The sequence below is a fragment of the Lissotriton vulgaris genome, chromosome 11 (assembly GCF_964263255.1).
Source record: "Lissotriton vulgaris chromosome 11, aLisVul1.2, whole genome shotgun sequence".
Classification (NCBI taxonomy): domain Eukaryota; kingdom Metazoa; phylum Chordata; class Amphibia; order Caudata; family Salamandridae; genus Lissotriton; species Lissotriton vulgaris.
The window spans coordinates 44,714,613-45,291,328 of record NC_141699.1 but is presented as its reverse complement, the minus strand read 5'-3'; the positions used below and the strand labels follow the sequence as shown (position 1 = coordinate 45,291,328).

Below are 576,716 nucleotides of genomic sequence, written 5' to 3'. Positions count from 1 at the left end.
CTTGAACCCCTCAGACAGCAGGCTGCTGCTGAGGCTGCTGGGAATGCTCAAGGTGCCCATAAAGTATATTGGGATGATGGACTCCTTTATTCAGAGGCTAGAGACCCCAAGCCTGGTGCTACCAGGAGGTTGGTTATACCTCTGCAATTTAGGGGCTTCCTACTCACCTTGGCCCATGATATTCCTTTAGCAGGACACCTAGGCCAGAACAAGACCTGGGACAGGCTTGTCCCTCACTTTCACTGGCCTCACATGTCTGAAGACACCAAGGAGTTTTGTCGCTCCTGTGAAACCTGCCAAGCCAGTGGTAAAGCAGGTGGAACAACAAAGGCCCCCCTAATACCACTACCTGTGGTGGGGGTTCCCTTTGAAAGAGTGGGGATTGATATTGTTGGTCCAATGGATCCCCCTACAGCATCTGGGCACAGATTCATACTGGTGGTAGTGGATCATGCCACCAGGTACCCAGAGGCAATTCCCCTTAGGACCACAACAGCTCCTGTTGTGGCCAGGGCCTTACTTGGAGTTTTCTCCAGAGTGGGGTTTCCTAAGGAGGTAATATCAGATAGAGGTGCCAACTTCATGTCTGGATATTTGACAGCTATGTGGAAGGAATGTGGTGTCAACTACAAGTTCACCACTCCTTATCACCCACAATGCAATGGGCTTGTTGAGAGATTTAACAAGACCCTAAAGGGCATGATTAAAGGATTACCTGAAAAGCTCAGGCGAAGATGGGACATCCTTCTGCCCTGCCTTTTGTTCGCTTACAGAGAGGTCCCACAAAAGGGGGTTGGCTTCAGCCCCTTTGAATTGTTGTTTGGGCACCCTGTAAGAGGACCCCTGTGTCTAGTGAAGGAAGGATGGGAGTTACCTCTCAAAAAGCCTAAGCAAGACATAGTGGACTATGTACTTGGTCTCCGCTCCAGGATGGCAGAGTACATGGAAAAGGCATCAAAAAACCTTGAGGCTAGCCAAGAATTACAAAAAGTTTGGCATTGTGAAACATGAGCCCATAATTCTATCGGTGCCCAGGCCGCTGGCGCAAACCGCCTCTCAGTTCCCATGTTGAATAGTTACCAAAATAAAGAGACGGGCGCTGGAAGCAGGAATCAAGAACAGAGTTTAATTCTCATGAGGAGAGCCAGTCATTTCGGACACGAAACACGGTGTCTTTCAGGAGGTGCTCTAACAAGTGAGCTGAGACTCTTGCTTTTATACCTTACCAAACACTTGATAGTACAATCAGAACAGTATGACGCAAAAGAAAGACATCCCTATAATCCTCGTGTCAATCCTACCCCACATATGTTCACAATGGGGACCCTTGACCTGCTGATAAGAGGGGAGGGCAATCACGCAGCTGAGTGTTCCGTAGGATGTGTACGCCTGATCATAGCCCCGGGGGTGGGGTGGCTAGGATCAATAGTGGATCCTTTGAAGAGGAGTGACTTCATACAATAAGGGCAGTAAATGGTATCTCCTGGCTTAGGCGATGGCCTCGGACATGTGTGGTCAGCCGGACTCGGGGGAAGGGGTCATCAAAGGAGTGGTATTCGTGCCGCGTGGACAATCGGGCGCGGAGGGAAGGCTCGTCAACAGAGGGGTATTCATGGAAGGAAAGGGGGTGTTGGTCAGGCGCGGCCGTGACTCTCAAGGACAGGGCCTTGCAGAAGAAGAAGAAGGTTTATGACTTGCCCATGTGAGGAGAAGGGAGGGGTAGCCAGGGTGGACACAGGGACGGAGTCACACAGAGAGAGAGAGAGAGAGAGAGAGAGATCTGATGACCCGTACATGAGAGAGCGGGGGCAGTCGGGTGCAGTTGGGGAGGGCTACGTCAGCCAGGGCGAAGGATGCCTCTTCAAGAGGGAATGGGGGGGGGTGAGGGGGGGGGGTTTGTGCGGGTCAAGCAGGAGAGTTGCCTTTCACAGCAGGGTCGTGCAGAGGGAGAGGGTTTCATGGTCTATGCATGAGAGAGGGGGTTTTAAGATACGCGCAGGAGGGAAGCCGGGGATTCCAATGGGTAAAAGGCCATGGTGCCTAGAATGGCTGTACATATGCATAGGGGTATGGGCTCTTACTAGCAGGGTGATACGGTCAATAGTCTACGGTATTCATGGTGCTCACAGGGAGAGGAGTGGGAGAAGAAGGGGAATGAATGCTGTCTATGTACATCAATTTCTTCAACTTTCACAGTCGCCCCTTTTTACATAACAGCAGTCATTTTTGCAATTGATGGGGTTACAGGTAGACAGGCATCGTTGATGAATTAGCATTTTGTCGATACTAACATTTGGCGTACAATCATAGACAGTTGAGGTGATGGGCAGAATGCAGCACATAGGAAATTGCATCTCGTTGTGTTCCTGACAATTAAACGCACTACATAGCATAAATCTTTCTAACTAAAAAAAAATGTGACCAATGAACAGTTTTGACCAGGTAGTTGGGAGCGGAATTCAGTTCAATACACAAGATTTCTTCGTCACAGTGTCTTTTTATCATTGAGCCATCACTGGTAGGCTCTAGTCCGTGTACTCTCGTTGGCGCTGTTGAGCACCGGCGGTGGAGCTATAGGTCCAGCTCAGTTCTATCCTTTCGCGTTGCAGGGTGCGGTCAGTCCTCTGCTGTTAGACCACAGTCCTGTTCCCTAAACAATCCGTTTGGCGGCGCCTTATGCTCGGCACCTATATTTCCGTGGCAGCACCCTATTCCCATATGCAGGCAGTTCTTCCTTTTGGCAAAAAGTCACGTGGAAAAGAGGGTGAGCATGGTTCAAATAGTCGATAGGAGAGAGAGCGGAGTTGGGTCAGAGTTCCTGGGACGCACAAAAGGGACCAAGGGAGCAAAGGATAACAAGCAGGCAGGCCCATCAATCGGGCCCAAAGAAGGGGGACGGAGACTCCAGGCACACGTGGGTTAACAGACGGAGGGCTTCAAGGCGGTCCGTCATTTTTCATTTTCCACGTTGAAATTGCGGTCTCGTCCCGTATCTTGTTGCTCTGCAGCTCCACCTTTGGTCGAGGTCACACGTGTCCCAAGATCTGCAGTCAGGCTGTACGTCACGTCTGACCCATCTCCTTCGGTGATCGTGAATCTTTGAATAGGTACAAAACAAGGTTTTAGAGAAATGGCAGAAGAAGATATCTACGCATGTGAATTCCTCCCTCAATTCTATGCATTTGGGGGATACGCTCATTGGTCACAATCAGAGGTCCATTACCAAGCAGTGCATGTGTCAGCATTCCTACTGAGTTCATGGCAGGTTTATTCATCGTCCTATTTATAACTCAAGTGAGGATAAATAAGATTCCCATCAACTGTTCATTACATCATATTCAACATTACAGAGCATTTCCCTTCAGGGCTGGCTAACCTTTTCAACCAGGGCGGGGGTGCCATCATCGAGAGTCAGGCAAAACAAGTTTTTCTCGAGGGACGACAGTTACTCATGGTCATCATGTTTATATTCAGGACAGCAACTGGGGTCTATCAAAATGGGGCGGGGATGCTCCGGGCGCTCGCGCTTAGGTGCAAAAAGGGGGGTGGGGCAATCTGGGCATTGGGGGTCAATCTAGACGTTGGCGTTCGTCTCTGAAGAACAGACATAAGGTGCCATTGACATACAGTTCCCCTATAAATGGCCAGATTTGGGGGACTTTAGTCGTCTTGCCTGTCCTTTCCTTTTCAGCCAATTCAAGTTCATTCATTTTGCAGAAAGGAGAGGCAGTAACATGGCGAGATACAATCATTTTAGTTTCGTTCAATTTCGCTGAACACCTTCGCGTTCAATATGTATCAAATCAGACAGGTGCCGGTGGGGCACAATTTTACCAAAAAGAGGGAGAGAAAATAGGGAGACTCTCATAGAGAGCGAGAGTCGTCCGCAATCTAAACAAGCCATTCGGTACACGTATGACATGTAGAGAGAGGGAGAGAGAGAGAGAGAGAGAGAGAGAGAGGGATAAGAGGGTGGTGAGAGAGAGAGAGAGAGAGAGACGTGTACGAAAATAGGTCATTTAGTGCGCTCACAACACAGAACAGTAAAGGTCAGGTAACACGCAGATACAGACAGAGGGAAGACATAAATCCATACATTACACACACACACAAACTCAGACAAGGAAGACAGCACCTGCATTACACATGTATAAGACATTCACGACAAGACAGGAAACAATTGTTAGCCAACAAGATTTGTTTTGTATCCTACGTATCTTTACTATCCTATTTATCTACGTGCTTAGCTCTTTTTACCCTTCCCTCCTTTTTCTTCTTGCTTGCCACGTCTGCGAGCGTTCCCAATTGCCAATACTCACACCTCAGTTGGTCGATCAGAAATTAACCTGGTCGTGGTAGTTACCCATGGTTGGATCTTAAACCATTTTCAGTTCCTTCCTTTGGTGGGAAGTTCTCCAGGCTGAGGCAACGGCAAGTATTGATCGGGAGAACAGTCGGACAGCTTGGCTATATCTATAAGAGTGTGAGAAAGGGGGGCAGTGCATTTTGAACATCAGCAACATTTCTAACTTCCCAGACGGGCGGTGCCGTGATAACCCTTACCCGTATATTTTTCTTTGTCCTTTCCCTACCTAGTCAAACGTCCAGTTACATTGTTTAACACGTCATTTCTTAGTCAATTTTTTCATCATTCAGTACCTGTCCAGTTTCTATGTCAGTCCATCCTCCCAGTCGCTATGTTCTAAGGAGGGACAGTCATGTTTGAGTCTACGTCTTTTAAAAACTTATCGTTATAACGACTACACACATATTCCCTCTTTCCCTTTTCGTCGGTGGTTCGACCATCGCTCTCCCACACTTCAGTCGACGTCCTGACGTGACCTGCAGAAGGGAGGAGAAAGAAGGGGTAGGGGGGCAGCATTCAAAACACATCAGCATGCAGTAGTCCGAAAACGTTTTTACCTACCACTTACTCGACCTATCTCCATGTACTGCATTTCGTTACCATCTCGGCGTTTAAGCCCAGAGGGACCAGTGGTCAGATAGATAATCATCGACGATCTGCGAATCTACATGAGTTACTTGGTCGCAACCCTCTTTGTTGGGTGCAAGGGTGACGGTCAGGTGGCATTTCTATGGTGTCGTTTTAAGGGCGTCTAAAACACTTTTCTGGCTGTCTGTGACACATAATGTAGCTGCTAAATATCTGATCCCTTTTGATCTACATCTTTCATCATACTTATTTTTCGCTCACAGTAGTAAGACATCCAAAACTCATTAATGCAACTGCTACAACCATGCTTTCTTTTTCAAAATACTTTTAATAAAAAGCGTTGAGGTACAAATACAGGCCCACAACTCAGTGGGCCGGCTACGAAGCAGATTGAAACTGTACATAAGAAGAACGAAGTTGGTGGCAGTTCATTGCGTAAAGTGCAGCAGTGCAATAAAATAGTATTAAACTTCCCTACAGAGCAAGCATGATGCATGTCAGTAATTCATCTTTAATAAATTCATTATCCAATGTTCATTCATTACCTAAATTACACCAATTAATTTTCCAAATCATAATCAGTACCCACCCTAAGTCAGTTCATTGTCCAAGCACGTACTCAGTATCCTTCATATCTACTTTCATTATCCAAAAACTGCATATATATCTCGGGACAAAAAGCTGCGCAATCAGGGTGCAACAAAGTTTATTCAAAACGTCTCATTTTGTGTCGGCGCCATTTTGGGTGGGGTCAGGCGAGTTCCAGCACAGTCAGAATGTCTCCAGTCTCGTATGGTTGGACCGGAGCCTTCCGTTGGAAGTTCAAAAAGTTCTGAATCATGTGGTTAACAGTTCTGACAATATGGACCATTAGTCAAAGAGTGGGGAGGGCGGCAACAATTTTCCTACCGGGTCATTCCGGTGTTCCTCCGGAACTGAACAAGTCTGTGCCGTGGCTGCACTTTAGCCATTTCCAATCCGAGGCTGGCGCCGGCAGGAGTTGCACCGACGTCGTGGTTCCCAGGGAAGGGGGCGGGGGCGCCCATGCGGAGGGATCGGGGTGCCCCCCGGCTCTTATAGAATCTTCAAGGTTGAGGAGAGAAGGCATGGGACGTGTGCCCGTCCTGGGCAGAAGACCGCTTTTTGATGTTGACCCTCTTTAAGTAAGAGCATTGGGGTGTCGCTGGAAGCCTCCACCTGGAGGGAGGTGGGGGAGGCTCGTTCGCGCCGCCTCTCCCTTCCAGCGACCCCGCGCCGTTCCTCGGCTCCGCCGCTTCGATATTGGCCGTGCCAGCCATTGAAGATGGGGGGGGGGGGGTCGGTGGCTGAGGCAAGACATCCCCCCCTTTTCTCTTGACATGTGGCGGGACTACCTGGAACTGTCCAGGCGTCGACATGTGGCTGGACTACCTGTAACTATCCAGGCGTTGGGTGCAGTTGCCGCCATTATAGCGCAAAGAAATGCCGCCATCCTTGCTTTGGCTTCGCCCATCAACGAAAGCAGGATCGGGTGAGAGAGAGGGGTGGTCGGTGGCTGAGGCAAGACAGCCTCCTCTCTCCTCGCGGCCTGCAGGGCGGCAGAAGAGAAGAGATGGAGAGGTCCTTGCCATTCTTTGGACCGCCTGCCCAACATCATCTCCTCCTGACCGTGGCCAGGCGAGCCCCTCGTGTCTTGAGGCCTCGCCTTCCGGATGGGCGTCACCGGGGACCTGTTGCATTTCGGGAGCCTCCGGAATGGGGGTAGGTACCTATTGAATTGTTTCTATTTCATGTGACCGTTATTTGGGCGTGGCGGGAAGTGGGGCAGACATGTTGGGAGCAGGAATAGGCAGTGAAGCCTAGCTACCTCGTGGCTATTTTTGCTGCCAAACTTTTCGCCATTTTATATTTCTTGTTACGAACTATTTCTAATGTTTCTTATTTTTAGTGAAGTCAAAAGCTCATCAGGGGGTTACTGACTTAGCCTGATTTCTTTTTATTTTTCTTTCTCTTCCTTAGCGTGTTTCGAGCTAAAGCTTTCTGTTAGTAGGGAACGGTGATCACTTCATATTTTTATGTGTCCTTTTCACTAGGGGGGTACTTCTGGACGGACCAGACGAGTTCCCTCCAATAAATGGTCCGGGGTGGAACGAGATTATCGATCAAAAGGGGGACATATATTCCTTCATTAGGGTATCATCCTGGACAGACCGAGCGATGTACTTCCACTTACTAGGGTAGCCTCCTGGACGGACCAGATGGTCTACTTCCATTAAATGGCCCATGAGCGGGGAGCATATGTCCTCCATAAGGGTAGTCTCCTGGGCGGACCATGCGAGCTACCCCCCAAACAGTGGGGAGTGGGTAGGACTGACGAATTCACAAAGGGGCATAACCTACCCTTTACTACTTGCAAAGACTAGACAGAATATTTCTATTCCACGTTGTTTGCAGGCAGAAAATACCTCAAACGAAACAATTCCTGGAACAACAATGTCCAGGCAACCAACCAATCAGTGGGGAGAAAAACAGGCATGACGGATTACAACGGGGACAAACGTCTGCATTACCTGCCCTTCGCTATCCAGAAAGGAAGACAGAATATTTCTACTCGTCTCAGTTTGTAGACAGGGAAGATCTCAAAGAGCAACAATCGATTATTAATCGATTTCAAACAATCAGTGGGGAGAAAGGTAGGCATGACGGATTACAACGGGGACAAAAGTCTGCATTACCTACCCTTCTCTATCTGCAAAGAGGGACGACGTTCCTATTCGCCGCTGTTTGCAAACAGAGAATGTCTCGTTCTCAAAAGAGAACCAATATGTCAAGTAGCATTCAAAGCTAAATGAACCAATACCAACAATATCAGTATACAAATACCGATTTCAATACAAACAATCAATCAATCAGGTGGATAGAACCACCCTACCAATCAGGCGTAAAAACACCCTACTTAATCTTACCCGGACCGGACCATACGGACAGTTCTTCGACTTCCTCCTCCAGCGCCCGATCGTTCTCTTACTCCATGTAGCATTCCTGTGGGATTCCAGTCAGGACAATAGGTCACTCAAGAGAGGTCCATTCAGAATTGGTGAAGTTCTTTTGATCGGCAGCCGGGCGAGGGCCCTCTCAAGGCAGGCATACCCCGATCATTTTAGATGTTCACTTCTTCGTCTGGATCTCTCTTACCGAACCTTATGTCACTGATGGACCCCGCGTTGGGACGCCAATTGTGAAACATGAGCCCATAATTCTATCAGTGCCTAGGCCGCTGGCGCAAACCGCCTCTCAGTTCCCATGTTGAATAGTTACCAAAATAAAGAGACGGGCGCTGGAAGCAGGAATCAAGAACAGAGTTTAATTCTCATGAGGAGAGCCAGTCATTTCGGACACGAAACACGGTGTCTTTCAGGAGGTGCTCTAACAAGTGAGCTGAGACTCTTGCTTTTATACCTTACCAAACACTTGATAGTACAATCAGAACAGTATGACGCAAAAGAAAGACATCCCTATAATCCTCGTGTCAATCCTACCCCACATATGTTCACAATGGGGACCCTTGACCTGCTGATAAGAGGGGAGGGCAATCACGCAGCTGAGTGTTCCGTAGGATGTGTACGCCTGATCATAGCCCCGGGGGTGGGGTGGCTAGGATCAATAGTGGATCCTTTGAAGAGGAGTGACTTCATACAATAAGGGCAGTAAATGGTATCTCCTGGCTTAGGCGATGGCCTCGGACATGTGTGGTCAGCCGGACTCGGGGGAAGGGGTCATCAAAGGAGTGGTATTCGTGCCGCGTGGACAATCGGGCACGGAGGGAAGGCTCGTCAACAGAGGGGTATTCATGGAAGGAAAGGGGGTGTTGGTCAGGCGCGGCCGTGACTCTCAAGGACAGGGCCTTGCAGAAGAAGAAGAAGGTTTATGACTTGCCCATGTGAGGAGAAGGGAGGGGTAGCCAGGGTGGACACAGGGACGGAGTCACACAGAGAGAGAGAGAGATCTGATGACCCGTACATGAGAGAGCGGGGGCAGTCGGGTGCAGTTGGGGAGGGCTACGTCAGCCAGGGCGAAGGATGCCTCTTCAAGAGGGAATGGGGGGGGGGGGTTTGTGCGGGTCAAGCAGGAGAGTTGCCTTTCACAGCAGGGTCGTGCAGAGGGAGAGGGTTTCATGGTCTATGCATGAGAGAGGGGGTTTTAAGATACGCGCAGGAGGGAAGCCGGGGATTCCAATGGGTAAAAGGCCATGGTGCCTAGAATGGCTGTACATATGCATAGGGGTATGGGCTCTTACTAGCAGGGTGATACGGTCAATAGTCTACGGTATTCATGGTGCTCACAGGGAGAGGAGTGGGAGAAGAAGGGGAATGAATGCTGTCTATGTACATCAATTTCTTCAACTTTCACAGCATGACCAAAAGGCTGTCCTTGTTGAATTTCAGCCTGGACAGAAGGTATGGGTGTTGGAGCCAGTGGCCCCAGCAGCACTCCAAGACAAATGGTCTGGACCCCATACAATTCTGGAGAAGAAGGGTGAGGTTACCTACTTGGTGGACCTAGGAACTCCCAGGAGCCCCCACAGGGTGCTCCATGTAAACAGATTGAAGGCATATGTCAGCAGGGCAGACATGGGCTTGCTCATGGCTACAGATGAGGGACAGGAGGAAGAGAGTGACCCTCTCCCAGACCTGCTCACTCAGAACCCTGAGGATGGCTTAGTTGATGGTGTGGCCTTAGGTGGCAGCCTCACTGAACATCAGCAACATGACTGCAGACAAGTTCTACAGGCATACAGGCATATGTTCTCATTGACACCCAGTCAGACTAACTGGTGTACACATGTGGTGGACACTGGTGACAGTCTTCCTGTAAAGAGCAAAATTTACAGGCAACCTGACCACGTCAGGGACTGTATAAAGACTGAGGTGCAAAAGATGCTGGAATTAGGTGTCATTGAGCCTTCAGAGAGCCCCTGGGCTAGCCCAGTGGTTCTGGTCCCCAAACCTCACACCAAAGATGGCAAGAGAGAGATGAGGTTCTGTGTGGATTACAGAGGACTCAATGCTGTCACCAGGACAGATGCACACCCTATTCCAAGGGCAGATGAGCTCATTGACAAGTTGGCTTCTGCCAAATATTTGAGCACAGTTGACTTGACAGCTGGCTACTGGCAAATCAGGTTAGCTGAGGAGTCTAAAGCCAAGACAGCATTTTCTACCCCTAGTGGGCATTATCAGTTTGTGGTGATGCCCTTTGGTTTGAAAAATGCACCTGCCACCTTCCAAAGGTTGGTGAATCAAGTCCTCACTGGGTTGGATGACTTTTGTGCAGCTTATCTGGACGATATTGCTGTCTTTAGCTCCACCTGGGAGGATCACCTGGTCCACCTGAAGGAAGTACTTGAGGCTCTGCAGAAGGAAGGCCTCACTAGCAAGGCAACAAAGTGCCAGATAGGGCAGAGCAAGGTTGTATACCTGGGCCACCTTGTAGGTGGAGGCCAAGTTCAACCACTGGAGAGTAAGATCCAGACCATCAAGGACTGGTCCCCTCCAACTACCCAGACTCAGGTCAGAGCTTTCTTGGGCCTGACTGGGTACTACAGGAAGTTTGTTAAGAACTATGGGTCCATTGTGACTCCTCTTAATGATCTGACATCCAAGAAGATGCCCAAAAAGGTTCAGTGGACAGAAATCTGTCAAAAGGCATTTGATGACCTGAAGAAGACCATGTGCTCTGCACCTATCCTGAAGAGTCCTGACTACTCAAGAGAGTTCATTGTCCAAACAGATGCTTCTGAGTTGGGAGTGGGAGCAGTGCTTTCACAGCTTAATGTAGATGGCCAGGACCAGCCCATTGCTTTCATTAGCAGAAGGTTGACCCCCAGAGAGAAACGTTGGTCAGCTATAGAGAGGGAGGCCTTTGCTGTGGTGTGGGCCCTGAAGAAGTTGAGACCATACTTATTTGGCACTCACTTCAAGATTCAGACCGACCATAAGCCCCTCCTATGGCTTAATCAGATGAAGGGTGAAAACCCCAAACTACTCAGGTGGTCCATTTCCCTACAGGGGATGGACTTTACAGTGGAGCACCGCCCAGGGACTGACCATGGCAACGCAGATGGTCTCTCCAGGTACTTCCACTTAGAACATGAAGACACAACTGGTCAAGGTTAGTCTAATGTCCCTGCGTTTGGGGGGGGGGTTATGTAGGAGAGTAGGGTCTGCTATCCTATGGTCACCCCAAATTTTTGCTTTTTGCTTCACTGGTTTCTGACTTAATGTGGCTGTGGGCCTGCTAATCAGACCCACAGCCTGCTGTTCTCTCTCTAAATTACTGCCAATGCACTTTAGGTGCATTACGAATTGGAACTGGTTCACCTTATGAGCCCCTGTATTAGTGCACCCTAGGTGCCCAGGGCATAGGTGTATCCAAGGCCTACCAGGGGCTGTAGCATGTATTGTGCCACCCCTGGCCTGGCCTCCATATTTGACACAACTGGCTGATCACTCAGCTGGGGTAAGTCGGTGTAACCACCTCTTACTTAGGTACAGTATGTCTGTGCCTAACCCTAAACTGGACACATATGTTCCTATCAGCCACTCCTATGGAAGGCCTCATCAATCCTGGAGGCAGAGTGCTTGGAAATATGTGAGATGGTGCTCTAGCATGAGCTGAGCCTGTCTGCAGCTGTCGGGAACCACTCCCTAAGCTGTTCCGGGATATTGCCATACCATATACTCTTAAGTGCATTATAATCCTCGCGGTTATTTGCTATCTTTGGTTTGGCTTTATCAAAACATGTTGAGTAAGGTGTCATACGAATTGGAATACTATCCCCTCGCCAATTCTGGCGACGGGGATAGCATTCCACCGTTTAGAGGGACACGACATGTGTGTAGCCTTAACCCCGGTTAAAGTTAAACAGAGCCTCAGCATCACAAAATGGATGCTGCCACCACAGACACGAGTCTGGCCTCCTGCTGCTGACCGAAACTCGGCAGATGGTGGCCTGGACAAAGGGTTTCCTGCCTTGGGAGGTGCGAGCACCACCCCAGACAGGATTTTGTGTATTGGGTAGGACAGGGTTGAATAGAATCAGACATGCCCGGGGCACACAAGGTGTCCCCGTGCATAGGCCAGTCCAAACCGGTTCTGGGGCCTTCCAGCCCCAGTCCTGGCGAGGAGCTGGACAAAGGAAAGGGGGTGTAGCCGCCCCCCTTCCTGGTTCCTCCCAGAGGAGGGACCTAGTAGGTGATCCACCCCTCAGATTGGGAATAAGAGCGGGAGCAGTGCCATTGCACAGCAGATCATCCTGAAATCAACTTTAAACAAGAAGAAGACTGGACTTCGACATTCTGCTGCACAGAAGACTGAAGAGAATCTCCCTTGTGGCCTAGGAGTGGCCACCCTGTGAACACAGGTACCAACCAGCAACTCGACGTCTGCTTTGCCGCCGCCTCCCGCTGGAGACCGAGCCCAGAGCCCGACAAGAACCAGACTCCCAGACCTCTCGGAGCCCGATCCACAGTCCCTGCAAAGAAGGGACCCGTGGAGGCACCGAGTGACGTGGGACCGGACCTCTTGGAAGACACTCGAAAAGCTGACTGCGCAGCTTCTGAGGCATCCTCGACGTTGTGCTTTGGGGACTGAGAACCCCCACCACCGAGCAGCCCTTGCATCGAAGATCAGCCCTTCAGCATCTCCACGATCTGCGTGGGGCCCTTTTGCATTGTGCCACTCAACGCGCCATCCCGGCCACTAGCCACGTGGTCAGCGGCCATCTTGGTGACGAAACCGAAGATTTACACAGCAGGTCTGGTTGCTCCAGACCTACCCAAGCTCCTGTGAAAAGGAGCACCCGCTCTGACCTTGCTGGTCTGAGTGTTAAGCATCTTTCAACTTCTGCCTGGCTTGCCTTTGCCAAGGCCTGTTTGCTCCGATCGAGGTGCCGACACCGCCAACAGCGAGAAGCCTGCGTGGGACAGCTCGTGACCGACTCCTGGACGTCCTCGACCCCGGGTATCCACGTGGCTGCAGAAAGAAGCTACCCGACAACGCCTGTTTGCACCCGACATCGCCTGGTTCCAATCTGGTTCCACGGTAGTCACTGGCTAGTGACTTTGAACATTGTCCCCTCTGCTTTCAGGTCTTCACATCTTCAGATCCACCCTTGGATCCACCGGAACTCTTCTCATCGAGCCGCCTGCAGCATCTTCAGCTCCAAGCACCATCGACCAGCGTGACGAAACCCGACACGACTTCGACCCTGTGCACCCGCTTCCTGTGGGTGAGGTAACTCAGCTCCGCCGGTGCTCCTGCACTGGTACACATCCCAAGGGCCTGTGTTTTAAGTTTCAGCTCCGTAGGTCACTCGGAAGGTTCCTAACTTTCTAACTTTGTACTTTTTACGCACCATAGACTTTGTATTGGAAAGTGCGTGCACTTTGAACACTGCACCCGAGTCCCGTGGGCCTCTCCCGACTTAGTCACAGCTAGTCTCAAATAGCTCCAGTGATTCCCAAGGCCCTAGGCCTCTTTACTTTCCTCCTGGTATCTCTTATACCACTTTCTTAGTATATGGTTTAGGTGGCCCCTAGGGCTCATCCATATTGTGCAACTTTTGTGTATTTTAAACTGTCTTGTGATTTAACGCTTGTGCTTCTGTGCTCATAAAGAGTCCAGGGGATTTTATAGTTAATAAATCAATATATATTTTCAATATATATCTGTGTGGTGTCCCTTTCATTTGGTATTCAAGGGGGTTGTGTATGGTATAACAGCTGGCTTCACATGCCTTTCAGAGTTTAGCCTAAGACTGCTTTGTCCACGTTACCACTAGGATAACTGGTCTACAAGGTTGAATTACAACCATCATCATAAGGGTTGCTTGGCATGGTACAAAGTGATCACTAAGAGTTAGTGAGCATTATATACCAGGCCAACTTCTCACAGCGAACATGCGCAAGATCGGATTCGGAAGCAGCGAATTCGTGCGAATATGCGATTTCCTTTTTTGCGGCGTGTTAGTTCTCAAGGTTTTGTGCGTTTTTGCCTGCCGCTTGTAGCGCAAGGCGCGAAGTTAACCTCGCGGTCGTTCAAGGGCGCGGCCATCTTGTTTGCATGACGTATTTCCGTTTCAGGGCGCGAAGTGTAATCTCGCAAAGTGTGCGGCTCGCAAGTACAATTTCGCGAGTGTTCGCGAGGAACATCTCGCTCGAACTTACCCGCGCGGTCGTGACCGGGCGCGGCCATCTTGTTTCTCATTCATTGCTATGGTTCTGGGCATGCTTCTTGTATCCTCTCTAAATCTGTGCCATCCTTTGCTTGTTTGAAGTTTTTTTTGATCTATTTTACTTATTATCTATCCCTCTATTTTTCTAGCCCTATATTTTTGTGTTTACTGCTACTTTTTGTTAATTTTAAACTACTTTTTTAAACTCTTTTCTTTTCTTCTGTTCCCTATTCTATTTTCTTTATTCCTTTCCGCCCAGACCATGGTGAAGGGAGCCGGGAAGCATCCCGAGAAGGGGAAGGGTCCCGCACCCCGTGCCCGGCTCCCGTGCGGGCGTTTGAGGGGGGAGACAGTCGCACCCCGGGAGATTTTCAGCCGGGAGGAGGTGGGCGCACTAGTGTTCTATGTACAGAGCCACCTCCCCAGGACCATAATGGCAGGCGGCAAGATCGGAGGCGGGTACGGGATGCGGGATCGCCGGAAGCGGTGGGATAAGGTGTGCCGGGCCATGTACCACCACTCTCGGGTCCGGCGCACCTACAACCAGGCCACCCACCGCTGGACGGATGTCCTGACCCGTGAACGAGATCTGCTCGACCCGCTTGGCCTCGAGATCCCCGGGCTTGGTGAGTAGTAGTAGTAGCTATTTCTTTACTACTAAGTTTTCTCCTGCTGTGTTATTATATTGCAATTTTTTTTTTTTACCAAGAGCAATAATGCTGCTCATTACATTGTAGGTATATTATATTTCAAAATCTTCTGTGCATTTCAGGTGCACTGCTCTCCTTCTCAGTAGTGCTGCTACTATGCTTATTTGTTTCCGATTTTGTGTTCATTTCATTGGCCTGTGAAATTATGTATGAGTGTAGTTTAAAGAACTGCGTAATGCTACACACTAAGGTTCAGATGTTTAATTACTGGCGCATCCCTGCAAAGTAGCAGGGATGCGCCAGTAATTGTGCGCCACGCCACTATCACCCATGGTGCCCCGTATTTACAATGCATTTAACAACAAGGGGTGGTGATGGACAGAGTTTCTGAATTAAGCAGAATACTCTCACCCAGTCAAGAGATCAGGGCTAGATCCAACACAGTTTTTTAGCTCACTGCACCATCCCAGCTCAGAACCTGGCTATATGCAAATTAGTCTGTTCCTGTCCCAGTGCATGATGGGAACAGGGCAAACCAAACTACCAAGCCAATTCTTACACTGGGAAGGAAACAAGCTTCCGGGGACCGGTTTCTGGCATATCAGCCGTCGTTGGCCCGGATTGCTTGAATCCTGATGGTGCAATGAGCAAGGGACTCACATCTGAGTATACCCTTCCACGCTTAGGGTGGACAAAATATTTAACAACAAGGGGTGGTGATGGATTCAAGCAAGCCGGGCTGACGACGGCTGAAATGCCAGAAACCGGTCCCCGGTAGCTTGTCTCCTTTCTGGTGAAGAATTGGCTTGGTAGTTTAGTCTGCCCTGTTCCCATGATGCACTGGGCCAGGGACAGACTGATTTGCATATAGCCAGGTTCTGAACTGGGATGGTGCAGTGAGATAAATAACGGTGATGGATCAAGCCCTGATCTTTTGACTGGGTAAGAGTGGTCTGCTTAATTCAGACACTCTGTTCATCACCACCCCCTTTTCTGAATCGTATTTACAATGCGGCGCACCATGGGCCCAAAACGTCACCAAAGCGTTACGCATCTGTGCCGTAAGGGCGGTGCATTGCTGGAGTTGCGTCGCAACGATGGCGCAGCTCCATCAATGCTCTGGGGTTCCCTATCTCCCCAAAACTGTGTCAAGCCGTACGTCTGCTTCAAGCAGGCGCAGGGTTTGAGTCACGCATCATTGTCGTTAAAGTGAGTGATTGAAATCTTGTAGATTTCCCTCAGCCACTTTTAGGATGAGTTTCTGCGCAGGAACGCCCTCCCTTGCGCCGGAACGCCCCCTAATGGCGCAGGGCTTTACAACGTGATGCATCTCCCTTATGCTTCACGTTGTTATTATACGCCGCACCATTGCGCCTCTTTTGTGCTGCCGCTGCATCACAAAAGTCACGCAACAATGGAGCAAAAGAGCCGCATGGGGCTTCTAAATCAGCCCCTACAGACTCAAGTCCAGTCCTTCCTTTGTACAAATGGCGATAAGAAGAAATAGTGGTGGTGGATTGATAGTTTGAGTATTTTAATGACTGGTTAATGTAGTAGGAAACTTTAGTGTTGTCGCTGATCTGCAATCACGGTGGACTTTGGCTGTCAATTCGCCTGCTGCGGACTGCTGCCTGCCAATCCTAGGCAAACCTTTTTAGTACTTTGTGTAGTGAGTTACATAAGAAGTTTACAATTCGACGGTCCGCAAATCAAGCAATACTAATAACGTAGTAGACCACATGAGATTGGTCAATAATATATCCCGTTGAATAGTTGTCTATTTGCTATTTCGCCAAAATATTTTGTTAGTTCTTTTGAAATGTTTGATTTGGTTGACAAATTTCATCCATGTTTTCTGTTTTTCTTTCTTTCATGTTGTACATCAGCTTCCCCCAGGGGCAAGAGGAGGACACAGGAGGAGGAGGAGGAGGGTGCTGTTGAGGATGCAGGCCAGGAACAGGCAGGCGAGGGCTCCTTTGCTGGCCCCAGTAAGTTTTAATTTTAATTATTTTTTCCCAGCGTTTCTCATTCGATTTTTTCTAAATCGTCTTTGATATTCTTGTAGACTGGATCTAAATTCTTATCCTGCCTCGACTATGACTCCGTGTGGTATTACTAGATTATTCTTATTAGTCTGTCTGTGTAGCTAACTAAGATTGCACATTTGGCAATTCCATTGGACTCCCATTCTAGTCAGCAATAGCTCTATGCACAGAGTGCAGTCCTCTGGGATTGTCCATAATGTCTTTTCAAGTCTTCTAAATGTTTATGCTTTGACAATTGCCAACAATAAAAAGGTGAATGACCACCAAGAAAGAATAAGATACTACTTTACTTTTGGTTTGGATAGGAGGACAATCCATTCTACTACTGTTGCAGGGACAAATCTGCACAAACAGAACTATGGACACTAAATAATGCATTGCTTAGCTTATCAATTATAATAGGTGCTGTTAGACTTTCCACATACCTCAGTGATAACAGACTTTGTAGTTGAACCCCCAATCTCCTTACTGACTAGATAGTGTGGCAGAGTCATTTAGCTCCCAAAGTCACCGATGATTATGATTATTCCCCAATGATGTCAGAGGCACAGACTCATGCTTGCAAAAATGGTAAAACCTTTAGCTCATCCACTCTAGTCTGGAGGACCAAAAACCACAGAGTCTATTTAAGTTTAAAAGCTTTATTAAAAGTAAACACATTTATTAAAATCAAGTTTGTCATAAAAGTAAACGTTTAACTGAAAATGGAAAAGTGCTTAGTGCTGACGATTGATTGGACACATTTCTTGTGGTCGAGCCGAGCTCTCACCTGGTTTGAACTTGATCCTGCTCGTGTTCTTAGAAGTCAAGCTTCTGTCTGTTAGGAGAAAAAGTGGTGCGTGTTAAAAATAAAAAGCAAGCATTCATCAGTTGTGCCAAAAAGTGCAGCAAGACAACAGCCTTCCCTGGAAAAAGGGACATTTTTACTTTAGAGTAGACAGTCACAAATTATTACATTGTATACTGTTTTTTTCACATTTCTTTCTTCCTCCTAGACCAAATATTATATATTAGTGAGTGGTGTATTCTAGCATTATTAAATGTACTTTGTAGGTGGAACATCTGGAGGCGGGGCCAGCGCGGAGGTGACGGTGGCATTGGACGAGGACAACTCTGGGGAGGAGGCGGTGGAAGTGCCGGACAATTCTGTGGGGGGTGACACGGTGGTGGCGGGCAGAGGTAAGCTATATATTCCTTACTTATTGAGATTGAAGACTGCAGAGTGTGCTTTCTGCACGGGTGTATTATAAATAAACCAGGTAGTAGCCTCCTCTAAATGTACTTCGACTTAGCTGTGAAGTTTTTGGCGAGAAGAATCCCAATCAGATCTGAGATGAACTTGATGGATGGGATGAACGAAAAGCGAAAGAAGGGTGTAAGTAAGTGTGGAAGGACGAGAAATGTAATGATGACTGGCAAAGAAGAATGATATGTGTTTGCTTGGTCCCCGAGGTGGCTGGGAAGGAAAGAATATGGTATGGTGCATGGCTGGGTGAATGATGAAGCAAGGATGGGTGGAAGGAGAACAGCCTGGGTGGGTGAAACAGAAACTGTATGTGTGCATATACTTTGAATGGATGGATGCCTTGATCATTCATGGTACTATCTGACTCTTAGATAGCATATGTGTATCTAGAGAGAGTAGACGGTCACTGGATGAACTAAGTGTTACTTTGAAGAGCATGTAACACCGCACCCGCTCGTCCGTTCCAGTGTAGGAAAGGCAAGGAAAAGAAGTTGTAATTTTGTCCAAATACTACCATGAATAGTAGCAGTAGTTTGTATTGCAACTGCAAGCACAGCATATATCCGGTTATTACGGTGGACACTACCTACTTCTCTTAATAACTTTAGTTTAGTAGTAGTACGTCATTCATGTGTGGGTGTATCACTGTTCACTCAATAATAAGCAAAGCACCTAAAGTCATCCCATATGTCATCAAATACATCCCATGTGAAGTGATAGATAATCAGATTATTTAGCTTCTTCATTTTCCTTTTCTAATACTCATTTGCACTGTAGGGTGAAAGCTAAATTAATTAAGCAGTAGCCTTTTTAACAGAGTATTCTCAGTGCCACCCGTAATAGAAAAGTAAGAGCTTCACCACATGCATGTACTGGACCGGTACAGTAACGCAAGTCTGTCTCACTCACCATGGTGTGCGTCTGTTTTTCTCGGGTGCAAGTTCACTGCGCTGGCATTATGCCGGCTTGCATAAGATAACGTACCAATTTTCCTAAACAAGAGAGAAGATAAAGAATAAGACTGGTGTACTGTCATAGTCGACTGTAATGGAAGTCCATAGTGCTCGTAGAATTTGCTCCTTAAACTCCCACTAATGTTAGAGCAAGGATGAAGAAGTCAGAGGTTACATAGATACTGTCCTCAATAGTTATGTACTGTGCTTTCAATTTGCTACTTGTACTGTGACAACTTTCTGCTCAATCATTTTGTGTTAATCTTAAGGAGCATTGGTTACAGACTATGTCTTTCTTTCTTCATGTAGTTGCTCCTTCCAAATCCAAGAGACCATCAAGGAGGAAGGAGCTGGCTCGAATGGCCCAGCAACAGAGGCTGGATGCCACTGTCGCTGAATATCGGTGGCTGGTGGCCCTGGAGGAGGAGGAGACGTAGTCTGGTAATACAACAACGTCCACTGGGACAGCTGCATCCTCCTCCGTGCGGGCTGCCAGCCAGCCCAGTGTTCCAGCGGTACGGTGCCGGGCTACCAAAGCCAAATGCCACCGCCGAGCAGCAAAGACAGCAGCTGCCCCCCACAGGATTTGCAAGGCACGCCGGCGCCGCTTATCCCTCAGACTGTCCTACCTGGAGCAGGAGGTCCTGAACTATAAGAACTTGGTGGAGGGCCTCCGCTTCGAACATGCCACCCTCCGCAAGGAGCATGATGCCCTGGCTGCTAAAGTCAACAGCACCCTGCCATAGTGTCCCTTGCCCCTTTTTTAGAGACTTTTGGGGGGTGGGAATTGGGAGTTGGGTTTTTGGGGACTTTTGAAGGACAATCGTCGGGGTTAAGGAGGGTATTGCGGGAGATTATTTTGTTAGGGCTATAAAAATATACTTTTTGAAACTTTATCTGACCATACCTGTTTGTTACTGCTTTTGAGTCTAGTGGGTGGGGGTTTAACAGTAAGTTTGTTTTCCTGAATAGTCCTAGGACTTTAGTAGTACTACTACTACCGTCAATCTCTCGTCTCTCCTAATACTCCATTATACTACCTCCAACCAAACGCTTATCTTACCTGTAATTTGTGTTTGAAAGTAGGGCTAGGCCCAGGGCTGGCTCCACAGGAAATGGCGATTAAGGTTGCAATCCAGGGCGGCTGAAATTTCCTCCTCCTTGTGGTGGTACTAGTGGTGTGACACAGTGGCAGTTGCATGGCTATGGAAAAAAAGAAAATGAAACCTGGTTTGTCCTTACTGTAGCATTACAACGGTACGATAGAGAATATAGCAGGTGACAGTATACTACACTACAACAGTGCCACAATGTAGCCTAACAAATGGTAAAGTATTTATAGTATAACTTGTACTTGCGTAGGATTTCTTTGACATTGGCTAACACTACAAGAAATAGTACTGAAGCGGAGTAAGTCTAGAATATATCCTCGGATTCCTTCACCAGCCTGTTGCTATGACCTTATCCTCCCCAGCAATTGTGTGGAATTATTGATGTCAGTTAGTCACACATCAAGCAAAACCACACACCCGGGGGAAGAGGGTTAGGGTTTGTAAAATGGATAGGAATGGGGGTTTCTTTTTGGGTAGTGTTGGACTTGGCCTTTCTGGCAGGTTCACCCCTGAACTTTTTGCCTAGTGATTTCTGGTCTTTGCGCACTTTGACACTGTGGCGCAGTGTAAAGTGCGTGCTCTCCCTGAGTGCGTGTGTGAGATTGGCCTGCTCTCCCATAGGAATGCATGGGGAATATCTGTGTCCCGGGTAGTTCCTGATGCGTGAAGCGTGCATGGTCAAGTTTGGTATGTGCGAACTCGTGTGATTGAATGCTTCGCAACGATGTATGTGACATGGTTGTGTCTTGTGCGGAAGTGCTACTTCTAGAAATGGCTGTGTATGTGCTGTGAAGGTGCTGCTGGCGTGTGATTGGCTGGAGCTGGCTGGGATGCCAGGCTCCAGGAGTCTGTGTGGGTCTGCCCCGGTGGTGAATGGAGAGATTAGCATGCTGATGTGAGGGAGGGGCTGCGCCTGTGTCCTGAATGAGGCTGAGTTTCCCCCACACATTGCTGGCTCCGCCCCCTGTGGTGCGACTGATGACCCTAGCCTGCCTGGTGAATGAAAGGGGTGGTTGAGCCATTAAGGGTACTCCAAAACCAGCTGCAACTGGTTCTGCCCCCACCCTGCACCTACAGACAAAAGAAAAAGGTGTATAAAAGAGGGGCTGTGACCCCATGAAGATGTTCTTGTTCCCACCTTGAATCTTGCCAGGGGCGTGCTGCTGCTGGGGCTCAGGGGAAGGCTTGCCTCCCTGAGCCCTGCCCAGCCCCTGGACTGCTGAGATGCTGGAATACTGAAGGACTTGTTGCTTTTTGTGCCTTCATAGCGCTGGGAGCGCTGTATTTCTTTCCTAGCGCTTGGGAGCGCTTTATCCTGCATATAGCACTGGAAGCGCTGTATTTCTGCCCACAGCGCTTGGGAGCGCTGTTCATTCGAGCCGGTGCCCACCCGGCATTTTCCCGTTCTGTGAGGGGTCCCTGACCCCCAGCGAGTGCCTACCTCGCTTGATTCCGTATTATTTCATCTCTAGGGTGCCACCCCTCTGAAATGTCCCTGAGATTCACCGCCGCGGCCCGAGCGCCGCAAAACAGGAAGTCAGGCGCTACGGCGCCTGACGCGGGGCGGGACTTCCGGTTTGCCGGAGGAAGTCCCGCCCGCCGCCGCGCTGGGATTGGCCAGCGCCGTCAGAAAGACTGAGCCTGGAGCTGAGTACCGGTCCCGAGATGGGGGACCGGGTGAAGACGAACGAGAGAGCAGGCGGGGCTCCCATGAGGTGAGGGAGAGTCCCGGCAGACTGCTGAAAGGAGACGGTGTCCCCCGCCGCCTCCGCCGGTGAGTAGAGCTGCCCGGGGGGGGCGGGAGACCTGGTCGGTGCTTCCTTTCCAGGGCAGCCCGGGTCGATAGAGGGCTGCCCCGACGGTTGTCCCCTGCAGAGCCCCAGTGAAGCGGGCCCTATGTTGTTGGTGCCTTCAAGGCACAGTGCCCCCCTCCTCATGCACTGAGCGGCCCCCGATGGCAGCGGGCCGCTCCCACGTTTTGGGGCATCAGTATTTAGGAGCCAGTTGATTCTAGAGCCAGAGGGCTCCCACGATGGGCAAGTGGTTGTGCCTAGTAGGCTCCCAGCTTGCGCAGCATTTGTGGTAGAGGAGCCAGAGTGCTCCAAGGGGCCCAGTTCTTCAAGAGCCTAGAGGGCTCCCACGTCTTGGCGCATCTTTGTCCCAGAGGGCTAGTAAGAGCCCTGTCGCAGTTCTGTCTTCAGCTGCCCAGCAATTAGTGGGCAGCTGCACCGTTTAGGTATTTTTGCTTCCTAGGGACATGTACTCTGGACTTTAGGAGTGAGGCGCACTCCTTCATCCCTGGCCTTTCCCCAGCTGCGCAGCACTTAGTGCCAGCTGCAGCGTTTAGGCCCCCTGTTCTGTCCCTCAGCTGCCCAGCACTTTGTGGGCGGCTGCTACGTTTAGGTTCTGGCGCAAGTGGCGCAACCTGGACTTTGTGAGTTCTGCGCTAAAGGTGATTTCTGCGCTAACTGAGGTTTAGATGCTGTTATGATCTATGTCCTATTGCTTTTGGGTGCTAGGAAATGTACAATGTGTAGTATGTTTTGCGCACCCTGTGTTCTGCACCTCTGAATGTGTTGTTGATGCATCATGTGCCTTGTTCCTTACACCGCTGAACGTATGTTGATGCGTCATGTGTTCCTTACACCGCTGAATGTGTTTTCCTTCCCTGCACCGCTGAATGTATGTTTATGCATCATGTGTTTTGTCCCCAGGTCTATACCCCTAAATGTATGGTGATATTTAGTTGGTTGTTCTTGCTAGTACAGGTGGTGCTAGTGAGGTCCTGGTTCCCTGCGTGACCTGTTCCTAGGGTGGTTAGGATTGCGTAGGTGGTACTTACCTGATTACCAGTAGTTACTTGTATTGAGCTACAGTGATTTTCTGTTATATTCTAAGTGCTATTCCAAGGGCATGGTACTGAGCTCGCCCCCTGACCAGAGTCCCAGGACCAGTGGACTCTATTGTGCCTGCCCTGACAAATTGCTGGGACTTGTCTGATCTCTCTTGGGCCCCTGGGGCCTCGCTGAAATGTGCCTCGCTCATTCCCCTCGGCAGCTCGTGCACGGCAGCCCGTCCAAGCCTCGAGCAGCGCCGCTCTACCCTAAGCCGCGCCGCTTCGCTGGGCCGCCCGCATCCTGCCTTCCCCTCCTCTTCTGAGCCGCACACATTGGTCGCCCCAGTGAAACGCTTGTACCTTGCCAGTGGCCCGCTCAAGCCTCGAGCCGCACCACTCTCCCCTGAGTCGTGCCGCTTCGCTGGGCCGCCCGCTCAAGTTTACTAAGGAGGTCACTCGCATTATCCCTGCAACCAGGTCGGGAGGTACTATCCGTTAGGCTCTATGTTTAAGTTCTAGGCCTACAAGTATTGAGTTCTAAAAGTGCTGATTCCTGACAGTGGTCCAGGTGGCCCTGTCTTGTAAATATCCCCTGTAAATTCTGCCCGTGCCCCTGGCACAATGTAAAGTGTGTGTTTTATCTAATGTGTTTTGGTGTAATACAAAGGCTATTTTTATATATAACCTTGTGTGGAGTTTCCTTTGTGGTGGGCCTTGGGTGTTGTTGCTGGGGTGCGGGCGCAAATACTTAACTCATATCGCCTCCAAGATTAGCCTTGCTGCTCGCGCCACGTTACCTAGAGGGCGAGTAGGGGTTATCTTGGCGTGTAACTCCCTTGCCCTGACTTAGGAGTGGTGGTCTCTGACTGACTTTGGCACAAGCCCTGGCCAGCCAGGGATCCCATTTCTAACATAGGACGCAGCGGTGAGGATAAGGATTTGTGTTTGCGCTGTACCACAGTGGCGACAGGCCACACTACAAAACTCTGCATTTTAGATAAATCACATTTTGGGGATTATTGTATGGAGTTTGCTAAAAATGTAATTTCTGTGGAAATGTGTTTCTTGTGCACTTTGAGTTAGGTGTCCCTAGCTCGGGAGGGTAGATCATCCCCCTAAGTGCAGTGTGTTTCTGGATTCACCATGAGGGTGGGATCCAGTGGTGGCAGCATAAATGTGTTCAGTGCATGTGTCCCCCGTTCCTGCCCTGGAGTAATGGTACCTGTGTCACGTGTGGTCAGGTTGAGAAATCAGGGGTGGTAGAAACTGCCTTACCAGTCTGGGGAGGGGTGTGTGTGGATGAAAAGTGTGTGGCACTGGACGTGTGTGTGAGTTCTCTGGATGGGGAGCTTGCTGAATGCTTGTGTACTCTTGTTTTGCTCAGATACCTAAGTTCCGTGTGTTAAACTTTTCCCAAGAACGTCTGCAGACAGTGGAGCCTGCTTTTGATTTCTGTGGTCTATTTAGAGACAGATGTTTGGAGTTGGTAATGTTCTGGGAGGAGAGAGGCATAGGGGATGGAGTGATTCCAAAAGGAGTGGCTGAGGTGTCTTCCAGCCCAGTGTGGTGGAAGAGGTTGTGTGGCCCAGCTAGGTCTCGGTGTAGGGGCTCACGTCCTGTCTCAGAGGAGAAGGAGTGGGTGGGACTGCATGTCTCCAGGTGCCCGAAACCCAGTGTCAGGGCCTAGAATGTTTCTGAAGGGAACATCAGGTCAGGGGCCTAGGCTGTACCAATAGGTCATTTGAGGAAGATCTCCCAGAGTTTTTGAAGAATGTAGAACATCAGTGAACATGATTTCATGGGTGGGCCTGAAGCTCATGGGAGTTTCCCCTGCCCCTGTGCTATTGTGTTAATTGTTGGGGAGTGACCCTAAGGAAAGGTTCTGGTCTTCCAGCCCAGTGTGGTGGAAGTGGCTCAGAGGAGCACAAGCCTGGTCTTCGTAGTCTGGGTGTTTTTTTTTCTTAGGAACACCAGGTGAGGGAGCCTAGCATGTCCGTATGGAGCGTCCTTGTAGGGAGATCTCCCAGTGTGAAGAGAACGTGGAGCGCCTGTAAGCAGGGCTCTAGTAGTTCTGTTATCTGGCAGTACCGCTCCAGTTGGGAGGGTGCAGAAGTCCAGATGGAGGGGTGCGAGGGGGATAGGTTCCCCAGTGGAGTAACCAGGGAGTGACCATGGTGCTGCCACTTCTGTCCTGAGTGTCAGGCAGACTTGTACACGACACATTAGTTGTGTCACCCTCAAGGAAGTCCTGGTGCGCCAGGCGTCTGACCAAAGGGGTATGTCCCTCGGTTGGGGAGCCAGTAGCCGGTGTGTCCGGATCTGGACGTAAGGGCAACTGTATGTAGTGTCCTAAAGGAACTCCTGCCTGAAGAGAAGGAACCGGGTAAGCTGTATGGGGGATTGACCTGCAGTGGTTGCCTTGCTGCTGAAGGAGGAGTGAATTCGAATCCCAGGTGGTAGACCAGTTAAGGGAGCTGTGACTCTGTCATGACCAGCCTGGTGTCCTGTAGGCACCGCACTGAGCAACGTCCCCCTCGAGCAACGCCGCCTCTGCGCTCACCGACGCCGTCTCAACGCCGTCAACGAGCCATAGGCTGCACCGCAACTGGGGGGCACCGCAACGTGCGACGCCTCACTACACCGATGTTGTGCTGGTCTGACCGTGGTCACTGCTGCTGAGGGAGTAAAGGTCCCGAACTGGTGGGAGAGTTGTGTTCTGGAGGGTGCTTCAGAAGTAGAGGTAGGGTGGGGCATTCTTGCCCGTGACCTCTGGCCAGCCTGAGGGTGCTGACCCTAGGTTGAAGGATCAGTGGTAGTTTGGAACTACACTGAGAAAGGGAGTGGAGAATGGCTATGTAGGCCAGGGGTTACCACCCCCCACTCTGTGGATTGGTAGGGACCAGTGGTATCTGGGTGGCCTAGGGCCTGGTCCTAGCCGTGGACAACTAAGGAGTACCAGTGGGGTAGCCTAGTTGGGCCTGTTTTTTTTTTTTAAGTATGTGCTTGTCTTATGGATAAACATGGCGTAGAACCGGAGGGTGTCCCTGCAGTGCGGGCCCGCGTCCGTGTTCTATCGCCCCAAGCAGGGAAGTCCATCACGGTGGTGATTGTTCTCCCCTGCGTTTTGGCTGGAAGGGGGTTGTGTTGGACTTGGCCTTTCTGGCAGGTTCACCCCTGAACTTTTTGCCTAGTGATTTCTGGTCTTTGCGCACTTTGACACTGTGGCGCAGTGTAAAGTGCGTGCTCTCCCTGAGTGCGTGTGTGAGATTGGCCTGCTCTCCCATAGGAATGCATGGGGAATATCTGTGTCCCTGGTAGTTCCTGATGCGTGAGGCGTGCATGGTCAAGTTTGGTATGTGCGAACTCGTGTGATTGAATGCTTCGCAACGATGTATGTGACATGGTTGTGTCTTGTGCGGAAGTGCTACTTCTAGACATGGCTGTGTATGTGCTGTGAAGGTGCTGCTGGCGTGTGATTGGCTGGAGCTGGCTGGGATGCCAGGCTCCAGGAGTCTGTGTGGGTCTGCCCCGGTGGTGAATGGAGAGATTAGCATGCTGATGTGAGGGAGGGGCTGCGCCTGTGTCCTGAATGAGGCTGGGTTTCCCCCACACATTGCTTACTCCGCCCCCTGTGGTGCGACTGATGACCCTAGCCTGCCTGGTGAATGAAAGGGGTGGTTGAGCCATCAAGGGTACTCCAAAACCAGCTGCAACTGGTTCTGCCCCCACCCTGCACCTACAGACAAAAGAAAAAGGTGTATAAAAGAGGGGCTGTGACCCCATGAAGATGTTCTTGTTCCCACCTTGAATCTTGCCAGGGGCGTGCTGCTGCTGGGGCTCAGGGAAAGGCTTGCCTCCCTGAGCCCTGCCCAGCCCCTGGACTGCTGAGATGCTGGAATACTGAAGGACTTGTTGCTTTTTGTGCCTTCATAGCGCTGGGAGCGCTGTATTTCTTTCCTAGCGCTTGGGAGCGCTTTATCCTGCATATAGCGCTGGAAGCGCTGTATTTCTGCCCACAGCGCTTGGGAGCGCTGTTCATTCGAGCCGGTGCCCACCCGGCATTTTCCCGTTCTGTGAGGGGTCCCTGACCCCCAGCGAGTGCCTACCTCGCTTGATTCCGTATTATTTCATCTCGAGGGTGCCACCCCTCTGAAATGTCCCTGAGATTCACCGCCGCGGCCCGAGCGCCGCAAAACAGGAAGTCAGGCGCTACGGCGCCTGACGCGGGGCGGGACTTCCGGTTTGCCGGAGGAAGTCCCGCCCGCCGCCGCGCTGGGATTGGCCAGCGCCGTCAGAAAGACTGAGCCTGGAGCTGAGTACCGGTCCCGAGATGGGGGACCGGGTGAAGACGAACGAGAGAGCAGGCGGGGCTCCCATGAGGTGAGGGAGAGTCCCGGCAGACTGCTGAAAGGAGACGGTGTCCCCCGCCGCCTCCGCCGGTGAGTAGAGCTGCCCGGGGGGGGGCGGGAGACCTGGTCGGTGCTTCCTTTCCAGGGCAGCCCGGGTCGATAGAGGGCTGCCCCGACGGTTGTCCCCTGCAGAGCCCCAGTGAAGCGGGCCCTATGTTGTTGGTGCCTTCAAGGCACAGTGCCCCCCTCTTCATGCACTGAGCGGCCCCCGATGGCAGCGGGCCGCTCCCACGTTTTGGGGCATCAGTATTTAGGAGCCAGTTGATTCTAGAGCCAGAGGGCTCCCACGATGGGCAAGTGGTTGTGCCTAGTAGGCTCCCAGCTTGCGCAGCATTTGTGGTAGAGGAACCAGAGTGCTCCAAGGGGCCCAGTTCTTCAAGAGCCTAGAGGGCTCCCACGTCTTGGCGCATCTTTGTCCCAGAGGGCTAGTAAGAGCCCTGTCGCAGTTCTGTCTTCAGCTGCCCAGCAATTAGTGGGCAGCTGCACCGTTTAGGTATTTTTGCTTCCTAGGGACATGTACTCTGGACTTTAGGAGTGAGGCGCACTCCTTCATCCCTGGCCTTTCCCCAGCTGCGCAGCACTTAGTGCCAGCTGCAGCGTTTAGGCCCCCTGTTCTGTCCCTCAACTGCCCAGCACTTTGTGGGCAGCTGCTACGTTTAGGTTCTGGCGCAAGTGGCGCAACCTGGACTTTGTGAGTTCTGCGCTAAAGGTGATTTATGCGCTAACTGAGGTTTAGATGCTGTTATGATCTATGTCCTATTGCTTTTGGGTGCTAGGAAATGTACAATGTGTAGTATGTTTTGCGCACCCTGTGTTCTGCACCTCTGAATGTGTTGTTGATGCATCATGTGCCTTGTTCCTTACACCGCTGAACGTATGTTGATGCGTCATGTGTTCCTTACACCGCTGAATGTGTTGTTGATACATCATGTGTTTTCCTTCCCTGCACCGCTGAATGTATGTTTATGCATCATGTGTTTTGTCCCCAGGTCTATACCCCTAAATGTATGGTGATATTTAGTTGGTTGTTCTTGCTAGTACAGGTGGTGCTAGTGAGGTCCTGGTTCCCTGCGTGACCTGTTCCTAGGGTGGTTAGGATTGCGTAGGTGGTACTTACCTGATTACCAGTAGTTACTTGTATTGAGCTACAGTGATTTTCTGTTATATTCTAAGTGCTATTCCAAGGGCGTGGTACTGAGCTCGCCCCCTGACCAGAGTCCCAGGACCAGTGGACTCTATTGTGCCTGCCCTGACAAATTGCTGGGACTTGTCTGATCTCTCTTGGGCCCCTGGGGCCTCGCTGAAATGTGCCTCGCTCATTCCCCTCGGCAGCTCGTGCACGGCAGCCCGTCCAAGCCTCGAGCAGCGCCGCTCTACCCTAAGCCGCGCCGCTTCGCTGGGCCGCCCGCATCCTGCCTTCCCCTCCTCTTCTGAGCCGCACACATTGGTCGCCCCAGAGAAACGCTTGTACCTTGCCGGTGGCCCGCTCAAGCCTCGAGCCGCACCACTCTCCCCTGAGTCGTGCCGCTTCGCTGGGCCGCCCGCTCAAGTTTACTAAGGAGGTCACTCGCATTATCCCTGCAACCAGGTCGGGAGGTACTATCCGTTAAGCTCTATGTTTAAGTTCTAGGCCTACAAGTATTGTGTTCTAAAAGTGCTGATTCCTGACAGTGGTCCAGGTGGCCCTGTCTTGTAAATATCCCCTGTAAATTCTGCCCGTGCCCCTGGCACAATGTAAAGTGTGTGTTTTATCTAATGTGTTTTGGTGTAATACAAAGGCTATTTTTATATATAACCTTGTGTGGAGTTTCCTTTGAGGTGGGCCTTGGGTGTTGTTGCTGGGGTGCGGGCGCAAATACTTAACTCATATCGCCTCCAAGATTAGCCTTGCTGCTCGCGCCACGTTACCTAGAGGGCGAGTAGGGGTTATCTTGGCGTGTAACTCCCTTGCCCTGACTTAGGAGTGGTGGTCTCTGACTGACTTTGGCGCAAGCCCTGGCCAGCCAGGGATCCCATTTCTAACAGGTAGGTTTTGTTGAGAGAAAAAAAAAAAAGCACAGCATGGACAAACAATAATTGAACATAAAGAAATTTTTGGGTACAAAGCTAACCATAAATCTTTTACGTGACATAAAGGAAGTGCATGCACTACTGAATACATTGTTACAGAAAAGTAAGTAGTACTTTCGACAACCGTGATTGCCAGAATGCGACAGTACAGGGCTACATTAAATTAGGTTAAAAAAATAGCCAAAGTAAAACCTATAGAATGGCTGTAGGGATCAATTTAGAAGCAGAGAGAGATCCAAGAAATGCAGTCACACACACTCATTGAATAAAAGAATGGATACTGTATCTGTATTGTTGTAGTTGTCCTGTTGAATTTGGTAAGTAAGTTGCATGCAGCAAACAATTCCTCTTATTAGCGGCACTCCTCCATTCCAGCTGACGCTTCGTCCATCAATGTTGGTGACCAGAAGACACCCTGTACACTGCCTGCCTGGAGGCTGGCGGATGCTGAATTGCGGCTCGCTAATGTGAAGCCTGACTCCATCCTTTTTTTCCCATTGCAGACTGAAACCCGGCCTGTAATTATTGAACGAAAAACAGCACTGATAAATAAATATAAGGTATGTACGCTGTGTAGTGCAAAAAGTCACACTTTGATTTTCCTAATAGACAGTACAACATTTTTGAAAGTGCGTACTCTGTGTGAGTCACCTTTTCAAGGATAAATAAGTATGGGCAAATTATTTAGCGGATCTTTCCCCTCAAGCTAGGTGTACTGTAAACTGTGTTTTAGAACAAAATTAGACCTTCCCAGCAGTGCTTCTACCAAGACCCTTACTAAAGTCAGTTGCAAAAATGTAAAAGACCCCCAATCAGATCTCAAAAAACGAGGCCTAGCAGAAAACTGGTGACAAAACGTACTTTGAAAGTAAAAGTAGGCCCAAATACCCCCTTACCCACCGTGGATTGTATTCAAACCACTTGCAAGCAAGCAAAAGTATCCATAGCCAGCATCGCTCCAAGACTCGAAAACCCCCCACCCAAACACATGCAATAGAAATACTGCTAACGCTAACGAGCCATAAGTTAAGAATAGTGGCAGAGGCTTTCTTTAACTATGCCAAATCCCCCCCTTTCCCACCATGGATTTTCTTCAAATGACTTGCAACCAAAATTACACATTCTCGCGAGTGCTCTAAGACCCCAGAACTCAGTTGCAAAAATTTAGAACACCCCAAAACACATGCAATCCTGCTGCTAGGGCTAACCTTAACGAACCCTAAGTTACAAAAAGTGCCAAAAGGCTTTTCCTTATGGATTTTGTCCCAACCACTTCTATCCGGTATTAGACCTTCCCAGGAATGCCCCAAGACCCGCCAACCCACCCGCCAAAAAGCACAACACCCCCAAACAGCCCAAAAGCAAAATCTCATACTTACAATATTTCTCGGCCTTCGGTCCAAACGCGCTGTGTAGCTAGGCCATAACTCCGGTTTACCACAACGGATTTCCTGAAAAGCAAATGCAATCAAGATTAGTCTGTCCCAGCAGAGCTCCCAGACCCCGAAACTCACCCACAAACAGCCGGAACCCCCCCAAAGAGCTCCTCAAAGGCAAGCAAGTCATCAAAAGCACAAAATATTTTCAGCCTCCGATTTGGTCCTAACCACTTTTATCCGGTATTAGAGCTTCCCAGCAATGGCCCCAGAGCCGTCAACCCAGGAGAAAACGAGTAGAAGACCCCCAAACAGCCAAAGAGCAAAAGTACAAAAATGTGGACTTAGTCATTTTTTTGCCAATTTCCCAAATCACTCCGCGCGCGCTCTGCAGCTAGGCCCTAACTCCCCTCTGCCACCATGGATTTGTTTCAAACCTCTTGCAAACTAAAGTATCCGTAGCCAGCATTGCTCCCAGACCCCGAAACCCACCCACAAACACCAGGAAGCCCCCCAAATAGGCCCCCGAAAACGCTACATTGAGCAAAATGTCAGAAATAGCAACAACAAAAAAAACGCGTGGATTTTGTCCCAACCACTTCTATCCGGTTTTAGACCTTCCCAGGAATGCCCCAAGACCCGCCAACCCACCCGCCAAAAAGCACAACACCCCCAAACAGCCCAAGAGCAAAATCTCATACTTACAATATTTCTCGGCCTTCGGTTCAAACGCGCTGTGTAGCTAGGCCATAACTCCGGTTTACCACCACGGATTTCCTGAAAAGCAAATGCAATCAAGATTAGACTGTCCCAGCAGTGCTCCCAGACCCCGAAACTCACCCACAAACAGCCGGAACCCCCGCAAAGAGCTCCTCAAAGGCAAGCAAGTCATCAAAAACACAAAAAAAATTCTGCCCCTGATTTGGTCCAAACCACTTTTATCAGGTATTAGAGCTTCCCAGCAATGGCCCCAGAGCCGTCAACCCAGGAGAAAACGAGTAGAAGACCCCCAAACAGCCAAAGAGCAAAAGTACAAAAATGTGGACTTAGTCATTTTTTTGCCAATTTCCCAAATCACTCCGCGCGCGCTCTGCAGCTAGGCCCTAACTCCCCTTTGCCACCATGGATTTGCTTCAAACCTCTTGCAAACTAAAGTATCTGTAGCCAGCAATGCTCCCAGACCCCGAAACCCACCCACAAACACCAGGAAGCCCCCCAAACAGGCTCCCAAAAATGCTACATTGAGCAAAATGTCAGAAATAGCAACAACAAAAAAACGCGTGGATTTTGTCCCAACCACTTCTATCCGGTATTAGACCTTCCCAGGAATGCCCCAAGACCCGCCAACCCATCCACCAAAAAGCAAAACACCCCCAAACAGCCCAAAAGCAAAATCTCATACTTACAATATTTCTCGGCCTTCGGTCCAAACGTGCTGTGTAGCTAGGCCATAACTCCGGTTTACCAACACGGATTTCCTGAAAAGCAAATGCAATCAAGATTAGACTGTCCCAGCAGTGCTCCCAGACCCCGAAACTCACCCACAAACAGCCGGAACCCCCCCAAAGAGCACCTCAAAGGCAAGCAAGTCATCAAAAACACACAAAAGAATTCCGCCTCCGATTTGGTCTAAACCACTTTTATCCGGTATTGGAGCTTCCCAGCAATGACCCCAGAGCCGTCAACTCACCCGCAAAGAAATAGAACACCCCCACAAGTGCTGAGTCTTTCTTCATTGGGCGTAATCCAGCCCTCTGCTTTGATGAAAATAGGAGTCTGGAGGAGGAGGATAGAGGAGCATGTTCTTCTGAACTTGTGAACCTGAGGAATGCAGACTGCGGCACCTTCAAATCAATAAGCAAACAAATGAAGACAGTTCTGCTGATGGGCTTGTTTTTGTGATTAGGTGATTAAAGTTTGAATTATATTAACTGCGCACAACAAAGAAAGACAGACACATAGGAATGAAAGTGAATGAGGACGAAAAAGAAAGTTATTGATTCATTGTCTCATTTTCAGGCCTCGGTTTTAAGGTCCAGGAATAAGAATAAGGCTTCGTCATCATACTCTGCGAATTCAGGCAGGGTGAGCTCAGTGTCACCTGACATAGTAGAAATTCCCTCATCTACGTTGCTGTCTACCTCGTCTTCATCCGGCGCGCTTTCACATACTCTGTAATCTGGTGGTTTGAGGTGCTGATTCATCTTGATAATTGTTAACCTCTCCACATTTTTGGGCGAGAGGCGGCTCCGTTTGGGAGTTACAATGGCACCAGCAGCACTGAAAACACGTTCAGAAGACGCACTTGCGAGTGGGCAAGACAAGTAGTTTAAAGCCAGGTTGGAGAGCTGTGGCCACAATTCTTTTTTCCCATGCCAATACGCCAATGGGTCAGCATTAACATAGACCTCTGTTGAGTCATTCAGATAGTCCTTCACCATCGACTCAAGGTCCTCCTCCAAGGTTCCTCCACTTTGCTTAGCTGTTGCTGTGACCTTTTGAGAACCAAACCCAAGCCGAGCTAGCCAATCCTCTTCAGCCTCCAATGTTTCTGTTGTGCCTGGTGCAGATGATCCGGTTTCCAGTGTCTTTAACGGCTGAGAGGTCACTTGTGCCACAGCCACAGGTGCAGAAGTGGATTGTTTTGACTGGGAATGGCCTGCTGATGCTGATGTACTGCCTTTTCCTTCAATTTTCTGCCGTTCTCTTTCAAACCTCTTGGCTGACAAGGCTAGCCAACGTTTGTACTTTGGAACATGTTCATCATCAAAAGGAAAGAATGCTCGGCCTGCCAGCGCCTTTTTGTAGCGTGGATCCAGAATAGTAGCACAAATGTAATGCTGGTTTGAGTGGATCATTTTAAGACGTTCATCACCTTGTAGGCGCTCTAATAATTTCTCCGCCGAAACAAAAGGGTCTTTGTTTTTTTCATCTTTTTGAAACACAGAACACACCTTCTTCAGTGGTGCTCCAGCATGTACAACAATGGGATAGCTTTTCCCAAATGACAGTCCTCCTTGCTGACTGCACGCGTGAAGACCTCAAAAGGACGAAGCATGCGTGTCAGGCTTTTAACTATGTCCCATAGCGCCGCACCCATCCTCAAGTCCTTCTGAGCTGTACCCTGTGTTAAGAAATAGTGATCGAGTACTGTATACTGCTCATACAGACGCTCAAGCATGTAGAAGGTTGAGTTCCAACGTATTGCCACCTCCTGGATGAGTGCTTTTACTGGCATTCGACGTTGATGTAGCAGGCTCCTCAGATGCCTCCGGGCCTTAAAAGAATGGCTGAAATGGTTGCACATTTTTCGGCAGGTCTCCACTACCTAGTACGCTGGACTTTCTTTATCACTCAAGAATTTTTTGACAACCAGGTTTATACAGTGCGTCAAACACGGCACTTTGAAATACTGACCCAGCTCCATGGCCTTAACTACATTGGCGCCATTATCTGTGGAAACATAACCAATCTGGCGTTTTTTTGGGGACAGCCAGTCAAGGACCTTTGTGTTAAACTCATCCAAAATGTTTTGTGCTGTGTGACGTTTCTCCAAACCAAACATGGCTAGTGTTGCATGTTTCCGAGAAGCTTTAAAAACTTGGTCCGGGTCAACACCTGCGTTTAGCTTTGCTTTAACCCCTGAAAAAGAGACCCAGTGTGCAGTGATGCACATGTAATCAGTGCCTGCGCCACTGGTCCACATGTCTGTTGTCAGATGTATAGTGTGAACAGCACTCTTCTGCAAAGCTGCCCCAATCACCTCCAGAACATTTTCATGTAGTGCTGGAACCGCAACTCGGGCAAAATAGAACCGGCTAGGAACCTTCCATTTAGGGCAGAGCGCTGCCACTAATTCTAGGAATCCAACCCCTTCTACAAATGAAAAAGGGAGAAGGTCCAGAGCTAGCATTTTAGCCAGCTTAGTGTTATACAGACGCGTCAGTGGGTGGTTGCGTTCATATTGCGCTTCTGTAAACAACATCTTTTTAATGTTGCCCTGGACCAAGCATTTACGGGATGATGATGATATCTTTGACCCAGTTACGCTCACTGATTAACTTTTTCGCATTGGTGTTTCACTCTCTCCCACACTCTTAGTGTGGCTCACATGGGGTGTGCTGCTGACAGGGGTACTGGCCGGTGTAAGTGAAGTGTTTGACACGTCTTCTTCCTCCTCGTCATCATCAGATGAAACAGATTTGCGTGCAATTCGGGCTTCCTTGATCGCCTGTAGGTGCGCAAACCATTTGACAGCGTGCTTTCTTTCAAGATGACCTCTCTGGCCTCCGGTACCATAGTTGGAACCAAACTTACCACGACTAACTGCCAACTTACAAATGCTACAAATGGCAAAGTTTTCCTTTTTTGGGCAAACACTAAAGAAGTCCCAAACTGCGGACTTGAAATGTCTTTGGGGGCCGGAGGAGGCGGCGATACTGGTGGTGGTGGTCCTGCTGCTAATGCCAGATGAAGTGGAGGATGTGGATTGCCGAACTTCAGTATGTTTTGCACTTTCACCACCACTAATTGAGGTCGAGGTGGATGGAGGTCCCTTCTGGCGACTAAGAAATATGGAAGCGGTAGGTGTTGGTGTACTAGTTAACTCCAATGATTGTGGTGTTTCTTCCATTGCCTCCTCGTCGACAACATCATCACGCTCAGCAGCTTCTTGGGCTAGGGTCAAAATGTCTTTTTGCTGCATGCCCGCTGGGGCTGCAGTGACCTTTATGATGACTGCGTCATTGTCGTGAGAGTCTTCATCAGCAGGAGTATCCACCACTTCTTGTTGAGCCTCATCACACTGCATAACTATGAGTTTTTCGACGACCTTCCTTTTACGCTTAAGTACCTTTGTCAGATCATGGTGTGCCTCACTCTCAGACGGCCGTGATGGTTGCCAATCTTCATCCAGATCATCAGAAGGAGGTGGGCTTGAAGAAGATGTAGACACCAACCTTGATCTTTTCCTTGCTAGGGATGTGGAAGACAATGAATGATCATCAGGAGGAGTGGCTTCCAATGATACATCGGCTTGATTGTCGATTTCCTGATTTGCCCCTACTTCGGGAGGAACAACTATTGCGGGAACTTGTTGTGACCCTCCATGCACCTCTGCTTGTGCATCTCCTTGCGCTGTCTCTCCTTCCACATGTACTTGGGCTTGTACTTGCACATGTGGTTGTTGTTGCGGCTGTGGTTGTTCAACACTTGTCAGATGCGTTACAACAACCTGTGTTGATTCAGGGACATTGCTGCTACTTTCTTGCGATGAGCCAACATCACTGGTCGATGGTGATTGAAGAAGTACACTGACTGCCTCTGCAGCACTCAAGGGCTTGGACTTAAGTTGGCGTGGTGGTGGTGGTGGAGGCACTTAGCCCAATGGAGCGGGGGTGCTGCTCCCAGCTTGGTCTCCAGCAGATCCCGCTGCTGCTGCAGGCGTACTTTTTTTTTTACTCCCAAAAAACGCGTCGGCCGGCACACCAGCCTCCTTGGTAACTTGCTTCTTCTGCTCCTTACTGGCAACTTTCTTGCTAGAGGAGCTACGGAGAACTTTTTTTGGGGCCATCTTCTTCAGAGCAGGTCAGAACAGCAGGCTGCAGTTGCACGAGTTGCAGAGTTGTCTGTGGCCAGACGTGACGTCGCGTGACGTCATGCTGCACACACACACCGCTGCAGGACTTCTTCCTTGCACTGGTGGTTCTCTTGAGTCTTGTGCACCTAAAAGCAATGGAAGACAGAGGAACATCAGTTCAGTTATACACCCCAAAAAAATTAAAAAAAAACAGAAAAATCAGCACAATCCCATGCCCTCCATGATGTTTAAATTCAAGAAGCCCCACAGAAATACTAGGCCCATGCAACACTCACTAGTCACTACCCCTGGTGAAAAGGCCACAACAACAGGCCAAAAAAACGAAAATCACAGAAAAATCAGCACAATCCCAAGCCATCCAGCCCCTCCATGATGTTTAAATTCAAGACAACCCACAGAAAGACTAGGCCCATGCAACACTCACTACCCCTGGTGAAAAGGCCACAACAGGCCAAAAAAACGAAAATCACAGAAAAATCGGCATAATCCCAAGCCATCCAGCCCCTCCATGATGTTTAAATTCAAGACAACCCACAGAAAGACTAGGCCCATGCACCACTCACTCCCCCTGGGCATAATGGATGAAAGCTAGGCAAAATGGGTGCAGGCCTGAGAACACTGCCTGCATTCAAAATGGCCCCCTCCCTCCCAGCACATGGCCAGGGCCTGTAGCAGCACTCAAAATGGCCCCCAACCACATGGCCTGTCCCCATGAACACCCCAAAAAATCAAAAAACACAGAAAAATCAGCACAATCTCAAGCCATCCAGCCCTTCCATGATGTTTAAATTCAAGACAACCCACAGAAAGACTAGGCCCATGCACCACTCACTACCCCTGGTGAAAAGGCCACAACAGGCCAAAAAAACGAAAATCACAGAAAAATCAGCACAATCCCAAGCCATCCAGCCCCTCCATGATGTTTAAATTCAAGACAACCCACAGAAAGACTAGGCCCATGCACCACTCACTTCCCCTGGTGAAAAGGCTACAACAGGCCAAAAAAACGAAAATCACAGAAAAATCAGCACAATCCCAAGCCATCCAGCCCCTCCATGATGTTTAAATTCAAGACAACCCACAGAAAGACTAGGCCCATGCACCACTCACTACCCCTGGGCATAATGGATGAAAGCTAGGCAAAATGGGTGCAGGCCTGAGAACACTGCCTGCTTTCAAAATGGCCCTCTCCCTCCCAGCACATGGTAAGGGCCTGTAGCAGCACTCAAAATGGCCCCCAACCACATGGCCTGTCCCCATGAACACCCCAAAAAATCGAAAAACACAGAAAAATCAGCACAATCCCAAGCCATTTAGCCCCTCCATGATGTTTAAATTCAAGACAACCCACAGAAAGACTAGGCACATGCACCACTCACTACCCCTGGGCATAATGGATGAAAGCTAGGCAAAATGGGTGCAGGCCTGAGAACACTGCCTGCATTCAAAATAGCCCCCTCCCTCCCAGCACATGGCCAGGGCCTGTAGCAGCACTCAAAATGGCCCCCAACCACATGGCCTGTCCCCATGAACACCCCAAAAAATCGAAAAACACAGAAAAATCAGCACAATCCCGAGCCATCCAGCCCCTCCATGATGTTTAAATTCAAGAAAACCCACAGAAAGACTAGGCCCATGCAACACTCACTACCCCTGGTGAAAAGGCCACAACAGGCCAAAAAAACGAAAATCACAAAAAAATCAGCACAATCCCAAGCCATTCAGCCCCTCCGTGATGTTTAAATTCAAGAAAACCACACAGAAAGACTAGGCCCATGCAACACTCACTATCCCTGGTGAAAAGGCCACAACAGGCCAAAAAAACAAAAATCACAGAAAAATCAGCACAATCCCAAGCCATCCAGCCCCTCCATGATGTTTAAGTTCAAAACACCCCACAGAAAGACTCAGTGCACCCACCACTGAGTACCCCTGCGCAAAAGACCCCAAAACAGCCCAAAAATCGAAAATTCCAAAATTGTAGTTGCAGCAACTGTAATGCCCCAAACAAACTTACTTGCGAAATTTCTAATCCAAAAGTGATCCAAAGAAAGTCAAAAAGGCCTCAAATCCAAATATCAAGCAGCATCCACAAAAAGTAATCCTTCCAGCTCCAGATCCAAATGAAAAGTGACCAGGAGATGGACAAAGCACTGGGAGGAGCCTGCTAGACAGGAACAGGAAGTTGAAGACTGTGGGGCACTTCCTTCCTCCCACCACCCCCTCCCCAAAAAGGACTCCTCGCAAAAAAAGTGCAGGCAAATGTCAACCTGAGGAGTTATTCAGATAAAAATCATCATTTCCAGAAGGTTTATGCTGCTTGCTGGTGGATTTCTTGTGCAGAATTGCAAATTTTGTATTTTCGCGAGTGCGACATTGTTGCTGCTCGCCGCATCTACAAGCTCGCAATTGCGAAGTACCGCGATACGTGATCACGGCATACTCGCGTTGACAAACTCTCGCTGTGCAAGTTGGCAAGCCGCGATTACGTAATCGCGCTCGCCAAATTCCCGCGGGATCCCGCAGCAAGATCCAAAATGGCGCAGCACTCGCAAAATATCAAGAAAAACAACTCGGCAAATGCTGAATGACAGTAAGTAAACGCCGCGCGCCGCAAAATTGTATCACCAAGAAAAAAAATCTGCTCATGCGAATTTGCGGATTTTCAGTAAATTCGCGAGCGTTCGCGGATTGCGAATTTACCGAAAATCCGCAAAATCCGCGAGTGTAACGGATTTTCCGCCCATGCTTATCACGGCAACAAGTGGTTAGCCAACACACCTAGCTCCGCTACACCCGCCGAATGAGTACTCATTAACGGTAGCGAGTGGCATGAACTCACTGCGCTCCGCTTTAGGAAATAAGGAACTGTGGAAACACGGTAACATGTGGCAGCACCACAATGTTCCGCGATCGGGATAATATCACTGGAAACACTCTGCAGGAACACGTTGCCAGCCGACACACGGCGTTGTGCAGTAACGAAAGCGCAGCCGCGCTGAACAAATAGACCTCGGAGCTCGAGGCCAGAAGCAAGGGAAACACGGTAACGTGTGGCCGGGATGACACACTACGTTCCGTTGACGACAAGGAGGCGATACAAGTCCCCCTCTTACACTACCAAGAAGCGAGGGCAAAGGGAAGCCTCTGAACCACAGAGGCAGGAAACAGCCACGAAGAGTAGAAAGACCCGTTCCTCCAGACCTCCAGCGATGAACTGGAACCAAACTGAATTACGCGCATCTGCCCATGCGCGTGGAGTCGCTTAGTACCTTCCTGGTTGCGAAGGATCATGGGAACTGTAGTTTGTAGGTCGGGTAGGCGCAAGGGGAGCCCGAATCCTGACAGTAGGTCCTCCTCCTCAGCGCCTCCTAGGGCCAGTCTTGGCCGGGAACCGAGAATGGAACCGATGTACCGCCGCCGGAGCATGCACGTTATGATGTGGCTCCCACGTATCGTCCTCAGCCGAATACCCTTTCCAGGCAACCAAGTACCACAGGACGCCACGTCTCCATTTAGAGTCTCAAATGCACCTCACTTCGTATTCATCCCCACCATCAACTGCTACTGGGGGTGCCGCTCTCCTGCCACAAGCCAGAGCAGTCTTTAAAAGACTGCAGTGGAATACCGGGTGGATTTGCATGCTCGCTGGTAGTTTCAACTTGAAAGCCACAGGATTCACTTTCTTGATGATGACGTATGGACCGATGTAACGAGGATGGAACACACTTCGCAGTTTGAATCTTATGTTCCTGGTAGAGAGCCAGACCCGATCTCCCACCTGATAGTCAGGAGTATCCCTACGATGAACATCGGCCCACTCCTTAGCCTTGTTCGGGTGTGTGATGAGCTGCTTCTGTACCGCGTGTAGCTTCCTCACCCTGCTGTACACGGAGGGCTGAGCTGATACGCTCTCCGTTATCTTGACTGGAAGGATGTTGGCATCTACTCCATACGTGGCATAAAAAGGGGAAATGCCTGCAGAGCAATGCCAAGCGTTGTTGTATGCCAGTTCTGCCATCCACAACAGGGACACCCTTGAGTCCTGTGCCACATTGGCATAACAACGGAGATATTCCTTTAGTGTCTGCTTTAGCCTCTCCTTTTGGCCATCCGTCTGAGGTTGTGAGCTTGTGGACAGCGAAGACCTGATCTGTAATGCAGTGCACCAGTGTTTCCAGAATCTGGCTATGAATTGTGGGCCCCTGTCTGAGACGATGACCTCAGGCACTCCATATAAACGGATCACCTCCGTAAGAAGCAGTTGTGCCGTTTGACCAGCCGTGGGTAAATTGATGCAGGGTATAAAGTGTCCCAGTTTGGTCAGACTGTCCACTACCACCAGAATTGCAGACTTGCCCTCATCCGATGGCAACCCAGTAACAAAATCCAAACTTATCGTTTGCCAGGGTCTTCTGGGTGTAGGCATGGGCATCAGCTTTCCAGTCTTCATTCTACTGTCGGTCTTTGACTGTGCACAAACCTCACAACGGGCTACCCAAGAGGTGACATCTTTCCTCAAGGTTAACCACCAGAAATGTCTCTGGACCAAGTGCATAGTTTTGAGCACTCCTTGATGGCCTGCGAGAGGAGCCACATGACACCACCGAAAGGCTTCTTGTTGTAAGGCAATCAATGGCAAGAACAGCTGGGAGTTAACAAAAGGCAAACCTTCTTTCATAGATCTATGACTGTCCTGGGCAGCCCAGGAATCCCAAAGAGAAAGAGTTTTTGCATTTCTTACTTTATTCAAAAAAGTCTCTGCGCTGAGTACGCAAACCACCTTTGCAGGTTCTATAATGGATTCCAATGCCGGAACGATTGCGGTTTCGCCTTCGTCCTGTCTGGATAGAGCATCTGCCTTTCTGTTCTCACTACCTGGTCTGTACGTGATAACAAAGTTGAATTCAGCAAAGAATAACATCCATCTCATCTGGCATTGAGACAAATGCCTGACCGTTTGCATGAATTGAAGATTCCTGTGATCTGAATACACCGTCACTGGGTTTTCAGCACCCCAAAGATATTGTCTCCATTCCTGGAAGGCTCTCTTCACTGCCAAGAGTTTTTTTTCTGAGATTGTATAGTTCTTTTCGGTCGGATTCAATTTCCTGGAAAGGTATGCCACCGGATGCAGCTGTCCTGTCTCAGAATCTCTTTGTGAAAGGATCGCCCCGAGAGCTTCATCGGAGGTATCCGCTTCTACGATGAAAGGCAAATCGGTGTTAGGATGGGCTAACACAGGGGCTGAAGTGTAAGCATGGGCGGAAAATCCGTTCCGCTCGCGGATTTTGCGGATTTTCTGTAAATTCGCAATCCGCAAACTCTCGCGAATTTACCGAAAATCCGCAAATTTGCACGCAGCGGATTTTTTTTCTTGGTGATTCAATTTTGCGCCTTGTGGCGTTCACTTACCGTCATTCAGCGTTTGCCGAGCTGTTTTTCTCTATATTTTGCGAGTGCTGCGCCATTTTGGATCTTGCTGCGGGATGCCGAGGGAGTTTGGCGACCGCGATTACGCAGCACGCATCGCGAGAGTTCGCAATTGCGAACATGTAGATGCGGCGGGCAGCAACAATCTCGCACTCGCGAAATGCAGAATTTGAAATTCTGCACAAGAAATCCACCAGCAAGCAGCATAAACATTCTGAAAATGATGATTTTTAGCAGAATAAATCCTCAGGTTGACATTTGCCTGCACTTTTTTTTGCAAGGAGTCCATTTTAGGGGGGGGGGGGTGGGAGGAAGGAAGTGCCCCACAGTCTCCAACTTCCTGTTCCTGTCCAGCAGGTTCCTCCAAGTTAAGCATGGGCGGAAAATCCGTTACGCTCGCGGATTTTGCGGATTTTCGGTAAATTCGCAATCCGCGAACGCTCGCAAATTTACCGAAAATTCGCAAGCAGCAGATTTTTTTTTCTTGGTGATACAATTTTGCGGCGTGCGGTGTAAGTTCGCAATTGCGAACATGTAGGTGCGGCGGGCAGCAACAATCTCGCACTCGAGAAATTACAAAAAATTGCAATTCTGCACAAGAAATCTACTAGCAAGCAGCATAGACCTTCTGAAAATGATGATTTTTATCAGAATAACTCCTCAGGTTGACATTTGACTGCACTTTTTTGGATTTGAGGCCTTTTGATTTTCTTTGGATAACTTTTGGATTAGAAATCAACTTTCTCATATAAGCTTGGTGGGGCATTACAGTTGCTGTAATGCTGTTCTGCAGAAAAACAAGTTTTGCAAAAGTGAAAGCAGGTTCAAAAGTTCAAATTCATCATTAGTAACCGTTCCCTGTAGTGCTTCCTGACAAGGGCCCCTCCAGAGTTCAGTTGCTAGTTGCAACAATTGTATGACCATGCTCTGACCCTCACAGCAGGCTCATAGAATAGCTACAAGTAGGCCACAAAGGTCCTGGAAAAAAAAATTGCACTGCAACAGAAAGCAAATTACAGATAAGGAAGCAGGTGCCAGACTGGAATTTTAAAACAGTGACACATCAATAAATCAACCCCAAATTAATTCATGTCAGTTGAAGCAGGCAGGTGTGCTTGCTTTTTCCCCCCATAATCTACAGTGATGATGAACCAGAGGGTGGCATTGATGTACCAGAGGGTGGCATGGGTGAAACAGAGGGTGGCAGGGGTGAAACAGAGGGTGCTGGGAACCTGTGATGATGAACCAGACGTAGAAACAACATAATCGTGACCGTTGCGAGCCGACATGTAAGTTCGCAATTGCGAACTGGTACAAAACCCTCGCGAACTGTCAGAAATCCTTGTGAACTGGCAGAAATCCTTGCGAACACAAAAAAAAAATCCACAAATTTGCGAGAATTCGCGGATTTTGCGGATTGCGAGTTCGCAAATTCGCAAAATTCGCGAACGCCAGATTCGCAAAATTCACCCATGCTTACTCCCGGTGCTTTCTTCATGTGCTGGTCACTTTTATTCGGATTCTTGACCTGGAAGGATTACTTTTTGTGGATGCTGCTGGATATTTGGATTTGAGGCCTTTTTGACTTTCTTTGGATCACTTTTGGATTAGAAATTTCACAAGTAAGTTTGTTTGGGGCATTACAGTTGCTGCAACTACAATTTTGGAATTTTCGATTTTTGGGCTGTTGTTGGGGCCTTTTGACCAAGGGTAGTGAGTGGTGCATGGGCCTAGTCTTTCTGTGGGGTGTCTTGAATTTAAACATTATGGAGGGCATGGATGGCATGGGATTGTGCTGAATTTTCTGTGTTTTTCGATTTTTGGGCTGTTGTTAGGGCTTTTTGACCAGGGGTATTGAGTGGTGCATGCGCCCAGTCTTTCTGTGGGGTATCTTGAATTTAAACATCATGGAGGGCATGGATGGCATGGGATTGTGCTGATTTTTCTGTTTTTCGATTTTTTGGGGTGTTCATGGGGACAGGCCATGTGGGTGGAGGCCATTTTGAGTGCTGGTACAGGCAGGCCCTGGCCATGTGCTGGGAGGCAAGGGGCCATTTTGAATGCAGGCAGTGTTCTTAGGCCTGCAACCATTTTGCCTAGCTTTCAACCATTGTGCCCAGGGGTAGTGAGTGGTGCATGGGCCTAGTCTTTCTGTGGGGTGTCTTGAATTTAAACATCATGGAGGGCATGGATGGCATGGGATTGTGCTGATTTTTCTGTGTTTTTCAATTTTTGGGCTGTTGTTGTGGCCTTTTGACCAGGGGTAGTGAGTGGTGCATGGGCCTAGTCTTTCTGTGGGGTGTCTTGAATTTAAACATCATGGAGGGCATGGATGGCATGGGATTGTGCTGATTTTTCTGTGTTTTTCGATTTTTGGGCTGTTGTTGGGGCCTTTTGACCAGGGGTACTGAGTGGTGCAGGGGGCTTGTCTTTCTGTGGGGTGTCTTGAATTTAAACATTATGAAGGGCGTGGATGGCATGGGATTGTGCTGATTGTTCTGTGTTTTTCGATTTCTGGGCTGTTGTTGGGGCCTTTTGACCAGGGGTACTGAGTGGTGCATGGGCCTAGTCTTTCTGTGGGGTGTCTTGAATTTAAGCATCATGGAGGGCATGGATGGCATGGGATTGTGCTGATTTTTCTGTTTTTTTCGATTTTATGGGGTGTTCATGGGGACAGGCCATGTGGGTGGGGGCCATTTTGAGTGCTGGTACAGGCAGGCCCTGGCCATGTGCTGGGAGGCAAGGGGCCATTTTGAATGCAGGCAGTGTTCTAAGGCCTGCACCCATTTTGCCTAGCTTTCAACCATTATGCCCAGGGGTAGTGAGTGGTGCATGGGCCTAGTCTTTCTGTGGGGTGTCTTGAATTTAAACATCATGGAGGGCATGGATGGCATGGGATTGTGCTGATTTTTCTGTGTTTTTCGATATTTGGGCTGTTGTTGGGGCCTTTTGACCAGGGGTACTGAGTGGTGCATGGGCCTAGCCTTTCTGTGGGGTGTCTTGAATTTAAACATCATGGAGGGCTTGGATGGCATGGGATTGTGCTGATTTTATGTGGTTTCCGAGTTTTTGGGGTGTATAACTGAACTGATGTTTCTCTGTCTTCCATTGCTTTTAGGTGCACAAGACTCAAGAGAACCACCAGTGCCAGGAAGAAGTCCTGCAGCGGTGTGTGTGTGTGCAGCATAACGTCACACGACGTCACGTCTGGCCACAGACAACTCTGCAACTCGTGCAACTGCGGCCTGCTGTTCTGACCTCTGAAGAAGATGGCCCTAAAAAAGTTCCCTGTAGCTCCTCTAGCAAGAAAGTTGCCAGTAAGGAGCAGAAAAAGCAAGTTACCAAGGAGACTGGTGTTCCGCCCGCCACATTTTTTGGGAGTAAAAAAAAAAGTACGCCTGCAGCAGCAGCGGGATCTGCTGGGGACCAAGCAGGGAGCAGCACCCCCGCACCATTGGGCTCAGTGCCACCACCACCACGCCAACTTAAGTCCAAGCCCTTGAGTGCTGCAGAGACACTTAGTCTAGTTGTTCAATCACCATCGACCAGTGATGTTGGCTCATCTCAAGAAAGTAGCAGCAATGTCCCTCAATAAACACAGGTTGTTGTAACTCATCTGACGAGTGTTGAACAACCACAGCCGCAACAACAACCACATGCGCAAATACAAGCCCAAGTACATGTGGAAGGAGAGGCAGCGCAAGGAGATGCGCAAGCAGAGGTGCATGGAGGGTCACAAGTGCCCACAATAGTTGTTCCTCCCGAAGTAGGGGCACATCAGGAAATCGACAATCAAGCCGAGGTATCAATTGAGGAAGCCACTCCTCCTGGTGATCATTCATTGTCTTCCACATCCCTAGCAAGGAAAAGATCAAGGGTGGTGTCTACATCTTCTTCAAGTCCACCTCCTTCTGATGATACGGATCTAAATTGGGAACAAGCACCACTATTGTCTGAGAGTGAGGCACACCATGATCTGACAAAGGTAGTTAAGCGTAAAAGGAAGGTCGTCGAAAGTCTCATAGTTATGGAGTGTGATGAGGCTCAACAAGAAGTGGCGGATACTCCTGCTGATGAAGACTCTCACGACGACGACGCAGTCATCATAGGCTTCACTCCAGCCTCAGCGGGCATGCAGCAAACAGACATTTTGACCCTAGCCCGAGAAGCTGCTGAGCGTGATGATGATTTTGTCGACGAGGAGGCAATGGAAACACCACAATCATTGGAGTTAACTAGTACACCAACACCTACCGCTTCCATATTTCTTCATCGCCAGAAGGGACCTCCATCCACCTCGACCTCAATTAGTGGTGGTGAAAGTGCACAACGTAGTAAAGTTCGGCAATCCACATCCTCCACTTCATCTGGCATTAGCAGCATGACCACCACCAGTATCGCCGCCTCCTCCGGCCCCCACAGACATTTCAAGTCCGCAGTTTGGGACTTCTTTAGTGTTTGCCCAAAAAAGGAAAACTTCGCCATTTGTAGCATTTGTAAGCATGCAGTTAGTCGTGGTAAGTTTGGTACCAACTATGGTACCGGAGGCCAGAGAGGTCATCTTAAGAGACAGCACGCTGTCCAATGGTTTGCGCACCTAAAGGAGATCAAGGAAGCCCGAATTGAAAGTCAAGAAAACGTTAATGTTTCATCTGATGATGACGAGGAGGAAGAAGTGTCAAACACTTCACTTACACCCAGTACCCTTGTCAGCAGCACACCCCCTGTGAGCCACACTAAGAGTGTGGGAGAGAGTGAGACACCAATGAGAAAAAGTTCATCAGCGAGCGTAACTTGGTCGAAGAAGTCATCATCATCATCATCATCCCGTAAAAGCATGGTCCAGGCCAACATTAGAACCATGTTGTTTTCAGCAGCGCCATATGAACACAACCACCCACTGACGCTTCTGTATAACTCTAAGCTAGCTAAAATGCTAACTCTGGACTTTCTCCATTTTTCTTTTGTTGAAGGGGTTGGTTTTCTAGAATTAGTGGCAGCGCTCTGCCCTAAATGGAAGGTTCCTAGCCGGTTCTATTTTGCCAGAGTCGCGGTTCCAGCACTACATGAAGATGTGCTGGAGGTGATTGGGGCAGCTTTGCAGAAGAGTGCTGTTCACACTATACATCTGACAACAGACATGTGGACCAGTGGCGCAGGCGCTGATTACATGTGCATCACTGCACACTGGGTCTCTTTTTCAGGGGTTAAAGTAAAGCTAAACGCAGGTGTTGACCCCGACCAAGTTTTTAAAGCTGCTCGGAAACATGCAACACTAGCCATGTTTGGCTTGGAGAAACGTCATACAGCAGAAAACATTTTGAATGAGTTTAACACAAAGGTCTTTCACTGGCTGTCCCCAAAAAACACCAGATTGGTTATGTTTCCACGGATAATGGCGCCAATGTAGTTAAGGCCATGGATCTGGGTCACTATTTCAGAGTGCCGTGTTTGGCGCACTGTATAAACCTGGTTGTTAAAAAATTCTTGAGTGATGAAGACAGTCCAGCGTGCGAGTTAGTGGCCACCTGCCGAAGAATGTGCAACCATTTCAGCCATTCTTTTAAGGCCCGGAAGCATATGAGGGGCCTGCTACATGAACGTCGAATGCCAGTGAAAGCACTCATCGAGGAGGTGCCAACACGTTGGAACTCAACCTTCTACATGTTTGAGCGTCTGTATGAGCAGTATACGGTACTCGATCACTATTTCTTAACACTGGGTACAGCTCAGAAGGACCTGAGGCTAGATGCGGGGCAATGGAACCTTGTTAAAAGCCTGACAGACATGCTTCGTCCTTTTTAGGTCTGCACGCGTGCAGTCAGCAAGGAGGACTGTAATTTGGGAAAAGCTATCCCATTGTTGCGCATGCTGGAGCACCAACTGAAGGCGGTGTCTTCTATGTTTCAAAAAGATTGAAAAAAGCAAGACGCTTTTGTTTTGGCGGAGAAATTATTAGAGCACTTACTTGGCGATGAACGTCTTAAAATGATCCACTCAGAACAGCATTACATTTGTGCCACGCTACAAAAAGGCACTGGCAGGCCGAGCATTCTTTCCTTTTGATGATGAAGATGTTACAAAGTACAAACATTGGCTAGCCTTGTCAGCCATGAGGTTTGAAAGAGAACGGCAGCAAATTGAAGGAAAAGGCAGTACATCAGCATCAGCAGGCCATCCCCAGTCAAAAGAATCCAATTCTGCACCTGTGGCTGTGACACAAGTGACCTCTCAGCCGTTAAAGACACAACCGGATCATCTGCACCAGACACAACAGTAACATTGGGTGAAGAAGAGGATTGGCTAACTTGGCTTGGGTTTGGTTCTCAAAAGGTCCCAGCAAAAAGTAAGCAAAGTGGAGGAACCTTGGAGAACCTTGAGTCGATGGTGCAGGACTATCTGAATGACTCAACAGAGGTCTATGTTAATGCTGACCCATTGGCGAATTGGCATGGGAAAAAAGAATTGTGGGCACATCTCTCCAACCTGGCTTAAACTACTTGTCTTGCCCACTAGCAAGAGTGTCTTCTGAACGTGTTTTCAGTGCTGCTGGTGGCATTGTAACTTCCAAACGGACCCGCCTCTCGCCCAAAAATGTCGAGAAGTTAACAATGATCAAGATGAATCAGCACCTCATACCACCAGATTACAAAGTATGAGAACACACGCCGGATGAAGACGAGGAGCACAGCAACTTAGATGAGGATATTTCTTCTCTGTTAGGTGACACTGACCTACTCCTGCCTGAATTCGCAGAGTATGAGGACGAACTCTTATTCTTATTCCCTGACACCGAGCCCTGAAAATGAGCCAATGAATCAATAACTTTCTTTTTCGTCCTTATTCACTTTTATTCTTGTGTGTCTGTCTTTCTTTGTTTTGCACAGTTAATATAATTAAAACTTGAATCACCTAATCACAAAAACAAGCCCATCAGCAGAACTGTCTTCACTTGTTTGCTTATTGATTTGAAGGTTAATCATTCTGCATTCCTGAGGTTCACAAGTTCACAAGAACATGCTCCTCTATCCTCCTCCTCCAGACTCCTATTTCCCTCAAAGCAGAGGGCTGGATTACGCCCAATGAAGAAAGACTCTGCACTTGTGGGGGTGTTCCACTTCTTTGCGGGTGAGTTGGCGGGTCTGGGGCCATTGCTGGGAAGCTCTAATACCGGATAAAAGTGGTTTGGACCAAATCGGAGGCAAATTTTTTTTTGCGTTTTTGCTGAGTTGCTTGCCTTTGAGGTGCTCTTTGGGGGGGTACCGGGTGTTTGTGGGTGAGTTTTGGGGTCTGGGAGCACTGCTGGGACAGTCTAATTTTGATTGCATTTGCTTTTCAGGAAGTCTGTGGTGGAAAACGGGAGTTATGACCTAGCTGCACAGCGCGTTTGGACCGAAGGCCAATAAATATTGTAAGTATGAGATTTTCCTTTTTGGCTGTTTGGGGGTGTTGTGCTTTTTTGCGGGTGGGTTGGCGGGTCTTGGGGCATTGCTGGGAAGGTCTAATACCGGATAGAAGTGGTTTGGACAAAATCCATGAGGAAAAAGTTTTTGCTATTTCTGACATTTTGCTCAATGTAGCGTTTTCGGGGGCCTGTTTGGGGGGCTTCCTGGTGTTTGTGGGTGGGTTTCGGGCTCTGGGAGCACTGCTGGCTATTGATACTTTTGATTGCAAGAGATTTGAAGCAAATCCATGGTGGCAGAGGGGAGTTAGGGCCTTGCTGCAGAGCGCGCGCGGAGTGATTTTGGAAATTGCCATGAAAATGACTAAGTCCCCATTTTTGTACTTTTGCTTTTTGGCTGTTTGGGGGTCTTCTACTAGTTTTTGCCTGTGTTGACGGCTCTGGGGCCATTGCTGGGAAGCTCTAATACCGGATAAAAGTGGTTTGGACCAAATCGGAGGCAATTTTTTTTTTGCATTTTTGCTGACTTGCTTGCCTTTGAGGTGCTATTTGGGGGGTTCCGGGTGTTTGTGGGTGGGTTTTGGGGTCTGGGAGCACTGCTGGGACAGTCTAATTTTGATTGCATTTGATTTTCAGGAAATCCATGGTGGAAAACGTGAGTTATGACCTAGCTGCACAGCGCGTTTGGACCGAAGGCTGATAAATATTGTAAGTATGAGATTTTCCTCTTTGGCCTTTTTGGGGGTGTTGTGCTTTTTTGCGGGTGGGTTGGCGGGTCTTGGGGCATTGCTGGGAAGGTCTAATACCGGATAGAAATGGTTGGGACAAAATCCATGAGGAAAAGCCTTTGGCACTTTTTGTAACTTAGGGTTCGTTAGGGTTAGCCCTAGCAGCAGGATTGCATGTGTTTCGGGGTGTCCTAGATTTTTGCAACTGAGTTCTGGGGTCTTAGAGCACTCGTGGGAATGTGTAATTTTGGTTGCAAGTGATTTGAAGAAAATCTATGGTGGGAAAGGGGGGATTTGGCATAGTTAAAGAAAGCGTTTGCCACTATTCTTAACTAAGGGCTCGTTAGGGTTAGCAGTAATTGTATTGCATGTGTTTGGGTGGGGGGCTGTTTGTGGGGGGGTTTGCGAGTCTTGGAGCGATGCTGGGTATGGATACTTTTGCTTGCTTGCAAGTGGTTTGAATACAATCCATGGTGGGTAAGGGGGTATTTGGGCCTACTTTTACTTTCAAAGTACATTTTGTCACCAGTTTTCTACTAGGCCTCGTTTTTTGAGATCTGATTGGGGGTCTTCTACATTTTTGCGACTGGCTTTAGTATGGGTCTGGGTGGGAGCACTGCTGGGAAGGTCTAATTTTGTTCTAAAACACAGTTTACAGTACACCTAGCTTGAGGGGAAAGATCCGCTAAATTAATTTGCCCATACTTATTTATCCTTCAAAAGGAGACTCAGACAGAGTACGCACTTTCAAAAATATTGTACTGTCTATTGGGAAACTCAAAGTGTGACTTTTTGCACTACACAGCGTACATACCTTATATTTATTTATCAGTGGTGTTCTAATATCACTTCCTGTTTTTCCATCAATAAATTACAGGCCGGGTTTCAGTCTGTGCAATGGGAAAAAAAGGATGAAGTCAGGCTTCACATTAGCGAGCCGTAATTCAGCACCCTCCAGGCAGGCAGTGGACCGGGTGTCTTCTGGTCACCAACATTGATGGACAAAGCGTCAGCTGGAATGGAGGAGTGCCGCTAATAAGAGGAATGGTTTGATGCGTGCAACTTACTTACCAAATTCAACAGGACAACTACAACAACATACAGGTACAGTATCCATTGTTTTCAAATTATTTTTTAAGTAATGTTATTGCTGTGAACTTCTATGATTGTGACTCTGCATTTCTTGGATCTCTCTCTGCTTCTAAATTGATCCCTACAGCCATTCATTAGGTTTTACTTCGGCTATTTTTTAAACCTAATTTAGAGTGCAGAGATAGGCAAGTGAAAACGCTGCAGCCCTGTACTGTCGCATTCTGACATTCACGGTTGTCGAAAGTACTACTTACTTTTCAGTAAAAACTTACCCAAAAAGAAACCCCCATTCCCATCCATTTTCCAAACCCTAACCCTCTTTCCCCGGGCTGTGTGGTTTTGATTGATGTGTGACTAAATGACAGCAATAATTCCACACACTTGCTGGGGAGGATATGGTCATAGCAACAGGCTGGTGAAGGAATCCGAGGATATATTCTAGACTTACTCAGCTTCAGTACTATTTCTTTTGGTAGTAGCCAATGTCAAAGAAATTCAACGCAAGTACTAGTTATACTTTCTATACTTTACCATTTGTTAGGCTACATTGTGGCACTGTTCTAGTGTACTGTCACCTACTATATTCTCTATCGTACCGTTCTAATGCTACGGTAAGGACAAACAAGGTTTCATTTTCTTTTTTTTTCAGATGCTGCAACTGCCACTGTGTAACACCACTAGTACCAACGCAATGATGACATTTCATCCGCCCAGGATTGCCATATCGCCCTTTGGCGTGCAGCCAGCCCTGTGCCTAGCCCTATTTCCAAACACAAATTACAGGTAAGATAAGCGTTTGGGGGGAGGAAGTATAATGGAGTATTACGAGAGACGAGAGACTGACACTAGTACTAGTAAAGTCCTAGGACTATTGAATTCACTTACTCTGTGAGAGGCACTTAGTTTTGAAAACATTTGGGCAATTAATTACACAACTCGAATCAAGATGCTACTTAAGTGTCACCAAAACAAAGTTACTGTTAAACCCCCACCCACCAGCCTCAAAAGCAGTAAAAAAAACACGTATGCTAAGATAAAGTTTACAGTATATTTACATCCCTGACAAAAATAATCTCCCACAAGACCCAACCCACCCCCACTCCCTAACCCCAACGAATGTCCATGAAAAGTCCAAAAAAGTGAAAAAACCCAACTCCCAATTCCCACCCCCCGGAAGTCTTTAAAAAAGGGGCAAGGGACAGTCTCCTCCTACTGCTGGATGCTGCTGTTGAATTTCCAGGCCAGGTCGGAATGCTCCTTGCGGAGGGTCTCAAGCAGGGTTTTGGTGTTGAGCAGCTCCTGCTCGAGGTAGGAAACCCTCAGGGAAAGGCGGTGCATACGTTTCTTGCAACTGCTGTGGGGGGCAGCTGATTTCTTAGCTTGGCGGTGGCGGGTGGCTGCGGTACCCCGGCTCCGTACCGCTGGAGACCTGCGCCGTCTGGGTGACCCAGGGAGTGCGGAGGAGGATGCAGCAGTCCCTGTAGATGTAGTGGTAGACTGCGTGTCCCCCTCCTCCTGGGCCACCAGCCGCCGATATTCAGCGACAGTGGCCTCCAGCCTCCGTTGCCGGGCCCGTGTAGCCAGCTCCTTCCGGGTTGGTTTGGAAGGAGCATCTATATGAAGAAAGAAAGACATAGTCTGTAACCAATGCTCTTTAAGATTAACAAAAAATGATTCAGCTGAAAGTTGTGTCACAGTAGAACTAGCAACTTGCAAGTGCAGTACACAACTATTGTGGCCAGTATCTATCTAACCTCCCACTTCTTCACCCTTGCTCTAACATTAGTGGGAGTTTAAGGAATCAATTCTACGAGCACTATGGACTCACTCCATTAGAGTCGACTATGACAGTACACCAGTCTTATTCTTCTTCTTCTCTCTTGTTTAGCAAAATTGGTACGTTAACTTCTGCAAGCCGGCATAATGCCAGTGCAGTCAACTTGCACCCGAGGAAAACAGACGCCCGCCATGATGAGTGAGACAGACTTGCGTTACTGTACCAGTCCAGTACATACAGGTGGTGATGCTCTTACTTTTCTATTGCGGGTGGCACTGAGAATAAACTGTTACAAGGGCTACTGATTAATTAATTTAAGTTTCACCCTACAGTGCTAATGAATACTAGATAAGGAAAATTAAGAAGATAAATAATCTGATTATCTATCACTGCACATGGTATGTATTTACTTACATATGGGATGACTTTAGGTGCTTTGCTTTTTATTGAGTGAACAGTGATACATCCACACATGAATGACCGAGTTCTACTAAACTTATTAACAGAGGTAGTGAGTGGCCATCGTAATAGCCGGATATATGCTGTGCTTGCAATACAAACTACTGCTACTATACATGGTAGTATTCGGACAAAATTACAACTTCTTTTCCTTGCCTTTCCTACACTGGGACGGACGTGCGGGTGCGGTGTTACATGCTCTTCAAAGTAACACTTAGTTCATCCAGTGACCGTCTACTCTCTCTCGATACACATATGCTATCTAAGAGTCAGATAGTACCGTGATCCAGGCATCCATCCATTCAAACTATGGGGCAGATTAGGATTGCAGATTTCCTGCATCCTCCGGGCCAGCGGAATCCACCGCCGGCCCGGAGGATGCAGGAAATCCGCAGCGGACTGAAAAAGACCCTCCGCCAGATTATGATGGCTGGGGGATCGTTTTTCAGTCCGCAGCTTTTCCGCCGTGGTCGCCTCCTGTCCGCGGCGGAAAAGCACTAACATGGCAGGCGGTGTTTATCAGACACCGCCAGCCATATTAGGATGTCTGGAGGAACACATGCCTTTACATGGCGGCATTTCCGACGTGCAAGGGAATACGCATTTTTGTTTGGGGGCCCGTTGCGGGCCCCTAGAGGTGAAGGGAGGGTGGGGGGTGCACATGGGGGGTACCTATGGTTCCCCCCTGCATTTGCCTGCACAAAGCGGCAGGCACCTCGCGGTGCCTGCCGCTTTGTGCATGCAAATACACAACTTACATTTTTATCATTGCGGCGGGTGCTACTTCAAGCAGCACCCGCCACAATGATAAAAATACAGGATGTGACCACCAGGGCGGCGGTCACATCCTAATTACCACGGAGGGACCACCACTGCACCTGCGGAAGGTTCCTCCTACTCTATGGTGGCGGACGGACTCAGGTCCGTCCGCCATCATAATAGGCCCCTAAATGTCAATCATTCTTCTTCATGTCTCTCATCTGGACAAACCTTACGTTTTCTCACGGGGAGCAGCACACTATGCAGTCTGCAATCTCAATCACTAAGGAATATAAGAGCTTACCACTGCCCGCCACTACCGTGGCAACCTGCACAGCAGTTCGGTCCGGCTCTGGCACTTGCACCGCCTCCTCCCCAGAGCTTTCCTCCTCCACCTCCGCGCTGGGCCCAGCACCATATGTTCCACCTACAAAGTACATTTAAGAATGTTAGATGTCATAGACATACACCACTCACTAGAATTTTGTCTAGGAATGAAGAAATGTGAATACAGAAACCAATCTAATAATTTGTGACTGTCTATTCTAAAGTAAAATTTTCCAGGGAAGGGTCTTGTCTTGCTGCACTTTTTGGCACAACTGATGAATGCTTGCTTTTTAACACGCACCATTTTTCTCAGAACAGACAGAAGCTTCACTTCTTAGAAAAAATCATCATCATCACCACTAGGACAGAGGGACCAACGATTCATCACCAAAAAGAAAAATTTAAGTTCAAACCAGGTGAGGGCTCGGCTCGCCCACAATAAATGTGTGAAATAAATCACTATTAGCACTTTTCCATTTTTAATCAACCGTTTCTGTTTTATGACAAGCTTGATTTTAATAAATATTTTTACTTTTAATAAAGCTTTAAAACTTAAATAGACTCTGTGGTTTTTGGTCATGAGTGAATGAGCAAAAGGTTTTGCAATTTGCAAGCATGAGCCCGTGCCTCTGACACTTCTGGACTCTGACTCCTTACTCTTGTCCTGCGTTGGATAATCATCATTGGGGATCAATCATCGATGAATTCTGGAGCTAAATGACTCTGCCACACTATCTAGTCAGTAAGGAGATTGGGGGTTCTTCAAAGTCTGATATCACTGAGGTATGTGGAAAGTCTACCTGCGCCTATTATAATTGATAAACAATGCACTATTTAGAGTCCATAGTTCAGTTTGTGCAGATTTGTCACTGCAACAGTAGTAGAATTGATTGTCCTACTATCCAAACCAAAAGTAAAGTAGTATCTTATTCTTTCTTGGTGGTTATTCACCTTTTTATTATTGGCAATTGTCAAAGCATAAACATTTAGAAGACTTGAAAAGACAATATGGACAATCCCAGAGGACTGCACTCAGTGCATAGAGCTATTGCTGACTAGAATGGGAGACCAATGGAATTGCCAAATGTGCAATCTTACTTAGCTACACGGACAGACTAATAAGAATAATCTAGTAATACCACAGGGAGTCATAGTCGAGGTAGGATAAGAATTTAGATACAGTCTACAAGAAGATCAAAGACGATTTAGAAAAAATCGAATGAGGAACGCTAGGAAAAAATAGGTACTCTATATTCAAATTAAAACTTACCGGGCCAGCAAAGGAGCCCTCGCCTAACCCATCCTGTTCAGCAGCAGCAGCAGCCTCCTCCAATGCCCTCTTGCCCCTGGGGGGAGCTGATGTACAACATGAAAGAAAGAAAGACCAGAAAACATGGATGATATTTGTCAACCAAATCAAACATTTCAAAAGAACAATAACAAAATATGTTGGCGAAATAGCAAATAGGCAACTATTCCACTGGATATATTGACCGATCTCATGTGGTCTACTATGTTATTAGTATTGCTTGATTTGCGGACCGTCGACTTGGAAAGTTCTTATGTAACTCACTAAACAAAATACTAAAAAGGTTCGCCTAGGACTGGCAGGCAGCAGTCCGCAGCACGTGAAGTGACAGACAAAGTCCATCGTGATTGCAGATCAGCGACAACACAAAAAAGTTTCCTACTACATTAACCAGTCATTAAAATACTCAAACTATTAATCCACTACCACTATTTCTTCTTATCGCCATGTGTACAAAGGAAGGACTGGACTTGAGTCTATAGGGCTGATTTAGAAGCTCCTTGCGGCTCTTTTGCTCCATTGTTGCGTGACTTTTGTGACGCAGCGGCAGAACAAAAGAGGCGCCATGGTGCGGCGTATATTAACAACGTGACGCATATGGGAGATGCATCTCATTGTAAAGCCCTGCGCCATCAGGGGGCGTTCTGGCGCAAGGGAGGGCGTTCCTGCGCAGGAACGCATCCTAAAAGTTGCTGAGGGAAATCTACAAGATTTCAATCAGTCACTTTGAGGACAATGATGCGTGACTCAAACCCTGCGCCTGCTTGAAGCAGACGTACGGCTTGACGCAGCATTGGGGAGATAGGGCACCCCAGAGCAGTGCTGGAGCTGCGCCATCGTTGCGACGCAACTCCAGCAATGCGCCGCCTTTACGGCACAGATGCGTAACGCTTTGGTGACGTTTTGGGCCCATGGTGCGCCGCATTGTAATTACGGCGCACCTTGGGTGGTGGTGGCGTGGCGCACAATTACTGGCGCATCCCTGCTACTTTGCAGGGATGTGCCGGTAATTAAAAATCTGACGCTTAGTGTCTAGCAAGTATCAATTTTTAGCATTACGCAGTTCTTTACACTACACTCATACATAATTTCACAGGCCAATGAAATGAACACAAAATCGAAAGCAAATAAGCATAGTAGCAGCGCTACTGAGAAGGAGAGCAGTGCACCTGAAATGCACAGAAGATTTTGAAATATCATTTACCTACAATGTCAAAAACAAAAATTTGCAATATAATAACACACAGAGCAGAAGAAAACAGAGTAGTAAAGAAATAGCTACTACTACTCACCAAGCCCGGGGATCTCAAGGCCGAGCAGGTCGAGCAGATCGCGTTCCCGGTCCAGGACATCCGTCCAACGGTGGGTGGCCTGGTTGTAGGTGCGCAGGACCCGAGAGTGTTGGTACATGGCCCGGCACACCTTCTCCCACCGCTTCCGGTGCTCCTGGATCCCGTACCCGCTAGCGATCTTGCCGCCTGCCATGATGGTCCTGGGGAGGCGGTGCTGAGCATAAAAAATTAGTGCGGCCACCTCCTCTGCCCTGAAGATCTTCTGGGGTGCGACCTGCTCCCCCCTCAAACACCCGCACGGGAGTCGGGCACGGGGTGCGGGACCATTCCCCTTCTCGGGATGCTTCCCGGCTCCCTTTACCATGGTCTGGGCAGAAAGCAAGCTAAATAATAAAGAAGAAATAGAATAGGGAAGAAGAAAAGAAAAGAGTTTATAAAAGTAGTTTAAAATTAACCAAAAGTAGCAGAAAACACAAAAATATAGAGCTAGAAAAATAGAGAGATAGATAATAAGTAAAATAGATCAAAAAAAACTTCAAACAAGCAAAGGATGGCAGAGATTCAGAGAGGATACAAAAAGCATGCCCAGAACCGTGGCAATGAATGAGAAACAAGATGGCCACGCCCGTTCTCGACCGCGTGGGTAAGTTCGCGCGAGATTTTCCTCGAGATCACACGCAAAATTGTATTAGCGAGCCGCACACTTTGCGAGATTACACATCGCGCCCGGAAACGGAAATACGTCATGCAAACAAGATGGCCGCACCCGTGAATGAACATGAGGGTAACCTCGCGCCGTTGCGTTACAAGCGGCTCGCTAAAACGCACAAAACCTTGCAAACTAACACGCCGCAAAAAAACAAATCGCATATTTGCACGAATTTGCAGCTTCCGAATTCAATCTCGTGCAAGTTTGCGCCCCACGAATCCCGCGAAATTGCAGAAAAACGAGTTTTTGCAAAACTGAAAGCACTCAGTATGTGCAAAAGTTCAAACTCATCATTAGTTACCATTCCCTGTAGTGCTTCCTGACTGGGGCCCCTCCAGAGTACAGTTGCTAGTTGCAACTATTCTATGACCCTGCTCTGACCCTCACAGCAGGCTCATAGAATAGCTACGAGTAGGCCACAAAGGTCCTGGAGAAAAAAAATTGCACTGCAACAGAAAGCAAATTACAGATAAGGAAGCAGGTGCTTTTTAAAAGAGTGACACATTAATAAATGAACCCCAAATTAATTCATGTCAGTTGAAGCAGGGCAGGTGTGCTTGCTTTTCCCCCCCATAATCTACAGTGATGAACCAGAGGGTGGCATTGATGTACCAGAGGGTGGCATGGGTAAAACAGAGGGTGGCAGTGGTGAAACAGAGGGTGCTGTGAACCTGTGATGAATGAACCAGACGTAGAAACAACAAAGGCGCGACCGTTGCGAGCCGACAAGTAAGTTCGCAATTGCGAACTGGTACAAAACCCTCGCGAACTGGCAGAAACACTTGCGAACGCAAAAAAAAAGAAAATCCGCAAATTTGCGAGAATTCGCGGATTTTGCAGATTGCGAGTTCGCAAATACGCAAATTCGCGAACGCCAGATTCGCAAAATTCGCCCATGCTTACTGAAGTGAATGCCTGGTTCAAGCACCCAAAAGCCTGTTCAGCCTCCAACGAGCAACAGAAACTCGCTCCCTTCCTGAGCAGGCGAGTCAATGGAACTGCCAACTGCGAGAACCCCACAATAAACCGCCGATAGTAGTTAGCAAAGCCCAAGAAGCTCTGCACCTCCTTTACTGACTTAGGAGTAGGCCATTCTTGAACTCCTAAGACTTTACAGTCATGATTCAGAAAAGGGGGTGGTGATGAACAGAGTGTCTGAATTAAGCAGACCACTCTTACCCGGTCCAAAGATCAGGGCTTGATCCATCACCGTTTTTTAGCTCACTGCACCATCCCAGCTCAGAACCTGGCTACATGCAAATTAGTCTGTTCCTGTCCCAGTGCATGATGGGAACAGGGCAAACCAAACTACCAAGCCAATTCTTATACTGGGAAGGAAACAAGCTTCCGGGGACCGGTTTCTGGCATTACAGCCGTCGTCGGCCCGGCTTGCTTGAATCCTGATGGTGCAATGAGCAAGGGACTCACATCTGAGTATACCCTTCCACGCTTATGGTGGACAAAATGATTCAGAAAAGTGGGTGGTGATGAACAGAGCGTCTGAATTAAGCAGACCACTCTTACCCGGTCCAAAGATCAGGGCTTGATCCATCACCGTTTTTTAGCTCACTGCACCATCCCAGCTCAGAACCTGGCTACATGCAAATTAGTCTGTTCCTGTCCCAGTGCATGATGGGAACAGGGCAAACCAAACTACCAAGCCAATTCTTATACTGGGAAGGAAACAAGCTTCCTGGGACCGGTTTCTGGCATTTCAGCCGTCGCCGGCCCGGCTTGCTTGAATCCTGATGGTGCAATGAGCAAGGGACTCACATCTGAGTATACCCTTCCACGCTTATGGTGGACAAAATGATTCAGAAAAGGGGGTGGTGATGAACAGAGTGTCTGAATTAAGCAGACCACTCTTACCCGGTCCAAAGATCAGGGCTTGATCCATCACCGTTTTTTAGCTCACTGCACCATCCCAGCTCAGAACCTGGCTACATGCAAATTAGTCTGTTCCTGTCTGTTAGACCTGGCACCTTGGCGTGAGTCTCCCTTCCACTTTTTGCTGATGTGCCTCCGATGTTTTGCTGGTTTTCCGATACTCAGGGCACTGCGCCACGGCTGATCCGTGCCGCAGTGCAAGTGCTCCCTACTGTAACCTGTACATACGATTGGTATCCATGATTGGTGCATTGGATTTACTGTTAGTCCCTAGTAAAGCGCACGAGAGAGTGCCGGGGCTTGTAGATGCCAATACTGCTGGTGGGCCTGCAGCGCTGGTTGCGCCACCCACCAAGGCAGCCATAAAAGATGTGTCTGGGAACTGCGACCGCAGAACCCGCGTGCGGTCTCGTACTGCCACGCTAGCTGGGCAAGTGTCCCCACTTGCCCGCACCGACCCTTCCCTTGACTGCATATTAGACACCCCTATGGTAGGCCTGCGGGCAGGGTGCATTGTAGGTGTAAGGTAGGACAAGCCCTGATGTGCGTGGCATGTCCTGGTAGTGACTTACAACGAAGACCGTATTTCACTACTGAAGGCTACCTGCTCCATTAGGCCAGACTGAGCTGCGAGGATTATTACGACCTATAATCCCCGCAGGCTCAAGGAGCATGGTAGTGAGTCATGTTTAGTATGCCTGAACTCAGGATGATGAGATATTTCTTGTAGACAAGTTTATTTCAATATCCTGGGTTTGCAAATGCTACTTTTAGAAAGTTAGCATTTGCTTGCCTAACCATTTCAGTTGCCTCTGCCAGTATGTGTATCCGACTGTCTGGGATGTGTGAGTGACAGGGCTGGAGGGATGACAGGTGGTGAATGCGCAGATTACACCTTAGTGGGAGGTAGGAGTGCCTCTTGACTCGAACTGTCACTGTGCTCGGCCACCACAATGCTGGCTCCACCCTCCTGGGGAGCGGCGGATGACTCTGCCGGCACCTGGCCCAGGAAGGGCGAAGCCCCCATCAACAAGGTACTCTGGCCACCCCTGTCAGGACAATGCTGGCTCCACCTCCTGTGGGGCGTCTGATGCGCCTGCCCCTCACACTGAAAGCAGGAGCCGGAGCACACCCGCCGGGGTACTCCAGAACTGAGAGTGGCTATGCAAAGGCCCCCCTGGCCTGCGAGAACAAAGGAATTGGCCTATAAAAGACGGAGCCCTGCTCCTTGAAAATTAGATCCAGTTTGGGCCACAGAACGACTCTGCCCTACGAGAAGGACCGCGAGAAGACAAGGAAGGGTGCTGACTCTTGCCTGTGTCTGGTGCCTTGCTGCTGAAGGAGAGGAAGACAAAAAGACTACGAAAAGACTTTTGTGCTACTTGTGCCAAACTCTGCGAAGAGATCTCCAAGGGCTTGGAATTGAACTTGCCCCCTGACCAGCGTCCCAGGACCAGTGGACGCTAACCCCCTTGGAAGAAAGCGACTGCGGGTGCTGACCATCGCCGCAGCACCGACAAAGAGGAAGCTCCTCTAAGGCATCCACACCCTCCCGACCACCGTGACCGGGGCCCAAAGCAACAGCGGAAGCACAGTGAGGACCAGCCGCCGCTGGCCCGAACATCGTGACCACAACTGCGCTGGGAGCCCGAGAGCAAAGCAAAGGAGGGCCCGTCCGGTCCGAGCTATCGAGGCGACCGCATAGCGAGCCGTCCCTCACCTGCAAGGACAGACCATTGCCCTACGAGAATCCACAAGGTCGGTAGCCTGCCCGACAGCCCAGCTGTGAGCCCACAGCTGCATCGACATTTGGCTGGGTACGTCCTGCACTTGGGGACCGTACTGCCACTTGTCACCGCCGCACAGCCGCCGTCTCCAAGGTCGGAGCAGACGACGAAGAGAGGACCGTGCCGCCACAGAGCACCGCTGCCCCGGACGACCAGTGACCTGCTCGGCCGAAGAGCCGCAACGATCAGCGACACCGGGAAGGCAACGCGACGTGGGACAGATCCCCTGGAAGCCGCTGGCTCCACAAAGAACTTTGTTTAACGCCGGCCTACGGGCCTCACAAGAACTACGATAAGAACTGTGGTAACCTAAAGCTAATATCCTGCAACCGTATCCATAAAGTTATTGACTGTATTCACAAGCCTGCGTAAAGTCTATATAAAGAGATATATTTTTACAAGAATACAGTCTGGTCTCGTTGTGTGGTGGGTTGGTTGTGAAGGTGTACTGTTGCAAGTGTTTAACCCTATGTGCCCCAACGATTAGCCTACGACTGCTTAAGCCACACTACCTAGAGGGTAAGCAGAGGTTGTCTGGAAGGTAACCCTCAGCCCTGACGAGGAAGAGAGAGTCCCTGCTTGTCGCTAGTGTTGCACTGCGCCAACTAGAGCCTCCCCCTTCCTACATTGGACGCAGCGGTGAGGATTTTCGAATTTACACTTGCGATAGTTATACCTGAGCTTCTGACCGCTACACAAGGATTACGGTACAGTTACTAAACCACAGACTTTGCCTTTTGAAAGAAGATTCCGAGTGCCGAAACCATGCCGGGCACAAAGAGCCTGGATGGAGCGGAGTCCACGACCTCCGAGGTCTTGGAGATAGAATGGGACGCCGCGAAGCTGGACAAATACTCAAAGATGGAGCTGAAGATTTTTTGTAGGAAACTAAAGGTTCCGCACGCTGGTTGCAAAAACAAGCCGGAGCTCTACAAGGCCCTGAAAGCCTGGGTGGAGTCCAGAAAGACCCCGGAAGAGCAAGACGTCCTCGCCGAGCAGAATGCAACAGAGGAGCAGAATGCAACGGAGGAGCAGAATGCACTTGGGGATCTGATCGATCTCGAGCGACAAGACAGCGAGCACAGCTTGGGTAAAGGCCTGTCGCCAGAGGAGCTGGCGGACAGGAAGGAAACCCGGAATCACGAAAGGAAATTGGCAGAATTGAAAATCCAGCTGGAGCTGGAAACAAAAAGAATGGCGCTGGAAGAACGAAAGCACCAAATGAATTACGAAATCAAGATGAGGGAGATGAGTCTCAAAGAGAGAGACTTGGATCGGCCTCCCTCTGGTGGCAGCACATCGCCAGTGCAGGTAGAGTCAAGAGTGCATATCCCGAAGGACGTAGTCAAGGAGTTCTTTAAGGGGGATGACATAGGACAATGGTTTAGGGCATATGAGGTAGCCATGTCCTCCCACCGGGTCCCTGAAAAGGATTGGGGAGCGGGGTTGTGGGGAAGGTTCCTTAGCGAAGGGAGAGATACCTTGCTAGATTTGCCCGTTGAGAGTCAGAGGTCCTATACCCACATGAAAGAAGCTTTGTTGAACAGGTACGGGCTTACCCCTGAGATGTATAGACAGAAGTTTAGGGGATGTACTAAGCGGCCTGGGAATACGTATGTGGAATATGTGACTTACTTTTGCAGAGCACTGGATGGTTGGGTGAAAGGTAACAAAGTGAATGATTTTCAAGGTCTCTTTGATTTAATTGCATGGGAGCACTTGTCTGATCACTGTTTTCCTGAGTTACGCCAACATCTGATCGATAGCAAGCTGTCCAACCCGAGGAAGCTTGCTGAGGAGGCGGACCGCTGGCTCAGCACCAGGGTCCACAAGGGTCCCGTGGGAGATTCCGCCAAGAGTGGGCAGGGTCCCCAGCAGAAGAGTGGGGGGGACAAAGGGGGAAAACAGAAAGGGTTCCAAAAAGGCCCCCAAAGTAGTTCCCAAGGGAATCCGCAGCAGGGTTCTCAGCCTCCCCCACCCCCGAAGCAGAATGGGGCCCCGACAGGTAAACCTGTTCCAAAGGGGCCCTTCAATTGTTTCAAATGTGGCGAGCCTGGGCACATATCCAGTGACCCCAAGTGTCGCCTATTTGGAAAACCCGCACCCACTGGTGCTCCGCCCCGACAGGTGACTAGCGTTCACCTGGGAGAAGAAATGATGGTCCCGGGGGGTGGAGATCCCGTTCACATGACCCTGGTCTCGTTAGGAGACAGCGAGATGATCCCTACGAACTACCTGCCCTCTAACACTAAAAAATATGGGCAGGTGGTGATCATCAATGGTAAGGAAGCCGAGGCTCTTAGAGACACAGGAGCCAGTGTGACTGCAGTGAGGCAGCACCTGGTGTCTCAAGAGCAGGTTGTACCCCATGCCTACTGTAGGGTTATCAATGCTGATAATTCCGAGAGCCAGTGTCCGATGGCTCAAGTTCCCTTCGAGTGGGGGGGGGTCTCTGGTACTCTGCAGGTCTGTGTGAGAAAAACCATGCCTGTTGACTGTTTGCTAGGGAACGACTTGGAGCACTCCCCTTGGGAAAAGGTGGAGAAAACGACTCACCTGCGGATGGTGGGTCTGCCTGACTGGGCGTGCGTGACCACACGGTCGATGGCAGCCAGTAAGGGTGATCGAGAGGTCCTGGGGCCTGATGGAGAGGCCCAGGAACCGGCCTTAGGGAGAAGGCGCAGGGGGCGCGGGAAACCGGCCCCGGAAGTTCCTACGGTCCAGGAGGAGGCAGACCTTGAGGGGGATGCCCTGGAGCCTACAGGGGAACAGATCGCTGAACTGGGGGACCTGCCTGAGCTGACCCATTGGCAGCAAGAAGGAGGACCCTCCAGGGAGGAATTCTGCAGGGAGCAGAAAGAATGCCCTTCTCTCGTAGGTATGCGGCAGCAGGCTGCAGACCAGGCCAATGGTGTTCAGGCCAAAACACATTACGTGTACTGGGAGAACGACCTCCTGTATTCGGAGCCTAAGGCTGCTGAACCTGGGTCAGCCCGTGTGCTGGTGGTACCCCAGAAGTTCAGAGCCTTCCTACTGGGTCTGGCTCATGATGTGCCTTTAGCAGGACATTTGGGGATGGACAAGACCTATGACAGGCTTGTCACCCACTTTTACTGGCCCCAGATGCACAAGAGTTCCGATACGTATTGCAGAACCTGTCCAACTTGCCAGGCAAGTGGGAAGACGGGAGGGAAGAACAAGGCTCCCCTCCAACCCTTCCCTGTGGTCGGTACGCCATTCCAGCGAGTGGGTATTGACATCGTTGGGCCTCTGGACCCCAAGACAGCCATGGGCAACAGGTTCATCCTGGTCTTGGTGGACCATGCCACCCGGTACCCTGAAGCCATACCTCTGAGGACAGTGACGGCTCCCGTGGTGGAGCGTGCACTGATGGGAATTTTCTCACGAGTAGGATTCCCTCTAGAGGTAGTGAGCGACAGGGGGACCAATTTCATATCGAAGTATATGAAGTCCCTTTGGCAAGAGTGTGGCGTAACGTACAAGTTCACCACACCCTACCATCCCCAAGGTAACGGGTTGGTTGAAAGATTCAACCGAACCCTCAAAGGCATGATCATGGGCCTGGAAGGTCCGATGAGGCGTAAGTGGGACGTCCTCTTACCATGCCTGCTGTTTGCATATCGCGAGGTACCACAGAAGTCCCTAGGGTTCAGCCCCTTTGAACTGCTGTACGGTCACCCCGTAAGAGGACCACTGAGTTTGGTAAAGGAAGGCTGGGAGCAATCTCCCAGGAAACCTCCCCAGAATGTATATAGCTACATGCTGGCCTTCAGAAACCAGACCAGGCGCTTCAGACAACTTGCCGAGGCAAATCTGGAAGCGAGCCAGGAAGAAATGAAGCGGTGGTACGATCAGAATGCCACTCTGGTCGAGCTTCAGCCTGGACAAGAGGTGTATGTCTTAGCCCCAGTGGAGCCCTGTGCCCTTCAAGATAAGTGGACAGGTCCATTTGAGGTTGTGGAGCGGAAGAGCCCCGTGACATACTTGGTGGACATGAAGACGCCCAGGAACCCTTTGCGGGTCCTACATGTCAACCGCCTCAAGCCCCACTTGCGAAGGTCCGAAGTGGGCATGTTGTTGGCAACCGATGACGGAATGGAGGAGGAGTCAGAGCCTCTACCGGACCTCTTGGTGGCCTGTGAGAAGGATGGGTCAGTGGATGGAGTTAACCTCTCACCCTCCCTGACCGCCGAACAACAGGAGGATTGCCGCCAGTTGCTGGGGCAGTTTCCAGACCTGTTTTCCCTGGTTCCGAGTGTCACAGATTGGTGCGTCCATGATGTGGACACTGGAGACAGCTTACCGGTGAAGCATAAGGCTTACCGAGTGACTGACAGGGTACGGGCCTGCATCAAGGAGGAGGTCTCCAAGATGCTTGCCCTCGGGGTGGTTGAGTCTTCCAGCAGTCCTTGGTCCAGCCCCGTGGTCTTGGTTCCGAAGGCTGCTGCGCTGGGAGCCACACCCGAACTCCGGTTCTGTGTGGACTACAGAGGACTCAATTCAGTCACGAAGACTGACGCGCACCCCATCCCCCGAGCTGACGAGCTCATTGATCGGCTAGGGGCTGCCCAGTTTCTCAGCACGTTTGATTTGACGTCTGGGTACTGGCAGATCGCCTTGACCGATGGGGCAAAGGAGAGGTCGGCATTCTCTACACCAGATGGGCATTTCCAGTTCCGGGTTATGCCATTTGGAATGAAGAATGCCCCTGCCACCTTTCAGAGATTGGTCAACCAGGTGTTGGCTGGACTGGACGAGTTCAGTGCCGCCTACCTGGATGACATCGCGGTGTTCAGCGGCACCTGGCCCGAACACCTGCGACACCTTTGGGAAGTGTTGATGGCCCTGCGCAGAGCAGGCCTCACAATCAAGGCAAGCAAGTGCCAGATTGGGCAGGGTTCAGTGGTGTACTTGGGACACCAAGTTGGGAGTGGCAAGGTAGCCCCCTTGCAGCCCAAAATCGAAACCATCCTGGCTTGGGAACCCCCCAAGACCCAGACTGCAGTGAGAGCCTTCCTGGGGCTCACTGGGTATTACAGGAGGTTTGTCAAGGGCTATGGCACGATCGTGACCCCCTTGACAGAGCTGACTTCGAAGAAGCAGCCCAGGAATGTGATTTGGACTGACACCTGTCAGAAAGCTTTCGACACCCTGAAGACTGCCATGTGCACGGCGCCCGTGCTCCTGGCCCCTGATTTCTCCAAAGAGTTCATTGTGCAAACAGACGCTTCAGAGCATGGTGTAGGGGCTGTTCTTTCACAGATGACTGAGGAGGGCTTTGACCAACCCGTAGCCTTCATAAGTCGGAGGTTACTTCCACGGGAAAGTAGGTGGAGTGCAATAGAGCGTGAAGCATTTGCTGTGGTCTGGGCGCTGAAGAAGCTAAGACCCTACTTGTTTGGGTCTCACTTCCGAGTTCAGACGGACCACAGGCCCCTCAGATGGTTGATGCAAATGAGGGGTGAGAACCCGAAACTGTTGAGGTGGTCCATTTCTCTACAGAGTATGGACTTTACGGTGGAACACCGCCCTGGCACCGATCACGCCAACGCTGACGGTCTGTCCAGATTTTTCCGCCTTAGTGATGTGGAACTCCCTGGGGAAGGGTAGTTCCCCCCACATTTCAGCTGGAGGGGACACATGTTAGACCTGGCACCTTGGCGTGAGTCTCCCTTCCACTTTTTGCTGATGTGCCTCCGATGTTTTGCTGGTTTTCCGATACTCAGGGCACTGCGCCACGGCTGATCCGTGCCGCAGTGCAAGTGCTCCCTACTGTAACCTGTACATACGATTGGTATCCATGATTGGTGCATTGGATTTACTGTTAGTCCCTAGTAAAGCGCACGAGAGAGTGCCGGGGCTTGTAGATGCCAATACTGCTGGTGGGCCTGCAGCGCTGGTTGCGCCACCCACCAAGGCAGCCGTAAAAGATGTGTCTGGGAACTGCGACCGCAGAACCCGCGTGCGGTCTCGTACTGCCACGCTAGCTGGGCAAGTGTCCCCACTTGCCCGCACCGACCCTTCCCTTGACTGCATATTAGACACCCCTATGGTAGGCCTGCGGGCAGGGTGCATTGTAGGTGTAAGGTAGGACAAGCCCTGATGTGCGTGGCATGTCCTGGTAGTGACTTACAACGAAGACCGTATTTCACTACTGAAGGCTACCTGCTCCATTAGGCCAGACTGAGCTGCGAGGATTATTACGACCTATAATCCCCGCAGGCTCAAGGAGCATGGTAGTGAGTCATGTTTAGTATGCCTGAACTCAGGATGATGAGATATTTCTTGTAGACAAGTTTATTTCAATATCCTGGGTTTGCAAATGCTACTTTTAGAAAGTTAGCATTTGCTTGCCTAACCATTTCAGTTGCCTCTGCCAGTATGTGTATCCGACTGTCTGGGATGTGTGAGTGACAGGGCTGGAGGGATGACAGGTGGTGAATGCGCAGATTACACCTTAGTGGGAGGTAGGAGTGCCTCTTGACTCGAACTGTCACTGTGCTCGGCCACCACAATGCTGGCTCCACCCTCCTGGGGAGCGGCGGATGACTCTGCCGGCACCTGGCCCAGGAAGGGCGAAGCCCCCATCAACAAGGTACTCTGGCCACCCCTGTCAGGACAATGCTGGCTCCACCTCCTGTGGGGCGTCTGATGCGCCTGCCCCTCACACTGAAAGCAGGAGCCGGAGCACACCCGCCGGGGTACTCCAGAACTGAGAGTGGCTATGCAAAGGCCCCCCTGGCCTGCGAGAACAAAGGAATTGGCCTATAAAAGACGGAGCCCTGCTCCTTGAAAATTAGATCCAGTTTGGGCCACAGAACGACTCTGCCCTACGAGAAGGACCGCGAGAAGACAAGGAAGGGTGCTGACTCTTGCCTGTGTCTGGTGCCTTGCTGCTGAAGGAGAGGAAGACAAAAAGACTACGAAAAGACTTTTGTGCTACTTGTGCCAAACTCTGCGAAGAGATCTCCAAGGGCTTGGAATTGAACTTGCCCCCTGACCAGCGTCCCAGGACCAGTGGACGCTAACCCCCTTGGAAGAAAGCGACTGCGGGTGCTGACCATCGCCGCAGCACCGACAAAGAGGAAGCTCCTCTAAGGCATCCACACCCTCCCGACCACCGTGACCGGGGCCCAAAGCAACAGCGGAAGCACAGTGAGGACCAGCCGCCGCTGGCCCGAACATCGTGACCACAACTGCGCTGGGAGCCCAAGAGCAAAGCAAAGGAGGGCCCGTCCGGTCCGAGCTATCGAGGCGACCGCATAGCGAGCCGTCCCTCACCTGCAAGGACAGACCATTGCCCTACGAGAATCCACAAGGTCGGTAGCCTGCCCGACAGCCCAGCTGTGAGCCCACAGCTGCATCGACATTTGGCTGGGTACGTCCTGCACTTGGGGACCGTACTGCCACTTGTCACCGCCGCACAGCCGCCGTCTCCAAGGTCGGAGCAGACGACGAAGAGAGGACCGTGCCGCCACAGAGCACCGCTGCCCCGGACGACCAGTGACCTGCTCGGCCGAAGAGCCGCAACGATCAGCGACACCGGGAAGGCAACGCGACGTGGGACAGATCCCCTGGAAGCCGCTGGCTCCACAAAGAACTTTGTTTAACGCCGGCCTACGGGCCTCACAAGAACTACGATAAGAACTGTGGTAACCTAAAGCTAATATCCTGCAACCGTATCCATAAAGTTATTGACTGTATTCACAAGCCTGCGTAAAGTCTATATAAAGAGATATATTTTTACAAGAATACAGTCTGGTCTCGTTGTGTGGTGGGTTGGTTGTGAAGGTGTACTGTTGCAAGTGTTTAACCCTATGTGCCCCAACGATTAGCCTACGACTGCTTAAGCCACACTACCTAGAGGGTAAGCAGAGGTTGTCTGGAAGGTAACCCTCAGCCCTGACGAGGAAGAGAGAGTCCCTGCTTGTCGCTAGTGTTGCACTGCGCCAACTAGAGCCTCCCCCTTCCTACACTGTCCCAGTGCATGATGGGAACAGGGCAAACCAAACTACCAAGCCAATTCTTATACTGGGAAGGAAACAAGCTTCCGGGGACCGGTTTCCGGCATTTCAGCCGTCGTCGGCCCGGTTTGCTTGAATCCTGATGGTGCAATGAGCAAGGGACTCACATCTGAGTATACCCTTCCAGGCTTATGGTGGACAAAATGATTCAGAAAAGGGGGTGGTGATGAACAGAGTGTCTCCTTTCTGGTGAAGAATTGGCTTGGTAGTTTAGTCTGCCCTGTTCCCATGATGCACTGGGCCAGGGACAGACTGATTTGCATATAGCCAGGTTCTGAGCTGGGATGGGGCAGTGAGATAAATAACGGTGATGGATCAAGCCCTGATCTTTGGACTGGGTAAGAGTGGTCTGCTTAATTCAGACACTCTGTTCATCACCACCCCCTTTTCTGAATCGTTTTTGGCCACTATAGGTGTGGCAGGGTATACTCAGACATGAGTCCCTTTCTCACTGCTCCATCAGGATTCAAGCAAGCCGGGCCGAAGACGGCTGAAATGCCAGAAACCGGTCCCCGGTAGCTTGTCTCCTTTCTGGTGAAGAATTGGCTTGGTAGTTTAGTCTGCCCTGTTCCCATGATGCACTGGGCCAGGGACAGACTGATTTGCATATTGCCAGGTTCTGAGCTGGGATGGGGCAGTGAGATAAATAACGGTGATGGATCAAGCCCTGATCTTTGGACTGGGTAAGAGTGGTCTGCTTAATTCAGACACTCTGTTCATCACCACCCCCTTTTCTGAATCGTTTTTGGCCACTATAGGGGTGGCAGGGTATACTCAGACATGAGTCCCTTTCTCACTGCTCCATCAGGATTCAAGCAAGCCGGGCCGAAGACGGCTGAAATGCCAGAAACCGGTCCCCGGTAGCTTGTCTCCTTTCTGGTGAAGAATTGGCTTGGTAGTTTAGTCTGCCCTGTTCCCATGATGCACTGGGCCAGGGACAGACTGATTTGCATATAGCCAGGTTCTGAGCTGGGATGGGGCAGTGAGATAAATAACGGTGATGGATCAAGCCCTGATCTTTGGACTGGGTAAGAGTGGTCTGCTTAATTCAGACACTCTGTTCATCACCACCCCCTTTTCTGAAGACTTTACAGTCAGACATGCGCAACCCTTTGGGGTGAAACATCACCCCCAGGAACTCCACAGAGTCCACCCCGAACTCGCACTTGCTTAACTTGCAATACAGTTTATGTTCTCTCAATTTCTGGAGAACCATGATGACCTGATCTGTATGTGTATCCACCTCCTCAGAGTAGATCAAAATGTCGTCTATATATACAACAACACAGATGTCCATATACTCCCTCAACACGTCATTCAGAAAAAACTGAAAAGCGGCAGGGGCATTGCAAAGCCCAAATGGCATGACCAGATATTCATACAGGCCATAATGGGTCTTAAATGCGGTCTTCCACTCATCCCCTGCTCTGACGCGGACTAGATGGTAAGCACCTCGGAGGTCAAGCCTGGGGTATATCTTGGCATTCCGAACCTGATCCAACAATACTGTAATGAGGGGTAATGGGTATCTATCTCGCACAGTCACCTTATTGAGCTTGAGATAATCCACGCAAGCGCGTAGATCGCCATTCTCCTTCGATATGAAAAACAAAGGAGATGCAGAAGGAGAGCGAGAAGGCCTGATAAAACCAATTTTCGTATAATGCTCTAGATAACCCTTCAAATGTTTTGTTTCGGGGTCTGATAGTGCATATACCCCACACGTGGGTACCACTGCCCCGTCTACCAAGTCTATACGGCAGTCGTATTCCCTGTGTGGGGGTAACTGTTCGGCCATGACTTCACTAAACACATCCTGAAACTCATGATAACAGGGAGGCAGGACCACCACCTTTTCTGCCGCAGTAGCTAGACAATGGGAGTAAGTTAACGCTACGACATGGGGGGCTTGTTCCGACACAATATGGGCCCTACAACTAGGATCTACAAACCTTAGTGTCTTTTCTCTCCAATTAACCAAAGGGTTGTGATAACTCAGCCAAGGCATACCCAAGATTAGAAACTGAATAGATGATGGACCCTTCCTAGAGTAAGCACCTGACTAACTTTCCCCCGTGCGGTATCTTAACCCTTAAGTTTAAACAAGGGGGCTGTGTGCACACTGAATGGCACCCATCATCACTGTGCCTTTTCCCTAGGGAATTTTGAATCAGTTCAAACAACCGCAAAGGTGCACCACAAAACATAAAACAGTAGTAATATTAATGATATCTCTCAGAGATGTTGGAGTTCTTCTTCAAATCTTTTATTTTCAAACAGTAGTCAAACACATACAGCCGACGCGTTTCGTCCCAAACTGGGACTTCTTCAGGGCTGTCGGTAAAAAACATATATACATATAATCAGTATTGTATGTACATGAATAAATTTACAATTTAAAAACATTTAGAAAACCAAAACCTATTAAAAACACTTTACTACCATAGACGTGGAGCCTATGCATTTGTTTGATGTTAAAGCATTAGCTCACTGCCAATCTGACAGCAGGGTAGTATGAGATGGCCTAATGCTATGTACACGTGTATAAACAATGTTTATTTGTGAAATCTACAACACTACAATTCAAATATACAAAATTGGAAAGTACACATATATCTTACAATTTCAAGAGATGGGAAACAGAATTGTGCACATGGCATGAGGCCCATGTGTCTGACCATGACACAACGAGGTGCACTGGGAAAAAGCACCCTGTATATAAATAGAGGAGAGCATAGTAAGAGTTTAAGTAATTGGCCCAAAGGGGATTGAGGATCCTATTATGCCTGGCCCTACTACTAGTACATGGGGTCCACAAACTCATTTACCTTTAAATTGGTTGGACGTCGCGTGCGGGGAAGAAAATGGAAGCGGGATCCAGGGGTCACCTTCCCAGCTACAATTATCCTATTATTTAGGTTCTTTCCGACGCTGTTTTTATATCTGGGACATGAAAAGAAAGAGATATCTATGTGAACATACCAGAATATGTTCTTGTGTTTATACACAGCAGAGTTTAGCAGAGTTTGGTGAGCCTTGTTGCCTCGTGAAGGGGGCGCGTCAGGCTCCCTAAGTCAAAGTTTAGTTCTTCTTAAAACAAAACTACTTACTAAATGTATGCTAGCAGGAGACAGCAATAAAAATTTCCTTAAAATTCTTCGGTGGTATAACGGGTTGTGCCACCTTACTGTAAAGACTGTCTCAGTCCGTATGCTGAAAGATATGAAAAAGCAAGAAAAAAGCTTGTACCCTGTGCAATGGCTCATTCTATTGATGTATATAGACATTAAATCGTTGATGGCCAAGGGTCAATTGCAAAGGGAAGATAACTCTCAAATATCGGTTACCTGAGTCAGATATGGAAATGGTGTTGGACTGAAGGTCCTGTGAGTCCAATGGAGGAGGGTGTGGGCACTGTATCCCAGCAGGCCTGTTAATGAAAAGTAAGTAAGATTCTGTTTGTAAAATGCATCTAGCTCCAAGAACATGAAAGACCACCATTCTGCATGTATTTATGTAGTTAGGTGTGACCTATGGACATACGGTCCCAGATTATACCGCCCCAGGTTTAGAATCAGAAATGCAAATAGCATGTGCCAAATTATGCCGCCCTGAGTTTAGGATCAAAAGATGCAAATGTCATGTGCCAAACCCTTAGTAATTAGCTGGTAAGTATTTATTATCCATTAAAGGGTTGTTTGCAAGGGGGAGAAGAACCCAGAATTTCCTAACCAAAGGTGCTGTTGTGGAATATTGTCCCCAAAGTCTAAAAAACGCACTGTCCCCATTTGTGGAAGAAAAGCCCAAAGCCTAACCTAAACTAAGGACCAATGGTAAGTCTGCAAAGATCAGCAAGGCTCTGCCGGGTACAAGTAAACTCACCGTTAAAGTAGAAGCGGCCGGCGCCCAACCACAGCCCTCGTCCTGACCAACACCCGCAGCGACGTCGTGTGCTAATGTTGTGGGCCCATGCTGCTCCCTTTATAGCAGGAGAGATTGAACTAATGGCTTGCACCTGGCCATAACCCCATTGAAGCCCTCACATCCTTTATAAACATGAAACTTACAGAATGGCGTGAGATAGGCTTACAAAGTGTCGAGGAGTGCCAATATCTGACAGTAATAACCCCCTCTTATCCCTGCATATACATACTCCCCAAGATTCATAAAGGAGGCCCCTTTCCACCTGGCCGCCCCATTATTTCCGGAGTTAACTCACCGACAGAAAGGCTCTCCGAGTATTAGTGAGCCAAGCACTGGGAGTGGTGTTCATACCGTATACCCATATCCAATCGGGCTCTAATCTTAACCCGTTTTAGAGATATGTACCCACCCCAGACACTCCAAGATGGCCGCCATCGTTACGTTTATACAGATCGCGGTCTGCAAGAGAGGTTTTCCTCACTTGCATAGCCCTTTCCCTCCGCGTATCAATAAGCAGTGTCCGTTCCTTTGCAGCATCATAAAAAGGACCTATTTATTAGCGCGATCTTAATTACTGTTTTTCTCGTGCGGATTTCATTTATGGAGCCGCCACACCGAATGCGGTCACATTTCGTAGGAAACATTGACTCCCATGATTAGATATACCGGCTAACTCAGTGGATGGAATCCAGAAAGCACATTGGGCTTTGGGCGTTCTGGACCATTGAAACTAACGCTCCCCTTAGACACTCCAATATGGCCGCCGTCTTCATTATAGTCGGCAATATGTTTTGTCCACCGCCTTTCCGCACATCGCGTTCGCGCAATGGCGGGAATTTTTGGACAGGTGCAAGCCATTAGTTCAATCTCTCCTGCTATAAAGGGAGCAGCATGGGCCCACAACATTAGCACATGACGTCGCTGCGGGTGTTGGTCAGGACGAGGGCTGTGGTTGGGCGCCGGCCGCTTCTACTTTAACGGTGAGTTTACTTGTACCCGGCAGAGCCTTGCTGATCTTTGCAGACTTACCATTGGTCCTTAGTTTAGGTTAGGCTTTGGGCTTTTCTTCCACAAATGGGGACAGTGCGTTTTTTAGACTTTGGGGACAATATTCCACAACAGCACCTTTGGTTAGGAAATTCTGGGTTCTTCTCCCCCTTGCAAACAACCCTTTAATGGATAATAAATACTTACCAGCTAATTACTAAGGGTTTGGCACATGACATTTGCATCTTTTGATCCTAAACTCAGGGCGGCATAATTTGGCACATGCTATTTGCATTTCTGATTCTAAACCTGGGGCGGTATAATCTGGGACCGTATGTCCATAGGTCACACCTAACTACATAAATACATGCAGAATGGTGGTCTTTCATGTTCTTGGAGCTAGATGCATTTTACAAACAGAATCTTACTTACTTTTCATTAACAGGCCTGCTGGGATACAGTGCCCACACCCTCCTCCATTGGACTCACAGGACCTTCAGTCCAACACCATTTCCATATCTGACTCAGGTAACCGATATTTGAGAGTTATCTTCCCTTTGCAATTGACCCTTGGCCATCAACGATTTAATGTCTATATACATCAATAGAATGAGCCATTGCACAGGGTACAAGCTTTTTTCTTGCTTTTTCATATCTTTCAGCATACGGACTGAGACAGTCTTTACAGTAAGGTGGCACAACCCGTTATACCACCGAAGAATTTTAAGGAAATTTTTATTGCTGTCTCCCGCTAGCATACATTTAGTAAGTAGTTTTGTTTTAAGAAGAACTAAACTTTGACTTAGGGAGCCTGACGCGCCCCTTCACGAGGCAACAAGGCTCACCAAACTCTGCTAAACTCTGCTGTGTATAAACACAAGAACATATTCTGGTATGTTCACATAGATATCTCTTTCTTTTCATGTCCCAGATATAAAAACAGCGTCGGAAAGAACCTAAATAATAGGATAATTGTAGCTGGGAAGGGGACCCCTGGATCCCGCTTCCATTTTCTTCCCCGCACGCGACGTCCAACCAATTTAAAGGTAAATGAGTTTGTGGACCCCATGTACTAGTAGTAGGGCCAGGCATAATAGGATCCTCAATCCCCTTTGGGCCAATTACTTAAACTCTTACTATGCTCTCCTCTATTTATATACAGGGTGCTTTTTCCCAGTGCACCTCGTTGTGTCATGGTCAGACACATGGGCCTCATGCCATGTGCACAATTCTGTTTCCCATCTCTTGAAATTGTAAGATATATGTGTACTTTCCAATTTTGTATATTTGAATTGTAGTGTTGTAGATTTCACAAATAAACATTGTTTATACACGTGTACATAGCATTAGGCCATCTCATACTACCCTGCTGTCAGATTGGCAGTGAGCTAATGCTTTAACATCAAACAAATGCATAGGCTCCACGTCTATGGTAGTAAAGTGTTTTTAATAGGTTTTTGTTTTCTAAATGTTTTTAAATTGTAAATTTATTCATGTACATACAATACTGATTATAAGTATATATGTTTTTTACTGACAGCCCTGAAGAAGTCCCAGTTTGGGACGAAACGCGTCGGCTGTATGTGTTTGACTACTGTTTGAAAATAAAAGATTTGAAAAAGAACTCCAACATCTCTGAGAGATATCATTAATATTACTACTGTTTTATGTTTTGTGGTGCACCTTTGCGGTTGTTTGAACGCATACCCAAGATTACTTCATATTGAGGTGCCTCTATGATGTTTAGATGTATCGCCTCGCTATGAACCCCTCCTGGGACAGGCAAAGATAACACCAGGTCTTCTGTTCTTTCAGTGATAAGGCCTGATTTCAACGGTTTTCCGTTGACTGCCCAGACTTCCTCTGGACTGTTTCTCCGAATTCTGCTTAAGGCCAGAGATGTCACTAATCCGCTATCCACAAAATTCCCCGTAGCCCCTGAGTCCACCATTACCATAACTTGGTGAATCTGAGCCTGGTTTTTCAGGGACATAGGGAGCACTATGTGCGATTCATGTTCTTGTATCTTGGGGGCAGTGAGAGAAGGGAGTTTCCAGTTCTTAACCTCCCTTTCCTCTGGGATTACTTCCTCTGTAGATATTGAGGATACTGCCACTTTCTTGCTCTTGACCAAGTCCCCGTAGCCTTGGGTTTCGTGGGACATTCTTTGACGTAATGGCCCTTCATCTCACAATACATACTGTTGAACTTGGCCCTTTTCACTGACATTTTTTTGCTTTTTGCTTCCCCTAATTCAGGATGTCCCCCATTTATAATGTGATTGTATAGGCCCTGCGAGGTTAAAATGCCCTGAGTAATGTTAAAACCCATGCTAGGTGCAGGTGCCCTCTACCTTCAACATGGCTGCCATAGGCCCCTGTTACTGCAGTGTGGTCTTGTTAAGGCGCATTCTAGTTGCCAGAAGCTGGCAGAGACCCCAAACATTGTTGCCATTCCAGCCTGCCTTGCCTGCTCACAGTTAGAGTAGGGAAGCTCCTGGCACCTTCTAGAATAAGGGATCTTAATTATTGTTTTTCTCGTGCGGATTTCATTTATGGAGCCGCCACACCGAATGCGGTCACATTTCGTAGGAAACATTGACTCCCATGATTAGATATACCGGCTAACTCAGTGGATGGAATCCAGAAAGCACATTGGGCTTTGGGCGTTCTGGACCATTGAAACTAACGCTCCCCTTAGACACTCCAATATGGCCGCCGTCTTCATTATAGTCGGCTATATGTTTTGTCCACCGCCTTTCCGCACATCGCGTTCGCGCGATGGCGGGAATTTTTGGACAGGTGCAAGCCATTAGTTCAATCTCTCCTGCTATAAAGGGAGCAGCATGGGCCCACAACATTAGCACACGACGTCGCTGCGGGTGTTGGTCAGGACGAGGGCTGTGGTTGGGCGCCGGCCGCTTCTACTTTAACGGTGAGTTTACTTGTACCCGGCAGAGCCTTGCTGATCTTTGCAGACTTACCATTGGTCCTTAGTTTAGGTTAGGCTTTGGGCTTTTCTTCCACAAATGGGGACAGTGCGTTTTTTAGACTTTGGGGACAATATTCCACAACAGCACCTTTGGTTAGGAAATTCTGGGTTCTTCTCCCCCTTGCAAACAACCCTTTAATGGATAATAAATACTTACCAGCTAATTACTAAGGGTTTGGCACATGACATTTGCATCTTTTGATCCTAAACTCAGGGCGGCATAATTTGGCACATGCTATTTGCATTTCTGATTCTAAACCTGGGGCGGTATAATCTGGGACCGTATGTCCATAGGTCACACCTAACTACATAAATACGTGCAGAATGGTGGTCTTTCATGTTCTTGGAGCTAGATGCATTTTACAAACAGAATCTTACTTACTTTTCATTAACAGGCCTGCTGGGATACAGTGCCCACACCCTCCTCCATTGGACTCACAGGACCTTCAGTCCAACACCATTTCCATATCTGACTCAGGTAACCGATATTTGAGAGTTATCTTCCCTTTGCAATTGACCCTTGGCCATCAACGATTTAATGTCTATATACATCAATAGAATGAGCCATTGCACAGGGTACAAGCTTTTTTCTTGCTTTTTCATATCTTTCAGCATACGGACTGAGACAGTCTTTACAGTAAGGTGGCACAACCCGTTATACCACCGAAGAATTTTAAGGAAATTTTATTGCTGTCTCCCGCTAGCATACATTTAGTAAGTAGTTTTGTTTTAAGAAGAACTAAACTTTGACTTAGGGAGCCTGACGCGCCCCTTCACGAGGCAACAAGGCTCACCAAACTCTGCTAAACTCTGCTGTGTATAAACACAAGAACATATTCTGGTATGTTCACATAGATATCTCTTTCTTTTCATGTCCCAGATATAAAAACAGCGTCGGAAAGAACCTAAATAATAGGATAATTGTAGCTGGGAAGGTGACCCCTGGATCCCGCTTCCATTTTCTTCCCCGCACGCGACGTCCAACCAATTTAAAGGTAAATGAGTTTGTGGACCCCATGTACTAGTAGTAGGGCCAGGCATAATAGGATCCTCAATCCCCTTTGGGCCAATTACTTAAACTCTTACTATGCTCTCCTCTATTTATATACAGGGTGCTTTTTCCCAGTGCACCTCGTTGTGTCATGGTCAGACACATGGGCCTCATGCCATGTGCACAATTCTGTTTCCCATCTCTTGAAATTGTAAGATATATGTGCACTTTCCAATTTTGTATATTTGAATTGTAGTGTTGTAGATTTCACAAATAAACATTGTTTATACACGTGTACATAGCATTAGGCCATCTCATACTACCCTGCTGTCAGATTGGCAGTGAGCTAATGCTTTAACATCAAACAAATGCATAGGCTCCACGTCTATGGTAGTAAAGTGTTTTTAATAGGTTTTTGTTTTCTAAATGTTTTTAAATTGTAAATTTATTCATGTACATACAATACTGATTATATGTATATATGTTTTTTACCGACAGCCCTGAAGAAGTCCCAGTTTGGGACGAAACGCGTCGGCTGTATGTGTTTGACTACTGTTTGAAAATAAAAGATTTGAAAAAGAACTCCAACATCTCTGAGAGATATCATTAATATTACTACTGTTTTATGTTTTGTGGTGCACCTTTGCGGTTGTTTGAACGCATACCCAAGATTACTTCATATTGAGGTGCCTCTATGATGTTTAGATGTATCGCCTCGCTATGAACCCCTCCTGGGACAGGCAAAGATAACACCAGGTCTTCTGTTCTTTCAGTGATAAGGCCTGATTTCAACGGTTTTCCATTGACTGCCCAGACTTCCTCTGGACTGTTTCTCCGAATTCTGCTTAAGGCCAGAGATGTCACTAATCCGCTATCCACAAAATTCCCCGTAGCCCCTGAGTCCACCATTACCATAACTTGGTGAATCTGAGCCTGGTTTTTCAGGGACATAGGGAGCACTATGTGCGATTCATGTTCTTGTATCTTGGGGGCAGTGAGAGAAGGGAGTTTCCAGTTCTTAACCTCCCTTTCCTCTGGGATTACTTCCTCTGTAGATATTGAGGATACTGCCACTTTCTTGCTCTTGACCAAGTCCCCGTAGCCTTGGGTTTCGTGGGACATTCTTTGACGTAATGGCCCTTCATCTCACAATACATACTGTTGAACTTGGCCCTTTTCACTGACATTTTTTTGCTTTTTGCTTCCCCTAATTCAGGATGTCCCCCATTTATAATGTGATTGTATAGGCCCTGCGAGGTTAAAATGCCCTGAGTAATGTTAAAACCCATGCTAGGTGCAGGTGCCCTCTACCTTCAACATGGCTGCCATAGGCCCCTGTTACTGCAGTGTGGTCTTGTTAAGGCGCATTCTAGTTGCCAGAAGCTGGCAGAGACCCCAAACATTGTTGCCATTCCAGCCTGCCTTGCCTGCTCACAGTTAGAGTAGGGAAGCTCCTGGCACCTTCTAGAATAAGGGCGGAGCTTAGTTTTGCCGCCTTAGCGGGTGGTCACCTGACCTGGGCCTATATAAGGAAAGGGAGGGAAACTTTCCAGTCAGTTGGGGCATCACTGACCTGGGGAACCCACGCAGGAGTTTTAGGCAGGAGGGCCTAGTTAGGAACCTATGCTACTGGGAGTGACAGGATTTAGGTGCTGCCTCTTAAGCTGGGTGAGGTGTCCTAGGCTAGCCCCCTGAGCTGGCCCAGCAGTAGGGAACCCCAGGGACCATCTACAGTGACCTGCAGAGGAAGCCTGCCTGCAGCCCCCCAACTCAACCCCCCTTCAAGTAACAAGGAACTGATAATTACAAGGGCGCAAAAACTATCAAGCGACAAGAAAAAGAAGACCTTCAAATTACCACAGGACTGCTGGGGAGTCAACCAGGTATTGGCCTGCGCTGTCCTGCCTAGCTCCCCTTGACTAAACTACCTGTCCTGCCTAAACTGTTTGAACTGTCTGTTGGCAAAGCACTCATCTGCTGTACCATAGAAGCTCTATCGCTGTGGTAATCACCCCCAGAGAAGCGCTGGGGACTGCTGTCCTGCATCGTGTTTCACCCAAGCGCTGTGGTGTTCCTGAAGCGCTGTACTCCTGAGACGCTATTGCTGTGATTGCCCCCGCAGCGCTGAGGAGACTGAGCGCGCTGCGGTACTCACCGCTATCGCGGGGCTGGTGTCCTCTGTGTTTTGCCCCGGGTGGCCCCCGGTGCCAGGAGGGGGCTGCCGCCACATTGCTGAGGGCTGACATCACCGCCGCAGCCCCAGTGGTCCGCGCAGCCGAGGCTGCCCTGCGGAGAGCTGTGATTTGACCCCCGGCGGCCCTCGGTGCCAGGAGAGGGCCGCCACCGTATTGGAGAGAGCCGCGCCAGCCCGGTTGTGAGCAGTCTTCGCGGTGGTCCCTGGAGCCTTGAGGAGGCCGCGGCGATCAGCAAGAAGGCCACGCTAGGCCTTGGAAGCCAGGCCAACCGCCTCACGTGACGGGGGCGCCCGGCACATCATCGGCCGCGCCCCTGCCCCTTTGCCGCGCAGCCATTGGTTGCCGCTGACACACCCCCGGGTCCCGCCTCCTGATTGGTACCCGGGCCGGGGAACCCACGGCAGGCCCGGGAACAGCAAGCAGACTCCGACGGGCCCCCCCACCAACCGGCGCAAGCTCTGGAAGTGCACCAGAGCCCCCGCCCACCACTGACATCGCCAGAGGGCTCCAAGAGAGTCCGAGCCCCCCCCCCACCTGCCAGTGCAGGCCAGGAACCTCCGCAAGGGGCTAAGGAAGCCTGAAGAGTGAAGGTAACTCCCAGAGGGAGGAGGGCGGCTCGCTGGAGTGTCCACGAGGCCTCTGAGAAGCCGGAGTGAGGCCCCAAAACTGCCCCTCCCCTGGGGAACACTGTTGTTGGGCCCCACTGGCCCTAATTGGCCTAAGAGAAACTGAACAGGGCCAGGACCAGCCTGCCAGGCCCCTGAGCCGGGCCAGTACCATTATAGGATCCTGTGCTTCCAGGCCAGGACCTGCACTGGGTTGGAAACGGGATGTTCATTCCTGCACAATGAGTTGGGTGTTCCCATTTAATGAAATGTGTGGTCCTGATCCATGAAATGCCTATTCCTACTGGAAGTGATTACTCAAATGTTTATTCTGGCCTAAGGGAATGTTGGGTTACCCGAAAAAGGTGGTACTTCTTGCTAAATGAATTGTTTACCCTTGAGTAATGAAATGCTCCTTCATTCCAATCTAATGATAGGTTTATTCTCACCTGAGGATACGTTTATTCCTGGTAAATGAAATGTTTGTGCCTGCTGTTCCCTGACATACTGAAATGTTCACTGCAGGCGTTGTTGATTTAATTAAATATTCCACCTCTGCTGGAGGCCTCATTTATTAGTACCCAACGTGCCTTGCGTAGCTGGGAGGCTTAGGAACACATACTTTCCCCATTGAACTGCCTTATTGCCAGTTTTAGGCTTGGAGCCTGGTAATTGAACTGCAAGTTAATGTTTGGTGAACAAATAATCCACGTCATTGACTTTTGGTGCATGGTGGCAGTCTTATGCTGCCTTTACTGTTCATACTGGCTTAAATGTCTTCATGCCTGCTATAAGATGATGACCTTTTCCCTGTACTGAATTTCTTGCAGGGGTGGGCTTCTACAGTTCCTGAGGGGATCGAACTGTGATACTTCTTGGTTCATTCTAATGGTATTCTGATGATCTGATTCTGGGTCGCAAGACTATCAGTATTCAGAAGAAGAAATGCTTGTGGTTGTTCCCTACAGGTTAATCTAGGATCTATGAAATTACCTTTTTGCCTGCTGAGTAACATACTGTGACAGGCTGTGTTCTTTGAAGTTATCTGTTGTACTGAAAGTACTTGATGAAATGTTTAATGGGTCATTACTATTAAATGAGATGTGGATGCTGCATATCCCTTATGCCCTCAGTACGCCATAAAGTGTTTATCCCTGGCACCTGGCTTATTCTAGGATATCGAGATGCTGATTCTACCCTGATTAGGGGCTGTTAGGAGATGCCTGGCTAATATAGCCCAGTTAATTAAGTATTTTTCCCATGCTTATGGGATGGTTTGCTGTTGCTGAACTGACGGTTCTTCCTGCCCCTGTGTTCTAACTACTACCTACCAGCAGGGTTACTCTTGGGCGCAGAAATATTTATGCCTGCTTAGTGTAGGTACCGTAATGCTGATTCTGTCCTACTTACAAGTTTATTGTTGTGTCAATAAATATATTTTCTTTCCTGACAGGGTTATGGCGATATGCTGTGGTGATTACAGAATCACACCCTTACTCCTGCAGGGAAATGATTATTAAGAGGTGCTGCATTGATGATGCAATGGTCATGTTTACCTTATGGGGTGTTCCCTCTGATTGAGGACATGTTTATTCTGCATGAAATGTTCTATATTTAATTAAATGTTCTATCCGCATTTACTGCCCTGCTTATTCCTGCTGAAGGATATGTTCTAATCCTGCCAAGGAGTTTAAGTACAGTTCACCCGGGTTGGGTGAGAGGTTAACTGCGTCACCTGCGGACCAGGTTCCTTACTGGATGACATGGTGATTTCTCCATACCTAATGAGATGTTTTACACCTGTTTAATAGGATGCTGAATCCTTTCATGAAAGGTTCATTGTTAACCAAGGAAATGCTAATCCTTCTAAGAAATGTTTACTGCGACATGCTATATTGATTGTTGAACTGCTCCCTTTTCTCCCCTCCTATGAAATGCTTTAATGACTAAATGATACTGTGATTTTCCACTCCTGAACCTTAATCGTATCTAAAAGTTATTTGATTTTTAATCAAACACACTGGAGTGGCGTCAGTCATTGCGTGCATTTTATTGTCTCTGGATGTGTGTGCTGTATGGTCACTTTACACCTAAGCTTTCGGGTACCTATCTGCTTGTGCCAGGCTACCCCCGGGAAACTGGCGACCCCAGTTCCTACACATACACAGACAAAGGACTCTACGACTTTCCCGCTCTGCTCTAGACCAAGGTGCCCTTACAGCTCCTATTTCCATGGGTTCACTGCCTGTGTCAGGGGGTTGGTTTACCTTGCGAGGGGAGTACTCAGAACGGTAGTACCCTCTCTCAGCCTTGCGTCTCTCTCCCCCCCTTTCTGTAAGCCTCCCATCCAGAAATAGAGAAAAGTTAATCATGTCAGAGCATGTGAGGGGCTGAGGATCTATCTGTGCTATGACATCCTTTAAACCCTTGCGTAACCCATGATAATATATGGACATTCTCTTCTCTTCAGGCCACGCTGTTTCTGCTACTAACTGTTAAAAGTAGTAAGGTAGGTTACCAGATCTTGTCTCCCATGCTTTAACTCTAGCAGCTCTCTGTCAACGCAAAAGGTGGTGGACCTCCTATCAAACACCTTCTCAAACTCAGCACGGAAACCCATCCAATTAGAGAAGATGGCATCGTCATTCCGCACCAGAGGTACTGCCCAATCCGCTGCATCCCCACTTAAATATGAAACCGCAAACGCCACACGTGAATGATTGGAAGGGAATGAAGAAGGCTTGCAAGAAAAATGCATTAATACTTGAGTCAGAAAAACCTGAGTTTTGGTTGGGTCGCCGGAATACCTTTCGGGATTCGCCAAAGGAATGGGGGGGGCACCGTAACCTGAATAGGAAGAGCAGCAGTAGTGGCGTCAAAAGGATTCCTAGCTAACTTGTCTACCTTGTCGCGCAAAGCAGCTGCTTCAGACTTAGAGGCGATTAATTCCTGCTGCACTAAAACCAGAGCTTGGAGCACATCGTTCATGGTGGGCATGATTCCCAAAACCACCGGATCGGGTGGAACACAATTCGTGGGCGCGTAATTCTGTCAAGATTACGTTCCACAGGATCCGGTCTTTGCTAAAGGGGGTCCACCTCCTAACGTTACCATCTCCCTGATTGTATAACACAGGGAATTGGAACCATTAGGCGAGGGAAATCAGGAATGGGGAAGGGACTGCTGGGACAAAGGCTCTGAAATGATATAAACACAGGATACACGGATAAACACAACATAACCATAATATGTCTACTCTCATCAATTCTCGCTAAGAGTGAAGCGCCTGCTTGCGCAAATAACACACCTGATACACAGAGTCCAAATACACCCAGCAGGAAAACAAGGAAGGTGTCTCAGCGCTTTCCTCTTGAAAGAGCCTCTGATTCACAGTACATACTGAGACACTTAATAGTAAAGTAACTAGTTCCATAAGAAACAATAAGCTCCTTGAGCAACTGGATATTATAATGCCATATCCAGTTAGTGATTAATACGAAGATAAGGATGAGGTTGCTTCCAGCAGTAACCAAGGACAATCTGAATGAAATGGGGCAACTGCCTCTACAAAATCACTTCAGAAGAAGAGTAATTCCACCCCAGGGTTCACGGCAACAAGTGGTTAGCCAACACACCTTGCTCCGCTACACACGCCGAATGAGTACTCATTAACGGTAGCGCGTGGCATGAACTCACTGCGCTCCGCTTTAGGAAATAAGGAACTGTGGAAACACGGTAACATGTGGCAGCACCACAATGTTCCGTGATCAGGATAATATCACTGGAAACACTCTGCAGGAATGCATGGCCAGCCGACACATGGCGTTCTGCAGTAACGAAAGCGCAGCCGCGCTGAACAAATAGACCTCGGTGCCCCGAGGCCAGAAGCAAGGGAAACACGGTAACGTGTGGCCGGGATGACACACTACGTTCCGTTGACGACAAGGAGGAGCTACAAGTCCGCCACTCACCCTACCAAGGAGCTAGGGCAAAGGGAAGCCTCTGAACCACAGAGGCAGGAAACAGCCACCATGAGTAGAGAGACCCGTTCCTCCGGACCTCCAGCGATGAACTGGAACCAAACAGAATTACGCGCATCTGCCCATGCGCGTGGAGTCGCTTAGTACCTTCCTGGTTGGGAAGGATCATGGGAACTGTAGTTTGTAGGTCGGGTAGGCGACACACACACTTTACAATGTGCCATAGGCAGAATTTACAGGGGATATATGTACAGGACAGGGCCACATGGACCACTGTCAGGAACAAGCACTTGGTAGAACTAGCACTTTGTAGAAATAACTATCAGCACATAGAACATATGATAACTGTAGCACCAACTAGCCAATGTAGCACACAACCAGTAATCACTGGTAACAGGTGAGTACCACCTATGCAATCCTAAACACCTTAGGCAAATATCATGCAGGGAATCATAAACTCACTAGCATAACCTATACTAGGAAAAACAACGTCCTAAGCATGAAAACACGTTCAGAGGTATAGGCAGGAAGCTTTTCACATGATGCATAAAAACACATTCAGAGAAATGGGCAAGACGTTTTACACATGCTGCATAAATCACATTAGACAGGTAATCACAAATGCGCCAAAAAGTAGTCGGAACTGACCCCAGGCCAACCTGGCCTCTCACGGGCTGAAACGTCCTATGTCGGGAAAAGTCAGGGCAGGCTGCGCAGGCAGCCAAAGAGAAGGGTGTGCAAAGGTTCAGGCCTAAACTAAGCAGCTGCCCACTAAGTGCTGGGCAGCTGTAGCAGGGAGCCAGGGGTACTGGCGCTGGGCGCGGTCCAGGCACGGACGGGCGCAGACGGGCTTGCCTTTGGCGCGCCTTCGGCGCACAATCGGCGCGCCCGCTGCGCGTGAACACTGCGCGGGCGTGGGGGTGACATAAGAGGGCAGCCAGGAGGTGGGTTGGCGGCGGGTCGGCGAATGGGCTGTCGGGGGGGCGGGGCCGCAGGGAGGCAGCTGCGGGAAACTCTGGTGCTCTGGTGCAGGCGGGCAGCTCAGCGCAGGCTGGGTCGCCCGGGCAGGAGGCAGGCAAAGGAGATGGCTGCAGGAGGAGCGTGGGGGCGACCAGGCCACAGGAGCAGGCCCCCCTTCCTGGCCCCACCCAGAGGAGGGACCTAGCAGGTGATCCACCCCTCAGATTTGGAATAAGAGGAGGAGCTGTGTCCCAAGACTTCAGATCATCCTGAAATCAACTTGAATCAAAGAAGAAAACTGGACTTCGAAATTCTGCTGCACAGAAGACTGAAGAGCATCTCCCTTGTGGCCAAGGAGTGACCACCCTGGGAATACAGGCACCATCCAGCAACTTCCACGTCTGCTTTGCCCGAGCCCAGAGCCCGACGAGACCCAGACTCCCAGACATCTCAGAGCCCGATCCATAGTCCCTGCAAAGAAGAGACCCGTGGAGGCACCGAGACACGTGGGACCGGACATCTCAAAAACCCCTGAGAAGCTGAATGCGCAGCACCCGAGGCACCCTCGATGCTGTGCTTTGGGGTTTGAGAAGCCCCACCACCGAGCAGCATTTGCACTGAAGATCAGCATCTCCACGATCTGCGTGGGACCCTTTTGCACTTTGCCACTCGACGCGTCATCCCAGCCACTTGCCACGTGGCTAGCGGCCATCTTGGTGACAAAACCTACAAACAATACTGCTGGTCTGGTTGCTCCAGACTAGCCCTCGCTCTCCTGAAAAGGAGCACCCGATCTGACCTTGCTGGTCCGAGTGAGAAGCTTGCATCGTTGCCTGCGTGGCTTGCATTAGCCAAGGCCTGTTTGCTCAGATCAAGAAGCCGACGCCGCCAACCGCTAGAGCCTTTGTGGGAAAGCTCGTGACCAACGCCTGGATGTCCTTGACCTCTTCGTGTCCATGTGGCTGCAGAGACAATCTTCACCTCTTCGCCTGTTTGCACCCAACATCGCCTGGTTCCATCCTGGTTCCACAGTAGTCACTGGCTAGTGACTTTGAACATTGTCCCCTCTGCTTTCAGGTCTTCACCTCTTCAGATTCACCCTTGGATCCACCGGAACCCTCCTCGACGACCCACCTGCAGCATCTTCATCTTCAGGCACCATCGACCTGCGTGACGAAACCCGATACTACTTTTCACCTGTGCACCCGCTTCCTGTGGGTGAGCTAACTCAGCAACGCCGGTGTTCCTACACTGGTATACACCTCTAGTGTCTAGGTCTTAAGTTTTGTCCTTCTAGGTCACTCGGAAGGTTCCTTAAACAGTAACTTTATAACTTTTACGCACCATTGACATTGCATTGGTGCATGCGTGTGCTTTAAGCGCTGCACCCGAGTCCCGCTGGCCTTTCCCGACTTCTTCACTGTTAGTCCCGAACAGCTCCAGCGATTCCCAAGGCCCTAGGCCTACTTCCTTTCAGCTAGGTAGTTCTTATACCACTATTTTAGCATATGGTTTAGGTGGCCCCTAGGGCTCATCCATATTGTGCAACTTTTGTGTATTTAAACTGTGTTTTGTTTTAACGCATTTGCTTCTGTGCTCATAAAGAGTATAGGGGATATTTGTAGTTAATAAATATATATATATATTTTCAATATATATCTGTGTGGTGTCCTTTCATTTGGTATTCAAGGGGATTGTGTATGGTAAAGCAGCTGGCTTCACATGCCTTTACAGAGTTTAGCCTAAGACTGCTTTGTCCACGCTACTAGGATAGCTGGTCTATAAGGTTGACTTACAACCAATCATCATAAGGGTTGCTTGGCATGGTACAAGGTGATCACTAGAACTAGTGAGCATCATATACCAGGCCAACTTACCACATATGCTATCTACTTTACTCATGTAAGCCGGGTAAATGTTAGCTGTGCACGCCTCCTTGTACTTGCATGTCCCAAGTCTCTCCGGTAAATCCTGATAAAAACCACCCAAAGTGAGAGGGTTATCATTGGAGTCATCTTCTTTTTTGGCCTGCGGTGGCGTATCTGGTCGCTGTAAGGAACCATGAAGAGCTGTGCTGTGCTTATGGTTTTCGGAAGCTTCCGCCTCTCCTCCCAAATGCTGTGGTAACATTTTATCCAAGGATCCATCCTTGACGTCCTTGACGTACTTATAGGGGATGCTGTTGTAGGTGCTTTCCCCCTTTTTTCCTTCATACCTTCAGTTCCTCCCTCTGCAGTTGTTGCTCTGCGGCTCGACGCCTGTCCGGGCATGTTGTGCCTGTGCTCATTGCCTATTGCTATGTTTATAGGCAGGAAAATCTGCAATTGACTCAGGACGTGGAATCCCAGGTGATTGTTTTCCTTGTTTCCCTGGGTCTTTGTCTCCTTGATTATTGCTGGTGTGTTTAGGGCTTGCATACCCACTACCAAAGCTTTTGCCGGCGACTGATAAGCTTCTGCCATTGCTGCTGCTGTTGTGCCATCTGGTGTTCTGTTTGGTGTGCATTGAGAGGTTGGAGTGGATTGGGTAGGTTAGTTACTTTACTGCTATTTAAACACAGTACCGGCCCAACATCCTTTAGGAACAAAATTTGTTTGTAAATTTTTGGTTAAATGTAAAACTGTAAATGTAAATGTCAAGGTATTTGTAGTGCGCACTGCGACCAAGCGGTTTCCTGGCGCTATTACTCATACCGCTGTGGAACCTGTCCTGGCGTTCCCTGTGAAGTGTCCACTCCTGGGCCCCCCGAAGGTGCAGCCAGGCACCCTCGCGCTGTTGGGGCCAGTGTAGAGGTTAAGCAAGCTATTGCCCAGAGGTGAAGCGTGGGGCCCATAATTGGAATAGGCACCGAGGTGAAAATTATCAGGTCCGCGGACATTGAGCCCGACACCCGCCGAGGCGGGAATCGAACCCTGGTCCCTAGCCAGAACTCTGCATCAGGGTTTGCCGCTCCAACCATTGAGCCACACTCCTCCTGGTCAGTTGACTTGAAGTAAGAGTCACTGGTTGAACTATTTGCCATCCCGCTTGTCGGCCGTTCAGGGCTGGTAAGAAGCGGAGGGATTAGATTGTAGGCTCCGTCTTTTGACCTCCCGCGTGCTTCGGCGCTTCCCTTTTTTAGTGCCTTCTTGGTTGCTCGCCTCGTTCTTTTGGCAGGGTTTACTGGTGCCTGCTGCCTTGGCTTTCCGGACGGCATTATTGCGTGCGGGATGCTATGGGCTGATTAGGTTGAAGTAGTTGTCTTGACTATCTATTGTGACCGCGATTTTTCCTGGTGTCGCGTTTTTCCGAAGGTTGATATCTACCTCTCCTGCTCTCTGTGAGCTCTCTGGGCGCTCCTTGTGGCAGGGCGGAGGGAGGGGAGCCGTATCCGAAAGTATTTGAAGTGTGGTGGCTGATTAGATACCGGCGACAGAAGATGGCAGCAGTGCTCGAGAACCAGAGGATTGTAGGCTTGTAGACTTGCTTGCTGGCCGAGTGCAGAAAAACACCGGCGGCAGCACCCTAGCAAGCAGCAACGCTTGAGTCCTGGGAGCAGCTTGGTGGCCGAGCACGAAACTCCCCTCGCGCAATAACTACACTCCACGCTGTTATTTGAAGCGTAAAAGGCCATTTATTAGGACAAGGTTGCAATCATTTAGACTTATTAACAGTACATCAATGCATTAAATATACATTTCCATAATCATTTAGACTTATTAACAGTACATCAATGCAGGACAAATACATTTCCATCCCATACCCACGCATTCTCCATTTTGCCTTTCCAAAACCATCTCACCTGTTTGACTCTTCACCCATTCACTCGATAACCTCCTTCCTTTCCCCATTTTCACCTACACTTGCCCTCCAAGCATCCTCTGTTGACTTTGCCTTTATTGCTCATTTCCTCCCATGCCCCACTATCAGTCACCTGTGTACCGTTTTTCCCCCACCCGAGGGGTGGATCTGCCCGTATGTGACTCCCCACCCCTCCAAAGTACCGTACCGCCTCTGCTCTGCAACGTGCCCTAAACTGGCACCCCAACCCTTGAAACACCCCCGGTCCTTCCCTAAAACCTGCAGGATGGGCGGGTGGACAAAATTAAGAACACCCTCCCGGTGGTGCTCAGGTGTCAGGAAGAGGCCGGATCTTCCTCTCCTGACACCTTATATGCCCTCCCCCATCCCACCCCTTCCTTTAACCCCTGTAGTCCCGCCCTCCATCTTGTCCTTCTGCATTGCGCGAAAACCCCGGGGAAAGACTGGTCTGCGACCTTCGCTTCCCCCGGGGGCCGCATCGCTCAATAACTACACTCCACGCTGTTATTTGAAGCGTAAAAGGCCATTTATTAGGACAAGGTTGCAATCATTTAGACTTATTAACAGTACATCAATGCATGAAATATACATTTCCATAATGATTTAGACTTATTAACAGTACATCAATGCATGACAAATACATTTCCATCCCATACCCTCGCATTCTCCATTCTGCCTTTCCAAAACCATCTCACCTGTTTGACTCTTCACCCATTCACTCGATAACCTCCTTCCTTTCCCCATTCTCACCCACACTTGCCCTCCAAGCATCCTCTGTTGACTTTGCCTTTATTGCTCATTTCCTCCCATGCCCCACTATCAGTCACCTGTGTACCGTTTTCCCCCCACCCGAGGGGTGGATCTGCCCGTATGTGACTCCCCACCCCTCCAAAGTACCGTACCGCCTCTGCTCTGCAACCTGCCCTAAACTGGCACCCCAACCCTTGAAACACCCCCGGTCCTTCCCTAAAACCTGCAGGGTGGACGGGTGGACAAAATTAAGAACACCCTCCCGGTGGTGCTCAGGTGTCAGGAAGAGGCTGGATCTTCCTCTCCTGACACCTTATATGCCCTCCCCCATCCCACCCCTTCCTTTAACCCCTGTAGTCCCGTCCTCCACCTTGTCCTTCCGCATTGCGCAAAAACCCCGGGGGAAGACTGGTCTGCGACCTTCGCTTCCCACGGGGGCCGCATCGCGCAATAACTACACTCCACGCTGTTATTTGAAGCGTAAAAGGCCATTTATTAGGACAAGGTTGCAATCATTTAGACTTATTAACAGTACATCAATGCATGAAATATACATTTCCATAATCATTTAGACTTATTAACAGTACATCAATGCATTACAAATACATTTCCATCCCATACCCACGCATTCTCCATTCTGCCTTTCCAAAACCATCTCACCTGTTTGACTCTTCACCCATTCACTCGATAACCTCCTTCCTTTCCCCATTCTCACCTACACTTGCCCTCCAAGCATCCTCTGTTGACTTTGCCTTTATTGCTCATTTCCTCCCATGCCCCACTATCAGTCACCTGTGTACCGTTTTTCCCCCACCCGAGGGGTGGATCTGCCCGTATGTGACTCCCCACCCCTCCAAAGTACCGCCACCCAGGGAACCCCCGGAGGGTGGTTACCTGCCCCACCCCCCCCTGCCCTGCGCACCTTTCGCCACCTGCCAGCGACCCTACAGCCACCCAGTGGACGACAATCCACCACCTCCCCCTGCGTCCTGCAGCAAAGCACCACTCTCGTTGCCAACATGAATCGCGAAAGGTGCCCTTTTACAGAAGGGGCCCACGCGCCCGTCCTTCCTGTGCCGAAAGGCAGCCCCCCTCAGCAGCACCTGGTGGTCGACCGTCCACCCAACATGCGTCCCCTGCCAGGCAGGAACGTCCCCGGGACAAACCCCACCATGAAAGTTGGTCGCAATGCAGTGATATTCCATCACTCCCACCTGTGCCTGTGTGTCGGGCAAGCCTCCCCCAGCTGGAAAAACAGCACCCCCCACAATGCAGTGAACAGCCATCCACCACCTGGACCAACGCCCAAATAGACCAGCCACATGTCCGGTCCCAATCCTGTGAACCGAAAAATGGTCCTCCCCCCCCCCGTGGCGAACGGCCATCCACCACCAGGCCTGCCTCCACCACCCGTACTCATGTCCAGCAAGACAAGCGACCGCTCCGGACCCCTCATTGTCCATCCAATGTGCCCCCCCTTTCTGAGGTGAACGATCATCCACCCCTTGCGCCACCATCCATTTCCCCTCCGGCAGCCAACAAACTATTCTGACCGCCCCTGGCCCATAAAGGAGCCCCCCCCCAAAAGCTGAGTAACCTGCAAGCATATTTTACCCCATATGTAAGTGCATCCCTCCTGTAAAGAATGAGTAACCCTAGACGCTCATGAAGACAAAGAAGCATTCAAGAGTGTGACGCGAACATCAGATGCTTGAGTGATGCCAACGAAAAAATTTTGTACTTAGGTAAGCATGAAAAAAACCCCGCCTCGTTCCCTCACGTCATCCAGTATATCTACGCGTATCGTACATTCCCCCCCCCCCTCGCGGTGAACGACCGTCCACCATGTGTCCTTGGCTCACCAAACCACCACCTGCCCGGGCCATACATTAGGCACCCAAGGTGTCCCACCACCATTTTCGAGGTGAACGACCATCCACCCCATGCACCCCCATCCTTTGCCTCCCTTGGCAAACAATAGCATCCGTAGACCGCTCGCGGTCCATAAAAGGAATCCCCAAGCAAACCCAAATTGATCATTGTTAAGAACCGAAAACCTGCACGGTCATCCACATCTCTTATCTCCCCCATGTGTCGGATAATGTACTGTGGCTCCCACCACACTTAGTGAACGACCATTCACCAATCCGTGCCTGCATTCCGTACCCAAAATGGTCCTCGTCCAATCCGGACCATGCTAGGCGCCCCCCCGTGGACGACCATCCACTGCCTGTACCGTCACACCCATGTACCTGAGCAACAATCCCCCACCATTCGTGGACCAAGACAGGCGGCTCCCTTTGACCAAGGGCCCCCTCCATTAAGTCACACCGGACCGTCCCCATCACCCAAAGCGTCATGTCTTAGACCTCCAAGCACAACCCTGCGCCGACCAGGACGCCCCATGGTCCGTTCCTTGGAAACACCTCCCCTTCCAGGCCTCAGGATATCGCCAGCCTGCCACATCCCAGCAACCTCTCCCCTGCATGAGTCCCCAAATCAAGGCAACCGTACCTCCCCAGCGCCGTACGGCAAACGTAATGGCGCCAACACCTTCCAATGTCCTTCGCCCAGTCCCCTACCGTCCACCACTCAATCATCGGGGAACCTGCCCCAAAAACGTCCCCACCCCCGCAGCGCACCTCTTGTGTTGATCACCTGCTGGGAGAAACCCCCCCCTCCAGGCGACAACCCTGGCTCCTGTTATGCCTCCCAACCCCCTGGTAGAAAAGAAGAATTAGTCCCGCAAGAAATACATGGTGTTCCCCCAGCCTCCTTATGGCTTAGTCAAGGAAAGTAAAGAACAGGCATGAAAATCGCTGCCAGCGTCATGTAGAGAGCAGACCCGGCAAGACTCCCAGAATCGTGTATAAGACACTCCTACAGTTCTTACAGACTAACTTCTATATTCCAGAGATATGCAACCCTACAGCCGCCAGCTGAAAACACCACTGCAAAGCAAAAGCCCACACCACCAGTACCCATGTCGCCACAGACATCTCACTGTACACCCGCCACCCCGTCAGCGCCACCCCCAGGACCCACCCAGTGACCACAGCTGTCGCGGCCCACCCGCGCAACCAAGAAACCACACACCTCCGCCAGGCAGTCCCGCCAAAGCACAGCCTGAGCACGCCCCAGGCCCACGACCAGGAGAAATGACTCCCCCTTGCTGGAAAAAACTTCTACTGCACTCCAAACCTCCTCCATTCACGGTCCCCTGCGACCTCACCACACGCCCTTGCCCCAAACAGATCGACACCAATACGCCGCTACACCCGGCCCGCAGTTTCCTCCTATCCAGGCCTACTGCCTTCACAACTATCGCCCCCCGCTCCAAAAAGTCCGAGCCCCAATTTGGCACTACCAACTGCCCTGTCGCAATCCCCACCTAATCTCCCAACAGCACCTTCCAACCCGCACCACCTACGAACCACACGCTCCACCTCCCCGGCGAGCAGTACCAAACCCCAGGTCAAAATGAGAACAAACTCACATATACTTCAGCACACAGCGGCCCGATACCTCTCCACCGTGTTACAGCACCCCGCCCCCACCTCCAGGAAACTCCACACTACCGCCAAACTCACCTCCCCCCAAACCTTCCTGCAAAACAGCACCCCCGCCGTATCACACGCTCGTCACCCAACAACGCGCACCCCCACAAGAACCCCCGCGCAGCCCCCTTACAACCTGTACAGGCTGACATAGGCTGTGCAGTCCCTCCTGCACTCCGTTCATGAGACACCCCCAAGCCCCATAAATGCCATACCACCAAACCCTGAAAACTAAAAACCTCTGAAATCCCGGCACAGCCCTTCACAACCATCCCCCTGCCCGTGCTTGAGCAGCCCCCCCCTCGACCAGCCCCCCCTTTGTGCATCCGCTAAGTCAAGATGTGCAGCAGTCCTCCACCTACATGGTACACCCAACCTGGCCACCATCCCAGGAGCATCTAGCCCCGCCTCTACCTTCTCCACTCCAATCTTGCGCCCACGTGATGCCACCACGCCGGCCCGCCTGTCATGGGGAGGGCAGCGTTGTATCTTGCGGAGCACTCCCCCCGGTACAAACATCCAACCCCGGAGCCCCACCAACCCGAGAACCAAATGTCACGCCACCAAATGATGAAATGGGAGCCGACCGGCCATCCCTGTCAACCCCGTTGCTGTCATATCCACTGTGAAGGTCGCCACCCACACCGGGTCCCATCATCACTCCATCCAGCAGCAGTACTGGTATCCCCCAGGACACCCCCACACCTGCAGCGCCCCTCATCAGAAGCGCCATGCTCCCCGCATTTCTTACCCCTCCCACAGGCCCCAGCCACAACGTGTACCTAAGAGTTGCTCCAGCACAACGCCTCCTGCTCCTGGGCGCCATGCCCATCCCAGCTGTGCCCGCATACCCCACCAGCCGCCCTAGACCCCCGCAACCATAGAAAACCGCTCAGCCACCATTTACCTCCCCGAAACCACCAAACGGCCCACTTAGCCCTGCTCGCACCAACTTCCAATCGACCCAACATCCCCACCACACCACACCCACAGAGCCCACAACACCCACAGAGCCCCACAACTCCTATCACACCCACTGACCCCCAGCACTTCTATCGCGACAAACATATCCCCTCTCGCACCGCACAAACTAAACAGGTCACACCGTACATATTAAAACATTGTCTGGATAAAAACATTGCATTGGATGCTGTGCGAATCCCCCGACGGAGGGCAGGCCGCCGCGGACCCCCTTACTGCTTCGGACCGGCGTTAGGAGGCTGTAGTGCGCCCCGCTGGTGTCACACCTGCTGCCGAGTTGGACCGCCATCCTCAGTTCACCTCCCCCACCGGGTCACCAGAACTAGGTGGGCCCAAACACCACCGGGCCTCATGCCGTCATGGCCGTCCCTCACACATGTCCCTGATACCCTACGCAGTGCCGCCAATCAATTCCCCAGGGGCCCAGTCCCGCCCCCCTCCCAGCTGTCAGCACTGCCCAGTGATCAACCCGAACAGCGCAGGCTCCCCATAGGGACGGGCCCACACCCCCATCACGCTGCAGCCAAAAAGAGGGGGGAGGGATAGTGGGTCAGCGAGACCACAGCCAGCCCTGGGCGACGTCGTCAACATGCGAAGCCCCGCCCCACTGCCCGACCCCTGTTGCTAAATGCCCGCCAAAACTGAGGCCCGCCCGTCTGCAATGAGGAAGGGGAGCCACTGGAATGCCAGAAGCAGCCAAGTCCAAAACCCACCCCGAGAACAAACTGGGGCCGGGTCCCGCCCACCCTCCCCCCCCAGGCACCCCACAGCAAGCCCCCCCCTCGGGACCGCAGGCAAAGCCAGGACACCCGCCCTCCCCCCCCCGCTGCGGGGCCGTCATCAGCCTCGCACCGGCCACCTCCCCCCCCCCCCACACCCCTCGCGGATACCGGCAGCGCACCCAGATACCCCGGGAAAGCCTATGGGGAGGAGAACCAGACGCACGCGGCGCAGGGCCCCGCCCGCTCCCGACAGGGTGTCCCCCCTCTAGCAGCCAGCACCAACGTGCACAGCAGTAGCCGCGTCGCAGGCCAGACCCCCCTGACCGCGCCTGGCCGATCCCAACACGCACTCCCCTTACTACTTGAGGAAACTCCCCTCCAGGCCAGGGGCCGCGCATGCTGGACACGCCCGCCGCGGCCTCTCCACCCAGCCAGTCCGAGCTCCGCCGTCTCCTCGGGGCGAAACCCCAGCCATGCTGAAAGACTCCCCAGGGCATCTCCAAGTAGCTACACAATGGGATGGTAACACTATCAGGGCAGCCGATCGACAAATCGGCCCCCCTTCAAAACCCCTACAGCGCAACCACAAAATTAAGAACACCGTCCCGGTGGTGCTCAGGTGTCAAGAAGAGGCCGGATCTTCCTCTCCTGACACCTTATATGCCCTCCCCCATCCCACCCCTTCCTTTAACCCCTGTAGTCCCGCCCTCCACCTTGTCCTTCCCCATTGCGCGAAAACCCTGGGGGAAGATGATCTGCGACCTTCGCTTCCCCCGGGGGCCGCATGCTCCTGCTCCTGCTCCGGCTCCGGCTTCAGCTTTTGAAAGCTTTCAAAAGTGGCTGCTGCTAGCCGGTGAGAGCGGCTGGTGAGAGTGGCGACAGTGAAAGCAGAGGCGGAACACAGCAAGCCTCTGTCACCCTTTTTGCAGTGACTAAAGAAACTGCAATAGAAAATCTACAATCAATAGAGCATCATTTTTTTAAAAGATATTTAGGCCACTAAATTAATATCTGAGAATATTTTAGAAATTATTATTCGGACATGCAACTGCAGTGCAGACATGCCAACCCTCCCGATTCAGGCGTGAGACTACCGATTTGAAGGTCTAGTCTCCCGCCTCCCGATTCGTACAAGCAAAAACCCGATTCCCCGGGGGTTCCAGCTGACAGGGCTTGGTCTTGTGTAAAGTGCCAATTCTTCCAACAAAGAGTGGCGATGCAGGGACTCTCGAAGGGGTGAAAAACAAACAGAGCGTCATTAACTTGGGAATCGTCTTTCAAAAACCTGCGAAGTACTTGGGGGGGGGCTGTTTCAGCCCGGGCTGCAACAGGGGGGTGAGGGGGTGCATGCACCACCAACAATCTGCCAGGCCAGTGCCCAACACTTACATCGCCCTCTCTCTGCCTGTCATTATGCTCCATGGTTCCGAAAGGTATGAAAAAAACGTGCATTTACGTTTCAACTGTCCGATCCTGCAGCAGCCACTCCCAAAGCCCATACATGCCAGTAACCCGATTCAAGGCCCCATTCTCCCGATTAATTTTTTTAAATCTCCCACTTTGCTCTCCTGAAATGTTGGCATGTATGCTGCAGTGAGATCTATCCTCTTACAATGTTTTAACACATTTCCGCAATATAAGTGAGAGATTCCAGCACTCGTTTTTTTCTTTGCCTTGATTTTTTTGTTTGAATCATTTTATTGCATTTTCTGTTAGTAATATAGTACATTAACTGCTTGCAGGACAATACAGCAAGAGACATATCTCCCGCTTCCGGTTACAACAAGCACATAACTGATGTGTCCAGATCAGCAAATGACAGTTTCAACATGGAGTCAGGTTTATCTAAGACAATTGCCCCCATCCTGCCTCTGTAAGGATGTCAGAGTACATATATTGTGCAATCATCTAAACAACGTTCTGAAATAGCATATATTGCAAGATTCTGATTCATGCTAAGAAGAAAACTCAATGAAGTGACCATCTAGAGTCTGAAAGTAGAGTAATACGCAACTGTGTCATTTACCATCCCAAAACCAGCAGCGTTGGTGCGCGTCTGTGATCATGGATGTTGGAGCAGGACCACCCTCCTGCATGTCTGACACCAACGAAGAGGTAAGTCAGTCCACTAATATCTCATGGGGAGTTCATTCCATCCAGTCAACTCCAACCCCCCCATCAATCGCGTGTGCCCTCTTCCGGGACCTGTATCGATGATCTGAATTCCACCAGTATTGCATCCCAGTTTTGAGCTACCAGGTATTTGCGCAGCCCTCTGGCGTCCTCGCTGTGGAGCGCCCACACAAGGATTGATTGTATCCAGGCCTTGACTGAGGGAAGGTCTGGGGACTTCCACTGGTGAGTTATGAGTCGCTTGACAGTTAAAAAGGAATCAGTAAGTAATCTTGTGTTTTATGGTCCTAGGTAGTTGACCCAGCACACACGCCTCCCAAGTGTGTAATGCTGGACGCTCCGTACAGCAGGATAGTCGGGTCGTGATATCTTGCCAATAGGTGTGTAAGGATGACAGTCTCATAACATGTGGAGCAGATCAGCCTCAACTATAGCTCATCAGGGGAAGGCAGCGTTCGTCTGATACAAATATAGATGTGTTTTGACTATGGTAAGGTGTGCTCCATGCATGAGGTAAAATTGCATTAGCCAGAATTTCACATTCTGTGAGATGTGGGTAGGCCCTCCGGTTCTTCTCTGTATAGGGTCGAGCAAGATCCACCTTCCAGGGAGTTCCCAGGTGTGCCAGTTGGGGCGTCATGTGAGTCAGCAACAAGCAGTTAAGCAGGTAACTACTGTATTTCCTCTCGAGTGAGCGCTCACCCAGGTCCGCCCATTGTTATGGGGTAAAGTGCGGTAGTTCTAGCGTAGAAAGAAACTCGGCCTGGGGAGTCGCGGTGGATGACTGATGCTGACCGCCAGGCTTCCTGTACCTTGTCTCTGCTTGATAATGGCCCAAGACTACCATTCCCATGATGCACTGCGGCGGGTGCTACACTGTATGCTTTCCCATGCTGCACTAGTTTAGGTCAGGTGACCTCTACGTCACATAGGCCGTCAACCCCCATTCTCCGGTGCTTGGCTTTCTTCCCGTCTAGGACCACACCCTTCCTGCCTCTTTGAAATCGTTTGGGAACCTTCCAGCCCCAAGGCTGCTGTACCTTAGAGGATTCTTCTTGCGAAAGCCTTTTTGTGTAAACTTAGTCCCTGATCAGTTCTTTATTCACCCTGGGCCTGCTGAAGTCCGCTGCTTTCCTGCCTCCCCAGAGGCGAGGACGCCCCAGAGCCTGTTCTCCTGGTTGTTTACTTTACGCGCAAGGTCGCGCTGACATTTGCTGCATTTCCGAATACCGTGAGTGCCAGGACGTGCTGAAGCCTGTGTACCTTTTTGTTTATTTGCAGCGCGATATTGCGCTGGGGAATCCTTTTTGAATTGCCTCATTTTAATGACCTTTGCAATTCGAGCGCGGGGAGCGCCGCGGGCAGAGAACAGATGACACATTGTGTCTCTCGCAGCCCGCTGGCGCCTCCAGGCCAATTGAGTGCTGGTCTTTAGTTAAGCAGTCTAGTGGGATACAGGGACTGCTGGGGAACTTCTGCAGGAATTGCTTGTGGTTGGAGTGAGTCCGTATCACTGATGAAGCAAAGGTAGAGGTACACACAGTTTTGTCCAGTCAAACATGTAGCTGATGAGAGCCCAAAAAGCACGAGTAGACTTTGCCTGTGAACTTGCTGTGTTGCCAGACATCCACCAACCGCCAATGCTTCAGCCAATTCCACAGTGCCCGTGGAGCAAGAACCTGGGAGCAGGGCAATGATCAATCTAGGGCCACTAGCCACGGTAATCCACTGCAGAGGCCTGAACCACACCAATGCTCCCTGTTGCAAAGAGCTTCCCCGCTAGAGCCTCTGAAGTCCAGTGATCTCAGGTAGCATCAAGTGTGATTCCTGCAAGAGGACAATATGAGCCTGAGATAGGAAGAGAGTGTCTGGCGCAGGTATGTGAATGCCCCTAACTTTTAAAGTAATTGTGTTATTGGGATCCATTTGCGTAGTTGGGGTGGTTCTGGAGTGTGTGGCACCTGCAGATAAACACCTGGTGTGAGTGGAGGAATCGCTGCAACAGTTGACTCGTGTGCACAACAAAACATGAAATCATAATATAGCCTTATAGCCTGCCGTAGCGGGCTATACCGGCTATTAAAGGCCCGCTGAATCATTAATGGCCCGAGCTGAAGGCGAGGGACTTTAACGAGACAGCGGGACTTTAATTGCCAATATATCCCTGCTACGAAGGGCTATAAGGCTATTAGAACATTTTGCCACTAGAGGGCAAAATGTTCTAACAAATTAAACAAAGGGTTCTCAAAGCTGATGAGTTTAAGGAAAACCTTTTCAACCGTCTTTGCTAATGATAATATGTATAAAGGTAGGCCTTTTCATCACTTTTCAAGAGCCTTTTTGAAAAAAACTTTTTGGCAGTTCTGGACAGCTAAAAAAAAGATATATATCATTCTTGCTCCCTATTAATTTTTCTTTTTGGTATGGTATCTTGAGCTGTATTCACCAAATATCTACTGCAACTTCTTTTGTTTTTCAGCTATCTCTACATCTGCTGTTAGTATTTCTTTTTTTGTTCTCATGCTTGGCATATGGGAAGAGTGAAGGGATTTGATTCCTTTGTCCTATCTTTAAAGAATAGATTTGTTAAAAATTCTACGGTATTTACGATGTTTGCATCCATGGAAGCTTCTTTAGGTATTCTTTCAAAGAATGGTGCATCTACAAATACGGCTCCTGTGCCAACGACTTCTGGGAAAGTGTTGGGTTCTATGTAAGTAATATGTGTATCTTTAAATGTGGATCTTAAATGGGTATTTATAGTTGAATGATTGTGCATGCCACTTTACCTGTGCTCTTTTAGAATGGTGGGTGGTAGAATGGACATAACATCAGTTGTAATGTGCTGATGCTCAGGCCGGTCGCTTTACTATATTTCTCTTCACAAATAAAAGAGATTGAACTTTACCTTCTTGGATTCTTCATCTTTTTATTGGCGGCAATGTGGACCGGTGGAGAGCATCTGGTCTTCCTGGTGGCTCGGATTTCATCGTTTTTTGGGATTTTCCTGTCTTTCCTGGATTCATCTTGTTTGCTGTCTTCCTGTGAAGCGGAAATTGTTTGGAGCGGATATTGTTTGAGCTTTCCGACAATTGTGAGTTGTCAGCCCCTTCATCTCTTTTTCAGATTTCGAGCACCTCTGACCCTCATCTGGAGTGCCTGTTAATTAAACGCGTGCGTGTCTTTGTGTGCATTTCAATCTTAATTGGCTTCACTGTTTCATCCGTACGTGCTGACGCGCGTAGTTATGCGCTAGCTATGCAGTTTCCTGGAGCGGTGCCTTTTGTGAGGTACTTCGTCAGGCAAGTGATCGTCACGTCACTGTTGTTGCTATTATCGTTTCCATGGTAATCTTTAACCGGAACACCATTTAACAAAATCGCGGCTGAATTTGGTCTTCGCTTGGTAAAGAACACCTCGTGGAACTGTCTTTCATGCCTGATTCTCTGGTCTTCCGTGAATCTGCAAGTTCACGCTGATACACACAGCTAAATCAGCTGACTTTGAAAGTCTTCAAATCATTAGTGCATCATCGCGTATTCACGCTGATGCACACAGCTGCAACTTACAACTCTTACATATTTAAGTCACAACGTGCATATTAACCGCTGATATGCACAGCTTTTAACCAGTTTATTTTTACAATTCTTATCAACCTTGTATGTGTCACACTGCACAACTTACTAATATTGTGAATTTGCATTGGATTATTTACCATAATTGTTTTTCCTTTACAGAGTAATAGATATTTTTGTCTGCAATATTTTAACATTTAACTGCTTCTGCCCACATATTACATACCTTCATGCAACAGTCGGTACGTCCACCTCCTCCTTTTCTGTCCACTCCTGGAAATCCTTATTTAGAATGGGAATTGTGGTTAGAGGGTTTCGAGGCTTATTTAGAAGCCATTGAAGCCAAAGTATTTACTAAAAAAAAAAAGTTTGCGCTACTGCAACATACTTTAGGTACTGAAGGTATAAACGTGTTAAAACACTTACCTCCTGTGGAAATTATGAGTGAAGGTGATGCCAGTGATTCAGTGGATCAATATGCATCTGCCATAAAAGTGTTAGAAACCAGGTTTAAAGAGAAAGGCAATGTTATTATGAAATGACATGAATTTTATATGAGGAAACAATTACCTAATGAGACAGTATAGGTTTGTGTAAGTGATTTAGGGCTTTAGCTTCTACTTGTGACTATAAAACCTTTCATGATGAAATGTTAGAAGATCAGTTGATATAAAAAGCTAATAGTAAAAAGATTCAAGAAAAAATACTAACCACCCCTGATTTAACATTAGATAAGGCCTTAGAAATAGCTAAGACTATTGAAGCAACTGCATTATACATGGATCAAATGACTTTGGACAGCAAAGTACATGCATTAGCTGTTGATAAAGTTGTTTCTAAAAAAGAAACAAAATATGATAAACGGAAACCACTGGAATGTTATAAGTGTGGTAGTAGAAACCTTTTAGGAAATGCTCCTTCTTACCCTGCTATTGACAAAGTGTGTACCTAGTGCAAAAAGAAAGGTCATTTTTCATAAGTGTGTAAGTCCAGACCTTATGTTTCCAATTTTAAACCTAGTACGAAAAAGTTTGTTTCCATTGAAACCAAGTCTGAAGTAGATCCTGATGCAGATAGCGCTGAAGGAAATTAAATCATGATGTTATCTTGTGATGATGAGTTAGTAACCATTGATTCCCAAAATAACATGACACTTTCTAATTTGTCAAAAAACATGGTTCAAGTTGTGGAACTCCATTCTTCCAATATAAAACGTCCATATTGTCAAGTAGAGATTAATGATATACACATTCCTATGATGGCTGATTCAGGTTCCTTTTTCACATTAATTAGACCTGAAGATTGGAACAAACTAAAACAGGTTCCTTTAAGAAAGTCCTTGATTAAACCGGTCGCCTATGGTGGCAAACCTATTCAAGTTTTAGGTGAATTTGATTGTATCTTATCATTTAAATGGCGTTCTACTCCAGCTATTGTTTATGTGGCTGAGGATAAATCTTCTCTGTTGGGTTGGCTAGAGCAAAAGAATTTGGGAATCATTTCAGACCCTAAAAATACAGACCAAGTCTTACTCAAAGATCATTTTACAATCTCTACTGATGGTGTTCATGCCAAGGATTGGAAAACGTCTTTTCCTACAGTCTTTAGTGAAACTCTTGGTTGCATTAAAGGTTTTCCTCATCAGATTGTTCTAAAGCATGATGCACAGCCTGTAGTGCGCAAATCTAGATGAGTTCCATTGGCCATGAGGAAGGAACTATCCCAAGAACTGGACTTGCTTTCTCAGCATTTCTAAGGTAGATCTAGATAAGGTAAAGGCTGAACGTCTTAAGGCACAAAATAAGTATATCACGAACATACCAAATAAAGGGAGAAAACAGTTTGCTTTTAAAGTAGGTGATTGGGTTAAAGTGAGATTGCCTGGACATACAGCTAAGGGATATTCCAAGTTTTCAAATTCTTTACAAATGACATTCATTAAAAACAGATCTGTTAGACTGAGTAATGGCAAATGGTGGAATATGGAGAGATTATCCAAACAAACTGTACCTGGTAATCTCAATGCCAATGAGTGTCCCAAAAGTAGTTCTGAGGATATGCATGGTGGGGACACTTACTTTCTTTCATTCTTGAACGGAGGACCCAGACCCAGAGAAACGAGGCTTTCAAGTGCACCAGGGCACTTGGTCCATCGGCGCACGAGGCTTCCTGCCCATTCCTCGCCGCACCCGCTTCGCGGGTGCCGCATCGCTGCTGGGTCACAGCGCCAGCAGCCTTTCTGGAGGACACGCAAGGACTATCAGCGTCAAGGCGGTAAGGGGCTCGAGGCACCAGCAGGGCTGCGAGCGTGCGGGGACTTCATTTCCCAGAAGTCCCTGCGAGACCAAGGAAGAGCTTCCGGTCCGCTCTCCCTGCTGGCCCGCCCCCTGCCCTTTTGGCGCCTCTTACAAAAAGCCAACTCACTCCCGCAGCGCGGGACGCAGCCCGGGCTAAGACTGGGCAAAGACAGGGCCGTTTGAGGCCGTTCGAGGACGGGAGAGTCCGGTCCGGCCCACCCCTCTAACAACCATACCCCGGCCACCCCACTACAGGCATTCATAAACATCTTGACTCCCCCTACAATTCATCAACCCAGTACCCTTTCCAGGTGAACACTCATTGCAAAATGAACACGCGATCCACCAGGCAGAAAAAAACAAAAAAGAATGGTATAGGTGATCAACTACTAGGTCCAATGGACGACTTTCTGGCCAAAGCAAATACCTTCATCGACCAGAGTATAAGCCTAATCGAGGGTAGAGTTTCTACTGAACTGGCAATTGCACGTCGTTCATCAATGGGATTACTTGCAACAGCAAAAACTCAAGAAATACAGCCAGCCTCAACGCAAATGGCGGTGACCACAAACAGACTTAGCCTACCCAATAATGTCGATTTGTCAGCATCCCAAATATCTGTAACCCTCTCAGAATCCGATCTTGAGAATACCCCCGATATTTTTCCCCACCCCACACCCGAAGAAACCAGACAAATGAGAGGCAAGCGGGAGGGGGCTGTAAAAAAAAGGAACGCAAAGAGTAAATCAGATCATGCTACAAATTCCATAACATCCAAACATCCGATATCGGTCACCGACACAAACGTTTCAGTGATTTCTAATCACCCTGCTCCCCCAACTAATAACGTGGTAACAATTCACCATGTACCGCGTTATCTCTGTGATGCCTTAATGCCAGATTCGTTAAGCTCACAAAACACAGGAAGACAAAGAGAATCAGCAAGACTAATCACAGAGATAGCCTTTCTTTTAAATTCTCATAGAAACAAGACTCAGTAATATAGAGAGGCAGCTAACAAAAATTATTGGCTCTTTACAATCCATATCCCCTCAACCTCATACCAAGCCTCCTTCAAATCCAGAGCCCACACATCCTGTTTCCAAGAAAACTGTAACTGTACCTCCGCCAAAGTCCAAAAAGCAAACCACACTAATCCTTCCAGCAAACACCGCCATTTCACAAAAGTCAGCTCCCACGCCCCTGGTTATCCCCCCACAAGTTAGTTCCCAATCAATACCAACTGCAAACTCTACTTCCACAAAAATTCCTGTTCCTAAAACACCGGCACCTAAAACACCCGTAACAACAAACACTAAACCACCCCAAACAAAAAATGCCCCGAGGGGGACAACCGAACAAGCACCCACCCTAAATTTACCACCCGAGGCCACTCCATATGTGGTAGTTATGACGGGGGTCCCCGAACTTACAGGTGAGGGAACCGAACCCAACTGGTCGTTAAAGAACAAGGTCCAGTACTGGTTGAATACAAACCGTCCCGTCCCGCCACCTTGGAAAAGTAAAATAGCTTCAGTATCCCGGACCTCGTGGGTAGGTTACAGAAAAAAAACAATTCGAGGAGACTGCATAGTCATTACGTTTGAGGATCCCAGCATAGCCGATTATATATGCTCCTGGGAACGCAACAACTCCCCTGGGGGGATTGTAACAAGACCCTTGTCTTACTTTTACCCGAAAAGGTTCAATAATAACAACTACCAACGTAACTCTGACAACATGTGGAGGAAGCCAATTCCGCAACCATGGGAGCTAGAAACTGCTGCCACCAATCCTGTAATGCGACCTACTGAACCCATTAACTCTCGGTATCCACTTAATCGGAGCTATCACCAGAGAGAAGTCCCATGGCAGATCGTGGGCCCCCAAAACAGGTTTGGAAACTGGGAGCATTGGGAGAGACCACCTTACCAACCTTTTGGTTCTAACTATGAAGACACTAGTAATGGGCAACACTGGTTAGGCTTCCCGACCACGAACAGGTTCAGCGGCCTGGAAATGGTCGATTGACAAACAACTAAACCACCAGAGCCCCCATCAACTACAGTAGTATCTTCACACCCAATTTCAGCGCCTACCCTATCTATACCACACAAGTACAATGTTGCACAAAAATGTGAATCCACCCAGTTTTCTATGGTCTTCTGGAACGTGGCCGGCCTCCGAAATAAGATTGAGGATGGATCGGCAGCGGTTTTCTTGAAGGACTATCAAATCATTTCTATTCAAGAAACATGGGCAATGGCTGCCCTCCATCTAGTGGGATACAGAACATTTACCTCTCCCGCCCTTCCCAGCACCTCAGGCAGACCTAAGGGGGGTCTGGTAATCTACATGGCTAACACAATTGTAGACATAAAGATCATCAAGACAGACCTCCTTTCGAACTTCCAGATTCTCACATTTTCTGTAGGGAAAAAAACCCGTATCTCAATAGTAAATACATACAACAACTTGGATCCTGACAATTTTGTGAATGTTCTTGATCAAATTCAAAGCAAAATAACTGAACATACTCACTTCAAACAGAAAGGGGACACTGCTCACGTAATTTGGGGTGGCGACTTTAATTTGCACCCTTGCCCCATTATTGACACCTGTGGAATAGTAGACGAGTCTGACAGTCCTTTAACTCACTTCATCCACTCAGGAGTGGGGTCCGCTATGAACAAAATACTCTCAGACTTGGACTTGCAAATTTTGAATCCCACACAACAAACAACCAATAAACTAGAGCCTACATATAGAGGAAGGGGCCACGAGACCACAGTGGATTATATACTAGTTACAGAAGCCCTAAAACCGCAAATCGGAACATTTAAAATCCTGGAAAACTGCCTTAGTGACCACTCCGCTCTAAGTCTAAGTCTCCAATTACATCACTCGAACTCTCTGATGGTAACCATAGCCAACACTTTATCACAGAACAGGCTCGAGTTGAATAAGACCAATGGCTTCACAATCAAATGGGAAAAAGTGGACCCCAATATCCTTACGAAGAGACTAGTTACTCTTGCTTATAAAAATATCTCGATTTGTCTTGATCCCCAAGCGGAGGCGAATCAAATACTGGAAAATTTCAATACCATCATAGAACATGTCAAAAGCCTGTTAACCAGAACTTTCAACCAAAATAAGAAAAAGACCACAGGTTGGTTTAATCGAGATTGCACGAAAGCACAGACTAACCTGAGGAAAGCTCTTGGAGAACCTAACAGAGACGTAATAAAGATCCAAGGTCTCAGAAGAGAATATACTATTGCCAGAAAGACGAGGAAAAAAGAACTAAAAACATCCCTGTGGAAGGCCTTGCACGAGAGCGCACTCTCGAAGGACTCTCAGGCTTTCTGGAAAATAGTCAAATCTCCCTCTTTAACTGACTCCACCGGACCAAAAATAGATGTGGCCATAGACGAGGCTACATGGATGAGTCATTTCTCGAAAATCTTTCAATCCACACCTAATAGCGGTCCGTATCAGTCTACAAGCAACCCAGTCACCTTCCCAATCTCTCTGGAAGTTGACCTACAAGATGTTGAAAAAGCGTTATCCTTAAGTAGGCCCGGAAAAGCCCCCGGTCCTGACAGGGTCCCTGTCGATTTATTTAAATTCCTCCCCGACCTGTGGACCCCAATAATCACGCGAGTTTGTATCGCAACTATGGAACTTGGACTGCTAGACTCATGGTCATCATCAATAATGGTCCCCATTTTCAAGAAGGGGGACAGGCAAGATGTCAAGTGCTACCGCCCAATCTCCCTTCTTGATTCTCTGGGCAAAGTCGTTGGCAGAGTCCTCCTTGGCAAGTTGCAACAGTGGGTGGCTGACGAAAACATCCTTTCAGACCTACAGTTCGGCTTCAGGGAGGGCTTTGGAACTACTGAGCAAGCATTAAATCTTTCTTTGCTTATATCCAAGTATACCCTTGCAAAAACAGGTACTATTTTTATGACATATGTGGATTTGTCCTCCGCATTCGACTGTGTCTCACATACTAAGCTCTGGTCGCTGCTAAGCAAGATGGGAGTAGACCCTCCTCTCTTGGACTTTCTAAGGGAACTCTACAGCGGGGCCACAGCGAGAGTGAGGTTCGGGACAAGAGGAGAACTGACGGCACCATTTGGGGTAGAGCGGGGAGTGAGGCAAGGCTGTGTCCTCGCCCCCTTTCTTTTTTCATTATACACCAACGGTCTCGAAGAGTGTATGCTGAAGGGGGGAAGAGACCTTCCAAAAGTAAAAGATCGCCTGATCCCCGCCCTGCTCTATGTGGACGACGCTGTCATTTTAGCCCAAACCCCAAATGAACTACAGAAATCACTAACCAAATATGCAGATTTTATGGCTGCCTTGGACCTGCATATAAACATTAAGAAAACCTTTGTTATGGTGGTCGGTGGTACAAAAAAACCCGTAAAGACCATCTTTCTGAAAGAAAAAAAAATTGAAAGAACCTCGCAATACCCCTATTTGGGCATCATGATAGATGATGCCCAACATTGGAAAGCGGCGGTAGAAGCTAGGAGACATCTTTTTAAAAGAGCAATTATGGCACTAATGAAATTTTTAAATAGACTAGGGAAAAAACCGCAAATGGAACTGCTGCAAATATATGCTGCGAAGTGCCAATCCACAGCATTATACGGTGCTGGGATTTGGGGACATATAAACACTGGCCCAATTCAAAAAGAGGAAAACATCTTCACGAGATTCCTTCTATCAATACCACGCGGCACTTCCATTTATGCCTCGCATATAGAACTGGGAATCCCGTTTATTGAAGATTTGATCAAAATCCAACCTCTAATGCTTTGGAGAAGAGTTTGGTTATCCGAGGAAAACAACCTGACCAAAAACATTCTACGAGATATTATGGAGTTGGACCATGCTAAAAAAATACCTTGGATCTCCTACATTAGAAATTTCTTCCACGATCTGGGGATCGAGAAATACTATTACAATCCAGAACTAATGAAGGAAATCTCTAAAAAAGAATTAAAACAAATAGCATTGAGCCACTTGGACTCCCTGAGACTATCAACGCTGGCCACAAAAAAATCTGTTACGCATGCAATCAGTATTCAGCAGACTCTGAAAATTCAGCCATATCTTACATTAGGGATTTCTACCTACGAAAAGATGCTCCTAACAAGGTTCAGGTTGAACTTATTTTTCAGACTGGTGACCTTCCCTGAAAAGAATACTTGGAGTACCGAAATGGTCTTGTGCCCCTGTGACGAACATTCCCAACAGTCCACCATCCATACAGTACTTTTTTGTAAGTTCTATCACCCACACCGAAAGACATGGCTTATTCCCTTATTAAAAAAATGGGGTCACAGACAATGCCGCCCAGCGATGTTATCACTCCAATTTTTGGACTCAGAAGGCACGGTATATCATGTATTAAATTTTTTAAAATGCATTATGAGACACAGAAATAACCTGTAATTGAAATTTACCATCTTTTCGCTTTTCGTATCAAACTGGCAAAAATAACTTTTCCGAGTTTAAAAATCAATTGTAAAATCTCCTTTTAAATTAACTGAATGTTTTTTAAAACTATGTTATCTTTTATGGCTTTTTCAAACTGTAAAAACCGAATAAAGATTATTATTATTATTATATGCATGGTGATCTGGGTTTCAGAAGTTGTACAAGGGAACGTAAACCTCCCATTTGGTTTACGGATTACGTCAACTCGTGATTTGTAACTGTTATTCTTTTACATTCATTTTGCTTTAATTAGATTCATTTGTTTTGTTTAAGGGGAAACATGTTTTGGTTCTATCTAATTAATGTGTGTATCTTTAAATGTGCATCTTTAATAGGTGTTTATATTTGAATGATTGCGCATTCTACTTTACCTGTGTTCTTTTAGAATGGTGGGTGGTAGAATGGACAGAACAGCAGTTGTAGTGCACTGATGCTCTGGCCGGTCGCTTTACTATATCTCTCTTCGCAAATAAAGAGATTGAACTTTACTTTCTTGGATTCTTCATCTTTTCAGAAAGCTTTTATGAAGTGATTGAAACTAAGACCTGCCATCTCCCACAAAGTCATCTCCCTGCCTCTCTGGACCTGCTGCCTAAAGAAATCCATGGTTAACGCCCTTTCATGGAGGAAACCAATGTCAAACTACAACACCGCACTGAAGGATGGTCTCAAATGGATGAATGGCCACTCGCTGTGGAGCAAAACATCTCTTCTTATGGTATTACCAAAAGAAAAGTAAACTCTCTTTAATCTCAAGTCTCCTGTAAGCAGAAACAAGGGGTACATTTGGAAAACAGAAGAAATACCTTGCGCATGTATGGTTTACCAGAGAACGCAGTAGGGTCGGATCCTCCAACCTTCTTCACAAATGTCCTTCCTGAGATGCTACATTTGCCTGAAGGTACCTCTTTAAACATTCAGGGCCTCATTTATGAGGCCCCTTGCGCCATCGGAACTTCACTTATTGTGAAGTTCCTTGGCGCAGAAGCTTGCATGATATTTATCAGGCAGCACTCAGCCACTTTTTATGGCGTACTGCTGCCTGATAGATATCAGTCCCTTTAACACTGTTATTTGCATTAAAAGGGCGTGCAATGGGTGTTGCTGGGGGCGTTCCCAGTAACATCCATGGCCTTTTGACACTGCCCCAGATTTACGAGAAATCGTGAATCTGAGGCAGCGCCAAAAGCTTATGCCTCCCAGGGGAGCCGGAGGGGAGGCTCAACGGGGAGAAATATCTATATTTCTCCTCGTTTTTCCTTTTTCCATGTGTGCTGCATTCTGCAGCACTCATGGTAAGAGGAAAAGCCTCTTGTGATTATTTTTCAACAGAAAGGTTTCCTTTCCTGTACAAAAATAATCATCCCTGCACGGCCGGCACCCTTGCACCATTGCCCAAGGGTGCCTGCGCTGGTGCACAGCAGCCCATTGTGCGCCGGCGCAGGGGAAAAGGACAGGAATGCGCCGTATCTTATAGATATGGCGCATTCCTGCCCTTTTCTTTTGCCGTAGGGAAGCGCAGCAGGAAGCCCTGCTGCGCTTCCCTACGGCAAAACCTCATAAATGAGGCCCTCATTGTGCACACAGACTCGGGCGTCAACCAGTTACCACCTCTTCTTCAAGAGCCCAAAAGGTGTAACCCCGATTTCTTGGAATATACAATTCTCCTTAAAGTTCTTGCGGTGTCTAAATCAATAAATCATATTACTTGGTCAGGACCCACTCAGCAAGAAACTGCAAAAAATATCTCAGAGCGCGCACAGCGCAAACATTTTCATCACCAGCTATCGCTGGAATATATCACCACGCTTAAGCTGTATTAGCAACAATTAGCGCTATGGTGATATGTATTCCAGCATAGCGGGAGAGAAGGGCCAACATCGTGACAAAACTAGCGATGTTGCAAGGTGAAGGGGAAAAACCTAGCTGATACGACCCTGTGGTCGTATCAGCATAATCCACCACCCCCCCATGTTAGCTATGGTGAAGTCAGGAAAATAACAGGTGTAAAAAAAATTACAACGACTCCGGTTAGGGCGACTTTTCACGTCGCTAACCAGGGCCTCCTTGCTAATAGGTTATAGGCCTGTTGGCGGCTGTTTACTAGGTCTGTTGATCGGGAATGCCTACTTTGCATGACATTAGCAATGAACATCGCTGACATGCAAAGCGGCACCCAAACCGGCCGCTATCGCCGGAAAGCTGTCGCTAATGACTGTTAGCGACAGCTTGTTGATAGGGCGATAAAAAAATCGCTGCTTTAGTGCTAAAAAGTGGTGCTAAAGCGGCGATAAGGCCCTTGGTAATATGCCCCTCAGTTTTTTTCTCAAGGTTATCCCAAGAGTACATCCGACAGATGCAGAGATTTTTTAGATATGAGGCCAAATCTTCGCTCTCTGTGGGCTCATTATGGTCTTTTCCACCCCTGCCGTATCATAGTTACTTACAGGAATAATAACGACCACCTATGAAGATCCTGTTAAATTGAACAGCTTTATTAACTCTTGCAAGATAGAAACTATGGACACCTCTGGAACTTTAGCATATCATTCTAGTTTAAAGTTCAGGATTCCGTTGATATCCAGAAGTGGTTTTCTTTTTGAACTTTATAGATTTTTATGTATTGCTCATTTGCAGCCAGATCTTGAGACTCTTCCTGGATGCTTGCAGTGTGATCCTTCATTCTCTAAATCATTGGTATTTTTTTATAACTGATATTTTTTCTTCTGTTTGTGCTTGTTGATGTCTCATATCTCGATTGCAGCCATCCGTGTGCTCCTTCCACAGAATATAGTTGTGCCATTTGTCCATGTGGTCTCATCCCCCTGTCTTTTTTGGGACGTTTTAGGTATGTGTTTTCCCTTTTATGTTTATACCCTACTTCTTTCCCAATTCTTTCCTTTTCAATTTACCCCTTCTTCTTGTCCCTGTTACACTTTCCTTATCAGTATTTTTTCCTGTTTTCTTATCTCTATTTTGCTTTTCTTCTATTCCTTCTGTTCTCTGTTATATTCAGGTTCATAATTGTGTTTACATGGTTCGCCTTGTACTATTCTTATAACATGGTTTGGCTCAGTTTATCTCCTCTACATAATACATTTTTTATGTCATTGAAAATTATTTTATTGAAAGTACAAGGTTTGAATTCTATTATTAAAAGACAGTGTGGTGACATAGCCCTAAAACAAGAGACGCATCTTATGGAAAACCAATCTTTAAAATTAAAAAGGGACTGGGTGGGTGGTGTTGCTACCATATGTCATAAATCTTTTTGTGTTAGGCTAGTTTCTTAGGAATATGACAATGTGAGTCGCTGGCTGATTACTGAACTGTTGATTGGAAAGGTTAAACTCTCTTTATTCAACATTTATGCCCCAATTACTGGTGACTATATTTTTTTGTCTAACCTTACAAAAAACTTCTACAGTGTTCTCATGACAATCGCATTTTAGCTGGTGATTGTAACTAGATTATAGATCCCTTTATCGATCACAACTCCTTGACTTCCTTCACACTAAATAAAGCTCATAAGTTGTTTGTACAACCCATCAAGCAGCAAAATCTATTGAATGTCTGGAGACTCTGTAACCCCACCCTAATGGAATTTACATATTTTTACCCAGTACCCCATACGGAATCACGTATTGAGTATTGTTTTGTATCTCATAATGTTTCTCAATCTGTACAATCTGCTGATATTGGGTCTAATATCTGCTCATGCCCCTATTTCTATTTTGTTAGATAAATTTGGTTTATATAGGATGTCTAAGTGTTGGCATTTGAATAATTCCCTGCTCCTGGGCCCTACATTTACTTCTTCCTTTGCGTCTTTTTTAATGAAAATTTTCATTTTAATGAATCAGAGAATTTATGTTTTCATTCTGTTTGGTACGCTTTTAAAGCAACTGCCTGCAACTTTATTATTAACTATGTTTAAAAAAAGACATAGGGCTCGATTCCGATTCGGGAAAAAACGCTCCGAATAGCCGTTCGGAGCGTTTTTCCCAAATGAATCGTACCCTGCAACGGCCCCCATGCGTACAACGAAGTACGATTTGTACCAGGAGCTGGACTCCGTACGAATCGTACAGAGACTGTACGAATCAAATCCCCATACGATTCTCCCTCGGAACCCGCTGTACGCGACACCCGTATGGTTCGCGGCTGGTTTTTCAAAATCAGCAAGTACGATTCATGTCGGGTACACACCGTACGACCCTTTTACTACGGGAGCTGAAAACAGCCGTGAAAGCAGAGTTCACCTCAAAACAGGTACGGAAAGGCCCACCCGTGTACGGAGCGTACCCCCCATGATCGCAGCTGTACAGTGCGTACCCCTGCAATCATGGGGTGTATGCACCCTACCCCTCGATTATGGTATGTACAGACCGTACCCCATGTTCGCAGGGTGTCCAGTGCATAAACCCTGCGATCGCAGGGGTACAGTGCGTACCCCCCATGATCGCAGGGGTACGCACCGTACCCCGCGATCATGGGGTTTTACGGACCGTACAGTGTGTATCTGATTGTGTGCTTTTCCACACGAATCACCCTTACATGACGTGGACCGTACAAATCGCGTCCTCATACCCCGTTCTGGATCATCCTCGTCGGGTCGAACAGCATGTTTACGATTCGTACGGAGAGGGCTTCAAATACGAATCATACCGACGTTTTTTTGCCGAATCGGAAACAACCCCATAATGTCTGCAAACTTGCCACTGAATTTTGTAAAATTAAAGAGACCGGAACATTAATACTACAAAACTAAATCAATAGAATGCTTCACTGATTCATAGCAACTAAGTTTAAATGTAATGAAGAATCCAAAGACAATGCTTCATTATATGTATTAAAGTCGCACACAAGAGTATATGGGGATCAGGATAAATCAGGCAAATTGCTGACAAATTATCTTAAGGTCAAATACAATAAGCTGAACATAGAATCAGTTGTATATGCTAAACAGAATTCCAAATATAAGATTCATAAATCATAGAGGAATATCATCTATTTTACAAATCTTTATATACACCAGAAACTTCACCTTCAGATACTCATATCACAGACTGACTTTCTGCTATCAAAAAATCCTTTGATGCACAACTAAACCTTGACCCATTAGAGTCTGATGTTCCACATTATGAATTACAGACTGCACTACATGCACTCAAAAAAGATAAAGCTCCGGATCCAGGTGAGTTTACTGTAGAATTTTCTGTACACTTATCTCTGTTCCTTTTCACATACCGGTGAATCTTACGGATCCTTTTTGGATGCTTTATTATGCGTTATTCAAAAAGAAGGTAAGGATCTCTCTATTGCAGAAACTGAAGACCCATTTCTTTAGGTCATACAGTCTATTAAAATGTTTCCAAAGCTTTGGCCTAGAGGTTGGAATTGTATCTTCCTGGCCTTGTTGTCAGGGAACAATCTGGTTTTGTTAGAGAACGTTTCATCACAGGTAACAATTGTTTATTTCTTTAAATATTATCCAAAACCGCCCATACATCGGACTCCATTGCTGCAATTGCACTGGAAGCAGAGAAAGCATTTTATAGGGTCTATTAACCTTTTCTCTTTTAAACCCTTAAATGGTTTGGTTTTGGTCCAAAAATTACAACCTTGATCTCTCTTCTTTACTCGAACCCTAAAGCGGCATCTCTAGGTAATGGCCTCACCTACTCATATTTTACTTTAACAGAGGTGTCAGACAAGGATTCACCTAACCCCTTTTCTTTTTAACCTAGCATTGGAACCTTTTCTTCCTAAAATAAGTAAATATCTGGAAATTCATGGATTTAAATCTAATAACTTACAAATTAAATTAGCAGCATAATCAGATGGTATTTTAATATTTATTTCGCAATCCCAATCCTCCCTCCCTGCTTTTCCACAAGAAGTGACTTCATATTCATCTGTTTCTGGTTATAGACTAAATAATGATAAAGGTGAGATATTAACCTTAACCAAAATTATGTTTAATGATGATTTTAATGTGTCCAATTTTGTATGGAGTCCTCAACATATAAAATCTTTGGGACTATATTTTGCGCCCTCAATCAAGACATCAATTTCCATAAACATAGAAAAATGCTTACTTAAGTTGTTTGCTTTAACTGATAAATGGCATCCTCTCTATCTCTCCTGGTGTGCCCATTTGGATACTATTAAGATGATGTTATCCCAATCATACTTTATATTATCTCTAATACCAATTGCTATACCTTTTAAGTCCTTTACGAAAATCTATTCTATACTATCCACTTTTCTCTGGAACAATAAACCAAAACCTTTGCACCCGAAAATAGGAGAATATATGCATTTCGGTTACGCCAATCCTGGATTTCAGATTCGTTATTTGATTCTCCACTATGAGTCTCACTTGAACAATCTTACTTTCTTCCTTTCTCTTTTCAAGAATATTTGTCATTCACTTGTAAGCCTCAACATTTATCCACTCCTATTTGTAAGTGTTCGAGTAAGCTATTTCAATCGGTTGTAGCTCGCCTGCCTATGGATTCTGAAATGCTTCTCAAATCCACTATATAGCTCAACAAATTCATTCTCATTAAAATAAATCTTTTTATTTGAAAGCATGGAGACAGAAAGATCTAATTTGGGTGAATCAGTTACTCGATAATAAAACTGTCATGTAATTTTCTCATGCCCGCCTTTTATTTGGCCTCTTTTATTTGGCCTCTCTTCCTCTTCTCTGAACAAATATCAACGATTACAAAATGGTTTATGTTTTGCTTTTGCCCAATTCAATTAATCTCCTATCCCTACTATTACAACCATCAGTCAAACATGTAATCCTAAGGCTTCCACCATATACTCTCATTTGCGCACGTCTAGTATCCCTAGAGACAAAACCATAGTTGAGTTAATATAGGAACAAGATTTGATGCAATGCATGCAATAAAATCTGGACTAACATTAGGAAAACCTCTAGAGCAGCAAACTTAACACAGACTTTAAAAAATATATAATATATAGAATAAGCTTATTTTCCCTCCCACAACTTTACATAGGATGAACACTGATGTATCAGATGCATGCTGGTCTTGCTCTTTAAAACACGCTGACCTAAAACATGTCCTTTTGTTCATGACTTTCGGAAATGTGTTTGGGATCAGATCAACTTAATAATTACAACAATAATTGCTGACATCTGCACATGACCCGATGCATGGCCAATCTTTTGACTCGTCAACAGCTGTGGTTTACATACATTTAGTTTAGTGTGGCTTGCAAAGTAGTCTCAGGATGGAGTTCTTGGACTGAGTTGTAATTATCCAACTTTCATCATTGACAACAGACTGCAATCCACATTTTGTCCATAACACAACAGGTTGCTCATTTGAAAAAAGTATCAACCAGCTGATCACAGACTTGCATACCCTGACCTCTGTTATGTGTAAATGTAAATGTAATGGACACTTTTATAGCGCTCCTATTACTCCAAGGAGTATCTTGGCGCTTAACCAACCCAGATGAAATAGATTGGAGGGAAGAAAGCAGCTCGGTGGAATAAACTTTACACTAGTGCTCTGCAGGCGGCATCTGTGAGGGAAAATACCCAGGTTTTTAGGGCTTTCCTAAACTGATTTTCATGGGACAATGACCAAAGGTAGGGCAGAAGCTTGTTTTAGGCCTTAGCGCCCAGAACGGAAAGGGATTTCCCTCCTTTAGTTGCCAGACTAAATCTGGGGATTATTAGTAGGTCTGACTAGCAGACCTCAAACAACGGGTGGGATGGTACAGTTTAAAGCCATTGGACAGATATTTGGGCCCTTGCTGTTGAAAGACTCTAAAGGTAATCAAAAGAATCTTAAATAGGATCCTTTTGCCAATTGGTAACCAATGAAGCGCATTCAGTGCGGCCAAAGCAGATGACTTGCGGGGCCAACGTAGCACCAGCCGGGCAGTTGCATGCTGAACCATCTGTAGCCTGTGGAGTACGGACTTATTAGCTCCAGCATATAGGCCATTACAGTAGTCCAGCCTCGAGGTTATTAAAGCGACTTCAACCGTTTTCTTTGCTGACAGAGGAAGAAGATCAAAAAACTTCCTCAAAGATTTGATTAAGTGAAAACACATACCGGCTAGGGCCACCGCTTGCTGTTTAAAAGACAGTTGGTCGTCAAATTAGATGCCCAGATTTGGGGCAGACGAGATGGTATTGGGGGGTCTTCAGCATCATCAGGCCACCAGTGTTTTGGGGAAAACAGATTTTGATTGCCGAATGGCAGGATTTCCGTCTTGCGGGAGTTACATTTGAGATGATTACTGGTCATCCATTCAAACGTGGCCATCAAGCAATTTTTCAAGTTTTCCTCGGCACCAGGCAATTCTCTATCCAGCACCAGAATGAGCTGTGTGTTGTCAGCATATGATATTGTGATAATCTGAAATGACGCAATTAGCTCAATAAGGGGTACCATATATAGGTTAAAGAGTAATGGGCTTAACCTAGAGCCCTGAGGGACCCCAGAGCTGATGACTTTAGCTTTAGACTGGAATGGGCCCAACACTGTGACTTGGCGTCTGTTGTTAAGAAAATTTCTGAGCCAAGCCAGAACCACCCCTCCTATTCCTGCCGTAGCCAGCCGGTTCACTAAGATGGTGTGTGAGACCGTGTCGAAGGCTGCCGACAGGTCAAGTAATACCAGGACAGCCTTCTTTCCTTGGTCCATGGCCATTCGCAGGGTCTCTGCTGTAAAAAGCAGGGCAGACTCGGTAGAATGATTTGACCGAAACCCTGACTGGTTTGGGTGTAGGATATTGTTCTCCTCCAGAAAGTTCGTAAGTTGGCTATTGACAAACTGTTCCGCCAGTTTGAACACCAATGGGAGCAGGGAGATAGGACGCAGGTTGGAGAGGGTGGTCGGGTCAGATAGGGCTTTTTTCTGGGGAGGCTTGACAGCTGCAAGCTTCCATTCATTGGGGATTTCTGCCGTGGCCAACGATGAATTTATGATGCTGTTGATGGTGGGGTTAACCACCTCCACTAACGTCTGCAAGGCTGATGGTGGGCAAGAATCAAACGGTGATCCAGATTTACTGACCAAGATGGCTTTAAAGGTATCCTCAAGGGAAACAGGGGTGAATGAATCAAAACGAGGAAACCTAGTTATTGTCTTCTCCCCCTCTATCCGTTCTGAATTCCCTGAAATAGAAGATATCGGAGGAAAGATCTTCACAATATCGAGAATCTTATGTTCAAAATAATGAGCAATCATATTGCAAAGATTTTGAGACGAAGGGATCTGTGAAAGGGCAGAAGGATTGGTATACTCATTTACTATTTTGAAAATTTCTTTCTGTCCGTTACCCGCAGTAGATATAGCTTGCAGATAGTGGTCTTTCTTAGCTAACTTAATCCCTGCATGGTATTTCTTTCTGGACGATTTGTAAACATTGCGGGCGGCTACTTCATAGTTCCTGCGCCACCTCCGCTCCAATGTTCTCACTTCCCCTAGTTCTAATTTCAGGGCTGGCGAGAACCATGGCGCACTTCTTTTGCTTTTGGTGAGACCAGAATTTTTCATCTTGCCAACTGGACCTAATGAGACGCCAGCAGTTGCTATCCAATCACAAAATTTCTGATTGTCAGTGGAAGTATCACCCATAAGAACGGGTGTACTTTCTTTCAGCATTCCTATGAGATCAGGTCTACTGGATAATTTCTTCCAATTAGGTTTATAACTGTCATCGGGTCTCCTATTTTTTGTAGTAATTGCCAAGACATTATGTTTCAACGCAATGTCAAACGGAATGAAATAATGATCGGACCAGGTTTGAGGACAGGGGGGTTTAACTATTAGCCTAGTTGAGTTGGAGCAGATACAATCCAATAAATGACCTGCTATATGTGTGGGTTCTCGATTGAGTAGAGTGAGGCCAAGAATATTAATGATGTCTGTAAAACAACCTACTCCTGGCTCTTTAGGAGAGTCTAGGTGCAGATTCAGGTCCCCTAACACCGTAAAATGGGAGAATCTAAGCGCCAAATCACTCAGTGTATCCCATACACTTTCTAGGAACTCGGTGGGAGACCCAGGGGGGCAATAAATAAGGGCACCAGAAAAGGTGAAGGAGTCATGGATACCCAAACAAAAGGCCAAGGCCTCAGCCCCTTTAATGTCGACCAACTCATAGGTGGAACATTTAAGTGAGTTGCGGTAAATAATGGCCAGGCCCCCCCCCACCGTTGTTCCCTCCTATCCAAACGCTGTATCAGAAAATTCTGAGGAAGAGCGACAGCTAAATCAGGGTTACACCAAGGTTTCAGCCATGATTCTGTAACCAGGAGCCAATCTAAATTAGTCTCCACAATCAGATCATTAATACTTTGGGCATTTCTACAGAGTGATCGGGCATTAATAAGTCCTCCTCGCAGCACAGGAGCTTGTGAGAGCACATCCAGGGCAGACTCTGGAGTCAGCATAGACTTACACTGGCCACAACAAACGGGTCCATACCAACCAACAGGGTTTAGGACCTCATGACAGTGCATATGAGGCATGTTATGGGAATATAGTATCTTCCTAGACATTCCTGAAGTGACAATACCGTTACGCGGGGCATTGAACAGCGCAGAGTCCCCCGCCTCTGCTGCCTCCGTGGTGCTGACGGGTGCAGACGGGCAGGACTCTGGCTCGACTCCGGCGCGAGTCAGGCGAGCCCGCTGCGCGTCACCGCTGCACGTCTGCATGGGAGGTTTAAGTAGGGAGCTCACCTCACCTGGACGCCTGAGAACTAGAGCGCTCAACAGAATGGCGCCACCAGACCTCCCCAGCTACCCCCAAGATGGCGAAAAACGCCAGGAGCCACAGGTCAGCCCGCTAAGGCAGTGGTGAGGGGCACAATTACAGTGCAAGTGTGTTGCAAGTGGTCCTAGTAAAATCAGGGGTTAAGAAACAATTTTTAAATAAAATAAGCAAATCGGGAATAATATTTTAAAAAACGCGCTCTGCCTTACAGATAAGCTTGCACCAGTGCACAAATAGTATAGAGCGCAGCGTTCCACTGATAAGCCTTTCCCAAGACCGACTGACCGAAGAAGTCATGTTAAATAGGGAGCTCACCTCACCTGGACGCCTGAACACTAGAGCGCTCAGCAGAATGGCGCCACCAGACCTCCCCAGCTACCCCCAAGATGGCGGAAAACGCGAGGAGCCACAGGTCAGCCCGCTAAGGCAGCGATGAGGGGCACAATTACAGTGCAAGTGTGTGGAAAGTGGTCCTAGTAAAATCAGGGGTTAAGAAACAATTTTTAAATAAAATAAGCAAATCGGGAATAATATTTTAAAAAACGCGCTCTGCCTTACAGATAAGCGTGCACCAGCGCACAAAGAGTATAGAGCGCAGCGTTCCACTGATAAGCCTTTCCCAAGGTAGTGGCCCTGTTGCCCAGAATACAATAGGCTGATATGATCTTGCACACTACCTCAGGAGAGTACATCAGCATACCCCCTGTACCGTCAAGACATTTGAATCACTACTTCAAAAGACCAAAAGTACGCTGTATGATGGCTCGAGTATGCACGTTTCCCTATTGTACCTATGCTGAGGTATAGTAGTTGCACGCCTGTATTGTGTGAGGATGTGATAGGAGAGTGCATACCCAGCATCACCTGAAGAGGGAAAATAGGGCAATAGGTTACATTTCCATCCTAAATTTGTACAGAATATGATCTATACTTTAATACATGCAGTTTTTGTTGAGGCCACGTATGTGGCATGATGATTCTTAATAAATAATGGCTGTTAATGTGAGATGGCATTCAGACATTTCATTCATACATATCCCACATGTTTTGTGCTTGGTAATCACCCATTAGCCACCTATTGCCAAATTGTCCTGCAGCCATCCGCCGGGCAAGAGGTGACACACAGAAAACAAAGCTGTCATTGGTACTGCCTGGAAACACTGCATGCACATAAATGAATCTACCACTGGCAACACAAACAGCCAGCACATTGATGGATTGCCGTTGTCTGCAAATGTGTGTATGTCAGCTCTTAATTTATATGTGCTGCATGGCTGGGATTGTCTGTTGAGCTTCTGTGTTTTATCTGGAGCATGCTGGGGAATGGTAAGTACTTGCACAGGTGTTTAGCATTGGAGACAATGATCATCCAGCCCTAACCTGAAGATTTCGCCCCAGATACAGAGATTCAAGCCCGGATGCTTAGATTCCAGCTCAGAGGCGGAGATTCCGACTCAGAGGCGGAATTTATGGCCCCGGTGTGGGAATTCAGCCCGAGTGCGGATATTCCGGCCTGAGTGTGTGAGTAAAGATAGGAGTCGGAAATTACTTTTGTGAATACCAAAAGTCGTAAGTGACTACTGTGAATACCAAAAGTCGTAAAGTTAGACTTTTCGCTCAGGTTTCCTTTGTCCATTGGCCCCACTGTTTTTACCACTTCCCCCGCCTTGATCCTATTTAAACTCGGTAAAATACTAATTCCAGCTATTCACAAGTATCTTAACAAGCCACAACCCCACCAATTCATGGAAAGAAGTACAACTTTTTACACAAATACCCCCACCTTCTCCTAGGAGAACACACCCAAAAATCAACCAAACTGCCCAATTTCCAACCTATCCTCTGAAAACCTTGCCAATACCACCACAGTAGCTGTGAGGAATAAAAGTGCATAATTTATAAAATGACGGCATAATCCTTTTGTATTTAGTGGGTTTTTTTGCAATTCACTTGTGTTTTCCTAGGAAGCTTAAACTGTTGTTCGAATTTATTTTACCCACAGCCAGTTAAGAAACAAACATTAATATATTCATTGACCAACTATACATCAGCACAATTACAACATTATTTTTACGGTTATAATGCTGTATTCCTGTTAGCAACATAACAAATATAGAGTGTTAATGCCTCAAGTCAACCAACACGTCATCTGTGCCACAAAGCAGAAAACTGTTTAAAGTGTGAGCTCAGTGTACACCTAATCCAACGGAGATGGCTGCAGAAATAAAGAGTGTGAAGTGAAAGGAAACAGAAAATGACAGAAAGAACAGACACAGTTACTATCCAGATTGTATCCAAATGTGTATATAATTCACATGGATACAGTAACTAACAAGCCATAAAACATACCAGAGAAAGCTTTGAAGAGACTGCAGACTATTCACAAAGCAAGTATATCGTAAGTGCAAAGCAACATCTGTTGTTTTTGTTTTTTTACTTTAAAGAAAAAATAGGGCTTGCTTTTGCAACATGTAACAGATTTTTTATATGGCTTTGAATTGTTTTTACTAGAGCAACTAATTGATAGTTTTAACCCCCCCCCCCTTTTCCCCTCCCCCCTGTGCCATGCCTTTTTTGGCAATTTGGGGTAGTTCGTACTTAGGCCCCCATAACCTATTGTCCACATAAGGTATCCATGCCAAATTTGTGTCCTTTTTCTCCAACATCTTGAGAATTGCAAACAGACCAAGGATTTGTGGATTCGAATGGAAGACACCAAGAAATTAGGCAAAATACAGATAAAAAAAAATAATTTGGGGCCATAAACTCGAAAAATGTGCTGCAGATAAAAGCGTCCATTTTTTAGCCTGCAAATGGTATCAACAAAAGCTATGTGGTGCTAAAATCCCCATCCTCATAGCTTTCATGGACTGCAAAACTACTGGAAGGAAAACAAAGTTTTCTAAACAGTTTTGTCATTTTGCTGCGACTTAGCATATTTTTCCTATTTTTTGTACTTCCAACTTCCAGTTAGTTGTAGAAATGTGTGTGAAACAAATAATGGATTCTGGAAAGCTATACATTTCTGAAAAGGAGACAAAAGTCTGAATTCAGCAAGGTGTAATGTATGTTGATCCTTCAAGGATTTATTTAAAAGAAAATAACAGTTGTAAATAAAAAAATATTTAATTTTGTAATTGCAAACGTTTTCACCTAAAACTGATTGTTGAAAGCAGTATACAGTTCAGTCTCAGTTTCATCAACTTTTATTCGATTATCAATTGAATAATCATGAAAAGTACATGTTAAAAAAGTTTTAAGAACATAAATGAAAAAACGATAAAGTCGCAGAGAATTTAAGTCGCAGGAAAAAAGCATTTTAAAACAGTGAAATAGTTTTTGCAATTTTTAGCAGTTCTAGTTTAGCTAGAGATATTACGACGTATTGTTATGACTGCTTTAAGAAAAGTCACTGTAAGTTTGGCTTCATGTGGCGATTTTAAAGATTGCAAATAAAAGAATGCTGGGTAGGATTGTCTGAGTCCACTGGTTCGAAGAATAGGGATAATCCATGTTTTCCTTGGTAGTTTATAATATTTACAAAAAAGGACTACATGGATCGTGGATTGTAGAGAGATTCCATCACAGGGACACCTCGTCAAGTTACGGGACCAGTTTTGCATTTCCGGAAATGAAACCAAACGGAAAAAAATGTTAAAGCGTAGTCTTGTAATTAAAAACTTTTCATGGTTGGATAAAAAGTATGTCAGGTAGGGGTGGATGCATTTTCCAGGCTGTAGTGCACAGATTATTTCGTTTTGTGGTTTAACAATCTCTGCCTGGTTTCGAAGGTCCCTCAGATGGCCCAAACACATTAGTTTTAGTTGTTTCCTGGAAATATCTTCCACTGAGGGAGGTTCATTGAAGTATTGTTCACGGTCCAGGTCCTTAAAGAAATTATATATGTAGTTTAGTCATGGGATTTTTCGCCAGTTTGTCAGGCCCAAACAGTCAGTGATGAGGGAGCGAGTAAGATAGCTTTCGGGATTGCACCATATTCGATGCCACAGTAAGATGGGCTGGCATCGAATGGTGTCAATGATGTACTCCATACCAAGCTCCCGGTGTGAGGCTAATACCGGGGAACTTTGAGGGAGGGCTAGAATGTACTTTATAAAAGCGTTTTCGGTGACCTGAAGCTGGTCAATACGTCCATAGCCCCAAATTACAGCTCCGTAGGTGGCCACACTATGGCATTTTGCGTAGTATATGGTCAGGAGTTCAGGTGGAGCTGGTTTTCCCAATTTCCTCGAGAAGGAGGTTAGTGCTGAGGTTGCACGGCGAAAATGATGACTTCTGGCTTCGATTGCCTTTTTCCAGTTCATTGCATCATCCACTAAGATGCCCAGGTATGGATAGACCGGGGTTTTCTCCAGTTTGATGTTATTGACCGTTATGGGTTTGGAGTTTTTAATCCTAGGGCCGATGTTCATTGTGAAGGTTTTCTTGATATTGTTTTTGAGACCGAGTGAATCCATAAATGCTGTGTATTTGTTAAGTTGTAGCTGGAGTTGATTTAAGGTCCGTGCTAAGATTACTGAATCGTCAGCATACAGAAGGGTGGGTATCGGGCGATGGTTTATCTGGGGCAGATCCTGACTCCCTTCCAGCATAGCCTGTTCAAGCCCATTTGTGTAAAGGTTGAACAGGAAGGGAGCCAGTACACATCCCTGCCTTACTCCCTTCGTTATTTGAAAGGGTCGTGACAGTTCGCCGCTGGTACCAAATCTTACTCGGCCTTCAGCATTTGAGTAGAGTTCTCTCAGGAATGTTAATATCGGGGGGTCCACACCAAGGTCAGTTAATATTTGCCAAAGCTTCGCATGCTGGACGCAGTCAAATGCCGCACTTAGGTCGACATAGAAGAGGAAGATGTTACCTCCTTTAGCGTGAGCATATTTGCCAGCAAGAAGAACAAGGTTGAGGGCCTGCTCCACGGTCCCGAGTCCCTTCTGGAAACCGTATTGCAGGTCGGTTATGATGTTATCCTCCCGGGCCCAAGATTGTAGTCGGCCCAGGAGTAATCGACCTGCGATCTTACCCATGGAGTCCAGAAGGGAGATTGGTCTGTAGCAGACGAGATCATTGCGGTCACCTTTTTTAAAGATGGGTAGTAAAATTGAGGTTGACCATGAGTGAAAAAGGCCGGTTGAAACTACTGCTGACATGACCCTTGTGATGATTTTTGACCAAAAGTCTACGTCGTGGAGGAACAGGTCCATTGGAACCCCATCGGGGCCGGGGGCCTTGCCCGTTTTTGAGGCCCTGATTGCTTTTGTGATTTCGTTTAGGGAAAAATGTATCTTAATCGGATAGATGTTGTTTTCCGCCAGCCGGGCTTCTCGCGTTGGATTGTTTACTGCGGGGTCTGATGGTGTTCCAAAGATTTTTGTGAAGTGGGAGACCCAATCGCCCTCAGTTATTGCCACGTCAAGATGTTCAGGGTCTGTGCTATTGGCCAAAAAAGGAGATCTAATGGTTTGCCAGAATGCAGTGCTGTCTTTCTTTCGGGCACTATCGTGTAAGCGTAACCAGAGATCTTGTTTGATTTGTTTTTTGCGGTCTTGCCGAGCAGAGTTATAGTTTTTCTTCAGGTGAGAGATTTCCTGGGGGTCTCTCGAAGGCTTACGCAGATCTTCTTTGAGGGATGTGAGTGCCTTCCGACAAGCGGTGTCGAACCATCTCGTGGTGGGGGACTTGGTCTTGTTTTTTAAGTTGACGAATAACTCATCCCTTATTGTTTCCTGGATGCTTTGGAAACAACTGACAATTATTTGCGGTGGTGTATCCAGAGACATACATTTGGATAGCCATTGGTCTGTTTTTTCGAGGACCCTCTGAGTCATCTCTTCTGGGTCGATCTTTGCCCATTTAATTATATACCCGTTCAGTTTGTTCATGGACAATAGATGCTGATTTAGCGAACTGGGCTTTGCAGGGTGTGCTCCTGACCATTTGATGTTGATTTCCATGCTGAGAGGATAATGGTCGCTTATTGGGTTTGATCCAATTTCAAAGTTCGTTAATTGCCCTTTGAGTGAGTTTGAGGCTATTATATAGTCTATGGTTGTGGAATAGCCTCGCCCATGGAAGGTGGGTAAGTAATCCTGCTGCGGGTCAACCAGTTCATTGACATAGTCCATATCTAGGGAGAATAGGATTTCATTAAGTTTGTTACCACATGTCGAGTGGGCAAAGTGAGGAGTAGGATTCCCAAGTTCATTCTGGAGACCACAGTTTCCATTTTTGTGGTTTGGGCATAGAGGGAAGTTGAAGTCGCCGCCCCAAATGAGTTGAATTGAAGATATGCGGTTTTCAATTTGAGGTGAGGTTAGGAAAGTAGCTATCTCTTCTAAGTTTGACCAGCATTCAGAGGTACCAGAGTTATTGTAATAGTTGATGAGTATATAGTTATTGTCTTTGGGTGCTGTTAACTGCATGATTTGGATGATTTGAAAAGTAGATGATTCCTTTAGTAGTTTCACACTGAGAGGAAGGGTATTAGCAACGTAGGTCGTGAGCCCCCCTTTGGTCTACTCATGTTTCCAGGTACTGCAGGGGTGAATTAAGTTTTATAACCCGCAAGATGTAATGGGATTGTGCACCAGGTTTCTTGCAGACACAGTATCTGATGTTGCTTAGCTGTGTCAAGCCATAAGGCCAGTGTTATTTTTGAAGTCAAGCCTGCAATGTTCCAATATGCGATGGAGAAGCTCAGGTTTGTGGTGTCTGCCGAGACATGTGATGGAGTTGACGGGATATTTACGATCTGGGTTTCTGGCAGTTGTTGTGGTTGGGCCTGTAGAGGTTTGATGGGAACATTAGAAGCTTCAATTGGCCGGTGGAGCAAACCGGAGGTGATTCCGTCTTCAACTGGGAGGGTTGTGTGGGTAGGTTTATTAGGAGTACTTGGGGAAATAGTTAGCAGTTCCTGGAATGGGTTTTTATGGTTGTCAGGAGAGGGCTCTAGTGGTGCTAGGTGCTGTGTTAAATTAGTTGGTTGTTGTGTGGTGGTGATGTTTGTATGTCTAGGTTCGGCCCTGGATGGTCAATCGACCATCTCTAGACAATCAAAATGGTTTTGTGTTGGAAAGCCCTGCCAGCCTTCATAAGATTGAAAGGGTCTGTCTTGCCTATATTGCCTCGACCGTTCTCTCGGGCCATATCTGCCACCTAGGTCGAATGCATTTCTGCCTCCGTGGTCGTATGTATACTCCGTCTGGTTCCATGGCTCTTGGTTCCAAGGTTCTTTAGGGATCTGGTGCCAGGACCAGGGTGGGGTGTTACGATGTTGTCTCGCTGGAGGGTAGAAGAAAGAGAGATGTCGGGCATCGATCCCCCCTTTTTTTCCAGCGAGGGCCAGGCGCAAATGTAGTCCACTGCGGAGGGGTCTCTACAGGTTACTATGATACAATCTCCGCGGGTCGTTTTTGTTGTTTTGCCTACCCAGACTACCCTGCGGACTGTGGAGATCCCTCCATAAAGATGGGGTTCTAGGGGTCTGTTAATGCTTAACCATTGCATGACCTTGTTTTTGAGTGACCATGCAGTTTCGGGTGTATCATCGGTTAGCTCTGGTACGCCTGTGAGTACTATTGTGTAGGGAGTGGCTTCCGGAGGCATGTGGGCTGGACGTCTGGTTACTGATGTTTTGTTGGTTGTGTTTTTAGGAGACGGCTGGGGGGCCCCTGGTTTCGGTGGGAGAGGTATTGGCTTTTTTGCAGGATGAACTTTGCTAAGATTGTTTGGGGCTGGTCCTGGAGTATCTACGGTGGCCGAATCTATGCTTTGAGTTTGTTGGTTTGATACAGCAGTGGTTTTGCTCCGCTGTAGTTGAGGCGTTGTAATTGGCAGATTTTGATTCGTAGTGTTTTGTTTGTGGCTTTTTGTGGGTAAGGTAGTTTGATTTGAACGTTTTGGTGCCTTGGGTGCTTGCGCTTGAAAGTGTGTTTTAGGGGGCTGCGGAGGATTTCGCTTGCCCTGTGTTTCTATGCGCGTGTTGGTGTCGAGGAGTGTTGCAGAGATTATAGTCAACTGGGCTTCTAAGTTTCTAATGCTGAGTTGAATGGGTTTCAGGTATTGGAACAAAAGGTCTTTTGTTGTGGTCAGAACTTGTGAGGTGACTTTGCATGTTTTACAGAGGTTATCGGTAACCTCGTTTGGAATTGTCAAGTGAATGGGGTTGGGTACGGAAGGGAGTAGTATGTTTTGTTGCTTTGTGAGGTTTGGGTGGATTGTAGCATGCTCTGTACAAGAAGCTATGGTTGCTGGATTGGCTGCGGTTTCCGTGATATATTGTTTTGGGATAGCTCCTTCCCTTTCTCCTTGAAGGTGCAGATTAGTGTTTGTCTGGGCTTCCTCCTGAGTTTGACAGGCCGCCAGATCAGGGGTTACCTCCAAGTTATCCGAAGTTAGTGAGAGGTCAGACTCGGACTGAGAGATCTACTATAGATGGAACTGTGTTTATGTCGGGAGCTGACACGGTCACGGGAAGGGAACAGTTTTGGGAGTTGAGGTGAATAGGAGAGGTGGCATTTGCTATGGCGCCTAGGGAAGATCGTTTCGCATTCGCGTTCATTAGGTCTAGTGACACTCTCTTTTCCAGGAGGGTGATACTCTGATTGATTACCTCATGGGTTCGTGAGATGAATAAGTCAATGGGTCCCGTTATTTGAGCTACCTCCTGAGCGTGTTTGGTTTGGTCCTTGAGGTGCTTCTGGTTTTCGGCGGCATGATGGGTTCTGCTGGGTAGAGTTCCAGTGATGAAAGGGAGGTGGCCCGGTCCGGTCGCTACCGGGCACTAACGGGCAACAACGGGCCCGCCCTTGGCCCTAACTTCGCCCGGGCTGCGACCCGCGCGCGTCCCGCGTTGCGTGAGGTAGTCTTTCTTAAGTAGCTCTGGGGTCAAAAGGGGGCGTGGCACTGGGAGGGGGCGCGGCTCCCTCGGGAAGAGGACCAGCTGTTGGTGTTGGTTGCTGGTCCTCGCAGTCCCGGGGCCGCACCTCTCGCCTCCTCTGCGGCCTCGCTCCCGCGCTGCTCCTGCCGGCGGTGGTTTGGATCTTGAAGAGTTGCAGGTGAGCAAGTAAGCTGCTCCTGCAGCGTGTGGCAAAGATTGGTGGGACAAGCAAGCAACCTCTGACACGAGCGGCTCCCGCGAAGCGGGGGCCGCGAGAAGTTATTGGCGCTGGCTGGGGGTGTGGCACTGGGAGGGGGCGCGGCTCCCTCGGGAAGAGGACCAGCTGTTGGTGTTGGTTGCTGGTCCTCGCAGTCCCGGGCCGCACCTCTCGCCTCCTCTGCGGCCTCGCTCCCGCGCTGCTCCTCCCGGCAGTGGTTTGGATCTTGAAGAGTTGCAGGTGAGCAAGTAAGCTGCTCCTGCAGCGTGTGGCAAGGATTTGGTGAGACAAGCAAGCAACCTGTGACATGAGCGGCACTAACAGTAGCCAGTTAGATTTCCAGGACCCTTCTGGCTGTGGGGATATATAGGACTTTTAGGTTCACCAGGAACCTGAGGAACCCATAGCCCATAACTGAGCTCTGTCTTGAAATATGTTTTCCTTGTGTAACACTGTATAGCAATTAATTTAGTAAAATATAAACAGTGAAAAATAAGTACAAAGGAAATCTATATAGTTCTGAAATGGGAGCAAAATACAGAGTTTAGAATCATTGGTTATTTGCACATCCCCAAAATTGTGGGTCCCATACAAGTATTTGAAATTGACAGCATTTTACAAAATGGCTTATTGTTTTATAAATGTTCTTACATTTGAAAGGCAGAAATATGAAGAAAGTGAATTGGTAATAACTAGGCCTGGGCGGAAAATTACGTTCTGCTTGCAGAATTTGGTTACTTTCGCATTCCGCAGAGAACACAGAATTGCCCAAAATTCCGCAATCCGCGGCTTCGTGGAATTTTTTTTGTGTTCGCGCTTTCAAAATGCGTGTTCGCGCAATATTTCTCCACGAGCACACAAACAGCATTTGCGAACAGGTAAAAAGCATTGCGATCGAGCGGAACAAGCAATTCCACATGTTTATGGAACTTTTTTGTGCTCGCAGAGATTTTTTACCATTTGGCAGAGCTTTGCGTAGCGTGACTACGCAAATTCCGCCCACCCCTACTATTAAAACATGCTCTACTATTCTATGTCTCCCAGTCAAAATGGTACCTCACTTGTGTGGGTAGGACTTTTGCATGTGACAGACAACATTCCAACACACAACTTGGACACATCAACTTTTTCCAGGGGAATCCAGGATGGGGTAACTTGTGTGGCTCTCAATAGGTCCTGGTACCCAGAATCCTTTGAAACCTCAAACTTTGTAAACAAAGATGACATTTTCCTCACATTTCTATGATGGAAAGTTCTAGAATCTGGGGGAGCCACTAACTTCCCCCACACTGCACTCTCCAAAGTATTGTGATAAAAATGTTAGCTCACTTGTGTGGGTAGGTGTTAAGAAGGCACGTGAAATAAATCTTCAGAAAGCAGGTACGTTTGAAGTGAAGATTTATTAGGAACACAACCTGGCATCCGACCACCTCGACGATCCAGCATCAATATTCGTGAACGCATCTTGCTGTTCCTTTTTCCACACATATTTGGTTCCTTTTCGCAACAGACATCTCAGAGGTTCAGAAATGTCAACAAAAGCTCCCAAGAGTTTGGAATAGTATTCCACTAACCCTAGAAAAGATCCGAGTTGATCTTTGTCCTTCGGACAAGGTACATTTTTTATAGCTTCCAACAAATTTCGTTTGGGAGCTATTCCTCCACTGGAAATGGTGTACCCAAGGAATTCCACTTGTTCAGTTAAAAATGTACATTTCTCCTTATTAACTGTTAAACCAGCCTGTTCAAGTTTCCAAAGAGCTTGTCTAAGAAGAGCGTTATGCTCTTCTACAGTTTGTCCAGAAATAAGAATGTCATCTTGGAAGTAAACCACCCCAACAGCCCTTTAAACATGTTGGACATCATTCTCTGGAAAACACTCGCAGCCGATGCAAACCTGAACGGCATGCGAGTGAATTGGAAAGTGCCCTCGGTGGTAATGAAAGCAGTACATGACTTGAAATCAGGGTGTAATTGCAATTCTCATATTAGCAGGACTAGAGAATCTGGATTTCATTAAGGACTCGGAGGCTGACATTATACATTATGCATTAACCTTTAATGCAGACCCAAGCAGCCGCATACATCACAATATAGACATTCCAAACAGAACAAAGGCAACAGGTAAAGTCCAAGAGGCAACAACAGACAGCCTCTTTTAAATGAGCAGTAGATAAGTTCTAGATAAAATCAGACGTAAAACTTGAGATATCCTTTATAACTTGAAAAACATTCTTCAAAACTTGAATGGAAAGAGGAAGGTAGAAGTGAAGCAATCCATGGAGTAAAATCCAACGTTGATGTGGAGATAAGGTCCGTAATCAAGGATTATCTGAAAAGATAAGGAAATTAGTCCAAGTATAAAGAGAGTAAAAATTCAAGTATTCATAAACATAGGAATTGTAAAACACATCGAAAGACAAAATGCATTACAATAAATGTATAAGATAACATTGTGAATTGAAATTTCACAAGAGGTGGGAGGGTGGGATAATGTCAGCCTCCGAGTCTTTAATGAAATCCAGATTCTCTAGTCATGTTAAAATGAAAATCGCAATTTCATTACAAGACCGGAGGCTACATTATGCATGTTGGTAGCTCTCTAAAACAACATCAGACATGTGTTGAATAGGTTTACAATAGTGACGTGCAAACGTACTGACATTAGACCAGTCTGCGGCCTTCAGGATGTCATCCAACTTACCTCCAGACCAAAGGGATTTACTGGCCATAGCACCTCTAAGGGAATGAGCTTGAAATGTATTTAAATCTATACCCGCCAAACTCATAGTGGTCTTGATCCATCTAGGGATAGAGAAGGAGCTAATTCCCTTATGAGGTTTAATGAAAGAAATAAGCAATTGATATACACCTGCAGGGTGGCGATCAGACATTCTAAGATCGTATTCTCTCATGCATTGGACAACGCAGAGATTTGGGCAAAGATGAAAACGAGGCTAACATATTGAATCAGACATTGTCTTCGTTCTCTTATGCTCTTACACCTTGTAAGAGCAATTAGTTACATCTAGAGCCCTAACATCGGAACTTCTTCCACAAGAAACTAGACATAGGAGTGTAGCTAGTTTAATAGAGAGATTCTTCCTACTAAGGTGAGAATTAGAAGGCCAATTGTTGAAGAGATTGAGAATCAAATTAATATCCCAAAGCGTTTCATATCTGAGTTTACGAGGTTTCCTCAGATGTATACTTTTCATAATTCTACAAATTATGACATTTTTATCAACAGTCTTCCCGTTAACGGGAGAGTGACCAGCAGAAATATCAGATCTAAAACAGTTGATAGATCTGTGGCTAAGTCCCCTTTCAAATTGTTCAAGAAGGAAGTTGCTTATGTCAACAATAGGGGCCTCCAAAGGATCCAGGTCCCTTTCCAAGCGCCAACGCACCGAAAATTTCCAGATTCTATTATATCTGTAGTGTGTGCCTGGTGCCCAAGATTCTCTGAGGAGAGTTGAAGCCGTTTTCGAAACGCCAGAGATTTTGTTAGATCTCCTGACACTCTCCAGGCAAGAAGGGATAAACTCCCGTTCTGAATTAGAAGATGAAATTGACAGTCTATGTCTGTAAGTAGATTCCTTATGGAAGGAATCAAGAAAGGAATACTGCAAGTCACTTCCAGAGCGGTCGGAAACCATGCCTCGGAAGGCCAGAAGGGAGTTATCAGAACGAGAGAACACTGTTCCAGTCTCACCTTCTGAAGGACCCAATGAACCATTGCGAAAGGGGGAAAAGTATAACCTTGTATTTCCTTCCATGATTGAAGGAAGGCATTGACTGCCAGAGCACCCTGATCGGGCATCCAGCTGAAATAATTCTGGTTTTGAAAGGTCAGTCTGCTTGCAAAAAGGTCTACCTCTAGTGGGCCCCAAAGTTTGATTCAAAGTGTTGAAAACCGAAACGTTCAGTTTCCAATCGCTGAAGTCTATGAGGAATCTCGAGTTCCAATCTGCAGAAGTGTTTACTGACCCAGGGAGGTACTCCGCTCTGAGCGCAATTTTGTGTTCTAGACAAAAACTTTCAGAGCTTCTTGGCTAGGTCTGAGAGGTCTGCAGATTTTGTCCCTCCTAAGCAGTTAATATAGGTCACAGCTGATACATTGTTCATTTTTAGAAGGACAGACCTCCCTTGGAGGGAATGTCTGAAGCTCAGAAGAGCGTAAAGACCGGCAGTCAATTCCAGGTAATTTATATGCCAAAGAGATTCTTCCTGAGACCAGAGGCCTCCAGAGTTCTGATCTAGAAGGCAAGTACCCCAGCCATGAAGGCTGGCATCTGATTCCAAGACAAATTCTGGGTAGAGCCAAAGATAGATTTCCTGTTCCAAGCCTCTAGGTTGTCCAACCACCAATTCAGCTCCAAACGGGAATCTTGTTCCAGGGAGATACGATCCCCATACCAAAGTCCAGATCTCAGAGCCCTCGCTTTGTTTCCCTGAAGAGCTCGATAATTGAGGGGACCCAGAAAAATTGCTTGTATAAAGGAAGAAAGAAGGACTAGGAGTCTCGCCAAGTCCCTGAGGGATAGGTCCTTGTGTTTTAGGACATATTTAATTGCTTTTTTATCTTTGATATTTTCTTTCAGGGAAGAAGCAGAAGGCAATTAATTGTATCGACCGTGAAGCCCAGAAATTCTGGAGATCTTGACAGAATCAGGCATGATTTTTCCTTGTTTATGATGAAACCCAGATTCTCTAAGAGATTCGCAGCAAATTTTAGATCTTTGCTGAGTTGTGAGCGATCCTGGGCCATAATGAGAATATCATCCAGGTACATGATCAGACGAATGCCCCTTGACCTCAAATAAGAGACCACGGCTCTCATCACCTTGGTGAAACACCAAGGGGCTGAAGAAAGGCCAAAAGGAAGAGCTTGAAACTGGTATAGATGACCCTTCCAAAAACTCTGAAGGAAGTGTTGATGAATTTTTGCCATAGGAATGGTAAAATAGGCGTCCTTCAGGTAGAGTTTGACCAGCCAATCCCCTTCTAGGAGTAAGTACCTGTGAAAATGGATGCCTTCCATCTTGAATTGTGAATAGGAAAGGAACTTGTTGAGTTCTCTCAGGTTTATGACCGGTCTCCAACCTTTGTCCTTCTTTTCGACCAGGAAAGGTTGCTTATAAAGCCTAGTTCTTTGATAGGGACTTCCAAAATTGCACCTTTCTGAATCATTGATGTTTCTTCCTCTATGATTTTTTTGCTGATCTGATGACAGGGGAATTTCCTTTGGGAAAGAAACCTGTGTGGGTGTATGTTCGAAGTCTATCTTGAAACCTCTTACTGTGTTTAGAATCCAACGGTCCTGAGTAATCAATTTCCAAATTTTTTAGAAAATATTTTAGCCTGCCGCCTACCTTTAAGGAAAAAAATGGGGAAGTGGAGGGGGAACACTCACCTGAGGGATTGTTTTGTTGGTTTGATCCGCGTGATCTGAATCCCCTGCTTCGTTGTCCTCTACCTCTTTGGGGGTAGAACTGTGGGTTATGGTATTGTTGGTATTGCTGGTAGCCTCAACCAAACCAAGGACCTCTGAAGTTGGCCCTTTGGTTATACCGGCCGGAAGGTAGGCCCAGTCTTCCGGCCCTTCAAAAAGGTTATTACCACTGTTGAACACTTTGCGCATGTTCTGTTGTGCCTAGTCAAGTGCAGTGAATGTAGAAACATACTTCCCTATAGATTTTATCAGTTCTTCACCAAAAAGTAAACCTTTATGGTTTTTAGAGGGTTCCTTATCTGCAAGATCACCAAGTTTTGGGTTGATCCTAGTAAGGACAACTCTACGCCTCTCGGCGTGGATGCTTTCATTTGTGTTTCCTAAAAGTATAATGGCACTTTGGCTTCATCCCCTTATCATATCTGAATCGAGACTGGTGGCCGGAGCATAGCTCTCTTCAGCCGAGTCGAGGATCCTTGTCAGAGGACCAAAGAAATCAAGGAGACGATCCCGACAGGTCTTACAGGATTTTTCCATACCCTTTCTAGGGTCACGCCCCAGTTTAAAAAGGAACTTAATCATATCAGGGTCTAGGTTGGGGGTATAACACGTCTTGTCCCCTACAGAGGGCCTTGAACATTCTGCCCTCAGAATGTTGTGTGTTTCCCTTTCTAAGGGATTTCTATTCTAACCCATTTTCTCAAAAAATTTGCAGCATGTTCCTTGGGGCACCATTCAGAGCTCCGTGGATGTCCCAAATTCTGAGGTTAGAGCATTTCTTCACCCAAGGGATTATGGATAACGTCTTTTGAGGTGGATGGAGCATCCTCAATTGCGTCACCAAAATCCTGGTCCTCCTTGTTGAGGCTGAGGACATATTCATCTATGAATTCAGAGTTGTCTGAATCACCATCGTAATTGCCAAAATGAGCATTTCTTGCATGTGTGTCGCCTTGGACACCTGTATCTTTTGTGCCGCCAAGGACACCCATAGGGTTCGAGGTGCGAAGACCTCCATCACTCCAAAGGCGCTATGACCTCCTTTATTCATTTGAGGTGCTAAGACCTCCCATGCTCATGTTGTCATGATTGCTCTTTCCCAACCTTTTACCTCCAGGGCCAGATTGTAAAAGACGTGTTACTTCCTTGTCTGGGGACGGACGCTTAGAAGATATAAGATGGGAGAGGCATTCCATCATACATGATTTTACCTCTGAATGGAGCATTTTCTTGAAGGAATCCTTATCTAGATTCGCAGTAGGGGCAGAAACCTCATCCAAATCCGTGGTAGACATTAGGAAGTAATAAGGAAGGATTGAAAAGGGGAGCCAGTAATAAACAAATATTTTGAATGAGGTGTGTTTTCCACTTTCTCCTAGATATAATTTAGAGGGTAATATTAAGGGAGATATGAATAATATCCGTAGTAAAAACGGAGCCAAAAGATTGCTATCCGTAGTAAGAACGGAGCCAAAAGATTGCCAACTGCCACCTATACAGAGGATCAGTGTGCTCGAGAGAAAAGCTTGAGTGGTTGCTATGGTAACCCTCCCCCGGCCTCAGGTCGAGTTAGCGAGGGCCAGTGGAGAAGAGAGGAATGTGCTTAGCAACAGGACGATGGGACATCGACCTTGCTACCAGCCATTCCTCTAAGCGTCCAAGTCGAGAGGAGCAGGGATGCTGGCAACACGGAGATAAATAAGTTTTCTAAGAAGGTAAATAAAATGATGTTTATCGCCAGATAACTCATCTGATGGTAGATGTGTGACAAACGAGCATTGTAGAATTTGTTAAATAACGCGCGGCGCTAAGCGGGAAGCAAGGCAAAGAAGGCCAATTGGTTATACCTATCAATGTGCCCAGCGGGATAAGGATCTGTAAAGGCAGGCAATCAAGAGTACGTAGTGCCTCAAACAACATGCGGTACTAGACGAGCTGTGGTAAAATATTGGCCATAGACGGTATTTAACGGTTTACGTAAAACAATGACACTAGTGAGACGGCAATAGTTGGCAATATCTGAACAATTAACCAAGTGACTAGGGTAAATAGACTTGTGTACAATCGCACGCAGACAGGGTAAATTGGAGATTAGTAGAGGGAAGGTGTGCAAAAGTTGGGGGGGATCAAAACCACATCATGAACACACCTATAAACCACATCATTACCTATAAACAATCAATAAAGCACAAAAAATATATTATAAAATACATTATAAGGAACAGAGATAAAGTTCAACTTATCTTCTTGGGAGCCGCATTTAAAAGAGGCTGTTTGTAGTTGACTCTTGGACTTTACCTGTTGCCTTTGTTCTATTTAGAATGTTTATATTGTGATGTATGCCGCTGCTTGGGTCTGCATTAAAGGTAAATGCATAATGTATAATGTAGCCTCCGGTTTTTTAATGAAATTTTATCTGGTGATACGCACTTCTAAAATCGATTTTAGAGAAGTACTTGCCACTACCTACAGATTGTAGTAACTCATTAATATTGGGCAAGGGAAACGTATCCATAATAATGTCTCAATTGAGCGCTCTTAAATCAATACAAAACCTCAAACGGCCATCAGATTTAAGTGTCCAAACCACTGGAGAGATCCAAGAAGATGCCTCTACAGGTTCCATAACACCATAATTTAATAAATCTTCTGGAAAATCTTTAAGACCCTGCTTTACCAATAATGGTACTTTCCTCTGTTTGTGCTGTGCTAGACAAGCAGAAGGTTTAAGGATTATTTTGTGAAGATAACCCTGTACACAGCCAAGTCTGTCCTCAAATACTCTATGAGCATCTTGTAAAATGTGGTCAATCTGTATGTCATCTTCAACAACGATAATTTGGTTAGGGGACCTTGGATCAATGATTATGTGTAAATCACATTGGTGCATCCAACCAATAATTGGTGGGCCATCCTTTGCAATGTAAATCTTGCCTTGAGTGCACCTAGAACCAAATTTAATGGGATCATACATGTAACCTAAAATGTCAGTTGACTCTCCTTGATAACTAACAGGATTGATGTCCTTATTTGATAGAGCAACACCCTTCCAATATGTGAGAAATAGAGACTCAGGAATAATGGTTAACAGAGAGCCTGAGTCAACCATGAAAGTAAAATATTGTCCACGCACACAAAATTCAGCAGAAGGTCCAGTTAATTCCGCCAAACCAGCTCTACGGGCCCTCCATTGGCTCCCCATTGAGAGGAGAGTGGAGTTTAAGGCCCTTGCCACATGTCACCGTATCCTGAGCGTCAAAGCACCTCTTCCGCTCCGGAGCCTAGTATCCCATTATGAGCCCGCACGCAGTCTTCGGTCTTCTCAGACTGGGCTGTTAAAAGTCCCAAGAGTATTCAAAGCGCGTATGGGAGGTAGATCCTTTAGATACCTTGCTCCCAAGCGCTGGAATAATCTTCCGCTGGAACTTCGACTCGAACCTTCCGAAGTCCTGTTCAGAAAAAAACTTAAAACGCATCTTTTCAGCAGATAGCTTTTGTGGGAGGAGGGGGGACAGCCACTTCACTTGTCATAGCGCGGGGACACGCCAGTGGCGTAACCAGGCGCTTAATAAATGTCCAATAATAATAATAATAATAATAGATCCTGGTTAATTTCATAGCGAAAACAACCAGAACCTTCTTCCAAAACCAACACCTGGTTGGTTGCCTGTACAAAATCATGAGAATGTTGGACAACATTAACTTTAGATTTAAATTTATCAAAAGTATCAGACGATTTGCACATGTGTGCATAGTGCCCTTTATGATCACACTTTCTACAAACTTGGTTTAATGCGAAACATTTTTTTTAATCCGCCGAATGATATTGACTACCACATCCTAAACATTCTCCATTCTTGGATTTAAATACAGGCCTAAAAGCATTCACATTTTTCACAACTTTTTAGAAACTACGTTGACATCAATCTCTTCATCCTTACAAAATTCAACATTAGCAATTTCATTTACAGCTTTATCTCTCTTGCTTAACTCTTTAATACTTTTCTGGGATTCCTTGATTACTTTAGCTGAATCAATAGCTTCTATGAGTGAAGCATCTTTAGCGGCCCAAAGTCTATCTTGGATCTTTCTATCTCGACTTTGAACGATAAATTGGTCACAAATTAATTCTTCAGACATTGTCCCAAAACAACATTTTACTGACAGTTCTCATAATCTGGCTACAAAGTCATCAATAGTTTCACCCTCCGATTGAGGTTGGGTGAAAAATGTATATCTTGCCATTACTAAATTTACCTCTTTAGCAAACCTGGTTTCTAGAAGTTAATGGCTTGTTTGTAAACTTCAACCATGGGTTGACCATTTGCACCCATGGCAACAGGAAGATATTTAAACACACGCTGACCTTCACTTCCTAAGGCACCAAGTAATAAAGCATTCTTCCTTGCAGGTGAAAAATTAATACCATCAAGTGCTATGATATAGTTTTCTCAAACCAGTCTTCCCATATAATCATGGGCGTTCCAGGCAAAGGTAAAAACAAAGGTAGCATAATAACATGAGGATGTGACTCACACATGACTCAATACAGAAAAAGAAAATCTAAGAAAATCAGGTACAAATGTCAAAATGTAATAAAGGAAAAAATATATATATAGTTAAAAAAAAAGAATGATGCTTGTAAATAGTTCCAAGGTGTGCAGATCACTGAAGAATGACAGCACAGCACAGCAGTGAGGAGCAGAGAAACTGAGGCGCTGGAGATATAAGCAAAATAAACACACAAGCAATCAACTTGAAATGATGACAATAACTCTAGAAGGGTGTGCAGATCACTGCAGCAAGGTAGAAACTGCATGTGAGGAAAATAAATTGGCGGTGGCGATATGAAGTAAACTTGCACTCATGCAGAACTGCTTTCACAAATGCTGACCGGCTGAAATTAGGAAATTGAATTAATGATCAACAAAATAGCAGCACGTAAATCAAGTGACAGACGTTGTGCTCGACGTACGTGAAACATGCACTGAAGAGTGAACGTAAGTTACGCCATGCGTTCCAGCAGGATAGTGATGTAACCAGATGATGGTTGTGCTCGAGACTAGGCACGCAATTAAACAGCAGTGCATGGCTCAACCGCAGCACGATACCAATATTTAAGGGAGGCAAAACTGTACCTTAAAAGGTTGAGAAATAGTTAGCAGATCCATCAAAGACTTTCCCAAAGCAACAAAGAAGTAGCACGCAGAGCCAGCAAGAAGAAAAAACAGCAAAACGTGGATCACCAGGTTGTGGTCATCTGGACAGTCGAGGAAGACACAAAATCATCACTAAAATTGTTAAAAAGGCATGTAGAATAAATCTTCAGAAAGCAGGTAAGGTTGAAGAGAAGAATTATTAGGAACACAACCTGGCATCTGACCACCTCTACGATCCAGCATCAACTGGCAAACTTCGAGTGCCGTCAGCTTAACAATCTAAAGAACACAGAACGCAGAGACAAGAGGGCTCCATCATAAGGTAAGGTAAACACTATGTAAGGACAACTGCAGGTAAGTTACTTCACAACAGTAGGCACTGTGCGCACAACGGAAAACTGACCAAACCGCAACCTTAATACATCACAGTTTTTCCAGTGAAAACAAACCCTTTTTATGCAATGTGTCTTGGTGTGGATTTTGGACCCTAGCTCAGGCGGCACTTAGGAAAACCTATAGATTTGAGAAAAGTAGACATCCAGAGGAATCCAGGATGGGGTGACTTGTGTGGCTCTCACAGGGTCCTGGTACCCAGAATCCTTTATAAATGTCAAACTTTGTCAAAGAAACACATTATTTCTCACATTTCCCTGATGGAAAGTTCCTGAATCTGTGCTGAGCAATAAACTTCCACCCACCCAGCACTCTCTAAAGTCTCCCAATAAAAATGATACCTCACTTGTGTGGAAAGGCACTGTGCCTGACACAGGAAACAGACCAAAGCAATATGCACACCACATTTTTCCAGTCAAAACTGAACTGTAGATTTTCAACCCTAGCTCAGCCGGCAGTTATGAAAACCTAGCAAACCCATACATTTGTAAAAAAACACTGAGGGGAATCCAGGATGGGTTGACCTTTGTAGCTCTCACCAGATTCTGTTACCCAGAATCCCTTGCAAACCTCAAACTTTGTAAATAAAAACATATTTTCCTCACTTTTCTGTGATGGAAAATTTCTGGAATCTGCAGGGAACCAAAAAAAATTCTACCCACCTGGCCTTTCCCAAAGTCTCCCGATAAAAATGGTTCTCACTTGTGTGGGTAGGCCTAGTGCAATGTGGCCACATCACATTTTGCCAGTGAAAACGGACCCTTTTTTGCACTGTGCCTAGAAGTGGATTTTAAACCCTGGCTGGGATGGCATCTGAGGAAACCTTGCAAACCATTACATTTTTAAAAAACTAGAAACCCAAGGGAATCCAGGATGTGGTACTTCTGTGGCTCTCATCAGGTTCTGTTCCCGAGAATCCCTTGCAAACCTTAAACTCTGTAAAAAAATTACATTTTCCTCACATTTCTGTGATGAAAAGTTCTGGAATCCATTGGGAGCCTCAAACTTCCACCCACCTGGTATTTCCTAAAGTCTCCCAATAAAAATGGTTCCTCACTTGTGTGGGTAGGCCTAGTGCTTACAATAGAAAACAGCCCAAAACACAACGTGGACACATCCCATTTTTCCAGTGGAACTCACCCTTTTTTTGCAATGTGCCTAGTTGTGGATTTTAAACCGAGGAAAACCTTGCAAACCTATACATTTCTGAAAATTAGACACCCAGAGGACCTACTTTTGTAAGGTGGTAGCCTTCGTTTTTGGCCCCGGGCTTGGCGGCCATGTAGAAAAACCTACCAAACCCAGAAATTTCTGAAAACTAGACACCCGGGGAAGGCCAAGAATGGCGGCCTGCATGAATCCCCCAATGTTTTCTTGCCCAGGATCCCCTGTGAACCTCAAAATGTGCTAAACAAAATCACCCAGCGTTCCCCTTGTTCTTTCGAGTAAAATGATACCTCACTTATGTGGGTGGGACAAGGGCCTGTGACTGGGAAGGCCCAAAAGCATTGGGATTAAGGGTATAGCACAGCAAATTTTAAGCGCTACACTTTAAAAAAAGCTGATTCTGCATTAGACAGCCACACAAGTGAGGTATCATTTTACTTGGGAGATCAAGGGGAATGCTGGGTGATAGGAAATTTGTGCCAGCACAGCATTTCCCCCTGAGAAATATGAGAAAAATGTGATGTTCTAGTAAAATTTGAGGTTTACAAGGGATTCTGAGTAAGAAAATGTTGGGGATCCAAGCAAGCTACACATCCTTGGGTTTGCCTGGGTGTCTAATTTTCAGAAATGCCTGCTCATTCACAGGTATTTCTTCCCCGACAGCAAAGTGAACAATCAAAGGCCGAACCTCAAAAAGACGGTCTCAATCAGGGTGATCTCGGGGGAAAACACAAAAGTATTATCAACAAAATGCAACATCCAAAGAAGATACAAATACCAATTACAACTCATGGTTGCCAAAAATGTAGCTGTTGCCATCAAGAGATTAGTAGATCAATATAAAGACAGCAATAGCTTTGTAATCAGACCCATCAAAAAGTTAAACCCAAGAACCTCTTCAGCTCATGCAAATTTGTGAGACTCCACCACGTAGCACTAGAGTCTGGCACTGTTATCCCTCAAATACTGTTCAGCATACAAAATGGTCTGTTCAACAATCTCAGCCAAAAAAACATCATCTATAAACCACTGAAACTAATTTATCGGCAAAAGGTTTTCACAATTCACTCTACACCGTCCAACACCACTAAAGACAGAAACCACCAGCTGCATCATGTTTAGGTCAACCCAGAGTCTAGCTCTTCCAATGGGAAGCCTTGCAGCCCCAGGCTGCAATCCAGATGTCTCTTGCTGCAGTATCGGCACCTCCTCTAAAACAAGCACTTCATCAGCACTGAGAGTAGCTTTATCATCAGAGTATTTCTCTCTAACAGAAAATTCGGAGCTAGAATCGTGTTCTACCTCCTCTGCCTCAGAAGCAGAGTCAGTCTCATAATCATGGTCAGAAGAAGACTAGAAGAGCATCGCTACAACCTACTGAGCGGGCATCCTGCAGCTAGCCATAATCCCTAGTTATACAAGTAACTTGACAAATAAGTCAACATTATTTCAAGCTGTGTAAAAAAGAAATAAACAAAGTGTGGATTTATAAAACAAAAAGAAAAATTCCAGGCATGTAGCCCTTGTGTTGGAATATAAAATTATATAAACGTGATTGTCCCACTATGCACCATATAACCGCATACACGTATTCATGATTCACAATAAAACATTATTGTATGATGACCTAATGATAGGTTATAGAATGTTGTTCTGTCCTATTAATGTAGTTAGGACTACTTGGTATTATCTCCCTTCGTCTATCCTTAAGAGTTTCGATACTTCATTGTATAACACAGAATACGAAAACAGGTTAAACCGTTTAAGTATGCCTCTCTTTCTCTTAGAACATGGCTCAGGGAAACCCAAGGTCATACTTGCTCTTCTCGTAGGACGCATACATTATAGCGAGGTCAGTTTCTGTACTCCACGGGTCCAAGATAGACTAGAAGGGCACCTCACTTACCTACCCTTGGAATAGCTTTTAGCTTAGCTATTGCCAAATGTGTCAGAACCTTAAATGGGTGTTCCGGTAGACTAACTGACAACTTGTGTATTTCCTTTCTTGGTGTTAACCAGAATATGTAAAACGTATATATACCTTGTGTTATGTGTATTTCGTTAGTCTCCTCTGCGCACCTCCATGGGTCGTGTAGACAGAGGCTCCCCTGTCAGGGCTTGTATTTTGATTCAATAAACGATTCGACCTTCTCCATTGCCGACTGCTTGGTTATTCCTTGATTGTATATATATTGATATATATATCCTTGGACTATTAGTAAGTATAGTCCGACTTTAAGAAATTAGAATCCTTCACTTGCACAGTATAGTCAATCAATGCAAAGCACCCAAAGACCATTATACTGTTAAACAATACCACTCACTTGCCAGAGGGAGCTAGAGTCACCAGCACCTACTCTGCACAGACACAGCAAGCACATATATCTCATTAAATACGAAAACAAGAGAAAATTACACAAAAAGCAACACAATACACATTATGCCCAAATACAAGGGGAATATCACACACAGTCAAACAGAAGCTAAATAGGCTGCTATTATTCCAACATTTCCAAAGCACATTAATGCAGGTCATTGATAGACATCTGTAGTAAACAATATTAAAAATTTTTCCTTACCAAACACTGGCAAATAAACTAGCTGCAGCTCTGCCAGTGGCAAAATCACACTCACAAGTTACACCAAAGTAAAACAAAGACTTTGCACTAAAATGAAACAGCGAAAAAAAAAGTTCTGATCACAAATAATGGCAAAACATGCAGTTCATCGGTTGAACTACATTTAACACAAACATTTTCTGGGGGCACATTGTTTATTTATGTTATTTATTTACGGGTTTATACCACGCTTGAATCGACTCCCTAAGGAATATCTCTGCGCACAAACACCTGGAGCGATCAGTCCATGAAAAATAGTAGAGTGCTAATTCTGGAACAGAAAGGTTTTCAACTTTTTTCTAAAAGTGAGATGGTCCGAACACTGCCTAAGCTGGAGAGGAAGTTTATTCCATAGTACCGGACAAACCACTGACAGGGCTTTGCCGCCCAGTCTAGTCTTCTTTACAGTGGGCACTCGGAAGAGGAGTTGGTTGCTGGACCTGAGGGTACAGACGGGATTATATGGCATACATTTTTCTGCCAAATATGAGGGTCCTAGTCCGTGTAAGACCTTATAGATTACACAACTGGTCTTGAATTTGACCCTTTGGCGAACTGACAGCCAGTGCAGTTTGTCTAGGAGGGGTTTAGAGGGAGATCTAGAAGGGGCATACTTTCAAGGCCAATCTCTGCAAGACGTCCGAGCAAGATGTTGTGAGATATGGTATCGAATGCTGCCGACACATCCAGCAGCAAAAGGACCACTGAATAACCCTTGTCCTGGTACATGTGGAGATTGTCCGTTACCGACAGCAGGGGCGACTCTGTGCTGTAATTCGGCCTGAAACCGGACTGCGAATAGTCCAGACTGCCTGATTGTTTGATAAAATTTGAAAGGTGTTTATTTACATGCTTCTCTGTGAGTTTGCTCAGGTACGGGTGCAGAGATATCGGCCTGAGGTTAGACAAATCTGTCCATGCAATGGAGGTGTTTTTTTCCGAATAGGCCTCATCAGTGCCTTCTTCCACTCCAGTGGGACATGGCCTTCGGCAAGCAGGAGGTTGACCAAGCGCTGGATCCCAGGACCGAGCACCTTGCCAACCACTGGCATAATTCTGGCCGGAATGCGGTCAGATGGAGAGCCACTCTTAATTTAGCTCACCAAATCTTCCACCTCCTTCAAAGCGATGGCGGGAAACATAGTAAGCCCTCCAGAGTTTGCTCCCCTCATGACCTGAGGTGAAGCTATAGGTTCTGTCTATTTTACTTGAAAAATAGAGGGAGATATTGTCACATAATTTCTGTGACGATATGGCCAGACTCTCACAGGCTACTGGTTTTGTAAATGTCTGCAAGATCTGATACAGAACCTTAGGAGCATTGCCTGCTGCCATAAGTTGGGAGGCAATGTGATTATTGCGGACTTATCCAATAACTTTGTGATAAGATGTCAAGGCCTCACAGTAGCAGCTCCTATCAGCCTCTACATGAGATGATCTCCAAGCCTTTTCAAGCTTCCTGCAAGCTCGCTTAAGGGACCGTAGATGCTCGGAGATCCATACTTCCTGCTTAATCGCAGGTCGAGGCTTAAAAAGTTTCAGAGGGGCAATAGTTTCTACTGCTGTGTGGATAGCCAGCTTAAATTTGGATAGAGCCACCTCGATCATGTCTGTGGGAGCGACTTAAAACTACAAAGCCTATGGGGGCATAAAGAGCCAGAATATTTACCATTAAAAGGGGAGTAACCCTTGCCCAAGGGGCCACTCCCCAAAACATTTCTATGTGTATACATAAAATATCCCTGGTGGTCTAGAGGTTTCTGCCCCTCTTGGGGGCAGATGAACCGAAAATATAAAGCTAATCTGCCCCAAAGGCGGCAGAAATGGCTAAACCATTCATCCCCAAAAGGGGAGCAATCCTTGCCCAAGGGATTGCTCCCAGTAATTATTAAAAAATGACTCCCTGGCATCTAGTGGGTTTCGACCCCACTGGAGGCTAGATCAGCAAGCAAAATGGCTAATCTAGCCCCAGGGGGGCTGAAACATGGAGGAAATAATAATCATCCCCATGGAGTGCTTCCCATGTGGGCCAGTGCCAGGACATAATGGTTACATCCTCGGCACAGCTCTACCGTTGCCGAGGACATAACGTTACGTCCTTAACACAGAAGGGGTTAATAAATATAGCAACATAACATAAGAAAAAATACAGAGGTTAGGCACATTGCGTTTTTTCACATGGTGGCACTTTTGCAAAAATGAATCTTTTAAAAAATGTATGACAGCAGTTTGTTATTAGTGCATTTATCCGTAAAACGACATACATTGCATTTAACGCTCCGAGTAGTAGAGGCCACTTTTGCAACATGTGACAAATTCTGTTAAAGGCTAAAAATTACTTTTACTGGATTGTTAGTTTTAAAATCAACATAATTTTTCCAAAATTGAAGCAACATACATAAAGTGCAAATAAGCACATCATGTTATTTTCACATGGTGGCACTTTGGAAATATTAATCTTTTTCTAAATCAATTAAAGTGCATTTATTATAATACAAATACTTGTTTCGTAAAATTATACACATTGTATTTAACGCTACGATCGTAGAGGCCACTTTACAAACTTTGACAAATTCTGTTATATGCTAAGAATCACTTTTACTGGAAGGATTGCTATTTTCAAACTCAATATTCTTCAGAAAAACAAACGCAAAACATAGCAACATACAAAAAGGGTAAATATCCTAAGGTTAAGCACTTCGAAATTATCGTGCACAATAATTCTCAAACACCTCATACAAAACTACAAATATTACAATCCATAAAACAACATACAAAACCAGACAAATACAAAACATTTGTTAACCCCTTTGCTGCGGCTGCTATTCCGCCGCAGGGCTACGGGGGAGGCGGGGCCGCGCAGTGGTCCTGTGCTCGTGACCGAACCGCTCCGTCACAGCCTGCAGGTGAGCTGTGCTTGTGATGGAACGGTTCTGTCACGCCCCGCCCACTATTCAGAACGTCAGCGCAGGCGCGTAATTCATGCCGCGCAGGCGCGGCGAGCGTGCCGTGACGGAACCGTTCCGTCACCAGCACAGCCCACCCGAGGCTCGTGACGGAACGGTTCCGTCACGAGCATGGGAAGGGTTAAAATAAAAATTCTGTGTTCTGTAACTTTAAAAACATTACATTCAGTGCGTGCATTACTTCTAAAACACCTCACACAAAAAACAAAGCAACGCAAATTAAAAAAGTACACATTCCTTAACATTCCGCGCATTAGTTATGAACAATAGATTCTGCGCAATCATTACTTCTAAAACACCTCACACAGAAAACAAAGCAAACCAAATTAAATAAAAACGTCAGAGGAAGCCAGCATAATTCAACAACATCGAACAAATACAAGTGAAGGGGCCAGTAGCCATTGGCATGCCCATCACTCTAAAATGTGGATCATTTTTGTAGATTTTATACCCAATATAGGAAACGGTATGTCTTTCCGATGATTATACAATTATGTTTCCCATAATGCTTTCCTGTATACTTGTTTTTGCAATCATTACCAACATTAGAGATTTGTTGTGGAATGTCATAATTTTTATGGGATGATTTGTATGCTAGGAAGAATGTGTCATTAGTTATTACTTAAAACGTGGCATGAAGAGTATACACTTGAGGGCAACAGGTAGTACGAGCCACGGCAGTAAGGGAAGTTGGGAACGAATATGAAAAACATCGTACTACTGTATTTTAATAACTGTAGGAATATATTGAAACAAGCATTTACAATGCAACGGTTTCACCTTTATAAAAGTTAGAGCTATTGGCATTGTAAATGACACATTTTTTATTTATGTGTTGGTTTTGAAGACAGATAAATAAATGGCATTACCATTTACAATGCCAATAGCTTAATCTCTTGCAAACAGTAAAAATGATTAATAATAACTAACCTCCTTCTTATCAAAGGACCAAAAACCCTGCCTTAAGTTGCAGTCATTAAAGAGCTTGCTGACAATTAGGAGCTCCCTGAGTGATGGTGTGTGTTTTGTAGGTGTGTGTGTGTGTGTGCGCACGTGTGTATTGCTGACATGCAATGCTCACATTCAATTAGGAGCTCCCTGAGTGATGATGTGTGTGTTTGTAGGTGTGTGTGCGCGTGTGCACGTGAGTATGCACATGTGCACGGGTGTGTGTGCATGATTATTGTGTGAATGAACTTTCCCGAGCGTGTATGAATGTGCGCATGTGAGTGAGTGCGCATATGCATGGATCCACAAGGCATGAAAATGTATGTGGCACTCTAGTTCGTTGGTCTGCAAGGATTTTTTCATCATGCCCTCTGAGGCAATCATGGACCAGAAACAATGTTTACTGCATGTGTGAGTGAAAGCAAGTGAATGTCAGAATGCATATGTTTGTATCTGTGGCAATGTGTTGAAAGTGGTGCGTGCATGTGTGAGGGTAAGTGTGTGAAAGTGAGAGATGGTGTGCAAAAGGACTTGAAGGGCTGGTGTCAATATGCAACAAATGTCAGCAACTCAGTCTCCTGCTCATCTATGCAATCATAAACCAAAATGTACGTGTGTGTTCGTGCATGTGCACTGGTTTAAGTGTGTGTCTGTGAGCATTTGTGGAAGAATGCACAAGTGTATTAGAGATTGAATGTGTGAATAATTCGTACACCACTCTAGCTAGGTGGTCTGGCATATTCGGCCTCCCATTAACATACTCATTGAAGCAAACATAAACTAAACCAAATCTTGTGTGTTAGCTGTAGGGTCTGTTTCCCTTGCGAAAATAAGGTGTGAAGCGAATTACCACATGGGAGTCAACCCCGAGCTCCCAAAGTGTCATTGCCTGCAGGGGAATGAAATCAAATTGTGATGCCTATTACCCCTGTCCCTAATCTTAAAGTTCCCAGGTCCACTCCATAAGCAATCCATTGTATCCTTGGTATTGCGTTTCCTTAAACCCATTAAGATGGACCGAGCAAACCCAATTACACAGATAATGCCTGCGGTAATGTCAGCTCTGGGGTGGTGTCGAGGGGACTGCAGGGCCAGAAACAAGGCCAGCTCTGCTGCCCCTGGGCCGAGGCACACCTCATCCCTGCTCCCGCGTCCCTTTCTCTGCCACATATACACACACGCACACACAAACAGGGCCACAGAAGCAAGGCGCTCAAACAACACAACACCAGCATGAACACCCAACATTCACGCAAACACGTACACTCAAAGTACACACAATCAAAAGAATGTGTGAGCCCAAAACACAATTACAGGAATACTTCACCGAAGCACACACATACAGCAATCAAACCATGCACGCCTATAACAATACAAACTACTGTGCATTCGGGGTAGGCACACAACCACAAAACACAAACAAAAACTTACAAACATATGTAACACAAATCACAGCGATAGAAGCACAACCAATCACTCATACATAATGCATACATTCGACACACACGGAACACTCTTATGTCACATAGACATGTACATATCAAAACGACATGCGCACATACCCAAAACATACATTGAACACAATTATAAACTTTCAAAGGCGCACCAATGCAGTTTAGCATACAAGACACGTATGGCAAAACACCAAATACAAACTAAACACACGCACCAAACACACACACGTATCTACCAAAAGTATCGAAAACAGGTAACACAAAACCACTGGCCCAGAGCACACTGCACCCCTCCAGCTAAAAGATGGCTTATGGCTTTGCAACAGACAGGAACGACTTCCGCAGGTACTAGGGGAGGGGCAGCAGGGTCGGAGATCCGAAAGGACCAGCGCAGCAGTATTTATTTATTTTTATTTAGGGCATTTTTATATAGCGCTGACATTACCCAAAGGAACATTAAAAAAGCAATGGAGGGGGGGTGTGAACGGGGACACGGACAGCGGGAGGGGGGGGGAAGGCAGGACAGCAAGCACGAACACGGGGGCAGGACAGCAGCAAGCACAAACTTTCAAAGGCGCACCAATGCAGTTTAGCATACAAGACATGTATGGCAAAACACCAAATACAAACTAAACACACGCACCAAATACACACACATATCTACCAAAAGTAATGAAAACAGGTAACACAAAACCACTGTCCCAGAGCACTCTGCGCCCTTCCAGCTCAAAGACAGCTTATGGCTTTGCAATGGACAGGAACGACTTCCGCCGGTACTAAGGGAGGGGCAGCAGGGTCGGAGTTCCGAAAGGACCAGCGCAGCAGTATTTATTTATTTTTATTTAGGGCATTTTTATATAGCGTGGACATTAACCAAAGGAGGATTAAACAAGGTGATCTGTTCAACACGAGCAGGAGCAGGGCTATGATGGACTTGAACCTGTGCAACGTGAGGTATAGCTCTGCTGTTTGTGATTCTCCGGATAGGACGAGAGCAGGCAACACCAACATGAACCAGCATGGACAAGCGAGTGAGCACTAAAGACAGTCCAAGAGTGGAGAAGCCACTGCCCTGCCTTGTCCACACTTAGCTTTCACTCCGCATTTGACACTTAACTTCCAGGACCTCCCGCTGTGCTTGAGTGGGGGCCTCTCCAAATGGGAGCCCCCACACCGGCGCTGGCACACGCCTCCCAACCGTGTCCTCTGCACTTTAAACAAGTCCCCTGGCAGGCAAAGTGGGCTTCTACAAGGAGCTGGATTGTCGGAGGAGGGCTTGCCTCACCCCTGGGAAAGGAAATACACACAAGAGATCTTGAGGAGAGTCCCAGGCAGGAAACACAGACCAAGGGTCTTAAAACTACACACTATCTGTGAGCACCAGAGGAAGATTAGGTCTGTGGAGTACAGTATACTTATGATGTGGGCTAATAGCCAGAGCTGACGACTTTGAAACTAGGGAACCGGGTTCAAGTCTTTCGTCGGGTCAACTCTGTGATTCTGGGCAAATCATTTAATATCCCTGTGCCTGCAAAAAATGACTGTGTATTTGTGTAATGTAACTGGTGTTCATGTAAAGCGCATCAATGCCTTCGGGTCGAATTTACGCTATTAAAAACAGAAAAACAGCAAAAATATGGTGTAATTCATGTCAGCCATGAATACAAGAGGGTCCCAGGCACACCGCGTGTCCCTCAATCTACAATAAGGCAACCTCTCCTGTTTCTTATTTAAGTGCTGTCGACGCACCATGCACACTTTCACACCACCCCTTGCTGAAGCCCTCCTCGTCGCCCCATCCCTTTGTCTTTCACACCCACACCACTCCAGCCACAAGCAGCCTGGTCACACCCAAGGGCCCTCTCACCTTTGCCCTTTTCCACACCCAGGCCCGCAGAACACCCACCTTTACCCCCATCTGCTTCCTCCAGGCCTAGCACCAACCACACCACACAACCATCCACACACTGAGTTCACATCCTGCTGGCACACTCAAATATGCTTCCGGGCACTGCTGAACTAGCCACTGTGTGTTCCCTCTACCCCACACCTGCCTTGCACCCCACCCCACCTCATACCAAACACTCCACGACTCGCTCATACGCATCTCCACCCCTTCCTTCCAGTCACCCACCCGGCCCTGCACCCCTCGTGTCAGAAGGCGAGGGGGCTGTGGGGTGAACACAAGGTGTGCTGCGGGAGGCAGGGCTTTGTTCCAGCTGACCAGAGCCCACAGCACAGCGGGGCCCGGCCTGAAACCCCCTGGGCGCCGACTCACCGGCCCTTAGCTGCCTGGCAGTCCTCCTAATCTGGGAACAATGCATGCAGCGCCGCGGAAAGCTGCCCCCGGAGCGGGGGGCGGCTCCATGCCAATCCCAGGCCTCCCGCGGGCACCACCAGGCCCGGCACGCTGCCAGGCGTGGAGCGGCACACACAGACGTGGAAGGCGGCGCAGTCGTGAGCCCGAAGAAAGGAAAAAACGCAAACTACGAGACAAGCCCCGCAGCAGGAGCGGGTGGGGCTCTCCCGCTCACAGTCTTGGTGGAGGCGCCACCCCTGCTCTGTCGCCACATGGTGATGAGTACAGGCCTCAGCAAGGCCCGTGAGTGCGAAAGGGTTCGCCCTTCTGTACGCAAAGTCCTCAGACTACATGAGAAATTGGCACAGAAACTGGAAATACAAAAACATAGTTTAATAAACCTTTAAAGGTGGTACTACAGCCCACACAACACTCTACAGTATTGTACTAGGTAGCACACAGAACTCGGACATGCGGTCCCCTTTTATACACAAAGAAGGGGCTCATAAGTGGGCGGTTACAACTCAAAAGCATGATTTACAGCCATATATGGACATTCCTTAAACATGATTGATACATGGGTGGAGTTAACAGTTCATGGAACCCCTCGAATGCACATTCGAATCCCCTCTAAGCAGAAACAGATGTTACACATACTGGGCATGCGTTAGGCAAGCTGGAACTATTTATAGCCTGTTGCTGGGCAAACTCCAGGGGTGACGGTCAGTGAAGTAGGACTTGCCTCGTGGCGAGCACATGGCGAAGTATAGCATACAAGATGGACACCAGAAAACAAAATGGAATCCGGTCGTATTTCTGAGTATGAGCGGGAAAACTAGAATGAAGACAGAATAGCATGTCTTCAGCGAATGCTTAACATTATCGCTGTTTTATTTACAACAGACAACCCTTTCAGCATTTGCTGAAGACATTCGGTTTTCTTGGATAATCTAAATACTCATCGTTTATATCGATGCTCATCATATCCGCTATCTCTCTTGTTATAGTTTTCTTATGGGCAGCATCTGCAACAGCTTGTTTATTAGGTACACAAAGTAAGACACACAACGAGCATATCATAGGGCTACATTGAATGCATGAACAGCAGGTGAATAATATGGCAACAATTATACATATTCCAGTGAGGACCTTCCAACCCTGTGTAGAAATCAAGGTCCAGAACCACCCAGAGAAAGTCCAAGATCCATTTTCTAGATGTATATCAGCTGCATTCTTCTGTAATTTGTTAATGGCTTTATACACAGAAGAAGTGTGATCAGGTATAAACACGCAGAAGCTGCTTCCAATAATTCTACAAGCTCCACCTCTATCTGCTAGCATAACGTCGAGAACCATCCGGTTCTGCAACGCAACAAACCTAGTAATTTATAGCTCTTCAGTAAGGTTCCCAAGAGCCGCAGCAGTTTGATTAGTAACAGCTTCCACTACTCTTGTTAATCGCCGTATCTTCCTGCTATTCAGAGCAGCTCCCACAAAGAAAAACAATCCTAAGTTGAAATCTATATATTGTTGCAGACTAGTGTCCGTCTGATCAACATCATCTACAGATAAAGTTTGCTTGAATCTGTTCACAGTTACATTATTCAACAGCTTCAAGTCTTTATGATATGATGCAGGTGCCAAGAATACAGGTGGCAATAGAATCGATACATAACATACTCCAGACCATCTGGCTGGTAATCGATAATAACCCTTATTCCCACATACAAAATAGGTGTTATGTGAAGCAAGGAAAATACTGTTATTCAGGCCATCAATTTTCAATACAACAATACAATCACTAACACCCACAGGAATGTGGCCTACTCTCTGAACACATAAATCAGCTTGCGCTTGGGCCACCGAAATCACAAACTTCTCTTGCCCAACAGTGTATCTAGTGTTCGTGAAGACATAAGGGGTCGATTTATTGTCCGGTCGATATTCTTTTCACTCCCATATAGTTCCGTTGGCTTGTGGATAGCCGTCTTTATATTGATGGCATTCCTTGTTCAGTTTGAAAATCAATCGTCCTACTGTAGGCTTCCTTGTAGCAAAAAGCAAAGTGTACCACGCACAACAAGAGCCATTGTGTGAAAAGGGAAGTGGTATGAACGGTGTCCCCCCTTTCTTTTGATGCGCTGGCATCATCCCACATATCCAGCAGTCTGTGGGATTTGTAGCAACATGGATATGATGCAACATCTGAATAAAGGTGTTATTCAAATATGACTGTCGATGTTTCAACTCTTGATATGGGAGTGTATAAAAAAAGTGCTCATCAGGGACTGGAGTAGAAGCAACATACAGTTCACGGGCAGGAGCTTTCTCCTCAACAAACCACATGACTGTAGCAATGACTGCTATAAGAAAAATGAACCCTACAGAACCAAACATCTTTCTTTTATCCATCTCGAGCAAATGTACACATATCTTCCTGAAACTAAAGTGTTGTCAGAACTCTTACCCCATAGGTAGCCATTGTTTTCTTCACCATCGGGCCAATACGGGTGTCACTACTCTAATGCATGGCTGATCCCCCCCCCCTTGCTTCATTGGCTCTCCGTTTCACAAACCTAGGGACCGTTCTGACAACTTCTCATACAATTGCAGATTCTTTCCTTGGTCGTAGATTGTATCTTCTCGATGCAGGCGTTGTCTGGTCCGGGAAGAACTCCTCAGCATCGTCAGGTACCACAGCACGGCCTCTCTCCATAGTCAGGATATCTCGATGGTCAGTCAGTACAGCAGGTTCCACCAGATCAGATTGCACTTTCCGGCAGTGAATAGAATGGATCCAGGTCCTGCGATTCGTCACTCGTACTGCTGTTATCGTGGCTAGGAGGACTTGTTCAGGGCCACACCATCTTGGCTCCAGACTGAACTTGGTTTGGGCATCCCCCATATATTCATGGGGCGCCCGAAAAATATTTGATAGGGCGTAAAGCACGTCTGAGAATGTGGTACTGATCTGATAGACAACAATGCCAAAGGCAGAGCATCTGACCAAGTCAGAGAAGTAGAAGCCTGTATTTTCGCAATCTTTAATTTAAGTGTGCCGTTGTACTTTTCCACCAACCCTGCTGATTGAGGGTGGAATACTGCGTGGAACTTCTGCACGATGCCTAATCCCTTCAGGACAAACTTAATAACGTCCGCCACAAAATGGGGCCCGTTATAACTCCACAACAATGTGCAAACACCGAAACGCGGAAAGAATTCCTTCAGAAGCACCTTAGCAGTAGTAATGGCAGTATTGTCCTTAGTAGGGTATGCTTCAATCCATTTACTGAATACACAAACCACAACCAGGACATACTTCAGATTATTACAGCGTTCCAGCTGAATATAATCCATTTGTAGTACTTCAAAAGGTGCAGTGGGTGCTGCAAATCCTCCTGCCGAGTTCGTGTCCCTTTTCCTGGATTATATTTAGGGCAAATCATGCAGGTCTGTACCACTCTCTTAGCCGTGCTAGCAATTTCTGGATGCTCCCAAACTTGCGTAAGCAATTTCACAATTGCCGAAGCTCCAACATGTGCTAGCCCATGTGCCATCTGAACCATGGGTTGTACGAAAGCTGTAGGTAACTTCCACCTATCCATCTGTTTATTTCTCCAACAACCCTCATCGTCCAACTCTCCATCTTTGGACCATTGGTCTCATTCTTTCTCAGTAGCAGTCTTTTGCATTTCTAATACCTTTCCCTTGCATCATTCCACCGTTCAGGTTGTGACTTCACAACATACATCGAAGTGGAGCCGGGCTGCATCGCAGTTTCACGCGCCACTCGATCTATGCAAGCGTTTCCTTGTCCCACTTTATCTGTCACTCTTGTGTGCACTACATTTCACTCTAGCTGTCCTTTTAGAGAGCGTCAGTGCAGTCAAGAGATTTTGTACTAATTCTCCATACATTATCTGGGTTCCATGTGATGTCAAAAAACCCCTTTCCTTCCAGAGCAGGCCAAAATCGTGCGCTGCTGTCTGTGTAAACATTCACACATAATCCTGCACTAAGCTCACAAGCTCGTATCAACGCTATCAGTTCTGCTGCCTGAGCTGATTTCTATGGTATGCGTGCTGTCTCCACTATCGTGTGTAATGTAGTAATTGCATATGCTGCAGAAGTGGTTCCGTCTGGTAACTTTACACAGGACCCATCCACCCACAGCTCTCCATCCACATCTGTAAAGGGCGTATTTTGTAAATCAATACGACCATTTGTCTGTTCCTCGGTCACAAAGACACAGTCATGTGTCTCTTGCGCTTCAGGCTGAGTCGCTGGAAATGTGGTTCTGAGAATTTTGGACCCTGCTATTATATGGTACCGAAGCCCAACATTCATGTCAGAAAATATCATCATACCATGACGAATTTGGTATTGGCAGACCGATATGATTAGGACATTATAACTGTGCATTTGCGTCACGATTGAATGACGAGAACACCCCTAAATCATACTTCCTGTGTTGAACCCTCAGATCCATTTTGTGAGTGGCATCCATCTTGTGGGTGCCCTTACATAGTCAATTGACCAAGGCCGAATTTGAGCTGAAAGGACACGTCCACCTTTCCTGACTCCTCTGTGACCTGGGCGAGCTGCCTCCACTGCCTCCAGCCAAACCTGTTCGGGCAGTCCCCAACCCAGTGGCCGAGCAAGATTAGCATCAAGGCACAGCATGTCATAAACCATTTACCGCATACAAACCACTCTTTATCATACACACACCTGTCCCTGTTTCTTCTTTATGGCTAGTTTTACAAGGAGGAGGTGCCCGATTTTATTGGGGTTTCATCGATATCTGATGGAAGTTCTGGGCCTGGCCAGGTAATCTATCACGAACTGGACAAACGAAAATATGGGCTTGCCATCATGACTTTGCTTTTTCTTTATTGTGAAAATATGTTTATGGTCGAATTGTAAAACCAAGAATTTTTGCCTGAAGTGTAATATCATGTATAAAAAGAGAAGGCCGGCTCTGTAAAAACGAGGAGTCTCCTGAGAATATACACACCGTGTTCCAGCAAAGACATCGCCTTCAGCCACGCCACCGGACTCCACTGGACGGACCACAGCTGCGTCCACTTCAGCTTCGCAAGGACCACGTTCCACCACCACCAGCAACAGGCTGCACGCAGGAACTGGAACAAGATCACAGCCGACCAGCTCCCATCCTCCCTGAGCACGAACCCTCCCACCAGCACAACGAACCCTAGCCATGCGGCCACCAACCTCACGAAGTGGATCAACAACTGCGCAGATGAGCTCGCCCCCCTAAGGACCCCCCCCAGCAGACCCGGCAGCAAGAAAGCCCCATGGTTCACCAACGAACTCAAGAGCTCCAAGAAGAACTGCCGAGCCCTCCAGAGAACCTGGCGCAGAGACCCAACACCGGACAACATGACTGCCCTCAAGCTCGCCACCCGGAAACACCACCAACTCATCCGCGCCACCAAGAAAACTGCATTCAAGGAACGACTGGACAACAACGCACACAACAGCAAAGAACTCTTCAACATCGTCAAAGAGCTCTCCAACCCCAATGCCAGAAACAACAACATCACCCCTTCGCAAGACCTCTGCAACTCCCTCGCCTCCTACTTCCACAACAAAATCGCAGACATACACAACAGCTTCGGCACTCTGCCGACGAGCACCACGACCAAACCACCGGCCCCCACCACCACCCTCCGCGCCTGGACTCCGATCAGCACCGAAGACACCGTCCACACGATGAACACCATCCACTCCGGATATCCAACCGACCCCTGCCCTCACCACGTCTTCAACAAGGCCGACGCTATCATCGCACCCCACCTGCGGGACATCATCAACACCTCCTTCGACACTGCTACCTTCCCGGAGAGCTGGAAGCACGCCGAACTCAGCGCTCTACTCAAGAAGCCATCGGCTGACCCACCGACCTCAAGAACTACCGCCCCATCTCACTGCTCCCGTTTCCTGCAAAAGTCATCGAAAAGACCGCCAACAAGCAGCTGGCCGCCTTCCTCGAGACAAACGCTCCCTCGACCCCTCGCAGTCTGGCTTCCGGGCCAACCACAGCACCGAGACCGCCCTGATCGCAGTCACTGATGACATCCGAGCGCTGCTCGACAACGGAGAAACAGCGGCCCTCATCCTCCTCGACCTCTCCGCAGCCTTCGACACTGTCTGCCATCGTACCCTAGTACAACGCCTCAGCAACTTCGGAGTCCAGGAGAAGGCACTGGAGTGGATCATCTCCTTCCTCGCCAGTAGGACACAGAGAGTCCGCTTTCCCCCGTTCAGATCTGAAGCCACCGAAGTCATCTGCGGCGTCCCTCAAGGCTCCTCGCTCAGTCCAACCCTCTTCAACATCTACATGAGCCCCCTCGCAGACATCGCACGCCAGCACAACCTCAAAATCATCTCCTACGCCGATGACACCGAGCTGATCCTCTCCCTTACCAACGACCCCACCACCGCCAGAGCCAACCTTCACAAAGGGATGAAAGAGGTAGCCGAATGGATGAAGAACAGCCGCCTGAAACTGAACTCGGACAAGACGGAAGTCCTCATCCTGGGATCCTCACCCTCCGCCTGGGACGACTCCTGGTGGCCCCCCGCCCTAGGCAGCGCACCCAAACCAACAGACCACGCACGCAACCTGGGCTTCATCCTGGACTCCTCCCTCTCCATGACCAGACAAGTCAACGCCGTCTCCTCGTCGTGCTTCAATATCCTGTGCATGCTACGTAAGATCTTCCGGTGGATCCCCACCAAAGACCAGGAAGATGTTCACCCAGGCCATCGTCACCAGCCGTCTGGACTGCGGCAACACCCTCTACGCCGGAACCACCGCCAAACTCCAGAAGAGACTCCAGTGGATCCAGAACCCCTCAGCACGACTCATCCTGGACACCCCCCGTCGCAGCCACATCTCCGGACACCTGAGAAATCTGCATTGGCTCCTGGTCAACAAGAGAATCACCTTCTGTCTCCTCACCCACGCACACAAAGCCCTACACAGCCAAGGCCCAGGATACCTCAACAGCCGCCTCAACTTCTACGCGCCCAAACGCCAGCTTCGCTCGACCAGCCACGCCCTCGACGCCGTCCCCCGCATCCGCAGAGCCACCACAGGGGGACGGTCCTTCTCCTACTTCGCCTCCAAGACATGGAACTCCCTCCCCACCCACCTCCGCCTGACCCAGGACCACCTCGCCTTCAGGATGCAACTCAAGATCTGGCTGTTCGAGCAGTAGCGGATCCCCCCCAGCGCCTTGAGACCCTCTGGGTAAGTAGTGCGCTATATAAATACGATGATTGATTGATTGATTGATTGATTGATTGATTGATTGTGTTGTTGTACTTCTAGGACGCCTGTTACTTGGTTGCAGCCAATAAATTCGATCTTTGACTTCACCGAGAAGACTCGTGTTTCTGTGGTCTGAATCAGGAAAGTACTCGAGGTCTTTGGGTATTGCCCCTGACACCGCTGGGTTACCGGATCAGTACCGGTTCTGAAAAACCCAGTACCTCATTTGGCGCCCAACGTGGGCGGTATCAGCGGTACCGGTCCAAGCCAGAGGTTCGTGAGGAGCTTTGTGTGAAAATTTCAGAGGACGGCCAGCCACTTCAGCGACCCCTGTATGTCGACATGGTTCCGAAGGTCTTTGCTGTGAGGTTCCCCGCGTCCCGACGGCTACAAAGGACTGCTGCCCTGACTATCGCCCTGATTTGGACCCTTGATGTTTGGTAGAGCGAACCGATAGACGAGTCTTCTGGTGACGTCATCGATACCTCAGTTAAGTATAAGTGGAGCGTCTCCCAGTCCTTAGTTTGTTTGGTGTTCCCTTTGTGGGACCGCTTTGATTTGGAACTTGCAAGCGCCAAAGCCGAAGGACTCGTGTATTCACGAGAAATATCATAATCGATAACCCTTTAAAGTTTGAAGCTAGACTAGAGAGCGAAGATGCATGGTCTTAGCAGACTTGGAAATTTGTTTTGTCTTGGTTGTAATAATAGGGACTCCCGACTGGAGGACTCGTGTTCGGTTCCTCCGATTGGAACTCCAACCTATGAATTATATGTGAAACATGGAGTAGGCCCCTCAACATACAATGAAGTGTGGATAAAATACACCAGAAAAGATGGTGTTTTAAAATGGCCCCAATATGGTAGCTTTGAGACTGAAATCCTAGATAATCTCGAAGTTAAACTTTTTAAGAAGAAAGCCCGGCCGGCAATGTTTGACTCTTTCTGCCTATGGCGTAAGGAGGCCAAACAAAAGGGAATTAAATTAGCAAAGAAAAATAAGAGAGAAAGGGGTATCTCTATAATGCAAGCTGCTATGCAGCATAAAGACAATGAAGAAGAACAGATGAGTGAGCAGTTGCACAGGCAACGTAAAATGGTAATAGATAAATGCTACCCAGTTTTGCCGCATCTTCAGCAAGAAGCAGCAAAAGAGCTAGAAAAAGATCCCCTAATGTCGCATTTGTTAAGTTCACCACCCCCTATGCGCAAAATGCTACAGCACCTCCACAAACTTTAGTTGTGCAACCCATGGTTGCTATACCTCCTGTTCCTCCACAGCACCCACCAGCTACTCTTCAGCTGGCTCCTATTCCTCCGGTGCAGCCTTCCCAAGGGTCACCGGCCTTTACACCTGCTCTTCCTATACATCCTGCAACTTTAACTACTGTATCGACTACCACTCCTGGTACTCCTCCTGACACTGCCTCTGCATCTGCCTCATCTCACCCTGCCTTCCCACTTGTCTTTTCATCAACTTCTCCTTCTGTCCGCCAAAGAGTGGCAAGCACTGTTTCTAGTCTTCTATATCCTTTGTTTGGAGCGGCAGGCCCGACTAATACCCCTGAACACAAAAAGTTGCGTAGCCTCCTGCCTGATTCTAGGGAGAAAGAAGTATTGGATCGTTTGGCACATAGATGGGTGACTAACCCGACAAAATATGATCTAGAATCTGTTATGGATGTTTTCCATCAGTGGGAATCATCAAAGCAGAGGTACGTTTTCGATAAAATGTGTGTTTTTCTATGCAAAGATTTAGAAGAGAATGATTTACAGCCTGATTCATCATACTCCCGTTTTGCGAGCCCCTAATAGCGATTCATAGCGAATCGCTATAAGGACTCGCAAAACGGGATTCATTTAGGAATATGCAAAAAAAATGCGATTCCTACTAATTCCTTATTTGCGATTAGCAAATTGCTAATCGCAAATAAGGAATAACTCCCCATTCATTCCTAAGGGCCAAAAGGCCCATAGGAATGAATGGGGAGTATTCCTTATTTGCGATTAGCAATTAGCTAATCGCAAATAAGATAGCGATTGAAAGGGTGCCAGGGGTGTCCAAAGGACACCCTGTAGCACCCCTTAAATGCTAATATGAACAGGGGTTGTGCACACACATGTCCAATGGGCATGTGTGTGTGCAGCATGCAACTCAGAAAAATGCTTTTAAACGCATTTTTCTGAGTTATCGCTATTTACCACGAAGTTTGACCTCGCGGTAAATAGTGGCCCGAAAATGCGATTTCGCAATTTTTAAATGGATGATGAATTGCATTTAAGGAATCTCAAATAGAGATTCCTTAAATGTAATCCATCGCAAATTTGCGAAAACTCAATTACCGATTTTTGCATTTGGGATGATGAATCCCAAATGCAAAAATCTCACTCGCAAAGGGCCAGATTCTCAGAATCTGGCCCTTTGCGAGCCGAATTCAGCTTCATGAATTATACTGTTAGACTCTAATCCGCCTGAGTTAAGCCATGTACGGTTCAAATTTTCAAAAGTTACAATTGTGGGTTCATATGTTGGGAAGCTGTTGCGACGTTGTTATCACTTGGAACTGAAGGAGTTTCCAGGTCGTTGTTTGATTATGATTCTTCTACCAAGAAGAAAGGAAGACAATATCCCCTGAGAGAAGTTCCCCCACAATGGAGGGAGGGGGACCTAGCAGCTAACCCACCTATTCAGCCTCATTTTCAGCGTGTGTGGGTACATGTCCCATGGAAAAGAGCTCAAGTATTAGCCCTTAAGCAGACATTGCCTGATCCCTGTAAAAATCCTGCAGGATATTACAAAGAATTATCACAGACTGCAGGCTCCTGTATCATGAATTTAGCTGATATCGATATGTTATTTGGGAATGATGTTCCACAGCCTTTATGGGGAAAGATTTGTCACACGGATCTTGATCAAGAGCTAGGCGGCACATGGGCAAATATTACTGCTGCTGATACTAGACAAGTTGGTGGTGCTAAACCTGAGCCTTTAGTAGCAGAACTCCCTGGTAGAATTATTACATATATGAAGACTTTGATGCCAGAATTATGTGTACATTGGGATAAGTTGTCTGCGTGTAAGCAGAAGAAAGATGAAACGGTGTCTGATTTCTTCACCAGGTTTGAAGAAACGTTTGTCGACCACAGAGGTCAAGACAGGAGTACAGAAGGTGGTCAGCGACTGTTCGTTGATAAATTTGTACACAACCTACTTCCAGAGTTGTGTAAAAAGTTGAAGGATTCAGAGAGTTCGTGGGCAGTTTCCTCTTCAGCACAGATATTGGCTACTGCACAATATTATGAAAATAGAGACAAAGATGAGAAAGAAAGAGCAGAAAAGAAAACTAAAGAGTTAAAATCGAAGGTCCTGTTACAGCAAGCATACCCCCCACGTGGTGGTAGTGGTCAGAATATTGGTGGGCAGAATAACTATCAGAATAATTATCAGCAACCTCCACAGTTCTAAAAACCAAGAATAGAGTACAATCAGCCACACATTCCTGTAGGTCCCAATCAGTGTTTGTACTGCAAGGAGGAAGGTCATTTTAAATATAGTTGCCCTATCTTGTTACAGCGCGCAAATGGTGTGTCAAACACAAGCGGTAGAGGTGTTCAGCAAACACCTAGAGGTAGAGGACATGGAAATATCCCTCAGAATACACGCTCCTTTACACCTCAAAATTCTATAAATAAGTTTGATCAGCAGAATAATGCATCTGGTAGAACAGCTCAGTACTACGCTGATGATTACTATGCAGAAGACGAGTATATGGAAGGTAATGATTGCTAGGATAGCCATAGACAAAGAGAGGGAGTTGTTTCAGTTCCAGTAGATCAGAGTGGACCATACGTTGAGGTGATTACATCAGGTGTGTCAGAACCTTTTCTGTTGGATACTGGTGCTACAAAGAGTTCTATGATGCACTCAAAACTTTCTGGCGCACCTTTGTCTGGCGAAATGAATGTTTCTGTAGGTTTTTCTGGTGCCCCGATTTCATGTCCTATGTCCTTGTCTGTTGGACCTTGTGAATTCGAAGCACCCCTCATTCTGGCAACAGGTTGTGGTCAGAACTTGTTGGGATTGGACCTGATAAAAACATTGTATGCGATTTTGTACTGTTCTCCTTCGGGAGTACAACTTACACTAGGTAAGAAAGTGGTTTCTCCAATGTATTTGACGAGGGATAAAATTCCGACAGAATTGCTCTCTCTCCCTGATATACTTTGGGCTACTGGTCCTAACGATGTGGGTCTCTTAGAAATACTACCATATGTTGTGACATTAAAAGCTAATGTTAGGATGCCAAGAATTCCCCAATACAAAATTTCTAGTGAAGGAGAAAAAACGTTGTTAGCGATCATTTATGATTTGATTGAAAAAGATGTGATTGAAGAGACAAGAGGCAACGTTTGCAATAGTCCTGTTCTGCCTGTTTTGAAAAGAACCGACCCCTCTCAGCCACCTGTGTACAGATTTGTGATTGACCTTAGAGAGGTGAATAAATTAGTAGTGCCACAATTTCCAGTTGTTCCTGACATTACTGCTCTGTTGACTATGATCCCAGCCTCTGCAACCTGGTTTTCGGTAATTGACTTGAAGAATGCTTTCTTCAGCATCCCAATTGCTGAAGAAAGTAGGGATATTTTTGGCTTAAGTTTAGGAGGACGAAGCTTCCGCTTTAAACAGGCTCCCCAGGGCTACTGTGAAAGTCCATCAATATATAGTCAAGCTCTAAAAACACAGCTTGATACGATTGTTTTACCTGAAGGTGCTACACTCATTCAGTATGTTGATGACTTGCTTATTGCTGCAGATTCTGAGGAAATATGTAAAGAAGCCACGTTGTCATTGTTGCGTCATTAGTGTGATCTGCATCACAAAGTGTTCCTGTCTAAACTACTTAGGGCATCTCTTATCAAAGGAGGGAAGGAAACTGACCCCAGAAAGAATCCAGGCAATAGCAAAATTAAGTGTGCAAAAAAAACAGAGAAAAGTGCGTGCTTTCATGGGTATTACATCGTACTGTAGACAGTGGATTCCAAATTTTCTTTACTGGCCAAACCATTGGTGGCATTAACATGTAAAGGTACACCCAATCCTGTGCCTTGGTCTGAAGAGTGTCAGAAACGTTTTTCTGAATTGCGCACAGCATTATGTTCGGCTCCTGTGTTGGGTACCCCCAACTACAGTAAGCCCTTTACATTGTATGTCCATGAGCGAGAAGGTTGTGCATTATCAGTGTTGACACAGTTGTTTGGAGACAAGCAGCGTCCATGTGCATATTTTTCGTCGACTTTGGATCCGGTAGCTAGGGCGTTGCCGAGTTGTCTAAAAGCCACGCCCGCAGCAGCTGTTTCTATCCGACAGTCTCCTGGGTTAGTGATGAATAACACGTTAGTGGTAATGGTTCCACATGCAGTGGACACGTTGTTAAACAGAACTAAGACACAGCACTTAACTAGTGCTCGATTGTCAGGTTACAAACTAACTTTGTTAGCGAGTCATGTGCACATCAAAAGATGCAGCACACTAAACCCAGCCACATTGTTACCAATTCCAGTTGAGACAGGGAATGCTGAAGAGCAGCATGATTGGTTTCTTAGAACAGAAGAAGAAACAAAAGGGAGAATAGACCTCCAAGATATTCCTCTTGTTGAATGCGATGGTATCTTATGGGTGGATGGTCCATGCTTCAAGCTCCCGAATGGTGACACGACTGCAGCATATGCTGTCACCACTTTGCATACAGTTGTTGAAACTGCACGTATTCCACATAACTCAGCTCTGGCGACAGAATTGATTGCACTTACAAGGGCGTGTGTGTTGTCAAGTGGAATGAAAGTGAATGTGTACACTGACAGTCAGTATGCATTTGGTGTGGCTCACAGTTTTTGATGATTGTGGCATGAACGTGGGTTCCTGATGTCGCATGGTGCCAAGATCCAGCATGTTCAGTTGGTGAATGAGCTTCTTGAATCACTGACCTTGCCTTTACAAGTTGCGATTGTAAAATTTAGTGTTCACAAGAAAGTGACTGATGATGTTGGTCGTGGAAATGCATTTGCTGATGAAGTTGCAAAAGAAACTGCAAGGAATGTGATGAACAGAATGTATGTTGCAGACCCTGCGAAATGGATTGGTGATGTTGGTATGTGTGCAGACACGATTGAGAGTGTGAAGTCTATACAATCCGAGGCCACTGAGAAAGAGGTGAATGAATGGAGAGAAAGCAAGGGTAGATTGGATGCGAATGGCTGTTGGGTGGAATTGTCAGAGCATCAGAGATGGCTGCTACCCGATGCGTATGTGCTTGCAGTGGTGACAATGGCTCATGGAATGGCCCACATCAGTGTGAAAGGGATTTGTAAGTTGTTGGCTCCAGTATGGCAGAACAATGGAATCCCTAAATGTGCAGAGAATGTGGTCAAGAACTGCATGGTGTGTTTGAAACACAACCCTGGTAGGGGAACCCCAAATCCAGCTGGTCATTTTGCACCTCCTACGTATCCGTTTGAGGTTTTGCAGCTAGATTTCATACACATGGAGAGGTGCAACAATTTAAAATACGTACTCGTTGTTGTCTGTGCCTTCTCAAGATGGGTAGAAGCATATCCCCTCAAGGAAAATACTGCCTTGTCCACAGCAAAAGCCCTTGTGAAAGAATTCTTCCCCAGATTTGGAATGCCTAGAATGGTTTAGAGTGATGATGGGAGTGAATTCGTGGGACGAGTGATGAAGAGAGTGTGTGAGAGTCTAGGCATACAACAGAAGTTCCACGCTGCAAATCACTCCCAATCAGCTGGATTAGTAGAATGTTACAACGGCACCCTAAAACTAAAGTTAGCCAAGATTCAAGCAAGCACGGGTCTTAAATGGCCTGACGCCCTGCCTTCAGCACTCCTGTCGACAAGAATGACTGTTCACTCCAGGGTGGGACTTAGTCCCCATGAAATAGTGTTCGGCCGCCCAGCGGACATATGGGGAGTGCCAAGGCCCAAAAAGCTCAGTGAGATAGAGCATCCTGTACTGCTTGACTATTTGTACAAATTGACGGCTAAATTGTGTGTTTTACACCAACAGGTCCATGACTCTCTGCCACCGGTCTCTGAAGCTCCAGGACATCAAATCGATCCTGGATCATGGGTATTGGTGAAAAACTTCCAGCGAACAAAGAACGAACAGCCCCGGTGGACCGGCCCATACCTCGTCCTTCTTTCCACAAGATCAGCCGTTCGTGTGGAAGGAAAGAAGAACTGGATCCACGGGATCCACTGCAAGCGGATCCCTCTGCCTCTGCCCTATGACCGGTGGGTCCAGGAGGGTATCGCCGACTCAGAGACCGAATCTCTGCCACGATTTGTACCTTTCAGTGATGCTCGTGTGAAAGGGACAATTACAGAACAAGAGAGTGACAATATTTTGCAATCAGCCGTACCATCATCGGCCCGATTGGACACTACAGAATCTGAAGCCTTGTTTCAAGACCATACAATACCGGGAAGACAACGGTTCAATCTGAGGCCGAGAAATACGAACTAATAAAAATGAACTAATAACATTTTTCCCTAAGTACTATTTTTGAGAACGCAGCTCTCCCGTCTGAGAAACTTGCTTATTTTTGATTTTTGAACCGCCATCCGGTTCTGCTGATAGGGTTGCGGTTGCCACAGTCTTTGGAGTGCAGCTGGAGACGATTAGGTCGACAGTTCTGGTTGGTCTAAGGGAGTTACCCTGGACTGAACAGAAGCACTCCTTAGCAGAATCAATCTCCCACTGCGGGCAGCAACTTAGAGGATGGAGTTTCCAAAGATGGAGAGACCTGCTAGACCAGCGAACTTTGAAAAGACAATATGCACTGTGATGGCAAGAAAACAATTTTTGAAAATATGCATTTTAATGTTCTGTAGCATAAAGATGTTTTTGGTGGGCTATACTTTGTTCACCTTTCTAGTTACACTTGTACACGATACTCAGCCCACACCTCCTCCTACTGTTTCCCCGCATTCCTTTCACCCTCTACCTGAACACGAGTCTGCCAGAAGATTAGAATTTGTAAACAACTCATTCGTTCAGCTCTTACACCAGCACCAGTCTGTAATGAACACAACAAATTGTTGGGTATGTGGACTTATGCCACACACGACAGACAAGGGTATCCCGTATTTTGTCCTGCCATTTAGTTACTATGGTTCTCTGTGGGCTTTCCAGACAATGTTCCTGTTTGCCATAGAACCGTATCCCCCGCGCCCAGCAGGAAGCAATTCAAGCAACAAGGCACTAGTAGCAGGAATCAGAAATATGAGCAGGGATATTGACACATATAGGACGATTCCCAGAGAGGAATTGGAGCCTTACAGTCGATGGAACATAACTAAGTATGGGATTTCCTTGAGTGAGAGCCAGAAAGCGAGAGATCCTCCCCAATCTGGATAGTACCCCATCAAGGTCACCTATGTCTGCAGGGAAATGGCAAAAACCCCAGAGCTCAGTTAGGGAAGAGTGTCTGTACTGAGGCTTATGTTTTCTCGTCTCAGACATCCCCTTCACTCATACCAGCTAAGGGTACCTACTTTGTCTGCCACGACAGAGCATATACATGGTTGCCCCCTGACTTTTCGGGCACATGTTTTATCTCGTTCCTGTTGCCACCCACCTACACGGCAGAGGCAGATTACCACAGGACAAGGACAGTTAGGGGTGTCGTGAGTAAAGACGACACTCCGGAACAAGAGTTTGGGGATTTTGCAAAAGGTTTTCTGCCTATGGTGAACAGCAGGAACATTCGCCAACTGACGAGGGTAGTTGAATCCGCCGTGATTGAAACAGCTGGTGCACTTAATAACTTGACTGCGGAGCTCCAGTCTGACCGCCTTATGACTCTTCTGAATAGGGTTGCCCTAGATGTCATACTTGCAGACCGTGGTGGGGTATGTAAAGTGATCCAATCCAGTTGCTGCTTTTTCATCCCTGGCAATGCTCCGACAGTATACCAGGCCATCTCCAAACTGCACAAGATCTCTGAGTCCATTCATGTGGACAAAAGAGACTGGTCCTTGCTGGGGTGGTTCTGGGAACTGATATCTGCCTGGGGATGGAAAATTCTGATATTCATTGGAATGATCTTAGCCATCCTGTTTCTGTTCTGCCTGTGTGTGCAGTGCGCTCCTGCAATATGTGGCCTCTGTGCTACATAATGTGTAAGGAAGCCTGTGCCAAGGGACGAACTAAGCAACAGGATGATGCTACAGCAGCAACTCCATGACTTCATGAATACAGATTTAGACTCAGATTAGCATGAGTTATTGCCTATATAAGGGCAAAAGGAGGGTCTGTGGTTCTGAGAATTTTGGACCCTGCTAATATATGGTATCGAAGCCCAACATTCGTGTCAGAAAATATCATCATACCATGACGAATTTGGTATTGGCAGACCGATAATGATTAGGACATTATAACTGTGCATTTGCGTCACGATTGAGTGACAAGAACACCCCTAAATCATACTTCCTGTGTTGAACCCTCGGATCCATTTTGTGAGCAGCATCCATCCTGTGGTTGCCCTTACATAGTCAATTGACCAAGGCCAAATTCGAGCTGAAAGGACACGTCCACCTTTCCTGACTCCTCTGTGACCTGGACGAGCTGCCTCCACTGCCTCCAGCCAAACCTGTTTGGGCAGTCCCCAACCCAGTGGCCGAGCAAGATTAGCATCAAGGCACAACATGTCATAAACCATTTACCGCATACAAACCACTCTTTATCATACACACACCTGTCCCTGTTTCTTCTTTATGGCTAGTTTTACAAGGAGGAGGTGCCCGATTTTATTGGGGTTTCATCGATATCTGATTGAAGTTCTGGGCCTGGCCAGGTAATCTATCACGAACTGGACAAACAAAAATATGGGCTTGCCTTCATGACTTTGTTTTTTCTTTATTGTGAAAATATGTTTATGGTCGAATTGTAAAACCAATAATTTTTGCCTGAAGTGTAATATCGTGTACAAAAAGAGAAGGCCGGCTCTGTAAAAACGAGCAGTCTCCTGAGAATATACACACCGTGTTGTTGTACTTCTGGGACGCCTGTTACTTGGTTGCAGCCAATAAATTCGATCTTTGACTTCACCTAGAAGACTCGTGTTTCTGTGGTCTGAATCAGGAAAGTACTCGAGGTCTTTGGGTGTTGCCCCTGACACCGCTGGGTTACCGGATCAGTACCGGTTCTGAAAAACCCAAAACCCAGTACCTCAGAAAGTGCAACAATGTAGCTGGATTCAACGTTGCACATCTCTTCAAAGTTATATGAGGAGCCAACAACGTCAGCTAGTATCCGGTCAGACGAGCACTGGTTAAATGCTGCGTCTTTGTCTGATTCAAAAGGGCAGCAACAGCATGGGGGACCAACACCAACAGCTTATGAGATAAAACTATCCCTTCACTCTGGCAAATTGACACAGCTGTCGCCGCAACTGAGCGAAAACACCCAGGAAACGCTCGAGCAACAGGATCAAGTACTGCCGAGAAATATGCACAAGGGCGCTGCTTATCGCCGTGCATCTGCACTAACACTTATAACGCGCATCCATCTCTCTCATGCACATACAATGTAAAGGGCTTTGTGTAATCAGGGGTACCTAACACTGGTGCTGAACAAAGGGCCTGGCGTAATTGGCGAAAAGCATTCTCACATTCATCTGTCCATGGAAGAGGAACTGGGGTATCCTTTGTCAGAAGGGCTAACAGTGGTTTAACTATATATGAAAACCCTAATATCCACTGTCTACAAAAGGAGGTAAGACCCAAAAAGGCTCAAACTTCTTTCTGCGTGGATGGTACTGGTGTATGTAAAATGGCTTGAATACGATCTGGTGTAAGAGCACGCCCCTCCTTAGACAAAAGGTGACCTAAATAGGTCACCTTTGGTCTACAATATTGCAGTTTCTTCTTCGATACTTTGTGATTGTGAGATGCCAAAAAGGTGAGCAAGGACAAAGTGCACTCTTCACATTGCTCAGGGGTGTCGGCGGCCAACAAGATGCCATTGACATATTGTATAAGCGCCACACCGTCAGGTAAAACAAAAGAATCTAATTGTCATTTCAGTGCCTGACTGTAAATACTTGGGCTCTCAGTATAGCCTTGAGGAACCCTACAGAATCTGTACGATCTATTATTCAACATGAAACCGAAAAGATATCGGCTGTCAGGGTGAATAGGGATCGAAAAGGAGGCATTTTTCAAGTCTATAACAGAGAACGTTGTTGCAGTTGGCGGGACCAGAGTGAGGAGTGTCGTAATATCAGAAATCACTGGGTATTGAGGTATCAATATCTTGTTAACCTCCCTCAAATCGATAATGAATCGATAAATCCTGGTGTCAGTGTCTTTCTTCAAAATCGGTAGGATAGGACTGTTGCACACGTTATATGGAACTTCTTCAACCACCCCTACTTTAATCAAGTCCTGCACTATCTGTATGAGCGCCTCCTCCCCCTCCTGTGATATCCGATACTGAGGCAGGCGTGGCAGCACAGCTCCCTCCTTAACACTGATGTTTACTGGAGGGATAATCATCTGTCCCACATCAGTATCGGACGTGGCCCACAAAGATTCAGGCAAAGAGGCCAGTGCAGCCTCTACGGTAATCATGTACACCCTCTCCATGGGTGGATAATTATCATTCAGAATAACACGTACTCCCTCAGGGGAGCACCGTATCGTGGCCCGAAAATATTTGAGCATGTCTAGGCCCATGATATTATCAGGATGTTTTTGGGGAGAGTAGGAATGGACATGGTGCAGCAAACTGATCTACATAAAGTGCACTCTTCACATTGCTCAGGGGTGTCGGCGGCCAACAAGATGCCATTGACATATTGTATAAGCGCCACACCGTCAGGTAAAACAAAAGAATCTAATTGTCATTTCAGTGCCTGACTGTAAATACTTGGGCTCTCAGTATAGCCTTGAGGAACCCTACAGAATCTGTACGATCTATTATTCAACATGAAACCGAAAAGATATCGGCTGTCAGGGTGAATAGGGATCGAAAAGGAGGCATTTTTCAAGTCTATAACAGAGAACGTTGTTGCAGTTGGCGGGACCAGAGTGAGGAGTGTCGTAATATCAGAAATCACTGGGTATTGAGGTATCAATATCTTGTTAACCTCCCTCAAATCGATAATGAATCGATAAATCCTGGTGTCAGTGTCTTTCTTCAAAATCGGTAGGATAGGACTGTTGCACACGTTATATGGAACTTCTTCAACCACCCCTACTTTAATCAAGTCCTGCACTATCTGTATGAGCGCCTCCTCCCCCTCCTGTGATATCCGATACTGAGGCAGGCGTGGCAGCACAGCTCCCTCCTTAACACTGATGTTTACTGGAGGGATAATCATCTGTCCCACATCAGTATCGGACGTGGCCCACAAAGATTCAGGCAAAGAGGCCAGTGCAGCCTCTACGGTAATCATGTACACCCTCTCCATGGGTGGATAATTATCATTCAGAATAACACGTACTCCCTCAGGGGAGCACCGTATCGTGGCCCGAAAATATTTGAGCATGTCTAGGCCCATGATATTATCAGGATGTTTTTGGGGAGAGTAGGAATGGACATGGTGCAGCAAACTGATCTACATAAAGTACAAGAGGTTGTGATAGTGGGTAACAGAAGGTGTTCCATCGAACCCTATTGACGTAATTGTTGAGCCAGACAGGGGAGCCCTCGAAAACAATTTTTTTGACAAAGCGCTACGAGTAGCTCCTGTATCAACCAGGAACCGATCAGTAGAGCCCAAAACATGTGCTGTACCATAAGGACCCCTCTGATCTACTGGCACTTCAACTGGTTCCTTACCCCTTCCTACGCAATCCTATGCATACTGTGAATCATGCTGCTCAGGAGGTGCATAATCAGACATTTGATACTGGTTTCGTCGATCAAAAACATTGGACTCATCTCAGGGTTGTACATTAGAGTCAAACCTAGCTCGATCATTCGTGTTGCCCCTAGGGCCTCAAAAATTTCCTCTACCCCTCATAGATCCCTGCCCACGCTCCTGGCGCTGTGCACGCAACAACGGACACTTCTTCGCCCAATGGCCTTTCTGCCTACAATACGCACATTGATCCCGGGCCAAATCAGTACGGCCTGAAGGAGAGCTAAAAAAAATCCTGCCCCCCCGATCATTACCTCTTGAAGGCGGCCCATATACCTGCGCTAACATAACCTTCATTTTCAGATCTTTGGATTTCTTTTCCTCACTACCCTTCGCTTCTAGTTCCTGACGCTCATAATACTGAGCCATCGTCAGGAGGGATGCTGGTGTCGAAGTCATTCAAGAACTTTCACTCGCTTTTAATCGAGCTGCTATACTTGGTAATAAATTTGAAACATATTTATCAACAAAAAGGTGCCGGCCCGTGTCGTCCGTGAGCGACTGACCGCTAAAATCATGAAAAGTTTCCTCAAATCATGTAAAGAAATCTGAAACCGATTAATTTACCTTCTACTTACATGACACTAGCATAGTCCAATGAATTTCTTAGGGGGGATAAGCGTTTTCAATTTAGCTACAATAGCAGCAGGAAGGTTTAAAATCGACTGGGGCGGCTTCTGTGCGGGTTTTCTCTCCCTGTCCTCATCCTCAAGATCCCCCCATCGAGCTTTAAATGCCTGAAGATCATCAACCTTATGTATTGATCTCCACATATCTGGGGGTAATATAAGCCCGAAGAATAAGTCAATATCGGCCAGAGTCATGGTACAAGAATTCAAAGCCCCCTCAACTTCCTAATAAAAGGCTGCGGGATTCTTTCGAGGGTCAGGTAATGCTGCCTTCAATGCCATAACGTCTGCCCTATTGCAAGGAGTATAAACCCAACTGTAGATAAAATACCCTTGAGCCTCCGCTGACCCTCTATCTGAACTAGTACCCGCTCCTTTAGGAGGAGCATTCAAAGGCGCCGCATCCCGCATTGGTTTAGCATGCACTGCATTGATCTTATCTGAGTAAAAGATGGATGACTGCTTCCCGCCACCAGTCAGATTCAATTGCTCCTCGCCAGCTTTCCGTTTCTGTCCCTCGTCCCGTAGCCGAATCACTTCATCCCGTAACGCAAATAGCCGTCGGATTGCATCGGGTACCTGGGAAGAAAGAAAAAGACCTTTACGCAGTTCCTTTGCATCAGCTATCACATCCGCTGGTTCAAGAACCTCAGAATATTTCCGAAAGGCTGACACTATTTCATTAGAGAGAAAATCAACAAAATATAGTTTCTCCCTATCTTCCCATGCCTCAAGCTCTTACAATAGATCGGTAAGGGGCATAGTATCTTTGTTGACCCGATACGGTCGGCCGATAACATAGACCGCGTATCCACCTTCTGTCCGGGCGGCCTAGAATCTTGATCTCCTCCTCTCGGGGCAGACGGACCAAAGTACGGGGGTGGTGAGCGATCTAATAACGAAAAATCATCATTCGATTTATTAAGGACAGGATAAAGAGGCTGTCGAACAGGGTACTGGCCAGATCATTGCAACCGGCGTTCTTTCTCCTGCTTCTCTTCTAATTCTTTTGCTTCACGTTTTTTCGCCTCATGCGCCTTCTCACGCTCACTCTTTCGCTGCTCTTTCTCAATCAGTGCTTGCTCACGCTTCTCACGCTCTCGCACCTCTTTCACCCACATTATTATACATTCAAACATATCTTGCCTCACTCGCCGCTTACACATACACTGCTCCACATACTCAATTTTCTTCAAATCAAACGATCCATACATAGGCCATCGCAACTCAGGATCCTTCTATGTGTATTTCCTCCACAACTTGCTGTACATTATGGGGGAAAGACCAAAATTCACATACATATCTCTATTCGGCGTCCCCTCTGGGGGAGCCGGCTGTGATTCTTCAAGTACAAACCGGTCATTACCAAAACAGCAGCACCACTTACGGAGTGCGCTAAAAACAGGCATGTCTAAAAATAATGCAGAATATGCAATGTTATAATTAAATGGCACTTAAGCGTTGTGCCGCTCAAATTCACAGATCAGGAGAAATATCTCCACTTTGCCAGCCTATATGGGTTGCAACTCATATATGAATTCACTGAGCAATAATATGACTAGTCATTCCAATCAAACAAACAAATTAGTCGGGGCAAGCGTATAAAACTGCCTTGCCAAACAAGACTATCAAAGGTTCGGAGCAAGCATCGTACAACGATTCTTACCAATCAAGAGTCAGATTCCAACTGGCAAGTTCCGAATTCGCCGACACGGCCACTATGCGGCAAACCAACAGAAAAGGTCTCAGTCAATGACCAGCGCCACCCAGATGGTCAAATCGGAAGGGAAGGAAGAATACCTCGGGATGCCATGACTAAAGGTGCCACTGGCAGTCATCACGTCCCCGGCAAGGTTCCAATCCTTCGTCACGACCAGTCCTTCGAGCATCCGAGTCGTCGATGAGCCCCACGTGACGGGCGCCAATTGATAAGTACAGGCCTCAGCAAGGCCCGTGAGTGCGAAAGGGTTGGCCCTTCTGTACGCAAAGTCCTCAGACTACATGAGAAATTTGCACGGAAACTGGAAATACAAAAACATAGTTTAATAAACCTTTAAAGGTGGTACTACAGCCCACACAACACTCTACAGTATTGTACAAGGTAGCACACAGAACTTGGACATGGGGTCCCCTTTTATACACAAAGAAGTGGCTCATAAGTGGGCGGTTACAACTCAAAAGCATGATTTACAGCCATATATGGACATTTCTTAAACATGATTGATACATGGGTGGAGTTAATGATTCATGGAACCCCTCGAATGCACATTCCAATCCCCTATAAGCAGAAACAGATGTTACACATACTGGGCATGCGCTAGGCAAGCTGGAACTATTTATAGCCTGTTGCTGGGCAAACTCCAGGGGTGACGGTCAGTGAAGTAGGACTTGCCTCGTGGCGAGCACATGGCGAAGTGTAGCATACAAGATGGACACCAGAAAGCAAAATGGAGTCCGGCCGTATTTCCGAGTTTGAGAGGGAAAACTAGAATGAAGACAGAATAGCATGTCTTCAGCGAATGCTTAACATTATCGCTGTTTTATTTACAACAATGGGGGCCCCTTTAGATAAGACCATTTAACTAACCCACCTGAAGATGATTTGTTTAAGAAAAGTCCACGAGTTGAGCACAATGTCATCAGTGATAAGGAACCTCCTGCAACTTACAGAATAGGGCAACATGTAAATGTTAGGCTGGGCAAACACTAGGTTGAGGGACAGAATCGGGGTTAGAGATATGGTTGGGGCAAAGATTACGATTTATGTCTGGGTTAAGGGCAAAGGTAGACAGGTTATCACTCACACCAGCATCTGGTCAAACCTTTAAACAAATGCCTCAAGTCCTCCAGTGTAAATGTTCACAGCACACGCGGAAGAAAGCGCTCGTCAAACATCTGAACCCAACCTGCTGCTCTTCAGAAAGCAACTTGAGGCTCGTCTTGCCCTCACTGCCATCCCCAGCCCCCCAAAACCAATATTACACCAGCCTAGGTCTTGCTCTGTATGGGGACTCCCAAACTCAGATATTATTAGTGATATACTGCTTTATTTAAGACACGTCTGGAACAGAGCAACAGGTCCTTTCGGGATTCGGGGGCGTGTTTGCCTGCTCTCCCCTTCCCATTGGCTGGAAGGTAAAATTCCAGCCAATGGGAAGAGGAGAGGGCGGGACTTAAAAAAAGACCCAGAAACGCCCCAAATCGCGTCCTGATGGGGAAAGAGTAATTGACAACGATGTCTTCCAATGGCTATCCTCCATTTATGGAGCTAGCCAATGGAAGAAGGGGCCGGTTCAAGTCCCCAATACTGAGATAACATTAAATTTCGCTTGCTACGGCCAGGCGAAACCTAAAAATGTTTCATGAACAATCAGGCAGCTATATGTTATAATAAATTGGAGCTACTCTTCCCATTGTGCCCAGAACAAAGAAGTAAACTCCAATGGTCATAAGGCTGATCTCTTGTTAAAGCTACACGGATAAAAGAATCTTTAGGAGGACTTTTCCCGCATCTGCCCCGTTGACCGGTGATAACTAGACCTGTACTGGGCCCTGCTGTTTAGACTGTGCCTGACACATTGCTGCTTTCTCTGTGCCTCCCTTTTGGTCTTTGGGGGCTTTAGTAGTGTACTCCTGTGGTAAATTGGGACTTCAATGACTAAAGATAAGACTGTAAAATCTTTGACCAGTATAAACCTTGTTCGTGTATCTGACCCGTGCACTTTTCACAATCTTCAAATGGAACATAGGTCCCGTTTTAACACGGCCGTTGACTATCATTAGCACCTTGTGCTTCATGGTTCCATTTTTGCTTCAAACCTTCCCTTATTAGATTTTTTGTCATTTTCTTGCCATTTTGTTTATTAATCTTTACTTTATATTTTTGAATTCCATTTTGGATTTTTATTACTTTGCTCTTTGACTTCATTATTGTTTTAATAAATACATACTTCACACATTACCTCTAAGTTGAGCTTGTATGCTCTGTGACAAAGGTATAAGGGGGTTAAGTTCAGGTTTAGTTAGTGAATGTTACAACTCCTAACAGTGAGAAATAAATAAGTTGTTCTAAATTGAAGAAAAAAAGATAGGTGAGAAATTCTAGTTCTGCTGGTTTGTTCTTCCCCTTAAAGTTGTATAGTGGCCACTGCTTGCTACTGCGTCAAACAGAAGGTGGTGTAAAGACTGTTGGAGACTTTCTGTCCCTGCCGGTGGCACTGCGGATGACATGTCCCTGCCAGCGGCACTGAGGGCACTTCTAGCCATTTAGCAATGACGTCTAGGAAATTAATGCCTGATTGGCACCTAGTAATGACAGATGAAAGCAAACAAAGCAGAGTGGGCTTGCATGGTCGGCGTGTACTGTGCATAAGTGACATTGTGACCAGGACACTACTAGCACAATGCAGTCAGACTACTAGAATATTTCTGCCCTGAGGGGCATAGTTTGTTTCCCTGAGATCAGCTCCGTGCAGCTGGTGAACCGTCTTGGATTGGCTCTGGGCTCACAAACCACCTGTATTGATGGAGCTGAGTGTTTAGACTTGAATAAAGCATCTGAGCATGTTAATATTACACTTGGAATTAATCAGAGTAATTTCAGTACTCGCGCTTTACTCTTGTGATACAGAAATTAAGAAATTATGTAATGAAACAAACAAGAGGAATCAATTGTAATTTGGGGCCAACATCCTACTGCATGAGCACAGGGACAATAATCTAAGAGTGAGCAGCAGCTGGGGACAGCTGTTCATGTCCTGTAGCATCTAGTGTTATTGTCTCAGGGAAAAATGCATCCTCTGACCCATTTTGGAAGCGAGGGTGCATTTTCTACCAAGAAAACGATGCTAATTGCTGGAATATGCTTCTCATGTAATTGCTCATAATGACATGTATTTTGCTGTATTTGTGAGAAATTAAACTCGAGAGAATGACACCACTTATGCTCACCGCTACTTATTATATGATCTCCTGTGCCCGTACCTGACATTAACTCTATAATTAAATATTTTACCAAGGAGTGGCTTCAGGTGGAAGCAGAATTGTTGGTATTAAACTTTACATTTAACACCCATCTTTAAATCTGTTATGTTTATCTAAAGTGGGATTTTCCAAAGAAAACACCCACGCCCAGATGTACATAAAATGTACACAACTCAGCAGAGCAAGTGAAGTTGCAGCGCTGCACAGTGCTGCGTTGCATGAATGGGAGAGAGATCAGTACAGCACCAGATCTACTAACATGAGGCTCTGTTATCTCTCCCTTCGCAGGCACCCTTCTGACAGCCGGGTACCTGCACAGGCACCCGCGCGTCACAGTGTCTGCTTTGCGTTCAGTGTAGCGTTTTCTACTGAATGGACTTCCTTCCAGTCCAAAGACTATGCTTGAGGGTGTTTCCCACTTTTTCTGTAGACTCCAGCACAAGTGCTGAGAGGGTGAATCATAGGTATAGAGGAGGTGCAGGATTTTGGTGAAAATCCATCAGCATCTCGTTGTAGATTTGCCTCAAAACTCATATGAGTTTAAATGAGACCACCCATGCATCACCCATGGGACGCCACCCATGCACCACCCATGGGACGCCACCCATGCATCACCCATGGGACGCCACCAATGCACCACCCATGGGACGCCACCCATGCACCACCCATGGGACGCCACCCATGCACCACTCATGGGACGCCACCCATGCACCACCCATGGGACGCCACCCATGCACCACCCATGGGACGCCACCCATGCACCACCCATGCGACGCCACCCATGCACCACCCATGGGACGCCACCCATGCACCACCCATGGGACGCCACCCATGCACCACCCATGGGACGCCACCCATGCACCACTCATGGGACGCCACCCATGCACCACCTATGGGACGCCACACATGCACCACCCATGGGATGCCACCCATGCACCACCCATGGGATGCCACCCATGCACCACCCATGGGACGCCACCCATGCACCACCCATGGGACGCCTCCTTGACGAAGTTAACGTAAGGCAGCGCAATGCTCAGCTTTGAGTTACGAAGGGGAATATCCACAAAGAAATGGCGCAGGGCTTCAAGCAATTCAACTGCACTGCACGACACTGCGTCATTTAAAAGAACGCAGGCTTGCACCGTATTTACAAAAACAGAGTGCACCCCTGTTGTTTCACTTGCGCTGAAAGAGCTGCCAGCACAGGCACCCTTGCACCTTGGCGCATGGGCGCCTCCGTTTTAGGGATGAAAGTTTATGTGGAGGAAGGGGCACCTTCCTGCACTTAAACAATCTTTAATGGCAATTTGCTCCTTATATGTGCGCTGATGCAGCATACTGGACAGAGCAAAAAACGAGGAGAAATAACAGTATTTTTCCGAGTTGCGCCATTGTAACGCCACACTTTCAATGGCGCTCGCTTTTGGCGCTGCCTCAGATTGACTATTCCATGTCAATCTGGGGCCGCGTCGAAGAGCAATGGGTGTTGCCCGGGTCCACCCACAGCAGCACCCACCGCAGTCTCCTTTGACACAGAAAACTGCACCAAAGGGTGTGACATTTACACAGTGGGTTAAAACTGTTTGGAGCCCTTACATTAATTCTGTTTGTAATTCAGTAGCTGCGGGTGCACCAATCCCAGAATCATGGAAAGGAGCCGGAATTACCACCATTTTTAAAAAAGATAACTGCCAAGACCCTTCAAGTTATCGACCGATTAGTTTAACCCTTTCGATGCTCATGACGGAACCGTTCCGTCATGACCACACCCATTAACATTGGGGCCCAGCACCGGCGGTAAATCGGGCAGCACGGATGAGGTTAATAGATATTTTACAAAAAATTTATGCAAGGCCAAGTTTAACAAAAATAAATGACAGGATTAAGGAGAAATGCATTCTTTCCAAATATCAGGCTGGATTTACAGTCAGAACCAGCACAATTGACCAGGTCTTTAGACTTCTCAGTATGAGCTGGAAATATACAATTTTAAAGAAAGGTCATCTGTATATTGCCTTTGTCGACCTGAGGGCCGCATTCAACCTCATCCCTAGAAACCTACTCTGGCAATCATTAAAAGATCAAGGGGTACCAGGAGAATTCCTCATGGAAATAATAAGATTGCATGAGGATAACTATGCAAAAGTTAGATGGGGTCCGAGGGGCGAACTCACTGAAGCAATTCCAGTACAAAGGAGCGTAAGGCAAGGGTGTGTGTTTGTGCCCACCCTATTTTCATTGTACGTAGACGATATCCCAGAGCATTTATTGGGTCGCGCACATGATTCACCTAAGTTAGCGGCGGCGCAAGTACCAGCCCTTTTATTCGCAGATTACACTATTTTAATATCTCAAACCCCAAAAGGTTTACACTGTCTAATAGACTCTTTCAGTGCATATTGTGATACTAAGGGCCTAGAAATTCTAGCAAAACAAAATACATGGCAGTCAACCCACATAAATCTTTTAAAACAAATTTAAGGGTTTAAAAATTGGAAGCTAGAATATGTGCAAATTTGTATTTATTTAGGCATAACCTTGGATACCAAAATGACCTGGATACTGCAAATGGAGAAAAGCAAGACTATCTTGCTCCAAATTTCCCTACCGATAGTAAAGAAACACGAGGTTAGTACTTCCAAGGCAGTATCCTTTGACCTTCAGGTATACAAGTACAGGGCACAATCAGCATCCCTTTATGGGGTGGAAATATGGGGGCCCTCATGTAAGAATACCTTCGCAGTAGGGGCAAATAGCCGTCGGATTGCATCGGGTACCTGGGAAGAAAGAAAAAGACCTTTACGCAGTTCCTTTGCATCAGCTATCACATCCGCTGGTTCAAGAACCTCGGAATATTTCCGAAAGGCTGACACTATTTCATTAGAGAGAAAATCAACAAAATATAGTTTCTCCCTATCTTCCCATGCCTCAAGCTCTTACAATAGATCGGTAAGGGGCATAGTATCTTTGTTGACCCGATACGGTCGGCCGATAACATAGACCGCGTATCCACCTTCTGTCCGGGCGGCCTAGAATCTTGATCTCCTCCTCTCGGGGCAGACGGACCAAAGTACGGGGGTGGTGAGCGATCTAATAACGAAAAATCATCATTCGATTTATTAAGGACAGGATAAAGAGGCTGTCGAACAGGGTACTGGCCAGATCATTGCAACCGGCGTTCTTTCTCCTGCTTCTCTTCTAATTCTTTTGCTTCACGTTTTTTCGCCTCATGCGCCTTCTCACGCTCACTCTTTCGCTGCTCTTTCTCAATCAGTGCTTGCTCACGCTTCTCACGCTCTCGCACCTCTTTCACCCACATTATTATACATTCAAACATATCTTGCCTCACTCGCCGCTTACACATACACTGCTCCACATACTCAATTTTCTTCAAATCAAACGATCCATACATAGGCCATCGCAACTCAGGATCCTTCTATGTGTATTTCCTCCACAACTTGCTGTACATTATGGGGGAAAGACCAAAATTCACATACATATCTCTATTCGGCGTCCCCTCTGGGGGAGCCGGCTGTGATTCTTCAAGTACAAACCGGTCATTACCAAAACAGCAGCACCACTTACGGAGTGCGCTAAAAACAGGCATGTCTAAAAATAATGCAGAATATGCAATGTTATAATTAAATGGCACTTAAGCGTTGCGCCGCTCAAATTCACAGATCAGGAGAAATATCTCCACTTTGCCAGCCTATATGGGTTGCAACTCATATATGAATTCACTGAGCAATAATATGACTAGTCATTCCAATCAAACAAACAAATTAGTCGGGGCAAGCGTATAAAACTGCCTTGCCAAACAAGACTATCAAAGGTTCGGAGCAAGCATCGTACAACGATTCTTACCAATCAAGAGTCAGATTCCAACTGGCAAGTTCCGAATTCGCCGACACGGCCACTATGCGGCAAACCAACAGAAAAGGTCTCAGTCAATGACCGGCGCCACCCAGATGGTCAAATCGGAAGGGAAGGAAGAATACCTCGGGATGCCATGACTAAAGGTGCCACTGGCAGTCATCACGTCCCCGGCAAGGTTCCAATCCTTCGTCACGACCAGTCCTTCGAGCATCCGAGTCGTCGATGAGCCCCACGTGACGGGCGCCAATTGATAAGTACAGGCCTCAGCAAGGCCCGTGAGTGCGAAAGGGTTGGCCCTTCTGTACGCAAAGTCCTCAGACTACATGAGAAATTTGCACGGAAACTGGAAATACAAAAACATAGTTTAATAAACCTTTAAAGGTGGTACTACAGCCCACACAACACTCTACAGTATTGTACAAGGTAGCACACAGAACTTGGACATGGGGTCCCCTTTTATACACAAAGAAGTGGCTCATAAGTGGGCGGTTACAACTCAAAAGCATGATTTACAGCCATATATGGACATTTCTTAAACATGATTGATACATGGGTGGAGTTAATGATTCATGGAACCCCTCGAATGCACATTCCAATCCCCTATAAGCAGAAACAGATGTTACACATACTGGGCATGCGCTAGGCAAGCTGGAACTATTTATAGCCTGTTGCTGGGCAAACTCCAGGGGTGACGGTCAGTGAAGTAGGACTTGCCTCGTGGCGAGCACATGGCGAAGTGTAGCATACAAGATGGACACCAGAAAGCAAAATGGAGTCCGGCCGTATTTCCGAGTTTGAGAGGGAAAACTAGAATGAAGACAGAATAGCATGTCTTCAGCGAATGCTTAACATTATCGCTGTTTTATTTACAACAATGGGGGCCCCTTTAGATAAGACCATTTAACTAACCCACCTGAAGATGATTTGTTTAAGAAAAGTCCACGAGTTGAGCACAATGTCATCAGTGATAAGGAACCTCCTGCAACTTACAGAATAGGGCAACATGTAAATGTTAGGCTGGGCAAACACTAGGTTGAGGGACAGAATCGGGGTTAGAGATATGGTTGGGGCAAAGATTACGATTTATGTCTGGGTTAAGGGCAAAGGTAGACAGGTTATCACTCACACCAGCATCTGGTCAAACCTTTAAACAAATGCCTCAAGTCCTCCAGTGTAAATGTTCACAGCACACGCGGAAGAAAGCGCTCGTCAAACATCTGAACCCAACCTGCTGCTCTTCAGAAAGCAACTTGAGGCTCGTCTTGCCCTCACTGCCATCCCCAGCCCCCCAAAACCAATATTACACCAGCCTAGGTCTTGCTCTGTATGGGGACTCCCAAACTCAGATATTATTAGTGATATACTGCTTTATTTAAGACACGTCTGGAACAGAGCAACAGGTCCTTTCGGGATTCGGGGGCGTGTTTGCCTGCTCTCCCCTTCCCATTGGCTGGAAGGTAAAATTCCAGCCAATGGGAAGAGGAGAGGGCGGGACTTAAAAAAAGACCCAGAAACGCCCCAAATCGCGTCCTGATGGGGAAAGAGTAATTGACAACGATGTCTTCCAATGGCTATCCTCCATTTATGGAGCTAGCCAATGGAAGAAGGGGCCGGTTCAAGTCCCCAATACTGAGATAACATTAAATTTCGCTTGCTACGGCCAGGCGAAACCTAAAAATGTTTCATGAACAATCAGGCAGCTATATGTTATAATAAATTGGAGCTACTCTTCCCATTGTGCCCAGAACAAAGAAGTAAACTCCAATGGTCATAAGGCTGATCTCTTGTTAAAGCTACACGGATAAAAGAATCTTTAGGAGGACTTTTCCCGCATCTGCCCCGTTGACCGGTGATAACTAGACCTGTACTGGGCCCTGCTGTTTAGACTGTGCCTGACACATTGCTGCTTTCTCTGTGCCTCCCTTTTGGTCTTTGGGGGCTTTAGTAGTGTACTCCTGTGGTAAATTGGGACTTCAATGACTAAAGATAAGACTGTAAAATCTTTGACCAGTATAAACCTTGTTCGTGTATCTGACCCGTGCACTTTTCACAATCTTCAAATGGAACATAGGTCCCGTTTTAACACGGCCGTTGACTATCATTAGCACCTTGTGCTTCATGGTTCCATTTTTGCTTCAAACCTTCCCTTATTAGATTTTTTGTCATTTTCTTGCCATTTTGTTTATTAATCTTTACTTTATATTTTTGAATTCCATTTTGGATTTTTATTACTTTGCTCTTTGACTTCATTATTGTTTTAATAAATACATACTTCACACATTACCTCTAAGTTGAGCTTGTATGCTCTGTGACAAAGGTATAAGGGGGTTAAGTTCAGGTTTAGTTAGTGAATGTTACAACTCCTAACAGTGAGAAATAAATAAGTTGTTCTAAATTGAAGAAAAAAAGATAGGTGAGAAATTCTAGTTCTGCTGGTTTGTTCTTCCCCTTAAAGTTGTATAGTGGCCACTGCTTGCTACTGCGTCAAACAGAAGGTGGTGTAAAGACTGTTGGAGACTTTCTGTCCCTGCCGGTGGCACTGCGGATGACATGTCCCTGCCAGCGGCACTGAGGGCACTTCTAGCCATTTAGCAATGACGTCTAGGAAATTAATGCCTGATTGGCACCTAGTAATGACAGATGAAAGCAAACAAAGCAGAGTGGGCTTGCATGGTCGGCGTGTACTGTGCATAAGTGACATTGTGACCAGGACACTACTAGCACAATGCAGTCAGACTACTAGAATATTTCTGCCCTGAGGGGCATAGTTTGTTTCCCTGAGATCAGCTCCGTGCAGCTGGTGAACCGTCTTGGATTGGCTCTGGGCTCACAAACCACCTGTATTGATGGAGCTGAGTGTTTAGACTTGAATAAAGCATCTGAGCATGTTAATATTACACTTGGAATTAATCAGAGTAATTTCAGTACTCGCGCTTTACTCTTGTGATACAGAAATTGAGAAATTATGTAATGAAACAAACAAGAGGAATCAATTGTAATTTGGGGCCAACATCCTACTGCATGAGCACAGGGACAATAATCTAAGAGTGAGCAGCAGCTGGGGACAGCTGTTCATGTCCTGTAGCATCTAGTGTTATTGTCTCAGGGTAAAATGCATCCTCTGACCCATTTTGGAAGCGAGGGTGCATTTTCTACCAAGAAAACGATGCTAATTGCTGGAATATGCTTCTCATGTAATTGCTCATAATGACATGTATTTTGCTGTATTTGTGAGAAATTAAACTCGAGAGAATGACACCACTTATGCTCACCGCTACTTATTATATGATCTCCTGTGCCCGTACCTGACATTAACTCTATAATTAATTATTTTACCAAGGAGTGGCTTCAGGTGGAAGCAGAATTGTTGGTATTAAACTTTACATTTAACACCCATCTTTAAATCTGTTATGTTTATCTAAAGTGGGATTTTCCAAAGAAAACACCCACGCCCAGATGTACATAAAATGTACACAACTCAGCAGAGCAAGTGAAGTTGCAGCGCTGCACAGTGCTGCGTTGCATGAATGGGAGAGAGATCAGTACAGCACCAGATCTACTAACATGAGGCTCTGTTATCTCTCCCTTCGCAGGCACCCTTCTGACAGCCGGGTACCTGCACAGGCACCCGCGCGTCACAGTGTCTGCTTTGCGTTCAGTGTAGCGTTTTCTACTGAATGGACTTCCTTCCAGTCCAAAGACTATGCTTGAGGGTGTTTCCCACTTTTTCTGTAGACTCCAGCACAAGTGCTGAGAGGGTGAATCATAGGTATAGAGGAGGTGCAGGATTTTGGTGAAAATCCATCAGCATCTCGTTGTAGATTTGCCTCAAAACTCATATGAGTTTAAATGAGACCACCCATGCATCACCCATGGGACGCCACCCATGCACCACCCATGGGACGCCACCCATGCATCACCCATGGGACGCCACCAATGCACCACCCATGGGACGCCGCCCATGCACCACCCATGGGACGCCACCCATGCACCACTCATGGGACGCCACCCATGCACCACCCATGGGACGCCACCCATGCACCACCCATGGGACGCCACCCATGCACCACCCATGCGACGCCACCCATGCACCACCCATGGGACGCCACCCATGCACCACCCATGGGACGCCACCCATGCACCACCCATGGGACGCCACCCATGCACCACTCATGGGACGCCACCCATGCACCACCTATGGGACGCCACACATGCACCACCCATGGGACGCCACCCATGCACCACCCATGGGATGCCACCCATGCACCACCCATGGGACGCCACCCATGCACCACCCATGGGACGCCTCCTTGACGAAGTTAACGTAAGGCAGCGCAATGCTCAGCTTTGAGTTACGAAGGGGAATATCCACAAAGAAATGGCGCAGGGCTTCAAGCAATTCAACTGCACTGCACGACACTGCGTCATTTAAAAGAACGCAGGCTTGCACCGTATTTACAAAAACAGAGTGCACCCCTGTTGTTTCACTTGCGCTGAAAGAGCTGCCAGCACAGGCACCCTTGCACCATGGCGCATGGGCGCCTCCGTTTTAGGGATGAATGTTTATGTGGAGGAAGGGGCACCTTCCTGCACTTAAACAATCTTTAATGGCAATTTGCTCCTTATATGTGCGCTGATGCAGCATACTGGACAGAGCAAAAAACGAGGAGAAATAACAGTATTTTTCCGAGTTGCGCCATTGTAACGCCACACTTTCAATGGCGCTCGCTTTTGGCGCTGCCTCAGATTGACTATTCCATGTCAATCTGGGGCCGCGTCGAAGAGCAATGGGTGTTGCCCGGGTCCACCCACAGCAGCACCCACCGCAGTCTCCTTTGACACAGAAAACTGCACCAAAGGGTGTGACATTTACACAGTGGGTTAAAACTGTTTGGAGCCCTTACATTAATTCTGTTTGTAATTCAGTAGCTGCGGGTGCACCAATCCCAGAATCATGGAAAGGAGCCGGAATTACCACCATTTTTAAAAAAGATAACTGCCAAGACCCTTCAAGTTATCGACCGATTAGTTTAACCCTTTCGATGCTCATGACGGAACCGTTCCGTCATGACCACACCCATTAACATTGGGGCCCAGCACCGGCGGTAAATCGGGCAGCACGGATGAGGTTAATAGATATTTTACAAAAAATTTATGCAAGGCCAAGTTTAACAAAAATAAATGACAGGATTAAGGAGAAATGCATTCTTTCCAAATATCAGGCTGGATTTACAGTCAGAACCAGCACAATTGACCAGGTCTTTAGACTTCTCAGTATGAGCTGGAAATATACAATTTTAAAGAAAGGTCATCTGTATATTGCCTTTGTCGACCTGAGGGCCGCATTCAACCTCATCCCTAGAAACCTACTCTGGCAATCATTAAAAGATCAAGGGGTACCAGGAGAATTCCTCATGGAAATAATAAGATTGCATGAGGATAACTATGCAAAAGTTAGATGGGGTCCGAGGGGCGAACTCACTGAAGCAATTCCAGTACAAAGGAGCGTAAGGCAAGGGTGTGTGTTTGTGCCCACCCTATTTTCATTGTACGTAGACGATATCCCAGAGCATTTATTGGGTCGCGCACATGATTCACCTAAGTTAGCGGTGGCGCAAGTACCAGCCCTTTTATTCGCAGATTACACTATTTTAATATCTCAAACCCCAAAAGGTTTACACTGTCTAATAGACTCTTTCAGTGCATATTGTGATACTAAGGGCCTAGAAATTCTAGCAAAACAAAATACATGGCAGTCAACCCACATAAATCTTTTAAAACAAATTTAAGGGTTTAAAAATTGGAAGCTAGAATATGTGCAAATTTGTATTTATTTAGGCATAACCTTGGATACCAAAATGACCTGGATACTGCAATTGGAGAAAAGCAAGACTATCTTGCTCCAAAATTCCCTACCGATAGTAAAGAAACACGAGGTTAGTACTTCCAAGGCAGTATCCTTTGACCTTCAGGTATACAAGTACAGGGCACAATCAGCATCCCTTTATGGGGTGGAAATATGGGGGCCCTCATGTAAGAATACCTTCGCAGTAGGGGCAAATAGCCGTCGGATTGCATCGGGTACCTGGGAAGAAAGAAAAAGACCTTTACGCAGTTCCTTTGCATCAGCTATCACATCCGCTGGTTCAAGAACCTCGGAATATTTCCGAAAGGCTGACACTATTTCATTAGAGAGAAAATCAACAAAATATAGTTTCTCCCTATCTTCCCATGCCTCAAGCTCTTACAATAGATCGGTAAGGGGCATAGTATCTTTGTTGACCCGATACGGTCGGCCGATAACATAGACCGCGTATCCACCTTCTGTCCGGGCGGCCTAGAATCTTGATCTCCTCCTCTCGGGGCAGACGGACCAAAGTACGGGGGTGGTGAGCGATCTAATAACGAAAAATCATCATTCGATTTATTAAGGACAGGATAAAGAGGCTGTCGAACAGGGTACTGGCCAGATCATTGCAACCGGCGTTCTTTCTCCTGCTTCTCTTCTAATTCTTTTGCTTCACGTTTTTTCGCCTCATGCGCCTTCTCACGCTCACTCTTTCGCTGCTCTTTCTCAATCAGTGCTTGCTCACGCTTCTCACGCTCTCGCACCTCTTTCACCCACATTATTATACATTCAAACATATCTTGCCTCACTCGCCGCTTACACATACACTGCTCCACATACTCAATTTTCTTCAAATCAAACGATCCATACATAGGCCATCGCAACTCAGGATCCTTCTATGTGTATTTCCTCCACAACTTGCTGTACATTATGGGGGAAAGACCAAAATTCACATACATATCTCTATTCGGCGTCCCCTCTGGGGGAGCCGGCTATGATTCTTCAAGTACAAACCGGTCATTACCAAAACAGCAGCACCACTTACGGAGTGCGCTAAAAACAGGCATGTCTAAAAATAATGCAGAATATGCAATGTTATAATTAAATGGCACTTAAGCGTTGCGCCGCTCAAATTCACAGATCAGGAGAAATATCTCCACTTTGCCAGCCTATATGGGTTGCAACTCATATATGAATTCACTGAGCAATAATATGACTAGTCATTCCAATCAAACAAACAAATTAGTCGGGGCAAGCGTATAAAACTGCCTTGCCAAACAAGACTATCAAAGGTTCGGAGCAAGCATCGTACAACGATTCTTACCAATCAAGAGTCAGATTCCAACGGGCAAGTTCCGAATTCGCCGACACGGCCACTATGCGGCAAACCAACAGAAAAGGTCTCAGTCAATGACCGGCGCCACCCAGATGGTCAAATCGGAAGGGAAGGAAGAATACCTCGGGATGCCATGACTAAAGGTGCCACTGGCAGTCATCACGTCCCCGGCAAGGTTCCAATCCTTCGTCACGACCAGTCCTTCGAGCATCCGAGTCGTCGATGAGCCCCACGTGACGGGCGCCAATTGATAAGTACAGGCCTCAGCAAGGCCCGTGAGTGCGAAAGGGTTGGCCCTTCTGTACGCAAAGTCCTCAGACTACATGAGAAATTTGCACGGAAACTGGAAATACAAAAACATAGTTTAATAAACCTTTAAAGGTGGTACTACAGCCCACACAACACTCTACAGTATTGTACAAGGTAGCACACAGAACTTGGACATGGGGTCCCCTTTTATACACAAAGAAGTGGCTCATAAGTGGGCGGTTACAACTCAAAAGCATGATTTACAGCCATATATGGACATTTCTTAAACATGATTGATACATGGGTGGAGTTAATGATTCATGGAACCCCTCGAATGCACATTCCAATCCCCTATAAGCAGAAACAGATGTTACACATACTGGGCATGCGCTAGGCAAGCTGGAACTATTTATAGCCTGTTGCTGGGCAAACTCCAGGGGTGACGGTCAGTGAAGTAGGACTTGCCTCGTGGCGAGCACATGGCGAAGTGTAGCATACAAGATGGACACCAGAAAGCAAAATGGAGTCCGGCCGTATTTCCGAGTTTGAGAGGGAAAACTAGAATGAAGACAGAATAGCATGTCTTCAGCAAATGCTTAACATTATCGCTGTTTTATTTACAACAATGGGGGCCCCTTTAGATAAGACCATTTAACTAACCCACCTGAAGATGATTTGTTTAAGAAAAGTCCACGAGTTGAGCACAATGTCATCAGTGATAAGGAACCTCCTGCAACTTACAGAATAGGGCAACATGTAAATGTTAGGCTGGGCAAACACTAGGTTGAGGGACAGAATCGGGGTTAGAGATATGGTTGGGGCAAAGATTACGATTTATGTCTGGGTTAAGGGCAAAGGTAGACAGGTTATCACTCACACCAGCATCTGGTCAAACCTTTAAACAAATGCCTCAAGTCCTCCAGTGTAAATGTTCACAGCACACGCGGAAGAAAGCGCTCGTCAAACATCTGAACCCAACCTGCTGCTCTTCAGAAAGCAACTTGAGGCTCGTCTTGCCCTCACTGCCATCCCCAGCCCCCCAAAACCAATATTACACCAGCCTAGGTCTTGCTCTGTATGGGGACTCCCAAACTCAGATATTATTAGTGATATACTGCTTTATTTAAGACACGTCTGGAACAGAGCAACAGGTCCTTTCGGGATTCGGGGGCGTGTTTGCCTGCTCTCCCCTTCCCATTGGCTGGAAGGTAAAATTCCAGCCAATGGGAAGAGGAGAGGGCGGGACTTAAAAAAAGACCCAGAAACGCCCCAAATCGCGTCCTGATGGGGAAAGAGTAATTGACAACGATGTCTTCCAATGGCTATCCTCCATTTATGGAGCTAGCCAATGGAAGAAGGGGCCGGTTCAAGTCCCCAATACTGAGATAACATTAAATTTCGCTTGCTACGGCCAGGCGAAACCTAAAAATGTTTCATGAACAATCAGGCAGCTATATGTTATAATAAATTGGAGCTACTCTTCCCATTGTGCCCAGAACAAAGAAGTAAACTCCAATGGTCATAAGGCTGATCTCTTGTTAAAGCTACACGGATAAAAGAATCTTTAGGAGGACTTTTCCCGCATCTGCCCCGTTGACCGGTGATAACTAGACCTGTACTGGGCCCTGCTGTTTAGACTGTGCCTGACACATTGCTGCTTTCTCTGTGCCTCCCTTTTGGTCTTTGGGGGCTTTAGTAGTGTACTCCTGTGGTAAATTGGGACTTCAATGACTAAAGATAAGACTGTAAAATCTTTGACCAGTATAAACCTTGTTCGTGTATCTGACCCGTGCACTTTTCACAATCTTCAAATGGAACATAGGTCCCGTTTTAACACGGCCGTTGACTATCATTAGCACCTTGTGCTTCATGGTTCCATTTTTGCTTCAAACCTTCCCTTATTAGATTTTTTGTCATTTTCTTGCCATTTTGTTTATTAATCTTTACTTTATATTTTTGAATTCCATTTTGGATTTTTATTACTTTGCTCTTTGACTTCATTATTGTTTTAATAAATACATACTTCACACATTACCTCTAAGTTGAGCTTGTATGCTCTGTGACAAAGGTATAAGGGGGTTAAGTTCAGGTTTAGTTAGTGAATGTTACAACTCCTAACAGTGAGAAATAAATAAGTTGTTCTAAATTGAAGAAAAAAAGATAGGTGAGAAATTCTAGTTCTGCTGGTTTGTTCTTCCCCTTAAAGTTGTATAGTGGCCACTGCTTGCTACTGCGTCAAACAGAAGGTGGTGTAAAGACTGTTGGAGACTTTCTGTCCCTGCCGGTGGCACTGCGGATGACATGTCCCTGCCAGCGGCACTGAGGGCACTTCTAGCCATTTAGCAATGACGTCTAGGAAATTAATGCCTGATTGGCACCTAGTAATGACAGATGAAAGCAAACAAAGCAGAGTGGGCTTGCATGGTCGGCGTGTACTGTGCATAAGTGACATTGTGACCAGGACACTACTAGCACAATGCAGTCAGACTACTAGAATATTTCTGCCCTGAGGGGCATAGTTTGTTTCCCTGAGATCAGCTCCGTGCAGCTGGTGAACCGTCTTGGATTGGCTCTGGGCTCACAAACCACCTGTATTGATGGAGCTGAGTGTTTAGACTTGAATAAAGCATCTGAGCATGTTAATATTACACTTGGAATTAATCAGAGTAATTTCAGTACTCGCGCTTTACTCTTGTGATACAGAAATTGAGAAATTATGTAATGAAACAAACAAGAGGAATCAATTGTAATTTGGGGCCAACATCCTACTGCATGAGCACAGGGACAATAATCTAAGAGTGAGCAGCAGCTGGGGACAGCTGTTCATGTCCTGTAGCATCTAGTGTTATTGTCTCAGGGTAAAATGCATCCTCTGACCCATTTTGGAAGCGAGGGTGCATTTTCTACCAAGAAAACGATGCTAATTGCTGGAATATGCTTCTCATGTAATTGCTCATAATGACATGTATTTTGCTGTATTTGTGAGAAATTAAACTCGAGAGAATGACACCACTTATGCTCACCGCTACTTATTATATGATCTCCTGTGCCCGTACCTGACATTAACTCTATAATTAAATATTTTACCAAGGAGTGGCTTCAGGTGGAAGCAGAATTGTTGGTATTAAACTTTACATTTAACACCCATCTTTAAATCTGTTATGTTTATCTAAAGTGGGATTTTCCAAAGAAAACACCCACGCCCAGATGTACATAAAATGTACACAACTCAGCAGAGCAAGTGAAGTTGCAGCGCTGCACAGTGCTGCGTTGCATGAATGGGAGAGAGATCAGTACAGCACCAGATCTACTAACATGAGGCTCTGTTATCTCTCCCTTCGCAGGCACCCTTCTGACAGCCGGGTACCTGCACAGGCACCCGCGCGTCACAGTGTCTGCTTTGCGTTCAGTGTAGCGTTTTCTACTGAATGGACTTCCTTCCAGTCCAAAGACTATGCTTGAGGGTGTTTCCCACTTTTTCTGTAGACTCCAGCACAAGTGCTGAGAGGGTGAATCATAGGTATAGAGGAGGTGCAGGATTTTGGTGAAAATCCATCAGCATCTCGTTGTAGATTTGCCTCAAAACTCATATGAGTTTAAATGAGACCACCCATGCATCACCCATGGGACGCCACCCATGCACCACCCATGGGACGCCACCCATGCATCACCCATGGGACGCCACCAATGCACCACCCATGGGACGCCACCCATGCACCACCCATGGGACGCCACCCATGCACCACTCATGGGACGCCACCCATGCACCACCCATGGGACGCCACCCATGCACCACCCATGGGACGCCACCCATGCACCACCCATGCGACGCCACCCATGCACCACCCATGGGACGCCACCCATGCACCACCCATGGGACGCCACCCATGCACCACCCATGGGACGCCACCCATGCACCACTCATGGGACGCCACCCATGCACCACCTATGGGACGCCACACATGCACCACCCATGGGACGCCACCCATGCACCACCCATGGGATGCCACCCATGCACCACCCATGGGACGCCACCCATGCACCACCCATGGGACGCCTCCTTGACGAAGTTAACGTAAGGCAGCGCAATGCTCAGCTTTGAGTTACGAAGGGGAATATCCACAAAGAAATGGCGCAGGGCTTCAAGCAATTCAACTGCACTGCACGACACTGCGTCATTTAAAAGAACGCAGGCTTGCACCGTATTTACAAAAACAGAGTGCACCCCTGTTGTTTCACTTGCGCTGAAAGAGCTGCCAGCACAGGCACCCTTGCACCATGGCGCATGGGCGCCTCCGTTTTAGGGATGAATGTTTATGTGGAGGAAGGGGCACCTTCCTGCACTTAAACAATCTTTAATGGCAATTTGCTCCTTATATGTGCGCTGATGCAGCATACTGGACAGAGCAAAAAACGAGGAGAAATAACAGTATTTTTCCGAGTTGCGCCATTGTAACGCCACACTTTCAATGGCGCTCGCTTTTGGCGCTGCCTCAGATTGACTATTCCATGTCAATCTGGGGCCGCGTCGAAGAGCAATGGGTGTTGCCCGGGTCCACCCACAGCAGCACCCACCGCAGTCTCCTTTGACACAGAAAACTGCACCAAAGGGTGTGACATTTACACAGTGGGTTAAAACTGTTTGGAGCCCTTACATTAATTCTGTTTGTAATTCAGTAGCTGCGGGTGCACCAATCCCAGAATCATGGAAAGGAGCCGGAATTACCACCATTTTTAAAAAAGATAACTGCCAAGACCCTTCAAGTTATCGACCGATTAGTTTAACCCTTTCGATGCTCATGACGGAACCGTTCCGTCATGACCACACCCATTAACATTGGGGCCCAGCACCGGCGGTAAATCGGGCAGCACGGATGAGGTTAATAGATATTTTACAAAAAATGTATGCAAGGCCAAGTTTAACAAAAATAAATGACAGGATTAAGGAGAAATGCATTCTTTCCAAATATCAGGCTGGATTTACAGTCAGAACCAGCACAATTGACCAGGTCTTTAGACTTCTCAGTATGAGCTGGAAATATACAATTTTAAAGAAAGGTCATCTGTATATTGCCTTTGTCGACCTGAGGGCCGCATTCAACCTCATCCCTAGAAACCTACTCTGGCAATCATTAACAGATCAAGGGGTACCAGGAGAATTCCTCATGGAAATAATAAGATTGCATGAGGATAACTATGCAAAAGTTAGATGGGGTCCGAGGGGCGAACTCACTGAAGCAATTCCAGTACAAAGGAGCGTAAGGCAAGGGTGTGTGTTTGTGCCCACCCTATTTTCATTGTACGTAGACGATATCCCAGAGCATTTATTGGGTCGCGCACATGATTCACCTAAGTTAGCGGCGGCGCAAGTACCAGCCCTTTTATTCGCAGATTACACTATTTTAATATCTCAAACCCCAAAAGGTTTACACTGTCTAATAGACTCTTTCAGTGCATATTGTGATACTAAGGGCCTAGAAATTCTAGCAAAACAAAATACATGGCAGTCAACCCACATAAATCTTTTAAAACAAATTTAAGGGTTTAAAAATTGGAAGCTAGAATATGTGCAAATTTGTATTTATTTAGGCATAACCTTGGATACCAAAATGACCTGGATACTGCAATTGGAGAAAAGCAAGACTATCTTGCTCCAAAATTCCCTACCGATAGTAAAGAAACACGAGGTTAGTACTTCCAAGGCAGTATCCTTTGACCTTCAGGTATACAAGTACAGGGCACAATCAGCATCCCTTTATGGGGTGGAAATATGGGGGCCCTCATGTAAGAATACCTTCGCAGTAGGGGAATTTTTTTTTACGGAAGCTATTATATCTCCTAGTGCGCAGACCTCTAATCCCTATTTGTTAAGGACCAAAATGTTAAACGTATAGTTTATCAAGCCTTACTGAGACCCTTATTGCTTTGGGTGCACCTGTGGTCTACAACAGAACTTGCCCACTATAAAGATGGCCTGGAAGAAATTCTAAGGTTTGACCAAAGTACGAGTCTACAGTGGCTTAAGCATGTTTTCTGTTGGGTTTATATGCTCGAGCTGAAGCACTTTTCTGAAGAACCTACTCAACTGGCACTGGCTTTTAAGAAAATATTAAAATCCACTGTTAGACCTAGAAATCCTAGACTACATAGGGTAGCCTGGCACAGAGTGGAAACAGCTAATCTCCGAAGCTTTTGTGTAATGCTTACAATTCACTCACAGTAACTTAATGTCTTACCACTAAAAATAAAGGACACCACACCAATGTAGAAAAATACCAGTACCTTTTATAAAAGTTTCTCTTTGTACCTTTTTCTCTACTTTTAGTTCAAGATAGTACATACATTCAGTTCATTAGAGGTTTTCACAATCAATTAGCAATATTCATTGACTTCTTCATTTCAATAGAGAATACATTCATTTTAGATTAATCAGCAACATTTCCAGCTAGGACCTCCTCTTCAGCCTAAACAGTGTAGATTGGTTAGGTCACAGTACCAGGTTAAGGCTCTTCGATATGTAACCGGTCAAGTACATTACCCACAAGAACTCAGGGTCCAAGTTAGCTTGAGTTACAGCTACACCGTGTTCTACCCCCAGCAGCGTCCCCAGCCAGGGTTACAGCCAACTATACAATCAAAAGAAGATAGGCAAATTACTCATACATTTCTTATGGCTTTACTCGAGCTCTAGTTTAGTGGGAAAAATCTGGCTCTTAAGGGCACCTCAACCACCGAGGAATTTCTAGAACACTGTTCTTTGGCCTCTAATGTAGCCCTACAGTCCTGATTTCTATCTCTTGTGGAAGGGGGGCTGTTTCTCAGAGCACCATATCCCTCCTCACACCCTCAACACCTCCACAGCTCCTTAATTTATAGAATCCGATCACTAGCAAGCATTGTTCCAAAGCCTGTAAGTCTAGTTGCAGTTACTTTCTGTTCCGGCGGTTCACAGTTCCCAGGTCTCTCGCTGTGCCACCCCCCGCTTCCCCCACAAGTTTCCCAGCTTACTTCGCACTAGTGAACTGGCCCAACTCAAGGTTCTGATGTGCTCCGGTCACTCGTTTTCCCGCCGGAGATGGAGAGGCTCCTCTGAGGTTCACGGGGGCCGCTTTTCCTCGCTCGCGTTGCTCCACGTCTGGGGAGTCCTCCGATGTAGGCTCCGTCTCTCTAGATGACAACGAAGACTTCCTGGGTCAGGTCCCTGACTCCTCTCGGCCTCGCTCAGCGTCTCTCCGCCTCTCTCTCTCGACGTCACCGCAGAACTCCACCTCCTCTCCGGCGGCTTCCGCCAAGCCGCGCCTCCTACTTCACAGCGGTCGGAAACTGACTCAATGGGAAGGGGCAACCAGCCCGCTGAAGTGATGACAGCTGACGCCTCATGTCATCCGCCAGTGAGTGCTGTGTCTGCGCACACTGTGCGTTCTCCGCCAATAACTGTGCAATCTCCACAGTCAGTTTTGTGTGGAGTTCTTGTCTTTATGACAACAGGCGATCTCTCGGTGGCAATCTCTCACCGCTTGTCAGTCTTTTTGTTTCAGTTCTCCATTCACAAGACTCAGGGGAACGAATGCGAGGTCTCTTCCAAGATTTGGTATTGGATCCCTCAGGTCAGGGTTTGATCAGTTCACAAGGGGCAGCGTCGGTTTAGGAAATCAGCCGGCCCACAGGTCGGTCTATCCCTGCGGAAGCGCTGTCCTCCTTACGAGATCGCCTCCCTCCTGTCCCTGTCCACCTCGCTCTCCCTCTGGTCACTTTCTACCCAAATGGCTACCTTGCCCCTGTCCTTTTATAGACTAACCACACAGGGTCCAGTAGGGTCCGGAACATTCTGGAAGGTCTCTATGCTATCCTATGGGGCTTCCTCAGAGGTTGGCAGTTATGGCAGTTAATAGCCACCATTTTAGGTATCCTTCAGTTTTTAGTCAGGAAAGACTCCTAGGCCTCAAGAAAAAGGACCGTGAGGGCAAGAACACCTAACCCCTAGGACAACACCGTAAAAAATAATCCAGTGGACACAAAAAGTGAAAAAGGTTATGAGGGGCAAAAAGGGGACAAAATAAATAAATAATTAAGAGGGACTACCCAAAGGGCAGACAGGTCTAACATCCACCTTTTGGGCGTACATCCAAAACAGTGAGTCCCATAACTCGGCTATTGGTACACTAACAACTTAGTTTCTTCTTATGAAGCCAACTTCGAATTTTGAGCCATTTCTGGATGAAGTGCAGCCACAGTTAGCAAAATCACTATACATGTAATTTCGATTTAGTGTTCTGCAAACCAGCTCAAACACATCAAAATGGGTCCGTAAATAAGGAGAGACCAATATGGAGTGCTGTGTATTATGCCAAACTGATACTCGAGAACATGACCTACACATATTATTCTTTTGCCCTGCTTATGCTAAATCTAGGAAGAAAAGGATCAAAACCATTTGCCGAAATATGGGCATTAGGTCCCATTGAGGCAGAAAGAATACTGAAAACTGATACCTCTCAAAAAATTTAGGGGCAGATTTGCAAGCCCCTTGCGCCTCTTTTACGTCACTGTTGTGTCACTTTTGTGATGCAGTGGTGGCGCAAAACCAGCGCCATGGTGCGGGATACTTGCAATGTGATGCATCTGGGAGATGCGTCAAGTTGTAAAGCCCTGCGCCACATGTAGGCGTTCCGGCGCAGGGGGAGTGTTCCAGCACAGGAACGCCTCCTAAAAGAGGCTGAGTGACATCTACAAGATGTCACTCAGCCACTTTTAAGACCATTCTTGAAGCAGGCGTAAGGATTGATGCAGCATTTTAAGGAGAGGACACCCCAGAGCCTTGCATGAGCTGTGATGCAACTCCAGCAATGCGCAGCCTTTACGGCAGCAGATGCGTCACGCATCTTTCCATTTTTGCCCCATGGTGCGCTACATTGTAAATATGACGCATCCATGATGGCGCAGCCATGATGCACAATAACTGGCGCATCCCTGCTGATATGCAGGGAGGCGCCAGTTATTGTAAATCTGCCCCTAAGTAATTTGATAATTTCAGGAGATTTTAATACTAATCTTACAAACAGCTAACAGTCCAGAAGTAAGAGGAGGGATGCCCCAGGAATTAAATCAAAAATCCAAGAGCTGGAAGCTTTAGGTTTAATCACCTTGAACGGTATCAGTAACGTAACTGGAGAAAGACCAGCGCCCAGCCAATCAATTATAGACTTCACCATTGTCAGTAATAATCTCTTTCCTATGATAAATTGCTCCCAAATCTGCCCACGTCCAGAAAGTGATAATTTTCCACAGATTACGAAAATTAACATTACTCTAACCCAAACACAAAAATTAAATTTTCCGGCACAATATCCAGCAAAATATAATCTGAGGAAACTGAAGTGGCAAGGACAAGATACAAATATATTAATAGACACAATTCAGGATTATGTGAAGACACAAGGGATACATAAAGAAGAAGAAGCACCCAAGAATTGGGAACTCTTGGGCAGTTTCTCATTCACAAATTCCCAGCTATTCCAGGACGACAAAAGAAAATAGAAACCTGGAAGGAGCCATGGTTTAATAACCAATTGCGAGATCTTAAAAGGAGCATGTTTCTTCCTGTGAATGTACCTGTCTATATACATGTTTGTGTGTATCTGTTCTTATGTGCACACACTTGTGTGAGTGTGTGTGTGTATGGTGTTCTGTGTGTGTCTTCATGTGCTCATGAAAATAATTTTTTTCCCAGGTAGGTCATGCTTGGATGAGATCCACATGTTCAAACAGATGTAGGTGGGTGGAGTTGATGTCAGCCATGAAGCTGCAAAGGATTGAAACAAATAAGGAATATGATTGGTCGCTGGGGGAGCAGCAGATCCCTCCCCAAGTGCAGGGTCAGGTATATAAGGGCAGTCTGCCTCAAATTAAAGTATAGAGCACCCCAGCCATCACTGCACACCTGTGGGTACCGGACAGACCTGTGGAGCTCCGGAGAGTGAGTATGTGTTTCAATCCAATAGGATGAGATGGAACTGGGAGAGATCACCCTGAGGGAGAGAGCTGGATGTTGAGAATGTGCCACACTTCACAGTGTGAGCAGGAAATTAACATGTCAGATATGAATGGAGATTCCCAACAATGAATATGGGGAATGTAATAAGAAGGAGATGGCAGAGGGCACCTTTGGAGGTAAGACAGGATATTACAGACAGTGTGTATGAGAAAGGAGATCACAGACAGTGTGTATGGGAAAGGAGATTACAGACAGAGTGTATGGGAAAAGAGATTACAGACAGTTTGTTTGGGAAATGAGATTACAGACAGTGTGTTTGGGAAAGGAGATTTCAGACAGTGTGTATGGGAATGGAGATTACAGACAGTGTGTTTGGGAAAGGAGATTTCAAACAGTGTTTATGGGAAAGGAGATTACAGACAGTGTGTATGGGAAAGGGGAATACAGACAGAGTGTATGAGAAAGGAGATTACAGACAGTGTGTATGAGAAAGGAGATTACAGACAGTGTGTATGGGAAAGGGGATTACAGACAGAGTGTATGAGAAAGGAGATTACAGATAGTGTGTATGAGAAAGGAGATTACAGGCAGTGTGTATGGGAAGGAGATTACAGACAGTGTGTTTGGGAAAGGAGATTACAGACAGTGTGTATGGGAAAGGAGGTTACAGACAGTGTGTATGGGAAAGGAGATTACAGACAGAGTGTATGGGAAAAGAGATTACAGACAGTGTGTTTGGGAAAGGAGATTACAGACAGTGTGTTTGGGGAAGGAGATTACAGACAGTGTGTTTGGGAAAAGAGATTACAGACAGTGTGTTTGGGAAAGGAGATTACAGACAGTGTGTTTGGGAAAGGAGATTACAGACAGTGTGTTTGTGAAAGGAGATTACAGACAGTGTGTATGGGAAAGGAGATTACAGACAGTGTGTTTGGGAAAGGAGATTACAGACAGTGTGTAAGGGAAAGGAGATTTTCAGACAGTGTGTATGAGAAAGGAGATTACAGACAGAGTGTATGGGAAATGAGATTGGTGACGGTGAGTATGGGATTCAAGAGATTAAAGGCAGTGGACATGGGGTACATGATGTGCTTAATTTGAACCAGTGGTGTCCTGTGCATGGCACCAGTGCTTAATTGTCAACACCGGCACTTATGGCAGCTGTCACATGTTTGTGTAATATAGAGATGAACACAACAAGAGTTTTTTTATTAATCAAATAGACATTAAAACTAATAGTACCTGCCTCCTAAGCCATTCTCCTTACTTTGGGGGCCTTGAACAGTTTGAATTGCCACAGTGTGGTGGCTGGCAGTTGTGCATGTGCTGTCATTGGTTGCTCCTCTGGCAGTGGCAATGAGTGGTGCGAGCTGGGGTGTCCTCCTTATGAGCGCCTCAGAGTTTATTTATTTTTACCAAAGTAAGTACTGGGTACAGGTGATTAGAGACAGTCAGTATGGGATATGTAACTCAATAAGAAAGAGATATCAGCAATGGTGGGAATACAGCAGTGAATATGGGGTACAGGAGATTAGAGACAGTGAGTATGGGGTACAGAAGATAAGAGGTGTTGAGTATGGGGCATTTAACTCATTAAGAATAAGATGGTAGTAATTAAGGTAATGTGGGGCACAGCTGGCAGTGAATATGGGAGACAAGAGATTAGAGTCAATGACTATGGGATACAGGAGATTAGATACAGTGAATATGGGGTACAGGGTTACAGACAGTGAGTTTGGGTAAAAGAGAGTAGACATAGTGAGTATTGGGTGCAGAAGGCTAGAGACAGTGAATATAGGAGATTAAAGACACTGAGTATGGGGTATTTCATTTGATAAGAAAGAGATGGCCGTTTTGGAAGAAGTGCACAAGATCAAAGACAGTCAGTACAGGGTACAAAACATTAGTGACAATAAGTATGTGGCATACGAGATTACAGGCAATGAATTGGGCATACATTAGCCTAGAGAGAGTGAGTATGAGATACAGGAGAGTAGATACAGTGAGTATGGAGTATCAAGTAGAGAGAGTAAGTATTGGGTATTTAACACAATAAGGAAGAGATTGCGGCATTGGAGGTAGTGCAGGAGATTACAGACAGTGAGTATGGGGTACAAGAGATTGGAAACAGTGGGTCTGAGATATAGGACATTGCAGATAATGACTAGGGAGTACAGGAGTGTAGGGAACATGAGTATGGAGTAGAGGAGAATAGAAACTGTGACTATGGGGTATTTGACTCAATAGGGAAGAGATGATAGCATTGGGATTAGTGCAGGAGTTTCCAGATAGTGAGTATGGGGTATAAGAGATTAGAGGCAGTGAGCATGGGGTATATAATATGATAAGAAATGGAAATATTACAGGCAGTGCAGGAGATTATAGACAGTCAGTTTTGGGTACAAGAGACTCAATACAGTAAGTATAGGACACAAGAGAAGAGAGGCAGTGGAAATGAGGCATTTAACTCAATATGAAGAGATGGAAGAGTTGGATATATCACAGGAGATTAGAGACAGTGAGTTTGTGCCATTTAACTTCCTCAGAAAAACAGGTCAATATTAGATACAGGACACCCCACAGCACACATTTAGCACCATTGAGTCCAACATGAAGAGCAGTTTTTCTTTTCTTACACTCCCTGAAAAATGGATAAACAAGTGGTATGCTTTATTGTGGATTTGAGACATCAAGTAGGAATATTTTAACTCTTTGCAAAGAAATAGAAGTGCCTGAGATGATGCAGATTCCCACACAGTGTGAAGGAGTTATGTACCTCTCTGCAGGAGCAATAGCAGAGTGAGTTGTTTACTTCTCTGTGGGAGAAACAGTATAGCGAGTAGGAGGTACTTATCTTCTAAGGGAATGACAGCAGAGTGAGTAGGAGGTGTTTACCTCGCAGAATACCAGATATAGGGTCAGATGTAGAAGTGAAATAGCAATCAAAAATGCTGACATTCGCAGAATATCAGTGTTTGTGATCGCAATTTAGCTGTGTGCTATGTAGGTAAATACCAACTTTCAAAATAAGGAATCGCAAAAATTGTGATTCCTCTTTTTGCGCAAGCATTTAGAGAATCGCAATTTGCGATTCCCTAAATTTTATGCTAATTGGCATCACGAATTGCGATAATGCCTTAAGGAATCGCAAATTACCACAAAGTTAAAGTTGGTGTTAAGTTGCGATTTCCTTTCAAAAAGCACTTTTTTGCTTTTTCCAAAGTGACATGTGGCACACATTCGCCCAATTCAGGGGTGCAACAGGGTTTCCTTTTGGAACCCTTGAAAGTGGGCACACAATTCCCATTCATTCCTATGGGCCTCTTGGTCCATAGGAATGAATAGGAAGCCATTCCTTCTTTGTGACTCGCAATTTGCGAGTCGCAAATAAGCAATATGTAAGCATCACAAAAGTTATTGCGATTCCTACCTACATAGCATTTTGCGAGTCCCTAATAGCGATTCCCTAAAAATCAATGTTAAGAACTCGCTAAACTGCTATTACCTACATCTGGCCCTTAGTATGGTCCATGAACCTCTTCGATTAAGCAACAACAGAGAAATGGACTGCATGGGAGATTCCTGCGCAGTGAGTTGCTGTTTTCTCTCAGAGTGGTAACCGCGGTGACTGCAGTGCTACAGAGAGAACAGGAGATTAAGTCCCTGACATTTAACTCTGTGAGCAAGATATGCTAGCGGTAGGACTCGACATTATATCCTAGCATATGGTGAGCTGGTGTGTTCTAATAAATCATACATGTATTAGCTGCTATTATAACATATTTATAAGCAATTTACCCCTACGAACACCTATGTACATATAACTAATGCCTACCTCATACTCTCACAACTTTAGAAAACACCCACCTTCTTACCCCTTACACCTACACACACCAAAGTTGTCAATTAGCCTTGGTATGTCTAGTGTGCATGTATGCCTCTGAGTCGTGCTTGTCATGTCTGTAATGGACCCATGTCGTCCTTGGCTCCATCTCAAATCTCAGAGTCCATGGGCAGACATGAACCGTGGACTCGAAGTGCTGAGGCTCATCTCACACAGCACTGACACTCTCACCGGCACCTCATGCTTCTAAGTCACTAGGATTGTACAAAGGCAGGAGAGGTGCAGTGTGCACCTTGACATGAATGATAACCACAATTATTCAATCTATGACTTCTCCAATCGAGAGACGCTAAGACGCAGGTGCAAACTGCGACATTCTCACTAACATTGCCAACGTGTTCCCTCTCTTTCAGATCTTCAAATGTTGGGGTACATTGTGTTCCTGCTTCTTGCCCTGAGGGCATCTGCAGTGTTCTGCCCTGACTGTGGTGAGTTGAGTGCTGTTTGTCAGGCAGGTCACTGCCACTGTCTGATGATTTGTACATGTACAGCTTTAAGTGGAAGAGTAAAATGAGGCTCTACTGTCTGTATGTTTGTATTGTTAGTTTTGTGCAGAAAAAACATTTGTCACCTCGCGTCCTCTGCCGGGCACCAAAAGAATCAGGATGAGTGCTCAATGACTCTAGGACAGTGAGGTAAAGAATGCTGGTGTGACATAATATTGCATGACACATTATGACTTACCATAACAACATACCACAGCAAAGAATAACATTACATTATATTGCAATGACATAATATAACTTATTATAATACATAGGTATCTATATACATATTCACTGAAAAAAACAAAGGTTAAGGGGATGTTATAGTTAGGTATATGTGACTTCCACTCCCACCATGCACTGCGTATGACCTCACACAATACATCACTGATGACATCATTTATAACATCACATACAGTCCTATGTTAAGTAGACATGGTCTGAATGAGACAATTTTGTAGAACAGCTCAAGGCTGCTTAAAAGACTTTAAAAACATTTTTCTGCTGTACCAAAGAAACTTGGGTGGAACATTGTGAACACAAATCATCACCGTCACATAGGGTTGCCTTCAATACAAAGATACAAACATATTCAATAATCCCACACACTCACACCCATTAGCTGCACCGAGGCTGAACACAATCAGGTAGAAAAGTATTATGGTATTTACCTGCCGAAATGAAAACTATAAACAAACTAACACACTCATTGGATGAGGTCATCAGTGAGGTCATCAATGATGTAATTTGAGATATCATCATACTTCAGTCATTAATATGTTAAAAATCCTTAACTTTCATACAACTTGCTGTAGACTTCAAGTAAATTATGCTTATATTACAATTGTTGCTGGTCAATAAATACAGAGATACTCCCACATGTCAATAACTGCCGATACAGTACCACAATTAATTATAAAGACCATCCCACAATCTAAAATGTGTAAAACGCATCTATACCATATCATATCATAAAGGTAAAGTTGCACTGAGAATGAAAAGGTGCCATCATTAGGATTGGACTAATAGCTATTAAAGTTATCAACTGAACAGAGCCCAATGGCGGACTTTCCAATCTGCCCCTCACACTAGTTTTATTTTTTTGTGAATTATCCTGCGCACAGTCACTCCGGCTCCCGCTGTTGTACAGTGCCCCTGTTTTCCAGATCTTTAGTCCGTGAAGCAATGGGAGGTGTGTCAGGTGATGAAGTCAAGCCCGACGTAGTATTTTTAAAAACAACTTTATTCATATTCTGCTCAGCCAACGCGTTTTATTCCCAGATGTGCGAACTTCTTCAGGGCTGAAAACCAATTGGCATTAAAGCCTAATCAAAAACATGTACACAAACCAAACAACATGTATGAATATAAAATACATTATAACCCACACAGGACAAACAAAAACTTTAATTTTCCTTGTATTATGCTAGTCAAATGGCTGAAAGGATCCCCATCATACACCGGGCTCATTGCTTGCTACAGGAGGGCTGTACTGGCATCATCTTAAGCCTGTGCTCCTTGTATATAGGGATAATGGGGCTGTATGACCCATTTCAACAACGCTGTATAAGGGCATTATGGTGGCACGCCAATATTATGGAGTTACTGGGACACTCTGATCAATTATGCTGTAAACCCCTAAGGCTGGCTGAGCGCTTTGGGCAACACACCATGAAGTGTTTTGACTTTCCTCCATGGAGTTCCTTCACATATCCAGGCTCGTAATGTGGGCTAGATGACCGTGGTAGTTCTATATATTTCCCAATGGTGGTGTCCATACACCGGGCTTTGGTCATACGCTTATCATTTAACCCTTTGGATCTGGAACATGATTACTTTACTTGTGAGGACTACGATTGTTTATACTACTTCTTAAGGTGAGACCACCATGAACTAAGGGACATTTGTATACTTGTATCCCCAATTGCTCTAAATGCTGGTCTCAGCCTGTTCTTGTTTTTTTTCCCTTTCTCTTTATTCTGTTATCAATCAATTTTTCTTGTCTCTTTCTTTTTTGGTCTGTCCCTCAGACTGTGCTCATCCTGTGAAGTAAATAGGAAGTCGAAGTTATATAAATAAAAAGCACAAATCGGTTGATATATGATTCCATCTTAAAATCTTTTAATCACATCTGAGGATGGGACACATCACTGTATAAACCTACCCAACTCAGACTTTTACTTAATGTATCCAAAATTTGGACATTTTTATATGTTTTGTATATACGGTACAAACCAGCTTAATACATTCTAATGGTGTCCACTATGTATCTTTTTGTATGGTCTGTCCATCATACTGTTCTCAGCCTGTGAAGGAAATCGGAAGTCGAAGATATATATACATATATAAAGCTCAAATTGATGGATACATGATTACATCTTAAAATGTTTTATTCACATCTGAGGATGGAACACGTTACTGTATATACCTACCCGACTTGGACTTTAACTCATTGTGTCCAACATGGGGGCATAGCCAAGATGGTGACTGGAGTGGTCGAAGTTTAAGGAACTCCTCTGCTGCCCATGCAATAATCCTGAATTATCCTGCCTGCCTTGGTCCATATTCTCCTAAATGAGGTATCCGGCAGTGTAGAGGAATAAACACAAAGAATCGAAGGGTTGAGCGGCTACCTGTTGCAGGCTGGACATGGTATTGGGGGGTGTTGGGCCCACGATTCCCTGGGCACAGAGCAAACTGAGTCATGGCTGAGGGCATGACGGGGGCCATCTGACCTCGGGACGGGACTGCTGGACTCCCTGCCTCTGATTGATGGGGTGGGGGCTGTGAATATTCTTTGCTGCCTCTCCGCTTGAAATCTTGCTCCCTGCGCTCGCGCAGGTGGAGGCTGTACACCGGAGGAACACGGACTAACTGCCCGCAAATGGTGTCAGAAACATGCCGGCTAGTTGGGTGAAGGTGCGCTTGAAGTTTACGAGGCCTGAGATCGTCTAGTGTTGTCCTGATCCCTGGACCTGAGAAATCAACAAGGGCACACTGGATTCGGGGATGGAGAAGCACCCTCCACTGGTGGCTGGGACTGGCTTAGATATTGGGCACCGTTGCAGTAAAGGATCATGCTTGCATAGCTGGCCCGGAGAAGTCTCAGCAGTGCTGGGGGCAGTGGTCCTACACGATGTGAGGGCACACACAGATTATGAGACCTGATCCTGGATCCCTATGGTAAAGGTGAGGAGAGTGGGCCTAGGGTAGAAACACTAATCCTGGTGAGCCCAGTGGAGCAAGGGCCTCAGCTGTGAATTGACGGCGTAGGTCAATCAAACGACCAATAAAGAAATGTAAGTGAATGAGGCGGTTGCCCCAGCTCCAGAACTACACTCTGGGCATGCGCATTTCTTCCAGTGGCAGCGATTGGGCTTGAAGGCTATGAGAAGTCCCAGGGCTTAGAGAGACTGCAGCACATGTCGGGTGGGTGACTGCAACCGGGATAGAAGGCCCAAACAGAATGATCGGGTACACAATGGAGTCTCCATTGAAATAAAAAAGTTACCTTGGTGAATGCTATGAACCCTACTGTAGCCTAGCAGACTAGAACAATAAAACGGGGTGCCGAAGGTCCAAAGGACATATATTCAACTAACCAATAGTGTGCAGTTCACATATAGGATGGAGGTTGCCCCCAAGTCTGCTACTCCTCCTGCAGGTGAATCAGAGCCCCTACCCACTGTACTCGTGGCCAATAAAGGATGTCAAAAGGTAATAAGGCCCACCTCTCCCATGTAGAATTAGGGTGCTTGGGGGTCATCCGAATCCTCTGGTGTTTGGAGGAGAGCTGCACTATGGGCAAAGATAGACCTGAAAGGGGGCGCTGAAGACAAAAATAGACCCGTATACGGCACAGGGGACCCCTCAGAGAGCTGATCAGATACAAGTGGTGCAGACTAGGGCTAATGCCGATCGACCTGAGCCTACAAGGGCACAGATTCTTGCAGAAATTGAAGCCTCTAGTGCGACTGTCCAGACAAAAAATGATGCAGTATCAACGGATAAAGGATTGTTGCGTGCTGACCTCCGCACTGCTGCAGACCGCTCCTAGGCCATGGAGCAGACAGTCAGTGAGATACAGACCAAAATTGGTACACTAAAGGCAAATGTGACTGAACTCTCACGCAAGACGGTAGCTCTGGAGCGCAGGGTCAAAGATGCTGAGGGGCGCTCCCGCAGATATAATCTGCACTTTGTAGGATTCCCCGAGGGTTAGGAGGGGAAAGAGCCAGAAACACTTTTTGAGAAATGTGTCAAGGAGGCACTCCCCACAGCAGTGCTCTCCTCGATCTTTATTGTGGAGCGGGCACACTGAGTACTTATGGCGCCGCTGCCATCGTGGCTCAACCCAGGACTTTATTAACAAAAATCTTAAACTTTAAGGACAGAGATTCCATTTTTAAAGCAGCCAGACATGAAGGAGACCCTGCCTTCCCTATTCAAAAGATCTGTATAGTCCCAGATTACACTTGTTTGGTTCAGCAGCAGGGAACATCCTTTATCGGAGTGAAACAAAAGATGCGAGCCATGAATCTACAATATATGCTCCTTTACCCTGCAAAGCTGATCATACGCACATTTTTACGACCCTGGATGCAGCTTGGGATTGGTTGGAGGTACATGGTGATGAGTGGATGCCGCATAGGGTTGAGAGGTGGGGAGATCCACAGTCAAGCCCAGAGGAGGAAAAAGTGGTAGCCGTTGCAGGTAGTCCCAGAAATCCTCCAGATCCACACAACAGGTGGTGGAACGTGGGGATGGCTCCTTGGAGCTGGAAAGAGTAGACTGAAGGCAGTAGGTCTCCCTGAATTGACCAACTGGCACAACAGGCTGAACAAGAGACCACTTTGGCACTGGTGGAGGTGGTAACAGCTAAAGGCTCAGAGACCAGTACTGGAGACATTGTTGAAGATACCCCAAAGATGGGACGTCCCTGAATGAATCAAGGGTGATGCTAGAATCAATGGAGGATTGTGCCATGGACTTGCTACCCCCTTGAATGATGTGCTCTGCACCTTGACAAATGGAGCGCTGACCTGGGACAGATATTCAGATTAATGGGCAGATGATGCCTTCGATTTCTTTTCTTTTTCTTCTTCTGTTCTCCTTTTTATTTGTCTAATTTTCTCTTAGTCATCTTGTAGTATTGTTTTTCAATTATTTATTTTTTGTTTTGGTTATAGATATGATTTTGTGAGTGCGTTATGTTGATAGGTGAGTGGAGGAGTGTGAGTGATGACCAGGGTTAGGGTGGTGCACTTGTTGGATGCAGTTTGTGTCTGGGGGGTGCCGGGTTGGTTTGAATGTTCTGTTAATATTTCTCACTAGCAGTATTGAGGGAAGTACACAGGCCGTATGCACATTGAATAGGACAGGTATAGGCTGGATGACATGAGACAATGCGAAATTATACCATGGAATGTCAGAGTCAACCATTTTCTGCTGTCTCGAGAGGCATGTGGTGCGGTAGAATGGACTATGATGTTGGGTCATTTATTATCAATCAATCAATCAATCAATCAAAGACATTTATAGAGCGCACTACCTACCCGTAGGGTCTCAAGGCGCTAAGGGGGGGGGTGCCGTTACTGCTCGAACAGCCAGGTCTTGAGCTTCTTCCTGAAGGAGAGGTGGTCTTGGGTCAGGCGCAGGTCGGCAGGGAAGGAATTCCAGGTCTTGGTGGCCAGGTAGGAGAAGGACCTTCCTCCTGTGGTGGTTCTGCGGATGCGTGGGACGGCGGCGAGGGCGTGGCTGGCAAAACGGAGGTGGCGTTTGGGAGCGTAGAAGTTGATTCGGTTGTTGAGGTAGCTCGGGCCTTGATCGTGTAGGGCATTGTGTGCGTGGGTGAGGAGCCGGAAGGTGATTCTTTTGTTGACGGGGAGCAAGTGCAGGTCTCTCAGGTGTGCGGAGATGTGGCTGTTCCGTGGGATGTCGAGGATGAGTCTGGCTGAGGCGTTCTGGATCCGCTGGAGTCTCTTCTGGAGCTTGGCGGTCGTTCCTGCGTAGAGTGCATTGCCGTAGTCCAGTCGGCTGGTGACGAGGGCCTGAGTGACGGTCTTCCTGGTCTCCGTGGGGATCCACCAGAAGATCTTCCGAAGCATGCGCAGGATGTTGAAGCACGACGAGGAGACGGCGTTGACTTGCCTGGTCATGGAGAGGGAGGAGTCCAGGATGAAGCCCAGGTTGCGTGCGTGGTTCGTCGGCTTGGGTGCGGTGCCCAGGGCGGGGGGCCACCAGGAGTCGTCCCAGGCAGAGGGCGAGGAGCCCAGGATGAGGACCTCCATCTTGTCTGAGTTCAGTTTCAGGCAGCTCGTCATCATCCACTCGGCTACCTCTTTCATCCCTTCGTGCAGGTTGGCTCTGGCGGCGGCGGGGTCGTTGGTCAGGGAGAGGATCAGCTGGGTGTCATCGGCGTAGGAGATTATGTTGAGGTTGTGTTGGCGTGCGATGGCCGCGAGGGGGCTCATGTAGACGTTGAAGAGTGTAGGGCTCAGGGAGGATCCTTGAGGGACGCCGCAGATGACTTCGGTGGCCTCTGACTTGTACGGTGGTAGGCGGACCCTCTGTGTTCTTCCGTCGAGGAAGGAGGCGATCCATTCCAGTGCCTTCTCCTGGATTCCGACGTTGCCGAGGCGCTGTACTAGGGTGCGGTGGCAGACCATGTCGAAAGCCGCGGAGAGGTCTAGGAGGATGAGGGCCGCTGTTTCTCCGTTGTCCATCAGGGCTCGAATGTCGTCGGTGGCGGCGATGAGGGCGGTCTCGGTGCTGTGGTTGGCACGAAATCCGGACTGCGATTGGTCGAGGGATCCATTCGTCTCGAGGAAGGCGGCCAGCTGTTTGTTGACGGTTTTCTCGATGACTTTGACTGGAAACGGGAGTAGAGAGATGGGGCGGTAATTCTTGAGTTCGGTGGGGTCTGCCGTAGGTTTCTTGAGTAGAGCGCTGAGTTCGGCGTGCTTCCAGCTCTCGGGGAAGGTGGCGGTGTCGAATGAGGTGTTGATAATGTCCCGCAGGTGGGGTGCGATGACAGTGTCGGCCCTGTTGAAGACGTGGTGAGGGCAGGGGTCGGTCGGAGATCCGGAGTGGACGGAGTTCATCACGCGGATGGTGTCTTCGGTGCTGCTCGGGGTCCAGGCTCAGAGGGTGGTGGTGGGCGGCGTTGCTGTGGTCGTGGCGTGGGTCGGAAGGGTGCTGAAGCTGTTGTGTATGTCCGCGATCTTGTTGTGGAAGTAGGAGGCGAGGGAGTTGCAGAGGTCTTGCGATGGGGTAATGTCGTTGTTTCCGGCGTTGGGGTTGGAGAGCTCCTTCACGATGTTGAAGAGTTCCTTGCAGTTGTGTGCGTTGTTGTCCAGTCGGTTCTTGAAAGCCATTTTCTTGGCGGTGCGGATCAGTTGGTGATGTTTCCGGGTGGCGAGCTTGAGGGTGGTCCTGTTGTCCGGTGTGGGTTCCTTTCTCCAGACTTTCTCGAGGGCTCGGCAGTTCTTCTTTGAGCTCTTGAGTTCGTCGGTGAACCATGGGGCTTTCTTACTGCCGGGTCTGCTGGGCGGTCCTCAGAGGGGCGAGTTCGTCTGCGCATTTGCTGATCCACTTCGTGAGGTTGTCGGCGGCCTGGCTGGGGTTTGCTGAGCTGGCCGGAGGGTGCTGGCTCAGGGAGGCGGCGAGCTGGTCGGCTGTTATCTTGGTCCAGCTTCTTCGAGCAACCTGTTGCTGGTGGTGGTGGATCGTCGTTCTTCTGAAGGTGAAGTGGATGCATCTGTGGTCCGTCCAGTGGAGTTCTGTGGCGTGGCTGAAGTCAATGTCAAAGTCAATTATCGGACCATGCTCTGGTATTGTTGGAGTGGGGACCAGTGGGGTATAGGCTGAGAGCTCCACTGTAGCATTTGCAGCTGACTACGCTACAAAATCTGTTTTTTAGAGAGGAGCTCAGAGGGGTCATTGCGGGTTATTTCGCCTCTAATTATTTGACCACCAGTGCTAGGGGTGTTGAATTGGATGCATTCAAGGTAGTTACAAGAGGGGACCATGTGTCCAGGGTGGGTGGCACCAGGAAAAGATTGGAGTCAGAATTGGCAACTGCAGAGGATAGGCTGGCTATGATACAACACAGGGAGAGAGTGTCAGGACAGGATCATGGTTCGTTCCTACAGGCACAACACAGGGTCGGAGAGATTTGGGATAAGTTGAACTGTTACGTTTGCCGGGAATATCACCAACTTTTACATAGAGAGGGTGACTGATCTGAGAGACTGTTGGTGTTGTTATTGAAGCAGGAGTGGCCAATCGTGTCTTTCAACCAGTGTTTCCCATATATTATTGGATATTTACATTCAGTTCCATTTGCTAAACTCAGGATTTAGCAACATATTATTGTTCTTGTCAATAATTATAATTTTTTTGGATTGTCCTTGTGTGGTCATACTTCATTAGGAAAACAGATATATCAATGACATTTTTCTTTAAAAAAAAATTCCATTGTGATTTTATTGTTGTTTATTTGTATGAGATCTCAACTTAGATTCTTTGATAATAACCAAAAACCAATGAGAGAAATAGTAAAATAAAATTAAAAAAAGATATCTTTTGCATATTTTGTGTGTGTAGTATAGCTTTTGTTTGTATACCTATGATATAGTTGTAACACATATGCACAAGTAGCACTCCTGCCCAGTGCTAAGCCTTTTTCCCAATCCAGGGTGGGTGGCACCAGGAAAATATTGGAGTCAGAAATGGCAACTGCAGAGGATAGGCTGGCTATGATACAACACAGAGAGAGAGTGTCAGGATAGGATCATGGTTCATTCCTACAGGCACAACACGGGGTCGGAGAGAATTGGGATATGTTTGAACTGTTTCGTTCGCAGGGAATATTGCCAACTTTTACATGGAGCGGGTGACTGATCTGAGAGACTGTTGGTGTTGTTGTTGAAGCAGGAGTGGCCACCCCCACTTATATTGACATTGCCCTGCCCTAGCGGCAATATGGTAACTACAGAGGTCAATATTAACCAGGTGCTATTCCACCCCCTATTGAAAATATATGGTGAGATCCCAGAGCAAAAACTGCCTGTAGATAGGGGTCATCTCAAAGGTGTCCCCCTCCCACGCCTCACAGGAGAACAGAAGGAAGATTTGGAGGCAGCGATCTGCCTAGAGGAACTGCAGGATGCATTGCGGGCCATGGCCTGGCTTAAGTCACCAGGGCCAGATGGAATTCCTATGGAATTCTACCAGGCGTATGCCAACGTTTTGCTTCCACGCCTATTAGAAACCTTACAGGAGGCTAAACAGGATGGGTGTCGACCGTGGTCCATGAGGGAGGCTCAGATAATTTTGCTACCCAAAAGATTGAGCAGAGTTGTGACCTCCCTGGTTCATGTTGATCAGTGTGTGTTCTTACCTAGAAGGGATATGCACATGAATACATGCCGGTTGTCTCATGTCTTTCATTCTGTGGCGGCAGTTGTTGCCCTGCATATTGAAAAAGCGAAATGGAGGTCAGGAGATTATAACAATTGAAAGAGGTACGCGACAGGGGTGCCCTCTATCGCCACTGCTTTTTGCACTGGTGATGGAACCACTGGGTTTGAGACTGAGGAGTGACATGGCACCATGGAGTATAGTTGTAGATGGCCGCACACACGTGATTTCATTGTATGCTGAAGATGCGCTCCTATGCATTAGACAGCTGGAGGAGGCAATCCCAGTACATCTGGAGATACTGGCCTCCTTTGGTGATGCCTCTAGTCTCTACATCAATCATCGGGAGTCAATACTGTTCCCCCCGGCTGCCCTCATGAGGGGGGCGCCACTAGACCTTCCTGAGGTGGGACCGACTTGGGAGGTGGATCATTTTAGATATCTGGGCATTCAGGTAGAACATTTGCCAAATGCTCAACACAAGCTAAATATGGTTAGGGTCCTTGCAGGACTTAAAAAGTCAATACAATTCTGGAACAAGCTCCTGCTGTCTTTTATGGGAAGGGTGGCTCTGTCAGTCAGTCAAAGCATTTTATTTCGATTATTAAAAATCATAAAAAGACAATCATGAACATATATACATATATACATATATATACATATAGTTAATTACATAAATCAGTCATGAATTTTATGTACAGTGTAATAGGAAAAATAAAAATGTACGTGATCACAATATATTCAGATGTCTGGTTGCGTAAAACAGAGAGATTAACAGTTTCATTAAAATTCAAGCTAAAAATATAATTTAAAATAGAGGTAATTCATATGGACATAATACACATTGCATCACTTAATGCATCTAGCAGACCTAATCTCATCATATGTATACAAAGTGCAAAGTGCCAGGTAAATAAAGGAAGACAAATCAATAAAAGAATTTTTCCCCTACATAGCATTTACCAATCTATCTAATGTATTATTTTTCCGGACCGCAGCCACCAGAAAACTCGCAACACAAACATGACCCGAGGACAACTTAACATTTGTAAATATAAGAGAGCTGGTCTGACTTGTATAAAGCCGGCCTCTTTCAACAGCGGTAGCAGATATTTACCTCTCATTTCTTGATAAAAGTCACAAAACATGACGAAATGCGTGTCCTGGGTTGAAAAGTTATCACATTTACAAGGGTTACAGATTTCTGGCTTACCCCAGGTTGGAAATTCACCCAAAGTTAGGTGTATCAAATTAAAACGAAACCTCGATAAAAGCTGTCTGTGGAAAGGTCAATTGACTATGGTCGGATAAGGTTCAGTTGAGGGGGATGTTAATAATAAAAAGTTTGCCCTCACAGAGACTTTCTTAAGCTCCTGCTCCTCTCGTTCCGTACTGAGCATGTTCAGGAATTGTACCTTTATCCACCCAACATCCTCTTTGGTGATACAAATGGGGGTGGTATAGATCTCAGGGCGTCCCAATTGCGTAAACATGGTTTTAAGATACAACAACCAAGGGATTGCATTCGCCCTGTCTAACGCAATACAATCCGTCAGGATTTGATGGTTTAGTGATATTTCCTGATTAAGCCAGGTCTTGGCCCAGCAAGTGAGAGGTGCCAGTCTAAGCTGGTCCGTCACGTATCCTACTCCTAACTCAGTATGCACTGAGAAGGTGGGTGAGGAATGTGGAAGACCCAGCAATGTTCTTAGGAACTTGTTTTCACAGGTTTGAATTTTAGTATGGGCAGTATATCCCCAAATACAGGAACCATAAGACGCTATTGCAAGACATTTGGATTTGTAGATGTTAAGAAGGGCCTTAATTGGTTTTGCTCCTAGTTTTTTTGCAAACGCTAAAACAGCAGAGGCTGATCTAGTCAGAGCATTACTTTTTTGGAGCTGCTGAGGTCTCCATGTCCCCCTTTGATCAAATAAAACCCCTAGGTATGTAAACATTGGGACCCTAGATGGCTGTGTCAAAAATGTTGATGTTACCTCGTCTGCCTTGCAGAATTCTTTCTGCAGTATACCGAAATCCACATTTGAAAAGCTTAATAGTTTACTCATTTCTCCGGTGTGGGCAGGTGGAAGGAGTAGAGTTAAGTTAGAAATGCACACGCTGGTCTTAAACTCTAGGAATTGGGTTTACCTGATTTTAGGTTATTTTATATGGCAGGATTGTTACAATATACAGCGCAGTGGTGTATGGAAGTTCGTACAATAGATAAAGAGTTACTTGTGGAGTGGAGCGATGGGTCTCGGTTACAAAGGTATGTAATGATGGGATCCAAGGACCCCAGGGAATGCCCCCACATAGTGAGACAAGTAGCGGTGTCCTGGGAACAAGCAGTCACTTTGCTACTTAGTAAGGCACCTTATGCTGTGGCCCTCCCGATCCGATGGCTACGGGGATTTCAGAGTATCCAGGCATCTATGGATATTTCTAACTTGTATGAGGGAGGATGCGTATCAGCAGGAGATCTGTACCACAATGAAAACTTCCTGACCTTTGATGAAGCACAGGATTGCTTCAAGGTACCAGCAGGACATTTTTACCAGTATGCCTAAATCTCACATACGGTCCGTGAGATATGGACCACCTGCCCAGAGGAGGCACAGGAGTTGCGGACATTGGCAACACTGTTAGACCAGGGTTCTACAAGGGCCCTAATCTCATGTACATACTAAGCCCTGAAGGACGACCGCATAGCCAATTTATCAGTTTCCAGGGGGAAATGGGATGAAGACCTACCACTCCCATTGGCAGACGGGGAAAGGAGGAGAGCTCTGGCCCAGGAGGCTGAAGTAACAAGTAATGCCGGATGAAAGCTCATCCAATTCCATTATTTGCATTGCACATATCTGACCTCATAGTGCTGCTCACAGTTTACCCGGGGGCTGGTCCCCTCCAGTCCTCGATGTGGCACGGACCATGCCCCATTCCTCCATATGTCATGGACTTGCATACAGTTGCAGCTGTACCGGAACCAATTGCTAGAGACTCTCCACTCTGGGCCGACAATACAAATAGAAGTCGCTATAAAGGAGTGTCTGTTGGGCATATTCCTATCCTAAAGAGGAGGACATGTATAAGGCTTAAATTTGCCCTGTTGTGGTTGGTTCTGGCTGTGAGTAGTTAGCCTAGTATATGCTGTCCACTAATTGAAGTGGGCCCCTTGCAAAAGTCCAAATGACCTTTATGATGTATGCGGTCAAACATAACCTTTAGAAAGCTATCCTAGTGGTAGCTGTGGAGAGAAGCCTTCAGGCTTAATCTTGAAGGAATGTAAAGCAGCGTGTTTTACCAGAATATCACCTCCTGAATGACTAAATGATGGAGAACCACACAGTAGTTATATAAAAATATGTATTTATTAATATAACACTCTCTACTATCCTCTACATGAGAATAGAACACAAAGCACACAATACGAGATCAATAGAAAAGTTGTATGTATTACAATAAACAGTGTGCTCCCGAGGGAAGGCCAAACCATATACTAAAATAGTGGTATAACAATCAGTGCCTAGTGCACATAAAACGCTGGGACCCCAAGGAACCACCCAAGGTAATGACACAGGGAGCCCACGGAGGACGGGTGCAGTGGGGAAACACGACTGTGTGCTCCGTGGGAAAGTCGCGGTTGGAAAGGTAAAGTTTAAGGACCCTTCTAGGAGGACTTTGAGCGAACCCTTTGGAACTTAAGGGTTTGAAGAGCCACGCCACCTGCAGATACTGTAGTACCCGAGTTACCTATCCTAGAGCGGCCGGGTGCATAGGTTTGAAGTGGCGTCGGAAACTCTAGTCGTTCTCAATCGAGGGCTGTGAAGAAGTACTGCTGCCATGAAGGTGAAAAGGGTCAAGTGGAATCCAAACCTGGATTCTGGAAGGAAGGAACCTGAAAGCAGAGGGGACAAAGCCTGGGTCACTTCTGAGTGACCAGTGGCTTGGGAGACGAATGTCCACCGATGTTGGGTGCTTCAGGTGCGAAGAAGGAATGCATGACTCTGCAGCGGCGACGCCCAGGAGATGTCGAGGATGACCAGGAGCATGAGGTGAGCTGTCACACGAAGGATATTGAGTGCTGAGGGGTCGTTGTCCGGCGGGAGCACCAACAAGTCTTGGCAAAAGCAACAAACGTAGGAAGGTCGAGCAGGTTACGGTGTGGAACAGTAAGGTCCAGGAGACTCACCAAGCAATTGTGAGTCAGGGCACATCTGGAGCAACCAGGAAAGAGAAGAAATGAGGTGCACTCACTAGTAAATCTTGTTTCTTTTCTAAATCATATACTGTAACTAGTGTTTTGTTATGGGTGCTACACTACATAAATGTGTTGGCTGCACATACAGTATAAAGATGCAGACTACAGCCTGCAAACAGTGTGCACTGTTCTTTGGAAAACTATATTCCTCTATATGTTGAAATTACTTATATAATATTGAACTCTACATGTGTTTATCTCAAATATTCCAATATTTCATATAAGTCCAACAATTACATCATTGTGACTATGGATTTTATGCAGTTCTATCAACATTTCTCTTTTCATGTTAGATCAGCATAACCATTGATGTAAGGGTACATTTTAACAATCAATAATTCATATTTATGATGACATCAAAAATTCATAACATTGTATTTCTTTCAGTTTCATATGACTTATGGTATCAGGAAGTCCGAAGTCCAATGCATTTCGGGAAATGGTTTTTCCCTTTCTCAGGGGAAAATTCCTGAAACAAAAAAACTTTGATATATTTTAGGTGATTAATATAAAATAGACACTCAGAAGGGTGTTGTTGGGTGGGATGTGCCTAAGGATATAGGTGTCATGCTCTATAATCATCAGGAAGTGTTCTTAAAGAAGAGAGGGTGCTAGATCTGTTTAAGGTTACCATCCTGTGGTGCTCTTATGTTAAATGTGTCTTGGTAAGTGCTCAAAAGAGAGTTTTAAGAAGACAACTAGTGCCAATACCAATGGATGTCTATGTTGCCCATGCTAAAATGTAATTGAGAGATTATTCACGCGTGATTAAAACACATGTGCCCGCATATTAACTATATAGCCAGCCGGTATGATGGTCTACCTGTACTCCTCGATCCTAAGTCAATCTTCAAATGTAACGTAATCGTAGCAAGACTATGCGCAGACCAACTTCCATCTGTTAAAAAACGAAACATACAGGATGTAGACATTAAACTCACTACAATGTTCCTGTTGCACACAATTAGCATCACTGTTGCTAAAACATCAAATAACTGCGAGGCTCACTGTTTGCTGCCGAGATGGCATTCTTTGTCAATCCAGTTTTAATAACACACGGTGTATAACAAACTTGTCTCAATATCCTATTGTATTCTCACTCAGAAATTGCAATAATAACTTTCCTTGTTGACATCTGAATAGTATGCTGAATGCACTAATCTTCTAAGTGATAGTGAACAACTGTCGAGAAAAAAAAAATCCAATTGCTATCAGCATTATAGTAAACGATGAGTTCATGCCAACCGGTATCTGTGTTAAAAAATATGATGACAATAAGCACACAGCACACAATGAGCCTCGCAGTTATTTGATGTTTTAGCAACAGTGATGCTAAAACATAAAACATTGGCTCAGCAGCAGGAGGGCAGAAATGTGTCTTTGGTCAGTAGCATTCATTTTGTGCTGTCCAGGTCAAGAAGGCTGGCACAGGTTTGACCAGTGACCCCATGAAGCTTGCTTCTGAAGGGTGGAATCATACCTCCCACCCTAGTCACTAGTGTGGAGTAATGATTCCAAGGTGTTTGATACAAAACACAATATGTTTTTATGCAGCTGTTTTCGAGATAGCATTTACCGCAAGGTTATAATGCACCTCAAACTATATATCCAGCTGAGTCAGAGACAACCCTGGAGAATAGTCTCCGATGGTTGCAGAGAGGCTCTGTTCATGCAGGGGCACACTCTCACCTCAAACCCAGAACCCTGACTTCAGGATTGTTAAGGCCTGCTATAGGGGTAACTTATATGTTTTAAGTGTAGTGACCAATAAATATAGTGAACCTATATCTAAGTAAGTGGTGCAAGCACCAGCTTACACAGGTTGCAGTATGTATCTTTTAGTATGTGTTTCTTTGGCAAAAACAATGTTCTTCCTGATTTATTTAATTATGTGTGTTTTTCGGTTATTTTTTATGGGTGAGTATCTTTTATGTTAATGTCCTTTGCTGTGCATGTGTGCTTTTCTCCCATTAATCACGTAATATTGTGCACATATAGAATTCAAGTGTCTGTTGGCGTAAGCGTAGAAGGGAAATCTCATTAACACCCCTCCTCACCAATTACTCATTACCAACCTGAGAACAGAGTGGTATATGGTGGGGATCCTTTCCGTCATTTGGCTAGCAATAGACAAGGAAAAATTTATGTCAGCCATCAATATTGGCTTTCTCTTCTCTTCATCATCGGTCACAGCCATCATGTGCACGCGCCACAATATTCAGGACACGCAGACATAATATGGTCAGGGGTCGCAGGGCTCATGATTCATGCTGGGCATGAATCAGTAGCAAGGTCATCACTCCAATTTGTATACACAAGCTCTTAGTGTTGGTATTCTACTATCCATATGGCTTTCAAAGGCTAAGGTCAATTTAAATGACAAAAAACTGCTCCGTTAATTGACCCGGGGAGCCCCTAGAAATGTCCTCTTCATGCACAAAATACAAGAAGGTCAATTTTAAAACCATCTTGTCTGCCATAGAGATCATTTCAGGAGAATCCCATAGTTTGAGCAAGCCCAGTCTTTTACAGCAGTCACAAATAAATCGTAGCCAGGGAACCTCCAAAACATGGTCCAATTCCTTCACATCTCTCAAGTAAGCTCTGTATTCAGCTAGATAAGTGGTTGTCCAAGTTAAAGTGCAAAATAATGAGGGTTTTACTTGGGCCAGGTCTGACACTCTTTTCATTCCAATATTAAAATAAAGTGGTACAAAGGGGATGCAAACCAGAACAGATAGCAATGATTTAATGAAATTGTTCTCCACTACAGTGAGCCTATTACTGTCTATGTAGCCCAGATGTCTGCTCCATACAAAGCACCACTTTGGGCTTTGGCACAATAAGGTTCCAGGGCAGGAAAAATAGAATACAAGTATGTATTCTTCTGAATGCTGAGATTTGCTTTTGATGTATATTTAGAATTCTCCCTTATTTATTTGGTGGCCCCACTTAAATGTATCAGACAGGGCCTTCCCCAGATAATCAAAGTTAAAAATCAGTTTAAAATGGTCTTTTCCAGCCCTTACAGAGAAGCTCTAAATACTCTCACCAAAAACCATAAACCTAGGTGCTCCTGCTTTTAATTCCTGACCCCTGTTACTACAGAACTCAAGGAAATTATTAAGGAGATTGTGTTACCCTATTGAGGTTTTTGAAATTAAAAGACAATTATCTGCAAACAAGAGTATAGATGTTCTGGGCCAGTACAGGATAGGAGAGTCATTAGCACTCTTTATAAATTCCTTCGTCAGTATTGTATAAGGAGAACACGGGGTCGCCCAAACTCCCCCCCTGGCAAGCCCCTCTTGCAGCTGAGATACGTTTAGACAACTCCTTGCTGTCACCCCACCTAACCTGCACAAAATTATTTTCATTCAGTCTTGGGAATAGTTCAATTAAGCCACTGGGCATTTTCATATCTGCCAGTATCCTCTAAAGGTTCTCCCAAGGTATCAGGTCGAATGTGGCACGCAAATCGATGAATGCCACATAAAGATGCCTAACAGGACATATTTCCAATGAAAAAGCGCAAACTCAAACACCTGAACTAGTGTGCTAATTTTAGTAGCAAATCATGCCTGAAAGTGAATTAATATATTCTGAGGATCCATCTCATCTTGCCCTCTATTCAAGAGCTGCATAGAAAATATTTTTTTGCGATTATCTAGTCAACTATATAGACTTACAGTTTGACGGGCATCCAGCGTCGCCCTTTTTTTAAGATCAGGATTATTTCCACTGCTCTGTGGGTATCTGGAATCTCTCCCCTGCAGCTATTGCATTAAAAAGTAGATCCATGTAAGTGGATGTGGCACGCAGGGAGGTGTAGCTGACAAATGCATGGGCAATCGAATACTCCTTACACAATGATTGCTCCTGTGAACCTGTAGCTGACATGGGGTTGATTCAATGATGCCGGATGTTATGAAAATGGTTAGGCCTGGGTGGTAAATTCAATTCCGCGTGCGGAATTTTGGTAATGTCGCTTTCCACAGAGAATGTGTAATTGCCAAAAAATCCCCGATCTTTGGCTTAGCGGAATTCTTTGCTTGTTCGTGCTTACAAAATGCGTGTTCGCAAGATATTTCTCAACGAGCACGCAAACAGCATTCATGAACAAGAAAAATGCATTGCGAACGGGCGGAACAAGCAATTACATGTGTTCGCAGAACTTTTGCGTGCTCGCTGAGATTTTTACTGTTTCGCTGAGCTTTACGTAGCGTGACTACGCAAATTCCGCCCACCCCTAAAAATGGTAAAAAAAAGTTAAATATAATCGAAAAAAAGTAACATTAAAATTATTATAAATAGATGACATTATTCTCAAGCGTATTATTCATTTGAGTTTGTTAAACTGCTATCTCATTGCTCAACTATCCATGCAAGCACATGGCAAAGGGCCACACTGGTACAACACACAAAATGGCTGTCTGATGTTTAGTGAGAGTGACACCCAAGTGTCCTTTATGAGCTTTCTTGACAATAGTAGGTCTTACAGACTGAGGAGGAATATGTTTATCACATCTCATGACTATAACATCCTCTAGTGAGATTAAAGATTATACTTTCCAATAAGGCTGTAACAGAGGGGACAAAACCTTTTCTCTAGGCCACTCCTCTCTGACTAACACACTTACTTGTTGTGGAAGGTTATCCTCAAATAAGGCTGCTCTCCAATCCTCTTCTGATCCCACAACAAGATCAGAAATGTCCATAACAGCCACAAAACAATCTTCGGCATCTTCCTCACACAGTTCTTGAAAACTAGTACCTTCACATCCATCCTTGCTTTGAGGAAAGCGAGACAGATAATCTGACCTTCAATTTCTCCCAAAAGGAATATGTAAGATATCAAGTTGATATTATAACAAGTTGCTAACCATTCTTGTTATCCTAAGTGTGCAGCACCTACTGGGAACTGAACCAAGGATGGATACCAGGGGATTGTGGTCAGTAACTAATTTGAAGCGTCTTCCCCGCACATAGGGACCATACTTCTCAATGGCCCACAAACATGCAAGTAATTCCTTTTCAATTACAGATTACTGAATTCCAGCACTCCTCAACACCCTTGATGCAAAAACAACAGTGTTTTATTTGTATCCACCACTCTGTGTGAGAATTGCCCCCAACCAAACTTGGCTAGCATCTACAGCTATGCAACAAGGCAAATCAGGGTCAAATGGCTTGAGGGCATCACTTTTCTTCGACCATTCAAATCTGACTTCCATCTTGAGTAAATTGCTTATGGGTCCTACAATGGAAGCAAAATTAGGATGAAACCTTAAATAATATTCAAACAAACCTAACAAAGTCTTGACGCCAGTCTTGTCTTTGGGTTATAGAAACATTGGTAATGGCATCAAAAAGTCCTTGTCTAGGTCTAATATCTTGATCTGATAGCAAATGACCAAGATATTCAATCTCTTTGCAGAGAAACTTGCATTTTTCAGCCTTAAGAACAACTCACTTTTTCTTGAAAATATTGAGCACCCTTCTAAGGATAGTGTCATGTGAATCATTTTCCTTGGCATAAATCAACACATCATCTGAAAAGGTTCTGCACGACTCTCTGGAACACCAATGCTGCGCAGGTTAAGCCAAAAGGCATCCTTCGATATCGAAATGTTCCAAGAGGAGACACAAAAGCAGTGAGAGAACCCGTCAGGATGCAGTTCGATCCGATGGTATGCACTAGCCAGGTCTAACTTGGAGAACACTTGGGCACCTTTCACACATATGAAAAGATAATTGATTTTAGGCAACGGGTGAGCATCAATGCAGATTTCCTTCATGAGGGATCTAAGGTCCACACATATGCAATTTTGTTCACCTCTCTTGTGAGCCACAAATAAAGGTGACAACCACTAAGATGATTCTGTTGGTTTAATGATGCCCTTGTAACACAAGCTTTTGATTTCTTTGTTAAGATCATCTCTAACACTAAATGGGACACTTCTGAGTTTATGCTTGACTGGAATCTCACCATCCCTTGAAATGATTTTGTGCTTGAACTCAGAAACGTTTCCCAACGCATCACTGAAAACAGAGGTTTTCCATTTTGTGCCCTCTTCTTCACATGTTACAAGCATAACGTGTTCTTTAGTGCCTGGCTTGATTATCATCCCCAAAAATCCCTGGTAGAACCACCCAAGAATGTTAAGGCCCTTGACAGCAACATACATTTTGTCTTTGATCCTTCTCCCTTTGAACATCAAAACATCATCAACAAAACCCAATAGTTCAATTTTAGATCCCTCACAAGAGACTGGTGAGCGACCAGGAGGCAGTCATTCTCTGTCACCCCATGGTTTGGTGAGTTATCATGGTAATCCTAGCACTGGAATCAACCAACAGCTGGAGTTTTTTATTTCCAACTTATATCTCAACAATGGGGTCAACACATAAAGAAGGAGTACCAGTTACAGGTTCAGTCATCTCAAAACTTGAAGAATTATCATTATCTGAAACAACAGAGATGATTTCTGAGTCTGAATCATGATCAGATTCTACAACACAAGTACAGTTTTCGTTTGAAATTTCTTCTTAAGACAATTTTTAGCAAAGTGACCCATCTTTTTACAAAGGTTACACATAACATTTGTAGCAGGACATCTACTACCTTTGGAGTGAGGAGGATTTCCACAACATAAACAAACATTGTTTGGGATGCTAATATCACATTTATATCTAGTAGTATTGTTGCTATTGCTTATGACCTTTTTTATTTGGTTCTATTGGTGACCCCAAAAGCATTTACATTTTCAGGAGTTTTTTTATCAAGTTCTTTCAATGAAACTTGTGAAATCTCAATGCTTGTGGCTACTTTCATGGTCTCATTGAAAGAAGGGTTACCCACAGCAAGAAGCTTCTGTCTAATATGTTAGTCTTTGCACTGGAAAACAAACTGATTTCTGATAGGTTGTTCAGTGAAATTCTTAAATATACATCCTGAAGCTAACCTCCTAAGAACAGAAATATAGGCATCAACATCTTCACTTTCAGCTTCTTTCCTCTTAAAAAACATATGCCTCAAAATCATTAAACTAGGTTGTTAGTCAAATTGAATTTTGAGAATGTGTACCGTTTCTTGGTATACATCAATATTTTCATTATTGGCTAAAGCCAAATCACTGAGGGGCAGATTTATGTTTTCTGGCACATCCCTGCAAATCATCAGGGATGCGTCAGGAAAGATGTGTGATGCACGTTTACCCTTGCGCCACCACAGATGCGTCGCATTTACAATGCAGTGCATCAAGGAGCAAGGATAAATAGATGCGTGTTGCGTAAGGTTGGCGCAGTACTGGAGTTGTGTTGTGGGCACACCGCAATTCCAGTACTGTTCCAACCTGGCCTATCCTCAACATGGCACGTCAGTTCTTACGCCTGCTTCAAGCAGGCTCAAGGTTGTGACGCAGTGCAGTTGGAAAAGCGACTGAGTGAAATCTTGTAGATTTCACTCAGGTACTTTTCTGAGGCGCTCCTGCGACAGCACGCCCCCCCCCCCCCCCCCCCCCCTGCGCCGAAACGCCTACATAAAACCCGGGTCAAGTTTCATGTGGCGCAGGGCTTTACAACGTGAGGCATCTCCCTAGATGCGTCACGTTGTAAATAGGGTGCAACATGGCGCATGCTTTTGCCACCGCTGCGTCACAGAAGAGATGCAGCGGTGGCGCAAATGTGGCAAATGGGGCTCTTAAATCAGCCCCTAAATGCTCAAAAATTGACCTACCCTCAAAACCTAAAATGTGAAGTAATAGACACTTCTTCCTTTCTGCACCAAATCTTAGAGCGCCAATCGCACCTAAGTACGTTTCAAACGCTTTAAATCAGACTTGCCATTTAACAGGTGGTTCTCCAGGAGCATCTAGAAATGAAGGAGGTGGAGAAACAGCTTGCATGGTACACATGGCAGTAAAATTAGGATATATATAAATGCAATATGACAGGTTTGTGAATACTATAAAAATAGAATATGCAAAGTTTGTTAAAGTTTTTAAAAGAAGTAGTGTGTGAATCACCGATCCACGTTTAAAAAAAAAAACTGCAGTACAATGTATACACAGTTGGAAGTGTGTGAATCACTGTGATCCACGAGTAGTTGAGATAAGTGGAAAGTGCGTGAATCACTGTGATCCACAAATTGGTAAAGGAATATGAAAACAGTAATATGCATGAAATGGTGTTCGAATGAACGGGGTTACAAATACTCACTTTCAAGCTGAAATGTGAATAGTGAATTGTTGAAGATGTTGAAAGGAGACACCCACGAAGAAAATTGAAAAATGGCAAACATACATAAACACTAAAAATTGTTCATGAGTAGAACTCCAAATGAATGATTTCCGTGGGTATAATATTGAAAAAGAACTGAGTTGAGTCAAAGTTGCAGAGTTAGATATAAATGAAGTGGTTTCTGAAGCTGCAGAATTGACAAAAAGACACAAAGAACAAATGATATGTCGTCAAAGTGCAAGTACCTGTAGAAACCTAAAACGCGTGTGTACTGTGTGTGAGGAAACAGCTGTTGAGAGGCAATGAACAGTTATTAAGCCATCAATACACAAGCATGAGCGTAAAATGCATGTGCACTCTGCGTTGTGAAACAGCTGCAGTGAAGCACTGGACGGTTGCTATGGCAATAGCTAAGGAATTAACAGGGGATCTGTCACGTGAGCAGTCAATGCGAAGCACAGACATGAGCGTGATGTGCGCATGCGCTCTGTACAGAAGCAGCTCTAGCGCGGCAAGAGAAACAGGTAAAGTAAATATAACATTTTCCCAAAGTCTCACAGCATGATCCCTCGAAACAGTGGAAGGAAGCAGGACACTCACAGAGGCAGTGTGGGGAGCTCCGTAAGCAGGATGTAGACAGTATCAGACAGCTGCTTGAAAAGTCCAAAGTGACGACTTGACGAAAAGCAGCCACACTTGAAAACACCCTTGACGACTCCTAGGAAAGATTACTGTAACCGATGGAGGCCACCTTTGAAAGTCCGAGAGGATTGAAAGACGACCTTGAATGCAGCAAAGAAAAATCCATCAGTAGTTGGAGGAGTCCGCCTTGAAAAGATGAAAGATTCACCAGTGTTCTTCGGGTGACAGGTACAGGAAAGATAGGCAAGTGACCTGTTGATGGAGAGTAGAAATGAAATAATCCATGGCCCAAAAGAATTGATGGGAGGTTTGAAAGGTGCGAAGTCTCACACTGCGGGTTTGGCCGTGTAGTCTACTCGCCAGAAGATTGTAGTAAATAACCAGAGCACAGTCAAGTTGAATTAAGATTTATTGTAGATAACTACACATCTGTGAATCAACACTTGCCAGGTTCAGCAGAAGCATCCAAGTAACGGTTGCATTTCACAGCTTTGAATAACAACATTCTCGGCATACTGAGACACTTGGAGGAACTTAGAATGCTACACATTGTAATGCCAAAGAGCATTTTGCATGGGGTCTACCCACCAAAAGATCTTCTTGGGAGATTATTTAGTACACGTTTGACTCCATAGATTTGAGTTAGCCAACCCCTGCCAGTACCTAAAGACCCTTGCTGTCAAAGATTGCTTTAAGTCAAGGTTCATTCGCTCCACAGCTGAATTGCCCTCAGGCTAGTATGGGGACGAATATTGCACCTGCACCCCATTGACTTCATCGCATCCCTGTAAGCCATAGAGGACCTTTATTCAGAAGGGAAGGTGCCACAGGCAAACATCCTGACAATGTCACAAATCCTTAATGACAATTCGAGCAACACAACTACGTTGCGGCCAAACCTAAATGAATCAAGAGCACAAATTCACTGCAACCAAATCTTTGAAAGCAGTGTCTGAAGACAAAGGACCTCAGTGATCAAGATACATACAATCTAACAGTTCTTTGGAAATGTAAAGTTCAGTGTGTGCTGGATAAGCAACAGTGGAGGGCTTAATCTGTTGAAAGATGTCCCAAGAAAGAACGTATTTTCTTGTCTGCTGATACAAACCCCGTCACCAGAAACTTTGCTGTAAAAGAGACACTGTTGCTGTCACTCCGGCATATGCAGAAGCTACGCCTTCATGTGCGGCAATGATAAAAGAAAGACTTCGTCCTCATTGGGAATCAGCCGATCCTCAACAGATGGAATAGTTGCAAATGGGACATGACCAGAGGACATGTGATATCATATGTATAACAGGAAAACCTTGGAGAAGTTATGTTCCCTAAATCGTTGCAGCAATTGCCGCCAGAATATCATCGTCAATTTTACTAATGGTCCTAGTGACTTCTGCAACTGAACAAGTGGCTTTTGCAAATTTGGCAGCCTCTTCAGCCAGAGAATTACCAACAGCATGAGCTCCAACGGGGTAATGACCCAAAGTGTGGATGACATGTGTGAGTGGCAGACATTCCTTTAGAGCGGCCACTCGAACCCAAACCATTTTATGCTTAATTGCACTACCTTTAGAATCACAGAAATAATTTTGTTTCCAGAAAAATAAGTTGTCATTGAAGAATTGTACACACTAAAATGAATCACATACTATAAGCGTAGGAATTTCTGGATCAGCAAATTCAAGAGCCAAAATCAAAGCACGTAGCTCCACCAATTGAGCTGTGCAATCACCAAGGGACAGTGTATGAACCAAAGAGGACCATCAACTATCTGTACCGCTACAATAGAGCAGGCTGCAGAATAAGTATGCATTGACCCTATAGATGGTTGCACATAACCGTCAGTATAAAATATACACTTATCTTGATCCAGAGGAAGTAAAAACTCTAGTGTCTGCAAAGAAGGATCAAAGCCAAAATTGACATCAGCCAATGTCAAAGAACAAGCACATTGTGCCCAACTCAGAGGCAAGGCTTTGGCGTTTGGAATATTAGCCTTTGTAAGTGTTTCGAAGGCAGGTACATGTGAAACCAGAAAAATTTGTTTACCCTGAACCGAAGAGCGCTCCTTCAGAATCGCCATCTGGACAGCCGTCAAGGCTTTTCTGTAGGAAAGAAATGCATCTCAGGAGAAGTCTACAAATGTTATTTGTAAGCAATGGGGACTGCATCCCCTTCATTGAACACCAAGTAAATGCTCATGGTACAATTCTTATTACAAAATTATGCGAATTTGTTTTGTTTTAACAAAAAATTGGTCGCAAGCAGATCAGACTACAGAGATTGAAGAATTGCGGTGTGTTCCAGAAGCCAACAGGAAGCCAAGTTGTTCAAAGAGCAAAGACCTATGATACGCTGGGCATAATCTGGAATGCAAGTCCTCTCGAAACTCAAAAAACTCAGGAAAGATTGCAATTTGTGGGATGAGGCTGCAATTGTGCACATTTCTCCAGAACATGGGGGGCTAAGCCCCTACCTTCATTATTAAGATCATAAACAAATGACTGCCAAATAGGCAATGTGTGACTTGACAAAGTTAAATTTGTAACCAAAATTAGCAAAAGACATCATGATGCTGTCCACACGTACATATTAGATTTTTTGAGAGATTTGTAAAGCGCATGGCTGCCAATCAAGGTTTCCCTGCGCTGATCTTGTTAGTGGACCTAACAAACCCTCCACCGAGTGCAAAGGAAAGGATGGACACAGTCAAGTTTTAGTAGATTTGTGGAACGCTGTGAGTAATTAGCAGTTTGTTAAAGAATCCGGAAGGGTATTTCATAGCTTAGGTCCAAGAAAAGCAAGTGACCGACCAACTTGACGTGTTCTCTTAATTCTGGGGACCTTTTCTATGTTCTCAAAACTGAAGTGGGGCAAATGGGTGGGTGTGTGGCATGAGTCCAATGAGCACAGATACAGGGGTCCTGAGTTGTAAAGGCGCTTTACATTATATCCGAGATCAACAGGCAGCCAATGAAGAATGTGAAGCAAAGTGGCAGAAGAAGTATATCTTGGTTGGTGAAGGAGTGGTCTAGCTGCCACATTTTGAACCATCTGAAGTCTTTTTAGTAGAAATGTTGCAACAACAAGTAAAGGGCATTGCCATAATCCAATCTAGAATTTACTTGGCAAGTGCAATAAATGCTAGACCACCTCTCAGTGAGTTTTCTCGACACGGGCAGATGCAGATGGTCAGGACCGCTCGCATTGATAAACCATTCGTTTGCGTTGAGGAAGCTGCTACTAGAGCACAAAATCTACTTTCGAAGAAGAAAGAAGAAGCGCCCGCTTGCACTGTGCATGGTGCAGTTCCTGCTGATTTTCCATAGCGGAACTCCGCAAGCTCAACCCAGGCCTAGTAACGACTATAAAATAAAAATAAAGTTGTTGTAAAAGAAATGAATCAGTACCCATGTGTTATGTTATTTTATGGTATGTTAAAAGATTTTATAAAGCGCGCTTATAACCAAAGAGGTGTCTTGGTGATAGTCGCAAGAACTCAAAGCATTGTCAATAATTAAAAACAAAGCAATCCAATCTTTTCAGAACTACAGGCCCGTTGGTTAAGGAAAAAAACAATTTTTAAGACACTTTTTAAATTTCAAAAGGTCTGATTGATTTCATAGATGTAAATACCACCACTTTGCTACCGTATAGGTAAAATTTCTGCCACCCCAGGTGGCCTTTTTTATTCTGGTTATTTGTGCTTTGTTGGCAGTATGTGATCGTGAGGTATGTGGGGGGGGAGTACCAGTGAAACATTTCCTGCAGGATGAATGGACCATCTCGATGAAGTCCCTTGTGAACCCAGCAGACGCTTTGCATTGAATACGCTCCCTAATTGGAAGCCGGTGAAGTTCCTTAACGGAATTGGAAACTGAACAGAATTTTGGTAGATTCAACAGAACTCTAGATGCCGGAATTGGCAGAGGCTGAAGTTTATTAAGGAGACGTGCTTGGCAGCCAGCGAACAGTGTATTACAATAATACATTTTTGATATTACCAAAGCAATTATTACTGCTTTTCTATATACTAATGTTAAAAATGGTAAGATCTTTTTAAAAGTTTTTTACATGAAGAAGGAAGAGGAGGTCACCTGAAATAAAGGTGAAGCAGTTCTCAAAATGACATCAATATTTCTTGTCTTCTGAGCTGGAATTGGTGTGAACCAAGATTATATGGCCACCAGGTGGAGTTCCAGAAGGTGTTGTTTTCATCAAACATCAGCACCTCAGTTTTATCAGAGGTGAGCTTAAAAGCATTCAGTTGCATGATTGTGCAATACTGTTCATACATGTGCTGAACTGCATGGCTACTCTATCTGGATTAAATGAGACTGCTACCACTAACTGTGTGTCATCAGCGTATGAACAGATCAAAAAACCATATGATCAGCGAAATATGCGGGGTGATGTACGTATTAAAAAGAGGTGGATGTAAGCGTTTTCCTACTTCGTCCTAAAGTAACTATATCGTAAGTATCAAAACAGTCATTGACAGTAGCACAATAAGCATTTTAGTCACGCGTCAAATTGTTAAACAGTTTCAAAATACTTAGCAGTAGATAACAAAGTGTGCAGGGCGCGGTCTTTGGAGTTTCGGGGAAACAGTCTTCAGTCTCTTCCTTTCTCTTGGTCACTTTTCCCCGTAGGACACTCGTACCGATGTCTCCCAAAAGGCAAACAGAGGAACACTACCGTCACGAACTGTATATATTCTTAAAGCTCTATACGTGCACCCGTCACCAAGAACTTGGGGTCACCAAGACTCGTGATATCTTTATTAAGGAGGAAGAGTCAGAGTAGTGGGGAATGGAAAATGGAAAGGAAAGCGTGTTTCGCATGCAGCGTGCACCGCTTTATTTATGCCATAAGCCCAACAGTCCTGTGCCCCCCAACCTCCTCCTCCACCATTCTCCCCACGTTACTTGCCTGGGGCTCCGGTCCCCGGTGACTGTAGTCATGGGTATCGCGGTGTCCTGTTGCTTGGAGGGATAGCCGGATACGAGCGCGTTGTGTGTTGGGGAAAACTCCCGTGGGTCAGCTCCGCCGCTCCGTTTCACCTCATCCGTGTCCCCAGCGTCTGGACTCTCTGCTCCGGTTTCACGTGTTCCGTCATCCGATGCTTTGTCCTGCGTAGCTTCATCTCCTCTCCTGCAGCCGTCCGTCGCAGCCTCGCCTCCTCCGGATCTCCAATCACCCGGTGGCCCACAGTTGAGCCAACCTTTTAGCTTCTACCCGGGCCCCTGCTCCTCCTTTGCGCCGCAGACTAGACCGCTCAACTCTTCTGGTTGGAGTGGACCACTGGACACCATCTTGAAGTTCCTGGCAGATCGGGTGATAGGATGCTCTCTATCACATTGCCTCTCTTATGGAGATGGACGATCGGGCCATTCAGCTATCAGAATTTGGAGAGATAATCTACATTTCCTCGGAACTTCCCCGGCATGTGCAGAGTCTGAAATGAAAAAGGCTGTAAGGCTAAAAATCATCTTACTACTTTAGCATTGGTTTCCTTATTGGTTGCTAACCACGTTAGGGGAGCATGATCGGTAACTAAAAAGAAAGTCCTCCCCAACAAATAGTACTGTAAGGATTCCATGACCCACTTGATGGCCAAACATTCTTTTTCGATGGTGGCATAGCGTGTCTCCCTCGGAAACAGTTTGCGACTCAGAAACAGCACTGGTTTAAGCAGTCCTTGATTATCTGGTTGTGATAATACAGCTCCCAGTCCTTTATCTGAGGCGTTTGTTTGCAGCACAAATGTCTTTTTGTAGTCGGGACAAGTTAAAATCGGGGCCTTGCAGAGTATAGTCTTCAAAGCTTTCCTCTTGCGTTGGACCCCACCCGATTTTTGCTCTTGAAGGTTTTCCTCTCAACAAGTCCGTGAGGGGGCTGGCCACGTCAGATAATTGGGGAATGAATCTTCGATAATACCCAACTAATCCTAGGAAGGCTCGTACCTCTTTCCTGGTGGTTGGTCTGGGAATATTTTTAATAGCTTCCAGTTTGTCAATCTGGGGTTTTAGGGTTCCTTCACTGATGGTGTAACCTAAATAGTTTATTTGATGGGTTCCCAGAGTGCTCTTCCTTGGATTCATAGTGAATCCTGCCTGATTCAAGGTCTCAAATACATTCTGTAGGTGTTCTAGATGGGTTTTTCAATCAGGGCTATACACAACGATGTCATCTAGGTAAGCAACGGCATAATTTTGATGAGTTTTAGTAAAATGTCCATAAGTCTCTGAAAGGTGGCCGGTGCTCCATGTAACCCAAATGGCATTACTTTGAATTGGTACAACCCTGAGGGCATAGAGAAAGCTGTCTTCTCTTGAGTTGCCTCGGTCAGGGGTATTTGCCAATATCCCTTCGTCAAGTCAATGGTGGACATCACTCTAGCCTCTCCTAGTTTTTCAATTAGCTCGTCCACTCTAGGCATTGGATAGTTGTCTAATTTAGAATTGGCATTTACTTGGTGAAAGTCAATGCAGAAACGGATACTGCCATCCGGTTTCGGCACTAAAACGATGGGGGAACGCCAGTTACTTTTGGAAGGTTCAATAATACCTGCCTGTAGCATCTTTTCTATTTTCTGTTCTACCGCCTCTCTCCTAGCTTCAGGTATGCGATAGGGTCTCACATTTACCACTCTTCCCATTGGGGTAATAATATCGTGGGCTACCAGGGACGTTTTCCCCGGTTTTCCTGAACTAAGGGTAGAGTATTGGTCAAGCAGTTGCTCTAACTGCCATTTTTCCTCTACAGATAATCGGGGACCCACAGCTGGCCGTTCCTCCTGTTCGCCCCTCCCCATCTCCTGAGGTAACTCTAGTGGTGTGATGGTTACATGATTTATGGATTGGACTATCTCAGCTCCTTGGGATCCTGTGTTTGGTTCCTCCCACTTCTTTAATAAGTTATTGTGGTACGTTTGCCCCACCTTGTTAGTGTGTGGTACTGCTACTCTATATGAAACGGATGTAACTTTCTGAGTAATGGTATATGGTCCTTGCCATGTAGCCAATCATTTCTTATCAGAGGAGGGAAGTAGTATCAATACCTTGTCTCCCACTCTCAACTCCCTCAACTGGCTTTTCTAGTCATATTGCTCTTTTTATCTACTTTGGGCTTTGTCCATGTTTTGGTGGACGGTATCCCAGATGGTGGCTAAAGTGTCTTTAAGGGTCTGCATGTATCCTAACAGCGGTTTCCCTTCAGCCTCCTCCTCCGCCCACTGCTCGGCAGCCATGTCGAGCAAGGTACGGGGTTTCCTCCCAAATAGCAACTCGAATGGGGAGAATCCCGTGGAGTTCTGTTCATGTGGCCTAATAGCAAAGAGTACGAGAGGTAACTTCCTATCCCAATCCTTCCCTGTCTTGTTTATTAGCTTCTTCGGGATGGTTTTAATCGTTCGGTTATACCTTTCCACTAAACCGTCGGTTTGTGGGTGATAGACTGCCGTTCTAATCTGTTGGACTCCCAAAAGTGAACATACTTAGTGCATGAGTTTCTCCATAAAAGGAGTTCCTTGGTCTGTCAAAAGTTCCAACGGAAATCCTACTCGGGAGAAGAAGGATATCATAGCTTGAGCCACAGTTAGCGTAGTCATGCTTGTCAGAGGTATAGCCTCCGGATATCTTGTTGCATAGTCCACTAGCACTAATATATACTGATGCCCCCTGGCTGAGGGAATTAATGGACCTATCAGATGTCAGATCCATCCCTACATGCTGAAATGGAACGTCAATAATGGATAAAGGACAGAGGGGTACTTTCTTGTCTTTGGAGGGATTTATCAACTGACACTATGGACAGGTGGTACAAAATCTAGCAGTTTCTCTATACACTCCCAGCCAGTAAAAACGATCCAGTAAATATTTCAGGGTTAATTCCTGCCCGTAGTGACCCCCACCCATCTGGGTGTGTGCAAATTGCAAAGCTTGCTCTCGAAAGGCTACTGGGTCCAACAACTGTTCTACCCTTCCACTTGTCCCTTCACTTACTCGATATAGTAATCCCTGTTTTATACAAAAATAGGGTCCTACCTTCTCTGGGTCATTCTCTTGTACTTGATTCCAGGCATTCGTGAGGGTGCTGTCATCTTTCTGGGCAACACGGAAGCTTCGTGCAGGAGTGTCTCCATGCTCTGGTAAAGAAAGTAAACAATAAGCAAAAGACTGACAGGCACTGGTATACCGCTCTTTGTCCCTTCTTTTCTCATTTTTTGACTTATGTTCTCGGACTCTGGGTTGAACTAGGTTTTCGCTAGAAAAGGGAGCCTCCTGTAACCACTCTGCTCTGGCTTCTTGCTCCGAGGCCTCCATTAAATAATCATGAAATTTAGGCAAATCTGTTCCCAAAAAATATTTTCAGGAAGTCGGGAACTACCCCTACTCTCCGGACTTGTGGATAACCGTCTATTTCCAGTAAGACTTCTGCTAAAGGATATTCCTTAACGTCTTCATGAACACAGGAAACTAGAATGGTTTCTCCTTAACATAGAGAATTCAGGGGTACCAAGTCTTGCACTACTACCGTATGGTGACATCCTGTGTCTAATATAGCTTCAATAGGTTTCTCATTTAATTGGATGGCTTTCTTGTATGTTTTCCTGCATAGACCAATCAATCAATCAATCAAGCATTTGTATAGCGCACTACTCACCCGAGGGGTCTCACGGCGCTAGGGGGGAGGGGGTCCGCTACTGCTCGAACAGCCAGGTCTTGAGCTGCTTCCTGAAGGCGAGGTGGTCCTGGGTCAGGCGGATGTGGGTCGGGAGGGAGTTCCAGGTCTTGGCGGCGAGGTAGGAGAAGGGCCTTCCCCCTGTGGTGGCTCTTCGGATGCGGGGAACGGCGGCGAGGGCGTGACTGGTCGATCAAAGCAGGCGTTTGGGAGCATAGAAGTTGAGGCGGCTGTTGAGGTATCCTGGGCCTTGGTTGTGCAGGGCTTTCTGTGCATGGGTGAGGAGACGGAAGGTGATTTGCTTGTTGACCGGGAGCCAGTGCAGGTCTCTCAGGTGTCCGGAGATGTGGCTGCAGCGGGGGATGTCCAGGATGAGTCGTGCTGAGGCGTTCTGGATCTGCTGGAGTCTCTTCTGGAGTTTGGCGGTGGTTCCGGAGTAGAGGGAGTTGCCGTAGTCCAATCGGCTGGTGACGACTGACGAGTGCCTGAGTGACCGTCTTCCTGGTCTCGGTGGGGATCCACCAGAAGATCTTGCGTAGCATGCGTAGGGTATTGAAGCATAATGAGGAGACGGCGTTGACTTGTCTGGTCACGGAGAGGGAGGTGTCCAGGATGAAGCCCAGGTTGCGTGCGTGGTCCGTTGGTTTGGGTGCGCTGCCCAGGGCGGGGGGCCACCAGGAGTCATCGCAGGAGTCATCGCAGGAGGAGGATGAGGATCCCAAGATGAGTACTTCCGTCTTATCAGAGTTCAGTTTCAGGCAGCTGTTCTTCATCCATTCGGCTACCTCTTTCATTAATTCGTGTAGGTTGGCTCTGGCAGTGGCGGGGTCGTTGGTGAGGGAGAGGATCAGCTGGGTGTCGTCGGCGTAGGAGATGATGTTGAGGTGCTGGCGTGTGATGGCTGCGAGGGGACTCATGTAGATGTTGAAGAGGGTTGGGCTGAGCGAGGAGCCTTGAGGAACGCCGCAGATGACTTCGGTGGCTTCTGATCTGAACGGGGAGAGGCGGACTCTCTGTGTTCTTCCAGCGAAGAAGGAGATGATCCACTCCAGTGCCTTCTCCTGGATTCCGACATTGCTGAGGCGCTGTACTAGGGTGCGGTGGCAGACTGCATCGAAGGCTGCGGAGAGGTCTAGGAGGATGAGGGCCGCCGTTTCTCCGTTGTGGAGCAGGGCTCGGATATCATCGGTGTCTGCGATCAGGGCGGTCTCGGTGCTGTGGTTGGCTCGGAAGAAAATTACAAAAAACAATTTGATAGACAGAATGTAGATCAATGTCTTACATTCACCCCAGTGCAAGGATCTGGGCCTAAATCCATCGTTTTTTGCACTCCACACCACCCTGGGTTAGATAATGGCTTTATGCAAATCAGCTCTGACCCTGTGCCCCATGGGAACAGTCCAGTCCGAACTACACAGCCATATCTTTCCCAGACCGGAGATGAATGTGTGACATCACCTGTTTTGTTTGCAAATTCCGCCCTAAGTGCGCTGGGGATGCTCAGACGTGGGTCCCAGGCACTCCACACCACTGGAGTCAAGCTAGCTGGGCGGATGAGAGGTGTTACCTCGAAACCGGTCCGGTCCTCGGATGCTTGATTCCGTTCTGGGAAGGACATGGCTTTTGTAGTTCGGACTGGACTGTTCCCATGGGGCACAGGGTCAGAGCTGATTTGCATATCGCCATTGTCTAACCCAGGGTAGTGTGGAGTGCAAAAAAACGATGGATTTGGGCCCAGATCTTTGGACTGGGGTGAATGTGTGACATTGATCCACATTCTGTCCATCACCTGTTTTGTTTGCAAATTCCGCCCTAAGTGCGCTGGGGATGCTCAGACGAGGGTCCCAGGCACTCCACACCACTGGAGTCAAGCTAGCCGGGCTGATTAGAGGTGTTACCTCGAAACCGGTCCGGTCCTCGAATGCTTAATTCCGTTCTGGGAAGGACATGGCTTTTGTAGTTCGGACTGGACTGTTCCCATGGGGCACAGGGTCAGAGCTGATTTGCATATCGCCATTGTCTAACCCAGGGTGGTGTGGAGTGCAAAAAAACTATGGATTTGGGCCCAGATCTTCGGACTGGGGTGAATGTGTGACATTGATCCACATTCTGTCCATCACCTGTTTTGTTTGCAAATTCCGCCCTAAGTGCGCTGGGGGATGCTCAGACGTGGGTCCCAGGCACTCCACACCACTGGAGTCAAGCTAGCCGGGCTGATGAGAGGTGTTACCTCGAAACCGGTCCGGTCCTCGGATGCTTGATTCCGTTCTGGGAAGGACATGGCTTTTGTTGTTCGGACTGGACTGTTCCCATGGGGCACAGGGTCAGAGCTGATTTGCATATCGCCATTGTCTAACCCAGGGTGGTGTGGAGTGCAAAAAAACGATGGATTTGGGCCCAGATCTTCGGACTGGGGTGAATGTGTGACATTGATCCACATTCTGTCCATCACCTGTTTTGTTTGTGGTAGCTCGGAAGCCAGACTGCGAGAGGTCGAGGGATCCGTTCGTCTTGAGGAAGGTGGCCAGCTGTTTGTTGACGGTCTTCTCGATGACTTTTGCGGGAAGCAGGAGCAGCGAGATGGGTCGGTAGTTCTTGAGGTCCGTGGGGTCGGCTGATGGCTTCTTCAGTAGGGCGCTGAGTTCTGCGTGCTTCCAGCTCTCCGGGAAGGTAGCGGTGTTGATGATGTCCCGTAGGTGAGGTGCGATGATAACATCAGCCTTGTTGAAGACGTGGTGGGGGCAGGGGTCGGTCGGAGATCCGGAGTGGATGGAGTTCATCGTGCGGATGGTGTCTTCGGTGCTGATCGTGGTCCAGGCGCGGAGGGTGGTGGTGGGGGGTGGTGGTTTGGTTGTGGCGTGCGTCGGTTGCGTGCTGAAGCTGTTGTGTATGTCAGCGATCTTGTTGTGGAAGTAGGAGGCGAGGGAGTTGCAGAGGTCTTGCGAAGGGGTGATGTCGTTGTTTCCGGCATTGGGATTGGAGAGCTCCTTAACGATGTTGAAGAGTTCCTCGCTGTTGTGTGCGTTGTTGTCCAGTCGTTCCTTGAATGCCGTCTTCTTGGTGGTGCGAATCAGTTCGTGGTGTTTTCGGGTGGGGAGCTTGAGGGCAGTCATGTTGTCCGGTGTTGGGTCTCTGCGCCAGGCGTTCTCAAGGGCTCTGCAGTTCTTCTTGGAGCACTTGAGTTCGTTGGTGAACCAAGGAGCTTTCTTGCTGCCGGGTCTGCTAGGCGGGGTCCTTAGAGGGGCGAGGTCGTCCGTGCAGTTGCTGATCCACTTTGTGAGGTTGGTGGCCGCTTGGCTGGCGTTCGTTGCGCTGGTGGGTGGGCTCTCGTTCAGGGAAGTTGCGAGCTGTTTGGCTGTGATCTTGTTCCAGCTTCTGCGTGCCACCTGTTGCTGGTGGTGGTGGGACGTGGTCCTTCTGAAGCTGAAGTGGACGCTGCTGTGGTCCGTCCAGTGGAGTCCGGTGGCGTGGCTGAAGGCGATGTCCTTGCTGGATGAGAAGACGAGGTCGAGTGTGTGCCCGGCGTAGTGGGTGGGGGTGGTCACCAGTTGCTTGAGACCGAGGTTGGCGAGGTTGTCCAGCAGGGTGGTGGTGTTGCGGTCGTTGTTGTTCTCCAGGTGGAAGTTGAGGTCCCCGAGGAGGATGTAGTCAGTGGAGGGAAGGGCGTGCGGGGTGATGAAGTCGGCGATGTCCTCGGTGAATTGTGTGCGTGGTCCCGGGGGTCTGTAGATGAGGGTGCCTCTGAGGGTGGTCTTGGGGTCGATGTGGATCTGGAAGTGCAGGTGCTCAGCGACAGCGAGGGTGTTGTCGGTGTTGGTCGTGATGTGGATGGAGTTCCTGTGGATGATGGCGATGCCTCCTCCTGTCTGGTTGACGCGGTCCCTCCGGATGACCTTGAAGCCGTCCGGGATGGCGATGGCGATGTCGGGCACTGAAGAGGCATTCATCCAGGTTTCTGTGAGGAAGGGGACGTCTGGGGCTGTGGTGTCGATCAGGTTCCAGAGCTCGAAGGCGTGTCTGTGGACGGAGCGGGTGTTGAGCAGGATGCACTTCAGGTGGCTGCTGTTGTTGCTCGTCGGGGTCTTGGGCACTGCTGGAGTGGTGCGGGTCCAGATGCAGGTGAACTTGCATGAGTTGCAGCAGAAGGGCCCGTGGGTGCGTCTCGGGGTGGCTTGGTAGCAACCCGGGAGTCTGGCAGCGTTGAGTGCGTTGAGTTCGGTGGTGTTGTAGGTCTGTGAGGTCGTCTTGCGTCAGTGGGAGCCAGGGGTCCTGGCGCTGGGCGCGGTCTGGTCGCGGAAGGGCGCAGACGAGCTTACCTTTGGCGCGCCTTCGGCGCACAATCGGCGCGCCCGCTGCGCGTCACCGCTGCGCATGCGCACGGTCGCCATTTATGGCCAAGTGCAGGGAAGGAGGGGCAGCTGGGAGGCGGGAGCGGAGAGGAAGGGGGCGTGGCTACACTCCCCGGCGGCAGGAATCGGCAGCGGGGAGCGGGTGCAGGGGTCAGAGCACAGGGGGGAGATACCAGTACAGAGAGCAGCATGGGGACAACGACAAGTTACAGGGTACAGACTACTAAATTTAAATAACAGCAGAAACGAGCACAGGAGGACAGCGGCACACAACTCGGCAAAACAACAGGCGGGGCGTGGCCCGAGGGCGGACCCGAGGGCGGGAAGGCTCTGCGAGGCAGACAGTAGCTGCAGGCGGGGGCACACTCAGCAGCTGGTGGCCGTGCGCCGCGGGGGTGTCCTAAAAGTAGGTCACACTCACCTGTGCCGCACAGTCGCCATTTATGGCCAAGTGCAGGGAGGGAGGGGCAGCTGGGAGGCGGGAGCGGGAAGGAAGGGGGCATGGCTACACTCCCCGGCGGCGGGAATCGGCAGCGGGGAGCGGGTGCAGGGGTCAGCGCACAGGGGGGAGATACAAGTACAGAGAGCAGCACGGGGACAACAACAAGTTACAGGGTACAGACTACTAAATTTAAATAACAGCAGAAACGAGCACAGGAGGACAGCGGAACAAAATGCGGCAAAACAACAGGCGGGGGCGTGGCCTGAGGGCGGACCCGAGGGCGGGAAGGCTCTGCGAGACAGACAGTAGCGGCAGGCGGGGGCACACGCAGCAGCTGGTGGCCGTGCGGCGCGGGGACGTCCTACAAGTAGACCTGTAACCAAAACTCGCCCTCATGACCAGTCAACTTCCATTGGTTCAGAGCCGTCATTGTTCAATGGAAAGTTTCGTGAGATATGCCCCCACTCTGCACACCTAAAGCATTGAGGTCCTACCTGAACAGGGGAGTTGATTTTTGGAAAGGGTTTTGGGGCGGGTTTAGTGGTAGGAAAAGGGCGTTTTTCTACACTGTCATTAGAAACTATGGGTGTAGGTTTAGTGAATACCATGGGGGTTTTCCCAGTAGGAACTTTGAAGTCGGGAGACCTATGGTAAGCACAGGCGAGTTCGATAGCAGATTGGGACGTTAGACCAGGATGTTGTTTTAACCATGCTCTAGTATTGGCAGGTAAAGCATCCAAATACTGTTCTAGAAAAATTTGTTCCGTCACCTCTTCCATGGTGGCCGTATGAGGCTGCAGCCACCTGTTCCCCAACTCTCTGACCCTGTAAAACAATGCTCAGGGATTATCACCTGTAACCCATTTTCCTTGCGAAAGCGTGCCCTATAATACTTTTGCGGTACAAAAGGGGGTAGTAATGGATGGAGCATCTGAACCAATCAAACACTCACACCCAGTCAAAAGATCTGGGTTTCATCCTTCACCGTTCTTTAGTCCACTCTGCCACCCCAGTTCAGACATGGCTATATGCAAATCAGTCTGACCCTGAGCCTCATGAGAACAGTCCAGCCCGAACTGCCAAGCCATGCCTTCCCTGGACCGGAAACAAGCTTCCGAGGACGGGTTTCTGGCATTCCAGCCGTCTTCAGCCCGGCTTGCTTGAATCCAGTGGCAAAGTGAGCAAGGGACTCATGTCTGAGCATACCCTGCCTCACTTATGGTGGCCAAAAGCGGTACAAAAGGGGGTGGTAATGTACGGAGCATCTGAACCAATCAAACACTCAGACCCCGTCAAAAGATCTGGGTTTAATCCATCACCGTTCTTTAGCCCACTCTGCCACCCCAGTTCAGACATGGCTATATGCAAATCAGTCTGACCCTGAGCCTCATGAGAACAGTCCAGCCCGAACTGCCAAGCCATGCCTTCCCTGGACCGGAAACAAGCTTCCGGGGACCGGTTTCTGGCATTCCAGCCGTCTTCAGCCCGGCTTGCTTGAATCCAGTGGCAAAGTGAGCAAGGGACTCATGTCTGAGCATACCCTGCCTCACCTATGGCGGCCAAAAGCGGTACAAAAGGGGGTGGTAATGTACGGGGCATCTGAACCAATCAAACACTCACACCCCGTCAAAAGATCTGGGTTTAATCCATCACCGTTCTTTAGCCCACTCTGCCACCCCAGTTCAGACATGGCTATATGCAAATCAATCTGACCCTGTGCCTCATGGGAACAGTCCGGCCCAAACTGCAAGCCATGCCTTCCCTGGACAGGAAACAAGCTTCCGAGGGCCAGTTTCTGGCATTCCAGCCGTCTTCAGCCCGGCTTGCTTGAATCCAGTGGCAAAGTGAGCAAGGGACTCACGTCTGAGCATACCCTGCCAAACTTATGGCGGCCAAAAGCGGTACAAAAGGGGGTGGTAATGGATGGAGCATCTGAACCAATCAAACACTCACACCCAGTCAAAAGATCTGGGTTTAATCCATCACTGTTCTTTAGCCCACTCTGCCACCCCGGTTCAGACATGGCTATATGCAAATCAGTCTGACCCTGTGCCTCATGGGAACAGTCCAGCCCGAACTGCCAAGCCATGCCTTCCCTGGACCGTAAACAAGCTTCCGAGGACTGGTTTCTGGCAATCCAGCTGTCTTCAGCCTGGCTTGCTTGAATCCAGTGGCAAAGTGACCAAGGGACTCACGTCTGAGCATACCCTGCCACACTTATGGCGGCCAAAAGCGGTACAAAAGGGGGTGGTGATGGACGGAGCATCTGAACCAATCAAACACTCACACCCAGTCAAAAGATCTGGGTTTAATCCATCACTGTTCTTTAGCCCACTCTTCCACCCCAGTTCAGACATGGCTATATGCAAATCAGTCTGACCCTGTGCCTCATGGGAACAGTCCAGCCCGAACTGCCAAGCCATGCCTTCCCTGGAAATGAAACAAGCTTCTGAGGACCGGTTTCTGGATTTCCAGCCGTCTTCAGCCCGGCTTGCTTGAATCCAGTGGCAAAGTGAGCAAGGGACTCAAGTCTGAGCATACCCTGCCACTCTTATGTCGGCCAAAAGCGGTACAAAGAGGGGTGGTAATTGACGGAGCATCTGAACCAATCAAACACTCACACCCAGCCAAAAGATCTGGGTTTAATCCATCACTGTTCTTTAGCCCACTCTGCCACCCCGGTTCAGACATGGCTATATGCAAATCAGTCTGACCCTGTGCCGCATGGGAACAGTCCAGCCCGAACTGCCTAGCCATGCCTTCCCTGGACCGTAAACAAGCTTCCGAGGACTGGTTTCTGGCAATCCAGCTGTCTTCAGCCTGGCTTGCTTGAATCCAGTGGCAAAGTGAGCAAGGGACTCACGTCTGAGCATACCCTGCCACACTTATGGCGGCCAAAAGCGGTACAAAAGGGGGTGGTAATGGACGGAGCATCTGAACCAATCAAACACTTACACCCAGTCAAAAGATCTGGGTTTAATCCATCAACGTTCTTTAGCCCACTCTGCCACCCCAGTTCAGACATGGCTATTTAAATCAGTTTGACCCTGTGTCTAATGGGAACAGTCCAGCCCGAACTGCCAAGCCATGCCTTCGTTGGACAGGAAACAAGCTTCTGAGGACCGGTTTCTGGCATTCCAGCCGTCTTCAGCCCAGCTTGCTTGAATCCAGTGGCAAAGTGAGCAAGGGACTCATGTCTGAGCAAACCCTGCCACAATGATGGCAGCCAAAAGTGGTACAAAAGGGGGTGGTAATGGAGGAAGCATGTGAACCAATCAAACACTCACACCCAGTCAAAAGATCTGGGTTTAATCCATCACTGTTCTTTAGCCCACTCTTCCACCCCAGTTCAGACATGGCTATATGCAAATCAGTCTGACCCTGTGCCTCATGGGAACAGTCCAGCCCGAACTGCCAAGCCATGCCTTCCCTGGACATGAAACAAGCCTCTGAGGACCGGTTTCTGGCATTCCAGCCGTCTTCAGCCCGGCTTGCTTGAATCCAGTGGCAAAGTGAGCAAGGGACTCATGTCTGAGCATACCTTGCCACACTTATGGCAGCCAAAAGCGGTACAAAGGGGGGTGGTAATGGAGGGAGCATCTGAACCAATCAAACACTCACACCCAGTCAAAAGATCTGGGTTTAATCCATCACTGTTCTTTAGCCCACTCTGCCACCCCAGTTCAGACATGGCTATATGCAAATCAGTCTGACCCTGTGCCTCATGGGAACAGTCCAGCCCGAACTGCCAAGCCATGCCTTCCCTGGACCGGAAACAAGCTTCCGAGGGCCAGTTTCTGGCATTCCAGCAGTCTTCAGCCAGGCTTGCTTGAATCCAGTGGCAAAGTGAGCAAGGGACTCATGCCTGAGCATACCCTGCCAAACTTATGGCGGCCAAAAGCGGTACAAAAGGGGGTTATAATGGACGGTGCATCTGAACCAATCAAACACTCACACCCAGTCAAAAGATCTGGGTTTAATCCATAACTGTTCTTTAGCGGTCACACCCTAATCTCTCGAGAATTGCCTTCTTTATCTCGGAATAAGGAGTTACTCCAGTTGGGTTAGCTGCTTGGTACGCCGCCTGTAGTTCTCCAGACAATAACGGCGCTACATATTGTTCCCACCTGTCTGCAGGCCATGTAGCTGTGGTAGCAACTCTCTCAAAATTTGTGAAGAAGAAGTCCGGATCTTCTCCTTCTTGGAACTTTTCTAACACACTGCCGGGGATGTTAGGGTGGACACGGGCACTAGAAATCGCATCTGTAAGGCGGCGAATATCTGTATCTTGGACTTTTGGGTTACTTGTCAACAATTTTGCTTGCTCTTTCAAAGCCTCTTGAAATGACTCTCTTTCTTTTTGGGCATTCCTATTCTGTTCTTCAATCACTAACTGTAAATGTCTCTGACCTTCTGCCAGCTGCGTTATCATATCTTGCACAGTCACTGGTTGCGTCATCTTGTATCAAATGACAGTATCCCACTTTTGACACCACTGTAAGCGTTTTCCTACTTCGTCCTGAAGTAACAATAAGCGTGTTATTCACGTGTTAAATTGTTAAACAGTTTCAAAATACTTGGCAGTAGATAACAAAGTGTGCAGGGTGCGGTCTTTGGAGTTTCGGCAAAACAGTCTTCAGTCTCTACCTTTTGCTTGGTCACTCTTCCCCGTGGGACACTCGTACCAACGTCTCCCAAAAGGCAAACAGAGGAACACTACCGTCACGAACTATATATATTCTTAAAGCTCTATACGTGCACCCGTCACCAAGAACTTGGGGTCACCGAGTCTCGTGATATCTATATTAAGGAGGAAGAGTCAGAGTAGTGGGGAATGGGAAATGGAAAGGAAAGCGTGTTTCGCATGCAGCGTGCACCGCTTTATTTATGCCATAAGCCCAACAGTCCTGTGCCCTCCAACCTCCTCCTCCACTGTTCTCCCCACGTTACTTGCCTGGGGCTAACGGTCCCCAGTGACCGTGGCAATGGGTATTGCGGTGTCCTGTTGCTTGGAGGGACAGCCGGATACAAGCGCGGTGTGTGTTGGGGAAACCTCCCGTGGGTCAGCTCCGCCGCTCCGTTTCACCTCCTCCGTGTCTCCAGCGTCTGGACTCTCTGCTCCAGTTCCACGTGTTCCATCGTCAGATGCTCTGTCCTGCGTAGCTTCGTCTCATCTCCTGCAGCCGTCCATCGCAGCCTCGCCTCCTCCGGATCTCCTATCACCCGGCGGCCCACAGATGAGCCAACGGCTCTCTTTTAGCTTCTACCCCGGCCCCTGCTCCTCCTTTGCGCCACAGACGAGACTGCTCAACTCTTCTGGTTGGAGTGGACGACTGGACACCATCTTGAAGTTCCTGGCAGATCAGGTGATAGGATGCTCTCTATCACAGTGGACTTAAGGAGTACCCGTGCGGTACCCCACAGGGAAGTTTAAAAGGTGTGGAGGAATATCCTTCGAGCATCCCATATTGACAGAACCATACCGACTGGGGTTAATAAACTTATACGATAGATTTCTGTTGATGAGGTTTCAATATAACCTTTTGTATCTCATCCTTGCCCATGCCAGGGGTCAGAGTAAGGACCAAAGATTGCTGTCCTGTGGCTGCGATGGTCATTCTCCAAAGGGCATTATTCATTTAATTAAGTTTTGTAGTTTTTATGACACTCCAAGAAAGTCCTTCTTAATTCTGACCCTGGAAAAGGATAATTTTAGGCAGTGCACCAGCTTTTATTTTTATTACAAATGCTGACAGGTGGTAATGACTTTAGTGTACTCAACTAAAAAAAAATCTGCCATCAGACTCAGATCTCGTTGTGATTAGCCAGCCTTTATCCCTTTTGTGGCATCATGTATTTTATAAGGTCTCGCTCTTCTGTATGTCATTTCTTTTGAGCTGTATTTTACTGTACCAACCTTGATTGATTTGTTTTATTTGTATAGTTTTAGTGATATTGGATCCATTAAATCAATGCATATCCACTGATCCAAGTGATTTTTATTTACTGGTTTATCCCTGTGAGGATGCTTTTTTATCAGATGTTATTAATATATTATTATATTTTAACATGTGCTTTTATGGTTTTAATATCTGAAACTGAATAAAGATTATTTTGATTTGATTTGATTTGATTTGATTATGCCACCCACATGATTAGCTCTGAAAAGGTACCTCAGACCTGCCAATGCAGTGTCTGAGCAGCCGTCCATCGCAGCCTCGCCTCCTCCGGATCTCCTATCACCCGGTGGCCCACAGATGAGCCAACGGCTCTCTTTTAGCTTCTACCCCGGCCCCTGCTCCTCCTTTGCGCCGCAGACGAGACTGCTCAACTCTTCTGGTTGGAGTGGACGACTGGACACCATCTTGAAGTTCCTGGCAGATCAGGTGATAGGATGCTCTCTATCACAGTGGACTTAAGGAGTACCCGTGCGGTACCCCACAGGGAAGTTTAAAAGGTGTGGAGGAATATCCTTCGAGCATCCCATATTGACAGAACCATACCGACTGGGGTTAATAAACTTATACGATAGATTTCTGTTGATGAGGTTTCAATATAACCTTTTGTATCTCATCCTTGCCCATGCCAGGGGTCAGAGTAAGGACCAAAGATTTCTGTCCTGTGGCTGCGATGGTCATTCTCCAAAGGGCATTATTCATTTAATTAAGTTTTGTAGTTTTTATGACACTCCAAGAAAGTCCTTCTTAATTCTGACCCTAGAAAAGGATAATTTTAGGCAGTGCACCAGCTTTTATTTTTATTACAAATGCTGACAGGTGGTAATGACTTTAGTGTACTCAACTAAAAAAAAATCTGCCATCAGACTCAGATCTCGTTGTGATTAGCCAGCCTTTATCCCTTTTGTGGCATCATGTATTTTATAAGGTCTCGCTCTTCTGTATGTCATTTCTTTTGAGCTGTATTTTACTGTACCAACCTTGATTGATTTGTTTTATTTGTATAGTTTGAGTGATATTGGATCCATTAAATCAATGCATATCCACTGATCCAAGTGATTTTTATTTACTGGTTTATCCCTGTGAGGATGCTTTTTTATCAGATGTTATTAATATATTATTATATTTTAACATGTGCTTTTATGGTTTTAATATCTGAAACTGAATAAAGATTATTTTGATTTGATTTGATTTGATTTGATTATGCCACCCACATGATTAGCTCTGAAAAGGTACCTCAGACCTGCCAATGCAGTGTCTGAGCACAGTTTTAACTGTCATGTAGACCTGGCAAGTACCCCCCTATGGTAGGCCCGAGGTACCCCCATTGGCAGGGTGCAGTGTTTGGAAAGCAAGATATGTACTGGGATGTGTGACATGTCCTGCTAGTGAAATACTGCCAATTTTGTTTTTCACTTTTGAAAGGCTATCTGTCCCATTGGATAGGATGGGAGATACTTTGTAACATCTTACAAGAATAACTTTCCATTGGGACAAGATAGCGAAGTAGAATTTAGACTCTCTTAACACATAATTTAATGACACATCTTTTAGTAAAGATATTTTTTAAATTATGTGTTTGAAAACATCACTTTAAGAAAGTAGGCATTTTCTTCTTTAACCATTCTGTGTGCCTCTTCCTGTTTGTGGAGTGACTGTCCGGTTGTGGAGTGACAGGGGTTGGAGGTGTGCATTCACTGTAGACAGCCACTGTTGAGGTTGATGTGTGCCTGGCCCTTCCTAGATGACTCAGAGCTTAGCCTAATGGGACTTGGCTGAATTTAGAGTAGTGGGAGGAGATTTCCTTGCACCTGAATAGGGCCTGTCTCCCTTGCACAATGCTGTCTTCTCCCCCTGTGGTCAAACTGCACGAGTGAGGGCATTCCTGTGTGCTGTGTGGGTTTGGACTGCAGTTGCTGGTTCTGCCAAGGAAATGTCAAGGACTGGAACTTTGCTGTGAACAAGCTTGAAGAGTAATCTCCAAATGCCTGAGTGTGTTGCCATCTTGTTCTGAAGTCTCAGGGACACAAAGACTTTCCCCCCAGCTAACTTGAAGTCAATACTATTAAATTCAAAAGAGCTTTATTCTATCTTTGCAAAAAAATAATATAAGCACATGATATCACATAATAATATAAAAAAGAACAGCTTAAGAATGTCATTAAAAGTACTGACAATAACATAAATTAAAAGCCCAACTGTAGATAACATATTACGGGAAATTCATAAAAAAACAGCGTTCATGTTTTTAGTTACACTTTATAAGAACAAAGCTATTGACATTGTAAAATATTCATTCGCTAAAAATTGTAATACTAAAAACGCAGGACAACATTTTCTAAGACCAACTAGCCTTATAATTGGTAAATACTGCCTCTTTCTTGGAACAGAGTAGCATTTACAAAATAAAAGAACATGTGTTGTTGTTTGGAGAGGCTTATCATCACATGGGCACATACTCATGGTACTAGGCCAATCGTTTGTGATGGGGAAACTAGTTAGCCTTTGAATGATCCCAAATCTGAAGGGGGTCAACACCATTCTACCATAACCATCTAAGATGGAGTTAATATACGGCTGAATTCTGTCAGTCAGTCAATAATCTTTATTCGATTTAGTTAAAAATCATACAAAGAGATATAAACATTTATATACAAATAAAAAGCTATTTACAATTCCATACAAATCAGTGCGTATAATAAGATTCTTTTTCCATACAGTGTATAAAAAGGGTGACTTAATTCATTTTATACGAGGTTAAAAATAAAACTCATTTGGGCAGGCCCATTACTATATTACATTTTTTGATTCTAGCTGCCGCCTTCAGGAAATTGGCCATGTAAAATGTAATGCGGGTGTTATTATCACAGCAACAGGGGGGGGGGGGGCTAATTCTGTTTTTTCCCAATTTTTGAAATTACCCAAATAAAAATGTATCAGGTTAAACCTAAACTTGGTGAGGAGAAACCTGTGAAATGGTTTTGTAACCAGACTCAGGTAAGGTGCTAGTGCCATAGAATATACAAGCAAATAATGTTTCGTGACCGACGGTTTAAGCAATTCCCTTTCCTCCCACCCAGCTCTTGCCCTGCTCATGAACTGCTTCTTGATTGTGTCTACATCCTGTTTCTTGATGTCCAAAGGTGATGTAAAGAGTTCCAGGCTTCTCAGATCTGTAAAAGACTTCTTCAGGTAGGCCAACCATGGCACCCTTTTAGAGTGGTCTAGAGACATGACATCAGTCATGATCTTGTGATTAAGGGACAGTTCCTCATTGAGCCACGTCTTTAGCCAAAAAATCAAAGGTGCCATGTTCAGTCTATCAATGACGAAGTCCAGGCCCACCTCTATATGTATGGAGAAGGTCGGTGTGGACTGTGGGACGGACAGCAGAGAGCGTAAAAATCTGTTTTCCGCCTTCTGTATCGGTTCAAGATTTACATAACCCCAAATGGGTGAACCGTATAGAGCCAGTGGAACAGAATTGCTGTAATAGATCTTTAAAAGGGCTTCCATCGGCCTAGCACCCAACCTGTTTGCAAAGCCCATGAGGGCTGCTGAGGATCTAATCACAGCCAGGCTCCTAGCCCTAACCTGGGGTCCCCAAGAGCTCCTTTCATCAAAAAGGACCTCCAGGTAGTGGAAAGCAGGGACTCTGGTGACAACCTCTCCTTTGCATTTAAAGGTTTTAGATCTCCCCTTAATTCAACTGCAAATAGTTCTTGGTGAAGTGAAGCCATATACCTAACCAGTGCCTCATCTATCCCCATCCTCAGGAGAGTGGCCCACAACTTAGACCTGTTCACCAGGTCGGAGGCCGAGGAGAGGTCCATAAACGCTAGGAATAAAGACCCCTCCTTGGCCACCGTATATTTAGAAATCAACAGATGCAAGTTGGAGCATTGCTCTACCGTACCTATCCTCTCCCTGAACCCGTATTGAATATCGGCCAGCCCCCCACAGCTCTCAACGCTATCCCTCAGCTTGACCAAAAGGACTCTGCCTAGGATCTTAACTGCAGAGTCCAGGAGGGATATGGGCCTGTAACACCCGGGGTCATCACGCTGGCCTTTCTTGAAAATGGGGACAATGGTAGAAGTTGCCCTGGTGGTTGGAAGGGGGTTGCCATTAACGGCGGTGAAGACATTGGCCAAAACTCCTGCCCATAACTTGGGTGAGTGTATATAAAAGTCAGAAGGTACCCCATCAAGGCCGGGTGCCTTGTTCTTGGTGGTGGCCAAAATGGCTTTCTCAACCTCAGCCCTGTTAAAACATATGGGAGGTGCATCCAGGACCGCCAGATGACAAACTTGACGGTCCGTCTCATTGTCTCCATACACTGTTCTACAATTAGCCAACCATTTGTCGTCGGGGATAACACAATCTGTGGCGGCATTGGCTGAATCAGAAAAGAAGGGCTGGTTGATTATGGCCCTAAATTGCCTACTGTCCAGCAGGACGGCCGTTGAAAGAAGATTCTCACAGGATTTGTTCTTAATATTATCCTGTCTGGACTTGACCGCTCGCTTGTATTCCTTCCTCAATATGGCAATATCTGCCCTCGGCCTGGGTTTTATCTTTAAGGCTGCCATTAGGGATTTGTGTGTTTTTGAACAAGTGGCGTCGAACCAGCACTGCTTATTAAAGACTCCCTTCCTGGTTTTAACCGTTAAGTCCTGCGAGACCTGTCCACAAATTGCTTGGAAGGCCCCTATGATTTTGCTATCTAAAGCATTTGGATTTTGGCATATCCCCACATGAGCCTCAATTTTCGGAAATCCTTCCTCATAAAAGTTATCCGGAATCACCTTCTCCCATTTGAGCCTTCTTCCCTGATCGACTGGGCATAGAATATGTCCTGGTTTTACTAGCCCCGGCATGGGCCCCATAAAATCTCCCCATGCGACCTCAAGTAGGACAGGGTTATGGTCACTATAGCGAGAGGGAACTGTGCAATAGGAGCTCACCCTGTTTAAAACACCTGGGGTTACAAATATGTAATCGATGATTGTTCCAGGGTCGGTCCCTTTAAAGGTAGGTGTTCTAGATCCCACCTCAGTAGACAGTGGTTCATAGAGGTTAAAATTAGCCAAGAGATCTTCCAACTCCTCACCTGATGTGGTGTGCTCAAAGTGAGGTCCCTCAGGTCCTACTCCCCCCTCTATATTACTTGAATCGCACATAAGCTTGCAGGGGTGAATATTAAAATCGCCCAGTAATACGCACTCAAAATTGATATGTATGTTGAGACTGACTGAAGTTAAAACTGAATCTAAACTGGCGATATTGTTATCACCAGTGTCCCTATTCCAAGAGTTGTAGAAGTTGACATATAATGTCCTCTTAGTGGGGCTAATTTCCCTTTCAATGATAAGAAAATTAGGGGAAGCATTTTTAATTTGTCTAAGAGTCCCTTTAAGTTCTAGAGAGAATAAAGTTGAAAGGCCTCCCCTGGCTCTACCAGCGTTACTAGGGATGGCAGCCACGACAAAGCTGGTAAACCCATCCAAACAGAAGCTAGAGGATGTGTCCCATGTTTCTTGTAGCGTGATGACATTCTGCCCAGAGACAAATCTAGTCCACTCCCTATCATCTCTTTTGGAACTGATTCTTGCCACGTTCCAGCTAAGCATTTTACACATCCCTACCTCATTGTTTGTATTACCTCCCTCCTCAGTCGGGGGGGGGGGGTGGATCGACTGCTAGTCAGTCTATGTCCTCCAGACCAGACAGGGGGGCAAAACGGTTATTCATGGCCAGCCCACAACCCTCTGGTGATCGTGGGGGTAGCGAGTTGACAGGATAGTTGGTCGCTTTGGGGGTTGTAATGATGTGTGACCATGGGGGCGGCCCTCTCCTTGGGGAAACCTCCCACCCAACCTACTCCCCCAGAAGCGGACAGTTTGTATAGTAGGGACTGGGGGTGGGTAGAAAAAACCCAGGGGGACAGGTCTCAGGTGGTCCCTTAATGAAATAGCAGAGCCATCCCAGAAGAGTCTATCCGCCAGGTCAGCCCTTCTAAAATTAATGACCACACAGTCCCCCTGAGTGGTTTTCTGCTGTTTACCAATCCAACCCACCCTCCTTGCATAGATAATCATAGCAGCGATGTTCTCCCTGCAACATGTATCCGAGCACCACCTGTTGGTCTTGGCCATGAGATCCAGGGTGGTTTCCTCCTCGCCTTTCAAGAGCGGGGGAGCCCCTATAAAGACAGCCACTAATGGGGATGCTTCGGTGGTAGGTTAAGATTATATTTACTAGGGGTTTCCTTGTCGAAAAGAATGCCTAGATAAGAGAATCTTTTGGTAAATTCAACCTTCTTATTATCAATAAGTACGTCTCTGCATTTGGTGCGACCTTTCCCGAATATCATGATAACGTTTTAGAGGTGTTCACTCTAAGGCCCAAGTTATGCGTAAAAATGGAAAAACTAGTCACAACCCTTTGAAGCCCCAATTGCGTTTGCAACATCTAAACAGCGTCGTCCGCATACAGTAGGATGGGTGTAGGACGCTTATCAATAAGTGGCAGGTCCTGGCACTGATACACCAGGATGTTACCTGATTCATAGATATACAATGTAAATAAAAAAGGTGCCAAGACACATCCTTGTCTTACCCATCTTCATATTTTGAACATAGCAGTACACACCCCGCTGGTCCCATAATGAACCCTTGCTTTTGTGTCACTATATAGCTGCCTTAAGAAGTGAATACGTGAATATTTCTGGGGTGCTTTGATGGTGGTTGGGAATCACATTCCTGGTCGCTAACAACTATATGATCGAACACATTTTGAACACAGCCATTTTGAAGTAACTGACTAGTTGAAACCTCTGTTTGACATTCACAACTAACCTTTTCTACTGTGGCCCCACTACTCAACGTCAACTCTGCCCCTGTTTTTCTGAATTCAGGGTCTCCTTCACAGAGGTAATCTGCTTTTCAATAGCCCAATTGCCCCAGTAAGGTAGTTCATTAATGTCAGGTGTGGACCCCCGGCAGGCTTTGGCAGAGTAGCTGCCTTTCTTTTTCCCAACATAAGAGGACTAGATCTTGATATATTTCAGTTCACACTTTTTTGGTCCTAACGCATTCCAGTCCCACAGCGTCTATTTGTTAAAACTAGGTTGATACTGGTGAATCACTCTTTAAGCTAAGGGTTATATGCTAAATTCCAGCCAGTTCTTAATACGTAATTTTATGGGTTCACAAGGATGAATCATATTAATAAAATCATTCAACATTCACAGTGCACTATAAAAGCTAGAAAAACAAGCTGTAAAATTATGTAACCAGAGATTGCTCCCACACCAACAGGAGGAGATAGAGTTAAAATATTATATGGAGATATTTTTGTATTAAGACTCACAATGTCCCCCTCCACACAAGGGCCGCAAGGCCTACATATGGTGAGCCGAGGTTATCTCCCAGTTTATGAAAAGTTGTACAGAGGGCAAGGACTCACCACCACCCATGAATAGGGAACCGTCCGTAGAACAATAGACCCAAATGGTGGGCCTGGCCCGGGGTCCTCCAGTCTAAGATGGGCTAAGACGGGCCCGTCTTGGCCCAGGCTGAACCCGGTCACGTCTGCTCATGTCACGTGCAGTGGCACAGCTTTGATGTATTTATGGTGCTCCTGCACCTCGCATCCTGTGTAGCCCCTCCTCACAGGGCGGGCAAGGGTCCGGTACCAAAGTGCGATATGCTATGGCAAGGGTCTGTTATCGAAGTACAATGTGCTTAATATTTCGTACTGCAGCACAGCTTTGATGTATTGATGGTACTCCAGTGCCTTGCACATGGCATAGCTCCTCCTCACAGGGCCAGCAAGCGCCTGGTATCAAAGTGCGATGTGCTATGGGAAGGGTCCGTTATCAAAGTGCGATAGGCTTAGTCTTCCCCACTGCGGGATGGCTTTGATATATGTATGGTGATCCTGCGCTTCGCAAGCAGAATAGCCTCTCACGCATGGCCAGCAAAGGTAAGTTATCAAGTGTGTTGTGCTTAGTCTCTCCTTGTACTCTACTGCTGAGAGTTGGCTATTCCAGTGTTAGGCCTCTGGAGGTTGTTCCTGCTGTTGGCCCCTAACCTAAGAGAAGTAAGCACCTGTGTCCGGCACCATCAGTGATGGCGCTGTGACGCTGTGACCTGTATCAAGGCTTAAGTCACCATTCGTAAAGTACAGGATGCACCGCCTGGCCTGCACCGCAGCTCCGACACAGTTCAATACCTGCCGATGTCTGCAGTTTGTGAATGCTCGCACCAAGTCCCTCATTGTCAGCGTTTGCATCCTATTATCATGGTGCCGATAACTGCTGAGGGTGACTCCAAAAAAATACTGACTTTGCATTATCACTGGAACCGATGTCTCAATGACGACACAACCATCTTCCCCTGTCCGGGACATGACTTGTGGCCTCCCTGTGGATATGATGCCTTGCCTCCCCCGTTGCCGTCAGGGAGCCCGCTATGACCTCAGCACTGATTCCCCACCTCCACAATGCCTTCCATTGTCATAAACATAGCTTCCACAGTACTGTTTGTTTTTGGGGTCCGTATGACGCTGTGCCTGATGCTGCACTCCTCGCTGTCAGCGCCATTCTATGGATTTATTGCTGTCACGATGTTGCAATAGACTCAGGTGGAGCTGTTTGTTTTCTACAACCTTTATTTTTGCAGTAACTATTCTAAAAGACATATTTATTTTACCTCTATGTTTGATTTGTTGTTGTTTTGATCTTGTTGAGTTTAGATATATACTTTATTTTTCTAAACTGGTTTGGTGTCCATTTGCGGTATTATCACCATACTACTCTGTGTTTTGAGTACAAATACTTTACACATTGCCTTTGGGATAAGCCTGTCTGCTCCTACCACCAAGCTACCCAGGGGGTGAGCAGGGGTTATCTAAAGTATGTGTCCTCCTTACCCTGCCTAAAAGCAAGGGTCCCTTTTTGGACAAAGGTACCTACCTCTGCCACCTAGAGACCCCCTTTTCTAACTTTGTCAGCGATGATGATTTGATGTTGTATTTGTACTTGACCCTCAGTGATTGTGTGCATCACTAGTTTAGTGCAAACAACTATGCAGCCAAATACTGTGTTTTAATTTTGGTTCTATTTTTGATGTGACCCTTGAAGTATCCACGCACCATGCTGCTAAATGGCAAACCAGAAGAAGAAGCAGAATGGGAGTTTAGCATTGACATGTTGCATACCTACAATGTTGAGCAGCTCATGCAATTTGGCAAAATCAGTGGATGCCCCACTAGAAGCACCTCAAGGAAAGAGGGGCTGCAGAAGGCCTTGACTGCCTGGTGGGAGGACAGAGAAGCTGGGGAGACAGATGATGCAGATGGGGGTGTGTCAGAGAGCAGCTACAGATCCCAGGGTTTGCCTTATTGAAGAGCAGCCTCTGTGGCTGGCAGCAATCATTCTTCCATGAATTTTTCACCAGAGGATTTAGAGAAAAGGTAAACTGCCTGAGATTATGAGTTGGAGGTCATGAGGCTCCAGGCAAAGACAGAGGTCAGCAAGAATGTGTATGCATTGAAAGAGAAGAAGATTGATCCAGTCACATGAGATGAGAATGAAAGAGCTTGATGATGAGTTTAAAAGGCTTGTGACCATGAGTGTCTTAGAAAAGAAAAAGGAAAAGTGGGCAGCTCAGAAAGTGAGTTCTGATGATTCAGAGGTGACAGCCGGGTGGGTGGAGACCAGCTCAGATGGTAGCAGTAAAAATATAGGGGCATATTACCAAGCAATAGCGATAATTATCGCTATTGCTTGGTTAGCGGGAAAAAAATATTGCCGAGCACCGAGGATCTTTACCGCTGAGATACCTTGATATTATCAAGGTTTATCTCAAAAGCGGTAAAAATCCTGCGAAATGCATGAATATCGCTGAAAAATCTGCGATATTCATGCATTATCGTGACAATGCTCTTAGGCATGTTATCCACCTTCCATTGGATAACATGGCTAAGAACTGCTTTTAGCAGGCGTTAGCTTTTGGAGATATTCGCGCTTACCGCAAATATTTCCAAAAGCTGTTAATAGGAGTTAGAGATATTGAAATTGTGTGTGTCTTGTAAAGCGCACTTCTACCCGCACCACAGGCCTCGTAGCGCTATAGACTGCTGGGGAACCCGTCCTGGCTTTCCCTGTGAGATAGTCCCTCCTGGGAGTCTCCAAGGTGAAACCAGGCATCCCCGGCGTTTGCGAGGGGCCGTTGTGGAGATGAGGCAAGGTAATGCCCAGAGTTGCTGAGTGTGATCTCTGGTTGGAGTAGGCACCAATGTGAGAATTATCGAGTCCGCTGATCCTGGTCCAAGACCCTGCCGCGTCGGGAATCGAACCCTGGTCCCGGGCCGTTCTCTGCTCTCGGGTCTGCCGCCTCTAACCAGTGAGCCACACCACTCCATTAGTCGCTAACATCTTGCCACGCCCACTTTGCATGTCATTAGCGATAATTATCGCTGACATGCAAAGTGGGCCCGTAAATGCCCGCTATCGCCTACAAGCTGTTGCTAACTGGTGTTAGCGACAGCTTGGTAATAGTGTTTACATACAATAGAGCCACCCAATATTCCCAAAGGGACTGGGTATTATCAATAACAATTAAACAGATGTCCCTGAAGGAATTATTTCAATTCTATTCAGTAGATTAACAATATTGCCACAAAAGTGGTCAACGATTTAAACTAGAGCAAGGAGAAAAGAAAACAGATTTAAACTGTTTTTTATTACTCAAAAAAAAAATTCTTTTGGATCTTCTTTCATACACAAATCTAAAATATGGCAACAAAAATAGTACTATGTAAGCAACAGAATTCTCAGTAGTATCAGGCAACTTTTGCTATATACATGAAACAATAAATATCATGTCAAAAACAGTACTTATAGCTATACAGTCATTTAGTACTCAAATAATGAAACAGCAATGAGCAAAGCGTTGCCAGGAGTCGACTTTTCGGTCCTTGATTGGTTAAAATAATCCATAGGACCATCTTCAGGACCATACGCTGCACATATTAATCCAGGACCTCCAGCCGGAAGTCATAGGGTTATGCACTGCATAAACCTAATGTCTATGAATGTAGATGTTATCTCCCAATATTCGAATTCTAAATCCAGTAATTCATGTATTATGTAAAAATCGATATAGACCAAGGGCGAGATTTAGGCATTAATCCAAGTCACTCGCAACACTTAATGGCGTGAGTGAGAAAGCCGTCGTCAACCACTCCGTATCGGCAGCTTGGTAATAGGGCGATAAAATTATCGCCGCATTAGCGGGAAAAAGTCCCGCTAATGCGGCGATAATGCCCTTGGTAATATGCCCCATAGTGCCTAATGCTGAGGGAGTAATACACAGAGCCAGAGAGCACCAGAATTGAAGGAGAGGGTTGACATACACCAAGGGGTTTAGGGTTATGAGGTAGCTCCATTTCTAACAATAACACTACAGCTATGAAAAGATTTTGAACAATTTATTTATTTTTTATATTTATTTGAAAACAGCAGGAAGAAAAATTGGAAAAAATATCCACCTCCCCAAAAATTAAACCTATTACCTAGGGGGCATTTATGGACTTGTGTGAGCTTATCCTGTCAAGCGCTGCTTGTTTTAGATGAAAAAAATAAGGTGCATCCATAGCATTATGGTGGGTGATGCAGGTTGCACTGCCCGCCACAATGTTGTGGATGTGTGATGAACCGCCACCGTGGGGGTGGCATCCTATTTGCCGTTGCAGAACTGCCGCACAACTGGTGGCCGGTCCCAGCACCGCTAGGGTGACAGGCGGATTAAAGTCCGCCATCCTTATAGGCACCTAAATATTGGATTGCGTAGGGGTAAAAATTACTATTTCAACTCCAGTGAGTGCAACATTAGGGAAAGTGTTGGATAGCATAGGGGTAAAAATTACTATTACAACTCGAGAGAGTGCAACAGTAGGGAAAGTGTTGGATGGTCTAGGGGTAAACATTACCATTCCCACTCCAGAGAGTGCAACAATAGGAAAAGTGGTGGATAGCATAAAGGTAAAAATTACTATTTCCATTCCAGAGAAAGTAAAAGTAGGGAAAGTGTTGGATAGCGTAGTGGTAAAAATTACTATTCCCACTCCAAAGAGTGCAACAGTAGGGAAAGTGTTGGATAGTGCAGGGGAAAAAATATTATTCCCACTCCATAGAGTGCAACAGTAGGGAAAGTGTTGGATAGCGTAGGGGTAAAAATTACTATTCCCACTCCAGAGAGTGCAAAAGTAGGCAAAGTGTTGGATAGCGTAGGGGTAAAAATTAATAATTCCCACTCCAGAGAGTGCAACAGTAGGGAAAGTGATGGATAGCGTAGGGGTAAAGATTACATTTCCTATTTAAAGAAAGTAAAAGTAGGGAAATTGTTGGATAGCGTAGGAGTAAAAATTACTATTCCCACTCCAGAGAGTACAACTGTAGGGAAAGTGTTGGATAGCGTAGGGGTAAAAATAACTATTCCCACTCAAGACAGTGCAAAAGTAGGGAAAGTGTTGGATAGCCTAGGGGTAAAAGTACTATTCCCACTCCAGAGAGTGCAACAGTAGGGAAGTGTTGGATAGCATAGGGGTAACAATTTCTCTTCCCACTCCAGACAGTGCAACAGTAGAGAATGTGTTGGATAGCATAGGGGTAAAATTACTATTCATAGCCCAGACAGTGCAACAGTAGGGAAAGTGTTGGATAACGTAGGGGTAAAAATTACTATTCCCACTCCAAAGAGTGCAACAGTAGGGAAAGTGTTGGATAGCATAGGGGTAAAAATTACGATTAGCACTCCAGAGAGTGAAACAGTAGGAAAAGTGTTGAATAGCGTAGCGGTAAAACTTACTATTCTCACTCCAGAGGGTGCAACAGTAGGGAAAGTGATGGATAGTGTAGGGGTAAAAATTGCTATTCCAACTCCAGAGAATGAAGTAGTAGGGGAAGTGTTCGATAGCGTAGGGGTAAAAATTAAAATTCCAAATCCAGAGAGTGCAACAGTAGGGAAAGCGTTGGATAGCGTAGGGGTAAAAATGACTATTCCCACTCCAGAGAGTGCAACAGTAGGGAAAGTGTTGGATAGGGAAGGGGTATACATTACTATTCTAACTCCAGAGAGTGTAACTGTTGGGAAAGTGGTAGATAGCAGAGGGTTGCATTTAACATGCTTATCAATTTAAAAAAAAAATGACATTACCAATTAATAATTAATTAACAATAACATATTTATTAATACCAATACATTACAATTAAAAATTACTTTATTAAAATTAAATTACTTAGCACATTATTCCCCTAAAAAATCGACAACCTGTTCCTAAAATAAATTAACACAATTGATATAATTATCAATTAATTAATTAAAATGAATTACCAATTATTAATTAATTAACATTACATTAATTATCAATACTACAAAATAAAAATGAATTATTTCTGCATTATAATTAAATTACATCCCACCCTATTCCCCTATAAACCCACATCCTGCTGCAGAACTAAAACACTAACTGTATTAACAAACATTTAATAACTTCTAAAAACTATTATTCAATTTACTATAATTAAATTACCTCCCACCCTATTCCCCTGTAAACCCACAACCCCGCTATGGTACTAAAACGCAAAAATTACTGAAAAGAATCTGTATCTTTTAGAAATGTAATACATATATTTAAAAAAATTCATTACTTAACAAACAATAGAGGACACATACATATAAAAAACATACTAGAATATATAACACTAAAATAAATTAAGATATAGTCAAGTCAATTTTTATTGTATCAATTATTAAAAATTATTACAAAATACATTTTGTAGCTATTACTTATATTAGAGTCTTTTGGCAATATGAAGAATAAAATGACATATATTTCAGTTTGTTCATATAATTCCCTGTTCGGATTTCTGTAGGAGGGATTGCGCTTTCATCATATATTTAACCCCCCTGCAAGCCAACATAGGAGATGATCCATCTAGCCATCGAATTACTGCTTGCCTACATGTCCGAATGTTCAATTGGTTAAAAATGGCCTTCTAAAGCCGTCTCTTCAAATCCTTAAGCGCCGGGCAAGCACATAATAAGTAAGTTAATGATTCATTTTGATATCCACGAAAACGACAATGAGAGTCAATATATCAATTTTGCCAGGATGGTAACAAGTCCTTTGAAAACTATAGGCCTAATCGATGTTTTATATATCTTTGTTTTAGGAACCTATTGAAATGAATTCCCAGATACTTACGTGGCTTTATCCTGGAATATGAATTTATTACGGTCCACCCGTATCGTTGTTTTGCGGTACTTGTTTTATCTTCAAGATAGGATTCCCATTTGACCGCGTTGTTTGCGATTTTGTCAAAGGTATTTCTATCTGGCATTGAATCCCAAGTTTCTTCAATTCCTAAACAGATCAAGGATTGGGACAAAAAGTCTCCCCAACTGTTTGGCATGTGTTGTTTCTGCTGGGTAGTGATTTCTTCCCAACACAGGTTGTCCAGTGAGCCTTTTTCTGACGTTCGTATTTTATGGCAGAGTTTCACAAAGGTTCCCATGCTGCGAAACTTCTGGTTCAGGCCAAATTCTAGATGAACCTGCGCCGCTGCTGCAGATTTTGGGACGTTTAGGGCTGCTTTGTATATATTTGTCTGCTAGCCGTTTAACAGCACTGCTTCTTTGCCACACCAGGTGACCAATGCATATGGCAAGGTGGGTAGGGATTGTGCTTACATCACTTCAAGCAGATGTCTGTAATTTGGGCAGCTTAGTTTTTTTTGCAATTGTCGGTATGCGTAGATCAAAGACTGTGTTTTTGATTTTAGATCTGTTTTGTGTTCTTTGTTCGTTTGGCCTCGCCCCAGTTTCATTCCTAGGTACTTATACGATTTTTCCTCCTTTATTGGGGTACTATTTGCGTACCATTTGAATGTTGGCTGTTTTGAATCCACGATGCGGACCACTTTGGTTTTATCTTTATTTAGTTCCAAGCATTCGTGTTCCAAATAAATTACCAAGTTGTTAATCATCCATTGCAGGCCTATTGGCGTTTGACTCAGAACGGCAATGTCATACGCATACTGCATGAAGGGGATTGGGATTTTTGATCGGTAGGGTGGATGACCTTCCCCGGCTTTCATGTGACTGACAATGTCTGCCATATATAGGTTGAATAAACTTGGTGCCAGTACACATCCTTGTTTCAGGCCCTGTTGTGTTGAAATTTCGTCCGTGACGCTACAACCGTCTCACAATTTAACTCGAGCCCAGGTGTTACTATACAAGCTTATAATTGCCTCCAGTAATTTCTTCGGGAGGCCCCATAATCTTAGTTTTCCCCATAGTCAGGTTCTGTTCACCCTGTCGAAGGCTGCTCGCAGGTCTATAAAACAAGCGTACAGTCTTGTCTTCCTTTTTTCTGCTTTTTCTTTCAACAGAGACAGGGTTATCAGGTTTGTTAGTGTACCGGTTCTTGGTCGGAAACCCGTTTGGAACATTGGTATTATATTTGTGTATTCCATCCAGTCTTGAAGGTGTGATAATAAGCATGACCCACATAGTTCTGCCTCCACATCCGTCAGTGAAATGAGCCTGTAGTTCCCAGGTACATTGTGATCACCTTGTTTGAAAATGGGGTGAATTATGCTCCCGTTCCAGCATCTGGGCAGTGTTTTCTGGTTGTAAATTGTGTTAAAAAGTGGTGTTAAATATTCTGCCCAGAATCAGGAGAATGTTTGAAGATGGAGTTTAGAAGCCCGATGGGACCCGCTGCCCCCTCTTTTTTTCAGGCGATTTTTTATTGTTTTTATCTGGTCTGTTGTTACCAGGGTGTCGGGCACTGTATCTACAAATTTTTCTGATTTACTAGTGAAAGTGTTTTCAGATTTCCAATATTCACAACCCGCAGTTATCTTCGGAGTTTCTTCTGGTGGTCTGTTTCCTGTTCTTAAGATAGTACCCGCATGTTCGGAGTTTCTAGTGCAAGTTTTACAATCTGATATACATTGCCGGTTTTGACCATCTGCCCTATCAATAAACATGTTTTTGACATGTTGGATCCACTTACATTCTCCAGTACCTGCCTCCTGTCTTAGGGTGTAACCCTTTGTCAATTTGTTGATGATACCACAAAATGTTCGGGCGTTTTTATGTTTCCCGGCAATTAGTAATTTAGTCCAGATTTCATTTTGGTGTGATGTTTTTGCGATACTCAGCATGGTCTTGTATCTTTTCCGCATGGCTTTCAATTTCAACTTGTCTGGTTTTATTCCACTTTTAATCATTAATACCTGCTTCCGGAATTCTCGTGCGATTTTCCTTTTTTCCTCTCTCAAGGTAATATTATACCAAGGCTTTTTCCCATTACTGATTCTTCTCGCATTATGGTTTTTGATTGGGGGGCATCTTGTTATGACTTCACATAGGTATTCCCATGTTTTTATTGGGTTTTCTTTTTCCTCCGATGTTAGTCTGAGCAGTTCGTTTTTGAATTTTTCCATTGTTGGTTTTATGTCCTTTTCTCCCCATTTCAGTTTACGCAGATTGAATTTTTCAGTATACTGACCGCTGGTGTTTTGTTTTTCGGTCTTACTAACCAGCATTTTTATTTTGGTAATTAGTGGAAGGTGATCACTTTCCACGCGTTGCCCCACCGAAAATGAACTCACGCTCGTTATCAAATTTTCGCTCATTATTTTGAAGTCTATTGTTGACTTCCGGTAGCCGCTTACAAAGGTTACAGGTATGCCATTGTCCCCATTGTCATTCTTGTTCAGGATAAAAAAGCCCAATTTAGATATTATTTAAAACAATATTTTTACAAAAGATATAACTGACTTTGGTATTAACAAAAACAATAGTTCCTGCCGTCAGGTCGATTTTCTGGTCACTGATATTCTTTTTTATTTTTTTTTTATTGAAAAATCCATGAAGATACATAACAAAACACATATGATACAGCAGAGGTACACAGAAAAAACTAAGAATCATAGCAGACTATTTTGCTATACAACATTTGGCCATATAACCCGTGAAATCATAACCTTGTAAAAAGAAGAGAGAAAAAGAAAAAAAAAAAAAGAGAGAGAAAGAGATTTTTGCCAATACATATGCATATAGGGAACTAAAGGTTAAAGTAACATTATAGTTCACTGGCTATGCCAGTGACAACATTAACATATTGAACTGAAACGACATATATTCACCAGTTACAGTTAGCATAGCTAACTATAACTTGTGCCTCCGCCATTGACTGTTTATGGTCTTGCAAATGACATCACTCATGACATGTTCTATGACATCATTTATAACATCACTGATGACATCTCAAATGACATCATTGATGACCTTACTGATTACACCACTAAAGGCATCATTCAATTGCTCTATAAATGGGATAGCATTAGAGCTATGAAAGTAAGTGCAGAATAGCTCAGAATAGTATGAAGCATCATTGCTGCTGTCATGTATTCAACCCCAAAAGATGTAGCAAGGGAGTGTTATGCGCAGCATTGACCGGTACCAGACACTTCATGCATATCTGAGTTCATGGCGCCGACGAACCGCAGATGAAACAGTAACCTATCTTGCATACAATGATCAATCTGTACACAACTGCCCTGGGAAAACCAAGCTCCTCAGACACTAAAACTCTGTTACGTAACTAATGCCTCCAACTGACAGGTTTTACCTGCATCAAATTCCTGACAGCTACTGAACCTATAATGAGAACTGAAGGGGATATACATAGAAAAGTGGATACTCTTAGCATTGTTTACTCTATGGAGAGAGTTTTTCTGTAGCACACTGTTGCAGAGAGTAAATAAAGCTAATATTGTCTGAAGGTCATCAGACTCCAACCGTTGGACGACCCCCGCCATTCTATACTGGTCTGTGCTGTTACTGATTCCAGGCCCGGTGGAACTAATCATGCTGCTAAGATACTCTCAGGATTGGGTGTTATGCCAGCTATTGGGTGTTTTATATATTTACCCACTTCTTATAAAGACTTGTGTAATGATTTTTTGTAAGGGAAACAGAACTTGTCTACTACTGCAAAAATGTTATGACTGCAAGATCGATTTGGAGCAAATTGCAGAAATTCCTTACAGTCAAGTACGTGTACTTTTTTAATCAGATGCAAAATATTCCAAAAAGTATCAAGATGAAATCTGGCAAAAAAATGTTGAGTTTTAAATAGCGCTACTAAGTATCAAAGGGTATAAGAGCGCTCTACAGCTCATACACTCAGTTTACACAAAATCAGGACAGCTGCTTTATGTTCAATCCTGTAATTGGTTGAGCACAGAAGGAGAGAAGTAGCCTGGGTGAGGTATGAAGAGAGCATGGGATAAAGAGCCGGTCCACATTGGGCGATTAATGACCCCCCCAGTTGAGGTGCCTGTTGAGTACAGAGCTTTTAGCTGTCTCTGAAAGCTCAAGAAGGAGAGGTGTGTCCAGATGTTTGTTGGTATGGAGTTCCAGATTTTAGGGGCATTGCTTGGATTTATGGCCTTATTAAGCCCTCAGTCTTCACCCCTTACTGATTCTTTTCTGTAATGAATAAGTGGGAGCCATTTGATTTATTAGATCAGATCAGAAAGGTTAAGTTACATCTTAAAAGGAGTTTTGACCCAGTCAGGGTTCTGGAGGCTTTCAATAGGAACTAGTGTCCATTATAAGTTCAGACTAACACATTACCAGGTCATTCCTTTTAGGCTCCTGCAGTATTTGAGTGTTTTATTGATGACATATTAGGAGGTTTCCTGATGTGTTTCGTATTGGCTATTTAGATGATATTTTGATTAGACCCGGGTGGAATATCAGTTATGCCAGAGTCATCAGAGTAATTCCAGCTATCCCGCATTACTCTTTGAAGCTGAATTACTGATAAAGATGCGATTATTCCCACTCACATAATTCAGAGTTGTTAGAAACGGGATCCCTGGCTGGCCAGGGCTTGCGCCAAAGTCAGTCATAGACCACCACTCCTAAGTCAGGGCAAGGGAGTCACACACCAAGATAACCCCTGCTCACCCTCTAGGTAACGTGGCGCGAGCAGCAAGGCTAAAGTTGGAGGCGGTATGAGTTAAGTATTTGCGCACGCACCCCAGCAACAACACCCAAGGCCCACCACAAAGGAAACTCCACACAAGGTTATATAAAAAAATAGCCTTTGTATTATAGTAAAAACACATTAGATAACACACAAACTTTACAATGTGCCAACAGGCACGGGCAGAATTTACAAGGGATTATGTACAGGACAGGGCCACATGGACCACTGTCAGGGGTAGGCACTTGTTAGAAATAATACTTGTAGGTATAACACTTTAGCACATAAACATATAATGACTGTCACCAAAATAGTACATGTAGCACACAACCAGTAATCACTGGTAAAGAGTAAATACCTCCTACGCAACCCTAAACACTGTAGGAAAATCACGCAGGGAACTAGGACCTTATCATCAGGACTTAAGGAAGGAATACCATCACCTAAGCAGGTCACTTTTAGCAAAGGGAAGGACACCTAAACAATCACCTAAGCAGGTCACATTTAGCAAAGGAGGTAAACATAAAATACCTAAGCAGTTCACTTTTAGCAAAGGTAATGGGACATCAACGATCCTCTAAGCAGGTCACATTTAGCAAAGGGGGTAAACATAAAATACCTAAGCAGGTCACTTTTAGCAAAGGTAATGGGACATCAACAATCCTCTAAGCAGGTCACATTTAGCAAGGTCACATTTAGCAAAGGGAATAAACATAAAATAACTAAGCAGGTCACTTTTAGCAAAGGTAAAGGGACATAAACAATTGCACATGAGCATTAAACACATTCAGAGGTGCAGGTAGAACATTTGCGCAGGAATCAAAATAGCAAGTAAATTACAATGCGCATGGTGCATGTAGCACAACACTAGGATTGTCCCTCAGGCCAACTGGCCTCGCAAGGGGCTGAACGCCCTGAGTCTCAATGTCAGGGGGTCTGCGCAGGCAGCACACCCCACAAGCCTAAACGTAGCAACTGTCCACTAAGTGCTGGACAGTTGTGAATAATGCTGGGCACACGTTGGAGCCATGTGGGCTCAAGAACGATGGTGAGGGCAACATAATGGGGGGAGCCTTGCAGGCTCTAAATAAGCAAACGTGCCCCCTGAGAGTCTCTCATGACTCTAAACAAATCCAAATGGCGCTTAAGAGCTTCCGCGCCCTAAAATGAGGAAAATGCCCAACGAGCCTCCCGGGGCTCGCAAAGGAAGGAAGTGCCCCCTTGTGGTATTGGGTTCTCCAGGCCTACATACTCCGCAGAATACCCACTACACTGTAAGAACTGTTGGCACGGAAACTGGAAAATGCAAAAGACAAGTTTATTAAGACCCCATGGGGTGGTGGTACATTCCTACAGCACCCTTCGGCAATGCAAGAAGTATCACACCGAACATCGGTGCGAGTCCTTCTTTCATACAGTTTTCAAACATAAGAAAGGTAGGCGGTACATGGTTACAGAGTTTTAGGTACATATATGGTCATTTTTGGAACACAGCTAACTCCTGGGAGGGGTTACAACACCACTGGTCAGTTTGGCGGAACATTCCTAAGGGGTGACTGGTCAGTCGGAACTGCGCATGTACAGGCTTGACCGTTACTAAAAATAGCCTGTTGCTGGGCAAACTCGAGTGGTCAGTGGCACGGACAAAGGACTAAAGGGCACGCCGGCCACGAGGCGGCTCATTCTCTAAAATGGCCACTGTAACATACAAAATGGCGTTTTCAAGTAAGGCCAAGATAAGGGTAATAACTTGTAGCAAAGCTAAGCGCTAAATGACGACAGACAACCCTTTTAGCTGAAGCTACCTCATAGTGAACATAGTCAGGACACTCATCCTCTATATCAATCGACATAATCTGGGCCACTTCTTTATGAAGCATTAATTCATTTTGGGCAAAAGCTTGTCTAGATGGAATACAAGCTGATAAACACATAGAACATAATGCAGGGCCGCATTGTATGCATAAACATAAGAAGAATAATATCCCAACTATGATACATAAGATTGTCAGTAGCTTCCAGCCCCATGTACTAAGCATTGACCAGAACCACCCCGAAAAGGTCCATGTACCATTGTCCGGATGTATTTCAGCAGCGATTTTATGTAATTTGGATATGGCATCATATACATATGGTGAATTGTCTGGCACGTAAACACAGCAGCTACTTCTGATAATTCTACATGCCCCCCTCAATCAGCTAGAACTACATCTAGAACTATCCGGTTCTGAAGTGTTACAATTCTAGATATTTGAAGTTCTATTTAGTTATATTCCCCAATGCAAAAGCAGTATCATTAGCAACAGCTTCAACAACACGAGTTAATCGTCGTATTTTCCGACTGTTTAGAGCAGCTCCCACAAATGAAAACAACCCTAAGTTAAAATCTACATATTGTTGCAGTGCAGTATCGGTTTGGTCAATATCTTCAAGGACTACAGCTCTTTTTACTCTGTTTAGCACAAAGTCGTGATATAAGACATAATCATTATGGTACATTGGTGGGGCGATGAATACAGGGGGCAATACAAAAGAGATATAACATGTGCCTAACCATCCTAACGGGAGACGATGATAACCTTTATTGCCACATATGAAGTATGTATTTCGGGATGCTACAAATGAGATGCCATTCGGACTGTCAAAGGTAAGTGTGGTGTTACATTCACTTTTGCCAACCGTATTGTACCTTTATTTTGTATACAGAGATCAGCCTTAGTATCTATGACATTAATGACATGAGAGTTGGACATGTTAATGTTCCGTTGGTTGCAGTAAATTCGGGGCGCAGATACGTTGTCAGGGCCGTACTCCTCCCATTCGAACCGAGTACCCTCAGCTTGTGGATAGCCATCCCGATCATGATAACATGTCTTGTTTAAACGGAAAAGCACCCCCCCTTTTGTTGGCCAGTGCAAAGTGAACAGAAGAGTATACCAGGCATTGCAAGAACCATTGTGGGAAAAAGGGAGCGGGATAAGCGGTGTGCCTCCTTTCTTCTGATGTCCAGGCAACATCCCACATACCCAACAGTTAGAAGTGTTCGTCATATTGTGAGTATGATGCAAAATTTGAATGAAGCTATTGTTCAAGTATGTCTGTCGATGCCGTTCTTCATGATATGGTAAGGTAAAATGAAAATGTTCAGATGGAGCCGGGGTAGTCGGCAGCAAATGTTCTCGTGCAGGTACCACAAGTTCTACTACCCAGGCTATCACAGCTATCACCACAATTGTCATTACAAACAATTTAGCACCAAGAATTCTTTTGTCTCGTGATGCAGAAGACGCCATAGTTCAAAAGAGTTCACAATGTCTCAAATATACAACTAAAAAAATGTAAATGTGAGTGCTGAACTCCGAGGTAGCCGTTGTTTTCTTCTCCGGGGTCAAGACGGGTGTCGCTACTCTTGGCAGAACTGATCCCCCCCCTTGAGATTCCCGGCTTCCGTTTCACAAACACCAGAGCGGTAACTCAACTAGTCTCGCACCAGAAAAAAAATCTTCCTCCTACCGTGGCCGCAGATTGTATCGTTGTTGTCCAGAAACAGTGTGGTCTGGGAAGGCTCCCTCCGATTCGACCGACGTCACAGCTGGGCTCTTTTCCTCGTCCAAGATATCTCTGTAGTCAGATAGCACAGTAGGATTCACCAGGTCGGGATAGTCACGGTGGCAGTGAGTTGAATGCACCCACCGCTTCCTGTTGGTCACTCGCACAGCCGTTCGAGTTGCAAGCAGGACTTGCTCGGGGCCACGCCACCTCGGTTCCAAGCTGTTCGCTCTCTCGAAGGATTTAACCATCACAAAATCACCAGGACGAAGATTGTGAGCCTCTCCAATAGAATTGTCAGGGAGCGCTTCTCGAACCTGTTGGTGAATTGAAAGTAAATCATTTGTTAATCGTGCCAAATAATCGTTCATCATTATACAAGGCACATCATGTAACAATCGAGGCTTAGGAACCCCCCATATATTCATCAGTCTTCCAAACACCACTTCATAAGGTGTGAGACCAGTTCGAGAGTGGGGCACTGATCTAATAGAGAGTAACGCTAACGGCAAAGCATCCGGCCACTTCAAAGACGTGGATGCCACAATCTTAGCCAACTTTAGTTTCAAAGTGGCATTGTACCGTTCGACAAGACCTGCTGACTGAGGATAGAACACAGCATGAAACTTTTGCTGAATCCCCAATCCCTTCAGCACGTATTCCACAATTTTCCCAACAAAATGAGGACCATTATCGCTCCACAAAAATTTGCAAACGCCATATCGAGGGAAGTAATCTTTGAGCAAAACCTTAGCTGTTGTCAAAGCTGTATTATCCTTCGTGGGGAAGGCCTCAACCCATTTGCTAAAAGCACATACCACCACTAAGACATACTTAAGGTTATTGCAACGCTCAAGCTGGATGTAATCCATTTGAAGTACCTCGAATGGTGCAGAAGGTGGAACAAACCCTCCTTTCGGAGTATACGTCCCTTTTGCAGGATTGTGCTGTAAATATATCAAACAGGTCTTCACTACTCTCTTGGCCGTGTTGGCAATCTCAGGATGCTCCCAAACTCGTGTTAACAATCGAGTAATTGCAAGAGCTCCAACATGTGCCAACCCATGTGTCATCTGGACCATCGCTTGCAAGTAAGCTGCAGGCAATTTCCATCTCTCCATATCTTTGCTCCTCCAACAACTCTCATCATCCAATACTCCCTCTGCTGCCCAAGTTGCAAGTTCAGCTTCAGTAGCTGATTTCTGGATGTCTAATATCTCCGCTCTAGCATCATGCCATCGCTCGGCCTGTGCCTTGACTACATACATGGGGGAGTCATTTCGTGACATAGCTGTTTGTCTTGCTATACTGTCTGCAAAAGCATTACCTTGTCCCACTTTGTCAGTGACCTTCTTATGTGCACTGCATTTGATTATCGGCACTTTCTTTGGACAAAGTAACGCGTTTAGGAGATCACGCACTAGCTCTCCGTGCATAATGTGTACTCCATGCTAAGTCAAAAACCCAGGCTCTCTCCAGAGTAGGCCGAAGTCATGCGCTACTCCGAAGGCGTACCGGCTGTCTGTGTAGATGTTCACACATAAGCCAGCACTCAGTTCGCAGGCTCTTGTCAAAGCTATCAGCTCCGCTGCTTGGGCCGATTTCTTTGGTATTCGTGCTGTTTCTACCACCGTTTTAAGTGTCGTGATCGCATATGCTGCAGAAATTGTGCCATCTGGCAGCCTCAAACACGATCCATCCACCCACAGTTCCCCATACACATCTGGAAGTGGCATATCCTGTAAGTCGACACGACCCTTTGTTTGTTCTTCGGTCAGGAAAACACAATCATGGTGTTCTTCCTCCTGGCCCTCAACAACCGGATATGGTAATAAAGTGGCAGGGTTCAGGGTAGCGCATCTTTTCAGTGTGATATGTGGCGCCAGAAGTGTGAGCTCATATCCTGTTAAACGTGCGCTCGTAAGATACTATGTTTTCGTTTGATTTAACAGGGCATCTACTGCATGGGGAACTAGCACCAACAATTTGTGCGACAAAACTATTCCCTCACTCTGCCATATAGCTACTGCTGTTGCTGCAACCGCTCGGAAACACCCAGGTAACCATCGCGCTACAGTATCAAGAATGGCTGAGAAATACGCACATGGCCTCTGCTTATCCCCGTGTGTCTGCACTAACACTGATAACGCGCACCCATCTTTCTCGTGCACGTACAACGTGAAAATCTTTGTGTAATCTGGTGTACCTAACACGGGTGCAGAACAAAGGGCCTGTCTCAATTGATCAAAAGCAGTCTGACATTCATCTGTCCATTCAAGGGGCATTGGTGTAGTTTTGGACAATAACGCTAACAAAGGTTTGATAATGTGCGAAAACCCCATTATCCACTGTCTACAGAAGGACGTTAATCCTATGAAGGCACGTACATCTCTCTGAGTGCGAGGGATTGGTGTATCTAAAATTGCTTGAATTCGATCAGATGTTAATGCACGCCCCTCCTTAGACAAAAGATGACCGAGGTAGGTCACCTTGGGTCTACAGTATTGTAGCTTTTTCTTAGAGACTTTATGATTATTCTGAGCCAAAAAGGAAAGCAAGGCAAGTGTAATTTCCTCGCATTGTGCATAGGTGTCTGCAGCCAACAGGAGATCATCAACATATTGTATAAGGGCTACTCCAGATTGCAATTCAAAGGAGTCAAGCTGTCTTTTTAAGGCCTGGCTATAAATGCTAGGACTCTCTGTGTAACCTTGAGGAACACGACAAAATCTATAGGATTTATTATTTAACGTGAAGCCAAATAGGTATCTGCTGTCAGGATGAATCGGAATGGAAAAGAACGCATTTTTAAGGTCAATAACAGAGAAGGTCGTTGCAGTTGGGGGGACCAAGGTAAGCAATGTCGTGATATCAGACACCACCGGGTACTGGGGAATGACAATTTTGTTAATTTCTCTCAAATCAATAATAAATCGATAGACTTTGTCGTCTGTGTCTTTTTTAAGGATCGGAAGAATAGGGCTGTTACAGAACTTCCTCCACTACTCCTGCAATGATCAAATCCTGAACGATATGCGTCAGGGCAATTTCACCTTCCCTAGATATATTGTACTGCGGTACACGTGGCAAACAGACTCCCTCCTTAACAGTAATTTGAATAGGCGGGATAAGCATCTGTCCCACATCCGTATCTGAGGTTGCCCATAATGTGTGTGGGAGAGAGGCTAATGCTTCAATTTCCTTCATGGTACAAAATCTGCCTGAGTCTGGATAATTGTCATTCAAAATTACCCGCACTCCTTCAGGAGCGCAGCGTATCGTTGCTCGAAAATATTTGAGCAAATCAATGCCCATAATGTTGTCTGGAGTGTGGAGCGACAACAAAAATGGACAAAAAATAAAAAATTTGTCAATACAAAATGCAAGAGGTTGTGATAATGGGCTTGGAGAGGGTGTGCCATCAAACCCTATACATGTTATCGTTTTGCCAGACAGGGTAGCCCTTGGAACCAAGTTTTTAGACAAAGCACTACGAGTAGCTCCTGTGTCAACTAAAAACTGATCAGTAGAACCCAAAATGCCCGCTGATACATATAGACCTCTTTGATCTACTGGCACTTCAACCGATTCCACACCACATCCTACGCAATCCTATGCATGCACATAATCCTGATTCTCCACATTCTCACCCTCCGATATCTGATACTGATTCCGCCGATCAAAGGTGTTTCGTTCATCCTGACCACGACCCCTCGCTTCAAACCTACCACGATCACCTCCACCACCTCTCGCTCCAGAACAACTATTCCGCGACCTTCCACCTCCTCGACCACGCTGACTACGTTGCTCCCGAAGCACCGGACAATCGTCAGCCCAATGCCCAAACTCATTACAATATGCGCATTGGTCCTCAGCAATATCGGTACGACCGTATGACGCATTACCCCCTCCTCGCCTGCCTTTATCATTCCCTCTAGATTGCGCACCACGAACCTGCGCCAACATCACCTTCGTTTTCAATTCCTTCGCTTTCTTATCAACACTTTCTTTAGCCTCTATTTCCTGCCGCTCGTAATACTGAGCCATAGTTAACAAAGACGCAGGGGTCGCTGTGGTCCAGGAGCTTTCACTTGTTTTCAATCTTTTTGCAATCTCCGGTAGGAGATTAGCCACATACTTATCTACAAACAGATGCCTACCCGTATCATCTGTTAACGATTGCCCACTGTAATCATGAAACGCTTCTTCGAAACGTGTGAAAAAGTCAGAAACCGATTCATCTATTTTCTGTTTGCACGATGCTAACATGGTCCAATCAATCTTTTTAGGGGAAACAAGCATTTTTAATTTATTCAAAATAGCTGTTGGAAGGTCTAAAATCAACCGACATGGTTTGCATGCAGGCTCCCTGTCTAAATCAGCCTGGCCTATATCTCTCCACCTTGCCCCAAACATTGCTTGATCATCAAACTTACGAATCGCTCTCCACATATCAGGGGGAAGAATTAGTCCAAAAAAAAGATCTATATCAACAGGAGTCATAACACAAGAAGAAATAGCCCCCTCCACCTCTTCATAAAAAGCTGCCGGATTTTTACGGGGATCGGGTAAAGCATTTTTCAATGCCATAACATCCGCTCTGTTCCAAGGCGTATACACCCAATTATATATAAAATACCCTATCGCATTTACGGACGTTTTATCATTGTCTGTACCTTGCCCTTTAGGGGGAACATATAAAGGTGCAGCTTCACGCATAGGCATAACATGCACTTTAGAACTCTTATCTGCTCCAAAGATAGAATACTCTTTGGTGAACTCCGTCGACCCCGGCGCTGGCTTCTCTGCTCTTTTTCGTGCTTCCCGCAATCTGGACGCCTCATCCCGTAGTTGGACCAATCGTTGGAAAAAGGTATCCGCATCTGAAATATCAAATAAACCCTTACGCATTCGTTCATGATAGACTGATACTTCCTTAGGTTCTAAGTCCTCTGAATTCTTACAAAACCGCTCAATAACTTCAACCGCAAAAGTACCTAAAAAACACATCAGTTCTCGTTCCGACCACATTTTCCTTTCAGCATTAAGTTCTGACAGAGTAATTCTATTCAAATTCAATTTTCTAGCAAACCCTCGTAATTCCGAAGCTCTCTCAGCAGTTAACCTCGTACTCGTCTTATCCTGACTGTCATCACCGGAATCCTCGGACGGGGCCGTAGGCTGAACATACGGAGGTGGTGACCGATCTAGTAATGAAAAATCATCAATTTCGTTAGTAAGGACAGGATAAAGCGGACGACGAATAGGAAATTGACCGGTCGTTTGCAAATTACGTTCCCGTGCCTCCCTCTCTTTCTTCTCCTGCGACTCCTTCTCCTCCAGCTGTAAAGCTTTATCTCGAGCAGCCTTGCGCTGCTCTTTGTCCGCCAAGGCAATCTCACGCTTCATACGTTCATGCACCGCTTTCTCCCACATTCGCACACAATCAAACATGTCCTGTCTAGACCTGCGCAGAAACAAACATTGCTCCACAAACTGAACCTTTCGTAAATCAAACGACCCATGTAGTGGCCATTGCAACTCGGGATCAGATTTGGTATATTTGTTCCATAATTTACTGTACAGTATAGGGGGAAGGCCAAACTTCACATACATTTCGCGATTAGGGGTCCCCTCTGGGGGAGCCAGCTGAGATTCATTTAACCTATAGGTAGTACCATTTCCAAGACAGCACATCCCTCGGAGTGTGCTTAAAACAGGCATGTTCAAAAAGTACCACGAAAACGTGATACCGTACAAAATGGCACTTACGATAATTCACACAAATGTGCCGCTCAAAGTACAAACAAAGTTAGAGAAACATCTCTACATGCCTGCCTATGTGAAGTGCACTACACATATGTGTTGAAATTCACAAACTCAAATGTTAGCTAACTCAAATCATAGTTACATTCATAGAACTTCAGTAGGCGTCCGCAGACTACCTTACCGATCACAATTCTTACCCAAATCTCAAATGTCCAGGTTCCAAATGCCAAGGTCTTTGATCGAATCAGCCAAACAGGCACTGTACCGCAACGCAAACGAGCAGGATCTCAGTCGGGGACCGGCGCCACCTGGAAGGTCAGATCAGAAGGAAGGGAAGAAAACACTGTGGGTGCCAAGACTCGGGTCACTCAGTGGCAGCGTACGCGTCCATGGCGAGTTTCCAATCCTTCGTCACGACCTCTCCTTTGGGCATCCGAGTCGCCGATGAGTCCCTTTGTGGTCGCCAATTTGTGGTATTGGGTTCTCCAGGCCTACATACTCCGCAGAATACCCACAACACTGTAAGAACTGTTGGCACGGAAACTGGAAAATGCAAAAGACAAGTTTATTAAGACCCCATGGGGTGGTGGTACATTCCTACAGCACCCTTCGGCAATGCCAGAAGTATCACACCGAACATCGGTGCGAGTCCTTCTTTTATACAGTTTTCAAACATAAGAAAGGTAGGCGGTACATGGTTACAGAGTTTTAGGTACATATATGGTCATTTTTGGAACACAGCCAACTCCTGGGAGGGGTTACAACACCACTGGTCAGTTTGGCGGAACATTCCTAAGGGGTGACTGGTCAGTCGGAACTGCGCATGTACAGGCTTGACCATTACTAAAAATAGCCTGTTGCTGAGCAAACTCGAGTGGTCAGTGGCACGGACAAAGGACTAAAGGGCACGCTGGCCACGAGGTGGCTCATTCTCTAAAATGGCCGCCGTAACATACAAAATGGCGTTTTCTAGTAAGGCCAAGATAAGGGTAATAACGTGTAGCAAAGCTAAGCGCTAACCCAGCCATCGTCAAATTGCGACACCCTGAGCCTCTCAGGCTCATAAACCAAATAACTGCGCCTTTGTTGGAGTCCCTTACGGAGGACTCAGAATTAAATAATGCCCCACGAGCCTCTCAGGGCTCGAACACCTCTGGGCCTCTCTCTGGCCCGTGTGCTGCAGGGAAGGGGCGGGCACCGGCAATGTGCCCTGACGCCCTCCTCCCTGCACTCGCTCTCCTGGCCCCACTGCGCACTCACCGGCTGTCCTATTGGCGGGACGGCTCTCCTTGGGCCGCGGGCGGGGCTCCTCTTCACACGCGAGCCTCGTCGAGACGCGGCAGGCTGCTTCCTGCTTCTCCGGTCCTCGGTCCGCCCAGCAGCCAATCACAGCGCGAGTCACCCGGCGAGCCTCCGGCAGTCGTAACCAATCACAGCGCGGCTCTCTGGGTGACGTCAGCGGCTGCACTCTCTCGGTCCCCGGCCGTGGCGGTGATCACGGGGCAATGCCGGGTGGGCTCCGGCTTTTAAATAAGTAAATAAAAGCGAGGCAATGCCGGGTAGGCACCGGCCTGAAATAAATATAAAGCTAGGTAGGCACTCGCTATGCCGAAAATCGGCAATAAAGCGGGCAAACGCCGGGTGGCACCGGCTCGGCACTCGGGGCACTCCCAAGCGCTCTCAAGGCAAGGTGAAGCGCACTCAGCTCTAAAAGGAAAATAAAGCGCTCCTAGCACTATAAGTCAAAATAAGAGCGCTTCCAGGCGCTTTAAGCAAAGTATCACTCCAGCAAGGGTCTGGAGGCAGGCAGGGGGGCAAGGCAGGGCCAGAGCCAGCACACTGGGTCTCCAGGCAGGGAGACAACCAAGTGGCGGTCCTCTTGGCCCCAGCAGCAGCAGCAGCCCCCTCTGGCAAGGATCCACAAGCAGAACCAAATTGTATGGGGACACAGCCCCTTCTTATACAGTAAATTCCCTTTGACTGTAGGTGCAGGGTGGGGGAAAACCAGTCGCAGCTGGTTTTGAAGCACCCTTGATGGCTCAACCACCCATTTCATTCACTGGCAGGGCTAGGGACATCAGTCGCACTACAGGGGGTGGAGCCAGCATTGTGTGAGGAAAGTCCAGGCCCATTAGGGACCAGGTGCACTCCTCTAAAGCCATTAACATGCTAATCTCACACTCACCACCGGGCAGACCCATCCAGCCTTCCTGGAGCCAGGCTCACCAGCCAGCTCCTGCCAATCACACAGCAGGTATGTTTTACATTAATATGCCAAGTCCTAGAAGTGGCATTTCTACACATGACACACAAATGCCACATACACCGTTGCGAAGCATTCATTCCCACGAGCTCGCACATACTAAATTCGAGCATGCACTCCCCACGCATCAGGAACTACCAGGGACACAGACATTCCCCATGCATTCCTATGGGAGAGCAGGCCAGCCTAACTACATGCACGCACTTTACTCTGGGACACAGGGAAAAAGTGCGCACAGACCAGAAAATCATCCATACAGATCACATATCTAAAGCAAAAAGATTAGGGGTGAACCTGCCTTAAGGGCCAAGTCCAACAAGAGTTAGTTGTAAGAAGCAATCCTTCCTCAGGAGCACGTGCGGCTGCTCAAGTTCCTGCTTCCATTCTTTTGCATTCAGTTATATTTTCTTAGCGCAAAATACATTCTCTTTTACATTTTGAATGTGAGGGTGCATTTTGGTTAAGAAACTAGAATCAACTGCTGGGAGTAAGTTGGTGGAAAATCCTCACACAAGTTAATATGTAGTAGGGGTGAATGGCTGCTCGCTATTCACGAGTCACAGTTAGTGCTTTGTCTTAGCAGAAAATGCATTCTGGCATATAGGTTGGAGGTGAAAGGGCATTTTTGTGCAAAAAAAAAGCGCTAAATACAATGGGGCAGATTTACAAGCCCCTTGTGTCGTTTAGGTGCCGCAGTTGCATCACTTTTTGTGACGCAGCCTAAAATTACGGCCCAATTACAACATGACGCATCTAGTGAGATGCGTCACGTTGCAAAGCCTTGCGTCCCATTATTACTGCATCAGGTATAATGTATGCAGGAAGGCGATCCAACGCAAAAGAGCCTCGTAGAAGTGACTTAGTGAATTTTACAAGATTTCACTGCATGACTTCTAGGATGCAACGGGTAAGGAGTGATGCAGTACAATGCAGATAGGCCTCCCCCTGAATTGCTGAAGTTGCCTTGCGCTTGCAACACGATTCCAACATCGCCTTCATGACGGAAACCTGGACCAACCGCTGTCTGGACCAGACTTCGCCATCGCCATCCCTGTAGGCCAAAAAATTGCCTGTAAGGACCTCGCCTACCGACCAGGATAAGGCATCGCTATCATCCACAAGAACACCCACCGAATTGTACAAACTGAAATGACCCAAAAACAACCATGGAACACCTCCACTTCCAGATCCAGAGCAACCCCAACACCACTCTCATCTGCACCTTCTTCTACAGGCCCCCCCAGCCGCCAACCACCCTCACCGACACCATCGTAGATCTCATCGCACCCCAGGCTCTCAAATTTACTAATTACATCCTACTCGGAGACCTTAACTTCCACCTGGACAACCCCAGCGACCAGAACACCACTTCCCTTTTGAAGAACCTTGCTAATATTGGACTCAAGCAGCTAGTTACCGCACCGACCCACAGAGACGAACACATGCTCAACCCCATCGTCTCCGTAAGCAGGAACATCACCTACAGCCACACCACTGAACTCCCCTAGACTGACCACCTCGCCTTCACCACACCCACCATACACCGCTGGCCTCATTGCCCCACATCTCAACTGGAACAAGGTCATGAAGAGCTTCTTGTCGACTTACTCAGTACAACCACTCTGCCAAAACAATAGACGCTAACACTGCAGTGTTCGACCTTCACCGGTGGATCTCCAGCTGCACCTACATGCTGGTATCCCTCAAGAAGACACCAGGCAAGTAACACTCCAAGAATGCCAGCTGGTTCACTCCCACCCCTCACGAGTCCAGGTGCACCTGCAGACTACAGGAGAAGAGATGGAGGAACAATAAAACCCCGGAAACCCACTCAACCTTGAAATCCGTTGTCAACACACAGATCTTTGTCTCAAAACCACAAGCAAAACAGCCTTCCAGGATAGATTCAACACCAACACAAACAGCAGCAAAGAACTCTTCACTAACCTCAGAGAGTTCACCAGGCCCAACAGCAAGACCATAGTTGTCCCACCCTACCTAAACCTCTGCATCAAACTTGGTGCCTTCCTCCACAACAAGATCAGGCACATCTATGACAGCTCCGATACCCAAGACCCGGCCACTACAGCCACCACCACTGCACGCAACCATGCTGACTTCAACAGATCATGCTGAACTGGACTCCACTCACCACAGACAACTCACTTAAGACCATAAAGAGCATCAATTCAGTAGCCCCATTGGATCTTTACCCAAACCACATTTTCCACTGAGCAGCCGCCTCCATCACACCACATCTTTGCTGCACCATCAACTGCTTCATCAAAACTTCCACCTTCCCCTATGACTGGAAATGTTCTGAGATAAACCCTCTGTGAAGAAGCCATCTGCTGATCCGACAGACCCCAAGAACTTAAGACCCAAATTCCTACTCCACTTCCCAGCCAAGGTCATTTAGAAGGTCGTCAACCTCCAACTGTCTGAGTTCAGGGAAGAGAACCATGTCCTGGACACCTCCTGAAACCAGCTTCCAAAGCAACCACTGCACTGAGACAGCACTCCTCACTGCTACCGATTACATCTGCTCCCTACTTGACTGGGGTGAAACCGCAACTCTCATCCTACAGGACCTCTCAGCCATCTTCAACACGTCACTCAACACACCCCAATCACGAGAATCCATGATGCCGACGTCCATGACAAGGCACTGGACTGGATCCAACCGTACCTCATAGGCCGAACACAGCAAGTCAGACAACCCTTGTTGTTCTCTGATTCTATAGAAATCATCTGTTTAGTGCCCCAGGGTTCCTCACCGAGCCCAACTCTCTTCAACATCTACATACCCCTCCTCGCAACCATGGTCACAAACCATGGACTCAAAATTGTCTCCTACTCCAACAACACACAGCTGATCCTCTCCTACACCAAATAACTCACATCTGCCAGAATCAAATTTCAGAATCAGATGAAGGCCGTTGCTACCTGGATGAAAGATTGCTGCCTCAAGCTCAACTAGGACAGCACCGAAGTACTCATCTTGGAGCAACCCCATCAGCCTGGGATGACTTCTGATGGACCGATGCACTGGTAACTCCTCCTAACCTTATGGACCACGCGTGACACCTCCGCATCATACTTGACTCCTCACTCACAATTAACTGACAAATCAACGCAGTATCATCACCCTGCTTCCACACACCCTGACTACTTCAAAAGACATTGAGATGGATATCCACAGACTCCAGAAAGACAGTCACCCGCACCCTCATCACCAGCAGACTCAACTGCTGTAGCACCCTCTACACAGGTGTTACACAGAAACAGCTCAGGAAACTACAGAACATTCAAAAAGCCGCAGCCAGACTGGTCCTCGTCATCCCCTGCTGCAGTCATATCACACAACTCCTCCAACAACTCCACTGGCTCCCAGTCAACAAGAGAATCACCATCAAGCTCCCAACTTGCCAGACAGATCTGTTCTGCCCAACTCATCCTGGCCTCCATCCCTCAAATCCACAAGACTAGATCCAGAGGACGATCCTTTTCCTGCCTCATCACCAAAACCTGGAATGCCCTGCGCCTTCACCTCATGTAATCTGTGTTGTTCCACAATTCAAGAAGGACTCAAAGCCTGGTTCCTCGAATGAACCTCCATACCCAGTTGAACCAGCAGCCCCCATGGCCCCCTCAGCATCTTGAAACCCTCATGGTAAGTAGCCATGCCGTACAAACCCCGGTTGATTGATTGCATCACACCAGAGGGTATTCAGGCACTGTCCTTCAGGTTGCAGTCGATGAGCCAGGTCTTGAGTCCCTTTGTGAAGTGGGTCAGTGAGAGTGCAGTGCGGAGGTGAAAGGGGAGGGCATTTCAGGCTTTGGTGGCATGGTGAAAGAAGGCACATCCTCAGGAATGGCAATGGCAAATACATGTATCTGTTCAAGTGTGAGTTGTGCGGAGAAGATATTCCTGGTTTGTCGGTGGAATTGCATTCCGTGGTTCATGTAGGCTGGTCCTTGGTCATGGAGGGATTTGTGGGCGTTGGTCTGAAGCTTTAAATGGCATCTCTTCAGGACGTGGAGCCAATAGAGCTCTTCTGGGCAAGAGTAATACCTTGAGTTCATTGATATTCAGAAACCGGCTCATGAACCTTTGAGAAAGGCTAAAGCAGCTTATCTGTTTAATGCTGATTATAAGAGAATGCATGCACCTCTGTATTTAGTGGGTGAAAAGATTTGGTCACTTACAAAGAAATCTTCTTCATTGCAACCAGAGTTTGTCATTCGATCCGTCCATCATCCCCTTTTGTTTCGCTTTGTTCGCCCTAAGTTGGCAGGGTATGCTCAGACGTGAGTCCCTCCACAAAAACACTCCACAAAAATGATTGTCACTCACATGGCAACCAAAGTAGGCATGGAGAACTAAGACAACATGGCTACCGATGACACACACACACGCACACACACACACGCACACACACACACACAAACATACTCACACACACACACACATTCATTGTCTCCACAAAATAGTGTCCGCCCAAGTTGTAAGCAAAGAAAGAGGCATGAGTAACTAAGCAAACATGGCTCCCTACTCCGGTCATGTGTCAAACATTACAAGTAGTAACCTTACACTAGTATATCTATCTCATCCCCTTGGTTTCATTGGGTGGAGAGATGTAAGTTGATACTTTGGAGTGCATTCACACTTGGAAACCGTGAAAATCCCTATGCAGTAAATTCACTGGAACGTGTAAGAGTCATTTTGCACATGCAGATTTACTCATATGTAAATGTACTTTTGTGAATGGGCTCCTCAGTAATCACATATGATTCTACCTGAATTTGACAATTTCCCATGATAGAAACTGAAGGCCTGACAAACGTAGGCTGAGATAACTCCATTATGGGAAATTACCAAAATAAAGATAACCGATTTTCAAGGAAATCTGAAGATTTCAGTAAGAATAAAATAAACCTGGAACTCAGGCCCAACACTCCTGGGAGGTCACAGCTTGCCTGGTACACACTGAAAGTATTGGGAAAATTCATCCCTTTGCGTGAGAATGTGCAACAGAAATAATGGGGACGGGGAGCGCAAAGAGGTCAGTACCCTAGCTTCCAAAAACAGGTATGTAATACACAGAGGGGTAGTTGTTCCTAAGAAGACAGAGAAATGCAGGTGGGAGAATACGGTAAGGATGCTGGCGAGGGCAGAAAAGAAGGGGGCTTCCTTATTAGGAGGTGTTGCCCTCACACACCCGTCAGGGTGTCATGCTTCAATATTGGGCGTTTTTAGGTCGAGCAGACCTTACTCTCAATGCGTGAGCATTGAGAGTGTCTGCTTCAGACCTTTTGTCGCCCGTTATTGGGAATGAGGACACCAATCTGTTACGAGCATTTTTCCTCGCAGTTTTCACCACGGGAGCGCGCGTCTGACCCGCGCATGCGCAGAGTACCCGAGCATGCGCAGAGTAACTCACAGCCCTTGCTCACACAGACGCAGGCAGGCAGCCCCCACCCCTCTGCATGCACGCACGCACACACAGGCGAGCGCATGCACACGCAGGCACACACATACAGGCACACAGACACTCGCTCACACACACACACCCCCCTCCCCCACAGTCACACACACACACATACATACAAAGCCCGCCCGCCCGCCCCCGCCCGCACTCGCGCACATGCTTCCCCCCCCCCGCACTCACACGCGCGCACATGCTTCCCCCCCCCCCAGCAACCCACGGCTCTCCTCAGCTGCAGGGCCCGGCAGCAGGACTCTTCTTCCCTCCTTCGGCACCGGGGCGCAGGGTAGGCTCCTGCCTGCTCCGGTGCTCCAAACACGGCTCCATCCAATCGCGGCTCTTCCGTGGGAGGCGGGGTAGGCTCCCGCCCTCCTACTTCCTGTTTCCTGTTGTCGCGCCGGCCTGCCTGACTTCTTGGTCGCAGGCCGGCAGAGTGACGGCGGTGATTTGCGGTATTTATTTATTTATTTTTTTGGGACGCTGCGTGCTGTCCCGCACCACCTCCTGCTGCATTTCCTGCTAGTCGGCGCCCGTTGCCATTGACAATTCTTTTGCATGTCCTATGTGAAAGCTGCAGTATTTGTCTTTGGTCAGTATTTGACACTTACTGAACACTGTTTTTACGTCAAGAATCCACTTGATAACATTGCACACGTGTTTTGTATTTTAAATTTGCTTTCTCTAGCTGCATTCCTCGCAAACAGCATGCACGCATTTAAAACTAGTTATCAAACTATATTTCTTGAGAAATAATATTTTGTAAAAGAACAAGCCCGTTTGATACATGTTTTTTTATTCCCCATCATCAGCGCATCAGACCCGCCCCATCCTGACAGTGCGGAATCAACTGTTGCGTGTCTTATCTTGCACTCTTTCTGCCTGCAGTAATTGTCAGTGAAACTATCAGATTTTTTTCCAGCGTTTCCTTCTTGACGCTACTGAGTCAGAATTGCATTTGGACCTGCGATTGCATTATGTGAAAGTTGTCCTGTAAGTCCCTGTTTAGCCTAGCAGTGTACGTTTGTTTCAAGATGAGTTTGCATGTTATAGAGACAAATGCTATAGGTGTCACGTTTGCGAAAGTTAAAACTATTGGCATTGTAAATGACAAAGCTATTAATTTCGCAATTTTCAAAACCAACACATAAATAAAATATTTGTCATTTACAATACCAATAGCTCAAACTTCCTAATGCGAGACCTATTGCATTGCAAATGCTTGTTGCTCCTTGTGGGGTCAAGGCTGCAATACCCCATGGGGACCATGAGAGGGCTCTTTGGCACAGATCTTTTAAAGTAAAAAATGGTGTGATGGTGAGTGCAAGTGTGCTGAGCGGATAGAACTGTGGATTAAAAATACCACAGTGGTAACCGAAAAGGAGAAATGTATTCCTGGGTCCCTCTGGTAAGGTGAAAAACAAAAGCCAAACTGTACTTCCAAGCAATGAGGAAACACAGTTTAATCATGAGTGCGAGTGATGTGAGTTGGGTCGACATGTTTCACGCCCTATTAGTTCAGGAAGGTTTTATAGCATTTCATCATGACCCAGTGATAGTTTAATAAAAATGAATGCCTGTCCTTACCCAGATTCAAGAATGGGAAAGTCAGGGTGTAGGTACCTATGGATTACCAACCTGTACACTCGTCAAAGTACGAGTGGTAAATCAGGTGAAAAGAAAAAACATTGATGGTCAGTCACCTATATATATATATATATATCCAACCAGTAAGGGAGGGGAGAAAAAAAGAAGTAAGAACAGAGCCACCAGAAATCCTGTGCTGTGGTTAAAAAGTATGGGCATGTGACGTAAAACACCGAGTCTATGCACTATGTCTGTGTGTTATTCCCCTCAGTGCTTGCTTTTGTAAATATCACAACACTCACAATACAGATATGAATATGGATTGTATTCAATATTCTGATCTCTTCATCCATGACATTAACATTCTATCTCTTAGTGTTGTGAACAGTAAAGATTTGCGCCATCGGAATGTCACTGTTTGTGCTGTTCCGGTTGCGCAGATGCCTGCGTGATATTTATCAGGCAGCACTAAGCCACTTTTTTTGTCGTACTGCTGCCTGATAAATATCAGTCCCTTTAATGCAGTGTTCTGTGTTAAACGGGTGTGCAATGGGTGTTGCTGGGGGCGTTTCCAGCAACACCCATGGCCTTTGACACTGCCCCTGATTTACGAGAAATCGTAAATATGAGGCAGCGCCAAAAGCTTACCCCTTCGCAGGGGAGGCGTAAGGGAGGCGCAACGGGGAGAAATGTCTTTATTCCTCCTCGTTTTTCCCTTTTCTATGTGTGCTGCAGTCTGCACCACACCTAGAAAGAGGAAAAGCCTCTTGTGATTATTTTTGTTTAGAGAGGTTACCCTTCCTGTACAAAAATAATCATCCCCACAGCGCAGGCACCCTTGAACCATGGTGCAAAGGTGCCTGCGCTGGCGCAGGCAGCCCGTTGTGGGCAGGCTGCCCATTGTGCGCCGGCGCAGGGGAGAAGGACAGGAATGTGACGTATCTTATAGATACTGTGGCTGATTTACCAGACCACAACCAACTAAATTGGAACCCAGACTAACAATGACTCAATTGCTAGTCGGTTTTTGAAATGAATCAATTGTATTTATTTTTATATTCAGATATACCTTATTTTTTGTATAGACAAACAAACATTGGCAAAATACTTTTTGTATTTATATATATATATAAAAAGACAGACGAAAGATGAGTGAAATAAATTGCAGAGTAGGACAGGCAGTCCGTGCTGTGAACATAAAACTTTCACGCATCAGTCATTCCACATTCACACTCGTATTCCTTCCATACCATAACAAACATTGTGCATGTGAAATAAGACAAAACAAAGAAGGTCAAGCAAGCAGAGTCAAGAGCAAATCAGAAATAACACTAAAAATGCTGAAAAGATACTTAATATCACAACAATTGTATGACAAACATAATATGTACAATTCCTTTCTGACCAAAAAACCTAACAACAAAAGGTACACAAGGTCGACGCGTTTCGAATCGGACCCTTTGTCCGATTCTCATCAGGACCAGAGAATCTGTGTGTATTCAGTGTTAAGTCACGGAGGTTGCTGCATCAAGTGTTTTAAACATCGGATGTTTAATCCAAAAGGGGCTGCGTGGAGTCGGAGTCGTCAGGGAGCCATCGTGAAAGGACTTCATCATGATGAAGACCGGCGTGCATGAATACAAAGAGACGCCACCGGTCTACGCTGCGAAAGGAGTTCACATAAGCCAGCGGCTGTGAATTGCTGATCGGCCACCCCATTCAAACTATCTGAAACCGCACCTCGAGCAACTCGTCACGCTCTAGAGCCTTCATTTAAAAAGCGTCCTTTCACGATGGCTCCCTGACAACTCCGACTCCACGCAGCCCCTTTTGGATTAAACATCCGATGTTTAAAACACTTGATGCAGCAACCTCCGTGACTTAACACTGAATACACACAGATTCTCTGGTCCTGATGAGAATCGGACAAAGGGTCCGATTCGAAACGCGTCGACCTTGTGTACCTTTTGTTGTTAGGTTTTTTGGTCAGAAAGGAATTGTACATATTATGTTTGTCATACAATTGTTGTGATATTAAGTATCTTTTCAGCATTTTTAGTGTTATTTCTGATTTGCTCTTGACTCTGCTTGCTTGACCTTCTTTGTTTTGTCTTATTTCACATGCACAATGTTTGTTATGGTATGGAAGGAATAGGAGTGTGAATGTGGAATGACTGATGCGTGAAAGTTTTATGTTCACAGCACGGACTGCCTGTCCTACTCTGCAATTTATTTCACTCATCTTTCGTCTGTCTTTTTATATATATATATAAATACAAAAAGTATTTTGCCAATGTTTGTTTGTCTATACAAAAAATAAGGTATATCTGAATATAAAAATAAATACAATTGATTCATTTCAAAAACCGACTAGCAATTGAGTCATTGTTAGTCTGGGTTCCAATTTAGTTGGTTGTGGTCTGGTAAATCAGCCACAGTATTTGCACTTCTTTTGTTTACTCTAGTATTGGACTCTGCTTTACTGTGGATGAGTCAAAGCCCTTGTTTGTTGTTGTATCTTATAGATACGGCACATTCCAGCCCTTTTCTCTTGCTGTAGGAAGCGCAGCAGGAAGGCCTGTGGCAATAACTCATAAATGAGGCCCACTTTTTCCACACCCTTCTCAATATCTCTCTTTCTCTCTGCCTCTCATGGCCTCTCCCCTTCTCTCTAATTTTCTCTCTCCCTTTCTCTCTCTTCTTCTGCCCTCTCTATTGTTCATGTTTGCTTGTGTTCGCCCTCCTTTTTTTCTTTCCCTCTTTCTCTCTCTTCTTTGCTCCATTTGTCTCTTGCTCTCTCTCACTTTCTCTTTCTCTCACATCTCTCTTCTCTCTCTCTCACACTTTTTTATTTCACCCTCTCTCTTCTCTCATGCTCTCTCCACTTCTCTTTCTGTTCTCTCCCTGTTTCACACTTCTGTTTTTTCTCTCTTGATCTGTCACTAATTATCTTCCTTTTTCTCCCACTCTCTTTCTCTCTCTCCCTTCACATTTTGTTATCCTTCATCTCTATTTTCTTCTCTTGTTCTCTATCTTATCTCTTTCTGTCTCTTGGTCTTTTTCTCGCCCTCCATTCTCTTGTTCTCACTACCTCTGTTCGAATCTGTCTCTCTCTTCCTCCATATCCATCTCTCTATCTTACCGGTTCTCTCACCGTCTCTACCTTTTTCTCACCCCAGCTTGTCTTATCCTCTCTCTTTCTCTGTCTTTGTTCTCTCCCCACTTTCTCTCATTCTTTCTCTTTCTTTCTTGGTCTCACCCTCTTTTTTCTCCTGCTTACTCTTGTTCTCTTTTTCTCCCTCACTCTACCTCTTGCTCTATCTTTCTCTTTCTCTGTCTCTTCCATTTTCTCTTTCTCTCTCCCTCCTCCCTGCCTCCCTGTGATTGGGTGAGATTGATTTGAGAATACTGTGCTGGGAGTTGCACTTAATATATACATTTATGGTTTGAAATACAGTAAATAATTGATTTCTCTCTGTTTCTTTGCAGCTGATACAGATGTCGTTCGTCTCTCTAATGCTGCGGATCCTTGTGCTGGGGTTGTGCTGGTTACTATAAATGGCTTTGAAGGAACAATTTGTGACTGGTCTTGGGATATGAGCGATGCCGCAGTGGTCTGCAGACAGCTAGGGTGCGGAGTGCCAATCTCAGCCCCTGGAGGGTCTGTCTTTGGAACCATCCGAAACATCTTTCCTATAATATACAATGTGGGCTGCAGAGGAGATGAGTCCAGTGTGTTACAGTGTTCCTCTGGCACCAACCCACCACCATATTGTAACCAAAGAAGGGATGCGTCCGTACACTGCACAGGTAAGAATCTTGTCAGATCCCACAGAGTAATTCTGACAAATCAGACATTGAGTCAAAATGTGGGTGAAAAGCTATTGGAGTAAATTGTACACTTTTGGTTTGTGACAGTTGTGTTTCTTGGGTTTGTTCTACACAAACTCTTCATTCTCTCCCACTTCCCGAATTCTAACCTGGCGGAAAGTTATTCAGTTGGCAGTAAAGATCTGTCTCTCCTGGTTATTGTCCTTCCATTTTGTGCCCTCTTGAAACATCTTTTCCAATAGTGGGCATACACTATAGATTCAAAAAGTGAAGTTTATATTAAAAGGTTTGCATTTTTTACCCCAAACTCAGATTCTGCAAAAATTGGCCAGCTATATGGGGTTGACGGAGGATTTATATCAACTCTAAGGGATCTAGGTCTGAATGTTGAAATAATTCCACCTCCTTTTCCTCTTCCTCTCTTTGTATCCTGTCATATCTGTATGATATATAGTCCTTCATTAATGCTTGATCATCTTTTCGAAATGCTACCTCTCTTAAAGTAATTATTCTGGATTTTAACTTAGTTATTTCATATAACACTGAAATCTGAAGGGGCGTGGCTTGTGAGCCAATGGGAAAGGCTGCGTGAGCATTGAGCTCCGTGCCCATTAACCCGCATTCTCCTGTTTTGAGTGCCTCCTGGGTCCCCAGACTCGTCCAGGAAATGTGTGAAGCCGAGCTGAAGGAGGGGGCACTGAGACCTGCTGTACTGGGAGCGGAACGGACAGAGTTCCCTGCGATTCGGAGCGATGATGGTGGTGGCCGAGCGGGTCAAGATGGCGCAGGTGGTGGTCATTGTCTCTGACCGGGCCTAGTGTTGGACGACCCTTCCCGGTGGCGGAGCGCTGGCCCCTTGGTGCCTCGGGTGCCTGCAGTGACGGAGCCACGGAGGGCTGGAGCCCTGAGCAGAGAAGCTGAGGCGGCCTGTCCTGCGAAGCGGGAGCTGATTGTGGCGGCCTTCGCTGATAATTGACTCCGCAGTGAGCCGCGACCCGCCGAACGAACATCCGGCTGCATCGCCTGGCCCTGGCTGGGAGTCGAAGGAGGAGAGAACTGTGCGCAGGCGGAGGCCCCTCCGGGCTGGCTGCGAGCGGGGCCCCGTGCCACCGGAAGAAACACCCGGGCCCCCCGACGTGATGTTGGAGCCAGGGCACTGGAGGTGAGCTGCGGGGACCTGACTATTACGGGTGCCTCGTTTGTCGGGGGCCCCGGGGACGTGCCACCGCCACCCGGGGGGTGTACCCCGTGCCTTGATTAGTGACACCACCTATGGGCCCAGAAGATCGGTGGGGGACTCTCCACCAGCGGCCCCCTGCCCCCCCTCTCGCAGTGCCTGGGTGAGACTGCAGGATTGTGGAAGACAGCGGACATTGCCAGGCGGGCGATGCATTGGAGGTGCACTCTGGCGGGACGTCTCTGGGCTCCGGCGGGCCGGTGGCTGGTCTCTGCAGTGTGATTGGGAACAGTGCTGGGGGCACGACAGACCTGTTCTCCCACCCCTCCGGCCACCTATGCTGAATGTGGACATTGTAAAGGCGGTGGAAGCACGGCACCATCAACTGGAAGGGCCCCCCCCCTCCCTCTCAAGGGTTGTGTCCTGGGTATTGCGTGGCGTTGCTCCTGACCCCCGCCTCCGGCACGGGACCTGGGTGCTTAACAGCTGGACTAAAGACATTTGGAAGAGTGCGACGACGTGGAGGTACAGAGTGCGCCTGAACTTGTGGATGGGACTTTCCATCTCTTTTTCTCCCCTCCTTGCCCTCGTGCTTGGGGAACCGGGGTGCACAGGAGAGGCTTTACCTGCACCACTCGAATAGGGACCTCTCATTGGGGCGCGGGCGTGCTGCGAGGTCTGGAATGCCTACATAAGGAGGCTGCGAACCTGCACATACTCTTGCCTGGCCAGATTGATTGAACTGGGACCTCTCCTGAGTGATGCCGCCCTGGGGAGTGGACCACACTAGGGGGTCGATTAGGATCGCGGACGGACTTGCGTTCGTCCAAGACCCCAGAGCAGGAGGGAACCTCCGCATGGCATGCGGAGTTCCCTCCTGTGCAATTAGGATGTGACCGCCACCCTGGCAGTCACATCCTCTATTTTTAACATTGCAGCGGGTGCAGCTTCAAGCTGCACCCGCGGCAATGTTAAAAATGCACGCATTGCATTTGCATGCAGAAAGAGGCAGGCACCGCGCGGTGCCTGCCGCTTTCTGCATGCAAATGCAGGGGGTACCATAGGTATCGCCCATGTGCACCCCCCACCCCCCCTTCACCTAGGGGGCCCGCAACGGGCCCCCGCAGTGAAGTTCCGTATGCTTTTCCACGGCGGAAAACCCGCCGCAGAAAAGCATAATTTACTGGCCATCCTAATATGGTGGATGGTGTCTGGAAGACACCAACACCATATTAGAGCTTTTCCGCCGCAGTTGTAATCCGACCGCGGCGGAAAAGCTGCAGACGGAAACCAGGACCCACCAGCCATCCTAATCTGGCGGTGGGTCTTTGGTCAGTCCGCTGCGGTTTTTCCGCATCCTCGGGGCCGGCGGTGGCTTCCGCCGGCCCCGAGGATGTGGAAAAACCGCAATCATAATGACCCCCTAAGTTCATTGGGAGGAGTAAAGAGCGCATCGCTGCGGGCCTGGAGGGGGTGCAGGAGACACTGTGGAGTACAGTTGCCCAGAAGCAACCGCAGCAATTAAGGGTAAGCCTCGAGGTAAGAAGGAAGAAGACCCCCAGCCCTCAGGGGCGGAGTCTCCGCCCCAGGAGAATAGTGGCGAACCGGACTCCTCCAGGAATCCCAGAATACAGCTCCAATTGGATAGGATTTTGATGCCCATAAATGACACCCGGGCGGCTCTCCAGCAAGACATCGTGCAGGTCACAACGGGGCTGGGTTTGCTGCGCGCAGACCATTCGAAACTGGAGGACCGAGTAAAGCAAACCGAGATTACGATTCAAAAGATGGAACCTGCACAGACTGCGCTGTCCACCTCTATGACGGGGGTCCTGAACCGCCTTGAGGAACTCGAGCGGAGAGCTGAAGATGCGGAAGGCAGGAACAGGCGCAACAACATTTACGTAGTAGGTCTGCCAGAGAAAATTGAGGGATCGGATATGGTGAGCTATCTGGAACATTGGCTACAAACAGTTGTGGCCCCGGAGGGGCTATCAACTTTCTACACCTACACGAGTGCTGGCGAAACCGCCCATGCAGGGACGCCCCCATGGCCGGTGGTGCCGTGCTTACTGCACTTTCGGGATCGTGACCTACTCCTCCGGAAAGCCCGCAGTGACGGCCTGTAAAAAGTAGACAACAGCAGTGTTACCATATTACCGGACTATTCATTTGACACGCAACGTTGCCACATGTCCTTTCAAGCAATGAAGAAGGAATTGCGAGCGGAAGGAATTCAATATTCTTTATTCTTCCCAGCCAGATTGCGCATTAAAGTGGATGGAAAAGCACACTTTCATGATTCACCTGAATATGCTTGGGATTGGTGAAGTAATCAGGGTTCCCAAGGCCTACATGCTCCGAAGATAACCCACTTACACTCAAGAACTGTTGGCACGGAAACTGTAAAAGGCAAAGAACAAGTTTATTAAGACCCCATGAGGTGGTGGTACACTCAAACAGCACCCTTCGGTAATGCAAGAGGTATCACACCGAACACCGGTGTGACCCCGATTTATATACAGTTTTGGGGCAATAAAAGATAGGCGGCACAAGTTAGAACACATTTTAGAGACATATATGGTCATGTTTTGGAACACCGCCAGCTCATTGGAGGGGGCACAACTCCGCTGGTCAGTTTGGCGCACATTCCTAAAGGCTTACTGGTCAGTTGGGACTGCGCATGTGCAAGCTTGACCAGTACTAAAAATAGCCTGTTGCTGGGCAGACTGAAGTGGTCAGTGAAACGGACAATGGACTAAAGGGCACGCCGGCCACGAGGCCGCTTATGATCTAAGATGGCCGCTGCAGTATTCAAAATGGCGTTCTCGTATTCAGCCAAGTTAAAGAGGACAACGTGTAGTTTCAGCTAATCGCTAACGCGGCCATGCCAAATACGACAGACGACCCTTTTAGCGTTTAGCTGAATCTACCTCATAGTGAACATAATCAGGATGTTCGTCCTCGATGTCAATTAACATTATTTGAGTTACCTCTTTATGAAGCATCACTTTGTCATGGGCAAGAGCTCGTCGTGATGGTATGCAAACTGACAGGCACATAGAACATAAGGCTGGGCCAAATTGAATACATAGGCATATAAAAAACATTGCTCCCACGATTATACATAGAATTGTCAACAGTTTCCAGCCCCAGGTAGCAAGCATGGACCAGAACCATCCTGAAAGTGTCCAAGTTCCATTGTCCGGATGTATCTCAGCTGCGATCTTGTGGAGCTTAGATATCGCATCATAAACAGATGGAGAATTGTCTGGAATGTATACACAACAGCTGCTTCCGATAATTCTACATGCCCCCCCACGATCAGCCAAAACTACGTCCAACACCATCCTGTTTTGGAGCGTAACGATTCTAGAAATCTGTAGTTCCTCAGTGATGTTTCCCAAATTAAAGTCCACATACTGTTGCAAAGCAGTGTCGGTCTGGTCGATGTCATCCAGAACAACAGTTCGCTTAACCCTATTCAAGACGAAATCGTGGTATAAAGTGTAATCATTGTGATACATTGGTGGGGCAATGAATACAGGAGGTAACACAAACGATACGTAGCACGTGCCCAACCACCCCAATGGAAGCTGATGATAACCCTTCGTTCCACAAATAAAATACGCATTCCGTGATGCAACAAATGAGATGCCATTCGGGCTATCAAAGGTGAGAGTAGTATTACATTCGCTTTTCCCCACTGCAATCGAGCCCTTATTTCTGATACATAAATCGGCTTTTGTAGCAATGACATTAATGACATGTGCGCTGGATACATTAATATTCCTCTGGTTGCTGTACACACATGGGGCAGACACGTTATCGGGCCTATACTCTTCCCATTCAAATCGAGTACCCTCAGCCCATGGAAACCCATCCTTGTCATGGGAACATACTTTATTCAAACGGAAAAGCACCCCCCCTTTGGTTGGCCATCTCAAAGTAAAGAGGAGGGTGTACCAGGCGTTGCATGATCCATTATGTGAAAACGGGAGTGGAATAAGTGGGGTGCCCCCTCTCTTTTGGTGTCCTGGCAACATCCCACACACCCAGCAATTTGAGGTATTGGTCATGTTATGTGTGTGGTGAAGAATCTGAATGAAGCTGTTATTTAGATACGTTTGCCTATGTCGTTCTTCATGAAAGGGTAATGTAAAATGAAAATGTTCAGACGGAGCCGGGGTAGTCGGCAGCAAATGTTCACGTACAGGCACCACAAGTTCGACTACCCAGGCTATAACAGCTATCACCACAATAGTCAGGACAAAAAGAAAGGCACCCAATACTTTTTTATCTCGTGATGTCGTTGATGCCATAGTTCAGAAATGTTCGTGCAAAATCTCAAATAGCACAAATTGTTCACAAAGTCTCAGATACACGTGCGTGTATACCTAAAAAAAGGAAAAATGCGGTGCTGAACTCCGAGGTAGCCGTTGTTTTCTTCTCCGGGCCAAGACGGGTGTCGCTACACTGGCAGAACTGATCCCCCCCCCTTGGAATTCCCGGTTTCCGTTTCACAAACCTGGAGCGGTAACCAACCAGTCATAAAAAACAAAAATCTTCTTATCAAGGGCGCAAGTTGTAGCGCTCTCGTCCGGCAACAGCGTGGTCCGGGAAGGCTCCCTCTACTTCGGTCGACGTCACAGCTGGGCTCTTTTCTTTCTCCAAGATCTCTTTGTAGTCGGTCAGCACAGCAGGAGTCACCAGATCCGGAGAGACACGGCGGCAGTGTGTCGAATGCACCCACCGCTTTCTGTTGGCCACTCGTACAGCAGTTCGGGTTGCAAGGAGGACCTGTTCGGGGCCCTTCCACCTGGGCTCCAGACTGCTTGCTCTCTCAAACGACCGAATCATCACGTGGTCACCAGGGCGGAGATCATGGCCCTCTCCAGTAGAGTTGTCAGGAAGCGCTTCTCGAACCTGTTGATGAATAGAAAGCAAATCATTTGTTAATCGTGCCAAATAATCGTTCATCATAACACAAGGCACATCATGTATTAATCGCGGCTTTGGCACCCCCCAGATATTCATGGGGCGCCCAAACACCACCTAGTAGGGGTGTAAGGCCAGTTCGTGAATGGGGTACTGATCTAAGAGAGAGTAGTGCTAGCGGCAAAGCGTCTGGCCACTTCAACGATGTAGACGCCACAATTTTGGCCAGTTTAAGCTTCAACGTAGCATTGTACCGCTCGACCAGACCTGCTGACTGAGGGTGGAATACAGCGTGGAACTTGTGCTGAATCCCTAACCCCTTCAGTACATATTCCACAATCTTTCCAACAAAATGAGGCCCATTATCGCTTCACAGAAATTTACAAACTCCAAAGCGAGGAAAGAATTCCTTAAGCAACACCTTAGCTGTTGTCAAAGCCGTATTGTCTTTCGTGGGGAAGGCCTCAACCCATTTGCTAAAAGCACATACCACCACTAGGACGTACTTCAGGTTGTTGCAGCGCTCGAGTTGGATGTAATCCATTTGGAGTACCTCAAATGGTGCAGAAGGTGGAATGAACCCTCCTTTCGGAGTATGGGTCCCCTTTCCGGGATTGTGCTGTAAACAAACCAGGCAGGTCTGCACTACTCTCTCCGCAGTATTAGCAATCTCAGGATGTTCCCAAACTCGTTTTAAAAGCCGAGTGATTGCAAGAGCTCCGACATGCGCCAGTCCATGTGTCATCTGGACCATCGCCTGCAAGTAAGCCGCAGGCAATTTCCACTTCCCCATGTCTTTGCTTCTCCAACAACCCTCGTCATCTAGTACCCCATCTGCTGCCCATGCCGCAAGTTCAAATTCAGTAGCTGATTTTTGAATATCCAATATTTCTGCTCTAGCATCACTCCATCGCTCAGCCTGCGATTGTATCACGTACATGGGGGAGCTAGTTCGGGACATAGCCGTTTGTCTTGCTATGCTGTCTGCAAAGGCATTTCCTTGGCCCACTTTATCCGTGATCTTTTTGTGGGCACTGCACTTCACTATCGCTACTTTCTTTGGGCCAAGCAGCGCATTTAGGAGATCACGCACTAACTCTCCGTGCATAATGTGCTCTCCATGTGATGTCAAAAACCCACGTTCTCTCCAGAGTAGCCCGAAGTCATGTGCCACTCCGAAGGCGTACCGGCTGTCCGTGTATATGTTCACACATAGACCAGTACTCAATTCGCAGGCTCTTGTTAAGGCTATCATCTCTGCTGCCTGAGCCGACTTTTGTGGTATCCTAGCTGTTTCTACCACCGTCTTAAGTGTCGTGATCGCATAGGCTGCGGAAGTCGTACCATCTGGCAGCCTTAAACACGATCCATCAACCCACAGTTCCCCATCCACATCTGGAAGTGGGACATCCTGTAAGTCGACACAACCCTTTGTCTGTTCCTCGGTCAGGAAAACACAATCGTGATGTTTTTCTTCCTGACCCTCCTCGGCCGGATAGGGCAATAAAGTGGCAGGGTTCAAAGTAGCACATCTCTTCAGTGTAATATGTGGCGCCGAAAGTGTCAGCTCATATCCTGTTAGCCGTGCACTCGTGAGGTATTGGGTCTTTGTTTGGTTTAGCAGAGCATCCACTGCGTGAGGAACTAACACCAGCAGTTTGTGCGATAGCACTATTCCCTCACTCTGTCGTATGGCCACTGCCGTTGCTGCTACCGCTCGAAAACACCCAGGCAACCCTCGTGCTACAGGATCCAGAATGGCAGAGAAGTATGCACATGGTCTCTGCTTATCCCCGTGTAATTGCACTAACACTGACAACGCGCACCCATCATTCTCGTGCACGTACAATGTGAAAAGTTTTGTGTAGTCTGGTGTGCCTAACATGGGTGTGGAACAAAGGGCCTGCCTCAACTGTTCAAAAGCCATCTGACATTCATCTGTCCACTCAAGGGGCATTGGTGTAGCTTTGGACAGTAGCGCTAGCAAAGGTTTTATAATATGTGAAAACCCAATGATCCATTGTCTACAGAAAGACGTCAACCCTATGAAGGCACGTACATCTCTCTGCGTGCGGGGGACTGGTGTGTCTAAAATCGCTTGAATTCGATCAGATGTTAATGCACGCCCCTCCTTAGACAACAGATGACCGAGGTAGGTCACCTGAGGTCTACAGTATTGAAGCTTTTTCTTCGAAACCTTATGATTGTTCTGTGCCAAAAAGGAAAGCAACGCAAGTGTACTTTGTTCACATTGTGCATAAGAGTCAGCAGCAAGCAGACGGTCATCCACGTACTGGATGAGAGCAACGCCAGACTGCAATTTAAAAGAATCCAGCTGCCTTTTCAAAGCCTGACTGTAGATGCTAGGGCTTTCAGTATAACCTTGGGGAACACGACAAAATCTATACGATTTATTATTTAGCGTAAAGCCAAACAGGTATCTGCTATCAGAATGAACAGGGATAGAAAAGAACGCATTCTTTAAATCAATTACGCTAAACGTAGTGGCCGTGGGTGGAACCAATGTAAGCAAGGTCGTAATATCAGACACCACCGGGTATTGAGGAATGACAATTTTGTTGATCTCTCGCAAGTCAATAATAAAGCGATAGACTTTGTCGTCAGTATCTCTCTTAAGAATCGGAAGAATAGGACTGTTGCAAACATTATAAGGGACCTCATCCACTACCCCTGCAGAAATTAAATCCTGAGCAATATGTGTCAACGCAATTTCACCTTCTGTCGAGATCTTATACTGTGGCACTCGTGGTAGAGGAGCCCCCTCCTTAACAGTAATGTGTATTGGTGGAATACGCATCTCTCCCACATCCGTATCTGAGGTCGCCCATAACGTATGCGGTAGAGAGGCCAAAGCTGGAACATCTAAGATGGCGTAAAACCTATCGGGGTCAGGATAATTGTCATTCAGGATAACCCGCACTCCCTCAGGGGCGCAACGTATCGTTGCTCGAAAATATTTAAGCAAATCAATACCCAAGATATTATCTGGTGTATGGGGCGATAACAAGAATTGACCAAAACTGAAATATTTGTCAAGACATAGTGCAAGGGGCTTTGACAATGGGCTAGGGGAGGGTGTGCCGTCGAACCCTACACATGTAATCATTTCGCCAGACAGGGGAGCCCTCGGAACCAAGTTTTTCGACAAAGCGCTTCGTGTAGCTCCTGTGTCGACTAGAAATTGATCAGTAGAACCCAGAATACCCGCTGTTACATATGGACCCTGCTGATCTACCGGCACTTCAACTGATTCCTTACCCCATCCTACGCAGTCCTATGCATGCACATAATCCTGATGCTCCACATTTTCACCCTCCGAAATCTGATATTGATTCCGTCTATCAAACGTGTTTCGTTCATCCTGGCCACGGCCCCTCTCCTCAACCCTTCCACGATCACTACCGCCACCTCTCACTCCCGTATAACCTCCTCTCGACCTACCACCTCCTCGACCACGCTGACTACGCTGCTCACGAAGTACCGGACAATCTTCGGCCCAATGCCCAAACTCCTTACAATAAGCACACTGATCCTCCGCAATGTCCGTACGACCATACGACGTATTTCCTCCACCCCGTCTACCTCTATCATTCCCTCTACCCTGTGTTCCCCGAACCTGCGCCAACATCACCTTCGTTTTCAATTCCTTCGCCTTTTTCTCAATACTTTCCTTAGCCTCCAATTCCTGCCGCTCGTAATACTGAGCCATAGTTAACAAGGACGCAGGGGTCGCCGTGGCCCAGGAACTTTCACTCGACTTCAATCGTTTTGCAATCTCCGGTAGGAGATTAGCCACATACTTATCGACAAACAGATGCCGACCCGTATCGTCTGTTAAAGATTGACCACTGTAATCATGGAACGCCTCCTCAAAACGTGTAAAGAAATCTGAGACCGTTTCATCGGGTTTCTGCTTGCACGACGTTAGCATGGTCCAATCAATCTTTTTAGAGGGAACAAGCGTCTTTAATTTAATCAAGATAGCCGCCGGAAGATCTAAAATTAACTGACAAGGCTTACATGCCGGTTCCCTATCTAAATCGGCAGCATTTATTTCTTTCCATGTGCCCCCCAATATTGTTTCATCATTATTTTTACGAATTTGCCTCCACATATCAGGTGGTAAAATTAGCCCAAAGAACAAATCTATATCCACAATGTAATGTAATGTAAGGATTTATTTATACCGCGCAACTATCGCTCCAAGGAGCATCTTGGCGCCCAATTGTGTAGCTGATCAGATAGAAATCTTACACTAGGGATCTGGCAGTAATGTCCGGGAGGGTAAAGATCCAGGTTTTTAGTTGTTTCCTGAATTCAGTTTCTCTGTCCAGCGCTCTTATGTGGGGTGGGAGAATGTTCCATGCTTTTGCACCTAATACCGCGATGGACTTACCTCCACGGGTCTTACGCCTAAATGGTTGAACTGCCAGAAGATTGGCGTTGGTCGAGCGGAGAGTTCGGGTTGGATGATATCTGGTGAATTTTTTCTGCAGGTACAGTGGTCCACGTTTGTGAAATGCTCTGAAGGTGATGAGCAATATTTTAAATAGAATTCTCTTGATGATAGGCAGCCAATGTAAAGTTTTGAGGGCTTCTGTCGCTGATGATCTTCTGGGCCACTTTAATATGAGTTTGGCCGCCGAATTCTGCACCATTTGGAGCCTATGGGTGACCTCCTTATTGGTGCCTGCATATAGTCCATTGCAGTAATCGAGATGAGATGTAACCAATGCGACCACCACTGTTTTCCTGGCTTCCAAAGGAAGAAGATCGAAGAACTTTCTCAAACTCTTTATAACACCAAAACACGTACCTGCCACTTTCAGTGCCTGCTGTTTAAAGGACAGATTTCTGTCAAAGGTCACTCCCAGGTTGCGGGCCGTGATGGCAGTGTTGGGTGGAATTTCTGCTTTCTCAGGCCACCACAGTCTGGGTATGAAATCATTGTTTGGGCCCATCGGTATTATCTCTGTCTTCCCAGTGTTGCATTTCAAATGATTGGTTCTCATCCAGTCAAAGGTCGCCGTAAGGCAGCCTTTGAGTTTCTCTTCCCAGTCCTGGTTGTCTTTGTCCATGGTCAGGATCAGTTGCGTGTCGTCGGCATAGGCTATAGCTTCTATGCCAAACGAAGCAATCAAGCTAATTAGAGGTGCGGTGTAGACATTAAACAATGTCGGGCTAAGACTAGAGCCCTGAGGTACTCCTGTCGTGAGTCTTCTCTCCCTAGATTGAAATTCTCCTAGCGTCACTACTTGTCTCCTTCCACTCAGGAAGTTCTTGAGCCATTCAAGTACCACACCAGTGATGCCAAAGGATTTCAGGCGGTCTATCAGAATGATATGTGAGACCGTATCGAAGGCCGCCGATAGGTCTAATAAAATCAGTACGGCCTTCTTCCCTTGGTCTAGGGCTGAACGGATGGTATCTGCGGTATACAAGAAAGCAGACTCCGTTGAGTGTTGTGCTCTAAAACCTGCCTGGTTAGGATGCCATGCTTCACTCTCTTCTAAGAACCTGGTCAGTTGTTGATTGACCGTGGATTCTGTGATTTTGCATAGAGCAGGAAGTAAAGAAATGGGACGCAAATTAGATAAAGTGGTGGGGTCAGGGAGCTGTTTCTTTTGAAGGGGCTTCACTGCTGCTATTTTCCACTCTGAGGGGACATTGGCTGTAGCCAGGGAGCTATTTACAATGTTGTCATCACACAAGACGAAATAGCCCCTTCCACCCCTTCATAAAATGCCGCCGGATTTTTCCGAAGATCAGGTAGAGAATTTTTCAATGCCATAACATCTGCTCTATTCCAAGGCGTGTATACCCAGTTATATACAAAATACCCTTTCGCATCTTTTGACAATTTATCATCATCTGTACCTTCCCCTTTTGGTGGAACATACAAGGGCGCGGCTTCACGCATAGGCATAACATGCAATGCAGAACTCTTATCTGAACCACGGAGAGAACACTCCTTAATCTGCCCATTATTTCCCGATTCGGACTCCTTTTGCCTCCTTTTTCGCTCCTCCCGCAATCCGGTTGTCTCGTCTCGCAGCTGGATCAGTTGCTGGAATAGGTCGTCAACATCTGCAAGATCAAATACACCTTTAACCAAATTCTCACGATACACTGACAACGATTTAGGTTCTAACGTGTCTGAAAGTTCCCGATACGCGGCAACAACTTCATCCGCCAAAGTAGACAGAAAATACATTAATTCAAAATCCGACCACTCCCTCTTCTCCGCAATCAACTGATCCTGAGAAACACAATTCTTATTCACTTTACGAGCCCAACTACGTAAATGAGCGGACCTCGCAGTAGTAAACCTGAGATCGGATACACCCTTCTGGTCCGACTTATCCTGTCCATCGTCCTCTGAATCCGCAGCTGGAGCCGTCGGCGAAACATACGGAGGCGGTGACCGAGCCCAACTACGTAAATGAGCGGACCTCGCAGTAGTAAACCTGAGAGCGGATACACCCTTCTGATCCGACTTATCCTGTCCATCGTCCTCTGAATCCGCAGCTGGAGCCGTCGGCGAAACATACGGAGGCGGTGACCGATCTAACAAAGAAAAATCATCAATTTCATTATTAAGGACAGGATAGAGTGGTCGGCGGATAGGAAATTGACCAGTCGTCTGTAATTTACGTTCTCGTTCCTCCCTTTCTTTCTGCTCCTGAGCCTCCTTTCCCTCAAGCTGTAAAGCCTTATCCCGAGCAGCCTTGCGCTGCTCTTTGTCCGCCAAGGCAACCTCACGCTTCATTCGCTCGCGCACCGCTTTCTCCCACATTCGCACACAGTCAAACATGTTTTGTCTAGACCTGCGTTGGAACAAACATTGCTCTACAAACTGTACTTTACGTAAATCGAACGACCCATGTAGAGGCCATTGCAATTCAGGATCGGCCTTTGTGTACTTATGCCATAATTTACTGTACATAATAGGGGGAAGGCCATGTTTGATGTACATCTCACGATTTGGTGTTCCCTCTGGGGGAGCCGGCTGTGCTTCCGCTAACCTAATTGTGGTACCCTCTCCAAAACAGCACATCCCTCGGAGTGTGCTGAAAACAGGCATGTTCAAAAAGTATCACGAAAGCGTGACACCGTACAAAATGGCACTTACAGTACTTCACACAACTGTGCCGCTCAGAGGAAAAAAACAAAGTTAGAGAAACATCTCTACATGCCTGCCTATGTGAAGTGCACTACACATATAAGTTCAAAGATCACAAAATCACAATGTTAGCTAACTCAAATCAAAACGTAGATCGTAGGACTTCGGCAAGCGTCCGAGGACTACCTTACCGATCACAAATCATAGAACTTCAGTAAGCGTCCAAAGACTATCTTACCGAACACAAATCTTACCCAAATTCTCAAATGTCCAGATTCCAACTGCCAAGGTCTTGTAAGCCAAATCAGCCAAACGGCACTTTCTCAGCAACGCAGACACTCGAAAACTCAGTCGGAGACCGGCGCCACCTGGAAGGTCAGATCGGAAGGAAAGGAAGAAACACCGTGGCAGCCAAGACTCGGGTCACTCGTGGCAGCGCGCGTCCATGGCGAGTTTCCAAGCCTTCGTCACGACCTCTACTTCGGGCATCCGAGTCGCCGATGAGTCCCTTCGTGGTCGCCAATTTGAAGTAAATCAGGGTTCCCAAGGCCTACATGCTCCGAAGATAACCCACTTACACTCAAGAACTGTTGGCACGGAAACTGTAAAAGGCAAAGAACAAGTTTATTAAGACCCCATGGGGTGGTGGTACACTCAAACAGCACCCTTCGGTAATGCAAGAGGTATCACACCGAACACCGGTGTGACCCCGATTTATATACAGTTTTGGGGCAATAAAAGATAGGCGGCACAAGTTAGAACACATTTTAGAGACATATATGGTCATGTTTTGGAACACCGCCAGCTCATTGGAGGGGGCACAACTCCGCTGGTCAGTTTGGCGCACATTCCTAAAGGCTTACTGGTCAGTTGGGACTGCGCATGTGCAAGCTTGACCAGTACTAAAAATAGCCTGTTGCTGGGCAGACTGAAGTGGTCAGTGAAACGGACAATGGACTAAAGGGCTCGCCGGTCACGAGGCCGCTTATGATCTAAGATGGCCGCTGCAGTATTCAAAATGGCGTTCTCGTATTCAGCCATGTTAAAGAGGACAACGTGTAGTTTCAGCTAATCGCTAACGCGGCCATGCCAAATACGACATTGGCTGGAAGTGTATAAAGCGGGAAAAGATGGCCGAGAAGCAGGGACGCAGGAGCTGGCGGCGGACTCTCAACCTCGGAGATCGCAGAGATTGCGGCGTCGAAGGAGGGGCATACGGAAGCCTTCACTCTCACAGACGGCTATGGAGCGCAAAGGGGCCCTGGAAGCGGTATCGGCAATATCTGTGGAGTTACTGAAAATCACGCCGAAAGCCTCAGAAATTGGCAGTGATAAAGTTCGTTCAGAAGCAGAGACTTATGTGTCAGATTATCAACGTCTACCAGTGGTCACTCCTGGGACGGCGGATGGGTTGCTGGATGGGTAACCTTTGTTATATCGGCTGGGCTGGACCTCTGGCTTGGGCTGGGGGCTGTGTTACTGGGCCTGGGTGGGGAGCGGTGGGGGTGTACTATTTATGATGGGGACCGGCGACAGGATGTTATTCTTGGTAGCGCTTCCTAACCTTTGAGAATTGCTGTGACTGGGGTGCTGATGGGGCGGGGATCGGGGGTGCGAGCGCATAGCCTAACTCTAGACTGCGGATGATTGATGTGGGGACTCTGGAGGGACCTGGGAGGCGGGGTGCGGAAGGGGTATTGGGGCGAGCACTGAATATATCTTAAGCTCTTCTGCAAGTCGCTTGTTAGGCTCTATCCCACCCCCACCAGGTGGAATTTTCATTGTGCCTTAGGTTGCGTAGGGCTTACCTTTGTGGCATTTTGGATGGGATTCACTATGTTAGTGCCTGTTCTTGTGGGGGTGGGTCCTGTGTTGGGTGGGAAGAGGGAGTTGGGGGTTGGGGTTTGAGTTTCTAAGGGGACTTATCTGCCATTAGAGTATTTTACGGACTATTGTTATTGAGTGTTGAGTGTACATCTGAAGTGTTACTCACCCAGCGGCCAGGGAGGAAGGGCTGCCAAGGGTGTCTGGTTCACCTGTGTTACTGATTCGCAACCTGATGTTAAGTGCATAACCTGGAATGTTCGAGGATTACACTCCATGCAGCGTAGACATAGGATACACTTGTATTTTGTACGCACAGGTGTGCAGATAGCATTATTACAGGAGACACCCACGGCCCGATTAATAAGTTGGCGAGTACAAGAACTCAATGGCAGGATAATTGGGGGCTTCTAGATGTTTGGAGAATACAGCACCCGCACGATAGAGATTACTCATAATATTCCTTGTTACATGGCCTACACATCAGACTAGACGCCATCTTGTGTAGTTCTACCCTGGCACCCCTAGTGGCTAGCAGCGAATATTTAGCACGGACCATATCGGATCCTAATCCGTTACTGGTGAGTTTCTGTTGGAGGGCGGAGTGCCCTACGATTCCTAATTGGAGCAGGCTGCGACCCGAGATACTGGAGGACCAGGTTTTTTGGACGGAGTTGAGAGTTGGGGTGGAACACTACTTTGCGGAGAATGCAGGCATGGCTGCAACGACTGCCCTTGAATGGGACGCTTTCAAGGTAGTGGTCTGAGGGTTATGCATCACCAAATGGGTGGGAGTTAGAAATCTGCTGCTGCGGGAGGTGGACGACAATCAACGGACACTGCAGGAGGCTGAAAGGTCCCATTCGGAAGGCTCAGGGTCACGTGAGAGGGTCCTGGCCCAGAAGGAAACTGTGGCTGCGGGGGTTGAGCGTCTACGATGCTTTGATCACAAGGCCTACTTGGCTTGTGCCCATGCATAACAGGACACTGTGGGTACGCTCCTGGCCTGGCTGGCGGAACGTGCCCCAAGATGCATGCTCATTATGGCGCTATCCTCAGAGACATGGAATTTTGAATTTGAGCAACATCGTATAACTGACCGCTTCCGGTCCTTCTATGCGGAGCTCTACACGAGTCAGTTACAGACTAGTGAAGACGATATGCAAGCATTTTCAGAGGACTTCACCCTACCCACTCTTGAGGAGGATGAGGCGGAGGCGCAATTCCAGGACATTACACTAGCTGAGGTTCGCTGCGCCATCAAGCAGTTGGCGCGTAATAAAACGCCGGGTAGCGACGGATTACCTATTGAGTTTTATTTAACTTATTTTGACCTCTTGGCCCCCAGATTGTTATTGATGTTCCAGGAGGCTGGGAGAACAGGGATGTTACCGGATTTGACCAGGGAGGCCATCATAATTACACTCCTCAAACCGGATATGGTACCAACTGATGCTGCCTACAGACCTCTGTTCATGCTCACAACTGACTATAAAATATTGAGCCGCGTGTTGGCTACCAGGCTCCTCCTGTTCATGAATCGGCTGAAACACGTAGATCAGGCTGGATTCATTCCTACGCGCAACACTCCCGGTAGCATGCACCTCTTGCTGGGACTCTTAGATGGAGATAGTGAACGGGTGAGACAGGTATTGGTCCTATCAGTGGATATTGCTAAGCCATTTGATAGCCTGGAATGGCCCTCTCTTTTTTCAGTTATGGCACAATTTGTACTTGGTGCTGGATATGTCCGTTGGACTGAAATATTATATTCATCGGCGACGTGTTGGTAGGGCTGTCTCTTCCTCCTACCCAGTAGGAAGGGGCACCAGGCAGGGCTACCCCTTGTCCCTGTTGCTCTTTGCCCTAGCGATTGAACCACTGGCGGCATGCGCCCAGAGGGGAGAAGCGTAGAACGGCTTACTACTCTGAGGTCAATCACATTACATCTCGCTTTACACGGATGATCTTCTCATGTTCTTAGCAGACGCAGAAGATGCATTGGCTGGGGCGAGCAACCTGCTGACCCGGTTTGGGAGCCTCTCAGGACTACGAGTTAACTGGACTAAAACTTGCGTTTTCCTAATATCAGGCACATGCGCTCCGCCACAGTTGCCGCCTGAATTGAAGTGGGAGCCGAGATGCCTTCCTTATCTGGGCACACGAATATACCATGATCACCAAGATCTTCTGGAGGAAAATATCGAGAGGGCAATGAGGGGCCTGAGGAGTAGCATGAAATTTTGGAAGACACTGCCGCTGTCAGGCCGAGTTGCGTTCTTAAAGATGGTGGCACTGCCTCGACTGCTATACCTCTTCTGGACCCTGCCTATAAGGGTACCGGCTGCATTTTTCCAACGATTGCGATCTGCAATGGGCAGTTTCAATTGGGGCGCAGGTCGTTGTAGGGTAGCCCTAGCTACACTGATGAGACCGAGAATTGAAGGCGGTCTAGCGCTCCCGACCTCGAGTTGTACTATCTGGCTGCGCAATTCCAGGTTCTGACGCAGGCGGTGGCACTGGAGTTCCGCAGGCCGGAGAGGAGAGTCGTCCCGGAAATACAGAGACATTTTCTCTCCTTTATAATTCTATAGCAACTGCTGAGGATTGTGGATCTATCGTTAACCGAGTGCACCCTGAGGTACTGTTGGAAGCGTTTTCATACTAGAATTGGGGTACAACGCCCGTACACTCCCGAACTACCACTAGGTATGTGCACGGCCTTCCCTCATGGGGGTGACTGGTCTGGGGTAGTGGAGTGGGAAGAACTGGGACTGCAGATGGTAGGTGACTTGTATGAGGATGGTGCTCTTCTACCATATGAAATGTTGCAGGAAACCTTTTGTCTTCCACTTGGCCACTATTTGCTGCATGCAGCGTTGTTAACATCAATACAAAAGCACTGGGGCGCTGGCCTCTCGGACCCGCCTCTGAGTGAGGCTTGTCAATATGTTGCGATGGCGGCAGGCACATATAAGGCTGTTACCTGCCTTTACAAAAGGATGCCTGGAGAAGATGCTAACCCGCTGCAAAAACTGAGAGAGCACTGGATGGCGGACCTCGGCAAGGATATCCCTGATGCAACCTGGTTACAGATACTCAAAAGAGCATGGACGGGCACTAGAAACACTAGATTCCAACTCATCCAATAATTTATACTGCATAGGGCATACCTCACACCAGCTAAAATTAATTAATACTTTCGGGTGGACACAGCGCACTGCCCCCTTTGTCAATTGCAGGGAGCGAATCTATGCCACATGTTGTGGGACTGCCCTCGTGTGGGAACGTATTGGGAGGAGGTAACCTCATCCCTTTGGAGTTCTGGACTTTTTGGTTCCGTCCAGAGGTGTCAGGGTACAACACCCAAAGACCCCGGAGTTCCAACCTGCCTTGGTGCACAAATGAACAGAAACACGGGCTTCTCGATGGTGGCGTCAAAGACCAAAGGTTTATTACTGCAGGGACACAGAAGTCACAGATACTACACACGGGCAGTAATCAGGAGCCTGTTCGATTTGTACAAAGCGGGTTGCTCCTTATATACGAAATTTTAAGCTGGGGGCGAATTCTTTACATGTAATACATTCCCAAAACCTTTGTGTCTAAAACAATAAATATTTGGCGTTACACAGGAACCGTCGATAATATCTGAGGCCAAACATTGCGAAGAGAGGGGTTCCCACTAGTTTGTCACAATTCCCTGTCAATATTGCATTCAGGACCCGGACCGCCTCATCGTAAAGTTCGTTACCTCCCCCTAATAAAGATTCAGAAAGAAAGAAACAGAGCCAGGTGTGGAACATAGAAAAGTGGGATAAGGGATGTTTGTGGGTTGTAAATGGGCAAGGCTACCGGCTTCGGCCGCCTAATCATGATCAGGTACAATGGACACGAAGACCAGTTTGGCAGGGCTGGCCTCGGGCAGAGGAGGCAGCCTTTGTCGAGTCATGCAGCTACAGCGTGATCTGGTTTAAGGTGCACGTGTTATGAAAGAGGTGAATCTCCGGCTAAGGTTACGTGTCCTTAATCGAAATGAAGTGATCAGAGGCTATTGCATATGTGAGGGCAAGAATCACAAAATGGCGGCCATGATCTAAGATGGATGCCATGGGTAGATCAGAAATGTGTTTATAAAAGGAGTGCTCTTGTTCGTAGCGTAGCGAAAACATCAGGATATACTAAATGGATCATTTGCGGTTCACTGATACCAATATTATATATTTCCGACAAACTTGAAAACACGGGTTCAAGTCGTCACGGAACCGTCACGGAACCTCAGACCCTCCTTTTGCCCTTACATAGGCAATTACTCAGTCTATGTCAGAATCTAGTTCTATGCTCATCAGGTCAGTGACATGCTGTTGTATCATCATCCTTTCTCGTGTCTTTTCTCCAAACGCAGGTGGTTTTCTGAGACAAGTTGCAGCACCAAGACTACACAGAGCAGGACCACACTGGATAATCAGACAACATGAGAATAGGAATACTAAGATGACACCAATGACCATCAGAACCTTCCATCCCCACGCTGATATCAGAGTCCAAAACCACTCCATGAAGGACCAGTTTCCCTTGTCTACATGTATGGAATCTGAAATCTTGTGCAACTTAGAGATCGCCTCATAGACTGTTGGAGCATTATTAGGAATAAAGACACAGCAGCTCGACTGGATCATTCTACATACCCCACCTCGATCTGCAAGTATAACGTCTAGAACCATACGGTTCTGCAACGTCATGAGCCTATCCGCCTGAAGCTCAGCTGTCAGATTGCTAAGGGCACCAGCAGTTTCGGTAATAGTAGATTCAACTACCCGTGTTAGCTGACGTATGTTTCTACTATTGGCCATAGGTCCCCAGAACGGAAGGAAGCCTTTGAAGAAGTCTCCAGCTTCCTGACCAGCGGTATCTTCCTTGCTGAAGACACCTCTCGCTATTCTGGTTCTGTGGTAATCAGATGAAGCAGTGTATGTCGGAGGCAACAATCGAGCAATGTAACATGATCCTGAAAAGTCGGCAGGCAACCATGTATATGCTCTGTCTCGACAAATGAAGTAGGTACCCCTAGCAGTAAGAAAGGCAGGGGAAGAGTTAGCCGGAAACACATAAGTCTCTACGCACTCACTCCTCCCTAGCTGAGCTCTCGGATTTCTCCCATTACCTTGCAAACAGACCTGACCTCGGTGAGGTACGACCCAGATTGGAGTTGAGCTTTTACGCTTGCTTTCTCCTAAACTAAGGCGATACTCTGAAGTATTCCAACTTAAATATACTCGCAATTCGTCTCTAGGGTAAGATGGAGTATTATTGACGTCCTTGACCATGTCAATAATTCCCTGGACTAAGGCTTTGTTGGCAGAGTTATATTTAGTGGAACGCGGTGGACGTGGAGGATAGGTTTCAAGGGCATAAGCAAAGATGGTTTGGAAGGCCTGAAAGGATCCATTATAGCTGTAAGGCAAAACCAGATAGGGAATACCTTTATCCATAGTGTGGGGTATCAAGCCACACACCCAGCAGTCTGTAGTGTTAACTACCAGTTGGTGTTGATGCAAGAGCTGTACAAAAGTGTTGTTAATGAACTCTGAGCGTCTGGCTTGCTCATGTTCCGGAAATGAGTGAAAAGAGTGTATAGAAGAAACAGTAGAAATAGCAGGATCAAGGGGAGGTACTGTAGTAACTGGCACAAAAATCAAATTTACACTAAAGACGATTCCACCCACCAATGTTGCTAAAATAATCAAAAATGTAATGGCACATTGCATCAAAAAGCATTTGCTATGAAGAATTCTATTAAGTCTGTTTCTGCGAACATAAATCACATTTTCTCGTTGCAGCGCAGGAAGCTCCATCTTCTACAATCCGCTCGCGACCACTGATGATGTGTACGTAGATGAAAATGCCTCTATCAGCCCTGGGAGTTCCCAGAACCAACAGAAAGATCGACCTTGTGTCAGACCCCTGCAAATTCAAACTAGGCACACAGCCACGACCCTACGGCTACCCAGACGGCAAGGCAATTTTAAAAACAATAAACAATAGTAAACTTCCTGGCTGAAGGCAAAAGTTCAATATATCAAAATCACAATATGCAGTTGCCTGCTTTATTTGTCCATTTTACGGCTTCTTAGGTTGTATCTCTGCTTCGCTGGTACTGTCTGATCGGAAAATAGCGTATCACTAGCAGCTGTTGCAGAGTTTAAGTTCGCAGATAACAAAGTTTCTTCTGATGCTGGAGACAAATGTTCAATGTTCAAAGGAGTCTTTTCTGGAGGAGAGTCAGGTTTTGAAGTGTCAGTAATCAATTCGGCATCGCTGAAAGAGATGAACTTCGGTGTGATTTCAGATTCGGAGGCACCAATTCCCTTTTTCACCCAGTCGTCGTAAGGGAGCGGCAAAGGAACACGCTTTACATGAGAGGCGTGTATCCAGTGCTTGCGGCCAGCTACACGAACTGCTGTCCTTGTTGCCAGTAAGATCTGAAAAGGCCCCACAAATCTTGGCTGAAGGTTCTTCGTCCTCGCGAAGTTCTTGATTACAATGAAGTCACCCGGTTTCAGCTGGTGCCCTGGACTCTCCGGAGGTTTTGGCAAAGCATCGAAAACCTGTTGATGAATAAGACTCAATTTAGCAGTCAAGTCGTAAAGGTAGTCTATCAACATAGGATATTCAATGGAGCAAAATTGTTTAGGTCTTGGCACACCCCAGATATTTGCTGGGCGGCCAAAGACTATCTCGTACGGACTAAGCCCTATTCTAGAATGTACTGTTGCTCTCGTTGATAACAAGGCCAAGGGAAGTGCGTCTGGCCAGGCTAAACCTGTGGATGCTTGTATTTTGGCTATTTTCAACTTGAGGGTGCCATTGTAACCCTCAACTAAACCAGCAGACTGGGGATGGTTTGCACTGTGAAATTTCTGTTTCAATCCTAGGCCGGCACACACACTCTGCATAACTTTCCCTATAAACTCACTTCCGTTATCTGACCATACAATCCGTGGCATTCCATATCTAGGGAAAAATTCCTTGAGAAGAATTTTGGCAGTAGATAGGGCAGTGTTGTCCTTTAGTGGGTATGCTTCTATCCACCTGGAAAAAGCACAAACTACCACCAGGACATATTTCAAATTGTTGCAGCGTTCCATGTGAATGAAGTCTAACTGAATTACTTCAAAGGGGCAGGAAGGAGGAGCGAAATGACCAGCTGGAGTTGGAGTTCCCTTGCCAGGATTATGCATCAAGCACACCATACAATTTTTCACCACTCTCTCTGCACACTTACTGATTCCCTCATTCTTCCAGACCGGAGCTAACATCTTGCATATCCCTTTAGAACTTATATGCGCTACTCCATGCGCCATCGTCACTACTGCAAGCACATACGCATCGGGCAACATCCAACGCTGCTGTTCTGTCAAATCAATCCAACATCCATTCGAGTCCAACTTGCCCGTACTTTCTCTCCATACACGTTTCTCTTCCTCAGTCGCTTCTTTCTGAATCTCTTTCACACTTTCCATAGTATCCTCACACATTCCAGACTCAGCAATCCATCTTGCAGACGTAGCAACATACATTCTGCTCATCGTGTCTCTAGCTGTCTGTTTAGCGATTTCGTCAGCAAAAGCATTCCCACGACCAACATCATCCGTGATTGCTTTATGAGCACTGCACTTCACAATCGCAACTTCAGTCGGCAAGGTTAGAGATTCCAACAAGTCGTTAACTAGCTGACCATGCTGGATCTTAGTCCCATGGGACGTAATGAAACCTCTTTCTCTCCACAACCGGCCAAAACTATGGGCCACGCCAAATGCGTACTGACTATCTGTAAACACATTCACTCTCTTTCCCTCAGCTAAAACACACGCTCTCGTTAGAGCTATTAATTCTGCAGCTTGGGCAGAATTCTGACTTACTCTTGCAGTCTCCACAATCGTCTTCAAAGTCGTTACTGCGTAAGCAGCAGTCACATCACCATTTTCCAATTTAAAACATGACCCGTCCACATACAGCGTACCATCCGGATCTGATAGGGGAGTATCTTTCAAATCGATGCGTCCTTTTGTCTCTTCCTCCGTTCTGAAATAGCAATCATGTGGCTCGGAATCACTCGACTCTTGATCAGTCGGCAATAATGTTGCTGGATTCAATACATTGCATCTTTTGATCTGAATATGACTCGCTAGTAATGTCAGCTCGTAACCAGATAATCTCGCACTAGTAAGGTGTTGAGTCTTCGTTCGGTTCATGAGTGTATCCACTGCATGAGGAACCATGACCACTAGCATGTTATTCATCACCAAACCAGCAGATTGTCGAATGGAAGCTGCAGCTGCCGCTGTAGCTCTCAAACAACTAGGTAACGCTCTAGCTACCGGATCTAATGTTGATGAAAAATACGCACAAGGGCGTTGTTTATCACCGAACTTCTGTGTCAGAACACTCAACACGCAACCTTCTCTTTCGTGAACGTAGAGCGTGAATGGCTTACTGTAATCAGGTGTACCCAATACAGGAGCTGAACACAATGCTTTTCGTAATTCAGTAAAACTCTCTTGACATTCATCAGACCATGGCACCGGACTCGGAACATTTTTCCCAGTCAAAGCTACCAATGGTTTTGCTAAAAGAGAAAAATTTGGAATCCACTGCCTACAGTAAGAGGTAATACCTAGGAAGGCACGTACTTCTCTCTGTGTGCGTGGAACACTCATCTGCGTAATGGCTTTTATTCTTTCTGGGGTCAACTTCCTTCCCTCCTTTGACAAGAGATGACCTAGGTAGGTCACTTCTTGGCAGCAGTATTGCATTTTGGAAGGAGACACCTTGTGATTCAAATTAGACAAATGATGCAATAGGGAGACTGTGGCTGCTTTGCAAGTTTCCTTGTCATCTGCAGCCACTAGAAGATCGTCTACGTACTGTACTAGGGCAGAACCTGGAGGAAGGACAAAAGAATCTAACTGGCTTTTTAATGCTTGACTATAAATGGATGGACTTTCACAATAGCCTTGTGGAGCGCGTTTAAATCTGAAACTACGACCTCCTAGACAGAAGCCGAAAATATCCCTACTTTCTTCGGCTATCGGAATGCTGAAAAAGGCATTCTTTAAGTCAATAACTGAGAACCATGTAGCTGTGGCAGGAATCAATGTTAACAAGGCAGTAATGTCTGGCACTACAGGAAACTGCGGGACTACAATCTTATTAACTTCTCTAAGGTCTATGACAAACCTATAAACTGGAGGTTTTGTAGGATCAGTTCGCTTCAGAATCGGTAAGACAGGACTGTTACAGACATTACCTCTAGTTTCTTCAACCACACCTTTCTTAATCAAGTCTTGCACAATCAATAAAAGTGCACGCTCACCTTCACTCGATATTTTATATTGGGGAATTCTTGGAAATTTCACATTTGTTTTCAAAGTTACCACATACGGTGGAATTTCTAGGAGACCAACATCATTAGGACCAGTCGCCCAAAGAGAATCAGGGAGTGAATGTAGCTCCGGCGGGAGTGCATCCATTGACAAGTACATCGGAGAGATGATATTTTTACCCAACGTAAGCTGTACTCCTTCCGGAGAACAGTACAATGTCGCATATAGTCGTTTTAACAAATCTAAACCAAGCAGATTTTCATTACAACCTGTCGTCAAAATCAGGGGTGCTTTCAATTGGCACGGTCCAACAGAAATAGACAAAGGACCAGATATCGGGTTGTAAACAGGGGCGCCTGAAAAACCTACGGAAACATTTGTTAAGCCAGACAAAGGTGCGCCAGGGAGTTTCGCATGAATGATAGAACTTTTTGCGGCACCAGTATCCAACAGAAACGGTTCGACTACACCTGATGTTGCTACTGCGACATAAGGCCCACTCTGATCCACTGGAACTGATACTACTCCCTCTCTCTGTCCATGGCTGTCCTAGTACCCATTTTGCTGAAAACCCTCATCTACTTCATTATAGTCCTCAACAAGATACTGTTGAGATCTATTTTGCTGAGCAGATTGTCCATTTCGCTGATCAAAGTGATTGGAGGGACGATCATTCGTTTGTGGAGGCATAGCACCTCGTCCTCGTCCTCTAGAATTCTGCACAAAACCACCACGACCTCTCTGAGCTGCTGCTGCATTATTTTGCGCTAAGATCGGACATTCATTTTTATAGTGACCCTCTTTCTTGCAGTACGCACACTGATTCCACTGATATTGAGGTCTTGATGAACCATAATCTGTCCTTTGGTATGAACCTTGCTGCGTATTAGTCTGATTCGTGCGAGGCGGATACGCCTGCTGCAAAAGAACTTTAGTTTTTAAATCTTTCGTTTTCTTTTCTGATTTCTCCTTTTCCTCTTTATCTCTATTTTCGTAGTACTGTGCAGTCGCAAGTATTTGCGCTGTCGTAGATACAGCCCACGCACTTTCTGAATCCTTTAATTTATTGCATAATTCAGGTAACAAATTATGCACAAATTTATCTACAAACAGTCTTTGCCCTCCTTCTGTACTCATGTCCTGACCACTATGATCTACAAAAGTCTCTTCGAACCTCGTGAAGAAGTCGGAGACACTTTCGTCTTTCTTCTGCTTGCATGCTGACAACTTATCCCAATTTACACGTAATGCGGGCATCAGAGTCTTCATTAGATCAATTATTCTACCTGGAAGATCAGCAATCAGAGGTTCGGGTTTTGCACCACCTATTTGTTGACCATCTGCTGCAGTGATAGCTGCCCAATCACCACCTAAGGCAGCTTGATGATCCTCTCTACGGATTTTAGCCCACACTGGTTGCGGAACTACGTTACCAAACAACATATCGATGTCGGCTAGGTTCATTATACAAGCCTCAACTGTCTGTGTTAATTCCTTGTAATATCCAGCTGGATTCTTACGTGGATCTGGCAAGGCCTGTTTCACCGCTAACACTTCAGCTCGCTTCCATGGAATGTGTATCCATACTCGTTGGAACTGTGCTGGAGCAGCTGCAATACCTGCATTATCATCACGTTGTATTGCTTCGCGCCAAATTGGAGGAACCTCCCTCATAGGATATTGGCGACTTGGCTTCATTTTACCTTTTTCTAAGTCTCTCGGTGAACGAAGAGATGGATCATTCCTAAAACTTAAAATAAGTTCCATCGCTTCCTTTATATTCTCACCCACTATCATTCCAGCAGCGAACTCTTTTTGAATCCTAATTAAATCTTCCAAATCTGATTCGACATCATCTTCTTCTATTTCCTCACGTAACAACGAGCACATCTCATCAAAGACGTACCGTTGCGTTGGTTCGTTCCACTGCATAAATGTGTCTAACACATCTCTCGTACTATATCTTCTACTCTTCGAAATCCATCTGAGAGCCGTGGAATCTAAAATTCCTCGTTCCTCAGTACTTGGAAGCTGACTCCGTCTCTGAACAGAATCAGGAGTAGGAGTCTTGATTAAAGTTTTATATAAAGGAGACAGCATATTAGTAACAGAATCAGTGATTCTTCGACGAACAGAAAGTGGAGTTAGCACACTCGCAGACATAGAGAACGCAGTAGAGGTAGGAATAGATAACGGAACAGTAGGAGTATCGAGAAAAATAGTTTCTGGAGCAGTAGGTACAGAAGTAGGTATGGAAGCTGGCAGTGCAGGTAGAGAAGGAGCTGTAGGAACATTCACATTTATCACAGGAGGTACGGGAACTTGATTCTGAGGGACAGGAGCAGGAACACCAGGTTGTCCAGCAACCGGCAATTGACCATTCGGGACAGGCGGAGCCGTAGCACCTTGTGCATACGGTGGAGGTGACCTTAACAGATAAGATAGCAGAGGATCGTTTTCAGAATCCTCCAGTATCTTAGCCATTTTCGATGGCAAGGCAGGATAGCACTTGTCAATCGCTAAATTATGCTCTCGAATAGCTACATCTATGGCCTTTTCACACTCGTTAGCCTGCAACTGTTTAGCCGCTTGCTCTAGAGTTAACTCTTCTTGTTCTTTCTGTTCTTTCTTCAACCTTTTCATTTCTCTCTGTTTGGATTCTTTTCGCCAGTAACGGAAAGAATCAAACATTGCCGGCCGGGCTTTCTTCCTGAACAATTTCGCTTCTAAGTTGTCGAGAATCTCAGGTTCAAAACTACCATGCAGTGGCCAACTAAGGACACCATCCTTCTTACAATAACGGACCCATACCTCATTATAAGATATAGGACCCACGCCATGTTTACAATATAAATCATATAGGGGAGTCCCAATCGGAGGAACCAGACAAGAGTCCTCCAATCGTGAGTCACTGTTGCAACTAAAACAAGACAACATTTTCCGACTTACCATTTTCAGTCCGGAACACAAAACAAACAAACACGGAACAAATATGTGCACTCGAACCAAGAACTTAGGCCTACCAAAACGAACTGATGTATCGATACCCAAACTAAACCAGATAGATTATCGTAACTAGAACGACCAGTGATAATCTGACAAAACCAAACCAAACCAAGAACCGATCAAGGATTTTTAACAATCCTCACAAAGTAACCAGCTAGCTATCACTAAATACTTAACTGAGTCACTGAAGACGTCACCAAGGAGAAACCCGTCACGTTTCGCCGTACTAAGGACTGCACCTCGGGTCCAAGACAGGGCGACGGTCAAGGCAACGGCCCACTGCAGCCGTCCTGAACGGGAAACCCTCGTGGAAGAGAACTTCGGGCCACTTTTGCGATATGCCGGGATCGATGAAGTGGGGCGCCTCCCTCAGGAATCTTCACACGAAGCTTCTCGAACTCTTCAGGCTTTTGGACCGGTACCGAATGACGTCGCCCCACGTTGGGCGCCAATTGGAGTTCTGGACTTTTTGGTTCCGTCCAGAGGTGTCAGGGTACAACACCCAAAGACCCCGGAGTTCCAACCTGCCTTGGTGCACAAATGAACAGAAACACGGGCTTCTCGATGGTGGCGTCAAAGACCAAAGGTTTATTACTGCAGGGACACAGAAGTCACAGATACTACACACGGGCAGTAATCAGGAGCCTGTTCGATTTGTACAAAGCGGGTTGCTCCTTATATACGAAATTTTAAGCTGGGGGCGAATTCTTTACATGTAATACATTCCCAAAACCTTTGTGTCTAAAACAATAAATATTTGGCGTTACACAGGAACCGTCGATAATATCTGAGGCCAAACATTGCGAAGAGAGGGGTTCCCACTAGTTTGTCACAATTCCCTGTCAATATTGCATTCAGGACCCGGACCGCCTCATCGTAAAGTTCGTTACCTCCCCCTAATAAAGATTCAGAAAGAAAGAAACAGAGCCAGGTGTGGAAGATAGAAAAGTGGGATAAGGGATGTTTGTGGGTTGTAAATGGGCAAGGCTACCGGCTTCGGCCGCCTAATCATGATCAGGTACAATGGACACGAAGACCAGTTTGGCAGGGCTGGCCTCGGGCAGAGGAGGCAGCCTTTGTCGAGTCATGCAGCTACAGCGTGATCTGGTTTAAGGTGCACGTGTTATGAAAGAGGTGAATCTCCGGCTAAGGTTACGTGTCCTTAATCGAAATGAAGTGATCAGAGGCTATTGCATATGTGAGGGCAAGAATCACAAAATGGCGGCCATGATCTAAGATGGATGCCATGGGTAGATCAGAAATGTGTTTATAAAAGGAGTGCTCTTGTTCGTAGCGTAGCGAAAACATCAGGATATACTAAATGGATCATTTGCGGTTCACTGATACCAATATTATATATTTCCGACAAACTTGAAAACACGGGTTCAAGTCGTCACGGAACCGTCACGGAACCTCACCTTGGTAGAGTAACCGCATGGCTGGAGGACATGGATAAGGGCACGTGCCTGCTGCACTGGTTCCCTCACCCTAGCAGAAATAAAATTACTAGCAAATTTATGGACTTGGGCCTAATCCTTGCTAAAAGGGAAATTACGTCACGCTGGAAGGCAGCGAATGGCCCCAGTTATGCTAATGGAAGGCAGAGTTTCTTAAGTGGGCGGGCAGCGAGAGCTCTGTTGTTCGCCTACAGCAAGCACATAAGTCCAATAACGATAGGGCGCTGGAGGCGGCGCGGGTGTGGGAGGCACTGGTGTTAGAATTTAGGTTGCTTGATACAGATGTGGAATCAGAATCAGATGTGTCCATAGTGGAGGAGCAGGTGCAGGGGCAGGAGTAGGCGGATTCTTATGACTTCAAGGGGCTTAGTGGGAGGTTGGATCCTCGACTTCAGGGCAAACACCGCGGTTCTTGATGTGAAGGGCAAGAATCTAGTACACAGAATATACTCCAGAGCAGTACACTATTCACACACTTTACTTAGCTCATGGTTTTGGCAGCAGGTGAGGGGGGTGGGAGTTGTTATGGACGGTGGGGGGGCCACGCATAGAGCACTGTTATATGCCTTGACCTAGGGCTTGGGAATGGAGACACATTTATTGAGAGAACTGAACATGGTGAAGAGGGCTTCAGAACAGGACCCAAGAATGTTGATTTATTATACGTGTACTGTACTGTTCTCTGTCAAGATGTGTTATTGGATATTGAATGCTTGTGATGGCCCACCTTGATGTCTTGTTTGTGTTAAAACAATAAAAAGATGTGTTTTTTTTTAAACACTGAAATCTGGATTATCAACTCTACATCAGACCTTTGCAAAGGTCTCAAACTGGAGAACTACTCAATGGGAAATATTCTCAAGGAGTCATGGCTGAGCTAATGGCACTTTATCGCAGCCAAAGTTGGGATAAATTTATCACCCAATTCTCAAGCTGGTGTTAACAGCCCATAGCACACGTTTACCCGCGATAGCAGCCGCAAAAAACATCGCCACAGACGACCCCGGCAACTATCGCTAATGAGATGCAGAACAGGCATTCCTGTGCAAAAGCCGCAACAACACCACTCCACAACATTCTCAACGACCAGCCAGATCAGCGATACGACCACAAAACGTGTGATAAGGCGCATTAGCATCAGGAACCTAACTCCTGCTCTGGTGCAAAGTCGGACTACAGCCTGCACCAGAAAAGGGAGCCCAGCCCACAGCCACACCTGAAGAACATCAGACGCCATGGAGCCACTGAACATGCGGGCCGGACACCCAAGAGGGGAACAACACCCACCACCACCACACCCAGGACCCCCCCCCCACCCCGAACACCCATCACCCCCCGGGAACAACACTGAGGCACCGCAGACAAACACTGCGACCCCAGAAAATGCACCAACCTCACAGGCCCAACACCAGAGTATGTCATTGCCCAGTACAGGCTCAAAGGGACAACCCACCTCTGCATCCTTACCACATTGGCCACCGGCTGATGGTACCAACACAGCAAACAACCAAAATCCCACGTAAGACAAAGCTGCTGGTCGTGATGCTGCTGTTGGCCTCTGGTTCCATTCAACCAATAACCGCCCGTGTCGGCGGAGTCACAGAGCCAGGCCAATCCAAGTCTCTCACAACGGTCATGGATGCCACCAACAGCTTGGTACCCCTGTACCAATACTTCCCCCACACTGCGCAGGAACATCTGGAGACCAAGCAAGACATGTACACCACAGCTGGAATCCAGCACTGTTCAGGGGGCAATCGACTGCACACATGTCCCACTTGTGCCCCCTGGCAACACTGCTCACAATAAGCGCAACAGAAAGCGCACATATCCCACCAATGTGTAGACACTCGTGGACCACCGGAGAATCTCCGCCAACGTCGCTACCAACCACCCAGGCAGTGTGCATGATGCATACACCTCTGACAGTCCATCATAAACCGGTGCTACCATGATGACACACACAGAAATTAGCTGCTCGTTGGCCAGATGCCAAATGCACACACCACACACCTCAACTCCACAATCATTCAACTCACAACACATGAAATGCACATGTTACAAGCTCACATACAACATGCACACCCATCAGCCACGACAGCACAACTCACTGTGGGAACGGGGCCTAGCCATGTACATTAGCCATCAACGTCATGGCACCTCAGCCACACAATAACAGAATGTGAGAAGAGGTGGGGACCAGGCATGTGCGAAGAAGGCAATTGAGCAATGAATGAGAAGTGCAGCATGGATGTGTAACAAAAATCACAGGGGATTGATTCTGTTAAGGTAATCAGAGGCTGGAATCAAAGTAAATATGATAAAAGTGGACAATGCCTCTGAGGATTGTGGATCAATACACAGTGATAGAATTAATAACAAGGTCCTACAGTAGGACCTTGTTATTAATTCTATCACTGTGTATTGTCGATATATGAATCTATTAATTTCAATCACTATGTATTGGTTATTTGTTTCACGTTGATTTATTCTTTAAGTCAGCAAGTTATTAGTTGTTGTAAATATATGTCGAATGTGCTACATGATATAAGGAGATAATCAAAATGAAATGTTTACACCCAATGTGTACCTATTTGAAAAAAAGTGTAAATTAAGGTGCTTAAAGTATTTAAGCGTTCATTGTCAATAAATAGGACATTGACTTAAAATAATTTGTGAGATCCATGGTGTCAGAGGCATTGTCCACTTTTAGCATGGATGTGTGGCATGGATGTGAGGGCCAGACTGTGGTATGCAGACCACACACACATATCCATGTCGACACACATCAATGGTGTTTGGAGTGTTGTGGACAGTGGACGCAACCATGTCACCCCAGCCAGTGGTGAAGATCGAGGGAATGTAACTTGTTATGGTGCTCCCTGTAACCATGAGTGGAGTTGACTGGCCCGGAGTATGCCAGCCTCGCGTAGCGGTGTGAATAAAAGGCACATAACTCTGGGCATGGTCCTCTTCCAGAATGGCCTACGTCTCGACCAGGGCGGAGCCTCTCACCCCACCCCGAGGCTGATGCCGCCGCCGTGAGCGGGGTTGCCTGTGATCCTGTGGCTGTGCGCCTGCAGCACCCGGGGACCAGTCTTACCCACCCCTGCGCACCCAGGCCACAATGCCAACCTGCCAACACCGGTGTGTGTTGAAGAGGTTCCACCACGTGGCGGTGCATGCTCCAAGCCCAATGCCCGCAATCCTGGCAACCTGCTACAACCATCGCAGCCTCTGCGAGCAAGGCGCACAGTACTCCTTTCTCGTTCACATACTCTACCAGCTTATACATTTGGAACTGAGTATTGATTGATTACACCATGGCAGAGGCCGATGTTTATGGCTGCCTCGAAATCACTATACTCCTTTTGATGTGGCGCCACCAAGCCTGTGCATAGCATCACAACCACATGTGCATGTGGGCCCACGCGGACTACTGCCCGCGGCCTACTCTGCGCTCGAGTAGGTCACAGGAATGGAACTGAACATTGTTTATTCAAAGGCAGAGTACATATAATGGCATGCAAGGTGTAAGAGGATGATGCATTGCAGTCAGGAGGGAAAAAACGGATCATCGTTATGGAGGAGATCGAATACTACCGACAACTGCCCTGGTGTCACTAACTCCGTGCATCGCGAGCCTATGAGGCGTGGCTGTGGGCCACTGCTGACCACTTCTTCTGGCCTACACTGCGGTCAAGTAAGTCACAGAGTCCTGATTTAGCAATGGCGGAGTTCATATCAGTGTACCGGCATCCTCGCAGACTGTATCACCTCTCAGCCCCGTTGCCACAAACTCTGTTCCCAGAAATTCATGGACACCCTCTGGTCGAACATTTGTGGCATCTGAGTCTATTGACTAGGGGGTAGTTTACATCCTCATGCAGCTGACACAAAATTGGTGGTGGTAACAAGGCTGTTGATTTCCACTCCCCCATTTGCTGTTTCCGGATGAGATCAGACCTCTGCATCATGCCCTGGATGACACCTTCCACTGTCCCCTGCAACCCTCTGCCACAATCCGCTTGGACCTCAACAAGGACCCGCTCAGTTCAAGTGGCCCCACCTCAGTGGACCGCAAGTCACCGTCTCGTGGCAGGGGCCTCTGCTGGCCGCTGTGCATCCGGGGCCACACACTCTGTGATAGTCAGGTCCGGGACCCCTTCTTCTGAGATATTGGATGGCCTCCAAGGCGATGGTCTTGGGGTCATCAACACCATATGTCTGTGGCCTTGCGCTGTCCACTGCCTCCGGCCACAAATGCGGCCCACCAGGGCTCACACATCAAATCGAGTCCAGACTGGCCCAGACGTGGCATCCCCGCAAGAGGCACATGCCACCATCGCCAGGACCACCTCCAACAGCCATCTGCCAGAGTTGAAACAGTAGTACTAGCAGACTGAAGGAGTTGCTCACACCTGTGGTGGATGCCATCATCTGCCTGATCCCCTGCTCAGCACCCCATGTGCCACTGACTCAGTGCACTGCAACCCATGGACTGTTGCTGATTGAGTTTTGTGCTGTGGAGAGGTTGAGCGGCAATGTCACCTCAGGCAGTGTGGGAGACCTGTGAATTTGATGAGGAAGATGATGCAGGTCTAACACACCCCACTGCATCAGCATCAGGGATCTCCCAAATGGACACAATTCTAGTCATTTTCATCACATGTGTGAGCTCAGCTCTAGTGCCCCAAACTCAGTGGACTGCAACTCACGGACACTTCTGTTTGCATGTTGGGTGCCCTCTGTACTCGCTCCAGCTCCCTCCATGTTGTTCAGCAGTTGTCTCTGTAATGCTGGTGTTTTCAGTTTCCATTTTAATGGTGTTCACTGTTCAAGTTGTTGCCAGCACCATGCACTCCCTGCGGGCTGGCTTACACTCACCCCACACACATCCAGCTCAGGCGTCACTGTACATGTGGCCCTGCCAATAAAGAAGCCGGGCGCACGTGCCCGTAGCCAGTTCAACATAATATCTGCGTGTGTCCCTGTGGTCTTGCTGAATGTATGAGGGCCCTGGGCCTATGACATTCCATTATGCTATGTACAGCGAGTGCAGACATGTCACCACAGCCATTGGGTTAGACCTTGAACATGTAGCTTTTTCGTCACCTACTCAATTCGTAAGGGAAGGGGCCTGGGCCATCGTACACAGAGCCAACGTGGGTGTGTGACAGCTATTTGCGTGCCCCTGGGCGTGGTTCTGTACTTGGAATGTGCATCTGCATGTGTCTCTATTGCAGTGTGGGTCTCCTTTTTGGGGTGTTGCCATTCTGACACCTGGCTTTTGGCTGCCATGTGTGGGCTGGTGAAGTATTGTGAGCCAGCCGTGCTTGCGGGTGCTTCCTGCTGTGTGGTCTGTTGCAGGGTCTGTGTTCTCTTCTAAGTGGCTTGGCTGTCCTGGTGATGAGTTGCGTGGGATGTCCATGGGCTGTTGTAGGGCGTCAGTATCGTAAGTGTGGTAGTCCTCTCCGGTATCACTGATGTGTAATCTTCTGTGCTCTGCTGGGGGTGTTGTGTGTGGGGAGATGCATGGTGACATTGTGTTGACATGTATGTTGGCATGTTGTTCTTGTTTACATGTAGACTGTAGGAAAAATTACAATGTGACTGTCTGAGAGGTGCAGGATTTGGAGGCGGGACTGTGTACATTTGGACTTCATGATGGATGTGAGGTTGTACGCGTACGTTTCCATTTCACTGTTTCCAGATCTGTTAGATGTAGTGGGCTTGTTTCTGCGCATGTGCAGAGCCTGTTGTGTTCTCTGTTCTGCAGTGTCGGGTTTGCGTATTGTACCACATTGTCCTCAATGTGGAAGTGCTGTTCCTTCTATGTGTGTGTGCTGGAGTGTGCTACGAGGATCAGGGTCATAATCCAGGGTCATTGTGGGTGTGCAGTGTGCTACACATCCTTGTGCATGTGTGCCATTGTGCACTTCTCCCCCCGTCCTCCCAGGCCCTGGTCGTTACTCACCCTGTTGGTGTTGTGTTAAGTCTTCTCAAGCTGTGTCCGTACTCCCAACTCCTTGCACCATCTCCACACTGTTGACTGTGGCCACCATTTCCTCCAGCTCCTCATGTGGCACAGGACTCCCACCTCCTGTCACTGTTGCTGCCTTCCTGTTGGCAGCGGATTTGTGCCTGGTTTAGTTTCTCACTTAATGCCAGCGCGTCTTGGCCTTGTCGACACTCCGACTGCATTCCCAGTAGTCTTCTTGTGGGTCAGTTGCTGGTACTGTTCTGTCATCTCCGTGAGGCTGATCTGCACCACGTCTTCCTCTTCCTCTTCTCCTTGGCCAACACTGTTGCTTTTTGCTGGTGGTCTGTGGGGGTTGTTTGCTTCTGTTGTTTTTATAGTGCATTGTCCCACTAGACGCGTGGGATGTGCAGGCCTGTCGCTGGTTTTTGTTGCTTTTTGTACCACGGTTGGCCTCATCGCGGGATTTTTTGCGTTCGTGTTTTGCATTATTGCGGCATGGCATTGGTTTTACCGTGGTCAATTGACGCATTATCTGGGGACTATCGCCTGGGGACGCCATGTTGAGAATGCTTCGTTATCACAGCGTAATTTTCCTGCGATAGACTGCGATGTTGGGATTTGCGTAAGTTGCTTTTGCAATGGTTATCACACGTTCTTAAGAATATGCCCCAATTGACAAGAAAGGAGGCAGTCTTGCTTTTATAATTAAAAACCTTGAATAATTTGTATGTATTTCAAGCTGCAGCTCCACACTGCAAGTAAGAAACAAAGGGGATTCATATTTTGGGTTGGCAGTTACCCAACTCGAGCAATAATAAAGCAAACTTCTCAGGGTAAAATACAAAGCAACTAAACTATCCTGATCTCAACCTCATTGTAGCTATGGCACCGAGCAGACAGGTTCAAGTTAGAGCAATGTAGAAAGTATTTATGCAGTATCAAAAGAGTAATAAAGTCAAAACAACAAAGAATGAAAAGTCCAAACTGAATGTGAATAATAGAGTAGATTTTAGTAAAAAATAATGTGTTCACAATATCAATAATCTAATAAGGAGAACAATAGATATAACTTGTTGAAGTTTTAAGTGAAAATAGCTCCGAAAAGCACTAAGTCTATGGCCAAAGTAGACCAGAAGCTACGCACACTTTTGGGCAAAGCAAGATGGATACCGAGGGCGTATACAACAAAAGGGTTAAGAGCTATATTCAGATTTAGGGCCTATGTTAGAGTTTGACAGATGGATTTCCAATCTGCTTAAAAACAAGTACTATAGGATATAATGCAGTATAAATTAGGCACGTGGAATATCAGTCAAAGTGGGAGGAATCTGTTTCTTTAGGCCAGCGAGATCGCACCTTATCTGGATCGACTCTGATGGTTGGTGACAGTCCTCCAGCAGCTTGGAGGCAGAATTTTTTCTAAACATCCACATTTTGCAGGCGTAACTCCCTTTTCTTCAACTCTTTACCAAAGGATACCATGGTTCACTGGAGGGTCTGAGGGTGTTTAGGGCATATCAGTAAAGGTGATAAACTAGGTGCAGTGCTGACCAAGTTGAGAATGGCCACCTGCTGATCCAGTTGAGAATGGCTAACTGGACAGTCAGGAAAATGTAGTCCTTCAGGTTGTTGTGTTCCTATACGATATGTGCTATTAGAAACAGGATTAGCGGTAGTCCTCCAAAGATGCTTTCGAATACGGGGGGCATATTTACAAGCCCCTTGCGCCTCTTTTATGCCGCCGTTGTGTCACTTTTGTGATGCATCAGAGGCGCAAAACCAGCACCATGCTATGGGGTATTTACAACGTGACGCATCTGGAGATGCGTCACGTTGTAAAGCCCTGCGCCAGAAGTAGGAATTCCTGCACAGGGGGGAGGCGTTCTGGCACATGAACGCCTCCTAAAAGTAGCTGAGTGAAATTCACAAGATTTCACGGAGTCACTTTGAGCCCATGCTGCATCAAAGCCCTGCGCCTGCTTGAGGCAGGCGTGAGGATTGACGCAGCATTGTAAAGATAGGGCACCCCCGAGCTTTGCTGGAGCTGCATTGCACCTCCAGCAATGCGCCGCCTTTACGGCACAGATGCATCACGCATCTGTCCGTTTTTGCCCCATGGTGCGCCACATTGTAAATGCGGTGCATCCATGGTGGCAGAGCCATGACACACAATAACTGGCTCATCTCTGCTGATGTGCAGGGATGCGCCAGTTATTGTAAATCTGCCCTGGAGTGTATGACGTTTGGGATAACTCCAAGTACCGTCTGAAAGGTGCTTAGAAGTCCCTAACGGATGGTCTTAAATATTTGGACAATGCCAGTCGTATCAGAAATGTTAAAGATACGATTTACCATTTCTACGAAATGGAAAGGGCAGTTTGTATGGATAAGTGCCTGTATCTCAAACTGAAGACCTTGCGATCTTGAGATCAAAAGTCTTGAGCGGAGATTATGGGCATAGAGATCTGTAAAAGCATGGCTTTCATTCTGCCTAGAGTATAAACCGTATGAAAGAAACATTCAGTGCAGGCCATATTAGCGCCTCCCTGAATGTATGTGTCGGTGGAAACAATACTTGCACACACCAAGTAACCCTGGAACTTAAGGTTACCAGATATACGCTGCCCGGGAGCATTCCGCAGCAGCCTTGACTGTTCAGCATCAAGTAAATCCCATTTGAAAGTAAAGTGACAGGGGACTCACCTGGGAGCGTTTGGAGGTTGCTGCTTGTCTCTCTGACCTCGGGACCGAGTGCTGTGCTGTGCTGCTGCCGCCTCTCGCCGCACCCGCTCCGCGGGTGCCGCTTCGCGACTTCCAGCGAGGGAGAGCTGCCTGTGAGGCGCTGGGCAGTGGAAGGACTTGAGGATCAAACGGCGCTGTAGCAGGGACTCGGAAGTCCAGGAGTCCCTGCTTCCTCAGGTGCGCGCGGACGCGCCCACCAACAGACACGCCCCCCACCTGGCCAGAGTGAAAAAGGCACGTATTTCCTTCCTTGTTGGGACTCACATGGGAGCGTTTGGAGGTTGCTGCTTGTCCCTCTGACCTCGGGACCGAGTGCTGTGCTGTGCTGCCGCCGCCTCTCGCCGCACCCGCTCCACGGGTGCCGCGTCGCGACTTCCAGCGAGGGAGAGCTGCCTGTGAGGCGCTGGGCAGTGGAAGGACTTGAGGATCAAACGGCGCTGTAGCAGGGACTCGCAAGTCCAGGAGTCCCTGCTTCCTCAGGTGCGCGCGGACGCGCCCACCAACAGACACGCCCCCGCCTGGCCAGAGTGAAAAAGGCGCGTTTTTCCTTCCTTGTTGGGACTCACCTGGGAGCGTTTGGAGGTTGCTGCTTGTCCCTCTGACCTCGGGACCGAGTGCTGTGCTGTGCTGCCGCCGCCTCTCGCCGCACCCGCTCCGCAGGTGCCGCTTCGCGACTTCCAGCGAGGGAGAACTGCCTGTGAGGCGCTGGGCAGTGGAAGGACTTGAGGATCAAACGGCGCTGTAGCAGGGACTCGGAAGTCCAGGAGTCCCTGCTTCCTCAGGTGCGCGCGGACGCGCCCACCAACAGACACGCCCCCCACCTGGCCAGAGTGAAAAAGGCACGTGTTTCCTTCCTTGTTGGGACTCACATGGGAGCGTTTGGAGGTTGCTGCTTGTCCCTCTGACCTCGGGACCGAGTGCTGTGCTGTGCTGCCGCCGCCTCTCGCCGCACCCGCTCTGCGGGTGCCGCTTCGCGACTTCCAGCGAGGCAGAGCTGCCTGTGAGGCGCTGGGCAGTGGAAGGACTTGAGGATCAAACGGCGCTGTAGCAGGGACTCGCAAGTCCAGGAGTCCCTGCTTCCTCAGGTGCGCGCGGACGCGCCCACCAACAGACACGCCCCCCGCCTGGCCAGAGTGAAAAAGGCGCGTTTTTCCTTCCTTGTTGGGACTCACCTGGGAGCGTTTGGAGGTTGCTGCTTGTCCCTCTGACCTCGGGACCGAGTGCTGTGCTGTGCTGCCGCCGCCTCTCGCCGCACCCGCTCCGCGGGTGCTGCTTCGCGACTTCCAGCGAGGGAGAACTGCCTGTGAGGCGCTGGGCAGTGGAAGGACTTGAGGATCAAACGGCGCTGTAGCAGGGACTCGGAAGCGCCCACCAAGAGACACGCCCCCCGCCTGCAACGCGCCTACTTCACCTTCTGCACGACGCTCAGCGGGACGCGAGCGGGACGCCGAGCGAAGCCCGAGCAAAGGGCGGGCAGTCTGTGGCAGTCAGGGGCTGACAGAGGCTGGGCTGGGCCACGTCTCTTACATCCAGCAACGAGCACAGGTGGGCCGTGTGTGACTCCCTATGGTTTTTCCCAAACCATGTCAACCCGTTCCGGCAAATTGCTCAGGAGTGAGGGCGAAAGGGGAGTTGCTGGTGGGAGCCCAGTGATTGGAACTATGGACCGCTTTATCACCAGAGTGGTGGCAGTCATAGAAAAGGAGATTGCTATGTCTGAACGCCGTCTATCAGATGTCTATCTCCCTTCCAGACGCTCATCCTTGGGGGCCGTTGCACAGGCCTTGACACCGGCTAGTGAGCGGGTCCAATCTGTCCCCCCTGTTGCTGTCCCTGGCTGCTCTCTAGACCCACCCCAACTTCTGGAAATAGGGCAAAACATAGACAGGTTGGAACATCTGGCCGCGCTTCTTCCTAGTGGCATTGAGGAAGAGGGTGGCCTAAGCACATCACCTCCACCCGCACCTCATACGCCCCTAAACAAAGCTACAACTCAGTCACCATTGCCAATATCGCCCACCCCCACCATAGTAATCCCAGATGGGGTGCCTTCTGTAATTGACGCAAGTAGGCAGAATAAAAGGGCTAAAAGCAAAAAGGCAGGTAACCATACTAAGGGCAGGCTGGTGAGACAGGCCGCGCTCTACAAACGAACAAGAAAGCCTTTTGGCCAAGGCGGGAAAGACGCAAAGGGCCTGTTCCCAGAGGATAAGGTTGAGGAGGAGGGGGATGCTTTGGTCTCGCACATAGGTTAAAATAACTGCCCACACACTAGTAATAGTACTGATAATGTCCCCAAACTTATTGATCCCATGACTAATGATACCATTTTGGAGAGGGTAAATAGTCTCTTGATGCCCTTACTGATTCAGGTTAAGGGCCTGGGGGCTAGAATAGATAAACTAGAGCAATCAACCCTCGATGGGTTCTACTCACTTAAAACTACATTTAAACAGCTAAAAAGAGTGAGTGACAATCAGGACTTGGGACCAAAGGGGAGTGCGCCCCCAGTAGCTTCCTTACCACCACAGGTAGATTCTAATCCCCCAAACAGGTCAAATAAGGCTGAAACTAGCAGAGCGCAAGCCCTAGCACCTAAAATTCCTTCCCCTCCTACAGTAGGGCCCCATCCCAAGGGAACGCCAACACCCATAGAGGTTGCCAAAACTACACCTAAGCCACTTCCACAAGTGCAGCCCCAGGCAAGCAGAGGTAAAGTAAAAGCTAGCCAAACACCTGGTATGCAAGATAAAGTCAAGGGAACAGCGACAGGAATCGTCGCCAAAACTGCTCCCCAATCTATAGCCCCAGCTGTTACTACAGTGTCCCCTCGAAATCTCACACGGCGGATCCCCCCTGTAAACCTCCCTCCAGATTGCCAACCTTTTGTCGCCATATTAGTAAATGTTCCCCCTCTGAAGGAAGGCCAGTTGGAGAACCACCAATCTCTTAAGAATAAGTGCATCCACTGGCTTAAGTCAAATAAGCCAATTCCGACTGGCGTGGATGGGCTTATCCTTAGTGTTCGCAGAGTAGGGTGGGTAGGGCAGGGGAAAAAAACACAGGAGGGGGACTGTATAATAATAAACTTCCAAGATCCCAGAGTAGTGAGCACCATCTGTAGTCCTATAAAAAACATGGATTCAGTAGGGGTTAAAGTAGTGGACTTAACCTTTTTCTACCCAAGGCAAATTGCTATGTCACCATGGGAGGGTCCTAGTACTCTTGGCTTTTGTCAAAACTGGGACACACGCTGGGTTGGGGGCCTAGGGGGCAATGGGCTGAACCCCCCTTGGGTGCCAGGGAGTTGTTGACTGGAGGAGGGCGACACAAGGGAAATTACAGTTGCAGTTGCAGATACTGCAACTGTAAATAGAATAGACCCAATGGTAGCATCACCACCCCGAACAGCCTCACCCTCAATTATAAGCGTCAGTGGGTTGGTAGCCTCTCTGCCCATTACTCTAGATTGTCATTTGCAAGTTCCTTCTGTGAGGTCTGCGGACAGTAGTGTTCTCGCGACCAGCGACACATCAGCTGTGACGGACCTAGTCTTTAAGGTTTTCAGCTGGAATGTCGCAGGGATCGCAAGAAAGTTGGCCCTCCCAGATTGGAATGCCTTGGTTGATGAGCACTCTTTATGCATCTTCCAAGAGACCTGGAGCTGGAGTTGGTACATAGGGTGGGATTCTCCTCCTACTCGGTACCTGCGCTAACCTCGGAAACAGGGAGAGGACGCCCTTCGGGTGGCCTGCTCATATGGGTAGCAGCCTCCTTAGACTGCAGAATAGAGGAGGCACAGGCAGGTTGTCCGGACATCCAAAATGTTATTTTAAGAGACCCAAGGGGTCGAATAATAATAAATGTCTTTAATGTCTACGCCAGAGGGACTAATCTCTCCTAGAGACCCTTCTGAATACAACTCCTCACAAGTCATGTATCCTGGTCGCGGGAGACATGAACTGTACGATCGAGCCCTTGGGCTCGGACGTTGCCCTAGACCAGGACGAGGAGGATACTATGATAGGGATCCCTGTTTTAGAGATTCCTCCCATTAGGAGATGGTCAGAGGTGGCATTACAGCTATACTCCCTAAGCCTTGAACTAAACCTAAGGGCAGCGAATGGAAGGACAACTTCGGATAGGGGGGGGGGGGCATACATATAATAGACCAGGACACACCTCTAGAATAGACTATATCTTACTAGATGTATGTCTCTGGAGCCAAGTGAGGGACATGGTTGTGGTCCCGACAATTGAAAGTGACCACAACCCACTTTCCTTAACCATGGCCCAGTGGTGGTGTCTTCCAAAAAGGGTCCCACTAATCACGTAGTAGCTCCCCCCGAAGAGTCTGTAGTCTCTCTCTGTGGAAGGCGCCGAAAATGGGCTAAATTGGTCCTCTCAGAGTAAAGGGTTGGAGAAATCTCAACCCTCTTAAATCAAGCAGTGTCAAATCTGGGGTCTCTCTCGGAAGGGGTGGGTAGGGCGAGCGGGGTCTTTGTCTCTCTAGTAGAGGCTTTGACAAACGTGTTTACCATCCCTTCTAGCAAGTTAGGAAATAAACGAGGTAAAAAGCAAGGTAATGGTTGGTACACACAAACATGTAGGGTACATAAAACAAGTCTTTTAGAGGCAGTGAAGCATACATCCCATAGCGAAATACTGGAAGCAAGGAAGGCCTACAATAGATCCCTTAAAGTTGCTAGGATGGAGCGGGAAGAGAAATTTTGGGAGGACCTACTCCATGCTAGCAAAAGTAAAGATTCAAGGGGCTTCTGGAACCTTGTAGGCTCCCGGAACAGGCCCGAGGAAACTATGAGACCCTGTAATATTCCCCCACAAAGCTGGGTAAAACACTTTGGGGCTTTATGCCTCCCGGCAGATGGGGAACTAAATGTCAGGGTGACCTCTCCACTGGTATCCGAACCCCATACCTATAATTTCTTTACACCGTTAGAGATCGAAAAGGTAATTGGGTGGGTAGCCCCCGCAAGGCAGCAGGTCCAGATGGTCTACCGGGGGATCTCATGCGGGCACATCCAGTGGCGTGGGGAAGGGTTATCGCAGCTCTCCTAAATGACATTATGATGTGAGGGCCAGTGCCCGATTCCTGGAAGGGAGCGGTGGTGGTCCTGATCTATAAAAAAGGATGCAGAGAAATCCCGGGGAACTACCGCCCCATAAGCCTGATAGACTCCACCCAAAAGATAGCAGAAAAAGCTATCCTTGGTAGGATTCTCCATTGGGTGGAGGAAAATAAAATATTATCAGACTTCCAGGCAGGCTTTCGGGCAGGAATGGGGACGATAGAGCAGGTGTTTAGGTTGGCACTTCTTGGGTGGAAGGTGGTGGAGCTAGGCAAGGGCAGTCTATACTTGGCTTTTATAGACCTGAGGACTGCCTTTGACCTAGTCCCCCGGGAGGAGCTATGGAGGGTGCTTTATGGGCTGGGACTCCCTCCTTTCCTCTTGTCCCTCCATATTAGTCTTCACGCCCATACCTTTGCTCAGGTCCGCTGGCGAAGAAATGGAGAGCTAACAGAGAAAATACCAGTGTCTAGGGGGGTGAGACCGGGATGCGTTCTGGCGCCCACCCTTTTCTCATTATATGTGAATGGGGTGGTGGAATATCTCCAGCAAGAACCAGCTGACGCCCCCTGTCTCGGAGGAGTGCGGATCCCCACCCTGCTTTTTGCGGACGACACGCTCCTGATTTCTAAGACTCCGCAAGGCCTCCAGAAACTGCTAACCCGTTTCCAGAACTTCTGTGCTGCAAAGGGCCTAGTAATCAACGTGGATAAAACCAAGTTTTTAGTCCTAAATCCTCCAAGGAAACTGGGCCGCCCTCCAATTCTCAATTCTGTTGCCTTGGAGAAAATATCCGAATTTGACTACCTTGGAATTCGGATCACGGATAGCATGAACTGGTCACCTCACATTACTAAGATGGTCCTCAACCATAAGAGAGTAGGAGGTGCCCTCCTGAGGGAATTCCGGGCATCACCAAGGAGGTCCCTTACCCCAGTAATTGACATCTACAAGGCTAAGGTAGTAACATCAGCCTTGTATGGGGCCGAACTGTGGGGTCATTGCTGTCTGAACTCCTTGGCAACAGCAGAGAGCAAGCTCTTGAAATCCTTAATCGCCATCCCTCCGAGCACTCCAACAGTACCTGTGCTGCTGGATACAGGTTGTAAGAACATTAAAGACCAAGCCCGGCTTCGCCCACTCCTTTTATGGACATGTATCTGGAGGGGTGAAGAGGTAAAATCGTATGCTGAAGGGTTGGCGGAGATAATGAGCTTGGGCGGTTGGGCAAAAATTAGATGGTTGAGAGATACCAAAAAACTTTTGGAGGAAATTGGACTGGGGGACTGTTGGTTATCAAGATCGGCTCCACCAAAAGAGGTTGTGAAGAGACTATACTGGAAATGGGTTGCGGAACAGCTAATTACAAACTCTGAACATTGTAAATCCACAGCTGACTTTTTAACAGTAAAAGATACAGTAGTCTACGAGCCTTATCTGGACTTAATTACTCTTCCAGTTGATCGAGCACTGTATTTTAAATTTAGAGTGGGCTCCCTTCCAGTTGGGGCTCTGGTGTCTAAGTGGAAATCAGGTGCTCACACGTCCCCTTTTTGTGCATGTTGTCCCACTAGGATAGAGTCCATTACGCATATCCTATTCGAATGTCCGGACTATGTAAAGCCCAGGAGTTTTTGGCTTAAACCTCTTTGCCGCAATATGGGCACACATAGTTATCTAGCAGCCCTGCGCATCCTAATGACGGACACTTCCCCCCCTTTTGTTTGTGGTATAGCCAAATTTTTAAAACAGTTTTGGTTGATTAGATGCAAGAGACTGTCAATAGCTGTTTAATTCACTTTTAGCTAATTTATTCTGGCATTATATGTCCTTTTATCTTTTTTAAATGTGCATTTAATATTGCTTTTTAAATAATGTCTTTGTAGTTTTGTAAATGGCTGTATTTTGTGTACGCTTACAAGATATCTTGCATATCGAATAAAAGCTCAATCAATCAGTAACCCAAATGCAGCAGTAATCACGGTAGCTGAGGCACCCCTCAGATGACAGGACAAGTTCGCCATGGAACCATTACAAGCCCCATGCAGTAGAATGTCCTGACATATGAGCAATCCACTTAAAGCGCTCTCACAGTTTGTACCACTGAGAAACACTTCTCGATCCCCACTCCGGCATCGAAATCTGTATGGTAATTCCCAAGATTCCTTAATGTATTCCTTACCCATTTGTTCATATCTGCCTGCCTGCTTTTATTCAAGAAAATATTGAAACTGAAAAATAATTGATTAGTCATTCTTTGTGGGGTGATTCTGCACTGTGAACGGTGATGTATCCAGTTTTTTGATATGCAGCATTGTATATTTAGCTCCCCTTCGTACCATTTCAATCTGTTTATCTGTTAGATTATAATTAGAAAACAGAGACATACTGTTGATGAAATGCCAAGGCACATAGACTGCATGCAAATATTGCAGCAGCCAGCTGAATTACGTAATAGAATGCAACTGAGATTGCCTGTGTTGTAATATGGCCAAATCTTGTTCTAGTATGTCTATCGCAGAAGATACAATGTTGCCTAAGGAATATATCCTGGACCTCAATGTTGTTAACCCATTGTCTACCACTGCTAGAGAGTTCTCTAAATTAATACGGTCTATTTCCCGTTTTATCTCTGCGGCCTCTTGTTTGGATATTTTCCATATTTTCCAAATGTCATTGTAGGCAGCATATATGAAATGTTTTTGCCGTGGTTTCCTGGGACCTAGTAAAAAGTACCTAAGATCCATGTCTTGTGTGAGTAAGGATAAGAGATGTTTCACCTCTGTGAGTGTTGAGGTTGTATAGCCAATTAAGGCACAATTTCCCAACACTGCATGACGTCACTACCCCTGGATGTTGTCTCTGTACATAACATGGAACTGCACTATGGATACTAAACCCTTCGGTTCTACCCTTGAATCGTTCCTGACAACCATTGGTGTTTGTGGGCCAAATCAACCATTTCTTCCAATCAGGGTCTGATCTGTTGTATTGTGTGATGTCATCTAATGTAACCCCTTCTTGTGATGTTTCATTACCCCCTGTCAGTGATGGTGTTGGCAGCTAAGGTGTGTTCAAGTCTTTGTTCTTGGCTAGTCCAAGGTAAGACGTCTGTTGTGCTGTCTCGGCCAAAAACATGATCTGTTGAGGGATAAGGCACCCTCTAAATAAATCTTCTGTTCCCTGATCTTGCTATTCTCTAGAACCCAAGACTGATTTTAAGTCCATGGTGTCTTTCCATAAGTTGTAACCTTGTTCAGACAACTGGGCAATAAAGGATGCAGAATAAATCTATTCGGTGTTTGTTAACATATTTTTCTGTGCTGATGTTGGTGCAACCATATAAATAATATGAGTCTGTGTCTGAAATATTAAACCCTGAAATATAAGGACATTTCTGTGAAAATATTTTTGAACTGCCTTTTGGCGGCTTTGGACAATGTCTTCACTGATGGTATGTAAACACATTTCTAGGATTAGCAGATTTATGCACAAATTATAAAAACAGTGCTAATAGCAATATATTGATGCATACTCTGTTGATCTCTCCAATGTTTCGCTATTAGAAAATGCAGCAGATTTTTCTAAATCAGACCACATGTTATTTACAGTTTCAGAATCCCAATCATCAGAAAATTTACTTGTGGTAATGATATCATTCAATGATATTTTTAATAAATGTCAATTTTTTTAATTTCTTTTGGGCCAAATATATCAAAATCAACCTTTTCCCAAACTATACCATCCAGTACAGGAACTGCTGTGATGTTCACTGATGACAAGTCTCTTTGTTCTCGATGAGATGATTGATGTGGTTTTCAAATTATATTTACCTTTTGGGCTGCAGAGCTTTGCCAAATGTATTGGCCATTAATATGCATGTTAAAAACTATTACTAAGCCTAACTAGAAAGAAAGAAAAGTACCCAAGTAATTATCCATAGTTCTACCCACAGTGATACCAGGTATGTTCCTTTAAGAAACTTCAGAAAGTCTTTAACTTGCTGCTTGCGCGGTTTTTGGGCAGGGGGCGTTTCAGATTCACTTCGATCCAAAGAAAACGTATCAAAGTTTATGAAGTGGCCTGAAGTAGTTCAATCAATTGTTTGAATTGCATTAGGATTTGTTGAAATTGTTCTTTGCTCTTGTCGAGGCAGGTTGACGTAAACGTCTGTATTCGGTCGAATAGCAACTTGTGCGTTATTTTGAGTTTCATTTTGAAGTCGAACTTCAGGTTCAAGAGGAATGAGTTCTATAGCATTGTTGCATAGTCCATCATTTCCGTATAGGTGACTCATCGAACGTGATGAGTCTTTCACTTTGAACTGCTTCGATTGTAGAGAGAGGAGGCCGTCTGCTACTTTGGAGACCATGTGGCCTACTGCTTAGTATCGGCCACGTAGTGTGGTTTGATTAGGTCAATTGAGACAAATCTTTTCTCTTTTTTTCCGGCAAGAGGCGGTAGAAGTACAGTTCTTATTCCTTTAATTGCTAAGATTGGCATGTTATTGAGAGCCCGCTGGACTCCATAAAGATGTTTTACCCAACTTTCGCCCGTGCCTATAACTCTAGCTGCTAAAGATAGCTCTAAGTCTTGTTTTTTTCTCTCCGCTACCGATTTTCCCTCTGGATGGTACAGAGATGAGTACCGCAATGCTACACCCAAACTTCCCATTGTATCCTTGTAAGCCAGAGAGCTAAATGAAGGGACTGGTCAATATGTAATGTGCCAATTGCGTATGTGGAAGGTCCCGGCCACGACTTTGCATTTGAGGGACGTGCGACACTCTGCCGCCCACACGATCGTGTCAGAACTCAGGCCGCTTTTGATTGATTTATTAGTACCCCTATGCATAGAAGCCTGCCTGGGAATCTGTGCCCCGCTCGATTGCGAGGGTTCTCTACCGGAAATATCGTTTGAGAGGGGAAGAGTGGTTTCCTGATATCGGAAGGAGACTCCTCCATGTGTTAGAAACGGACCCAAGTTGTTTCCTTTCATCACTCGTATTGCGATTCTTTCTTATTCCGTTGTGAAGTATTTTGACTTCTTGTTTACATTTCCACGCAATCCCATGTTTGTGGACAGGGATACCGTCTAATGACTGAATATTGTGATAGGAAGCGGCAGCCCTGAGTCTAGCTCTCTACATACTACTGTTTATGACTATTGATGTATACTTCAAACCTATGGAACTGTTTTTGAAAACACACAGAAGAGAATACCTGTAATTGTTTGCGCCCTGAGGAAGGATTGGTGAATATCGGTCCTGTTCCGAAATGCGTGTCAGCGCTTTTCTTCTTTTTCTGTTTTGCTTTGTTTCAGTTGTGTATGTTTGTTTCTAATGGTGTACATTTTTTGTAAAGTGTTTGTACTTTTTGTATATATTGCTGATTGGTATGACTGATGATGGTTTGTATGGGTGTGATTGGTGGTTACTTTGAAGATGTGAGAGGGTATGTGCAGCATATATTTTGATATGTAAATATATTTTGTATATACATTTGTGCCTTTATTATTGTATGACCTATAAATGAAAATTTCGGAAAATAATAATAAATAGATATATATGTTTTTCAAATAAATACTCTCTGTGTGGGACTACAATGATGTCTGTTATGGACTAGAGTGTTCGCCATTTAATAGATTTAGTCTGAGGGGGGGTCCTCTTGTTTTTGATTATAGTTCTTCCCTGCCTCCTCCCCCTAATACTTATTTTCAGGGACCCTCGTGTGTTTTTGACCAATTGCGTATGTCCCTATGAAGAGTCGCAAATCTTTAATAACAGTTTGAGCGTCTGCCGAGCAATAGGGCCACCCCAATAGGAACTTCGAGGAGGAATTCACTGCGACCACAATATTTCTTTTAGCCCTATCCCTTTTTAAGGGGCCACAGTGGTCTAGGTAAACACACACTTGTGGTTTGTCAACTATTAATAACAGTGTCTGTGCAAGACGTGTTACAGTAGAACCTTTCATCTGCTGACAGATGTCTCATTTCAAGATGTAGTCTTTAGCCTGCTTTGTTAAACCAGGCCACCAATAGTGTTGTTTCAACAATGAAACTGTCACTGTAATTCCTGCATGTGCAGAACTAATCCTTTCATATGCTGCTAGTATTAAAGCTAACCTATGATCTATATTTGGAATTATTCTATCCCGCACTCCAGGAATCTGAGGAAATGGAATGGTATTAGCATCTAACTTGTAGGAGTAATTGAGTTTGAATCTTTTTGGTACTGCAGCGCTGTTTTTGCTTGAAGCAATAACAACCACCATAATCTCACAATCTATTCTACTTTTAGAATGACTGATTGCAGTTACGGAACCCGTACGTACAGCCCCTTTCGCGGCTTCATCAGCCAAAGAATTCCCTTCAATGTGAACGCCATCATGTTGATGACTCAGCGTATCATGCAAGTCCTTGGTAGTTCGGATTTCAACTCCACTAACTGCTCTTATAGCATTTTTATACTTAATTGTGCCACCTTTTACGTCTTTGAACACATTGTACCCAGTAATTCAAGTATTTATTATATTACTGTACACAGTAAAAGGAATCGCACACAATTAGTGCGGGGAATTCTCGATCCATATTTACAAGTGACAGTATCACTGCTTTGAACTCTGTGAACTGTGCCATGCAGTCTCCCAGAAATTGCCTTTTAATGCAACTCGGATAGAAATTTCCATCTCGCATCCGACCCTTAACAATAGCACATACTGCGCTGTATTGTTGCTTACTCCCTATGGCTGGTTGAGCAGATCAGTCAGTGAATATAATATAGTCATACTGATCCGGAGGCATTATTTCCTTAGGTAGAGAATATTCTAGTTTATATTGCAGGAATGCTTGTGTTTTTAAATGTGGGTCCTACCTGTATTCTACATTTGTTGCAGAAAGAGAATTAGCCCCTTTTATCCCTCTCAGGAGTAATGCTTTAGCGTTAGGAACGCTTGCCTTTGTTGCAACCTCTATGGCTAGAACCGTAGTCACTACAAATATTTGTTTCCCCTGAGCCAGTGCTCTTTCTCTCACTACAGCAGTTTGTACTGCTGTTATAATCTTTTCAGTGGATGCAAAGCGCATCTCGGCATCTGTGCACAAATGTGATTTGTACGCAATTGGTACTGTTTCACCTTCATTATATGTTAGATAGATGTACCCTGATTGACCCGCAATTATACAGATCCCCAGGTTGGATAAGTTTACGCGTGTCTGTAAGTGTTTTGAAGCTATCATATCAACTTGTAAGGCACAAAGTGTATCTGTGGGTCCCTGTGTCCAGTTTCTTGCTGAGAAATCAGGTTTTATTAAGTCGTAGAAAGGTTTTACTCTTTCTGCATATTCCAAAATTTATGTCCTACCAAAATGTAGGATTCCCAGTAGTAATTGTAGATTTTTTAATGATTTTGAGGTTAGAGCAGCGCGCATTAAAGAAAATTGCCTTCCAGGCTTTTTCCTCTACTTTAAAAATCATATCCTAAAAACAGGACACTTTGGTGGAATATTTTTGATTTTTTAAAGTTTAATTTGAACCCCTCAAATGCAGATCTCAAAACCATGGTATTCACCCAGTTCAAGTGTTCATCTAGGTCATCGTCTGTTAGATAAATATAATCCACATAGTACAATGCCTCTTCATCCAATTTTTGCAGTAGCTTGGTTACTCTAGCTGAAAACAACCCTGTGCTGTTCCTGTACCCTTGGGGGAGTCACTGAAATTGCAGCTGGAACCCTAGTGCAGAGAATGCTGATAAGTACCTGCTTTAAGTCGCTTTATATTGGCAGAAAAATCCATTTGAGATATCAAGTGTTGTTTTGTATTTTATCCGCACAATGTTATTCATTAATGCAGAACTGTGTGCATTTTGGACTGTGAATGTCTTAGTGCAAGTGTTTAAATGTCTGTAATCTATAACTAAATGATATGTATTGTCAGGTTTCATGACAGAAATCAAAGGATTCATGATTACTGCAAAATGGTAGAACTGTACAATCCCTTTACGTTGGTAGTACTTCTAACCATATATATCTGCTGCTGTCTGAAGGTTTTTACAGCACATCTATTTTACATGAGAAGAACAACTGTTCAATAAATTCTGATTGAAATGCCCAGACTGTTTACTCTGTGTGTTTCTAAGATAAACTCAGTGAGAATGAGTGACTGAGCGAAAAGTGGTATATTGTTTCCACGTTCCTGGGAGTATCAGGGATGTCATGTTCTGAGGTCGCCAGAAACTATTCTCTCCCTGATAGGAGATTCTAGTGGCACTGTGAGCTAGCTTATGCAAAACAGGTTAACATATGCGGTGGGGGTGCTCAAACCCAGTCTGCCACCAAACCCACAGTTTATGTTTACCGAACACGCAGACCCTGTATAGGATATATAGGAACTACACGACATGGTGCCACCAACTTTGGTTGGGTACCTATTTAACAGTAGAATCTGAGTAGTTCAGTTGTGCTATTCTCAGAGACCATTACTCACAAACACCAGAGACGTCTGGAGTGGGTGGGCACAAACTCCGCCACAGCTGAGTAGGCGAAAAATCCTATTTATTAGCTGTTGGTTGATCAAGCTTAAAGGACACTGTGGGGCATATTAGCAACAAATAGCGATATTTATTTTTTTATCACAGCCTATCTCCGGATATTATCGCAGAGATAACTTGCTATTAGCAACGTTTATCTCCAATGCGCTAAAATATCCGGCGATAGTGGCTCATTGCGTGAATATCGCTGGAAATCCAGTGATATTCAGGCATTCAGGTGTTAACGCCAATGAGGACTTAACCTGATTATCCACCTCCCATTGGATAAACATTGGTAAGTCCTGGCGAGGACAGCGCATGCGCAGGCTCCCGCGCATGAGCAGTCTCCCGCACATGCGCAGTTTCCAAAATCAAGCTGCGATGGGGACCTTTGCTGCCTAATAAGGTAAGTTTTATTGAAGATGTAGTTTAACCTTTAAATATACTTTAATAAGGCATGCGGGAGGCGGGCGGGAAGCGGGAGGCGGAAGGTGCATATTCACGCACATTCTGTGGGCGGAACGGAAATGTCCGCCTACCCCTAACACCATCCATGCTCATGATGAGCTGAGCTTGTCATGAGGCACGGCGCTCCGGTGCTCATGACAAGCTCAGCTCGTCATAAGCCGTGGAACGCTCACACGCTGGGATAATTCCCCCGCTCTGCTAACCGTTCCGCAGGAACGGGTGCAGCTGTAACGAACTCAGCTCATCATGAGCACAGGAGCGCCGTGGCTCATGACGAGCTGAGCTTGTCATGAGAATGGGGGCACTGTGCGCGCCCCCCCAGCACAGTGGGAGAATTACCCCCGCAGCGAAGGTGTTAATAAAGAGACTAGAGGGATGTGTTTAGAATAATAAATAAATAAGTATATTTTATATTAACCTGGTGTGGTTCTCCTTTCATTTGGTCATCCACAAGATTATAGACTGGTAAAACAAGCTGCTTTACATTTCTTCAAGACTTAGCCTGAAGGCTGCTCTCCACAGCTACCACTAGGATAGCTTTCGAGTAAGGTTGTCTTTAACCTACCATCAATAAGAGGTCATTGGACTGGTGCAAGGTGCCCACTAGAATAGTGGACAGCATAAGCCAGGCCAACTTCTCACATTGGTGTGCAGCGTGTGGGATTCCAACTTGCCATTGGTTTACCAGATAATCTCAAGTGATTGATCATTTGAAAACCACTAAAGGTACCAGAGGTACATATGTTAATGTTAATGTTAAAAATGCTTATATAGCGCATGGCTACCCCAGCAACGGGGCGTCCCAGCGCTTGCAGACAGTTTGAAAACAAAGCAACCTATTCCCAGGAGATGACATGTAGCGCTACTTAGAAACCCTAGGTAGAAGGAAACAGCCAGGTTTTAATTTGCTTTCTAAATGACAGATAGTTATTTGTAGCACGCACCTCCGGGGGGATCGAATTCCACAATTTCGGTGCCAAATACCTGAAGGAACAGCCACCGTTTTTAATGGGACAGGCAAGGTGAAGATCTGCTGAACGGAGGGCACGTGTGGAAACGTAAGAGGAACACAAACCTCACAAGATTAGGGGACCAGAGCAATGAAGGATTTTATGAAGTAGACAAAGGGCCCTAAATTGGATACGTTGTTTCACCGGTAGCCAGTGTAAGCGCCGCAGAATATGGGACGTATGACAGTGTATGGGAAGGGCGAACAAAATGCGGGCAGCCGCATTTTGGGCCCTTTGGAGTCTGTTGATGGCTGTCCGGTTAGAGCCCAGCATTAATATGTTACAGTAGTCTATATGCGATAGAACAAGGGCTTGGACAATTGTCTGGCGTACAGGTGGTTCTGAAAAGCCCAAAATAGGTTTAAGCGACCGTAGGCGACCATAGCACACGCCAGCCACTCTTTTTGCATGTGACTCTAGGGAGAGTGAGTCGTCCACAGTCACACCCAGGTTTTTTACTTCCTTCTTAGGGATGGGGGGAGGGCCTAAGGTGGGGGGCCACCAGTGATCATCCCACTTGTGTGTTTTCTTTGCCAATCTGAAGTACCTCAGTTTTTGATGAATTTAACTGCAGGCAGTTCATGGTCATCCAACTAGAGATGGCCAGGATGTCATCTTGAAATTTGGATTGGTCCATTTCGATGTCGTTGGAGAAGTAAAAAATTAGCTGCGTATCGTCCCCGTATGAAATTAATTTGATCTTACGTTCTCTGGCCAACACTGCCAGAGGGCGGACGTATACGTTGAACAACGTGGGGCTGAGATCCGACCCCTGCGGAACACCGCAGCTCAGTGGAAACCTGCTGGATGAGAACGATGGAGCATGGACCTGGAAGGAGCGGTCTGATAGAAAAGACGCGAACCAATCCAGGGCTCCATCTCGGACTCCGATCTCCCATAGTCTTCTAACTAGAACCCTATGGGAGACCGTGTAGAACGCCGCACTCAAATCCAGCAGGACCAAAGCCGACGTGCCACCCAGATCTTGTGTCGCCCTCAGTTGTTCAGTGATGGCCAGCAGGGTGGATTCCGTGATATGGTTAGGCCGTAATCCATTTTGTGAATCATCTAGAATCTCATTGCTCTCCAAGTAGTTGGTCAAGATGTCATTCATGTGCGCTTCTGCCACCTTGGCCAAGTAGGGAAGCGAGGAGATGGGTCTAAAGCTTTCAGGCCTGGAGGGATCCAAGGTGGGCTTTTTTAGTAAAGGAACAAGCTTAGCGTGTTTCCACAATTTAGGGATGGGGGAAGTCTGAAAGGATTTATTAATCAGCTCCCGACCCTCCGCCAAAATGGAATCTTGAAATAGATTAAACATTTTAGGTTTAACAGGGTCCTCCGGGGACCTGGACTTAATTTTTACAGCTAGAAGTTCCATATTAGTCTGTGGGATAAGAGGGAGGGTAAGAAGGGAATGAGGGGGTTCCGGTAAATCTGAGGCTTGGTGTAAGGTCAAAACAGACTTATCAGATTTAAAAGAATTATAGATCCCTTGGACTTTACTGACGAAGAAACCAGCAATCTCTTCACTTTGCAGGTCAGATGCTATTGTGCAGTTAAGTCCCTCCGGTGACTTAGTCATGTCCTTCACTAAAGAGAAGATGGTTTTGGATCAATTTGTGCTAGAACTGATCAGTTCAGTATAGTAGTTAGCCTTGACTTTCTTTATGAGTTTATGATAAGCTTTGTTAGCCGATTCGAAGTTGGCTTTCGCCAGAGGATCATAGGATCGCCTCCAGGTACGCTTGCATTGCTTTTTCTGATCAGCCAATGCCACAGAGTACCAGGGGTGGGATTGCTCGCGCTTGGGCCTGGACAGTTTCTTGGGGATGAGGTAGTCAAGTGACGAATTAACCCTCTCTTTGTATACTATGTCAGCTTCCTCCAGATCCTCAGGCCAATCTGGGCAGGAGTTTTTCAGTCTAGTCTCGAACAAGGCACCATCTAGTTTGTGCCATGGGCGCCTCCAAAGAGGCGGGAGGGGCTGTTCCCTGGAACTGACTGGGATCTTAATAAGAATTTGAACCAGGAAATGATCCGACCAATTGAGGGGACTGGGAATAGAGGCCAAGATGCCAGGAATGTTTGAAAATACCGGGTCAAGCAGATAGCCAGCCAAGTGAGATGGCCCTTTGACTAGCTGAGTGAGTTGGCAGGCCTCAAGATCGCCCAGAAGCTCTCGTACAGCAGGGGATTCACAGCACTTGAGATGGAGATTCAGATCCCCCAGTATGCTGAAGTTCGCAGACTGTAACGCTAGTGTAGAAATAGTAGACGTCGAAGATTCCTAGAAGGCGCTTGCGGGGCCCGCAGGCAATAGATCAGGAGCCCTGTGAAGTTGAAGATATCTGAGACCTTTATCTTAAAAAGGGAACATTCACAGTTAACTATGTTAATGGGAGAGAGAGAGCAGGAATAGATGGATTTAAAAATCACAGCTAGTCCGCCCGCTCTTTTCTTGGGTCTGTTCTGGGTATGTATCGAATAGCCAGGAGGTAGGGTCAGAGTCAAAATGGCAGAGAAATCATTAGTTAGCCATGTTTCTGTTAAAAATAGTAGATTGGGGGATTGAGCTACCAGTACAAGCTTAAATACAGTAAGTTCTACTGAACTTAGAGTTGTGTGTCAGGGGCTTAGCACACCCTTTCTACAACTCAAGAGAGTTAAGTAGATAACAACTATAGTAGGCAGATGCATACACCACACCTTACTAGTAATGTCTTGAGTGCCAGGACCTATTGTGTCATTGCCAGATGTCAATACTTAACAGACATCCAAGTATGACTCATTCCCTTTCTTGGAGTTAAGGGCTCTGTGTACTCTGAGGAAAAAGAAGACAGGCAAAGGCGCCACCACCCAATACCTCAGAGAGGAATTACAGTTAGATGACCTGAGCAAGGCTTCAGAGCCTGAAAGGGGAGGCAATGGGGTGGGAGCAGCAGATGAGGAAGATCCAAGTGGTCCAATCCCACAGGAACCAGACTCTGATGCTGACCAGGAAGGGGAAAATGACCTTGACCTGGATAGAGCAGCTCCTACTGGGGATGGAGATGGAGGCACAGTGGATCCCTTCTTTGTCCCCCAGGGCCTAGATCTTCCTCTAGTGTATCTATAGGGACTTCTGTCTCTTCTAATTGGAGGGACACCTCCCAGTAGAAGAGAAGAATCTGATGAGACTGCAAGAGGCTCAACTGAGGATAAGGAGACAGCAAGTAGCCTTAGAAAGGGAGTCCCTAGAGCTTGAAAAATAGATGGGACTAGAGTACCATGATGACAGCAACTTCCCTAGTGGTAGAGAAAGCTCTTATGACCACAGGAATTGAAACAAGATTGTCCCTCCCTACCAGAGTGGGGATTACATCCATAAAATTGGATAACTGCACTGGAAAGGGCCTAAAAAGGTGAGAAGGTACCCCAGGAGCAGTGGGCAGCTATCTTGTGGCTCTCCTTTGCAGACAAAGGTAGAGATAAGCTCCTAACTGTAAGGGAATAGGATGCTGATGATTATACAGTCCTGAAGAGTGCTCTGATCGAAGGGTTTGGCCTAACCACTGAGCAATATAGAATAAAGTTCAGAAATACCCAAAAGGCTCAGACTCAGGACTGGGTTTACTTTGATTGTGCTACTAAAGCTCTGGAGGGCTGATCACTGGGCAGTAAAGTGTGTTATTATACAGGATTATACAGGTTGATTATGAGGGAGCAGATCCTTAATAACTGTCAGAATCAGCTGTTGCATCAGCACCTGGTAGACTCGGATGTATGACGTTACCACGCATACTATTACCACACATACCTTTAGAACGCGGTATTTACACCGAATACCGTTACAACGCATAGCGCTTAGAGGTGCTGGATAGTGGTAAGTATAATTTTCTATTCCAACTCCAGTCCCCGTGGACACTAGGGAAGGTGTTGGATAGAAAATTAAACTTATTCCCTATCCTAGAGCGCCCCCCAGTGCAATGCGTTGTAATGGTATGCGTGGTAATGCCTGCGTTGTAATGGTAGTGCGTTGTAAAAAATGCGTGCTAAAGGTTGTATACCGGTAGACTCTGACCTCCCCCAAGAATTGGGAAAGAAAGCAGACAAAAGGGTCAGAACCAGGGTGAAGCCGAAGGTACAGAACGAAGGTGGTGACCAGAAGAAGCATGATCCTAATAAGGGTAGGGAGAAGGGTAAACACCAGAAGTCTTCACAAGGTCGCGGAAAATCTTCTAATGGTAGGGATTCAAGATCTTCCTAGAAGAAACGTCAAAAGAAACCGGGGTGTAATGTCTGTAAGCAGAACACCCACTGGACTAGTGATTGTACTAGGTCCAAAGATTCAACTCCAGCCACCACTGCCCCTAAGGCAACTGTTCCCCCTAGTTCAGCTCCAAGTGGTAGTACTCAGCAGAAGGGTGTAATGGGGTTAACCCTGGGTTCTGAGGTGGACTCTGGTCTAGTCAGAGTTCCAACTCAGGATGATCTGATCTGGGATGGAAGCATGGATATGTCCTCCTTTGTGAGTCCCAGTAACTTGGGTAAAACAGACAGCAGCCTTTGATAAATGGAAAAGAGGCTATGGCCTACAGGGATACAGGGGCAAGTGTTACAATGGTGACACAAGACCTTGTGGACCCTGGACAGATCATACTTGGTAAACTCTACCAAGTGACCAGTGCTAGCAATGTCAGGGCCAACCATACCCTGGCAGTTGTTAATTTTTCCAGATGAGGGGTAACTGGCCTCAAGAAGGTTGTGGTAAGTGCGGACCTCCCTGTTGAATGATTGTTTGGCATTGATCTAGAGTCTTCAGCCTAGTCTGAAGTGGAGTTAAGGACCCACGAAGAAATGTTAGGAATCTCTGGACATGTGTTTGCTGTGACTAGGTCACAGGCCAAAATGTCTAAAACTGAACAGGCCCTGGATTCTGGAATAAGAGACCAGGGGGCATATTAGCAAGGGTGTGCGATAAATATCGCAAATCACACTTAGCGCATATTTTTTTATCGCTGTCTATCGATGGATCTCATCGCGGAGATAGTGCGTTATTATCAACGTTTTTCTCCAACGCAATAAAAGATCCAGGGATAGTAAAACAGCGATAAAACTTTTATTGCTAACGTAAACCTTACTAATAGGCAGGGGAGGATTCAGCCTTAGAATCCACCTCCCATAGAGAATAATGACTAAGTCAGGATTTTAGCAGATGTAAAAATAGCTGCGATAAGCCCGGTTAGCGCAACTTTTTACATCGCTAACGGGCCTCATTTCTAATAGGCGTTAGATCTGTTAGCGGCTGTTTCCGTGGTCTTTTAGTCGGGTACGCCTACTTTGCATGTCATTAGCGATAAATATCACTGACATTCAAAGTGGCCCCCAAAACAGTCGCTTCTGCCAATTGCTAACAGTTGTTAGTGACAGCTTGCTGATAGGGCGATAATTATATCGCCGCTTTAGTGGCAAAAAGTTCCGCTAAAGCAGCGATATTGCCCTTGCTAATATGCCCCCAGGTGACTTCCAAGAAAAGAAGCAGTAGGGTAAAGGCAGTGCCTTCCCCCCTGACTCAGAGTGAGGATCAGTCTCTTGAGGGAGAAGATTGTGCTCCTGAAGAAGGAACTGACCCAGAGGAGCTTGAGCCTCATCAGGTTGAGTTCTTGGGGACAGGGGGCCCTTCCAGGGCAGATCTGAGTCAGGAGCAGCTGAGCTGCCCTTCTCTTGAACCCCTTAGACAGCAGGGTAGTGCTAAGGCTGCTGGGAATGCTAGTGGCACCCAAAAGATTTATTGGGATGATGGACTCCTGTATTCAGAGTAGAGACCTCAAGCATGCTGCAGCCAGGAGGTTGGTTATACCTTTGAAATTCAGGGGCTTCCTATTGACACTAGCCCATGATATTCCCTTAGCAGGACACCTGGGCCAAAACAAGACTTGGGAAAGAATTGTCCCTCACTTTCATTGGCCCCATACATCTGAGAACACAAAGGAGGTTTGTCATTTCTGTGTCACTTGTTAAGCGACACAAAGGCCCCCCTGATACCACTACCTGTGGTGGGGGTTCCCTTTGAGACAGTGGGGATTGACCTTGTTGGACCAATGGATCCTCAGACAGCATCTGGGCACAGGTTTATCCTAGTGGTGGTAGACCATGCCACTCGGTGCCCAGAGGCATTTCTCCTTAGGACCACTATAGCACCTGTGGTGGAACGAGCCCACTTATGAGTGTTCTTAAGAGTGGGTTTCCCTAAGGAGGTAGTTTCTGACGGAGATGCACATTTTATGTCTAGCTACTTGACTGCAATGTGGATGGAGTGTGGAGTGAATTACAAATTCGCCACACCCTATCACCCACAATGCAATGGTTTAGTTGAAAGGTTCAACAAAACCTTAAAGTTTATGATCAAGGGTCTCCCAGAAAAGCTTAGGCGGAGATGGGACATCATGCTACCCTGCCTTTTATTTTCATACAGGGAGGTTCCTGAGAAGGGGGTTGGCTACAGCCCTTTTGAACTTCTGTTAGGGCATCCTGTAAGAGGCCCTTTGTGTTTGATGAAGGAGGGATGGACGTTACCTTTCAAACCCTCTAAACAGGACATAGTGGGCTATGTACTTGGTCTCCGCTCCAGGATGGCTGAATATATGCAAAAGGCAACTAAAAACCTTGAGGCTAAAAACCTTGAGACTCGCCAGGAATTACAGAAAGCCTGGCATGACCAAAAGGCTGTGCTGACTGTTTACCAGCCAGGGCAGAAAGAGTGGGTGTGGGAGCCTGTGGCCCCAGCAGCTCTCCAAGACAAGTGGAGTGACCCCCACACTATTGTTGAACAGAAGGGAGAGGTTACCTATTTGGTGGACCTTGGAACTCCCAGGAGCCCCCATAGGGTGCCTCATGTCAACAGAATGAAACCTTATGTTGACAGGGCAGACATGGGCTGATGAGGGACAGGAGGAAGAGAGGGATCCACTCCCTGAACTGCTCTCACAGAACCCTGATGATGGGTCAGTTGATGGTGTAGCCCTGGCAGCCAGCCTCACTACTCAGCAACAAGCTGATTGTAGGCAGGTACTCAATCAGTATAGGAACATGTTTTCTCTGACTCCTGTTTTCTCTTAAGTAGACACTGGGGACAGTCTTCCTGTTAAAAATAGGATTTACAGGCAACTTGATCATGGCAGGGACTGCATCAGGACAGAAGTCTAGAAAATGTTGGATTTGGGAGCTATTGAACCGTCAGATAGCCCTTGAGCTAGTCCAGTGGTCTTGGTACCAAAACCTCACACCCAGGGTGGTAAGAGAGATGAGGTTTTGTATTGACTACAGGGGTCTCAATACAGTCACTAGGACTGATGTCCATCCAATCCCAAGAGCAGATGAGCTTATAGATATGTTGGCCTCAGCCAAATTTCTGAGCTCATTTGATACCCCTTTGTGGTAATGCCCTTTAGTTTGAAAAATACACCTGCCACTATTTAAAGGTTGGTGAACAAAGTCCTAACAGGCCTGGAAGACTATAGTGCAGCATATCTAGATGATATTGCTGTTTTTAGCTTCACCTGGGAGGATCACCTGGTCCACCTGAGAAATGTTGTGGAGGCCCTGCAGAAGGCAGGTTTAACTATCAAGGCTAATAAGTGCCAGATAGGGCAGAGTCAGGTTGTGTACCTGGGCCACCTTGTAGGTGGAGGCCAGGTTCAACCATTGCAGAGCAAAATCCAGACCATCATGGACTGGGTTGCTCCAACTACCAATGCTCAGTTCAGAGCTATCTTGGGCCTGACTGGGTACTACAGAAGATTTCTCAAGGGGTATGGATCCATTGTGACACCCCTGAATGACTAAACTTCTAAAAGAATTCCAAAGAAAGTTCAGTGGGCAGTTAGCGCCAAAAGAAATGTGGTGACCTGAAGCAGGCCACGTGCACTGCACCAATTCTGCAAAGTCCTAACTACTCCAAATAATTCATTGTCCAAACAGATGCATCTGAGTTGGGGGTAGGGGCTGTGCTGTCACAATTGAATGAGGACGGTAAGGACCAGCCAGTAGCTTTCATTAGCAGAAGGCTGACCCCTAGAGAGAAACGTTGGTCAGCTATTGAGAGGCAGGCCTTTGCTGTGGTTTGGGCTCTGAAGAAGCTGAGGCCATACTTGTTTGGCACTCACTTCACTGTTTAGACTAACCATAAGCCCCTCTTATGGCTAAAACAGATCAAGGGTGAAAACCCCAATCTTTTGTGGTGGTCCATTTCCCTACAGGGGATGGACTATACAGTGGGTCATAGACCTCGGATTAACCATGCCAATGCAAATGGACTCTCCAGATATTTCCACTTAGAACATGAAGACTCAACTGGTCAAGTTTAGTTTAATGTCTCTGCGTTTGGGGGGTTGTGTTGGAGAGTAGGATCTGCTTACTATGGTTGCTCCCACTTTTTGCTGGTGTTTCAATGTTTTTCGACTTTAGTCTGGCTGGGGCCCTGCTAATCAGGACTCCAGCCTAGCTGCTTCCTCTCTAATATGCTTGCATGTACTTTAGGTACACTCCAGTTTGGTTACTGGGGTACACTTGTGAGTCCCTAGTATATGGTACTTTAGGTACCAAGGGCATAGGAACCCAATAGGCCTGCTAGGGCCTACAGCATGTATTATGCCACCCCTGGGAAGTCTTCCAAAATGGCACAACAGGTCTGCAACTGCAGCGTGGGTTAGGTGATGCATGCAACCCTTACTAAGATATGGGTTACTTATATCTATCTTTAAATCACTGACAGGCCATATCAATCCTGAAGGCAGAGTGCTTGGTTTTGTGAGAGAGGGTGCTCATGCATAATCAGGACCCCGTTGCAGCTTTTGTAATCTATTCTCTGAGGCTGTTCTGTGATGCAGCCATACCATACACTCCTAAGTGCAGTATAACCTCGCGGTAAAGGCTAACTTTGGAATGGCTGCATCGAAACATGTCGTGTTTGGTGTCAACACTTTGGAATCCTACCCCCCTGCCAGTCCTGGCAGTGGGGGTAGAATTCCACCCTTCTTGAGGAGAAGCATGTACTAACTGGTCTGACCGGTAATAGTTTAAACTAAGTATGGGTGAAATTTGCAAATTTGCGGTACACAAATTAGTGCGAAAGCGAATTTGCGGTCCGCATAATCCGCAAATTTGTGGATTTTTTTTGCGTGTTCGCAGTGTTTTTTTCAGCGCGCCGACCACGAAGTTACCTATGCAGAGAAACCACAGAAGACCTGACCACCTAAAAGAACGCAATGACAGACTACCTCCAACGCATAAGATTCAAAAAGGAGACCTTCATCCGGAACAAAATCCTCACCTACTCCAGCACACAGTGAAGCCACAGATGTCGCTGCCTTTCCAAGATCTCTGCAACAAGCTCGGCTCCTTCTTCCACCTGAAAATCAAATCCCTCAATGACCACTTCAGTGAGAAGACTCCAGAAACCACCCTTTCCTCCAGTGATGACAACTGGCACACCATCACCACATGGAGCCTGGTCACCACTGAAGATATCACCGCCACCATGAAGAGCACCCACTCAGAAGCCCCCATAGACCCTTGGCCTCCACACATCTTCCATAGAGCCGTCGCCGACATTGACCCGCAGCTACGATGCACCATCCATGCCACCTTCAAATCAAACACCTTCCCAGGTGACTGGAAACATGTAGAAGTCAAGCCCATCCTCATGAAACCCTCGGAAGACCCGATGGACCTGGAGAACTACTGACCCATCTCTCTCCTTCCCCCCGCGGCCAAAGTTACCAAGAAGATCATCAACTTCTGGCTGACAAACTTCATTGAAGATAACTTCATCCTTAACCCCTCCCAATCCAGTTTCAGCAGCAACCACAGTATCAATTCTGCCCTCCTCACCGCCACTGACAACATCCGTACACTCCTCGACCAAGGCCGCACCGCAGCCCTCACCCTACTTGACCTCTCTGCAGCTTTCAACACAGTCTCGCACCGCATCCTTGCAGTCAAGCTCCCCGACATCCGGATACAAGAACCACCCTCGACTAATTCCGCTCCTTCTTCACAGACAGAACCTAAAGGATAAGACTGCTGCCTTTTCTCTCCGAACCCACTGAGATCAACTGCGGAGTACCACAAGGATCATAGCTCAGTCCCAAGCTCTTCAACATCTACATGGCCCCTCTCACCGCCATCGTCAGAGAGCATGGACTCAGCATTGTATCATACGCCGATGACACCCAACTCATCCGCTCCCTCACGAAGGACCCCAAAACCACCAGTTTCAGCTTCTAAGAAGAAACGAAGGACGTTGCAGCTTGGATGGGCAGCAGCTGTCTGAAACTCAACTCTGAGAAGACAGAAGTCTGAGTACTTGGAACCTACCCCGCTGCATGAGACAACTCCTGGTGTCGCTCTGCACGCGGCACCCCCTACACCCACTGACCACGCTCGAAACATCAGCATCATACTAGACTCCTCCCTCCACATGACCTGGCAGATCAACACCATCTCCTCCACCTGCTTCAACACTCTCTGCATCCCTGCAATACTTTTAAGTGGATCCCCCTTGTTGCTGGAAAGACTGTTACCCACACACTCATACCTAGCAGGTTTGACTACAGAAACGCCCTCTAAGCTGGAATCAACAAATCCCTGCTATGCAATCTCCAGAGCATCCAGAACACTGTAGCCAGACTCAACCCCAGAATCCCTCGACATGAGTACATCACTAAACACCTGCAAGACCTCCACTGGCTCTCCGTCAAGAAGAGAGTAACCTTCAAACTACTCACCCTGGCCTACAAATCCCTCCACAACAATGGACCCAAGTACCTAAATCAAAAAGTCTTGTTCTAAACACCCACAAGGAACCTCTGCTCCACCGACCTCGCCCTGGCAGTAACTCACCTTATTCGCAGAATCAAAGCAGGTGGAAGAGCCCTTTTCTACATCAATGCCAAAGCCTGGAACGAGCTTCCAGTCGGCATCAGACAATCCCCTACTCTGCACACCTTCAGGAAGAGCCTCAAGACCTGGCTCTTAGGCCGATCCGGAGCTGCAGCCCCCAGTTCCTTGAGACCCTCCTGGGTGAGTAGTGCACTTCAAACCTCCTGATCGATTGATTGACACTCACACACCCACTAACAGACCAGCTCAGACAATCTCACCCCCAACAACAGACCCTTTGAGACAGTCATGAGCTCACTCACATATTCCCTTTCAAAGGTAACAAGTTACAGCTAGGATTTCTTTCTTTTAAAACCTTAGAAATTCACTTAAACTACCAAAGGTTACAGGACATTATAGTTAGGAAATCACAAAAGCAAAGATTACCGGGACATTAAAGTTAGGCTCAGACTTCACTTGTACAAAACCATTTTGATTCAGCAGTTATAGCTAACTGAGCAAACTATAACTTATGCCCCCTCAGTGCACTCTTTATGACCTCACATATTAAATCACTCATGACATTGTCAGTGACATCACTGATGGTTTCTAAATTAACATCACTAATCACATCACAGATGATATCAGCCACAGAACCACTCAAACACCCACTCATACCCATATACAACATCTCACATACCCACTCAAAAACTCAGGAAACCAGTCACAGAGAAGCAAGTTCTTGCACAACAACTCACTCCTCCATATAGCCACTCGCACAGCCAATCACTCACCCATAGAGTCACTGACACACTTACTCACACACCAGTACACCCACTCATACACTCATATGGCCACTCAAACATACACATATACACCCATACAGCCACACATACCTACTCACATCACTCAAAACCATTCACACACCCTTATAACCACATCACAGTGAGAGTGTTCTGTTGATGATAAGTTTTATCTGCACATAACAGGTATCAATGACTGAGTAACTCACATTCCCCAAGGATTGAGTAAATATTGAAAGTTAAGATAGAGGCAGGACAGCAAACATGTACACTTGGGTAAAGCCCACTTGACTCCACATTCAAAGTCCATCAGAAAGGTTTATTCTCAGGGCCATATGGACATATTTTAGAACCTCACAGTTGAGATGCCTTAGAAGTGTGAGGGTGAAAAGGGAATAATCGCTGACCAACTACCAATGTATTTGTCGGAATGGTTGTATTACTGGGGCCACCGTGGTAAAAAGCAGATGAGTGGAGCTGTGTTCAAAGAGGCGCCCAATGTATCGATCATGGACTCTACTCCCAGGCCTTTGATCCCATTGGCCAATTACATCCATGTGGGGAGGAGTAGTGGGAGATGCTGTCAACATATCTGCTGAGAGACTGGAAAAAGAACGTTCACATGCTTGACGGATGTATTCCCACAGCACCTCATTTGTCACTGAATAATAACTTATTATTGATGAAAAAGATGTTATATTTTCTTAGTTCCTTTTGTTTGCATTCCTTTCCAATGCCTTTTTAATCTCTTCCCAGGTCCTGATCAGGTCCGGTTGGTGAACGGCCCCTCTCTCTGTGCTGGAAGAGTGGAGGTCAGGCACAATGGGGTGTGGGGTAAAGTCTGTGATGACGCCTGGGATCAGAAGGACGCGTCGGTGATCTGCAGACAGCTTGTATGTGGAGCTGTACAAAGCTATCAGTATAATTCATCATTCGGGATCAGCCCTTTGCCAGTTCTGATGAGTAATGTTCAATGCCAAGGAAATGAGTCAATCCTGTGGAAATGCGCACAGCGAGGCTGGAGTGTTACTACCTGTCCAACAGGGAGGAATGCTGGAGTGACCTGTGCAGGTAAGAAGTGTAAGCTGAGTGTAAAACAAGCTTAAAAGCATAATGAAGACATAATTCACTTCTGTCAAAATACAAAAGTGACCGCTGGTGGCAAGCACTTCATCAGGTGGGGCTGGATGAACCATGAAGACCCTTCATGAAATATTTTCAAGCAGATAATTATGCACTTTGGAGCCAAGGGGGAACTTGCGACCCCCCTTCCTGCCTATGTGCTTGCTGCTTGCTCCTGCTTTCTGTATCTTCCCAATGCTCATGACTCCTTTGGGAAGGAGGGTTTCACAAGTCAATCCCTGCCCTCTGTTGAGCCACCTAGAAGCAGATATTATGATTTTTCTTCCGGAGCCTAGTTTGCACCATTCACTGAGGCATTTTTTTTTTTAGTATAAGCACTTAGCAATGATCCTAAGACTTAGCGACAATGTCTACTACCCTGCACTCTAGTCTTCCCCATCACAGTCCCCTTCCCTCCATCCTTCCCTCTATCCTTCCCTCTGTCCTTCCCTCTATCCTCCCTCCCTCCATCCCTCCCACCCTCCCTCATTCCCCCCTCCATCCTTTCCTCTGTCCTTCCCTCCATCCTTACCTGTGTCCATCCCTCCGGCCCTCACTCATTCCCTTCCTCCTTCCCAGCATCCTTCCCTCCCTCTGCCTTTCCATCCTTCCCTCTGTCCATCCCTCCCGCCCTCCCTCATTCCCTCCATCTTTCCTCCCTCCATCCCTCCCATCCTCTCTCATTCCATCCATCATTCCTCCCATCCGTCCCTCCTTCCATCCCGTCTTCCCTCTGACCCTCTTTTCTTCCCTCCATCCTTACCAGTGTCCAGCCCTCTTGCCCTCCCTCATTCTTTTCCACCATCCTTCCATCCTGCCCGCCATCCTTCTCTCCACACTTCCCTCTCTCCATTGATCTGCTTTATCTCTCTCCATCCCTCTCTCTATCCTTACCTCTGACCTTCCCATCCCTGTCATTTCCTCCCTCCTTTCCTCCGTCCTTCCATTCCCCCCTTTGTCCTGCCCACCTTTCCTCTGTTTTTCCCTCCATCCTTCCCACTGCTCTTCACTCCCTCCAGCCCGTCCCTCCGCACTTCCCTTCCTCTGACCTTCCTTCCTTCCTACCCACCCGCCACCCCTCCTTCCATCCATCCCTCCACCCTTCTCTCCCTCCATCCAGCCTTCCCTCCACTCTACCCTCCCTCTGCACTTTCTTCCTACCCTCTCTTTGTCCTTCCCTCCATCCTTTCCTTGGCACTTCCATCAATCCACACTTACCTCCTTCCTACCCTTCATCCCTTCCTCCATCCTTCCCTCCGTCCTTCCCTCCATCCTCCCCCCATCCATCCCTCTCTCCATCCTCCCTCTGCCCTTTTCTCCTTCCTACCCTCCATCACTCCTTCTTTCCCTCCTTCCTTCCCTCCCTCCATCCCACCTTCCCTCTGCATTCCCCTCCCTTTGTACTTCCCTCCTTCCCACCCTCAATCCCTTCTTCCTTAGCTATGCCGTTCCCTCCCTCCATCCCTCTCTCCATCCTCCCTCTGCCCTTTTCTCCTTCCTACCCTCCATCACTCCTTCTTTCCCTCCTTCCTTCCCGCTATTCCCGCTTTCCCTCTGCATTACCCTCCCTCCGTACTTCCTTCCCACCCTCCATCCCTCCTTCCTTCCTTCCCTCCCTCCATCTCACTGTCTTTTTCTTTGGCATCTCTATAAGCTTGGCATTTGCAGGTTGTCGATAGAGGGAAGAGGGAGGATACAGGGAAGATGGGGAGTATTTCCGTTAAAAGAAAATAAATACTCAGAGAAGTGTAGAGATTGTTGGCATCTTGCAAAGGAAAGGGGCGGAGCCATCTCATTGTTTAAACTGGGATGAAGAAGAAGGACCAAGGGGGAGTTACAAAAACATAAAACTATGGAAGGATTGTGATCAATATTTGTGTTCCACAAAAATGTTGTATTAAATGAGTCTTGTTACATGGCCCTTGGGGACATTGTCTACATTGCTAAGTTAGCAGGAGCTTCGCTGCCTTGATGCTGCTTTTGCGCACGATACTACATGACTTTATTTTTAAAAGACTCTGTTTATGTCTTTCACATGAGAACCGTCTGCTTTTTTACGTTCTCTTCTGTGCTCCTGGAATTGTCTGAACACGTTGTACCAGGTCGATAAACAATTCCCCTTGTTATTCTGTTCTGGTCAGTCCCTAGCACCTAGACATAACATGCTAAACACTGGAGACTCGTGCTTTGATATTACGGGGATGCATGTTGTTCACACACACTTGGAGAGAGACCTTTCCTTGGAGAAGAGCTATGCTGTTCCTATGATGTAATCCTTCCATCTAGGCTTTAAGGTATGGGGTCTGCTGTCAAAGCCCAGAGATCTTCATTTATATAAATAAACGTCTTTTAGCCAAGTGGAGGGTGGTTAGACCTTAAATACCTTATTCCACTGTCTTTATAAAATGACTTCTCCCTATGTATTTTACGGAATTGTAACAATGCTAACCATTCTTAGTTTATGCAATTTGCTGCTGGTAGTGGCTCGCAAACTGTATTGTAGAGCACAATAGTTAGAATAAACATTTTCAACTATTACAGGGACTCTGCCTATTCTCACTGTGGACAAGTACGAGTGCGTGAGAGAAAGAGTATGTCTTGCTACAACAGTCCTGAGAGAGAGTCATGTTCTGGGTTGTCTAATCATTTGTAGCTTTGTGATTTTTGGAGGAGAACAAATGAGCCACTATAGCTAGTCGGTTTGGGGTTGTTGGGTACTAAGGTGAAAGGTTGGTACACCCCTATACACTGAAGTCCTGTCTTCTGCGCATAGTTCGGTGTAGGTGCAGAATCCCTACAACAGTCTCTACTTGATATTATTCTGCTATGTGACTATTTAAACCTGACACTTCTGCACTTTTGCACAATCTAATGGTATTGGAGCTCTCGCTCCGTCCTCCGTCTTACCATAGTGTGAACACAAGCCAATGATATTTTAGCCCTTTTAGTGCTCAAAGGTTACATTCTAAAACAAAACATTTATTTTGCCCCTGATCCTGCTTCAGTTAAGGTTTTTTATACCCCTTCATTGTTGCTTCCTCCGGCGCCCGCCTGCCGTTGCTTGCCCATCTCTCCAACCCCTCCTGCTTCCATGCTTGACACGTCTCCCACTACCTCCCTCGTCGCTTCTGCTTTTTTTCCCATGACCCATCATACTGCTAACACCAGCTGATGGTACTGGAGTGCCTTAGGTGCTCACCAGCTACATTATACAATGACACATTAATTGCTGTACGCAGGGAGAAGTGTTAGAGATTTGCTCAGAATTACAAATTATTCAGCCGACCTCAAAATTCAAACCTGGTTCCCCTGTTGGCAGCTCTGGTCATTACACCACACACTCACTTCACTTCAAAGAACTTTTACTATTTTTCAATAACACTTCCATATTGCGTTTAGCAAGACCCCATCAACACCAAACAGGCAATGGCAAATCCAATGCATCTTGCCGATGTCCAAGCAATTGGCCTTTTCAATGTGAATGTTTAGCCATGTTGTCTAGCAGCACATCCGCTGTTTGTTCAGCATGCTTAGCATGGCTGAAAGTCACTGAAAAGGTTCAATGATGAGGCAAGCGCAGTCCAGGTCATAGCACTTTTTGTGATAGGTGGAGGTATATAATAAACTCAACCCGGGGGCGTAGAGACTTGGCGTTGGTTAAAAATGATATGGTTCTGGGATTTCAGTGACTTCAGCCTCCTCCCCCCACCTCCTTCCCCTGCTCCTGGCTGGCCATTCCTGGTGTTGGGTGACCGGGGTTTGGGGTCCTCAAAGCACTAGTAGATTACCATGTAAAGATAGGGTCCAAAGGAAGTTTATAGACCTGCGTGGATAAGTCCCCAATCCAAATATGACAACAACAAGAGATCCGCGCTTTTAAAAGAAAAAAGGAGGAATATATAGACAGACGATTCAGCCGTACACTCCTCAAAGGAGTACAATCAAAAAATGAGTCTCAATTAAGAGGACGGATTCCCATCACCCACCGAAGTGGCATGTTTCATCATTTGGGATCTCTTGGCTGCAAGCACTTGCAACTAAGGAGCTACAACTCTTTGCTGATGTAAAGGAGTAGCTCACTGATTTTTTTTATGTAATTCAGAACTAGATCCCCTGGGATCGATGAAGCATAAGGCAGTATGGTGAAGATGTAATTCAGTGTGAAAAGTGAATTTAAATTGACTACCGGGAGAGAATACGTTTATTAGGTATCCCGTGGTGTCAATGGTTAAAAAGCAGTGAGGGCGCAATGCAAATATATGTGCGAGCGCGCTAATAAAGTGGTCTACATGTTTCAAACAATACAGATCTAACTATGATCATGGCTTTTTTCAGGACCTAGTTGTAACTACTGCACTTTTAAGTATGTGAAAAATTTATTTGAAATGTAGGGAACGATACAACCATATACATATATACATCAATATGTTGGCATACGTGTTGCACTCCTGTTGAGAAAGAGAGAAATTCATATGTACATGCTAGAAATAAGTCTATATCTATATATACAGGACACATTATATTGCAATGTGAACATGCTAAAGTCCTCAAGAATGGACAAATAAGAACTCTATATTAAAACGCCTTACCCGTATCAAATCAGGAGGGAAACCTACCACTCCTGGCAACAGCTCAGGGCATGAGGCAACGCTCTGTGAATAAATAATGAAAGAAGAAAAAAAAACTAAGCCCACAGATATTGGGGACATTAGTAACAAGTGGTAGGCCCGCAGTGCACAACCACTATAAATGTTTTCATTTTTATAATCATGTGGGTTCATCAGGGTTTAACAATAGCACCATCATAAGTGTATTACAAACAGTATTAAGAGTGGAAAGCAGACATGTTGTGCACTGCAGTTGACCTTTAAAATAGCATAGAAATTAGGCAATTCAGAGATGTACCAAAACTTCAATGGTGTACAAGCAAGCCCTGCAAATAGTGGAGAGTAAACTGTGAAGACTACGAACGCTCTAGTGTAAGGGTATGCTCCATCTCAAACCTCCATCACGCAAGGCAAAGCAGAAAAAAGTGTCACCAAGACAAAACAAGCATTGGAAATGCAATAGGGCTCCCATTAGGAAAGTTTGAGCTATTTGTCTTAATTATGATTTTTTTTTATTTATGTTTATTTTTAAATAGATGAATTAATAGCTTTGTCATTTACAATGCCAATAGTTGTAACTTTCGCAAATGTGACACCTATAGCATTTGTAATGAAACATGTTTTGTATTTACGTGACTTAGATGTATTGATATTACAAATAAAAATGGCTTTTCATTTTTTAAAATAATTAATGCTTAAATAATTTATTTAATTTGTAATGGCAATAGCTTAAACTTTTGTAAATAACTTTTGTGAAGATTATGTTCAGTGTTTTTTATTGTGACGAAAATCCAAGAACAGAATTGAAATATTAACATCTTTTTGTGATTTGTAATAAAGCGTGAAAGCTTGAAAACAGCTTGAAACATTGAAAGAACATATTTGAACCAGTGATGCTGTGGTTGCGCTGAGTGATGCTGTGGTTGCGCTGAGTGATGCTGTGGTGGTGCTAAGTGATGCTGTGGTTGCTCTGAGTGATGCTGTGGTTGCGCTGAGTGGTGTGTGCATCGGTGGAGCTTAGTGGGTGCATTGGTGGAGCTTTTTGGTGGGTGCATTGGTGGAGCTTAGTTGGAGCATCGGTGGAGCTGTGTGGTGGGTGCATCGGTGGAGCTGTGTGTTGGGTGCCTCGGCGGAGCTGTGTGGTGGGTGCATCAGCGGAGCTGTGTGGTGGGTGCACCGGTGGAGCTGTGTGGTGGGTGCTTCGGTAGAGCTGTGTGGTGGGTGCATCTGTGGAGCTGTGTGGTGGGTGCATCTGTGGAGCTGTGTGGTGGCTGCCTCGGTGGAGATGTGTGCTGGGTGCATCGGTGGAACTGTGTGGTGGGTGCCTTTGTGGTGCTGTATGGTGGGTGCCTCGGTGGAGCTGTGTGGTGGGTGCATCGGTGGAGCTGTGTGGTGGGTGCATCAGTGGTGCTGTGTCCGTGGAGCTGTGTGGTGTGTGCATCGGTGGAGCTGGGTGGTAGGTGCATTGGTGGAGCTGTGTCGGTGGAGCTGTGTGGTGGCTGCATCGGTGGAGCTGTGTGGTGTGTGAATCAGTGGAGCTGTGTGGTGGGTGCCCCGGTGGAGCTGTGTGGTGGGTGCATCGGTGGAGCTGTGTAGGTGGAGCTGTGTGGTGGGTGCATTGGTGGAGCTGTGTGGTGGGTGCATTGGTGGAGCTGTGTGGTGGGTGCATCGGTGGAACTGTGTGGTGTGTGCCTCGGTGGAGCACTGTGGTGCGTGCATAGGTGAAGCTGTGTGGTGGGTGCATCGGTGGAGCTTAGTGGGTGCATTGGTGGTTCTGTGTGGTGGGTGCATTGGTGGAGCTTAGTTGGAGCATCAGTGGAGCTGTGTGGTAGGTGCATTGGTGGAGCTCTGTGTTGGGTGTATCAGTGGAGCTGTGTGGTCGGTGCATCAGTGGAGCTGTGTGGTGGGTACATCGGTGGAGCTTAGTGGGTGCATTGATGGAGCTGTGTGGTGGGTGCATCGGTGGAGCTTATTTGGTGCATCAGTGGAGCTGTGTGGTGGGTGCATCAGTGGAGCTGTGTGGTGGGTGCCTTGGCGGAGCTGTGTGGTGGGTGCATCGGTGGAGCTGTGTCGGTGGAGCTGTGTGGTGGGTGCATCGGTGGAGCTGGGTGGTGGGTACATCAGTGGAGTTGTGTGGTGGGTGCATCAGTAGAGCTTAGTGGGTGCATTGGTTGAGCTGTGTGGTGGGTGCATCGGTGGAGCTTAGTTGGTGCATCAGTGGAGCTGTGTGGTGGGTGCATCGGAGGAGCTGTGTGATGAGTGCCTCGGTATAGCTGTGTGGTGGGTGCCTCGGCGGAGCTGTGTGGTGGGTGCCTCGGCGGAGCTGTGTGGTGGGTGCATCGGCGGAACTGTGTGGTGGGTGCATCGGCAGAGCTGTGTGGTGGGTACATCGGTGGAGCTGTGTGGTGGGTGCTTCTGTGGAGCTGTGTGGTGGGTGCATCTGTGGAGCTGTGTGGTGGATGCATCTGTGGAGCTGTGTGGTGGGTGCATTGGTGGAGCTGTGTGGTGGGTGCCTCGGTGGAGCTATGTGGTGGGTGCATGGGTGGAGCTGTTTGGTGGGAGCCTTGGTGGAGCTGTATGGTGGGTGCCTCGGTGGAGCTGTGTGGTGAGTGCATCGGTGGAGCTGTGTGGTGAGTGCATCAGTGAAGCTGTGTGGTGGGTGCATCGGTGGAGCTGTGTGGTGGGTGCCTCGGTGGAGCTGTGTGGTGGGTGCATCGGTAAAGCTGTGTGGTGGGTGCATCGGTGGAGCTGTGTGGTGGGTGCATTGGTGGAGCTGTGTTGGTGGAGCTGTATGGTGGGTGCATCTGTGGAGCTGGGTGGTGGCTGCATCGGTGGAGCTGTGTCGGTGGAGTTGTGTGGTGGCTGCATCAGTGTAGCTGTGTGGTGGGTGCATCAGTGGAGCTGTTTGGTGGGTGCATCGGTGGAGCTGTGTGGTGGGTGCCTCGGTGGAGCTGTGTGGTGGGTGCATCGGTGGAGCTGTGTGGTGGGAGCATCGGTGGAGCTGTGTAGGTTGAGCTGTGTGGTGGGTGCATCGGTGGAGCTGTGTGGTGGATGCATCCGTGGAGCTGTGTGGTGGGTGTATCTGTGGAGCTGTGTGGTGGGTGCCTCCGTGGAGCTGTGTTGTGGGTGCATGGGTGGAGCTTTGTGGTGGGTGCCGTGGTGGAGCTGTATGGTGGGTGCCTCGGAGAAGCTGTGTGGTGAGAGCATCGGTGGAGCTGTGTGGTGAGTGCATCAGTGAAGCTGTGTGGTGGGTGCATTGGTGGGGCTGTGTGGTGGGTGCCTCGGTGGAGCTGTGTGGTGGGTGCATCGGTGGAGCTGTGTGGTGGGTGCATTGGTGGAGCTGTGCCGGTGGAGCATTGGGGTGGGTGCATCGGTGGAGATGGGTGGTGGGTGCATTGGTGGAGCTCTGTCGGTGGAGCTGTGTGGTGGCTGCATCGGTGGAGCTGTGTGGTGGGTGTATCAGTGGAGCTGTGTGGTGGGTGTTTCGGTGGAGTTGTGTGGTGGGTGCCTCGTGGAGCTGTGTGGTGGGTGCATTGGTGGAGCTGTGTGGTGGGTGCCTCGGTGGAACGTTGTGGTGGGTGCATCGGTGAAGCTGTGTGGTGGGTGCATCAGTGGAGCTGTGTAGGTGGAGCTGTGTGGTGGGTGCCTTGGTGGAGCTGTGTGGTGGGTGCATTGGTGAAGCTGTGTCGGTGGAGCTGTGTGGTGGGTGCATCGGTGGAGCTGTGTGGTGGGTGCCTCGGTGGAGCTGTGTGGTGGGTGCATCGGTGGAGCTGTGTGGTGGGTACATCGGTGGAGCTGTGTAGTGGGTGCTTCGGTGGAGCTGTGTGGTGGGTGCATCCGTGGAGCTGTGTGGTGGGTGCCTCTGTGGAGCTGTGTGCTGGGTGCATCTGTTGAGCTTTGTGATGGGTGCCTCGGTGGAGCTGTGTGGTGGGTGCATAGGTGGAGCTGTGTGGTGGGTGCATTGGTGGAGCTGTGTGGTTGGTGCCTCGTTGGAGCTGTGTGGTGGGTGCCTCAGTGGAGCTGTGTCTTGAGTGCATCAGTGGAGCTCTGTGGTGGGTTCATCTGTGGAGCTCTGTGGTGGGTGCCTCGGTGGAGCTGTGTCAGTGTAGCTGTGTGGTGGGTGCCTCTGTGGAGCTGGGTGGTGGGTGCATCGGTGGAGCTGTGTGGTTGGTGCATCAGTGGAGCTGGGGGGTGGTTGCATTTGTGGAGCTGTGTGGTGGGTGTATCTGTGGAGCTGTGGGGGGTGCATAGGTGGAGCTGGGTGGTGGGTGCATCTGGGGAGCTGTGTGGTGGGTGCCTCGGTGGAGCTGTGTGGTGGGTGCATCGGTGGAGCTGTGTGGCGGGTGCTTCGGTGGAGCTGTGTGGTGGCTGCATCACTGGAGCTTTGTGGTAGGTGCATCGGTGAAGCTGTGTGGTGGGTGCATCGGTGAAGCTGTGTGGTGGGTGCCTCGGTGGAGCTGTGTGGTGTGTGCATCGGTGGAGCTGTGTGGTGGGTTCATCAGTGGAGCTGTGTTGGTGGAGTTGTGTGGTGGCTGCATCGGTGTAGCTGTGTGGTGGCTGCATCAGTGGAGCTGTGTGGTGGGTGCATCAGTGGAGCTGTGTGGTGGGTGCCTCGGTGGAGCTGTGTGGTGGGTGCATCGGTGGAGCTGTGTGGTGGGAGCATCGGTGGAGCTGTGTAGGTTGAGCTGTGTGGTGGGTGCATCGGTGGAGCTGTGTGGTGGTTGCATCAGTGGAGCTGTGTGGTGGGTGCCTCCGCGGAGCTGTGTGGTGGGTGCCTCGGCGGAGCTGTGTGGTGGGTGCCTTGGCGGAGCTGTGTGGTGGGTGCTTCTGTGGAGCTGTGTGGTGGGTGCATCTGTGGAGCTGTGTGGTGGATGCCTCGGTGGAGCTGTGTGGTGGGTGCATCGGTGGAGCTGTGTGGCGGGTGCTTCGGTGGAGCTGTGTGGTGGCTGCATCACTGGAGCTGTGTGGTAGGTGCATCGGTGAAGCTGTCTGGTGGGTGCATCGGTGAAGCTGTGTGGTGGGTGCCTCGATGGAGCTGTGTGGTGGGTGCATCGGTGGAGCTGTGTGGTTGGAGCATCGGTGGAGCTGTGTAGGTTGAGCTGTGTGGTGGGTGCATCGGTGGAGCTGTGTGGTGGTTGCATCAGTGGAGCTGTGTGGTGGGTGCCTCGGTGGAGCTGTGTGGTGGGTGCATCGGTGGAGCTGTGTGGTGGGAGCATCGGTGGAGCTGTGTAGGTTGAGCTGTGTGGTGGGTGCCTCGGCGGAGCTGTGTGGTGGGTGCCTCGGCGGAGCTGTGTGGTGGGTGCCTTGGCGGAGCTGTGTGGTGGGTGCTTCTGTGGAGCTGTGTGGAGGGTGCATCTGTAAAGCTGTGTGGTGGATGCATCCGTGGAGCTGTGTGGTCTGTGTATCTGTGGAGCTGTGTGGTGGGTGCCTCCGTGGAGCTGTGTTGTGGGTGCATGGGTGGAGCTTTGTGGTGGGTGCCGTGGTGGAGCTGTATGGTGGGTGCCTCGGTGAAGCTGTGTGGTGAGAGCATCGTTGGAGCTGTGTGGTGAGTGCATCAGTGGAGCTGTGTGGTGGGTGCATTGGTGGAGCTGTGTGGTGGGTGCCTCAGGGGAGCTGTGTGGTGGGTGCATCGGTGAAGCTGTGTGGTGGGTGCATTGGTGGAGCTGTGCCAGTGGAGCTGTGTGGTGGGTGCCTCGTGGAGCTGTGTGGTGGGTGCATTGGTGGAGCTGTGTGGTGGGTGCCTCGGTGGAACGTTGCGGTGGGTGCATCGGTGAAGCTGTGTGGTGGGTGCATCAGTGGAGCTGTGTAGGTGGAGCTGTGTGGTGGGTGCATTGGTGGAGCTGTGTGGTGGGTGCATTGGTGAAGCTGTGTCGGTGGAGCTGTGTGGTGGTTGCATCAGTGGAGCTGTGTGGTGGGTGCATCGGTGAAGCTGTGTGGTGGGTGCATCGGTGGAGCTGTGTGGTGGGTGCCTCGGTGGAGCTGTGTGGTGGGTGCATCGGTGGAGCTGTGTGGTGGGTACATCGGTGGAGCTGTGTAGTGGGTGCTTCGGTGGAGCTGTGTGGTGGGTGCATCCGTGGAGCTGTGTGGTGGGTGCCTCTGTGGAGCTGTGTGGTGGGTGCATCTGTTGAGCTTTGTGATGGGTGCCTCGGTGGAGCTGTGTGGTGGGTGCATAGGTGGAGCTGTGTGGTGGGTGCATCGGTGGAGCTGTGTGGTTGGTGCCTCGTTGGAGCTGTGTGGTGGGTGCCTCAGTGGAGCTGTGTCTTGGGTGCATCAGTGGAGCTGTGTGGTGGGGTCATCTGTGGAGCTCTGTGGTGGGTGCCTTGGTGGAGCTGTGTCAGTGTAGCTGTGTGGTGGGTGCCTCTGTGGAGCTGGGTGGTGGTTGCATCGGTGGAGCTGTGTGGTTGGTGCATCAGTGGAGCTGGGGGGTGGTTGCATTTGTGGAGCTGTGTGGTGGGTGTATCTGTGGAGCTGTGGGGGGCGCATAGGTGGAGCTGGGTGGTGGGTGCATCTGTGGAGCTGTGTGGTGGGTGCCTCGGTGGAGCTGTGTGGTGGGTGCATCGGTGGAGCTGTGTGGCGGGTGCTTCGGTGGAGCTGTGTGGTGGCTGCATCACTGGAGCTGTGTGGTAGGTGCATCGGTGAAGCTGTGTGGTGGGTGCATCGGTGAAGCTGTGTGGCGGGTGCCTCGGTGGAGCTGTGTGGTGGGTGCATCGGTGGAGCTGTGTGGAGGGTTCATCAGTGGAGCTGTGTGGTGGGTGCTTCGGTGGAGCTGTGTGGTGGGTGCATCGGTGGAGCTGTGTGGTGGGTGCCTCTGTGGAGCTGTGTGGTGGGTGCATCTGTTGAGCTGTTTGGTAGGTGCCTCGGTGGAGCTGTGTGGTGGGTGCAGAGGTTGAGCTATGTGGTAGGTGCCTCGGTGGAGCTGTGTGGTGGGTGCCTCGGTGAAGCTGTGTCTTGGGTGCATCGGTGAAGCTGTGTCTTGGGTGCATCAGTGGAGCTGTGTGGTGGGGTCATCTGTGAAGCTCTGTGGTGGGTGCATCGGTGGAGCTGTGTCGGTGGAGCTGTGTGGTGGTTGCATCAGTGGAGCTGTGTCGGTAGAGCTGTGTGGTGGTTGCATCAGTGGAGCTGTGTGGTGGGTGCATCGGTGGAGCTGTGTCGGTGGAGCTGTGTGGTGGGTGCATCGGTGGAGCTGGGTGGTGGGTGCATCAGTGGAGCTGTGTGCTGGGTGCATCGGTGGAGCTGGGTGGTGGGTGCATCTATTAAGCTGTGTGGTGGGTGCATCTGTGGAGCTGTGTGGTGGGTGCATCTGTGGAGCTGTGTGGTGGGTGCATCTGTGGAGCTGTGTGGTGGGTGCATCTGTGGAGCTGTGTGGTGGGTGCATCGTTGGAGCTGTGTGGTGGACTCATCTGTGGAGCTTTGTGGTGGGTGCATCAGTGAACTGTGTGGGTGGAGCTGTGTGGTGAGTGGCACATTTTATAAATCATTAGTAAAAGAGATCAAAGAAATTCAACTAAAACCATATATAGCAGAAGAGGAGAAAGCTCTAGTAACGGGATTCAGGATGAATGTATTCTTTTGAAGCAAATCGCCAGCATGTGAAAGGTGTAAAATAGCAATCAGCATAAAACGCAAATGCCTGCAATAGACTTTATAAAATTCTCTGTGGCCCTGATAAAATAATTAGAGCGTTTAATTATATCATGACCTACAACGGTTATTGTTTCAAGAGCAGCGTGCAAGATGGTTAGGCTGCAATATAAAGAAGCCCTCGGCATTGCTGTGGTGGGAAGGGGGGGCGGGGAGAAGCAAGAAGGGAAGAATAGGGGCCGGAAGCAGCAGCCTTTGATGTGCCGGCCGGCCGTGCAGTGAATAATTAGGGGAGGAGAAATACCAGCTTGGGTAAGCTTGAGATGCCTGAGGAGGCTGCTGGCTTGATGTGCACGTGCTCTTGGGCACTGCAACAAATCGCCGAGATGGTTAAGCTCTGTTTAAGCCACAATATAGCGCTCCAGCTATGCTCAAGCTCATCAGCAGGCGAGGCCTAAAAACACGACGGTGTAACAGCTGTTGCTCTTACCTACTCCGTCGTTACCCCGGGCCTGATCCTGAGAGTCGCAGGAGGTAACCTCTGGCCGGGGCGAGGGCTTAATTACAGCTCTCAGATAGCAGTAACTGCCCGCACCTGTAAACGATACATAACCACGTGACTAGCGTCACGGTTAAATGACGCATGACGTGTCCGTCTTTTAGAACTACACCTAGAGTGAGAAAAGTTGGGAAATGTAGTTTGCGCCGAACATGCGATGTTTAAAGGTTTTGTCACTAGCTGAAGACCCGTGATATAAATACCATTGCGAATGTCATATATGCTGAGAATATGGTATTAAAAACTTTTTCACCAGCTATAAGAAATATACCTTTACAGCCCTGTGTCAAGCATCGCAATCAAATAAACGGTGACAGTTAAGGAAAAGCTGGAAAGTATCATTTCAGTTCGGCATGTAATCTGCTTTCAGTAAAAAAGCTGCAATAGATGTTTATTTGTGGCGTAGAGCTAAAAATTGAAAATGAACGTAGTAACCATATGGTGTTGCAGCGCGAACCAATAAAGCAGCAACAATTATATGAGTACACTGAAAAGTTATGAAAAAATAACGGTGCTTTTTTTTTTTTTTATAAAGACCTTTATTGTACATTTCAAATATAGCACAGTGTAGGGCCTACAACCTCCTGGGCTGGCAGCGATAGCAATTTAGTCATCAGCAACATTATCAGGATTACACAGCCGTTTAGCCGACAACCGGGGGTCCGGCGGCAAATAAAAGTATGCTGTACCATAATGCAGACGATAGGAATATGCGATATGGCTTAGGTCTATGGTTTTTTGTTTTAACCCCACAACAAAACCGTGCTGTAATGAAAAAATGAATCAATAGCGTTCATTTCTTTCCTAGCGACAAGACAATGTTCAAGTAAACAACGTAGTAAACATTGGCAGTGCAACCTTTGACCCACCCTCTATCATCTAACGGCATATAGTCAATAGGACAGAGTACATCATAACAGGCGATACCTTTCAATACACGCGCAACTCAGACCCAGGCTTTAATCTGAAAGACACTCATCCAGGTCGGCTCGTGGCGGCTTGCATATGTCCCCTCTAAATTTGTTCCAAGCCCCCCAGATTTGTCCCCACTTTGCGGGGCACCCCTGATGAATAAAGACTGCTTTCTCCGCCACCATTGCTTCATCCATGTCCTTGCACCAGTCTCTCAACGTGGGCAGCACGTGGGAGCCCCACAGTGTCGCAATGTTACGTTTCGCTACCAACATTCCTAACATAGCCCAGTCCTGCTGTCGATGAGTCAGGTCTTCTGCGTCCCAGATGTTCAATAGGCAGTGCGTGGGTTGGGCAGCAGGGAGACATCCATGGTCTGTGAGATGGTTCGCATCACCGCTGCCCAGTACACGGCCATCCGGCTACAGTCCCAAACAGTATGGAAGAACGTTTCTCTTTCACCACAACCTCGGAGACAATATTCGTGGGAAGCTCTCCCTATTCTGCAAAGGACCGTCCTGGTATAGTATGTGCGGTGCAGCACCTTTAACTGAACCAGCTTAAGTCTGGAAGGAATTGCAGTTTCTCGGGATGATGAGAGAGCCTCCTGCCATTCCAAGTCATCGAGTTCACCTATATCAACCACCCAAGTTAGACGTAGTTTGGACAGCATGTCAGAGTTTCCTGAATGTGTAGGACGTCGCTTTGTGGGACATATGTTCTGTCAGTAGCCTGTCTTCTAGAGGGGTGGACTCCTGCAGTTTCGTTCCCATCGGAACGGCTGATAGAAGCGCATGTCGTATCTGCATATACCTAAAGTACTCTGATTGTGCCATATCGTGTTTGGTTTGTAGATATGCGAAATCCACTATGTTGTTTTTTTTCAAAGGTCACCCACCGCTGATATACCTATGGAGTCCCATGCCCGAAACCCTTTACTATTGCCCATGAAGCCCAGCCTGTGCGAGTCCCATAGGGGTGTGATTTGTGTGACAATGTTCGCGCACTGAAGATGTCTATGTGCCTTGTACCAAAGCTGAACCGTGTGACGGGTTGGACCCAGAAGGTCAGTTGGGGCACTACGACTATATAGGTCTCTTAACAGCCCCCTGGGTTCGATACTCTGCCTGTCCGCCATAAAGGTGGGTTCCATCTGTGGGGCGTGCAGCCAATAATTGATTTGCTTGAAATGGGCAGCCCAGTAATACAGTTCGATATTAGGGAGCGCTATGCCCCCATCGTACCAATCTTTCACCAGTTTACATTGTGCAATCCTCGCCGGCTTCCCATCCCACAGCAAAGTAGAGACCGCTGCTGCGATGGCCCTGAAGTAGGAGGAGGGGACTGGGAACGGGGTATTCTCAAGGAGGTAAAGAAACCGGAGCATTGTCATCATTTTAAATAACGCGGCCTTGCCCAGGAGGGTGAGAGGGAGGGACCGCCATACCTTTACGCCTCGATTGAAATGTTCCAAAGGGGGTTTCAAATTTAGTGCGTGGAACTCGTCTGGGTTGGGGGACATATGGATTCCCAGATATTTGATGGGAGTGTCAGTGTATCGCAGTGGACAGTCAGCCGGGAGTGGTGGCGGGCAACCAGTAAGGATGTATAGGACTGATTTAGCCCAGTTAATTCTGTATCCAGAGACTCTCCCGAACTTCTCGCAAACATTAAGCAATTCTAGGATCGATTTTTTAGGGGAGGTCAAATAAAGAAGGATGTCATCCGCTTAGAGAGATATCCGATCCTCCCATGACGGAGACCATCTGATACAGTATTGTAATACTTTATTTGATAGCAAGGTTTCATAAAAGTAAATACATCATAAATGGAATTAAAATACGATTACATCATAAAAAGAATAAAAGTTGCTAAAAAAGTGTTCAGATATAAATTTTGTTTAAAAAGAGGTTTTTCTAAAAATTCATAGTTAGTAAAAAGGACAAGAGACCAAATGGGTGTGTCACAGCAAAAGAAGGTGCTAGTAAGTAAAGTGCTAATTCAAACAGTTTAACAGAATTTAAACGTTTACCCCGTACTCAATCGCACCAGCTTGGATCATATTTGCCATGCACTCCCCAGAAATGTTGCAACCCCGGCAATTATCATCATGGAGGAAGTGTCAGTTGTCAGGATGCAAAGGGCCACTGAGCACTGCCATGCCCCCAGTTCTCTACACACTGGGCTTAGCCATCTTTTCCTTGCCCCCTTGTATGCCCTACAGGCAAACAGAAAGTGCCCAAGCGTTTCAGTGGGATTTGGGCACCCCGGACATGCCATTTGGTGATGTTTAAAGTTTTTCCACCTGCTGGTAAAGATATTCAGAGGTAAAGTGCCATGCCTCAATTTAAGGAACAAAGATCTGTCTCTGGGTGAGGTAATAAAATCAAGGAATGGCTCCAGTCTCGGGATAGGCTTGTGTAATAGAAATTGGTCGGTTAGTGCACCCCACTTTGGGTTTAACAAGTCCCTTTCTTGGATCCTCTCCCAATACAACTTCTTAACAGTGTCTTTCGGTGGGGGCTGCTGTGATAGCCATTGTTCTTTAAGACCCATGTTAAACACCAAGTCCCTTAAATTTTTCAACCACGGAATCATCCCAAAACCATCCAACTCAATAAGTTCATCAAGGACTGCAGCGTAATGGCTGAGATCCGGCGTCTTTCTTAGGCGGACCCAAAATAATAAAGGTCGGAGACCCACAATGTCTTTGATTGAGTGGCGTCCTAGGTCATGGAGTAAAGGTTTAATAGGGGTGGAGACCGCGAGACCCACTAGCTCTCTCATAAATTTGTGCTCAACTGTAGCTAGAACAGTAACTCTTTCAGACCCCCAAAGTTCGGAGCCATAGGTTGCAGCAGACATCGCCTTGCCCTCGTACACTGCTAGGACAGGACTAATGGGTTTGCTGGATGTCAAACGATGGTCTCTGGCAATTGCTCCTGTCACCCTTTTAAAGTTAAGCTGCATCTTGGAAATATGAGCATCCCAATTCATCTTGCGATTTATTCTGACCCCAAGGTAGTCAAATGCATCAACCTCCTCCAATAAAGTAGCATCCAATGCAATGTGGATTTTCTTCATTTTTTTATTTCTAGACAAAACCATCAGTTTAGTTTTGGTGGTGTTGATTGTAAGGCCACGATCTTTACAAAAGCCACTGAACCTGTCTAGAAGTTTCTGGAGACCAGAGGGGGTTTTAGACATGAGGAGAGTATCATCAGCAAAGAAGAGGGTAGGTGTTTTTTCCCCGGCCAGGGTGGGTGCATCCGCTGAGTCCTCCCTCAAATGGTCTGCCACCCCATTTATGAAGAGGGAGAACAAAGTCGGAGCCATCACACACCCCTGGCCGACCCCCCTCTGCACGGGGTATTCTCTCTGTCAGCTGACCTTCGCTCCCCCATCTGATTCTCGCATATGTACCATCATGCAATCTTTTGATTAGTTCCAAGAGGTAACGTGGAATGCCCATTTCGTGCAGTACCTGCCACAATTTTACCCGGGGGACCAAATCAAATGTGGTTTTGAGGTCAATGAAGGCCAGGTATAACGACCCTTTGCCAATAGAAACGGTCTTCCAATAGGTCGCTGTGAATCTAAATACTTGGTCCATTGTACCTATTTTTTGTCTAAAACCCACTTGTAAGTGTGCTAAAATGTCCCCCTCTTCGAGCCAGTCCCCCATTCTGGAGATAAGAACCCTGCCAACCACCTTTTGGATGACATCAATTAGGCTTATTGGTCTGTAGTTGGCAGGGTCCTCTTTCGCCCCTTCTTGTGAATTGCGACCACCTCTGCTCCCTTCCATGAATCTGGGACAGGGTAGCCCTTTAACAATAAATTCATCAAATGAAGGATAAGGTTGGCCCGTAGTATGGGGTCATGAAGAATTAGGTCGCCTGGCAACCCATCTGGGCCTGCAGCCTTCCCACGGGTTATGCTTTTGATATCTGAGTGGACTTCAGAGAGTATAAAATAATCAACGGGTTCAGGTGGCATGGGCACTGTCTTGGGGTCTGGGAGAGTGATCAGGGATTGCTCTAACCTTGCCTCGCTGCAATAAAGATCTGATACCCCTGATGGACGGCTCCCACCGTACCCAAATCGCCAAAGGCTCAAGGACTAGCGTGAACAACAAGGGGGACAACGGGCAGCCCTGCCGCGTCCAAGCGGGAAGTCCCTGGAGATGTGACCATTAGCTGCAATCTGGGCCAGAGGCCCGGTATAAAGCAGGCGGACCCACGCACAGAACTTAGGGCCAAAGAACGGTGCTTTCTTAATTACAGCATCAATGCATAACCCCGTGCAGATGTAAAAATCCTCATAAAATGGAAATTTAGAAAGCATAATGTTATTGTATAAAGTCAGACCCTTCAGGATTTACCGGCATGGATTAGCAAATTCAGCGGCACAGAAATGGAAATTTAGCGGCACAAATATGGAAATTTTGCTGCATTTTTGCGGCACTTTATTTTACTTCCTACCGGTGATTCCTTGGAGTGAACAGTGGTGCAAGATGCTCTGACAAGTTAAAGTAAACAGCCATATCCCAAAGACCTGCCTGGAGGACATCGCCCTGACCAGCAATGAGCCACTTTGAGCAAAGAGCACCTTCTAGCCAATTTAGCTGGGACCGAACGTGCATCTGTGCATCCAGAAGGTTGAACTTGTGAAGGGGACATTAAAGGACTGTGCCACTGTGAGCCTACTTTACCCTTTCTGTGTCCTAAACTGCACAGATTGAAAGGAGACTTAGCACAATACTGTTCCATTGGTGAAGGCTGATTCTTCAGTATGAACAAGCAACATAAGGTGCACAGTCCCCAACATATCACATTCTGAGGGTGCAAAGGTACATTTTGATCCTTTAACCATAATTTATACTTTCCCTAGTGGCTACCTCTGTAGTGTGCCTCATTTGTGGACAAACAGTGCATGTGCTACATGGATAATATCCCTGGACTGCTGGCGTATTCCACAGTGTGTTTTGTCCTGTTGCCAGTGTTGTAAATCAACGGCGATTAGGTTAAGCATTAGCAGAAGACATGCTTTGTTGTACCATTATCGTAACAAATGTGCCGACTCCATCTTGAATTTGTAGCGGCCATTTTGTGTGCCATACATTGCCATGTGCTCGCCATGCGCTTGGTCCTACCTCCTTGTTCATTGCGCCTGGCTATTTTTAGTAGTCTCCGCTTCCAACATGTCCAGACATGGAATGTGATCGAAGACTGTTAACTCCGCCCACCTATCGATTGTGCATTCCAAAATGTCCTTGTGTGGTCATAAATCTGCTCTTGTCTTTTGTACCGCCTTTTCTTGAGCCCCCTCATTGTGTATAAAAGGGGCCATGTGCTTCAGTTCTTTGTACTACTCGATACAATACTGTGGAGTGTTGTGTGGACTGTAGTACCACCTTTAAAGGTTTAATAAACTTTGCTCTTGTATTTTCAAGTGTAATTGCCAACTTCTTACTATGGCCCGAGGACTCTGTGCAGAGAAGGGCGAGCCCTTGCACTAAGTAAGCCTAGCTGAGGTTTGCTTACAACAACCAGAGATATCTCCATACCCGTGGAGGAGAGCACTAGCTCCCTCCAATGCCTCCCCGGCATCCTTCAAGAATGCAAAAGGTCGTCTACATACAATGAAATATAATGCATCTGACTGCAAAGTCGCAGTCCCTGAAATGCTCCCCCCAATCTAGCTCGTATCGCTGGTGGTTCTATGACAAGGGCAAATAGCAACGGGGAGAGCGGGCAACCCTGCCTAGTGCCGCGCCCCACAGGGTATGAGGAGGAGATGACCCTACCCACCCTGACCCTGGCGCTCGCAGATGAAGACAAAATTTCAGTCCAGCGGACAAAACCCTCATCAAGCCCAAAGGCTCTCATAACAAAAAACAAATGAGGCCATTCCAAGCTATCAAATGCTTTTGCGATGTCCACCGAGAGGACCATCACCTGACAGTCCCCGCCATGGTCCCCACACAATATGCGTATCAGCCTGCGTACACTAACGGCGGTGTTACGAGTAGGAAAGAATCCGGCCTGATCAGGATGAACCAGATGTGTCATATGGGGAAGGAGCCGAGTAGCCAGAATACAATTCAGAATCTTATAGTCGGTGGTGAGCATCGACAGTGGCCGAAATGCAGATGGGTCCGTAGGGGTCTTCCCTGGTTTAATTAGGGGAATGATGACGGCCTCCCTAGTCGAAGTTGGCAGCACCCCAAGCCGTCTGGCCTCCCTAAAAACCACCAGTAACCTAGGAGCAAGAATGTGAACATAAGTTGAGTAAAACTCGATGGGTAGCCCATCAATTACCGGAGTTTTGTTGCGCGCCAACTGTTTAATAGCGCATAGAATTTCAGCAAGCGTGATATCTTGGCCGAGGGAATCCGCCTGCTCGGTATCAACGGTTGGTAGCTCCAGATCTTCCAAGAAAGCATGCATCTCCGCTTCTCCGGCCTGCAAGTGGCTTTCATAAAGATCAGCATAATAGTTACGAAATTGGGTATTTATCTGATGTTGGGTGTATTCTAGATGGTCAGACAAGGAGGTCAGCGCCAAAATAGGAACACATTTAGGGAAGGGGTTGGCCAGCCATGCCAGTAAAGTACCCACCTTGTCCCTCTCAGCATGTGCGCGGGCCTGATAAGCCCTGTGGTCAAAGCACCTCAAGCGCTCCCCAACCACTGCCACAGCTTCTTTCGAGGTCAGGACCAGCTCCCGCGCCACAGAGTTAATAGAGTGGGCCCGCTCTGCTTCCCTATGGGCTCTCTCTACAGTGTCTATTTCTTGCAATAGCATCTTACGCACACCCACCCATTTAGTTATACAAAACCCACAGATCATCACTTTGAAGGCGTCCCACTCCAAGGCGGTCGTCGTAGCCGTGCCTTCGTTCTCAACAAAATACTGCTCTATCCCTGTTTCCAGCTCGGCTCGGAAGACTGGGTCTTCCAGCAATGCCGGGCGCAACCGCCAGGTCGGGACAGTAGGGCGCTCCAGGGCCCAGCAGAAACTCACCAGTAGCAGATTATGATCTGAAATGGTGCGCAATAGGTACTCGCTGCCGGCTACCATAGCGGCCAGACCAGCACTGCATAAAACCGCATCAAGCCGCACATACAGATCACGCAAAGCCGAGAAGTAAGAATAATCGTGTTCCACGGGGTGTTGCGCTCGCCAGACATCTACAAATCCCCAACTTTCCTACCATTGGGTTTGAATCTTTGATAATTTATGAATTGGAGCAGTAGGTAGCGGAGTGCGGGTTCTATCCATGGTCACATCTGTAATGGAGTTGAAGTCCCCTCCCAATAGCACTGGGTTCGTGAAATAAACTGCCAGGGCGACCGATAAGTGTGCAAAGAAAGTCGCCTGTTCCACATTAGGGGCATAAAATAAACTGCCAGGGCGTCCGATAAGTGTGCAAAGAAAGCCGCCTGTTCCACTTTAGGGGCATAGACACTGCAGAGGGTTACATCTTGCTCATGAAGGTGTCCCTTAACAGCTACATAATACCCTGTCCGGCTGGACAGAGGACAAATATAGCTTCCTATCATGGCCTATATTTCATTCTCGTTTTTAAATTTTGATAAGCTAAGGACCTTTGTCTTCTAAAGCAATCTGATCCAGGGCATTCGTCACCATAGCAGCCAGTACAGTCTGTGCTGGCGCCATCTCCTGGACTACCCCTCCACGTGCTTCACCCTATCAGCCAACTTAGAGTGGTCCACTCGCACCCGTCACCAGCTGCGCAATATCCTGTTGCAGCGCAGTACGAGTGTCCGCGATGGCCGCCAGGAACTTATCAAGTTGTTGCTGTAGTCCGGGTACCTGATGCAGGTCTTGTGAGTCTTGTTCTGCTTGGGATAGGGTCTCAGTATCTAAAAGCTGGCGTGCCTCCTCCTTCCTCCCTCATGGCTTGTCAATGGTAACACCTGCCAGATCGCGCCCAAAGGGCCTGCAGTGCTAGACCAACCGTTATTTATTAGGTGGTTGCGAGGACTAATCACCAGGAGAGAGACTGCCAATATTCGATTTACCAGCTGGGTTCATCCACCGCTGATGCCGCCCCTATCAATGTTGCTAGTGAGCACCTCTTGTCAATTGCGCCATCCGCAAGGGTCAGCTCGGGGTAAGAGCAGCAGCAACGCACAAGCTAGCGTGCACCTGGTCACAAGTCCTGCATCCCTTCCACTATCTCCCGACACAAAGATATGGGGATCCTCATCCAATCCCTGCTGTTATGGTGGCACAAGTCCCAGTTTTCCACTGCCTCACCCTGCTGTGCCACTCCAGCACCTAAAGGTGTTCTCAGTGTCCTAGTAGCGCTCCTGGCTCAGAGCTTCTTGGTAATTCTGCCTTTGATCACGCACAGGAGTTGGGCCCCTTTTCTGCCGCAACCTCAGGCCACCCAGATCGTTGCCACATCCTCAGGGCCTCCTCCCAATCACATCTGGCTCAGGCCCTGCCAGCTGCAGCCTCACTCTCCGTTTTTTGGGCATCAGCAAGAGTCCTAGGCCGCCGTACTCTATCCCCGCCGCAATTCGCAGACAGCGGCGCTCTAGGGCTACAGGTCCGCCTCCGCGGCCCACAGCCCCAGCTGTCGCCGTGCCCCACTCACCAGTGCCGGGCCCGGTGACTCCCATTCTCCAGTCAGCTCGATAGCCACTGCGGCGCCCCCTGGCACACTGTTCAGCCCTCAGGGGGGCCCCCAGGTTTTCCGCACACCCGACTCCGGTGTACTCTCCCTCCTCAGTGCCAAGCGAAGCCGCGGTGGACTTCCAGAGTGCCAGCCGATGCGGGACGTTCTTCGCACCGTAGCCGCCGACGTAGTCTCACCACCAATGCCACTCCGTGCCCAGGTACAGTCCGCTTCACAGCTCAGACCAAGGCAGCAATTCATAGGTCCCGTCACGCAGCTCGGAAGCCCTTTATGAGTTCAGCTCCGCCATTTTAGAGCAGTCGGCCATTCCAGCTCAGAGAACCCCTTCTAGGGCTCGGATTTTGCCTCCCCTGGGAGCGAAAGTGCCGCAGTGCAGCTCTCCTCCGCTGTCCAGCCCCCGGGTGGTGTCAGGGGGGTCAAGGGAATACCAATTCAAGATATTTGCGGGGTCTCCCTAGCGGAGCTCGGCGCTCACGCTGGTGTCTGCATCGGCTTCCAAACCACGCTCCCATGAAAAGGTTCAGTGATGAGGCAAGCGCTGGCCACGTCATGGCACTTTTTTGTGATAGGAGGGTGAAGACAATAAACTCAACACGGGGGCATAGAGACTTAACATTGGTTCAAAATGATAAGATTCTGGGATTTGAGTGACTTCAGCTTCCTCCCCCTGCCTCCTTCTCCTGCTCCTGGACGGCCATTCCTGGTGTTGGGTGACTGGGGTTTGGTGTCCTCAAATCACTGCCTGTGCTCTGCAGCTTTCCAGCATCTCTCTGCCTCCCTTCCTGGCTACTGGGATGCTGCTCTTCCTGTTTCAGGGGGCATCTCCTTGAACAAGGAAGCAGATTCACTATTTTTAGGTCTCGCCTGGAATAGCATCCGAAGGATGTGTCCAGATGGAGACTTATAGCTGCCCGTCTCGGGGGAATGAAGTACAAGAGGGTGTTACAAGCTTTTGTGCCGGATTCGGGTGCACGAATGCGCACGTCGGCTCCCTCCCCATTCTCAGCAACATGCGTGCGCATACACAGACAGACACTCGCTCGCTCACATGCATGCGCATACACACACAGACAGACACTCGCTCGCGCACACCCCCTCCCCCCCACAGTCATCGGCCTCTTTTAAACACACACACGCATACACACACGCATACACACGGACTCCAAGACATATACACACATGCACGCTCATACACATACAGAGCCCTCCGCCGCCGCACACACACATGCCCCCCGCCCTCGCAGCTCAGCAACAAGGCAAAGCCCCTCTCACCGGCTTCCTTGGTGCGGCGGCTCTCCTCTCATCGGCAGCTGCAGGGCTCCTCTATGCCGGTTATCACAGGCTCTCCCTCACTCCTGGAAGCCTCGTGGAAGGCGCCGGCAGCAGGACTCTTCCTCCCTCCATCTCAGGGTGAGTGCACCAGGGTGCAGGGTAGGCTCCTACCTGCTCCGGTGCTCAAAACAGCCGCAGCTCTTCCGTGGGAGGCGGGGTAGGCTCCCGCCCTCCTACTTCCGGTTTCCGGTTGTCCCGCCCGGCCTGCCTGACTTCCTGGTCACAGGCCGGCGGCGATGTTCGGTTTGTACCGGGCCGCGGCGGTGATGCGGGGGGACACACGAGGGGTAGGCTCCCTCAGTGATTAATTTGTTGACAGGGCCGGGTCTAAAGCATCTTGCACGAGCGCCATTGATGTTTTTAAAATTTACCTTAACACCTTGGCTGCTAGGTGTTTTCCCCCTCCTATGCTGGAAATTGCTTTTTTACTTTATTTATGACGAGCTCAGCTCGTCATCAGCACAGCTCAACTGTGCATCATGACGAGCTGAGCTCGTCATCAGCATCGAAAGGGTTAAGTAGTGTATTCAGCGTGTTCACTGAGCGTTTAACAATGACTGCATCCCTGAGACGACTAACACACACTTGCTTCTCTTAATTAGCTGCCGCGCACGGTGCCGTCCAAGATAGAAGAATACATTATTATGTGTGGTGGCACTTGTTAGAACGTCCTTCCGGACAAGGTAGCTTGCTTTCTTTTTGTCATAAAACCTGTGTGGACAGGTCACGCGCCTCTGTTTATGAGGAGAGAGCAGCTGCAGTGAGATCACTGCCTGCCCCTCCTCCGCCCCTGCCCACCCGAGCTGTGCTGCCTCCCGGGCTCGGTATACTGCTTCTTCTGCATTCCTTCAGAGGTGATGCCCTTCTCATGCTCTTCCTTGCACCCCCTCCCTCCCCCCGTGGAAGCTGGTTTCCGACGCTGCTGCGGAGATTGTTGTGCAACTTCTGGATCACAAGTCCACCTGTGAGATAGCTGAGTGGGCTAAGCGCGTGCAGTATAGAGGTGTGTGTGTACGCTGCTGGTGGCGTGTTGTTTCCTGAAGCCGGATGCAGAGCGAGTCACTTACTGACCGTGCTTGCAAGTGTGCATCGGGCTCCCTCGCAAACCGAAGCCTCCTCCCCCCGCCCCTCTTGCAGCCTATGCTCCAAGACTTACATTACTAATTTACCCCTGGGGTGAGCAAATGGAGCGTAGACACCACAATGCTCTTCACATGCAGGCTGTGGTAAACCGGAAACGTAGTGCAGTCGGCTCATGTATCCATTGCTGAGAACCGACTGCTGCAGGTGATTTAGTTTCACAAGGCTTTCACAGCCCTTTATCCAGCGCAGGACTGGTTCAAGTATTTTATTGATTTTTTCAAAAGAAATATATTCAGTGGCCAAATAGAATAAATATATCATTTGAGTATATATACAAAACTGATTGTTTGCTAGAAATCTCTAATTATTCGTGCATCACACGATTATTTGTAGCTCTTTACCACTTCTTTTGCCAGCACACCCCATAATATTTCCTCACCAGAAGATAACGTGTGGTCTGGTTTTGTCTGCTAGCTTCCTTTAATGCCCCAAGTTGCATGCTCCAATAAATGAAAGACATCCAACCAAAGTACGGTGTAGAAAACAGTCGTAGGTGCGCATCATATCCAAATAGCTACTTGACATTATCTCTACGCTCATTCCTCTGAAAACACTTAGGCGATTATTGCTCATCCAACTCACTAATTGCCTATCATCATAACCTACCAAATCAACTTCAATCTGTTTTTGGCCAATTGTGTTAAACCGAGATGGCGACTGCGCAAGCATCTGTCCGCCACCACCTCATGTCTCATCCTCTTTAGCCTCTATCTAGTTATTGAAAAAGTGTACATCACACCATCCTTGCCACTTACTTAAGGCATTGTTCGCACAGAGTTAAAATGAAGTACCATTTAAACTGCTGTTTCACCACCCCTGGCTGTTTATCACTGCCCTAGTTCCCTCCTTACCATTTGCCTAGAATCGGTCCCTAAGTCTCTTCTATTCTCATTTTGCACCGTGAACCATGTTATTTTGTGCATTCTCTTTTTAATTCCTTAATGATGACACACAGATCTTTTTCTCTGTATCCCCCACCTCTAAAAGAAACTCTTGGATTGCCTTGTAGCAATTAAACACTGGACAGATCAAAATCAAAATTCTTGTCTTCTCCGATCCCGCAACGTAGCAATGCTTATTCCTCAACTCCCAATTATATTTTTAATTCCCCATAAGGTCTGCATACTCTGTGTACAATGGTTGACCTCGTTCACACAAGTCCATCTAACCTTCTTTGCCAAACCTCCCAGATTCAAATTTCTTAGCACCTCCTTTTCATGAAAGTAAACGACTAATGATGCGCAAGGAAGGCTCATGTGACACCAGGCTACCAGATCTGCCACAGCACTCCTTCTCCACAAGAATATTGTTCATTCGCTCCAGAGACAGGCCCAAGCCAAACTAGATGACCCTTTGCCAACACACTCACTACACATTTATGGCACACACACACACACACACACACACTGCGCTGCCTCACACACACACTGCGCTGCCTCACACACACTGCACTGCCGTATAATTACACTGCACTCAATGCAACATACACTACAAATACAGCTCAGTGCCGCATAATTACACACCACATAATTACACTCTACTGAATGCAACACACACTCCACACAATACCACTCAGTGCCACATAATTATATGCTACATAATTACAAAGGCACTCAATGCAACATACAACTCAAACAATACCACTCAGTGCCACAAACTTACATGCCACACAATAACACTCTACTGAATACAACATACACTCCACACAATACCACTCAGTGCCACATAATTACATGCTACATAATTGCACTGCGCTCAATGCAACATACACTCCAAATACCACTCAGTGCCACAAATTTACACGCCGCATAATTACACTGCACTCAATCCGACATACACTCCAAATACCACTTTGTGCCACATAATTACACAGCACATAATTACACTACACTGAATGCAACATACACTCCAAATACCACTCAGTGCCATATATTACACAGCACATATTTACACTGCACTCCATGCACCATACACTCCAAATACCACTGAGTGCCACACAATACACACCACATAATTACATTGCACTCAATGCAACATTCACTCCAAATACCACTCAGTGCCACATAATTACTCTACTGAATATAACATACACTCCCCATATTACCATTCAATGCCTCATAATTACATGCCATATAATTACTATTCTCAATGCAACGTAAATACACTCCACATAATACCACTCAGTGCCATATATTTACACACCTCATACTTACACTACTCAATGCAACATAAATACACTCCATCTATCGCACTCACTCACTTTATCTATTGCCATCACTCTGTCTATCTATCTTTTGCCCTCCCTCTATCTATCTATCACCCTCCCTTTATCTATTTATCGCCCTCCCTCTATCTATCTATCGCTTCGCCACAGCATCACTCAGCACCACCACAACATCACTCATGGGAAATACAACATCACTAGGCGCTGCCATAGCATCACTGAACGTCACAGCATCACTCATAGCCACCACATCACTCAGCACCACCACAGCATCAATCTGTGCAACGATTCAACAACTGGTTCAAATATGTTCTCTCAATGTTTCAAGCTTTGTTAGAAATGTCACAAAAAGATGTTAATATTTCACTTCTGTTCTTGGATTTTCGTCACAATAAAATACAATTAACATAATCTTCCCAAAAAATATTTACAAAAGTTTAAGCTATTGCCATTATAAATGGCAATATCTTATATTTAAGTATTAAATATAAAAAAATGTAAAAGCCATTGTTATTTGTAATATCAATAGATCTAAGTCACGTAAATACAACACATATTGCATTACAAATGCTATAGGTGTCACATTTGCGAAAGTTAAAACTATTAGCATTGTAAATGACAAAGCTATTAAGTTCTCTATTTTCAAAACTAACACATAAATAAAAACTGTGTAATTTACAATACCAATAGCTCAAACTTTCCTAATGCGAGACCTACTGCATTGCAAATGCTTGTTTTAATGTGTCGCTATTTGCAACCAACTAGGTAATCGCAAAGAACAATTACTTGTTTTGTGAAGCTAATTGTTTCCGAGTTTCAATTTGAGTCCTGCCAAGTTCTGTAATGCCGTTTTGCAATTTCCTAAGTTTGAATGGCTAAAATCCCAATTAGGAAATTGCAAAACAGATTTTTCATATATCTGGTCCTCGGATTCCACTGCGGATTCAACAGAGGATTCCAACTGCAGGTTTAGTGTCAAATGTATTTCAATGGCAAAGTTAACTAAATCACTTTACTTTCACACATTAAAACATTGAAAGATAAAAATATACAGTTCAAGACTTAGACTGCAATCAAGGGCATAGGATGAACTATATTTTTGTAACAATTCGCTAAAGTGTCCGAGCTTGGCCATGTCGTCCTTCGCTGGCCCTAGTGCTTCTATTGAACGTGTCACAGATATGTGCCCTTTCTACTGCAGATGTTGAATAAATGAGTCACAACCGCAGCCTTGAGGGATCGCTACCATTTAAGGGTGGCCTAAGTCCTGCTGTGGACCAGGGCCTCTTAAAGCCTTTCTGCAGTTCATACATCGCGGTCAACACGTGGTCAGTGGTGAGACAACTAGCTCATCACCACAACCACGTTGGCATTTGTTGTGGCTTTGAATATTCTTAGGCTATTGATCAGCTTTAGGTGGGATGAATAAACTGGAGGGTCCCTCAAAGGGGAGTTTGGTAAAGGGCAACTAGGGGCGTGGCCAATGTAAATAAGGGCGTGACTTAAAACACCTTAAAACACCTTAGCTAAAAAATCTGTGCTTAGCATAATGGTGTGCAGCCCCTCTTGCATGTTGCTGTTTCTGTTGTTGCATTTAGATTTATAATACAGCAAGTAACATTACACCTACTCCATGACTAGTTGCTCTGTCAGAGGTTGTTAGTTCAATAAGATAAATAAGTAACAACAACGGGTTTGTAGGCTAGAATATTGAAAGTGCTTCAAGTTACAGTGAAGGGTAGCACTGCCGCAGAGTTGAGATTTATCTCTTCTCTGAGGTTGAGGGCAAGAATGGAGATCCCAATAGGGACCCGTCTCGCCACCTGCTTTTTAGAGATGCTGATGCTGAGCATCGACAGGATCCGGCTCACTTGAAAACCCGATCAGTTGTATATTTAGTATGCCTGGGCGAAGCACTACGCTACGCTCGCGTATTGTGCGAAGTTTGCGCAACTTCGTACAACGAGAGCTGCAGGTAGCACAGTGCGAACACGTGTAGCGTAGAGTAGCGAGGTGTAGTGGTCATTATTTGCTTGCTCGTAGTCCTCAACGTCATGTTGGCGACCGCGAGCAAGCAGAATGACACCCTGGTGAGACTTTTTCCTCGTTCGCAATCAGCAACATCAAGTTGCCGATCGCGAGCCTGGAAAATAAACCTCTCTGTGAGATTCTCAACGCTGGGAGGTCTGTTTTCTTATTGCGAGTGGTCGTGTATGCTTACGACCGCTCGTGATGAGAAACTACTAGTCCGCGTTGGGAAAGCTGTAGCTCAAGGAAAAATCTCCTTGAGCGGCAGAAAACTACAGCTTCCACTTTGCAAGATGCCGTTTTCAATGATTGCACAGTGCCGGATGCTTGTCGGCACTGTGCAATCATTGAAAACGGCATCTTGCACATTGTGAACATGCTACTAAGCAGTTCGCATAGTGCTACGCGTAGCTCACGTAGTGCGAAGTGCAATTCGCGTAGCTTCCCGAAGCGCTACTTCGCAAACTACACCCAGCCCTAATATTTAGGTGTCTATGTTCTGGATTAGGGTCTGACTGCAGCCACCCAACATCTTTCATCCTTCCAGTGGCTTGGCTGGAGATTGGCAGCATCTTTTATCCTTCTAGTGGCTTGGCTGGAGAATGGCAGCATCTTTCATCCTTCCAGCGGCTTGGCTGGAGAATGGCAGCATCTTTCATCCTTCCATTAGCTTGGTGGAGAGCTCCACGAAGCATCTTTCATCCTTCCAGTGGCTTGGCTGGAGAATTAAATCATCTTTCATCCTTCGAGCGGCTTGGCTGAGAGATCCACGCAGCATCTTTCATCCTTCTAGTGGCTTGGCTGAGAGATCCAGCAGCATCTTTCATCCTTCTAGTGGCTTGGCTGAGAGCTCCACGGTGCATCTTTCATCCTTGGAGTGGCTTGGCTGAATTCGCCATACAAAAGACACACAAGTGATGGACGGAATGCAGAACAAACAAAAACATTCACCCCCAGTAAAGAGATCTGGGTTAAATCCATCATTATTTTGCTCACCATGCCACCTAAGTTTAGACCTGGCCATATGCGAATCAGTATTAACCCTGTGCCTCATAGGAACAGACCCGGCCGAAATGCCAAGCCAGGTCCTACCTGGACTGGAAACACGCATCCTAGGACCGGTCTTGGGGTTTCACCCCTCTTCAGCCTGGATAACTTGATTCCAGTGGCACAATGAGCCCAGAACCCACGTCGGGGCATACCTGGCGCACTTAGGGAGAGAAAGCAAAAGACACACAATTGATGGACTGAATGCAGAAGAAATCAAAACATTCACCCCCAGTCAAGAGATCTGGGTTAAATCCATCATTCTTTTGCTCACCATGCCTCCCCCAGTTTATTTTTTTTTAAAATATGTTTTTATTGCAGAATTAGAAACCATTGCATACAATTTCTCAACCAGTACACCCATGCTTAGATCATACACAGCCATTCAGCCCGCATCCCGGAGGCCGGGCGGCACAGTGTCCCAGTTAGTAGCAAGACATCATGGTGAGCGTCCCTGAGGGACAATGGTCGAAATCGCTTTACGTATCTGCATTTTACCCCCCCAACCCCTAACCTATCCCCAACATCAGCCATCCTAGTCCACCAGTTCAGTGCCACGGAGCCGCTGCAATCCCGTTCCCCATTCCCTACGAGGGCCTCGTCACGTCCATCTCACGCTTCCCTGCCGCCCCCCGCTATCCACCCACTCTCCACAGACCCAGTGAGCAGTTCCAATCCAGAATCGTTGCCGTATTCAATCTGCCTCCCGGCTCCTAGCCCACCCCTCAACAACCCCTAAACAACCCCTAGTCCCACCCCGCCTGCAACCGCTAATGGTGTGTGCCATGTTCCTGACTATTGCTTGGGTCTCGCTACAGATCCGCTGATACCTCCGTGCCCGTAAGCCTCGCGCTGTCCTTGAGTCCTATCCATTCAGTCCTCATCCTCCACCAATGAATCACGCAAGGCCTGCACTATCAATTCCCATGCACGCACCGATTCCAAGGTCTTTTCATTATCAAGCTTGACAGCCTGCCTCATTCGGAGCACACTCTCGCACTCGGACCACCTCAACAAGTCATTCGTCCACCTCCTCACAGACGGTCCCTCCCTGGACTTCCAGTGCCAAGTAATCTCTCGCTGCGCCAGTATCAGCCCTAGGTCAATAAACTTGCTCGTCACCTTAGTGTGTTTGGTGTGTGGGAACCAGAGCAACAAACACGCCGCCATATCAAACTCCACCTACCTATCGGTCACTGCATTGAGAAGTTCCCCTACCTCTGTCCAGTAATCTTCTAGTTTCGGGCAGCCCCAGAACAGGTGATCCATATCTGCCTCCGGCGCCAAACACCTCGGACACCGCGCTTCCTGCACCTGGAAGTACCGTTTGATCTTCTCCGGAGTCAAGTAGGCCCTATGTAATACAAAAAAGTGCACCTGCTGGAAGCGCGCGTTCCTCGTGCCCTTCCACGTGCGCCTAAGAATATGGCTCCACACCGTGTCCGGAATGGGCCTACCTACGCTCGCCTCCCATTTCGCTTTCAGCCCCAGGAGCGGCTCCAACCCCTCATGCAGCATCCTATTATGTAGGCAGGTCACCGCCTTAAAGGTACCAGCGGCCATCACTACGTACTGGCATGCCATAGTCGTGTCTGGTTCAATGAGCCCCCCTTTCCAGTGCTTCTGAATGGCCGCCACCACCGCCGCATGCAAGAGGAAGCTCCCCTCCGGCAACCCAAACTGTTCCTGCAGCACCCCGAAGGGCACCAAGGTCCGTCAACATACAGGTCCCCCACCACTTGCAGTCCCAACTCTTCCCATTCCGACAATGGGGACCAATCGCCCCCATGCGGCAGTGCAGTCCACATGCCTATCGGTATCTCTGGTGCGTACGGTCGGGCCGCCTTCACCCTCCTCAGACTCCTCTGCCAGCACGACCTGAGCGTTCGCTCCTCCATAGTGAGGCCTCGCAGTTCCAAATCCTGCTGCATAACGATATAGGCCAGGACATGGCATTGTATCCCCAACTCTCGGTCGCACTCCGGCCCTCTGAACACCCTAGCCACGTGCTGTGTAAGAATCTGAAGCTGCGCCGCCAGGTAATACAACTCAAAATCAGGGACGGCCATTCCCCCCTCAATCTTGGGGCGTAGCAACGTGTTAAGTGCCACTCTACGGCGGCCATGCCCCCAAAGGAAGTCAATAACCATCGTCCGCAAGTCCCGAAAGATCCTCTGAGGAATCCAAACGGGCAGCGTTCGAAAATAATACAGGAGTCGTGGGAGCGCTACCATTTTCAACAGAGCAATCCTACCTAACACCGTGAGGGGGAGGGATGCCCAAAAGGACATACAACCTCTCAGCGCCCGTAGGCACCGTCCAATATTGCCCTATAATAGGTCCGCGGCCTCGTGATAGATACGGACTCCCAAATAAGTAAAGCAAGATGGCTCCCAGACCACCCCCAAGTCACGTGCGGGGTAAGGTGTGTCCGCGCGGAGCGGAAAGACACAGGTCTTCGTCCAGTTAACCCTGAGGCCCGACAACCGGCCAAACTCAGACAGCATTCCCATCGCCCCTTCCAGAGCCCGTTCCGTGTCCTCCAGATATAGCAGCAGGTCATCCGCGTACAGCGAAATGTGGTGCAGCCGCCCACCGCTTGCAATCCCTGCATACCCGTCTCCCGATCTGGCACGCACCGCCAAGGGTTCCATCGCCAGTGCGAACAAAAGAGGGGAAAGGGAGCACCCCTGACGCGTACCCCTACCAACTGGATAAGACGCGGACACCAAATTGCCCAGGCGTACTCGCGCCGTTGCCGAGGAATACAGCACCTTCGTCCACCTGCGGAACCCTTCACCAATTAAAAACCTCACTAGCACTTCATCCAGATAGACCCATTCCAAACTATCGAAAGCCTTCTCAATGTCTACAGACAACACCGCCTGGGCACCATCCATATCCACTGTACCATCCAATATCCCGACCAGGCGACGAATATTTAACGCCGTGCTTCTCGTGGGGATAAACCCCGCCTGGTCCCTGTGTACCAGGCCGGTCATGTGTGGGGCCAACCTGGTGGCCAAGATCCGGCTCAATATCTTGTAGTCCACCGTCAGCATGGACAATGGCCTGTAGGACCTCACATCAGTCGCTTCCCTACCGGGCTTTAGCAACGGCACTATCAGTGCTTCCCTCATTGACCCGGGCAGACCCCCTAACCTGTAAGCCTCCGTGTACACCACCAACAGTCTGGGCGCCAAACTATCAACGTACTTTTGATAGAACTCTATAGGCAGGCCATCCACACCAGGCGTTTTATTTTGCGCCATGTGCTTAATGGCCGCCCTGACCTCAGCCAGCGTGATAGGCCCACCCAAGTTTTTTGCATTGTCATCGTCCAGGACCGGAAGCTGCCCTGGCTTCAGATATGCTGCGATTTCGTGGGCCTCTACTCCCAGCTGACTCTCGTACAGCTCCGCATAATAGGCCCGAAAGCACTCCAGCACCGCCGATTGGGAATACACCGTTTCCCCCTGCGCGTTTTTGATGCTTAGGACCGGGCAGCCTCTGAGTTCGGGATTAGCAAGTCTGACCAGGAGCGTACCCACCTTATCCCTTTCATCATGTGCTCTAATGGCATATTGCCTGTAGTCATAGCTCCGGAGCCGTTCCGTTTCGGTGGCAACCACCTCCTTCGCCTCCATCAACCGGGCCTGCAATTCCGGTTGGGTCGGCCTTCGCCGCTCCAGTTCCCTCAGTTTCTCTTCCGCACTGGCAAGCGCATTCAGCACCGACAATCGCGCATTTGAAAACCTACCCAAGCATACACCTCTCACCACCACTTTCATCGCATCCCATTCAGTGGACCTGCATGTAGCTGTGCCCTCATTCTCACTGAAATACTGATCAATGCCCTGTTGGACTGCGCCACTGAACACCGAGTCCTCAAGCGTGTTGGGCCTGAGCCGCCATGTTGGGATCGCCGAGCACTCCCGCTGCCATTGGACATGCACCAGCAGAGGATTGTGATCCGAAATGGTCCTGGCCAGATACTCCGTATGAGAGACCAATGGAGCTAAGGACCCGTTACACAATACTGAATCAATTCTAACATGTAGAGCATGGAGTGCTGAGAAAAAGGAGTAGTCCCTAACATCCCCGTGTTGTTCCCGCCACACATCCAACAGCCCCCACCTATCTTGCCAGTCCTTCCTACGCATGGCCAGCTTGCGTACCGGGGAGTCTACCAAGGGAGGGTGAGATCTGTCTAAGGCCACATCCGTGATCGAATTAAAGTCCCCCCCAATATCACAGGGCCTGCTAGGAAGGAGGCCAACGACCCGGACAAACAATCGAAAAAGCGGGCCTGATCAACATTCGGAGCATACATGCAGCTGAGAACCACATCCCGACCATATAACCTCCCCTCCACCGCCACATATCTGCCCTTGGGATCCAGCACCTGATTCAGCACCTGAAACGGTATCCCCGCCCTCACCCATATCAGTACCCCTCTAGCGAACGCTGAGTAAGTGGTGCCAAACACCTGACCCTGCCATCTCTTCTGTAGTGCGGTGCATTCCTGTTTCGTTAGATGAGTCTCCTGCAGCATGGCAACCTGAACCCCCCTCCTCACCAAATACGCATGCACTTTGCGGCGTTTGACCATAGTTCGCAGCCCTCGGACATTCCACGTCAGGCATTTCAAATTAGGTAACGTCCCCATACCAGCATAGAGCGATCCAGTTCAAATGCAGCCGGTCAATGTCCACACCATAGCAGTTGCCCCCCCCAGAACAAACTATTGAAAAGAAAACTCCCCGAACCCCTCTCCCCAGGACAGAGCCCACAAACCCAGTGTCAGCCCCGATCCAAACCTGAAACCAAACACACATCCGACTAACCTGTGGTCGCCACCACAGAAGGCCTTAAGGGCCCAGGGGGGGTGAGTTATCGCCGACCCCGGCTAGCGGAGCCCGCGCCCCGCGCCCTCCATCCCGCCATGCCAACGCAGCACCCTACCCTGCAACCCACCCAGATCCAACAGGATTGCCACCCTACCAAAAATCATATCCAAGTCCCAATGAAAAATCAGCCATGAAAAATCCCATCAGACGTCTGGGGGGTTACCACCGGCCCCTTTAAGCTTTCCACCTCCGAAAGTTCCTCACCGGTCCTGCTGCCATCGTCGCCAGCGTCCGTCGCTGCTAGTTCACTCTCCGGCTGCGATCTTGTAATGGCCGCCGTCGCTGCGAGCGCCTCTCTCTTGTCTGCAGCCATTTGGGCCTCCCGCTTCTCTCGCTGGCGCCTATTGCGGGAGCGGATCCTTTGGGACTGCCGGACCCGAGGCGGTTTAGGTTGATCTCGCCGACTTTTGTGACTCCTGTCCGTGCCAGCTCTGTATGATTCCAACCACAGCCACGCTTCATCCGGGGTCTGAAAAAAGTGTGTGGCCCCATCCAGGATTATCCGCAGCTTGGCCGGGAAGAGCAAGGAGTACTGAATGCCCTCCTCCCTCAGTTCCTTTTTCTCTGCCAGAAATGATGCCCTATTCTTCTGGACCGCCTGAGTGTAGTCCGGGAAGATCGTAACCCTGCTGTTTTCCACCTCATATGGGCCCGAAGCCCGAGCTCTCTGGATTAGGAGGTCCCGATCCTTATAATGAAGGAGCCTCACCACCATCGGTCGGGGGGGGGGCGGCCAAGCGCTGGCGGGCGAGCCGGCACCCTGTGAGCTTGTTCCAATGTAAAGAAGGAAGTAAGTCCCTCCGGCGCCACCACAGTCCGGAACCATTCCTCCATGTAGGCCACCGCATCCTCCCCCTCAATCCGTTCCGGCAGGCCTACGACCCGCACGTTGTTCCGTCTGTTACCGCTTTCGGCGTCCTCCGCCCGTCGTTCCAGCAAGTCCAGCCGGGTCAGGATATCTGTTATCTTATGTTCCGCGGTCACCACCGCCATTTTCAGGTCCAATAAGAGCTGTTCATGGTCCTTCACCTTATCCGCCAACTTGGCGTAATCCGCTCGCAGGAGCCCCAGTCCCGTAGCGACCTGCGCAATGTCCTGCTGCAATGCCTCCTTGGTCGAGGTGATAGCATCTAGTATGGCATCCAAGCGTCGGTGTAGCCTCTGCTCCTGCTCCATCATAGGAGGGGGGCCCTCGCCGACCTGGGTTAGTGCGGCCATCTCCTCCTGGCCCTGCTCTTTGGTAGTCGTTCCCCCAGCAGCCGCCATCTTAGGTTGCTCCTTTGCCTCTGCCCGGGCTGAGGGCCTCGCCAAGTCCCCACCACCACCGTCCACTGGGACGTGCGTCTCAGCAATGATCTCGACAGAGTGCCACCACAATGCCCGCAACTCCAGGGAGCTGGAGGACCGGCGCCGTTCACTTCACTGCCGCCAGGTCTGGTGGGTGGGGGAGGGGGAGAAGGAGTAGAGACGAGTGGTCGTCCCCAGTCGCCCGAACAAATGCAGGGCACCAAACTTACCGCCTTCAAGACCACATCTTCAGCTCCCACAGCTCCGATCTCGTAGAAGCGGGCCACCCCGCCAGTCGAAGCCAATTCCGTTCAGTTTCGGTTTCCCAGGCCAGCGGTCCGTGCCGCCGCCATTTTCTTCACACTCCGGGCAACACCTCGGCTGTCGTCTTACGATGTCTCCACGGGGCCAGCGAACCCCAAAAGTGCTTTCCGCCACTCCCCAGTGGCTCCCCGCTTCTTCGTAGGCCAGTCAGGCCGACCAGGGGTCGCTCCGGGTGCTGATTTCAGGAGAAATAGCGGGACCCTGCGCGGAGCTGCAAGCTCACGCCGCCATCCCGATCGGCGTCCAAGCCACGCCCCATGCCTCCCCCAGTTTAGACCTGGCCATATGCAAATCAGTCTTGACCCTGTGCCTCATGGGAACAGCCCAGCCAGAACTGCCAATCCAGGTCCTCCCGGGACTAGAAACAAGCATCCTAGGACCGGTTTCAGGGTTTCACCCCTCTTCAGGCAGGATAGCTTCATTCCAGTGGCACAGTGAACCTGGGACCCATGTCTGGGCATACCTGGCACACTTAGGGCGAGAAAGCAAAAGACACACAATTGGATCAACCTGGAATGGCATGATGAGCAAACAAACAATGGAGTTAGGGACAGATCTCTGTACTGGGGTGAATGTATGACATTGTTCTGCATTCTGTCCAGCAATTGTTGTTTTTGCATTTGTCACCCTGAGTGGGACGGGTATGCTCAGACGTGAGTCTCGTTCTCTCCATGCCACTGGAATCTAGCTATTCTGGCTGTTGAGGTCTGAAAGCCTAAAACCGGTCCTAGAATGCTTTTTTCCTTTCCGGGGAGGACCTGGCTTGGCATTTCAGGCTGGACTGTTCCCATGGAGCACAGGTACAAGACTGATTTGCATATTGCTGGGTTCAAACTTGATTGACATGGGAACACAAAACAATGGATTTAGGCCCAGATCTCTGTACTGGGGTAGATGTATGACATTGTTCTGCATTCTGTCCATCAACTATTATTTTTGCATGAGTTCTCCATGCAGCATCTTTCATAATTCCAGCGGCTTTGCTGGAGAAAGGCAGCATATTTCATCCCTTCAGCAGCTTGGCTGAGGGTTCCACCCAGCATATTTCATCGTTCCAGTGGCTTATCTGAGAGCTCAAAGTTGCATCTTTCATCCTTGGTGTGGCTTGGTTGGAGAATTGCAGCATATTTCATCCTTCCAGCGGCTTTGCTAGAGAATGGCAGCATCTTCATACTTCCAGTGGCTTGGCTGGAGAATGTCAGCATCTTCCATCCTTCCGGTCGCTTGGCTGGAGAATGTCAGCATCTTTCATCCTTCCAGTGGATTGGCTCAATGAGTGTGAGGCGCCCCTTTTCCAGGACAGTGTCTATATTCTGCGCTCTCTGCAGTTTTTAACCAGGCAGGCGGTTGCTCCAGAGCTGGTTGAATTCCTAAATGAAGACACATAACCTTGAGTTTTATCTGATATGGGGCCTAGTGTTGTGTAGTTCCTATATTACCTATACAGGATCTGCGTGTTCCGGATAACATAAACTGTGGGTTTGGTGGCAGACTGGCTCTGAGCACCCCACCGAGAATGTTAGCCTGTTTGCATTAGATAGCTCACAGTGCCTCTAGACTCTCCTCTTATCCAGGAGAAGTTTGTTTTTGGCAACCTCAAAACATGACAACCCTGATCCCTCAGAATGATGGAAACAATATACTACTTTTCGCTCAGTCACTCGTGCTCACTTATTCGGTCTCAGAGAGTTACACAGAAGACACAGTCAGGAGTGTTAGAATAAGAATTTATTTCACAGTTGTTCTTCTTGTGTAAAATTGATGTGCTGCAATATGATTAGCTGTACAGTGAAAATAAAATGATAGCACAGTTCTACCATCTTGCTATAAATATGAAGACCTACAGCAATGTAAAATGCATGATAAAAGTGTGTGTACTCCTACGATGCCTATCTAGATGCACATAAGTGTACCTAGCATGTGAGTATGTGTGAAGCCAAGAAACCCGCTAGGATTTAGTCTACTCCCATTTCCTGGCGTGAGAGAGTGTGGGACCCCATCCTGGTCTCGAGTTGGACACCCCGCGAGGGATGTGTTATACCACTGTCAGCTGGCAGTGCATGTCAGTCTGCATGCAAGAGCCTCAGCGTCTCTGGTCAGTGTGTCGGCCTGGAAGTATCCGTCTCCTCTACCCAACCATAGCAATATGTGCTGTATTCATACAGAAAGTATCTAGGGTTTCTTTGTCCCATGTTCCTTGTATTAGCCATTGTTGGATTTGAGGATGAAGTATGGGATTAACCTTGTACGTAGATATTATCCAGGTGGTGTAGCCTCTGCCTGGTTTTCAAGAACCTTTATGAATATTCATTCATACTGTATGAGTCTATTGATGAAGTTCTAGGGCGCTATTGCTCAGGGAAAAAAAAACTTCTGTGCCCAGGACTAGAACTAGGTAAAGATTCAATCCTAAAGGCTTGTTACTGGGTAGTATAAGGAAGGTAATGTAGGTGAAGGTGTATGATATTACCTGGGCCTATATCAGGGTACCAATATGAAACAAAACACCAGGGTGAGAATAGAACTCTAGTTTTAGGGTCACTTTATCATCTTGCAGGGAGAGAAGACTGGAAGTGTTATGAACATTTTTTTTATTCTCTGCTTGACACCTGGACCTACCATAGATTGGTTATTTGTAGTGACTCCAAGGCGTCTTCGGAGAAACAACTGAATGTTGATTTCAGTCAGACAAGTAAAGCAGGCGAGGAAACCTCGGCTGATCTGAATCTAAGGCACATCTTCAGAAAAGAGCTTTTATTTACGCTGCTCCAGGTGGAGCTGAGCCTGTGAGGTGTAACCAGGGCACTTGCAGACAGACCTGTAGGCTTCTAGCCACATTCCATGCTGTGGTCGAAGCAGCTTTAAATGCATAGTCCTCCCCAGTGGCCCTAAAAGAGGCCCTGCAGGGGTCTTGGGGGTGTTAGGAATCCTGAAGGCAGAGAGTCTGCAGCCTTAGTGAACCCGAACACCTGAGTGATTGTGAAGATCCTATTGTGGTGGCCCTAAAAGGTGTCTTGGGGGTGTCAAGAATACTGACGTCAGGGGGAAGGAAGCGTTAGTCAACCCTCACCCCTGAGTGACTGTCAAGAACCTTCTGTAATGGCCCTAAAATGGGGCCCTGCTAGGGTGTTGAGGGTGTCAGGAATCCTGATGTCAGGGGAGCATCAGCGTTAGTGAACCCTCACCCCTGAGTAACTGTCAGGAGAAATCACATGAGATAAAGGCCCTCATTATGATTCACACGTCATCGGATGTTATCATACATGTGAACTCTGACCCCAAGTTGTTGAATATTGGGTGCGTTGAGACCTGTCTATTGTTGGTTTATGAGGTGAAATGTGCACACTTTTGTGCTTACCACAAGAAACTCTACATGTCATGGTGTGACCTTTCACCTGTTAACAGGGTGTGCACTTTTTCTAGCTCGTGAGCCTGATAAAGACACAAAACTCATAACTCTTGTGTGTGTGTTAACAGGAATGAATGAATGAATGAATGAATGAATGAATGAAAGGTTTTGTAAAGCGTGACAGCTCCTCCGAGGGATGTGTCTGCGCTGTTCTAAAGGCATAGAAATCCACTCACCAATTCCAGATGAAATCGCAGTGAATACTGTTCTTTTAAGGATGTCTTTGAGTGATGACTCGTTGTTAGTGTGGTATAACTGGACAAGAAGGGGGTTCCACTCCCTGATCACTAGAGCCGAGAAGAAACGCCCCCTGAACTACTATGACTGAACCTGGGGAAGTCTGCTGGGAGGGCAACTCAAGACCCAAGCCATCCGGATGCCCTTTAGTTCAGGGATTAACACACACGTTGAGCTTGTAGTGCGGGCCTCTATGCATTTCACACACGTCAATCTCATAGTGAGGGCCTCTAATGCATTGTACACATGTCAAACTCGTAGCGAGGGCCACTAATGCATTTCCCTCATGTCGAGCTTGTAGCAAGGGTTTCTAATGCATTCCACACACGTTGAGCTCGTAGTGTGGGCCTCTAATGGATTCCACGCACGTCCAGCTTATAGTGAGAGCTTCTAATGCATTTCACGCACGTCAAGCTGTAGTAAGGCCTCTACTGCATTCCACGCACGTCGAGCTTGTAGCGAGGGCTTCTAATGCTTTCCACACATGTCATCCTTGTAATGAGGGCCTCTAATGCATTCCACACACGTCGAGCTAGTAGCGAGGGCCTCTAATACATTTCACACATGTTGACCTTGTAGCGAGGGCCTCTAATACATTCCACACACGTCATGCTCGTAGCGAGGGCCTCTAATGCATTCCACATACATCTAGCTCGCAGTGAGGGTCTCAAATGCATTTCACACACATTGAGCTTGTAGTGAGGGCCTCTAATGCATTCCACACCGTCAAGCTTCTAGTGAGGGCCTCTAATGCATTCCACGCATGTCAAGCTTGTAGGGAGGTCTTCTAATGCATTCCACACACGTCAAGCTTGTGGTGAGGGCCTCTAATGCATTCCACGCACATCGAGCTTGTAGTGAGGGCTTCTAATGCATTCCATGCGCATCGAGCTCGTAGTGAGGGCCTCTAATGCATTCCACGCACGTCGAGCTTGTAGCGAGGGCTTCTAATGCTTTCCACACATGTCAGCCTTGTAATGAGGGCCTCTAATGCATTCCACACACGTAAAGCTCGTAGTGAGGGCCTCTAATGCATCCCACACACCTCGAGCTAGTAGCGAGGGCCTCTAATACATTTCACACATGTTGAGCTTGTAGCGAGGGCCTCTAATGCATTCCAGACATGTCATGCTCGTAGCGAGGGCCTCTAATGCATTCCATATACATCTAGCTCGTAGTGAGGGTCTCTAATGCATTTCACACACATCGAGCTCGTAGTGAGGGCCTCTAATGCATTCCACAGCGTCAAGCTTCTAGTGAGGGCCTCTAATGCATTCCACGCATGTCAAGCTTGTAGGGAGGTCTTCTAATGCATTCCACACACGTCAAGCTTGTAGTGAGGGCCTCTAATGCATTCCACGCACATCGAGCTTGTAGTGAGGGCCTCTAATGCATTCCACGCATGTCAAGCTTATAGTGAGGGCCTCTAATGCATTCTGCGCACATCGAGCTTGTAGTGAGGGCCTCTAATTCATTTCTCACACATGGAGCTTGGTAGTGAGTGTGGGAAGTTAGCCTGGCATAAGATGTCCACTAGTTTTAGTGGGCACATTGCACCAGTCTAATCGACCCTTATTGATGGTGGTTGTAAAGTCAACCTTATAGAAAGCTATCCTAGTGGTAGCATGAACCAGCAGACTTCAGGCTAAAACTTCAGTAGACAAGTTAAGGAAGTTGTTTTACCAATTATAATCCCTTGAGTACCAAATGAAAGGACACCACACCAGGTATATATGAAATATATATGTATTTAATATAAACACAACCCCTCTGCACTCTTTATGTGGTCAGGGGTAAAAATACAATACAAGTCACACAGTTAATATACGATAAGTTGCAGAATATACATTATGCCTTAGGGGCATCACAAACCATATACTAAGAAAGAGGTATAAGAACTACAAGAGAATTAGAAAGCAGGCCTGGGGCCTGTGGAATCGCTGGGGCTACACTAATCAACCGAAGGTTAGGAAGTAGGAGGCCCACGGTAGACGCGTTCAGTGTCTAAACACAGGCGCGGGTTACCATTGACTTTCTATGGAGATCGTAAAAGTTACAAATATACAATTTAAGGACACTTCTGGGTGGACTAGGATGGAACCCTTTTATACTAGGACACTTCAAGAGTCACGACCCATGGGAGCACCGGAGTACTCGTGTTACCTCACCCAGGGAAGCCGGGTGCATAGGTGTCTTTTCGTGTCGGGTTTCGTCGTCGTTTTCTATGGAGAGCTGCAAAGAAGTGCTGCAGGCGACCAGAGGAAAAGTGTCCGGGTGGATCCAAGTGAGGATCGAAGATCTGAAGAACCTGAAAGCAGAAGGGACAGAGTCTGGGTCACTATCCAGTGACCAGGAAGGAACCGGGAAGGAACCAGGCGATGTCGGGTGATTTCAGGTAAAGTAGTCAAAATTGTCTCTTCAGCCACGAGGTCCAGGAGGCATCGATGATGACCAAGCACTGGATTCAAGCTGTCCCACAACGGATCTAGTTGACTGTGGTGTCGTAATCCAAATTGGACCCAACAAGCCTTCGCAACTGAAACCCACGCAGGATGTCAAGAAAGGCCTGTGTTGCTTCTCCTTTTCAGGGAAGCTGGAGCAAGCCTGGAGCAACCAGGAACGCAAGTTAAGTTCAAAGAAAGGTCTTCAGGGGGCTCACTGTCCAATGGTCATAGAACTGGAAAGACACATAAAGATCAAATGCAAATGAGGGGCCCTCTAAACACTCGCGGAGTGTGGGGGCCAGGGCTTCGGTGCATATGGTGCTTAGGGCTGGGGCTTCAAGCACCTCAAAGCACAACTTCAAGATTTCTTGTTGAAGGAGTGCAGCTTGCAAAATGCAGGTTTTCGAGGAGTTCCACTCCCACGTCTGTCGTGTCAGCCACGGGTCTAAGCTTTGCTGTGGATGTGGGTCAGAGAAGTCTGGAAGTCCAGTTCCTGTGTCGCAGATTGTTTAGGATCCAGCGGGAGCCTCAAAAATGCAGACTGGCAAAGTTGCTGTTGGTGCCTGTTTGAACAGGGTGGTCACTCCTTGACCACAAGGGAGATGTCTTTCATCTTCCAGTCATAATGGAAGGTCGAAGGTCCAGGATAATCTAAAGTCCTAGGGACACAGCTCCTATACTCATACTAAGGATGGGGACTGGAATACCTGCCTAGGTCCCTCCTATGGGTGGACCTGAGAAGGGGGTGGTTACACCCCGTTCCCTTTGTACAGTTTCAAGCAAGAGTGCGGCTGGAGTGCCCCAGCTACTGGTTTGAACCGGGATATGCATGGAGCACCTTGTGTGCCCCAGGCAGTGTCTGGAAAAGCATCTTTCCATTCAACCCACCCTGCCCCAATACACTACAGGCTGTCTGGGGAGGTGTTAGCACCTCCCTCGACAGGATACCTATTGTCCAGGCCTCCCTTGCTGGAGTTTCCCCCAGCAGCAGGAGGTCAGACTTGTGTCTGTGGCAGCAGCATCCATTTTGTGATGCTGAGGCTCTGTTTAACTTTAACCGGGTAAAGCAGTAACTACATGTCTTCTCCCTCTAGAAGGGTAGAATGCTACCCCCGCCAGCTGCAGAAAGGCTCAGCTCATGCTAGGGCACCCTCTCACATAAAACCAAGCACTCTGCCTCCAGGATTGTGAAGGCCTGCGATAGGAGTGACTTATAGGTATATATGTGTCTATATATAAGGGTAGATATAGGTATACTTTATCTATGCAAGGGGTGATTACACCACCTTGCCCAAGTTGAGTGATCAGCCTGTGGTGTCAGTTTGGATGGCCAGCCAGGGGTGGCATAATACATGCGGCAGCCCCTGGTAGGCCTTGGATGCACCTATGCCCTGGGTACCTATGGTACACTATACAGGGGCTCACAAAGGTGCCCCAATTCCCAATTAGGTATGTACCTAAAGTACATGGTATCAATTTAGATAGATATCTGGAGAGTCCATCTGCATTAACATGGTCAGTTCCAGGTCTATGTTCCACTGTAAAGTCGATCCCCTGTAGGGAAATGGACCACCTGAGCAATTTTGGATGTTCACCCTTCATTTGATTTAGCCACAAGAGGGGCTTATGGTCTGTATGAATATTGAAGTGAGTACCAAACAAGTGTGGCCTCAGCTTCTTCAGGGCCCAAATCACAGCAAAGGTGTCCCTCTCAATAGCTGACCAATATTTCTTTCTAGGGGTCAGCCTTCTGCTAATAAAAGCTATTGGCTGGTCTTGACCATCTTTATTTATTTGTGAAAGAACAGCTCCCACACCCAACTCAGAAGCACATGTTTGGACAATTAATTCTTTGGAGTAATCTGGACTTTTCAGAATAGGTGCAGAGCACATGGCCTGCTTCAGGTCATCAAATGCCTTTTCACAGCTTACTGTCCACTGAACTTTCTTTGGCATTTTCTTTGTGATTAGGTCATCACGTAGTGTCACAGTGGACCCATAGTTCTTAACAAACTTCCTGGAGTACCCAGTCAGGCCTAAGAAAGCTCCTATCTGTGTCTGGGTGGTGGGAGGAGTCCAGTATGGTCTGGATATTGCACTCCAATGGTTGAACCTGACCTCCACCTACCAGGTGGCCCAGGTACACAACCTTACTCTGCCCTATCTGGCACTTAGTAGCCTTGATAGTTAGGCCTGCCTTTTGCAGGGCCTCCAAAACATTCTTTAGGTGGATCAATTGATCTTCCCAAGTGGAGCTAAAGACAGCAATATCGTCAAGATAAGCTGCATAATAGTTATACAGACCTGGGAGGACTTGATTCACCACCCTTTGGAATGTGGCAGGTGCATTCTTCAAGCAAAAGGGCATCACCACTGATTTATAATGACCTCCAGGGGTCGAGAATGCTGTCTTAGATTTTGCATCATCAGCTAGTCTGATCTGCCAGTAGCCAGCTGTTAGATCGATTGTACTCAAAAACTTGGCAGACGCCAATCTGTCAATGAGTTCATCTGCTCTAGGTATTGGGTGGGCATCTGTCATCTCTCTCTTACCATCTTGGTTGTGAGGTTTAGGCACTAGGACTACAGGTCTGGACCAAGGGCTCTCTGAGGGCTCATTGACTCCCAACTCCAACATCTTTTGGACCTCTGTCCTGATACAGTCCCTGATATGATCAGGTTGCCTGTACATTTTACTCTTCAAAGGCAGACTGTCAACAGTGTCCACCTCATGGGTGAACCAGTTTGTCTGACTTGGATTCAGTAAAAACATATGTCTGTTGAACTGTAAAACTTGTCTGAAGTCATGTTGCTGTTGGTCGCTGAAGCTGCCTGCCAAGGCTACATCATCAACTGAACCATCATCAGGGTTCTGAGAAAGCAGGTCTGGGAGAGGGTCACTCTCCTCCTCCTATCCCTCATCTGTAGCCATGAGCAAGCCCATGTCTGCCCTGTCAACATATGGTTTCAGCCTGTTGACATGAAGCACCCTGTGGGGGCTCCTAGGAGTTCCAAGGTCAACCAAATAGGTTACCTCTCCTTTCTGTTCAACAACACTGGCTCCAACACCCATACTTTCTGCCCTGGCTGGTAAACAGTCAGCACAGCCTTTTGGTCATTCCAGGCTTTTTGGAGTTCCGGGCTGCCCTCGAGGTTTTTGGATGCCTTTTTCATATACTCAGCCATCCTGTAGCGGAGACCAAGTACATAATCCACTATGTCTTGCTTGAAGCTTTGAGAGGTAACTTTCATCCCTCCTTCACCAGACACAGGGGTCCTCTTACAGGGTTCCAAAATAGAAGTTCAAAAAGGCTGTAGCCTACCCCCTTCTGTGGGACCTCTCTGTAAGCAAACAAAAGGCAGGGCAGAAGGATGTCCCATCTTCACTTAAGCTTGTCAGGTAAACCCTTGATAATGCCCTTTAATGTCTTGTTAAATCTTTCAACCAGACCATTGCACTGTGGATGGTAGGGCGTGGTGAACTTGTAGTTCACTCCACATACCAGTTAGGTACCCACTGGTCTGAGACAACCTCCTTCGAAAAACCCACTCTTGAGAAAACTCCCAGGAGGGCTCTTGCCACAACAGGGGCTGTTGTGGTCCTTAAGGGAATAGCTTCTGGGTTTGTCGTGGCATGATCCACTACCACCAGAATAAACCTCTGCCCAGATGCTGTTTGGGGATCCATTGGACCAACAATGTCTATCCCAACTCTTTCAAAGGGAACCCCCGCCACAGGTAATGGTATTAGGGGGGCCTTTGTGGTGCCACCTGATTTGTCACTGGCTTGGCAAGTGACACAGGAGCAACACAACTCCTTGGTATCTTCTGACATGCTGGGCCTGTGAAAGTGAGGGGAAAGCCTGTCACAAGTCTTGTTCTGGCCAAGATGTCCTGTTAAGTGAATATCATGGGCTAAGGTAAGAAGGAAGCCCCTGAATGCCAAAGATATGACCTACCTCCTGGAAGGTCCAAGTTTGGGGTCTATAGCCTCTGAATACAGGAGCCCTTCATCCCAATAAGTTCTGTGTGTACCTGTAGCATTCCCAGCAGCCTCAGCAGCAGCTTGCTGTCTGAGGGGTTTAAGAGAGGGGCAGTCCAATTGAGCCTGCCTCAGGTCTGCCCTTGAAGGTCCCCCTGTCCCAAGATACTCAACCTGATCAGGCTCAAGCTATTCAGGACAGTTCCTTCTTGGGTCTCACAGTCAGCTTTCTTGGAAGACTGATCCTCTTCCTGAGGCAAGGGGAAGGCACTGTCTTTAACCCTACTGCTCTTTTCCTTGGTAGGCAACTGGTCCATAGATTCAGGATCCAGGGCCTGTTCAGTTTTGCACATTTTGGTGTGTGACCTGGTCACAGCAAGGACATGTGCTGATATGCCTAACATCTCTGTATGAGTCCTATACTCCACTTTAGACCAGACTGTAGATTCCAGATCATTGCCAAGCAGCCATTCTACAGGGAGATCTGAACTAAAAACAATTCTTTTGAGGCCCGTTAACCCTCCCCAGGAGAAATTAGCAATTGCCATACTATGGGTGGTAGTGACATTTCTTGCATTGTTCACTAGGTAATTGTCACCTAGTATTATCTGACCAAGGTCCACAAAGTTAGGCGTCACCATGGTGACACTGGCACATGTGTCCCTGTAGGTCTGAGCCACTTTATTATTAATCAAATGAGTCTATCTGTACTTTCCCAGGTTACTGGGGCTCACAGTAGAGGACATAGCCATGTCCACATCATGGACAAGAACAGCCTGAGTGGGTATTCTGATTAGGCCAGAATCCATCTCAGTTCCCAGGGTTAACCCTACTACACCCTTCTGTTGAGAACCACTACTTTTAGCTGTACTAGGGGGAACAGTTGCCTTAGGGGCAATGGTAGCTGGACCTGCCTCCTTCTTGGTGCAATCACTGGTCCAGTGAGTATTACTTTTACAAAGATTACACCATGGTTTCTTTGGACCTTCTTTCTTTTTGGATTTCTTGGAACCCCCCCTCATTATAATCTTTTGGGGGACCAGGTGAAGACTTCTGGTCTTTTGCTTTCTCCCCATCCTTTTGGTCTTGCTTCTTCTGATCACTACCTTGGTTCTGTACCTTCTGCTTCACCCTGGTTCCGACCCATTTGTCTGCCTTCTTTCCCAATTCTTGTGGAGAGGTCAGATCAGAGTCAACCAAGTGCTGATGCAATAACTGGATTTGACATTTGTTAAGAATTTGTTCTCTCATAATAAGGTTATAGAATCCTGTATAGGCACTTACTTTACTGCCAAGCAACCAGCCTTCCAGAACCTTAGTAGCACAATCTACAAAATCAGTCCAGTCCTGAGTCTTTGTCTTTTGGGTATCCCTGAACAGCAACCTGTACTGCTCAGTGGTTAGGTCGAACCCATCTATCAGAGCACTGTTCAGGACATAGTAGTTGTCAGCATCCTCTTCTCTAACAGTGAGGAGCTTGTATCTTCCTTTCTCTGCAAAGGAGAGCCACAGGATTGCTGCCCACTGACTTTGGGGTACCTGCTCTACTTTGCAAGCCCTCTCCAAAGCAGTTATCCATTTGTGGATGTCATCCCCAATCTGATAGGGAGGGACAATCTTGTTCAGGTTTCTATGGCCATGAGACCTTTCCCTATCTCTATGAATTATGCTGTCACCAGTGGGCTTTAGGCCACTCAATTTCGTCTCTCTTTCAAGAGCTAGGGTCTCTTTTGCAAGGACAACTTCTTGCCTCTTGATCCTCAGCTTGATCTCTTTCATTCTAGCTTCATGCTCTCTCCTCTGAGGGGAAGTCATCCTCCTCTGAGCAGAGACATTGGTTCCTACCGAGGAATAGGAATGCTCAGAACCACTGGAAAGTGATCTGCATCTTCTGTTTCCACTGTTAGGCCTATTTGGAAGGTAAGAGGGGGGTCTACCATAGCCCTCTCCACCTCCAGATAGTCCTGAGTTGCCCAGGTCAGTTGCATCAACCTCATCCTGGTCATCACCTACATCATCATCAGAGACCACTGGATCCTCGCCAGTTGTATTCTCTTCTATTAATAGATGGCCCCCCTCTCTACCTCCTTGGCTACCTGGATCTGATGCATTCTCTACATCATGAGCCACTAAGATATCTACCAGGTGGGTAAAGATTGGACTACGTCCTTGCCTCAGCTTTCTGACTGCACACAAGCTTCTCAATTCCTGAAAAGTGAATGAGTCATACTTAGAAGGTTGTCTTCTTGCAGAGGATCACTAGGCCCTGCTTCATAGGACATTGCTAGTGAGGTGTGGTGTGTGCTCCTACCTACACTACTCAGTTTCCCACTAGAACCTCTCTAGGAGTTGTAGTCAGGGTGTGCTAAGCCATTACCACCTACAACTACTAAGTTCAGTAGAACTAATGTATATATAAGACTTGATTTATATGTACCTACAGGTACCTTGATATGATCTGTCAGATGATATCTCAAGAATATTTGGTAAAACAATTGCAAGCTCTGATCATTTCATTTCATTTATAATCTTTATTTCGGCACAATAGAGCCATAAAAGATACATAAAAACAATCATTGCATAGTTCTTAATCTATATGGGGGAATTAAGGATTTTAAAGATAACATGGATACCGTTAGGAAATCAGTACAATAAAATCTTCATATAAATTAGTTAAAAAGGCATGGATTTATAAATTTATAAAAAGCACATAGGAAACATTGCTTAAATTCATCTCATAATTTTTCCAATTGCTAATCACTTTAAAATTTGTGAATATATATAGACAATTTGGTGAACGCAAAATAACAACAACGTTATATATTTAGATGCTAAAAAGAGATGACATTACAGTTCCTTTTATAGCTTCAGGCCCACTTTTTTACATACAAAGCCTATTGCAAAAAGAGATCTGCTAACACCAAAAACTATCATCTGCCTAGATCCTTTCCGCTTCTTTATATGAGCGCACTCCTAAGTTAAGACAAAGAAGCTTAATCCATCTTTTCCTGGCCGCCTCATAAGCAGGGCAAAAAAAGAGGATATGAGACTCGTCTTCTTTTGTGTTGCTTTGGCACATAGTACATAGATCACTAGTCTTTTCTTTACAAGTGCTTGTCCACCTGGCTAAGGTCTTGTTAGTTTTCAAAGTCCCATTCCTGAATTTCACATATAAAGTTTTAGCCAGTGGTGGTTGGACCTCATCTAAGAACTGTTCAAAATGGGGACTGTCTTTAAAAACACCTGCTTGGTCATTTGAGAAGCTATGGTCAATGAATGCCCAAAAGGCAGTTTTCAGCAATTTTTTTGAATTTTACATTAAGCTCAGAGGCTTTTCCCAGAACTGTGCCAACCCAATTCTATTTAACCATGTTCGCACATGTTTTAGCCAAATATTTGAAGTGTTTGGATCTAGTCTCCTTATTTCCTGAAGTCCATTTTTATAATCAACTAGCTCAGGTGTATACCAGAGTCTCACCCATAGCGATAAAGGTCTCAGGGTAGCATAGTGATCCGTGCGCTTCATGTTTATGTCAAGCATTATGTATGCATGTGTGTATGCATGTGTCTTGTAAATCGCACTGCTGCCCTGAGGCGTCTTGGCGCTATAGACCGCTGGGGAACCCGTCCTGGCTATCCCTGTGAGATAGTCCCTACTGGGTATCTCCAAGGTGAAACCAGGCATCCCCTGCGAATGTGGGGGGCCGTTGTAGAGATGAGGCAAGCTAATGCCCAGAGTTGCCGAGTGTGATCCCTGGTTAGAGTAGGCACAAGACGAGAAATATCGAGTCCGCTGACCCTGGTCCACGACCCTGCCGCGTCGGGATTGAACCCTGGTCCCGGGCCGTTCTCTGCTTCCGGGTCTGCCGCCTCTAACCAGTGAGCCACACCACTCCACAGCATTAGGGGTATTAATGGTGTACTTGTTGGCATCCTCAAAAGGGTCCTATAAAATTTGTTTTCGCTATTCACGGAAACATTCCTACACATTGGCCCCATATTTCTGCCCCATATAATGCAGCGGACTCAGCCTTGAACATAAAAACCTCAAGTGCCATGGAACCAGACTTACTAAGACTCCCCCCGTGTTTTTTCATGATTGGCAGTGTGTTCTGTGTAAGTGTGGTATTGGGTTCTCCAGGCCTACATATTCCGCAAAACCCGTTACACCATAAAATAGATGTTGACACAGAAACTGGAAAATGCAAAAGACAAGTTTATTAAGACCCCATGGGGTGGTGGTACATTCCTACAGCACCCTTCGGCAATGCAAGAAGTATCACACCGAACATCGGTGCGAGGCCTCTTTTATACAGTTTTACAGTAATAAAAAGTGTAGGCAGAACACATTTACAAAGTTTAGGTACATATAAGGTCATTTTTGGAACACAGTCAACTCATGGGAGAGGTTACAACACCACTGGTCAGTTTGAAGAACATTCCTAAATGAGGACTGTCCACTAGTACAGAGGGTTTAACTGCGCATGTGCGAGCTTGACCAATACTAAAAATAGCCTGTTGCTGGGCAAATTCGAGTGGTCAGTGGTACAGAGAAAGGACAAAGGGTATGCTGACCATGAGGCAACGCATTCATATGAAATGGCCGCCAGTGTGTTCAAAATGGCTTCCGAACACCATAGTGAAGTTAAGGGGAAATTCGTGTGGCGAAGCTTAACGCTAACCCGATCACCGTCAAATTACGACAGACGACCCTTTTAGCGTTTAGCTGAAGCTACCTCATAGTGGACATAATCAGGGTATTCATCATCGATATCAATGGACATAATATTTGCTATTTCTCTATGAATCATTTGTTCATTCTTGACAATAGCTCGTTTGGATGGGATACAAGCAGAAAGGCACATGGAACATAACATAGGGCCACATTGAATGCAGAGACATAAAAAAAACGGTATCCCAATTATCACACATAGGATTGTTAGCAGCTTCCAACCCCAAGTACTAAGTAACGTCCAAAACCACCCCGAAAGTGTCCAAGTACCATTATCAGGATGTGTCTCAGCAGCTATCTTGTGTAACTTAGATATTGCATCATATACAGAGGGCGAATTATCTGGCACGTATACACGGCAACTACTTCCGATAATGCGACATGCACCCCCACGATCAGCTAATATCTACATCTAGAACCATTAGGTTCTGGAGCGTTACAATTCTGGTAATTTGAAGTTCCTCAGTCAAGTTTCCTAAAGCAAAAACTGTCTCATTAGCAACAGCTTCTACAACACGTGTCAGTCGTCTTATTTTTCGGCTGTTTAAGGCAGCCCCAATAAATGAAAAGAGACCTAAATTAAAATCAACATACTGTTGCAGAGAAGTGTCAGTTTGATCTATTTCATCGAGAACTAATGCTCTCTTCACTCTATTCAGTATAAAATCATGGTACAGGATGAAGTCATGATGGTACATAGGTGGGGCAATAAACACGGGGGTAATACAAAGGATATATAGCATGTTCCTAACCATCCTATAGGGAGACAGTGATAATCTTTATTTCCACAAATAAAGTAAGTGTTTCGTGAAGCCACAAAGGTGATACCATTTGGAGGCTCAAAGGTGAGAGTGGTGTTACATTCACTTCTTCCTACTGGGATTGTACCTTTATTTCGGACACACAAATTGGCTTTCGTATCAATGACGGTAATTACATGCAGACTAGACATGTTTACATTTCTTTGGTTACTATAAATTTGTGGCGAGGATACATTATCAGGTCGATATTCTTCCCATTCAAACTTAGTTCCTTCAGCTTGTGGATAACCATCTCGATCATTAAAGCAGACCTTGTTGAGTCGGAAAAGCAGCCCACCTTTTGTAGGCCATCGCGAAGTAAATAAAAGAGTATACCAAGCATTGCAAGAACCATTGTGAGAGAATGGGAGTGGGATAAGCGGAGTGCCTCCTTTCTTTTGATGTCCAGGCAACATCTCACATACCCAACAGTTCGAAGTGTTCGTCATATTATGAGTATGATGCAGAATCTGGATGAAACTGTTATTCAAATAAGTCTGTCTGTGTCGTTCTTCATGGTAAGGCAAAGTAAAATGAAAATGTTCGGATGGAATAGGGGTGGTTGGCAATAAATGTTCTCTTGCCGGCACCAGCAATTCTACCACCCAAGCTATAACTGCTATCACTACAATTGTCATAACAAAGAGTACTGCACCAAGAATTCTCTTATTTCGCATTGTAGTAGATGCCATAGTTCTAAGTTCAAAATGTCTCAAAAGAGGAAAGCAACTAAAAAATAAAAATATGAGTGCTGAGCTCTGAGGTAGCCGTTGGTTTCTTCTCCGAGATTCAAGACGGGTGTCGCTACACTTGGCAGAACTGATCCCCCCCCTTAATATTCCCGGCTTCCGTTTCACAAACCTGGAGCGGTAACTCAACCAGTCTCGCACAAAACAACTGCTTTTCTTGGTCGTAGATTGTAGCTCTCTCTTCCAGAGACGGTGTGTTCCGGGAAGGCTCCCTCCAATTCAGTAGACGCAACAGCTGGGCTCTTCTACTCGTCTAAGATGTCTCGATAATCAGACAACACAGTTGGGTTCACCTGATCCGGAGAGACTCGGCGACAATGAGTGGAATGCACCCAGCGCTTCTTGTTTGTGACTCGTACAGCCGTGCGAGTCGCTAGTAGCACTTGCTCGGGTCCACGCCACCTCGGCTCCAAGCTGCTTGTTCTCTCAAAGGATCTGACCATTACAAAGTCGCCAGGACGAAGATTGTGAGCCTCTCCAATGGAATTGTCGGGGAGCGCTTCTCGAACCTGTTGATGAATAGAAAGTAAATCATTTGTTAATCGTGCCAAATAATCGTTCATCATTATACAAGGCACATCATGTAGCAATCGAGGCTTAGGAATTCCCCATATATTCATAGGCCTTCCAAACACCACTTCATAAGGTGTGAGGCCAGTTCGGGAATGGGGCACTAATCTAATAGATAGCAATGCCAAAGGCAAAGCATCCGGCCATTTCAAAGACGTGGATGCCACAATCTTTGCTAGCTTCAATTTCAAAGTAGCGTTATACCTTTCCACCAGACCTGCTGACTGCGGATGGAATACAGCATGGAACTTCTGCTGAATTCCCAATCCCTTCATAACGTATTCCACAATTTTCCCAATAAAATGAGGACCATTATCGCTCCACAAAAATTTACAAACACCATAGCGTGGGAAGTACTCCTTGAGCAAAACCTTAGCTGTTGTCAACGCTGTATTATCCTTCGTGGGGAAGGCCTCAATCCATTTAATGAAAGCACACACCACCACTAAGACATACTTAAGATTATTGCAACGCTCAAGCTGGATAAAATCCATTTGTAGCACTTCGAATGGCGCAGTAGGTGGAACAAACCCTCCTTCCGGAGTATGCGTCCCTTTGGCAGGATTGTGCTGCAAGCATATCAGACAGGTCTGCACTACTATTTTGGCCGTATTGGCAATCTCAGGATGCTCCCAGACTCGCGTAAGCAATCTAGTAATTGCGAGAGCTCCAACATGTGCCAATCCATGTGTCATTTGGACCATTGCTTGCAAGTAAGCTGCAGGCAATTTCCATCTTTCCATATCTTTGCTTCTCCAACAACCCTCATCATCCAGCACTCCCTCCGCTGCCCAGGTTGCGAGTTCTGCTTCAGACGCTGATTTCTGAATATCTAGTATCTCCTCTCTAGCATTGTGCCATCGCTCAGCCTGCGATTTCACTACATACATTGGCGAGGCATTTCGTAACATAGCAGTTTCCCTCGCTTTGCTATCTGCAAAAGCGTTTCCTTGTCCTACTTTGTCCGTCACTTTCTTATGTGCACTGCATTTGATTATCGCCACTTTCTTTGGAAAAGTAACGCATTCAGGAGATCACGCACTAATTCTCCGTGCATGATGTGCACTCCATGCGAAGTCAAAAACCCTCGCTCTGTCCAGAGTAGGCCAAAATCATGTGCTACTCCAAAGGCATACCGGTTATCACTGTAGATGTTCACACACAAGCCAGCACTCAATTCACATGCTCTTGTTAAGGCTAACAGTTCCGCTGCTTGGGCCGATATCTGTGGTATTCGTGCTGCTTCTACCACTGTCTTAAGTGTCGTGATCGCATATGCTGCGGAAGATGTACCATCTGGCAGCCTCAAACACGATCCATCAACCCACAGTTCCCCATCCACATCTGGAAGTGGCGTATCCTGTAAGTCGACACGACCCTTTGTTTGTTCTTCAGTCAGGAAAACACAATCATGGTGTTCTTCCTCCTGGCCCTCAGCAACTGGATACGGTAATAAAGTAACAGGGTTCAGGGTAGCACATCTCTTCAGTGTGATATGTGGCGCCAACAGTGTGAGCTCATATCCTGTTAAACGTGCACTCGTGAGGTACTGGGTTTTCGTTTGGTTTAGCAGAGCGTCTACTGCATGGGGAACTAACACAAACAATTTGTGCGACAAAACTATTCCCTCACTCTGTCGTATGGCCACTGCTGTTGCTGCAACTGCTCGAAAACACCCAGGTAATCCTCGTGCTACGGGGTCAAGTGTTGCCGAAAAATACGCGCAAGGTCTCTGTTTATCCCTGTGTGTCTGCACTAGGACTAACAATGCACACCCATCCTTCTCGTGTACATACAATGTAAAAATCTTCGTGTAATCTGGTGTACCTAACACTGGTGCAGAACAAAGGACTTGTCTCAATTGTTCAAAAGCGTTCTGGCATTCATCTGTCCATTCAAGGGGCATTGGTGTAGTCTTAGACAATAGTGCTAACAAAGGCTTTATAATATGTGAAAATCCCATTATCCACTGTCTACAAAAAGACGTTAAGCCTATAAAAGCACGCACATCTCTCTGAGTACGGGGGACTGGTGTGTCTAAAATTGCTTGGATTCGATCAGATGTTAATGCACGTCCCTCCTTAGACAAAAGATGACCGAGGTAGGTCACCTTTGGTCTACAATATTAGAGCTTTTTCCTAGAAACCTTGTGATTGTTCTGAGCAAGAAAGGAAAGCAAAGCAAGACCACTCTCCTCACATTGTTCATACGTGTCTGCTGCAAGTAGAATATCATCAACTTACTGAATGAGAGCCACTCCAGGCTGCAAATCGAAAGAATCAAGCTGTCTTTTTAAAGCCTGGCTATAAATGCAAGGACTTTCCGTATAGCCAAGAGGAACTCGACAAAATCTACACGATTTATTTTTTAATGTGAAGCCAAATAAGTATCTGCTGTCAGGAAGGATGGGAATGGAAAAGAAGGCATTTTTCAGATCAATCACGGTAAATGTGGTGGCAGTGGGCGGAATCAGAGTAAGTAAGGTGGTAATATCAGACACCACCGGGTACTGGGGCACTACAATCTTATTAATTTCCCTCAAATCGATAATAAATTGATAGATTTTGTCATCAGTATCTTTCTTTAAGATCGGAAGAATAGGGCTGTTACAGACATTATAGGGAACTTCCTCCACAACGCCTGCAATAATCAAGTCATGTTCAATGTGAGTTAAGGCAACTTCACCTTCCCTGGAGATTTTGTACTGTGGTACACGTGGCAGAGACACACCCTCCTTAACAGTTATTCAAATAGGGGGAATGAGCATCTGTCCCACATCCGTGTCTGAAGTAGCCCATAACGTTTGCGGGAGAGAGGCCAACGCTTCAATCTCTTGCATGGTGCACAATCTCTCTACATCTGGGTAATTGTCATTCAAAATAACCCGCACTCCTTCAGGAGCGCAGCGTATTGTTGCTCGAAAGTATTTGAGCAAATCTATTCCCATAATATTGTCTGGAGTATTCGGTGACAATAAAAACGGGCACGGACCAAAGAATCTGTCAATGTAAAATGTAAGGGGTTGTGACAATGGGCTAAGAGAGGGTGTTCCATCGAACCCTATGGATGTAATCATTTCGTAAGACAGGGGAGCCCTTGGAACCAAGTTTTTAGACAGAGCACTACGAGTAGCTCCCGTATCAACCAGGAACTGATCAGTAGAACCCAAAACGCCCGCTAATACGTATGGACCTCTTTGATCTACTGGTACTTCAACCGATTCCACACCCCATCCTACGCAATCCTATGCATGTATATAGTCCTGAGACTCCACATTCTCACCTTCCGATATCTGATACTGATTCCGCCGATCAAAAGTATTATTATCAGCCTGACCACGACCCCTCGCTTCAAACCTGCCTCGATCGCTTGCTCCTCCCCTTGCTCCTGAATAACTATTCCGTGTCCTTCCACCTCCTCGCCCACGCTGATTACGTTGTTCACGAAGCACCGGACAATCTGAGGCCCAATGTCCAAACTCTTTACAGTATGCACACTGATCCTCAGCAATGTCGGTACGACCAGAAGACATACCATACGAACCACGCCTACCTCTATCATTCCCTCTCGGCTGTGTAGCATAAACCTGAGCCAACATCACTTTAGTCTTCAATTCCTTCGCTTTCTTATCAGTACTTTCTTTAGCCTCTAATTCCTGTTCATAATACTGAGCCATAGTAAGCAAAGAAGCAGGGGTCGCCGTAATCCAGGAACCTTCACTAGTCTTTAAGCGTTTTGCGATCTCTGGTAGGAGATTCGCTGCCTACCCGTATCATCTGTTAGTAACTGCCCACTGTAATCATGAAATGCTTCTTCAAAACATGAGAAGAAGTCAGACACCGACTCATCCGCCTTCTGCTTACAAGAGGCTAGCATGGTCCAATCAATATTTTTAGGGGGGACGAGCGTTTTTAATTTATTCAAAATAGCCGTCGGGAGATCTAGAATTAATTGACATGGCATACATGCAGGCTCCCTATCTAAATCAACTTGGGATAAAGTTTTCCAATCCGCCCCCAGAACCGCTCCATCATCGAACTTTCGAATTGCTCACCACATATCAGGGGGCAATATTAACCCAAAGAAAAGGTCAATATCAACTAACGTCATAACACACGAAGAAATAGCCCCTTCCACTCCTTCATAGACAGCTGCTGGATTCTTACGGGGGTCAGGCAAAGCATTCTTCAGTGCCATAACATCTGCTCTATTCCAAGGTGTATAAACCCAATTATATACAAAATAACCCTTTGCATCCCCGGACAATTTGTCGTCACTTGTACCTTGCCCTTTAGGAGGGACATACAAAGGTGCAGCTTCACGCATAGGCATAACATGAACCATAGAACTCTTATCTGCTCCAAAGATAGAACACTCTTTGGATATCTCTGTCCATCCCGGCGCAGGCGCCTCTGATGCTTTCCTCGCTTCCCGTAATTTTGACGGCTCATCCCGTAGCTGGACCAACCGTTGGAAAAACCGATCCGCATCTGCAATAACAAAAAGACCTTTACGCATGTTCTCACAACTAACTGATATATCCTTAGGCTCTAAATCAGTTGAATTTTTCCTAAATCGTTCTAAAACTTCGTCTCCAAACTGACTCAAGAAATACAACCGTTCTCGCTCGGACCACTTACTCATTTCATCATTAATCTCTGACATAGTTATTTTGCTCAAATTGAGTTTACGGGCAAAACTGCGCAATTCCGCAGCTTCACTAGCACTTAGCCTAACACGACTACTCCCTTGACCATCTCCGTCTGAATCCTCATCTGGGGCCGTAGGCAGAACATACGGAGGCGGGCAGCGATCTAATAAGGAAAAATCCTCAATTTCATAAGTAAGGACAGGATAAAGAGGACGTCAAATAGGGAATTAACCATTCGTTTGCAAATTACGTTCCCGTGCCTCCCTCTCTTTCTTCTCCTGCAACTCTTTTTCCTTCCGCTGATCTTTGTCCGCCAAGGCTATTTCACGCTTCATTCGTTCACGCACCGCTTTCTCCCACATACGTACACAATCAAACATATCTTGTCTAGACCTACGCTGAAACAAACATTGCTCTACATACTGATCCTTTCGTAAATCAAACGACCCCTGTAGTGGCCATTGCAATTCAGAATCAGCTTTCGTGTACTTGTGCCACAATGTACTATATAAAATAGGGGGGATGCCAAATTTTACATACATTTCGCTATTAGGGGTGGTCAAATTACGACATAAGTATCATTTAAATTTTTTCTACTTGGGTTTTGCACAAGAGTTTTGAGTCCAGTGAAACTCCCAAGTAAGTAAAATTCTGTACAGATTCTAGTTTTTGATCATTCAGAAACAGATTCCCCCTAAAAATGTTATGAGGTTTTATGGCCATACATTTAGTCTTGTTAGTATTAATCTCAAGACCTTTCCTGTTGCAATATGTTTGGAATGAATGTAAAAGAGATTGCAGACCTCTGGGCGTTTGAGATATCAAAATAGTGTTGTCTGCAAATAAAAGGGCTGGAACCCTTTCTCCATTCAGTTCCGGTGCATCAATATTGCAGCCCTCTATGTATGATGGGATGTCATTGACAAACATTGAGAATAATGTGGGAGCCAGCACACATCCTTGGCGGACTCCTCGCTTAATTGGGATAGCATTCGTTAGTTCGCCATTTGGCCCCCATCTTACTTTGGCATAGTTATTTTTGTGCAACGTTATGATTGTTGCAGAAGACAAACCGGAAGCCCTTGAGAATATAAAGACTCCCATAAAAGGTCACGTGAAACGAGATCAAAGGCAGCCCTAAGATCTACAAATGCAACGTAAAGATGCCCTTTCTTTATTCATATTTCCAACATAAGCAGCAAAATCTAAAAACCTGATCTATAGTGCTTATTCTGGGTCTAAAGCCAGATTGGAACTTAGTGAGTACAGAATATTCCTCCATCCATATATTCACACTTGTTAAAATGTGCCTGTTGGACCTGTGATGGGCAAGCCCAGCACAAAGGGGGTAGCTTGGCTCAAGTGTCAAGGCAAGTGAAGGCTGTCGTGTTAAGCCGGCTTTGACCCAATAATATCTCCTTGTACAACCACCAAAAAGAAGGACACCACACCACTGTTGTAGAAAAATACGATTCCTTTATGTAAAAATTCTCTGTTGTGAATCGGGATCAATTAGGAAAGCACATTTACATTTCTTTTGGTCATAACTTGCTGGGTTTCGATTTTGGAATAGATTCAATAAATAAGCTTAGGAGTACAGTTCATCAATAAATAGAATGAATATCAGGAATAAATATTGTCAATAAATAGAATAATAAATAGAGTCAATAAATAGAATAATTATCGGGAATAAATATCTTCAATAAATAGCATAAATATTTCTGTTTAGCAGAAGAAACACTGGTTCAGTTAAATAGACAACCACATATTGTTTCTGGCATCGCTGCCACCAATTAAATAGTTCAGGAACACTACATTTGTAAATACATTTCAGGTTGGAAAGATAACTCTTACAGTTTATGACGTTTTCACCACTAATGTACACAGGCTTCTCTGGGCACAGAAGGGAGTACTCGGACTCTTTAAGAATCACACAGGGGTTATGCGCGTATATCAAAAAGGCAAGGAAAGACAGTGAACACTTCATTTACACTCGCTGCCACCGGGTTGAGATCTCTGCTTGCCGGTGGGGGTCTAAGCGCGCCTAGGGGTTTCTACCACCGCTAGCACTCAGGCGGCACCAGTTCCAAGTCTTTAGACTGCCGAACGGGGCTGCCGAAGAGGTCACACAATCTTCGCGCTCAGTCAAGTAAATGCCGGTTCACAGTTCCTTTACAACAGCGCTTCCCACCTCACATCGGCTGCAATCGAAAAGCGATTCAGTCAATATCAGCACTTCTCTCGCCAGCGACGGGTTCTCAGGGGCTCCACGGACCTCCCTCCGACTTCCTCAAACAGGGATGGTTCCCGCCCACAGCTACAGCCGCCGAGTCACTGGGGAGGGGCAGAGACAGTAGTCCCGCCCAACGAAGGCCGGCCTTTCCCTGCCCCGGCGCACCACCTCACCTCAGTCTGCGCTGGAAGCACTCTACGCCGGTGGAGCTCGGAGACGTCCGAGATCCTCGCTGGAGGCGCCTGTCACAAGGAGGCACAGAGGACGCTCTCGGTCGCGGCAAACTTGCTCTCGCCTCGCGACCCGAGTCTGTCGTAATTCACCTCCGGGGAGGCACACGGAAATGGCCACAGTCTCTTGGGGGTGACGAGGCACTCGCTGGGTAGGTGCTGTAGGCGCAAGGTCACCGTACACACAGCTGACTGGAACGCCAGTCAGGGTCCACGCCAGTAACCCTTGCTTGCTCTACTGCCTGCACTACCAGCCGCTTCAGGGGTCAACAGGGCAGGTGTCAATCTGGTGTCAAGTCTGGAATCTCCTTCTTCACCTAGATCTGGAACATCATTATCCTATCTAGTCTTCTAGTCATCTAAAATAACCGCCAGGGACTGGACCTATATATAGCCAGTGCCCTGGAGTGCTGGCTCGTGCCACTAGGTTCTAGAACCTTCTTTGGGCTAGGCCAATGACATGGCACTTCTGGGGTATTTGGGATCCTAACAGCCACCATACTGGGGTTCTAGAGCAGCCATTTTGTGTACCTGAGGGAAATAAAGTAATTATTGTCAGGAATGCGCGCCAAGCAAAAGGGCGCCAAAACCTTGAAAGGTCAAGGTACATGGAGGCTCCAAGGGGAGTCACTCACATGAGGAAAATAGATGGCCACCATTTTGAGGCCATTCATACAGGTTGTCAATCCCAGTTTATAATGTCACAGGTTCCTTGTAAATAGGTGCCAAAAACCTTGTGAACAACTGGGCGTCAAGGAACATCCAGCCCCATGAACAGCACACAAAAGGTCCTGGTAGACAAAGAGGAGCGACAAATTTTGGGAGGTACAGGGGAACAAAAGAAATCATAGTGGTGAGGGGACTCTCAGAAGCGGACGGGTCTAACAGTGCCTTGCATATTTTTTTTGTAAAATATCCATTAAACTAATGGGGCGATAGTTTGCTGGCTCATTCCTATTGCACTTTTTAAAAATTAGTACGATTTCCGCACCCCTCCAGTTATCCGGAAAATCTATGCCTGCTGCTAGGACATTGCATAAAGAATTAATGTAAGGCGCCCAGACATTGATTTCATGCTTATATAAATCTACCGGGATTTTATCTAGTCCGGGTGCCTTTCCGTTTCTGACTGCGTTAATTGCTAGCACTATTTCCTCTAATTCAAACTCCAGTTTGGCTACACTGTGGCGTGTCCATAATATATCCTTTTCCAATCCCCCCTATATTTTCTGGAGCCCTATATAACAGGGAAAAATGTTCGACCCAAGTCATTTCATCAAGAAACACATCCCTGACCACTCCTCTAGTATGGTTCCCCTTCACCACCAATCTCCAGAACCCCACTTGGTCCTTAATCTTAGCTGCCATAAGCAATTCGGACCAACTTTCCTCATCCCAATTTATTCTCGCCTTCTCTTGCATCGTCTTGTAATCTTTTCTAGCCTCCTTAATCTCGACAGGAGTTTTATTTTTTATTGCTTGTAGTAGTCTAGCCTTGGCATGACGGCAATCCTTGCCGTACCAGGGTTTCCTACTTGGAATATTATTTATATTTTGATTGGGGTTTTTTGGCATTTTGGTTACCAATAGTATTAGTGATTTGAAAAACCCATTGTGTAGACCAACAAAAAGTACTCCCCTCGGGTGGTATGCTTAGATATCTAGTAAACGTGTCAGCTAGTAATCTATAGATTTCCGCTAGCGCTTCTCCATGCTTCAATATATGGGCCCATTTTAGAGAACGTCAATTGTTGCTGGCTAATATAACATCATTAGTTATGCTGGCTACGTTGACTGCTTTGATTTTTTGAACTTACATTGGACAGTAGGCTGGTGAAAAATAGCATTTGGAGTGCACGATGGTCACTCTCAATCCTAGGCATAATCTCAAGATCAATTACATGAGACCGGATGTCAAGGAAAACCATAACAAAGTCAATTTTACTTTGGGAATTATTCCTTTTTAAAAGTCGGGCCTTTATTGTAACTGATGGTAGTCGACCATTGCATGCTCTCAATCCATGCGTGGCTGTCAACCTCATGATTTGAACTTCCAATACGGTACACTGGACCGGATCGATATTATGTAATATGGGGATATTATTAGCCCTATCCTTATCTTCAAAGATTTCTCCAAGGCCTTTAATTGGCTCATAATTACAATTAAGGTCGCCACCTAGTATTATACTTGGTTTCTCCTCCATGCGGTTTCGGAAGGAGTCCAACTTTTCCAATATCACTGACTCTTTTGGTAAGGGGCATGGTCTAATATAGACATTGAATAAATATAGCACGCTTCCTTCTTTCGTAATTATTCTTAATCCGAGAATATCCATTGAGTTAATATTTAATATTGATATTCGAATCTCAAGTGTTACTTTTATCCATATTAAAAGCCCCCCCGAAGGCCTACCTCTAACAGAGGGAACTGCATCAATATTAAATGTTCTGTATCCCACTCTATGCAGGGTATTTAACGCTCAAGTTTGATGTGCAGGATACAAATATCACTTGTTTCAATGTAATTACTCCACTCTGGGTCGCTAACATTCTTCCTAAGCCCAGCTCTGTTCCATGAGATTAACTTTAAACCTAGGGAATTGCAGTCACTCATGGCTATGAGAGGTCCGTCTGACAAAATATCACGTGTACATGTATTTGCTTCTGGCAATACTACTTCTCCACACGAAGTCAGTGAGAAATTTTGAATCGCAGGCCCACCTAATCCCATATCTACCTTTTCCACCATCAATACATTTATCCGTGGTTCAATGACTGGTGGAACCTTTGTCTCTTTTGTCTCTATTCCTGTTTGTACAGCCACTATTCCTTCTCCTTGGGCTATTGCTGGTTACATTCAATCAACAGCCTCCAAGGAGGATAAATCTTGGAATCTATTGGAGGTATAAAGAGGGAAGGAATTATCACACTACCTACGTGTTACATCCTCATTCGGTCTGTAAAAGTACCCCAGAGGGAGGGCGTGGATGTTGGTGTTCTCGGTAAGGGTCTCCTCACTTGTTCTTATTAGATTACGAACTATGTGAGGGCACCTAAAACCTACGACTATACAGTCGCCATCAATGTTTTTCCTCTGGTCCCCCACCCATCCTACCCTATGCACCATTATGATTTCATTTATTTTTTGTGGGCTGAATCTATTATACTTTTGGAGCCAATTTACAACTTTATTTTTGAGGTTAAACACGTTTCAGTTTGATCCCCCCTTATAGCCGGTACGCCAGTTAGTATTAAGACTTACGGGCATAGGGCTGGGGGTAGACTTATATTGTCGCAATTGGAGTTCAGATCGATTTTGTCGGGACTAGGTACTGTTACCCGTATATTACTAATGCAGGGATGATCTGGTCTCTTTGTGGTTTGATCTGTTCTTCTCTCTCCTAAACGGGTGAAGTTGCTTTGGGGTTCCTTATTTTTTAGTGATTGTACTCTTTCTCCCGCACTGCGAGTTTCATTCAGGGGGGCTATTCTCAGGTGAGCTAGGATGTTTCCATCAGGGATCGCTTCTTTATTTTTATATTAACTTATCCTATACTCTGCAAGTAGTTTAGCCCCTTTTTCAATGTTGTCTCTCTCCTTCTCAAGCATAATGTCTAATTTGGTTGTAGCCTGATTTATTTGGACAATGTTATGAAATGAAATGAAATTAATGAAAAAGACTCTTCTATAGCGCATGGCTACTCGGGAGCATCCCAGCACTTAGGAAAGGCCCAAGGGGAATTAAAGTGCAGAGGGCCAGGGCAAGAGGCTCCAGGTCCTAGGAAAGAGCCAGGTTTTTAACTTTTTCTGAAATGCAAGCAAATTGGGCTCCTGGCGAAAAGATGGAGGAAGGGAGTTCCACAATTTTGCTGCATTATATGGAAAAAGACGGCCACCAGAGCGGGACTTGTTAATTCTAGGGATCACTGCAAGATTCAGATCATTGGAACGAAGGTTTCTAAGAGCTTTGTATGGTGTGACCATCCTATCTAAAATAGGAGGGCCTTTCCCATAGAAAGTTTTATGTGCCATGCAGAGTGTCTTAAAATGGATCCGCTTCTTCACCGGAAGCCAGTGAAGGGCGTTCAACGCGGGTCTAGCTGAGGAGTGATGACTGGTGCCCGTTAGCAGTCTTGCCGCCGAATTCGGAACGATCTGAAGTTGCTGGGTCACCGATGCTAGAGCTCCTAAGTAGATTGCATTGCCATAATCTATCCTAGAAAGAATTAATGACTGGATTAGAATTTTTTGGCTTTTTCTGGCAATTGAGGGAGGATTTTGCGGATTTTCTTTAATGGCCCGAAGCAAGTGGCCGCTGTTTTTCTTGCCTGGGGCTTGAATGACAGTTCTGCATCAAGCCAAAAGCCAAGGCTCATAATCTCAGTTTTAGGAGTCGGGCCAGGACCCATACAGAGGGGCCAGGATATAGAGTTGTCAAATGTGGCCCGTCTTCCGAGTAACATCAGCTCAGTCTTTCCGCCCTTCAGCTTGAGATGGGACTGGTCCATCCAGCTTGTGACTGCTTCCAGACAGTTGCACAGGTTCATAGGAGGATGTTCTTCCTGGTTCAAGGAAACCACCAGCTGAGTGTCATCAGCGTAGCTAACCAGTTGAATCCCGAAAGGGGCCACTATCTCTGCCAGGGTAGCCATTAACACGTTAAACAGTATGGGGCTGAGGGAGGAGCCTTGCGGCACCCCACACTGCAACGGAACCGGTTGGGAGCAGCTGTTGTCCGCAAACACCTTGAAAAATCTATCCCTAAGGAAAGATTCAAGCCACCTCATGGCCTTGTATCATCTAAATCCCTCAATCTAACGCCCATGGAATCATTTATTTGCACCTGGAAAGAGTCTAAGATGGTCTTAAAAATATCTGCAACAATGTGTTCTAACGTCTCCGCCATGCTATCTGTTCTACTAGAATGTAAGGAATTGTCAATCTCAGTTTGAGTTCCAAAGGATCTACTTTCAGGCCTCATATGTTCAGCTAATTCTAATTGGCTTTTGTTCGACATCCCTGGCCGGCCAACTACCCCATTTTTAATATCATTCTGTTTCCCTTGTGTTGTATTCTTTGGATTGCTTTTCTCCAAACCCCCTTGCCTTGCCCCTCGATGCCTAGTCGCCATCGATGAAGTTGACTGCGCTTCCAGCTCTGGCTGGTCATAGTCATTACGAGTATGATATACCACAGAACTCCCTAAGGTGTGGGAGGGGGATGCAATGGAATCACTCGTTAACGTTTGCAATGAGACTGTTGAAGCTAATTGTCCAGATTCGGTATATGTTGGTAGTTTAGACGGATCTAAAGATAACCTTCTTTCAGCAAGAGCAATTTCGTGGGTTGTAATTGATTCTGCCCTTAAAATAAAGTTATCCAGAGTCCCCGTTATACATTTTTTTTTACTCATGATGATATGCTATGCTTAAGCTGTAGTATGGGAATACTTTAATGAAGTTTCTCGCTGGTCTTGACTAACGGGGATTAACCTTACTCACACAGAGAATAGAGTAAGCTGTTGCCTGTTTAACAGTTGGGGTGTCACAACTCAACAACAACGTTCACAACCAGTATGACCAATATAATTTGCTCCCTCCCCTTCGCCCCCGATACTTTACTAGTAAGATTAGCTGGCAAGGGACATCCAGTAATAAAAACCACAATTCAGCGTACTCATATCTCGCAACCCAGCTTGAATTGAAAGCAGATCAGTCCAAAAAGGGTTAAAAACAAATGTCATCATGAATTAATTCTTATAAAACATACATAGTAGGTTCGATAGTTATTTTTGGATGCAATGGCTGAAAGGGGTGGCCCTGCCCAGCCTCCTTCGGCCTCTGATGGCCGCAGACAGCCCCGCCCTTGTCTCGGGGTTCTCCTGGCGCAGCCCGCACGCGTCCCGCGACGCGGGAACCCTCAGCGCTTTTTATGCGCCACCGGGCGCAGGGTTAACGTAGGCAGTGCTAGGCCGAAGGTCTCGCCCGGACTTGTAGTCCGGATAATGCAACGCTAGTGGTCCCAGTGCTCTGGGCGAGAAGGTCAGCAGCGGCGGTATCTGGCCAAAAGTAAGTGCCCCCAACAACTTCGAGGCTCCCGCTCCACCGGAGCCCTCAGTGCTTTTTATGTGCCACCGGGTCAACGTGGGTGGCGTCAGCCCGCAGGTCTTGCCGGGACTTGTAGTCTGGATAATGCAACACTAGTGGTCCCAGTGCTCTGGGCGGCAGGTCAGCAGCAGCGCTATCTGGCCAAAAGTAAGTGCCCCCACCAACTTCGAGGCTTTCGCTCCACTGGAGCCCTCAGTGCTTTTTATGCGCTACCGGGCGCAGGGTCAACCTGGGTGGTGTCAGGCCGCAGGTCTCGCCGGGACTTGTAGTCCCCATAATGCAACGCTAGTGGTCCCAGTGCTCTGGGCGGCAGGTCAGCAGCAGCGGTATCTGGCCAAAAGTAAGTGCCCCCAATAACTTCGAGGCTCCCGCTCCACCGGAGCCCTCAGTGCTTTTTATGTGTCACCGGGCACAGGGTCAACGTGGGCGGCGTCAGGTATCAGGCCCCAGGTCTTGCTGGGACTTGTAGTCCAGATAATGAAACACTAGTGTTCCCAGTGCTCTGGGGGGCAGGTCAGCAACAGCGGTATCTGGCCAAAAGCAAGTGCCCCCAACAACTTCGAGGCTCCCACTCCACCAGAGCCCTCAGTGCTTTTTTTGCGCCACTGGGCGCAGGCTCAACATGGGCAACGTAAGGCGTCAGGCCGCAGGTCTCGCCGGGACTTGTAATCCGAATAATGCAACGCTAGTGGTCACAGTGCTCTGGGCGGCAATTTGTGAATTAAAGAACCAACAGGACGCCATTATAAGACCTCAGGATAAGGGAGGTGCAGTGGTCTTATGGTCCAAAGATCTCTACAGAACAGAAGGACCAAGCCATGTGTACAACCAGGAATGGTACCGCCGCATAACACAAGACCCCACCTCACAGATATTGGAAGAAATCTCAGTACTAGTGAAGGATTCCAGAGACAAATGAATATTAGGACCCAAGGAGTCGGAATATCTCGTGAAAAAATACCCTCGGACTCCCCATCTTTACTTTCTGCCGAAAGTAGATAAGGACACCACAAGACCTCCCGGGCGACCTATTGTGTCCGGCTGCGATTCGGTCCTTGAGTCTTTTTCACAATTTGTTGATATATTCCTGAAACCTTTGATTGTCCAGGTTCCATCCTATTTGAGGGACACCATGGACTTTATCAACAAAGTCGAAGGTCTCAAAATTGATCCATCGATTCAACTGTTGGCAACAATGGATGTGTCTTCTTTGCACACACAAATTCCTCAACAAGATGGTCTTGACGTCATCGAATTATATCTGGAAACCAGACCCCGTCCACACAGGGTGCCGACCGAACTCATCATCTCCTTTGCCTCACTGGCACTCAAAAGAAACTTCTTCACTTTCGAGGATGAAATGTTTCTGCAAGTTAAGGGCTCAGCGATGGGCTGCCCTTTCGCGCCCAAAATGGCAATTCTATATATGGGCCAATACGAAGAGAAGTATGTGTACAACAAAAATCCATACCGAGATCACATTGAGCAATGGCTCAGATATATAGACGACGTGTGGTGCGTCTGGAACGGGACATCACAATTGCTAGAGGAGTTTCATGTGTGGCTCAATAACAGAAGTCCTAACATCAAGTTCAGCTTGTGTCACGATTCCAAATTGTTGCCATTTCTGGATGTGGAAATTATGGCAACATCTGATAGATTGTCCTGTTCCCTGTATCAAAAAAAGACTGATAAAAACAATGTGTTGCACTATAAGAGCTACCACCCTAGGAGTCTCAAGAACAATCTCCCTTACGGGCAGTTCCTTAGGGTGAGGCGGAACTGCTCCAGAGTGCAGGATTTTGATGTACATGGCCAGGCGCTGAGCAACAAATTGCAGGAAATAGGATATCCACGGAAGCTGTTGAAGCATTCCATGAAAAGGGCCAGATGGACGCCAAGGGAGCATCTCCTGGAAAAAAGATCCAGATCACCTACACAAAGAATCGTGTGTGTATCTACCTTCGGTCCCCACACTGATCCGCTCCAGAAAATCATCAGGAAGAGTTGGCACCTCGTTGAAGAAATCTTGCCAGATGTTGGTTTACCACTCTTCGCCTTGAAGAAAAATCGAAGTATTGGACAGTTGATAACATCTACACATCCACTTGTCAAAAAGGACACCCAAAGTACCATCTTCAGTGTCAGTCCAGTCAAGGGACACCGCAAATGCGGTACATGTACCATCTGTAATCTCACAATGGAGGGTACCCTCTTCACAGACGGGACTACATTTTGGCATCACGATGAACATACGAACTGCAAAACAAAAAATACAGTGTACGCCAGTGTCCCTGTAACAAGGTGTACATTGGAAAGACCACACAGGAGGTACGACACAGGATCATCCAACACCGATCGAGAATTAACAACAAAAATCTGACAGCACCACTGGTGTCTCACTTCCTGCAACACAAACATTCAGCCAATGACATAAGATGGACTGTTTTGGCAGTAATTAAGGGTGGCAGTGGAGATCTGGACACACGACGGTCTCAAAAAGAGGCTTACCTCATTCTCAAGTTCGATACAGCCAACTCAGGTCTGAACGAACAGTCCGACCTGGGGAACCTGTAATATGTCATCATTCCGAGCTTCGAGGACATTATGCTCCTCCACTCCCCATTATTATCTTTGTCTGCGACATCTTAAAACTCAAAACTTAAAACCAATCGGGCCGTGCTGTTGGCTTTAATAATTTTTCCTCACTTTTCAGTCACTGACTCTGTCCGGAATCGAACGTCCATCGCGGTGGGTCTGAACTACAAGTACCAACAACCCCTGAGCTCGATCCGCTTTTCATCTCCATTTTTGGAGTAGTCCACTATTTTATAAAAAAAACTCCAGTTGGCCAGCAGCGTTACACGCCACATGCCGGAGACCGCGGAATGGATTCAGTCGAGTTCCCGCCAGAGTGAGTACACAAATGAATTCCATCAATGAACTCTAGCTGTACCATGCCAGTTCCAGGCCCTGCACGTTTGGTAACCCCCTGTTTCATCCCTTTTTTTCATTCAGTTTCCAATTGAAGGCAAGCAGTGCCCCTCCCTGACCTCCGGACTAACCACTGGGTGTTCTTATCCACTAACATGTCATCTCATTTGTTTTCAAATTCAGGTAGGATTATAGACAGCATTTTCAAACAATTTCGCACCTTGCTCTGCCCCGCTTGGCCTTGGATCCGTCATTTCCACATATTATTGTTTTCAGAAACTCCACACCGCATGAAGCTGCTTCTCATCCTTGCAGCCCCTGCGTGCTTCCTGCAGGTACAGTTTTTCTCAACCAATATTGCAGTCAGAGAGGTCATTACTATGTTTCCGCAACACAACATTTACACCAAATCCCTTATTTTTTAGAAATGGATTTACCCAGTCCAGGTCCTGAGGAGAACCCATAACTCATCGGTGGTTCGAAACGCGTTAACCCCCAACCTGTGACAAGGAAGAAGGGTGCAGCTAGGGACCCACTAATACCACTCTCTCTCCCTAGTTGTCCAATCCTAAAATCACCCAATCACAGGCCTATTGAGACAGGCAGGCAGTAGAATTGAATCCCTGTGTCCGCCTGTCTTTTGGTTTACAATTTCAAGGACTGGTTCTTTATGTTAAATGTTTTTCATGCCTCAATTGATTTGTTTATAGTTTTGTTTTTAGTGTTCCTGAATTTTGAGTATTTATTGTGTACAGTTTCAACACTTGTATATATTGCGCACATTTTTGTCTGAATGTTTACTTGATTGTTTTGATAAATGTGTCTTTGAAAACATGCTGATAAGTTAATCAAATTTCACAAAAAAAAAAATCTTTTCTAAACAACCTTGTGGATCACTCAGTACAGACAGGCTGGGTGCCTCCTAAATCACTAGAAAAGTAATCCTTACTGGTTATTTTGTTCTGTTTCGCAAGATAGTTGAGGTCCAAGCCGGTCAGAGATAGGACCCAAACCTTTTTTGTTGCCCTTCTGGGTGGCAGGTCATCAGCGGTGGTATCTGGCCAAAAGTAAGTGCCCCCAACAACTTCGAGGCTCCCGCTCCACCAGACCCCTCAGTGCTTTTTATATGCCACCGGGCGCTGGTTCAACGTGGGCGGCGTCAGGCGTCAGGCTGCGGGTCTCGCCGGGACTTGTGGTCACCAACAACTTCGAGGCTCCTGCATCAAACACTCACACCCAGTCAATAGATCTGGGTTTAATCCATCACCGTTCTTTAGCCCACTCTGCCACCTCAGTTCAGACATGGCCATAAGCAAATCAATCTGTCCCTGTGCCTCATGGTAACAGTCCAGTCCTAACTGCCAAGCCATGCCTTCCCTGGACCGGAAACAAGCTTCCTCGGACCGGTTTCTGGCATTTCAGCCATCTTTAGCCTTGCTTGAATCCAGTGGCAAAGTGAGTAAAGGACTCATGTCTGAGCATAACCTGCCAACTTATGGCAAACAAAGAGGTACAACAGGGGGTGGTGAATGACGGAGCATCTGAACCAATCAAACACTCACACCCAGTCAACAGATCTGGATTAATCCATCACCGTTCTTTAGCCCACTCTGCCACCCCAGTTCAGAAATGGCCATATGCAAATCAGTCTGACCCTGTGCCTCATGGGAACAGTCCAGCCCGAACTATATCTAAAGGTAGATGTAGGTATGCTATAACTAAGTAAGGGGTGATTGTGAGAAGTTAGCCTGGCATATATTGTCCACTATTCTAGTGGGCACCTTGCACCAGTCTAAACGACCCTCATGATGGTGGTTGTAAAGTCAACCTTATAGATCAGCTACCTAGTGGTAGCATGGACCAGCAGTCTTAGGCTAAAACTTCAGAGAGCATGTGAAGCAAGTTGCTTGACCAATAATAATCCCTTGAATACCAAATGAAAGGACACCAAACAAGGTATATATATCAAATATATATGTATTTATTATTAACACAGCCCCTCTGAACACTTTATGAGGTTAGATATCGAAATGCATTACAAGTTATGCATTTAGCATACTATAAGTTGCAAAAGTACAATTCTGCCCTAGGGGACTCACAAACCATATACTAAGTACGTGGAATAAGAATCACTTCAGGAATAGGGAGTAGGCCTAGAGCCTAGGGAATCGCTGGGGCTACAATAGACAACCAAAGGATAAGAGGTAGGAGACCCACAGGAGACGCGTGCAGTGTCTAAACACCGTCGCAAGTTACCATTGACTTATAATGGATAATGTAAAAGTTACAAAGGACACTTCGAGAGTCAACACCCACGGGAGCACCGAAGTACTTGAGTTACCTCACCCAGGGAAGCCGGGTGCATAGGTGTCTTTTCGTGTCGGGTTTCGTCGATGTTTCTATTGGAGATCTGCAAAGAAGTGCTGCAGGCGACCAGATGAAAAGTGTCCAGGTGGATCCAAGAGTGGATCGGAGAGGAGAAGAACCTGAAAGCAGAGGGGACAGAGTCTGGGTCACTAGCCAGTGACCAGGAAGGAACCAGTAGATGTAAAGTTGATTCAGGTGAAGAGGTGAAGCTTGTCTCGGCAGCCAGGAGGACCAGGAGGCCTCGACGATGACCAGGAGCTGGATTCGAGCTGCCCACAAAGGATCTAGGTGACTGCGGTGTAGGTATCTGGACTGGACCCAACAAGACTTGGTAACCGCAACCCACGCAGGAAATGAAGATTGGCTTTGAGTCAGACCAGCAAGGTCTGAGGGCTTCTCCTTTGGGGAGAAGCTGGAGCAACCCTGGAGCAACCAGGAAAGCAGTTCAGATTTGAAGGTTAGTCTTCGGATGGCTCACTAGCCAATAGGCTAGCAACCAAGAAGACGTGTCAAGCTGAAATGCAGGAGCAGGCCCCATGCGGCACTCATGGAGAGTGGAGAGCTGAGCTTGGGTGAAAAATTGTGCTCAGGTCTGGGGCTTCTCAAACCCCAATGCACAACTTCGAGGATGCCTCTGAAGCTGCACTGTTAGCAAAATGCAGGGTGTACAGGCTGTCCGGTCCCACGTCTCTAGTGTCCGCAACGGGTCTCAGCTTTGCTGTGGATGTGGATCGGAGTCGGTGAAGTATGGAAGTCCAATTCCTGAGTAGCTAAATCTTCGGGGGTCCGTCAGGACCATCGACAAAGCAAACCAGCAAGTTACTGGTAGTGCCTGTTTGCACAGGGTGGTCACTCCTTGAGCACAAAGGAGATGTCTTCAGTCTTCCAGTCGATATGGAACGTTGAAGGTCCAAGAGTTTGTGTCAAAGTTTCTTCCAGGATTAATCTAAACTCAGCTCCTATCTTTATACTGATTTAAGGTGCTGGATTAACTGCTAGCTCCCTCCTCTGGGTGGACCTTGAGAAGGGGGTGGTTACACCCCTTTCCCTTTGTCCAGTTTCAACCCAGAGTGGGGCTGGAGTGTCCCAGCAACTGGTTTGAACCAAGCTATGCATGGAGCACCTTGTTTGCCCCAGGCAGTGTCTGGAAAAGCATCTTTCCATTCAACCTACCCTGCCCCATTACACTACAGGCTGTCTGGGGAGGTGTTAGCACCTCCCTCGACAGGAAACCTATTGTCCAGGCCTCCCTTGCTGGAGTTTCCCCAGCTGCTGGAGGTCAGACTTGTGTCCATGGCAACAGCATCCATTTTGTGATGCTGAGGCTCTGTTTAACTTTGACCGGGTAAAGCAGTAACTACATGTCTTCTCCCTCTAGAAGGGTGGAATGCTACCCCCGTCGCCAGGATTGGCGGGGTCGGAGGGGGTAGTATTCCAAAGTGCTTGACTTTACATGAAATGTTTTGATGAAGCCAAACCAAAGTTAGCATTAACCGTGAGGATTATAATGCACTTAAGAGTATATGGTATGGATATATCATAGAACAGCTATAAGGAGATGGTTCCGAAAGCTGCAGAGGAGCTCAGCTCATGCTAGAGCACCCTCCCACATAAAACCAAGCACTTTGACTTCAGGATTGTCAAGGCCTGCCATAGAAGTGACTTATAGGTATCTATGCGTCTATATATAAGGGTAGATATAGGTATACTATATCTAAGCAAGGGGTGATTACACCACCTTGCCCAAGTTGAGTGATCAGCCTGTGGTGTCAGTTTGGATGGCCAGCCAGGGGTGGCATAATACATGCGGCAGCCCCTGGTAGACCTTGGATGCACCTATGCCCTGGGTACCTATGGTACACTATACAGGGGCTCACAAAGGTGACCCAATTCCCAATTAGGTATGTACCTAAAGTACTTGGTATCAATTTAGAGAGAGAACAGCTGGGATGTGGTCTGATTAGCAGGCCCACAGCCACACTAAAGTCAAAAACCAGAGTATTACAGCACAAAATGGGGGTGACCATAGGAAGCAGACCCTACTCTCCTACACAACCCCCCCCCCCCAAACACAGAGACATTAAACTAACCTTGACCAGTTGAGTCTTCATGTTCTAAGTGGAAGTATCTGGAGAGTCCATCTGCATTAACATGGTCAGTTCCAGGTCTATGTTCCACTGTAACGTCCATCCCCTGTAGGGAAATGGACCACCTGAGCAGTTTCGGATGTTCACCCTTCATCTGATTTAGCCACAAGAGGGGCTTATGGTCTGTCTGAATCTTGAAGTGGGTACCAAACAAGTGTGGCCTCAGCTTCTTCAGAGCCCAAACCACAGCAAAGGCGTCCCTCTCAATAGCTGAACAATGTTTCTCTCTAGGGGTCAGCCTTCTGCTAATAAAAGCTATTGGCTGGTCTTGACCATCTTTATTCAATTGTGGAAGAACAGCTCCCACACCCAACTCAGAAGCATCTGTTTGGACAATGAATTCTTTGGAGTAATCTTGACTTTTCAGAATAGGTGCAGAGCGCATGGCCTGCTTCAGGTCATCAAATGCCTTTTGACAGCTTACTGTCCACTGAACTTTCTTTGGCATTTTCTTTGAGGTTAGGTCATTACGTAGTGTCACAATGGACCCATCAATCAATCAATCAATCAATCAGTGACACTTATAAAGCGCGCTACATACCCGTAGGGTCTCAAGGCGCTGGGGGGGGGGGGGCGCTACTGCTCGAACAGCCAGGTCTTCAGCTTCTCCCTGAAGGAGAGGTGGTCTTGGGTCAGGCGCAGGTCGGTCGGGAGGGAGTTCCAGGTCTTGGCGGCCAGGTAGGAGAAGGACCTTCCTCCTGTAGTCGCTCTTCGGATGCGGGGGACTGCGGCGAGGGCGTGGTTGGCTGATCGGAGGTGGCGTTTGGGAGCGTAGAAGTTGATCCGGCTGTTGAGGTAGCTCGGGCCTTGGTCGTGTAGGGCTTTGTGTGCGTGGGTGAGGAGGCGGAAGGTGATTCTTTTGTTGACGGGGAGCCAGTGAAGGTCTCTCAGATGTCCGGTGATGTGGCTGGTTCGTGGGATGTCAAGGATGAGTCTGGCTGAGGCGTTCTGGATCCGTTGGAGTCTCTTCTGGATCTTGGCGGTGGTACCGGCGTAGAGGGCGTTGCCATAGTCCAGTCGGCTGGTGACGAGGGCCTGGGTGACGGTCTTCCTGGTCTCGGTGGGGATCCACCAGAAGATCTTCCGTAGCATGCGTAGGATGTTGAAGCATGCCGAGGAGACGTTGTTGACTTGCCTGGTCATGGAGAGGGAGGAGTCCAGGATGAAGCCCAGGTTGCGTGCATGGTCTGTCGGTTTGGGTGCAGTGCCCAGGGCGGGAGGCCACCAGGAGTCGTCCCAGGCGGAGGGTGAAGAGCCCAGGATGAGGACCTCCGTCTTGTCAGAGTTCAGTTTCAGGCGGCTGGTCGTCATCCACTCGGCTACCTCTTTCATCCCTTCGTGCAGGTTGACTCTGGCGGAGGCGGGGTCGTTGGTCAGGGAGAGGATCAGCTGGGTGTCGTCGGCGTAGGAGATTATGCTGAGGTTGTGTTTGTGTACGATGGCCGCGAGGGGGCTCATGTAGACGTTGAAGAGGGTGGGGCTCAGAGATGATCCTTGAGGGACGCCGCAGATGACTTCGGAGGCCTCTGACTTGTACGGTGGTAGGCGGACTCTCTGTGTTCTTCCGTCGAGGAAGGAGATGATCCATTCCAGCGCCTTGTCCTGGATTCCGATGTTGCTGAGGCGCCGTACTAGGGTGCGGTGGCAGACCGTGTCGAATGCCGCGGAGAGGTCTAGGAGGATGAGGGCCGCTGTTTCTCCATTGTCCATCAGGGCTCGGATGTCATCGGTGGCGGCGATGAGGGCGGTCTCGGTGCTGTGATTGGCTCGGAAGCCGGACTGTGAGGGGTCGAGGGATCCGTTCGTCTCGAGGAAGGCGGCCATCTGCTTGTTGACGGTCTTCTCGATGACTTTGGCTGGAAACGGGAGGAGCGAGATGGGGCGGTAGTTCTTGAGGTCGGTGGGGTCCGCTGTTGGTTTCTTGAGTAGAGCGCTGAGTTCGGCGTGTTTCCAGCTCTCAGGGAAGATGGTGGTGTCGAAGGATGTGTTGATGATGTCTCGCAAGTGGGGTGCGATGACAGCGTCGGCCTTGTTGAAGACGTGGTGAGGGCAGGGGTCGGTCGGTGATCCGGAGTGGATGGAGTTCATCGTGCAGATGGTGTCTTCGGTGCTGATCGGGGTCCAGGTGTGGAGGGTGGTGGTGGGGGGTGGTTGTTCGGTCATGGTGTGCGTTGGTTGGTTGTTGAAGCTGTTGTGTATGTCCGCGATCTTGTTGTGGAAGTATGAAGCGAGGGAGTTGCAGAGGTCTTGCGATGGGGTGATGTCGTTGTTTCCTGCGCTGGGGTTGGAGAGCTCTTTCACGATGTTGAAGAGTTCCTTGCAGTTGTGTGCGTTGTTGTCCAACCGGTCCTTGAATGCTGTTTTCTTGGCGGCGCGGATCAGCTGGTGGTGCTTCCGGGTGGCCAGTTTGAAGGAGGTCCTGTTGTCCGGTGTCGGTTCCCTTCTCCAGACTTTCTCGAGGGCTCGGCAGTTCTTCTTGGAGCTCTTGAGTTCGTCGGTGAACCACGGGGCTTTCTTGCTGCCGGGTCTGCTGGGCGGGGTCCTCAGCGGGGCGAGTTCGTCCGCGCAGATGCTGATCCACTTCGTGAGGTTGTCGGCGGCCTGGCTGGGGTTCGCTGAGCTGGCAGGAGGGTGCTGGCTCAGGGAGGTGGCGAGCTGGTCTGCTGTGATCTTGTTCCAGCTTCTGCGGGCGGCCTGTTGCTGGTGTTGGTGGGTCGTCGTTCTCTTGAAGGTGAAGTGGACGCAGCTGTGGTCCGTCAATTGAAGCTCTGTGGCGTGGCTGAAGTCGATGTCTGTGATGGAAGAGAAGACTGCGTTGAGTGTGTGTCCGGCGAGGTGGGTGGGGGTGGACACCAGTTGCTTGAGTCCAAGGTTGGCGAGGTTGTCGAGCAGGGTGCTGGTGTTGCGGTCGTTGTTGTTCTCCAGATGGAAGTTGAGGTCTCCCAGGAGGATGTAGTCAGCGGAGGGGAGGGCATGCGGGCTGACGAAGTCGGCGATGTCCTCGCTGAATTGTGTGCGTTGTCCAGGGGGTCGGTAGATCAGGGTGCCTCTGAGGGTGGTGTTCGGGTTGGTGTGGATCTGGAAATGCAGGTGTTCGGCGCTGGTCAGGGTGTTGTCGGTGCTGGTCGTGAGACGGATGGTGTTCCTGTGGATGATGGCGATGCCTCCTCCCATCTGGTTGGCGTTTCGGTCCCTCCGGACGATCTTGTAGCCCTCTGGGATAGCGATGGCGATGTCGGGAGCTGAAGAGGCGTTCATCCAGGTCTCCGTGAGGAAGGCAACGTCAGGGGCTGTGGCGTCTAGAAGGTTCCAGAGTTCGATGGCGTGTCTGTGGACGGAGCGGGTGTTGAGCAGGATGCACTTGAGGTGGGTGCTGCTGGTGTTCGACTTGGCGGGTGCTGGTGCGAGGCTGGTCCGGATGCAGGTGAACTTGCAGGCGTGGCAGCTGAAAGGTCTGTGGGTACGTCGTGGAGTGGCTTGATGGCAATCTGGGAGTCGGCCGGTGTTGAGTGCGGTGAGGGTGGCGGCGGAGTACGTCAGGCGGGTCGGTCGGGGTCCTCGTGGGCCAGGGGTCCTGGCACTGGGCGCGGTCCAGGCGCGGACGGGCGCAGACGGGCTTACCTTTGGCGCGCCTTCGGCGCACAAACGGCGCACCCGCTGCGCGTGACCGCTGCGCGTTTGCACGGTCGGCATTTAAGGCGAAGTGCGCGGGTGGGCGGAGCAGCTGGGAGGCGGGAGCGGGGAGGGTACAGAATAGAAAAAGGGGCGGGAAAGCGGCGGTGGCGGGAAGGGAGAGCGGAGGGCGGCGAGGTAGGCGGACAGCAAGGAAGGAAAACCAAAACACAGGCACAACGAAATAAATAAAAACAGGCACAAATTACAGTAACAACAAGGCAAAAACAACAACAGCGGAGGCAGCCGGCAGCCGGCAACGAGGCAGGCAGCGAGGCAGAGGGCAGGCAAGGGGCACACGCAGAAGCTGGTGGCCGTGTGGCACGGGGGTGTCCCACTAGTACTTAACAAACTTCCTGGAGTACCCAGTCAGGCCCAAGAAAGCTCTTACCTGTGTCTGGGTGGTGGGAGGAGTCTAGTCCTGTATGGTCTGGATATTGCACTCCAATGGTTTAAACTGACCTCCACCTACAAGGTGGCCCAGGTACACAACCTTACTCTACCCTATCTGGCACTTAGTAGCCTTGCTAGTTAGGCCTGCCTTTTGCAGGGCCTCCAAAACATTCTTTAGGTGGATCAGGTGATCTTCCCAAGTGGAGCTAAAGACAGCAATATCATCAAGATAAGCTGCACAGTAGTCATCCAAACATGAGAGGACTTGGTTCACCAACGTTTGGAATGTGGCAGGTGCATTCTTCAAGCCAAAGGGCATCACCACTAATTGATAATGACCTCCAGGGGTCGAGAATGCTGTCTTGGCTTTTGTATCATCAGCTAGTCTGATCTGCCAGTAGCCAGCTGTTAGATCAAATGTACTCAAAAACTTGGCAGAAGCCAATCTGTCAATGAGTTCATCTGCTCTAGGTATTGGGTGGGCATCTGTCCTAGTGACAGCATTGAGACCTCTGTAATCCACGCAAAACCTCATCTCTCTCTTACCATCTTGGTTGTAAGATTTAGGCACTAGGACTACAGGTCTGGCCCAAGGGCTCTCAGAGGGCTCATTGACTCCCAACTCCAACATCTTTTGGACCTCTGTCTCTTCAAAGGCAGACTGTCACCAGTGTCCACCTCATGAGTGCACCAGTTTGTCTGACTTGGAGTCAGTAAAAACATATGTCTGTAGGACTGTAAAACTTGTCTGCAGTCCTGTTGCTGTTGGTCCCTGAAGCGGCCTGCCAAGGCTACACCAACAACTGAACCATCATCAGGGTTCTGAGAAAGCAGGTCTGGGAGAGGGTCCCTCTCCTCCTCCTGTCCCTCATCTGTAGCCATGAGCAAGCCCACGTCTGCCCTGTCAACATATGGTTTCAGCCTGTTGACATGAAGCAACCTGTAGGCGCTCCTAGGAGTTCCAAGGTCAACCAAATAGGTTACCTCTCCTTTCAGTTCAACAACACTGGCTCCAACACCCACACTTTCTGCCCTGGCTGGTAAACAGTCAGCACAGCCTTTTGGTCATGCCAGGCTTTTTGGAGTTTCTGGCTAGCTGCGAAGTTTTTGGATGCCTTTTTCATATACTCAGCCATCCTGGAGCGGAGACCAAGTACTTAATCCACTATGTCTTGCTTTGAAGCTTTAAGAGGTAACTTTCATCCCTCCTTCACCAGACACAGGGGTCCTCTTACAGGGTTCCTAAATAGAAGTTCAAAAAGGCTGTAGCCAACCCCCTTCTGTGGGACCTCTCTGTAAGCAAACAAAAGGCAGGGCAGAAGGTAAACCCTTGATCATGCCCTTTAAGGTCTTGTTAAATCTTTCAACCAGAACATTGCACTGTGGATGGTAGGGCGTGGTGAACTTGTAGCTCACTCAAGACTCTTTCCACATACCAGTTGGATACCCAGACATACATTTTGCACCTCTGTCTGAGACAACCTCCTTCGGAGAACCCACTCTTGAGAAAACTCCCAGGAGGGCTCTTGCCACAACAGGGGCTGTTGTGGTCCTTAGGGGAATAGCTTCTGGGTATCTGGTGGTATGATACACTACCACCAGAATAAACCTGTGCCCAGGTGCTGTTTGGGGATCCATTGGACCAACAATGTCTATCCCAACTCTTTCAAAGGGAACCCCCACCACAGGTAATGGTATTAGGGGGGCCTTTGTGGTGCCACCTAATTTGCCACTGGCTTGGCAGGTGACACAAGAGCGACAAAACTCCTTTGTATATTCTGACATGTCGGGCCTGTGAAAGTGAGGGACAAGCCTGTCCCAAGTCTTGTTCTGGCCAAGATGTCCTGCTATGGGAATATCATGGGCTAAGGTAAGAAGGAAGCCCCTGAATGCCAAAGGGATGACCAACCTCCTGAAAGCTCCAGACTTGGGGTCGCTAGCCTCTGAATACAGGAGCCCTTCATCCCAATAAGTTCTATGTGTACCTGTAGCATTCCCAGCAGCCTCAGCAGCAGCTTGCGGTCTGAGGGGTTTAATAGAGGGGCAGTCCAATTGCGCCTGCCTCAGGTCTGCCCTTGAAGGTCCCCCTGTCCCAAGAAACTCAACCTGATCAGGCTCAAGCTCTTCGGGACAGTTCCTTATTGGTTCTCACAGTCAGCTTCCTTGGAAGACTGATCCTCTTCCTGAGGCAAGGGGGTAGGCACTGCCTTTAACCCTACTGCTCTTTCTCTTGTTAGGCAACTGGTCCATAGTTTCAGGATCCAGGGCCTGTTCAGTTTTGCACATTTTGGTGTGTGTCCTGGTCACAGCAAGGACATTTGCTGATATGCCTAACATCTCTGCATGAGTCCTATATTCCACTTTAGACCAGACTGCAGATTTCAGATCATTGCCAAGCAGACATTCTACAGGGAGGTCTGAACTAACAACAATTCTTTTGAGGCCAGTTACCCCTCCCCAGGAGAAATTGACAATTGCCATACTATGGGTGGTAAAGTGACATTTCTTGCATTGGTCACTAGGTAATTGTCACCTAGTATTATCTGACCAAGGTCCACAAAGTTAGGCGTCACCATGGTGACAATGGCACAGGTGTCCCTGTAGGCCTGAGCCACTTTATTATTAATAAAAGGAGTCTGTCTGTACTTGCCCAGGTTACTGGGGCTCACAGTAGAGGACATAGCCATGTCCACATCACGGACAAGAACAGCCTGAGTGGGTATTCTGACTAGTCCAGAATCCATCTCAGTTCCCAGGGTAAACCCTACTACACCCCTCTGTTGAGAACCACCACTATTAGCTGTACTAGGGGGAACAGTTGACTTAGGGTTATGGTGGCTGGAGCTGCCTCCTTCTTGGTGCAATCACTGGTCCAGTGAGAATTACTTTTACAAAAATTACACCATGGTTTCTTTGGACCTTCTTTCTTTTTGGATTTCTTGGAACCCCCCTCATTATAAGCTTTTTGGGGACCTGGTGAAGACTTCTGGTCTTTTGCTTTCTACCCACCCTTTTGGTCTTGCTTCTTCTGATCACCACCTTGGTTCTGTACCTTCTGCTTTACCCTGGTTCTGACCCATTTGTCTGCCTTCTTTGCCAATTCTTGGGGAGAGGTCAGATCAGAGTCAACCAAGTGCTGATGCAATAACTTGTTTTGACAGTTGTTAAGAATTTGTTCTTTCATAATAAGGTTATACAATCCTGTATAGGGACTTACTTTACTGCCCAGCAACCAGCCTTCCAGAGCCTTAGTAGCACAATCAACAAAATCAGTCCAGTCCTGAGTATTTGTCTTTTGAGTATCTGTTAGACACGGGATCCCTGGCTGGCCAAGGTTCGCGCCGAGTCAGTCAGAGATCACCATTTCTAAGTCAGGGCAAGGGAGTTACACACCAAGATAACCCCTGCTAACCCTCTGGGTAACGTGACAAGGCTAATCTCGGAGGCGATGTGTAAAGCATCTGCGCACGCACCCAGCAACAACACCCAAGGCCTACCACAAAGGAAACTCCACACAAGGTTATATAAAAAATAGCCTTTGTATTATAGTAACAGCACATTAGATAAACACCACACACTTTAAAATGTGCCAACAGGCACGGGCATAGTTTTACAAGGCATTATGTACAGGACAGGGCCACATGGACCACTGTCAGGGGTAGGCACTTTTAGAATTAGCATTTGTAGGTATAATACTTAGCACATAAACATATAATGACTGTAGCACCAAAATAGTAAATGTAGCACACAACCAGTAATCACTGGTAAGGGTAAATACCTCCTACGCAACCCTAAACACTGTAGGAAAATCACACTGGGAACTAGGGCCTTATTATCAGGACCTATAGGCACATAAACAATCACCTAAGCTGGTCACATTTAGCAAAGGTAATACATAAACAATCCTCTAAGCAGGTCACTTTTAGCAAAGGGAAAAAACATAAACAATCACCTAAGCAAGTCACTTTTAGCAAAGGTAATAAGACATCAACAATCCTCTAAGCAGGTCAGTTTTAGCAAAGGGGCTAAAACATAAAACACATTGCACATGTGGCATCAACACACATTCAGAGGTGCAGGTAGAACATTTGCGCAGGAATCACATAAGCAAGTAAACCTTAAATGCGCAGGGTGCACATAGCACAATACTAGAACTGTCCCTCAGGCCAACTGGCCTCGCAAGGGCTGAAATGCCCTGAGTCCAAATGTCAGGGAGGCTGCGCAGGCAGCCAAGAACACAAGCCTAAACGTAGCAACTGTCCACTAAGTGCTGGACAGTTGTAAATCAATGATGGCCAACGTTGGAGCCTCGTGGGCTCAAGAACACAGGTGGGGCGAAAACACAGCTTGGGAGCCACGGGGCTCTAACCAACTGCCTGTGTCTCCCAAGAGCCTCACCGGGCTCGTAGAATCAAGGTGCCCCCTCGAGCCTTCTCTGGGCTCGCAAAACTACTGTGGGCATGGAGCCTCGTGGGCTCGAAAACGGAATGGCACTTCAGAGCCTCGGGGCTCTGCAACACTATGGACGGGAGCCTCTCGGGGCTCGTAAATCACAAATGGCGTCCTGAGCCTCTCGGGCTCTCCATACTAAATGTGCCCGCTGTAGTTGGAGTCCCACTCGGGGACTTGAGGAGAAGGAAATGCTGCCACACAAGAGCCTCTGCGGCTCAACAAAAAAGAACTGGCCGGGCGTCGGTGGAGCCTCACCCTCTGGAGCTCGAGAACAAGTGTGGCCTGACGTTGGAGCCTCTCAGGAGCTCAAGACAGCAACACCCTGCCACACGGAGCCTCCCCTAGCCCTCCTCACCTTCCGGGCTACTCTGGCGGGGGCTGCCTGTGGGTTTCGCGCTGCTCCTCTCTGCTACTTCAGGGCTCTCCTCTCACTCGGGAGCCTCGGCAAGACGTGGCAGGGTGCTTCCTTCTTCTCCGGCTTGGCCCCGTCACGCTGCAATCCACCTGACTTCCGCTTCGGGAACAGCCAATGGCAGCACGCCGATTCTCCCCTGGGGCTGCCAATGGCAGCGCGGCCCTGGGGGTATGGAGGCGGGACAGCGCCTCGCAGAGGGTCCCCGGGCCGGCAACGGTGATTGTCACGGGCAATGCCGGGTGGGCACCGGCTTTCTATAATTAAATAAAATGAGTAAAATAAGTGGCAAGGTCTGTGGCAGACCGAAATGCAGGGTGGGCATCTGCCTGGACCATAAAGCGCTCCCCAAGCGCTAGGAGCAATTAAAGCGCTCTCAGCACTAGGTCAGTAGAATAAAGCGCTCTTAAGAGCAAGGGCAACTTGGGTCTCCAAGCAGGGAGACAGTCCAAGTGGCGGTCCCCCTGGCCCCAGCAACAGCAGCAGCCCCCTCAGCTAGGATCCAAAAGCAGAACATTTGGTATGGGGCCACAGCCCCTTCTTATACCACTAAATCCTTTGTCTGTAGGTGCGGGGTGGGGGAGAAACCAGTTGCAGTTGGTTGTGGAGCACCCTTGATGGCTCAACCACCCCTTTCATTCACTAGCAGGGCTAGGGTCATCAGTCGCACCACAGGGGGCGGAGCCAGCAGTGTGTGGGGAAAGCCCAGCCCCATCAGGAACCAGGTGCAGCCCCATCCATCAACATGCTAATCTCACACTCACCACCGGGCAGACCCATCCAGCCTTCCTGGAGCCAGGCTCACCAGCCAGCTCCAGCCAATCACACGCAAGGCATATTTTACACTAATATGCTAACTCCTAGAAGTGGCACTTGCGCACAAGACACACTCAGGCCACATACATCATTGTGAAGAATTCACTCTCACGAGATCGCACATACCAAATTCGAGCCTGCACTCCCCCCGCATCAGGAACTACCAGGGACACACACCTTCCCCATGCATTCCTATGGGAGAGCAGGCCAGCATAACTACATGCACGCACTTTACTCTGGGACACAGGGAAAAAGTGCGCAGAGACCAAAAATCATCAACACAGATCATATATTAGTAGCAAAAAGATTAGGGGTGAACCTGCCAGAAGGGCCAAATCCAACACAACCCCCTTCCAACCAAAACGCAGGGCAGACCATGTAGTGTAGTTCCTATTTTCCCTATAGGCCCTGCGCATTGGAATAACATAAACAGTAGTGTAGACGTAGGACTGAGGTCTTCTAGGTCTCTACTGACTATGTTAGAATTAATTTAGGTTTGCGCCAGCTAGCTCAGAAGTCACTGGAAACTTTCTTGACTGAAATAGGAAGTGATCAGCTACCCTGGCTCAGACAAGAAGGGATTCAGCTTCCGACAACCGCATAAACATGACAACTTTGCTCCCCAGAATAAGAATCAATCTCTAGAGTCTTATGAAACAATAGACCGCTATTTCACTCAGTCAGACGTGAGTTCTTAGTTTCACCAGAGTGCAGAGAATAGATAGACAGGCGTTTTAAATAAAAGATATTCTTTATTGAGCAGTCTTCCTTCTCATGCAAGAGAAATGAATTGCCACAATTGCAAGACGTGTTATAATGAAAAGTGCGTACAGTAAAAGGAGTATTACGAAATAATACTGTAAAAGCATTGATATGGTTTCTTAGCCATAAGATAGTTAAAATGAATAAAATATATACATGCATCTAAACTAAGCGGAGCCGCCATATTGTAGCGAGGCTGGGGGTGGAGTGCTAGTTGTTTTCCCTCCCACGCCCCCCATTGCATAAAAGGCGGTTCTGTCCTCATGGTGAAATTGATTGTTGTTGGTCTCTGAGGTGGGAGCCGGGGACATAGGCGCTCGCACTTTTAAAATATTGTTTTACTCTGTGATTCCTGATTGTATTTGCCCGCATATTTGCACAGTATCCTGATCCACTGTATGACATCCTTCTCCCCAGCCGATTTTGGCAGTGAGGTGGGAAGCAACACATCGAGGACAGAGACGCTCGCAGTTTAAAAAAAAAAAACGTATTTGCTTATTTGGACCCCTGATTTTACCTACCCACATATTTGCACATTCCTCTGACCCTTGTCATTCTTCCCCTCAGCCGATTAAGGCGCTGAGGCAGGAAGCATCTTAACTAAGTGGAGCCGCCATATTGGAGCGAGGCTGGGGGTGGAGTTCTAGTTGTTTTCCCTCCCACGCCCCACATTGCATAAAATGTCCCCTCCTTCCCAGCCGCGCAGCGGACGCGAACAGCGGGCGCGCCGACAGTGCGCCGAAGTCGCGCTAAGTGCAGCCCGCCTGCGCCCGTCCGCGACCATTTCGTGGCCGGGGCCTTCCTCGCTGATGGATACACAAGTCCGGTAAGAATCGTCTACAACCGAGGGACATTACTCTCCTTGCGTCCCACGGAATGTGTCGAGCATCTACTCAACCCTTTAGATCTTTACCGAGGGAACAACCACTGTCTATCCTGTGACTCCTTTTTTAACACTTTAGCTGCCCCTATTAAATCTCCCAGACGGATACGATCCAGAGCTCCTAACGTATCTATATCCATTAAACTCGCCCTGATTAATTGCCGGTCATTAGTCAAGCACTCTTTCGACATCCATGAATCTCTATCGGATAACGATTGGATCAGGTTTTCTGACTGAGACATGGCTTACTGAGGATACCAACCCTGCCATCTCTCTGGCCATCCCAGAGGGTTATAGCATTATTTGTGCTAACCGCCAAGGTGGCAAAAAGGGGGGTGGGGTGGCCATCATCTATAAAAACAAGTGGGCCATCTCATCCATGACTTTTGACCCTATCGATAATATCGATGGGCTTCCTTTTTGCGTGAAATTCTCGGGCTCTATATCCCTTTCAGGTCCCCATCTATACCGACCCCCCTCTTCTAGCCTCTCTCACCTTCCAGCTCTTTTAGATTACATCACCCAGTCCTGTGCCCGGTACGCTAATTTCTCGGTACTCGGAGACTGCAACTTACTCATTGACGACCTCTCCTGTTTAGCCAGCTCTAATTTTCTATCTTCTCTGGCTGCCTGTAATCTGAAACAGCTGGTCGCCTATCCCTCCCACAAGGAAGGCCATAATCAGGATTTTATTTTTTCCAATCTCCCAGATATAACAATAGAAGCCCCCGTTCCAGTAATTTGGTCGGATCTCTGTCTAGTCCCTTTTTCTATCCTATTGACCCGCCTAGACCGTCCTACCTCCATCCCAAGAGTACAAGGAAGAAATTGGAGTAAAGTGTCCCTGTCCTCTATGGAAGAACATCTTAAAGACAGCAACCCCCTCCCTGCTATCAATTTGGATTCTTGTATCACCAACTTGAACACCTGGATTACTAATGCAATTGATACATTAGCCCCCCTCAGATCAATTAAGACCTTCAGGGCCTCACCTGCAGCCCCCTGGTACTCTGACGAATTAAGTCAACAAAAATCACTTTGTAAAGCACTGGAAAGGCGGTGGAGATCTGGTTATTCTGCAGAATGTAAACTGGTGTACCGTAAGGCCCTTAAAGACTACCGAAAACAAATCATTAAGCACAAAAGAGGTTTCTTAGCGGAGAGAATTAATAAAGCTAGCAATGCCCCACGAGAAATTTTCTCTATAGTTAGATCCTTCACCGACCCTCAGGCTTTGATTCGACAACAACCTACCACTCAAGAACTCTGTTCCCAGTTGTCCGAATTTTTTGAGGACAAGATTGCTCAGATACAGGCCTCATTCCCCATCAGCGATAATACCAATCACTCTGAGAATTGTACCGAAATCTCCACGTCTGGTCTTATCCTCACTGATTTTGATACTATATCAGAAGAGGCTTCCTTACAGGAGCTGTTAAGATGCAGATCTGGATCCCCATAGATCCTTGGCCAGTAAAACAATTTAAAGCCTTGGCCCCTCTCCTCAACCCAACCTTAAAACAATATGGAACGCTTCCCTCAGCACAGGCCATTACCCAGAAGAATGGAAACAAGCCTATCTTGTCCCACTTTCAAAAAAAGCCAACTCCGACCCTGGTAATCCAGTTAATTACAGGCCAATATCCCTTCTCCCGGCCCCGGCTAAGATACTTGAACGGCTCTCACATCAGCAAATTGCGAATTTCAATGAGACCCATGATCTTTTTCACGATTCCCAACATGGTTTCCATAAAGGATACAGTGCTGAGTCTGCCCTCATAGAGATGGCGGACTCCGTACGTTGGGCCCTAGATAGAGGATTGCGAGCGGTGTTGGTGCTGCTGGATTTATCAGCAGCATTCAACACCGTCTCTCACCCAATCCTACTGGATCGTCTGAAATCCATTGGAATCCAGGGCAATGTGCTCAAATGGATCAGTTCTTTTTTATCAGACCGCACTCAATTAGTGCACACTCCCCCCTTTAAGTCCTCCCCTAAGCCATTGAAATGGGGTGTCCCTCAGGGCTCTTCATTAAGCCCCCTACTTTTCAATGTTTACTTTTCTCCGTTAGCTGAGATGATCTCTAAAACCGTCATCAGAACTACATCCTACGCGGATGACATTCAATTGATTTTTACTTTTGATAACCCTTCTACCACCACTTTTGACCCCCTCAAATCCTGTATCCATGACATTGCTCACTGGATGGATCGCAACTCTTTGAGACTGAATGCCACTAAGACGGAAGTGCTTTCTTTCAACCAACCTTCTACCCTCGACCCTAACATCTGGTGGCCGGTCGACCTGAGCCCAGCTCCTAGCCCTGAAGAATCAGTTAGGAATCTTGGAGTTCGCTGGGATCAACAGCTATCCTTGAACTGTCAAGTCCAATCAGTCGTAGCTGCCTGTTTTTCCAAGATTAAAATCTTTAAAAAACTGATTAATTACCTTCCAATTGACCATAGAAAGACAATAGTCCACGCTTTGATCATCTCTCATTTGGACTATGCTAATGGACTTTACTTAGGACTTTCAGCTGGCCTTTGTCATAAACTTCAAACCGCCCAAAATGCTGCTGCTCGATTGATAGGTGGTCTTCCTCGGAGACACCACATCTCCTCCTACCTTCATGACTTGCATTGGCTCCCCATGAGCAAACAAATCGAGTTCAAGGCAATGACACTCGCCTATCGCTCCACCCAGGGTAAAGGATCTGCCCACCTTAGATCAATTCTTCGTCCTTATTGTAATTCCCGCTCTCTACGCTCTAATTCCAAGGGCTTATTGGTCATTCCGAGATTCAAAAAATCCCGCTCTGGAGGAAGAACCTTTGAACTAGGTGCGGCCCCGCGATGGAATAGGTTGCCTCTTAAACTACGCATGAGCAAGACTGAACAAGAATTTAGTCGCGCTCTGAAAACCTTCCTGTTCTGCCGTTAATCGCCCATCTCTGGTCCCCTCTTGAGATCCGCAATCACATAGCGCCGGGACACCCCGTTGGGGTAGCTGCGCGCTCTATAAAAGACACAAAATAAATAAATTCATATATACATTGGCTAACGACCTCAACTGGTGCTTCTAACTACGCCTACCCTGGTGTACCTGACCTAAGCCTAATACGTGGGAGGGAGTAAGTAAGTAGCAGTTTAAGTTAAGTTGGTTTTGCCAAGAGTTTGATTCAAGAATTCTCTCCAAGGGTTTAGTCAGCACCGTACCTCTGGAATAGAATGTAGGAGGTCTGGTATCTCCCTCTCAGGACCCGATATCCCAGTCACCCGCAAGGGTAGGCTGGAAAAGCCGGAGCTGGATTTTCTCGGCAGGAGAAAAGACAGCGTCTTTCCCAGCGCGTCAAAGAGGAGGGGCAGCGTCCTTGGGCTTCTCGCATCTGCTGGGCTCTCTGCAAGGGGACAGCTGTTCTGCTCCAGTATTCACCACCACCGCGTGTTTGCTTAAGGCAGCGTTGGTATATTTATACCTGAAAGGTGCCGAGTATGATGTAAGTTTTGGACATAAGACGTCAATAAAGATGTCACTAAGAACTGGTCGTTCTTACAGTGCTCGCAGGAGTTCTATTACTAATCAAAACAAAGCAAGCGGGGCTTTCCCAGGTTGCTGGGGGTTTGGTGTGTCGAAAGAACTCGGTGTGTTCTCTAGTAATCTAAGGAAGTGGCTTCTGCTGTGTCATGGACTGCAGAGGCGAGTTACTGAAATATGGCTCTGATTATTATGCAATTATAGGGATATTTATTGATTATAGCCGTATAGGGGCATAAGGTCACAATATTGATCGGGTTCCTAGATAAAACACATCATCCACTCCACGATTTTATGTCCATCAATTACTAAAAACTTAACCAATAAGATGCATGTGTATTCCTACCCACCCCAAAATACATTTTGCATTTGAAATGGTGTATACGAAATACATGAAAATGATAATAGGTACTGTACGTTTTAAGCAGAGTAATCATTTAAAAAATTTTTTGCATATATATTCAGTTGAACAATTTTGCAAAAATTACACATGAAATGTCCCTCAATACAGAAAAGAAGGGCAAGACTAATTCATCACATATAAATACAATTGCTGTAAAATGTGCTAGAGGCTGAGGTAATATTTTGTCTCTAGATCTACTAAAAATAGAAGCTCTGTTCTTTATGAATAGTTCTAATTTAAGCCAGAAAAAGGTAAATATTTTGGAATTTTTTGGAAAAAAATAATTTCATGATGAGCGGGGCAAAAATAGTTCCAAACGCTTTTCAGTAGCTTTTGTTTATCAAAGCCGAAGGCCGAATTCAGAGTTCATGGGAACGCTGTGTGCCGGATTGTTTTCCAAAAGTTATTGTTTCTGTTCAGGGGAGAACATCATTTAAGACAGGCTTGCAAAGAATTGGTCTACATATTCAGGTGACAGTTCAACCAAGTTCGATAATGCTGTAACTTGGCAGTTGTGAGAATGATTGCTATCATCGATTTCAGGATCAGCAATGCTCACAGAGGGTCGTACCTGGGTGATGTTGCTTTCATGTCTTGCTTCACTGCCACCACCTAGTCGTAGCGCAGGAGTCTCAACGAATGCCGTCATCAGGATTGGTAACCGCTGGGGACAACACGATGCATGAGCCGTTACAGGACTTAGCAAAGTATCGATATCTATTGGTACTGCTGATTGTAGTGCAAGACAGGTGTCTAACACGCATTCCTCTCCGCATAGCAGACATCGAAGCACAGGTAAGATGCAGGTCTGCCATATAGGTCTGAATGAAAGAAACCAGGTCATATTCAGATCTCTTAGCCGGGCTAGTCCAAGGACTTTAGTTATGCGGTCCCGGTAGCGTATTGCTAGGATCGTTTCTTCCATCCTTTCCGGAGTCATGTCTGCGTTTTGGCTTGCCATATCGGAGCAGGAGGGTAAAAAATAAAATACCTGCTACGAGTCCCAAACGTAGTGGTAGGCCACCAAAGACCGAATGGACAAAATTGGGAAAGATGCCCAGGACTGCTTCAAAGGGTGTTAACAGTCCCGAAAAAATTGTCTTAAATACATTCGAGATACCACTGGCATTCGACATGTTTAGGATTTGGCTTAACATTTCTATGAAATGTACGGGGCAATTTGTTGATAAAAGTGTATGTATCTCTGCAGTTGTCCTTGCAACTTGGAGATCATACGTCTCTTTTGATGACGTGATGTGCACTGTTGTCTGTAAAACCACAGACTTCATTCTGCTTAAAGTATCAATTTGTATAGAAGAGATATTCAAAGGAGGCCAAATCGGAGCCACTGAGTCTCCAGGGCCATTTTGATACAATGCTTGCATACAGCAAGTGACCATGGAACTGATGCTTAAGAGAGATGCTTTCCCTGGCACCAAGCCACAACAGCTGTGATCCGTTATTAGAACGTAACTCCCATTAGAAGGTTGTCTAAAGAATGGCTCTATCTGTGTTGCAGGTGTGCCGTGCTGGTGGCATGAAAGGTTATTTGAAGTCCCCTCACAGGCCCCATGCAAGTTAATACCTGGGCACAAAAGTATACCGCTTAGTGATTGTTTACACTCATTACCACTAAGAAATACATTTTTGTTATTGTCACTATAACATGTGTGTGTATAAGGTAATTTCCATGATGACTTATTGTATCCTTTACCCAACCTTTCATACTGGCCTGCTGGAATATACTCTAGGCAATTTTTAAATTGGAAAGTTGTTATCGGAATTGTGATTATTCCGTGTATTATCCATTCAATGACAGGTCTTTCTGACATTGCCAATGGTAATCTCTCAAGTTTTTCAATGCTCAGGATTGTATAGTCTGCTCCTTTCTGTGCCAAACTGATTTGTTTATCAGTAAGGTTAATGATAGAAAACAATGACGTTGTGCTGATTAAACGCCATGGCTCATAGCCTGAACGGAGGTTTTGCAATGTCCAGCCTAGCTGTACAATAGAACGTAATTGGGACTGGCCATGTTGTAACATTAGCAAGTCCTGGTCTATTATATCGATAGCAGATGATACAATACTGTCCAGTGAATATATTCTGGAGGACAGAGTCATTAACCCATTGTCCACAACAGAAAGTGATTTTTCCAAATTAATACGATCAATTTCTCGTATTTTTTCTGCTGTCTCAATTTGAGTCACTTTCCATGCCTTGTTGTAAGCGGCATATATACTGGCCGTTATGAATCGTTTTTGACGCTGTTTGCGAGGTCCCATTATGAAGTCGTGCAAATCAGCACCATCTTTAAGTAAAGACAAGTGTTACTTAATTTGTGCCAGTGTGGATGTTTGTAGCCATTCAAGGCATAGTTTCCCTACACTGTATGTTGTTACTATCCCTGGATGTCATCTCTGGGAGTATCTAGGGTCTGGTCTGGTCATTTTTAACCCCTGTATTTTGTTCAGGAATCTATCTTGACAGTTATTCGTGTCTGTAGGCCAGATTAACCACTTTTTCCAATCAGGATGTGTTCTGTTTTCCTTTAAAATTTGGGATACGTCTACTTCTATATCTGTGGTTGCATTATCAGGTATTGGCTTTGGAATAGACGGTTTGTTAAGGTCTTTAATCTTGGCTAGGCCAAGACAGGTGGTTTGTTGAATTGTGTCATTCAAGAACATTATTTGTTCTGGGATAATGCAGGCTCGAAATAATGCTTCTAGGCCTTGTACCTGCCAATCTTTTGTACCCCAGATGGTTTTTGTTTCAATGTTGTTTTTCCAGAAATCAAAACCAAATGTAATCATTTTTTCATAAAATGCTTCTGAATATATCAATTTAGTATTTGTCAGCATGGTTTTTGTCCCTGTTTTATCTAACAGTTTATAATAAAATGTTTCTGCATCACTTGTGTTAAAGCCTGAGAAGTATTGAAATTTCTCATAGAATGTTTTTGAACTGCTTTTGGGTGGAGTAGCACAATGTTCCCATTGGTTATATTTAAAAACATTTTTAGGTTGAGCAGATTTATGTAAATAGTGGTCTGCATAATGAGTAAAACAGTACATCTGTTCATAATTCGATGATCCTTGCAAATAATCATGTTCTGTAAATTTTGCTGACAAAACTAAATCCGACATCATATTATTTATGCTTCAAAGTCCCAATCATCAGAGAATGTACTTGGTTTTATACAGTCACTTAATGAAACCTTAAACTGATGAGGATATTTCAAGAGTTTGACCGGGCCATATATTTCGTAGTCTGTTTTGTCCCAAACTACCCCGCCGGGTATTGGAATGGCTGTGACATTCGCTGATGATAGTTCTCTTTTCTCGATGTGAGATGATTTGTGAGGCTTCTGAACTAAGTTGATGTTCTGACTTGCTGTGTCCATTGTACTGTAATTTTCCTAAAATTAAAACTAAAATTAGGCATAGTAGGAGTATAAGTACCCCTGATGCAATCCAATGTTCAATCAGTGGTGCATTTAGATATGCTTCTTTGAGTTGATTAAATAGTTTGTTGCTTTTTCTTTAAAAGTCTTTGTTGCTGGCGTCACTTAGGGTCGCTTTGATCTTCAGAAAAGTTATCGAAATTGATGAAGTAGCCAGATGCAGTCCTGCCGATTGTTGGAATTGTTTTCTCCATTTGGCTTTCATTAGCACATTCTGATGCTACATCATTGTAGACTGGTGTTTCATGACAAACTGTTTCAATTTGGGTTTCACGAGGCACAAGTTCCATGGCATTTCTGCATAGTCCTTTTTTATTCACTGCAGGTTTATCAAATGTGATTAGTCTTTCAGTTTAAACCTCTTGGATACTAGCAAATTTGGGTATTCTGTTACTTCTTGGGAGTCCACTGGGCCTACTATTTATTATAGGCCACATGATTGTGGTTTTAAAAGGTCGATGGATACAACTCGGTTCTCCTTTTTACCAGCAAGGGGCAGTAGTACAACTAATCTTGTTCCGTTGATTGCTAAGACAGGTACTGCTTTTCTGTAGGAAGGCCCAAATTCCTTCTTCACCACTATTTTTTCTCTGACAAGATCCCCAATCTTTGGAATCCAGACAGGTCTTGCTGGGACAGGTGGTGTATCTTCAGTGGTTGTTGGCTGTTTTAACTTTATGTTGCTCAGGGCTTTTCTTGTTTCATTTAAGTCCTGTAAAACAGCCAAACGATCTTTGATGTCAAAGCCTTTTTTCTTATCTTCTACCACTGAAGCATGACTATCTAAGTCCTGAACATACATTCTAGTTCCGAACAATAGTTCGTACGGGCTGAAACCTTTTAGAGAATTTCTTGGCAAGTTGTTAAGACTACGTTGGACACTTGTTAAATACTGGACCCACCCATCACCCAAACCTAATACCTTTGCCGTTATAGATTGCTTTATGTCTCTGTTTTTTCTTTCCACTACCCCATTTCCCTCAGGATGGAAGGGACAAGAGAACCGCAATCCAATTCCCATGCTGGTCATGGCCTCCTTATAAGCTCGAGAGCTAAAAGCAGGACCCTGGTCAAAATGAAGCATGGCTATTGCGTATGTGCTGATAAAGACTCACAAATCTTTTATAACAGTTCTGGCGTCAGCCGAGCGCTGGGGCCACATTTTTAAGTGTTTATAGTCTTAAAAAGAATTAATAGGACGCTGGATTTCATGGCCATGGCATTACTCCGGTTGACTCGTTACTGCCGTCTCTGTTGCTGTCTGGACAGCTCTTCGCAAATTTATAATGTTGCAGGCTCATCCCCGGCCACCAGTGTTCTGATTGTAATTCTGTTAGAGATTCCTTCATCTGTTTGTGCCTCTAACCCAATCCCATGTGTGCGTCTGCTATTAAAAAGATTCTCCGATTCGTGTTTGGAATTACCCTATCCCCCACTCCAGGGATTCAAGCAAAAGGAACAGAGTTTGCATCAATTATGTATCTATAATTGAGTGGATAGTTCACAGGTAGTGCTGCACAGTTGTCTTTTGAAGACGTTTTTATCGCCAGCATGGTTTCCCCGTCTATGTATTTTTCTGAACGCTTTTTTGTGGCTACGGAAGCCGGTTTAGTTGCTTTCGCTGTGGCTGTATTAGCCAATGAATTCCCTGCAACGTGAACGCCATCACGTTGATGACTCAGAGTGTGTATCACATTAGTCTTTTGTAGTCCTTTCTGTAAAAGAACTACTTGTTTCCAAAGCATTTTATGCTTGATTGTAGCACCTGTGTCATCTTTGTAATCATTTTGAACCCAGTTCTGCAAATCATTATTGTAAGAATTTACGCAAAAGTGCGAATCGCACACGATTAGTGTCGGGAATTCACGTTCAGCATTTTCAAGCGCCATCTTTAAAGATCTGATTTCAGCTCGCTGAGCCGAACATTTTCTCAGTGATTCAGTTTTTGTTATTTTCGGTCTGAATTTACCGCAGAGCCAGCGACCTTTAACAATCGCGCAGGCTGCATCGTAGGATTTATCCTCTACATTGTAATGCTGTACAAATCTGTCTGTATATATTATACAAGAGTACTGTTCAAGAGGGGGAATTTCGATTGGCAGAGGATATTCTTTTTCATATTTTAAATCATTCAGTTTTTTCATGTTCGGGACAAAATAGTATGTCACTTCTTCTGCAGCAAGAGAATTTTCCCACTGTATCCATTTCGGATCTAGTGCCACTGTTTTTAGATATACTGGGCTGAAAAGCGCCTCGAAGGCTGATTTTGCTGTAAAAATAGTTATTCTTTTGCCTTGGGCTTGTACTCGTTCTCTCGCTACAGCAGTTTGCACTGCCTTTACAATATTTTCTGTGAGACTGAATGTTTTTTCTGCTTGTGTGTACAAATGTGATTTGTAAGCTATTTGTACCGTTTCTCCCTCATTAGAGGTCAGGTACGTGAATCCGCATCTTCCTGGGATGACCCGGATTACAAGGTTGCGTGTATTGTCACGTGTTTCTAATTTTGTTTTAGCTAACATGTCTGTTTGCAGTGATCTCAAAATTTCTGTGTGTTTTTGAGTCCAGTTGATTGGTTTAAAATCAGGTTTTATTAATTCATAAAAAGGTTTAATCCTCTCTGCATAATTTAGAATGTAAGTTCTTCCGAAATTCAGGAAGCCTAGAATCGATTGTAAGTTCTTCATCGTTTTTGGTGCTTGGAGTGCAGCGCACTTCTCTAAGAAGTTGTCCGCTAGGCTTTTGCCTTCACTTGGTAATTCGTATCCTAAAAATAGGACTGTTAGATGGGCAATTTGTGACTTTTTAAAGTAGAATTTGTAAACCTCTGCTACGAACCCAAGTATTATGGTGTTCACTCTTTTCAAGTGAGTATCCAAGTCGTCGTCTGTGACATAGATGTCTTCGACATAAGATAATGCCTCATCATCATATATTTGTAGTAACTCTGTTACTCTGGCTGAGAATAGTCCTGGGCTATTCTTGAATCATTGTGGGAGCCTACAGAAATTTTTCTGTGACCCCATTATTGAGAAAGCGGTCAAGTACCTGCTTTCTGGTGCAATATTTTGACAAAAGAACCCATTAGATATGTCTAATGTTGTTTTGTATTTTTTGCGAACAATGTTATTCATTAGTGCAGCACTGTGCGAATTTTGTACCACAAATGATTTGCAATATGAGTAAGGTGTCTGTAGTCCAAGACTAGATGATACGAATCGTCTGGTTTGGAGACAGGAAACAAAGGATTGTTCATTTGAGAGGTGTATGTTTCAATTACCCCTTGGTATTCAAGTTGATCTAAAATCTCCATGACCTGTTTTTTAGCTTCTTGCTTAATTGGGTACTGCCTTTGTGCAGTTGGTTGACATTTTAACTGGATTTTGTGAGGAGGAGAGTCCTCATCCCATCCTGCATGATTTTTATATAATGCTGGTGCTTGAGCTACTGCCCATTTCCTTGCATATATATATTTAGTGTGAATTGGAATATGATTTGAGAAGGCAGGCACAATCATTTGTTCGCCATGAGGGCACTCTCTGACAAACTCTGGGGGCCAATCTTTCTCGGCTAACAGGATGTCATAGCCTTTTGAGAGGTTATCCCAAAATAGACCCCTTATTTTCCTAGTCTTATCTCCCTCTATACGCAGTGTTATTTCGTATATCTTATGAGGCTCGCTAACTCTGGTGTCTGCAGTTTCTACTTGAATGTATTCATTCTTGTCCACTGTCTCCAGATGAATCATTAGGATCTTGCGAGCTATGCTGATTTCTGCTGCGCTGTCTAGCATTGTCTGTGCCCACTCTCCGCTTTTCAGCTGTGTCCTCAGTATTCTCGACATGCTCTATTACTCTAATACTGGCTACCTTCTTTCTTGGAAATTGTAATTTTTTACTTTGAGCAGGTTCCTTGTCTTTGGACTTGGTGTGCTCTTCCCTTGGTTCTGACCGTCCTCTTCTTTCCGATTTCTGCGAAAAAGATCGAGAGAGACGTGTATCAATACTTTGATATCTATCAGGTTTTATTTCTAAGGTTATATCTATTCTCAGAGTGCTCCCTCTGGGGAGACTGGTGTTCTTTCTCTCCGCCGAGGAGACCTTCCTCTGGACTGGAAAACGTTTTCTTTGGGAGTGGATTGTTTATTTCTATCCCAACTTTTTTTAGGATTGTGTAGATTATTTTTAATAAATATTTTTTCATGATTTTCAAGTAGTTGGGGTTTTACTGGTTTCCCACCCAAACTATCTCTACCTAATTCTTCATAGCATTTTTCTATGATTCTGGCAAGTTCAATTGGTTGTTCTGATATATCTGTTTCTTTCAATTTCTGGCGGATCGCCACAGATGCTGCTTCTCCTTTTATGTTGGCTAGTAATATTGCCGAGACCTGCTTGAAGTCTTTCAGTAATTTCATACCAAGAGTTAAAGCAGGTTCTGGACCGTATTCATTCTGAATTTGTTTTAGCACATCTGGTATTACCGCTATGGACGGAACACCATGTGTTTTTGTGTAAATGGAAGCAAAGACTGTGCCCCAAGTGTCACAGTCCTCCACATGTGGTGCGACCCCCATTGTTTCTCAATAGGGGTAGTATTCGGGAATACTGCCTCTATTTGAGTTATTTTTTGTGCTAGCCAGAATGGAATTTGTTCCCATTTTGCGGGTGTTTTTCCAAGTCATGATTGTATGCTCAGTGGTGTGATTTTATTTGTGTTCCCCTGATGAGAGGTTAGCTGTGGAATATTGACAGCTGTTTGGACTGTTGCAGTCCGCATTACATATTGGACTAACTGTCTGTGTATTTTAATTAATAATTTTAGCTGTGCTAAAAGTTCTTCTCTTGACATTTTTTCGATGTCTGGATGTGGTCTGTAGCTGGCTAGAACCGGCCACGTTGCTCCTGGTCTACCTAGTGGACCGAGCCTGGTGATGTGATCATTATGTTTTAGGGCGCCTTTAAACCAGAGCAGGTGCTCTTGGTATTTTAATGGGATTTCAATCTCCTCGAATGGAGCGTATTCGTCCGGTGGTTCCTCTATTTTGTAATAGTGGAACTCGTGTGTTGTAGCGTTTGCCGCTGGAAAGTTTATCCATGAATAGAATACCTCTGTCTGCCGATTTTCGTGTGCCTCTATCACGAAAATGACTGTACCACCTCGTGCTGTCAGTCTGTTTTCTATAAGTTTTAAAGTTATAGTTTTTCTTATGTTGACCGGAATGAGGATTGCATTCTGGTCATTCTGTAGGAGACTTGTGTCGTCCTCCATTAGTTGATTTGCTAATATAGCAGCATCCCTTTCCTCATCACTATCTGGCATTTTATTGTCAGAAAGGTTTTTTGTTGCAGATCAGGTTTCAAGGAAACAAAAGATTGGGTGCACAATATTTTGGAACACTGTATCCTTCAACGTTGACTAAACCAGAAACTCTACATAGGAATCTCTTCCTACTAAGTTCCGGCGGATTTTAACCTTTCACCCACTCCAGATGTCTATTGGAGTATTTACGGGAGAAAGGGTCTGTGTGAAAAAGCACGACTGAGTTACTCTTAACGTCTTGCGTTAGTTTTATCGCCTAACCAAACGTTTGGCGCCATGTAGTGTAGTTCCTATTTTCCCTATAGGCCCTGCGCATTGGAATAACATAAACAGTAGTGTAGACGTAGGACTGAGGTCTTCTAGGTCTCTACTGACTATGTTAGACTTAATTTAGGCTTGCGCCAGCTAGCTCAGAGATCACTGGAAACTTTCTTGACTGAAATAGGAAGTGATCAGCTTCCCTGGCTCAGACAAGAAGGGATTCAGCTTCCGACAACCGCATAAACATGACAACTTTGCTCCCCAGAATAAGAGTCAATCTCTAGAGTAAGCATAGGCGGAAAATCCGTTACGCTCGCGGATTTTGCGGATTTTCGGTAAATTCGCAATCCGCAAACGCTCGCGAATTTACCAAAAATCCGCAAATTGGCACGCAGCGGATTTTTTTTTTCTTGGTGATTCAATTTTGCGGCGTGCGGCGTTTACTTACCGTCATTCAGCGTTTGCCGAGTTGTTTTTCTCGATATTTTGCGAGTGCTGCGCCACTTTAGATCTTGCTGCGGGATCCCGCGGGAATTTGGCGAGCGCGATTACGTCATCGCGGCTTGCGAACTTGCACAGCGAGAGTTTGTCAACGCGAGTACGCCGTGATCACGTATCGCGGGACTTCGCAATTGGGAGCTTGTAGATGTGGCGAGCAGCAACAATCTCGCACTCGTGAAAATACAAAATTTGCAATTCTGCACAAGAAATCCACCAGCAAGCAGCATAAAACTTCTGGAAATTATGATTTTTATCTGAATAACTTCTCAGGTTGACATTTGCCTGCACTTTTTTTGCGAGGAGTCCATTTTGGGGAGGGGGGGTGGGAGGAAAGAAGTGCCCCACAGTCTTCAACTTCCTGTTCCTGTCCAGCAGGCTCCTCCCAGTGCTTTGTCCATCTCCTGGTCACTTTTCATTTGGATCTGGAGCTGGAAGGATTACTTTTTGTGGATGCTGCTGGATATTTGGATTTGAGGCCTTTTTGACTTTCTTTGGATCACTTTTGGATTAGAAATTTGACAAGTAATTTTTGGGGCATTACAGTTGCTGCAACTAAGATTTTGGAATTTTCGATTTTTGGGCTGTTTTGGGGCCTTTTGCCCAGGGGTACTCAGTGGTGGGTGCACTGAGTCTTTCTGTGGGGTGTTTTGAATTTAAACATCATGGAGGGGCTGAATGGCTTGGGATTGTGCTGATTTTTCTGTGATTTTCGTTTTTTTGGCCTGTTGTTGTGGCCTTTTCACCAGGGGTAGTGAGTGTTGCATGAGCCTAGTCTTTCTGTGGGTTGTCTTGAATTTAAACATCATGGAGGGGCTGGATGGCTTGGGATTGTGCTGATTTTTCTGTAATTTTCGTTTTTTTGGCCTGTTGTTGTGGCCTTTTCACCAGGGGTAGTGAGTGTTGCACGGGCCTAGTCTTTCTGTGGGGTGTCTTGAATTTAAACATCATGGAGGGCCTGGATGGTTTGTGAATGTGCAGATTTTTCTGTGATTTTCATTTTTTTGGCCTGTTGTTGTGGCCTTGTCACCAGGGGTAGTGAGTGTTGCATGGGCCTAGTCTTTCAGTGGGTTGTCTTGAATTTAAACATCATGGAGGGGCTGGATGGCTTGGGATTGTGCTGATTTTTCTGTGATTTTCGTTTTTTTTGGCCTGTTGTTGTGGCCTTTTCACCAGGGGTAGTGAGTGTTGCATGGGCCTAGTCTTTCTGTGGGTTGTCTTGAATTTAAACATCATGGAGGGGCTGGATGGCTTGGGATTGTGCTGATTTTTCTGTGATTTTCGTTTTTTTGGCCTGTTGTTGTGGCCTTTACACCAGGGGTAGTGAGTGTTGCATGGGCCTAGTCTTTCTGTGGGGTGTCTTGAATTTAAACATCGTGGAGGGTCTGGATTGTTTGGGATTGTGCTGATTTTTCTGTGTTTTTCGATTTTTTGGGGTGTTCATGGGGACAGGCCATGTGGGTGGGGGCCATTTTGAGTGCTGCTACAGGCCCTGGCCATGTGCTGGGAGGGAGGGGGGCATTTTGAATGCAGGCAGTGTTGTTAGGCCTGCAACCATTTTGCCTAGTTTTCAACCTTTATGCCCAGGGGTAGTGAGTGTTGCATGGGCCTAGTCTTTCTGTGGGGTGTCTTGAATTTAAACATCATGGAGGGCCTGGATGGTTTGGGATTGTACGGATTTTTCTGTGATTTTCGTTTTTTTGGCATGTTGCTGTGGCCTTTTCACCAGGGGTAGTGAGTGTTGCAATGGCCTAGTCTTTCTGCGGGGTGTCTTGAATTTAAACATCATGGAGGGTCTGGATGGTTTGGGATTGTGCTGGTTTTTCAGTGTTTTTCGATTTTTTTGGGTGTTCATGGGGCCAGGCCATGTGGGTGGGGGCCATTTTGAGTGCTGCTACAGGCTCTGGCCATGTGCTGGGAGGGAGGAGGCCATTTTGAATGCAGGCAGTGTTGTTAGGCCTGCAACCATTTTGCCTAGTTTTCAACCTTTATGCCCAGGGGTAGTGAGTGTTGCATGGGCCTAGTCTTTCTGTGGGGTGTCTTGAATTTAAACATCATGGAGGGTCTGGATGGCTTGGGATTGTGCTGATTTTTCTGTGATTTTCATTTTTTTGGCCTGTTGTTGTGGCGTTTTCACCAGGGGTAGTGAGTGTTGCATGGGCCTAGTCTTTCTGTGGGTTGTCTTGAATTTAAACATCATGGAGGGGCTGGATGGCTTGGGATTGTGCTGATTTTTCTGTGATTTTCGTTTTTTTGGCCTGTTGTTGTGGCCTTTTCACCAGGGGTAGTGAGTGTTGCATGGGCCTAGCCTTTCTGTGGGTTGTCTTGAATTTAAACATCATGGAGGGGCTGGATGGCTTGGGATTGTGCTGATTTTTCTGTGATTTTCGTTTTTTTGGCCTGTTGCTGTGGCCTTTTCACCAGGGGTAGTGAGTGTTGCATGGGCCTAGTCTTTCTGTGGGGTGTCTTGAATTTAAACATCATGGAGGGTCTGGATGGTTTGGGATTGTGCTGATTTTTCTGTGTTTTTCGATTTTTTGGGGTGTTCATGGGGACAGGCCATGTGGGTGGGGGCCATTTTGAGTGCTGCTACAGGCCCTGGCCGTGTGCTGGGAGGGAGGGGGCCATTTTGAATGCAGGCAGTGTTGTTAGGCCTGCAACCATTTTGCCTAGTTTTCAACCTTCATGCCCAGGGGTAGTGAGTATTGCATGGGCCTAGTCTTTATGTTGGGTGTCTTGAATTTAAACATCATGGAGGGCCTGGATGGTTTGGGATTGTGCTGATTTTGCTGTGAATTTCGTTTTTTTGGCCTGTTGTTGTGGCCTTTTCACCAGGGGTAGTGAGTGTTGCACGGGCCTAGACTTTCTGTGGGTTTTCTTAAATTTAAACATCATGGAGGGGCTGGATGGCTTGGGATTGTGCTGATTTTTCGGTGATTTTTGCTTTTTTGGCCTGTTGTTGTGGCCTTTTCACCAGGGGTAGTGAGTGTTGCATGGGCCTAGTCTTTCTGTGGGTTGTCTTGAATTCAAACATCATGGAGGGGCTGGATGGCTTGGGATTGTGCTGATTTGTCTGTGATTTTCGTTTTTTTGGCCTGTTGTTGTGGCCTTTTCACCAGGGGTAGTGAGTGTTGCATGGGCCTAGTCTTTCTGTGGGGTGTCTTGAATTTAAACATCATGGAGGGCATGGGATTGTGCTGATTTTTCTGTGTTTTTTCGATTTTTTTGGGGTGTATAACTGAACTGATGTTCCTCTGTCTTCCATTGCTTTTAGGTGCACAAGACTCAAGAGAACCACCAGTACCAGGAAGAAGTCCTGCAGCGGTGTGTGTGTGCAGCATAACGTCACGCGACGTCACGTCTGGCCACAGACAACTCTGCAACTCGTGCAACTGTGGCCTGCTGTTCTGACCTGCTCTGAAGAAGATGGCCCCAAAAACAGGTCCCCGTAGCTCCTCTAGCAAGAAAGTTGCCAGTAAGGAGCAGAAGAAGCAAGTTACCAAGGAGGCTGGTGTGCCGGCCGCCACGTTTTTTGGGAGTAAAGAACAAGTACGCCTGCAGCAGCAGCGGGATCTGCTGGGGACCAAGCTGGGAGCAGCACCCCCGCTCCATTGGGCTCAGTGCCGCCACCACCACGCCAACTTAAGTCCAAGCCCTTGAGTGCTGCAGAGGCAGTCAGTGTACTTCTTCAATCACCATCGACCAGTGATGTTGGCTCATCGCAAGAAAGTAGCAGCAATGTCCCTGAATCAACACAGGTTGTTGTAACTCATCTGACAAGTGTTGAACAACCACAGCCGCAACAACAACCACATGTGCAAGAACAAGCCCAAGTACATGTGGAAGGAGAGGCAGCGCAAGGAGACGCGCAAGCAGAGGTGCATTGAGGGTCACAAGTGCCCACAATAGTTGTTCCTCCCGAAGTAGGGGCACATCAGGAAATCGACAATCAAGCCGAGGTATCATTTGAGTAAGCCACTCCTCCTGATGATCATTCATTGTCTTCTACATCCCTAGCAAGGAAAAGATCAAGGGGGGTGTCTACATCTTCTTCAAGCCCACCTCCTTCTGATGAACTGGATGAAAATTGGGAACCACCACGGCTGTCTGAGAGTGAGGCACACCATGATCTGACAAAGGTACTTAAGCGTAAAAGGAAGGTCGTCGAAAAACTCATAGTTATGGAGTGTGATGAAGCTCAACAAGAAGTGGCGGATACTGCTGCTGATCAAGCCTCTCACGACGACGAGCCAGTCATCATAAAGGTCACTGCAGCCCCAGCGGGCATGCAGCAAAGAGACATTTTGACCCTAGCCTGAGAAGCTGCCGAGCGTGATGATGATGTCGACGAGGAGGCAATGGAAACTCAACAACCATTGGAGTTAACTAGTACACTAACACGTACCGCTTCCATATTTCTTCCTTGCAAGAAGGGACCTCCATCCACCTCGACCTCAATTAGTGGTGGTGAAAGTGCACAACGTACTAAAGTTTGGCAATCCACATCCTCCACTTCATCTGGCATTAGCAGCAAGACCACCGGCACCAGTATCGCCGCCTCCTCCGGCCCCCACAGACAATTCAAGTCCCCAGCTTGGGACTTCTTTAGTGTTTGCCCAAAAAGGAAAACTTCGCCATTTGTAGCATTTGTAAGGTTGCAGTTAGTCGTGGTAAGTTTGGTACCAACTATGGTACCGGAGGCCAGAGAGGTCATCTTAAGAGACAGCACCCTGTCCAATGGTTTGCGCACCTACAGGCGATCAAGGAAGCCCTAATTGCACGTAATGAAAACGTTGATTTTTCATCTGATGATGACGAGGAGGAAGAAGACGTGTCAAACACTTCACTTACACCCAGTACCCCTGTCAGCAGCACACCCCATGTGAGCCACACTAAGAGTGTGGGAGAGAGTGAGACACCAATGCGAAAAAGTTCATCAGCGAGCGTAACTGGGTCGAAGATATCATCATCATCATCATTATCCCGTAAATGCTTGGTCCAGGGCAACATTAAAAAGATGTTGTTTACAGAAGCGCAATATGAACGCAACCACCCACTGACGCGTCTGTATAACACTAAGCTGGCTACAATGCTAGCTCTGGACCTTCTCCCTTTTTCTTTTGTAGAAGGGGTTGGTTTTCGAGAATTAGTGGTAGCACTCTGCCCTAAATGGAAGGTTCCTAGCCGGTTCTATTTTGCCCGAGTTGCGGTTCCAGCACTACATGAAGATGTTCTGGAGGTGATTGGGGCAGCTTTGCAGAAGAGTGCTGTTCACACTATACATCTGACAGCAGACATGTGGACCAGTGGCGCAGGCGCTGATTACATGTACATCACTGCACACTGGGTCTCTTTTTCAGGGGTTAAAGCAAAGCTAAACGCAGGTGTTGACCCGGACCAAGTTTTTAAAGCTGCTCAGAAACATGCAACACTAGCCATGTTTGGTTTGGAGAAACGTCACACAGCAGAAAACATTTTGGATCAGTTTAACACAAAGGTCCTTGACTGGCTGTCCCCAAAAAAACGCCAGATTGGTTATGTTTCCACGGATAATGGCGCAATGTAGTTAAGGCCATGGAGCTGGGTGACTATTTCAGAGTGCCGTGTTTGGCGCACTGTATAAACCTGGTTGTCAAAAAATTCTTGAGTGATAAAGAAAGTGCAGCGTACAGGGTGGTTAACACCTGCTGAAAAATGTGCAACCATTTCAGCCATTCTTTTAAGGCCCGGAAGCATCTGAGGAGCCTGCTACATGAACGTCGAATACCAGTGAAAGCACTCATCCAGGAGGTGGCAACACGTTGGAACTCAACCTTCTACATGCTTGAGCGTCTGTATGAGCAGTATAGGGTACTCGATCACTATTTCTTAACACAGGGTACAGCTCAGAAGGAGGACCTGAGGATGGGTGCGGTGTAATGGGACATAGTTAAAAGCCTGACACGCATGCTTCGTCCTTTTCAGGTCTTCACGCGTGCAGTCAGCAAGGAGGACTGTAATTTGGGAAAAGCTATCCCCTTGTTGTACATGCTGGAGCACCAACTGAAGGAGGTGTGTTCTGTGTTTCAAAAAGATGAAAAAAACTAAGACCCTTTTGTTTTGGCGGAGTAATTATTAGAGCGCCTACAAGGTGATGAACGTCTTAAAATGATCCTCTCCAACCAGCATTACATTTGTGCTACTATTCTGGATCCACGCTACAAAAAGGCGCTGGCAGGCCGAGCATTCTTTCCTTTTGCTGATGAAGATGCTACAAAGTACAAACAGTGGCTAGCCTTCTCAGCCAAGAGGTTTGAAAGAGAACGGCAGAAAATTGAAGGAAAAGGCAGTACATCAGCATCAGCAGGCCATCCCCAGTCAAAACAATCCACTTCTGCACCTGTGGCTGTGGCACAAGTGACCTCTCAGCCATTAAAGACACCGGCAACCGGATCATCTGCACCAGACACAACAGTAACATTGGAGGCTGAAGAGGATTGGCTAGCTCGGCTTGGGTTTGCTTCTCAAAAGGTCACAGCAACAGCTAAGGAAAGTGGAGGAACCTTGGAGGAGGACCTTGAGTCGATGGTGAAGGACTATCTGAATGACTCAACAGAGGTCTATGTTAATGCTGACCCATTGGCGTATTGGCATGGGAAAAAAGAATTGTGGCCACAGCTCTCCAACCTGGCTTTAAACTACTTGTCTTGCCCACTCGCAAGCGTGTCTTCTGAACGTGTTTTCAGTGCTGTTGGTGGCATTGTAACTTCCAAACGGAGCCGCCTCTCGCCCAAAAATGTGGAGAGGTTAACAATGATCAAGATGAATCAGCACCTCATACCACCAGATTACAGAGTACGAGAAAGCACGCCGGATGAAGACGAGGTGGACAGCAACGTAGATGAGGGAATTTCTACTCTGCCAGGTGACACTGAGCTCACCCTGCTTGAATTCGCAGAGTATGATGACAAAGCCTTATTCTTATTCGTGGACCCTGACACCGAGCCCTGAAAATGAGACAATGAATCAATAACTTTCTTTTTCATCCTTATTCACTTTTATTCCTGTGTGTCTGTCTTTCTTTGTTGTGCACAGTTAATATAATTCAAACTTTAATCACCTAATCACAAAAACAAGCCCATCAGCAGAACTGTCTTCACTTGTTTGCTTATTGCTTTGAAGGTGCCGCAGTCTGCATTCCTCAGGTTCACAAGTTCAGAAGAACATGCTCCTCTATCCTCCTCCTCCAGGCTCCTATTTCCATCAAAGCAGAGGGCTGGTTTACGCCCAATAAAGAAAGACTCAGCACTTGTGGGGGTGTTCTACTTCTTTGCGGGTGAGTTGACGGCTCTGGGGCCATTGCTGGGAAGCTCTAATACCGGATAAAAGTGGTTTGGATCAAATCGGAGGCGGAATTGTTTTTGTGTTTTTGCTGACTTGCTTGCCTTTGAGGTGCTCTTTGGGGGGGTTCCGGCTGTTTGTGGGTGAGTTTTGGGGTCTGGGAGCACTGCTGGGACACTCTAATCTTGATTGCATTTGCTTTTCAGGAAATCCGTGGTGGAAAACTGGAGTTATGGCCTAGCTGCACAGCGCGTTTGGACCGAAGGCCGAGAAATATTGTAAGTATGAGATTTTGCTTTTGGGCTGTTTGGGGGTGTTGTGCTTTTTGGCGGGTGGGTTGGCGGGTCTTGGGGAATTCCAGGGAAGGTCTAATACCGGATAGAGGTGGTTGGGACAAAATCCACGCTGATTTTTTTTGTTGCTATGTCTGACATTTTGCTCAATGTAGCGTTTTCGGGGGCCTTTTTGGGGGGGATCCTGGTGTTTGTGGGTGGGTTTTGGGGTCTGGGAGCAATGCTGCTATGGATACTTTAGTTTGCAAGAGGTTTGAAGCAAATCCATGGTGGCAGAGGGGAGTTAGGGCCTAGCTGCAGAGCGCGCGCAGAGTGATTTGGGAAATTGGCAAAAAAATTACTAGGTCCCCATTTTTGTACTTTTGCTCTTTGGCTGTTTGGGGGTCTTCTACTCGTTTTCTCCTGGGTTGACGGCTCTGGGGCCATTGCTGGGAAGCTCTAATACCGGATAAAAGTGGTGTGGACCAAATCGGAGGCGAAAATTATTTTGTGTTTTTGCTGACTTGCTTGCCTTTGAGGTGCTATTTGGGGGGGTCCAGCTGTTTGTGGGTGAGTTTTGGGGTCTGGGAGCACTGCTGGGACACTCTAATCTTGATTGCATTTGCTTTTCAGGAAATCCGTGGTGGAAAACTGGAGTTATGGCCTAGCTGCATAGCGCGTTTGGACCGAAGGCCGAGAAATATTGTAAGTATGAGATTTTGCTTTTGGGCTGTTTGGGGGTGTTTTGCTTTTTGGCGGGTAGGTTGGTGGGTCTTGGGGCATTCCTGGGAAGGTCTAATACCGGATAGAAGTGGTTGGGACAAAATCCACGCTGATTTTTTTTTTGCTATTTCTGACATTTTGCTAAATGTAGCGTTTTCGGGGGCCTGTTTGGGGGGCTTCCTGGTGTTTGTGGGTGGGTTTCGGGGTCTGGGAGCAATGCTGGCTATGGATACTTTAGTTTGCAAGAGTTTTGAAGCAAATCCATGATGGCAGAGGGGAGTTAGGGCCTAGCTGCAGAGCGCGCGCAGAGTGATTTGGGAAATTGGCAAAGAAATTACTAAGTCCCCATTTTTGTACTTTTGCTCTTTGGCTGTTTGGGGGTCTTCTACTCGTTTTCTCCTGGGTTGACGGCTCTGGGGCCATTGCTGGGAAGCTCTAATACCGGATAAAAGTGGTTTGGACCAAATCCGAGGCGGAAATTTTTTGGTGTTTTTGCTGACTTGCTTGCCTTTTAAGGTGCTCTTTGGGGGGGTTCTGGCTGTTTGTGGGTGGGTTTCGGGGTCTGAGAGCACTGCTGGGACACTCTAATCTTGATTGCATTTTGCTTTTCAGGAAATCCGTGGTAGAAAACTGGAGTTATGGCCTAGCTGCACAGCGCGTTTGGACCGAAGGCCGAGAAATATTGTAAGTATGAGATTTTGCTTTTGGGCTGTTTGAGGGTGTTGTGCTTTTTGGCGGGTGGGTTGGCGGGTCTTGGGGCACTCCTGGGAAGGTCTAATACCGGATAGTAGTGGTTGGGACAAAATCCACGCTGATTTTTTGTTGTTGCTATTTCTGACATTTTGCTCAATGTAGCGTTTTCGGGGGCCTGTTTGGGGGGCTTCCTGGTGTTTGTGGGTGGGTTTCGGGGTCTGGGAGCAATACTGGCTATGGATACTTTAGTTTGCAAGAGGTTTGAAGCAAATCCATGGTGGCAGAGGGGAGTTAGGGCCTAGCTGCAGAGCGCGCGCAGAGTGATTTGGGAAATTGGCAAAAAAATGACTAAGTCCCCATTTTTGTACTTTTGCTCTTTGGCTGTTTGGGGGTCTTCTACTCGTTTTCTCCTGGGTTGACGGCTCTGGGGCCATATTGCTGGGAAGCTCTAATACCGGATAAAAGTGGTTTGGACCAAATCGGAGGCGGAATTTTTTGTGTGTTTTTGCTGACTTGCTTGCCTTTGAGGAGTTCTTTGGGGGGTTTCCGGCTGTTTGTGGGTGGGTTTCGGGGTCTGGGAGCACTACTGGGACACTCTAATCTTGATTGCATTTGCTTTTCAGGAAATCCGTGGTGGAAAACTGGAGTTATGGCCTAGCTGCACAGCGCGTTTGGACCGAAGGCCGAGAAATATTGTAAGTATGAGATTTTGCTTTTGGGCTGTTTGGGGGTGTTGTGCTTTTTGGCGGGTGGGTTGGCGGGTCTTGGGGCATTCCTGGGAAGGTCTAATACCGGATAGAAGTGGTTGGGACAAAATCCACGCTGATTTTCTTTTTTGCTATTTCTGACATTTTGCTCAATGTAGCGTTTTCGGGGGGCTGTTTGGGGGGCTTCCTGGTGTTTGTGGGTGGGTTTCGGGGTCTGGGAGCAATGCTGGCTATGGATACTTTAGTTTGCAAGAGGGTTGAAGCAAATCCATGGTGGCAGAGGGGAGTTAGGGCCTAGCTGCAGAGCGCGCGCAGAGTGATTTGGGAAATTGGCAAAAAAATTACTAAGTCCCCATTTTTGTACTTTTGCCCTTTGGCTGTTTGGGGGTCTTCTACTCGTTTTCTCCTGGGTTGACGGCTCTGGGGCCATATTGCTGGGAAGCTCTAATACCGGATAAAAGTGGTTTGGACCAAATCGGAGGCGGAATTTTTTTTGTGTTTTTGCTGACTTGCTTGCATTTGAGGAGCTCTTTGGGGGGTTTCCGGCTGTTTGTGGGTGGGTTTCGGGGTCTGGGAGCACTACTGGGACACTCTAATCTTGATTGCATTTGCTTTTCAGGAAATCGGTGGTGGAAAACTGGAGTTATGGCCTAGCTGCACAGCGCGTTTGGACCGAAGGCCGAGAAATATTGTAAGTATGAGATTTTGCTTTTGGGATGTTTGGGGGTGTTCTGCTTTTTGGCGGGGGGTTGTCGGGTCTTGGGGCATTCCTGGGAAGGTCTAATACCGGATAGAAGTGGTCGGGACAAAATCCATAAGGGAAATCCTTTTGGCTCTTTTTGTAACTTAGGGTTCGTTAGGGTTAGCCCTAGCAGCAAGATTGCATGTGTTTTGGGGTGTTCTAGATTTTTGCAACTGAGTTCTGGGGTCTTAGAGCACTCGTGAGAACTTGTAATTTTGGTTGCAAGACATTTGAAGAAAATCCATGGTGGGAAAGGGGGGATTTGGCATAGTAAAGAAAGCCTCTGCCACTATTCTTAACTTAGGGCTCGTTAGGGTTAGCAGTATTTCTATTGCATGTGTTTGGGTGGGGGGGTTTTCGAGTCTTGGAGCGATGCTGGCTATAGATACTTTTGCTTGCTTGCAAGTGGTTTGAATACAATCCAGTTTTCTCCTAGGCCTCATTTTTTGAGATCTGATTGGGGGTCTTCTACATTTTTGCAACTGGCTTTAGTAAGGGTCTGGGTGGAAGCACTGCTGGGAAGGTCTAATTTTGTTCTAAAACACAGTTTACAGTACACCTAGCTTGAGGGGAAAGATCCGCTAAATTAATTTGCCCATACTTATTTATTCTTCAAAAGGTGACTCAGACAGAGTACGCACTTTCAAAAATGTTGTACTGTCTATTAGGAAAATCAAAGTGTGACTTTTTGCACTACACAGCGTACATACCTAATATTTATTTATCAGTGCTGTTTTTCTCTCAATAATTACAGGCCGGGTCTCAGTCTGTGCAATGGGGAAAAAAGGATGGAGTCAGGCTTCACATTAGCGAGACGCAATTCAGCATCCGCCAGGCAGGCAGTGGACAGGGGGTCTTCTGGTCACCAACATTGATGGACGAAGCATCAGCTGGAATGGAGGAGTGCCGCTAATAAGAGGAATTGTTTGCTGCATGCAACTTACTTACCAAATTCAACAGGACATCTACAACAATACAGATACAGTATCCATTCTTTTCTTCAATGAGTGTGTGTGACTGCATTTCTTGGATCTCTCTCTGCTTCTAAATTGATCCCTACAGCCATTCTATAGGTTTTACTTCGGCTATTTTTCAAACCTAATTTAATGTAGCCCTGTACTGTTGCATTCTGTCATTCACGGTTGTCAAAAGTACTACTTACTTTTCTGTAACAATGCATTCAGTAGTGCATGCACTTCCTTTATGTCACGTAAAAGATTTATGGTTAGCTTTGTACCCAAAAAATTCTTTATGTTCAATTATTGTTTGTCCATGCTGTGCTTTTTTTTTTCTCTCAACAAAACCTACCCAAAAAGAAACCCCCATTCCCATCCATTTTACAAACCCTAACACTCTTCCCCCGGGTTGTGTGGTTTTGCTTGATGTGTGACTAAATGACATCAATAATTCCACACACTTGCTGGGGAGGATAAGGTCATAGCAACAGGCTGGTGAAGGAATCCGAGGATATATTCTAGACTTACTCAGCTTCAGTACTATTTCTTGTAGTAGTAGCCAATGTCAAAGAAATCCTATACAAGTACAAGTTATATTATCAATACTTTACCATTTGTTAGGCTACATTGTGGCACTGTTGTAGTCTAGTGTACTGTCACCTGCTATATTTTCTATCGTACCGTTGTAATGCTACAGTAAGGACAAACCAGGTTTCATTTTCTTTTTTTTCCATAGCCATGCAACTGCCACTGTGTCACACCACTAGTACCACCGCAATGAGGAGGAAATTTCAGCCGCACTGGATTGCAACCTTAATCGCCATTTCTCGTGGAGCCAGCCCTGGGCCTAGCCCTACTTTCAAACAGAAATTACAGGTAAGATAAGCGTTTGGTTGGAGGTAGTATAATGGAGTATTAGGAGAGACGAGAAATTGACGGTAGTACTACTAAAGTCCTAGGACTATTCAGGAAAACAAACTTACTGTTAAACCCCCACCCATTAGACTCAAAAGCAGTAAAAAACAGGAATGGTCAGATAAAGTTTCAAAAAGTATATTTTTATAGCCCTAACAAAATAATCTCCCGCAAGACCCTCCCTAACCCCAACGATTGTCCTTCAAAAGTCCCCAAAAAACCCAACTCCCAATTCCCACCCCCCAAAAGTCTCTAAGGGACAGGGTGCTGTAGACTTTAGCAGCCAGGGCATCATGCTCCTTGCGGAGGGTGGCATGTTAAAAGCGGAGGCCCTCCACCAAGTTCTTATAGTTCAGGACCTCCTGCTCCAGGTAGGACAGTCTGAGGGATAAGCGGCGCCGGCGAGCCTTGCTAATCCTGTGGGGGGCAGCTGCTGTCTTTGCTGCTTGGCGGTAGCGTTTGGCTTTGGTAGCCCGGCTCCGTACCGCTGGAGCACTGCGCTGGCTGGCAGCCCGCACGGTGGAGGATGCAGCTATCCCAGTGGACGTTGTTGTAGTACCAGACTGCATCTCCTCCTCCTCCAGGGCCACCAGCCGCCGATATTCAGCGACAGTGGCATCCAGCCTCCGTTGCCGGGCCATTCGAGCCAGCTCCCTCCTCCTTGATGGTCTCTTGGATTTGGAAGGAGCAACTATATGAAGAAAGAAAGACATAGTCTGTAACCAATGCTCCTTTAGAATAACACAAAATGATTGAGCAGAAAGTTGTCACAGTACAAGTAGCAAATTGAAAGCACAGTACATAACTATTGAGGACAGTATCTATGTAACCTCCGACTTCTTCATCCTTGCTCTAACATTAGTGGGAGTTTAAGGAACAAATTCTACGAGCACTATGGACTTCCATTACAGTCGACTATGACAGTACACCAGTCTTATTCTTCCTCTTCTCTCTTGTTTAGGAAAATTGGTACGTTATCTTATGCAAGCCGGCATAATGCCAGCGCAGTGAACTTGCACCCGAGAAAAACAGACGCACACCATGGTGAGTGAGACAGACTTGCGTTACTGTACCGGTCCAGTACATGCAGGTGGTGAAGCTCTTACTTTTCTATTACGGGTGGCACTGAGTATACTCTGTTAAAAGGGCTACTGCCTAATTAATTTAGCTTTCACCCTACAGTGCAAATTAGTATTAGAAAAGGAAAATGAAGAAGCTAAATAATCTGAATATCTATCACTTCACATGGGATGTATTTTATGACATATGGGATGACTTTAGGTGCTTTGCTTATTATTGAGTGAACAGTGATACACCCACACATGAATGACGTACTACTACTAAACTAAAGTTATTAAGAGAGGTAGAGAGGTAGGGAGTGTCCACCGTAATAACCGGATATATGCTGTGCTTGCCGTTGCAATACAAACTACTGCTACTATTCATGGTAGTATTTGGACAAAATTACAACTTCTTTTCCTTGCCTTTCCTACACTGGAACGGACGTGCGGGTGCGGTGTTACATGCTCTTCAAAGTAACACTTAGTTCATCCAGTGACTGTCTACTCTCTCTAGATACACATATGCTATCTAAGAGTCAGACTGTACCATGAATGATCCAGGCATCCATCCATTCAAAGTATATGCACACATACAGTTTCTGTTTCACCCACCCAGGCTGTTCTCCTTCCACCCATCCTTGCTTCATCATTCACCCAGCCATGCACCATACCATATTCTTTCCTTCCCAGCCACCTCGGGGACCAAGCAAACACATATCATTCTTCTTTGCCAGTCATCATTACATTTCTCTTCCTTCCACACTTACTTACACTCTTCTTTCGCTTTTCATTCATCCCATCCATCAAGTTCATCTCAGATCTGATTGGGATTCTTCTCGCCAAAAACTTCACAGCTAAGTCGAAGTACATTTAGAGGAGGCTACTACCTGGTTTATTTATAATACACCCGTGCAGAAAGCACACTCTGCAGTCTTCAATCTCAATAAGTAAGGAATATATAGCTTACCTCTGCCCGCCACCACCGTGTCACCCCCCACAGAATTGTCCGGCACTTCCACCGCCTCCTCCCCAGAGTTGTCCTCGTCCAATGCCACCCCCACCTCCGCGCTGGCCCCGCCTCCAGATGTTCCACCTACAAAGTACATTTAATAATGTTAGAATACACCACTCAGTACTATATAATATTTGGTCTAGGAGGAAGAAAGAAATGTGAAAAAACAGTATACAATTTAATAATTTGTGACTGTCTACTCTAAAGTAAAAATGTCCCTTTTTCCAGGGAAGGCTGTTGTCTTGCTGCACTTTTTGGCACAACTGTTGAATGCTTGCTTTTTATTTTTAACACGCACCACTTTTTCTCCTAACAGACAGAAGCTTGACTTCTAAGAACACGAGCAGGATCAAGTTCAAACCAGGTGAGAGCTCGGCTAGACCACAAGAAATGTGTCCAATTAATCGTCAGCACTAAGCACTTTTCCATTTTCAGTTAAACCTTTACTTTTATGACAAACTTGATTTTAATAAATGTGTTTACTTTTAATAAAGCTTTTAAACTTAAATAGACTCTGTGGTTTTTGGTCCACCAGACTAGAGTGGATGAGCTAAAGGTTTTGCAATTTTTGCAAGCATGAGTCCGTGCCTCTGACATCATTGGGGAATAATCATCGGTGACTTTGGGAGCTAAATGACTCTGCCACACTATCTAGTCAGTAAGGAGATTGGGGGTTCAACTACAAAGTCTGTTATCACTGAGGTATGTGGAAAGTCTAACAACACCTATTATAATTGATAAGCTAAGCAACGCATTATTTAGTGTCCATAGTTCTGTTTGTGCAGATTTGTCCCTGCAACAGTAGTAGAATGGATTGTCCTCCTATCCAAAACAAAAGTAAAGTAGTATCTTATTCTTTCTTGGTGGTCATTCACCTTTTTATTATTGGCAATTGTCAAAGCATAAACATTTAGAAGACTTGAAAAGACATTATGGACAATCCCAGAGGACTGCACTCAGTGCATAGAGCTATTGCTGACTAGAATGGGAGTCCAATGGAATTGCCAAATGTGCAATGTTAGTTAGCTACACAGACAGACTAATAAGAATAATCTAGTAATACCACACGGAGTCATAGTCGAGGCATGATAAGAATTTAGATCCAGTCTACAAGAAGATCAAAGACGATTTAGAAAAAATCGAATGAGGAACGCCGGGAAAAAAGTAAGTACTCTATATTAAAAATAAAACTTACTGGGGCCAGCAAAGGAGCCCTCGCCTGCCCGATCCTGGCCTGCATCCTCAACAGCACCCTCCTCCTCCTCCTCCTCCTGTGTCCTCCTCTTGCCCCTGGGGGAAGCTGATGCACAACATGAAAGACAGAAAAACAGAAAACATGGATGATATTTGTCAACCAAATCAAACATTTCAAAAGAACTAACAAAATATTTTGGCGAAATAGCAAATAGACAACTATTCCACGGGATATATTATTGACCAATCTCATGTGGTCTACTAGTATTGCTTGATTTGCGGACCGTTGAATTGGAAACTTCTTACGTAACTCACTAAACAAAGTACTAAAAAGGTTTGCCTAGAATTGGCAGGCAGCAGTCCACAGCACGCGAAGTGACAGCCAAAGTCCATCGTGATTGCAGATCAGCGACAACACTAAAGTTTCCTACTACATTAATCAGTCATTAAAATACTCAAACTATCAATCCACCACCACTATTTCCTCTTATCGCCATGTGTACAAAGGAAGGACTGGACTTGAGTCTGTAGGGACTGATTTAGAAGCCCCTTGCGGCTCTTTTGCTCCATTGTTGCGTGACTTTTGTGACGCAGCGGCAGCACAAAAGAGGCACAATGGTGCGGCGTATATTAACAACGTGACGCATATGGGAGATGCATCACGTTGTAAAGCCCTGCGCCATCAGGGCGGTTCCGGCGCAAGGGAGGGCGTTCTTGCGCAGGAACGCATCCTAAAAGTGGCTGAGGCAAATCTACAAGATTTCAATCACTCACTTTAACGACAATGATGCATGACTCAAACCCTGCGCCTGCTTGAAGCAGACGTACGGCTTGAAGCAGCATTGGGGAGATAGGGCACCCCAGAGCATTGATGGAGCTGCACCATTGTTGCGACGCAACTCCAGCAATGCGCCGCCCTTACAGCACAGATGCGTAACGCTTTGGTGACGTTTTAGGCCCATGGTGCGCCGCATTGTAAATACGGCGCACCATGGGTGATAGTGGCGTGGCGCACAATTACTGGCGCATCCCTGCAACTTTGCAGCGATGCGCCGGTAATTAAACATCTGAACCTTAGTGTGTAGCATTACGCAGTTCTTTAAACTACACTCATACATAATTTCACAGGCCAATGAAATGAACACAAAATCGAAAACAAATAAGCATAGTAGCAACACTACTGAGAAGGAGAGCAGTGCACCTGAAATGCACAAAAGATTTTGAAATATAATTTACCTACAATGTAATGAGCAGCATTATTGCTCTTGGTAAAAAACAAAAATTTGCAATATAATAACACAGCAGGAGAAAACAGAGTAGTAAAGAAATAGCTACTACTACTCACCAAGCCCGGCGATCTCGAGGCCAAGCAGGTCAAGCAGGTCAGGACATCCGTCCAGCGGTGGGTGGCCTGGTTGTAGGTGCGCCGGACCCGAGAGTGGTGGTACATGGCCCGGCACACCTTCTCCCACCGCTGCCGGCGCTCCCGGATCCCGTACCCGCCTCCGATCTTGCCGCCAGCCATGATGGTCCTGGGGAGGTGGTGCTGTACATAGAACACTAGTGCGGCCACCTCCTCCGCGCTGAAGATCTCCCGTGGCATCACTAGCTCCCCCCTCAAACGCCCGCACGGGAGCCGGGCACGGGGTGCGGGACCCTTCCCCTTCTCGGGATACTTCCCGGCTCCCTTCACCATGGTCTGGGCGGAAAGGAATAAAGAAAATAGAATAGGGAAGAGAAGAAAAGAAAAGAGTTTAAAAAAGTAGTTTAAACTTAACCAAAAGTAGCAGTAAACACAAAAATATAGGGCTAGAAAAATAGAGGGATAGATAATAAGTAAAATAGATTAAAAAAAACTTCAAACAAGCAAAGGATGGCAGAGATTTAGAGAGGATACAAAAAGTATGCCCAGAACCATAGCAATGAATGAGAAACAAGATGGCCGTGCCCGTTCACGACCGCGTGGGTAAGTTCGCGCGAGATTTTCCTCGCAAACACTCGCAAAATTGTACGTGCGAGCCGCACACTTTGCGAGATTACACTTCGCGCCCGGAAACGGAAATACGTCATACAAACAAGATGGCCACGCCCTTGAACGACCACGAGGGTAACTTCGCGCCTTGCGCTACAAGCGGCTTGCGAAAACGCACAAAACCTTGCGAACTAACACGCCGCAAAAAAATAAATCGCATATTCACACAAATTCGCGGCTTCCAAATCCGATCTCGCGCGTGTTCGCGCCCCGCGAATCCCGCGAAATTGCAGAAAAACGAGTTTTTCAAAACTGAACGCACTCGGCAGGTGCAAGAGTTCAAACTCATCATTAGTAACCATTCCCTGTAGTGCTTCCTGACTGGGGCCCCTCCAGAGTTCAGTTGCTAGTTGCAACAATTGTATGACCCTGCTCTGACCCTCACGGCAGGCTCATAGAATAGCTACAAGTAGGTCACAAAGGTCCCGGAAAAAAAAATTGCACTGCAACAGAAAGCAAATTACTGATAAGGAAGCAGGTGCCAGACCTGGAATTTTAAAACAGTGACACATCAATAAACTAACCCCAAATTAATTCATGTCAGTTGAAGCAGGGCAGGTGTGCTTGCTTTTCCCCCCCATAATCTACAGTGCTGATGAACCAGAGGGTGGCATTGATGTAACAGAGGGTGGCATGGGTGAAACAGAGGGTGGCAGTGGTGAAACAGAGGGTGCTGGGAACCTGTGATGATGAACCAGACGTAGAAACAACATAGTCACGACCGTTGCGAGCCGACAAGTAAGTTCGCAATTGCGAACTAGTACCAAACCCTCGCGAACTGGCAGAAACCCTTGCGAACACAAAAAAACCCCAAATCAGCAAATTCGCGAGAATTTGCAGATTTTGCGGATTGCGAGTTCGCAAATTCGCAAAATTCGCGAACGCCAGATTCGCAAAATTCGCCCATGCTTACTCTAGAGTCGTGTGAAACAATAGACAGCTATTTCACTCAGTCAGACGTGCGTTCTTAGTTTCACCAGAGTGCAGGGAATAGAGAGACTGGCGTTTTCAATTAAAGATATTATTTATTGAGCAGTCTTCCTTCTCATGCAAGAGAAATGAATTGCCACAATTGCAAGACTTGTTATAATGAAAAGTGCGTACAGTAAAAGGAGTATTATGAAATAATACCGTAAAAGCATTGATATGGTTTCTTAGCCATAAGATAGTTAAAATGAATAAAATATATACATTCATATATACATTGGCTAACGACCTCAACTGGTGCTTCTAACTACGCCTACCCCGGTGTACCTGACCTAAGCCTAATACGTGGGAGGGAGTTAGTAGCAGTTTCAGTTAAGTTGGTTTTGCCAAGAGTTTGATTCAAGAATTCTCTCTAAGGGTTCAGTCAGCACCGTACCTCTGGAATAGAAAGTAGGAGGTCTGGTATCTCCCTCTCAGGACCCGATATCCCAGTCACCAGCAAGGGTAGGCTGGAAACGCCGGAGCTGGATTTTCTCGACAGGAGAAAAGACAGCGTCTTTCTCAGCCAGTCAAAGAGGAGGGGCAGCGTCCTTGGGCTTATCGCATCTGCTGGGCTCTCTGCAAGGGGACAGCTGTTCTGCTCCAGTATTCACCACCACCGCGTGTTTGCTTAAGGCAACGTTGGTATATTTATACCTGAAAGGTGCTGAGTTTGACGTAAGTTTTGGACATAAGACGTCAATAAAGATGTTACTAAGAACTGGTCGTTCTTACAGTGCTCGCAGGAGTTCTATTACTAATCAAAACAAAGCAAGCAGGGCTTTCCCAGGTTGCTGGGGGTTTGGTGTGTCGAAAGAACTCGGTGTGTTCTCTAGGAATCTAAGGAAGTGGCTTCTGCTGTGTCATGGACTGCAGATGCGAGTTACTGAAATATGGCTCTGATTATTATGCCATTATAGAGATATTTATTGATTATAGCCGTATAGGGGCATAAGGTCCAAACATTGATCGGGTTCCTACATAAAACACATTAACCAATCACCACCGTGATGGGCTTCCCTGCTTGGGGCGATAAAACACGGACGCGGGCCCGCAACTGCAGGGACACCCTCCTGTATTATGACATGGTGAACCCCTTTCTTTCTAAAACTACTGTAGGGACTAATTGGACTACCCCACTGGTACTCTCCAGCTGCCCTCGGCCAGGACTAGGCCCTAGGCCACCCGGGTGCCACTGGTTCCTGCCTACTCACAAAGTAGGGGGGTAGTAACCCCTGGCACATAATAGCCATTCTCTACTCTTCCTGTCTGCAAGACAGGGCTAGACTGCCACTGGTTCTCTAGCCTAGGGTCTACAACCTTAGGTGGACCAGGAGTCTCAGGGAAGGCTCTCCTCCCCCTACCTCTTCTCCTAGGGTTCCTCCTCCTCCTGCGAGGGGTACCCTCAAAACACGATTCTCCCAACCTAGGGTTTAACCCCTCAGGTGGTACCGGGGTCAGAGGTGGGCTCTCCCACCCTCTGCACCCCCTTCCAGAGTCCTGCTCCCTCCCAACCAGGGCGGTACCTCTAGAGGAAGAACTGGTCAGGACACTGATCACAGTAGTCCCATCCTTCAAGTCAGGTGAATCCGGAACCTGGCCATCCACCCTCTGGTCTAAAACCTTTGGTGGAACCAATGCCTGGCACTCCAGGACTTCTGGGGACTCACATACTATTCCCCAATCATTCCTTTCGCTGGACTCCTGTACCCTCCCTACTGGAGCAGTACTGCCAGACTCTGTAACCATAGAAGCTCTGCTTACAGATGCTCCAGGTCCTCTACACACTAGGAGATCTCCCTCAAGTGAACTAACAGGCAAGCTTAGGTTCCCATCCTGGTGTTTCCTTAAGAAACCACCCAGGCTCTGAGGCAGGGCTTCGGGCGTCTGGGGACTCTCGGTCTCACACTCACTCCCGCTCCACTGAGACAGGCACTAAGCCCCTACACCTTCCTCACTATACTGGGACCTAGCTGGGCTACTCTCACCCTCCTCCACCACGCTGGGCTGGAGGACACCTGACCCACTATTGTTGGAATCACTCACTAGTGACTCTAAAGAACCTCTTGCACTGTCCCAGCGGTCTGCTTCCGCTGCAAGCTCACATAGACTAAAGGATTCAAACCTCAACAGGTGCTGGCACAACCCTGGTGAACAATAACTGAGCAGGTGCTCTGTGACAATCATGCTGAACAATCCGTTAGACTCGTCTTTCGTGTGAGCCTTTTCCCAATCAAACAGTGCCCCACAACATTCATCCTCAAAGTCTTCCCAAGACTGATGAGACAGTTTCCTTATTCTCCTGAACTTCAACCTGAGCTCCTCTGCTGGGGAAACAGGTACCATACTTGGAGAACTGAGAGTGGGACTGTCTACACTGAAATTTAAATAGCTGCCACCACTGGACTCAACCCTCCCTGGGGAATCCAGAAAATTCAAACTGTGCTCAGGGGACAACCTACTCTCTAGGGTTATCTTCTCCCTGAATAAGGCCCGTTCAGCCTCTAGTTTGGCATGCTCTAACCTGAGCTGTTCGATCGCTAGCTGATGCTCCCGCTCTTCCTTCCTATCCAACCACTCCTCTGGGGACAGGACAAGGGATGGGGCGCTGGTACTGACACTGGACCCAGCAAGGGACTCCCTACCTATGGGGTCCTCACTATCTGCTGGTGCCCATTCACTGTCATCCTCATCCACTTCAAATTCTTCAGGTCTCCCCACAGACTCACCACCCTCATGGCGTGCGCCCCGGGCCCTATCTCTCTCACTGTGCTCACGATCCCACTGATCCTTTTGCCATAGGATCAGGCTGTCCCAAAGCTGGGACTGAGTATCCGACTCACTCACCTCTATGCCTCCCTTTTCACAGAATCTGACCAGCTCTAACCTACTGTAACTAAAAAGACCACAGAGATCAAAAGCAGGCTCCATTTTGGTGGACGTTCTCAAGAAAAGTTTGGCACAGGCAACCTGGGGGTCTGAGCTTAACAGGAGTACAGAATTAACAAAATTCAGCAAGCTCCCTATCTTGGATAACTTGCACTCCTCTGTCCAGTGTAACACACCACTCATTCACCCCCCCCCCCCTTGGTAAGGCAGTTTCTACCACCCCTGATTTCTTAACCTGACCATAAGTGACACAGGTACCAATCTGGGAGCAGGGCGGGGAACAAGGTACTGGACACAATTACCAAATGACACCTTTTAGGAGAAGCAATACTGAGACTTCACCTAAAAAACAATAATCCCCAAAATGTGGTTATCTAAAAATGTAGAGTTTTGTAGTCCGGCCTGTCGCCACTGTGGTACAGCGCAAACGCAAGTCCAATCCCACCGCTGCCACCAATGTTAGACACGGGATCCCTGGCTGGCCAAGGCTCGCGCCAAGTCAGTCAGAGATCACCATTTCTAAGTCAGGGCAAGGGAGTTACACACCAAGCTAACCCCTGCTCATCCTCTAGGTAACGTGATGCGAGCAGCAAGGCTAATCTCGGAGGCGATGTGTAAAGCGTTTGCGCACGCACCCTGCAATAACACCCAAGGCCCACCACAAAGGAAACTCCACACAAGGTTATATAAAAAATAGCCTTGTATTATAGTAAAATCAAATTAGATAAACACCACACACTTTACAATGTGCCAACAGGCACGGGCAGAATTTACAAGGGATTATGTACAGGACAGGGCCACATGAACCACTGTCAGGGGTAGGCACTTTTAGAATTAGCACTTGTAGGTATAACACTTAGCACATAAACATATAATGACTGTAGCACCAAAATAGTAAATGTAGCACACAACCAGTAATCACTGGTAAGGGTAAATACCTCCTACGCAACCCTAAACACTGTAGGAAAATCACGCAGGGAACTAGGGCCTTATTATCAGGACCTATAGGCACATAAACAATCACCTAAGCAAGTCACATTTAGCAAAGGTAATACATAAAAAATCCTCTAAGCAGGTCACTTTTAGCAAAGGGGAAGGAACATAGAATAATCACCTAAGCAGGTCACTTTTAGCAAAGGTAATAAAACATAAACAATCCTCTAAGCAGGTCACTTTTAGCAAAGGGGATAAAACATAAACAATCACCTAAGCAGGTCACTTTTAGCAAAGGTAATAAGACATCAACAATCCTCTAAGCAGGTCGCTTTTAGCAAAGGGGATAAAACATAAAACACATTGCACATGAGGCATTAACACACATTCAGAGGTGCAGGTAGAACATTTGTGCAGGAATCACATAAGCAAGTAAACCTTAAATGCGCAGGGTGCACGTAGCACAATACTAGAACTGTCCCTCAGGCCAACTGGCCTCGCAAGGGCTGAAATGCCCTGAGTCCAAATGTCAGGGAGGCTGCGCAGGCAGCCAAGAACACAAGCCTAAACGTAGAAACTGTCCACTGGGTGCTGGACAGTTGTAAATCAATGATGGCCAATGTTGGAGCCTCGTGGGCTCAAGAACACGGGTGGGACGAAAACACAGCGTGGGAGCCACGGGGCTCTAACTAACTGCCTGTGTCCCCCAAGAGCCTCGCCGGGCTTGTAGAATCAATGTGCCCCCTCGAGCCTTCTCTGGGCTCGCAAAACTACTGTGGGTGTGGAGCCTCGTGGGCTCGAAAACGGAATGGCACTTCAGAGCCTCGGGGCTCTGCAACACTATGGCCGGGAGCCTCTCGGGGCTCGTAAATCACAAATGGCTTGGAGTGCAGCGCACTTCTCTAAGAAGTTGTCCGCTAGGCTTTTGCCTTCACTTGGTAATTCGTATCCTAAAAATAGGACTGTTAGATGGGCAATTTGTGACTTTTTAAAGTAGAATTTGTAAACCTCTGCTACGAACCCAAGTATTATGGTGTTCACTCTTTTCAAGTGAGTATCCAAGTCGTCGTCTGTGACATAGATGTCTTCGACATAAGATAATGCCTCATCATCATATATTTGTAGTAACTCTGTTACTCTGGCTGAGAATAGTCCTGGGCTATTCTTGAATCATTGTGGGAGCCTACAGAAATTTTTCTGTGACCCCATTATTGAGAAAGCGGTCAAGTACCTGCTTTCTGGTGCAATATTTTGACAAAAGAACCCATTAGATATGTCTAATGTTGTTTTGTATTTTTTGCGAACAATGTTATTCATTAGTGCAGCACTGTGCGAATTTTGTACCACAAATGATTTGCAATATGAGTAAGGTGTCTGTAGTCCAAGACTAGATGATACGAATCGTCTGGTTTGGAGACAGGAAACAAAGGATTGTTCATTTGAGAGGTGTATGTTTCAATTACCCCTTGGTATTCAAGTTGATCTAAAATCTCCATGACCTGTTTTTTAGCTTCTTGCTTAATTGGGTACTGCCTTTGTGCAGTTGGTTGACATTTTAACTGGATTTTGTGAGGAGGAGAGTCCTCATCCCATCCTGCATGATTTTTATATAATGCTGGTGCTTGAGCTACTGCCCATTTCCTTGCATATATATATTTAGTGTGAATTGGAATATGATTTGAGAAGGCAGGCACAATCATTTGTTCGCCATGAGGGCACTCTCTGACAAACTCTGGGGGCCAATCTTTCTCGGCTAACATGATGTCATAGCCTTTTGAGAGGTTATCCCAAAATAGACCCCTTATTTTCCTAGTCTTATCTCCCTCTATACGCAGTGTTATTTCGTATATCTTATGAGGCTCGCTAACTCTGGTGTCTGCAGTTTCTACTTGAATGTATTCATTCTTGTCCACTGTCTCCAGATGAATCATTAGGATCTTGCGAGCTATGCTGATTTCTGCTGCGCTGTCTAGCATTGTCTGTGCCCACTCTCCGCTTTTCAGCTGTGTCCTCAGTATTCTCGACATGCTCTATTACTCTAATACTGGCTACCTTCTTTCTTGGAAATTGTAATTTTTTACTTTGAGCAGGTTCCTTGTCTTTGGACTTGGTGTGCTCTTCCCTTGGTTCTGACCGTCCTCTTCTTTCCGATTTCTGCGAAAAAGATCGAGAGAGACGTGTATCAATACTTTGATATCTATCAGGTTTTATTTCTAAGGTTATATCTATTCTCAGAGTGCTCCCTCTGGGGAGACTGGTGTTCTTTCTCTCCGCCGAGGAGACCTTCCTCTGGACTGGAAAACGTTTTCTTTGGGAGTGGATTGTTTATTTCTATCCCAACTTTTTTTAGGATTGTGTAGATTATTTTTAATAAATATTTTTTCATGATTTTCAAGTAGTTGGGGTTTTACTGGTTTCCCACCCAAACTATCTCTACCTAATTCTTCATAGCATTTTTCTATGATTCTGGCAAGTTCAATTGGTTGTTCTGATATATCTGTTTCTTTCAATTTCTGGCGGATCGCCACAGATGCTGCTTCTCCTTTTATGTTGGCTAGTAATATAGCCGAGACCTGCTTGAAGTCTTTCAGTAATTTCATACCAAGAGTTAAAGCAGGTTCTGGACCGTATTCATTCTGAATTTGTTTTAGCACATCTGGTATTACCGCTATGGACGGAACACCATGTGTTTTTGTGTAAATGGAAGCAAAGACTGTGCCCCAAGTGTCACAGTCCTCCACATGTGGTGCGACCCCCATTGTTTCTCAATAGGGGTAGTATTCGGGAATACTGCCTCTATTTGAGTTATTTTTTGTGCTAGCCAGAATGGAATTTGTTCCCGTTTTGCAGGTGTTTTTCCAAGTCATGATTGTATGCTCAGTGGTGTGATTTTATTTGTGTTCCCCTGATGAGAGGTTAGCTGTGGAATATTGACAGCTGTTTGGACTGTTGCAGTCCGCATTACATATTGGACTAACTGTCTGTGTATTTTAATTAATAATTTTAGCTGTGCTAAAAGTTCTTCTCTTGACATTTTTTCGATGTCTGGATGTGGTCTGTAGCTGGCTAGAACCGGCCACGTTGCTCCTGGTCTACCTAGTGGACCGAGCCTGGTGATGTGATCATTATGTTTTAGGGCGCCTTTAAACCAGAGCAGGTGCTCTTGGTATTTTAATGGGATTTCAATCTCCTCGAATGGAGCGTATTCGTCCGGTGGTTCCTCTATTTTGTAATAGTGGAACTCGTGTGTTGTAGCGTTTGCCGCTGGAAAGTTTATCCATGAATAGAATACCTCTGTCTGCCGATTTTCGTGTGCCTCTATCACGAAAATGACTGTACCACCTCGTGCTGTCAGCCTGTTTTCTATAAGTTTTAAAGTTATAGTTTTTCTTATGTTGACCGGAATGAGGATTGCATTCTGGTCATTCTGTAGGAGACTTGTGTCGTCCTCCATTAGTTGATTTGCTAATATAGCAGCATCCCTTTCCTCATCACTATCTGGCATTTTATTGTCAGAAAGGTTTTTTGTTGCAGATCAGGTTTCAAGGAAACAAAAGATTGGGTGCACAATATTTTGGAACACTGTATCCTTCAACGTTGACTAAACCAGAAACTCTACATAGGAATCTCTTCCTACTAAGTTCCGGCGGATTTTAACCTTTCACCCACTCCAGATGTCTATTGGAGTATTTACGGGAGAAAGGGTCTGTGTGAAAAAGCACGACTGAGTTACTCTTAACGTCTTGCGTTAGTTTTATCGCCTAACCAAACGTTTGGCGCCATGTAGTGTAGTTCCTATTTTCCCTATAGGCCCTGCGCATTGGAATAACATAAACAGTAGTGTAGACGTAGGACTGAGGTCTTCTAGGTCTCTACTGACTATGTTAGACTTAATTTAGGCTTGCGCCAGCTAGCTCAGAGATCACTGGAAACTTTCTTGACTGAAATAGGAAGTGATCAGCTTCCCTGGCTCAGACAAGAAGGGATTCAGCTTCCGACAACCGCATAAACATGACAACTTTGCTCCCCAGAATAAGAGTCAATCTCTAGAGTAAGCATGGGCGGAAAATCCGTTACGCTCGCGGATTTTGCGGATTTTCGGTAAATTCGCAATCCGCAAATGCTCGCGAATTTACCAAAAATCCGCAAATTGGCACGCAGCGGATTTTTTTTTTCTTGGTGATTCAATTTTGCGGCGTGCGGCGTTTACTTACCGTCATTCAGCGTTTGCCGAGTTGTTTTCCTCGATATTTTGCGAGTGCTGCGCCACTTTAGATCTTGCTGCGGGATCCCGCGGGAATTTGGCGAGCGCGATTACGTCATCGCGGCTTGCGAACTTGCACAGCGAGAGTTTGTCAACGCGAGTACGCCGTGATCACGTATCGCGGGACTTCGCAATTGGGAGCTTGTAGATGTGGCGAGCAGCAACAATCTCGCACTCGTGAAAATACAAAATTTGCAATTCTGCACAAGAAATCCACCAGCAAGCAGCATAAAACTTCTGGAAATTATGATTTTTATCTGAATAACTTCTCAGGTTGACATTTGCCTGCACTTTTTTTGCGAGGAGTCCATTTTGGGGAGGGGGGGTGGGAGGAAAGAAGTGCCCCACAGTCTTCAACTTCCTGTTCCTGTCCAGCAGGCTCCTCCCAGTGCTTTGTCCATCTCCTGGTCACTTTTCATTTGGATCTGGAGCTGGAAGGATTACTTTTTGTGGATGCTGCTGGATATTTGGATTTGAGGCCTTTTTGACTTTCTTTGGATCACTTTTGGATTAGAAATTTGACAAGTAATTTTTGGGGCATTACAGTTGCTGCAACTACAATTTTGGAATTTTCGATTTTTGGGCTGTTTTGGGGCCTTTTGCCCAGGGGTACTCAGTGGTGGGTGCACTGAGTCTTTCTGTGGGGTGTTTTGAATTTAAACATCATGGAGGGGCTGAATGGCTTGGGATTGTGCTGATTTTTCTGTGATTTTCGTTTTTTTGGCCTGTTGTTGTGGCCTTTTCACCAGGGGTAGTGAGTGTTGCATGAGCCTAGTCTTTCTGTGGGTTGTCTTGAATTTAAACATCATGGAGGGGCTGGATGGCTTGGGATTGTGCTGATTTTTCTGTAATTTTCGTTTTTTTGGCCTGTTGTTGTGGCCTTTTCACCAGGGGTAGTGAGTGTTGCACGGGCCTAGTCTTTCTGTGGGGTGTCTTGAATTTAAACATCATGGAGGGCCTGGATGGTTTGTGAATGTGCAGATTTTTCTGTGATTTTCATTTTTTTGGCCTGTTGTTGTGGCCTTGTCACCAGGGGTAGTGAGTGTTGCATGGGCCTAGTCTTTCAGTGGGTTGTCTTGAATTTAAACATCATGGAGGGGCTGGATGGCTTGGGATTGTGCTGATTTTTCTGTGATTTTCGTTTTTTTTGGCCTGTTGTTGTGGCCTTTTCACCAGGGGTAGTGAGTGTTGCATGGGCCTAGTCTTTCTGTGGGTTGTCTTGAATTTAAACATCATGGAGGGGCTGGATGGCTTGGGATTGTGCTGATTTTTCTGTGATTTTCGTTTTTTTGGCGTGTTGTTGTGGCCTTTACACCAGGGGTAGTGAGTGTTGCATGGGCCTAGTCTTTCTGTGGGGTGTCTTGAATTTAAACATCGTGGAGGGTCTGGATTGTTTGGGATTGTGCTGATTTTTCTGTGTTTTTCGATTTTTTGGGGTGTTCATGGGGACAGGCCATGTGGGTGGGGGCCATTTTGAGTGCTGCTACAGGCCCTGGCCATGTGCTGGGAGGGAGGGGGGCATTTTGAATGCAGGCAGTGTTGTTAGGCCTGCAACCATTTTGCCTAGTTTTCAACCTTTATGCCCAGGGGTAGTGAGTGTTGCATGGGCCTAGTCTTTCTGTGGGGTGTCTTGAATTTAAACATCATGGAGGGCCTGGATGGTTTGGGATTGTACGGATTTTTCTGTGATTTTCGTTTTTTTGGCATGTTGTTGTGGCCTTTTCACCAGGGGTAGTGAGTGTTGCATGGGCCTAGCCTTTCTGTGGGTTGTCTTGAATTTAAACATCATGGAGGGGCTGGATGGCTTGGGATTGTGCTGATTTTTCTGTGATTTTCGTTTTTTTGGCCTGTTGCTGTGGCCTTTTCACCAGGGGTAGTGAGTGTTGCATGGGCCTAGTCTTTCTGTGGGGTGTCTTGAATTTAAACATCATGGAGGGTCTGGATGGTTTGGGATTGTGCTGATTTTTCTGTGTTTTTCGATTTTTTGGGGTGTTCATGGGGACAGGCCATGTGGGTGGGGGCCATTTTGAGTGCTGCTACAGGCCCTGGCCGTGTGCTGGGAGGGAGGGGGCCATTTTGAATGCAGGCAGTGTTGTTAGGCCTGCAACCATTTTGCCTAGTTTTCAACCTTCATGCCCAGGGGTAGTGAGTATTGCATGGGCCTAGTCTTTATGTTGGGTGTCTTGAATTTAAACATCATGGAGGGCCTGGATGGTTTGGGATTGTGCTGATTTTGCTGTGAATTTCGTTTTTTTGGCCTGTTGTTGTGGCCTTTTCACCAGGGGTAGTGAGTGTTGCACGGGCCTAGTCTTTCTGTGGGTTTTCTTAAATTTAAACATCATGGAGGGGCTGGATGGCTTGGGATTGTGCTGATTTTTCGGTGATTTTTGTTTTTTTGGCCTGTTGTTGTGGCCTTTTCACCAGGGGTAGTGAGTGTTGCATGGGCCTAGTCTTTCTGTGGGTTGTCTTGAATTCAAACATCATGGAGGGGTTGGATGGCTTGGGATTGTGCTGATTTGTCTGTGATTTTCGTTTTTTTGGCCTGTTGTTGTGGCATTTTCACCAGGGGTAGTGAGTGTTGCATGGGCCTAGTCTTTCTGTGGGGTGTCTTGAATTTAAACATCATGGAGGGCATGGGATTGTGCTGATTTTTCTGTGTTTTTTCGATTTTTTTGGGGTGTATAACTGAACTGATGTTCCTCTGTCTTCCATTGCTTTTAGGTGCACAAGACTCAAGAGAACCACCAGTACCAGGAAGAAGTCCTGCAGCGGTGTGTGTGTGCAGCATAACGTCACGCGACGTCACGTCTGGCCACAGACAACTCTGCAACTCGTGCAACTGTGGCCTGCTGTTCTGACCTGCTCTGAAGAAGATGGCCCCAAAAACAGGTCCCCGTAGCTCCTCTAGCAAGAAAGTTGCCAGTAAGGAGCAGAAGAAGCAAGTTACCAAGGAGGCTGGTGTGCCGGCCGCCACGTTTTTTGGGAGTAAAGAACAAGTACGCCTGCAGCAGCAGCGGGATCTGCTGGGGACCAAGCTGGGAGCAGCACCCCCGCTCCATTGGGCTCAGTGCCGCCACCACCACGCCAACTTAAGTCCAAGCCCTTGAGTGCTGCAGAGGCAGTCAGTGTACTTCTTCAATCACCATCGACCAGTGATGTTGGCTCATCGCAAGAAAGTAGCAGCAATGTCCCTGAATCAACACAGGTTGTTGTAACTCATCTGACAAGTGTTGAACAACCACAGCCGCAACAACAACCACATGTGCAAGAACAAGCCCAAGTACATGTGGAAGGAGAGGCAGCGCAAGGAGACGCGCAAGCAGAGGTGCATTGAGGGTCACAAGTGCCCACAATAGTTGTTCCTCCCGAAGTAGGGGCACATCAGGAAATCGACAATCAAGCCGAGGTATCATTTGAGTAAGCCACTCCTCCTGATGATCATTCATTGTCTTCTACATCCCTAGCAAGGAAAAGATCAAGGGGGGTGTCTACATCTTCTTCAAGCCCACCTCCTTCTGATGAACTGGATGAAAATTGGGAACCACCACGGCTGTCTGAGAGTGAGGCACACCATGATCTGACAAAGGTACTTAAGCGTAAAAGGAAGGTCGTCGAAAAACTCATAGTTATGGAGTGTGATGAAGCTCAACAAGAAGTGGCGGATACTGCTGCTGATCAAGCCTCTCACGACGACGAGCCAGTCATCATAAAGGTCACTGCAGCCCCAGCGGGCATGCAGCAAAGAGACATTTTGACCCTAGCCTGAGAAGCTGCCGAGCGTGATGATGATGTCGACGAGGAGGCAATGGAAACTCAACAACCATTGGAGTTAACTAGTACACTAACACGTACCGCTTCCATATTTCTTCCTTGCAAGAAGGGACCTCCATCCACCTCGACCTCAATTAGTGGTGGTGAAAGTGCACAACGTACTAAAGTTTGGCAATCCACATCCTCCACTTCATCTGGCATTAGCAGCAAGACCACCGGCACCAGTATCGCCGCCTCCTCCGGCCCCCACAGACAATTCAAGTCCCCAGCTTGGGACTTCTTTAGTGTTTGCCCAAAAAGGAAAACTTCGCCATTTGTAGCATTTGTAAGGTTGCAGTTAGTCGTGGTAAGTTTGGTACCAACTATGGTACCGGAGGCCAGAGAGGTCATCTTAAGAGACAGCACCCTGTCCAATGGTTTGCGCACCTACAGGCGATCAAGGAAGCCCTAATTGCACGTAATGAAAACGTTGATTTTTCATCTGATGATGACGAGGAGGAAGAAGACGTGTCAAACACTTCACTTACACCCAGTACCCCTGTCAGCAGCACACCCCATGTGAGCCACACTAAGAGTGTGGGAGAGAGTGAGACACCAATGCGAAAAAGTTCATCAGCGAGCGTAACTGGGTCGAAGATATCATCATCATCATCATTATCCCGTAAATGCTTGGTCCAGGGCAACATTAAAAAGATGTTGTTTACAGAAGCGCAATATGAACGCAACCACCCACTGACGCGTCTGTATAACACTAAGCTGGCTACAATGCTAGCTCTGGACCTTCTCCCTTTTTCTTTTGTAGAAGGGGTTGGTTTTCGAGAATTAGTGGTAGCGCTCTGCCCTAAATGGAAGGTTCCTAGCCGGTTCTATTTTGCCCGAGTTGCGGTTCCAGCACTACATGAAGATGTTCTGGAGGTGATTGGGGCAGCTTTGCAGAAGAGTGCTGTTCACACTATACATCTGACAGCAGACATGTGGACCAGTGGCGCAGGCGCTGATTACATGTACATCACTGCACACTGGGTCTCTTTTTCAGGGGTTAAAGCAAAGCTAAACGCAGGTGTTGACCCGGACCAAGTTTTTAAAGCTGCTCAGAAACATGCAACACTAGCAATGTTTGGTTTGGAGAAACGTCACACAGCAGAAAACATTTTGGATCAGTTTAACACAAAGGTCCTTGACTGGCTGTCCCCAAAAAAACGCCAGATTGGTTATGTTTCCACGGATAATGGCGCAATGTAGTTAAGGCCATGGAGCTGGGTGACTATTTCAGAGTGCCGTGTTTGGCGCACTGTATAAACCTGGTTGTCAAAAAATTCTTGAGTGATAAAGAAAGTGCAGCGTACAGGGTGGTGGACACCTGCTGAAAAATGTGCAACCATTTCAGCCATTCTTTTAAGGCCCGGAAGCATCTGAGGAGCCTGCTACATGAACGTCGAATACCAGTGAAAGCACTCATCCAGGAGGTGGCAACACGTTGGAACTCAACCTTCTACATGCTTGAGCGTCTGTATGAGCAGTATAGGGTACTCGATCACTATTTCTTAACACAGGGTACAGCTCAGAAGGAGGACCTGAGGATGGGTGCGGTGTAATGGGACATAGTTAAAAGCCTGACACGCATGCTTCGTCCTTTTCAGGTCTTCACGCGTGCAGTCAGCAAGGAGGACTGTAATTTGGGAAAAGCTATCCCCTTGTTGTACATGCTGGAGCACCAACTGAAGGAGGTGTGTTCTGTGTTTCAAAAAGATGAAAAAAACTAAGACCCTTTTGTTTTGGCGGAGTAATTATTAGAGCGCCTACAAGGTGATGAACGTCTTAAAATGATCCTCTCCAACCAGCATTACATTTGTGCTACTATTCTGGATCCACGCTACAAAAAGGCGCTGGCAGGCCGAGCATTCTTTCCTTTTGCTGATGAAGATGCTACAAAGTACAAACAGTGGCTAGCCTTCTCAGCCAAGAGGTATGAAAGAGAACGGCAGAAAATTGAAGGAAAAGGCAGTACATCAGCATCAGCAGGCCATCCCCAGTCAAAACAATCCACTTCTGCACCTGTGGCTGTGGCACAAGTGACCTCTCAGCCATTAAAGACACCGGCAACCGGATCATCTGCACCAGACACAACAGTAACATTGGAGGCTGAAGAGGATTGGCTAGCTCGGCTTGGGTTTGCTTCTCAAAAGGTCACAGCAACAGCTAAGGAAAGTGGAGGAACCTTGGAGGAGGACCTTGAGTCGATGGTGAAGGACTATCTGAATGACTCAACAGAGGTCTATGTTAATGCTGACCCATTGGCGTATTGGCATGGGAAAAAAGAATTGTGGCCACAGCTCTCCAACCTGGCTTTAAACTACTTGTCTTGCCCACTCGCAAGCGTGTCTTCTGAACGTGTTTTCAGTGCTGTTGGTGGCATTGTAACTTCCAAACGGAGCCGCCTCTCGCCCAAAAATGTGGAGAGGTTAACAATGATCAAGATGAATCAGCACCTCATACCACCAGATTACAGAGTACGAGAAAGCACGCCGGATGAAGACGAGGTGGACAGCAACGTAGATGAGGGAATTTCTACTCTGCCAGGTGACACTGAGCTCACCCTGCTTGAATTCGCAGAGTATGATGACAAAGCCTTATTCTTATTCGTGGACCCTGACACCGAGCCCTGAAAATGAGACAATGAATCAATAACTTTCTTTTTCATCCTTATTCACTTTTATTCCTGTGTGTCTGTCTTTCTTTGTTGTGCACAGTTAATATAATTCAAACTTTAATCACCTAATCACAAAAACAAGCCCATCAGCAGAACTGTCTTCACTTGTTTGCTTATTGCTTTGAAGGTGCCGCAGTCTGCATTCCTCAGGTTCACAAGTTCAGAAGAACATGCTCCTCTATCCTCCTCCTCCAGGCTCCTATTTCCATCAAAGCAGAGGGCTGGTTTACGCCCAATAAAGAAAGACTCAGCACTTGTGGGGGTGTTCTACTTCTTTGCGGGTGAGTTGACGGCTCTGGGGCCATTGCTGGGAAGCTCTAATACCGGATAAAAGTGGTTTGGATCAAATCGGAGGCGGAATTGTTTTTGTGTTTTTGCTGACTTGCTTGCCTTTGAGGTGCTCTTTGGGGGGGTTCCGGCTGTTTGTGGGTGAGTTTTGGGGTCTGGGAGCACTGCTGGGACACTCTAATCTTGATTGCATTTGCTTTTCAGGAAATCCGTGGTGGAAAACTGGAGTTATGGCCTAGCTGCACAGCGCGTTTGGACCGAAGGCCGAGAAATATTGTAAGTATGAGATTTTGCTTTTGGGCTGTTTGGGGGTGTTGTGCTTTTTGGCGGGTGGGTTGGCGGGTCTTGGGGAATTCCAGGGAAGGTCTAATACCGGATAGAAGTGGTTGGGACAAAATCCACGCTGATTTTTTTTGTTGCTATGTCTGACATTTTGCTCAATGTAGCGTTTTCGGGGGCCTTTTTGGGGGGGCTCCTGGTGTTTGTGGGTGGGTTTTGGGGTCTGGGAGCAATGCTGCTATGGATACTTTAGTTTGCAAGAGGTTTGAAGCAAATCCATGGTGGCAGAGGGGAGTTAGGGCCTAGCTGCAGAGCGCGCGCAGAGTGATTTGGGAAATTGGCAAAAAAATTACTAGGTCCCCATTTTTGTACTTTTGCTCTTTGGCTGTTTGGGGGTCTTCTACTCGTTTTCTCCTGGGTTGACGGCTCTGGGGCCATTGCTGGGAAGCTCTAATACCGGATAAAAGTGGTGTGGACCAAATCGGAGGCGAAAATTATTTTGTGTTTTTGCTGACTTGCTTGCCTTTGAGGTGCTATTTGGGGGGGTCCAGCTGTTTGTGGGTGAGTTTTGGGGTCTGGGAGCACTGCTGGGACACTCTAATCTTGATTGCATTTGCTTTTCAGGAAATCCGTGGTGGAAAACTGGAGTTATGGCCTAGCTGCATAGCGCGTTTGGACCGAAGGCCGAGAAATATTGTAAGTATGAGATTTTGCTTTTGGGCTGTTTGGGGGTGTTTTGCTTTTTGGCGGGTAGGTTGGTGGGTCTTGGGGCATTCCTGGGAAGGTCTAATACCGGATAGAAGTGGTTGGGACAAAATCCACGCTGATTTTTTTTTTGCTATTTCTGACATTTTGCTAAATGTAGCGTTTTCGGGGGCCTGTTTGGGGGGCTTCCTGGTGTTTGTGGGTGGGTTTCGGGGTCTGGGAGCAATGCTGGCTATGGATACTTTAGTTTGCAAGAGTTTTGAAGCAAATCCATGATGGCAGAGGGGAGTTAGGGCCTAGCTGCAGAGCGCGCGCAGAGTGATTTGGGAAATTGGCAAAGAAATTACTAAGTCCCCATTTTTGTACTTTTGCTCTTTGGCTGTTTGGGGGTCTTCTACTCGTTTTCTCCTGGGTTGACGGCTCTGGGGCCATTGCTGGGAAGCTCTAATACCGGATAAAAGTGGTTTGGACCAAATCCGAGGCGGAAATTTTTTGGTGTTTTTGCTGACTTGCTTGCCTTTTAAGGTGCTCTTTGGGGGGGTTCTGGCTGTTTGTGGGTGGGTTTCGGGGTCTGAGAGCACTGCTGGGACACTCTAATCTTGATTGCATTTTGCTTTTCAGGAAATCCGTGGTAGAAAACTGGAGTTATGGCCTAGCTGCACAGCGCGTTTGGACCGAAGGCCGAGAAATATTGTAAGTATGAGATTTTGCTTTTGGGCTGTTTGAGGGTGTTGTGCTTTTTGGCGGGTGGGTTGGCGGGTCTTGGGGCACTCCTGGGAAGGTCTAATACCGGATAGTAGTGGTTGGGACAAAATCCACGCTGATTTTTTGTTGTTGCTATTTCTGACATTTTGCTCAATGTAGCGTTTTCGGGGGCCTGTTTGGGGGGCTTCCTGGTGTTTGTGGGTGGGTTTCGGGGTCTGGGAGCAATACTGGCTATGGATACTTTAGTTTGCAAGAGGTTTGAAGCAAATCCATGGTGGCAGAGGGGAGTTAGGGCCTAGCTGCAGAGCGCGCGCAGAGTGATTTGGGAAATTGGCAAAAAAATGACTAAGTCCCCATTTTTGTACTTTTGCTCTTTGGCTGTTTGGGGGTCTTCTACTCGTTTTCTCCTGGGTTGACGGCTCTGGGGCCATATTGCTGGGAAGCTCTAATACCGGATAAAAGTGGTTTGGACCAAATCGGAGGCGGAATTTTTTGTGTGTTTTTGCTGACTTGCTTGCCTTTGAGGAGTTCTTTGGGGGGTTTCCGGCTGTTTGTGGGTGGGTTTCGGGGTCTGGGAGCACTACTGGGACACTCTAATCTTGATTGCATTTGCTTTTCAGGAAATCCGTGGTGGAAAACTGGAGTTATGGCCTAGCTGCACAGCGCGTTTGGACCGAAGGCCGAGAAATATTGTAAGTATGAGATTTTGCTTTTGGGCTGTTTGGGGGTGTTGTGCTTTTTGGCGGGTGGGTTGGCGGGTCTTGGGGCATTCCTGGGAAGGTCTAATACCGGATAGAAGTGGTTGGGACAAAATCCACGCTGATTTTCTTTTTTGCTATTTCTGACATTTTGCTCAATGTAGCGTTTTCGGGGGGCTGTTTGGGGGGCTTCCTGGTGTTTGTGGGTGGGTTTCGGGGTCTGGGAGCAATGCTGGCTATGGATACTTTAGTTTGCAAGAGGGTTGAAGCAAATCCATGGTGGCAGAGGGGAGTTAGGGCCTAGCTGCAGAGCGCGCGCAGAGTGATTTGGGAAATTGGCAAAAAAATTACTAAGTCCCCATTTTTGTACTTTTGCCCTTTGGCTGTTTGGGGGTCTTCTACTCGTTTTCTCCTGGGTTGACGGCTCTGGGGCCATATTGCTGGGAAGCTCTAATACCGGATAAAAGTGGTTTGGACCAAATCGGAGGCAGAATTTTTTTTGTGTTTTTGCTGACTTGCTTGCATTTGAGGAGCTCTTTGGGGGGTTTCCGGCTGTTTGTGGGTGGGTTTCGGGGTCTGGGAGCACTACTGGGACACTCTAATCTTGATTGCATTTGCTTTTCAGGAAATCGGTGGTGGAAAACTGGAGTTATGGCCTAGCTGCACAGCGCGTTTGGACCGAAGGCCGAGAAATATTGTAAGTATGAGATTTTGCTTTTGGGATGTTTGGGGGTGTTCTGCTTTTTGGCGGGGGGTTGTCGGGTCTTGGGGCATTCCTGGGAAGGTCTAATACCGGATAGAAGTGGTCGGGACAAAATCCATAAGGGAAATCCTTTTGGCTCTTTTTGTAACTTAGGGTTCGTTAGGGTTAGCCCTAGCAGCAGGATTGCATGTGTTTTGGGGTGTTCTAGATTTTTGCAACTGAGTTCTGGGGTCTTAGAGCACTCGTGAGAATGTGTAATTTTGGTTGCAAGACATTTGAAGAAAATCCATGGTGGGAAAGGGGGGATTTGGCATAGTTAAAGAAAGCCTCTGCCACTATTCTTAACTTAGGGCTCGTTAGGGTTAGCAGTATTTCTATTGCATGTGTTTGGGTGGGGGGGTTTTCGAGTCTTGGAGCGATGCTGGCTATAGATACTTTTGCTTGCTTGCAAGTGGTTTGAATACAATCCACGGTGGGTAAGGGGGTATTTGGGCCTACTTTTACTTTCGAAGTACATTTTGTCACCAGTTTTCTCCTAGGCCTCATTTTTTGAGATCTGATTGGGGGTCTTCTACATTTTTGCAACTGGCTTTAGTAAGGGTCTGGGTGGAAGCACTGCTGGGAAGGTCTAATTTTGTTCTAAAACACAGTTTACAGTACACCTAGCTTGAGGGGAAAGATCCGCTAAATTAATTTGCCCATACTTATTTATTCTTCAAAAGGTGACTCAGACAGAGTACGCACTTTCAAAAATGTTGTACTGTCTATTAGGAAAATCAAAGTGTGACTTTTTGCACTACACAGCGTACATACCTAATATTTATTTATCAGTGCTGTTTTTCTCTCAATAATTACAGGCCGGGTCTCAGTCTGTGCAATGGGGAAAAAAGGATGGAGTCAGGCTTCACATTAGCGAGACGCAATTCAGCATCCGCCAGGCAGGCAGTGGACAGGGGGTCTTCTGGTCACCAACATTGATGGACGAAGCATCAGCTGGAATGGAGGAGTGCCGCTAATAAGAGGAATTGTTTGCTGCATGCAACTTACTTACCAAATTCAACAGGACATCTACAACAATACAGATACAGTATCCATTCTTTTCTTCAATGAGTGTGTGTGACTGCATTTCTTGGATCTCTCTCTGCTTCTAAATTGATCCCTACAGCCATTCTATAGGTTTTACTTCGGCTATTTTTTAAACCTAATTTAATGTAGCCCTGTACTGTTGCATTCTGTCATTCACGGTTGTCAAAAGTACTACTTACTTTTCTGTAACAATGCATTCAGTAGTGCATGCACTTCCTTTATGTCACGTAAAAGATTTATGGTTAGCTTTGTACCCAAAAAATTCTTTATGTTCAATTATTGTTTGTCCATGCTGTGCTTTTTTTTTTCTCTCAACAAAACCTACCCAAAAAGAAACCCCCATTCCCATCCATTTTACAAACCCTAACACTCTTCCCCCGGGTTGTGTGGTTTTGCTTGATGTGTGACTAAATGACATCAATAATTCCACACACTTGCTGGGGAGGATAAGGTCATAGCAACAGGCTGGTGAAGGAATCCGAGGATATATTCTAGACTTACTCAGCTTCAGTACTATTTCTTGTAGTAGTAGCCAATGTCAAAGAAATCCTATACAAGTACAAGTTATATTATCAATACTTTACCATTTGTTAGGCTACATTGTGGCACTGTTGTAGTCTAGTGTACTGTCACCTGCTATATTTTCTATCGTACCGTTGTAATGCTACAGTAAGGACAAACCAGGTTTCATTTTCTTTTTTTTCCATAGCCATGCAACTGCCACTGTGTCACACCACTAGTACCACCGCAATGAGGAGGAAATTTCAGCCGCACTGGATTGCAACCTTAATCGCCATTTCTCGTGGAGCCAGCCCTGGGCCTAGCCCTACTTTCAAACAGAAATTACAGGTAAGATAAGCGTTTGGTTGGAGGTAGTATAATGGAGTATTAGGAGAGACGAGAAATTGACGGTAGTACTACTAAAGTCCTAGGACTATTCAGGAAAACAAACTTACTGTTAAACCCCCACCCATTAGACTCAAAAGCAGTAAAAAACAGGAATGGTCAGATAAAGTTTCAAAAAGTATATTTTTATAGCCCTAACAAAATAATCTCCCGCAAGACCCTCCCTAACCCCAACGATTGTCCTTCAAAAGTCCCCAAAAAACCCAACTCCCAATTCCCACCCCCCAAAAGTCTCTAAGGGACAGGGTGCTGTAGACTTTAGCAGCCAGGGCATCATGCTCCTTGCGGAGGGTGGCATGTTAAAAGCGGAGGCCCTCCACCAAGTTCTTATAGTTCAGGACCTCCTGCTCCAGGTAGGACAGTCTGAGGGATAAGCGGCGCCGGCGAGCCTTGCTAATCCTGTGGGGGGCAGCTGCTGTCTTTGCTGCTTGGCGGTAGCGTTTGGCTTTGGTAGCCCGGCTCCGTACCGCTGGAGCACTGCGCTGGCTGGTGGCCCGCACGGTGGAGGATGCAGCTATCCCAGTGGACGTTGTTGTAGTACCAGACTGCGTCTCCTCCTCCTCCAGGGCCACCAGCCGCCGATATTCAGCGACAGTGGCATCCAGCCTCCGTTGCCGGGCCATTCGAGCCAGCTCCCTCCTCCTTGATGGTCTCTTGGATTTGGAAGGAGCAACTATATGAAGAAAGAAAGACATAGTCTGTAACCAATGCTCCTTTAGAATAACACAAAATGATTGAGCAGAAAGTTGTCACAGTACAAGTAGCAAATTGAAAGCACAGTACATAACTATTGAGGACAGTATCTATGTAACCTCCGACTTCTTCATCCTTGCTCTAACATTAGTGGGAGTTTAAGGAACAAATTCTACGAGCACCATGGACTTCCATTACAGTCGACTATGACAGTACACCAGTCTTATTCTTCCTCTTCTCTCTTGTTTAGGAAAATTGGTACGTTATCTTATGCAAGCCGGCATAATGCCAGCGCAGTGAACTTGCACCCGAGAAAAACAGACGCACACCATGGTGAGTGAGACAGACTTGCGTTACTGTACCGGTCCAGTACATGCAGGTGGTGAAGCTCTTACTTTTCTATTACGGGTGGCACTGAGTATACTCTGTTAAAAGGGCTACTGCCTAATTAATTTAGCTTTCACCCTACAGTGCAAATTAGTATTAGAAAAGGAAAATGAAGAAGCTAAATAATCTGAATATCTATCACTTCACATGGGATGTATTTTATGACATATGGGATGACTTTAGGTGCTTTGCTTATTATTGAGTGAACAGTGATACACCCACACATGAATGACGTACTACTACTAAACTAAAGTTATTAAGAGAGGTAGAGAGGTAGGGAGTGTCCACCGTAATAACCGGATATATGCTGTGCTTGCCGTTGCAATACAAACTACTGCTACTATTCATGGTAGTATTTGGACAAAATTACAACTTCTTTTCCTTGCCTTTCCTACACTGGAACGGACGTGCGGGTGCGGTGTTACATGCTCTTCAAAGTAACACTTAGTTCATCCAGTGACTGTCTACTCTCTCTAGATACACATATGCTATCTAAGAGTCAGACTGTACCATGAATGATCCAGGCATCCATCCATTCAAAGTATATGCACACATACAGTTTCTGTTTCACCCACCCAGGCTGTTCTCCTTCCACCCATCCTTGCTTCATCATTCACCCAGCCATGCACCATACCATATTCTTTCCTTCCCAGCCACCTCGGGGACCAAGCAAACACATATCATTCTTCTTTGCCAGTCATCATTACATTTCTCTTCCTTCCACACTTACTTACACTCTTCTTTCGCTTTTCATTCATCCCATCCATCAAGTTCATCTCAGATCTGATTGGGATTCTTCTCGCCAAAAACTTCACAGCTAAGTCGAAGTACATTTAGAGGAGGCTACTACCTGGTTTATTTATAATACACCCGTGCAGAAAGCACACTCTGCAGTCTTCAATCTCAATAAGTAAGGAATATATAGCTTACCTCTGCCCGCCACCACCGTGTCACCCCCCACAGAATTGTCCGGCACTTCCACCGCCTCCTCCCCAGAGTTGTCCTCGTCCAATGCCACCCCCACCTCCGCGCTGGCCCCGCCTCCAGATGTTCCACCTACAAAGTACATTTAATAATGTTAGAATACACCACTCAGTACTATATAATATTTGGTCTAGGAGGAAGAAAGAAATGTGAAAAAACAGTATACAATTTAATAATTTGTGACTGTCTACTCTAAAGTAAAAATGTCCCTTTTTCCAGGGAAGGCTGTTGTCTTGCTGCACTTTTTGGCACAACTGTTGAATGCTTGCTTTTTATTTTTAACACGCACCACTTTTTCTCCTAACAGACAGAAGCTTGACTTCTAAGAACACGAGCAGGATCAAGTTCAAACCAGGTGAGAGCTCGGCTAGACCACAAGAAATGTGTCCAATTAATCGTCAGCACTAAGCACTTTTCCATTTTCAGTTAAACCTTTACTTTTATGACAAACTTGATTTTAATAAATGTGTTTACTTTTAATAAAGCTTTTAAACTTAAATAGACTCTGTGGTTTTTGGTCCACCAGACTAGAGTGGATGAGCTAAAGGTTTTGCAATTTTTGCAAGCATGAGTCCGTGCCTCTGACATCATTGGGGAATAATCATCGGTGACTTTGGGAGCTAAATGACTCTGCCACACTATCTAGTCAGTAAGGAGATTGGGGGTTCAACTACAAAGTCTGTTATCACTGAGGTATGTGGAAAGTCTAACAACACCTATTATAATTGATAAGCTAAGCAACGCATTATTTAGTGTCCATAGTTCTGTTTGTGCAGATTTGTCCCTGCAACAGTAGTAGAATGGATTGTCCTCCTATCCAAAACAAAAGTAAAGTAGTATCTTATTCTTTCTTGGTGGTCATTCACCTTTTTATTATTGGCAATTGTCAAAGCATAAACATTTAGAAGACTTGAAAAGACATTATGGACAATCCCAGAGGACTGCACTCAGTGCATAGAGCTATTGCTGACTAGAATGGGAGTCCAATGGAATTGCCAAATGTGCAATCTTAGTTAGCTACACAGACAGACTAATAAGAATAATCTAGTAATACCACACGGAGTCATAGTCGAGGCATGATAAGAATTTAGATCCAGTCTACAAGAAGATCAAAGACGATTTAGAAAAAATCGAATGAGGAACGCCGGGAAAAAAGTAAGTACTCTATATTAAAAATAAAACTTACTGGGGCCAGCAAAGGAGCCCTCGCCTGCCCGATCCTGGCCTGCATCCTCAACAGCACCCTCCTCCTCCTCCTCCTCCTGTGTCCTCCTCTTGCCCCTGGGGGAAGCTGATGCACAACATGAAAGACAGAAAAACAGAAAACATGGATGATATTTGTCAACCAAATCAAACATTTCAAAAGAACTAACAAAATATTTTGGCGAAATAGCAAATAGACAACTATTCCACGGGATATATTATTGACCAATCTCATGTGGTCTACTAGTATTGCTTGATTTGCGGACCGTTGAATTGGAAACTTCTTACGTAACTCACTAAACAAAGTACTAAAAAGGTTTGCCTAGAATTGGCAGGCAGCAGTCCGCAGCACGCGAAGTGACAGCCAAAGTCCATCGTGATTGCAGATCAGCGACAACACTAAAGTTTCCTACTACATTAATCAGTCATTAAAATACTCAAACTATCAATCCACCACCACTATTTCCTCTTATCGCCATGTGTACAAAGGAAGGACTGGACTTGAGTCTGTAGGGACTGATTTAGAAGCCCCTTGCGGCTCTTTTGCTCCATTGTTGCGTGACTTTTGTGACGCAGCGGCAGCACAAAAGAGGCACAATGGTGCGGCGTATATTAACAACGTGACGCATATGGGAGATGCATCACGTTGTAAAGCCCTGCGCCATCAGGGCGGTTCCGGCACAAGGGAGGGCGTTCTTGCGCAGGAACGCATCCTAAAAGTGGCTGAGGCAAATCTACAAGATTTCAATCACTCACTTTAACGACAATGATGCGTGACTCAAACCCTGCGCCTGCTTGAAGCAGACGTACGGCTTGAAGCAGCATTGGGGAGATAGGGCACCCCAGAGCATTGATGGAGCTGCACCATTGTTGCGACGCAACTCCAGCAATGCGCCGCCCTTACAGCACAGATGCGTAACGCTTTGGTGACGTTTTAGGCCCATGGTGCGCCGCATTGTAAATACGGCGCACCATGGGTGATAGTGGCGTGGCGCACAATTACTGGCGCATCCCTGCAACTTTGCAGCGATGCGCCGGTAATTAAAAATCTGAACCTTAGTGTGTAGCATTACGCAGTTCTTTAAACTACACTCATACATAATTTCACAGGCCAATGAAATGAACACAAAATCGAAAACAAATAAGCATAGTAGCAACACTACTGAGAAGGAGAGCAGTGCACCTGAAATGCACAAAAGATTTTGAAATATAATTTACCTACAATGTAATGAGCAGCATTATTGCTCTTGGTAAAAAACAAAAATTTGCAATATAATAACACAGCAGGAGAAAACAGAGTAGTAAAGAAATAGCTACTACTACTCACCAAGCCCGGCGATCTCGAGGCCAAGCAGGTCAAGCAGATCTCGTTCACGGGTCAGGACATCCGTCCAGCGGTGGGTGGCCTGGTTGTAGGTGCGCCGGACCCGAGAGTGGTGGTACATGGCCCGGCACACCTTCTCCCACCGCTGCCGGCGCTCCCGGATCCCGTACCCGCCTCCGATCTTGCCGCCAGCCATGATGGTCCTGGGGAGGTGGTGCTGTACATAGAACACTAGTGCGGCCACCTCCTCCGCGCTGAAGATCTCCCGTGGCATCACTAGCTCCCCCCTCAAACGCCCGCACGGGAGCCGGGCACGGGGTGCGGGACCCTTCCCCTTCTCGGGATACTTCCCGGCTCCCTTCACCATGGTCTGGGCGGAAAGGAATAAAGAAAATAGAATAGGGAAGAGAAGAAAAGAAAAGAGTTTAAAAAAGTAGTTTAAACTTAACCAAAAGTAGCAGTAAACACAAAAATATAGGGCTAGAAAAATAGAGGGATAGATAATAAGTAAAATAGATTAAAAAAAACTTCAAACAAGCAAAGGATGGCAGAGATTTAGAGAGGATACAAAAAGTATGCCCAGAACCATAGCAATGAATGAGAAACAAGATGGCCGTGCCCGTTCACGACCGCGTGGGTAAGTTCGCGCGAGATTTTCCTCGCAAACACTCGCAAAATTGTACGTGCGAGCCGCACACTTTGCGAGATTACACTTCGCGCCCGGAAACGGAAATACGTCATACAAACAAGATGGCCACGCCCTTGAACGACCACGAGGGTAACTTCGCGCCTTGCGCTACAAGCGGCTTGCGAAAACGCACAAAACCTTGCGAACTAACACGCCGCAAAAAAATAAATCGCATATTCACACAAATTCGCGGCTTCCAAATCCGATCTCGCGCGTGTTCGCGCCCCGCGAATCCCGCGAAATTGCAGAAAAACGAGTTTTTCAAAACTGAACGCACTCGGCAGGTGCAAGAGTTCAAACTCATCATTAGTAACCATTCCCTGTAGTGCTTCCTGACTGGGGCCCCTCCAGAGTTCAGTTGCTAGTTGCAACAATTGTATGACCCTGCTCTGACCCTCACGGCAGGCTCATAGAATAGCTATAAGTAGGTCACAAAGGTCCCGGAAAAAAAAATTGCACTGCAACAGAAAGCAAATTACTGATAAGGAAGCAGGTGCCAGACCTGGAATTTTAAAACAGTGACACATCAATAAACTAACCCCAAATTAATTCATGTCAGTTGAAGCAGGGCAGGTGTGCTTGCTTTTCCCCCCCATAATCTACAGTGCTGATGAACCAGAGGGTGGCATTGATGTAACAGAGGGTGGCATGGGTGAAACAGAGGGTGGCAGTGGTGAAACAGAGGGTGCTGGGAACCTGTGATGATGAACCAGACGTAGAAACAACATAGTCACGACCGTTGCGAGCCGACAAGTAAGTTCGCAATTGCGAACTAGTACCAAACCCTCGCGAACTGGCAGAAACCCTTGCGAACACAAAAAAAACCCAAATCAGCAAATTCGCGAGAATTTGCAGATTTTGCGGATTGCGAGTTCGCAAATTCGCAAAATTCGCGAACGCCAGATTCGCAAAATTCGCCCATGCTTACTCTAGAGTCGTGTGAAACAATAGACAGCTATTTCACTCAGTCAGACGTGCGTTCTTAGTTTCACCAGAGTGCAGGGAATAGAGAGACTGGCGTTTTCAATTAAAGATATTATTTATTGAGCAGTCTTCCTTCTCATGCAAGAGAAATGAATTGCCACAATTGCAAGACTTGTTATAATGAAAAGTGCGTACAGTAAAAGGAGTATTATGAAATAATACCGTAAAAGCATTGATATGGTTTCTTAGCCATAAGATAGTTAAAATGAATAAAATATATACATTCATATATACATTGGCTAACGACCTCAACTGGTGCTTCTAACTACGCCTACCCCGGTGTACCTGACCTAAGCCTAATACGTGGGAGGGAGTTAGTAGCAGTTTCAGTTAAGTTGGTTTTGCCAAGAGTTTGATTCAAGAATTCTCTCTAAGGGTTCAGTCAGCACCGTACCTCTGGAATAGAAAGTAGGAGGTCTGGTATCTCCCTCTCAGGACCCGATATCCCAGTCACCAGCAAGGGTAGGCTGGAAACGCCGGAGCTGGATTTTCTCGACAGGAGAAAAGACAGCGTCTTTCTCAGCCCGTCAAAGAGGAGGGGCAGCGTCCTTGGGCTTATCGCATCTGCTGGGCTCTCTGCAAGGGGACAGCTGTTCTGCTCCAGTATTCACCACCACCGCGTGTTTGCTTAAGGCAACGTTGGTATATTTATACCTGAAAGGTGCTGAGTTTGACGTAAGTTTTGGACATAAGACGTCAATAAAGATGTTACTAAGAACTGGTCGTTCTTACAGTGCTCGCAGGAGTTCTATTACTAATCAAAACAAAGCAAGCAGGGCTTTCCCAGGTTGCTGGGGGTTTGGTGTGTCGAAAGAACTCGGTGTGTTCTCTAGGAATCTAAGGAAGTGGCTTCTGCTGTGTCATGGACTGCAGATGCGAGTTACTGAAATATGGCTCTGATTATTATGCCATTATAGAGATATTTATTGATTATAGCCGTATAGGGGCATAAGGTCCAAACATTGATCGGGTTCCTACATAAAACACATTAACCAATCACCACCGTGATGGGCTTCCCTGCTTGGGGCGATAAAACACGGACGCGGGCCCGCAACTGCAGGGACACCCTCCTGTATTATGACATGGTGAACCCCTTTCTTTCTAAAACTACTGTAGGGACTAATTGGACTACCCCACTGGTACTCTCCAGCTGCCCTCGGCCAGGACTAGGCCCTAGGCCACCCGGGTGCCACTGGTTCCTGCCTACTCACAAAGTAGGGGGGTAGTAACCCCTGGCACATAATAGCCATTCTCTACTCTTCCTGTCTGCAAGACAGGGCTAGACTGCCACTGGTTCTCTAGCCTAGGGTCTACAACCTTAGGTGGACCAGGAGTCTCAGGGAAGGCTCTCCTCCCCCTACCTCTTCTCCTAGGGTTCCTCCTCCTCCTGCGAGGGGTACCCTCAAAACACGATTCTCCCAACCTAGGGTTTAACCCCTCAGGTGGTACCGGGGTCAGAGGTGGGCTCTCCCACCCTCTGCACCCCCTTCCAGAGTCCTGCTCCCTCCCAACCAGGGCGGTACCTCTAGAGGAAGAACTGGTCAGGACACTGATCACAGTAGTCCCATCCTTCAAGTCAGGTGAATCCGGAACCTGGCCATCCACCCTCTGGTCTAAAACCTTTGGTGGAACCAATGCCTGGCACTCCAGGACTTCTGGGGACTCACATACTATTCCCCAATCATTCCTTTCGCTGGACTCCTGTACCCTCCCTACTGGAGCAGTACTGCCAGACTCTGTAACCATAGAAGCTCTGCTTACAGATGCTCCAGGTCCTCTACACACTAGGAGATCTCCCTCAAGTGAACTAACAGGCAAGCTTAGGTTCCCATCCTGGTGTTTCCTTAAGAAACCACCCAGGCTCTGAGGCAGGGCTTCGGGCGTCTGGGGACTCTCGGTCTCACACTCACTCCCGCTCCACTGAGACAGGCACTAAGCCCCTACACCTTCCTCACTATACTGGGACCTAGCTGGGCTACTCTCACCCTCCTCCACCACGCTGGGCTGGAGGACACCTGATCCACTATTGTTGGAATCACTCACTAGTGACTCTAAAGAACCTCTTGCACTGTCCCAGCGGTCTGCTTCCGCTGCAAGCTCACATAGACTAAAGGATTCAAACCTCAACAGGTGCTGGCACAACCCTGGTGAACAATAACTGAGCAGGTGCTCTGTGACAATCATGCTGAACAATCCGTTAGACTCGTCTTTCGTGTGAGCCTTTTCCCAATCAAACAGTGCCCCACAACATTCATCCTCAAAGTCTTCCCAAGACTGATGAGACAGTTTCCTTATTCTCCTGAACTTCAACCTGAGCTCCTCTGCTGGGGAAACAGGTACCATACTTGGAGAACTGAGAGTGGGACTGTCTACACTGAAATTTAAATAGCTGCCACCACTGGACTCAACCCTCCCTGGGGAATCCAGAAAATTCAAACTGTGCTCAGGGGACAACCTACTCTCTAGGGTTATCTTCTCCCTGAATAAGGCCCGTTCAGCCTCTAGTTTGGCATGCTCTAACCTGAGCTGTTCGATCGCTAGCTGATGCTCCCGCTCTTCCTTCCTATCCAACCACTCCTCTGGGGACAGGACAAGGGATGGGGCGCTGGTACTGACACTGGACCCAGCAAGGGACTCCCTACCTATGGGGTCCTCACTATCTGCTGGTGCCCATTCACTGTCATCCTCATCCACTTCAAATTCTTCAGGTCTCCCCACAGACTCACCACCCTCATGGCGTGCGCCCCGGGCCCTATCTCTCTCACTGTGCTCACGATCCCACTGATCCTTTTGCCATAGGATCAGGCTGTCCCAAAGCTGGGACTGAGTATCCGACTCACTCACCTCTATGCCTCCCTTTTCACAGAATCTGACCAGCTCTAACCTACTGTAACTAAAAAGACCACAGAGATCAAAAGCAGGCTCCATTTTGGTGGACGTTCTCAAGAAAAGTTTGGCACAGGGAACCTGGGGGTCTGAGCTTAACAGGAGTACAGAATTAACAAAATTCAGCAAGCTCCCTATCTTGGATAACTTGCACTCCTCTGTCCAGTGTAACACACCACTCATTCACCCCCCCCCTTGGTAAGGCAGTTTCTACCACCCCTGATTTCTTAACCTGACCATAAGTGACACAGGTACCAATCTGGGAGCAGGGCGGGGAACAAGGTACTGGACACAATTACCAAATGACACCTTTTAGGAGAAGCAATACTGAGACTTCACCTAAAAAACAATAATCCCCAAAATGTGGTTATCTAAAAATGTAGAGTTTTGTAGTCCGGCCTGTCGCCACTGTGGTACAGCGCAAACGCAAGTCCAATCCCACCGCTGCCACCAATGTTAGACACGGGATCCCTGGCTGGCCAAGGCTCGCGCCAAGTCAGTCAGAGATCACCATTTCTAAGTCAGGGCAAGGGAGTTACACACCAAGCTAACCCCTGCTCATCCTCTAGGTAACGTGATGCGAGCAGCAAGGCTAATCTCGGAGGCGATGTGTAAAGCGTTTGCGCACGCACCCTGCAATAACACCCAAGGCCCACCACAAAGGAAACTCCACACAAGGTTATATAAAAAATAGCCTTGTATTATAGTAAAATCAAATTAGATAAACACCACACACTTTACAATGTGCCAACAGGCACGGGCAGAATTTACAAGGGATTATGTACAGGACAGGGCCACATGAACCACTGTCAGGGGTAGGCACTTTTAGAATTAGCACTTGTAGGTATAACACTTAGCACATAAACATATAATGACTGTAGCACCAAAATAGTAAATGTAGCACACAACCAGTAATCACTGGTAAGGGTAAATACCTCCTACGCAACCCTAAACACTGTAGGAAAATCACGCAGGGAACTAGGGCCTTATTATCAGGACCTATAGGCACATAAACAATCACCTAAGCAAGTCACATTTAGCAAAGGTAATACATAAAAAATCCTCTAAGCAGGTCACTTTTAGCAAAGGGGAAGGAACATAGAATAATCACCTAAGCAGGTCACTTTTAGCAAAGGTAATAAAACATAAACAATCCTCTAAGCAGGTCACTTTTAGCAAAGGGGATAAAACATAAACAATCACCTAAGCAGGTCACTTTTAGCAAAGGTAATAAGACATCAACAATCCTCTAAGCAGGTCGCTTTTAGCAAAGGGGATAAAACATAAAACACATTGCACATGAGGCATTAACACACATTCAGAGGTGCAGGTAGAACATTTGTGCAGGAATCACATAAGCAAGTAAACCTTAAATGCGCAGGGTGCACGTAGCACAATACTAGAACTGTCCCTCAGGCCAACTGGCCTCGCAAGGGCTGAAATGCCCTGAGTCCAAATGTCAGGGAGGCTGCGCAGGCAGCCAAGAACACAAGCCTAAACGTAGAAACTGTCCACTGGGTGCTGGACAGTTGTAAATCAATGATGGCCAATGTTGGAGCCTCGTGGGCTCAAGAACACGGGTGGGACGAAAACACAGCGTGGGAGCCACGGGGCTCTAACTAACTGCCTGTGTCCCCCAAGAGCCTCGCCGGGCTTGTAGAATCAATGTGCCCCCTCGAGCCTTCTCTGGGCTCGCAAAACTACTGTGGGTGTGGAGCCTCGTGGGCTCGAAAACGGAATGGCACTTCAGAGCCTCGGGGCTCTGCAACACTATGGGCGGGAGCCTCTCGGGGCTCGTAAATCACAAATGGCGACCTAAGCCTCTCGGGCTCTCCATACTAAATGTGCCCGCTGTAGTTGGAGTCCCACTCGGGGACTCGAGGAGAAGGAAATGCTGCCACACAAGAGCCTCTGCGGCTCAACAAAAAGGAACTGGCCGGGCGTCGGTGGAGGCTCACCCTCTGGAGCTCGAGAACAAGTGTGGCCCGGCGTTGAAGCCTCTCAGGAGCTCGAGACAGCGAAACCCTGCCACACGGAGCCTCCCCTAGCCCTCCTCACCTACCGGGCTACTCTGGCGGGGGCTTCCTGCGGGTTTCGCGCTGCTCCTCTCTGCTACTCCGGGGCTCTCCTCTCACTCGGGAGCCTCGGCAAGACGCGGCAGGCTGCTTCCTGCTTCTCCGGCCTGGCCCCGTCACGCTGCAATCGCCTGGCTTCCGCTTCGAGGACAGCCAGTGGCAGCGCGGCGATTCGCCCCTGGGGCCGCCAATGGCAGCATGGCCCTGGGGGTATGGAGGCGGGACAGCGCCTCGCAGAGGGTACCCGGGCCGGCGGCGGTGATTTTCACGGGCAATGCCGGGTGGGCACCGGCTTTAAATAATTAAATAAAACGAGTAAAATAAGTGGCAAGTTTTATGGCAGGCCGAAAAGCAGGGTGGGCACCTGCCTGGACCATAAAGCGCTCACCAAGCGCTAGGAGCAATTAAAGCGCTCGTAGCACTAGGTCAGTAGAATAAAGCGTTCTTAAGCGCAAGGGCAAAAGCAAAAGCTCCAGCAAGGTCTGGAGGCAGGCAGGGGGCAAGATTGGGCTCAGAGCCAGCTCACTGGGTCTCCAGGCAGGGAGACAGTCCAAGTAGCGGTCCTCCTGGCCCCAGCAACAGCAGCAGCCCCCTCAGCTAGGATCCAAAAGCAGAACATTTTGTATGGGGACACAGCCCCTTCTTATAACACTAAATCCTTTGTCTAAGGGTGCAGGGTGGGGGAGAAACCAGTCGCAGCTGGTTTTGGAGCACCCTTGATGGCTCAACCATTCCTTTCATTCACAGGGGAGGCTAGGGTCATCAGTCGCACCACAGGGGGCGGAGCCAGCATTGTGTGGGGAAAGCTCAGCCCCATCAGGAACCAGGTACAGCCCTCCCCAGCCATCAACATGCTAATCTCACACTCACCACCGGGCAGACCCATCCAGCCTTCCTGGAACCAGGCTCACCAGCCAGCTCCAGCCAATCACACGCAAGGCATATTTTACACTAATATGCCAACTCCTAGAAGTGGCACTTCCGCACAAGACACACTCATGCCATACGTCATTGCGAAGCATTCACTCTCACGAGTTCGCACATACCAAATTCAAGCCTGCACTCCCCACGCATCAGGAACTACCAGGGACACACACCTTCCCTATGCATTCCTATGGGAGAGCAGGCCAGCCTAACTACATGCACGCACTTTACTCTGGGACACAGGGAAAAAGAGCACAGAGACCAAAAATCATCAACACAGATCATATTTTAAAAGCAAAAAGTTTAGGGGTGAACCTGCCAGAAGGGCCAAGTCCAACCGTATCCCTGAACAGCAACCTGTACTGCTCATTGGTTAGGCCAAATCCATCTATCAGAGCACTGTTCAGGACATAGTAGTTGTCAGCATCCTCTTCTCTAACAGTGAGGAGCTTGTCTCTTCCTTTGTCTGCAAAGGAGAGGCACAAGATTGCTGCCCACTGACTTTGGGGTACCTGCTTTACTTTGCAAGCCCTCTCCAAAGCAGTTATCTATTTGTGGATGTCATCCCCAATCTGATAGAGAGGGACAATCTTGTTCAGGTTTCTATGGTAATGAGACTATGCCCTATCTCTAGGAATTATGCCGTCACCAGTGGGCTCTAGTCCACACAATTTCTTCTCTCTCTCAAGAGCTAGGGTCTCTTTTGCAAGGACAACTTCTTGCCTCTTGATCCTCAGCTTGATCTCTTTCATTCTAGCTTTATGCTCTCTCCTCTGAGGGGAAGTCATCCTCCTCTGAGCAGAGACATTGGTCCCTACTGAGGAATCAGAATGCTCAGAACCACTGGAAAGTGATCTCCGCCTTCTGTTTCCACTGTTAGGCCTATTTGGAAGGTTAGAGGGGGTCTACCATAGCCCTCTCCACCTCCATATAGTCCTGAGTTGCCCAGGTCAATTGCATCAACCTCATCCTGGTCATCACCTACATCATCATCAGAGACCACTGGATCCTCCCCAGTTGTATTCTCTTCTATTGATAGATGCCCCCCCCTCTCTACCTCCTTGGCTACCTGGGTCTAATGCATTCTCTACATCATGAGCCACTAAGATATCTACCAGGTGGGTAAAGATTGGACTCCGTCCTTGCCTCAGCTTTCTGACTGCACACAAGCTTCTCAATTCCTGAAAAGTGAATGAGTCATACTTAGAAGGTTGTCTTCTTGCAGAGGATCACTAGGCCCTGCTTCATAGGACATTGCTAGTGAGGTGTGGTGTGTGCTCCTACCTACACTACTCGGTTTCCCACTAGAACCTCTCTAGGAGTTGTAGTCAGGGTGTGCTAAGCCATTACCACCTACAACTACTAAGTTCAGTAGAACTAATGTATATATAAGACTTGATTTATATGTACCTACAGGTACCTTGATATGATCTGTCAGATGATATCTCAAGATTATTTGGTAAAACAATTGCAAGCTCTGATCATTTCATTTCATTTATAATCTTTATTTTGGCACAATAGATCCATAAAAGATACATAAAAACAATCATTGCATAATACTTAATCTATATGGGGGAATTAAGGATTTTAAAGATAACATGGATACAGTTAGGAACTCAGTACAATAAAATCTTCATATAAATTAGTTAAAAAGGCATCGATTTATAAATTTATAAGGTAAGATTTATTTGCACATTGGCAATGTCTGAACTGGGGTGGCAGAGTGGGCTAAAGAACGGTGATGGATTAAACCCAGATCTCTTGACTGGGTGTGAGTATTTGATTGGTTCATATGCTCCGTCCATCACCACCCCCTTTTGTACCGCTTTGTTCACCATTAGTTGGCAGGGTATGCTCAGACGTGAGTCCCTTGCTCACTTTGCCACTTAATTCAAGCAAGTCTGGCTGAAGACGGCTGTAATGCCAGAAACCGGTCCTAGGAAGCTTGTTTCCAGTCCAGGGAAGGCATGGCATGGCAGTTTGGGCTGGACTGTTCCATTAAGGCACAGGGTCAGACTGATTTGTAGATGGCCATGTCTGAACTGGGGTGGCAGAGTGGGCTAAAGAACGGTGATGGCTTAAACCCAGATCTCTTGAATTGGTGTGAGTTTTTGATTGGTTCAGATGCTCCGTCCATCACCACCCCCTTTTGTACCACTAGTTCTAATGGGCACCTTGTACCAGTCTAATTGACCGTTACTGATGGTGGTTGTAAAGTCAACCTTATAGAAAGCTATCCTAGTAGTAGCATGAACCAGCAATCTTCAGGCGAAGACTGCAGTAGGCGAGTTAAGCAAGTTGTTTTTCCAATTATAATCCCTTGTGTACCAAATGAAGGGACACCACACAAGGTATATTTCAAATATATATGTATATGTAATCTAAACACAACCCCTCTGCACTCTTTATGAGCTCAGAGGTAAAAATACAATACAAGTCATACAGTTAATATACGATAAGTTGCACAGTATACGTTATGCCCTGTGGGCCTCACAAACCATATACTAAGAAAGTGGTAAAAGAACCACGAGAGAATTAGAAAGCAGGCCTGGGGCCTGTGGAATCGCTGGGGCTACACTAATCAACCAAAGGTTAGGAAGTAGGAGGCCCACCGGAGACGCGTGCAGTGTCTAAACACAGACGCGGGTTACCATTGACTTTCTATGGAGATCGTAGAAGTTACAAATATACAATTTAAGGACACTTACAGATGGACTAGGATGGAACTCTTTTAAAGTAGGACACTTGGTGAGTCAAGCCCCACTGGAGCACCGGAGTACTGGTGTTACCTCACCCAGGGAAGCCGGGTGCAGAGGTGTCTTTTGGTGTCGGGTTTAGTCGTCGTTTTCTATGGAGAGCTGCAAAGAACTGCTGCAGGTGAACAGAGACAAAAAGTGTCCAGGTGGATCCAAGGGTGGATCGAAGATCTGAAGAACCTGAAAACAGATGGGACAGAGTCTGGGTCACTAGCCTTTGATCAGGAAGGAACCGGGAAGGAACCAGGCGATGTCGGGTGATTTCAGGTGAAGTAGTTGAACTTGTCTCTTCAGCCACGATGTACAGGAGGCATCGACGATGACCAGGCACTGGCTTCAAGCTGACCCACAAAGGATCTAGTAGACTGCGGTGTCGGTATGCGGATTGGACCCAATAGGCCTTGGCAACCACAACCCACACAGGATGTCAAGATTGGATCTGTAGCAAATCAGCAAGGTCTGTGGCTCTTCTCCTTTTCAGGGAAGCTGGGGCAAGCATGCAGTAACCAGGAAAGCAAGGTAGGTTCAAAGAAAGGTCTTCAGGGGGCTCACTAGCCAATTGGCAAGGAACCTAGAAGATGCATCAAGCTCAAATGCAAAAGTGGGGCCCACGGAACACTCGCAGAGTGTGGGGGCCTGGGATTTAGTGCAAATGGTGCTTGGGGCTGGGTCTTCAAGCACCCCGAAGCACAACTTTGGGATACCTTGTTGAAGGAGAGCTGCTTGCAAAATTCAGGATGTCCAGTGAAGGACTGGGTTCTTTAAGACCCAGCGGTGCCAGGGCACAACACCTGAAACCTTCGTGGGTAACCTGCTCCGGCGTACAAGTCACAGAGACACGGGACACTTCCTTTGACGTCAAAGATTCAAGGTTTATTTGCTGCAGGGAACACAGAGATCATGACAAGTACACAGCGTGCAACTTGGGGAGACTGCTTCAAATTGGTTCTGTGGATCGCTCCTTTTATACAGTTTTTACCCATAGGATTACATTGAGCACAAAAGTTTACAACCCGGTTCCCACAATTATCCCCCAGAGGGGTCGCTTTGGTCACTTTGAAACACACAAGGTCCGGAACATAAGTGCGAAAACATTTGGCGATTCCCAACTGTAAAAACCATCTTCCCACCATTAGTGAATTCCAATCAGCAGTAAAATAAATCGAAATAGGAACGAAGACAGGTGCAGAGGAAGACGGAGACAGTGGGGAGATCGGAAAGGGTGTAAAAGGGAAGGTATCGGGAAACACGAGATACAGGCATCAAAGGGACGTGCCTAATGAGATGCACGGCTGAGGTAATAAGTCCGTGCGGCAAGATGAGCCTCGAGCGGCGCCATCTGCCTTACAGTAGCAACCCCCTCGTCATAAAGACACTTTCAAAGAACATGTGTCTTCCGCAAATATCTTGGGAGTCCCAGGGTCGCGAAGCGGACAGCGTCCGTTCGCTGGCTACTTGAGGGCAAGAGACAAAATGGATGCCGTATCTAAGATGGAACCCGTGGGTACAGATGAAAAACCCACATAACAAACGAACGGTTTAAGTTAGCACAGCGAAACTGCGCACACTTACTAAACTCGTCATTTGCGGTTCATAGATACCAGACTCGACCATATTCGTGCGAGTCGAAAACACCACTTACAATTGTCACGGAACCTCAGACGCTCCTTTTGCCCTCATGTAGGCAAGCACTAGTCGGAATCATATTCGATATTCATCAGACCATCGAAATGTTGCTGTAGCATAGCTCTGTCCAACCGAGTCCCCTTGGTAACAGATGGTTGTCTCATACACGTTGTAGCACAGAGGCCACATAAGGCAGGACCACACTGCACACAAAGGCAACACGTGAACAGGAACACTACCACAACTCCGATGATCATCAGAATTTTCCAACCCCAAGTCGACATCAGGCCCCAAAACCATCCAAGTAGCGTCCAATCCCCTACATCCACGTGTATGGATTCGGAGATCTTATGCAACCTCGAGATGGCTTGATAGACAGTAGGAGCATTATCTGGAATGAAAATGCAGCAGCTCGAATGGATCACCTTACATACCCCACCGCGATCTGCTAAAATGACATCTAAAACCATACGGTTTTGTAACGTCATAAGTCTCTCCGCCTGAAGTTCTGTGGTGATATTACCAAGGGCACTGGCAGTAATATTAGCTGTCGATTCTACCACTCGAGTCAACTGTCTCAGGTTCCTACTATTAACCATAGGTCCCCAAAACGGGAGGAAACCCTTGAAAAAGTCTCCTGCCTCTTGACCGGCAGTATCCTCTTCACTAATTACGCCTCGCACAACTCTAGTCTTATGATAATCGGCATCTACAGTGAACGTCGGAGGCAACAGATTTGCAATGAAACATGAGCCCATGAAGTCAGCGGGCAACCATGTGTATGCACGATCATAGCAGATAAAGTATGTACCCTTGGCAGCCAGAAACACAGGGGACGAGAACATTGGCAGAATGTAATTTTCAGTGCAAGCACTTGCTCCAAGTCGGGCTTGCGATCTTCGGCCACGACCCATAAGACAGAAATTACCAGTGTGGGGTACGACCCATATTGGAGGCGAGCTTTTAAGCTGCTTTTCACTAGTGAACACACTATATTCACCTCTACTTAGGACCTTATAGGCTTGTACCTCTTCTTCTGGGATGAGCGAAGGATCATAGATCTCACTATCTAAATCCTCTATGGCTATCGATAAAGGCTTCTGATACGAGGTAGGACCAGAGTAGGGGGAACGTGGTTCTCGAATGGGGTGGAAACCCAGTGCGCTTCGAAACATTGTTTGAAATGCTCGAGCTGACCCTTGGGAACTATACGGTAGCACCAGATATGGAATTCCCTTATCCGTAGTATGTGGCATCAACCCACACACCCAACAATTAGTAGTGTTAACCACTAACTGATGCTGATGGAGGAGCTGGATAAAGGAATTGTTGCGGAATTCTACACGTCTAGCCTGCTCGTGTTCCGGTAACATGTGAAAGGAATGGGGAGAAACAGTCGAGGTAAGATTAGGGTAAGGAGTAGGAGTAGGTGTAATCGGTAAGAAATAAGACATCGTGTAATACACCCCACCCGCCAGTAGTGCAGAAGCAGTCAAAAACATTACAAACAATTGAAACATGAAACATTTAGTACGACTAAGTTGCTGCAGCTTGAATCTATAGACTTGAGCTCCCTCCAAATCATTCAGCTTCGAGAATGCCATTCCCTACGACCGTCCGCAACGTTTCTTGACGCACTTCGTTCTGTGCAGCAATAGTCAATCCCCAGGAGTTCCTAGGAACCGACGGCCTTTAACCTAGCGTCAAGACCTACTGTCCAGAAGGAAGTACGCGCGCGGCCCTACGGCCTTCAATACACAATATGTATATACAAGCACAAAGTCTCTCAGCTGTGGAAGTAAAAAGATTGCAAGGAAGGAAACTCAATGTATATATATATACACAATTCACAGTGATACGAATGTTCAAAACTGATCACGGGAAACGAGGATAATGCAGTTGTCAGTTTCAGCAAAGCAAGGAAAATTTTATTTGTCCTTAGTGCGAGATCGCAGAGAATATCGGTGTTTCCCGGGACGTGCCTGCTCGTCAAACAAAGGATCCGTTGAAGAGACAGCGTCCTGCTGATCAGTTGATGGTCTTGAGTCTTTTGCTGACAATCTTTCAACAGTGGCTTTCTGCTGCGCTGAGGATTCTCCAACAGGCTGTGCGTCGCTGAAAGGCACAAACGCCGGCAATGTTTCTGTTTCTGTTGACGCAATGCCTTTCCTTACCCACGGGTCTGCCGACAAAGGGATAGGGACTCGCTTGGTGTGCGTAGCATGCACCCAATTTTTACGCCCCTCAAGACGGACGGCAGTCCTCGTGGCCAGGAGCACCTGGTAAGGTCCAGTAAATCTTGGGTCCAGATTATTCTTGCGTGAAAAGTTGCGAGTTACCACCCAGTCTCCGGGCTGGAGCTGGTGGCCTGGACCCTCCGTCTGCGTCGGCAATGCGTCGTAAACCTGTTGGTGAATTAACCTCAGTTTAGCAGTCAAGTCATGTAAATAGTCAATCAGCATTGGATACTCAAGATCAGAAAACATTCCTGGTCTAGGAACCCCCCACACATTCGCAGGGCGGCCGAACACTATTTCATAGGGACTAAGCCCTACTCGGGAGTGTACAGTCGCCCTAGTTGACAGTAATGCTAAGGGTAAAGCGTCAGGCCACGAAAGACCAGTCGTAGCCTGAATCTTTGCTAACTTCAGTTTAAGGGTGCCGTTATACCCCTCAACTAATCCAGCTGACTGGGGATGATTGGCGCTGTGGAATTTCTGATTAATTCCAAGGCCCTTACACACACTCTTCATCACACTTCCAACAAACTCACTTCCGTTATCTGACCACACGACTCTAGGCATTCCATACCGAGGAAAATATTCCTTCAGTAGGATTTTCGCAGTAGACAAAGCAGTATTGTCTTTAAGAGGATAGGCCTCGATCCATCGGGAGAATGCGCAAACCACAACTAAAACGTATTTCAGGTTATTGCATCGCTCCATATGGATGAAGTCCAATTGAATCACCTCAAAGGGATACGAAGGAGGAGCAAAACTGCCAGGGGGAGTTGGGGTTCCTTTGCCAGGATTGTACATTATACACACCATACAATTCTTCACCAGACGTTCAGCACATTTCGTAATACCATCATTCTTCCACACAGCAGCCAGCAACTTACAAATACCTTTCGCGCTAATATGTGCTAACCCATGTGCCATTGTCACAACAGCCAGCACATACGCATCAGGCAACATCCATCTTTTCTGATCCGACAAATCAATCCAACAACCATTCGCATCCACCTTTCCCGTACTTTCTTTCCACTTCGTCTTTTCAATCTCAGTGGCCTCATTCTGAATTGTTTTCACGCTCTCAATAGTGTCTTCACACATACTCGATTCTGTAGGCCACCTAACCAAACTCGTCACATACATTCGAGTGCTAAGGTTCCGGGCAGTCTCCTTAGCAGTCTCATCCGCAAACGCATTACCACGACCAACATCATCCGTCACTTTACGATGCGCACTACACTTAACAATCGCAACTTGTGTAGGCAAAGTCAATGCATCCAAAAGATCGTTCACAAGCTGGCCATGCTGTATCTTCGTACCGTGCGATGTCAAAAAACCACGCTCTCTCCACAATCGTCCAAAACTATGCGCTACACCAAAAGCGTATTGACTATCAGTGTACACATTCACACGTTTCCCTTTCGCCAACACACATGCTCTGGTAAGAGCAATCAACTCCGCAGCTTGGGCAGAATTCTGATTCAACCTTGCAGTTTCAACAACAGTGTTCAACGTTACAACAGCATAAGCAGTAGTCACATCGCCATTCGGCAACTTAAAACATGACCCATCCACATACAGAGTGCCATCCGGATCTTCCAATGGGGTGTTTTTAAGGTCCACTCGACCTTTCGTTTCCTCTTCAGTCCTCAAGTAGCAGTCATGTTCTGCTACTTCATCTGACTCTGCACTAATTGGTAACAAAGTTGCCGGATTTAGGACATTACAACGTTTTATCTGAATATGGCTTGCCAAGAGCGTCAATTCGTACCCAGACAACCTCGCACTCGTCAAATGCTGAGTTTTCGTTCGATTCAAAAGAGTATCGACTGCATGCGGAACCATCACCGTAAGCATATTATCCATGACCAATCCTGCTGATTGTCGGATGGAGACCGCAGCTGCCGCAGTTGCTCTCAAACAACTCGGCAATGCTCTAGCTACTGGGTCTAAGGTCGAGGAAAAATATGCACATGGACGCTGCTTACCACCAAAAGGTTGCGTTAAGACACTCAAAGCACAACCTTCTCTCTCGTGAACATATAACGTGAACGGTTTACCGTAGTCAGGGGTACCTAACACAGGAGCCGAACACAATGAATCACGTAGTTCAGAAAAACTTTTCTGACATTCTTCCGTCCATGGTAAAGGAGTTGAAACATCCTTACACGTAAGAGCCACCAATGGTTTCGCTAGCAATGAAAAATTAGGAATCCATTGCCTGCAGTACGACGTGATACCTAGAAAGGCACGCACATCTCTTTGGGTTTGCGGCACAGCCATTCGCGCAATCGCTGCAATTCTCTCTGGGGTCAATCTCCTTCCCTCCTTTGACAATAAGTGACCTAGATAGGTTACTTCTTGACAACAATATTGGAGTTTAGAAGGTGACACCTTGTGATTTAATTCACAGAGATGTTGCAGCAACGACACCGTAGCAATTTTGCAAATGTCCTGAGTATCAGCAGCCACCAATAAGTCATCGACGTATTGGATTAAAGCCGCACCAACTGGCAACCTAAACGCATCCAGTTGACTCTTCAAGGCTTGGCTGTAAATAGATGGACTTTCACAGTAGCCCTGAGGAGCGCGTTTGAACCGGAAGCTACGTCCACCGAGAGAGAAACCGAAAAGGTCCCTGCTCTCTTCGGCAATCGGGATGCTGAAAAACGCATTTTTCAAGTCAATCACCGAAAACCACGATGCAGTAGCTGGAATCAGAGTCAGTAGCGCCGTGATGTCAGGCACAACAGGAAATTGAGGAACCACAATTTTATTTACCTCCCGTAAATCGATAACAAAACGATAAACAGGCGGTTTTGTAGGATCTGTACGTTTAAGAATGGGCAGTACAGGGCTATTGCACACGTTCCCCCGAGTCTCTTCAATAACATCTTTCTCGATCAGATCATAGATGATCGCCAACAGTGCTCGTTCACCATCAAGGGAGATACGATATTGGGGAATACGTGGCAATCGCACATTGGATTTCAACTGAACAACATAAGGGGAGATATTAAGCAGGCCCACGTCATTTGGACCTGTTGCCCACAAAGACGCAGGAAGAGAACTCAATTCCGGTGGGAGCTTATCGATGGACAAATACATGGGAGAGACAACCCTCTCTCCTAACGTAAGCTTTACACCCGCAGGAGAACAGTACAAAGTTGCATACAAACGTTTAAGCAAATCCAGGCCCAAAAGATTCTCACCACAACCGGTAGTCAAAATCAACGGAGCTTGGAGCTCACGTGGCCCAATTTGAAGGGGCAAAGGGCGTGAAACTGGATTGCTAACAGGGGCGCCAGAGAATCCAACGGAAACATTTGTTAAGCCAGACAAAGGTGCGCCAGGGAGTTTCGAATGCATGATAGAACTTTTCGCTGCACCATGTCCAACAGAAAAGGCTCAACGACGCCCGATGTAGCAACTGCGACGTAAGGCCCTCTCTGATCAACCGGAACTGATACCACTCCCTCTCCTTGTCTATGGCTGTCCTAGTAATTACTGTCGTCAGTTCCCTGATCGACGTAATAATCGTCTACATTATACTGCGCAGATCGTCCTTGCGATGATCCACGTTGATCGAAACAGTTATTAGAATTTGATGAGGTGTCTAAACGATCATTTTGAGCACCACGACCTCTACCACGTGATGCGTGCTGTGAACCACCACGGCCTCCTTTAGACGAGTTACCACTAGTACGTTCATTCAAAGCAGGACAATTGAATTTAATGTGTCCTTCCTGTCTACAATAAGCACATTGATTGTACCCTAACGAGGATCTTTGGAAGGAGGAATCATTACGGGTTTGAGATCTGTTCGATTGCGACTGTGATCTATTCTGTTGGGGCGCATTCTGATTAGAACGCGGCGGATACGCTTGTTGCAACAACACTTTAGTTTTCAGCTCTTTCGTCTTTTTGTCAGCGCGGTCATTCTCCTCTTTCTCCCTATTCTCATAATATTGTGCCGTAGCCAATATCTGAGCTGAGGTAGAAACGGCCCATGCACTCTCCGAATTCTTTAATTTATTGCTCAAATCGGGCAATAAGTTCGACACAAATTTATCCACAAACAACCTTTGTCCACCCTCAGTACCCATATCCTGTCCACTGTGGTCAATGAATGCTTCCTCAAACCTCGTAAAGAAGTCCGAGACACTCTCGTCTTTCTTTTGTTTGCAAGCTGATAACTTGTCCCAGTTTACCCTCATAGCTGGCATAAGAGTCTTCATCAGTGTAATGATTCGCTGGGGAAGAGCAGCAATCAACTGCTCAGGCTTTGCACCACCAACTTGCAACCCATCCGCCGCTATAAGGGCCGCCCAATCACCGCCTAATTCATTTGCGTGATCTTGGTGACGAATCTTAGCCCATACCGGTTGCGGCACGACATTACCAAACAACATATCGATATCAGCAAGATTCATTATCGTAGCATCTACGAGCTGCGACAATTCCTTGTAATACCCTGCAGGATTCTTGCGAGGGTCAGGCAAAGACTGCTTCACCTGTAACACTTCCGATCTTTTCCATGGGAGATGTATCCATACTCTCTGGAAATGCGGCGGAACAATAGGAATAGCAGTAGCATCGCCTGGCATCCACACTGGTGGAACTTCCCGCATAGGGTATTGGCCAGACTCGTCTTGTTTTTCAATATCCTCAACAAACAGTGCATAAGGAATGGGAGCGGGACGAAGAGATAGCAACCGCTCAATAGCACGTCGGACATTAGTATCTACTATCAGTCCAGTTGCGAACTGAAGCCGAAGTTCAGACAGGGCGGTCAGCACCTCGTCAGGCGCATCAGCCGCTATCTGATCATGTAGGAACTTGCACATTTCGTCAAACACATATCTCTGAGTTGGTATGTTGAATTGACTAAACGTTTCGAGGACAACACGGGGTGGATTTCTAAGAGGGTTTACCATCCAACCCATTGCCATATTATATAGCGCAACGCGTTCTCTGTTTCCAGGAAGCTGACTACGTCTCTGAGGACCATCGGAACCAGCAGACCCGTGAACAGGTCCGAGTGACTGAAAGAAGCTAGCCGCAAGGGGAGAATTGCGACTACGAGTAGAGGGAGAAGAATAAGACACAGGGCTAACAAGAGAAGGAGTAGAAACAGTAGCAACAGCAGGAGTTAACAAAACAGGAGCAGTAGCAGGAACAGAAGTATGTGGAAGCGGAGGAGCAGTAGGAATAGAAACAGACAAAGGAACAGGAACAGTCGGAAGAACGGGTGCAGGTTGAGGAACAGGCGGAGGAACAATAGGTGGAAGAACAGGTACGGCAGGGACCACAGGAGCTGTGGTACCCTGTACGTACGGAGGTGGCGACTTCATAAGATAGGACATTAAAGGATCCTCAACTGCCTCTTCCTTCTTATCCGACTCCGTAGGCAAAGCAGGATAACATTTATCTATGGACATACGCTGTAGTCTTTCAAACACTTCCTTATCCTTATCCTCCTTATCACGCTGGAACTGCTCAGCTTTCTTCACTATGGTAGCAACATTATCTCGCTGACTACGTTTATTCTGTCTGATCTCTTTCTGTCGGGCTTCTTTGCGCCACAACCGAAAGGCATCAAACATGGCCGGCCTTGATTTACGTTCGAACAACTTTATTTCTAGATTATCTAAGATCGACGCCTCGAAGCTACCGTGAGGTGGCCAACGAAGGTCGCCGTCTTTCTTTGTATATTTAATCCAATAATCGTTAAAGGTAATCGGGCCTAGCCCGTGTTTGCTATACAAGTCATAAGTAGGAGTTCCAACCGGAGGTATCGGACACGAGTCCTCCAGTCGGGAATCCGCACCACAAGATCTAAAACAACTGAACAAAGTACTGCGACCAGGCATCTTGCACACTAGCCGAGTTTCACAAACTTCAAGGGTTACGGGATTTACCAAGTCCCAGCAAAGAACAAAACCCTCGGTTTTTGGCGGCTGCAGTCGTCAAACAACACAACAAAGTACGCTAGCAAAGTGTCACCGACAAAAACACTCACACAGCGTATACAACAAAAACACTCGCTAAAGTGTCAACAACCAAGAACTCTGGGAGCGACCCACAAATACTTAACTCAAAGATCGATGGCGTCACCAGGAAGGCCCGTCAATCGTCTCGCTATACCAAGGTCTACGCCAGGCGCCAAAACAGGTCTACAGTCAGGGCAGCAGTCCGTCGCAGCCGTCAGGAGGCGGGAATCTTCGCGGGAAAAGTCTTCGGGCCACTTATTTCGACAACAGGATCGATGAAGCGGAGTGCACCTTCCCTCGGAGATTTCACACGAAGTTCCTCACGATCGTCGGGCTTGGACCGGTACCACTGATGCAGCCCCACGTGGGCGCCAACTGAAGGACTGGGTTCTTTAAGACCCAGCGGTGCCAGGGCACAACACCTGAAACCTTCGTGGGTAACCTGCTCCGGCGTACAAGTCACAGAGACACGGGACACTTCCTTTGACGTCAAAGATTCAAGGTTTATTTGCTGCAGGGAACACAGAGATCACGACAAGTACACAGCGTGCAACTTGGGGAGACTGCTTCAAATTGGTTCTGTGGATCGCTCCTTTTATACAGTTTTTACCCATAGGATTACATTGAGCACAAAAGTTTACAACCCGGTTCCCACAATTATCCCCCAGAGGGGTCGCTTTGGTCACTTTGAAACACACAAGGTCCGGAACATAAGTGCGAAAACATTTGGCGATTCCCAACTGTAAAAACCATCTTCCCACCATTAGTGAATTCCAATCAGCAGTAAAATAAATCGAAATAGGAACGAAGACAGGTGCAGAGGAAGACGGAGACAGTGGGGAGATCGGAAAGGGTGTAAAAGGGAAGGTATCGGGAAACACGAGATACAGGCATCAAAGGGACGTGCCTAATGAGATGCACGGCTGAGGTAATAAGTCCGTGCGGCAAGATGAGCCTCGAGCGGCGCCATCTGCCTTACAGTAGCAACCCCCTCGTCATAAAGACACTTTCAAAGAACATGTGTCTTCCGCAAATATCTTGGGAGTCCCAGGGTCGCGAAGCGGACAGCGTCCGTTCGCTGGCTACTTGAGGGCAAGAGACAAAATGGATGCCGTATCTAAGATGGAACCCGTGGGTACAGATGAAAAACCCACATAACAAACGAACGGTTTAAGTTAGCACAGCGAAACTGCGCACACTTACTAAACTCGTCATTTGCGGTTCATAGATACCAGACTCGACCATATTCGTGCGAGTCGAAAACACCACTTACAATTGTCACGGAACCTCACCAGGAGTTCCGGTCCCACATCTCTCACCACCGATCTCAATTTTGCTGTGGATGTGGGTCGGGGTCAGTGAAGTCTGGAAGTCTGTGTCACAGATTCTTCGGGATCTGGCAGGAGCCTCAAAAATGCAGACCGGAAAAGTTGCTGTTGGTGCCTGTTTGAACAGGGTGGTCACTCCTTGACCACAAGGGAGATGTCTTTCGTCTTACAGTCAGAATGGAATATCAAAGGTCCAGGATATGTCTTTCAAAGATTTGTCCAGGATAATCTAAAGTCCTAGGGACACAACTCCTATACTTATAATAAGAATGGGGGCTCGACTACCCGATTAGGTCCCTCCTATGGGTGGACCTGAGAAGGGACTGGTTACACCACTTTCCCTTTGTCCAGCAACCGGTTTGAACCGGGCTATGCATGGAGTACCTTGCGTGCCCCAGGCAGTGTCTAGATGCATTCACTGAATGCAGCACTCCCTGCCCCAATACACAAAACCCCTGTCTGGGGAGGTGCCAGCACCTCCCTGGACAGGAAACCTATTGTCCAGGCCTCCCCTTCCAGAGTTTCGCCCAACAACAGAAGGTCAGACTCATGTCTGTGGCAACCATGAGGATTATAATGCACTTAAGAGTATATGGTATGGCTATATCATAGAACAGCTACAAGGAGATGGTTCCAAAATCTGCAGAGGGGCTCAGCTCATTCTAGGGCACCCTCTCACATAAAACCAAGCACTCTGCCTCCAGGATTGTTGTGGCCTACCATAGGATTGGCTTATAGGTGTATATGTGTCTATATATAAAGGTAGATATAGGTATACTATATCTAAGTAAGGGGTGATTACACCACATTACCCAGGCTGTGTGAACTGACCTGTGGTGTCAGTTTGGAAAGCAAACCAGGGGTGGCACAATACATACTGCAGCCCCTGGTAGGCCTAGGGTGCACCTATGCCCTTGGTACCTATGGTACACTATACAGGGGCTCAAATGAGTGACCCAGGAACCAATCTGGTATGTACCTAAAGTACATGGTATCATTTTAGAGAGAGAACAGCTGGGGTGGGTCTGATTGGCAGGCCCACAGCCACACTAAGATCTAAAAACCAGCGAGTCACAGCAAAAAGTTGGGGTGACCATAAGAAGCAGACCCTACTCTCCTACAGTGAGGGCTTCTAATGCCTTCCACACATGTCCAGCTTGTACTGATGGCCTCCAATGCATTCCACACATGTCAAGCTGGTAGTGAGAGCTTCTAAAGCATTTCACGGACGTCCAGCTTGTAGTGAGGGTCTCTAATGCATTCCACACACGTCGAGCTTGTAGCGAACGCTTCTAATGCATTCCACACACATAAAGATCGTAGTGAGGGCCTCCAATCCATTCCAAGCACGTCGAGCTTATAGTGAGGGCCTCTAATGCATTTTACACACGTCGAGCTTGTAGCGAGGGCCTCTAATGCATTCCACACATGTCAAGCTCGAAGCGAGGGCCTCTAATGCATTCTACATATATCTAGCTCATAGTGAGGGTCTCTAATGTATTCCACACACATCAAGCTTGTAGTGAGGGCCTCTAATGTGTTTCTTACATGCCGAGCTTTTAGTGAGGGCTTCTAATGCCTTCCACACACGTCTAGCTTGTATTGATGGCCTCTAATGCATTCCATACATGTCAAGCTCGTAGTGAGGGCCTTAATGCATTCCACACATGTCGAGCTCATAGCGAGGGCCTCTCATGCATTTCAGGCACGTCGAGCTCGTAGTGAGTGCCTGTAATACATTCCACGCATGCTGAGCTTGTAACGGGGGCTTCTAATGCATTTCACGCACGTCGAGCTTGTACTGAGGACCTTTAATGCATTCCACACACGTCGAGCTTGTAGCGAGGGCTTCTAATGCATTCCACACATGTCAAGCTTGTAATGAGAGCCTCTAATGCATTCCACAACCGTTGAGCTTCTAGTGAGGGCCTCTTATGCATTCCACACACATCGAGCTCGTAGTGAGGGCCTCTAATGCATTCCACAACCCTTGAGATTCTAGTGAGGGCCTCTGATGCATCCCACATACGTCGAGCTCATACCAAGGGCCTCTAATGCATTCCACACATTTTGAGCTCGTAGCAAGGGCCTCTAATGTATTCCACATACATCTAGCTCGTAGTGAGGGTCTCTAATGCATTCCACACACATCAATCTTGTAGTGAGGGCCTCTAATGCATTCCACTCCTGTCGAGCTTGTAGGGAGGGCCTCTAATGCATTCCACACACGCCAAGCTCATAGTGAGGGCCTCTAATACATTCCACACACGTCGTGCTCGTAGCGAGGGCCTCTAATGCATTCCACACATGTCAAGCTCGTAGCGAGGGCCTCTAATGCATTCCACACCCGTCAAGCTTCTAGTTCGGGCCTCTAATGCATTCTAAACACTTCAAGCTCATAGTGAGGGCCTCTAATACATTCCACACACGTCATGCTCGTAGCGAGGGCCTCTAATGCATTCTAAACACTTCAAGCTTGTAGTGAGGGCCTCTTATGCATTCCACACATGTTGAGCTTGTAGTGAGGGCCTCTAATGCATTTCACACCCGTCAAGCTTGTGGAGAAGTGTGGCTCAATAGTTAGAGCGGCAGACCCTGATGCAGAGGTCTAGCCCGGGACCAGGGTTCAATTCCCGCCTCGGCGGGTCTTGGGCTCAATTTCCGCGGACCTGATAATTCTCGCCTCGGTGCCTATTCTAATCATGGGTCCCACTCTGCAACTCTGGGCAATAGCTTGCTTAATCTCCACAAAGGCCCCAACAATGCTAGGATGCCTGGCTTCACCTTGGGGGTGCCCAGGAGTGGGCACTTCACAGGGAAAAGCCAGGAAGGGTTCCACAGCGGTATGCGTACAAGCACCTGAGAAACCCCTTCGGGGGTCGATTCGGTGCGCTATACAAATACTACTAGATTTACAAGCTTGTAATGAGGGCCTCTAATGCATTCCACACATGTCAAACTTGTAGTGAGGGCCTCTAAAGCATTCCACACACATATCAAGCTTGTAGTGAGGGCGTCTATTGCATTCCTTCTGTTCTCTCTCTGATATGTAGACACAGTTACTCCCAGCATCAAAACATGATGTATTATCAACATGATGTATTATCACAGTGACTCTTTTCCCCACCCTGGCCAGCAGGCCTTTTTCCTTGGGTGCACCTGGTGGGGGAGGCATCAGCTGAACAGACGGGCAGAGGAATAACCTTCTCACAAATACTTACTCTTAGCCATTGTTACTCATAAGTGCAGTGCTAATAGTATCCACCTGCCACTTCATGTCGTGTATTTACACATGCGCTCTGTAGCTTGATGCCTGTAAAATGCTACTCACCCTGAATCAATGTAGTGTTTTTATCAATTTATAATTCGTTTTCTGGAACATTTCAATGTTATATTTTTTTATATCCAGGAGTGTGCAAACATATGTATCATATACTCCTATTAAGAGTCATTTTTGCAAAGCTATCTAATGACATGAAATGTATTAGCATAGTTGCGTTGCGGTTCACATCAAAATTGTACTTTAGGTATGTCCTTGAGTACAAAAGTCAAACAAGATACCTGGTCAATGCACTTTCAAGACATGCTCTAAAGTACTGTGGAGACCACAGCCAGAACGGCCATTGCCACCTTGGCACAAATCCAGGCCTGGATTCACTAACATTTCACGCAGTGCAACATAACACAATGCAACACGGTAAGGCAATGTCCTGCGCTGCGTAGAGTGATAGAGAGAACACTCTCCACTAAGATATGGTGTACTTCTGTTCGCTCATTGTGCCTCTGTATGTTCTTGGAATATCCTGGGATATTTCTGTGGATATGTGCTTGAGCCAATACCTTGTATCTTGCAATAACAACTGTTAAACAGGAAATACATTCAGATCTTCATGCAAGGTAATCACCAAATATATATATTGAAAAGGCAGCGCACAGCGCTGTTACCGTGATTCTGCGAGGAGGCGCCTGGATATGCACCAAACTCTGGTCCACACTAAAACCCCATAAGTAATGTATAGATGGGCCCGGAATGGATGGACTGCAGAAGTGCACCGGAGAAACCAGCAACCAGTGAGGAGTAATATAATAATGGCAGTGCTCAGCCGGATGGCGGAGAAACAATCTCGGCCGCCGGGCGAAGCACCAGGAAACTTCGGGGGAAACGAGAAGGAAACCTAACTAACTAAGGGAGATGTACGGGCGCCCAGCCGGATGGCGGAGATTATACCCGGCCGCCGGGCGGAGCACCTAAGGACAGGGGAAATTAGAGTGGACGCTGAACCCAGCCGGATGGCGGGGAATGGACCCGGCCGCCGGGCGGGGCTCAAGGAAAGGGGGAAGATGAGTAACTAAGTGAAAGCGGTAACGACCGCAAAGGAGGACGTGGGGTAGGAAGACGTCACTCAACAGCAATTCTGCCGATAATACACGAAGAAATGAAGACAAACCCAACTCCTTCGACAAGAGGGCAGGAACGCACAGGAAGTGAAACGGAACAATCGAAAACCGAATGTCAGGCAAAACAGGTTGGGACGGAACCCACAACAAAGGGAGCTAGACGCAAGAATGTAAAGCAAAGTTCTGCTGGTCTGCGTGTCTTCTATAGTACTATTCTTAAAGCTACAGAGTTGGAGGGATGTTGGGGCAAGACACTATGTCTTCTGCAGAATATCAGAGGTAGTAATGAGGAGAATTGAAGATGTTTCTCCTTGTTACACCTCTCTTGGGAGGGTGTACCATCTTTCATGGTTTGCTGCTTCAGTAAATGCATGAAATAAATACAAAACTCCTCCCTGATGCAGTGTAAAACCAGTAGCGGCCGACATGGCATGCAGGTGGAAGGGCAGGTGTGGGAGGGTCACGCCGGGAGGGAGGTCACGCGGGCAGGGAGGTCATCATTTAAAAAGAACATTCTTTCTGCTGTCCATCGATTGATCGGGACGGCACCCATCAGGGGCTAATGGGGTGGCCATGTTCTCCATGCAATGCAGACTACATGGAGAAGGGCAGAGTTTGCATGACTCAAAGAGCAGAGCAGCCCCAACCACCCGCCCACAATGCGCACAGCAAACATAAAATGGTAATAACTCAAAGGGGCATATTAGAAAGACAGGTGTCTCGGCTGCAAAGAGGCGATAATATCATCGCCCTATTAGCAAGCTGTCAATAACATCAGTTAGCGACAGCTTTTAGGGGATAGCGAGCGGTTTGGGGCCCGCTTTGCATGTCAGCGATATTTATCACTAATGACATGCAAAGTGGGCGTATCCAACCTGTTAGCAACTGAAAGCAGTCGTTAACATCGCTATCGCCTATTATCAACGCAGGCATAAATCGCTGAAACTAACACCTGCTCAGACCACTTCTTAACCTGTATATCTAATGGGAGTTGGATATTCAGGTTAAGACCTTATTGGCGTTAATGCCTGAATATCGCTGGTTTTCCAGCGATATTCACACATTCCGCCGCTATCGCCGGATATTTTATCGTATTTGAGATAAACGTTGCTAATAGCACATTATCTCTGTGATAAAATCCGGTGATGCGCGGCAAGAAAAAAAAATTCGCTAATATCATTTACAATAAATATTGCTAGTTGTTGATAATATGCCCCAAAGTTATTACCATTTTATGTTTTGCCAAGACAGTGTTTTGTATACTTTTTTCACCTTAAATTCAAGGCAATGCATCTCAAACTATCCACTGAAATGAAGAGTGGAAATGGAGAGTGTAGCGCAACAGCCATGACAACCACAAATTAACAGTTATGGACAGAATGTGAAGTAGAGTTACAACATACTCATAACACATATGTGTAGTGAGCATTAACAAATGAGGTCTAAAAGTACTAATGAGTAACTCAAGCAAATGGCACGACAGAAAAGATCTGTTGGTGTGCAACGTGTATGGTACCAGAAGAATCTCAGAACTATTCAGTGCATTGGGGGCATGTCAAGATAGCAGACGAGTGAGTTACAAGATTCCCCCCACATGTATCATCACGTAGCTATTTTCTCCTCCCCCTACCATATGTTGATCCTCTTTATGCTGCCAGGATAGGGAATGATGCAGTCATCAGTAAAGAAAGAGCAGACTACAAAAGAGCGGTGAGGCCGGCAGCTGCATCTGCAGCAGCGGGGACTATTGATAAGCGGGCCGGGGAAAAGAAGCAGCAGCAGACCATTGCTGTGGATGCACGGATGCCTTATGTGTATGGCACTCAGGAGGTGTCAGCCCTCCTTCAGGAAGGTGGAGTATTGTGTAATACTCTCACAGACCCCAAAGATGCTCCTTGGATTAACATTAATAAATCCTTAGCTCAGTCCTGGTAGTTTGGCAAAGAGCAGTTAAGATTTACTGGAGGAACAAGTGTCAAGCATTTCAGAGTATTAACATGGACCATAAGTCATTGACATGACTCGATATAAATCAAATAGAATTTTTTTAAATAAATTGTATGTTTTATCTTAATTTAGATTTACATTTTTTTTATAAACAGAACAGTGGTCCCTAGACAAGGTAATGATGTCAAGTCAATATAGGCTAAATAGACACTATATTCTTAGTCCAGCCGGACAGATTTATTTTGTAATAGACAAATTTTAGAAACCTTTATAAAAAGTGTTAACAGCAGGACACCAGCCGATGTCAACTGACACACTAACAAAGAAAAAACAGACAAGGCAACTTGACAGTCTGTGTAGTAAATTCACAGTCAGACAATATTATAAACACACTATTGCTGGAATCAATATACACATTTCAACTGCATATAGTGTGGTTTAGTCGACGACGTTTCGAACCTATGATTGATACAGGTTCATCTTCAGGACATTAAATATATGCCTTTTCACTTTACAAGAATTGTAACAAGGTATGAATTATCATTGCACAACTCCTAATTAGAACAATAATTGCCAAAACATATATAACAACAAAACATAAAAGTCAGATGGGAGAGAGAAAAGAAAACAAACAATAACATGGATTAGGGCATTGAAAAGGATTGACCATACATACTTAATCATATTTATAGCCTCTTTCACAATCCAGTTGCCAACGTTAAAAATTACCAGAGTGAAACCCTGATTTATAGCTACTATTGGCACATGACATGATCGTAATGCCCATTAATGCAAGGGTGGTTACAATTTAGATGCCCATAACGTGATCCCTAGGTACATTTTTGTAAATATAGTTGGTGCAGCTGACTATTTAGTGTCCATAGAGCCACAATGTGATCTAGAAGTAAAGATAACCAGCGTGACGACGAGGAATCGGAGACCCGTCACCTCACCTCATCAAACCTTATTAAGGGCGGTTTTACCTGTGGGGATGGCGCCAAAAGGTCGCTGTCCTGGGGGTGTGGGGGCTACCTACATGGAAGGGTAATAGGAGTTATGATTATAGAAATTAACCCAACGCCATTCGTAAGCCGGAAAACATAGGGTAGGCTTACCAGATACGGCAAAAGTAATGGCTCCGTGATAAGGAATGTACTGCAAAGAAAATACGTAAGGTTACTACCCCAGCGCTATCGGATTATAAGGTACTTGGGACTATTCAGAGGGCCCAAATTGTGGGCTCTTACCTGTTAAATACAGTCAGGGGCCGATAATACGGTCCACATCGGAGGATAGATTCACCCTGTCAGCATTTTACCGAAGTAATACGGAAATACAATCCCCGCGATCACGTGGTCCAAGGAGGACCAATCATGGGACGGTATTCGGCGGCCATCTTAGGACAGTAAGGAAGTTACATCTAACTCACGTGGGGCCACACAACCTATCGGTTGCGGACTTCCGTAGACCAATCAAATTAATTGTGGACATAAACAAGTTTCATGTCAGGAAAATAGAGCGCCGGCCAGGCTGGAAAAGTGCAATTTAAACAGTATTATATTACCAAATGTTAAAACAAGGGTCATTCTACTTCATCTTGCATACGTGATCATTCAGCAATAATCAGCCTAAATTTAAGGGTAATTGGTTATGTTGAAACCTTAGCATTACGAATTGAAATCAAAGTGTTTATATTAGCACACGATTATGTTAGCAGGGTAATAGCATCTGTCATTTAGTTAAGCCCGGATTACTCTCATAATTTTTCGAGGAACATGACAACAGACTATGTTTAGTTCTTAAAAAAGGCATGCTGTAAAAAGACTAATCAACCAGTAATTCAACCATACAAATTAAAAGTACAGCATATTATATACTTGCAGAACGCAATAAGCTCAAGTTATAGAGTTCAGTTACAGAGTTCAAAGCAAAGAAGTCCAATCCTCGGCTCTGTTGAGCCCATTCTGTATGCTCTTAGTTCTGAGTATCCAATGGAGCTCTTCTTTATTTAGAAGCTGTTGCAAATTGGCACCTCTTGGAGGTATCTTGATTTGAGTGATCACAGTCCATTTGAAATCCAGTTCTGTATGGGCCATTGCACCGAAATGATCAACTAATGGTGCATTCGGTGTCCTACAGCGAATCCGACTTCTGTGTTGACACATCCTTAGTCGTACTTTTTGGGTCGTCTGACCTATATAGATTTTTGAACATGGACAAAAAATTGCATAAATAACATTCACGCTATTGCAATTAGTGAGGTATCTACGTGTAAGCTTTACATCCTCAAACCTAAATTCCTTGCCTTCAATAGTGGTATCGCACATAGAGCAATTACCACATTTGGCATGACCAATTGCCCGAGGTAAACCCCATAAGTCATTCAAGGTGTCAGTACTCTTGGTGGAAGGTAAAGCAGCCCTCACTAGATGATCCTTAATATTTTTTGATTTTTTGAAAGCAAATAAGGGTCTGTCTACAGTAAGTACTCCAGCATTTACAACAGGCCAGTGTTTTTTGACACTCTTGGTAATGAGATTTGATGCCGGGCAGAAAGTAGTTACGCATACCAGACGATTGTCTGTGGTCTTCGCTTTTGGCTCAAGTAAGATGTCCCTAGGGCAGTACCATGCTCGCTTCAATGAACTCCGGATAAGTCTATGTGGATAGCCCCTCATTTTTAGTTTGGAACTAAGATGAGTTGCCTCACGAAAATAGTCATCTTTCATATAACAGTTCCTGCGTAACCGCAGGAACTGTGAATATGGAAGCGAGTCACGTAAGGCTCTGGAGCCGAGGATTGGACTTCTTTGCTTTGAACTCTGTAACTGAACTCTATAACTTGAGCTTATTGCGTTCTGCAAGTATATAATATGCTGTACTTTTAATTTGTATGGTTGAATTACTGGTTGATTAGTCTTTTTACAGCATGCCTTTTTTAAGAACTAAACATAGTCTGTTGTCATGTTCCTCGAAAAATTATGAGAGTAATCCGGGCTTAACTAAATGAGAGATGCTATTACCCTGCTAACATAATCGTGTGCTAATATAAACACTTTGATTTCAATTCGTAATGCTAAGGTTTCAACATAACCAATTACCCTTAAATTTAGGCTGATTATTGCTGAATGATCACGTATGCAAGATGAAGTAGAATGACCCTTGTTTTAACATTTGGTAATATAATACTGTTTAAATTGCACTTTTCCAGCCTGGCCGGCGCTCTATTTTCCTGACATGAAACTTGTTTATGTCCACAATTAATTTGATTGGTCTACGGAAGTCCGCAACCGATAGGTTGTGTGGCCCCACGTGAGTTAGATGTAACTTCCTTACTGTCCTAAGATGGCCGCCGAATACCGTCCCATGATTGGTCCTCCTTGGACCACGTGATCGCGGGGATTGTATTTCCGTATTACTTCGGTAAAATGCTGACAGGGTGAATCTATCCTCCGATGTGGACCGTATTATCGGCCCCTGACTGTATTTAACAGGTAAGAGCCCACAATTTGGGCCCTCTGAATAGTCCCAAGTACCTTATAATCCGATAGCGCTGGGGTAGTAACCTTACGTATTTTCTTTGCAGTACATTCCTTATCACGGAGCCATTACTTTTGCCGTATCTGGTAAGCCTACCCTATGTTTTCCGGCTTACGAATGGCGTTGGGTTAATTTCTATAATCATAACTCCTATTACCCTTCCATGTAGGTAGCCCCCACACCCCCAGGACAGCGACCTTTTGGCGCCATCCCCACAGGTAAAACCGCCCTTAATAAGGTTTGATGAGGTGAGGTGACGGGTCTCCGATTCCTCGTCGTCACGCTGGTTATCTTTACTTCTAGATCACATTGTGGCTCTATGGACACTAAATAGTCAGCTGCACCAACTATATTTACAAAAATGTACCTAGGGATCACGTTATGGGCATCTAAATTGTAACCACCCTTGCATTAATGGGCATTACGATCATGTCATGTGCCAATAGTAGCTATAAATCAGGGTTTCACTCTGGTAATTTTTAACGTTGGCAACTGGATTGTGAAAGAGGCTATAAATATGATTAAGTATGTATGGTCAATCCTTTTCAATGCCCTAATCCATGTTATTGTTTGTTTTCTTTTCTCTCTCCCATCTGACTTTTATGTTTTGTTGTTATATATGTTTTGGCAATTATTGTTCTAATTAGGAGTTGTGCAATGATAATTCATACCTTGTTACAATTCTTGTAAAGTGAAAAGGCATATATTTAATGTCCTGAAGATGAACCTGTATCAATCATAGGTTCGAAACGTCGTCGACTAAACCACACTATATGCAGTTGAAATGTGTATATTGATTCCAGCAATAGTGTGTTTATAATATTGTCTGACTGTGAATTTACTACACAGACTGTCAAGTTGCCTTGTCTGTTTTTTCTTTGTTAGTGTGTCAGTTGACATCGGCTGGTGTCCTGCTGTTAACACTTTTTATAAAGGTTTCTAAAATTTGTCTATTACAAAATAAATCTGTCCGGCTGGACTAAGAATATAGTGTCTATTTAGCCTATATTGACTTGACATCATTACCTTGTCTAGGGACCACTGTTCTGTTTATAGATATAATCACCCTAAGGTCCCTAGCTTATTGCTTCCTTGGGTTCCCTTGTAAATTATAAATGTTAAATTTTTTTTATGGCATACATGTATGAAGAGTTATGGATTGTAGAAGCAATATAAAATCAGTGCAAAAAAATATGGTGAAACTTTATCATTGCAGTCAATGGGAAAAGCCACTTGGTCGCTTGCAGGTCGAGCTGCTTGGAACCGTTACTGGGTAAAGTCACAACAGTCAGTTCAGATTTTCCTGGCCCGTAGAGCCCCAGTGCAGAGGGGTCCTGGCTGTCCTTGCTGCTGAACAGGGGCCGCTTGAGAGCTACCTTTACCACTTAGACATTGCTGCTGAGAACAAGATGTAAAAACAAAATGGTGGGGCAACTGCTGATGTCAGACGAATGTATGATGGAGTTCCCTCTTGGTGCAGCATCGAGTAACTGGCAAGGAACAAGCCTAGAGCACATGTTTACTTTGATGTCCTGTGGTCCCAGGGCACACAGTAACTGCCTAAAACTTTGGGAAAGGCAGGACGATAGTTCCCACAATGCAGTAGACTATCTGGATTTGTGCAACTCATCTGAGGGCCTGGTGGCTAGCCATTTTTCTGATCTAGAGGGTTGTTTTACCTGGAGTTTGCAGGGGACTAGAGCCCCTTGTTCAAAGGTGTCTGAGGGAGGTTCAGGTGCTCACATGGGTTCCAATGTCTTGGGGATCCAAGAAATTGCTTAGGACAAGTCTCTGTACAGCAGTTCCAGGTGTGTTGCCACAGAGACAGAGTATCCCTCTTTTGCTGTGTGAAAAGTCCTGTTGACGTCAGCACAGGTCTCTTCAGGTGTCCTCTTTGGTCATGGACCAGGGTCAGCGGACTCGATAATTCTCATCTCGGTGCCTACTCTAACCAGGGATCACACTCGGCAACTCTGGGCATTAGCTTGCCTCATCTCCACAACGGCCCCCCACATACGCCTGGGATGCCTAGTTTCATCTTGGAGATACCAGTAGGGACCATCTCACAGGGAAAGCCAGGACGGGTTCCCCAACGGTCTACTGCGCAGAGATACTCCTTCAGGAGTCGTTTCTAGCGCATTACAAACCCACAATTAGTTAATTAATTAATTAATATGCAGTTGGGTCACATTTGAGGTTCTGGTATTGAGGGTTACTTAAAGCCTAGATTTGAGAGAGGTTAGGGATATACGAGCTAGTGGCCAATGGGCTGCTGGTCCTTGCAGGTAATCCACACCTGAGATGATCTTATCAGGGGTCGTAGGTCACCTTTTCTAACCAGAAACCACTATTTCCATCATTTTTAAAAATGGCAGAACCCTTCCTCAGTGTAAAGTCAGGCAGCTCACCCTAGAGATGTTGGTAACCTTCCCGGGGCGTACACCTGAAGGATACCTAACGGGTGTACACCTGAAGGATACCTAACGTTTCAACTGCCCAGGTGCAAATGTGCCTGGGGCAGTAGGAGAGCTGTTTACTCCTCTGGGAGAAAGACTGGATGTGAATCAGAGGCTGGGCAGCCTTTGAAGCTCACTGCCTTGATGTGCCACTTCACAAGTCTATCAGAGAGAGAGGATAAGTGACCTCATTCCTGCTCAGGCCTAAGCTCCTGACTCCTGGGAGTTATCAGACTGCCTGGAAGGAGGTCACTGTCATGTCTTGACAGAAGCAAGCCATCCAGAGCACAGAGAAACTGGAGCAACCAGTTAGGCAATCTCTAAGCTAACCACCTGCGTGTACGCTGAATTGCCCTTCGCACAATATTAATGTCAGGGGTCAGAAGGCACGTTGTGGAAACCAAACTAACCATTTTTAGGCAGGATCATGATGGAGCTACCAGCCCCAGGTCCTCCAGGGTGCAGGTTCATGTTATGCTCGCTTAAAGTGTGCGTTAATGGTAAAGGCCACTATCGGGACATATATACTTGCACGTACATGCCCAAACTTTTAATATACCCCACCTCCTGGGCTCCAGGGCATGCCTTAGAGGTGACTGACATTCATTAAAAGCAGTGCATTGACTTTGCCACACATGGTGAGGGCAAAGTCGAAATTGAGTAGTTTACACTGTTCCTGCGGTCTCCAGTAGCAGGCCTGCTGTAGGGAGTTTACTTGGGTCACTCAGGTTGGCACAAACAGTAATGGAAGCACTGGGGACCCCTTTACCACCCATGCCATGGGTACCACAGGTATGATATACTAGGAACAGGGGTAAAGTCTTTGCCAATTGGGATTGTTATTCACACATACTGGTTTTAGGGAGAGAACACTTACCCTGGGGCCTGGACAGCAGGCTCCAGTGCATTTTAAAAGTTATAGACATTAGCAATGGGGCAAAAAGTGGGGGATGACCATCCAAAAAGGGCACTTTCCAACAACTCCTCAGCCCACCACACCAGACAAGAGGACAGCGAGGCTGCCTACTGAGACCTGAGACAGGAGAGGTGCAATCGGAGCCATATCAGGGCCGGTGACTGACCAGGACCCTGCAGTGCCCTGCCTCTGTTAGCCATGGGCTCGCAACTCCCCACTGGCTCCCTAGGGAGGACACCCCCTCCTCCTATTGATACCTGAATTGACCAAGCTCCTCTTTCCTCGCATAAATCCTCTATGCAGAATGTGACTGCAGCAATATACTGCAACCTGCATCCTGGGCCTCAAACTGGAGCCACAACGAAAAGTTGAACTTATGGGGAAACTAAGAGCTGCTAGTAATACTGCTAGTAATACTTGCCTCCACTGAAACATTGTGAGCACTGACCATAGCTGCCCCCCTCCATATTTGGAGGACTGATTTGAGAACGGTCAAGTGATGACCTTGTTGGGTTTCTGAGAAATCATCGGCAAGCCTAAGCGTCCAGAAGGGGCAGGCACATGGGGACAGTGATCCGGTTGTGATGGAGGTGAATGACTCCCCCACAACTACTGATGCAGTTGCCTTAAGGAACACATTGGACATTTGAGGCTATCCTGCAAGCCTTATTGGATGTTAAGTCTGAGTTGGAGCAAAAAATTGATGCAGTGGCTCTGGAACTAGGGTTATTGAGAGTAGATCACAGAAAATTGTTGGATCATCATGTGGCAATCAATGAATCTGCAATAGCAACCATGAGACTAAGGGTGGGCGTAGTATGCGTAGTGGGGCTACGCGGAGCTACGCGAAGTGGGCATAAAACTACGCCCACCCACGCACTCCGCGTAGCCCCACTACCCGCCGCCCGCCTCCCTCCAGCCCTCTCCTAAATACCTCATTAAAGCTTAATATTATGCAAAAGTAAATTAAAAACACTTACCTGGTCTGCGGCGTCCCGGGGCTCCCTCTTCTCTTTCGCCGCTGCGTCTTCGATCCCAATGCGCATGCGCGGCCGCCCGCGCATTTCTCGATGCGCATGCGCGGGCGGCCGCACATGCGCATAGGGATCGAAGATGCGGCGGCGAAAGCGAAGAGGGAGCCCCGGGACGCCGCGGACCAGATAAGTGGTTTTAATTTACTTTTGTATAATATTAAGCTTTAATGAGGTATTTAGGAGAGGGCAACTGCGCTCCATCCACGGAGCGTGCGTAGTGCTGCCTACTACGCCTGCTCCGCAAAATGCGGAGTAGGCAGCACTACGCATACTCCGAGGCCGGGGCGTAGCATTACGCCCAGGCTTACATGAGCCCTTCAGTGCAAGTCATGCAGACACAAATTCAGGTGCTGAAAGTGGATAAAGCAGGAGATCGGATGGTCGCTCTTGTAGGAATAATGCACGCATTTTAGGATACCGGAGAGAGTAGAGGGCCCCAACACAGATTTTTACCAGGAAAAAAGGCCCCACAACAGTGCTAGCTAGTAATCAATCCAGGTTCTTCTCCATAAAGCAAGCATGCAGGGTCTCTAGATGATCACCACTATCTGGGGCAACCTAAGGCCACTCCCAGACCAGGGTTGCGTGGCTATTTAAGTACCAAAATAGAAACAAAATCCTCCTGGTCTCTCACAGCACGGATTCCTGGACTGTTGAGAAGTGCAAAGTGCACATACCTAGTGATTTAATTACTGAGGCAGCCGCGGCCCGTGCAGGTCAGAGTGTTGGGGCCTGGAGGGATTTCAATGGACGATGACGAGGGGAAATACATTATTTATTTCATTTTCCCTGGTTGCCGCCCATTGAAAATCCCCCTACAGGCCCCACCTCCCCACCCCTCTTACCTGCACGGGCTGCGGCTGAGCTGAGGTCCAGAAAAAGACACAAGTCGTTCCTGAAGGTCAAGAAACGACAACAACAACTGAACTTACACTATTCATTGACGCTCTTGGCCATGCTCCGCATACTGGATGGCTGCATCACTAGATACTTCACCACCCCAAGTGAGGTCTGGACTTGGCTTGAGTCCAAAAGGTAGCATTGACCAAATGGCCATCAGGACTTCGACGATGTTGGACGACAAACCCAGAAGGGCAGTCATACAGCATTTAAGAGAATGTGAATAAATCCTCCTCAGAGCAAACCAATAGAGGACAGCAAAAAAAGTAAAGGAAGAAGAATCACAGAATAGCCCTGAAGTGAGGCCACCAAGTGACAAAGAGGCTTACCCTGCAGGAGAGGATATAACAGAAGCCAAGGATTCTATGGCAGCCTTAAGTGGTGGCCCAATCTTACATTTTATGGCAGCTGAACAGGTCATATGACTTCAGGATACTGTTTATTTTTGTTTACTGTTCCCCTTTTCTTTCTCAACCACAGAGTTGTGCCTGGTTAAATCTGGTAAGCTCTGTACTATTGCTGATAACAAGCTGCTCTGAATTTCATAATACTCATTCTCATGTTGGAGGGGGACATTGCATTGATATTGAAGTGGGTGAAGACACAGGGATGACTAAACTGGAAAATGTAAAGTGTTTCCCATGCTTACTACATTTAGAGGCAAGTTCTGTGGTCCCCATCAGGGATTGGGAGTTGGGGTGCTTTTGTTTTCTTGTCAGGGTTGACCACTATCGTACCTTTCATGATCCAATAGAAACGTGGGGGGAGGGGGAGCAGGGAGATGGCTAATTGTCCCTCCTAAAAGTTCATGGTAGAAATTAATAGATACACCTATGAATGTTGTAGTGTAGTTCCTCTATTCCCAATAGGCTCTGCGCATTGGAATAATATATCCTATAGAATTGACGTAGGACTTAGGTCGAATAGGTCTCTATCGAATATATTAGACTTAATTGTGAGTGCCAGGTAGCTCAGAGGTCACTAGAAACTTTCTCCAATAAACAAGAAGGGATTAGTTTCTGACAACCGCATAAGCATGACAACTTTGTTTCCCCAGGAAAAACGTATCTTCAGAGTCGTGGAAACAAAAGATAGATATTTTACTCAGGCAATCGTGCATGCTTCGTTTCACCAGAGGTGCAGAGAAAAAGATAGATGGGCGTTTTCAATAAAAGGATTTATTGAACAGTCTTCTTTCTCATGCAGAAGAAATTAACTGTTACAATCGTAATACTGGCTGCAAAGTATAATACGTACAGCAAGAAGAGTATCATGAAATAATACTGTAAAAGCATAGTATGGTTTCTAAGCCATAAAATACATACATAAATAAATGAAGATTAAAAGTACTCAACTGGTGCTTCTAAAATATGCCTACCCCAACGTACCTAACCTAGGTCTAGTACAAGGGAAGAAGTAAGTGTGGTGTAGCATAGGTTTAGGATTCTTTGCCAAGAATCTATCCAAGATTTCTCTTAGGGTCTCATCAGCTCCGTACCTTGGTTTTGAATGAAGGAGGTCTGATATCCCTCCCTCTCAGGACTCGATTTCCCAACACCATGAAGGGGAGCTTGGAAACACTGGAGCTGGCATTCTCGGCAAGAGAAAAGACAGCGTCTCTCTCAGTGCATAAGCTGGAGGGTCGGCTTCCTCCGGCACTTGCCGTAGCGAGCTGCGTTGGGCAAGTAGATAGTCAAACTGCTCCAAACCACTGTGTGTTTGCTAGGGCAAGTTTAGGCATATTTATACCTTGAAGGTGCCGAGTTTGACGTAAAGTTGGACATAATAACGTCATCAAAGAATAGCAGTTCTTTGAAAACTCCATGAGTTCTTGCACAAATCAAAATTCAAGCAAGGGGAAGTCCCTGACTGCCGAAGCTGAGTTTTCCAAGAAATTATTGTGGCTGGTTATGATTTCTATGCCTATATAAGGGTAAGGTGATTTGTACCTATATAAGGGTATGAATCAGGAAAATAACACTAGGGACCTAAAATGTTATACAACACCCACTCCACTTTATTATGTATAACATTACTAAAATATAAGTATTCAAAACATATCTAAAGCATATGTATACAATCCTACACAAAATGCATTTGAAATGGATGCACACGGAAATGAGCAATTGTGCTGTACGCATTTTAAAAGCAATGGTTTCATTCAAAGCATATAGTATGAAAATTGAAAATGCTAACCGAATGAATCACGAAAATTACATTCATGAAATGGCTCTGAAATACAGAAGAAAAGGTTGAGACCATTATATAGCAAAATATATAACTCTTTTGGTCTGTGGATACGGTCAATATTGTTTCTAGGACGTATTCAAAGAAGTCTTGTTCTCTAAGAATAGTTCTACTTTAGGCAGATTACTTTGTGCCCAAAAAAAAGTTCAATTTTGGAAAAAAGTCAAATTAAATCGTAGAAAAATAGAGTTCCAAAGTTAGAAGTGTTTGTTTTGAAAAGCGAAGGTCGAATTCAGAGTTGATAGAATGATGTGTGCTAATTTCAAAAGGTATTCTTGTTGTCAGGAGAAAACATGAATCTTCTAATCTGGCAAAGAAATTGTCTACCACAGAAGGTGAAAGTTGGACTACTTCATTAAGTAGATCTATCGTGCACAGATGAGAAGCATCACCGTCAGCGTTAGCTACATTAGCAATGTTCGCAGTAGATGGTAACCTGTGTGCATGTTGGTCCAAGTATCTCACAGTCAGCAGATTGCGTCTGTAAGACATCAATGAATGCTGTCATCAGGATTGGTAGCCGCTGGGGACAACACAATGCATGAGCTGTTACAGAACCAAGCAAAGTATCAACGTCCGTTGGCTTTGCTGATGGGAGTGTAATACAGATATCCAACACGCATTCCTCTCCACAAAGCAGGCATCGTAGAACAGGTAAGATGCAATCTTGCCAGATTGGTCTGAATGATAGGAACCACGTGGTATTCAGATCTCTCAAATGAGCCAAGCCAAAAATCCGTAGCATCCACTCATGACACTGCATTGCCAGAAGAGTGTTCTCCATGGTAATCTGTGTATCTCTGGTGACTGGACTTGCCATATCGGAGGGGAAGGAACAAACATAGTATTCCTGCTATGAGTCCCAAAATGAGAGGCAGGCTGCCGAACACATAGTGCACAAAGTTTGGAAAAATGCCTAGGACTGCTTCAAAGGGTGCTAACAGTCCCAAAAAATCATCCTAAATACATGTACAATACCATTGGTATCAGACATGTTTAAGAAACGACCTAACATTTCTGAAAAATGTATGGGGCAGTTTGTTGATAATAGTGCATGTATCTCTGCAGAGGACCTTGCAACTTGCAGATCATACGTCTCTTTGGACGAGGTCAGTGGCACAGTTTTTTGTAAAAGAATGGCTTTCATTCTGCTTAAAGTATCAATTCGTATAGAAGAGATGTTCAGTGAAGGCCTTAACGGCGACTCCCTGTCTGTCTTACTTTTTGGAAACAATACTTGCATACAACAAGTGACCCTGGCTGACACAGTTACGATAAAGGATATTCCTGGCATCATTTCACAACAGCTGTGATCATTTAACTTTGTGTAGCTTCCATTTGAAAGCTGCCTAAAAATTGGATCTATCACAGCTGTCACAAAACCTTGCAGATGGCAGGATAAGTTGGTCGAAGAACCATCTCAGGCTCCGTGTAAATTAATACCCTGACATAAAAGTGTACCGCTTAGGGCGCTTTTGTAATTTTTAACACGTAGAAATACCTGCTTTCCCTCACTCCAACATTTGAGTGTGTATGGTAACTCTCAGGTCAACTCTATGTATTCTTTACTCAACCTTTCATACAGGCCCGCTGGTATGCGCTTTAAGCAATACTAAAACTGGAAAATTGTCAGAGGCAAGCTAATGGTGCCATGTATTATCCATTCCATTGCTGGTTTCTCAGTAACGGTCAATGGTAATCTTTCCATTTTTTCTATGCTCAGCACTGTATAGACTGCTCCCCTCTATGCCAAAGAGATTTGTTTATCTGTAAGGTTAAATCCAGTATACAATGACGTGGTGTTGATTAGACGCCAAGGCACATAGCCTGAACGAAGATTGTGCAACGTCCAGCCTAGCAATATTATAGATCGCAATTGAGACTGTCCATGTTGCAACATGAGCAAGTCTTGTTCCATTATGTCTATGGCAGAGGATACAATACTGTCCAAAGAATAAATTCTGGATGATAGAGTCGTTAACCCATTGTCAACTACAGAGAGAGCTTTCTCTAAATTAAAACGATACATTTTTGTATTCGGTCTGCAGTTTCCATTTGCGTGATTTTCCATGCTTCATTATAAACAGCATATATACCGGTGTATATGAAAGGTTTATGACGTGGTTTACAAGGCCCTAGTAGGAAGTCTCTCAAATCAATGTCATTTTAAAGCTACGTTAAGTGTTGTTTCATATCTGGCAGTACGGATTTATGTAGCCACTCAAGGCACAGTTTTCCTACACTGTGAGTTGTTACTATCCCTGGATGTTGTCTCTGGACATATCTTGTGTCTGGCCTTGTTAATGTGAACCCTTGTGTCTTGTTCAGGAATCTATCTTGACAGTTATTTGAGTCTGTGGGCCAGATTAACCATTTTTTTCCAATCAGTTCTGTTTTGTTGTAAAATATATTTTATGTCTAGCTCCTCATCTGCAGTGTCATCACTATCTGGTGTGGGTTTAGCTATGGACGGTTTGTTTTAATCTTTTATCTTAGCTAAGCCAAGACAAGATGTCTGTTGAACAGTGTCATTCAAAAACATTATCTGTTCAGAGATGATGCAGGCTCTAAATAAGGCTTCTATTCCCTGTACTTGCCAGTCTTTTGTGCCCTAGACACTTTTTGTCTCAATGTTGTCTTTCCAAAAGTCGAAACCTAATGCAGACAATCGAGCATAAAACGGCGCAGAATACATTTGCTTAGTATTAGCAACATACTTTTCATTCCTGTCTTTTTAACATTTTTAAAGTAAAAATTTTCTGGATTTCAAACATTAAAACCTGAGAAGTATGAAAATTTTTCATAGAATGTTTTTGAGCTACCCTTCGGTGGTGTTGGATAATGTTCCTATTGATTGTAAGTATAAACATTTCTAGGGTTTGCAGATTTGTGCAAATAATGATGACCATAGTGATTAAAACAATACATTTGGCAGGGTATGCTCAGACGTGAGTACCTTGCTCACTTTGCTACTGGAGTCAAGCAAACCCGGCAGAAGACGGCTGTAATGCCAAAACCGGTCCTGGGAAGCTTGATTCTGGTGCATGGAAGACATGGCTTGGCAGTTCGGGCTGGACTGTTCCCATGAGGCACAGGGACAGACTGATTTGCATAAGGCCCTGTCTGAACTGGGGTGGCGGAGTGAGCTAAAGAACGGTGATGAATTAAACCCAGATCAGTTGACTGGGGGTGAGTGTTTGTATTGTCAACGCTCCGTCCATCACCACCTTTGGTTTTTCTTTGTAAATTTTGCTGACATTTCTAAGTCTGCCATCATATTATTACCAGTCTCAAAGTCCCAATCATCAGAAAATGTGCTGGGTGAAACAAAGTCACTCAAGGAAACTTTAAATTGATGTGGAATCTTCAACAGTTCTACAGGACCATAAATGTCATAATCAGTTCTGTCCCATGCTATGCTACCTGGTATAGGAACGGCTGTGATGTTTACTGATGACAAGTCCCTTTGTTCACGATGAGAGGATTTGTGTGGTTCCAGCTGCAAGTTGATGTTATTACTTGCTGTGTCCATTTTACTATATTTCCAATTTATCAGTGTTCCCAAACTTATTACAAGGATTAGCCAAAGTAGGAGAAAAGGTATGCCTGACACAATCCAAATTTCAACCCATGGTGATACCAGATATGTATTTTCAAGTTGAGGAAAGAGTTATGTTACTTCACTGGGATTCTCAGAAACGTATCAAAGTTAATGAAATAGCCAGCGGCAGTTCTGTCAATTGTTGGTATTGCATCCGGATTACTTGAAATCGCTGGAGCTACTTGATCCCTTGTCATATTAGTATAGTCAGATGCTATATTATTGTTCACAGGAGTGTCTTGACAAACTGTTAATTGGGTCTCAAGAGGCACAAGTTCCATGGCTTTATTACATATTCCTTCTTTTCTTACTGCAGATACTTCAAACGTGATGAGTCTCTCATTTTGAACCTCTTGGATTGTAGCAATATTTGGTCGTCTGCTACATCTTTGGAGTCCACTGGGCCTACTACTTATTATCAGCCACACAATATGGTTTTACCAGGTCAATAGATACGTACCGGTTCTCCTTTCTTCCAGCAAGGGGCGGCAGTAACACTGTTCTTGATCCGTGGATTGCTAAGACAGGTACTGGTTTTCTGCAAGAAGGCCCAAATTCCTTCTTGTCCGCGATCTTTTCTCTGACTAGATCACCAATCTTTGGTATCCAGACAGGCCTTGCTGTGACAAGTGGTTTTTCTTCAGTGGTCGTTGGCTTCTGTATTGTGTTGCTTAGACTTCTTCTTGTTTCATTTAAGTCCTGTAAAACAGCAAACGATCTCAGATATCAAAGGGTTTTTGCCCTACCACTGAAGTATGACGATCGAGATCCTCCACAATCATTCTAGTACTAAAAATGATTTCATAAGGAGTGATTCCACCCAGAGAATTTCTTGGCAGATTGTTTAAACTGCATTGGACAATTATTAGTTGTTTGACCCACCCGTCACCCGAGCCTTATACCCTACCTGTTATAGATTGCTTTATGTCTTGGTTTTTTCTTTTCACTACAGAATTTCCGTCAGGATGGAATGGACTTGAGTACCGCAATGCAACGCCCAAACTGGCTAGGGCCTCTTTGTAAGCTCGAGAACTAAACGCAGGACCCTGGTCAGATTGTAGCATGCCGATTGCGTAAGTGCCGATAAAGACTCGCAAATCTTTTATAACAGTTTTGGCGTCAGCTGAGCGCTGAGGCCACCTCCAAATGAATCTTAAGCATGAATCTACTGCAACCATGATATATTTATAGTTGCCATCCCTTTGTAAGGGACCACAGTGGTCCAGGTAAACGCATGCTAGTGGTTTATCTGAAATAAGAAGGGGAGTCTGCGCAGGACGTTTCACTGTTGAAACCTTCAATTTTTGGCAGATTTCAAATTCTATAACATAGTTTCTAGTTTGTTTCCTCATGTGCGGCCACCAGTATCTCTGTTTTAATAATGACACTGTGGCAGAAACACCTGCATGTGCAGAGGCGAGCCCTTTATGTGCTGCTAAGATTAGTCCTAATCTATGTTCCATGTTTGGAATTACTCTATCCCCCACTCCAGGGATTCAAGCAAACATTATTTGCATCAGTTATATATGAGTACTTGAGTGGAAAACCTTTTGGTAAAGTTTTACAGCTGTCTTTGCTGGAGGCGGTTACAGCTTGCATTATTTTGCTGTCAATTTTTGTTTTTGAACGACTGATTGCAGCTACGGAAGCCGTATGCACAGCTGCCTTCACTGCTTCATCAGCCAATGAATTCCCTGCAACAAGAACGCCGTCCCGCTGATGACTCAGTGTATGGATCACATGAGTCTTTTGTAGTTCTTTCTGTAAATGAACTACTTGTTCCCAAAGCAACTTATGCTTCATTGTGTCACCTTTTGCATCTTTGAAACCGTTTTGAACCCAGTTCTGCAAGAATTTGTTGTAAGATTGAACACAGTAATACAAATCGTACACTATGAGTGTGGGGAATTTGCGATCAGTATTTTCAAGTGCCATCTTGAACGCCTGTAGTTCAGCTCGACGAGCTGTACAATCTCCTAGAGATTGAGTTTTTGTGACCATAGGTCGGAATTTACCATCGCGCCAGCGACTTTTAACAATCTCGCACGCAGCACTATAAGCCTGTTTACCCCCAATTGCAGGCTGTGCTGATCCGTTTGTATAAATTATACATCCGTAATGCTCTAGAGGCAGAATCTCAGTGGGCAGAGGACATTCTTGTTAGTATTGAAAAATTATTGTGTTTTCAAATAAGGGTCAAAAACGTACTCAGCGTCTGTTGCAGCAAGAGAATTAACCCATTGTATCCATCTCGGATGTAAAGCCTTAGCATTTGGAATGCTTGCTTTTGTCACTGCCTCTAAGGCAGGTACAGGGGTAACGACCATTATGCGTTTTCCCTTTGCGAGGGCTCTCTCTTTTGCTACTGCAGTTTGAACCACTGTCAGATTTTTTTCTGTAGAAGTGAATTTCATTTCAGCTTGTGTATACAAGTGTGATTTATGAGCTATTGGTTTTTTTTCTCCTTCATTAAAGGTTAAGTACGTGAATCTGCATCTTCCTGGAATTATTCGGATTACAAGCTTGCATACGTTTACGCGAGTTTGTAAATGTGTTGTTGCTAACATGTCTGTTTGCACTGAACGCTACATTTCTTTGTGTTTTTGAGTCCAATTTGTTGTTTTGGAATCATGTTTGATTAATTTGTAGAGAGGTTTAACCCTTTCTGCGTAATTTAGAATGTAAGTTCTTCCAAAATTCAGGAAACCTAGAATTGACTGTAAGTTTTTCAGCTTTTTTGGAGGTTAGAGCAGCATACATTTCTCTAGAAAGTTTGCTGCTAGGCTTTTGCCTTAACTTGATAACTCGTATCCCAAGATTAGGACGTTGAGATGGGCAATTCAAGATTTTTTTAAATTGAATTTATACCTTTCAGATGCGAAGCCAAGTATTATGGTGTTCACCCTGTTTAAGTGCCTGTCCAAATCATCGTCTGTTAGATAGATGTCATCGACATAAGATAATGCCTCATCATCATACGTTTGTAGTAACTCTGTTACTCTGGCTGAAAATAACCCTGGACTATTCTTGAATCCCTGGGGGAGACGACAGAAGTGATGTGTGTCCCCATAATTGAGAAAGCGGTCAAGTACCTGCTTTCAGGTGCAATATTTTGACAGAAGAAACCGTTAGAAATATCTAATGTGGTTTTATTTTTTTAACTCACAATGTTATTTATCAGTGCTGCACTGTGTGCATTTTGTACTGCAAAAGTTTTGCAACAAGAGTTTAAATGTCTGTAGTCCAAAACTAGACTATATGTATTGTCTGGTTTGGAGACAGGAAACAAAGGATTGTTCATGGACGAGGTACATGTTTTAATCACCCTTTGGTATTTAAGTTGATCTAAGATCTCCCTGACCTGTTTTTTAGCTTCTTGCTTAACTGGACACTATCGCCGAGCAATTGGTTGATTTTTTAACTGGATCTTATGGTGAGGAGAATCCTCATCCCATCCCACATGATTTTTATATAATGCTGGAGCCTGGGCAACAGCCCATTTTCTGGCATAAGTGTATTTTTTATGAATAGGAATATGAATTGAGAAGGCTGGCATAAGGATTTCTTCGCCATGTGGGCACTTCCTGACAAATTCAGGTGACCAGTCTTGTTCAGCTAGAAGAATGTCATAACCTTTAGAGAGCTTCTCCCAAAAGAGTGCTCTTATTTTCCTAGTTATATCTCCCTCCATCCGGAGTGTTACTTCGTATAACTTATGGGTTACACTAACCCTGGTATCGACAGTTTCAACTTGAATGTACACATTCAAGTCCACTGTCTCCAGATGATCCTTCAGGATCTTGCAAGCTATGGTAACTTCTGCTGCGCTGTCCAGCATTGTCTGAGCCCACTCCCTGTTCTTGAGTTGTGTCCTCAAGATCCTCGGCATTTTTGATTTTTAGACCTGCTACCTTCTTTTTGTCGAATTGGGTTTTCTTATTTTGCTGAGCGTGTTGATCGTTTTTGGACTTCACGCATTCTTCCTTGAGTTCTGATCATCCTCTTCTTTCCGATTTCTGTCAGGAAGTCTGAAAGGTATGAGAGGAACGTCTATCAGTATCTTGATATCTATCAGGTTTTCTTAAATTATACCTGTTCCTGAAGTTATACCTCTTTTCAGAGGGCTCCTTTTGAGGAGACCTACCTCTGGACTGAGAACGCTTCTCTTTAGGAAGTGTCTGCTTAGTGTTTTCCTACTTCTTAGGAGTAGTGAGAATGTTTTTAATAAAAACCTTTTCAGGTTTTTCTGTTAGTTGGGGCTTTACTGGTTTCCCAACCAAACTATTTCTACCTAATTCTTCATAGGATTTTTCTATTATTCTGGCCAGTTCATATGGTTGCTCAGTTACATCAAGTTCTTTTAGTTTTTGGCGGATTGCCACTGATGCTGCTTCACCTTTAATATTAGCTAAAGTTATAGCTGAGACCTGTTTGAAATCTTTAAGTAATTTTATACCGAGATTAAAGGCAGGCTCTGCCCCGTATTCATTTTGAATCTGTTTCAGGACGTCTGATATTACCGCCATAGAAGGAAAACCGTGTGTCTTTGTGTAGATTGCAGCAAAGACTGAACCCCAAGTGTTGCAGTCCTCCAGCTGTGGTGCGATCCCCATTGGTAAACAGATTGGAATCCTGTGTTTCTCATGAGGTGTACTATCGGGAAATACTGCCTCTATTTGAATAATTTTTTTAGCTAACCAGAATGGAATTTGTTCCCTTTCTGCGGGTAATTTACCAATGACTGGTTGTAGAGTCTGTAGAGTAATTTTATTTGTGTTCCCCTGGTGAGGGGTGTGTTGTGGAATCCTTATAGCAGGTTGGACTGTTAGAGTCCTCATGACATATTGAACCAATTGTCTATGTATTTTGATTAATTGTTTAAGTTGAACCAATAGTTCTGCATCTGACATTTTTTCAATGTCAGGATGTGGTGTATAGCTGGCTAGTACCAGCCAAGTTGCTCCTGATCTACCTAGAGGACCGAGCCTGGTAATGTGATTTTGATGTTGTAGGGCGCCTTTAAACCAGAGTGCATGCTATTGGTATGTGTTAGACCTGGCACCTTGGCGTGAGTCTCCCTTCCACTTTTTGCTGATGTGCCTCCGATGTTTTGCTGGTTTTCCGATACTCAGGGCACTGCGCCACGGCTGATCCGTGCCGCAGTGCAAGTGCTCCCTACTGTAAAATTGTACATGCGATTGGTATCCATGATTGGTTCTTTGGGTTTACTGTTAGTCCCTAGTAAAGTGCACGAGAGAGTGCCGGGGCTTGTAGATGCCAATACTGCTGGTGGGCCTGCAGCGCTGGTTGCGCCACCCACCGAAGCAGCCGTAAAGATGTGTCTGGGAACTGCGACCGCAGAACCCGCGTGTGGTCTCGTACTGTCACGCTAGCTGGGCAAGTGTCCCCACTTGCCAGCACCGACCCTTCCCTTGACTACATATTAGTCACCCCTATGGTAGGCCTGCGGGCAGGGTGCGTTGTAGGTGCAAGGTAGGACAAGCCCTGAGATGCATGGCCTGTCCTAGTAGTGACTTACAACCAAGACCGTATTTCACTATTGAAGGCTACCTGCTCCATTAGGCCAGACTGAGTTGCGAGGATTATTACACCCTATAATCCCCGCAGGCTCAAGGAGCATGGTAGTGAGTCATGTTTAGTATGCCTGAACTCAGGATAATGAGATATTTCTTGTAGTCAAGTTTATTTTAGTATCCTGGGTTTGCAAATGCTACTTTTAGAAAGTCAGCATTTGCTTGCCTAACCATTTCAGTCCGCCTCTGCTGGTATGTGTATCTGACTGTCTGGGATGTGTGAGTGACAGGGCTGGAGGGATGACAGGTGGTGAATGCGCAGCTTACACTTTAGTGGGAGGTAGGAGTGCCTCTTGACTCGAACTGTCACTGTGCTCGGCCACCACAATGCTGGCTCCACCCTCCTGGGGAGCGGCGGATGACTCTGCCGGCACCTGGCCCAGGAAGGGCGAAGCCCCCATCAACAAGGTACTCTGGCCACCCCTGTCCGGACAATGCTGGCTCCACCTCCTGTGGGGCGTCTGATGCGCCTGCCCCTCACACTGAAAGCAGAAGCCGGAGTACACCCGCCGGGGTACTCCAGAACTGAGAGTGGCTATGCAAAGGCCCCCCTGGCCTGCGAGAACAAAAGAATTGGCCTATAAAAGAAGGAGCCCGGCTCCTTGAGAATTAGATCCGGTTTGGGCCACAGAAGGACTCTGCCCGACGAGAAGGACCGTGAGAGACAAGGAAGGGTGCTGACTCTTGCCTGTGTCTGGTGCCTTGCTGCTGAAGGAGAGACAGGAGAAAAGACTACGAGAAGACTTTTGCTTTACTTTGTGCCAAACTCTGCTGAAGAGATCTCCAAGGGCTTGCAACTGAACTTGCCCCCTGACCAGCGTCCCAGGACCAGTGGACGCTAACCCCCTTGGAAGAAAGCGACTGCGGGTGCTGACCATCGCCGCAGTATCGACAGAGGGATCTCCTCTAAGGCATCAACGTCCTCCCGACCACCATGACCGGGGCCCAAAGCAACAGCGAGAGCAAAGTAAGGACCAGCCGCCGCTGGCCCGAACACCGTGACCGCAACTGCACCGGGAGCCCGAGAGCAAAGTGAAGGAGGACCCGTCCGGTCCGAGCTCTCGAGGTGACTGCATAGCGAGCAGTCACTCACCTGCAAAGACGGGCAGTTGCCCTACGAGAATCCGAAAAGTCGGTAACCTGCCCGACAGCCCAGCTGTGAGCCCACAGCTGCACCGACATTTGGCTGGGTACGTCCTGCACTTGGGGACCGTACTGCCACTTGTCACCGCCGCACAACCGCCGCCTCCAGGGTCGGAGCGGACGACAAAGAGAGGACTCTGCCGCCACAGAACACCGCTGCCCCGGATGACCAGTGACCTGCTCGGCTGAAGAGCCGCAACGATCAGCGATCCCGGGAAGGCAACGCGACGTGGGACAGATCCCCTGGAAGCCGCCGGCTCCACAAAGAACTCTGGTTAACACCGGCCTACGGGCCTCAAGAGAACTGCATAAGAACTGTGGTAACCCGAATTAAGTAATCTGCAACCGTTTTCATAAAGTACATTGACTGTATTCACAAGCCTGCTTTAAATCTATATAAAGATATATATTTTGACAGAATACAGTCTGGTCTCGTTGTGTGGTGGGTTGGTTGTAAAGGTGTACTGTTGCAAGTGTTTAACCCTATGTGCCCCAAAGATTAGCCTGCGACTGCTTAAGCCACACTACCTAGAGGGTAAGCAGAGGTTGTCTGGAAGGTAACCCTCAGCCCTGACGAGGAAGAGAGAGTCCCTGCTTGTCGCTAGTGTTGCACTGCGCCAACTAGAGCCTCCCCCTTCCTACAGTATGTTAATGGAATTTCAACATCCTCAAAAGGAGTATATTCCGCTGGAGGTTCCTCTATCTTGTAGAAGTGGTACACATGTGTTGTTGGATTTGGTTCTGGGAAGATAATCCATGATTAGAATTTCTCTGTCTGCCGATATTCATGTGCCTCTATGACAAAAATTACCCTACCAACTCTTGATGATAGGCCATTTTTTATAAGATTTGAAGTGATGGTTTTCCTTAAATTGTCCGGGATGATTATTACATCCGCGTCATTTTCATTAAACCCTGTAACGTCAAAACCTGGACGGGCTGCTACTGCAGCTCCACCGGTTGCTTTGTTAGTTCTTGGTCTACTGGTTTTGCTATCGCTATCCAACATTTTGTTGACTGAAAGTTTGCAGAGCACGTTTTAAGGAAACAAAGATAAGGTGGACAATATTTTGGAACACTGTATCCTTCAACGTTGAACTAAACCAAAAACCAATATATAGGATTTTCGTCCTACTCAGTTATGGCGGATATTATCCTTTCACCCACTCCAGACGTCTATTGGAGTATTTTACGGGAGAAAAGGGGTTTCTGTTAAAAGCACGACTGAGTTACTCTAGCATCTAGCGTTAAAATAGTGCCTTACCAAATGTTGGGCGCCATATAGTGTAGTTCCAATATTCCCAATAGGCTCTGGGCATTGAAATAATATATCCTCCTGAGGCACAGCCGGGAGCCACGATCGCTTGTGTTTTTAAAAATTGCTTAAACCTGTGTTTTACTTAAAATTGTACTCTTGCCTACTCTCGGCATAGCGTATTTACCTTGGTGGTTCTGACTACTATTGCCGCCATTTCCGCAGGCCACGCCCACCTGCGTTAGCCACGCCCCTTTTACCAAGCTATTTAAGCGCTAAGCGCTGAGCACTAGCGCCGCCTTGATTCACTCACTTCTCCTGAGGCACAGCCGGGAGCCACGATCGCTTGTGTTTTTAAAAATTGCTTAAACCTGTGTTTTACTTAAAATTGTACTCTTGCCTGCTCTTAGCATAGCGTATTTACCTTGGTGGTTCTGACTGCTATTGCCGCCATTTCCGCATTCCGCAGGCCACGCCCACCTGTGTGAGCCACGCCCCTTTTGCCAAGCTATTTAAGTGCTGAGCACTAGCGCCGCCTTGATTCACTCACTTCTCCTGAGGTACAGCTGGGAGCCATGATCGCTTGTGTTTTTAAAAATTGCTTAAACCTGTGTTTTACTTAAAATTGTACTCTTGCCTGCTCTTGGCATAGCGTGTTTACCTTGGTGGTTCTGACTACTATTGCCGCCATTTCCGCATTCCGCAGGCCACGCCCACCTGCATTAGCCATGCCCCTTTTCAACCCTCTCCCTCACTTGTATATAGGATGTGTCCCTACCGGAAGCGCAGCGGACGAGCGCAGCGGGTACGACGATTGCGCGCCGAAGACGCGCTTAAGGCAAGCCCGTCTGCTCCCGTCCGCGGCCGACTCTGCCCAAATCACATGCTATGCCCCTAGGGACTTATTTATTTATTTATTTATTTAATTTGTATGGCGCGTTATAACCACAGGGGTCTCTAAGCGCGGTGTGACCAGATTTACATGATAGATGTTAAATTCACTTGGAAACCAGCTGTGCACCTAGGACCTGCTCCAGGCTTGTTTGAATAGTACGGTTTTAAGTTTCTTTCTGAAGGAAAGTAGATTGCTCTCCTTCCTGAGCTCTGGATCCAATTTGTTCCATAAAGCTGGGATCGTGTTAGAGAAAGCACGGCCCCCCACCGTGGTCAATTTGAAGCGGGGCTGGGACAGAAGAGTAGCGTCCGACGAGCGCAAAGTCCTACCCGGTGTGTAGGGGGATAGACGGGATTTCAGGTATTTTGGAGCTTTGCCATACAAAGCCTTGTGGGCAATGCACATTCCTTTGAAAATGATTCGCTGGCGAACTGGCAGCCAGTGTAACTCCTGCATCAGGGGAGAGGCATGGGCATTTCTAGGTTTTTTAAGTATCAGCCTAGCTGCATCGTTCATGACTCCCTGTAGTTTGTCCAGCAGCCGCTGTGGCAAACCCAGATAAAGGGAGTTCCCGTAGTCCAGCCTAGCCAGAATAGTGGCTGAGACTACGTGCCTCAGGGTGGAAAAGGAGAGTAGGGCAGCGATCTTTCTAAGTTGTCTTAGCAAGCCTATACTGGTGCCTACTACGGTGGTGACTTGTTTTTCCATGGATAATTTCTTATCCACATATAGGCCTAGGCTTTTAACTGCAACTGCCGGCTTTGGGGGGACACCCAACTCCCTAGGCCAGAATTTATCACTCCAGGGGTTACCCGAGATGGAAATGGGTAGTACTTCCGTCTTATCCGGGTTAACCTTTAAGGAGTTCTCAGACATCCAATTGACAGTGGTTTTCAATATGTCTTGTAGCCTGGTGGATGCTCCTGGACCATCATCCAGCCGGATGATTATCTGGGTGTCATCGGCGTAGTTGTATACTAGGCAGTCCATCCTATTCAGGAGAGCAATTAGTGGCTGCAAGTAGATATTAAAAAGTAGTGGGGACAGGGCAGATCCCTGAGGGACCCCGCAGGTGATCAGAGCAGGGGTAGAAAGTAAATCCCCCAGCTGTACTCGTTGAGTCCTCCCTTGCAGAAATGATGTGAGCCAAGCATGTGCTGTGCCCACGACACCAAAGGATCTCAACCGCGACAAAAGCTGTTTATGGCACACGGTGTCAAACGCCGCGGAGAGATCCAATAGTACCAAGGCGCTCGGTGTTTTTACATCAGCTCGCATCCTAAGCTCATCCAAAATGGATAGCATAACTAGTTCCGTGCTGTGGTTCGCACGGAACCCTGCCTGGTTAGTCTCCAGCAGGTTGTTGCTCTCTAAATGGCCTGACAGTAGAGCTAGCACATGCTGCTCAATTACCTTCGCCAGGAAAGGCAACTGAGAGATAGGCCGAAAATTCTTCAGACATTTTGTATCCGCTCCAGGTTTTTTCAGCAAGGGGATCAAGCGAGCCTCTTTAAAAGCTGAAGGGATCTGTCCTGAGCGAAGAGAGGTGTTCAACAGGTGCAGGACCTCTTCCTCTATTCCTGGCATTGCCATCTTGAATATGTCAGGCGGGCAAGGGTCTACCAAGGAGCCTGATTTGACTCGGCCTGTGATTTTGAGCAATTCCTGTTTTGAAATAAGGGGTAACTCAGCTAGAGGCAGGATGTTTAGTGGACCAGTGGAGTCCGGTATGTGCGGACATTCGAGGTGTGCAGTTACTGCAATTTCATCCAGGATGTCGGATATCTTCTTTACGAAGAAGTCCTGGAACCTCTGACAGTCCTCCTGGGTGAACTCAGGACTTTGCTCCTTGTTCACTCTGAGCTCCGCCAGGACCCGGAAGATTTCTTTTTGTGGATTTCTAGCAGTGGTTATTCTTTCCTCAAAGAAAGCGGCCTTCCTTGATTGTATGGCTAGTTTGTACTGGGCTAAGGATGAGGTATATTCTTGTTTGGAGATGGCGTCATACTTTTTACGCCATGCCCGCTCTTTCTTCCTCACCCCGCGTTTCATCTCTCTGAGGGAATCCATTACATTCACTCTACATTCACATTACATCGCATTACATTCACTCTGGCCGCTGGAACCCACCAACTACTTAAAACTTCACCAACTTGGCGTTTTCCAAGCCTGTAGTGCTTTTCCAGAGCTCAGGGACCTCCCATCCTCCACCACCCCCGAGCACACTGCCACCTCCCCACCTCCTAAAGCCCTGCCCGTTCAGGCACCTGCTAACATGGAACTAGCAATCACATACCTCAACACCCGGTCGCTAGTCAGCCACCAACATGACATATGCCACCTCCTGGACTCAGACCGACCTGACATTCTACTCTTAACTAAGACCTGGCTGAATGAGGACTCCTCCCCTGACATCTTGGCAGCCATTCCTCCGGGGTATTACATTCTCCACGCCAACCGACCAGCTGGTAAATCTGGAGGTGGCGTAGCCGCCATTATCAAACTCTCCATCAGGTTTACTTCCCTCTCTCTACTCACCATCCCCCAGGCCGACTGCCTGGCAATCAGACTCGAATCCTCGGTGTCCCCTCTTACCTGTGTCCTGGTATACCGCCCCCCTCAACCCATGCCCAATTTCCCCTCTCTCTTTGGCGATCTACTATCTCAGCTCACAATCAACAACTCCAAACTCCTGGTTTTAGGAGATTTCAATTACTGGCCGTCAGACCCACATGAAAGCTCCCATTCCTTGGCTTTCACCGACCTATTAAGTGGGCTCAATGGCCTTCAACATGTCCACACAGCCACTCATTCCAAAGGCCACACCCTAGATCAGGTGTGGACCTACAACCTCGAAATCAAGTCACTCACGACAAAATCAGCAAAATCAAAAACAGTATTTCCTCTGGAGCCCCGGTGACGTCCCTCTCAGAGGCTGCCCCCTCTTTTAACTCCCTTTCCCTGACTCAGCTTCCCCCTATACTTCAAGAAGACTTCCTCTCCCTGCTTAACAAAGTCTCATCTGGTTCCCCCACAGATTGCTGCCCTTAGGCGATTCTCCGGGCCGCCTTTTCGGCTTGCCCCGCTCCTCCACTGGCCCTCCTGAACAACTCTCTCCTGCTCGGCGAGGTCCCCAGTCAGTTCAAGAACGCTGAAGTGGTCCCCATATTAAAAAAAAACAACGCCGACCCCACGGTCATGGGCAATTTCCGTCCCATCTCCCTTCTCCCTTATCTGAGCAAGGTACTTGAGACACATGTGACCAGCGTCCTCAGTTCTTTTATTGAAGACTCCAACTTTCTAGACTCCCAGCAAGCCGGGTTTAGACCTGCCCATTCGACAGAGGTGGTTATCCTCTCTGTCATGGAGGAACTTCGCAGAGGCGCCGATTCCAACATCAGTCAAGCCTTGGTGCTCTTGGATCTGTCGGCGGCCTTTGACACGGTTGACCACACCATCTTAGTCGACTGTGTCAAAGAGGCGGGCATCAGTGGGACGGCCCTTAACTGGGTTTGATCCTTCCTGGCGGACCGCCACCAATCGGTCCGTCTCTCCCAGTTTACGGCAGACAGGATGATGGTCACTTGCGGCTTCCCGCAGGGTTCGTCCCTGTCACCCCTCCTTTTTAACCTGTACCTCACCCCCTTGATCCGCTCCCTCCGTGGAAGGAATGTCACTACATTCAATTATGCAGATGACATTCAGCTTGTCTTCAATCTCGACTCCTCGGATGAAGCGGCCCAAGATTTCCAGTCCACCCTCTGCCATATCAGTAATTGGATGGGCGCTCACCATTTCAAACTTAATCCCAACAAGACGGAGCTTGTTCTTGTCTGAGGCCCATCCAATCCCTGGAATTCCACCTTCTGGCCCCTTTCCCTCGGCCCCTCCCCCCGCCCTGCTGACAAAGTGAAAAGCCTGGGGGTTTACATCTCCCATGACCTCTCAATGAAGCAGCAAGTCAGTTCTACTGTGTCCTCCTGCTTTCTCCAGCTTAGGAAGATTCGGAAAATAGCCCACTTCCTGACCACCAAAGCTCTCACTTTGGCACTGCTGGCATTAGTCATCTCTCGGATCGACTACGCCAACGCTCTGTACGCTGGCATCCCACAATACCAAATTAACAGATTGCAGCTGATACAGAATCAGGCAGCTTGCCTGATCTACCATCAACCAAAACATCACCACGTCCGCCCTCTCCTCAAAGCCCTTCACTGGCTCCCTGTTTCGGAGCGTTGCAAGTTCAAACTAGGCTGCCTGACTCATAAATCTTTGGCCGGCATCGGTCCCTCCTTTATCTCCTCTCTTCTGCACCCTTACGCTCCCCCCAGGCACCTCCGTTCGTCTTACCACGCGCTCCTCCAGACACCTCGATTCAGGCGCAAAAAACATGGAGGTCTCAGATTCTCCTTTTTGGCCCCCTCATTTTGGAACTCTCTTCCGCTGGAACTGCGACTCTCTCCTTCCTACCCTCACTTTAGGTCTCTCCTAAAAACTCACCTCTTCCGCAGCACCTACACATAAGCTTTCCTCTCCTCCCCTTTTTGCCTCTTACCGAATAAAGTGAACAGCGCCAAGAAACCGTCCGGTGAACGCCGCCCTTTATAAGTAATTTTTACATTACATTACATCCTATAGAATTGACATAGGACTTAGGTGGACTAGGTGTCTATCGAATATATTAGACTTAATTGTGAGTGCCAGCTAGCTCAGAGGTCACTAGAAACTTTCTCGCATAAACAAGAAGGGATTACTTTCTGACAACCGCAAAAACATCACAACTTTGTTTCCCCAAGATAAAACGTATCTTCAGAGTCGTGGAAACAATAGATTGATATTTTACACAGTCAATCGTGCATGCTTTGTTTCACCAGAGGTGCAGAGGAATAGAGAGACAAGCGTTTTCAATAAAAGGATTAATTGAACCGTCTTCTTTCTCATGCAGAAGAAATTAACTGCTACAATCGTAATACTGCTCCCATGAGGCACAGGGTCAAGGCTGATTTGCATATGGCCATGACTGAACTGGGGTGATGTGGAGTGCAAAAAACCGATGGATTTAGGCCCAGATCTCTGTACTGGGGTGAATTTATGACATTGTTCTGCATTCTGTCCATCAACTGTTGTTTTTGCATTTGTCACCCCGAGTGGGACGGGTATGCTCAGACGTGAGTCTCTTGTTCTACACACCACTGGAGTCAAGCTATCCTGGCTGATGATGGCTGATAGCCAAAAACCGGTCCTAGAATGCTTGATACCAGTCCAGGGAAGACATGGCTTGGCAGTTCAGGCTGGACTGTTCCAATGAGGCACAGGGTCAAGGGTGATTTGCATATGGCCATGTCTGAACTGGGGTGGTGTGGAGTGCAACAAAACGATGGATTTAGGCCCAGCTCTCTGTACTGGGGTGAATGTATGGCATTGTTCTGCATTCTGTCCATCAACTGTTGTTTTTGCATTTGTCACCCAGAGTGGGACGGGTATGCTCAGACGAGAGTCCCGTGGTCCTGACATCACTGGAGTCAAGCTATCCTGGCTGATGACAGCTGATAGCCAAAAACCGGTTCTAGAATGCTTGATACCAGTCCAGGGAAGACATGGCTTGGCAGTTCAGGCTGGACTGTTCCAATGAGGCACAGGGTCAAGGGTGATTTGCATATGGCCATGTCTGAACTGGGGTGGTGTGGAGTGCAAAAAAACGACAGATTTCTCTACTGGGGTGAATGTATGACATTCTTCTGCATTCTGCCCATCAACTGTTATTTTTGCATTTGTCACCCCGGGTGGGACGGGTATGCTCAGACGTGAGTCCCGTGCTCTCCACACCACTGGAGTCAAGCAATCCTGGTTGATGACGGCTGATAGCCAAAAAACGGTTCTGGAATGCTTGATACCAGTCCAGGGAAGACATGGCTTGGCAGTTCAGGCTGGACTGTTCCAAAGAGGCACAGGGTCAAGGGTGATTTGCATATGGCCATGTCTGAACTGGGGTGGTGTGGAGTGCAACAAAACGATGGATTTAGGCCCAGATCTCTGTACTGAGGTGAATGTATGGCATTGTTCTTTATTCTGTCCATCAACTGTTGTTTTTGCATTTGTCACCCCGAGTGGGACGGGTATGCTCAGACGTGAGTCCCTTGTTCTACACACCACTGGAGTCAAGCTATCCTGGCTGATGACGGCTGATAGCCAGAAACCGGTCAAAGGATGCTTGATTTCGGTCTAGGGAAGACATGGCTCGGTAGTTTGGGCGGGACCGTTCCCATGAGGTACAGGGTCAAGGCTGATTTGCATATTGCAATGTCTGAACTGGGGTGGTGTGGAGTGCAAAAAAAACGATGGATTTAGGCCCAGATCTCTGTACTAGGGTGGATGTATGACATTGTTCTGCATTCTGTCCATCAACTGTTGTTTTTGCATTTGTCACCCTGAGTGGGAAGTGCGTCCCATGCTCTCCACACCACTGGAGTCAGGCTATCCTGGCTGATGAAGGCTGATAGCCAGCAAACGGTCCTAGGATGCTTGATTCCGGTCCAGGGAAGACATGGCTTGGCAGTTCGGGCTGGATTGTTCCCATGAGACACAGGGTCATGGCTGATTTGCATATGGCCATGTGTGAACTGGGGTGGTGTGGAGTGCAAACAAATTATGGATTTAGGCCCAGATCTCTGTACTGAGGTGAATGTATGACATTGTTCTGCATTCGGTCCATCAACTGTTGTTTTTGCATTTGTCGCCCCGAGTGGGACGGGTATGCTCAGACGTGAATCCTTTGCTCTCCACACCACTGGAGTCAAGCTATCCTGGCTGATGAAGGCTGATAGCCAGAAACCGGTCCTAGGATGCTTGATTCCGGTCCAGGGAAGACATGGCTTGGCAGTTCAGGCTGGACTGTTGCCATGAGGCACAAGGTCAAGGCTGATTTGCATATGGCCATGTCTGAACTGGGGTGGTGTGGAGTGCAAAAAAACGACAAATTTCTGTACTGGGGTGAATGTATGACATTCTTCTGCATTCTGTCCATCAACTGTTATTTTTGCATTTGTCACCCCGAGTGGGACAGGTATGCTCAGACGTTAGTCCCGTGCTCTCCACACCACTGGAGTCAAGCTATCCTGGATGATGAAAGCTGATAGCCAGAAACCGGTCCTAGGATGCTTGATTCAGGTCCAGGGAAGGCATGGCTTGGCAGTTTGGGCTGGACTGTTCCCATGAGGCACAGGGTCAAGGCTGATTTGGATATGGCCATGTCTGAACTGGGGTGGTGTGGAGTGCACAAAAACTATGGATTTAGGCCCAGATCTCTGTACTGAGGTGAATGTATGACATTGTTCTGCATTCTGTCCATCAACTGTTGTTTTTGCATTTGTCAACCCGAGTGGGACGGGTATGCTCAGACGGGAATCCTTTGCTCTCCACACCACTGGAGTCAAGCTATCCTGGCTGATGACGGCTGGTAGCCAGAAACCGGTCCTAGGATGCTTGATTTCAGTCCAGGGAAGACATGGCTTGGCAATTCGGGCTGGAATGTTACCATGAGGCACAGGGTCAAGGCTGATTTGCATTTGGCCATGTCTGAACTGGGGTGTTGTGGAGTTCAAAAAAATTATGGATTTAGGCCCAGATCTCTGAACTGGGGTGGATGTATGACATTGTTCTACATTCTGTCCATCAACTGTTGTTTTTGCATTTGTCACCCCGAGTCGGATGGGTATGCTCAGACGTGAGTCCTGTGCTCTCCACACCACTGGAGTCAAGCTATCCTGGCTGATGACGGCTGATAGCCAGAAACCGGTCCTAGGATGCTTGATTCCGGTCCAGGGAAGACATGGCTTGGCAGTTCGGGCTGGACTGTTCCCATGAGGCACAGGGTCAAGGCTGATTTGGATATGGCCATGTCTGAACTGGGGTGGTGTGGACTGCAAAAAAACTATGGATTTAGGCCCAGATCTCTGAACTGGGGTGGATGTATGACATTGTTCTGCATTTTGTTTTTGCATTTGTCACCCCGAGTGGGATGGGTATGCTCAGACGTGCTCTCCACACCACTGGAGTCAAGCTATCCTGGCTGATGAAGGCTGATAGCCAGAAACCGGTTTTAGGATGCTTGATTCCGGTCCAGGGAAGACATGTTTTGACAGATTGGGCTTGACTGTTCCCATGAGGCACAGGGTCAAGGCTGATTTGCATATGGCCATGTCTTAACTGGGGTGGTGTGGAGTGCAAAAAAATGATGGATTTAGGCCCAGATCTCTGTACTGATGTGAATGTATGACATTGTTCTGCATTTTGTCCATCAACTGTTGTTTTTACAATCGTAATACAGGCTGCAAAGTATAATACGTACAGAAAGAAGAGTATTATGAAATAATACTGTAAAAGCACGGTATGGTTTCTAGGTCATAAAATACATACATAAATAAATAAAGACTAAAAGTACTCAACTGGTGCTTCTAAAATATGCCTACCCCAATATACCTAACCTAGGTCTAGTATGAGGGAAGAAGTAAGTGTGGTGTAGCAGAAGTTTAGTATTCTTTGCCAAGAATCTATACAAGATTTCTCTTAGGGTCTAATCAGATCCGTACCTTGGTTTAGAATGAAGGAGATCTGGTATCTCTCTCTCTCAGGACCAGATTTCCCAACACCACGCAAGGGGATCTTGGAAACACTGAAGCTGGATTTCTCGGCAAGAGAAAAGACAGCTTCTCTCTCAGTGCGTCCGGTGGAGGGTTGGCTTCCTTCGGCACTTGCTGTAGCGAGCTGCGTCGGGCAAGTAGAAAGTCGAACTGCTCCAAACTATTGTGTGTTTGCTTGGGTAAGTGTAGGCATATTTATACCTTGAAGGCGCCGAGTTTGATGTAAAGTTGGACATAATAACTAACCCTGGCGAAGCACTACGCTACGCTCGTGGAGTTTGCGAAGTTTGCGCAACTTCGCACTACGCGAGCTGCACGGAGCACAGTGCGAACCTGCGTAGTGCAGCGTAGCATAGTGCAGCGCTCATTTTTTGCTTGTTCGCGGTCCTGAACGTCATGTTCGCGACCGCGAGCAAGCAAAATTACATCCCGGCGAAATTCTCAACGCGGGGAAGTAAGGTGTCTCATTGTGAGTGGTTGCGCATGCTCGCGACCGCTCTCAATGAGAAACTACCAGTTTGCGTTGAGAAAGCTGCAGCTCGAGTAATAACCTACTCGAGCAGAAGAAAACTACAGCTCGCACTGTGCAAGATGCCGTTTTCAATTATTGCATAGTGCCGGATGCTTGTCCGCACTGTGGACACGCATCTTGCACAGTGTGAACATGCTATTAATCAGCTCGCGTAGTGCTACGTGAAGTTTGCGTAGTGCGAAGTGCACTTCGCGAACTACGCCCAGTCATCAAAGAAGCAAGGGGAAGTCCCTGACTGCCAAAGCCGAGTTTTCCAAGAAATTGTTGTGGCTTTTCGGAACTAGTGGAAGTATCTATGCCTGTATTTGGATTGCATGGGCTATGTCTAAATATGGTTATGATTTCTATGCCTTTATAAAGGTAAAGTTATTTGTACCTATATAAGGGCATGAATCGGGTAAATTACACTAGGGTCCTAAAATGCTATACAACACTGTTACAAGCAGGGTGGGCATAAGTGCCGTCATTATCTCTAATTTCTGCAAAATTGCTTGGAATTGTGCACAATAATGAGAGAAGCTTAATCCAGCATTTGGAGCTATTTTCTTAGTGTAAAATGTATCCTTGCATTACAAATGGGCCATTTAATGCTTTTTGTGCTAATACGCTACAGGCAGGTAGAGCTGTAGCCAGTAACTACTCACTCTTTCTTAGTTTGTTGTTCCTGTGCTCCTGCAGCAGGAATTCTTACCCAAATCACTCTTTATTACTCAAGCCAGAGTAATAGCATCTTTTGGGTAATTTTGCATCAGAAGGTAATGCGTAATTACTGACATTACTCTGGTTACTCTGGTGTAATTAAAATGTATATAACCAGAAGGGGGTATTGATTAACACACTAAATTACAGCAGCTGCAGCGTGTCATTATTCGTCAATTAGTACAGAAGTGAAACGGTGCAACAGGTGAGGGAGAAACCCCTAAAACCCTCCAATGAGAACCACAAGGTCCGAAATGCAAAGCAGTCAAAGGCTGTGCACACATGTTTGTGTGGTTTGGGAAATCTGATCCAAAGTAGATAGCCAAAAAAGTCTAGTCTCGATGCAAATGTTCTTTTGTTCCCTTTTTATTCCTGAAACATCACAAAGTCCAGCCAACACGTGTTTCGTCTTTGGGGTGTAAACCCTAGACTTCTTCAGGGCTCGAAATAACAGAAACAGGACTCATAACATATGAGTGTATTTCGTAAAGCATATCACAATTGGCGCACACTGTGTAACTGTGTGACCCAGAGGAGTCGCATCACAGGTTCAGGGTGCTAAGTGATAGATCTCCCACTAGGGTGGGAGATCTCATTCGGAAGAAAGTGGTAACTAAACATGGAAGTGACTCGAGGGGTGTGGGGAAAGTGTTTGGTGAATAGTCGGCAAGGCCAAGTTTAAAACACAGGACATGCTATCATATACTGAGTGTTGAAGATGTAAGTCAAAACAGAGGATATGGTGGCCTGACGCAGGTTTAATATGGCGCAGGACTTTACAACATGACGCATCTAGGGAGATGCGTCACGTTGTAAATAAGTTGCAACAGCTGCGTAAATGTGTCTCAAGGGGCTTGTAAATCTGCCCCTTCATATATTTATGGCAGACTCACACAAAAGCAAAATATGTCGCTTAATTAATATTAACCAAAATGGTGACAATGTTTAAGAGCCTGCACATGCAGTAAGGTGCTAATAAACAGCTGAATCTGGCCCTAAGTTCCCTTAAAAGTAAAACATTTCAGGGATACCCCGTCCCATCTAAGGTGGGCAACTTTTACTGATTTGGCATTCCCGGGGATAGAATACAAAGAAGGCCCAATATAAACTCTGCATTGGGAGTGTACCTGTGAGCACTAAATACATGCTGAGAAGGTTAAAGGAAGCACTGTGGCCATGTCAGCATTGGGGGCATCCCCTGCTCTGGTGGAGCTGCTGGCTGCCCAGTTCTTGCCAGGCAGGCACAGAGCTCTAGATAAGGTGGGCGGTTCACCTCTTGTGATGGTAGAGGGGGTCTCCACCATCTCAGAGGGGTTCTTACACCCCATTGCACAAACATCACTCAACCCACCCTCTGAACCCTCATAAATCTGTCCTTTCTGAGTTCGTTCGAGGCCACCAGATACACTCAATTTCACATTCTGAGCTGGATTTTAATTATTCACCTAGAACTACTGGCAGGTGTGATGAGGGAGAGAGGGAGGTGCTTTTCTTAAAGATGTTTGTAGGGAGGTGATCAATCTGGTGGTTCATCAAGAAGAGTTCCCGCAAAAAGGACACACATATTTTGTGCTTTCTATGGCTCTGTCAAGTTTTGGTCACCAGGTCAGTCAACCGAGTCATCATAAATTATCCTAAATGTTAATATACACATCCTGAAGTCAGCTGGGTAGCCTGAAAGAGTTCAGAATTGATTAAGAGCACTAGCCACTGAGTGTGATCTGGAAGCACAAATGCCACCGTAGTCACAAAGAGATAACAATGGGGGCACATGGATATCCAAAAGAATTGATGACATTTGTCCTCACACATTAGATTCTTTCCAATCAATCTAACCTGTTGTTTCTGGTCCTTTGTTCACAGTGGGAGCTGATACTGTCCGGTTGGTGAATTCTGGTGACGCCTGCAGTGGGAGGGTGGAGATCAAACACGAGAATCGCTGGGGGACGGTCTGTGATAGCAACTGGGACTTGAAGGATGCTGAGGTGGTCTGTAGACAACTCAACTGTGGATCAGCATCCAGTGCAGAAACAAGAAATGACATATTTGGAAGTGGCGTCTTCCCCGTGTGGATGAGTGACGTCAGGTGCACTGGAGCAGAAAAGTCTCTCTTCGATTGTCCGCGCTCTTCCTGGGGATTCAACAGCTGCCTGGGGAAGAGCGATGGTGGAGTGCAGTGCAGTGGTAAGAGAAGCCCACAGCAATCCTTCAACTCCATCGAAAGTCACAAATTTATTAAAAAAGTAGAGTTGGATTAATCAAAAAATGTTCAAATCATAACAACAACGCATTACTATCGGAAATCATGAGAAAAATGAATGAAGCAAGAACATATTCATCTTACTTGATGCAGAAAAGTAATTTGGCAAACTGAATTGGATTTGTTAAGGGCTGGAGAGTCCAGCGATGTCCTTCAGAGATTGCAAAGTCTTTGAAGGCAACGAAAGTAGAAGGAGAACTAGTGCAACAACCCTATATGCAGATTACTTACATCTAGCATCAGACCCTGTCACTTCTGCCCCCTCAGTATGTACAGGTTATAAGGTAAAGACGTGTCCATCTCAAGGCACAACCAAGGGTTGGAACAGATTAGTTTTTTCTTTTCAAACTTAGATTGTTTTCTTTATTCTATTTTGAAAAGCAACAGCGGGCTCGAGGCATGTTTTTGATACAATAACTCAATCAATGTCATAAGAAAAGATATATAAAGATGATGCTGAAGACATCATGGAAGAAAGAAGCGTAAATTCAAAGTAACCAATACATGTGTTATTTCCACCATACTCTGTGTCAAGGAGGCTTTCCATGGGCATTGCAGTGTCTCTTTCCCATGCAGAAGCCATAGATTTTTACCTAATGATGTAGACCCCGGGCAGCGCCAACACTTTAAACCTCCTTAGAGCAGGCAGAATGAAGAGAAACATTTTTTGAATTCTGAGGCACATATCGGAAGATGAAAACGCCTCTCAGAATTGATTTTGTGCAGGGAGGTTCTGGGAGGCATAGTCCTCTTTCTATGTGTCCTGCATTCTGCAACACACATAAAAAGAGGGGGAGCACCGATGTAATGCCCAAGGAATGCCAACTCAGGGCTGAGTAATACAGTGCAGCGATTTGTGCTGAGTTTCACTACTCCTGATTTTTAAAGCCACTCAGAGCCACTCAAAGTGGCTTTGCATTGTTTAAAAAAAACTGACTTAGAGGTTTGCGTCACACATGTGCAAACATAAGGAGATGATGGACGGAACGCTGAAACTTTTCAGACACTTACTCCAGTCACAGATCTGGGTTGAATCCATCATCGTTCTTTAACTCACTTTGCTGCTTCAGTTCAGATCCAGCCATATGCAAATCAGTCTTGACCCTGTACCTCATGGGAACAGTCCAGCCCGAACTGCCAAGCCAGGTCTTCTCTGAACTGGGGTCCTGTAAAGAACTTGGTCCATGTTTGTGCACCACCTGATGGTTCATGCGGAAAGGCCTAAAATCATTTGTTTGTTCACAGGAAGCTAGTGCCGTGACACCTGCAAGCAGTAGTAGGAGTCTGGTTAAAAATCAGACAAGCTGCCAGATTCTGAATTGGTTAAAGCCACGCAATCTCTGTCTTAGGCCCTCCCCAGTACATGATTTTATAATTACCATTTCTAGAAACGATTGAGGTCTGTGCTGTAATTTCTCACCTTCTAATGGATGGAATGGGAAAATTATAATTAGCATTCTCAGATGAGAGGTGAAGGTGAAAACAACTATCCTGAATCAGAATTGCAGGGAAAGGGTCTCAATTAAGTAACCCCACAAATCCTCGACAACAGTTTCAGAAGGGGAAAAGACCCCGATATGATGGCCCCCAGGGGCCCGAGCGGACCAACTAATCATGACCCACAATCAGAAACTCTGTGTACTTGGTGATAATCTTCAGTGCATTTATCCCCATCCAATATGTGGGGGTATATTGGTATCGACCCTCAAAATATCGAGGTCAGGAATATTGTGACAATAATATCACGGCCAAAAATATCGCAATCCTACACTTAGATCGGTAAGTTCTAAAATATGTAGAAAAAAATATTGATATCAATATCGTTGTATTAAATATTGTTTTTTAAATGTACACAAATATATATGTATATTAAATAGTAAATATTAAATATATAAAATAGAAATAATAATGAGAAAGAAGAAAATTAATTTAATATATATTTTAACAAATATAACAAATAAACTTCATTTAAAAAGAACGATATACCAAAGCCCGATTTTGAAACACTTTCAGGAATTTATTTTCAAATCTGCATACTCGTACCCTGAAGCATTTCTGCTGTTGAGCCTTTTTCACAGGTGAGTAACATTGCGACTTTGAATGAGAGTGCTCAACCCCTTTCATGCTCATGATGGCTCCACAGCGTCGTGAGCCATGGGTGGCGTGTGCTCATGACGGAGTGTAGTCGTCATGCCGCCGCCGTCCCTCCTACGTGGCACTCATTTCCCACCTGTGGGGGCGATTTAATGAGCGGGCCTGGTCATGAGGGAGCCGTCATGAGCACTGAAGCAGAGCGCTCACCCCATAGCCCCCTGCGCTAAGCTGAACTTTGCGACTCAGGGAAGGTGTTAAGTTAAAAAAGTCATGTGACATTAAGTTACAGCACTGCATGTCCCAAGGTGCCTTGTTATCTTTCATCACATTTTGACACCGCAGTTACATTTATATCTCAGCCGCATAGCGTCCATCATCCATCACTGCAGTTGCACTGTTTTAATACTTTGTGCAAAATACGCCTTGGAATAAAATGACTACATGCAAGTAATCTGGAGCAGCAGCAATATTTGATAAGACTGGATTTCAAAATTATCCAGGAGAGCTGAATGGCTCTCTTTTCTCCCTTTCTCAACTCAACTCCAGAAATGCCAGGGAAATCCAAAGGTCAGGTGTAAGGCAAGCAGGCCATGCCCCAAAGTATCAGCAACACTGTATATATATATTCAGATGTAAGACATGCAAAGCATGTCAACAAGGGATAAACAAAACTACATATTCAATCCCTTTTAGACCCGTGGAAAATAAAATCAGCAAACTCCTCACAATTAAAACTGAGTATGTGATTTATATATTGGTGTGTCCTTGTAGGCTACAATACATTGGAAGTACAAAACTCCAAGCACATAAACATGTACTCCAGCACATTAGAGCTATTACAAACCAGGACGATACATACACGATGGCAAGACATTTCAAGGAATACCATAGCTCAGGGAGTCAAGAATTAGAATATATCCTTATAGACTCTGTTCCTCCCAGCAGAAGAGGAGGAAATAGGGAGGCTAAACTACGCAGACTTGAAACTAGGTATATCCATGAAATGGATTCAAAATAACTAGGAGGGCTGAACACAACAGAAGATTTGTTCACCTGTCTTTATTAACCCAAAAGTAAAAATCTGCACTGGTATACATAAGTCAGAAGGGCTTTTATGTTTTATATAAGATGTTTTATGTTATTTATATATTTATACATATGTGACCTGTCCACCACTAGGTAGCTGCAATAAAGAAATTGAAAAGAAATCATGAATATATAGGAGATAAGAAAGAAGATTTATCTTGAATTTGTACACATTTACCCATACATATAAAGTGAGTTGATAGAATAGGGATCTTATGATATTTAAACCATGATTCTGGCAGATCTGATGGTGTATTGATAATCACCATCTAGATACGACTATTATAGGGGCGTGGCCAGCTACTGAACATGGCGGACATGGATTAGGAGTGCTCCGTTGCCCGAGCTCAAACATCCTGGCAGAACGATCATCCTGACCTGTAATTGCGGTATGAAAGTGCCGCTAGTGCTGTGCAGTGGGTGTACAGGGCTCCGGTACCTGCAACGGCATCAGCCTTAATTGTTGGAGGCGGTGAGAGCAAGATCTGCGCAATGACCGCTGCGGGGGGAAGGTCCCAAGCATTACGCAGCTGGGAGATGGTGCCACCTACATACCTCTCCGGACCTGCGGTGCCCGGCATCTGCCTGGAGGAGGCTGCAGTGATGGCCCTCGGTGTGCCCTGTGCCCTGCTGCGTGGACTGCTGAGGACCTGGTCTGCGAGAGACCCTGACGCTGCCCGACATCGGAGGCTGGGGCGCAGCATTGGCCTGAGACCGGGCGGGACCTGCGGGGTGAGTCTGAGCAGGGAGACCTCTGCTGCTGCTGGCTGCTCCTGCTTGGGGTCCGGGGGTTATTCACTGCCCCCCCATCGCCTCCTGTGAACGGCCTGGATTGAGAGCCCTCCGGGACGGGGAGATGCAACGGACTGCGGGCCATGGTCAGACAGGCCCCCCTCCCCGGGTGCCTTGAGCTGAGGAAGAGAGGGCGAGTTTTTGGGCCATAAAGCTGTGCTGCCTCTGACGGTGCATGCAACTGGCACCATTGTGTACTGTGTGTGAAGGGCATACAATCCTTCTCATGTGGATGGTGAATAGATGTGAGGACCTTTTTATCTGCAAGGAAAGCAGGCATTACGAGTGGGGGAAAGGAATTGTGTGAACATGTGGCTTCCCCATCCTCGCTCCACCTGTGTTGACTGTGGCGTAACAGGCACAACAGAGGCTCTGTGGCTGTGGCTCCCGGTGGCAGTGCTTGAGCTCAGTGGTGCGATCAACGGGGCCCGTAGTGTTGGTAGTTGTGGGCAACAAAGTGGCCGGCACTGTGCGCTTCCTCGCTGTATTCTGTGACTGACCTGCCTGAACCATGAGGTAGGAAGAGTGGAGAGCTTGTACACTGATATAGGTTATATAACGCAACCTGTGTGTAGATGCCTAGCTGAACCTGCTTCTAATTCCTGTGGGAGCCCTTCTAGATACTACTTACAGACTACAGGGGGACACTGGTGTGACAGCACCGCCTGTTCTGACCTATCGGACGCCCAGCATATCCACTTCTCAGGACAGCGCTGCAAAGTTGGGGGAAGGCGGTACGGTGTACCTCTAAAGGCATCAGATATGCCACCAACATCCCATTGGTAGCTGGCACGCTAATGCAGAGAAGACTTGGACCCTGGACGGATATGGGGGAGGAGGCCATTGGTGCTTTTTTGGGAATGGGACACTTATGGACCACAACACCTTCATACACACCACGGGAGCTCCTCCCACACTCTACATGACACATGCAGCCCTACTGCAATATATTAAAAAACTATGAGTCCCACAGTGGGAGGAACCCCAGACAAATGAATTTGTTAAATGCCTGTATTACATGGGGCGTAGTAGACATCTTATTAAATGGGTATATCTCAGTATCCTGACATATGCCCAAATTCCACTGGATGTCACACAGACAAGATGGGAGGTGGACATGGGACGGGAACTCACGGACAGGGAATGGGGGAACATATTGGTACACCCCCCGAAACAACCATGCAATGCTAAATTCAAGTTTATCCGATGCATGCTTATACATAGAGCTTACATGATGTCACAAAGGCTGCATAGGATGTAGCTGGAGACTGCACACTGCTGCTGCCCCCGATACAAAATACCCAAAGCTGACCTCCTCCATATGGTGTGGTCCTGCACTGGGTGAGTTTTGGAGGTAAGTTACACGTATGTTCGGAGACATCACACGGCTGCCCATGGGAAACATGACTGTAGAATGCATATACGGGGTTTGCAAACGGACGAAGACACAAAATGTTCAACTTCATTTTTTGACCTAGCACTTATAGTGGCAAAAAGATCCATCACCATGTGCTGGAAGTAAGCCAGAGCCCCCACCATAGGTGGGTGGAATACTGAAATGCTTATATAGGCAAGAGCTGAAAGCACCGCGCTGTTTATGGAGGAGGCCCGTGGCCTAAGGAAACATCCAATCTCCCTAGATTGGGATGCCATGGTGGAAGTATTTAGAAACATCACCACAGATGCTGTTATAGAAGATTCAAACACTTCATAGTAACTGTGATCACACAATAATGTGCGGATTGACCCCCGTGGGTAATAGTTGAAGTAGTGGAATCAGACATTGGACATAGAAACTCAAATTACCTGGAGACGTTTAATAGATATGCACATTCTATAGTTAGAGCCGGGGGGGGGTGTTAGGAGGGAAGAGGGCTGGGTATTTGGGTACTGATTTATTAGGACTATTCTGATGAATATGCTGTACATCCTGGAAGGAGAACTTTGCGCCACCATGGATGCGCCCCATTTACAATGCTGCGCAGCATGGGGCAAAAATGGACAGATGTGTGACGCCTCTGCTGCCGTAAAGGCGGCGCATTGCTGGAGTTGTGTTACAAGCACGACTCAGCTCCAGCAAGGCTGGGGGTGCCCTATCCTTAAAATACTGCGTCAATCAAGGCAGCAAGGCCTTGAAAGTGACTGAGTGAAATCTTGTAGATTTCACTCAGCCACTTTTAGGAGGCGTTCCTGCGCAGGAACGCCTCCCCCTGTGCCAGAACGCCTACATGTAGCGCAGAGCTTTACAACGTAATGCGTCTCCCAGATGTGTCACATTGTAAATACCCCGCAGCATGGCACTGGCTTTGCGCTGATGCTGCGGCACAAAAGTGACGCAACGGCAGCGTAAAAGAGGTGCAATATTAGAGCACTAAGGCATGTACACTTTTTTTGCATATTTTGCACTTTGAACTAAGAACATGGACCAACAAAACAACTGGTCATAGGAAACAGTAAATACCAAGGGACATTGTCAGTTTGCACATTGCATGTTTGTACACATTTAATGTATTCTACACAGCAAATTATGAGCATGATTGTAGAACAGTATTATGAAATTAATGGCTGTGCCCATGGTATGATAATCAATTAATAAGGTTTTACAAAACTATTTTAGATCAACATATTTTATGCAATTAATGGTTATTTAAATATGTATATATTTTTATATGTATTGATTTATTTATGCAATTGTTGATGATGTTTAACCTGGGGTCTAGTAATAAACAATGATGAAACAAAATATTTGGTGATCAATCCCCCGAAAAAACTTGGCCGTCCCCCTTCACTGAACCTTGTGCCTTTGGAAAGGGTCACTGTGTTTGATTATCTAGTCATACGTATATCGCATACCATGCAGTGGACCGCGCACCTTTGTAAAATGCTGCTAACCCGTAAGAGGGTAGCCGGGGCGCTGCTCAAGGAACAGCGCTCCTGTTCGATAAGGCCGATAGCCCCAGTCATAGACATCAATAAAGCAAAGGGAGTTAGCTCTGCTCTCTATGGGGCAGAGCTACGGGGTACCGTTGGTATAGATGAACTGACAAGGTCCGAAAATAAGTTCTATAGGGACCTTATGTCACTTCCCCAGAGTACCCCAATGATACCTTTACTCCTTGATTTAGGTTGTCGCCCTATTAGCGATTTGGCAAAGCTTCGGCCGTTGCTCCTATGGGCCCAATTGTGGCGAGTACCTGAATTGGCCGAATATGCTAAAGGGATATCTGAAGTAATGTCATTGCCTGGATAGCATAAAGTAAAGTGGTTAAAAGATGTAAAAGCTTTGCTTGGCGATTTGGGCCTTAGTGAGGCATGGGTTGGTAGGTCCTCTCCTCCGAAGGCAATTTTAAAGAACCTCTATTGGAATTGGGTTGCATCTAGAACTAGTATTGATCACGCTCTGAGTAGGCTTACGGATGATTTCCTAACGTTCAAGGATTCGACGATTCGGGAACTTTATTTGGATATTATCTGGAGCCATTCGATAGGGCCCTTTACTTTAGATTTAGGGTCGGGGCTCTCCCAGTGTGCGCTCTAACAGCTCGCTGGAAACCCCCGGCTCAAACAACAGCATTTTGCCCTATCTGCTTAACCAGATTAGAAACTATATCGCATTTCCTGTTTGAATGTCCGGCGTACATGCACCTAAGAAATAGGTGGCTCAAACCTCTATGTCGGTTGTTAGGCACTAGGTCTCACAAGGAGGCATTGCGCATCTTGATGGCAGATTCACGGCCATCGTATGCTTGTGGCCTCTCTAAATTTTTATCATGGGCATGGCATGTTAGAAACAAAAGGCTTAAATGAAATGTTTAATCAGATTTTTAATCAATCATTTAAACGCCGTTTTTAATTGTAAATATTGGCTGTAAAAATTTGGTGTAAATAGATTATTTCTTGTTTTTAATTCCAAATCCAAATGTGCTTTTATGAATAATGTGATACTTTTATGATATGTTTTTATCGAAATAAAGCCTTTCTGAATCTGAATCTGTTTAACCTGTTATCAGGCCCAGCGCAACAAATGCATTAATGCATCAAACTGGTATTTACAGACCTAGTTTCCATAGGAAAAAAGTTTTTTTCTTTTCCCAATAACTTTTGTACTGTTTGACGAAGCTTCGGGAAATTTTTAAAACTAGTGGGGCGCTCCATTCAGCTCCTGTCTTAGAAGTTTCGAGGTGATTTGTCAAGCAGGGGCCGAGAAAAATGGGTGGTCCCAAAACACATTTTCTCTGTGTTATTTTCCATAGGAAACTTTAGACAAAGCTACAGCCGGAATTGTTGAACAAATTACACCAAATTTGGCAAAAAGGTAACCCTTGGTTCAGAAAGAGTCCTTTTTGTTAAATTGTGTAAATCCATTCAGCAATTTATTTATGTAGTGGGAGCCCGAAGGGCCCCCACAGCACTGAGGACTGCCACCTTTTCGGGTCTATGTAAATTATGTTTTTTATTAATCTATGGGGGCTTCCAAGGCCCCCCCAAGGACTGCCACCCCCTGGGACCTTTCTTAAATATTTGCGGGGGCACACGCCCCCCACTGCCCTGGGGACCACCACCCCCGGGACTTGTATTTGTTATAAAAATTAATCCACTCGACCCGGTTACCAATACGTCCCTGGGACACTAATAATGCAAGTGTGGGGGTCCGTTATGGACTCCTGAGCCCAGGGACCACCACCTCCCTGGGGCATCGAATAGTAGGGAGCTCTTGAAGGCCCTGGCGACCGCCACTCCCCAGGGCTGGCTCTTGCAGTGTCCCGTGGTGCCCACCCCCGGGAACCTGCTGTTTGCGATGACAAGGCGGGAGCAGTCAGACAAAAAGGGGCTGGTAGGTTTTATGGGGCACTTCTAAGGGGCCCTCTGGGTGCATGTAGTAATAAATCCAGCACTAGAATCAGAGTGGGTTTGTTAATGCAAGATGTTTGACACCAATCAACCCTATTGTCAGTGAAGCCATCGTGTAGCTGGGGAATTCCTTTTCACCAGTGTCCAGCACATTCTAAAGTGGCTTCCCTGATCACTTGCATTGGCATTAATAGAACTGAACAGCAGAGGGACATGTCTGCTCATGCATGTATTCTCTCACATGTAATAAAAAACAGCGTGCCATAGGATTGGGAGGCCTGCTGTAGGGGTGATTTACAAATACTACATGCAGTGTTCGGGGACATGGCACTGAGGGATGTGTCTCATGTTATGTTTTACTTTTGTATGTACCAAAACACGCAGTCTGCAAATGGTTGTCTGGCGTGCATTTGGTGATTGGTCCCTTACGATGGTGCAATTCATCCGATATTGCTGAAAAATCCTTCTTTAGTACTTCATGCCCTAGGGTCTGGGGTACTAAATACTAGGGACATACAGAGAGTACTGTGCAGTTTTGGGAAAGAGTTTTGGCACTGGGGACCTGATTAGCAGGGACCCAGAGCACTTCCAGTCAATATCACATCAAAAATCAGGCAAAGAGTAGGGGTGCCCATGTCATAAAGGGGCGTTTTCCGGCATGGGTAGGACTCAAACTTTTGGATAAAAATCCATGACGGGCTGAGAATCACTCTGGACCTGTTGCTTTTGGCAGTTGTGCACATTGATTCCTTCACACTGAACATGGATCACCTGTTTACAGAATTACGGTTACTCTGCTGCTGTGGCATCCACCTGCTTTGGTGAGAAGGGCTCTTAAAGATAGCACCTGTACTACTCCTCTCTTGAAAGGTGGGTGTTATCGCTGCCTGCTTCCCATGGTGCATCCCTATTGTGAGGGATGTTTACACTGCTCCTTCTCCTCCTCCGGTGTCTGTTAAGTGAGAGACTTGTACGGGTGCTGCTCAAAGTGTCAATTTTCTGTGTGAGTGAAGCTTGCAGAAGCTGCACAAAGTTTTGAGATACAGCACATTCCTGTCCTCTTTTGCAGTGCTGGTGCACAATGACTGCCATGGTGCAAGGATGTCTGTGTTGAAATCATGTTGGTTTTGTAGAGACACCTTCTTTCACAAAAACCCTTTCACCACCCTTGGTGAGGCGCAGGCTTTTGACACACACACCCTAGCTTAAAGCATGTTGTAAATCTCGGAATTGTGGTGGGTGAGAGTGTCCTGCTTGACCCAAGGTGGCTCATCCTGGAGGTGACTGGAGAAATGATGTGGCTGCAGTGGGCCAAGACCTGGCGGGAACTTTCAGGTGGAGTAGCCAAGAGAAACATTGCCTGAGCATGGGGAGCAGAGACCGCCCCTACTCTTACAGCCTGGAAAAAAGACTTGGACTGGTGTTGTGGTGGAGCGGGTTATCTCCCAGAGCCAGGGCTGCCCTCGTAAAGGGGAAAAGATCTGGAGTGCATGGGCCGAATATAGAGAACTTTGATGCGAGCCCTGTGAACTGATATGTGTTGATGTGGTAGACAGGGTGCTAGGGTTTGCGGTGGGGAGTGTGGGTGTCTCATGGTGGGGATCCCCGACAAAATACCTTTTTTATCTCCACTATCTCTCCTTAAATGCCACTTGTATATGGGTATTGAACTGAAGTCTGTTTATGTTTAATAAAAAGACTTAAAAAAAAAATCTGGGAATGTGTCAAATGCCACGGGTGTTACATGGGAGCACTCACTGTAATGCCTATGGCACGCCCCCCCCTCACAGTGTGAGGCAACGCAGTGACTTGTGCTGCTTTGCCTCACACCATATCTATGGGGTCATTTGTCACTGGAATGTCATTAAAGGTATGTTCTGGTGGTGCACTGTGCTTGCAAATAAGCTCCTAAGCGTGTTGGAAGATATTATTGCTAAAACCTGTCGACCCTCATTGAGGAGTGAGAGTTTCTGGGAACACATCCACCACTGCTTTCAACACTTTTCAAAGGTTGCCACTATAACAAATATATCACATCGCTGAGTAACCCAAAGACAATTTAAAATTCCCCTTTCTTTCTGTGAGATAACCAACCTCCCCAGCCAAAAGAAAAATACTCTACTTTGGTCAGGCGTTGAAGCACCCTCGATACGCTAGGTGCCTCGGGTGGGATTCCAATAATGAAGCAGGCAACCAACCAGGTTGAATGAATGAATGAATGAATGAATGAGGTCTTGTAACGCGCAACTTCACCCAAGGGCATCAAGGCATCTAAGTGATGGTACAGCTTGAGATATGGGATGATGCAGGACTACAGATAGGCCTCTACAAAGAGCCATGTCTTTAGTGCTTTACGAAAAAGCTTGATAGATGGTTACCCTTTTAATTCAGGGGGAAGCGCGTTCCACAGCCTCGGGGCCAGAGAGGCGAAGGCCTTCCCTCCCCACCTGACCTTAAAGACCTGGGGGACAGACAAGAGGTTTTTATTAGAAGAGCGGAGAGCTCTACTAGGAGAGTAGGATACTAGAAGGGACCTTATACCTTCTGGACTTGCTCTATACAAGGCCCCGTGAGTAAGGCACAGGATCTTAAAGTTGATCCTAGATTGAATTGGAAGCCAAAGTAAGTTCCTCCTGGTAAGAGAGGCTGAGGAAAGTCTAGGGACGTCAAGATCGAGTCTAGCCGCCACGTTCTACACCATCTGAAGGCGCTGAACAAGCTTTTTATTGATGCCTGAATAAAGCACATTACAATAGTCTAGTCTTGAGGCAACGAGAGCCACAGTAACCTGCTTGCTGGCTTCTGGAGAGAGGTAATGTGCGATCTTTCTCAAAATCCTGATAACACCACAGCAGGTTGAAACAGTCCGGATGACCTGACGGTCAAAGGAGAGCGTGGTGTCTATCAGCACCCCCAGATTCCGGGCGGACTGAGAGGGCAGAGGGCACGCTCTAAGGGAGGGAGGCCACCAGTCACTTGACCAGATGTCCTGTTTACCCCCAAAGATCAGAACCTCGGTTTTCTCTCCGTTTAACTTCAGGAAATTCTGAATCATCCACTGAGAAACTCCCTCCATGCATTTCCTGAAGTTAAGAGCGGAGATACTCGCCGATTGGGAGAGGGAGACCATGATTTGGGTGTCGTCAGCATATGACAACACCTCCAGGCAAAAAGATCTTACTAGCCTGGCAAGTGGAGCCACATAGATAATAAAGAGTGTGGGGCCCAAGAACGAACCCTGAGGAACCCCTCACTGCACAGGTTTGACGGGGGACAGAAATTCACCCAACTTAACCCTCTGTTCTAGTTGGTTAAGAAAGGAGGTAAGGAGGCTCAGTGCTGGGCGCTCGACTCCCCTATCCCTCAGACGTGTTACCAAGACAGTGGGAGACAGTGTATCGAAAGCAGCTGTCAAGTCGAGCAGAACCAGAAGAGTAGTCTGGCCCCTGTCGACCTTCGAGCGGATGTTAATAATGACCACCGTAAGGGTAGTCTCAGCTCTATGGGCTCTTCAAAAGCCATGTTGAGAAGGACCCAACAGGCTAGAGTCATCCAAAAAGGTGCTCAGATGTTGATTAAGATGAGCCTCAAGCATTTTTGCTGGGGCGGGAAGCAGAGATATAGGCCGAAGGTTTTTCAGAACCCCGGGTTCCAATGTGGCCTTTTTTAAAAGGGGCTTGACAACCGCCATTTTCCAAGAGGCGGGGAAGATACCTTCAGAAATTGCTGAATTCATCACCTCTAAGAGAGGAGGCAACACTACCTCCCTGCAGTCCCTGAAGATCTTAAGAGGACAGAGATCCAAAGGGGATCCTTATTTTGTTTTATCAAGACGCAGATTTAACGGTGAGAAGAGGGAAGTTGAGGGAACTGCCACAAGGTTCATGCACCTGACTTTCAGGAGTGGGAGGTGCAGGAAAGGATGGAACACCCAGGTCGCGGTTGAGAGACTCAAGAGTGGTATATATGTCCCCTACTTTTGTGTGGAAGAAAGTGGAGATCTTGTCACACAGCTCCTGAGATCCCACTATAGGGTCTCACGTTTGAAGAGTTGAAAGGGAGTCTACGATCTTAAACAGTTCCCTGGGAGAATTGAGGGAGGCCGTCAGATTCGTAAAATGGGCCTTCTTTTCCTCAATAATTGTGGATTTATACTCTTTAAGAAGGCACTTATGTTTTTCCTTCTCCTTTGGATCAAGAAGAGCCTCTCTTGTTTCCTGCAGCCCTGTCTTAGTAGCCAGAGTGATTCAAAGAGAACCAGGGAGCTGAGGGTCTCTTCCTGGCAGACTAATGCTGTTTAGCAGGGGTCAGGATATCCACTGCTCTCGCGATGGTATTGGAAAATTCAAGGGCAGCGGAATTGGTGTCCCTCATAACAGAAGACCGAAGGCTGGTCATGAGTGGAGCAAGTGTCTAATTTTTGATCATCCTATGGTTCCTTCTCAGTTCCCACTTCCTAGGATCCAAGAGGGGAGAGGAGGAATGATGAGATTTCAATTCAAGAGAGACAGCTTTATGATCTGACCATGCAGGAGGAATGTGGGAGCCTACCATTAATCTGGGGTCATTCGAACAAACTCCATCCAGTGTATGACAAGCTAGATGGGTAGGGCTATCCACAAGTTGCAGCAGGCCACATTAGGCCAGAGAATCCACCAGGGAAGAAGTATCGCTGGAGTTAGTGTTTTCCAGATGGAAATTAAAGTCTCCCAATAATGACAAGTTAGGTCTATCAATGAAAGGTTCTAACATTTTCAGCAGATCATGACTAAAAACAGCCCTGGGGCCCTGGGGCCTATAGAGCAGAAGACCAGAAAAGGAGACTGAGGGAGAGGAATTTAGGCAAAAATACATGGCCTGAAAGGAGTCTGCAGGGGTGGAGAGGAATTCGGTACGACAGATTAACGAACTCTTGTACAAAATACCCAGTCCTTCTCCCCTGCGTCCAACTCTATCCATTCGGTCTAGGGCATAGCCCTCAGGAATGGCATTAACAAGCTTGGGACCAGCAGATTCCGATGCCCAAGTTTCCGTAATAAATACCCAAGAGGGCTTCCTAACGGAAACAAAATTGCTAAAAGCAATATTGTTTTTAACTAAAGATCTTGCATTAATAAGGAAGCCAGCTTCAGTAGTAAGTAAAGGAGGGAGAGGGGACTTCTAATAAAACCTAAAGTATGTTTTTCCACTGAGGGCCTCATTTATGAGGAATTGGCACAGGGCAGTGCTGCACATCTTCTTGCTGCACTGCCCAACACCAATGTGAAAGGCAGGAATGCACCATAGTTATTAAATGCTGTGAATTTGTGGCCTTTACCCCTGTGCTGGCGCACAATTTTCTCCACAGTGCCAAAGTAGGCGGGCTTGCACTGTGGTGCAAGGGTGCCTCGGCTGCAGTCAGGATTGTTTTGGTCTAAGGAGGGGCAACTCCCTGCACAAGAAAGAATCCCAAGAGGTGTTTTTCTCTTTCACATGGAAAAAAGAAACAACAATAAGAAATTAACATATTTCTCCTTGTTACACCTGCTCTGGGGAGGAGTAAGATTTTGGTGCTGCCCCAGGTTTACCTGATTAACCCCTTGGCTGTGGGGCTGTTTCCCCCGCTGTGCTGGGGGGAGGGGGGCGCGCACAGTGCACCGGTGCTCATGAGTAGATCAGCTTGTCATGAGCCACGGTGCTCGTGTGCTCATGACGAGCTGAGCTCGTCATGACCACACCCATTTTCATAGAACGCTCGCACAGCAGGGGAATTAACCCAGCGTGCGAGCGTTCTAGCGGTCATGATGAGCTCAGCTCGTCATGAGCACACAAGCACCGTGGCTCATGACGAGCTGACCTTGTCATGAGCATAGGAGGGGTTAAGTAAATCTGGAGCAGCGTCAAAATCCATGGGTGCTGCGTGGGGAAACCCACAGTAATGGCCATGGAAGGCCTCCTTGGTTCAGAGTAAGGCAAGGTAGCGGCCGGCACAGCTTAGTCTTACTCCATATCTATGAGGCCACATTAACCATGCAGAATCTTTGCATCGCCTCATAGATATGATTGAGAGGCCTGCGTCACAGGCGCCTCAGAAACAGGTGACGTTAGGCTGTCATAAATAAGCCCCGTAGTATGAAGGACATCTCTAAAGAATTAACCCCTTCGGCGCTGGTGACGGAACCGCTCCGTCACCAGCCTCGGTCGCGCTGTGATGGTGACGGAGCGGTTCCGTCACGGCCTGCTCGGCTGACGTCTCGCGTGCGCGGCGCGTTCTATTGAGCGGGCAAGCCGTGACTGAACCGCTCCGAGGCTCAGCGCGCCCGAGGCTCGTGACAGAACGGTTCTGTCACGAGTACGGGAGCGCCGTGCAGCCCCACTAGCGCTGCAGCAGAATAGCCGCTGCAGCAAAGGAGTTAATAAATAACTTGGTGCTAGCTTTTCATTGTTGAAGTTATGAGAGGTAGACATGGGAGGTAAACATGGTAAATGTAGTAATGCTTCCTTAGATTGGTGGTGCACAGACGGGTGACCAAGTTTTTGTATGTGTGGCCCCTCACAGAACCTTGCAGGGGGCCGTATGGTTTCATTACACCACTGGATGCGTATTTTTCCCTTTCGATCTTGGGTGGACAGGGTGGTCAATATGGTAATGCCTCCCTAGAAGGTCGGTGGTGCAAGCGACCATGAGAATACAGCTGATTAATGTTTGTATTACCAGCATGAAACCAAGGAACAATGTAAAAAATAATATCTTGTTATGTTTCTCTTTTATCTTTGCAGAGAGTCGTGTTTTTGTCCCAACAGTCTTCAGAGGTACATCTATAAATTGTTTTGCATCCTTGAATATAAATCTTTAGTTCCCTCCCTGCCAGGTACAGTTTGCACAAACATATGTAACAAGTGAGACTTGTTACACAGAAGAGCTATATTACAAACTCTCCATGTCCAGAGAGACCAGTCTAAAGGCCAGAAGGAGGGTGGCATCTTTTTCACCATGGCAACTTTAAAAAGTGCTTCTTACCTCCTAACTAGTTATTTTGGTCTTTCTGTGTGCTGAAGAAAGAACGAGGATAGACACCATCTCAGAATATGAGATCAGGTGAGACTGCATGTGCAGCGGCTTGCGGGGGGTGCCTAGCCACTAAGCACACGATCCCTCGCATGACAGTAACATGAGACTTGAGGTACAACTGCCCGCACATTACCACACTAATCTGGTGCACATACACCTTAGTACAACTTGTCTCTGATGTTAGCACAGACCTGTTGGTAGGTTTGTCCAGAAGTTTAACAGGCATCTAACTCATGGGGTACTGGCGTTTGGATAGGAGAGGTACCGGCTGGCCCGGGCGCCACTCATGGGCAGTTGGTGGCAAATTACATTGGCAAAATATATAAACATAACATATACGCATATTAATATACACAATAATATGCATATTATTATACATATAAACATTAAAAAATCACTTACCTTACACTGCCACTTGATGTTCTGGAACACGTCCTCTGAGAGCGAAGCCCACAGGCAACTCTCTCATCCAATCAAGACACTGTTCTCATGCTGTTAAGCAGCATGAGTAAGGCGTCTTGATTGGCTGGAGCAGGCTAGCTCCATGCTCCAAAAGGGACGGTAGGCCTGTGTCTGCTCTCCAACCCAATTATCCAATTCAGCCGGGTTGGAAATGTTTGAATCGCACATGTCAGTTTGGCCGTAGCAAGGCTGCCAGCCAAACCAACACGCTCAGTTCAAACTTACGTGGCCACTCCTCACTGCTGTCAATCATTTGCTGTAGTGGCGCACTGGCCCCGCCCTGCCATTGTACTCTGTTTGATGGCAAAAAGCATCGAAAATAAAATGGCAATAAAATCATTTCATTACCATTTTATTTTCAACACTTTCTGCCCAGCAGTGTGGGGTGCAAAGATCCTCTGCTCCCAAGAAGGAATCACTGCTGGTACCACTGCACCTTCCTCACCATTGATTGCTGCCCCTCTTTTACCACTGCACTAGTGTAAGAGTGCTGCCGGGTGAGACCGGTGCTACTGCACCTGCTGCCCCATTGAGACCTACGCCTCTGCTCACACTGCACAAGAGTAGCCAGCTGGGCCAGGTGCCACTGCACCTGCTGCACCATTGAGACCTACTCCTCTGCTCACATCGCACAAGCGTAGCCAGCTGGGCCCGGTGCCTCTGCACCTGCTGCACCATTGAGACCTACGCCTCTGCTCGCACTGCACAAGTGTAGCCAGCTGAGCCAGGTGCCAGTGCACCTGCTGCACCATTGATTGCTGCCCCTCTTTTACCACTGCACTAGTACAAGAGTCCTGCCGGGTGAGACTGGTACTACTTCACTGGCTGCACCATTGAGACCCAGGCCTCTGCTCGCACTGCACAAGCATAGCCAGCTGGGCCAGGTGCCAATGCACCTGCTGCACCATTGAGACCTACACCGCTGCTCACACTGCACAAGCGTAGCCAGCTGGGCCCGGTGCCACTGCATCTGCTGAGTAATTGATAGGTACACCTCTGCTCACACTGTACTAGTACAGGCGCGGCATCGCTGCTCCAACCCGGTGCCACTGCACCTGTTGAACCATTGATAGGTGTGCTGCTGGTCAAACTGCACTGGTGCAGGTTCGGTATCGCTAGTCGGGCCCAGTGCCACTGCACCTGCTGCAGCAGTGCTCTGTGCTCATCTGAAGAGGTTTGTCCCCCTCTCACACTTCAAATGTTGAAGACATCAGTTAATGTGAGGGACAAGTCCTTGTCAGGTGCTTTTAGAGCCTTATTTACAAGCCTCTTGCGCCGCTGGGGTTACTTTTTTCCATTAAAAGTGACGCATCGATGGTGCAAGGAGCTTGAAATTCAGCCGCTCATTTTTTAATATATATTTTTCTCTGCCTGCAAATTCTGCGCATTCTTGGAAGTGTTGACAAGTTTTTTGAGTGGCCTGATGATGTTCTCTGTGTCTCCGCAGCGCCCCTGTCGGTGGATCCGAAGGCTGCAGACGGGACCCTCTTCATCAGCAGTGACGGGAAGGTACTCCACAACCTCAACCTTCTCTCTCAACAAGAGCGCTGTGTCCAGGGGACCACGGAGGTCGTCTCTGGAAGGTGGTACTGGGCGGTGGCCATAGACCCTCTAGCGATGGTCCCGTATGCGAACAATATCCGGGACTACTGGAAGGTGGGGGTCGTCAGCAGATCAGTAAAGACAGCGAGCCAGGTCATTCCTGCCCTCGATAACGGCTTCTGGGTCATCAACCAGGGGCCTTCAGTGTATAATGTTTTCGATGAAACTAACGGACAGCACAGTTTTCATGGCACGCTTAACAGTGTGGGTCTCTTCGTGGACTATGAAGAGGGGCTGGTGTCTTTCTACAATGCCGCCACAAAGAAGCACATCTACACCTTCTCAGCCACCTTTAAAGAGAGAATATATCCTTTTATCTGCGTTGGGTTTGGCAGGCGCGTTTATCTGCTCTAATCACAAAAATGGGTGTCTGACAAATTGTTTCTTTTTCATTATATTTTCAAATCACGATAAAGTCAAAATACTTGAAGCTACTGAAAAGGGCAATTCTGTGTTATAAAAACAAACAGCTTTATCTAAAAGCAAGTTAAACAAATATGTCTTTCAATCTTTCTGAAACATAGAGTGACCTGATTTCAGCATGAACATATCACTGAGATTAAAAGATGA

General features: G+C 46.9%; 2 protein-coding genes across 2 annotated transcripts; both read left to right on the top strand.

Moving 5' to 3' along the window:
- Window positions 1-40,891: 40,891 nt before the first annotated feature.
- On the top strand, window positions 40,892-110,045 carry LOC147678932 (uncharacterized). The gene is given in 4 exon segments (XM_086942440.1): window positions 40,892-40,987; window positions 45,115-47,109; window positions 106,866-107,877; window positions 109,948-110,045. Coding segments are annotated over 4 exon segments (3,201 nt in total).
- An 88,834-nt stretch (window positions 110,046-198,879) lies between these two features.
- Window positions 198,880-576,500, top strand: LOC147678931 (CD5 antigen-like). Its single transcript, XM_086942439.1, has 7 exons — window positions 198,880-198,926; window positions 203,202-203,276; window positions 286,560-286,880; window positions 352,077-352,391; window positions 557,812-558,132; window positions 573,791-573,823; window positions 575,992-576,500. Exons 2-7 carry the CDS (start codon window positions 203,210-203,212, stop codon window positions 576,498-576,500), a joined length of 1,566 nt encoding a protein of 521 aa, XP_086798565.1. The 5' UTR covers window positions 198,880-198,926; window positions 203,202-203,209.
- Window positions 576,501-576,716: the final 216 nt, after the last annotated feature.

Coding starts and splice junctions, on each gene's coding strand:
- LOC147678931 (XM_086942439.1), top strand. CDS start 203,210: ATGTTGGGGTACATTGTGTTCCTGCTTCTTGCCCTGAGGGCATCTGCA. Junction 203,277..286,559: donor AGTGTTCTGCCCTGACTGTG/GTGAGTTGAGTG, acceptor GTTTCTTTGCAG/CTGATACAGATGTCGTTCGT. Junction 352,392..557,811: donor TGCTGGAGTGACCTGTGCAG/GTAAGAAGTGTA, acceptor CTTTGTTCACAG/TGGGAGCTGATACTGTCCGG.